A 500,171-nucleotide genomic window follows, 5' to 3' on the forward strand; every position below is an offset into this window, starting at 1 on the left:
GACTCAGGAGGTCATCTAGTTCAACCCTGTGCTTAAAGCAGGACAATCCCTGACTAGATCATCCCAGCCAAGTCTTTGTCTAGCTGGGTCCTAAAAACCTCCAAGGATGGAGATTCTACCACCTCCCAGGTAACCTTTCAGTGTTTTACTACCCTCCTCATGAGAGAGTTTTTTCCTAATACCTAACCTAAACTTCCCTTGTTGCAGCTTGAGACCATTGCTTCTTGTTTTGTCATCTGCCACTATTAAAAACAGTTTAGCTCCGTTCTCTTTGGAACCACCATAGATGAAGACTGCTATTACATTTCCTTTCAGTCTTCTCTTCTCTAGACTAAATAAGCCCAGTTCTCTCACCTCTCTTCATAAGTCATGTGCCCCAGCCTCCATTATCTACACACACCCATAATATAATTCTAAATCTGCCAGTTCTGCCTTTGGACACCTCCAAAATCATTTCTCTGATGGTCATGACATCAGAACCCAAACCAAACTTCTTGTCTACTTGGCTTTCGTCATCCCTGCCCTGTTGTATGGGTGTGAAATTTGGATGAAATATTGGCGATAGCTAAGAGTTTTGTAATATTACCATCATTGAAGTCTTTGGAAAATCCTTCCATTGGAAGAATCCATTGGAAGAACAGGGGAACAAATACCACTGTTCTGGCTCAAGCAACCACCAACACTGAAGCCATGTTTACATGGCGTCAACTCCATTGGTCAATATACATCATAAGGATGCCTGAGAACTGTCTCTCAAGACAGGTCTCATACTCCCAACTCAGTGATGGTCACTATCATAAAGATAAGCAAAAAAAGATTCAAGGACAACTTGAAGACCAATTTGAAGAAATGCAATATTTTCATTAGTACCTTGGAGACTCAAGTACTGACTTGTCCCAATGGTGCTGTGAAATATAAGAAGGCATTGTTTTTTTCAAGGAAATTCACCTCACTATGTAAGTGGATAGATGAGAGAGACAAAAGGAAAGAGCTGTGACCCAACAATATTTTCCTTCCTCCCAGAATCATTTGCTATTTCTGCAGTTGACCACATGGCTTTCAGATTGCCCTCCTCAGTCATCTATGGGGTCACTAATGACTCCCCTATTTACTGGAAAACTGTCATCCTTATACTGTTGACAATGACAATGTTGGCTAATGGCAGTTCAGTCAGAATCCTGTTGGTTTAAATGGGAAGAAACTCTTGGTGGAACAATAGGCTCTTAGAATTCATTTTGTCACTTTTGATTAATCATAAAATGAATTTGTATCCTTTCAGATATGTTGCAATACATCTTTCTCAATCCCCAAGTGTGGTGTAGCTCCCAAGAGGAGAGTTGGCCAGAATTTTTTACTTAAAACTTCATGTTAAAAAATACTTCTTTGTTGAAACTCACATTTCACAGAAGCATATTGATAGAAATTCTTCTTACCCATGATGGAATTTCCAGGAAACAAGTAAATTCCCAGAATCACTAATAATCTAGTGCATATAACACTCTTGCGGGACATAGAAGATGCGAAGTCAAGTCCTAGCTTTGCCTGATTCAGAGAGAGCTCCCCCTCTTCCCCCCCCCACCTGTCACTTTTGTTGAAGCTGTTCCCCTTTAATAAAAGTAATTATATATTAATTTGGCCAGAGAGTTAGAGGCTGACTCTATAGTTTAGTGGTTCAGAATGAGGCTCAGAGCAGAGACTTGAATGCTAATCTCTGCCATAACCTCCAGGCTTTTCTGGGATAGCACTCTCTCCCTGTTTTTTTTTTGTTGAGAAAACGAAAAATGAACTATCTTATCTGTGTCTCACAGAACAATGAAAAGAAATCTCAAAACCTTGACATTTTTTTGCCAATCAAAATTATTTGGTTTTGTTCATCCCTACCTAGGAGAGACACTGAAGGTCATAGCTTAGTATTCTCAGGTCCCATTAATGTCTGTTCACATCTAGAGTGCTTTTTTGCACTGTTAAATTAAACACATTTTAGAAGATGTTGATAGTGAATTACATGTGTTGTGATCCATGTTATCAAAGCCATTTCTATGTTTTTTTTCTTCTTCTCTCGACTAGCTGTGGTAGAATTTGTTGCTCACATGTTGCTGTGTTAAATGCTAGTCTTCTTTGCAACCAAATCAAATCATGGCAATACTCCAGCTTTATTGAATTTTGTACGTGAGCCATAATAGGTGAGACAGACAAGGCTAAACTCTGCCATTCATGGGGCATATGTCACCGTCCCCAAGAAAGTACTGTTAATGGAGTTTGCATCTCCAAGTGTGTAAATATGCTAGACATTGCTATGTCAGGGCATTGCTATGTTAAAGGCTATGAATGTACAGCTAAGGAGAGGAGTGAAGGAGGGGGTACTCACCAGTCCCCCTCCTGTAGGGCAGGGCCCCCCAAATCCCGGGCAGGGCCCCCCTGGCCTGAGAAGCCAGTGTTCCCTGATGGCAGGCCCACTGCGCATGCGCCTAGTTTAAAAGGGCCCGCCAAACAGGGGGATAAAAAAAACCCCCACACTCAGGTAAGCTCTGGAGTGGTGAGAGACACGCGGGTGAAGCCCGCTGCACCCCCACTCCCCCGAAGCCCCCCAGACACCCCCTCAGCAGCTGCCGAGCCCCCTGCCGACCCCCAGCACAGCCGGAGGTAAGCGGGCTCGTGGTGGGAAGGGGTTAACTCCTCGCTTGCTAGGAGGAGGCCGCTGCCTGGTGCCGGGCTGGGTCAAGCCCCCACCCAGGCCCCTACTTGGCCCAGCCCCCCAGGGAGCCATGCGACCAGGCTGCGTAAACAGGCGCTTGAGTTAGCACGGAGTTCGCGCAGGGGAGGGCGTGGGAGGGCACGAGACCCTGCCTGCAACCCCCCCCCAGAGTAGTCAGCCCCAGCCGTAGCCAGCCTACCAGAGGCATGACACGGATGAGCACGCGCCGCACCCCGAGGCTCCCCTCGGGCTCTGCGGCCCCTCCACTGGGCACCTCAGAGACGGCCACCCAGACGGAGCCCATGGTTCCAGGCTCCATGCAGACAGAGCCCCTGGCTCTTGGCTGCGGGGGCTGCCTGTCCCTTTTTCAGGATCTGGGGCCCGGGAGCATGGCCGCCTCCCCTTGCAGGGTCTGCTCCCTACTGGGGTCTCTGGCGCGCCAGCTGGAGGAGCTCCAAGCCACAGTCCAGAGACTGCGTGCCATCAGGGACTGTGAGCAGGAGATAGACTCCTACTGCCAGGCCCTTCTCCCCCGGGAGCCACAGGGGAGTGCTCCGTCTCCCTCCTCCACTAAGGAGGACTCTGGGACCTCCCGCTCTGCCCAGTCAGGGGCATGGACCAAGGTGGTCAAGGGCGCCAAGGCCCGCCGCACCAAGGCCCCTGCCCCGCCGGAGCTTAGCAACAGGTTCGCACCTCTTGCAGCCCCAGCAGAGCCCACGCAGTTGCCAGCTCCTGCAGGCAACCCAGGCTCGACTGCAGCTACTGGCCCCGCTCTCCCCAAGACAAAGCGTAAGGTGTTTGTTGTGGGAGACTCCATCCTGCGGAGCACTGAGGGGGCAATCTGCCGCCCCGACCCCTTAGCCCGGGAAGTCTGCTGCTTCCCGGGGGCCCGCATCCGAGACATTGCGGAGAGGATCCCGCAGCTCCTCCGGCCTACAGACCACTACCCCATGCTCCTGATTCATGTGGGCACCAATGACACGGCTCGGAGCACCCCCAGCCAGGTCATGAGGTGCTACAGGGAGTTGGGAGCGGGGCTTAGGGGTCTGGGAGCTCAGGTGGTGTTTTTGTCGATCCTTCCAGTCTCGGGCTATGGGCTGAGGAGAGAGAGGAGGATCCACGCGGTGAACCAAAGACTGCGGCGCTGGTGTTATCAGGAAGGCTTTGGCTTCCATGACCACAGCCCGCTCTTTGGCAAGGGAGGCAGCGAGCTGCTGGGAAGAGATGGCCTGCACCTCTCTCCCCTGGGGAGGAGGCTCTTCTCAGCCAGGCTGGCTGACCTGCTCCACCGGGCTTTAAACTAAGCCCACTGGGGGATGGGGCTGAACGGCCCTTGGAAAGCCAGCGGACCAAGGCACTTAAAGGGGCACTTAAGGGAGCCCACCCCTGCCCCAGCCCTGGCACAACCTGTGGGCAAGGCAAGAGCCCCCAAGGGCACACTTGCCTGCCTGTACACTAATGCCAGGAGCCTGGGCAACAAGCAGGATGAGCTCGTCCTCCTGCTCAGTGCAAAGAAATATGACGTCATTGGGATAACGGAGACCTGGTGGGACTCCACCCATGACTGGACCACGGGTATAGAGGGCTATACCCTGTACAGGAGGGATCGTGTTGACAAAAGGGGCGGGGGTGTAGCTCTCTATGTCAATGAAAGCTACATGTCCCTGCAAGCTGATGTTGGCGACCGGCATGGACAGCTAGAGACCCTCTGGGTAAAAATTCGTGGGGAATTCGGCACAGGGGACACAACGGTGGGAGTCTACTACAGACCTCCCACTCAAAGTCCTGAGCTTGACCAGGAGTTCACCCAGGAACTGACTGAGGCCGCTTGCTCCAGGACCTTGGTTGTCATGGGTGACTTCAATTACCCAGACATCTCGTGGGAAGATCACTCAGCTAAATCTGAGCGGGCGCAAAGCTTTCTCTCGTGCGTGGATGACCTCTACCTGACTCAAGAAGTCTATGGGCCAATGAGAGGCAAAGCGCTGCTTGACCTGATACTGGCGACGGGGGATGACCTAATCGGCGACCTAGTGATTGATGGGAAGTTGGGTGACAGCGACCACGAGCTGATCACCTTCACCATCCGCCGTAAAGCTGGCAAGTCAGTCAGCAACACAGAAGTCCTTGACTTCAGAAAAGCCGGCTTTGACAAGCTCAAGAGGCTAGTCGGTCAGGCCCTCAGGGACCATGACCCCAGGGAGATGGGAGTTCAAGAAGAGTGGTTGCTTCTCAAGGAAGCGATCCTCAGTGCACAAGCTAAATCTATTCCAACACGGGGGAAAGGCAGCAAGAAGGCACAGCAGCCCCCCTGGCTCTCCAGAGACCTAGCGGACCTACTGTGGCTAAAAAGGAAAGCCTACAAAGGATGGAGGATGGGATTCACCTCCAAGGAGGATTACTCTGCGCTGGTCCAGTCCTGCAGGGACCAAACCAGGAAAGCCAAGGCTGCAACTGAACTCCAACTAGCTTCAGGCATCAAGGACAACAAAAAGTCCTTTTTCAGATATGTGGGGAGCCGGAGGAAAAGCAAGGGCAATGTTGGACCCCTGCTAAACCAGATGGAGCAACTGACAACTGACGCCCAGGAAAAAGCCAACCTATTAAATAGGTACTTTGCGTCAGTCTTTCATCAGTCACACGGGATGCCCATGCCTGCTATGGGACAGGGAAATCTGGGTGAGGGGGATCCCCTACCCTCCATCAATGCTGACCTCGTGAAGGAACACCTTGAGAAGCTGGATACCTTCAAGTCAGCTGGCCCTGACAACCTGCACCCCAGGGTACTCAAGGAGCTGGCAAGCGTCATAGCCCAGCCCCTGGCACAGATCTTTGAAAACTCCTGGTGCTCTGGTGTAGTGCCCGAAGACTGGAAGAAGGCCAATGTGGTGCCAATCTTCAAGAAAGGGAGGAGAGCGGATCCGGCTAACTACAGGCCCATTAGCCTGACTTCTATCCTGGGGAAGATCTTAGAAAAGTTTATTAAGGAGGCCATCCTCGAGGGACTGGCCCAGGCTAACATTCTAAGGGACAGCCAGCATGGGTTTGTTGCGGGTAGGTCTTGTTTGACCAATCTCATTTCCTTCTATGACCAGGTGACCTATCACCTGGACAAGGGAGAAGAGATTGATGTCATATATCTTGACTTCAGAAAAGCTTTTGATCTGGTATCCCATGATCACCTCTTGGCCAAACTGCCCAGTTGTGGCTTTGGCTCCACCAGGATCCACTGGCTGGGAAATTGGCTTCGTGGTCAGACCCAGAGGGTTGTGATTGATGGCAGTCACTCATCGTGGTGCCCTGTGACCAGTGGGGTCCCTCAAGGCTCTGTCCTGGGACCCATACTGTTCAACATATTCATTAACGATGTGGACATTGGAGTCAGGAGTGGACTGGCCAAGTTCGCCGATGACACCAAACTTTGGGGCAAAGCATCCATGCCAGAAGATAGGCGGGTGATCCAGGCTGACCTGGACAAGCTCAGCAAATGGGCAGACGAGAACCTGATGGTGTTTAACACTGAAAAATGCAAGGTTCTCCACCTTGGGAGGAAAAACCTGCAGCACCCTTATAGGCTCGGCAGTGCTACGTTGGTTAGCGCTACAGAAGAAAAAGACTTGGGGGTCATCATTGACCACAAGATGAACACGAGCCTCCAATGCGATGCTGTGGCTAGTAAAGCGACCAAAATGCTGGTGTGCATCCATAGATGCTTCTTGAGCAAATCCCGGGACGTCATTCTCCCCTTGTACTCGGCCTTAGTGAGGCCGCAGCTGGAGTACTGCATCCAGTTTTGGGCTCCACAATTCAAAAAGGATGTGGAGAAGCTTGAGAGAGTCCAGAGGAGAGCCACGTGCATGATCAGAGGTCAGGAAGACAGGTCTTACGATGACAGGCTGAGAGCCATGGGACTCTTTAGCCTGGAAAAGCGCAGGCTCAGGGGTGATCTGATGGCCACCTATAAGTTTATCAGGGCTGACCACCAGGATCTGGGGGAACATCTGTTCACCAGAGCGCCCCAAGGGATGACGAGGTCGAACGGTCACAAACTCCTGCAAGACGGTTTGAGGCTGGACATAAGGAAGAATTTCTTTACTGTCCGAGCCCCCAAGGTCTGGAACAGTCTGCCAGCGGAGGTGGTTCAAGCGCCTACATTGAACACCTTCAAGAGTAAATTGGATGCTTATCTTGCTGGGATCCTATGACCCCAGCTGACTTCCTGCCCTTTGGGCAGAGGGCTGGACTCGATGATCTCCCGAGGTCCCTTCCAGCCCTAATGTCTATGAAATCTATGAAATCTATGAAAATTTCTGGCCCTAGTTCTTGCCCTGTAACATTATTTTATGACTTATACCTCATACGAGTTTTATAGTGGCTCCTTGAAACATTTTGGAAATGAGCCAGACTAGGGTAGCAAACTGGCAGTATTATTATGATCATACTGTTATCAAATTCCAATATAGTTTCTTTTCTGTCAAATGTGGGCTGATTTTAAAATAAAATGGAAAAGAATTTTGTTAAATCAATCATCAATAAAGAAGGAAGAAGCTTCATTTATTTTACTTCCTCTCATTTCTCCCAAGTGGTCCATGTCCTAAAGGCAGCATTGCCAATGGATTAAGTGAAATTTTCCCTGTGGAACCAACACAGTTGTTCCAGGGTTGGTGGTATTATTTCCCATGTTACGTACAGAAGACTGATAGTTTCTAAGTGTTTATACCCCGTTACGCATACGGAAGAGTGTAACTTGCTTTCCCAGACAACAGATGCCTTTTGCAATAGAAGATTTGCCTGACAAGCAAATTTACCTGATGTACAAAACTCTTTGAGAATATTGATTCTCATCAGATACAAAATGATTCTTTTAGATCTTCAAGCAAAGTAGTTTTGATGTGACAATCCAACATGGAACTTGTGAAGAGGTACTAACACAAAACGAGGATGCAGAAGCGGAGAAACCAATCAAGCTGGGAGAGTGGCAATTCAGGAGCAGCTGCTCCCTGCATATAAAAAAGCCCGGGGCGGGGCCGCATGGCATGGAGGATGAGATGGGAGCAAGAGATGTCTCCTGAGAGAGAGAGAACAGAGAAGATTGTGGAGTCGGGGTGATTCTAGAGGTCAGTCCAGTGTGTCAGAGAGAGCTGGATGAAGGAAGGGAGCTGGGAGATTCTGGAGAATGTAAGTGAACGTTAATAGGATCACAACGAAGAAAAAAATAGAGGAGTAGGAAGAAGAGAAGCTGCAAGAAACAGGCGGGGCGGATACTCTGAAAAAAAAAAGAAAGTAAGAAAGGAAAAAGAACAAACATGTCGGGACACCTTGTTTTGATTTTGTTGAAGTTATTGACTGCTAAGCGAGAGTGTTTGATTATAAGGAAGAATGCAGGAGTACCTACAAAAGTAAAGGGGAAGTAAAACTGAAAGTGAAAACTTTGGGACAATTCAAGACACAGTTTTGAAAGTCAGTTTGATTAAGCTATACATCAATAAAGAAGAAAATGTCCCAAAGGTGTTTATGAAAGAGAAAAAATATATATATATTTTATATATACAAAAAATATAATAGTCTTGTAATAGTTGTGAGTGTGAAGGAACAAAAAGAATAATAAAGAAAATCATTTGACTACAGCAGACTGTGTTTTGCGTATTAACCTAAATTCATGCATTGGGTAAGAAAGACAACAGGAATGTGGGGCCACTGATAAAATTGGTTAGAGATTGCCAATAGGCTACTTTGGCAAATAATACCTCCCGACTAATAAGATCAAAATCAATCAAGATGTGGCAGGCGAGGGTTGGAATCAATGCATGTGGTCAAGCCAAGGCAGTCAGAGAAACCATCACAGAAATGAATACAGAATACAAAAGGATAGTCCTTTACAACCTCTTCTTTGATCGAAACTGCTGGAGGGACATGAAATATTTTCAATAAAAGGGGACATTTTATTATTATTATTATTATTATTATTATCTTCTCTAAGAGAAATGGATGCCAAATGTTTTCAGCAATTCATTTTAACTTCTGAGTGAGTTCACTATGTAGTACTGTTCTTGCTATGATGGTCCAGGGATATGTGAATATTATTAATTTAGAAATATTTTTGATTGGACAAACTAAGTAGTTGGGAGAGATGGTTAAGATAGTGTCAAGACCTCTCTCAGATAATGCCTGTTTAAACCACTGAGTTTACTGCTGCAAATAACTATGGAATTTGTGTTCTGAAGGAGTGTGTACAAATAGTAATGAATAGGGATCTGGCTAAATCAGTCCAAGGTGAAAGAAAAATTGTGGGCCATTTCTGTTGCATGGCACCATTTTCTGTAGTATTTTTGTGGTGACCACCCCCGCCCCCCACTGGTTGGCCAAGGGGCACTAGCAACCCTGCCTGTCACTACTGATTGGCCAAGAGGGCTCCCTATTGTGTGACCCTGCCCCTTGCTGCTGATAGTTGGAGAGGGGCGGAGCTGCACAATGGGCATCCCTCTTGCCCAATCAGCTGTGAGGGGTAGGGGGGCAACTACCATCTTTGCTGCTCCCCTTCATGCTGGTGGCTCCCCATCCCGCCACCCCCCGGTGAGCTGTGAGGCTGGGCCTCAACGGTCCTGAGGACTGCTGGCTCCCACTGGAGAGCTAGCATTTTATTTTTAGTAAGTCCTCCCTCCCTCCCCAGCATTTCCAATGCCAAAATCATGGGGATTGACATTTTGGTACGGTTCACAGAAACTGCTTTTTTGTGGTTTCCATGAAGAATGTGAAATCACGAACACGGCACATCCATATTAATGAAAACTTAAGACCATCCCCCAGTTTTCAAGCACCTGTGTTTTTAACTAGCAATTCAAGTAACAAACACAGTTTCAAAGACAAATAAGCAAACAAAAAACAATCCCCACATAGAATGGCTTGTAATAAATCCAAAAAGTTATTTTTTAATGTGTCATAATTTCGGAAAACAAATCCATTAGCAGAAACCTTAAGTTTCTTGAAGAGACAGAAAAAGAGGTTACACTTGATAAATTGTTTATTGTTTACTCTGTGTCAATTTACTGCATGAACATTTTTTCCCTTCCCTGTTTTTATCCTTTGACATTAAAAAAGTTGTCAAGTAAGCAACCTTTTGAAACTTATTGCTATTGATTTTTCATTTTAATCCTCAGAGGGAGTTTTAGTGTTGACTTTGATTTAAAAAATTGCTTTATAATTTTAGCTTAAGTTTCTCCAGAGTATTTTTCCCCCTATATAGTGATTCTGTTTCCTCACTGGGTAAAAAATAACTTATTTTTTCTTATTATTTGTTTTATTTTTTAAAGGGTTTGCAGTGGTGATGTATGTTTTTCATGGATTGTTTATGTTTGTTTTGGGAGTAAGGCATTTTCATTCATCAAGCCTATTTAGTTGATTGGGCTCTAATTGTTTAGTTCAAGTTAAATTACCTGATAAATTTAACAATAGCCATGTTTTAACTATGTACAGTCAGAGCATATTGTTATTACAGAGGGCTTTGCAGTCTAATTATGCACAGAATAGTGTTGTTATTCATAGAGATCTCAAGAGGCTCTTTAACATGGAACATGAAAGGTCTTTTTTTTCCATGGACACTGAACACATGAATAGTTTTTTAAGAACCCAGAAGAGGCCAAAGTCCTTTCAAGAAACTGTAAACTGCAGATTATATTCCAGGGCTAACCCATCGCTATTAATTGAAAGGCACCCAGCACAGTAGCATTACTGTGGAGTGTGTGGAGCACCCACTCCAGGTACCAAATACAAGGGCAGAGAAACCACAGCTCCCTGGGACCCCTGTGCAGCTGCAGTAAGAGTGTGTGCATGCCACACAGGGCGGGAGCTGTCTCTCCGTTACTCCAGGATGTGGTACCACCTACAAGGCAGGGAGCTGTCCCCACTCTTTAGCTGTATACCACCAGACAGAAGCAGGGAGCCAGGCCTGCTGCATTATCAGTCCCTGTGTGAAAAGTCAGTCCTGGGGCAACAGGTCCCAGCACATAGCACCAAAATGTTTTGAAAAATGATGTTTTTCTCTCATCAAAGGTTCATGAGTATCCTAATTATGAAATCTGTGCTCTTCTTAAATTACAGCTGCTGCACAGCTAGCTGGGAATTCTCAGGCCCAGTCTCCATTGGTTTTCAAAGAGCTTTTGAAAATATTTGCTGTGTTTAATGTATTTCAAGGGGTAATCTCTGGCTCTTCTGTGCTAACCACTACATCCCTTGCATTTCTACAAGCAGCTTTCTGTAGTTGTGTGTTCTGACCAGTAATAAATGATAGTATAAATATGATAGGCAGTTTTCAGATGTTAGCATCCAAGAAAAAGTTTCCCATTTTCCATGCCTTAGGTGTAGCCAGATGAAGAATTAGGTAGCCTGACTTAAACCTCAATGTATATTGTAGCTTGCATGATCAGGGGGCAGCAGGGCAGGCCCTATGAGGACAGGCCAAGGGACCTGAAACTATTCAGCCTCCACAAGAGAAGGCTGAGGGGGGTCTAGTGGCCTGTTACAAACTAGTCAGAGGGGACCAGCAGGGATTGGGGGAATCCCTGTTCCCCCGAGCACTACGAGGATTGATTAGAAATAATGGTCACAAGCTGGTAGAGGCTAAATTCAGATTAGACATCAGGAGGTGCTACTTCACTGTCAGGGTGGCTAGGATCTGGAACCAGCTTCCAAGCGAAGTGGTGCTGGCTCCTACCCTGCGGGTCTTTAAGACAAGGCTAGATGAACACCTTGCTGGGGTTGTCTGACCCCAGTACTTTTTCCTGCCAAGGCAGGGGGTTGGACTTGATGATCTGCTCAGGTCCCTTCCGACCCTACAAACTATGAAACTATGAAACTGGCTGCCGTGCTCCATAAGGCTAAGCCCAAGTGACATATAGCTTTTCTCTTTATTCAAAGCATATTTCAAGCTTTAGGGAAAGAAGAATCTTATTAAGTACTTGTACTGGAGGGGAATGGAATATCTTTGCTTGTTAGGAAAATTATAGAGGGAATAAATGAAAAGTAAAAGAAACAATTGTCATTTTGTCCCAGTCAAATCTAGAACTAAGAATGCTATAAAAAAAACCAAAATCTGGACCTGCTTATGGTAAAAGGTACAGACAGAAATTACATTTGTTGTGAGATTGGCTCCTTGAAAGCACTCTACAGGCATGGCCAAACAGAAGAGCACTCCAATTGTGCAACAAATTCACCTGTCCCAGGAGGGGAGGGGGAGATAGCAGGGAGGGAGGTCTGTTCTGAGGTTTTCCCTACTGCACTGGAAGTGGGGGTGGGATTGGAGTCTCCCTGAGATGAGGGTCTCCAATCCACTCTCCTCCCACCCCCAGCACAGTTGGGCATACCCCAGAACAGACCTCCCTCTTCTGCCTTCTCCTCCTGCCTTCTCCTCCTCTCATTCTGAGACAGCACCAGGGACAGGGTGGTGGGGGCCGCAGGGACAGTGGAGCTAGGGGAAGAGGCTGCAGACAGGCAGCCTCTCTTGCTGGATTGGCTCCAAACTGGAGCTCAATCTCCCACCCTCCTGACCCAACAGTTAATGTCTAACTCATGAGTCTTTCTTTGAAGTGCCATGAGTTAGACCAAAGGTGTAGGTTGTAGCCGTGTTCGTCTAAGGACATAGGCAGACATGGCTGTTTGGGTAAATCTGATATCTTTTATAAGACCAACTAAATAGTTGGAAAAAAATTTTCTTAGCAGGCTTTTAGGTTTAAAAACCCTTTGTCAGGCTGAGGAAGCATCTGCAGTTGATGTGTGCACTTCCTGGATGGAATTTATAGTAAAGAAGCTAGAGGCTGGTATGCATGCAAGAAAGGCAGTCAGTGAAGATGTAAACTGAGGAGTCAGTGAGAGACTGGCTGGTGGGGTGGGAGGGAGCTAATGTAGCAGGTAAATAGTGAAGAGATACCTTGGGAGTCAGATGTGAGTCAGGTTATAATGTGCCATAAATCTAATCTATACGGAATTGACAATACTTTTTACAGATAAGCCTATGAACTTCACTTCAGCAACCTCCTGGATACAAAAAAAATCATGGATTAAATATAGACATTGGTTTTATGACACATTATCACCTGCCTGACATCTGACTCCCCAGATACCTCTTCACTATTTACCAGCTCCATTCAACTATTACCTGCAAATTTTCAACTATTTAGTTGCTGTAATAAAAGATATCAGATTTACCCACAGAACCTTGTCTGCCTATGAGTTAAACCAGGGAGCTGCACTTCTGTCTGTGCCTAAGGAGAAAAGGTTCATGAAGAATAAATGTGCAAACAGTCCTCTCAGTTATAAGCAATATAATGCAGATTTTTCTGTGATTACATTGGTTTGAAATTTCTACTAGAGCACATCTTTTTTTAATTTAAAGCACATTGTAGCAGGGCACTAAGGTGCCTGCTACGGAAAAACTGTAGTATGGGCTCAGCTGCTGGTTGCTAGGGGCAACCAGGAGGAGCTAAGGGCCGACACCTGGTGGGTCAGCTGACTGGAAGGGGCAGGGCTGACCGCCATAAAACACAAACAGGAGGCTGTGGGAGCTCTCTCTCTTTCCTTCCCTCTCCTGACTGGCAGCTGGGTCAAAGGGGCATGGTTAGGCTGAGGAAAAAAGCTTGACCCTGAAAGGAAAGAAAGGAGAAAGGCCTGGAGGTATAAGTCATTAGTTATGGGGGTGATATGGTGTGGGTTAGAGAACGTTTGTTTAGAGTTATGCTTTAGCCAGGAGGCTTATGTTTGAGTTACAGCCAATTGGCTTGGGTTATTATGTTGGTTGTTTGTGTTTACTGTTTACCGGAGGATCGGGTGAGGCTGTAGGGGTTGGAGGAGGCCTCATAGGAGCTCCACAGTAGTGGGGTTCCTGGTGCCAGAGAGGACGCTGCGTTTTGGGGTGTATTGACCCTGGCCCTAGTGTGGGCAGTATCGGGAGGGTAAAGCCCCAGTGTGGGCACAGGTGGGAAGCCCCAGCGGGGCGCAAGACCCAGGAAGGGGGTCTGGAGGCCAGGCACGGCTACAGCCACCTGAGCCTCAATTGTGAGGAGCCCAGCAGGGTGCAAGACCCAAGAAAGGGGTCTGGAGGCCAGCCAGGCACAGCTACGGCCATCTGAGCCTCGACTGTGGGAAGCTCCAGTGGAGCGTAGGACCTGAGAAGGGGGTCTGGGGGGCCAGGCACGGCTATGGCCACCTGAGCCTTGATTGTGGGAATCACAAGGCAAGGCCCCAGTGCGGGCAGGAATCGCGAGGCAAGGCCCTGGTGCGGGCGGGAATGACAACTAGGCAGGGTGCTGCAGGTCACTGGGGCAACAGTCTAAAGGAACAACTAGCAGGCACCTGCAGGAAGTAAACTCAGTGGAGATAGGCAAGGCCCTGAGAGCATATAAGCCCAAAACTGGGGCTGGCAAGGGGATATCTTCCTGGCAGCCACAGGACAAGGAGCCCCTGCCCAGTAGAGCAAGCTGAGATGCTAAGCCAACTGCTTTGCTGCCTACAAGAACAGTGAGGCTCAGGGAGCCTGCAAGAACAGTGAGGCTCAGGGAACTCACAAGGCACCCAGGATGGGAGGTATGCTGTATTAGTGAGTGAAGGTTTACACTCTTAAAGAGACAGAGGGCTTTTATCCCTTTATGTTGTAATCCAGGGTCTTACGTTAATGTTGTGTTTTCACTAGCGGTTTGGGTTGGGACTGTAAGGAGTGGTTTATAGAGGTACCATTAGTGCCTATGGGACATTTGATAGCCTTAATCACTGTCAGGGGCAGGCTCAAAGCTTGAGCAGCTATTGAGCCCAGAGTGGGCAGAGAGTGCAAGGCAGCAGCTGGACAGGGGCCAAGAGCCTGGCACCAGAGAGAGGCACAGCCACATAGGGGCTCATCAGACAGTGGCTAAGGGACCAATGACCAGACAGGACAAGTGAGAGCTAGTGCCTCAGAGCCAGGTCCAATACAGCGGGCCCAGGCTAGAAGGCCTAGCTAGATCAAAGGGGCGGAGGCTGAGAAGCTTCCAGAGGGAACAATGTTATAGTAATATATGGGAGGCATGGGATGTGGTATAGGGGAGGATTTGGAGCCAAATAATTAGCCCTTAAAGCTGTGGGTGCCCTGCAAGGCACAGTTGACCTGAGCAGCCCAGCAAAGGGCCTGAGGACCAGTGAGGACCACTAGGGTGCTGGAAAACCCTAGCAGGGGTTCAGCCAGACTGAAAAGGCCTGTGGGAAGCCTCCCTATTTGTTATATTTCTATTAAGGCATGGCAGGAAAGATGGGAAGGCACCCTAGGGGTGGAGTGCAGTACAGTTGCATAGCCATCAGCAGGGCATCACAGTCACCCCTGGGACTCCAACATGTTACACATTTTTAAGAACAAATTGTGGTCAAGCACATGTGCTGAAGCAGGAGTAAATTTTTTTACCAATGGAACGGGACGTTTCTTTGCCCAGGGTTCCAACATTGATATTTACACCTCTGAGACAGCATAAAACATTAAAAAAAAGCCCCCCAAAAACCCATGTTCCTTCTTGCCACCATCCAGTTATCACTATCCTTTCAAAAACCCAGGTAGTTGTCCTCATTATTTCCATGAGAATAGACACAGTAATGCTATCATACCATAACTTCTTCAGAAGTCAATTAAGCATATTATAATAAATAAGCATTTATAACACTCATGCAATCATATCATAAATGCATATTGAGAAGGTGTATGTCTGTTACGTTTTTTTGACCTGGTTGACTAAATTGGCCCTAACTCAAATACATTACCTTTATAGTTTCAGCTCTGAAAGAAATGGTCAGCTACTGTGATATATCACCTCTTGTTCCCCAGCAGATCGAAAAGTATGGTACAAGGTCCTTCTGGGTAAGTTTTGACATTTGTAACCCTTATTCTATTATTCAAAATGATAAGGATAATTCAGCCACAGCTTCACTTCTGCTACTTAATGCTAATAGAAGCTTCATTGCACGTTGCCAGAATTTTGTAGGCTTCTAGTGGCCTGTGCACCCCTCTATAAATTAAATGATCTCCTCCTCCATTGGTAGAATCTACTAATTGATGCCTCCTTGCTTAGCTTTTCTATATATGGCCAATTATTATGTATTTTTATTTAGATTCTTTTCTTCCTTCCAGAACAGTGCCCAATGCCTATGAAATCTATGAAATTATGAGAAAGGGAGCTGGAGATTTTTTCCAGTTCAGATAAAGTGGACTCTGCAGAACAGTAATCAGTGGGGATTTTTTTCTTTTGTCTTGCTTTCTTCTTTTTCTACTTGGATTCCAGCTTTGAACTTAAAGCATCAGAAGAAAGTAAAGAAGATACCTCTCCCCATTGTGGCTTAGAAGTAAATATCTGTGTACGATACACTCATTTGATAATGTCAGCTTTTCCAATTGCCGGAGGCTGTCTTTAGTCAGTGTTTTTTCCTATCTCAACTCAGTATGGGATAGTATATGTAGTAAGCATTTGTAAAGATTTTTCTGCTTTCTTGAATGGTTTGGCATGCCAACTTCTACAAACACACCATTGCTTTAGATCTGGGTGCAGGGGAAACCTCGCCCTTCCTGAATTGAACTGAACTAAACTGAAGAATTTAAAAACCATATCCAAGGCACAACCACCTTCTCTGCCAGGTCTCTCTAGGGTGATGGTTCTCAACCTGTGGTCCCTGGGAGTCTGCAGACTATGTCTAAGGAGTCCATAAAAGATGACTATGATCAATCAGAAGTATCTGAATACTCACACTTACAATTTTTCCACCTTCATTCAAAATTTCCAACAAGATCTCCACCTCCATTCAAAAATTTTTAGGGGTCCATAAATGAAAAAAGGTTGAAAACCACTGCACTAGGGCATTTCACAGTGCAAGAGTAGGGTGTTCTCATTGCAACTTCTTTCAGTTGCCAGAGCCAGTGTTTCTACTGAACAGAAAGCATCCTGCACTGCAGGAGCTGGTCCACAAATACCTGTTTTGCACAAATGTGTGCACATGTGCTTTTGAAGTGGTGATCTTTTATACCAACTTTGCAAACTTGTCCCTTATATATGAATATTATCTTTGGTTATTTTGCATTTATTGACAGAGTTTCCTCAACCTTCCTCTAACCCATAGATAGATAGATAACCCATATATATGTATGTATATGTATATATGTATATGTATGTATTATATACATTAATTAATACATGTGTGTGTGTGTCCCAGGGGAGAATGGGGGAAAGAACCCCAGACAATAAACAGGGACCCCCCGGGGAGGGGGAGCACATGAAGAAAAGGGAAAAGACATAAAAACAACTCAGAGATTACTCACCAGCAGCAGCAGGACCCATGACGCAGCTGGAGGGAGAGAGGAAATCTGCGCGGGTAATAAGCCGCGATTTATCCAGCTGAGACTGGCCGGTGACATCACTGGCAATCACCGGCTGGCAGGGATAAAAGGAACTGCCGGGGAAGATCTTGGGGAGGGCGGAGCAGAGACGGAGAAGTCTCTGACACTGGGCACTGCTCGTAGTACCTGAAGAGCGAGAGAGCTGGGAGGAACTCTCTACAGCAATGAGGGACAAAGTATGGAAGAGACTGAGGAGACAGAGGAGGCTCCCTGTGCCAACAGAAGCAGGGTCGATGGAGGGATGGCAGAGCCGGAGGAGGCTTTCCTCACTAACAGAGGTGGGAGCGTTGGAAGTGCACAGGAGGCAAAGGAGGCTTCCCCTCTGGGCGGAGACAGAACAGGGCAGCAAGGGAAACGGAGGTACACCCCAGCCAGAGGCTGGGTGTCAGCCCACAATGCGAGGTGTGACCGGATACGTAGGGAGGCACCCCAGGATAGCAGAAACAGGGCGCTCCCCACAAGGGAGAAGGACGACAGTGGCCCATGTCATACAGGGCAAAGGGAGTGCCGTAACGACCCGGGGCGAAGGGCCGCAGTCTACGCTGACCACAACGGTCCAGACCTCAGCAGCATCAGAAGGCGCTAAGGGTTGCCCATCACCCTGACATAAGGGTAGAGGAAAAGGACTGATCAGGTCCTCCCACGCTTGATTTTCATTAGTCTTCCTTCCTTTACTTTTGCCCCTTTTGGAGGGGATGGGAGATAGGGCGAGGCAATATAGCCAGGATGTCACTGTATCATATTTTGCATTGATCCTCCATCTTTTGTTGAAGCATAGAGTGAATTTTGGAGTCCTGAGTAGGGACTGTTCAAACCAGGAGGGTGCGATTTTCCATAGCCCTACTTCTGATTGAGTTAGTCACCTCAGGAGGCAGGACCTACAGTGTGGTAGGGACACGTGACCCAAGGAAGACAAACATCATTGGGGGTATGGTCATGAAGACCTGATGACCCGCTGGTATGAGGTTGGGGTGTAGGGGAGGTGGAGCCCCATGGACTACTGCCGGGCGTTCCCTGCACTGCAGCTGAACCCTGGGTGGTTGGCCCCCCACTAGTGTAACATTAAAAACCATGGCAGGTGAGATTGGGGAAGCCACTCAGGGGATAGATGGCAGCCCACGGGCCTACAGGAGATTGTAGGACGCCCTCTACCAGCCGCATGGACCAAGGCCACACAAGACCGGATGTTTGAGGCCCAACGAGTACAGTGTGTAATCATTGACTCTTTTATATTATAATATATCAAAGTCTCCCCAAGTGCCTGCTTCCCTATATTAATTAATGGAACCTGGGGATACTTCTGTGAAGTGGTTTAGCATTGTTACTTCTTTTTTTTATTTCCCTGAGAACAGAACTGAGACTCAGAGGTTTGTGATTTGTCTCAGGCCACTCAGTGTGAGAATGCCAGAGACAACATTAAAACACTGAAATTTACACTCCTAATCCTGTCCTTGATCCATTCTTTATTGCTGAAAATGTATTTGCTCCTTAAAGAGTAACAGGAGCAAAAAAGAAAGAAAATCCTTACCGTAGGAATAATTATTGAAATAATTTCTAATTATCACAGGCCATGGCTATTAACTGTAGCTAAGGATGAATGCTAGTTTCTCCATTTTCAGTTGCCACCCAAATTACTGCTAATAGATCATTCTTGTAGCATAAAAGAGATCCCAATTACATGCATTAAATATGACGGGGGAGGGGAGATTTTTTGAAGGCTTTTAATATTATTTCAAAGAAATTTTGAATAGTTTTCAGCAGTCTGAATGGTGAATCTCTCACACTGTTTCATAGCAGCTGTTATATAAATGGGCACTTTCTGCTCATCAGTAGATGGATATGCTTGAAAATAGATGCAATTGGCTAATTTAGTGCTGCCTTCCTGACAAGCGGGTTAATCTTCAAACATATGTGCTCTGATTCAAAATCTAAGTTGTTTGCTAGGGATTTTTCTACTAGGTTCTTTCTGTTCTTTAAAAAACATGCTATTCACTGCCAAGCACTGAATATGCCAATAGGGCCTGGTAGTCGCAGGAGCTGACTTAAGCCAAGAAAGACAGAGGTGAGTCCTAACGGAAAGTGATTTTGAAGGGAAGGTGGAAGTGGTAGGTTGTCTTTGCTAAAAGAAACTTTTCCTTGTTCTGTCTAAGAGGAAGCCTGCCTGCTCCTAGAATCTCCTGTGGCATCATTAGCCAAAAGCATTTCTTTTTCCTTTCTGTCTTGTTATATGTTTGGAACCGCCTGTCAGTGACTCACCACAATCAGCCACAGGTTTGTTACCTCTCATTTGAATTACTGAAACAAAAGCACCCTCGAGAAAATGGTTCAAGGACAGCTAGTGCAAAATATGAAATTTCACTTAGTGAATGGTGTTAGACCCAAGGAGCGTATTGCATTCTAGTTCTTCCTCTGTCTTTTTGTTTGCCATTCATGGGGTTGGGGTTGATCTGTAAAGCTGTTGCTATTTTTCTTTTTCTCTTGTGCTTTTCCAAGAACCTCCATATATGCCACCAAGGCCATTGCAATTAGTTGAGGCACTTTTGCCATTCTTAAACAGGCTAAAGAGAGGAAGGTACCTGGCTTCTACTCAAGTCCAGTAATAATCAGGTGTATAATCTTTCAGTTATTGGGAAATCCAAATCTTCATAAATGGGCTGGATACTCTGGATAGCTGGATACTCTCCTCACTGATTTAATAGACAGAGGTTCTGTTGCCTTTAAAGACATACTACAATAATGGTCATGTTTTTTCTAAAGCTTTTGCTGAGTTGGTGTCTGTCAGTGTTGAGTCTGCTTTAAGGACAATGTGCTCTTTTCAAGTATGTTGATTAAGTATACATCCACTTATTTAACATTTTTATGGGTCCATTGCATAAATGTAAAGAAAAAATAAATATCCGAAGAGGCTCGGATAACAAAAGAACTTCCCTGTTGAGACTTGTCTTTGTAATATTTAGTAAACCATTTAATAAACAACAAACCTTTTAGATGGAGGAACAATGCATTTGAACCAAGAACTCCAGCGATGGAAAACTATTGTAGTAATTCATTATCCCCCTGCCCTCAAGTGTAATTTCTATCAGTATTTTATGTCCTACAAAGCTTCGGCTTCATGTGTCTTTCCTCTCCAGCTGTGAATGTGTATGCGTATTACATATCAGACACTGTTTTTTGAAAGGCCTTTGTAAAAGACATTGAGGATCTAGTTCTTTTTTCACTTATAGCTATGTATGTAATGAGTAATCCAGCTGAAATCCCTGGAGATACATTAAGAGTAAAACCAGGTTCGGCCAATCTTTCTGAATAAGTGCAGTAGTGTATCCTGTAGCATCTGCTGAGCATCTGCTCATTAAAAAAGTAGTTTTAATGCTGGATAATACTGTATATTCCACACTCAAACATGAATGCAGTATGCAGAACTCATAGAATTCATTTTTTAATGAAAACTGAGAGATGCTTACTTTTCTGTTAAGATCCATTGTACTTCTGGAACTAGATGCAGTGAATATGTGGTCAGTCTGAATGTTGTTATTGTACAATGGCGTGACAGATCCTGACTTACTATCAAGTTAATGTCCCATACTTATCAAACATCAAACTGGTGAAGTAATTTTTTCGTAAACTGTAGACACAGAGGCAATACTTCTGACTAGATCAAAATTATTCTTATAATACAGAAATGATTAATTGCTAGCTAATATATGCTAGAACTTGGCATAGTAACATCAGGCATTCATTTGGAAGTTTCTTGTGAGTCATGCATCTCAAGCCGGTCCAGAGAGGTGATGCTCCCCCTCTACGCGATATTGGTCAGGTCGCAGTTGGAGTACTGCATCCAGTACTGGGCACCGCACTTTAGAAGGGATGTAGCCAGTCTGGAGAGAGTTCAAAAAAGGGCCACCCATTTGGTGAGAGGGCATCAGGACAGGCCCTATGAGGAGAGACTGAGGGACCTGAACCTGTTCAGCCTCAGCAAGATGAGGCTGAGGGGGGACCTGGTGGCTGCCTGCAAACTCATCAGGGGAGATCATCAGCAAATAGGAAGAGCCCTATTCTCCCCAGCACCACCTGGGGTGACGAGGAACAATGGTAATAAGCTGATGAAGAATAGGTTTAGGTTAAAGATCAGGAGGCAATATTTTACGGTTGGGGTGGCCAGAATCTGGAACCAACTTCCTAGGGAAGTGGTCCTCACCTCTACCTGGGTAAATTCAAAAACAGGTTACATGATCACCTGTCTGGGGTCTTGTGAACCCAGCATTCATTCCTGCCTGTGGCAGGGGGTCAGGCTAGATGATCTGTTCAGGTCCTTCCTGACCCTAGCTACTATGAAACTATGTGGAACTATCTTTGAATTGTAAAAGTACAACTGGATTTTCCGTGTGGTAAAATATAATTGAAAAATAATGGAAAATGTCTTCACTAACTTTCTTTTCATAATGTGTTTTAGGATCATTTATCTTCCTAGTTAAACCTTGGTATAGTATATAAATCCATTTTATTAGTTTGGAATCATTTGACCTAATGAATATAAATATAACCAATGTAAGGTAGTGTTGGTTAATACTTGGCCTTACTATGCTACTGTAGAACAGACCTTGTCTACCACTTTAATGAAATTTCTGTTACAAGTTTTCAGGTGGAATAAATAGAGAATGCAGTGAAAAATATTAGAAGTCTACTTTAATGGAATTTGGTCAAACCCTAAGTGCTTATTTTAGTTTCAATCCATCCTTTGTTCCAGTGTCCTCAGTAGGAATTTTGCCTAATTAAGGTTTAGTTTGTTTTATAAATTGCACATTGTAATACTTGTATCAGCACTCTTATGATAATCCCAGGGAGAATATTATCAGAACAATACTGAGTAAAATGGAAGGACTGTCTCCCAGGGTTAGTACACTAAAAGACATTTGTATAGCATGTTCTCCAGTGTTACACAATCAGAGCACAGTTAAATGAATGTAATGAAAGTCACTCCACTGTGCCTATATCATAATCATACTGAGTATTTAACATCTTTAGAGCATTAGACAATCACATTTACTAACTTGTCTTCCCAGCACTCCTGTGAAAGTATATTATGATTCATTATTACATACCTTACAAACATAGGCAAAGAAATATTATCCACATTTTGTAGATAAGAAAACTAAAGAATTGGAAAAGTTGCGTGCTTTTCCTGTGCCTGCATATTGTGCCAGTGGTAGAGGGGGGCAAGAACTCAGGAGCAAAACAAGCAGTTTTATACATTTCTAAATATTAAGTGTGGTAAGTGCTACAAAACTCATTCCTGTATTGTCCAAATACAGACATTTGGTTTCTTCTGGCAAAGTTGCTTCTTTCTCAGGAGAAGCAATGAGTGTACAGTTCAGGATTTTTCTACCACAGCAAAAATGGCTGCTCTGGGAGAAAAGTATCCTGTGAACAATCAGGGTTAAGTCACTCTCAGGAGAGTTTCTCCTGGAAGAGTGCAAGTTTGTATATGTTCTCTTCTGAAAGAAGCCATAGCATCTAGGGTGCTTTGATTCCCCTCCCCTCACCATCCACCAGGGGCAGTGCTAGGGAGGGTTTGGGGGTTTATAGCCACCCCAAAATTCACCTTAGCCCCCCACCATAGCCACCCCTCCCAGTGACGCTGCTGTTTGCTTTCCCACCTGCCCCATGCAAAGGTGTGGCGCTCCTAGCAGAGGCAGTGCCAGCCTCTTCCCAGTGTGGGGGCTGGGCCAGAACTGGTGCGAAGCAGGCGGAGCAGGGTGGGCTCAGCTGCATGAGGTGGGCAGGTGGTGGTGCTGGCATTGGGTGGGGTGGAGTCTCCCAGCCTGGCCAAGCTCCCTTCCCCCCACCAGGAAGATGGCACCAGGCACTGCCCCTGCCATCTACAGCAAAACAGTGTGTTGCTTTCTGGGCTCAGCCAAGGAGGAAGTAGAACACACCCCTTTCACAATCCCCACCTTGTGTTGCAGGGAGACTGAGAGTCTATATTGAAGGGGCAATATCTCAATAAGAGTAAAAGCTTCCACACAGTGCCCTTCTAATGTGTCCTAACCATAACATGGAAAAGCCACATACATGAGGGAGAGAAACCCATTCTCTATTCTTAATTATTTTTTGTCTTCTCGGAGGGTTCTAATATTCATGAGGAATTTCTTCCTGTTAGAATTAAGGCATTATACATTTACCTCAGGCTGCAATCTCTAAACCTTTAACTCCACCTTTTGTGGATTGAATTAAACCATTAGATTAATTTAAATAATTTAAATTAAATGTGTTTTTGTCTGTTTAGATTAATAAAACATTAGGCCACAGAAGTTAATTAAAAGCATAATTTGGTAAAGTGTTTAATTAATACATACATTCCAAGTGCAAGAAGCAATCAGGATTAAGTTACAAATTATGATGCTGGAAGAGCATTTCTTGATGGTACAGCATGGCAAAAGAGCTATAATACAACTGTAATTCCCTTTGGTTCCAGTACTGATTAATAAAATTGTTGACCAAACAGAAAGGATGGTTGTTTCTTAGAGCCTGATCAGGAAGCAGATGAAACTGAAAACATGGTCCAAATTTCTATTGAATCTATTAGGACTCTGACAAGAAGAGATCACAGTGGCTTGGTCCTATGAGGGTATTAGCACAGAGATAATTTTATTAACCGTTGACTTCTGTACTGAAATGAGACAAGCCCCCTCTTTGCAATCATATTGGCCATTCTGATCATTAGGTCTTATGCATTGTTTATTTCTGAGCCCAAGATAAGCTGAGAGAGTGGACTTGTCTCAAACCTGAGGCTTAATATAGTAGAAAGGAACATCCCTTTGATTCGCTGAAGTGTCCTTCACCAGATACCTCCACTGCTGGAGCAGCAGGAATAGAGTCTATCTGGTCAGTAGAAGAGCCTATTTAGTATCTGGGGTTTGTTTTTTATACAGATTTCTTTTCCTGTAAAAAGAAGCTTTACTGAAATTGTCTACTACTGTTCCAGTGTGTTCAATACCTCATGTACCTACCCCTTACACAGCAGTTGGGTAGGATGTTAAAGCACATCTCAGTGACTCAGAATACTAGGCCCTCTGTCATGTGATGCAGGAGCAGCTCACATTAGCTATAATAAGGGGAATGAGAGTAAGGCATTTGGATGTAGACTTACTGGCTGGCATTGGGAGATGTGTTGGAGGAGGTGATAGACATATTTTTCTCCTTAGAGAACTGTAAGTAGCAGAGGAAATGTTAATGCTGCTGGTGACCTTTTTGCTTCCCATGGAAAGAAACTTCTCTTTAATTATATACTTTAGGAATGAGCAGTGTTATTGGGTTAACGGGATACCGCTTGTTCCTCTGGTTCTCGTCTGCCATGACTTGGATCTTATTATGGGAGGAAAGAGATTGATGGAATGTTAGTTGGTACCTGCAGAATGACTGCTCCCAACATGTTACACTATTCCAGGTATTTTATTTTATTTACTTTTCTCATCTTTTCTTTTCCAGTGGCCTGGATTGTAGGCGGCAGCCCATCCAACTTGCCCCCTGGACCACCTCTAGGCTTAGGAGGGGGTCTTCAGTTTCTAAATCCTCAAGGTAAGTGCCAGCCGGTGTCCTGTGGTGCTAATTACCTCATTAGCTGCACACACGGCACCTTTCATTCTGTGCCGGCTACTTATGTGGGGAGAAACCCCAGTTATTCCCCCTCAGTTCGTAATAGTAATTTATAGTCCTGACTCAGTCACTCTGAGTTTGAGGTGGATACGGGATTCCCACACCCATGCCTCAGTTTATCACTGCTAATTAGCTCATTAGTGGTTTGTTAGTAGTGTCTCACAGTCTCTCCCCGTGGTTTTTGCCGGTGCGGCTCTGGGAGCTCCCTTGCCATCAGAGCCAGCACCTTGGGCCCTGGAACAGTCTCCCCCCAGGCTCCAGGGTCTTTGCCAGCTTCTCTTCCTGAGTCTTACCCTGAGACTCCTTGTCTAGTCAGGGACTCCTTGCCTCATCATAGCACAGAGCCTCGGCTTTTCCCCAGACTCACCGCAGCAGCTGGAGTTCCTCTGTAAGTAATTGATGGTGTTGTCGATCTGTCATCTTCATGGTCCCTCAGTCTTGGTGTCTCTCTGGGCCTCAGATCCCGCTACCGAGGTCCACTCCCTCTGGGGTCTCAAGCAACCCCCTCTTCTATCCGCTGGTGCCCGAAGGCATTTTCCCTGGGACCTCCCCCTTCTTTTATCCCCAGAAGCAGCATCCCTTTGGCCTACCTAGTGATGTGGGGATTTCTTCCCCAGATGCCCGGGTATTGTAATTAACAGCCGCCGGGATTTTCCCAAGTAACAGGGCTCCCAACAGAGACCCTGTTATAAGCAGGTTAAAGAACTCAGTCTACATTCTGCACCACTCCTGGATCTACACCAAAACAAGAGCGTGCTAAGCCCCTGGGGTGTCATCTGTTCTCATTTATGCCCTGCAGCTTAGGGGAGTGATTGACCCTTTGGAATCAACTGCGAGGGGGCTGGCTTAACCCATTGTCCAGTTGAGCCTCACATATATTCTGTGAGCTTTGCGGGTTTGTAGAATAGCAGTTATAAAACAAGTTGAAAGGACTCCTCAGCTTTTAATAAGCACTTAACTGCTGTATTGTTTCTCTGTGAAAACACATTCATACCTGCACAATATACCATATACAAATATCTAATGCCCTGCCTGATTTGTGATGCTGTGCAAAAACATCAGCAAAATTATATAGCTATAGATGGAGATACCTTTCTGCTTGCAGGTCCACCCCATCCCTATTTGTCTCTGGCTGCCCCAGTATCTCATTTAGCCCTCCCTTCTTTTGCCCACTTTGTTCAGTTTTTAGATCAAGGACTACCAGCAGTCATCACCATCACCATCATTTCCTTCACCTTCTTCATTATTATTTCAATTTATATCCCACACAATCCAGAACAGCTCTAAGCAACTTCCAATAACAGGCAAACAACCCACAAGGTCGGAAACAGCAGCTGACTCTCCAGTTGCATTCTAAACTTTTTAAACCCCACTCCACCCCAGCTACTCCTGCTTCCTTGCCTATTACTCAAGAGAGCAAACCCCCTGGCCCATCCTTGCCATGTTTCCAAATCTCCTATTTACGTTTAGGTCGATATATATATATGCACTTTATATTCCACTGCTTCTTGCATCATTGCTCTCTTCTAATGTAGAGTGAGAAATTATGGTGGTGTTTGGTGGTGTCACTTAGGTGGATCGTGTCCATGCACGGCATAGTAAAGCTTTAAAGTCAGTCCTGCCAAAATTTGAAGAAGGATTTGGTGGGCTGGTAGGTAGAACACAAAATTCATATTAACTTTGCTAAAAATGCTTATTGCTCTCCAGCAAGAATCTGTGTCCACATACTATTTATTGTTTTTAAAATGCCAAAAAAGGAAATCAGTATTTACATTTCAGTTTCTGCCCAGGCATGTTGTGGAAAATGTAAGGCAACAAAGTTGGTCTTTCCTCAGTATTTATGCAAGGCTTAGGGAGCCAGCATCCTTCAGCAGTATGCATCTCTCATCTAAAACCTAATGGCATTTTCACTTGTATTGAAAGTTACAGCTGTTTACATTTGTCCCAAAGCAGTTTTTTCCCCCCTCATAATTGATTTTGTTTTGAAGATTCTTCTAAAGTTAAATTGCAGCTTCACAACCAGTCATCTCCAAATCTTATAGTAATTACATGCATCAACTCCAGACGGATAATTCTCTGAAAGTTTTTTAAAGCTGATTATGTGTTGATAAAAGCTGTCCAACTAATGGCACTGAAAACCAATGTCCTTTATTTATTAACACAATGGCTACATTGCAGACATCGTCAGCTTAGGCTTCCTTATAATGGCCTGCTTCTGGAGAAATAAGCTAAATTCAGCCATGGGATAAGCAGCTGCAACTCCTTTTAAGCCAATAGTGGCTTAATTACATCAAGGATCTTTTTTTTTCAAAAAAAGGAAAACTAAGATTTTCCATTGGAGGGGAACCATCTCTATTGTCCTGGGCTCCTGCCAGATCATTGGTGACCAAGTCCCTTATACTGTGCATACGTGAGATCTGAAAAGTTAATATTAAAAAGCAGTTTCCATTCACTGGAAATTAGGGTTGTGTGAAGTAGGCAGTATTCAATTCAGATTCAGCCCAATTTGGGGGACAGTGATTAGATTCGCTGATTTGGATTACTGTCCTGACTGGATTTGGAATAATCTGAAGATTCGATTCTGATTCAGAGAATCAGTAATTTGACCATAGACATAGGTTTATATGTTTTTTCTACATACCTCATAAACACTGAGATGGTGGGACAGATAGAGCTTCCCATGGGAGCATGAGGGGGATGGTTCTCCAGGCCTCCCGGCTCAGCAGTCAGCTGCAGGGTGACCCTGGGTGCTCCTCCAGACCTAAAAGGCACCAGTTGCTGAGCTGGGGGGGGCTCCCCTGTGCACTCAGGAGCGGACATCTAAGTAGACCGGAAGTACTTCTGGTCCACTTCGAGGTCTGCCGCCAAGCATGCAGGGGACCCCCACCCACCCGCATTCCCATGGGATGCGCCATCCACGCCACCATCTCAGCATTCATGAGTCATGCCTGGTACCACAGAAAAAAGATATAAAGCTGAGTCTATGGTCAAATCATCGAATTTCTCCAAATCTCTCTGAATCAATTTGGGGGCTTCTGGTTTGATTTGGAGAGTGTAGCAGGGCACTGGGGTGCCTGCTACTGAATAGTGGTGATATAGGCTTAGCTGCCACTCAATAGGGCAGCACAGCTGTGAGTTGCCAAAGCAACTAATTGGATCAGCTGACCGCCAGGGGGCAGGGCCTGGCCTTCATAAACAGAGAAGGCTGAGGCCAGAGGCAGTTCCCCTCTGGCAGCCTAAGGAGCAAGAGCTCTGCTAGAGCGAGCAGGGCAGTGTTGTGCACCAGCGTGCAGATACAGGGTGGAGAGGACCCTGACAGGGATGAGAGAAGGTTAGCCAGGTTGGCTTAAGGTTTACATTGTAGCCGAGGGGCTTTGAGTTTCTGTTTCGGGTTGTTGTGATTATTACACCGGAGGACCAGGCGAGGCTGTAGGGGTGGAGGAGGCCTCAAGGGAGCTCCCCAGTAGAGGGGGAGTTCCTAGCACCACAGAGGGTGCCGCGTAGTGGGGTGTCCCGACCCCAGCCCAGCGGGGATGATATTGGGACGAGCCGCAATTGGGAACCCCAATTGGGAAGAGCCCCAGTGGGGCATAGGCCCGAGAAGGCCAGTCTGGGGGGCCAGGTGAGGCTAAGGCCACCTGAGCCCCAACCTTGGGAAGCCCGAGTCAGGCATAGAAGGCCCCAGTGGGGGCGGGCCCCAGTGGGGGCAGGCACGCTAAAGGTGCAAGCCCAGTGGGGCGCAGGCCCAGGAAGGTGGGTCTGAGCTAGTGGGGTGTCCCGACCCCAGCCCAGCGGGGGCAATATCAGGATGAGCCCCAGTTGGGAACCCCAATTGGGAAGAGCCCCAGTGGGGCATAGGCCCAAGAAGGTGGGTCTGGGGGCCAGGTGAGGCTAAGGCCACCTGAGCCCCAACCTTGGGAAGCCCGAGTGTAGGCGAGGAGTGTGTGGAGCGCAAGCACAGGAAACCCGAATCGGGCATAGAAGGCCCCAGTGTAGGCGGGTGCGCGAGAGGCACAAGTATAGAAGGCCCCAGTGCGGGTGAGCACGGGAAGCGCGAGGCCCGGGCCTGAGCATGAGTGACTGCGGGACATACGGGAGGCAGGCCCGAGTTGGGCGCTGCCTGTGATTGAGAAGCCCCAAGAGGGGAGTAAGCCCATTGAGAAGCCCGGGCTGGGCAAAAAGGGCGCAGTTTGAGAGAGGGCCCCGGGGCGGGTGCAGGTGGAGAGATGCCCCAGGAGTGGGTGCAGTCTGAGAGAGGCCCCAGAAGCGGGGCACGTACATTGAGCAGGCCTGGGAGAGGGGGCGAGCATACCGAGTAGGCCCTGGGAGAGGACCAGCACAGGGAACAGAACAGAATCCTGGTGTAGCAAGACCGGCCCCATGCCAAGAAGGACAGGAAGGCAGCCTCCCTTTAATAATAATAAGATCAAAGACGTGGTGGGTGAGATAGAGGATTGGCACGGTAGGCAAGAACACTAGGGGAGGTCATGGCACCCTTAGGGACCGTCCTGCCACAGAGAGATTAATGGGTTTCCTGATTCAATTTGGCGATTCAGCCATGGAATCAGGCTAAATCTCCTCCAAATCAAATCAGCGACTGAAGCTTCGCACCGCCCTGTTGGAAACCTATGTTCACTAACCTAGTTGTGTTTTTGTTTTTTAAAAGGAAACCCACTTTTTTTCTCCTAAATTTGGAAAAGTTCCTTTGACAGGAATTTTGCAAAACAATACATTTCTAGAGGTTTGAGAAGTTCTGAAGGTTAGTGTCAAAAGGTACTGAAAATTTCACTGACACGTTTAGTTTTGTGTAGTGAGTAAATCAGAAAATCTTGCATGTGCTGAAAAAGTCTTACCATGTTTGGTGAATTAATTTCTGATCATGAAGGGAATGAATGCAAAAAGAACTTTATTATCTTTCAAAGTATTGACGATCCCAGCCAGCACTACCCGATGTAGCATTCTGTGGTCCATTACATTTTGTGGGTCCAGTACACAGGTGTCTAAGCAACATCTTTCATCATGTATGATACCTTTACTGACACCCACAAGAATGCTGCTAGGGAGGACAGAACAAACCTGTAATCCTTACAGATAATCTTTCCAAGTGAAGACCTGTACATGCTGGGCATGTCTATACATGCATTTACTCTGGCCCAAATTTATTCTGGTATAAAATACTCCAGAGTTAAGGTGTTTGGGGCAGGTGTATACACATGCAGGGATTAGGGATCAGATTTGCACCCAGTTCCCTGCAGCCCTGAAATGGGCCCCTGAGGCCTCTGGGAAGAGCTCCAGGCTCCCCTCCCAAGGGCTGGCAGGGAGCACTGGGCTAGGGGACACCCTGGGGGGACTGCCTGCTGCTGGGATGGGGACAAGCTCTCAGCCCCCCATTCCATGATCACAACTGGGGAGCAGGTGCTGGAGCCAGGACAGGAGACATTGTCCCCACACAGGCACACAGGGCGACGGCTGGGGAGCTTGTTCCCCACCCAGCTCCATCAGAACAGAATGGGGAGCTTGTTCCTCCACCAGCTCCACACTCACGCCATCCTCTGCCAGCAGGGAGCTCCCAGCACTGGCTCCATGACTGCAGGGCTGCTGCTGGGAGACTCCTATCTCTCAGCCTGAGTCCCACTGTGATGGTGCTTGGGTTGGGAGAACCTGATCCCAGGAAGATCAGCCTGTGACCACAGGGCTCAGGCTGGGAAATAAGAGTCTCCCAGCCCACTCCCTGATTGAGATCTGGGAGCAGGAGGCTTGGAGCTTCCTGATGCTGGGGCAGGGGGACATAGTCTCTCCACTCAGGCTCCTGTGGTGAGCCCATGCCTGCAGCTCCTGGAAACAGACAGCTATCTCCCTCCCCCTGGTGGGTGGCTGACCAAAAGCAGATTTTGCTCCTGGTCAGGCATTTGAGTGCTGTGGTGCCCTTACCAATCCTGAGTAGATTAGCTACTTGCATTTTCAGGTAGTAAAATTTTGGGGGATTAGGGAGGTTTACTGTGAAGTAAGCTTGTGCATGTGTAGACACAAATGATTACTTAGCAGTAAACTATATTAATGCAAAATTAAGCATCTTGGGTAGATACACTCACAGAGGTAGCATTTCTTGTACTGCTGTCACCTATGTGTATGCCTGCGGCTGGCTGGGGCTCAGTGTGCTTCAGTGCGAGGGCTCCATATGTCAATCTATCACCTCTTGTGAACAATATGAATTGAATCAAGCTGTTAGATTTTGGGGTTCATTTTTATTATGCACTGAAAAGAGCAGGTGTGAGATTGAATTACCTGAACCTCAGCATTTGGTTGGGGATATAATTCAAACAGACCTTCAGTATTTTCAGTAAATCCCCATTAAAATCCAAGCTGGCAAAACCCACATAGTTTGGAATTCCAAGACGTGGCATTTTAATGAATTTTACAAACACCAGAAAAATTTAGGAAAATCTCATTTTGTATGAACTATAATTGACAGAGTTTGAGGAAGTTTTGTGCAGCCATTAATTGCCTGATCCTTTACTCCCCAACCATTTTGAGTTCCCCCAAGAGAGAATTTTTATTGTGGGAATGAGTGGTATACAATCAAATTATAAATGCAAGGGGAAACATCATATGAAGTAGAAGCATAGCTATTTTAGCTGACTTCTACAGATTCTCAATATGAATGGGGGATTTAGTCTTCGGTGAAAATATTTTTGGATGAAATTAACTTTGCTGAAAGGCATAAAGCTATACAAATTGGAAAAAAAAATACTTTTTTCTCTACTTGGGACTGCAGGTTGCTGGTAGTGCCAGTAAAAACAACTAGGAAGCTCCTCTGTTGACTATACAAAGCCAAATGATGAAAGTTGCCTCTGGGTCAAAAGTCAATTTTATGTGTAGCTGAGAAAAGGAGACATTATTTTTCTTCAGTGTAGTGCTCTTTTAAGTGGAATGACCACAGCTGGTCTCTGCTTATTTCGAGTGCCTGCCAGGCCTTATACTGCTACATTGTGTTCTTTAGACAGTGGCAGTGTACTCCAATCACAGTGGCTTTAATATAAATGGAAGGTGACATGAATGTCCTCTGAATGCTTATTAAGGAACTCTCCCCTTTATACACACTTTTAGTACTGTTCAGTGCTAAAGGTTAATTATGAGATAAGCTCCTATCTTCTTGATTCAACTTTGTAGTTCTAATAGAAATAGATGACGGGGAATAAATGTGATGCTCTTTAGACCTCAATTTTAAAGATTTAATTAAATCTTAGACAATGCCATTCCTTTTAGACTCTTCTTAACATGCATTTGTCAAACAAGCATTGAAGTGTCCCCAGCATGATGCATCTAAGTGAAGGTTGCCTGTGAGTGTTCCCTTGCTGACATTTTAATGACATAATTTCCTGGAATTACTGTTTTCTTGATTCCCTGAAATATTGTGGACAGAGTAGCCTCCTGAATAATTAATCTCCAGTTATACGTTATTAAACAAAGGTTAAAAATATGTTTATAAAAGAGCACCCTCAAGTATCCTAAAATGTTCCTACAGATTAGTTCGTCATCCAGTAAAATGTTTTGGTGGCCTTGAGCCATTTGCTGTTAAAAAACTCCAACTATATAATATTTTTTCCATTTATATTGAAGAGAAGGTCTTTATCGTATCTTAGTTTTTAGTCTTGTTTTGCAAGTGTCCCATTATTTTAACCTGATTAAACATTTTGGTCTGATCTTTGGCTTTGGGTACCACACTTCAAGAAACACATAAACTAACTGGAGAGAGTCCAAAGCAGAGCAACAAAAATATTTGTTTTATAATATGTGATCCAGGAGGAAATTTGAAAAATTGGTTTAATTTTAATATGGAAAAGACTGGAGTAGGACATAACTATCTGCCAGTGTATGGAAGGCTGAGATTAAAAAAAAAACACACACAAAAAGCCAGTGACCAATTGTTCACCATTTGGGACAGAAAGTAATTAGCAAAGTAATTAGCTTTATGTGCCTTAAGGGAGATTAAAAATTAGATATTGAGGGAAATTTTCTAAATACAAGGACAGTTAAGCACTAGCACATTAAGTGGAGAGTCCCCATTACTGGAGGTTTTTAAGAACAGATTAAACAATTTTCAGACATAGTCTTGGTAGACTTGATTCTACCTTACAGCAAGGAGATAAACTAGGTGATGACTTCCTTCTGGCCCCATATTTCTCTGATTAGTCCTGGAAGAAAAACTAACCATCCCCCCAAAAATCCAAATATCCTTTTTCAAAATTTTATTCCAGATCTAAGGTTGAAATACATATAGATATAGTAGTCTAAAAAAACGCTTGTGGGGGCATTGAGATAGTAAATATGTGCTGGTAATTTTGGGTATTTTTACACATGCTCTGAGGTGGGGGCAGGGCTCTTTAATTAGAGTGGCATTTGGGAGCTTCTCTAATTAAAGCACCCACAGCATCTTGTGTATTCAGCATCCAGTGCTTCAAAATGGCAGCAGGAGTGCTTTAACTAAAGCTCATTCAACAAGCTTTAGTAAAGTGTCCCAGCACCATTTTGAAGCATGGAGACACTAAATACATGTGATGCCAAGGCTGCTGGAGTATGCTAATTAGCATGTGTTGGAGCAAGCATCAGGCATGTGTATAGTTGCCCCTTAGTACCAGTTAAGTGATGTATTCCAGATCTTCTCCTTTTGTGTTGCCCAGTTTCCACTAGTAGGAGAGACTGGAATGTCCACTCTCAAATCAGCCTTTTTGCCTTTGGAATGCAGTTTTCTTTGTACTGGTCCAATCCAATTCCTATTTAAAATAATGGGAGTTGTCTTCAATGGTATTTGAATTAAACCCTGGGAATGTGATTTTTCTCCCTTAAAAATCACACAGATTTGGATGTTTTATTGCATTTTATGGGACATCTATGAAAAGGTTAATTTGAATAAGGCTATTGTTTCTATAGTTCCATCACTCATATTAAGGTCAGCTTAATTTATTTTAATAATATAGAGCTTTTAATCTGATATCCTGTTGGTATGTGAAATTTCAGCAGAATGAGATTTAATACAGATTTTATTGAATTTGATGTAACTTATCTTCTGCTTGTCATAACATTTTTATTGTTATTTTTCTGTCTTGACCCTGGACTCTTAGGCCAGGTACAGACATTACGCACAAACCAGTATAAATTAAAGGAAACTGATCAAAACCTGTGAAACCTGTAAGAGAACAGAAGTTTAGTGCGTGCAGACTGGTTTAAACAGGGTGGAACCCTGTCTAAGATCGATCTGGATGGACGTAGTATCAGTCTTAATTGATATAGGTTAGATTGACCTATCATACATCTGTACCAGATCCCCTCCTGACTCAAGTTAGATCACAGTCCACCAGCATCCTGCAATCCACACCCCCATCTGGTCCCGCTCCATTGCATGGAGGTGCACTGGAACTTGGCTCATGTTTGGCTGCTTCAGAGACCCTGTCCTCCTCAATAGAACCCTCTATCCCCCTCTTTTGCTGTGCATTTGCCCCTCTCCCTGCCAGCAGCAGTACAGGGTGGGGTGGGTGCTGGGCAGCCTCTCTCCCCCTCAGCAAGACTGGGATGAAACTGGGAAGGGCAGAGACAATGTTGTCAGGGCAAACAAAAAGGTGAGCATGGGGGAGGGGGGAGAGGAAGAGGGATCAGGTCAGAGCGAGAACTATATGCAAGGTGCATAGATCCCAAAGTGATGGACACCAGGCTTGGGAAACTCCAGAATGGTGCTCTGAGGAGGGGAAAGAAATCAGCCACTCCCACCCTACAGGCTACCTACACTCACCCCCAAGCACAATCTTTCTCACAGTCTCCCCACCAAGTTTGGAATTGCACAAAACATCCCTGCCACAGCATGAAGCAAAGTGGCTCTCCATGCTAGCGAGAGGAAGGCCAGGGTAGCGGGGGCAGGGCATGGAAGAGAGAAATGGCCCCAAATGATGCTGCCCTGGACCCCTCCCCACCCCCAATCTGCAACAGGTGTGACGGGTGGTCCCAGTTCTTATCAAGGCTCCCAGGAGATGCCTGTGGACAGCCTGCCCCCACCAGCACTCAGTAGGCTGGCTCCCCTTCCTGGATCCTGGCCCCTGGGCATCCCCAGCCTGGATCCCTTGGCTATCTTGTGAACTCCCCTGGACTTCCAGCTGTGCACTCCTTCCTTGTCTCCCTCACTCGGCTTTGAGGTGTGGACCTGCCCCCAATGATTCCCTAGAGCCCAAAAGCACCAGCAGATCCTGGGCAGCACAGCCCAGTTGAGGCAGAGGTGCCGTTCCCTGCCCAGTAGGTTCACTACTACCTTTGCCTGTGAAGCCGTAGATAAGAAATGAAGTTAAGTGGGCATTGGTTCTACTGAAAGAAGCAGCTACTGCCAGACCCAAGCTCCATACAGAGGGAACCCTTCCCCAAAATCAGGACATAAAGCCAGAGCTTTCTGCTGCTTGCCTGGCTAGGCTGCTCCTAGTGCCTTCCCTTTGGGAGCCACAGGGGTTTGAGTCAGGGCGAAGGGAAGTCTTATGTAGAGCTTAGAGTCTGATTTTGTACCAGATGTTTGGATAGGGCTGATCCTTACTCAAGCAGAGGTTGGACTCAGTGACCTCTGGAGGTCCCTTCCAGCCCTGCTTCTCTGTGATTCCTGTGGTTGACCAAGCACTTGCAGTGGAGGTGGGGGGCGGGGAGGGAGGATGACAACACACACATTCTTCCCCTGTACTCAACAGCCAATTAGCTGTGCTTGTGAATCTCCTGCAGCCTGGGGAGCCAGCGGGGCATGCAATAGTAGCCCCAACCTGTTTGTCTCAGCCAGTGCAGGCATTCTGCATATGGCTTCTTCCCCCGCCCTCCCCTCCCCCACCGCACCCAAGGCAAACATGGTCTGTTTGCTTCCAACCTAACATAAGGCACTTGGAGTAAAATTTACTTAGTACTAAAGTAAGTCTACTTTAGTACTAAAGTAAGTTTTACTTAGATTGTTTCTGCCTTGGGATTTTTGGATATCCATACCTAGTCTTCAATACTTTTAAATTTCAACCATAAAAAATATGAAGATTTTTCAGGTAGAATTCATTTGATACTGACCCTCCTTTGTACTCTTTTCAAAAAACAAATAAGTAAGAGATGGCAAATGCCTGCAAAGTAATGCAACCAAATTCTTCCCCAGTGCAGGATTATTCCTTACAGTACATTTCTTAGTACTTATTTTGTTTCTTAGCAAGCTTTCACTTCTCCTGGTTTTGATGAAGTTGTTATGATGGAAATATGTGGCTTTTAAAATAAATTCCAAATTGCCCCATAAATAATGTTACCATTAGTTTCAGAACTTACAGAAGTTAGTAGATTTGAAAATGTTGCTTTCTATCTCATAAGAAAATTTATTCATGACAAAGGTGAATGAAGTGTCAAACTATATCTGAAATTGATTGTTTGTCAATACCTTCTGTCATTGTTCAACACAACTTCCATTAAATCTTTTAATAAAAAAAACCCTGATCTCACCAAAGATCAAATAGCGGGATATAATAAATGTCTTTGATACTTTTTATTTACTTTGGCAAAGAAAATTAAATGTCCCTAAAACAAATGTACTCTACATACTGTTTGAGCAGTTAAAATTTAAAATGCTTGTCTCAAGAAAAAATATCCTGAGTATATCACCTTAACAAATTATACTGTTCTAACTATATTTCTTAGTGACAGATCTGTGTTGCTATTCTGATACCAGCTAGTAGTGCTGAAGTTTTCTCTTAATCTTTCCATTGCAATATTAGTAACCCTTTGTAGAATATGATATTAAATTGATTTTTAAATGTATAAAACATGTAGTTGTACAACCCAGCATTTAATTTTCCATTTGAAATACAAAGAATTAAGAATGAAAACAAGTTCAGCAATTTGTAAATATGCAATTGACATTGTTGGGATAATGAGAGAGAGAGAGAGAGAGGACTTAGAAGGTTGAACAATATAAATCCAGCATTACTGTATCAATAAGCTCAATATTGCATTATTTCAGTCATTTTAATCTCCCTACCCCCTTTGGCGGTGATGCTCATCATCATTGCTTTTAAAAATGGAGTGGAAACAAGCAGAAAAACTAAAGAAATTGTCTGATCACAAAAAAGATACAAGATGGGTGCATCTACATGTGCACTTTACTGTGGAGTAGATTAATTAGCTCCGCAATAAAGCATCACTGTCTACATGTAAAATGGTATTAGGGTACAGTCAATTAATGGATTCTGCCGTTAGATAGTACATTCAGGAACAATACCATCTTACGGCAGTGTAATTTACTGCTCTGAAACGTATGTGTGGATGCTGACAGTGGGCATAAATTGCACCTGGTCAGCCCAACTAGCTTGGGTCCTGCTTCACTCCAGCTCAAATCACTGCTGTCCTGGGCACATGTTTAGGTACTTCACCTAGGAGCAGTTTCTTTTGGCTCAAAAAGAGTTGGAGTTTATTGAGTCACATTAGTTGCATGTGTAGATGCACCCGGTATGTATTTCCTGTGTCTGCCATAGCAGTGTTATTTTTGTACAATATTTTTTTGTCACTCATGGAATAAAATTATATATCAGACTAACATACCTGACACATACCTGATTAAGCATTTTGGTCTGATCTATTGGCTGACAATAATTTTGATAAGGAGTGTTTAAGGACTTCTAAAAGAAAGAAAGGAAATTCAATACTATCTAGAGAAACACTAATAGTAAGATTGGATTCAGTTGAGAAGTACAGAATGTTTATAAATTTAATTGGGAGGAAAAAATAGCCTAAGTGAATGAATCATGATATTTATTTGAACCACGCGGGTTAACCTTTGCAAATGTTTATAATCCTATAAATATTACCCAAAAGAAGAACTATCATTGTATGTGATATCTTGCAAATTATTTTTTTTAATCTTTCCTATTCCTGCTTACAGATGTCCTTTATTATGAAGCTTGACAAATGATTCATGCTTCAGGGGGTTGAGGGGGAGGAAAGAGGAGAAAGTGATGCATAGATAGCGAAGAAAAAGACTGTATTATTTTTAGAAAAGATGTATTTCCAAATGAGTTAATGTCCTTATTTGTTCCTAACAATTCAGATGCACTCTAGGGGAAACAAAATATTTTTAGCTTTTTTCTTAAACTACCTTCAGACAAAACAAAGGAAGAATATTTCCTTCTTTTCTATTTTGCAGAAAGAGAAAATATTTTAGTCTCTGACCTAGAAAAAGTTTATTACATGCTTAATTTATGCATCTGCTGGGACCAGTAAGACTACTTGCATTCCACTTCAGTGGAAGTTGGACTGGGCCTTTAATGCTGTCTGGGAAGTGTGACTGGGTCACAGATGTGTTTCTTAGCGTGTGAGAGCTGGGCTTTTAGCAATGCAGTCTGGGTGCTTCAGAAGTGTGTATCCTATAATAATCCAGCATCATTATTAGTAAGTATTCACAAGTCAATCTTGAACTCTCATCTCCTGCTTGAATATTGGTTTGGTGAACTTAAGATTTGTTGATAACACTTAGTTTTCATGTAACAGAGAAGTCATAACCAGATAATGCAGATCTTCATTACCAGGGATTTTTTCCCCCTCTGCAGTTTCTAAATATACCAACTAATTTGATCTGTCAATATCTTCCTTCCTGTCAAGAAGACAAGACAAACTGTTTATTTCTTCTTTGGAGAACAGTACTGTGGCCAAAATGTCAAGACTAATAAGACAAAATGATGACACAATTCCCTAAAGAAACACCCACAGACCCATTTGTATGTAACAGAATGACTTGAGGTAATTAATCCATTTGTCAAAATGATTGCAAATAGAGACAAATGTCTTAGCTGTTTTTTTCTTAAAGAAAACTAATTCACTAAATTTCAATTTAGTTTAAACTGAATTACATATTTTAAATGAGGTAAACCATAATTTGGTCAAAACCTGTTTTAAATATTGGCTAAGAAAAAATGATTCAGCTCTTTAAAGCAAGTTTTACTACCTTATTCACTCAGGCATCATGAGCAATGTGCTCTCCTTGGCCAGACATCACTAATTTAATATTCATGCACAAAGTTCATAAACAGAATCTTCCCGGCATTGCCATGGGTGCAGGAACAGGCAAAGCCCTCCAGCTCGAGGCTGGATCTGAGCCATAAGTTGCTGGCCCCTGGTATAGATTTTTAGGACTTAAGTCTCTGATGAACAAAATAGGATGGTAATTATTTGTAAAAAAATGGGAATTCTTGTCCTCTTAAGTTTTCCCCTGATCTCAAATAAGCTAGCCAGTGAGCTTCCAATCCTGTGGCATCCACTACTTCACCATATGTGCATTATTGGTATTCCTGCTCAGCAAGTAGTCATGGTACATAGATGAAAGATAGGTGCATGGGTTTAATAAAGATATGCGCCCATCTGCTTTGATCTGCTGGCAGTTATATGCATTCTACAGCCTAAAACATTGTGGTGATTACCAGTTCTCTGCAGCTCTGCAGAAAAGGACCTGGGGGTTACACTGGACAATAAGATGGCCCTCAAAACAAGGGCCAGCAGTGTGCCCTTGTTTTGAGGAAGGCTAGTGGCATACTGGGCTGTATTAGTAGGAGTGTTGCCAGCAGATCAAGAGGAGTGATTCCTCCCCTTTATTTAGCACTGGTGAGGCCATATTTGGAGTACTGTGTCCAGTTTTGGGCCCCCACTAAAGAAAGGATTTGGACAAATTGGAGAGAGTCCAGTGGAGGGGAACGGGAATGGTTAGGGGGCTGGGGAACATGATTTATGAGGAAAGGCTGAGAGAACTGGGCTTATTTAATCTGGAGAAGCCAAGACTGAGGGGTGATTGAATAAGGGTGGCTCCAAAGAGGACGGAGTTAGACTGTTCTCACTGGAGGCAGATGACAGAACAAGAAGCAACAATCTGCAGCAAGGGAAGTTTATGTTGGATATTAGGAAACACTTTCTCCCTAAGGGGGTAGTAAAACACTGAAACAGGTTACCTGGAGAAGTTGTGGACTCTCCATCCTTGGAGGCTTTCAAGATCTTAGCAGACAAAGCCTTGGCTGGGATGACCTAATTGGCGATGGTCCTGCTTTGAGCAGGAGGTTGGACTAGATGTGATCTCCTGAGTCCCTTCCAACCCTTATTTTCTATGTTTCTATGATTCTATGAATTTGAGTGGATTAAACCCAAGACCTGAAGACTTCAGGCTGCAGTAGCATTTGTCACATAAAGCCAATATAGCTTAGCAACACTGCAGGATATAGAGTCCTACACATTATGTGATTATGGAACTATAAATCGAGAAGCCTGGCTTTTGTTCCAAAGTGCACTGCTAACTTGGTGTTGAGCTCTTCAGCAAGTAATGTATGTGTGTCTGTGTTCTCTCACCTGAAAAACTTGTGTGATAGAGAAGGAATTAGGTTTCTGCTGTGTGTCATAAATACTTTGAAATGCTAAATTGTAAAGTCACACAGTACATTAATGAAAAGCATTGGTATTATTAGTCAGCGGGGAAAAAACAACTCTAGTAATCTACGTTCAGACTGTGGTTGTTAAGAGTGTTCAGAGATATTTTGGTAGTAATTTTCCATTTTAACATTTTCTTCTAACCCTCAATGAACCATGCCATCAGATAGTATCAATTGGTCTACCCCTGTTAAAGCCAAGAACAGTCGATTGATTATTATCAGGTAAAGAACTGGCCAAGTAACTTTGCAATAACTCTGAAGTTGTTATTGCTTTGTTTTCAGTGAGTCTCAGAAAAATAACCCATTCCTGTTTCTTTATTAGATTTTGGATTTGAGAAACCTGCTAGAAACAGAATCTAAATATTTTGCCCTTTGTAGTTTAGAATAGTTAAGTTTTACACCTACTTTGTATGTGTTAATAATTCAATGAATCAATATAGACTCAGATCTGAAGAGCTGCTGTGCATGAGTGGCTCACCATTATCAGCTTTGATAAACTTTGCTTCAGTTATCTGACTAGCAGCACATGGACATGGCAGTCCTTTGCCCATTGATCCTGGATTTCATGGATCCCAAAAGCAAGCTTCAGTTACAGTCTGAAATATGTTAATTGACTGCTGCCAATATAAAATAAACCATATCGGAAAGAATTGCAAAGTGGCATCAACAGAGAAACACGCATTTCATCTTCTCAGTAAACATATAAAGATTTGCCATGCTTTTAGAAAAACCATTATCTTTTCATTGACTTTAAAATATTTTAGAAGCTTTGACTATTTTTTTTCTGGTGCTAGCATTCATGCACAACTCTCAGCAGTATTTTAAAACATTTCCCTGTATAACAAAGTGACATCTGAAGTGTTTAGATGTCAATTTCTGTTAAGACTTTGCACCATCATAAAAGTGATCTTCAACAAAGACTGCCAGAGGAGAATAATGGACTGATTTCTTCTAGACTTGCAATCCCAAAAGATTTCCCCTTAGTTTCGCACTTAGATGTCATTGTTTGGTAAATGGCAGGAAGCTGCTTTGCAAGTATATCCTAATTATTTTCCCTACAAAGAAAATTGATTTTATTTTTTTTCTCACTGGCACGCAACAAACTTTCCAAGTTAGATCTGACCATATATATAGGTTAATAAGAAAAAATATGACTCAATTGATGTGACTAGTAGTCCAGCAAAAATTAACATAGTGTCACTTTTCAGTTTGCTGAGCATTTAGATAGAAAGGAGCATTTTGTGTGTCATTCTATCTGTTGATTCTCAGCTAAAGAGAGGGGAGGAAGCAGCTTTTCAAGAGTCTGTTTGGTGACCTTATTTTGTATGTACAGTTACTACAGATGCATCTACACTAAAGGTTCCAATTGGAAAGCCTTATTTAAACAGGGGTACACATTCCTGTGTAGTACCATTTAAGCTAATCAAGGCACTTGATTAAAGGGATTATTGTAAAGAACAGTGGAATTATAGTGAAACCTGGTGTTTAGTAGTTGTGTGTAGAAATAAGTCAAATATCTTCATGAATGAGCCTCTAGATAACTACCTAGAGTGTGGTTCCATTTTTATATTTCGAGTTGCCACAGTTGCACTCACAAGAAGAGGATTTGTGGTTACACTTTAGATATGCAATTGCATGTGTTTTTTGCATATGACCTGCATAGTCCTTGAGGATAAAGCTAAAAAACCTAACCTTTTGATAGGAATTTCAATCAGAAAACATTGTTAATCTGGATACAACTTCAATTAAAACTAGAATGCTATTCGAGAAGCAAGGTTTGTTTGGTTTGCTTTCCCGTCTATGTCCATGGGAAAGACGTTAAACAAGCTTTTTAGACAAAAGTCCTTCCTCAGGTTGGTGTCTGGATAGAAGCAGATAGAGCTTAAGCTAAATACAAGGTAAAGCAATGCTGGGATTTTGGTTGTAGCCAGGTTGGAGGTAAGGCAATGACTTTGGTTTAACTCAATTATGTGAATGAGAACAGCCATTTAAAGAAGGGGGAGAGGTCTGTACACCTTTGAAAAAAAGAAAGTATTAAAAGTAGCTATGTACCAAGCAAAGGATAGTGGAAATAGATATATCTAATTATGTGAAAATGTAAGACTGTTCCAAGGAAAGAGAGTCATGACCGTGTGTAGACAAAATGAGAGGCATGTGTGCAGGACACTTTAAAGTGAGCTAAATGCTTTTGCACTGCTTTAATGGTGTCAGTGTTTCCATGCCTCAGTGGTGTATTGTGCATTAATTCCAGCCGCTGTAGGAAATTTGGTGGCATAATGACCTGGGGCACTCCTTTGGGGAGTTTTAGTTTGCTGCCCCTACAGCTGTAGAGTGAAGCACTGGGCTCTGTGCAGCTGCATGGCTCTGCAGGAAGCCCTGCAGGCAGCCTGGCAGCAGCCTGGGAAATCAGGCTCCACCCAAGAAAAGTGGACAGCCTGATCTTTTTTTCTACCCCCCCTGGAGCCTGCCTGCCTGTCCGAGCTGTGTGGGGGCCTGGTGCTTTCCTTGGCAGCTGCGGTATCAGGTGGGTGCCTGCAGGTGGGTGCTGCCTGTGGGGGGCTGCCTCTGCTGTGGAGGGAAGCATCAAGCCCTCCCTCCCTGCCTCGCCCCAGCCCGGGGACTGGTCTGCCCACCGGCAGCTCACCCTCCCCACCAGAGCCAGGTAAGGTATGTGCATGACACGGAGGTTTAAATGAGCCCTAAATTGAAGCGGTGTTTTTTAAAACTCACCACTTCAATTTAGGGCCCCCATTTCATCTACACACACCCTATTGCCTGTGGAATTCACTGAGGGGGGAGGTAAATTGTATGGAGTCATAAAAGTGTTGCTTGTGCTTAGTCATAGATTCATAGATTCATAGATGTAGGGTTGGAAGGGACCTCAGCAGATCACCGAGTCCAGCCCCCTGCCTAGGGAGGAAAGAGTGCTGGGGTCAGATGACCCCAGCCAGATACCTATTCACTCTTCTCTTAAAGACCCCCAAGGCGGGAGAAAGCATCCCCTCCCTCGGAAGCCCATTCCAAATTTTGGCCACCCTTACCATGAAGAAGCTTTTCCTCATGTCTAGCCTAAATCTGCTCCCTGTCAGTTTGTGATTATTGTTCCTTGTTACCCCAAGAGGTGCCCTGGTGAACAGAGCATCTCTGATCACTTGTGGCTGCCTACAAATTCATCAGGGGGATGCAGCAAGATCACCTCTCAGCCTTCTCTTGTGGGGGCTGAAGAAGTTCAGGTCCCTCAATCTCTCCTCATTGGGCTTGTCCTGTAAGCCCCAAACCATATGAGGGGCTCTCCTCTGGACCCTTTCGAGTCTATCAAAATCCTTCTTGAAGTACAGCACCCAAAACTGGACGCAGTCCTCCAACTGCGGTCTGACCAATGCCGCACAGAGGGGAGGTATCACCTCCTTGGTTCTATTTGTCATGCATCTGCTGATGTATGATAAAGTGCGGTTGTGGCTTTTACTGTCCAATAAACTTACAATTAAAAAAACAGAATATATTTAAATAAATTAAAAAATATATTTAAATAAACTTATCTCTCCTAAAAGTATGGGGTTAGTTTCCTTTGAGGACAAAGACGGTGATGTCACAGATGGAACCGGTGTTCTGTGAAAAGTGTTCCTCCACTGGCAATTGGGTGTTTCTGTCCTTTATCATTTTTCTGTGAGAGGGTTCATTCTGAAGCACAGTGGTTGTTTAGGTTCACTCGCATAGGCAGGGTTATACAGCATGCAGAAGTTAGCACATCACCTCCAAATGTCTGAGCAGACAAATAGCATCAAGTGAAGCGTGAGGCTTTGTAAGCTCAGCCAATACTTTTTCTATTAAATTCTCCACAGTGGTCTAAAAGAGCTATAAAAGTAATTTTATATCAAATTCTGGTGATTCTGGTAGAGCTGGCAATAGGGGAAAACATTTCCTGGGAATTACGTGCCCAGTTTAGGCAGCAATACTGACCAGCTCATTTGGTGTTTTACAGGCACTGAAACCTCGCTGACTGTGGCTCTCATTTAAGCCTCTCTGTTCTAGTCCTGCGATACAGGGTCTGTAAATGTGGTGGCCAGACAATGTCGATTTTGAGGCCAAAGAGCCTGTAAATCTAGTGATATGGAGGGCTGCCAGACTGACAGGAATATCACTTCTCTGTGTGTGGAAGACATGGGGTGCTGTTGATAATTGCTGTTGATAATTTGAATAATCTGGTTTCCTATCTGTGACATCAGTTTAGTCGAAGGCTTGATCCATAGCCCTTGGGCTCAAAGTGCTCAGATACCATGATGATGGGTACTTTATTTTTGAAAAAGAAAGAGCCTCATTATCAGCACCTATAGAATTGATATTACTTAAGGCGTAGGGATTAAATGAGACATGATGTCCTATACAACTCATTACCATGTTACTTTTAAAATAATATATGTCCTGTTGTATGTACTTATCTGTATTTTTACTGCCTGTGGCTTTTATTGCTAGGAGTGGTTGTGTTGACTGTGTTTCTTCCCTTGTGTTTATATATGGCATATCTCTGTTCAATTTTTCTGAATGCTTGTGTACAAACAAAGCTGGAAAAAGATATAAATCGAAATGCAAGCACAATATAAGCTATCTGCCTCTGTTCCATTAAGATACATAGACTATAACCATATTATGCCTTTCAGTGCTCTGAATGTGCACCCAAAATAAATACAATCCATCACTAAACACATTTTTGCTTTCATAATGGGCCATTAGTGAGCTGTCTTCAGTGTGCCAAATAACAATTGAAAGCAAAAAAAACAAGAGAAAGCTAAAAGTAAACATGCAGCATATAGAATTAGATACAAAGGCAGAGGGCTCTGCTCTCATGTCACTAACCCCAGCTCCACTCATTTAAATGGACCTGTAGGAAATTAGACCAGTTTGAGGGAGAGGAGAATGATACCCAGTAGCACTTTCATTCAGCACTATGAGACTGCATGCAAACAGTAATGAGAAAGGAATCAAACAGGACAGACTCCATATACTCCTTTATGAAAGTCATAGCAGCAAGGAGGCTATATAATATATAGGTCTATGCAGGCTTGAGAGCTGGTTGAAAATTTTCCAGTGGAATAGGTTTCTGTCAGAAAATACTATCTCCATCAGCTGAAACATTCTGGGGAAGAAGGTAGATTCTGTTAAAACTTTGAAGACAAATGCAGTAGGCTGGCTACTGCTGGGAGGCCTAGCTCTCTGGGACCCCATGCTGGCTGGCTTTCTGGGCTGCCTGATTGGGAAGGCAGCCAGGAAGGTAAGAGCCAGCTCGCTGGCCCTCCATGTTCACATCTATTTTAGTTCATTCACATCTTTTTCTTTTTTTTTTAAATGTCCATTTCACACCAAATTCTTCATTCACAAAGCTTTGTTCCAGTTCAGAACCAAAGAAAGATTTAGACATTAGAAATTGCCCGCAGAATGGAAATTCTGCTTTCTGTATAGGCATCTAGCCTTTTACCTGTGGGCACCGACACACAGACCATGGTGTTAGAATATATCTCAATATATGCAATTCACATAACCACCATGTATTTGGGCCAACTTGAGTATGAATAGCAGTTTAGTCAACAGTGCTGTAGGCTGAACATTGGATTGGCAGGAGGAACAGTTGTGTATGGGAGGAATAGCGTGGACTGAAAGTGGGCTTTGATTACAGTTCAGAATTACAGAGCTTTGTCTGTCAGCGTTCTGTGTGGAGTGCTTGGGCTGCCTGTTTGCACTGTTACAGAAAAAACCCTAATAGGTGAAACACTTTGGGAAAGTTGCAGGCCAGTAGGCATGCACTGCAGTCAGAGTCTAGAACAGGGATTATTGATTGCATTGGCAATCTCATTTGTGATATTTGATGGCAATTTGAATCTCATTCTAAGTGTCTATTAATGTCCTTACAGATTCCAATAAGAAGGACAATACAAAGTTACATGTGACGCATCAGCACACAATCAGATTTGTAAAGCTCCTGGCAGTTGGCTTTAAATAATCAATTTTGAAATATTTACATGTTTTGTTTGAAGTGACAGTAACACAATATGCTGCTGTAAGAGGTAACAGCATAACAAGTGTTCTGAGATGCAGAAAATAACTAAAAATATTTTGAGATACAAGCGATAACTAGAAGTTGACATTTTTTTCTTGCAACATAGTAGTTGGATATCTTTACTTGATACAAGTTCCTGCCTAAACTCCCATTTAAAAAAAATAGTATTTTGGAAGAAATGTATTTGGGTAGCATCAGCTATTATATAAAAATCAGTTTCCCTCTCAGAGACCTGGTATAGTCTTCAAAAATGAAGCTGTAGTTTTTTTGCCTGCGCTTTGTAATTTCAAATTCAATCCATAGTGGTAGGAACCCATCTGGCGGCCTGTAGCACCAGCAGCATGTTTCATTTAAGTGAGATAACTGTAGCGAACTCAGTTCTCCGTCTACAAACTGAAGGCAGTGCTTCAATTCTACTATATGTATCTGTTATATTTGGGGATAAGGGAGCATGTGCAGCACACAACAGAAAGGGGCTCATATCCCTGTAGAGTTCCTAGTCACTTCTATAATGCGGATAAAAATAAATGTTAACGTTCACTGAGAAGCAAAGTATGAGTCCTAATGTAATATGGCACCTGTGTAAAATAATGTAAAAATGCCAGTGATTATCAGTCCCTTGTCAGGTCTCTTCTAGTGCTCCTGCCTTTGCTTCCAGCAGTGGACCTGTGACGGCAACAGTAGGAAATTTCTGGGGTCAGAAAGAAGTTTAGTGGAGACAAGGCATTAGAAACAGAAATAATGAAGGAAGAAAAGATGGAAGGACCATGAGAGAGGCAGCTTGGTCATCAAAGAATGCAATGAGCAAACATGAACATCTGCTGAATCATGCACACACATCCCAAGCACATAACCTAGAGGGGAGCAGATGTGCCTAGCAAGTCATATTAAGCACATTATGCAAAACCATAAACATCACTTTGGAGCTGCAGTTAGAGGTTATGCATGCCAGGGAACATGCTGAATAGGAGCAGCAAGTTGAAGAAATGGACTACCCACACAAGCCTTGGAAAGGTCAAATTGGAAGTCATGCCAAAGCAAATAGCAGCACAGATATGATCCCTCAGTGCCACAGAGTACACAAAGACCACATAACCAAGAGCCATAACATTTACCAGCTAAATACACAAACCTGGTATAACGTGGTAAAGCACATACATCTCTCTGTTGCTCCATAAGTCGGGTGTTAGCAGAATGGCAGTGCAGATTTGTGCTCCTGCCATCTCAGCTGTTACTAGAATCAGCAGCAGTTATAGATTTTATATGGTCAATGAAGTGGGTGCTGTTCCTTCTGGATTAGGTATTACCTGCAGTTGCTGCTCTGATCCTAATGCCTGTTATCTTCAATTGTTTTATAATTCCAGTGTAATTTTGTCTACATGGGACTGCTTCTGTCACCAGAACTTCTGCTGGCAGATGACAACTGCCACAGGGTATTGCATTCACATTTGCGCAGCTCCTGACAACTCTGAGTGGCTGTGTTATAGATGGTGGGCTGGCAAGGATGAAATGCCCCAAGAATAGGCACCAGTTGCCAAATGTTCCATAGCATGAGACAAAGGCATGTGTACTAGGGCTGTGCGAAGTTTCTGTAGCCGATTTGATTCGGAGGAGAATTGGCCCAATTCGGCAGCATGAACAGCGTGTGCCCCCAGTGGCTTGGGGGGGCACGGTGGCAGTGGAAGTGTGCTGGCAGTAAGCGGGGGAGCTCCTACAGATATCGCTGGTGCTGTCAGTGGGGGTGAGGAGCGGTGGCGAGCTCTGACCAAGGGTCGGCGACCACCGCAGGCAGCAGTGGTGGCGGCCATTGGGATTTACACACTGCCTGCAGACACCACTGGCAGTGTTGGTGGTGGGCTGGTGAGTGGCGACAGTGTCCCCAGATCTGCACAGGGTGGGCTGGGCTGGGCCGTGCTGTGCTCCAGAAGGATAGCACCAGCTGCCTTCTGCTGGGCTGTGCTCTGTGGGGCAGGTGGTGCCAGGGCTACACTCCAGGCGGCTAACCCCAGCCGCAGCCCGGAGCCTAGCCCTGGCTCCACCTGCCCCACAAAGCTTGGTGGAGCAGGGGCTATGGGTAGGCTGCAGCCACCCTAAAATTCCCCATAGCCCCTGCTGCCAGCCTGACCCTAATCCAGGTGCACACACCTGCCCCCATGCCCTGCCACTTCTCACCCAGCTGGAGTGAAGCTGCAGCTTGTCTTGGAGTGGCTTCCACTGCTGTGTGCTGCTTTTCCAAGGAAGTTTAGTGGCACCGTCTCACGCCTCCCCACCCCAGGTAGGTGAGCAGTGGGAGGGCAGAGCTTCTGCTTCCAGTGCCTTCCATCTGGAGCAAGCATCACACCCCTTCCCCTGGCCCCAGCAGCAGCAAGGCATAGTCCCCCACTCCCAGCTCTGCTGTGCCACATCCTGGGCCCCGCCCCCTGGGCCCAGCTGGACAAGTGGTGGCAGGGGTCACTCCCAGTGCCTTCTGCCACCCATCTGGAGCACAGCCCGGCCTAGCCTCCCCCACACAGATCTAGAGGCATACACCCACTCCCATGCCCTCCTGGACTGGTGGCATGCAGTGGTGGGAGTCCCACTCCCCAAGTCCTGTGCCCCCCAGCCCTGGCTGGGCAGCTCATCCCACCCCAGCCCTATCCCTCCCTCACTGTAGGGTCATTGATCTTCCCCCTCCGACACCTTTTTCTTCCACCCTCTACCCACCACAACAGACTTACCAGCTGGAGGCAGACATGTTCGGCATAGTCAAAGACAGCTGCCTATTTCGTCTATGGCCAAATCTCTGAATTGGTGCTGAATCTTTGGAACTGAATTGCCTGAATCAAATTAGGACAGTGATTTGAATCACTGAATCAAATTGCTGTCCCTCCGAATCAGCTGAATCCAAATTGAATACTTGCCGCTTCTCACAGGCCTAATGTGTACATATGCCATTAACTAGCTTCCAGGTGGAGGCAGAAGTCTCCTTTTGGTCATCAAAAAAGCATCATTCTGCTTACGTAGGGAAGAGTTGCTACTCAGACATGGACCCTAAATGTAGACACACTCACAGTTTTACTGTGGGGGGCGCGGTTTCCTCCAATTCCCCATGACCTTCTCTAAGAAACCTAATGTTAATCCAGTATTTTTCATTCTCCTACGAGAACATTGCCCCTTACATCTTTTTCAGGCTGCTTCTTAAGTATTTGCTTTTTATCAGAATTTCAGATAAGGGTTTTGTTGTGCACTTTTGTTATTGGTTTCCAAGGCATGTTGGGCACCTACACATGTGCCCTATGCCTGCTAATTAGCACATGTCAGAGCAGACTTGATAAACTGAATCTGCTGGAGTATGCTAATTAGTATGCTCCAACAGCCTTGGCGTTTCATGTATTCAATGTCCTTGTACTTCAAAATTATGTTGGGGATGCTTTAACTAAAGCTTGTTGAATGAGTTTAGTTAAAGTGCCCCCACTGCCATTTTGAAGCACCGGACGCCGAATACATGGGATGCTGTGGGCACTTTAATTAGAGTGGCTCCTGAGAGCTGCTCTAATTAAAGCATCCCCACTCCTCACCCTGGACCATGTGTAAAGACAGTCCTGCTCACTCCCCATCACTACTTTTCATGTTGCTAGGAATGAATATGGCCCACTGTCCCTGTGTGTGGTGATAGCTGTTTATGTACTCAAGCTAATTTTAGGTGCCAGTAGTGCTGTAGATGAAGAAGCATAGGACTCAGTGGGCACATCTACATGAGACATTTGCTATGGAGTGGACTAATTAGTTCTGCAGTATACATCTTGTATCTATACATGTGGCCCTATTAAGCCTCAGGAAACTAATGAATTCTGCAGGAGGACAGTACTTTTAAATACAAGTACTATCCTGCTGTGGCATGTTTTACTCTGTAGCAGTGCACATGTAGGTGCTGACAGGGCTGGCTGGGGCATGAGGGTGTTTCAGTGTGGGAGCTCCCTGATGGTTAGCTCCACACTGCAGCACCCTCTTGCCTGAGCCAGCCCCTCCACGGCATGTTGAGCTAGGTTGGAGCAGCCCTGAGCTGGCAGGCTGACTCTTCGGACCCCCTGCAACCCTGAGCTGCTCCAACTTTGCTCAATGTGCTGCAGTCCCAGACGCCTGTGTGAATGTGGTGCCCAGGAGCAATAAACTATAGTGTGATATGCACCAGAGTTTATTGCTTTGCCTTAATAGCAAGTATAGACACACCTAGTGTGTGCTGACTGAATATTTACTTGATTTCTAACTTTGGTTCTGCAGCCCACTTTCACCTGCATACTACCATGGTTGCTCTCCTAGCAGTCCCCAAGCTACTGAGTTCAAAGCTCACTAGGATACGTCTTTGACTGCAGAGTCAGCATATCCTTATTTCACAATTGGCCACTGTCAGCTGGTTTTTGAACCAGCTTCTGATGTTTCAATAATTCATACTGGATTTTCATGTGCCTTAAATGTATGAAACTTGGACTAATGTCTGATGCTAGAAAAGATTAAACAGGCCCTCCCTTAGTCAGTTCTCAAACTTGCATAGAAGCTAAAACATATCTTGGAAACTCCTAACAGTAGAGAAATTGAAAACAAGGTTTTGTTAAACCCATTTTTTAAAACCTAAACCATCCAGAACATGCCTCTCCTTTGGCTTTGTAACTAAGCTAAGACTCATATAGCTGTGCTGACAGTTTCATAATTCATGCCCCTTTCGAGCTGAGCCCATTTTCAAGGACCGCCTAATATTTTAGCATGATGATCCATGGTTTTGAATAAGTTCCACATTCAGATTGTGGTTCTGTTCAAACTTAGAATTCCAAGTAAAACTTGGGGGAGACAAAGGGTGCATACAGACATTTGGGGAGGTTAGATTGATCTAAGACCATCTGATCTAAGGTAAGTCTGAAGAGGACTTGGGGTGGAAAGCAGGCTTTGGGGAGGATTGGGGATAGGTGGGGTCCACAGTGGGGATAAGGAGGCCAGGCAAAGTCCTTGAGGGGACAGGCGGGGTCTGCAGAGTGATTGGTGAGGTCCAGGAATCTCGTGGGGTCTGTAGGGAGGATAGTGGGGTAAGGGTCTCTCCCATACCCCTGTCCAGGACCAGGGGTTATTTTTAGCCTACCTTGTAGGTAGGCTTAACTTAGATTGGGTTGGCCAGTTTGAGACTGATCTAACCGTCCTGAACTGTACAGTTAGCACTTAGATTGACCTAACTAGTGTAAGGTCCACACCTGGGCTAACTAAGTTAGATCAGGTGGCCATTTTTAACATGACCTAACCTCCCCTAAGCTTCCAGGAAGTCTGTATGCACTGAAATCCTCACAAATCAAAACAAATACATTATTTGTAACAGTCCCGCAAATGGCAGCTGCTTCCTTATGCATTCCTTGATATTGAAGTAGACCTTCAGTTTAGGGTTGAGAACACTCCTGATTTATTCTCCCTCTTGTAAATAGATTATTCTTAGAAATAACAAAACACCATTTATGTAGCATACTTGTGCTACATGGAAATACCCTCTTTTTATGAAAATGTTGTTAACCCAGTTTAAAAAACCAGTCCTGAGTAAGTTAAGTTACTCTCAGCCACTTTGTTTTACCTATTGCTATTTTCTCTTCTTAAGAAACAAAAAAAAAAAAAAAATCCATTTTAATAGAAAGCACATCATCCGGAGATGAAGAATATAATATGAGAGCTGAGTACTTCAATATATTACAGTACTAATTCTTTTTCAGTGTGCACATTTTTCTGGCTTTTAACAACACTCTCAACTACCCCACATCAATCTGCCTGGAGGTCAGCTATGGATGCAATGCAGCAAAATAGATAGGGCAGAATCAGGAGATTGGTTCTACTTGCCCTGCTTATTTACACACTTCTTGTCTATTTAAATGGTACCTTTCTCTGACATGTGTATTTAGATGTTAAGTTCTTTGAAGCAGAAATTTCTCTTACTAAGTGCTAGTATGGTTCTTATCTCTCTTTGGCCCTAGTCTTGCTTGAGGCCTTTAAGCATTACTGTAAGGCACAGGTCATTGGCTGAGCCAGTAGAGAAGAAAATCTCCCCAAAAACTCTCTTGTGCATATGTGTGTGCACATACACACACGCATGCGAGTGCCCACACCCTGCCCCCCACAATACAGTCTGTCATGCACACACATGCGTTGTATACACCCTCCTACAATACATTCTCTTATGCACACTCTCACATACTTGTAATCCATCATTCTTTTGCTGTCATAATTTTTCATCTTTTGCCATTTCTTGCTGCATTTTCGACAGCCTGGGAATCATTTAATTAAGTTTGGAATTGCTTGGGTGTTGTTAGTAGGGAAGGGGAGCTTCAGGTTATATGAACCAAACTATAAAAAGATTAAGGCACTTGACAACTGCAGGGTGACATGTTCAGATGATCACTAAACACATCAGTTAAACTGCACATTAAAACAAAGCATTGCAGACACCAAACTTGTTGTTTCAAGTTATCAAGCAAGTTAATTCAGCAAATGAAAAAAGAAATTGGTTCTCTGAGAAAACTGTGGAGTAAATGCTAACTCAAAGAGCACTTCAGTTCTAGTTCTGATGAGAAGCCCTGATTTCCCCCTTCAGCTGAATGGCTTTGTTTCTACCTAATACCCTATTTTGGAGCATGTCTGCATGAGACACTAGAAGTGCGGTAGACGAATTTTCCTGTGCATTAGCACATCATGGAGAAAGCCGTGCTAACGCACAATAGTATTAGTCTACTGTGCATTAGCATCATCTAAAAGACATGCGCTGGTACTCCTGTGCACTGATAACGGCACATTAAGTTAGTACCTATTAGGGCTGTGCAAAATTTAACTGACTGTTTCATTTTGATACTATTTCAACTCATTTCAAGGTTCAAAACAGCAAATTTGAAATGAAATAAAGGTCTGTGAAATAGCCTCAAAACAAAACAAGGCTATTCAAAACGGTTCAGAAGTCAAAACATTTCGACTATAGTGTTACGGAAAAGAATTCAGCCCAGCTGGGCTGACTTCCCTTCCCCAACACTAGTCAGCCCAGCTGGGCTGACTTCCCACCCTGGTATGATCTAGCTGGGCTGAGTTCCTAACCCTGGCGTGATCTAGCACTGGGGATGCCTCCCCATCCCCAGTGAAATGTCAAAACGGCATCAGAACAGCCTTTCTGTTTTGATGGATGTCACGGGGGCAGTAGGGTGCCCCGTGCCTGGAGAGAAATTAAGGAGATTTGCCAATCATCAGGGCAGCTCAGGTGCCGGTTGCTGGGGCAACCAGGCAGGTCAGGTGGCCAGAAGAGGCCAGGGCCGGGCCTTTATAAACAGCCCAGGCCAGAGCCTGGTGAGCAGTTCCCTTCTGGCAGCTGCAGGAGCAGAAGCAGGAGCAGGAGCTCTGCGGGAGAGCTGAGCAGGCCGAATCGAGGGTTGCAGCCTGAACACGCTGACTGGCTGCAATGATGCGGGAGAGTGCAAACCCTAAGCAAGGTATGGTTGGGAGCCAGGGTGGCTTGAAGTTTATGCTATGAGCCTGGAGGCTCCTTGTTGTTGATGTTGCAGCCGTTTGGCTCGTGGTTGAGTTATTGTTGTACCGGAGGACCGGGTGAGGCTGTAGGGGTGTGAGGAGGCCTCACGGGAGCTCCCCAGTAATCCGGGGGTTCCTGGTGCCCAGTAAGGGCACAGCAAGTGGTGCCAGGGCGGCACAGTGATTGGTGCTGGAGCTGGCACTATGGGTAAGCGTCAGAGGCGCAACATTGTGGGGTGTTGTGACCCCTGCCCCGTAAGGGGGCAGCATGCTGCCCAGTGGGGTATGTGACCCAGAGGAAGGGTCAGGGGCCAGGCATGGCTATGGGCCACCTGAGCCCCAAGCGCAGGAAGCGTGCAAGCTGGGCCCGAGAAGGCGGGTCTGGGGGCCACGTAAGGCTAAGGCTGCCTGAGCCCCAACCACGGGAAGCCTGAGTGTGGGCAAGAAGCGTGGCACAGGCCCCAGAGAGGGCAGGAAGTGTGAGAAGTGCGGCACAGGCCCCCGAGAAGGTGGGAAGCGTGCAAAGTGCGCGAGTGAGACCCCATAGGGGGTGTGATCGCAAAAGGGCACACAGGCCCCAGAGGGGGTGAGAAGCGCGGGAAGCACGGCACAGGCCCCAGAGGGGGCGAGGAAGCATGGCACAAGCGCGAGAATCGCGGCATAGGCCCAAAGGAGGGTGAGAGGCCCCAGAGAGGGTAAAGAGCATGGAGAGCGCAAGACAGGCCCTGGTGGGGAGTTGCCTAGGTGAGGCAAGCCCAGGGACCCCGATAGAGGGGCACAGGCTGTGTGACTAGCCCAGAGGCACCAGTAAAGGGGCGCGGGTTACATGGCAAGCCCAAAGGGCGCTGGTAAAGGGGCGTGGGTCGTAGGACCAGCCCAGAGGCACCGGTAAAGGGGCACCAGATATGTGACTGGCCCAGAGGCGCCGGTAAGAGGGGTGCAAGTTGCACGAGCAGCCCAGGGGCGCCGGTGAAGTGGCGCCAGGTGCGTAATAAGTCTAGGAACACCTGAGAGGGGCATCAGGGCATGACAAGCCCAGGGGCGCCAGGTGTGTAGCAAGCCCAAGGGTGCCAGAGAGGGGCACCAGGGCGTGATGAACCCAGGGGTGCCAGAGAGGGTGCTAGAGGGCGAGGGACCTAATAATGTCCAGGGACAACTGTGAGGCTTGGGGCGTGCTGAAGGGGAGGTAGGAGGCACGCATTGCCCATAAGGCTGGGGGTGTTGGAGCACCCCACTGGGAACGGAGGTAACACCAGTGCGGTGTCTAGGGGTGATAAGAGGCAGCCTCCCATTTGAACCTATAACATCAAAGACATGGCAGGCGAGTTGAGGGTGCTGGATCACCTTAATTGTCACAGCAGGGGGCACTAGGGAGCTTCACGGACGCTCCTAGGCCCCACCCCATGACAATGGAATGGAACAGAACAGCTGTTTTGAATTAAAATGAAATTTGAAATGGAATGCTGCTCCTTCAAACCATTGAAACTCAAGGTGAAACGGAATGGTGCTGTTTCGCACAGCCCTAGTACCTATTATTACAGGTAATTATGGCACGTTAATGAATGTACAGACATGTCCTGTTTGTATTGGTCTCTGCTAGCAGGCATGTTACGAAGTTTAAATGCACTGCCCCAGCTGCTGACAGGGAGACAGCGTTCTGCTCCACTCCCTTCAGAATCTCTGATTGCTGCAAATAAGGCAGAACAACAGTATATTACATTTCTTAGCCTCCAGTCTGTTGCAAGTGAGGGAGGAGGGTCAGAGGTATCCAGTATTTCCTCCCTCCCGCAGGCTCTTCTTAATTATTTCTGCATGATACCTTTCTACAAAACTTGCTGATTCATTGAAACTGCAAATGTTGTCAGGAACATGCTGGGCTCCAGAGCCATTGCATTTGGAAGGCCTTCCCAGGTCCATGATGGATTTTTTGTCCAAACTAAGTGAAAGGAAGAGTGTTATTCACATCCCAGAGTAGCTTGTAAGCTTCTGGTGAAAGCATCCACTTGTAAGCAACCTGAGTTCAAATTCCTGGGCTGACTGATTTGGAAAGAATTAGGCTCTTTCTCCCTCTCTCCTATTGCAGTCATGCTCTGGTGTAGAAATAAATAAAATTAAATTTGGCCAGACAGAAATGTGGTGCCAAGGCATACAGAGCAGGGACCTGATCTCAAGTGCCCCGCATCCCACAAGAGGGACCATGCCATCAGCTCTTCTCGTGTTTAGGGCTCTCTAATTTTTCCTCAAAAAATAACCCTTTAAAAGGTCTTGGATTTGGTCTGAGCCAAAATAAAGAAAATTTCTAAAATATAATAAATATTTGCAGGATGGGAAAAGCATTTCCTTCCCAGCGGCAGTTGTCACAGCTAGGCAGCCTTCATGGTGGAGAAGCCTCTGTAGCTCTAAAAGTACTCAGCCACATTGGATTTAGGGCTTTCTGTATCTGGATGCTGACTATGGACTCAAATGAGTTCTAAAATGCTTTTTCTTAAAAAAAAATAAAAAAATCCCTAAATCCTGACAATTCCAGTACATAAAAGCTTGTTCAGACAAGATATGGCTGTTGACAAGGCAGAGTAGGTAAGTATCGATCTACATAATGAATCATGAAGAGATACAGTTGTAACTTTGCAACACATTTAGGAGACAGCAACTCTTTTAATAGCCCTCATGTTTTTAGATCTGGACTCCTGCCACATTCAGTTATGTGGAGTTCTGAGCTATCTGACTTCCTTGTATAATGAATGGCTTTATTGAATTTGTGATCTGATGATCAACCATTCACTCATGCCTGGGGGAGGGGGAGGGTGGTTGGGAGGGGATTTGTTATTCTGGGACCTCCTGTACTGTCTTTACACTATTTAGCATTGAAATAGGACCCTTCATCTCTCTAGTCTGCCGACCGTAAGGATGGAATATGGCAGATTCTCTTTTTTTAATTCTATGAATTACATAGAGACAGTGGGTCAAATCCCATTGCATCTGTACCTGCCTAAGTGGCACTTAGGAAGCTACCTAAGAGAAATTTTTGACCCTTACACAGAGTTTCAGGTTCTGTTTGCACTTACATAACTGTACAAGAGTGCTTAGAAAGCTGCACTGTGGCCATGTGGACTCTGTGGTAGAATAGAATTGCCTGAAGATGCACACAACTCCATTAAGTCCCTAAACTTTAGTCAGAGGGGAAAAAAACACCCCACAATTGAGCCCATTATTGTTAAGAGTAGGAATCATATTGCTGCTTTTGAAATTGAGTATTTTTATTGGTCATACATTGAGATGCAGATTAAAATCACCTGAAGAAGCAATACCTTGCCCTTCATGCTCCATGTGCTCACATTCACCCTTCCCTGCATGATTCTATTGAAAGTGGAGGTGACTAACTGAGGGTGGCTTTGGTATACCCAGGGGAAAAACATAGTCCACAGCTTAAGTTGTTAATCAGTGACTTGGAAAATGTGGGTTCAGCTTTCAAATTTATTGTACATTTTCTTTGAGACATTCTGTGGATAGGACACTGTCTCAATTTGCCTCTGTTTTGTATCTGTAAGTGTGATAGAGAGCCACAGGGCTCCAAAGCACAAGGGCTAAACAAAGACTTAGTGACCCCAGGTCCACAGCCCCAAAGAGCCCAGCAGAAATCTCCCTTATCCAGGTGTTTCTGGAGGGGAGGGGCAGGGAGCTCCAATGCTGGTATAAAGAAGAGCCTGGAACAGGCAAGGAGAGGGAGCGAGCCGACACATGCTGCAGGGAACTCTGAGAGCCACGTGGAGAGCCGGCAGGAGGCTCTTGCAGAGAATAAGCCCCACAGAGGGAACTTAGAGCAAGGACTGCTGACTCTGCGGGGCTTAGAACTGTTTGTTGCCACACCCGGAGCCCACAGAGCCCAGCAGAGTTTTGTACCATAAAGTCCCTAAAAGTGGCACAAGCCAAAATGGTGTCACTGATGGACCTAATGTGATAAGGGGAATCATGACAACTTCAACAAGAGGCTCAGGGAGAGCCACCAAAGAGTGGAAAGGGGCAAAAGAGAAGGACTGACCTCATGAAAGCCAATTTTGTTTGCTCTTGGCTAAAAGCAGCTGGAACAATAACCCAGGCCAGGAATGCCTGGTTTTGTTTTCTTGTTTTCCTGTTTGCTTGGAATGGAGATCACATTGAAAGACCAACTGGCTGATCAGAACCTGGTGGAACGGGCGAGGGTGTAGGGGTGGCGGAGCCCTCAGGAACGTAGGACCTTTGCGGGACGACGGCAGGATGACTAATGGACTACACACCCAGGTACTGAACCAACTCCTTTAACACCAAGTCATGGCAGGTGAAACGTGGGTGTGAAGAGCTCCAATTAGAAACCATCTTACTCGAGTCTGTCGGCAGGTGGTGTCCTACAGGTCTGCAAGTCGCGGAGATACTTGACAGTAAGGCTTATTATTATTATTAATATTGGATCTGTGTGCACACGCTGGGCCTCAAGCATACGGTCCCTTGCCACCTGGCCCAGGGACTTGATGATGACTTTTCGCTCCGTCCCTTAGGGGTATCGGGGGGGCCACAATCTCCTACCTCAGATGGTCTTCTCCCCTTATCCAACCTGCCACGACTTTGATGATATCTCAGTGGTGGAGGGGTCTGACAGTCTGATTCTGGCTGCCCCAAGGCCGAGGCGTGATGTTCTTCGCGAGGCTCCAATCTCCCCTGTACCTTGCCCTATACCCAACCTCGACAGTGTGCTAGAGTAGTTGTCAGTGGCCAACCCCACTCTACGAGGGGTTCCTCCTGGTTTCTGCTAGGCCCTGGAAGAGGGTGCAGTAAGCCCAGACCTCCCTGTGACTCTTGCGCCCTTAGTGGTCCTGACTCACTCTGACTTCAGTGTCCAAGCCACAAATAACAATAACAACAATAATAATAATAATAATAACTGATCCCTTGAAAAGATGCGGGCACCACAATTATACGCCCCTTCGCAGCACACCCTAGAGCACTACCTGGGAGTGCCTAGTACTATGCTCTCCCCTTTACCACATACCAACTCCCCTTAGTGCTGCCTTCCTAAGCCCATGGGGTACCCTCATGCCCGAGTGCCCTCTACGTTCCTTGGCCAAGGAACCATGCCTCGACGGGCTCCCGTCTGGGTCCTCTGTCCTGGACGTGAAGGTCTTAGCTGGCCCCTTATAGGGATACCTCTTTTTCCGTAAGTCCATCGGCCTCTGGCTCCATTGACGAGGTCCTTGCTGTAGCCTCTTCTCGTGGTCCGAGGGTTATATATACCTGGGACACCTGGGTCCTCCTTGGTCCACCAGCAGTGTCTCTACCTGGGCACAGTTCAAGATGCTTTTCTAGCTATGAGCCTCGTTTTCTAGCTTCTTCACCTCCTTAGTGGACCCAGGAGCTCTTCTCTCGGTGCTCTCTCACCACCTCTCCTTCCCTTCTGCCCTGTTCTTCCCCCTTCTTATCTTTCCGAGTTGTTTCTCCTCCCCCTCTCTCCCAGCTGTTTCCCCTTTAAAAAAACCCGCGCCTAACGAGCTGTGTGGGTTCCGCCGCCGCTTTCAGCCTCACCGCAGCTTCTGCCGCCATTTCCAGCTGTGTCGCGGTTCCTGCCACCGGTAAGCTGTTTCTGTTCATTTTTCCTTTCTTTTCACTCTCCCTGGGGTGTGTTGTCCCCCAGGATCCCCCTTTAACCCTTTGGGGTTCGTATCTTCCCTTTGCCCCGGGACACTGTGATTTGAGCTCCTCTCCCCCCCTGCTTTAAGATTTTGGCAGGGATTCCATCAGCTCCAGATGCCGTCTCATTTTTCATGATGGCTTTCCTCACCATGTCAAGCATTGGAGGGACTCTGAGATCATCTCTGGCTGGGTGGTGTGGGGTGCAGTTGACTCTCCTCAACTGAAATGGTCTTCAAAATGCTTTTTCTATTGGGCATTGATGGCTTCACTGTCCTTGATTAGGTCTCTTCCATCCTTAGGTCTCAAGGGGGTTGGTTCCTGAGTCCTCAGACTGTTGATGGCTTTAGTGGCATTGAAAAAACTGTGCATATTGTGGATGTCAGCAAGATGTTAAATCTCCTTCGTCTTGTCTTTCCACCATCTGTTCTTTATATCATGGGTCCTCCTTTGGACCTGCACTTCAACTTGTTGAAGATTCCATTTCTTTTTCTGGGAGTTGATGTCATTCTGCAAAGCACAAACAGCCTTGTTGTTGCAGTTGATCAGGTCTTGGATCTTTTGGCCATTCTCATCAAACCAGTCTTGATGTTTCCTGGTAGAGAATCTTAGCGTCTCTTTGTAGGTCCTGACAATGGTGGACTTGAAAGCACTCCAAGTGCTGCTGGCATACTGACTTTTTTGTTGATTGGAATTAGTCAGTTTTTCATTAAGGCACTGGTGGAAGATGTCTCACTTGCTTGGGTCCTTTTACCTTGATCTTCCGTCAGCATTGCTTCTGCTGCAGCTGTCATTTGGGAATAAGTTTGAGTGACATAACCAAGAGGATGAGTTGATGATAAGTCCAGCAGTTGTCAGCTCCTAACATAACCTGGTTGATGTGGGCATCTTTGTGATTCCAGGCATGAACAATGAGGAAGTTGATCAGGTGAAAATACTTAGATTGCAGGTATTGCCATGATGTTTTGTGCCTGTTTTGTCTAGTGGAACAGGGTGTTGGTAATGATGAGTCCATGTTTCATGTATTTGATCAAAAGAATCCCACCACTGGAGTTGAGTTTGCTGCTCCTTCATTGCTGATGGTTCCACTCCAGAGGTTGATGTCCCTTCTGACTCTGGTACAGAAATTACCAAGAAGGATAAGTCTGTCTCCCTCCAGAGCATCAGAAAGAACTTAGTCAAGGTTGGCCTAGAATGGATGGATGTGGTTATCCAGTCAACAATAGGGAAGACAGGCTATGTTTAAGGCACCTTTTCTAGCCCCTCCCCATGAGGGGTGAGCACAGAGGGTCCTGAAGAGGGCTCCTCAGTCACCGTTACAGTTGCCAGATTGCACTACTGCTTCATCCAAGTGCTAGATGACCTTCCTGTAACTTCTTCTTTCATTCCAGTTCATGGCTAGGAACTGACTAGGAGCTGGTCACAATCCCGCTCCCATCTTCACTAGCTGCTCACCAATGGGCTTAAAAAATGTGCTGGAAAAAAACATTTTCATGGAAGAGGTCCATGCATGATTTTTTTTATTATGGAGAAGCTGCTGTACATTGGCTTCCACACGGTTCTTGACAGAACAAGACCTTAATCCAATGGCAAGGAAGCCAAGACACTTGGAGATCTTGTTCCACCTTCATCTGCCTTCATAGTTGTTGAGACTGTAACATCTTCCACCTGCTCCACCATTGAGGACTTGTAGACCCATGACTGGGGACTGGGCAAGCTTATTATAGTGGCCACTCATGCCACAGCTCCATGCCCTCTTCCTAAGGATTTTTAATGATAAGGATATCTCAGATGACCTCAGGGACCCTGTGATCATGACAATCTTCAAGAAAGGAAACAAGTCCAACTCTGGAAACTACAGAGCAATTACCTTGCTGTCTACCATAGGAAAGAACATTGCAAGGGCCCTCCTGAACTGTCTCCTTCAACTTGCTCCTCCCAGAATCTCAGTGTGGGTTTAGGTCATCAAGAAGCACAACTAATCTGATCTTCACAGCTTGCCAGCTGCCAGAATAATTCCATAGATAATATAAACCTTCCATGGATAACACAACCTTCTTTGATCTCAGGAAGCCTCCAACTCTGTCAACTGAGAAGCATTATGGAGGATCCTTCTGATGTATGGATACCCACCAAAATTTGTCACCATTCTTTGCCTGCTCTGTGTCAGTATGCAAGTGGTGGTTCTCAGTAAAGGGTCTTTCACAGATCCCTTTGAGTTTAAGACAGAAAGTAAGCAAGGCTGCATCATCATTCCAATATTCTTCTCGATATTCCTTACCATGATGCTACATCTGACCACCAACAAGCTTCCAGTAGGAGTGGAGCTAAACTACCAAATGGCTGTTAAGATATTTAATCTCAGCTGACTTTGAGCCAAAACTGAGACTACCCTGCCCTACTTATCCAGCTCGAATATGCTTATGTGCTGTAGTGTGTGCTGTCTCAGAACCAGACCTTCAGACAATTGTCAATGTCTTTATTGAGGCATATGAGAAAATGGGATCAATGATTAATATTCAGAAGACTAAGATCTTCCATCCGTAAGCTATTAATGATCAATCCCCAGCTCTGGTAATTCAGATTTACAGTGAGATTCTGGAGAATTTTGAGTATCTCCTTTATCTTGGAAGCCATCTCTCACAGAAGGCTGACATTGAGAAAGAAATCCAACATCTTATGGCAACAACTGGAGATGGAAAAGTGGGAGCAGGAGAAACAGCATGTCATGGACCAAATCAAGAATTTGGAACCACTCACCCAGCATGAAAACATGTGCCCATGTTGCAACAGAGCTTGTTGATCCCAGATTGGCCTCAACCTTCTTTAGACCCACAGATAAGATGTTCATGGAAGACAATCATCCTTGATGCAAGGGATTGCTGAAGTATCTGTAAACAATGGAGAGAATAGCATTGCCCCACATGTACAACAAGATATTAAAGACCTGAAGTGCCCAGATACTAGAATTTTAGGGACCATATAAGTAACCTAAATAAATACAGGTTTCACTGAATGTTGAAAAGTTTTGGATGCTTTACATTATAGAAATCTTGTCACATTTCATTAACGTACTTGCTCTGCATTCTAAAGACACTCATCTGTGTTGACAGACAATCAAATTTTATTTCCTTCAATACAGTATTTCTGTTTTGAATACATATTTCTGCTCAATATACACATTTATATACACTGCATGAGATGTTTTTACTATTAGCCTCCAGGCACAGTATTAAAATCACCTGTGAAGAAGCCAGAAATGTTTGGCTTTGCAGGTGTGAGCACTATGCACGTTGCAAAAGTCCTGTGTTCTCATGCCTACTCCATTATTGAGTTGGTAGGGGACTGACATGGAAATACTAATTGTTTTCAGTGGAAAGTACGAATCAGTCCCTGGTCTGGTCTGTTTATAACAAAGGAGCTGGCAAGAAGATGGGTGAGGGGGTTTCACTCACTCATTCCTTAACTGTCAGAGATGCAGTTTCTTGCAAATAAGCTACAATACGTAGGGATACAATGAGTTGTTGGCTTGCGCCTGCTCATACCTCCCACCCCAACTCCAATAACAGACGGGTGAGGAATGAGTAGACTGGTCAGACGTTGACCCCTGTCATCCATCTATGCTCTAGCCAGAAGAGATGAACTGGTGGGTGTTGTAATCTATATTACTGGTGTAGTCCGATTACCGCCTCTCAGAAAAAGGGAGGAAGAGGGAAGGAATTGTGCCTCAGCCACAGTGCTTCCCATAGCTGCTCCCAGACTGGGGTGCTGTACAGACCCTGTTTGCTCAAGGCTGAGCTTTAAGGCAACCCACAGCGATTAACTAGTCCTGTGTATTGACACATGTGTCTTACATTTCAGTGCTGACAGTCACATCAAAACTAAAAGGAATAAATGTGCTTAATTTTTTCTTACCTTCCTGACACACAAACCCTCTCTTGCAACTCTCAAAAGATCTTAAAAATAGAAAGGATTTAAAAAGAAAAACCAGCAAAAGAAAAATTACAACAGGGTACTTCATATTTCAGGTACCCTGTGGCAGGTTATGCCAGGTCCTGAGCTAATGCAGCTCTGTTAAAGTCTGTTAAAGTGGAGTAATGCTGATTTATAATAGAAATAATTTAATCCTCTATCCATCCATAGTGGAAAGTGTTTCATATACAACTGTTTCAATTTTAAAGAGATACCATTTTGAACCTGTGGCCTTTAAAAAAAAAAGCAAAAAACCTCTGTTTTGCCCCAAGAAGTTGAAAGAGGGGGAGCTCCCATAAGTAGGTTCTGTTGTTTAGGTTGAATGCACAACGCTTTTCATTGAACTACTGCAAAGAAAGTATAAGTTTGTGACCACTGAGTTTCCAGCACCCTGTCACATGTGGCTTTAGTCTGAGTGCTGGGTGATGTATGTCTTACCAGCTCCCGTGATTGGCAGAGTAGCTGTTTCCTCCAAGAGTCATCTTCCCCTATCTCGTCTGCCATGACTTTGAATGTTCCCAGTGGGGGAATTGACTATCCTGGGTCCCTCTGCAACCTGTGGTTGGCTAGACGGTCACTCATGGGGCTCCACCACCCCTAAACCCTGTCCTCACATCACCTTGATGGATCCAGCTGTATTCCCGGCCATGTCCCATCGCTCCAACAGTTATGGTGCCTCTCGGGTTACTTCTTTCTGGACCACTGTTGTTGGAGCCTGCTCTGCTTACCCCCTTTGTGGGCCTTCTGTGATCGGAGGTCCTTATTGCGGAACCTGCCCTTTACCCTGAGGACTCTGGCCCTAGGGTTCAAATCGTCACCTGATATCCTGTGGGCTATACTCTCCAGCCCTCTCTCAACCCCTTCACTTGTGGAAAACAAAAGAAAAACACATAATGGAAAACACAAGACACTGCCTCTGTCGCTTCACTAGGAATTAGAAAAGTTCCCTTCCTTGTTTCCTCACGGTAGAGGCTACAGAAGTCTAGCTCCCCTATAACATAGCTAAGGGAAACCTCCCCCTTTCTAGCACAATCCTAATCTATTCCCATATGGGTTGTCTGCTCTGCCTTCCCGGCTCCTAACTTGCGCCTAGGCCACCTCACTTCTCTCCCTCCTGTGGCATCCTGTCTCCAGGTGTTCCACCATTCCCCTATGCAGGGATGGTCACTGTGTTATAGGTGCTGGAGGTGCCCTGTTTATCCAGTACCCTCTCTGGGCTCTTGCTGGGCTTTTTCCACTGGGGTCGCCTCCTCCTCCTCCCAACCATGCCCAATACCCCCACTTGCTGTACTGAAGGTTCTGGCACACCTTTCTCTCTGGGTTCTGCTGTTGCTGATGTCACAGATTGCAGGGGCAGCTTCCAGCCCACTTCCCACACTGGTGGCTGACCCACTGCTGCCACTGTTGGGCTTGGGACCAGGAGTCTTTTCTGACTCCTCACCCACCCCTCTTTCTCTCCGGAAGGCTTCCCGGTGTGGGTCCTGAGGCCACACGCTGCTCCCAGCTGTTCCCCAGCCATCTGCCATTTTTATTTTAGCTGGCTGGCAGTTGCTGGTGACATCACCAGCCAGTCCTAGCTGAATAAAGATGCAGCTGATGAGCCACACCGGCATCTCTTCTTGACCCCATTGTGCTGTGGCTCCTGTTGCAAGTAAGTGGTTTTTCTCTTTTTCCTTAGTTTTTCCATTTATCCCCTCTCTCTCCCGTTCTTTCCCAGGACAAAGTTAATTAAAAACAAAAACCACTTTCATTTAAAAGCTGTGATGATGCCTATGTAAAACCAACAAGAAAATAACTAGCAAAACCATGTTAATTTGAAGTTATGTTAGAAGCTGAGGATAAAAATCAATGACTATCTAATAGAAAAGGGCTATTGAAGAGAAGTGCAAGTTACTCTTCTTAACATATAGTCTTACAAGAGGCTAATGATTCTCTCAATAGAAAGGTGAATTTGCAAATGCAAATGTACTTTCCAATTGTTTGAATCAATTAATGAGCTTGAGAAACATGAGTTAAGATTCAACAGCATTGTACTGTAGTAGCATTAATTGCTTAGACGCTGCTTTGTCTGGGTTGTATGCTACAGCAAGGGCTCAGTTTAGGGTCTGATATACATGGGCCAAATCTCACACCTAAGTAGAGTACTTTTGAACTCAGTGATAGGTAAGGGTTTTTTTTTGTGTGTGTGACACATTTTAGTGGATCAACTGTAGAATTGGGAGAGCTTTTCAGTCTAATAAAAAGACTGTTGCCTCTTCTACCTGTCCTTGACCATCATAACTGCAACAACACTTACTCCACATTGAACTTGGTGGAACATTACATAGAGGAAATGAATCCTTCTGGGCAGCTGAAACTGATGGTTTGTGCCTCAGTTTTGGAGCAGGACTGCAGATTTTAGCCCATGAAACATGAGATTTTTAAGTCAGTTTATAAAAATCACCATTATGAATAAAATTAACAGGTACCCAGAGGTCTGTGAAAATCTGGGGCATTAGGGAAGTGCAAGAATCTACCAAAATGGAGAAAATATTTTAATCTTAAAAGCCACCATAGAAATGTGTGTTCAAGAAAAGGAATCATGACTTTCTAAAGGTGCTTACTGAAAAACCAAATTACGAAGCAGTAAAGGTCCACACCTGTAAACACTCACATGGATACCTTTAAAATACTGGTGTAAGGCCAATGAATCTCCTGACCTTTGGAAAATTATTTATGGCAGGAGCTGCTTGCAGGGTCAACGCCAACATGAAATTATAAGTATTTGATCATTAGCACTTTGTTTTTCAGCACTCATGGTGTTTTGACTCCAAAGTGATTCCATAATGCTACTGCTACAACCCAGCCATAGCCATGATGGCAAAAGCTTCACCTTTTCTCATCAGTGGAAAAGATAAAGAATAATGAAACAAATGCTGCTTTTCTTCAGTAAGTGCCAGTGAGACCAGGCTGTACAGGGGAAAATAAAATTTTGATCTTTTTATTTAAAAATTAAAATTTCCTTACAATTACTATGTATGTATGCATCTATCAGGACCTAATTTAATCTAGTTTCTTGTATGATCTAGCGTAATAAAAGACAAATATAGTTATGATACACAAAATAGCTCTGATTGCAACAATTGTATTGATTCTTTCAAAAGATTTTTTAAAAATGAAAAAATTCCAACATTATAGCACTGAATAACATCTTAGGCCCATTGCTGTATAATAAAGGATGAAGGCTTTTGAAAAGTCCATTCATGAGGCATCTTGAAGTTGCATAAAGGCAGCATCTCTAGTTAGGGCAGAATAGAAAAGGTTGTTTTGTGTATCATCTCAAGTTCACAGCTGTGTGCATTGAATAGAAATGTAACTCAATCGGAAAGCAGTTGTTTTTTGATAAATGTATGTTTTTCCAGTTGGGAATTGAAATAGCTTTTTATTTTATATGGTGTTTGTATTTTTTTTGCAGTAGATTTCTGCTGCAGAAGAATGAAGCATTGCTTATCACTCTGAGGCCAAAGTGATGTTTGGCTGGATTTTTTTTTAGACCTGTCAAGAACACAGTAGTTTATGGGTCCTTTATAATTTTAGGAGTTTTATACAGCACATGAGAATTCAAGGGCAACAGCATTTTCATTGTGTGCCCTACTCTAGGAAAATGTATCTCCCTGTCAGTTTTCATCATAAACAGTAACTACTGTCATCAACTTTAAAGCACATTGGACACGTAACTTCTCTAATTTGAACATTATTACTTAGTTGAGTTTAAGCATGTATTTGTAATTGTTTGTACAATGTTGGTACTGGATTTATGACCCAGATACCTTGTTCTGGGCAGATGCAAACCCTCAGATGGACAATGACCTCTCCATTTGATAATAGGCAAATTTATAGAAACACAGTGATAGCAGATAAGAATAATGCAAACAATTTTATAGCTACTAGTTCTAGAGCTGTCACAGGTTCACAGTACATCTGGCCAGTATGTGAGCTTCACCCTGAGGTTCTCTCTTGAATGCCAGATATCAGCAGCCTGGAGGTCAAAGGCCAAGAACCCCTCCCTCCCTGCCCCCCTCCCCCCCTTGAGGTGGGTGATATGGGCTGATGGTGTGCCCTCTGTCCATGGCGGCATTGGGTTCCCCTCTCAGGAACCCTCTGTGCTCAAAAATCATTCATTTTGTATTCTTTCTCCCCCTCTGATGACTCTTCATCTCCAGGCATCATTGAGTGGTTTCCCTGTGGTTGTCATACTGTTCATGTTCTGTCCTGTCAGCATATTCCTTTGTTTCACAAACCCATCACATGCACACATCCTAATTTGGACTTTTACTGCTTTCTCCTAATTTGGTCCATCTACCAAAAACAGAAATCCCAAGGGCTGTGTAGTTGGGCACTGTGGCCTGGAGCTAATACTGCAGAGTCCCTTATCTTTGTAATGGAACAGTGTGATCCATGTCTTCAGTTTCCCAGCCTGTGTGTCTGCTTGCTGCTTGTCTGTGTCAGGCACAGTGGACCTTGAAAGGAACTTTGTTACAAATAGACTTTTAGAAGTCAATTAGCTCTTGCCATTACCCTGGACCATTCTTCTAATGCAATGTCTACTTTACATACAAGCCAATTCCCAAAAGCAAACCTCTAAATACCATTTTCTAGCCATCATACAGCACTTCACTCAGCAAGGCTCTGAATTTTTTTGTGGCTGTTAGTTGCCACTACATAAATTAATAAAAATAATCAGCTATTTGTAGGGAAGTTGTGAGCACTTGGTGTTAGGTGCTATGCAGACATGTAGAAAGACATAGCCCTTGCTCCAAAGATATTTTTGTCTAAGAAGATATGGACAAAGGGTCGGAAAGAGAAAGAAAACAGCCTATTTTTTCTTACTGAATAAGTATTTCTAGTAAGTATTCAACCTCTTTTCTTGTAGGGATCATTGTATAAGATGGTTTTAAGGAGGAATTTGAAGGAAGCATGATTATATTCTCCTCTTTAATAGTGTAATTTCTGTTAACATTAATAGGAGTCTATGCACATGTATAAGGAGACCGGGATAGATTTGGACATAGGTACATGTTTGTAATATCTATGTACCATGTAGCCTTAATTACAAAAGTAATTGAATCTTCTAGCTATAGCCTCCATGCTTTAATTTCTTTTCTCTGTTTGAAGTAGTATCCAATGGAGTCACTTGATTGGATATTAACTTTAGTAACTATCAGAGATGACGCAAGCAGGGTGCAGGGCCTGGGGCAAATCAGCCTGTGCAGGACCCTGGCCTAGGATGTGTCGGGGAAAACTGAAGGATCGGGCCCCAAGGTCACGGTGGGCCAGGGTGGCAATTAGATACGGACAGGTGGGATTAGTGGTGTAGAGTCTGGAGTTAGGGACTCGGAGCGGATTGATAAAGAACAGGTGAGTTTATTTGACTTACGCTTCAGGCGTAGGCAGAAAGGTCTTCAGTTACAGCTTTGAGCACAAACTAACAATTAACAACAAAGGGGTCTGTTGGCCCATGAGGTTCAGTCCGAAGACCTAGTCCCAGGGCTGGTCAACAGCTCATAAATGGGGATCACAAACAACAAAATGAACTGTAACACGTTGATGATGAACCGCGTGACGCCGGTCCACAGCAATGGACAAATCGGGTGGTCGAATGAGAAAAGCCGAGGTCAGTAGCCAGAAGATGAAGCCGCGAAGATGTCAGGTTAAAGGGTTGAGCCGGGTCGTAGTCGAAAAGGAAGCCAAGGTCGATGGTCCGGAGCCGGGTTAAACGAAGTCCATAGGGTGATCCAAAATCGTAAGCTGTTAGTTCGTTCAAGGGTAAGTCAGAAGCCAGAAGAGTACAAAAACAAGTATCAACGGAGCCGAAGGAGGAGATCAATAGGCCCTGAAGCCTGACTCAGAGAACAGTCCCTGCAGCAGCAGCCTCTGTCTCTAGTCCACGCGGTCTCCCCCCGAGGGAGGGGCTCACAGAACTTTTATAGCAATTTGGTAGCCAATCAACGTGCTCTCCGCAGAGAAATTTCTAGTCCGATTACCTCATGTCAGGTTCTGACTGAGCATGCTCTCAGTCAGGAGCTGACACAATCTGAGCATGCGTCTGTGGGGAAAGTAGGTCAGCAATGATTGACAGCTCCGCAGGTCACCCAGGGGGCAAGGACTGGGTGAGCCTTGGAAATTTCCACTCACAGCTTCAAACCACGCATGTCAGTTTAACCTCTTCTGTACTGGCAGCACATACTCAAATAATTTCCATGACAGGATGCAAGGAAGCTGGCAGCGAAATTAGTGGTTGGGGGTGGGGGGGGGATCCTGAGCAGCTGGACATGCTGGGTTTGGCAGCAGAGTCCGCGGGGGGCGGGGGGGAGGTGCCAGGTGGCAAGATTTTAAGCCGGCAGCAGCGTGGAATCACCGTGGCCGCTCTGCCCAGCTCTGCAGGGCCCTGCAAAGTGAGGGCCTCAGGGCAGTTGCCTTGATTCACACCCCCTAGGGATGACTGTGGTAACCATATCCCATTCTGAGTGACTGAGGCTGGCAGAAAGAAAATGACTGTCTTAATACTGTTGTGTCACAACGTGAGTGAAAATCCCACATCTAATTCCACCCACGAGCAAAAAATGTGCAGGGGTGGGGGGAGGAGGGAGAGGCAGAGGAATCTATTTACCCTGCCTCACATTGATATGAACCAGCTAGAAAGGTAGAAAACATATGAACACCTGTCTACATCTTCATCTATGCAGCCATAAGAACCACTGCATCATAATGAGAAATCATGCACTCTTTAAGTGGTAATTTCATAGTTATGGCAAACGCTGCTCCTCATACAATGCGCAATCCTCAATGTTTTTTGTTTTTGTTTTTAACCTAAATCCTCCAATGAATTTTGGGAGATTTAGGTACAAAGGGAATGTTTGGGCCTTTCACCTATAATTAGGAAGAAATTTCCTTCTGTTGCCTGTTACTTTATTTAGGAAGGTGTTCTTTCTTCTCTGAAATATCCACTTTTGGCCATTATGAGAAACAGGAGACCATACCAGATGGATGATTATTAACATTATTGTTCATGATTTGTGCCCAGAGACTGATCAAAATCAAGGTTCAATTTTGCTTGGGATTTGTACAAACACATAGTAAAAATAAATCCATGATCCATAATGCTTGCAGTCTGAATATACATGGCAGATGATGGTGGGAAAAGGAACTAACATTATCCCAGTTTCACAGATGTAGGACTGAGGGACATAGAGTGACTTGCCCAAGGTCCTGAATGGCTTGTGTGCCAGAGCCAATCACTGACCCTGAGTTTCCTATACCCAGGTCATTACCTGAACTACAAGGCAATCTTTCTTCATTGGGATCTTTGTGTGGCAATCCCAGGAATCCCGAAGATACTTGGAAATTATTCTAATTATAGTTAGTTAAAATTCAAGGGGAAAGGCCATTATGCACGTTGGAAGAGAGACTTGTAAGATTTGCATACATGCAAACAGTGTACGTTATTTTTATAATGGCGATGACTATGTAGTATTGACATACAATTTGCAAACATTGGTACTGCATAAATAGTATAAGACTTGTAGTGATATACAGTATATGTGACAACATTTATTCAATTAAACAGACATTTGAATTCTGCTGGTAAGAGTGGAAATAAAAATTCTCAAACTGATTAGAGCCAGCTTAATATTCATTAATCTGTTCCTCCATCCATTCATCCATAGATCTCTCCCTGTAGCTATGTATTCTATCTTGATATTTCAGAGGCATTCATCCATGCCCTTGGAATGGTAGAATATTTTAAATTCTTTTTTAGCATAGTGTAAAAAAAGGAACAAACTCCTTAAAACATCAGAATATGTATTAATGGAAGTGGTTACATAAGTATGGAAATTAATTTCTAATTTCACTTAAGTATAGAATTATGGCTTCCTGAGCAATCATGATTTTTTTTTTTAGTAGATTTCCACTGTGAAGAAAAATAACACTATTGGACTGACTTAATAGAGAGAGAAGAAAGCTTAGATCTAAACATGCCTGATGGATAGAATTTCATTTGAATAAGATCAGTATTACTCTGTTTCTGACCAAGCTATAGCTGACCTCTCTACAAAGTTACGTTTAAATAACCGCCTAGATCTACTTTCCCACCCTTGTCTAGAATGGTTATTGAAAAACCTTTAAGGCACAGTCTTGGAAAAGAGAAATGAAAAACACTTCAGTTTCATGATCAGCTGCAATTAGCATATGATAATACAGGCTGCCTGCCTGCCCAGCACATCTGCTCCTGCGCCTCCCTCACCTCACATCTGTTTTAGAAACAACAGATATGCAGCCGAATTTGCTCCAAGTGAATACATTGCATCTGTTGAATTTTTGTTTGTTGTTTGCAACTGTTGTCAGGAAGGAAAAGAGGATGATACGACAAAGACTAGTTAAAAATGTTCTCAGATATAATTCTCCGTTGTATTTGAACAGACAGTTCTGCTGCATTGATGTGAAGTACCCTTTAAACTGACTGTTCACCCTTCCCATAGCCCTCAGAGTCCATTTATTTCGTACATCAATTACACACTTGACATTTTAACACTGTGTCTGATTTTAATGGGTTATAAGAGCTGCATTATGATTAGAGAGAGAAATGCTTCCTTCCGGAAAGGAGACACCAATCACTTAAAGAACAGAAACAGAAATTGCAGAACGTTAAAAATATAGCTGAACTCAAGAAAGACACATAAACTACCTATAGACTCTCCATCAATGAGGATTTATCTGTAGTGTAAATCCAGAAAGCACATAGCTGTGTCACTGTATTTGAATCTGAACATTAAAAATAGGATTTCCCTCGTGGTTACTGCATCTTGAAGCCTTTGTCATCGTGTCAAGGACAAGTCAATGAAAGCAGAAGTGTAGCTGAGACTGCTGCAGATGTTATTCAGTGTTGAAGAAGAGCCCAACTGGTTGTCTCTCTTCACTGAGTTCTTCTCTATATGACCTTTCTCTACTGAGCTTGAATTTCAAATACATACTGTTTAACATTTTATATCAAAGACTAGTCCAAAGGTTAAGGCATTTATGAGAGGCAAAGATTTTTGTGTGTGATATATTTTATTGGACCAACTGTATAGCTGGGAAAGATATAAACCACCTTTCAGGATGGAAGTACCCATCCTCAGGTCTCTGAGGGAAGAAAAAACCCAACATCACCCCACTTCTACCTTAAACATATATGCTATTTGTATATTTTTAACCACATATTTTTTAGTAGTGAACAGGTAGCTTAACACATAATAAGAATGATGGTTGTTTTTTTTTTAATTGTGTTATTTGAGTCAGGAGTTCCCCACATGTCATTCATGTAATAAAGATGATGGTTTCTCTAACAGCTGAGTTTCAGCTATTTTCTTACTAATACCTTAATAACTGGACATTTTTCCTCTGCTGGGTGTTGCAGTTTACCTTTTTAAGTGACAGTTCAATAAACTGTTCGGTGCTTAGTAAACACTGGGAAGTGAGATCTTGACAAAAGAAAAGTCGTTAGTTCATGCTAGCTCTCATTTGAGCAAAAGAGTGCAATATGGTCCCCTCTACACAGTTGTCTTTTCCTCCCTTTCAGTGCCCCTTCTTTCTTCTCCACTTTCTTGTTTCCAAGTTGTTCTCAAGCATCCACATACCGTGACCCCAATTAACTGACCCTGTTTTCCATTTACAGAAAAAGGTGTTTTCACTGGCTCTGTAGGAGGACATGTGGCTTACAGTTTTATTGTTTATATGCAGCAATGTGCCTTGTTCTACTTTGATTTCCCACCTCTGCTGCAAGATTAGGGCAATCCATACAGGATTCATTGCACTGCAGGAACCTGATAGTAATAAAGTATTATTTTCCAAGGAGACATGGCAGGAAGGTTTTAATGACTTCAGTGAATTTTTTGGCTACTCCAAATATCTAGCATATGGTCCTCTGTTTCTTGCACATGGAAACAACATTCTTTTTTCTATCTGTTTCTCTGCTTTCAAATATGCAACCTCCCCATTCCCAAGACTGGAGGTCACTCAGAGCACAGTCAGCATGGCTCCAGATACAGCCAAGCTGGCTCCAAGCAGCTTAAATGCACCTGAAATAGAAAACACTCGGATACGTTTCTTTTTGGATTTCTGCTTCTGCTAAGGGAGATTGAAAGTGACATATAATTCTTCTGAATACTTCAGACTCTGCCATTCCATTTCTGGGTAAAGACGGTAGGAGAGGGAAAAGCTTGTGGCATGCAAATATAACCAGCTAAGACTACAGCTGCATAGTCTTGCTTTTTTATATACTTCATGCTGGGGATATACCACAACGTGAAATTTTGTGCAACCTTTTTTTCTCCCCAGCTGTTGGAAAAGCAAAAATGAGCTTGTTTAGCAAAACTGGTCATTTGCAAAGCAATCTCTCAAAAACATCTTGGCCCCTCCAAAAAATATTTTTTCTCCCATTCCTTTTCTGTCGGACTTTGGAAGCTAAATTTCATTGGTTTTGCTTTGTGAACAAATGCTTTTACTTGCAACTTTAGCTGCCCTTGGAGCCCCTTCCTTATTAACAAGAAAAATGCTTAACTTTTATTAAAGTTCATAAAGAGTTTCTGGGAAACCCATTGTGTTTTCTTTCTCTGTCATAGGTAAATACACAGTATTAAAGAGAACTGTAAGTATCTTTTAACTGGATCTCATGATCATATGGACTTGAACCAAAACTCATCTATTTAGGAAGTTCATTGCCAAGTTTTCTGAGCTGAGAGCAGCTCTGAATCTGATGGGCATATCCAGATGTGCAGGCACATGCGGCTTGGGGTGCGACAAACCATATACACGTGCTGCATGTCAAATACTGCATGGCACTGCTCATTTGCAGTACGGGGGGCAAAATTTGCTACTGTGATTTCCTGGTAGTAAAAAAACCTCAAAAAAACCCAAAATCCCCCTGGAAAAAAGCAAGGCAAAGCAAGCAAAAACAGCATGAGCTGGGACAGATAAGGAGACAGGAGAGCAGGCAGCCCAGGGCTGCCTGCTCCCCTGTTTCTCCATGCTGTGGAGCCCCCAAGGCACATGACAATAGGGGAGCATGCGCAGGGGTATATGCTGCTGCACAAAGTAGTGGCACAAATTTGTGCTGCTACTATTTGTGACACTGCACGCACAGGCCCCATCTCCTCTGGATGTGGCTGATGAGTTCTACAGGTGCAATCTAAGTAATACTTTGCTTGACTGAAACCTTGTCAGACAGGTGGAAGAGATCAGAGAGAATCCCATTTGGCACAGATGCATATTAGGTCTGTACGAGGCTTTGAACCATGTTTTGGATCCAGAGAAGTTTCAGATGCTTTGGCATCCAAAGCAGCATGTCCAGATCGAAGCGTTGGCTTTGTTAGGCTTTCTGAACCACTTCAGAAATGTTTCTGAGCCGGTTCGCAGATCCAGCCATACGGTATAATGGGGAATCAATGAAATATCTATAACTTTGTGTTTTTTTTATCTGATTTGGATGAAACTTACAGAGGTGGTAGCCTCTGCTGAGAGCATGAAGCATGGTAAGTTTCAAGAAGATTGGTGCAGGTGTTTGTGGGAAACTGTACCCCAAATTCATGTCATGTGTATGTGTTAAGCCACAGTGGGGTCAACACTGCAGGGATGGTCACCCCAATGAGGCCACAAAGCCTGCCAGTTGTCAAGAAGATAGGTGCAGAGGGAGTCTGGCTTCAGGGGCCCTGCACCTCTGGCTGCTGACAAGCAAAACTCGTGACATGGATGACACCGTGTATGTAAAGATGCAGCAGGCTGAAAGCTGCAGGGATGGTAACCCCTGCTGCAGCCATGAAGCCTGCCAGCTGTTGAGGAGATAGATGCAGGCAAAACTTTTGACATGGGTGCTTGTGCAACTGACTGTCTCTGTCTTGGGGCAGTTGATTGTCTGTATTGATTATTTCCTCTCCTTAGTCTGTGGTTTTGTAGGTGTTAATCCATGCTTGTTAACTTGTTATGTAGTAGCTAGGTACTGTGTATTGACCTGGTCCCTGAGTGAATCATGATTAATTGGTAACTGGTAACACAGTAGCTTAGCAGCCAGGCCTGAAGTAGTCATCATTCCACCCCTGTCATGCCCCAAGACAGAAACAGTTGCAGAAGCACACCTCACAAGTTTTGCCTGTCAGCAGCTAGAGGTGCAGGGCCCCAGAACCCCCCTGCACCTATCTCCTCGACAGCTGGCAGGCTTTGCCGCCTCAGCAGGGGCTACCATCCCTGTAGCTTTCACCCTGCTGTGTCTTAACACATACAGCGTCACCTATGTTACGAGTTTTGCTTGTCCACAGCTTTAGGTGCAGTTGCCCCCAAACCCCTGCAAAAATCAGACAAAAAACAACCAAGTTATAGATATTTCATTGATTTCCCATTATACCTTATGGCCAGATATCTGAGGTGACTCCAAAGCTTCAGAGCCGCTTCGGCTGAATTGAAGCGAGAACCCGGTCCAGAGCTCCGGATTGGATCGCTGGCATCTGAAGCGGCTGGATCCGAAGCTGGATCAAATAGCTGCCTACTTGCACAGGCCTAATGCATATGTAACCTGCAGTTCAGAACTGTCCAACTGGTGGGAAGGCAGCTGAAGTTAGTTGTGGCCCCTGGACGTCTGTCCAACTACTGTTCCCCTCACTTATCACTCTAGCTACAGTAGAGTGGCTCTACTCTGGGCTTCCCCTCCCACCTCCAACTTTTGTTGCCTGTCCCCACCTCAGGGGATGGGACAATAGCATGATGATACCTGGGGAGCTGAAGGTAAGTCTGGGGTTGTGCAGGTGTGTGATGAAGCAGGTGAAGGTGGAGGGCTCACAATGCGGTGATGGGCAGGTGATACACAGCATACAGCCTGAGGGCTCTGGGGTGTAGCACGTGGTTGTGTGGTCTGTGGTATATATGGCCCCCAGCTGTTTAGAAGCTGGACAGCCTTGCTGTAGCTTATTGTATGGACTGATCTACAGGGAACAGAGTACTACAATGCCCACCTAGCATTCATAAAAGGACTTGGCAGTTGCAATGTTGGGTGTCAGAGTACCTCACTTTTGTTGGCCATGGGAACAGAATCCACAGCACTTAGGTACCTAATAGGGGTGTGCAAAGTGGTCCCTATTTGATTCAGATTCCACTCAAATTGGGGACAGTGATTCAATTAATTGATTTGGATTCAATTAATTGATTTGGATCACTCCCTGATTCGAGTCGGCCAAATCCAAATCTGAAGAGTCAATGCGCAGGGGGGCCCTCCATGTGCTCAGAAGTGGACCCAGAAGTGGACTGGAAGTACTTCCGGTCCACTTCTGGGTCCACCATGGAACATGGTAGGGGCTCCCCCATGCCTCCCCAGCTCAGTGACCGACTGCAGGGGCACCCTGGGTGCCCTGCCCCCAGACCCAGGAGGCACCAGTCACCAAGTTGGGAGGGTGCTGAGGGGCCCCCTAGCATGCTCCGACAGACCTGGAAGTGAACCTCAAGTGCTTCTAGCCCACTTCCAGGTCTGCTGCTGAGCACATTGGGGAGCGCCCCTGCACTCCTGTGGGATGCTCCACACACCCCAGCATCGCAGCATTCAGAGCCCCTGCTACCTAGAGGTATGTAGAAAAAACATATAAAGCTGTTTCTATGTCCAAATCTCTGAATCTTTCAGAATCTCTCTGATTAAATTCGAAAAGATTAAAGGGCTCTCCGATTTGATTCAGATTCAGTCACCAAATCAGGCCAGATCTCTGCTAAATTGAACCAGGAACCAAAGATTTGCACAGCCCTAGTACCTAACCTCTCTGTACAATGCATGGGAAGACTCAGGTACTTCAAAATGGGATTGACAACAGCCCATATGCTGAGCAGGGAGCTATCTAACCTAGACAATAGAAAATGGTAAATAATGGGATTTCTTGGAAGTCTTTCCCTCTTTGAGGCATGAGGACCTAGCTCTATACTGCAGGGAGGCACCTACTTCCACCTGAGGTTCAAAATTCTGAATTCTCTCCTGGATTTGTTCACTTAAGTAATTTCTATCCAAAATTAAGGATGGGGTCACTTTTCTTTTAAAACAAGACCAGAGAAGGAAGTACTGCTGGTGTCCCTATTTGGAGGTTACCATCATTCAGGATGTAAGAGACTGGAGATTCAAATACCTCCTTTGTGTGAGGGAGTACAGACCTCGTTCTCAGATCTCCTGGGTTCTGGACCTGCATCCAAAGATTGATTGCTTAAGCATAAGGTATTTTACTTGTGAAAAATTAGGTGCCTTAGGGCTTTCATGCATATGGGTTAAGCAGCAGCTGAGCAAAGTTTGGAGGATTGTAACCTTGGACTTTTGACACTTAATTCCCCTTGTTGTAGTCCATAGTCCTTTCGCTTAAACAGTTGACACTCATGAGATTTTGTTCCATCCTTAGGCACAACAATAGCTTATTACATACACATTTTAGATGTAAATATTCTTGAAGTTAAACTGTGCTTAAAAACTCAATGGCCAACCTATGTTGGCAAAAGTTGAGTTTGTTGGAAAACTTTCCAGTGCAGACCAGGTCTAAACTACAACACAGTGCAAAGCTCATTCAGCATCTCTAACCTATGCTTTTTTTTAATATTCCTGTTGCAAGGGCATAAAACCTGGTCTGCCAAGAGGTTGAGTCAGTCTAGTCTAAGAGCAGAAAGAGGGCGATTGTTGATACACAGATTGAGGAATAAAAAAAGAGGTCATTCAGATGGGTAGGCACAGATCCAATGGAGGTTATTGAAACCCATCACTTGTCTGTTCTGCTTCTGTGTCCCTCTGAATTGCCATCTGCAGTGACTCTCCAAATATATCAGCACAAAGGCTAATAAAGGGCAATTAAATCTACCAGAGGTAGAAACATCAAATTGGCATGGCAGAGTCTCAAGTTTTTATGTGTTAAATTGACTCTAGGGGCTGGAGTTTCAAGGAAAACAATATAATAAGACTCACAATCCAATTGTGCCAGCTGGCTATATCCAAAGCAAATTAGGATACTCCCTGCACTAGCCAAGCACCTGTCAGTCCCCACCATTCCCTATCCATCTGCTCTGTCATACAGAGAAAGTTGTAGGTGCAACTACTTACTCGTGTGCACTTGTACTCGGAGTATACAGCATCTATGCAGATATGGAGGAGGGTTCATGCTCACAGTCATGCCATGTTTGTACACACAAACTTAAATAGCAATTTAGGCCTATATGTGCAAATACCAGTTGTGTCTTTATGGCTGTAGATACTTAGGGCCATATTCTGATACCCTGGTTCACTTTGTGTGCTGTTTTACTGAGTAGTCCAGCTGACATCAGCATAGGTGTTTGTAGAGTACGTTGTAACCCTAGATTAGCGGAAGTATTGGAATCTGGCTTTCAGGTGACAAGCCTGCATTTGAATTATTTGGACTGTTTTCCAAATTTCTATGTTTGTAAAGCTAGCAAGTGAGGCAACTCTTTGTTGAGTTACCACATCTGCAGTAGCATTAGATTTCTTTTTAAGTAAAGATTCAAGTAACTATAATTGGAAGAAAGTGGCAGCTTTTAATGGACTAATTATTTCTTTAACAAAAAATGAAAATCTGCTTTAAATGTTTACAAGAAAACCTCAGGGCTATTACTAAGCTGACATATTTAGAGGAAGTAGATGTTTTCTGCTCTGTTTAGGTGATTATTCCACCTTGACATGTATCTAATTGAAACCATATTTACAGTGTTAACTGCTAACTATCCATTTGATTTATATTGCATTGGTATTTGGAAACTATAAGCTATATCAGGATGCTCATTAGCTGCACTTGGAGGTTTACAGATTGAAATAAAAGTACCCCACAAGTTGGAGAAAAAAAGTGTGAGAAACATCAATCTTGGTGGTATTAGTTTTCTTATAGCTCCCAGGATTGAATTCCTGTTCATTCCACCCTATGCTATTTTGACTCTGATCGGTGAAGCTGTTGTGTCCATGATTTGTAAAATAAGGCACACAGGTGTCTTGGCTATTATTAATTATTTTATAATATGAAATTCCTAATTTGGGAGGCAAAGTCTGTTGTTAATTGACTTGAGGCATTAAAATTCAGATCAAAATTACTGAAAAGATATATATGTGTGTGGACAGGAGGTGACTATACACAATCAGCAGAATATGAAAGCATCTTTGAGTACTGGTATATTGTGTGTTTTAATGAACATGCAGTATTTTTTGAGATAATCTATGGGTCACATGTTCAGGGGGCCAGATTATATCTCCAGACAAAATGACGCATCTCTCACTGAGCTTGAGTACAGTTCTGCCTGACAGCTGTATTTAAAGTCAATGAGGAGAATTGCACTTGTTTGAATTTGGAGAGAAATTGGTGTGTAGGTTATTTAACTGATTTTTCTCAAGGTTTTAGAATGAGAATGAAAGAGAAATAAGATATATGTTTTTATCACTTTATATAATTACACATTTTTGAAGCACATTTTTCCCTAACAGGCTACAAAGCTGACAAACAGATGCTTTGTTATTGCCTTCTATCCAGAATTATTTCCCAAAGTAATACACTGAAAGGAGCAAAATACTATGAAATTATAATTCTGCAGTGATGTGCACTATACACATATGCGAAGTGGATATTGGCAAGGCCTGCTCAGAGTTCTTCTAGAAACCAAAGCACAAAGAGAATGGCAGACCAGTAACAAATCTGCAGCATGGACCTGATTTGGTAAAATACCTAAACACATGAATATGTATAAGTATTGACTTCGGTGGATCCACTCTGCAGTTGAAGTTATAATGGGTATATTTATGCTGCTACCTAAGTGTAACATTGCCCTTGTTATGGGAACATCCGGGCAAAGCACCCATTTTTGTTGAGAAATTTCTGTTCGACCTGTGGAACTGGGCAACATATTGACAGTTAGCCCACCCAGGACACTAAATACCCACCATGGACTTTGGTGAAGTATCCACTACTTGGTGACAGCAGTGAGGTGTTTGTCCCAGGGGAGAGTGGGAGAAAGAACCCCAAATTACAAATGGGGACTCCCAGGGATGAGAACCCCCTGAGGAAAAGAAAAAGAAAATGGAAAATAAGCAAGGAAAGTACTTACCTGCAGCTGGACCTACAACACAGCTGAAACAAGAGAAGAAACCTGCGCAGATCATGAGCCATGCTTTTATACAGCTGAGACCGGCTGGTGACATCATCGGCAATCACCGGCTGGTGGGAATAAAACAAACCACCGGTGAAGGCGGAGAGGAGGGAGATCAGAGCTGGTGAAGGCACCAACACTGGGTGCCTCCCAGGAGTCCCTTCAGGGAAAAAAGCTTGTGGAGGCAGCTCCTTATGCCGGCAGCAGTGGCAGAGGGAGCAGGGAGCCAGAAGCGGCTCCTTACTCCAGCAACAGCAGCAGAGGGAGCAAGGAGCTAGAAGCTGCTTCTGATATTGGTGAGAGCGGCAGAGGGAAAGCAGAGCCTGAAGGGCACCCTGACGCCAGCACCAGCAACAGAAGGAGTGGAAAGCCAGACATGGCTCTCTACACCATAACAGGTGGGAGCATCAAGGGCACCGGGGAGGCGGAAGAAACACTTCCTCTGAAAGACACCAGATGGGGACAGCGCAAAGGGCGGTGTAGCGAGGTCATGAGAGACAGGGTGCTGACCCTGGGTGTGAGAAGTGACCAGGCATCCCTGGAGGTACTGCAAGGCACCCGAAGGGGGATGCTACTAATGAGAGAAACAAGGAGCAGGGCTATAAGCCATAGAAGGTTGGGTAAAGAGGGAGATGACCCGGGTGAGAGACCATGGGCTACCCCAGCCACACATAGGTTTAGCCCCTGACAGACTCTTAGAGAGTCAGGTACCAGTACCCTGGTGGAAGGGCCCAGGAGAGGACCATGCAAGTCCCTCAAAACAACAGTGGGGGTTTTTTTGGTTGGTATTTGTGTTTCCCCCTTTTGGAGGGGTTGAGGAGTAGGGCCAGGTGACACAGGTGGGATGATGGTAGCAGACCTCTTTTGAGCCCTGTCTTTGCTTGGGACCTGGGTCAAGCTTCATGCCCTGGGGGAAGAGGAGTTGGCCCTGCAACCCAAGTTAAACGTCACAGGCAATCCAGGACTCTTCAAGCGGGTCACCTTTCAGCAGCTAATACTCCAGATGAGGGAGGGCTATCCCGACCAATGTAACTGGGGGCACAACGGTGTCAGGAGTACAGCCAGAAAAACATAGTGATCTGCTGAGGCTTGGTGTGAGGTCGGGGTGTAGGGGACGTGGAGCCCCGCAGATGATCACCAGATGGACCACATGCCGCCGAGGGACCCCAAGTGGTCGGGCCCTCCCCCACTGATAGAACATTCAAAGTCATGGCAAGAAAGATTGGGGGAAACTGCTCCATGAGTAAACATTTACTCAACGGCCTGCAGGAGATGGTAGAGTGAACATCACTAGCCATCTGGGCCAAGGCCACACATGACTGGATGTTTGAGGCCAGGCGGTTACAGTGTTCAATCAGATTAAGATAACAAAAGGCTTAACTGCCAATTAAATCTTCCTGGCTGGCAGCGGAAAACTGGAGATTGATAACAACTGGGTGGAAACATTGGTGTGTATAAAGGACTGTTAGTGTGATTAGAGCTTCTCCGGAAGGGGAAGAGGAGCTGAAGCTTTAGATGTCAGAGACAGCAAGCAGCCCTGTGCAGAGGCACAGGCGATGAGAGAGAGATTCACCAAGAATTTCTTGTTGAAGCAGTGAGTGTCATGGTGTCCGGCCCATTGGAAGATGGATTGCTGATTCAGCCAGACAATTGAAGCTCCTTTTCGTTATAGTGTTTCATATTTCACAGAGGAGTAAATGGATGGGATGCTTCTCTGGGCAGGCATTTCTTATCTGGTACATTGTCTCTGAACTGTGTTGTGAGGCTCTATGATGATGCAAATTACCTTGAACAAAGGCAGGAGCTGTATCTCAGGTTTCAGATGGTCAAAGTTGCTTCATCCTTGTAAAATTATGAAGATTTCATTTTAAAAATTGGCTAAATTTTGATATTTTCCATGTGTCCAGTATCTAGGTTGTAGCCATATTGGTCTAGAGGAAAAAGCAATCAGGATTCGTGGTAGAGGGGATCTCTTTTATTAGACCAACTGGATTTGTGCAATTAAATCATTTTTTTTTTGCAAAAATGTAGTTGGTCTAATAAAAGAGCTTACCTCTACCATGAGTCCTGATGGGCTAGTTAAGCAAGACAGTTGAGCATATACAAGTATGTCTACATCTCACCTTAACTAGTAGATGTAGACATACTTGTAAATACTCAACTATCTTGCTTGGGGCCTTGGTGGGAAAATGGACAAAGAGGCCTGATATGTTAATGTTTACTTAGCACTGCAATTAACCAAAGCATTTTGAACAGATCAGACTTTTCAAAATACTTGAACCCTAAAATTAAAAAGCAAAACACCCAGTTGTTTAAATTAAAACAGGAAGAAAGAGATCAAGAAAAAGAGACTACCAACCCAAAGCATTAGATTGTTCATGGCTTCAATCAGTCATGAGTCAGTACACATTTACGCAAATGGTCAGCTCTTCATGCTGCTTGATATAAAATCAGGCACTTTTGAGAATGTTAGCTTTCAACTGTCAACGAAGGTTTAAAGTGATACAGTTGGCACAGAGTAAACAGAGACTGTTTGATCTACAGGACGTTGTCAAAAGATGTTAGAGTTTCCATCTGCAGCAATTGCAGATAATCAAAATTGTGTCTTAGATAAAGCTGGATAAATCAGTTTTGGCAGAATAATAATCCATCCACACTGAACTAAGTCAGTCCTTTAACTGGTTTTCTAATGGCTAGATTGTACACTGAGCAGTACATGCACACAGCAATGTACTGGCAAGTAGGAAACCTTCATGCGCCTCTGCAAGACTGGCACTAACACAAAACTTTCCTTTGGGTTTTTTCAGTTACTGGATCAGGTATTAGTCTTTCTCTGAATGCAAATTCTTACTGCAGTTTTTAACTTAAGTGTAAGGTACCAAACACTTTCTTCAACAATAAATTTATAGCCAGCTATTGAAATGGTATGCTAGTTCCTGAGGTGCCTGAACTGATTTTGAAGTATTCCTGTGTATCTGAACAGGAGAAGATCACATTGTTATTTTATAACAGAGGTTTCCACACATTTTGCTTTTGTATACACCTGCCTTCATTTCACAACTAATTTCAAACAAGGAGTCTTTTTGAGTCATGGAAGAATTATGACATGCTTCCTTCCATTTTGCTATATTTACAAGCCCAGCATACAGAGCATGAGCTACATTGCATTTGCATTGCCATTTTAAAGTCCCTTTCCACCTTCCTACATCTTCAGTTCAAACTGAAGTTTTCCAAGAATGGCTTCAAGATGAAATCTAGTGTGCGCCCCCTGTTCTGAGGCAGATACCTATGCTTTCCCTTGCAGATGGTGATCTAACTTGTTCCTGAATCTCTTAAATGAAAAGATTTCCACCACTACTGTATGTGTTTTTTCCAGGGTTTACTAGTCCTAATTCTTTGAAAGTTCTGATTTCTAATCTAAATAATCTTTGCTGCAACCCCCGCCCCCCAACAAGTTATTCTTCTGACCCTGCCCTTATTGGATATGAAGAACAGTTGATGTTGTTCTCTCTGTGATATTCTTAAATATCAGGGAATTATATTCATCACACCCCCTTAATCTCTCTCTCTTTTTTGGAGAAAACTAACCCCATTCCTTCAAACTTTCCTTACACATCATATTTACCAAACTTCTTATCACTTTTGTTGCTTTCTTCCAGGCTCTTTCCAGTTTGAGTAGATTTTTATTAAAGTCTGGAACCCAAAACTGGACTTGGTACTCCTTGCAAAGTGAAACCAGCATTGAGTACAGTGGCATATCTAGTCCGTGCATATGACTAGGGATCTACGTAAATAGCAGTTTTGCCATTTTTGCAGAAACTGCGAAAAATGGCAAATCTCCATGATTGCTGCAAAAAATGTAGCTGGCTACAATTTCATAGAAAATCAACCAAAAGAACCCCAACCCTTAATAAAAATAAAATGTTGGTTTCACAGCCCACCCAGGAGGGGAAGGCACCAGGGAGTGGGGCCACACAAAGGGCAGCCAGCAGTCAGATAGTGGCTGCCCCCTCATCCCTCCTCTTTCCAGGGCCTTTCCACCAGCATTGAGGGGCAGGGCCTCTCCTCCAATCAGCACTGAGGGGCGGGGCCACTGTGAAATGACTGCAAAATTGGGTCTTTGGGCTGCAACCCAAGCTGCAAAAATTGCTTTCTCTCACCATGAGTTAGATAGGTCCCCACATATGACACTTGTATTACTATATAGGACTTGCCTTTTTTTGCTACAGCATCACCTTGGGCACATCTACACATGTGCCCAACTGCGCAGTTGTTACTACGCAGCCATTTAGTATTTGTTTTAGGAAGTACTAAATGACTGTGCAGTAACCACTGGTACTGCACAGTCCCAGTGCCAAATGGGTCATTTCTAGTAGCAATGTACTACTGCACAGTAGCGGTGGCATCACGGTTCATGACCACTGATGCTAAGTTACCATGGCAACAAGCTACGTCACCGTAGCTCATCACTACATCACAGTAGCGTCTTGTGTAGACCTGCCCCTTGTAGATGCACTTAGGGCACTGATAGATGTGTGTGTGTGTGGGGGGGGGGGGGGGAGGGGGCCGTGCAGCACCAGGAGCAGAAGCACATTACTTTAACCCAGCTCTGCAGTATCCATATAGATTGGGTGCTTTAGTGGGACTTTTGGCACTTACTAAAGCTGATTCAATACTGACATTGGGAAAGCCAGGTGAAACTTCTGAACATGTGCTGGCTCAGCATGGGAGCACACTGAGCTGAAAATAAAGCTCCATTTTGTGGGGTGGGGTTCACATCTGCAAGCTGCTTCAGTTTGTGGTCCACTATAACCCTCAAGTCCTTTCCCATGGTGAACCTAACCAATTAGTTCCCATTTGACTTTTGTATACTTGATTTCTCTTTCCTAAATGTAGCATTGCACCACATCAAATGTTATCTTTATGAGCATTTCTGCAAATTATCAAGGTTATGTTAAATTCTAATCCAGTCTTCGTAAGTGCTTGAAGTCTCTCTCAGAGTAGTCATCCACAACTTTTAAAAGCATACTCTCTAATCCATCTAAAACCCCCCTCCTGATATATCCCCCTACTTTGACAGATTATTCTTTGAGTACATTTTTCAACCATTTGTGCACCCATCTCATGGTGATTTCAGATATGCTTTATTTCTCTAATTTGCTTATGACAGTGATTTTCAATCAGAGTGACGAAGGGGTGGGGAGGCTGAAATCTTTTCTAGGGTTCCACAGGATACCACATACAGTTAGAACTACTATGTGCAGAAACATCATTCACATGATAAATCCAGAGGTTTCAAAGAGGAATCCATAGTGTTAAAAACATACTGACCTGTTTTGATCTTTTTGAGTTATTCGCAGCATAAGAATTGCTCTAGTATTTTTCTGTATACAAAAAGAGCTGGCATTTTCTGAGGGGTGCCTTGTGTCTATCCAAGGCTGCCTCAAGTCTAAAAATAGTAAGAACCACTGGCTTACAGAAAATTCACTTACGACACTTAAATGACACACTAAAGATACTACACTCACTTCTTTACTATTATCCAGTAGATCTTTTGGCCTGAGATTCTGTGAAAGCAGGAAAAAAGATTGGTTTGATCCATGTTTTGTTGGTAAATTTGCAGTAACTATCCCTTTTAAATCACCGTACTACTGTTTAGGATAACTGATGAAAATGTAATAGTTTTATAATTTGTTCTAGTATCTTCCCCAGGATAGAAGTTAGGTTAACTGGTCTATAGTTCCTTAGGTCTACCACACTCTTTTTTCTTTCTTCTTTTTTTTTTTTTTTTGCAGGCACATGCTATGCTTGGCTTTTTTCTGTCTTCTGAGACTTTTCAATTTTGTGTGAGTTCTCCAAGATGATCTTTGATGGTTCAGCAAATGCTTCAAACTGTTCTTGAAGTACTGACAGGTGAATATTATTAGATCCTGATACTTTAAACACCTCAAACATATTGAAATATTTGGAATATTCTTCAAACTGTTCTTTTCTAATTCCGTCCTGCATCCTTATATCCTTGTTAAAAGCACTTGCATCAGGGATGTGGTCAAAATGAACCATTTTGTGAAAATGTTAACAATTTAGGTAATAAATGCTTCCACCTTTCTGTGCTCTCATTCCCCAGTAAGGAAGAGACTTACGCTGTCCTTTGTCTTCCTTTTATTCCTAATGTATCTTTATAGCCTTTTTTGTTGTCTCGTATGTCCTTTGCTAGTTGTAACTCATTTTGTACCTTAGAGTATTATTATTTTATCCCTACATTCTTGAATAATTCCTTTATACTTAGTCATGTGCTCTTTCCCTCCCAATTTTTATCACCATTTAAAAATGATTTTTAGTCATTAAAGAGTTCCTGATGTGGCCATATTGGTCTTGTAGTATATTTCCTCTCTTTCCTCTGCATCGGGGTAGTTTGCCATTGTGCCTTTAGTATACTTTCTTTTAGCAACTGCCAGGTCTCCTGCACTTCTTTTTCTCTTCAGATTTCTTCCCAATAGACAATTCTTTCCTTTAGAATAAAAAAACTATCATTTTGTGGTAGCCTTCACCCCAATTAACTTCCACCTTCATATTATCACCAGTTCTGCCTTACTTGTCAGAATCAAATCTGGAAGTGCTGCTACCCTAGTCATTTCTCCACCTACTCAGGCACAAGGACCCAACATACTCCAATGACTGGTTGGCAGTATGTACCCTGCCCTATTGTTTTTTCAGCACATACACAGGTAACTGAAGTTGCCCCATGCCAGCATCTCTTATCCTTTGGCTGCCTATGTAGGTTGCTCAGAAAAATCATCATCCGGCACTTTCTTCTTATTAGGTGTCTGTTAGAGACCTTTGCCATGACACTGCCCTTGTTTGTGTTCCCTTTTAGCTTCACTCAGGCATTCAACAAGTCTGCTCTTCTCTTCTTCCTGAACAAAAATAATCAGTTCCATATAAAATGAAGTTCTTCCTCCCTTTATTTCCTGCCAGGCCTTCCTCAACAACCTGTACCATTCTATACTAATATTTCAGTCCCGTAAACTGTGCAGCAATTGAGCAGGAAATGCCTCATTTTGTTTTGAGAATAAGACTGAATTTGCAAAACAGCTCAGCACATTGAGTTATTTCCTGCCTCAGTGTGCTTACAGTTAAATAGAAAAGACTATTAAATAGAATATTATCATTCCTGTTTGATGAGTTGGGAGCCAGGACATGAAACAATTGCCAAAGGTCTCTCACTGGGTCTGTAGCATAGCTGAGAACTGATCCCAGATCTGCCGAATCCCAACCCAATGTTTTACCCACAAATCTATCCTTTCCTCTTAGAAATGTAACTGTAGTTTGTTCTTTTAAAATGCATTGGCTCTGCTTATTTCCTCGTGTTTCAAAAATACTTTGATGTAAAAGCTTCCACTTTTTTGATGGCTTTGTACTTCTTGCTGGAACACAGTGCTGTCTTAGTATTTTAGGCAAGATTGGTTAGAGAGAAGACATTAAAAAGATATAGAATCCTATTTAAGTGAATCAAGAGTGAAATTTATAGCTCAAATGTTTATTTGGCCAGTCTTCCTTGCCACAAGCTTTTTATAATATGTATATCTATTTAATGTTATGCAGTTGGTCTTCTATCCACGGTCTTAGATAACATTGGTTTATGTCACTGAGCACTGTTAAATATGGACATTGCATTTTAGCTTTTTGCCTCTTACATTTGCCAAGTCTGAGAGGTTGGAATGTCGGACCACTGACTCAGACAGGGTTAAATCATCATTCTGGGAGTTGGGTTGTAAAGGGCAGAGGGAAAGGGAAAGGAGAAGGTCATCCATAACCCCAGTATCGTGAATTGACTTTCTAGCCCTGACTTAGAGTATGAGGTCCTTAATAGTTTTTACTCTGGTTATGTCTCCAGCTCTAATCTCCCATGACGTGAAGGGCTTATCTGGGCAACCCCTGATCCTCTTGATTTATACACGAGTTTCCTTGGCCAAAGGTTTGACTCTCAAAATCTCTTCTCTGCTTTTAGCTACACTGTGCAGATACAACTGGCTCCCTGATCTGAACTATCCCATCCCTAAGAACAGTGCAACTAGTGCCTTTTCCAGAGAGGACCCCAATTATCACATCTGCCAACCATTAGGGTGTAAAAAGACTTCCAACCATGAAGTCAGTCCCTGTAGCCACTCAGTGGTTTCATTGTTTGCAAGTAATAATAATATCCATAATAACACACACAAAAAACTGCCCAGCAGCTCAAAGGCAACGTTTTATTCCCAAGCAGCACTTCACTTTGCGCATCCTGCTACTGAAACATTAATAATTTAAACAGTAATTTTCTTTGCCATTATTCAGAACTAAACACTGGGAGCAAAAGAGAAACCTACTGCTCATAAAAGTGTGAGACTGATAGCACTGGGCAAGCAAAGCAATCAGCTAGATCTGTCAATGTCCATGGTTTTTAGCATGCAGTATCCCTCCTCTTCCAGGCTTTGAACTTTTCGTGCACAGTGCCAATCCCGGTGGCCAGCCCAGTAGCAAGTTTCCCTTCACACACACACACCTGTTCAGCTATGTGGTCTGGCACATTTGGGAATCCTTATGCAAGGCATTTTAATCTCCCATCCTCCCTGGGCTCCCATCCTGCATGGGCTTGAAGTCTGAGTAGCTATAATATTTGGTGACTTTGGCAGCTGAGAGTTTTCTGTAGAGGCTAGATTTCAACAGCTGTCCCCACACAGAGTGCTACCTTGCTCTCTCAATGCTTCCATCAAAGATATTGCTTGTTGAGGAGCGCCATTCTGATAACCTTAAAACAGCAATTTTTTTCAGTGTCAATGTCCTTGCAGAGGGGAGAGAGGAATGAAAAAAAATTGCACATAGAACCTCAAACGAGCTGAGCCACTGTGGAGGAGCAGGAAATCTGTCTCTGGTATGGACAGGACAAGGAGCCAATTACTTCTAGATCAAGGGAAGAATCAGAAATAATTTTATTCTGCGCTGCACCTCACTCTCCCTGTAATCCCTCTCCACCTATGCAACATCATACTGCAACACTTAATGTGACCTCTAATGGCTACAAGGGCTCAAGGACTTGACTTTACTCTTATCTGTAAAACAGCAGCCTGATGCTCTTAACCCCACAGTCAGGGTTGACTGACACCTATCGAAACAGCTTATTTTGCTTCTTTCCCTCCCTTTTTTTTAGGTGTTCCCCTAAGGTCTGATATGAAAATAAATCACCGTCCTGACTGATGTTTAAGCTGTGAGTTGTCAGCCCAAGAGGTCTGGCTGCCAGAACAATTGCGGGAGAACAATTGTGTTCTTCTCCTCATTTTGCAGATGGGTGAGGTACAGATGGGAGAATGGAGCTTTTAAACAATTCCAGTCTCTGCTCCATGAACAGTCAGGGGAGCTCCTTCTTTGCCAACACTACAAAAAAAGCTTGCAGATTAGTACCTGACAGCTCTTCAGCTGAACCCTATCTAATGCAACTAATCTAGGGTGAAACATGAGGTGTAGAACTGTGGTTTTTGGCTAAGTACAGGCGGTCGAAACACCCGAGGCTGAATTGATTCAATCTTTGCAGGTTAGTCTAAGCTGCATAGATTGAACTGATAAGCAAGTGAGCACACATTCACTTTTGATTCCAGAAGCGCAGCCACATGCCTGCAGTGCCCCAGGCCAGAAGTTAAGGGACACTAGAGCATACCTTCCTGCATGGCTGGAGCAGACAGGTTGGGCCAAGGCTAGCCTGCCCACCCTGCAAAGCATCCTGGGATTTTGGAGGACTGTGAGCTAACTTGAATCTGGAGGGCATCTGGGACAGAACCAATAAACCATTTTAACCTAAATTAGGTAAGTCTGATACTACATCCATCCAGATTTATCTTACATCAGTTTGGGCCATTTTGAAAGCAGCTTATGTGCACTGAACTCCTGTTGCGTTACAGATTTGAACCAGTTTCCGATCACTTTTACTGGTTTAAGTGTAATTTCTGTCCCTACTCTTTATTTTTGCCTCATGCTGCAGTAGATTATATGAGAAAACTATAACATTTCCAGCATGGAAATTATTCTCTCTCCTTTTGCATAATTCCCAGAGTTCAATACAGTGAAACATCTGAGTTAAGCTATTAAATTAATGAATAGTGTCACTGCAGATTGTTTTATTAATTTAACATAATATGGGAGGGAGTGGCAAGGATATGGAATGATTCACTTTGATGCACACCCATAAATTAGCATTGCTTGCTTTTCCTTGTGTGCGTGTAATTTTGCACTTCACTAGAGGATTATAAACAGTAATTGCTTTGAGACTAAGCACACAAATGTTCATTGGTCTCTTTATTGCAACTAGTAAGAGTTAAGCTGGGGAAGATATTTGCCTCCATTTATAGATGGCCTTAGTTTTTCAGATAACTAATTCCCAAAAGAAGGTATTTTTCTAAGGTTTTGATAATGATAGAAAGACAACAGCATATACTTCCCCTCACCACACTACATTTATTTTTGCTTGTTCAGAGCCAAAATCTTTGACCTTTGCCCATAGTGAGAAATACTTTACACTGCAAAAGTATTCCAGTATGAATTTCTTTCAGTTTTTCAACTATGAATACTTAAGTATTCATTGGGCCAGAAAGCAAGACAGATTTGCTCTATAGCTCAGTGACTGGGCATTCGGCAAAGATGAAAAAGTCAGGTTTAAGTCCCTGCATTCTCTGCTCTAGTGAATCTTTCACTATTTATACAAAGTCACTTCAACCAGAGTGACCCAATGTAATTGCTTGCTGGTAAAAGCATTATCCTGGTCTGGGATCAATTTTTGCTTTTACTTGGGTGGAGTAGAGATCCAAGCCTCGGTCTCTCACTTCCTGTGGAGGGTGCTCTAGTGAATGGGCTCATCCCTGGCTTGAATATGAGGCCTGATTCAGAAGGCATGTTTGGAAAATTCTTACCAGGTCAGGATCTGCAGATGAGAGAGGTTGACAGCACCTGTGATGATGTTGCCAAGGTTTAGTTGTGAGCTAGGGCTCCAAACAGCTTGGCATTTTTATCCATGTGGAAATTTAGGCATACAGGTTGGTAGACCCTTATAGAATTAGGCAGAAGATGAAGAGAGGTTTGAAGGATCTTACTTATGGATCTCGCTGGTGTCTTGGGTAGCTTATACATGTGCTCATTGGCCTTCTAATTAGAATGCATCAGAGCAGAATCTGCTCCACATGCTACTTAGAATGTTGCAAGGTTGCTGCAATGTCACATGTATTAAGCCCCCCCGCGCATTTATAAATGTCCACAGGGTACTTTAAATCTCATGGAATGATGATTAGATAAAGTGTTCCACAGCCATTTTTTAATGTACAGGAGCTCAATGTACATGATGTTGTAGTGTTTTAATTAGAGTGGCTGCCCAGGAACCTCTCTAATTAAAATGCTCCCCTGGCTCCCCACCTCTGAGCATGTGTATAAGCAGTCTCGGATATTGCCAGATAATGCCACTTTGTGGAATTAACACACAATAGGAACATCTACACAAATGTTTACTGCGCTGTTGCCTAATTAGCTCTGCAGTAAAGTCTCAGCTTCTACACAAGTGACCCTATTAGGTTGCAGTAAACTAACTCCACTGTAGGTTAGCACTTGTAAATCCAAGTACTGTCCTGTGGTGGTGTTATTTAGTATGCTGCAATGCATGTGTAGATGCTGAAGTGGTTGGCTGGGTCATAAGGGTGCTTCAGTGCAGGGGCTTCCTGCTGGCTTGCTCCACCCTGGAGCACCCTCATGCCCCAGCCAGCTCTTCTGCAGCACATTGAGCCAGGGTGGAGCAGTCCCTGGCTGACAAACTGATTCCCTCCCGGGCCTGCTGCTAGCCATGGCTGTTCTGACCTGGCTTAGTGTACTGCAGTCCTGAGCGCATATGAAGATGCGGAGCCCGGGATCAATAAACTCTGGCACAATGTGCGCTGAAGTTTATTGCTTCACATTAATAACACGTGCCCCCAGGTGTATCATCTACACATGCCCCTGGGATAGCAGCAATTTAAGCCAGGTGTCTTTCAGCACACTAAATTACTCTGTTGTAAGATACTACTGTTGCTGACTACTACAGAGGTAATTAGTCTTGTCTACAGTAAAGTCTACATGTAGATGTAGCCACTGATTAGCACAGTAAGGCCTTGGTTGCAATTGCAGTCTTCATGCAGGAATAATTCTCTACAACTTTTTAAATGTAATGAGGAAAGGCGACCAGTTGTTTCATGTTAGGCTGCATGCAGTGACCAGGAACAGGCTATGTTGTGCTTATCTACATTGCTACAACTGCAGTTGAGAGAAGGCCAAACTAATTTTGAAATAGCCAGCTCTGGCATTCATAGTAGTCTAGCTGTCTTAGACCACAGCTCAGCATAGGCTGAAAAGCCCACCCAGGAAGCTGGACAAACGCTTGAACAGTTTGATTTATTCAATTCTGATTAGCACAGACTATGCAGAGCTATGTGCCACCATGAGCAGACTGCTGCTGGTATCCACATGAGCTCACACAATTACAGTACACAGTAAATATACACTTTGCTTCCATTCTCCAGGAAGGGATAATAATACCTCCCTTCAGGTGTAGTGAGGATTGTGATTAAGAAAAACAAAAACAAGCACACAGGCACTTTGATAAGTCAGTAGTGGCAGCGTGGACTAGGCATTAGGATGATATTTCCACCAATCATAACAGTGACTGCTAACAACATTCTTAGGTCTCAATTACTGAGTAATTACTGTTGAGTATTGCTCTAAACCCAGATCCTAAACTCAGTTGCAGCTCTGGTTGTATGCAAGTGAATGGGAGACAGTAGGAAAATTGGCTGGTACAGCTCAGCTCTAGTCTAGTCACGTAGTTGCTTTGACAGGTAGGGATCTGCTGCTATAAGCATGCACCCTGTTTGCAGCAAGCTGCCAGATGTAACTACCAGATCACAAATGACAGAGCCCAAGGATAGCACCTGGCAATGTGTGGTTGTTATCTCGTGTTTCAAGACTAACCTCGTTCTGCATTCAGAGGACACTCTGTTTGTTATCATCTAATTCCCTTTGGATGATCCACAGGGCTGTGTTTCATTGGCAGGGCATTTACATTTTAAATTGCAAGCTCTGTGCTCCCTCTTTCTTCCTTTAATTTCTTAATGTACTTTTGATTAGCATCCTTTTCTGCTGGGCATTATGCTACTTTGCTCCTTTCTAGTGGCTCAAGCTTCTGTTTTCCCTTTAACCCTGTCTGCTTTCTGATTTATTTCACATCCCTTTTCTGTAGGCAGGTATTGCTATCTCAGGTCTTGCTATTAGTTGAGATTAGCTTCTTTCGCCTCCCCTTTTCTTTGTTTAATCCTTACATACTTAAGGGGGAAATGAGAGGGGGATTTGTTGTGCTGAATTTTTGGCATTTCTCTATTTGTTTGTGTTCATGCAGCCACTCATTAAATATCCCCTAGTTGGTTTTGTTAGGAATAAGGCAGAGGGAATTGAATCCTGCCATCATGGTCCTGCAGCCCAGCCCAGCCCTCTATATCTTGGAACTTCATCCTGCAAGACTTGCAAGGACCTTGGTGCCAGGCCAGCCCCCTCCTCAGCAAGGGTCACAGGAAAGCTGACATAGTGACAGCTCTCTCTTTCCCTCTGTACCCTGACCTAGATCCCCTGCATCCTTCTATCCATCCTTCAGAGATAGGGCCCTGAGAAAATTACGAATTTCTTGTAGAAAATTAGTGGCATGTGCGTGGGTAAAGTATCATTTTTCACAAACTATTCATGGAACTGCCATTGATCTTGGCAAATGGGTCCTGGTAGTTCTGTTAATAGTCCCTGAAAAATGATATTTTACCCACACACGTGTGGCAGGCACCATAAGCGGTGGGAGAAAATATTATCTGGGGGGTTGAGCCCCGCTTGATCCCTGACCCTCCCTCCCAAAGGGCTGTTGCAGTTGTGGGGCTGCAGTGGAGCAGCTGCATGCCAAGTGTCACTGGGCACTGCAGGACAGCGGCACCTTGGTGCTGCTGCTGTTGCTGGCCTCTGTGAAAAGTTTTTGGGGAAATAAGCCCCATTAGCCCCACCACCTATGGCAGGTGCACACACACTGTCCCCATCCACCCTGATAACCCCCAAGTCCTGGCCCTCCAAAACCCCTTCGCCCTACTCCCTATACACTTATGTTCATCTGGACGCCTGGCTGCATCCTGGCCATGCCCCCAGCAGCCACTTGCAGGCTGGAACGCTGCAAAAGCCCAGGTTTTCCCTTGCAGGTTGGAGTGCTGCCAGCCTGCAAAGGGAAAGCTGTGCTTTTGCGCATTTTTCTGGCACAGGCTCACGACCCTTAAAAATTGCAGTGTGGAGCTAATTTCACAATATTGGCACAGTCCATGAAATTGTGACTTTCTTGGGGCCCTGTTCATGGAGTGGTGGCACAGAGGGGCAAATGTCATCCTTCTGCCAGTGGATGAATTCCACTGAGTGCCTGTTAACAACATTCTTGGGTCTCAATTTGCCCTAATTTTGGACTTTTCTGTGATGCCGTCTGTCACTGTCATTATTTTCCATGGGCTCCTGAGTCCTTGACCTGCAAAAGGAGTTAACAAAAACCAACCAGGAGTCCCTCAGGATCAAAAAGTTATAATGTTACTGGATACCAAAAACGAGTTCTTAATAGAAACAATGAGCTATAACATTGTTGTGACTTAACCATTCCCTCTGCTACCCTGTGCCCTGCACATGAGCGCCCTCTTCCCTTTTAAATTGTCTTAGACTAACCTAATTATGTGAAAGAATATTTCATCTATTTCTTAAATGGTTTGTCTCTACTTCTGATAACTTCTCTTTGCACTGTAACAGTGATTTTCAACCAGGGTCAGGCACCCAGAGGTGCCTTGAGATGCTTTTAAGGGTGTCATGCAATGTTAGCACAGTTAGGTGATTTCACAAGAGAAAACCAGGGGTTTCAAATATGAATCTGGAGTATTAAAAAATATTCTGACCTGTTATGGTCTTTCTCAGTTCTCTGAAAGAGAATAATTGCTTTATTGGGGTTTTTTGTCAAAAATGGAAATTTTTGAAAATTAAGAGCTGCCATTTAACAAAAGTAATTGTTTCATCTATTTTTTAGCTCTGGTTTTATCTGCTTCTTTCATAGACCTTTTGTGCCCCAAAGCTTGTGTAACATTTTTTCCAACTATGAAGTTGGTCCAGGAAAAAGATATTACCAAGCACATCCTGCTTTTTGCCTATCTCCTGAGCCATCATGGCTACAACAACTCCTAGTTCACCATGATACTGAACAGATTTTACCAAAATGAGGAAGAAATGTGTTGCAGAGTTTAACATAGGTCTTGGTAGGACTCCGGTGGTGAAAATGAAATGCCAGTTGTTATTAACTTCTAAACACTGTCTTGGTGGTGTCACCCTTCTGCTGTTTTTTGCCTTTTTCCTTAGACTTGACTTTGGGAGTGCTCTTTGCTGCATAGTCTTATGATATATGTTTGTTTTTGGAGTTGTCCGAGGAAGTTTTCTGTTTTTCAGAATATGCTTCATATGAAATACACAGGCATGTGCAACATGCCAATTGCCTGCATTTATGGACCTGATTTCAGGCTGGAGATGGTGTCCAGGTTACAGTGCTCACAGTAATATGTTTGAGGTTAATTCCCCTATTTAAGTGAATTCCATTGGTAGTTATGACCAGTTGGTGCCAGCAAAAGTATGAGCAGCTGCATTACTAACTGCTTGGCTTGTACTGCCAGTCAGGTTGCTAGAACTGGAATTACACAGATTTATGCTGGCAAATTATTGTGGGAGAAAACTGGGTAGATGGCTTGAACAAGCTATTCCTGTACATCAAGGGGGAACATCACCCCCTTGTGCATGATATATATTATTACACCAGTCATCAAACAGGTAGAGGTAGGGTCTTTCGATAGAAAGTCATCTACAGATTTGTCAGGGGGTGAGAACAGGGGAAGGACAAGGAATAGGAGATGCTCTGTTTACCAATGTGCCCCTTGGAGTAACTAGAAACAACAGCCACAAACTGACAAAGAGCAGATTTAGACTAGGCATCAGGAAGAACTGCTTTACGGTAAGAGTTACCAGAGTCTGGAATAGGCTTCCTAGGGAGGTGGTGCTCTCCCCTACCTTGGGGTCTTTAAGAAGAGACTGGACAAACACGTTGCTGGGGTCGTCTGACCCCAGTGCTCTTTCCTGCCAAAGGCAGGGGGTCAAACTCGTTGACCTTTTGAGGTCCCTTCTGATGCTGATTATCTATGAAATCTATGAGAGAACAATAAGTGCTTGCTCAAAAGGATTTGTACATGGTTGTTGGTGTTGTTGTTGTTGCTATTAAATGATCAAAATGCAAACATTGGGGTCCAGACTGGAAGCTCAATTTCTGCAGAGCTTGTGGGAGCTTGGCCTGTTAAGACTAGTGTGATCTTTTGACCTTTCAAATTCATATGTAAGTATTCCCCAAGTCAGTGATGTTTCAGTGATGGGTTGTGGTTGAGGGCCTGTTTCTTGCTTTAACTATAAAGTTTGGAGGAAAGGGAATTTCTACCTTCCAGTTAACTGAACCTTTACAAAGTAAGATGTTGTTTTTATTTCGGTTCTAGCTTTGGATGAGTCTTCATATCCAAACTGTTATCTATCCCTAATGTGCAGTGTGGGGACAGTCTCATTTTTGAAAGGCACATTATATTTATGAAATCACTTAATAGAAACATCAGAATGTGTAGAACTTGTTTCTATCAAATTAGCCCCCTCTACAGGTTTTTTGTATTTCCCTTTCACGGGATACAAGGTGAACCTTCTACATGCCATAATTTACCTTTTTTTTTCAGTCAGTTGCAATGACTAATCATGAATTAGCCATTAATCAGATAGATGGTCTAGTCCCCACCCCCTGAGTCTCAGCAGTTCAACCTCATGAAAAGCTCCTTCTTTACTGGATTTGTGATACAAATCCTGAGTTAGTCCTCCTGAGGGTGTGTTGTATTTTCTTCTAACAACACTACTTATTATATTATTGGGGCACCTGATCTTGCCCACCCTGAATTCCAGTAGCCTTATCTGATGTGAAAAGAATTTGATTCCGCTTCTTCAGTTATATATGAAGTACTTTTACATGAGTTTACCTGTCCCCCGGGAGGGGGAAGGGGTTCTATGATAATACTGTTTTCTTCCCCTTCCACCCACATGCTGCACTTCAGGAACTTTGGCAGGAGAAATGAAGATATAGGGAAGAAATAGTATGTTCCTTGACTTTCTCCTGACACATTCAGCATTATGCCATTTATGAGGGTAACCTTTACAGTACGTATTTCTTTTCAACTGGATTTAATTATTCTCTCCAGTGTAATAAAAATGCCCAGTGTTTCATAGCCATAAACAGCAGCTGTTTTTATGCAGAGTTGTATTTACAGTTGGGCTATTCATAAAAAATATTTTGTTTGCCCTTTTGTTGTTGAATTTCAGCAAAAATCGGTTAGCAGGAACATTCTGCACTATTTCTTTTGCTTGGTTTACAGCTCCATTATACTAGCTCATAATCTCAAGTGTAATACACACCTTTGTTACAGTAAATAATAGGACAGGGGGAGGGAATGGCTTGTATTTAGGTTTATAAAATCTGGTTGTCTGTGGTAGACTGTGTTCTAGGGCTCATTTTAAATTAGATTTATGGGGAGATTTGTATCTTTTACAGTTAAAGAAAGTAAGGCCACTATCTGGTTTCCTGACCTATAGTGAATAGTGCCTCACAAGTGATTCTGTGAACTCTGGTAACTCTCATGCCACGTAAGATGCTACTGCAAGTATGAACTTCAGTCTGGTCTTAAGAGTCAAAAGAAAAAACAAATCTTACCTTCTGGTCACACAGACAAAGCAGATTTTGCTTTGTTGCTTTTGTTGATCAAAAGCAAGGGCTAAGTGCAAACATTTGTGGGGGGCAAGATTAGGGGGAAGTTAGATGATGTTAAAAATGGCCACCTGGTCTAAGGTAAGTTGGGATGGGAGGAGTTAGTGTTGGGGTAGGGGGGCAAACAGGCTCAGTGGGGATTAAGGGTCTGCAGGGGGACTGGAGGGAAAGCAGGATCTGTAGGGGGATTGAGGAGGCAGGTGAGATACACGGGAGTGATCAGGAGGCTGGGGGGGCAGGTGGCATCTGTGGGACCAATGGCAGGGTTAAAGGGGCAAGTAGGATCTATGGGTAGATTGCGGGGGCAGGTAGCATCTATGGGAGGGATTCTGGGGACAAGCAGCATCCATGGGAGAGGCTGGGGGGGCAGGAAGGGTACGTGGGGGGTTGATGGGGTCTGGGAGGGCTTGGTGGGATCAGCAAGTTTTTTGCAGGGTCTGCAGGAGTGTTTGAGGGGACCAGAGGCTACTTTTAACCACAACCCCCCTCCCTGCAAATGTACACCCCTATTTCTCCCACCCCTCTCCCCACTGATACTTACTTCCTCAGCTTCTGGCATCTGTGAACACTGATAAAACTGGCTTTTAGAGTGGCTTGAGGGATGGGGGATAGGGTAGGGCCTGGCTGGCCCAGGGGAATGGAGGCAGGAGCTGGGGTGGGGCTAAAGTTAGCCCAGTGCCAAAGGCATGGGTAGGAAAATGCCCTTTCCCAGCCCTGGAACTGCACAGGTGCAGGTTCCATTCACCGTTCCAACCTAGATCAATTAACTTCGAGTGTACATTGATCCAGTTGTATCTTGGACCAGGTGCTGCCGTTTTAGACTCGTCTGTGCATGTGGAACTTCTGTACTGTTGTGGGTTTAGCTTGATTTCCAATCACTGAGACTGGGTCTCAGTGTAAGATCTGCACCTGGGAGAGCTACATTAGATCAGCTGGCCATTTTTATCTCAATCTAACTTCCCCAAATATCTGCATTTAGCCTCGGAATGTTTAGTTACATTTATGCTTAGCCTGAGGTCATGCTTTAGTGTAGACTGATGATTTCATACTCTAAGCTTCAGTGATTTCTGGGATCACCTTATTGTGCACAGTCAGCACCTACTGCTGACCAATATAGATAGTAACTGTGTAATGGATTGCAGCCACACTGAGCATGGGTGCCTGGTGCCTCCGGGGTTAGGAAGGCACCAGCGGGGAGGGTCCCCCAGTGGCCAGTCACTGACTGGAGGGGGAGGAGGGTGGTCCCCCAGCGGCTGATCACCGAGCCCGAAATCACGAGCAGTGAAACCAGAAGTGCACTTCCACCAGCACTTCTGGTTTCATGGCTGGTGTTTCCAGGGGGTGCATGTGTACCCCCTACACATTGCCAATGACAATGAGTATAGCTGTAAGTGAGCAGAGAGAGCACAGTGAGCAGCATTACAGGCAGATCATTCCAACAGATGTGTCATAAGTAGACGCCTCACACAGTTAACAACCCAAGAGCTGGCAAGGGGTAGATTGCAATACAAAGGCAGTGGTGTGCTAATCATTGTTCATACAGCCTAGTGGGTGGTATTTTTCTCCAAAATACCTGGAGGAATGCCTTATCGCATATGTAACCAGGTCACATATGCTGTGATTATGCAGACTCTGTTTTAGTTACTTGTACTTATATACCAAATTGTAAGACTCCTTTTAAACAACAGTCTCTTCAAGGTCCTTCCTACTGTGAAAGCAAGCCTTGGTGTTATCAGACACTTTGCATTTGTCACATTTGTTCTTAACCCTCAAATTTTTGCCATACCTCTCTCTATCTTTAGGTATTAACACAGTATTTGCCACTGTAAAACCTAGAGAGTGATTTTGGAGTGACTGCAGAGTGTATGGTGTGTTCTTCTTACTTATTTAAGCTTCTGGGTGGTCTCCAAAGTTACTAGAGATACACTTCCTACCTAAGAACCCTGATTCTTCAAGTACTTAATATATCCCCCTGACATTATCATTTCTCACATGTACCTCAGACTTTTTATCTGTCCAGAAATAAGAACTACCATGCTAATAGATTCTGTAGCCACTCTTTCTCCTTCCATTCTTATGTCGCCATGCTATGGACCAGCAAGCTGATCATCCTTATCCTAGCAGCACACGGGAAAGCTGGCAAGCTGGTCAGGGATAAACATCACCTCCAGGTCAAACATCACCTCCAGGTCATGACTCTCATTATTCATACAACTTTACGCATATATTTTTGGCTTGCTTGCTTTTCTGTGCTAAAGGGGCCATGATGATTACAGAGTAAGAGATTTGGAAATGACAGCTGCGTGTTCTCCCTAAACCTAATGAGGAGAAATTCAGACAGAATGAGTTCACATAGCCGATTTTCTCACAAGCAGCCATTGAAAAAATCCCACTAGGAAACACAGAGAGAGAGACAGGGAGAGATAATAAACACAGAGGCACTCTATTAGATAGTCTATTAATATGCACAACGGAGTCTGCCTCCTCAAGCATGTCTTTTTTTTTTTAATGGAGTAATTTGGAGCATTTCTGCAAACACTTGCAATTAACATTGAATTTTTTGCCCTAAATTTTTAGCAATGGCACTGCTTATACATCTGGAGTTCTCTTTTAAGAAGTTTCAGTACAACATTATGAGTACAAAAATTCCATTAGAGCTGCTTTGCTTTAGTTTATATTGAAAGTGTTTGGCCTAACATTTTGACAAATGCTTCCCCTCTCTTCCTCATGTTGTAGAAGTACTGTCTTCTATATTTGACATAGACAGGCACAAATATAAATATAAAAAAAAGAGAGTTAGATAACATTGTGCATATTTTTCTTTTCTATGCTTTTGTGTGTAAGTACAGTATCAGTTTTATTAGCCAGTGGTAAGTGTCTCATTTTTAGTAACCCTGAAATACTCACCTGCCTATAAAATCTGGTTATTACTATTTATATGGTAGAAGTGCATCAAAGTCCCATTATGCCAGACAGTCCAGACACATGAGAACGGATTTTCAAAATGGCTCCGAGAGATCCAGTCTTTTGTTCAGTACCCACAGTTAGAACCAAGGTTCCAAAGATCCCATTTAGTTCAGAAATTTAAGAGGCAAATATTTCAAGGGCCTCAGCAGGTGCCAGTTTACAACTTCTAGGACTCATTTTAATTAGTGTGCGCCCAACATTAGCTCTGTACAAAGTGGCTAGTATTTGCTTCAGATTCAGCCAATTCGGGGGACAGTGATTCAATTCAGTAATTCAAATCACTGTCCCAAATTGATTCAGCCGAATCTGATTCAGAGATTTGACTACTGCCAAATCAGCCAAATCTCCAAATCACATGGGCCCCACCCCCAGTCTGTTTTCCCAACCCCATCAATGGCTACCCCACCCAGCCCCAGCTCCCAACTCTTTGGGAAAAAAAAGCCCCCACTCACCAGCTGCTGCCAGGTGGAGGGGACGATTCCTGCTTCCCCCCACTGTCCTGTACTGCATGGGGGGGCTCTGCACAAACTCCCTAACCTCCACCCGCTGTCCTAGCCCCCCATGGCTGCCCCTCCCACCCCAGCTTCCAGCCCTTTAAAAAAAAGGAAACAAAAAGCCTTGACTCACCAGCTCTTGCCCAGTGTGGGGACAATTCCCACTGTCCCCCACTGCCCCACACTGCAGGGAAGGATTTTCCATGAGCCCCCAGAAGCCCTGAGGCTCCTTAGGAGCCAGTGAGTCTGGATTTTTTTTTTTTCAAATGGGCAGAAGCTGGGGCAGGTGGGGCATCCATGGGGGAGCTGGGAGAGCAGGCAGAGGTCGTGGGGCTCATGCAGAGCCTCCCATGCAGTGTAGAACACTGGGGAGCAACAGCGATTGCCCCCCTACCTGGCAGCAACCAATGAGTGAAGGCTTTTTTTAAACAACTGGGAGCTGGGGTGGGTGGGGCAGCCATGGGGGGGTTAGAGGGTACTTAGGGGGGCTGGGGGAGCAGGCAGGAGATGGGGCCCGGCAGGAGTCCCCCCGTGGTCCCCCCTCCACTCCTCAAGCCTCCCCTCCCCTGCCTCTTACTTACCAGCATGGAGTCTGGGTCCAGCTCCCTGCTGCAGTAAGCAGGGACTGCCCAAATCACTGGAGCTCTCTAAATCTTTTCCAAATCGATTCAGAGAGCTTCAAATTGATTTGGACCTTGTAACTGGTCCCCTGATTTGATTTGGATTCGGAGATTCAGCCACCAAATTAGGCCAAATCTCCTCCAAATTGAATCAGCACCTGAAGCTTCACACAGCCCTACCAAACATGTCAACCTGTTTTGGAAACCTAGCCTTCACTAAGAGATGCTCCCTATCCTCAGAAGTTTGCAAGCTAATAGATAAAGCAGATAAAGATTTTTTTTTAAAAAAGGAAACATTATCCGAATTTTAGAGATGGGCAATGGAGATAGATAGAGATTAGATGATTGCCCCAAGGTCAACAAGGCTCTGTGCCAGGGCCAGGAATTTAACACACATTTCCCAATCAGTCCAGGGTCCTAACCCACTAACCCATCCTCTTCCTTCCTCTTTCTTGACTGTTCTTAATTCTCCATGAGCAAATCACTTTGTGTATGCATACATCAATTTGTATATGCAATACTTAAGTCCATGTTATGGTATTAAATAGTTTTCCACAGCATGAAGCATAGCAGGGAAAGATTTCCTTGGCATGTGAACAAAGCGATCTTAGATTAATTCTCAGAACACATCTCTATTTTAAGATCTTTTCCTCCCTTTGTTTCTCTCGCTGCATTTCCATGGCACTGTTTTTTCCATATTTCATCATTGTGACTACTCACTGAAGGCAGAGGCAGGTGAAACTGTCACTGTTGGTGCCATGAGGATTAGCCAGCAGCTGAGAGTGATGGTGCCATCATTCTCTTCCTCCCTGGACCAAATCCCAGTGGTGCAGGACAAAATATATTTCATGCATATCTAAGGTATGAAATATAGGAGGTCTGCTTTCCCTTTGGTATGTGGTCTCCCACCTTTTACTCTTTTGTGTGTTGTGGGAGGGAGGGGAGGAAGGGAGAAAACAAAGAAGGAATAATGCTTTGCAATAGATTGCACAGGTGGTAAGAAAGGAAGTGGAGATGCAACGTGAATTCTCTTCAAGAGCTAATAAAAATCTACACACACACAAAAATTTCAGGTGCGACATTCTTTGTCACCCTTGTACAGTCAGTTCTTAAAACCTTAAGAAGAGTTTTTATGTGCTCAGATTTTTATGTGCTCAGAATTATGTGCTATAGTCCTCCTTACATTGCGCTTCTTCTTTCTCTTATTTCTTGTGACATTAGAAACACACATTATTGCAAACCCAAGAGAAATGGGCCAGCACACTTCTCCATTTCAAATCTGAGTTAAAAGGAACACACGTAATTTGGATGCTATTTTAAGGTTTGCAAAGATAGTGTCACAAATTAAAACACTCTCCTAGGATAATGAGTCTATCATTGTTTCCAAAGAGAGAGATGTAGAAGCTTATTTTGCACCATAAAGTTTTAAAAGAAAAAATACCCCTCCAAAGATTAAGAAAGGAATTGTTGATGGCTGGCACAAAAAAAGGCCTTTCTTTACCATGGGATCAGAACTGATAAAAATCTACATAGTAAGAATTGAATATCATATTGAATCATTTGTTAATTAATTCTGCTTCATGAAATATAAATGCAGGGTAAGCCCAGAACTTGAGAATGTACTCATTCTGGTTTTGTTCTTGAACAATGTGAGAAATATTAGTCCCCAAAGCAGAACACTGACTCAAAGTCTGAAGATATGTATATGAGCTAATTCACTTGTTATTTACCCCTATGCAAACCAACAATAGCTCCACTGAAATGACAATGGTGCGAAAGTGATATGGTTGAGAAGAATATCAGACCTACACTCTCCTGTAGTGTGGCGAGTGTCCCATTATTTAGGTAACTTCTTCTGCAAAGTATTAGAAAATAAAGAACAATCTGCCACTGAAAGAGGGATGGGGTAGGTGGCATGTCATTTCTCTCATGCCTATCTGAATTGCTATGAAAACATACACTCCATAATTCAACAAAATCAATTCTAGTTAGGATCAGTGGGTGGATGATGTATATTACTCCATTGTGATTTATTCTTCTCATTTTGTTCATAAGAATTGTTGATAACAAGGTACATGAGTATTTCATTTTATTCCATCACTGTCCCATGTTTTCATTAATGGGAACATCTTTCACTGCTTACATTTTGTGTACTGTTACTGGAATCCCATCTTCTAACAACAGCCTGTTATTCCAATTTCTGTAAAAGCATGAGTATTTAATAGGACAATGGGAAGATCAACAATGGAGCTAATCTCCACAGATTTGTGCATGTGATTAGTCATGTAATCTGCTGAAATGGAAGTTTGTATCTGTGAGATTTTATAGTATAGTGGCAAACTCATGGTGCTGCATACCTCAGCTTTGCCTACAAAGCTGATAAACACCTCACTAAGAGCATCACAAATATTATACTCGAGTTCCTCTCTTAGCCATAGATTTCAACTTAAACAGTGCACCTATACTTGTACTTTACTGCGAAGTGGATTAACTGGCTCTGTAGAAAAGCATCACCATCTATATGTGCACCAATATTAGGGCTCAGTAAGCTAGTTAACTCCACTATAAGATAGTACTGTCAAGAACAGTGCTATCTTATGGCAGAGTAATTTACTGTGCTGAGACACGTGTAAAAGTTGACTGTGGGTGTAAATCATTGGCGATGCATAGGGGTTGCACATGGGTGCATGTGCACCCCCTGAGCATGATGGTGCACCCTCAGCGTGCAGGCCGTCACCACTTGCCACCCCCCCCATGCCACCCCCAACACCACTGGCGGGATCTGCAGGAGGTCCGCGATCACTGCTGGCCATCTCTACATCTGTGGCGTGGTCGCCGACTGCCAGTTGGCACTCGCCACCCCCATCCCCCCATCGCTGCCGACAGCACCGCGGCTGCCTGCGGGAGCTCCCTGCTTGCCACCGCCATGCTCCTGCTGCTGACAGTGCAGCCGCCACTTGTGGGTGCTTGCCGTGCCCTCCCGGGGCACATGGTGTTCATGGTATAAATTGCATCCAGTCAGCCCAGCCATCTGGGGGCCTGCTATGCCTTGGCTCAGATTGCTGCTGTCCCAGGCATATGCCTAGGCATTATTCCAGAGAGCAGTTAACTCCGGCTTGAACTGCTCCAAAGTTTGTGTCACATTAATTACATGTGTAGATGTACCCAAAGACAAGCTAGTGAAATAATGAAGTTTCCACTCCAATATTTTGCATCCCTGAGAACAAATTAATATAGTATTTGCAAATATTTATTTTTTCATAAGAGAGATCTTTTTTATCATCTGAAGTGGTATGGCAGATGTAAGTTATGTACAAGCTAAGCCACAGCACCAGTTAATGTATCTTAATGCTGAGTAACAGAAAACACTCCAAAATGTCAGAGTGCATGTAAAGTGAACTTGGACAGCAGTTCCTATTTTATTTTTAAGAAACTTAGGCATTTAAATTCCTTAAGTTTCTTTAAAAAATACAGGATTTGTCATTTGCTAAACTTTCTGGGGTGACTATTATTTGTGTACTTTTATTTTCTTGAGAGTGACGTGGGAAGTGTGTGTCTGAAGACACAACCACTGGAACAGAAGAAGTTCAGGAGTTCCAGGTTGGGCACAGAGCTCTACTGAAGGCCATGAACCTGTATAATGTCACCTTGAAGTGGTATTTTAGGACAGTGGCACATTCATCACTTCATCTCGAATTTTCTCTATTAGAAGCCTTTTTTTGGAGGGCAAAAAGGTAATTCCAGGTATGAGATGCAGTGCTGTGAATTTCACCATCCATAAAAAAAAAGCAGTTGTTGCTGTAAACTGATTTTTCATTAGTCCATGAACTTTTCTTAATGGTGGTTATGGCATTTCTAATATTTCTTGAAGGCAGGTGTAGCAGCCGTCACACTAATAGTTTCACTCAATTGCACCAAGTGACATGGAATCATTCTGTAGCGCTCACTTAAGAATTAACAGCACTTTCATGATTATTTCTGTCCGTGATTGCTTCCAGATTTGGGGCTGCCAACCCAGCCTGACTGTTCCACACTGCATATTAGTTACTCTTTGGGACCCAAATTCATGTAGGTACTTCAAGCATCTAGATAATTCCCCTAGATTTAATCAATCATTCACTTCACTGGGACCATACTGTTACTTGTATTATCGTGACTCTCCTGTAGCAAAAATTACACTTTTCAGTAACAACCAATATTCCTGATTGTTGTAGTATCAATTCACATGCAACTCTTCTCCTCCACAATCCAGGCTCTTCTTCTAGACTGGATTTCACTTGATACCCCACAATCTCTTCTTTTGTAGAATCATTTGATACATCTTGGTAGTCTCGTGTTCATTGTGCACCATGACAAATGTGACCTGACTGGGAAGCCTGTCCCTTAAGGAAGAATGAAGCACTTGATTCTCTGTGAGTTACTTCAGTTGTTTTTTTCTGAATCGGAGGTTTTTCTTTTCAGCAAAAAAAATGGTGAGTGCCTAATTTTGAGGCATATCTTTTCATGAAATTCTGCATTTCAGGGGGAGAAAAGGTAGTTGAAACTCCTCAGAAATGATGGAAAGTTAGTCCTTGTTTCTTTCTCTTTTAAAAAAAAATCAGATTGATACTTCCTTACTGACTCAATGCAGTTCAAGGCTTATCATATTTATCCTACTGGGATGTACTGGGTATGTCTACATGAGACGCCTTAGTGCACAGTGGGGCAAATTACTGCACAGTAAGCATCACCATCTACAAATGCGGATAGCAAATTACCAGTGTTTCCTCCTACCCCTAGGTTAACTATACTAGATATGAGTGGGTTAGATGAAGGTGGGGCTATATGTTGTGTGGTTTTATTGCTGTTGTTTCTTAACACACCGGTGAAAGCATCTTGCATTTAGGCTTGCCATTCCTTTTTTTCCTGAGATGATACGTATATATCCCAAACATACTGAGTCATATCTGCTTGCATTGTGTAATTTTATTTTTATTAAGTCACAATGTCTGATTCAGTTTGAAAATGTTGGGGTCCTTGAATCTGGACTTCTAATTTGGTCCATGTGACAAGGGGCATGCTCAGGGTTGGGTCTCAAACCAGCCCACCCACCTCTATATTGGTCAGTCCTCCCAGTCTCACCTGCCACACCCTTGCTATTACAATAAACTGGTGGTAAATGGGCGAGGGTGCCCATTACATGCCCCAATGCCAGGAGGCACTATCCATACTTCCCTACACCATGGCCCATGCTTCACAGATTACATCAAGATGTTATCATACTCCTGGCCTCAAGCTGGACCAAACCATTAGGCCTCACACACATACTCATACCACCCCCCTCTCACTGGGGCCTCTTGAACTCCACCCCCTCTCCTAGGGTCTCTTGCTCACTGCACCATACTGTGCCCCCTCCACCCTGCCCTGCCGTTTGCTGGAGCAACCAGCAGCTCAGCCCAATGTTGCCTCCTTGGTTGCTCAACACAGGCTGCTGCCTTTGTGGCCTATGTTTAAACATGGCCACCCTCATCAGGCACCTGATGGCTGCCTGCTTCTGCCCTTAAAGTGGCAGGCACCAAAGGTACACTGCCACAGTCCATTATTTTGATTTGTGTCATGTTGAAAATTATGATACAGATCCTCAATCTGGTGTTGTGTTATGGCCCATCTATGCCACAATATTTTTAATTCACCAGTATTTATGTTGGTTATTTAGGATCACTATCTGCTACAGAATCATTTATAAAGTACCACCACAAAAATGTTGTTTTCAGTTACAGTATATCTTTTACTGGTTCAGAAATGGCTCTTCACACTGCATCACTTCCTGGGGTAATAAGTGTGCTAACTTTTCTAAGATCAAACTCCTTATCTTCCTGCATGGATAATTGTGTGTGAAGGTACTCAGAGTTGGATAAATGTGAAATCTGTTTCCTTCACCAGGGAAATTACAAAGTATTACAACAGACTACAGAGATTAAGAGACTGAGGAATACTTTTTAGATAATGACTTTTTATTACCTTTCTTTTTTTGTTTAAAGCATCAAATATCATTTAGTAAAAAAAAAAATCTTTATACAACTGAGGTAAGCAAACACATCAAAATAAACTGAAAGATCAAAGTACTTAGGAAAAGAAAGAATGCCCTAATTACTTTGACTTTTCACACTAATGAAATGTATTTGAATCTGGTGAACTGGAAATTCTTTTGCAGCCAGAAACAGGTCTATTTTTTTAACAAGGGTAAATAAGGGCATCTATTCACCCTTAGGTGATATCCAATAATGAGAAGATATACCATTCATTTAAAAATGCAGGTATATCTTAGGTATTGAAGATGTTGAATATGAATTTCATACCTGCTGTTTAAAAATGGGAGGCAATTGCTATGTCTAGTTGCTGATAATTGTCTTAAGCTTGTCTTAGCTCAAGTGGGGTGGGAGATATTGCATTCTTGCTACATAGCAGATTGGGAGGAGTAAACAGGCTGCCAAGAAAATCTAAAAGACTTTGTCTCTTTATATGTATTTTGGATTTTACATGCCGTGGAAGGGGAAGATGTACTGGGGAAGCCAGGTTGCCTCTAACAGTAAAGCATTTAAAGCTAGGTGGATCTACTTGAAAGACCCACCAGGACAGAAATGGAAGCAGAAGCACTGTTAAATCGTGTCATACCAACAGAAGACCTAGAGAGACTATGGCCTCTCTTGTCCCTTTGAAATAATCTTGCTTTTGTAAGTTGGGGACTTGAAAATGCTGGGCTGCCCTTTTTCAGTAGGTGATAAAGTATCTTGGGACTCATGATAAAGGTGGGAAAGGAAAAATAAGGAAATGGTTAGGCCCATTGTACTGCTTTACATGCTTAAAATGCTGTACACTTTACTCTGGGCATTTTCTCTGATTTGTGGAGATCGTGCCCTTGCAGAGGGTTCAAATTTCCTGCTGAAGTCTCCACCACAAGTGGCACAACCAAGATTAGATACAACTCCCCACCCCTTGATCATTTCTCCTTACCATACTGCTAGTGGCGCTCAATCTATAAACAACCCAGGTCATTTGAAGAATTTTATACTCTTCAAAAAATCTTAAATGTATCAGTACACATATTAATAATAATAGATTTCTGAGTATTTTATAAAGCTGTGCATTTTCTGGTTATGGCTAGACAGGCTTGTGAATGTCGTGTGCATATTGTTGAGATGTAGGACTAAAGTTGTACGATAAAGGGCTTGTTTAGATAAACATCTTTAGCCATAGGGGAAAAAAGGATATTTCCTAGTGAGAGTTGATTATAAAAAAAAACAAACAAGTACTACAAGAAGAAGAAGATTATGAAATAATTTACTGTAAAGCACTTGGGATATCATCCAAAATGTGGAATAAAAATTTTGGGGAAAGATTTTCCTTTATGGTCAACTAATGCAACTTCATTGATTTCATTGGCGATACCTGCTGTACTTTGGTAAATCATTGTATGTCAGAACAATAAAGATAGCATTTGAATTGCTTCAGTGTCTGGCATAATGAAAAGGGGTAGTATAAACAACTATTAAGGGAAACTGGCTGTATAAGGTATGCTGATATTATAGAGAACGGTTACTGAAATATGGGGGTTGCTGATGGTAAAAAGCAGTGGCTGAACCATTTTGAATTTTCTGAGCCAAGTGCTAAAAAATTTCCCTGGGGAATTTGTGGCTGTATCACTCTGTATCTCCAAAGCTAGTATTTAATCATGCCATATTGGAAATGTTTCTTATTGATTAGCACTCGTGTATTTCCCAGGAACTCCATTTCCATGATTAAATATCCCTTTGTATGCAAATTATGGCCTTCTGTGTGCACAGGTGAGTCCAACACTACAAATAGCATGGCTATAAATGTCAGAATGGAATTTTTAAAGGCGTATTAAAAATGTGATCCTTTACTTATGTATGGTGGCATTTTCAAAATCACTTGGTATTGACCTAACTCTCCATCAAAGTCAATAGTAAAACTCCCATAGAATGTGTGGTATAAGGTCTTGATATGCCACAAAGTGTATATACTGCACATTAATAACAACTGTTTTTGCACAAACTGTGAGATGTACTCTAAACAACAGGCAATTAGTCTAAGTTAGATGTGACCATGCAAAGTAGGAGAGTTGTAATGTTTTGACAGTTTATTAATTAGTGATGTGATCTTTTCAGTTTTTTTCAGTTAACTTGATTACTTTTGGTATAATTGAATCAATCTCCAAAAATAGCAATTTTTAAATTGGCCATTTAACCTGCTGCTCAATGATGACTCTTAAAAAAGAGTTGAACATTAATTACAACATTCTCTTTTGCCTTTTAAAAGCCCAAATTACTTCCTTCATTTTGGACTGAAATCATATCTTAGAAAATGTCAGCGTACTGTTCAGTAATTCTTTATAGACCACTAGTTGAAAAATGGATGCTAATTTGGCTGCTAAGAAGTTAGAAATGTTGCCTCCAAGCTGTTCTCAGTTTTGCTAGCTTATAATGTGACCTTTAAGGTTTTGTCCTCTGTTGCAGTACTTTGAATGCTGGGAGCCTACAAGGGTGTTGTGTAGAGCTGGCGAACCCAGTCATACGTGCATTGTGCACAAAGGGAATCCCTGACACGCTCTGGTGTGCAGCATTGTGATCGTTCTGTGTTGCAGGAGTAGCACAAAGGGAGTGAAGAAGTAGCCAAAGATTTGCTCATCCATCCCGCGCTGAATTATGCTAACAAACAAAATGTCCTTGAAAAGGGTGTCAGTGCTACCTTTCATTCAATGCCCACCTAGAAACGTAAGTGAATCAGTTCTCAGAAAGCCTGTGTGAGGTAGTATTGTCCCACTTTATGGATGAAGAAACTGAGGCCCAAAGAAACCTGGGAATGAGTCTCAGAGCCAGGACTAGACTCAAGAATTTCTGACTGCTCTCACTAGTACCTCATACTGCTTCCAGTTTGCGGGGAAGAGGGCTTCTAGCCATGTTGTCAGGAATGCATAACAATGCTACCTTGAACTGTCTTTACCTAATCACATTAGCAACGTTAGCAAGTCCAGAAAGATTTTTGGTAGTGTGGTAGATTCAAAAATTAAAAAGGAAATGAATGATTACATAGGAATTAATTTCTGTACACAGTTATGGAAAACTTCATCATGATGTATATGTACAAGCTTTGGAGCTGCCAAGAAATAATACTGATGAACTGTTACGGGGGGGAAAACATAAGCAGACTGAATGACTATCTACTATAATTGATGAACTGAGTGATGGCAGAAATGAAAAAATAAACCCAGCAAAAGCTGCTGAGTACATAATCTCAATTCTAAATAATTAGTTAAAGGAGAAAATCCTGGTATAAGCAACTATTTTAACCAGACCTGAGTTTGACATTAATCAACCTCCTCCTCTCAAGAATTCTTCGGTAGACTAATGACTACAGCTGGTTAGAAAAATTAACAGAAGAACCTGGGAAGTACTTTTTCATGTAAATGTTTTATAGGAGGATGAGGTCAAATGAGAATCTCGAGGTAGCCAGTCGTAATGTCCATGGGGCAAACCCATGAAGCTGCATCTCTTGGATCTGTGAGGTTTATTGCTGGGTTACTTAAGACCACATGATGCAGAATGAGCAATTTGTAAGGGACTGTCCCATCTTTGACATTGTGGTAATAATTAAAAGTAAAGAATTGGTTTCAGCGTTTTACCTGAAAAGTGTACTCTCTCAATAATATTACAGAAGTTCCTTGAGTGAATTTCTAGATGTTTTATTCAGCATGTTTTCCAATGCTTAAACAACTTTTATTTACAGTAAAAGTTTTGTTATCTGGCAGGAGTGGGGTAAGGGGGTGCTTGCTGGTTATCTAAGAATTCTGGGTGTCTGGGCGTGCATGTGGTGGTGGCGGCAGCAGTGCAGGGTGGTGGATGGTGGCAGCGGGTGCTGCATGCAAGCTCTTCCCCCCTGCCCCCGGGTCCGGCTGGCCAGCTGGCGCCTATGCAGCCTACAGAGGGGAGCCGCTACCCTTGCCCCTACCCCCCTACCACCGGCCCTGCTCAAGAAATACTTGATGCACGTGCCGGATAGACTTGGCAACAACTCCCATTGCTAAAGTGAGGATTTGTACTGGGGGATATTGGAAATTCTGGTTAATAGAGTATTCCAGTTAGTAAAATGCCAGTTAACACAGCTTTTACTGTTTTTAGAAAATCTGTGTCACTGGCTTTAAATAATAGGGTCCCATGTACCCCATGGAAAGTTGCAGTTTCAATAAAATGACCAATTCACCATTTACTTGTGAATTAAACCTTTGTCATGTCAACATCCCAGGAACATCGTAGCTCTTGAAATAAAATTGTCAAATGAAGTCACCTTCATTTGAAACAATTACAAGTCCAGTTTAAGATTAGGTAACCAGTCTAATGCACTTGAGGAAAGAAAATGTATCTCTGCAATATCACCATCACATTTGTATAGAGGGCAGAGTGTGGTTATGTGGTCCATAGTTTGATCAGGGTTTCCACAGTCACATTCTGCAGAGCTCTTAATAAACTGTCTATTAAACTGTAAATGCAAGACACAAATTGCCTCTACAACTTTTCCCTTTATACTGCCTGCTTTCACATAATATAACCACAAAGCCTTGGGATTCATACTGTGCTCTCTGCCAGCTGGGAGATCTGTACATACACTAACATGACAGAACACTGGGAAAGCCATTTTTTTTATGTAAGACAGCAGCTGTCATTCTCCTGAAGGAGAGATTTAATGAACCTACATTTTTTAAATACAGCACTTCTGGGCTTTTGTGTGTCTGTATTTCTGACTTTCCTCCCTCCATTCTATTTTTACTTGCCCAGATGGATCAAGTTAAGGTCACTTGAAAGGAAAGTAAATGTCTATTTCCTATAAACTCACTGTTTAGGAGAGTCCTTCCTTCTTGTGTCCTTGTCCTTGTGGTAAGGTACATAGCAGAATTTGCAGGAAACCAAAAGGGCTGTGCTGATAGCACTTCTGCTATGGTCTTCAAACTTGCAACTTCTTGGATGTCAACCACACGCCTGTGCCACCCCAGCCCCCACTGTTAGGCAGGATGGCCGTATGTCATGGATTGGCTAGAGCAGTCCTGGATTTCATAGACCATCTCAGCTGGTTGGTGGACATTGACGCAAAAGTCCCAGATATGGCTGCTGCAGGCAAAGGCAGATGCCACTGTTGCCCTCGCTGCCTGGTCCAGCTCTTCCTGAACTTCACGTGGAGGAAAGGGGTGGGCAGGGCGAGCCACAACTCCTTCTGTCTGCGTGGGGATCAGTCAGGGTGAGGCAGGGGGTGGAGGGCAGGCTGGGGGAGGAGACCAGGGCTGTGGCTCCGGTACCTGCACAGGTGAGCTGAAACGGCTGCATGCTGCTGGAAGCCTCATGCCCTGCCACTGGCAGAGGTGGGTCCAGCTGGTGCCCCCATCCCGGATCCTCTTAACAATAACATGGTCACCCCCTACTGTTAGGAGAGTGATAGTAAGCAAATGATAGTACTTGTCTGTATGCTATTTGTTGATCAATTTATAACTCTGACCGAATTTATAGTACTGATCAAGCTAACCATGTTAGCTTCTTCCTAGTAGTAGTTTTGATGAGATAGTGATGCTTGGAAAGATGTGCAACAGGCTGCTACTGTTGCTTGAAACAGCCCCTTTGATAATAGGTGTGGGTGCTTCTGGGAAAGGGTGAAAAATTCCTGCTCATGCCCTGAAGCCACCTAGGTCTAAAAAAGAAGGTGTTTTAGAGTATATCTGAGCATGAGCAAGGCTTGCAAAGGTGAAAGCAAACAGGGCAGGTCAGTGCTGGAGAGAAAGTTTAAGCTAAATTTGCAGCTGATTAACAAGATGACAACAACAAAGTGAAGCCAAAGGAAGGAGATGAGTTAAGGCTTTTCATAGTGTTTGGCCTGTTTACAGACCAGGTTAGGAAGGATGGCAGCCTGCTAAGTGACAGCACAGATCTGACTTTTCGAAGTGCTACGGATTTCAGTGGAAGTTAAAAGCAATTAGCAGCCCTCATGGCCAAGTTAATTGTTTTCAAAGTCAACACAGGCATATGTAACTTTTTAGGTAGCAAGGCAAGTGGAACAAGGATGTACTAGAAATATATGCAAAATTGTAACAGTGTATTCTGAACTTGTTGAGAGTGATGGTAGGCCAAAAGAATTCCTGTGGCAGAGGACCAGTTAGAAAGTCTGAATCAATTCAAAGCTCTCCAAATCTTCAGGAAAGATTTTAGAGAGCTTTGATTTGGGCGGTCCCCAGTGGCTGCAGCAGGGTGCTACAGTTGGACTCCGAGCTGAAAGTACTAGGGGTTGGGGAGGGGACCGTGGAGGGGATGCCTGCCAGCCTCCCCCGCTCCCCAAGCACCCTACCCCCACCTTCCCCTGCCCTTCATGGCTACCCTGCCTGCCCCAGATCCCAACACGGGATGAGAAGATGAAAGCTGGGGTAGCAAAGTATGAGGCATTGTACCAACAGAGTCTGTCCCTGGAAGGTGAGCTAAAGGCCAGGGAGAGAGAGAATGATCGGTTACAAACACAGCTATGGGGTGTAGAGGGGGAGAAAGATCAACTTGGGGAACAGATTCAGTCCCTCATGTCCCTCTTGGAAGATAGCCGAGCTAAAGAAGCAGGAACAAGTGCAGAGATGGAACAAGTACAGCTAGACGTACACATGATGTACCCCTAGGGAGCTACTCCTGTTACACTGTGCTATTCCTTTCAGTGTTAAATTCTAAAAGTGACTGTTAAATTCATGGTCCCTGATGTAAATGCAATTAAATCAATGCATTTTCAAGCAAGTATGTATTAGCTTACTACACTTAACAGGAGGCACCACAGGGATTGTTCTTGTTCATAATTGGATGCCATTTACAGGACCATTCACAGAGTTTTAAGAAAGTGGATAAAATAATTTGTTGCAAGGTCAGTGCTATAGAGATTGAGTCCCATACAAGCTCCCTGCCATACAGAGCCAAAATATGCCTGCAAATACCAGGTATATTATGCAGAACAGCATCCACAAGAACAAAGCAGTAATTGAAATGGACATTGGTGTCATTGAACAATTTATCTTCTTTAAAGGGCTTCAGTTTACAAAAGAAGCTCATTTAGTTGGGGAAATTAAATTGATAGCCATGTGGGAAGGTTCGTCTAATTCACTTAAAGAGTTGTATCATTAGCCATGATTGTTTGATCAATATTTACAAAACAGTGGAATTTACTCAGCTGACAGGTGTCAGACTTTTCTCTTTACTCAAAATCAGTTTTTGGTGAGTAGCCGACAGTAACAATATAGCTTCTTGAGAACCTGAAATGCTAATATATGTTGCCTGGTTTTTAAACATGCAGTCGCACTACACTGAACTACAATTACCTGCTGTCTTTCAGTGATCAACTAAAACCAGGAAATGTTCTGGCTGATGCCATAATAATCTCTACCAGCTCAAAGAACATTTATTGAATTTTTATAACATTATCCCTCACTAATTGTAAAGAATACTAACAATAGCAGAGAGTATGTGCTATGCCATTTGTTTTGTGCGTGATGCCCTGTTGGGGTCTAAACAAGAGGCTGCTGAGTGACTACTGCTACCTCCTGAAGGAATATTGAACTTGCTTTCCTCTTGGGTAATTTCTGTGGAATAGAAACGAGAGTCCTAAATTTAGGGGGGTTCGAGCTTTAAGCCCTGGGGAAAAATTAAACATTTCTACAACTTAAAGTGTCAAGCTGTTCTTGCCAATAAGAATTTCATATTGTATCTATTCAGCAGATCAGCTGTAATTTTGTCATGTCCTTTATCTTTCTTATATTTGTTTCTCCCATGTGGCACTTCATGAAAACGTCTCTCCCCTTCTGGGAAAGATCAGTGGAAGCTAAACCTTTGCTATTTATTTGCATTTAAAAATATCTCTAATTATTTGGGTCAAAAATTGTGTTGCTATAACCCCTTGATGCCTGCATAGAATGGAGGGCATTCTCTCTGTTCCTTTGTTCCCATGGAAGCCATTTTCTTCATTAATTTTTCATTCTCTCATTCACATGATTTATATCCCCAAGTATTTAACTGTATGTTCCTTCTCTTGTGGACCATGATTATAAATTACTTCAATTTATTTAACTAACCCAAAATCCAGCTTTACTTTATTTTGAGAAAGTTATTTTATCAAGATTGGCTTAGGTATAAAGATATTATGTATATAAATAGCCTATAGAAAAAATAAAACTTTTCATAAGAGAGATTCTGACTATAGCTTTTGGAAATCCTATATAGTATTTGTCATTGTCAACATTTCAGAGTCTGGTTACTGCTAAGAGACCCAGAGTACTGTATATTCACAGTAAATCATAATCTCACATTCAGAATGTCAGATAATTTTGTTTGCAGACATTTAGAATACTTACTGCTAAAAACGTTTCTTTATATCGGTAATAAGCCTAAACTGCAAAAATGTGGATTTAGCTGTCACAGCTGGGAAACTGGATCAGATGTACTGCAAAATAAAAAGTTGCATCTAAGTTGATATAAATTAGTGTTTTTCCATTTACTGTAATGGAATGATGGGCATTTTTAATCAGAAAACCACTGATTTATACTTGTTAAGTAGGGCTGTGCAAAGCTTCAGTCTCTGATTTGATTTGGCAAAGATTTGGCCCGATTCAGTGGTTGAATTTCTGGATCCAAATCAAATCAGGAGACCTTTTAATCTCTCCAAATCAAATCAGAACCTTCCAATCCAATTTGGCTGAATCGAATCGGGGACAGTGAACCAAATCAATGAATTGCATCACTGTTCCCAATTTGGGCCAAATCTGAACCCAAATCGAATATGGCCAATTTCACACACCTCTGCTGCTAAGGTTCTGATCCAGGTTGTCTATGCAAGAAATGCAGGTAACTAGTTTATATTCAGATGCCTTCCTAATTCTACCAAATCATAGGCCAGGAAGGATACAGATTAGAGTGTTCACTTCAGAATACTTTTTCTCCTCCTATAGAACAGTTTTATGGACTAGAATAGAAATTGATAAACTTTCTAAAATCATTTAAAGTATTCAATAGAGTTTTATCTTGTCACAGGATTCTATGGAATGTCAATGAAGCCTTTGGAATAGAAATCGTTCTTTAAAGAGTTCTGGAGTTATTTAGTCATTTCAGTCGAACCTGACTACTTTTCTATAGACTCTGAATCATTTAATGACCCTTCAATTCCTATGGTTTCTTCTCTGTGGTTCAGATTCTGATTATGGCAACATAGCTTCAGAACTAGACTTATTCCACTGATGTCAGTGGAAATTATTCCAGATTAGCACTGGTGACACTATTGAGATCAGAATCTATATGTATAATCACCTCTTTTCCCTCTGGTATCTAATCTTCCCTCTAAATAATGGATTTTCTTCTCTCTTAAGTCTTTTAAAACCTTATTTACTGGTAAAGTGGAGTGCAGTTACTTTTCAATGACAAGAAATAGGAGACTTTCTGAATTGTCTGTCTTCTCTCACTTGACTTATTTTGCTGATTTAAAAAAAATTCCACTTATATCATTTTATATTCTTCATAAACTATCATGCACAAATGCATAAAATAAGCAAGTAACAATGTAAAATATCATTTGGCCAATTGGCATTCATAGTTAAAATCTAAAGCATTTGAAATATGTCATTTTTCATTGTATTTTCCATTTCATTGCTTCTCTCATGTAAACTCTTTAAAAATGCACTAATTATTAACCGAAGGTTACGAGACCCATTGTAGCAAAAATAGGCTGTAAATAGTCTTCACCTAGTGTAAACTGGCATAGTTAGACTGACTTTCATGGAATTATGTCATCTACAAGATCTGAGGATGTGGCCTTGATCCTCTGAGGATCTAGCTTAGATTGTGAATAGGGAGAAGGAATGGTGCATGAGTTTTGATCTCCACTTGAAAATGCTATCAGATGTCCTTCTTGTCCCAATTGTATTTTACTGCTGGCATAAATTAGTAATGAGGGACTACTCCTTCCTGCTCAGGCTCACCTGGTTGTGGAGGTGGAGGGAAGCCAGGGTTTTACTTCTTTCCTACACCTCCCGGCTAACCTGTTTCAGGGATGGAGTAAAAAGAAGATACCCCTATTCTGAATACCCAGCTTGGGTATCCCAGGGAGGGATACAAATGTGGTTTATGACCTCCTGGTGCAGAAATCCCCTTGTCAAGCCAGGCCTATATTGGTCTGCTTTCTGGCACCATGTAAACCAGTACAGCCTGTACCACAGTCAGATTGTCAATAACTAAACTGGTGCCCCCACCTGGGCTAGCCTGGGTGAGGAGGGTGTGTGGACACTCAGCAGGACTAAGACTGTTAAAGGGTGGATGAGCCCCTGTGAGCCAACGGGCATCCATACCTAGAGAGGAGATGAGTGCCACCAGGTCACTTTGCCTGAAGAATCACCAATGACTCACAGTAACTAAGGTGCCCCAAGCAGCCTCAGGACTGACTTAACTTGGCACAGACATCCACAATTTAGTCTTTTTCCTTTTTTTAATCCAACTCAGATTGTCACTCCATTTATTTTCATTCAGATTTCTTAAACTTCTGGTTATGTAAGATAGGGATGCTTTGTGCTCTCTCTCTAGCCTCACATTCAATTTCTTTAGGTCAGTGTACCATGAAGAATCAACCCCAGGATTTCCAGGTAAAGGATTACCATATGCTTGAACTTGTGACTTTAATTAAACTTGTCAATTTGGCACTTTTGAGAAGTATATTTCTTTGATTCCTTTCTACTTTCTTTGATCCTAGCTTGAAAGGAGGAAGAATAGAGACAGACACAGTGATAGATTTGACAGCTGACCTATTACTCTCCAAGAAAATGAAACCATGATGGAACGTCTCTAATAAGAATTCAGAAGGTATTAATGTCGCTTTCAGTCTGACAAATGTTTGACCTTTATTATGGTATTACAGAAATGATAGCTGCTCGTACTCACTCTTCAATTTAAATGCATGCTGGAAAATGTTTGAATGTAAAAGGCCCACAGAATTGAGGTAGAGCATTCAAGAAATTGCTGCTGACTTCAGGCATTTTAATTAATTAGTGGGGGGCTGAATGAACTGATGCATCTTGAAAGCAGGGGATCTAAGGACTGAAAATCCAGTGCACCAAACCATATAGAGGGCATTTCCTTCTTTGAAAAGCTGTGGTAGGTCAGCTTCCCTGTTGATGAGAATGACATGCTGCACTTGAGACCAAGCATGGTACCAAAGAGATGCTACAAAAGCTGCCTTCATGCTGTACATCTCAAGCATATGAGCGTGCACTCTGCCGTTCCCATCTTTTAGCTTCAACCTTTGAGAAGTCCTTTGATATGTCATCCAGTTTTCCTTATGGCAAAGCAGCTGGCCACACTATTATTGGACCCATTCATCCTGTTCTGGGACAGGAACAAGTTCCATTGTTATCAGTGAGTATTTTGCCTGAACAAGGACTGAGGGTGATGGCCCCTAGTGTGAATCAACAAGGCCAAAACGGTTGTACTCCAGGACAGGCCAGACTACGTTCCATACATTTTGCAGCTGTATAAGGATGAAGGGTTTTTTGAGGTAAAATGGGTGCCTAGTGGGGTTCAAGCATTATGCTATTCCAAATGCTCCTCCAGCTTCTAGCTGGAATTGCAAGCTTTGAAAGAAAAAAACCCCAAAGGTCTAAGCCTGCCTTGCAAGCATTTGGGGCCAATTGTTAATCCTGGTTGTGTCAGTGGAAATCCTATGATCAAGGGTGAAGACATAGCCTTGAGTTCTGTGTCTGTCAGAAACATTTTTAAAGCTAGCTCTCCTACAGCAGCATTGCATTTCTGTCATTACTGACTTGTGCAATTCTATTTGTTGCAAACATATGAGTGTATGTACTACAAATATGTATATTACTGTTTTCAGATTTTGGATGCAGGGAGCTCAGTCAGATATAGATCAACTTTCCATTTATGTCGGTTTTATACTAGTTAAAAATGCACATAGAAAATTGTTCTGTGCATGAGACCGCTGTACTCTATACTACGTTATAGTTTTCCATGGGAGTCAAGTGGTTCAATGATTTGCATCCCTTCTAGGATTTTATTTTCAAAGGGGTTCTAAATACAGACAACCCCCGCTTAGTGCTTTTAATTGGTTTTTGAAAAAACGAGCATTAAGCAAAACTAGCTTTAAGCGAAACTGAATTTTTGACAGACCAAAATGGCAACCATAAGTGTTTTTAATGACTCAAGTTGGCAACCGTGAGTGTTATAACAAAAGTCACTGAGCACTAAGTGGAATCAGATATCAATTTAAAATGAGCATTATAGTGAAACAGCGCTAAGCAAAACAGCATTAAGCGGGGGGTTGCCTGTAACAGAAACTACTTTAAACACCTGAGATCAATGGGGTTGCACATGTGCATGGAAGTGGGTTATTCATGTGCCTGGGTGTAAAGCAGACTCCACAGGAGGGATCCAGAGTTGAAATCCAACAAGTCCAAACTAGTCTGGATGGCAGAGTGGATATTCTATGCAGATCCCCTGTAGAACGGAGATAGTCATTTATGCAGTGTATTATTACAGATATCCCCAAGCAATGTTAGGCTATTTCTCATCTCCTCTCTCTTCCAACTCTGCTGTCTCCTCTACAGCATTACTTTTCTCATTCTCTCTCCTTGAACTGCTGCTTAAACTCATTAAAACCCATTGCTTCACTGAACTTCTGTGATAATGCATTTCATGTGTTGATTAGCTTTTTGTTTGGCACGCTCTTCAGGTGAAGTACGGTACCCTCACCCAAACTGCCTTAGATGGAATGTTAAATTAAAATCTTACTGATGCATTTGAAGTCATTTATACCTAATAAACAGGTTACCAAATATTAAGCAAATTCCAGTTGAGTTTAAGTGTATGGATTAAGCAAATGAATAGTCAATATTGTCTTAATATACGTCTTTGGTAAATGAATCCTTAAATCCACAGGCCACTCTTACCTTTTTCCTGTGAGAAGCACCTTATTGGAAACTGGGTGCCCACATTACTGGCAAAAGTTGAGAACAATCACAGTTATTTTGCACAGCCCCAAAACAACTGTGGTGTTATTAGAGCTTGAAGGAAACACTGCAATGCTTTCAGTGCAAGATAAATGTGAATAGACCCCCATCCCCTACAGGTGGTAACCTCTCTAGGGATATAGGCAGTGTACAGGCGCTTCCCTACGATATGTGATTCATAAGAGAACTTAGGTGGAAGGTAGGTGATATGGTATATCTGGGTAAATTACCTGAATTGCTATCCTGCTGTAGGTGCCTAAGGAGCTTTGTAGTCCAAACCAGAGATGCCTGTTGAATTTAGGAACCCAATGAATTTTGTTCTGCTGATGCAGGCCCAGTTTAAATCACTCTTTGGAACTTGTATGGCTAAACTCCACCTAAATCCCATTTCAGTGTCTAAGGAATCAATATGAATCCAGCCCTTCTGGTGGAAACCCTTGCGCAAGTTCAGTGGGATTCTTGTGTAAGAATTGTAGCAATTGGCACACAAAATAATACTGACAAGTTCTCTGTATGCTTAAATCATTCAGGACATTAAGCCACTTTTCTTCTTTATGAGGTCGCAAAGACTTAACGTATTGAAACTAATATTAGTAGAGTCATTCAGTGCCGCTGTGTTTCCTCAGAGCTCTAATGACCTTCCTCAGTTTTGGCAGCAAAAAAGTGGATGACAGGGTTGCCAACTTGGGGAGCTCTGAGAGAACGCTTCCTGGCATCTCATATATTTGTTTTTGTTTGTTTATTGCAGTTGGAAGAAAACACGAGTTAGCTTTTTGGCTTTCTAGCCACACTTTTGGTTAAAGTAGAAAGGCATGCTTTGCATTTCCAAGGATTTTTTTTTTATAGTTGGCAAGAGAATCTGGGACATACTGAGAATGGTTACATTTTGCTCTGTTGCAAATTTTTTGATTTATACTAAAATTGAACAAAATCATCCAGATTATCGGCACCACTACTGTTTGGCACACATCAGGCAAAAATCATTGAAGTTTCACCCCTTGAATAAATTCACACAATCTTCTGAAAATATCTGCCTTTAAACCATTTATGTTGGCATTGACAATCTCTACCCCTATATCTAAATACCCTATTCTCCACATTTATACTTGTACCTATGATTATAATTATAATATCCCTCCTTTAACACCTGTACAGTAAGGGTCAGATTTTCTTCATGTCATAGGTTCATAGATGTTAGGAGCTGGAAGGGACCTCTCGAGATCATCAGGTCCAACTCCCCCCCCCCCCCCCCCCGCTTGGGCAGAAAAGACTGCTGAGGTCAGATTACCCCAGCAAGATGAGTGTCCAGTCTTTTTTGAAGATATAAGGAGTAGATGATTGTACCACCTCTGGGGGCTGTCTATTCCTGACCCTGGACACTTGAGTTGTAAACATAGGTGGAGGAAGAAAAAATTATATGGGCAAGGGGCTGAGCGTGTGCACACATGCACACACACACTTTCCCTTCCCCCTCTACCCAGCAGGGCCATGGGGCTGCAGATCAAGGCCTCCACAGTGAGGGGGGAGTGGAGCAGAGGCCATAGCAGGGGTGAACAAGGCCCCAGTTGGGCTGGGTGGTGGGACAATCGGAGCCTGGGTGGATCGTCCAGGGCTGTGGGGGCTCTTGCCATTATGCATAACCCAGCAGAGTCCTAGGGGTCATGTGCCCCCTGTGCATAGGAAAGAGGCAACTGCTGGTGTGCACTGTGCTTTCCACACTGCTGCAGCTGCCCCAGGAGGGGCATGACACCATGCGTGTCCTGCTGCCACTGAGCTGCATCATGCCCCTGTCCACCCTGTGGTGGGATGCACTTGGCATTGCGCAACTCTCAAGGCAGGTGCACCAGCAGCATCATGCAAAGCACAGTGCAGTGTTAGCCACTTCCGCTCTGTGCACAGATCAGGGGGGCATGTGCCCCCTGGGGTGCACACAGTGGCAGGAGCCCCTTGTGCCCCTGGACAAGCTGCCTGGGCTCCGATTGTCCCACCACCCGGCCTGGCCAAGGCCCCATTCACCCAAGCCCCTTCCCCTTCACAGAATAGACAGTCTGGTACTTGCCTGCAGTGCTGGGCAGCCAGTCATCCATGCAATACTGGCTAAATGCGCACCCCTTCCCATTCCTGCTGCAGCTGCCCAGAGCCTGTGGCTGGGCTGCCTTGCAGCCCTGCCCACTGCCCCGCATTTGGCGGGGTGGGGGCTGAGCTTCATTATCCCTGGCCTTCCACCACCTACGGTTGTAAAGAATTTTTTCCATTTATCTAAATCAAAGTGGTCTTCTATAAATGTACCACTGTTAGTCTTAGTCTTCCCTTGGGAAGCCCTGGTGAACACATTGTCCCAGTCCCTGATGTGCACCCCTTATATACTTATAGGCTGCCACAAAGTCCCCTCTGAGTCTTCTTTTCTCCAGCCTGAACAGACCCATGTTTCTCAGCCTCTCATCATATAATCTGCTGTCTGTTCCTCTAACCATACATGTAGCTCTCCTTTGGACTCTCTCAAGTCACTCCACATCCTTCCTGAAGTGTGGTGCCTAGAACTGGACACAGTATTCCAGCTGCAGCCTCACCAAGGCCAAGTATGACATCCTTAGTTTTGTTTGAGTTGTATTGGTAGATCCATGCTAGTTTTTTGGTTGCGTTGCCAGCTGTGGCATTGCACTGGTGGCTCGTGTTCATTCTGTGGTCTATCAAGACCCCCAGGTCTCTTTTGGTTGTGGTGCTAGTAAGTGTAGCACTGCTGAGCCTGTAAGTATGTTGTGGGTTGTTTCTCCCTTGGTGGAGCACCTTATACTTTTTGGTGTTGAAAATCATCAGGTTTTGATATGCCCACTTTACGAGCCTGTCCAGGTCAGCCTGTATCCCCAGCCTATCCTACAAAGTGACTGGAGTCCCCCATAATTGGTTGTCACCTGTGAACTTTGCCAGTCCAATTTTAACACCCAGATCCAAATCATTGATGAATTTGCACCAACAGGGGCTGCCTTGCTGTAAGGACCATTCATCCCTCAATTATTTTATGCCCCTGATGATTCCAAAATATTTTTGCTGTGGGAGAATGGCTTTATATTGAACCCAAGTCTACAGAATACCATCATTGAGGGCTATGTCATTCTATCTGAGAACCCTTTTGCAGTTATCTAGTACATTTGTCAGTCCCTCCCTGCATGATCTTATGGGTCTTGTGTCTCGAGTTATAGAAACTGGATCTGTCCAGTCACATTCCCATGTTCCATGTCCTCTCTTTGTAATAACTGTGTAACCCTTCTCTAATTTAGTGGTATTGTTTTTATGTGCACTGCCCAAAACTGTCCATTGTATATGACAGGTTGAGGCATGAAGGCAGTATAAAGTCCCAGAGAGACATTCATATATAACTACTCTTGTACCACAAGAAATGGAAAAATAAACAGCTTAGGCCTATGCTGTGTTTCATTTCTGCCAGTTGTTTATCCCTACTGCAGCACCTACCTTGCAACAGAACATCACAAAGTCTGTCCATGTCCACCTATTGTAAAGTATTGGAACCAGCTGCATTTAACGTTTGAATCATTTCTGTGTTAAAAATATGTTTCTGGACTCCCATTAGGAAGGATAAAGGAAAAAAATGCTTTAACCAGAACCAAGCTGGTTCTCATCCTCTGGGGCATTAATCAAACTCTGAGGAGGCAAAGAAGAAACTTCCACCTGGGAAACTAACAGTGCATCTTTCCATCTGAGGGTTTCTTGGACTTTTCTATCAAGCATCTGGTGCTGGTCCCTCTCAAACGGAATATTGGACTATATCCATAACGGCAGTCCCCATGTCTTAGTACTCCCAAAAGGCCAGGTTGTAATTGGTATAATTATATTTCCATCTGATCTTAAAAATGTTGACAAAATGTCTTTTCCATTGGGAATGAAACTGGTCTGACCACGAAGCTATTGGTTATTCTAGGTTTGGGGTTGTTTTTTTGGAGGGACGTGGCTGGGTGTTGGAGAGAGTCTTCTCATTTGCATGGAACCTTGAAAAGGTTGGGTTTAGTTCCAGTGTAAAACAGGAACATTTTAAAAATCTCAACATTTCACAAGGCAGACATTTGTTCCCAGGCCCGTTGTGGGAAGATATTCCAAACGAGAACTTCTGAAATCCCCAAATCCTTCACAAAGAGAAATTCTTTTGCAGTTTTCACATGGACTGCTTTCTGAAGACAGACCTGGGAACAAAAAATCATAATTTGTCTGGCTGCTGAAAACCAAGGACTTAACACACGCATCTTTCCCTTCAGCTATCTCTCTGTGGTCTACAGGTTATAATGGGCCTCTTCACTTTTGTAGGTTTCGCGTTTTGTTACATGTATATTTTGGGTTGCTCCTGGAGCACTTAACTCCTGGATTGTCCACATGTTAACACCTCTGAGTGCTTTAAAGCACTTGTTATGCGACTCAAAGTTATGTCACTCCAGGGCAGGATTATCTCTTGATCTGCATAACCCAGCTTCTGTTCCATTAAGGTATGGCCACTCCCCACAGATGTGACGCTCAAGTTGAAGGTGTGACTGCAAGCTAGCGCTAAACTGATTAACATGTGTGTGGTTTACAGTGTAACGTGCAACAAGGTCCTTATTCTTAATTTGTTTCCTGTGTTCTTCAATTAGTCAGCAATCAATTATTTTACCTTCTCTTTGCTTCACAGGTCTACACTCTACTTTCCTTCATAAGGGACCACTTCATTTATGTAACAGGGTTAAAACAGAAATAATTGTGATAACTGGTATTTTGCTTGGGCTGCTTCTGCTTCTTTCCCATATTTGGAGAAGGGCATTTTATTTCCACAAACTTGTCTTGCATCGCGCCTAACTACAGCGATGGGCCCATAAAAGATATCACCATACAGATCCTGAACCTCGTTGAGATTAAGCCATGTATGTCATACTGCCATGGTGCATATTCTCTGGGAAATGTTTATGCATTCAAACTAAGAGCACTGTAGAACAGGGAGGTTAAAACACTACCTTCACTGTGCTGTCGTGCCAATCCTGAAAGTAGCATCACCTTCCCCTAGCGAAACTATTCCTGGTGGTACTCACTTTTGGTGGTATTATTTATTTTCTCTGAAATATAGTCTCCATTTATTTTGAACAGTTTACAGGATACTACATTTGAATTGCCATTAGATCTTAGTATGACTAATGGGATTAAAATTATCTTACATAAATAGTACAATACAAATTCCGGCAGAAATGCCGCTCATGTTCTCGGTGCGTTGTTGAGCTCCACAAGTGCTGCTGACAGTTTGTACATCTATTCTTAATACTCTCTATTTATAACTTTCAATTGCTAAATAACAACCACCACCACCACCACCAACAATTCATGTCAGGTCAGCAAATAAGCTCTTCAGAATTACATGGGAAATGAGAACTTGTCCTTCATTCACTGAACTAACCTGGTTAGGGGATAAAATGCACACTGCCTTCAAAATATTCTTACCATCGAAAAACATCTTTATTTCCTTAAGGATCCTGCACAGCTAATAAAATGTAATTAGCCACTATCCAGTAACACTATCCAGTTAGTATCATTCAGCGACAGTAATTACAAGTTATGTGCAATACTGGGGCTCTGTGCAAGGCATTGCCCTCAAGTGCTGCTGCTCGGAAGAGTCTATCTATATTCCAGTTTTTTTATCCCTTCTTTTATGGGTATATAATTTAACAGCAGTAGGAGAGGAAATCATGCCAGGTCTGCAAATTGACATACCTACACGAAGCATAATGTAAGATTCTAATCAGTCCGGCTAAAATGGGAACTATGAAAAATCTTCAGAATGGAAATGTGAGGCATTGTAAACTCACCTGGCTCCAGCTGTCATTGCAGCTGGAAGTGCTTCTGGTGTTCAAAAGGCTGCACACATTTTTTAATAAACTGGGCCTAATTTCACATCACCCTGAGCCCAATGTTGGATCTCTTCTCAAAGTCATATGAAAGGCTTGCTTTTATCATAACACAGTAATTCAGATCCAACTCAACAAGAAACTGGAGGGCTGAACAAAATCAAGCCAAAGGGTCCATCTACATGAGACACTAACTGCACAGCAGCCTAATAATACCGCGCACAGTAGCAGCACTAACACTGCTAATACATTACTGCAAGTATTATGAAGTTACTGCGCAGTAGTGTCACTAAAAAAGGCATTTGCAGGTGCTACTGTGTAGTAACTCCAGTTGCTGTGCATTTATTTAGTACTTGATTATACAAATGCTAACTTAAATGTGTAGTAACCACTGTGCATTAATCAACGTGTAGACGTGCCCAAAGAAAATGCTTCAGTGACTCCTAGTGAAGTGAAACCTCTGCAGAGCTCCTTGCTCCAGGAGCAAATAAAACTATGACAGATGATAAAACAATGTTACTCTGCAACACAACAAAACAGCTTTTGAGTTTATGGTCAGCTTGCAAAGTTGAGACAATAGCCTTTGTGGAACTTCTAAATGGTTGTAAAACAGAGCAGGCATTACAAGAAGAGATTGCTTCAATAACCACAAAGGAAACTTTGTTTTATTTAAAAGTCAAATGACCTTCATTTTAACTAATTTAAATGTCAGAAAAGTAAGAGCCGAAGCCCCATTTTTTTCCCTCGGAGCCTGCAAAAATGTTTGATTCCTCTATCTTTCATCTTGCACAAAATTCCACAAGACGGAGCTCTTTGGTAGGCTTTCAAAGGAAAACCCAAACAGTGTCATCTCTTAGGACATTTCAAAATTGCAGTTTCCCAGCTTTGAACAGACAGAAGTTTATATCTAATAGATTAGAGCAGGAGCAGGCAATTATTTTGAGCGGAAGGCCACTTACCCAGTTTTGGCAGGCTGTCGAGGGCCGCATGGGTAGCCCCACCCCTTGACAGGTGCCCCACCTCCTGGTCACCATCTTGGGACCAATGTCCTAGTGTCTCGGGACCAATGTCCTAGGGCCAGTACCGGCGAGGCCCAAAGCGGGGCACAGACTGGCAGGGGTCCATCGGCCTGAGCTGTGCTGCACCAGCAGGGAGTGGGGAGCTGGCCCGGCTCCACAAAGCCCCTGGCAGTTGGGACCCTGAGATCCTGCCACCCTGTTCTGGGCCCCACCAGCACTGGCACCGGGACACGAGTGCGGGCCCTGTGCTCCCACTGGCTCCCTGCCTGCTCACACCCAGTGCCCCCCAGCCCCATGGTACAGGCAGGTGGCAGCACAGTTCTGCTGGCAGGGAAGAAGCTGATGCTCAGCATGGGGAAAAGTGGCCCCTCGCCTGCCCCATGGCCAGCACCCCATGCTGCAGACGCTCACAGCCTGCCTGGGGCTGCCTGTGCCTGCTCCAGACAGCCCCGCACAGGCTGTTAGCACCTGCAACGTGGGGCACCAGGCATGAGGCAGGCGAACAGCCACTATTCTCCATGCAGGGAAGGAGCCCATGGAAAAGCTGAGCATGGGGGGAAGCGGCTCCTCCCCCACCCCACGCCTGGTGCCCCATGCTGCAAGCACTTGCAGCCCATGTGGGGCTGTCCAGAGCAGGCACAGGCAGCCCCACGCAGGCTGCAAGCAGCTGCAGCACAGGACAGCAGGCGTGGGTGGGGAGGGGCCACTTCCACTTCCCCTTGCGCTCCTTCCTTGCCCGGAGTCCCCTCCACCACTTTACCTGAGCTTCCCGCGCTGGGGTAGCCACATGCTCCCAGCCCAGAAACCCCAGAAGGGGCTTCCGGCTGAGGGGTGAAGCCAGGCGGGCCTGCTTTTGTTGGGGCCTGCTGGGCTTCCCCTGGGTCCTACTTCCCTTGGTTCCTGTCATTTTTGATAGGAACCAAGGGCAGAGAACTATTCATTTTCCAAATATTTTTAGGGGCCCTGTGGGCTGGATAGAATGGTCTCGCGGGTCAAATCCAGCCCGTGGGCCATGTTTTTGCCTACCCCTGGATTACAGTCACAAGAACTGGCCAATTCCATAGTGCGCTTCCCTGATTCAGACATATCCTGTAAAATATGGGCAAGTGCATTATGATAGAGGAAGCTGGATGGCTTACCTGGTCATTGTCGTGTTTTGTTGGGGGGGGGCGTTGTATTACACCTGCAGACCTCAGCTGAGGGCAAAAACAATATACCATAAGGTAAAGGACAGTGGGACGTTACTACACATCAGCAACTCATAGACCATACATAGATCATTAGACTGTGGTAAATAAAAGTTACACCACCCCCTTCCTGGTGTCCTGAGTCAAATGCTGTACACACATCTTGCAAGTGAAAGATTTTTTCCTTGAAGAGCTTACAATATAAATAGAAAAACGAGACAATGTTGAAGAGAAGGTGAAAGCACAAAGGTGAAACCACTTCCAGAGAGCATGTGCCAAGTCACTGGTAGAGCTGGGATAAAGCTGAGTTCTGCTGGGTCTCAGCTGAGTGTCCTCTCTACAGAAGTTTTCACCAGAGAGGTTCTGCCCCTAGCCTTACTCAAATTGAGGGTAGTTTATCATTTATCTTCATTAGAACAGCATCAGGTATATAACGAATGCTAGTTATGCTGTCTTTTCATCTGTGTTTGCACTGCATCCAACACAGCTTTACCCTACCAGTTGATTTCAGGCTTTAATAGAAACAACTCCTTTAATACAAATTATGAAATTAGAATTACAAATAGAATTGAGGTAGGCACATTGGTTTACATAAAGAAGAACCGTCTGAAACGAGAACTAAACTGAAACTGAGAAGAAGTGCACTAGTACCTTGAGAAAATGTGAACTTCCCTTATTTTTTCCTTTTCACGGACGCATCTAATCTTCAAAATGTGTTTCAGCCCTAGCTTAAAAGTGCTGACCAACAATGAACAAATGAACTGAGCACCTACCGATCCCTTTACAGCCAATAGACATGGGCAATGCTGTTCAAGAGGTGAGGCAGACAAGGTTCTTTGGGTGAATGTGATGTCTTTTATTAGATAAAATTTAGCCAAAGAACCTTGTCTGCCTGTGTCCTTACACTAACACAGCTGCAACTTACACCCCCATTCAAGAGGTTAAAACCTCTCAATGTTAACATCTGTCAGGGAGCAAGCACATTGGTCTCAGTTGTAGGCAGTGCTGAGCAGTTGATCTACTGTCACATCATACAGATAAACCACAGATCAGACACCTCTCTTTATTTTAAGTCCTTTGAAAATAATTAGAAATGAAGTCATTAGCTTCATAAGAGCAAGGAAAAGGCAACCCTGTCTGTAGAAATCAGCTCAGGGCTGTGGAGGGGACCTTCCTGTACACGTGGTTCCTCTGTCTGCACCTGATACGCTACCTTCCGGAAACATTTTGAACTCTCTTACACTTTGAACCATTTCAGATGTTATGCTGGTTCACGTCTGTTCATGCCCTGAAGTTCATTCAGATGGACATGTGCTTTGCTGACTCGGTCTCAATTCTCATCCTGGCTTGGTTCCTGTAGTGCTGTGTGGGTGACTTCGGGCAAAAGTCTTCACTTCCCTGTTCTCTTCTCCCCTTCTTTAAGGTGAGAAGGTGATTTTACTTAATATCCTCCCAGTGGGGGCAAAGCAATCCTTGTGTTTGTCCATGTTAAAAAAGGGGGACGATAACACCCCCTCACCTTCCAGTCCAGGGAGAAAAAGCTGTAAATGCGTGTTCAGGATCCCTGCCTACTATTTATTTAAAGGCTAGGAGGCAGTATTAATAGAACCACCACCTTCTGTAAAAGGAGAATCCCTTAGCAATGCAAAATTGACTTGTTTTTTGTCTTTGAGACACATCATTGATTATTCTACTTGCACAAGTCCCTGATTTTAGCAATGTACACCTCTGGTTCGGATTACCCAGGCTTCCTGAAACAGCAGGCCCAAATCCTATCAGCATTGACTCAGCCCTTCATTTTTCCAAAGGAGGATAAATTGAAAACCATGTGCATCTCTTAGATAAGACATGACATGAATTTCTGTCTGCTCTGTGCAGACGCTGAAGATGTTAATAGAGATATAGGAAGAACACGTATTTTTCGCCCAGCCCCTTTCTGCTGTCTGCCACATGCAAATCTCTGCCTTGTTCTCAGTGCCCTGTGGTGGCTGCCTGTCAGTGTTGACAGCTCGTGATGTGCTTTGGGGCTTCTTCCCAGCAAAATGTTCTACATAATTATGAAGGTAAAGTTTCCCCAAACCCACCGCCCATTTACTGTGGATCTTCCAGCAATGTACTGAGCTACTTCTGAGACAAAGGTTGTATCCTGAGAAGCTTCTCTAAAATTTTGGCTGTTACATATTCAACTTTCTTTTACAATATAGAAACTAAAACTACAAAATCTTGTCATACAAATAAGAGATCATAGCTGATACATCCTCACTCCATCTTCCTAACTGTTCTGGACTGAGATTGGTTTATTGGCATTTAACAAACACTTTGTATTAACTTCGAAAAATCATCTCCACGGAAGTCAGCCTAAGGTTCATACATCTCTTTTGGTCAAAGAGCTTCCTCGTGCTTTCAATCCTGTCACTACTCAATTGTTTGGTATTTTGTCATTCAGATTAGCAACCTGCTAATCTGAAAGACAAAAGGTGGTTCTCAAAGGTAGTATTACAGCACGCCTTGTATGGCACTGTGCTTCATCCACACCAGAGACCATGCATCTAGTTCTGTTCATAAGAATTACAGGGATGAATACATCTGCCTGCAGTCCAAGGACCAATTTTGGTTTCCTAACAATGATCTGGATTCATCCTTGCATTCTGCTGGGTTTGGCAGTAGTAAAGTAATGCACAACACCTTTGGCAATCCAACACCCTTCAGTGGTACTAGGTGCCCCCAAATTTCCCAGTGCTGTGTGATTTTTATCTATCAGTGCCTCCAGCTGTCACAATGAAATAACGGTCTAGCCAGTTTGTATCATGCAAGAAAAAACTTCACTCAGTTTCAACTTGCAGAGAGAAAACATACATTTTTTGTCTCTTAACTGTCAGGTTTTTCTCCCATACTGTTGAATCCATAGAACCACTGGGAATGGGAGCGCTTTTCCCTAACAAGGCTACTGTGCCTTGACAGACAAGTACAGTGTACTGATCATAATTAGCACCTCATATTGCCATCTAGCTATCAAATGCATTCATTACACCTCTGGACACATCCTGGTTTGTTCACTGTCACCTGCAGGGGGGACTCTAATTGATACTATTTCAGAGAAAGTCCTCTAGGGAAGCTCACTAGTATAGGTAGCTCACAAATAAGATTTTCAAGTAATTATAGCCAAAGTCATACCAATCAAGCTATTGGAAAACATGGATTTCCCTTCCAATTTTAATGGCACTTGGAGACCCAATGGCTATGGATGCTGCAGATTCAATGTCAGTGAAAAATGACATTGCCAAAATAGAAATGGAACTGAGAAATGGTTCTTTTCCAAACAAGTTGATGAGAAGGCAGCAGACCTTTGAATCCTTGAGCCCCACTATTGTACAAATTCACCTTACAAGGGATCTAATTTATCTATTACATTTGACACCCGTTGTTTTTTTTCTTGGGGCAGATTGAGCAGAGTAGAAATATCAAGGGTGGCATTTTCAAGCTGGAATAGGTAAGGTTAGAGTCTCCAGTTTATATTTAAGTTGTTAATAAGATGTGTGATGATTTTCAGAGGCATAGACTACCTCTAGCTGCCTCAATCACTGGGTTTTGAGGGTGCCCAGAACTTTTGGAAATCAGGTCACTTATTTAGGTGCCTAAATATAGACCTTCATGCCTAGCTTCAGGCACCAAATATTTCAGTTGTGCTATGATAAGCAGTTATAAGTTCTGTCCTACCTGTTTTAAGTACAGCATGAGTGATTTCAACAGGAGTCATGTCATGGGCCCAAAGGGAGGTCCAAGGCATAGTTTTTGCATCCTGTTTTGGGAATGGGGAAAGAATGGAGGGTCACAGCAATTTTGACTACGAAAGGAGAAGGGGAAATTTGAATTAATGCTTGAAGTAGGTCAGCTAGGAAGAGAGCACATAGGAACAGAAATTCTGCTAAATTTAAATGCAGCAGCATAAAATGCTTTGTGAATGTGTGTGCACAGTTTTCTTGTTAATCTCAAAATGACATTTTAATGTTTATTGCCTCACTTAATACCTTACCACTTCACAGAAAAGGTACAGAAGAGTGAATATATTTTGTCTGTATTGGAAAGGAGCAGAAGAGGAGACCCTGAAAAAACACAATAAAATAAAGTGACCGAAATTTCACCCTGCCTACTACGGTTGTAAATAAACAGTGTAATATGGGTTCACTTTGGATCTTTTTTTAATCTAAAGGACTATCTAAGACAGTAGTCTGTCTGATGTCCCACTGTTTGAGATTCTTACCATTGGAAGGCCTGAGTTCTAAACCGTGGAAATTGAAATCGCAAGGTGGGATATGCCTATGTGATTTAATGTTCATTGGTCAATTAAAAAAAAAGTCTTGCTATCTCTACTTTGCCATTGTGACAAAGCACAGGCTGTGCTTGCCAGTAAAAGGGTCATGGGCAAGCAGCAGAGCAGCCTAAAGGTGGCTGCACTCCCAATCAGGCACATGACCAACAGGAGACTGCCCGATTGAGAACAGGGCCCAGCTATTTGTGTTAAGAACAGGCCCTGAGCAGTAGAGCTGGCAATTTGCTGTGAGCAGCCAGAGAGAGCGCATCACCTGGCTGGAGCTGCTGCTCACATAACATCTTGGAGCTACAGGGCATGAACTATGGAGAAGGTAGAGACTCCAGGTCCTGAGGCATGACCTAAAACTACATGCTGCTAGGGCTAGGTGATATGGTGGGGCTGCCAGTGGTGGGGTAGTCTCTAGGAAATGTCTCACCTGTGCCTCCCTGGTGAAGGGTGAGTATGGGGTGCCAGAAAGCCTCAGGCCCTGCTGCTTTGTTGGTTACCCCAGGGAGGCAAAAAGCTAGGGAAGCACACCCTAAAGACAAAAGCGTAGGGCCCAGTTTTACTGTGTGGAGCCTGAGGCGGGGTCCAGGTCATGTGAAGGGACTTGAGACGGGGTCCAGATCCACAGAGATGCCTGAGGTTCATAAAGGGAGCTGGATGTGAGGCTCTAGGGGGGTGGGATTCTGAGCTCCAAGAAGGATCTGCATGTGAAGCTCCAGGAGCAAGGGGGTTGAGGCCCAGTGCTGGGCATGGAATGAGGCCCTAGTGTGGGGGCATGAGAGGACCAAAAAGCTCTAGAGCCAGGCTGGGAGCCCAAGGGAAAAGGAGGGGCTGGGAGCCCCAAATGAGCATGATTGAGAGTCCTGACATGAGAGCACGGGAGTGCAGGTCCCAGCGTGGGGGCACTAGGGGGAGACCCCAGTGTGGGATATGGGATTATAGGCCAGGTATTAGGCCAAGTAAATAAGCCAAGTGGTAGGCCATGGATGTTATCTGCAAGGCATGGGACACTGTATAAGGGAAGGTTCAGAGCCATGTATATGCACTTGACATCAGGGCAATTAAGTGGGCAGCCTCCCATCTGGTTAATAACTTCCAATTAGCTTCATCAAAGGTGTGGCAGGCTAGGCAGGCAGGTGGTTAGCCCTGAGACAAGTGGGTAGGCCAACCACTAGGACACCCCAGGACGCCCACTTGTTATAGCCATCAGTACAAAAGGAATTTGTGCAGTATATCTGGTTAAAGGAAGGGTTCCCAAGCTTTTCAGAACAATGGATCACCTTTAACATTCTCATTGATCACTATGTACCATTATCATTGATCTTTCCATGTAAAAGATCTAGTGTGATCTGCAAACCATTTATCATGTCCATATTGATGATCTGCAGACAGCAGCTTGAAAACCATGGATTGTCTCACGAGTGATTTTTTTTTTTTTATTAATTACTGAATGGGAAACTATATCCATTATTGAGTGTTCAGTGCTTTGTAATAGGCCCAGTATTGCAAACAGTTCACAGCTGAGTATTGGTGGTCAGAATTTATGTGCTTTGGAGAGAAACACAAACTGCAGATGGAATAGAGTAAGAAAAAGGTGTTTTCTGTTTTGGTTTGGTGTTTTTATATTATGCTAGCAGTTAGAGCTTCTTTGTGCTAGACACTGTACACACATAGTTAGTCCCTGCCTGAAAAGCTTATCATCTTAAAGACAAAGTTGAAGAAAGGAAACTAAGACCTAGAGGGTGTATCTACCTGAGACACTTTAAGGCGCATTTGCTTAAGTTTAAGGTGCATTAGGGCATACATCTACGAGTGTGCTCTCAATGCACTTTAAAAATGGCCATTTTGGGGTAATCACGCCTAAATTTGATATCTGCAAATGCAGGTATCAAATTTAGGTGCAAATAGTTAAATTTCATTAACAAACACATAGGTGTGTTAAAGTATATTAATCCGTTGTATCCTTGGTCAGTCTACACACAGCATTAATGCGCTTTGACTCCTGCACATGTAGGTGCCTGCCTAAACCCGCTTACTGCAAATTAAGATAATTCACATTAAATTTAGGCATACTTAAATGCACATGTAGACACAGCTAGAGAGGTGGAATAGCTATGATAGGTCTCCTGAGTCCCAACACGTTAGCTTACCTTCTTGAACACACTACCCCTGAAAAGTTGTGTCAGTCTAATAATAGAGATATATGGGGTCCTGGCTGGAGATAGAGCCTTCAGAGCAGAAAATAACCTGGGGAGAGAAATCCATTTTACTAAAATATTATCTGGAAGATCTAACAGAGGCATGGGATTGAATCCTTTTTCTTATACTTAAATTTCTGAATGTGGACTTATGTGGCTATATTTCAGACAAAGTAAATTAATCGTTGGGGGAAATGTACTTTTTTTTTCTAATTTCAGCCTTATTGCTACAAAAGATATTTTTTAAAAATCAAAACTCCATTGCATTTGAAAAATATCTCAAATCCTTTGCACATCTGTTACCTATACGCTGACAAGATCAGCATTCTAAGCAAACCCAGCATTTTGATGCTGTCCCTTTTTCATACATGCCTAAGAGAATTACTCTTCCATGTGGTAGAAAATAGTAATACACACTTCAAAAGAACATACTCTACTGAAAGTTTTCTCAGTGTTTTTCTTTGCCAGAGATAATACCTTAGATGTAAGCTTGAGCTCTGGGTTATACATTAGGGAGCAGAGACGTTTTTGAATCGCGGCCATGAGGACATCTGAGATAAAATCCAGGCAGATGTGCTTATGGTTCCAAACCCATTCAAGAATTAGTTTCCAGATAAAACAGTATTGTGGGGGAGGGAGGGTTTTCTAAGAGATTGGTTATTGTTTATTTTATTTAGTTTAGGATTTTGGGGGCATATGTGTTTAGCTATAGATTTCTGTTGGTATAGCTGCATCATTCAAGGGTGTGAAGAGGGGCAATCCCTAACTAACATGGTAATGCTGACATAAGTCCAAGCTGTGGTATTATTATTGATTATTCTTGCAGTACTCTAGCATTTCTAGTCATTTCCCAGAAGTCTATTGTGATAGGCATTATCAATGTAGTTACACTAGCAAAACTAAACTTTTGTGGGGATAGCTTTTTCACCATGGGAGAGGGAAACTACTAATATAAGTGCAAAACACAGCTTTACTGGATACTTGCATGCAGTCTTTTCCCAATTTAGTATACAGAGGCACTCTGGCACTAGGCACTATACATATATCCATATACATGCCCCAAGCTTGTAATATAAATAGACACAATACGTAAACTGGGGAAAAAGGGATGCTACTTGGCAAAAGGCTTTGATTACTGCAAGAGAAGTCCAGTTAACTCCTTAAAATGTCAAACACTAAACTGAATAATGAATCAGGTGTGAGACCAGCAATCCACATGCTAGAAGATGCTAGACAATACAGAGACAAAGTCAGTGAAGAGATCAGTAAGGGAGGTTTCAATAAATAAATGGAGGTTATTAAGGATGAATTTGAAAGAGTGGCCAATGAATGGTAGGCTGCTAGTGTAATGCTATTCCCGGCAAAGGAATTGGGATGAGAAAACAGTAGATAGCAAAAGGAACAGAAGATTTAGAGGAACATAAGGAGGGAGAAATGGTGAAGGATGAAAAAAGAGCAGCGATATAGGGCTTGACCCACAGCTTGTTTATATTAATAGATTATCTCTGTTGTTCTCAGTGGGCTTTGGATTAGTCTTATAGTTGGAGAAAGAGTCACAAAGGGCAAAATAACAATTAAAGATTTATTAATATTTATTCTTAATGCGTCACTAGCAATTTTTTAAAGCTCCGGATCTCTAATTTCTTCCTATTATTTTTTTTAAATGGGCTGGAGCTTTAGCTGGAGTGAAACTCCATTGCTAGAGCTACACCAGACAGATCATACAAGCGGAGGCGCTCAGCTGACAATGTCACATACATTTACTTATGTGTCATCTTTGAAGGAGTTTACAGGTTTTAGAAACACTTAATTCCCAAATCAATAAAATAATTAAACTGGCAATATGTTCCACCTGTAATATGCTCTATTTACTTTTTCTGTTCATAAAAAGTAATTGTTTATAATGGCAAAGCAATTAAATGTTCTCTTGTATGTGCAGTAATTTTTGCAGCAGATTCTAACAGACATTTTATGTTGGGCTCAAACCTTCATTTACCCCGCAGGCTTGTCTTTTATTGGATAAGTAATATATATTCCCAAACCGTTTCAAATAACGTTCAGACAATAAGGTTGATTAAAACCTCTAGAATCTAATATCCACACCAAACAAATGTATGTGTTTACATACTTTGCTTATAAGCTTGTTTTTCTATATCATATTCTTAATTATATTTTCTTTGTCAAAATGCAGTCTTATGACACTGGGTAAATCAAGAGTAACAGCATGGAAGTCAGAGGAATAATACTTTGTTAGAATGGGCACAAGTTTGCATAGAATTAAGTCCCATATGTTCATAAAGTACATGCCAAAATCTTATTACATTTATATGTGTTTTATATGTATATAGCATATAGAAGCTATAGCTCCAAGATATGAGATACATTGCTAGATGCTGCAATAACACCAAGTGAGAGAGAGTACTCACTACAAATCTAAATAGATAAAAACAGACAAAGGTGAGGGGGAGAGGGGAATATTCAGTTCACCATTTCCATTTGGGGAACTGAAGCACAGAAATATTAAGCAAGTTTGCTCAAGGTGACCTCAGAAGTCTGAGGCAGAGTCAAAAATTGAATTCTTGTCTCTTAAGTTCTGTCCTTAACCAGAAGAAAATACTTCCTCTCAAAGGACAGCTATTTTCTGTCTGTCTACAGTAGCTTAGCCTGATTTAATTTATCTGTGTCCAAAATGCTGAGCATTAGTTTAGTGCTGCTTTCACTAAAATTGATAGGAACATGGTCCAGGCCTATTCCAGTGCTATTTTCCAATATATGAAGTTTGGATGGATAATTTGAATTATCCCATTGTGTAGCCCACTACTTTGAAGGCAACTCAACTAAGAACTGGTCTACAGTAAAAAATTTATACCAATATAGCTGCATCAGACAGAGATGAGATTTTTGTAGCCATTGCAGTTATATGAATATAAATCTTAGTTTGGATTGCATTTATACTGGTAGAAAGGTGCCATATATCAGTATAGCTTATTTCATTTTTCTTCTTTTTCTTCTTCTTCTTCTTCTCCTTCTCTTTTCTTAACTGGTATAGATATAAAGGTAGGAGCATTTTTAAACAATATAACTGCATCCACACTAGGAGGGTTTCTTGCTTTAATTATATCAGAATGGTTAAAGCATTAAATCTTCCTGGGACACAGCAACCATAATTCAGCTCATGTGTTTGCTTTCTGCCTGCACTGCTGTTTCTATCATGTGAAACTGCTTGGAGTTAGAATGCAGCAGTCCTTATTGTACCAGTTTGCATCTAGCTTAGGTTAACTTTCCTTGCCCCTGGGTTAACAGTTGACTGCCTGTTTGCCATCTTCCCTTTTGTTCTCACTTTGTGACTGAACACTCATTACAAATCATTTCATGCTGCAGCCCTTTCCTTTGCTCTGCCTTTCAGATAGAAGCTTAGTTGCTTTAAGCCTTGTAGCTTCCAGGCATGGGGGGGGTTTATTAGCAAATGTGGTGAGGTACAGTCAGTAATGCACTTGAAATGGTCTTTTTTTGTTTTTTTGGTCCTGTGATTATGATACTTTTGATGCCCATATACTAAATTTGTGTTTAGATGTCTCTACTAATATGACTTCATTTGCATTCTGTCCACAAAGGCAATTTTACGGAGACAATGAACATGATGGATTGCTGTGGCATGTAGGGCCAGGAATGTCAGCATATTTTTAATGGCTTCTGCCTTTTTCAATCTTTTTTACTTTTGGTCCAAACACTGAAGTTTTGAAGGAAGTAATGAGTATCGGCTGGGTAGATAACGAAGAAATAGACTGTGCAACTAAAAAGGGAGGTAATGTATAGCTGTCTGAGGTGGTAATAAGTGATATATTTGCTCAGGCTCATTGAACTATTATTTCCCCATCTAGCCATCAGAATGCATGTTAAGGGCTCAGTCCTGTCAGGAATCTCCAGATCACCATACTGGATCAAGTAGAGCAACGACCCATATAGTCCTATAGCTTGTCTCCAATAGGGGATAGTAACATAGTCTGAAGGATGTGCAAGAAACCCTTCAGTCAGCTGTTATGTGATAATTTGTTTCTAGAGGAATTTTTCTTATAACCCATTATTTAGAAGTTAGCTTATAGCTTGAAGGTTTCTAGCTCTGTCTAAAGTAAAGTATGGTTCCAGGTACTCTGCACTAGAGGTAACTGGAAAACCTCTGCTGGAATAGTTTCTAATCAGAGTATGCAGATCTGCTAAAGTTGAAATGTGTGGGGGAAAATGGATCGATATACACCATGATTCTCCATCAGGGTGCCACAGCACCTTGGTGTGCCTTGAGATCCTTAATAAGTGTGCAAATAAGACGTATGAGGCCAACCCATAGTGCAAGCCATAGTGCTAAAAGTATCCTGACCTGTTCTGGTCTTTCTGAATTCTTTGCAACAGAAAAATGGTTCTGTTATTTTTTCCAGTTTTGTAGTAAAAACTAAGAGCAAGAGGGGTGCTTTGGGTCAAAAGGTTGAGAACCACAGATTTGAACAAAGATCTAACAGAACCCTCTTTGCCAGAAGGATTTCTGGTGGAAACTTGCTAGTTTCCTCCCTGCTTGCTTGTCTGGCCATATGGTAGCTAAGGAGTAAGCAGAAGCTTCAGAGCTATAGATTTCTGGGCTCCTGGTTCCTTATCAGCACCCAGGTGGGCTGTTGAAGAGATGGGAACAAGGTGCCAAGAAAAAAAAAAAGAAGAGTGAGCTCATGGAAACCAGAGAGAACTCCAAGTTCCTAGCCACTTTGTTAAAATCAGTTGTCTCCCTGAAACATTTTGACTCTGACAAATGGGGATTTCCTGATTGGGAAAATGCTGTGCTGCTGAAAATGTTTGATCAGCATTCCTATTAGGCCCTGACCCAGAAAAGTCATTGAAGTATATGCTTAAATCTAAACATGTGAGGAACCATGTGGCCCCAAAGCTGGAATATGTAAAAAATCCCCAAATTTAGGGTTTCTGTAAAGTCTATGCTTTTTATGTGGAATTTTCCATGGAAAAGATTCTCCAGTGTTTTCTGAGCTTTCCTGAGATGCTACTGTAAAAAAAGCCCATGTGCCTGCTTAAAGTATAGAAGATGTCCCAGATGCCCAAAAAAGAAATAAAAAGAAAGAGTGAAATTAACTTAAAACCAAAATTAAGAGGAACTTATTTTTGGTGCATAAGAATCTCCTAGTCCTCTGTCATCTCTCAGCTTTTGGCTATTTCCTGCTGTCACTTCTTTAAAGTGAATGTAATGCTTATGGAAAAAGCTGGAATTATTATCCTGTGCACTGACACAACCATCTTTTTAATGGTTTAAAAATTGTATTATTAAGCATACTGCAGCATGCTCTCATGAAAAAGGCCAGCAGTATACTGGGTTATAGTAATAAGAGTGTCACATGCAAATCAAGAGAAGTAATTCTGCTTCTCTGTGCAGCACTCACTTAGAGTGCTACTTCAGGAAGAATGTGTGTAGATTGGAAAGAACCCAAGGAAAGAGCAAAAAAAAGGATTAGAGGCCTGGGAAACATGGTTTATAAGGACAGGCTGAATGAACTGGGGTTATTTAGCTGGAAGAAGAGAAGCCTGATGGGAGATTTGATAAGTCTCCAAACACCTGAAGAGCAATTATAGTAAGGCTGGAGATAGGTTTTTTTTTTTTTTTGCTGTGGCCCATTAGGAACAGAACTAGGAGCAATAGTGTCAAGCTGCAGCAGAGGATGTTTAGTTGGAGATGAAAGGAACAGTGTTCAGACCATAGGGTGGGCAAGAGTTAGAACAAGTTACCTTGAGAAGTTGCAAAATCCCCATTCCTGGAAATGTTCAAGAGCAGGTTAGACAGATACTTGGCTGAGATAGTTAAGTTAGAGATGATCTTGCCTATGATCCTGCTTACTGAAACAGTTACTGTATTGTTATACTGGAGCATTTGGATAATTATTATATTCGGGCTGCCAGGCAATAAACAGGAAAATTAGATATTGGCTATCCTCTATATAATAAAATACTTTTCAGTAGGTAGTTCAAGGGTTAAGAGACCATGCCTGAGCCACTAAGGCTGAGGAACCTCTTGCTTACAAACAATAAGTATAAGACCTCTTAAAGTAATCATTTTTGAGGCACAGGATATATAGCAGGCAGGGCTTTACATAAGAGTGGGATAATAATAGGATTCTGCCCAAAGAAAAGTGCAGGCACAAGGCTTAGACCCCTGAGGGGATGCACTTAAAGAGGTTTGAGAGAAGTAAATGATGAAGCTAACTGGGAATGGAAAATGAAGCATCTATGTTACATCCAGGGCATCTTTTATAAAACATTCATTTTTGGTAGAGTTGTGTGTGGTTCGTTGTAGTGACAGAATAATTGGGGGCACCTGAACACGCAGGCTTTCACCAGTGCAAATCAGGAATCACGCTGCTCAAGCCAATGCGGCGGCACTAGTGTCACAGGGCAGAGCAGGGCCTACAGAAAAATGCAATAGCTGAGCTTTGTTTATGACAAAAATAACGAAATGGCAGATCCCCCCCAACATCAGAAATAAACATCTCAGTGAAAAAAATATGATGCACAGTCTTACCTTAGCATCAAGTACATTTTATAATTCATGCTTATTGGTTTGGGGATAAAAACCAAATAGCTTATGACAAAAATAACAAAGTCACTCTCTTAAGGAAAACAAGTGCTGGTGATGAATAAGCCTTATGAATATTTATGTGTGAAGTTCATGTACTGAAAACAAAAATTAAAATGCTATAGCATTGCTTAGAAAGTGTGCATATGCATGGTTTCCTACTGCTAATTTTATGTGGCTAGGTTTATACATTAACTTCATAATGTTATGAGAGAGTGTATTTTAAATGTGTAATTTTTTCCTACAAATTAATATAATTAGTTCAGCCCCTACATGTTACTTAATTGGCTTTCCCTCTTTAGAAAATTCCTTTTTCCTAGGTGTTATGGGCTGAAAGCCTGCAGGATGGAGCTAATCACTTGTAATGCTGTTTACAGGATGTGAATAAGGCAGCATGACTTCTGGCCACAGTAAAATCAGCACATGCATCCCTGTGCTCTGAAGTGACAGTAAATTACTGTTGTTCCACAAGTGGCCGTAATCTGCACACTTCAGCATCCTGCTGGAGGTAACGAAGGTGAATAAGGGAAAGGTCTAGCAGGCTAGCACCCCTGAGCACGCAGACCAAACCCATCTCTGGAAAGATGAGTCTGGAATGAGAGAGGAAGGAGGAAATCTTGCCGGGTATTAAAGAAAATGAAGCTTTGAGTGCAGGGATCTTGACTCCGGATGGGGGAAGGGAGGGTTGGAGCTGCTTTCTTGACCCATTAAGGAGGGACTAGGCTCACCTGTAGCCTAGTTAGCTCACCTGCCAGGTGGAGAAAATGAGCAGTGAATGGCAGGTAGGGCATGGGCTCACTCAGGTTTCTAGAGTATTCAGACAAAAGGCTGTGAAGGATGAAGAAGGGAGTTTCCAGGTAGGAAAGTAGGAGTTGCTGTTAAATGTGTAGTTTAGAGAAAAAAATAGGAGAGGCTCTTTTTTGTTTCTGGGCAGAGGGTGCTAGGAGCTATGGTGGGAGTGGTTGTGTTTCCTATTGGGCTTTCTTGAGAAACCCAGACCTCAGGAAGGAAAATACTGTTCTCAGTACGCTATGCCTCGGTCAGAGGAGAGTGCTGGGGGAAAACAAGTCTGCAGAGCCCTGCTGCACCTTAAGGAGCTTGCTCTGCGAGAGCCCCTGCTACCTTCATTTTTCTCCTCTGCAGGCTGAAGCCCTGTGAAGCGCACATTTCCTTTCTGCCTGCTTGTTTGCAGCCTTTGCTTTAATTCTCACACAAGCTTTTGTCACTTTGAACCAAAATACAATCACTAAAATAGGAGCCTGTGATGTACTGAGGTGACAGAGCAGAACTAAGGGTAGGATGACTTTCCTGCAGAGGCTTCTGTGCCTGCCTTTGCAGAAATGCCGGGGGTCATGCCCTTAGTTGTGGCTCTAAGCAATAATTCTGCTTTTCTGGTATTGGGCTCAACACTTGGTCAAAATGGGCCTTACTGTCCCTGTAAGTCAAGTGAGGTGTTTCACGTACTGCATAGACAGTATGTAACATGAAAAGTATGTGTTTCTAAAATGAAACTAGCTCTCTGTTAGGGTAACTACTGGCAAAGATGGTGCTATTGCAGCTAGCATTCCCACCACATACTTTCCTGATTTTATTGTATTTATTTCTTTATTTATTCCCACTCTGCAACATTGTTGGTTTTCTTTATGCTGCTGTTCCAGGGGGACTTACACTGTGGGCTTTTTGCCCTTTCCTCTCAGACTGGGCTTCTGCTTGGGGCAAATCGTCTGCCAGCAGTAGCTTTCTATCTGCCTTGTGAGCAGCAGTTGAGCCAAAGACCTAGTCCATATTAGCCTAGCAGCCAGGACCCACCCAGGAGTGGAGGCGGGGGGCGGTATGTGCCAGTTCTCCGGATTTGGTGCTGTTGAATACATGGCAGTTTTATCCAGTTGTTTTTAACATGCCAGATGACTGTGTGGCAACTGGATCAGATCCCAGTATACTTGAATGGGGAAGCTGGTCAGTCTTGGATTGTCCTTGCATGTGTTCACTCCTAAGAGATGTCACTAATCTGTCACCAGAGACCGGTATCTGATCTGCCTGAGAAACTCCAGCTCTCTTCTCATTCTTAACATGATTTTAATGAGGCTGACTCCACAGCCCATTAAAACACTGCATGCTGAGCTAAATTTTATTTGCACCAATACCATCCAATTGACTTAAACAGAACCTCAGGGCTGGAACTGAGAAAAATCAAGCCCAAGAGGCATAGGCTTCTTTCAAATGGCAAAGGCCTTGTGAAACATCAACAGAAAAGCACTTTTTGTGTTTCGTAAAGTCTCCCATTTAGGCTAACTACAGGCAGTCAAAAAGCCCAAGGCTGAATCAGTTGAATCTTTTCAGGTTAGTCTAAACTGTGTAGCTTGAACTGAAGTAAATGAACAGACATTGACTTTTGATTCTGGAAATGCAGCCACATGCCTGCAGTGGCACAGGCCAGAAGCTGGGGGGGGTGCTAGAGTATGCCTCCCTGCTCAGCTGGAGCAGACAACTGGGGCCGAGGCTAGCCTGCCCACACAGCAAAGGGGAGATTGTGGGGGAGGTGCAAAGCATCCTGGGAGGCTGGAGGACTGTGAGTTAACTTGAATTTGGAGGGGATCTTGGGACAGAATCAATACACAGACTTAATCTAAATCTGTTACATCTGATACTACATCTATCCAGGTCCATCTTAAACCAGTTTCAGCCATTTTGAAAGTGGTTTGTGTGCATTGATCTTCTGTTGTGTTACAGATTTGAACTGGTTTGCAGTTGCTTATATCAGTTTATGTGTAATTTCTGTCCTTAGCCTTAAAGTTCATTATTATTTTCTTAACATGTTTATCATAAAGAAGAACAATAACAACAAAATAAATCATAAACCACTGGAATAGAAACCATAAGTTCAGGCTTTAATTTTTATTATGTTAATGTAATTTAGAACTGAATTTGGCCTACAGTGTTCAGATTTAATTCTCTTTCACTGTGTGCAGATGTTTACACAAGGATATGATAAATGGGGAATGCTATTAAATCATAATAGTAATGATTTTCTCCTCTCCATGCTAGCTTAGGTAGTCTATAAGGTGCCACCCTGTCCTGCCTTCTTCAGAAAGTTATTTATGTGTTTTAAGGCTTCCTTTACCCAATCTTTTCTTTTATGAAGAGGTGATTTTAATAATGTCTACAAATGCTGACGTTCAAGTTACTTAGCATGTTAACTGAGAAGCTGGCCAGATGGCTTATGCCCTGACACAAAAATTACTGTACTAAAATGCTGCTGATACCAGGGTTTGGAACATAACCTTGGGATTTTGCTTTCTATGGCCACTAAGTGCTGGAAGCATTACATGATGACATTCAATCCAGTAATGGGTATTTCCTGCCAAGATCACAGAAACAGGAGGATTATGACTATTAAGAGATCAGAGAAAAACAAGAAAGGGTTAGTATAAAACATCTTGGGAGAAATGCCGAGGTACGTTATTTTCTCCTATTAAATACTGCAAAGTGAACCTAAAATTCTTTACACGTCTGTTCCCAGAGGAACAACGCAAGCTGTTAAGAATTTGTTTCTGGAGTAGAATAAACTCATCATTTTATAATCTCTATTACATGCCTCAAAATAAGAATATGTCTTTTCTGATCATTTTCAGCTTGAGTCCTGAAAATGCATTAATGCTTTCACTTTTGTGACACGCCATCATTTTACGCCTAAGGCTGCAAAAAAAGCAGCAAGGTGGAGGAGAATTTATCCAAACTTTGCATGAACTGTTTTTCAGGGGCTCAAGCAGGTGGAATAGGATCTCTTTTGGTTGCATAAGTCTACTTACAAACCTGTTACGGGGAACAGAATCTGGCCTCTGCTCTACATGCCCGGGGAATTTTGCAGTTCAAAATGCAGGCCCCTACCACATGGTTTAGCTCTTGACACAGTTGCATTGAGCCTTGGGATTTAGGCAGCCTAAATCACAGTTTAGGTGCTTGAAGAACGAGTTTAAATCTCGCTCTTAAAAGGAGCTACCAGCTCTTTCTGTCCCTTTTGGCTATCTGGCAATAGGAGGGAAGTCTGGACAGCCCGAAGTCCCAAATTCCTCTTATTTACCAGCTGCAGGTCTGGGGATCTCCATTGTCTTCCCCTATCATGAAATGATGTTGATAAATCAGAGTCATCCTGTTCACTGGCAATGCAGTGCCAAATAGAGATACCTGAGCCAAGTGGAGAGAGGTGGTTAGCTGTATAATTCTCTAATGTGCTACTTCTGCCCTATGTTCTGCCTGATATCAGGCCAAGAGGTTCAGAGAGGCATGAGCTTTTGAAGTCAACAACCTACTTCATCAGATGCTCAGAAACACTTAAAGATGGGTGGTACGTTAGATACCATCTTGTGCCTGAGCCAAGTGGGTACTGGAAACAGGATAGCTGGGCTAATAGGGTCATACTGCTTCTGCTGCTTGAGCTAACTCTGGGATCTTTACATGGCCTGCATCATTCAGGGTAGACATACCCCCCAAATCCTTGCTGCTGCTTTTTCCATTAGGTCTAGCTTTAGTGCTGTCATGGAGCCTAACCCCAAATTAACTGAAGTCAGCTTCCTGTTGCAGAGGTCTTTGGATCAGTTCCAAGATTACTAGCACATGATAAAAATTCTTACCTGTCTTTGTGTGCTGCACTTGCACACATGTTGAAATGTAATCCTTTGTGCATTCGATTTTAATCAGGAAGAAAATAATAACTATGAGCCCAACCCAGCAGTCCTGACTCTGGCAGAACTGTCAGTTTTCCTTGAGTTAGAGACATTATCTCATCTGACTTATCCCATTGCCATAGCAACTGAGCACCTTGTAAAAATTACAGAAATCCATGAGTGTGTTCTCATGTAGACTAGACTTTTTTTTTTTTTTTTTTCCTCTCATTCATAGATTTCATAGACCTTAGGGCTGGAAGGGACCTTGTAAGATCATCAGGTCCAGTCCCCCACCCCAGCGGCAGGTAGTCAACTGGGGTTAGAGGATCCCAGCAATATAAGTGTCCAAATGTTTTTTGAAGGTGTCCAGAGTAGGTCCTTGCATCACCTCTGGGGGGAGTCTGTTCCAGGCCTTGGGGGCTCAGACAGTAAAGAAGTTTTTCCTTATGTCCAGCCTAAAACGGTCTTGGAGGAGTTTGTCACCTTGTCATCCCCTGAGGTGCTCTGGTGAACAGGAATGGCAGCTTTGTGTCCCTCCCTCTTCCTTGAAAAGGCAGGACTTTGAGGAACTTCTTTGCCCCACATCTACCCTTCCATGGGTGAGGTGGCACGATGACCGTGATCCTTCTATCTGCAGCATTACTTAAAGCCATTCCTATTATAAATTCTCTTGTAGAGTGCTTTTGGGAAATCCTTCTTGTTTTGTTTGTGGTTCACTGTTTTGTGGCTCACGTTTTTCCTCCAACTTTATTTGTTAGTGTTTCATTTTGCTATTTGGTATCAACATATGAATAAATATTTTGGGGGTGAGAATCTGAGCACTCTCTGGCAACATTATTTTACATTTCAATGTCACTTGAGCTCTTTTGAAAATCTGATTTCCTGGAGAATAGTCTTAACAGTAGTTGACCAATCATCTTCAAGCCAATCTAGAGTAATGTCAGTCTTTTTTTATGGCACTCTCTTCAAATGCTTTTTGGCCTCTGATCTTCAAGCTACTATAATTTCAAGTAAATTTTGTGATGAAGTGATTTTGGGGGGTGATGGCCAGCTGTATTTGGTATTTTAGCAACTTTCCAAGCAGCAGCCTCATTACAACTGGAAACATTTTTTTTTTTAAACAATCTAAAAATTAATCTGAGTTGATTTTAAAATGGATGTCTTAGAGTACTGCATGTGATGCAAGGTGCAGTGGATGGATTTACTTATCACAAATGATGGGTGTTTTTGTCAAATCCCAGTTCACCTCACACATTATATAAGCAGTCTCTGACTTATATGTGCAGCCTATAATAATTGTGTGCCTTACAGTTCTTACAGTGTTCATTGGTTACTTACATTTGTATTGAAAAATGTTAATTACTAGTAAAGATGCTCACGGTGAAGTGAACCAAAACTCATTATCGACTATGCTCATTCACATGACGCTTGAAGTGGCACTTCTTAAATTCATCTCTTTATAAGTATTGCACAGTGTTGATGTAAACTTACAATTTTCAAAAGCCCACTTCATAGCTATACAGAAGGTCTCAAGTTTTCCATGTTCCTCTGGAGTGCAGCTTTAGTCAGAAAAATAATTATACAAAAATGACAAGTACTTACTCAACAAAACAGTTCCTTGGGTGACACTGCATTACATCTGCTTGCTTTACTTGATAGGCAAAGCATGTTTTGTGGGTTTTTTCCCCCCCCCCGCCTGCTGTTATAAAAGAAGAGCCAAGATGGGGTATGGAAGTGCTTTTATTCTGAAGCAGTATCTGCTTGCTCCAGGATTACTGTTGGAGAGGTTCTGCTATCTTTTGGTGGTATGTGTTGCACCTTTCAGGTGCTTCAAATGGTATGTTTGTCCACACCCTATGATGCAGGGGTCTTTGCTGAAGTGTAGCCCAGTTGTTCAAATAACACACTGTGGTAAGATGCTTGGCTAAGATGTTCTACAATATTCAGGGCCAGATGACCTTGTTCTTTATTTGCCTCAGTAAAACAATTTGGAAGTCGTCATGCTAACTTAGGTGTGGTAATGCAAATGGATCATTAACTTTAACAGTGTCAGTGCGTTCTCGCCATTTACGTTTACGTTAATTAACCTACATACTATTATTTAACAGCATACTTGCACGCATTTACTAATGCACTTTTTGGCTGCCAGTAAATAGAGTAACCTTACTTTGGAAATAAACTGTTGAATATTAGAATAGAAGAGAAAGCTGGGTAGAGAGCGAGCCTCAAAATTAATGGACCAGGGTCTCACAGGGATGTAAAGGGTGATGAAGTTTTCCTTCTTGCAGTGATCTCCAGACACTTGTTACACTAGAATCATTCTTTCCATTTTTATAGCTCAGAGTATGCAGGGGAAATTGTTATGTCTGCGGAAACCAAGATGCATAGGTAGTTTCACCTAGATCGCTACGGTGTTGGATAAGCAGTCACAGAAATGTGTAGGAAGATAAACTGAGTACAGATCCCTTGCACCTGTTCCTGATGGTACAATGTACTTCACAGTCAAAGTGTGAAAAACTGTCTTCATCTATCTCTTCCAGTACTACTTTCCCAAATCTGTGAGAGAGGTTGGTGATGAGAGCTTGGTTCTTTCTATAATGGAACAGTTTATAAATTCCACCCTATTTAGGTTGGAATTTTACCCTCTGTTTTGGGGAGTGAGGATATCTAGTCCTGAAACTGGAGGATGAGGCACGGATTCACTTGTAAGATACAGAATATTGTTTTTTGGTTCTTGCATTATCTTCACGTGGGGGGAGAGTGCGGCTAAGTTATGAAACTGGAGGCCAGAGCAGCTGAGGTCCAATTATACTTGCTCTCATATATGATCATTTCATTGCTTTACAGTGCAGTTCTCCCTTTCTTTGTCAACAAAGCTTATGTTCTACTTATGTAAGCAAACAGATAAAATGCACAAGGATAAGCATAAGGGAAGTATATGAACTGTTTTGTTCCATACATCAGCACTTTCACCCTTTATAAAGTTACATTCCTCTATTGATCTTGTAATTTGCCCAGTGTCTCCCTGTAATCAACAAGAAGAAAGAAGCCCGAGGGCGCAGTCAAAGATAATGGTGGATGTTTTGACCTTTCTGAAATAGCATGTTTGACTTAAACAAATGGTGGACTTCTATTTTTCAGATTTCTACTGAATACATTGAGAGAGTCTCATGTATCATGTGTTGTATGATGCAAGTCTGATTGCCAAAAAAAGAATAACGTACTAGATGATGAAGAACAGAAGGCAGAGAGAGGGGAGAGATTCCATTTCAGGCTACAAATGGGGTAAGAAAGAGGCAAACTTTTTAGTAAAGCAATTGTTTAGTTATTCTTCCTAATGCTTCCTCTATTAGTTAGGTTTTTAGTGAGAGTTAAACAAAATTACCGGCATCCCTGGTGGAGCCTTTATCACAAGTTCGTTCTGGTCAACTTGCTGTTAGCTTGATAGGTATTTGGGTCCCTACCCATGTATAGTGTCATATTGTCATGGAGCGGATGATTTACCATTGCTTTTAGCCCAGTCCTATGATAACGGTACAGCAGGGGCAGGCAAAATGCGGCTTGCGGGCCAGATGTGGCCCACCAAGCCATTCTATCTGGCCCGTGTGACCCCTAAAAAATTTAGAAAATTAATATTTATCTCCCCCTGGCTGCCTGGCATGCAGCCCTCAGTGGCTTGCCAAAACTTAGTAAGTGGCCCTCCGCCCCCGAAATAATTGCCTGCCCCTGCCCTACAGTCACAGCTACAGTTAATGTTCTGATTAGGTAAAAACATGCCTTTCACTAGTAACAACATTATTTTTTACATAATGCATTTTTTTTAAGAGTGGATGTATAGCTCTCTTCATAAATCTGGCAAAAACACAAAATTTCATCAGCATTTCCCACCACTACACAAAGCAGTTGGCTTGGTCAAACCAAATGACCTCTTCAAAAGACCCCTTTAGAGCTAGCTGGCCAACACCAGCTCACTTATTGCTATTAAAAAGCTCCAAGTAGGTCAATGTTACCAGTTACGATGCATGAGAGAATCAGGCTTAAATGTTAGGTCCCAGAGTCAGTGCACAAAGTTGGCAGAGAGAACAGTTCTTAAGCAAACTTGGTTAAAATGTCACTGAGATGAGCATGAAATCCTATGATGCTGTTTGCTCAGTATCCCTTTATACACTCAGGTCACGTGTTTTAACAGCATAGGAGTTGGAAGACTTTTATATATTCCTGAATGCATTAGAAATCAGAGTTGAAAATAAATAATATTATTGAACCATCGGATACACTTATAAATTGGCCTAACTCTTTGGTCCAAGGCCGAAAACTCATTTATGAATGATTGCCCATCAAATATCTGTCTTTCATATGAATTGGGTAATAAAAGAGAGCAAATGAAGCAAGAACTTCAGCCTTGCTGTGACCATGAAATGGAATATTTATTCCAAGGGAATCAAATTAAAATTCTTGTATTGATTTAGCTATTACTTCCTATGAACTTTAAGCCTGCTATGTGGGTATTTTAAACCTGTTACTGTATTTGCAGATATTTTCAGCAGGCAATGGGATTTGCATACACCTCTGGAATGAAGGGTTTTGAGCAATTATCTCACGGCAACACACATGAATTGTTTATGAAGATGATGTATGAAATTCAGTAAGAAAATTATATACATATATACATTATATACATGCCCCGTGATCTGATGATACAGGGAACTAAATGGAATTCTGCACTTTTCTAAGGGGTAGTGTCTTTTTTACACAGTTTGGGTTTGGATTGTGAGATTTGCCATTGGCCTGCTCTTTTTCCTGCACCCTTTTTTTCTGTCCCTTTTATTTAAATCAGAAGCTCAGGGAGTTAGCGAACGGTGCATGTGTAGATTCATCCACTGTGTCTTTAACCCTTGTGTAGTACGCTGGTGGTGCTCTCATTTGCGCATGGTTATCCAGATGTTAAACTCCTGCTAAGTTCCCCTATTATTATTCCTAAATTTCTGTGTATGCCATCTGAATACATGCCCAGTTTTTCTAATGCTTTTCCGAATCTTGTCTAAACTTCACATATAGCATGGACCAGATTTTCTTCTAGTAAAAAATCAGCATAGCTCCATATGAAGTCATTAGAAGTGTGCTGCTTTATACTATCTGAGAATTAGGCTGTAAATCTAAAGAAAACAGATTTTCTAATGGATTTTCTGACAGAGATAAAGGAAGAAGTTTTTCCCCTGGCATTTCCAGGTCTGAGCTCCATTAGTATTTAAAAAAAAAAAGAAGAAAAAGAAACTACTGAATGTTTCAGCACCTCTGATTTAAAGATGAAAGTGTTTCTTCCAAGCCATTTACCCATTCTCTTTTCTCTGATCTTTTTATGAATGGCCTTGCTCAGAGGACAAATAGCACAGAATGTTACCCACTAGTCATGATACCAGGTGCAAAATTAATCAACTCATTAACCTTAATCAGCTTGTTTTTAATTATGAAGGTCAGATGCACAAATGGTGACAGGTAGGTAGTCTTAGTTTATGATGACACTGTAGGAAAACATTCACAAACACTTTTTGCTGTGTGAAAAAACTTTCATAGCACTGAAGGTGAAAGAGGGAACACAAGATAAACTTTAACTCTTCTGGATTGTAAAGGATCTTTTTACTGGTGTCCTTAAAGAATAATGTATGTGAGATTATTAGGCAGGTCAGTGTCTGTTGCTATGCGTTTCCTCTCGTCCTAGTCCTGCAAATGAAAAGTTAAAATTTTCCTTGCTTGATCAAGAAAAGTTGATCTTTTCTGTTGATTCTCTTACTGTAGGACACCTTCTATTAGTAACCTCACTAAAGTATAAAAATATAACTTTAGTTCTCTTGATACCACCATGTTAGCACTATTTGAGATGCCTTAGATCCTACCTTCAGTCATTCTCAACATTTCCAACAATGAGGTGCGGCAAGTTGTTCAGCAGTTCAGCATACGGCAGTGGTCACCAATCAGTAGATCTCAGAGTCTCTTGGAGTTGGGCTGAGGCTGGGGTGGGGAGCTGAGTGCCTACATGCATGCACATGCACGCCCCAGCCCAGCAGGTCAGTCCATGGGGGAGGGAAGGGGGACAGGGGCTAGATTGAGGTCCCCAAGGTGAGGGACAGTGCCGCAGAGGCAGGAGCAGGGGTAAATTGAGTAGAGCTGGGTGGGTTTTACCTGCTGGGGGGTGCACTCTAAATAATTTTTTCTCCCTCTGCTTCGATCTGCACCCCCCTTCCCTCCCCACAGACTTACCTGCTGGGGGGAAAAGAGGGCGGCACAGCATTCAGTAGATCTTGGGTTGCTTTTAAATGCCAAAGGTGATCACCTTCTTAAAAAGGCTGGAGATCACTTGTATACTGTCATTGGTACCTGAGCTAGCTGGCTATCTTAAAGCTAGAAGTCACACCCTGACTACAGAGTCCGTGTACTCTAAGTTTTATTTGGGGTTGCCTCTGCAAATATGATTTGACTCCAGAGCAGTTGCAGGAGATCTGCCCCGGATACTGGTGAAAGTGGAGATTTGAGTCCCAGCTTTGTTTTCTATTCTCTTGCCTAGTAATGCTGGTTTAAGCATTATTTGAGTATCTAGCACTCTCAGAAATCAGAGCCCTTTGCTATTCTTGAGTGATTCTCAAGTGGCGTTCCATGACACGCTGAGGTGCCTTGAGATCCTTTCAAGGGTGCTGCCGGGGTGCTACACAATGCTAGCACTATTGGGGGTGCAACCATGAATCAAAGATCGCGCTGTGGATTCCTGTTTGAACTCTCTCTTGGTTTAAGAACATGCTGGCCTGTTGTGGTGTTCCTGAGTTCTTTGCAACGTAAGAATTGTGTTACTGTTTTTCTGCAGTAAAATGAGTGAAAGCTAAGAGCTAGCATTTTCTGAGGAGTGTAAAAAGGTTGTGAACCCCTGCACTAACCTAATGAAGTTACTGTGGACAAGGGGACGGGACTGGTTGGTTCCCAGAGCAACTCCCCACAGCAAAGGGCCAGGGTGGGCTCCTATGTGCCATCCAACGTGACTCCCTTACTAGGGGTGGGAGATGGCTAGAAGAATGAGTGACTCTAATTTGCCCATAAATCATAAATGTCAGAGGATTATAATTTGTCACTGAAAAATTGCTTTGGAATGGGGATGTTTATTATTTTGCAAGCTTGAAACTGGCTATTTATAGCACTAAAAATGTCTTTTGCCCTTTTTTGAGGACAGACATGCAAGTTGTTGGGTTTTTTTTAATGTTTTTTTTGAACTTTCATAGCCCTAATACCTTAAAGGTAAATAAATAAATAAATAAATAAATAAAAAATTCTGAAGAAAGTGTGCGGCGCATATTTAATTTTTAAAGCAGACTTTCGATACTTAAATCAAATCATATTTGGAATCGCTAAAACTAATAGCTTTTAAAATTCCTCAGTGGGCAGGGTTAGCTGAACATTTTGCATAAGCAGTTATTATGTTATTACTGCCCTAAAATTGCAAATTATATTACTGTTATGTGTTCTAATTACATAATTACAGTAACTAGACTAATTGCACACTCAGAATATGTAATTGTCAGTGAAAATATTATGACATTTTATTCCATTCTCTGAAACTTACTTTTAAAATGACAGTGGAATTGATACTTTAACCCCCCCCCCCCAAAAAAAGAAACCAACCCCCTCTCTGCCTGCCCACCCAGCCCCCTCCGAGGTTTCAAGCAGCATTGTGAATGAAATTCATACTGAGAGAAGCAGAAATAAAGTGAAAATGATGCATTCATATCAGTCCTGGGACTCCAGTGCAGGTCAGCTTTTACAGGCCTTGATTATTTGAGACACAAGTACTGATCACCTGCTCCCTGCATGGAGGAAGGCATAGGGTGCTTCACAGCATCACTGCAGAGCTTGCAGAGGAGAGAATGGAGCCAGACCAACACTAAGCATTTCAAAAAGTGTCACTCTGCAAGTCCCAAGTTGTTCCACAATGATGTGCCATTGTAACAACTTATTGTTCCCTGTTGTTGTTACTAGGTAATAGGAGAGCTTCATTGCCATAGATCTTCTACCCCCTAATTAGTTTTATTAATGCTCAACAACTCCCTTTTTAATTGTTCTAATTATCCAGTGAAGATTCCATGTCATCTAATTCAGTCTAATCACTTACAATTAGATTTCAATGGACCTTGGTCTACGTTGGTCTATGCAGAAGCATTTTGAGAACCGTGGGGGGGTTCCAGCTTTTTCCAGGTGGGCTAACAAATCAAGTTTTCAACCCCAGGTATATTGTTTAAACAACGTCTACTCAAACGGCCTTTCATTAAAAACAGGTATGACAAGACTTGTGGCAAAATTGTGAACTATAGTCTTGTAAATCGGGTCTGATGAATATTCACAGCTCGGTAGTGCATTCAAGACAGAATGTAAAAAACCTATTCATTTCTTTGTGGACGTCCAGTACGTAGGTTTGCAATAGGTTCTCTGCGTTAAGGGTGAATTTTACATTTAATTACTGAGTCAAATGACATTAATAAGAGTTATTTGAGATGGAACCTGTCACTTAATATAGATTTGTACATTTCCTAGCACAATATGACACTATCATGATTAAAGTCTCTAGGTTCTACTGCTATATATATGCGAAATAATCAGAACACTTTGAATAAGTGCTATTTCCTTCTCATTTATAAAACTTTTGAAAATTATACTGCCTCATTTAGCAGGAATTGACTGTTTTCCCACAACTTTAATGAAGCTAAAACTGACATGGATGATCCTAGTTAATTGCCTGAACTATTTTAGTACTATTATACAAGCCAAAGAATCTTCACTTTGTCTCAGAATTGGAATGCAAATTGCTATACAACTTAGCCCGCCTTCTCAACTTGAATGTCTGGTGTGCCAGATTGTGATCCCCTTAATCATAGTTTCATAGATGTAGGGTCGGAATGGACCTACATGGATCATCAAGTCCAACCCCCTGCCCTGGGCAGGAACAAATACTGGGCTCATGTGACCCCTGGTAGGTTTGAGCTCGTATAACCCCAGCTAAGTAATTATCAAGCCTCCTCTTAAAGACCCCCAAGGTAGGAGCCAGCACCACTTCCCTTGGAAGTTGGTTCCAGATCCTAGCTGCCCTGACTGTGAAGTAGCGCCTCCTGATGTCCAGCCTGAACCTACTCTCAAACAACTTAAGGCCGTTATTCCTTGTTTCTCTGGGAGGTGCTGGGGGTAGCAAGATCTCTCCCATTCCCTGGTGATCCTCCCTGGTAAGTTTTTATAGATGGCCACCAGATCTCCTCTAAGCCTTCTCTTGTGAAGGCTGAACAGGTTCAGATCCTGTAGTCTCTCCTTGTAGGGCCTGCCCTGCTGTCCCCGGATTATGCAAGTGGCCCTCTTCTGGACCATCTTGATGCTGGCCACATCCCTTCTGAAGTGCGGCACCCAGAACTGGACGCGCTACTCCAACTATGGCCTGACCAGTGTCCCTTAGAGGGGGAGGATCACCTCCTTGGCCCTGCTCGTGATGCATCTGTGGATGCATGACAAAATGCAGTTAGCCTTCCTGACCGCGTCCTCACATTGGCAGCCCATGTTCATTTTGGAATCAGCAATGACTCCAAGATCCCTTTCTGTCATTGTGCTTATGAGAAGGGAGTTCCCCAGCCTATAGGTATGTTGCTGGTTCTTACTGCCCAAGTGCAGTACCTCGCACTTGTCAGTATTGAATCCCATCCTATTTTCATTCACCCACCCCTGTACCCTGTCCAGGTCCAGTTGTATCCAGTCTCTCCCTTCTAGTGTGCACACCTTGCCCCAAATCTTGGTGTCATCAGTGAATTTGAACAGGGTGCTTTTCACCCCCTCGTCCAAATTGCTAATGAAGAAATTGGACAGTACAGGCCCAAGACCTGAGCCCTGGGGGACCCCACTGCCCGCATCCCTCCAGGTTGCGTATGACCCATCCACCACCACTCTCTGGGTGTGGCCCCTCAGCTAATTTGCAATCCATGTGACTATGTAGGCATCAATGTCACAGTTGTCTAGCTTTTTAATGAGAATGGGGTGGGTGACAGTGTCAAAGGCCTTCCTGAAGTCCAGAAAGTCTACGTCCACTGTGACATGTGCCTCAAATGATTTTTGTGACCTAATCCTAGAAGGCAACCGGGTTGGTCTGACAGGATCTGCCCCTAATAAACCCATGCTGGTTGCTCCTGAGCATCATCCCCTCTGCTGGTCCTTCACAGATGTGCTCCTGGATAATTTTCTCAAAGAGCTTTCCCAGGATCGAAGGAAGACTAATGGGCCTATAGTTGCTTGGTTCCTTCCTCCTCCCTTGTTTTGAAAGTTGGGACCACGTTGGCCTTCTTCCAGTCTTCTGGCACCTGTCCGGAGCACCACAAGTGCTCGTAAAGCCATGCCAGAGGGCCCATGATGACTCCTGCCAATTCCCTAAGCACCCTGGGGTGGAGAGTGTTTGGACATGCTGATCTGAACACGTCCAGCCCCTCCAGAAGTTCCCTAACTTGGTCCTCCCTGACTCTAGGCCTGGCGGAGTCTCTCCTGAGTCCATCCTGAATCCCTGTGGGGGAGATGTCCTGGTCCCTGCACAAAAAAATGGAGGCAAAGAATTTGTTAAAAAGGTCTGCCTTTTCCTCTGGTGCAACCACCAGATTGCCAAGCGTATCCTGGAGGGGGCCCACGTTACCTGGTGCCTTCTTCATACTCCCTATGTATTTAAAAAATAACTTTTTGTTATCCTTGATACTAGTGAGTATTTAATTACAGCAGTAACTAATAAGAAGTCTTGTAGACTACCAGTCTATAATATGACTAGTATTATGTGCAGCTACCCACGAGTGTCCATAAGGAGTTCAGAACCTGTCCTGTCTAACTAATATATGAATGCTGGGAAGATTTATTACTGCTTACTCTCTAAGATTTACAGAGTAAATGTTGTAGGCATTTTTCATAGTTTCTGACAGAGCTAAATGCCTAACTCCAGAGTAAAGATTTGATCTTCCCATCTTAACCCACCCAAAATTCTCTATAGTAATCATTACAGTGTTAACTCTGATTTATGTTTTTTTCAGGATTGGTCCAAAGATTGGAAATCTAACTGTATACAAATCCAGAATACACATTTGTGTGCTTATTCCATGTGGAAAATTTATGAAACACATTTTTAACACAGCACTGGATTTTTATTCCAGATGAGGCAACTGGAAACACAGTATATTGCAAACAAGCACTCACTAGAATAGATTGTATCGAGCAACTGAACAATATCCCCCTCTCCCTGAGTTTGGGTTAATTTACATATTTATGCTAATAGCTGAACTTGAAAGTGATGGTGATCTTAAAGTATCATCTGAAAGTGAATAAAGTCAAGCTATAGGTTTGGTCCTGGGACTTTAGAAGGATTCAGCCTTACAGTGAGCTTCATTTGTGAATCAGTTTCTGATCTATGAATGTAAATGGCTATATAAAACCTAAGTAATATGATAGCACCATGGGTAAGAAAATATAGTAGGACTTGCACCTGGTTTAAAGGCTTTGCCCTGCCATGGACTTGCTGTGTCAAAAACACAAGTGCTTTGTGTTGTGAGTAGAGGAAACTGTTGAGTCACAAGTGCTTAGGAAAGCGCGGCCATTCTTTGTGTTTTAGTTCTTCATCTTTTAAAAAAGAATAATATTTCCTTTTTTCTCTCTTGTCTGTATTTATTCAGGTTAGGCTCTTTCTAGGAAAGGACTATCTGATTATGTGTTTGTACAGCACCTAGCACAATTCTTTTTAGTTGTGGTCTAGGGATGCTATTGGGATGATGAAAATGATCACGATGATTAAATGTTGTCTTTATTACGGCTTTTTATTACGTTGATGTGCCAAATGCTTGGCATGGTAACTAGATGTGCTCAACTTACTCAGTTGCTGGGTTCAGTCCAGCAGTACCAGTTATATCATACCCTATGCCTTTCAGAGCATTGCATTAGTACTTTACAAAAAAAAAAATGAAAGAGAAGCAAGAGCTAAATGATGTGTCTGGGGCTTTGATTCTGAAAATCTTAGGAAGTTCCTTGAATGAAGGGCAAAGTATGATAAAATGTCATGAGAACCAATTCTGTCTAAAACTGCTTCTGGCATGAACTGCAATCTACTCCCAGGATAACAAAACAACCATCTGTCCTTATGGCAACTGGGAGCATAAATCAAACCATCAGCTAATAATCTTTAAAGGCATTGCGCTATTCGACAAGAAGCCAGATAATACTTGAGTCATACAGCAGGACATCTAGTCTAAAAGTTATGCAGGGCCACATCTACAGACATTTGAATGCTGAGGGCCTGAAGATTGGAGAGCTTGCAATGCTGACACTGTGCCATCAAAGTACAGGGAGGGACTACACACATCTCAGTATGCTCTGCACACTCCCTTAGTCTGCCTGGTGGTGGATGGCAGCAATGCATAGGGCAGCCCTGATTGACTACCCCAAACTGCCTGTGGTCAGCCTGTGTTTTCCTTGAACACAATTGTGAAGAGGGTGTGTGCTGCTCCTAGCTGGAGCAGCAAAACCTGGCAAGTGCCACAGTCTCCCTGGCGGCGGGGGTGGATAGAGCATGTATAGATACTTGCTCTTGCAGAAGAAACTCTGTGATTTAACCCTGGTTGTTTCCAGGTTTGTTTGTTTTTTGTTTTTCCCCTGGAGCAGCCATTTTTGCTCTGGGATGAAAAGCCTAATGAACATCAGTACACTGATGGTTTCTCCTCGGACAGCAAAAACTTTCCCAGAAGAATCTGAATGTCTGTTTAAGGCCCTAGTCTTAATGTTTGAATTTTCACAAAAATGCATGGTGGCAGGAGCTGTCTATCATGTCAGGTAATAGAGATTTATGATAATCTGCCCTTTAGTAAGGGAACTGTTAGAGACTCTGACTAACAGAAGGATGCATGCATTCTAGCTGAAGTTTTCTAGAGCAATGGTAAAGGCATGAGCAAGTATTTCCTTAAATTTTATTAAGTCTACATGGTTATAGTTGTTTCTCTTGTAAAAATAGCCATTTAAGTATCCACAGCAATACACAGTGAAAAGGTATTGTGTAGTTCTATGGCTGCATTTCATATTGTAAAAAATGTGTATGTTTTCCTTAGAAGTAGTGCGTGTGTGTGTTTTGAGTGATAGCTGGTAAGAATGTGTGATCCCCTAGGACTGCAACTCAGAAACGTTCCTCTGAGTCACAGTTCCCTTCATAGTTTATAAATACATTTTTACCTTATGCACATGCTGGAAGGTTTTTTTTCTGTTAGCTGAACAAACACAATTGGGTTGGGTTTGTTTTGTTTTACAGATGACAGCTGAAGTGCATTTGATATTATGGCACTGTACATGCTCAAGCGTCTAAAGCCAACTTATAATACTTACAAGCTAATGTAATTTTGTAACTTCCAATCCGTCTATTCGTACACTTAAGCTTTTACCATAGAACCTAGAAGGACATCTAACAAATGAATAAAACAAAGGACCCCATTTTCACTTAAGGAATATAAGGATGGGTAGGAGGGTCCTCAGTATCTTTTAGATATAATGTTCCAGGAAGAAGACTGTAAATGTCTGGAGAAATGTCCATGCAGGATGGCACTGTTTAGAGCCAGATGATAAGCAAAGGTTGAATAAGAGTTTTCTGAAGGAACATTAAGACCTGAGAAATGCTCATTGAAGGCAGTATATCCCTTTAAAAAAATGCACCCCAGCAATTTTTTAACTGAGTTACAAAGTTGGAGTTGGGTGTGTATTACATCTGTTGCTAGACAGTATATTAGCAGCAGCATTAGTGGTCAAAGCTGGGTAAGTGTAAGTATAGCAAGACTACTAAACGTGGTAGATACACTTGCACATGAGCTGTTTAATCACCTTAGTGCCCTGTATTTTGTGATCTATTGCTTTGATTGGGTCTCATCAAATAATGGCATTCCAGCCCTTGATATTTGTTCCCTTTGTGGGATATGTTTGCCCAGCTGATTAATTTCAACATAAATTCCTGCATATATATAACAGAGTTACAGAAGTTTTCAAGCACTTTGATACTGGGCAAATCTTGAAATTATGCTTCAGATTCTTCTGGCTGATGTTCTATCTAGTAGCTTTGTGTCTAATTCTAGATTTTGTTCTGTTTCTTTTTTCCCACTGATGGATTTAAATCCTTTGGCTGGGTTTGAATGAAGAGACAGTGACACCTGGTGACAAGTTACAAGTATGATTTTCTTTTTTAATTACTTTGTGAGGAAGGAGCTCTTGCCCAAAGTTCTGCCAGTGCTAGCGAACAGGCAGATTAAATACTCTGGACCTAACACCTGGCAGAACTGAGGGGGCCCATCCAGAAAAGTGCATACATGCATTTTGTGGCACCTGAAAGGCAAAGCACCACAAAACACACCCCATGCATGTGACTTGCTTCTCCATGCTGCATATTTGCAGCACAAAGTCAAATTTAGATACTGGGAAATTCCAGTGTCAAAAATAGACTGAAAAAAACCAGGGCACGTGGTGGCAGCATGCACTGCCTGAAGCCAGAGTTTGGCTGGCCAGAGCCATGCTCCAGCTGCCAGCCAGACTCTGTGTACCTGGATCACTGCTGGTGGAGGCCCACAGGACCCCAGGTGCTGGCCCCAGTGTCCTCACCCCACCTGGGGCAACTTGCCATGTGCCAGGGCTCATGTGCAGAGGTGGTCCCTAGGGACAACTAGCAGCAGCCACAGATGCGTGCCACTGCCTGTTGTCCCCAGGGAACGCACATTCCCACTTGTGGGCACGTGCCCTGGAGTAGCAAATATAGTAGGAAAATATTTCTTTAGGACACTGGTCAGGTTCAGGGCTAGATCTTCAGATGGTGTAAATCAGCACAGCATCTTGGAGGATTTTGAGTGGAATGTTATTATCCATTGATGTAAACAGAACTAGACTGTTTTTGCACTAGTCAAAAACCAGACGCAAATATTGTTGGCACGTGCATCCAGCTGAAGGCCTATCTTTTATGCATGCTGTTTACAGGCACTGTCTAAATCCTGGTGTGGACAAATTAATCATGGGAGTGGGTTGCTTCTTTTGATAAATAGTTCTTTAAAGATAGCCTCCCCAAACTCACCTTTCACAAGAGACTCTCCCAGTTCTTTTAAACAAGGATAGTTCTTTTAAAAGTGAGTTGCAAGGTACTGATGTCTCTGCATGTTCTGCTGTTTGTGCCCAATAATTTCATACAGAGATGCAAATCATAAAAGTGAACACTAGTGTCCTGATTTGGACTTTAAAGAGCTTGTCAGTAGTAGATTTCTTTCAGACAGCCTCGTTACATGGCTGCAGAAAATGGCAGTGAGGCTTCCAGATGTCTGTGGGGTTCACAATTGCCTGAGTGATATCAAGATGCAGTAGAAGAATGCCCAGAGATTCAAGAGCAATAAAAAGCACAACTACCTCTTTAATCAAATAAGTTTCCAGTGTAAAATTCTTCAAGAGCTAAGATATACTGCACTGTGCCTGCCGTTATTTTTGTTGCCACTGACATAGTTCCAATCCAATATGACAAACAAGGCCTTTGTTGTTCTCCTAAGGTGCTCCAATGTAAATGTATTGCATGCTGATCTATTATTTTCCATGCAGTTTTTCTTTATCCTTATTCTAGGCTGCATACTCCCTGCCTTGACCGTGCAGGTACTAAAGAAGAGTGGCAGTCCTCTTTACTCCACTCTGCAGTTCTGTCTTTGAGGGGGGAAAATGCAGCGTTTACTCTCCTGATGATGTCTTCATTCCAGGCAGGAGGGTGGTAAGTAGCCACGATTTCTCCCACCTTCTTACTTACCAGGAAGTGTAGCTAGCTGGCTTGTCATGTGGCTGCCCCATGAAATAGAATTAAATGTTTTCCTGTTTTCCCCAGAGTGAAGGGGGAGCAATTCACTCATTTGTTTTTTAGGGACAGGTAAATAATAAGGTACTTTAAACTACTTGAAAAGGAGTGATATGAGGCTTCAAGATGCCAATGCATGAATTGCGGGGGAAACTGCATCTGTTCAGGTGTGGGAGGTACAGTACATGAACTCTGAAGTCATGGTGGCACATGGAGCCAAAATTATTGTCTCCCTGTTACTGCCCCAGTGCACAAGCCATGTGGAAAACTGTAGTGCTTATCTGCTGAGATGAGAATTTTCCTTCTTTAATGCCTACATTGGAGCTTTAATCTTCTTTACTGAGGTTCTTTAACAGTGCAGTAATACTTTTTTCAAATGAGGTCATTTTCTCTTTGGGTCTAATGTCTTTCTTTCTAGTGTTGAAACAAAAAAAAAAAAAAAAAGCCTCTCGAGGAGAAAGATACCTTCTGAGCCGAATGATTATTTAGGAATATGAAGAGAAGAATAAGAAAGGGGAGATTGACTCTATAATCACATTACAAATAAAGACCATGCTATTTCTCTGGGTTATTAAAGTGCTTGTAAAAATGAAGCAGTTTATTTGGGAATGCTCTGGGCGACTGAGAAATGACCTGGCTGTCTCCAGGTTGTTTAAAAAAAAGGGTGTTATTGTTAGTCAATGTGTGAATGAACACATCAAAGCCTAAAGCAAATGCTGCATTTAAAAGGAAAAAAGGTGTGGGGGAGGGCAGGGGATGTCAAGGATTGTTTCTAAGTAATGCAGGACTGTTTGGGATGCCAACACAGCATTAATTCAGAGAAGGTAATTCAGCCATTTTCTTTGGTTTACCTTATAGACAAAGTTAGTGCTTTGCTATTTTCGCCTGCCCCCCTTTCCACCCTGCCCTGCTCCTGAAAGCCTACGGTTAAAATCCCATGAACAGCCATGGACTTTGTGCTCCACTAGAACAATGACCTGACTTCTACTTCACAGCCTTTTGTGGCCCCTTTTTGCACTTGATAGGATGTTGCCAGACTGCTATGTCCATGCTTGAACCTCTTTGTGGCCTGTACATTTTTTGGTTGATTGGGACCTAAGAAAAGAGAATGAAGATTTGTGTACTTAGACAAGGACTTCTGGTTTCATTGCATACAAGAATGTGATGGGGAAGGTACAAGAAAGCAATTCCTACAACCAGTGATAATTTATCTAGGTGTATGTCGGTACATGTGGACTTTGATTAGGTTGATCTAAATATAACATCTGCACATATACGCATATGTGGAGGTTTAATCAGGCCAACATGGGCAGGCCCAACCTGAGTTAGTTCATAAACTGACTAGCTGAACTAATTTAGATCAGGAACAGGTTGGCCCAATCTGTTGAACATTTGCACACCAGGGGTGTGCAAAGTGGGTCCTTTCCATTCGAATTAGGATTCGGCCCGAATCGCACGCAGTAATTCAATTAATTGATTTGGATCACTGTCCCAGATTTGATTCAGCCGAATCCGAATCTGAAGATTCAATGCTGATTTGGACATAGACACAGCTTTAAACGTTTTTTCTACACACCTCAAGGTACCAGTTTTGCCTGTGAACTCTGCGATGCTGGGGTGCATGGAGCATCCCACAGGAGCACAGGGGGCCCCCCCTTGTGCTCAGTGGCAAACTCAGAAGTTGATTGGAAGTACTTCCAGTCCAGTTCCAAGTCTGCTGGGCAATCGGCTGTGTAGGGACCCCAGGTGTCCCCCCAGACCCAGGAGGCACCAGTTGCTGAGCTGGGGGGAGGTGTGCATGTATGTGGGGGGGGCCCTGTGTGCCCCCTGGCCACTGAATTGGGCTTAATCTCCACCAAATTGAATCAGGGACCAAAGCTTTGCACAGCCCTACTGCACACAGCCAGAGCCCAGCTGCTCACCCCAGACCTGGGGCTGCAGTCTTCCTTCCCCATCCTGACCAAGCTGCTTTTAGCCCCCAGATCCCTGCAAGCCCAGATGGACAACTCCCCCTGCAGACCTGTCCTTTGTGCCCTCTGCCCCCACCCTGATTTCCTTGCATTGGGGTCCCAGCACAGCTCCTAGTACTGGTGAACATCTGTACATGCTGCTCCCAATCTCTGATCATACCGCTTAAAATTAGTCTTGTGGTCATAGACTGGGTGCAGTGAATTTCTGTACCCCTGCATTTGTGGGAGGGAGGGTTGTGCTGCAGAAAGGATTCAGAACAAAAAGGGTTAGCTTTAGGCTCTGATTATATCACTGTAGTGAGCTACAGTCCATCCCAGTGACCAATTAGATAGCGCCTAGCTTAAGGATTTCTCTTAGTAACAGATAGGACAAAAATACATAGCACAGGAAACCTCATGTGTCACTGGTTAAACCAACTACTCCTTGGTTGGGCTTAGGAAGAAATTGCCTTTTCCTTTTGTGAATTTTATCCCCTGCTTTTAAAACGTTGAGTTTAGTAACTGTCAAAGATAAAGTGCTAGAGTGGAGGGGTCACTAGCCTGATTTGGTATGACATGTTCCTCCATATGTATCAGCAATATGACTGATAATACTGGCCCTCAGATTTAAAAAAAAAAAAAAAATCTTTCAATGTTTCCAATTTTTCTGACTAGCTGCTTTGAACAGAAGTGTATGCTAAAGTTCAGGTTTTTTTCTTACTCCTTTGAACAGTGTGAATGTCAAAACTTTTCAGAAGTGTTTGATGTACATTGGAGTCAGAATCTGCTTCTTAAAACCCTTTACTTGCTTTGCTTGCCCACAGCTCCTTAAGTCCATTACATTTGAGAACTTTTTGCAATGATGTAAGAGTGGAGGAGAGAAAAGTAGCTAACTTTTCTCTCTTGTCTGTACAGTATCCATAGCTCCAGTTTTTCCTTTTCTTTAAGACCTGTTAATGTACACACACTCATGGATCAAATTATACACAACCTTTACATTAGTAATACTGTAATGAAGTTAAGATCAGTCCTATCAGATTAGGAGTCAGACTCCATTCTTTATCTACAGTCTAGATAGAGCCATAGTCCCTTCCTCATGCAAGGACAGTAGCAAGGAAGGACTTGCGTTCAGCGATGTTGGCTGGAAGGTGGGGAGGTGGAGCTCAGTCTTCACTCATACCCCATCTAGTTATGAAGCAACATAGGCACCAGACAGCTTTCCCTTCAATAGGTGGCCCAGGGTAGGTAGCCAGTAGGAGGGCTACAAGTCAAGTTGGACTTGAGTTTGGGATTTCTTCGGTTTCTGATAGCATTGCTGTTCTGCCAGTGATTTAAAAATGTTTCCTGAAAATGAAGTGTAAGATATCTTCAATGCCCGTATCAGAAATATACTGAGTGGTATGGAATTCATTAAGCTCTAATTTCTTTGCATGTGTTCTTTTTTTTTACTTTTTTACCAGCTTTTACTGAGTTCCAGCCAATATATAAAAACCATGTTTCAGTTCCTTTTTGTAATTGAATTTTAATTATTTAAGTGTTTAATAAAAAAAAAAATGATGGTAAGTATCTGACTTTTCTTAAAGGAGATATTTTAGTTTAATAATGTTTTCTTGACAGTACTGCTGGGTTATAAATATATATACTTATTGTAATTTCCTGACCTAATGTGAATAACTTGGCAGATATTATTGTTCCAAAGATTGGAACAATCTTTCCTTCTTACCATTTGAACAAAGATGGATTTTCCCATAATAACTGTATTAAACATTCATAAACAACAATATTTTGTTTGTTATGAGAGGTATGCTTTAAATTACATTTAAAGTGTCTGAAAATAATTTATCACTAGGTCTCACTAGGGAAAAAGCAGTGAAATTCACTCTTGAATTTTCTATGAGGCTGGCACCATTTTGCAATACCATCTAAAGGGTGGCTTAGAACAACCAAATCTCAAATGTCCTGCGGGGGGGGGGGGTGCGCGCGCACGCGTCTCCAGTGTCCTTGACCTTATGGGTATTAAAGCTTTGCTTTCTCTACCAAGTATCTTAATTCCCTTGACCTTCTGAGTGTTTTAGAGGTGTACTTTCCCAGCATGTCTATTATGGTTTCAGTAAAAAAGTTTTATCTTAACTGGTTAGGAGGGAGGAGGCAATAGTATGTTACTATTTGTCCTAAATGCTACTTTTTGCTAAGAACATAAAGCCACGTTAGGAAAATTATAAAGACAATTCATATAAATATCCCTTTTGATGTCCTGCCAGAATGTATGTAATCATGTAGATACTCAAGTGGCCACACCTCCTATAGTCCCTACGAACCTTCCACCGACTTAGAAATAGGAACAGCAGTATCCATCTTTGTACTTTCTTCATGAGCCCTTTCATTAAAAGCAGACTCTAGTACTGGGAAGTATCTGCAGGCAGAATTATAACAAGCTGTTTACCTGTAATTTCCAGCTCATACTTGGGCTTCTGATCCTCTGATCTAGAGATAATACAGAAACTGACTCAACTACCATTGAAGTCAATGGGAATCTTTCAGTTGACTCAATGCGAGATGGGTTTAGCCCTCTGTGCCCTATAGCCTATTCAGGTCCATAAATCCCAAAGAGTGCTGTGTTTTAGTGCAAGGAATGCTGGAAGTACTTGGGTTTTCATAGATTCATAGGTCGTTAGGGGCTGAAAGAGACCTTGCAGATCATTGGGCCCAGCCCCCCCGATCTAGGCAGGAAGACAACTGAGGTTAGGTGTCCCCAGTGAGGTGACTGTCCAGTCTCCTCTTGAAAACCTCCAGTGTAGGTGATGGAGTTTATTCCACAGTCTGGACACCCTGACTGTCAAGGAGTTTTCCCTGGTATTAAGCCTGAAGTGGCCTTCCAGGAGTTTGTATCCATTGGTCCTGGTCTTCCCTGGGGGTGCCCTAGTGAACAGTTGTTCACCCATTCCTCTGGTATAGCAATAAGCTGCTATCAGGTCCCCTCTCAACCTTCTCTTCTTTAGGCTAAAGAGGCCCAGGTCACCTTTTCTTGTATGGCTTGCCTTGCAAGTCCCTGATCATATGTGTGGCTCTTTCTTGGACCCTCTCAAGTGTTTCCATGTCTTCATTGAAGTACGGTGCCCAGAACGGGATGCAGTACTCCAACTGCGGTCTCACCGGTGCCAAGTACAGCAAGAGTATCACTTCCTTAGTTTTTTACATGAGATGCATCAGTTGATGCATGCCAGGGTGTTATTTGCCCTGCTGGCCACCACATTGCACTGACGGCTCTTATTTATGCAATGATCAATCATTACCCCTAGGTTCCTCTTGGCTGTGGTGCAAGTCAAGCTGTTACTACCAAGCCTATATGTATGTTGAGGGTTGTTTGCCCCCAGATGGAGCACCTTACACTTGAGAGTGTTAAATTTCATCTGGTTCCAGTCTGCCCAACTCTTGAGCCTGTCCAGGTCTGCCTGTATCTGCAACCTATCTTCTGATGTGACCACACTGCCCCTCAACTTGACCTCGTCCGCAAACTTGGCCAGCGAGCTTTTTCACTCCCCCATCCAAATCATCAATTAAAGATGTTGTAAAGCACCGGTCCAAGCATGGACTCCTAAGGGACACTACTGGCCACTTCATGCCAGGATGACATGGATCTGTTCATGAGAACTCTCTGGGTCCTATCATGCAGCCAGTTTCCCACCCGCTGAACTGTTGAGCAGTTAAGTCCACAATCTTAATAGGGTGTTAGTGATCACAACTCTTTCCCCCCTGGATACCACAACATGCTGTGCTAATGGGCCTGTTAAAATAAAAGACCATCTAGGCAACGTATGGTTTCCTCAGCTTCATATGACAGGTTAAGTTCAAAAGATGAAAACAGCTATATTTGTTGCACATGATTTTTTTTTGAGAGACAAAATTTGGATTGAAGAGTTCAATGAAGTAAGGCTGAGTTGAGATTCCTGCCGCCTGAGTCTTTTTACAGGCACCTTCAATGCAGTTGGCTGTCTCTCTCTCTCTATTAGTCAATGAACTTTGTTCCAGACCATATTAGCACCTATGCTATTTGCTGGCTGAACATGTTGTGCTGCAGCAGAAAAGCTGGATATCAGGCTCCTAAGATCTTGCTGTGTAAAAGCAGAGGATTGAGTGCCTGGGTGGCAGTGGCACATAGGGCAGCGTCAGTGGCTGTGTTGCCAGCCATGCAGCAATGACTGGGCCAGCAGTGCAGCTGCTGCTATTTTTACACACATGGATTAATACCCTAACCCTCCCCCCCATTAAACTGCTGTGTAAATAATAAACGAGTTTTGCTTTGAGCACTCAGACAATAGACTTCTCTGTTGGACGCATGAACATGATGCAAGGATACTGTCAAGCTCCTCTCTGGTTTCTCATTCCCTTTGGATGGAAATAGCCCCCACAAACCTTCCAGAAGACTACTATCTTAGTCCAAGAACCCTTGCACAAGGAGCTCTGGGAAGATCAGCCTCACAACATGCAGGAGATGCCAGTGTTTTCCTGTGCACTTATTCTGTGGCCACCCACTTCTGTGTCACAGAATCACTGTGGTTTGGCTGCATGCAGCCTTTCATATCACTAGAATGGCCCTGTATGAATTGCAGACCATAGGCATATGCCGGGCCTTTGCACTTATGCTCACAGGAAACTTTTAAACTGAATATTTGCATGTGGTTCAGCATCAGCTTCTACTCTTTCAACCACATCATCCGAACTGTGCTCTCAGTTACACCAGTGAACTCATTTATACTTCCACTGGTACAAGAGCTTTGGCCATCTTATGTACTCTACTCGGTGGGATGTCTTTGAATAATATGTAAGCCTGGGGTTTTCTCCCAAAAAAGGGGCTTCACATCTCATCTCTCTTGCGGCAAACTAATATGAAAGAATAATGTTTTCTATTTTGCCATGCATAAAAAAAAAACCCCAAAGCTGTTTTCTATTATAGCCTGTGGACTTCAGATTCCAATCATGCTCACAACATTTCATCAGTGCTCTTTTGTTTTAAAGAAATTGGCTTTTGTTTCTTCAAGTTCAGTCATGTATTGTTTACTCTGCTTTCACTCCAGCTTTGTTTAATTAAAAACACAGTGCAGTAATTTTAATGAGCAAGGCTCCGCCAGTTATCTTTGCCCTATGATAACCAGGGAATGAGAAGCAGTAAGCCTAAATAGGGGTGGTGCGGACCTATGCTATTAAGTACTCCCAAACAAGGTCAGCCTTGCTAGTAATATTAGGGGGTGACAAATTTGACTAACAGGGCCATGATTTACCAACCAGAAATGATGACATGTTGGTGAAGGTTAAGTATCAATCTTCATCTGAATAGGAAGAAGAATGCTAAACTGTGTGCTTGACTTCAGCTGACACACACATGTGAAGGCTCGATGTTTCTTTTCTTTTTTTTTTTTTTTTGTTTTGCTTTCAGCCTTTTGTTGCTTTTTTGTTTTATGTCCAGGGAAACTATTGTTCTTAGACAATCATAGAAGTTACAGACAAATATACTAATAAGTTCCTTGTAGACTGTTCCCCCGTCAGCACTGAATTGTTTTCTGTGTGTTCAGTTTCTTGAGTCAGGATTTTAGTGATTCGGTTATGCAACTTTCACCTCTTCTCTCATACGACTCTGTTGTATTCTAGCACAAGGTGCTCTGCTCTAAAGGGGGGGGCCCACATGAATTAGGTTTTGGTTGCCCAAGTTCCATTCCTGTTGTTGCGATAACATCACCTCCGTTTCCTAAATAGATTGGACCATGGTCAGGTAGGTGCCAGACATACAGCAGACACTCCCTGTCTCGGATCTTACAATCTAAACCAGACTTAATGAGTGGGGGGGAGACAAATGAACAAGCTGAAGTGGGATTAAGAGTAGTTAACCATTATATAAAAGGGTGAAGTTATACTTAAGCCGTGCTGTGGGCACTTAAAATGCAAGCATGCACATGGTAAAGCTTGGCAGCTTATGCTAAGTGCCCTCTGAGCATTTCAGAGTCACACCATTACAAGGAAGGGTTAACTCTAGGCTGTGCCCTTGGTTAGGGAAATTTCAATATGCTTTACAGAAATAAAACAAGCAATCTGCAGACCTTCAGCATCACAGGACGCACTGCTCCCAGCCCCTGCACTCTAAGAGTAGGGATCGAGCCCAGGTGTCCTGTCTCCCAGCCATGTCCCTGCTCACCAGCCCTCTAGTATTCAGTCAAGAAATGGTATTAACCCTTAGCATATGACTACTTACGGCATGTACTAACTTGAATGCTGCTTTAATATTCCATAGATTTCTGTGGTCTAGGTTGGGGGGGCCAACCTGGGCTCCGGAGCCACATGCGGCTCTTCCATTTGGACTCTGGTTATGGTGCGCTTGTGCAAAGTTTCAAAGAGATGCATGTTAACTTCTGAAGAGCTGCATGTGGCTCTGGAGCCGTGGGCTGGCTACCCCTAGTCTAGGTGCAATGTGTGACTTCACCCTAGAGAGTATGTCAAAGCTTAGCTGGCTAGCAGTAGTGATAGCACCTCTCCACTTGCTCAGATAGTGTTAAATTGTAAATGTAGTATGCATTACAAAAGAAAGGAACTTGAAAGAGGATACGGTAGTTGGTTTTCCTGGTACTGGCCTGCTTTTGTTTGTAGAGAGTCAATTTACCTCTCTTTTTCTGGGTTCAGTAATAACCCTCCTGTACGAAGTAGTTCAAGATCCATGTCTGAAAAATACCGTATGTCATCAAAACAAAGTTAGTAATAGATCTTGCTTTCAGGAAGCTGTTCAAGTACACGAGAGAGAGGGAGAGAAATGGCACAATGTGACTGACAGTTGGAGACCTGGGGGAGGAAGCTAAAAAGAAGATATACTGAATACAAGGGTGTAAGCTGATGAGAGGATGTTGAACAAGCCAGTTGCTCACTGTACATATCGACAACATAGGCATATCTGGGGTTTTGTAAAAAGGGGTGTGGGATCACTGACCAGCACTGCAAGGGTGACTTCATCCACACGTACCTCAGCCTCCCTCTCCATTGGGAGTGGCAGACCACATCACAGGGGCAGCAGCCAGAGACTTTTTTTTTACATCTACATATTAATGTGCAGCAATAAACTCAAGCACACATTGTGTTGGAGATTATTACTTCTGGGCACTGTGTTTATGCATGCACCCTGGACCACAGCATGTTGAGCCAGGTTGGAGCAGCCCTGGCTAGCAAAGGGGGTCAGCGTGCCAGTCTGGGACTGATTTGACCCAGCCCAACATGCTGCAGAGGGGCTAGCTGGGGCATGAGGGTGCTACAGTGCAGCACTAGTGGGCAAACAGCCCTCGCGCTGAAGCACCCTCATGCCCCATCCAGCCCTGTCAGCATCTACATGTGCACTGCTGAGGCAGAAGTAATTAGTAAATGATGAGTATTTACAAGTACTAACCTATGGCAGAGTTAATTAGTTTACTCTGTCCTGATAGCACTGCAAGGGTAGATGCTGAGAGGTTTACTGCAGGGCTAATTAGGCAATCTGCAGTAAATGTCTTGTGTAGACATAACCTGAATTACATAAAAATCCTGACTCGCGTCCACCCCCCACCCCCGTTATAACACCCAATCCCTCCCCCTCCACGCTCAGTAGCACACCCTACGAGGAAAGGCTATGGGACCTGAACCTGTTCAGCCTCCACAAGAGAAGGCTGAGGGGAGATCTAGTGGCCTGTTGCAAACTAGTCCGAGGGGACCAGCAGGCATTGGGGGAGTCCCCGTTTCCCCCAGCACTGCCAGGAGTGACTAGAAATAACAGTCACAAGCTGGCAGAGGGTAGATTCAGACTAGACATCAGGAGGCGCGACTTCACGGTCAGGGCGGCTAGGGTCTGGAACCAACTTCCAAGCAAAGTGGTGCTGGCTCCTACCCTGGGGGTCTTTAAGACAAGGCTAGGCAATCACCTTGCTGGAGTCGTTTGACCCCATGGCAGGGGGGCAGACTTGATGATCTGCTCAGGTCCCTTCCAACCCGACCAACTATGAAACCCCTCCCCCAGCTGTCCCTGGTGACCTGGAGGGGAAGGTCCAGAGCTGCTCCAGCCCCACTCCAGTCGGGCTGCATGGAGGCCAAGTTCAGCTGGGGAGCACCAGCAGCAGTGAATATGTTCCCCTTCTCTGGGCCTGCTGCTAGGCTAAGAGGGAGCAGTCAGGGGAACTGGACTGGGAAGGAGAACCCACCACCAGTGCTGTCCCCAGCTCCCCACGCAGCCTGGCTGGAGTGGGCCAGGAGTGGCTCTGCAGTCGGGTCAGTCTGGACAGTGTCAGCAGCAGGCACGAGGGAGGAAACAGGAGGAGAGAGGACATGCCACTGAGCACAGAGGGGAAGGAGAGATTCTTTCCTGCTTTGGGGACTTAAAAAAAATCTCTCTGGCTGGGAGGGGTGGGAGGGGTGCAGTTGGACTGTTAGATCCCTTCTGCATCCGCCCCTTCTACTAATAGCAGTTTGATCAGGAAAAACATTACAGAGTGCTTTCTTTGCAAAGAACTTTTAGCCCCAAGCAACTGTTAGAAGAACCAGCCTTCAAATAGAACAGCCGTTCTTCACAGGTTAGTAACTCAAACACTTTACAGCAAAGGTGCAGGCCAGATTACTCCACTACAGATACTCATCCAATGCCTTACTTCAGTTTCTTCCATCTACTTGGAAGAATAAATATGTTTTCTCTCAATTCACTGAGAGAATCGGTGACTGCAGCACAAAGAACCATAGGAGATGCACCTACAAGATCTAGCACGAATGAGTGCAGCACCAGTGTGGATGCAGGCAAGACGTTTCAGTGTGGCTGCTCACACCCAAGCTAGGTATCCCAGGTGTTCAGACTAGTCACCCAAACTAACTCTGCACTGAAGGCCTGCAGAGTACATGCTTAAGTATTTTGATCGAGTTTCAGGCTTTTAAAACTAATCCAGAATGAGCAGGTAATCGGAGATCTGGAATGACCACACCTCTTCTGCAACACAGCCATAGCCCTAATACTGAAAGATGTGAAATATGCACCGGGACCTGCAAGCCTATTCTGCACATCCCTCCCATGACAGGAGAAAGAGTGAGTCTATAGCAGATTACTCAAAAAGCAGGAGGGATTTTGGCTTGGGCACTCACCTATCACAAATGGATGTTCACGTGCAGAGATATTTTGCAGCCCTTTGCAGTTATCCACCTGACCTCCTGCACCACAAAGCTGGGAAACGTACTTGAAAAAGAACAAATTAACAGTGTCAGCCCAAGGCATACATTTTCTGAAAGATCTCTTGGAACCCCTCATGTAGCTAGGATGATGCCAGCATGAGCCATGAGCTGTTTCTTCTTAGAAGTTTACATAATTTCAGAGTAAAGTTTGTGACTTTAATTGCATGGAACAGATTGAACTTAAGTGTTTATAAATAGAGCAATGGAACTTTCCATTCCCATTTAGTTGCATCTACCCAGGATTACCATTCATTAATATTATTTATTTAGAAGCTAAAGAGTCAGTAATATTGTGTAATTGGAATTGGCTGTAAGGGGATGACCTAAGAGACAGAGCAGCTGTATTAATTAAATAGTTAAGAGCCTGCCTATTGGTACATATTACTTTCTTTGCAGTTCCTTCTCTCTCTCTTTGCTGTTTCTTAAGAAATGGTGGCTTTGCTTTGTTGTTTATTAAGAGCATGTCCTATTGCTTGCCTATTCCTAGTGATCTAGGAATCTCCAATAGGAATGAATTTGTGAGCCCAACAACAGTGACTGGGTTCAGAAAAAGTTTTTGGGTTACATTGGTTAAATTTGGAAGATATTAACATAGCAATGAGCAAAAAGAATGGATACATATTAGTACATAAAATATGGATATGAAGTAGGCATAAAATCTTGCATACATTATGGTGTTTAAAATTGGAAACAGAAAGACACTACCATGTGTAAAAAAAAAAAAAAAAAAAAAAAAAAAAAAAAAAAGGAAAGAATCATATGAGAAGTTAGTGGTTTGAATGCTTTAATAGTTTATGGTTTCTAATATCTCATGTCAATCTGTGTTCTTTCAAAAAAGCATTTTAACCAGCAGGGGCAGTAATTGATATAGGTCAGTCTGCTGGATGGTTAATTGATGGCTAAAGAAAAAAAAATGCACACAGCAGGACAAGTAGAATTTCTTTTTTTACTTTCTTACCAATAACACACAATTGTAGAAGTTGGTTAGTTTTTCCCCAAATTTAAGTCCTACCATGAAGACCCTCTTCTATAATTTTATTTGTAGTGTTTTTAAGTTTTCTGAACTACAATAAAATTTATGATTTATGGGATTATTACATAAATAATTTATAATACATAAGATGGCAGTGAGTGGGCAACCATCAATCCTCTGGATCATGGTGTGCATGTAAGAGGTCTTGTCAGATGCCTGATGACTGTTTGCTGATAAGCCCAATGCGAGAGCAACACAAGAGGGCAGTTAACAATAATTTAAAAGGGTAATAATGCATTGGAGTTTGGGAAGTCATAAATGGTTTTGAATTAATTTTTCAAAATTCACTGGGGGATAATCTGAGCAACAAAAAAAATCATTAATAGTGCAGATATAATTGAAACGATCACTCCAAGGGCACGAATTAGCAGTTCTCAGCCTTCATGCACATGGTCTTCAGAGATTTGCTTTTTCTTCTCCCGCTGAGAATCCCATCTGTTTATTCCCCACCACTGCCAGCTTCTCAGAGTTATCATAACAGACCTAGCGATTATGGATACATTTCCTCAAATTATGAGTCTTAAGTATAGCCTACTAGAGCTTTACCAGAAGGATGATATCAGTTTCAGGCCAGCTGGCAGCATGCTTGGGGGAGGATTTGTTAGACTGCATCTCTGTTCAAATGCCATGAAAATGGAAGAAAAATGGAATAAGTAGGTAGGAATAGACTGAGCCAGATGACTCCTGGTGAGGAGTTCAGAAAGAAGTCAGCCAAGAAGATGCAGCTTAGGTAGAATTGTGGGATAGTGTTGGAGGGCTAGTAGCACATAGACTTGATTAGCCTGTGCTCTAACAGCAAAGTATCTGCTGGCTTGGACATTCTTTATGGACAAAAGCAGGGGTGGGGCAACACTCATGCTAATTGCAAAAGCAAACATACTCTTCAATTAAGGAGAACATTTACTGCATAGATGTGCACCATACATGCAATCCACTGCAGCTAAATACAGGCAGTCCTCGACTTACAACTATTCAAGTTACAATGTTTAGCACTTACAACTGTTTATAAATTGACACCCTGTTTCAACTTTATGACATCAGTTTCAACTTTACAACGTTTGATCCAATGTGATGCCACACCAGCGAACAAGTTCGCTGCATCGCCCATCTCCCTGGAGAACATCTTTCCAAACTTCCCTGGATGCTTTCTTTAAGAAAGCAGATGAGACTTCAGAAAAACCTGCAGCCAAGACTACTAAGAACACTCCAGTGAAGAACCGTTCAAAAAGTCCAGCCAAGAGCCTTTCAAAAAAATGAGCAAATCACCTCAAAGAAGTCCTTCTAAATCAATATGATTGCTATTTACAATATAGATACATTAATGTCTCTATGTTACTCATCTGTAATTGATCAATTACAAAATTCTGGGGTATTTTTGGTGAAAATAGGGTATCGGGCCTTGGTTCAGGAACTAATCTCCGATTTTATAACATTGTTTCTTATGAGAAAATTGGTTCCAAGTTACAGCATTTTGACTTGAGACGTGGTTTTCAGGAACCAGTTGTGTCATAAGTCCATGGAATGCCTGTATGGGAAGTCCATCACCCTTGGACCCACTCCTTTTCACTCTCTCCTGCTTTGTGTCTTCCGCCTTTGTAGCCCTGCACCCAAAACTTTCTGGCTGGCACTTGAAACAGCAGAAGGATCTAAATCAGGGATAGGCAAAATATGGCCCACAGGCCAGATCTGGCCTGCCAGACACGTTCATCCAAACCTCAGTGCCCTCCAATATATTGCACCCTGCCCAGCCCTTCTGCCCACGAGGGTAGGAGTGAGGCACCCACGTGTATACCGCCCCCAACATACCCTACTGGGCCTCGCATCCACCCTTGTGGGTGGAAGAGCTGTGCCCAACCACCAGCTTCCAGGAGGGGCTCCTGCTGCAGCCGGAACCTGCTCACTCAAGGCAACAGGTGGGAAGCTGGGGGTGGAGGTGTGGAGTGGCAACTGGGCAGAAGCAGGAGCTCAGCATGGCACCTGCACCCAGAAGTGTAGTGGGAGTGTGAAGCTCAGCTGGGCTGGATGGGGGGGTGTAGGGACCTCCCACACACTCCCCACATGGTGTGCAGTCCCAGCAGCAGCAGCAGGCAGGGAGGTCAGGGTGCCCATGCCCAGAACAGGTGTCTGGTGAGGCATGGCTCTGGCCAGGTCTGTATGGGGGGGCGGGGGTGCAGCCTACCCTATCACCCGGGCTCCACACCACACACTTGCAGCGGGGAAAGCCATGCGCTGGAGCCTGTTGCCTCCACCGCTCCCTGCTGCACAGGTCCCCACACTCTGCCAACAGTTGGGGGACCCCTGTCTCCTGCTTCCTCACAGGTTCTAGCTTCCCCTGTGGGAATGCAGGAGCTGCAGGCGCATGGCGTGGCATGGAGTTTCTGTGATAGAAATGGCCAGTGCTGCAATGGGGCCAAGGAGTGCAACCTCCCACAGCCTACCTGGCTGCTTCTATTGCAGGGGCTGCAAGCTGCATGCCTACAGCTCTGTACTTGCAGTGGGGAGTCCCCACACTGGACTCCACGGAGAAGCAGCGGGCAGGGCTCCCCTCCACTCTTGGAGGAGTGCGGGGACCTGCGCAGCAGGGAGCAGGGCAGGCAGCAGGCTCCAGTGTGGGGCTTCCCATCACTGCGAGTGCTGGAGCTGCAGGCAAGCAGCACAGACCCCCAGTGGTAGGGCAGACTCTGCTCTCTCCCCCCATGCAGTGCTGGCCACAGCTGCACCTGCACCAGGCATGAGTGCCCTGACCTCCCCGCTTGCTGCTTCTGCCAGGCAGCAGGGGATACATGCCGTAGGGGGAATGTGTGGGGGGTCCCTACATCCCCCCCACCACCATCCCTCACCCCACACACCCACACCCTGCCCCCACAGCCCTCATCAACATGTACATGCACCCCAACATACCCTATGCCCCCCTCCACCCTCTCACAACCCCCCATACCCCACCATATGCACACACACACACACAATATAAAAGAGTAACACTTTACTTCTGAGTTATTATGCAATCCCTTCTATATACAGTACACAATAACAAGGAATGACAAATATTTTTTTTGTAATAAAATTGAAGTATATTATAGTTGGTGTTTGAGTTCTAGTGTATCATTTTTCTGGTTTTAAGATGGTAACCCTCCTCCCAAAAGGAGTACTGGGGGAGTGGGTAGAAAGGGGAGGGACTTCCAGTGGCAAAGGTCAGGGGTTAGGGGGCAGGATTTCTGGTCCCACTGTGGTAACCAGGGGTGGGGCAACTGTCAGGGGGCAGGGCTACCTATGCAGCCCCTTGACAGCTTGCCAAAACTTGTTAAGCGGCACTCTGCCCACAATAATTGCCCGCCCCAATTTAGGTGATATGACCTTCTAGCAGCTGCACACTGCCTGCACGTCCTTCTCCTTAGCACCAGTGCAAACGACGAGCGGTTCCATTTAGGTCAGCGAAGTTAAGCAAGTGCATTGGGAATCTGGCTCATGGTGTCATCGCAGCACCCATTCAAGCTTACTCAAGCCGTGATTATTTTGCGGATTATGAAGTAGCATACAAAACTAGCACACAGCTCTCTCCACTGGCCTTCCCAGTATCTCCCCGAACCTTATGCCACGCTTGCATAGAGTTGAATTCTTTCACCAACGGGTGTTCCTTACTTCCCTTTCTCATCAGCTGGCTAGCTTTCTTTCTCCAACAGGCTTTAAACACGCCCAGGAGAGAGGCTGTTTGCAGATCTTATTGAACCATTAAGGGAAATAAGGAGAACAAACTCCTCTCTAGAGATTCAAATTGTGGAGCCAGTATATAGCCAGAGGACATTGGCTGTATGACAAGAAAGTCTGCATAGGAAGTAGAAATCTTTTTTTTTCTAGCTGTCTATAGATCTTTAAATGGTTGCTACTCAATTGTTGCTATAGTAACGTTAGCCACTCTCCAGATGTCCCTCCTGCATTTTCTGTACCTAGGCGGATCTACTAACCCTGGCTCACCCTCACCCAAGAAGTGAATAATTATACCCATATGCACATCAAACACCTGCACAGCCACAGTCCCCGTGATTCACAAGAGTCTTTCCTCTCTGACATCCTGCCTGCTTTCCCTGTGCAGTGACACTGAAAGTCCACTCTGATGCTTAATGTGCTGAAATACTTTGCTGGATTGGAGTCAGCTTTCATCTTTCAGTCCCTGCAAAAGGGTTCTGGGAGGACTTCCCTAGGTCTCTTAAATTAAAGCCAGTTTTTCCTTTTTTCCCCCCAGTGTGTGTACACCATATTAGCCAGTATATATCTAATGTGATCTTCCATTTGGAAGTTGGCTGAAATTAAAAGGCTGCATGAAAATGGAAAGGAGGCAGGTTTATCAGCATTAATCATAGTTTGTAATGCAAAACTAGATTGCAACGTATGATTAGGACAAAGGCATGTCTCTCAGTTTGAATGAGTGTTTCTGCCAGAGTTTCACAATCCCAATGAAAGTGGGCACTAATAATGGGTGGACAGTTATAATAATAACATAACATCCTATAATAAAAAAGCATAATAACCTCTCAGGGAGATGGGACACTTTGTTTTCTTCCTTCAGAGAACAGGGATGCTTGGACTGTTAAAGAAAAAAGATGGTAATAAGCAGGATGTTAGATGAGCAGGTTTTATTACTACACTGAATTGTTAAGCCAGTAGCTATATTTGCCATGCTCTGAAAAGCTTTGCCAATGTGATCTAATGGAAGAATAGCAACCCAAATAGAGGAATAGAAAACCCATGGTTTTCTGGGACATTGAGTGAATTTCTTTGATTCAAAAAAAGTGCAAAATTGACAGCAACACCATTAAATCCACTCCCACCTCCTTATATGACTTTCAGTGTGACTGTGGTTCCAGTTGAGTGGGTTTTGTCCAGTCTCTCTTGCTGTATGCTAGTTGTATGCTAGTTTGGGCATATCTACACATCACCCTACAGTGATATAGCAATGCATTACATCACCATACGGCATGCTATGGTGATGTAGCTATCACATGTGTCTACACATGATTGCCAGCTGTGTTGCCATACCAGCACACTCCCGGGTACAGCATACCGGCACACTCCCACTATGGCAATATAGCGATGAAAACTAGCCATGTGCTGTGCTTAGTACTTTCAAAAGGAAGTACTAAAGCATGGCGCCATAGCAACATTTCCATATGTTGACATGTAGATGCACCCTTTGGGTTTCAGCTGGTTTCATTTATGTTCTTGCTCTTCACCACTCTGTGACTCATCTACATGTGAAATTAATGCAACTGAATAAACTCTGGTGCAGTTTGCACCAGAGTTTATTGCCCCCAGGCACAGTCTTTACACATGTATCCTGGATTGCAGAGCAGCCCAAGTTAATAGGGGACCCTGGGGGTCAGCCTGCCAACCCAGGGATGCTCCAACCCAGCTCAATGTGCTGTGGAGGGGCTAACTGGGGCATGAGGGTGCTCCAGTGTGGGACTAGCTGGCAGGCAGCCCCTGCACTGAAGCACCCTCATGCCCCAGTTAGCCCCATCAGTGTCTACACGTGTATTGCACTGGAGTAAATAACTCTCCCATAGGATAGTAGTTGTGTCATAGATTCATAGATGCTAGAGTTGGAGGGGACCTCAACAGATCATTGAGTCTGACCCCCTGCCTAGGCAGGAAAGAGTGCTGCAGTCAGATGACCCCAGCCAGATGCCTATCCAGCCTTCTTTTAAGGACCCCCAAGGTAGGGGAGAGCACCACCTCCCCTTGAAGCCCATCCCAAATTGTGGCCACCCTTATTGGGTGTCTGATAGTACTAGCTTATGGAAGAGTTAATTCGTTTACTCCATCCTAATAGCACTGCATGTATAGAAGGTGATATTTTATTGTGGGGCTAATTAGTCAACTCAGCAGTAAATGTTTCATGTAGATGTATCTAGTTTATATTAGGGAAGTCCATCTGTAGGATTCCCTATCTGAGTATATTCCCAAGATCCCTTTATAGTTTATAGAGAACCTTTATTATCCACTCCCCAAATGTATCAAATAAGACCAAGGATAACTCCAGTATCCTGCTTCAAAGTGTGGCCAGGATCAGAAGCCTCAGAGGCGTGTCCAGGATACTCTTCAGTAGATACGAGGGATGATATTAAAAGCAAACTAGCAAAGTTTGCTGACAACACCAAACTATGGGAAAGTGTGGTCACGCCTGAAGACAGACTGGCAATACAGGCCAACCTAGACAGGCTCACCATGTTGGCGGACCTCAACCTGATGTCATTTAATACAGAGCTATGTGAAGTGCTCCATCTAGGGAGATGTAATCCACACCATGCTTACAGGCTCGGCAGTGCTACACTTGCCAGCACCACATCTGAACAAGATCTGGGTGTCGTGATAGACAACAAAATGAACATGAGCCACCAATGCAATGCTTTAGCTGTCAGAGCTAATCAAACGTTGGCACGCATCTACTGAGGCATCTTGAGCAAGGCAAAGGATGTCATCCTCCCTCTCTACTCGGCCTTGGTGAGACCGCAGCTGCTGCGTCCAGTTCTGGGTGCTGCACTTCAGGAAGGATAAGGAGAAGCTCGAGAGAGTCCAAAGGAGGGCCACATGCATGGTTAGAGGCCTAGAGACCAGGTCATATGAGGAGATGCTGAAAGACTTGGGACTGTTCAGCCTGGAGAAGATGAGACTTAGAGGGGACTTGGTGGCAGCCTATAAGTATATCAGAGGAGTACATCAGGGCCTGGGGGAGCATCTCTTCACCAAGACCTGCAGGGGAGGGGAAGAAATAATGGGCACAAGCTGACTGAGGATCACTTCAGGCTAGATATAAGGAAATCTTCTTTACAAGTCAAGTACCGAGGGTTTGGAACAGGCTCCCCTCCCCGCCCGGAGCAATCTTCCAAAAGCATCTTGATGCCCATCTTGTTGCAGTAATCTGATCCCAGCAGTCTTGTCTGCCCAAGTGCAGGGGAGCTCAACCCGATGATCTATAAGGTCCCTTCCAGCCCCTAACAACTATGAATGAGTTCACTAATGGTAGTCACTGCATAAAAAATTACCCTCCAAGCAACAATTTCATCTAGTGATTGCAGGCAGGGATCATAATTCCTTCTTAAAATAAGGTTGTTAGTTTTCTGCTTCTGCCCCACAAGACACAGATAGTTACCCACATACATCTTTCTACATACTCTGTACAGAATCCTGCATCCCTGTGCAAGTTGTTATCTGTGTGGATTGAATCTGAAACCTCACGATTTAAACACACATGCTTCAGCTGCCTGAGCCTGAGACTGATGCAGCCTCATCAACTTTTGTATGTGGCCTAGTCCTCACATTAGAAGGAGGTAAGCAGTGGGACCCACAAGAGTCTATGCTGGGCCCTGTGCTATTTAACATACACATAAATTATTCTGAAAGAAGTGTTAATAGTTAAGTGGTAAAGTTTGCAAGTGACACCTTTATGGCGCTCAACCTTTATGCACTGCAAGCTAGATGAGCAACAGTGCTTGGTCTGTTGGTGGGACAGATGCAGATGGAGCAGTGGTGAGGTCTGAGCCAGCCACATGGAGGGAGGCAGGAAGTAACCCAGCCCCAATACAAATACATGGGGGAGGGGGTGGCCCAATCCCAACCTGGTCCCATGGTGGGAGGGGGTATGGCCCAGGCTCAATTCAGCCATGCAGGGCTTGGCTATTTGGCAGTGAGGGAGGGGTGGCAGTATATTGCTCCCGCACCATCATGTCATAGCATGTGGGGAGCCAGAAGCCATGGCTCCATGGTTTAGGGGTTGAGCACCCCTGCTCTAGAGTATTAACACCCCCCCCCCCAAAGCTGACTCTAAACAACTGGATAGATATCGTAATAACAGTGAATGGGAAATAAAATGGCTGATGAAGTTCATTGCTAAGTGCAAAGTAATCCATGGGGGGAAAGTACCCCAAAATGTACATGTATGAAGATGAGCTTTACATTAATTGCTACTGTTCAAGAAAGATCTTGAAAATATTGTAGATAGTTCTCCAAGAATAGTAGCCCAATGCTCAGCAGAAGTCAAAAAGCCAATAAAATGTTAGCAATGATCAAGAAATTAGTCGAAAGCAATGTAGGGTCATACCACTTTGTAAATCAGTCGTATATCCACACCTTGAGTATTGCATGTGTGCACTTCTGGTCCCTACACCTCTAAAAAGATGCAGGAGAGGCAGCAAAGGTACAGAGAAGGACACTGAGGATAATTAAGGATATTGAGAGGCTTTTCTGCAAGGAGAAACTGAATAAGCTAGGACTTTGGAGTTTAGAAAAGGCAACTAAGAGCTGTTTATGATAGAGGACTATAAAATAGTGTGATTGACTTGTGTGATTCTGCATCATGAGACATGGTAGAGACTTACAATTTACCCAGGTTAAAAAGAGAATTAGACAAATTCATGCAGGATAGGTCTATCTGTGGATATTAAACATGATAGTAGGGCTGCAGGTTAGGACTTTTGAAACCTCTAAATGCTTGAAGCTGTAAGAGAAGAGGGAAGGGGACAGTTCAGTATGGATATGTACCGCAAGTACTAGCACTCTTAGTGTGCTCTCCATGGCACTGTGAGCTGCAGGATACTACGCTAGATGGGCCTGTGATCTGACCCACTATGGCATTTCTTATTCTCTTATAGCCCAGCCAGCACTAGAGGGGGAAAGAGCATTGTGTTGATTGGGTGTTGGTTATTAGGATTTTTTTTTTCATTGGATGAAGTAAAATTATACCACATTAATAGATTTGGTGTGGGGGATACAACACTTGAGTATCATTGACCTGAAATTCTCTTAAGTCATAACGGGCTTAGAATTGGAGCTACAGTAGCATTGATATTTTAGTGGCGCACGCACAAGACCAGTTTCCTGGCATTATTGCAACATGCTTATTTTTTGGGTTTGTTATTTGTGTCACAAAGGCAGAGGCAATAGCATTTTATAAGGCTATCATTTGAGCTTGACTGCTGGAGTGAGTACAGAGGTTGGGTATAATACCAGGCATCTGTACTGAATTCAAAGTTTGGACTGCAGAAGAACCAAGTTTTTAGGACCTGGAGCATTCAGAATTTGGGGAGGGTGATAGTAATTTAAAAACAAGAAATTACAGGGAAAACTGGTAAATTTGTCACTCCAGGGGATTGGTAACAATGACTAATTATCTGTGAGAGCTCTTCCTCCTGCCAAGATTTACGCATAATACTTAAATTTAAGCATGAGTGTCACTCCGCTCACTTCTGAGGGACTGTTCATCAGATTAAAAATGAACACTTCTGGACCCCTTGCCAGGGTCAGTGTTTGTACACCAGTAGAAGAAAACCTCTGAATCCTCTAGAAACTAACAGAAAGTGGAAGTCGGCCTTTAAAGGCCAAGGAGAATACAGACGTTGGAGGAAAGGATTGTTTAATGACGTCACTTAAGACTTAGAGTCACCTCTTGGAAGGAGACCTTGGATGGTTTCACTGAATAACATTAACAACAACATGAATCTTAAATAAAAGAAGATAATGAATAGGTTTGACCCTTAATTATATGGGACAGTGTGCTCAAATGATCAGGATTCCATTTATTTTCTCCTAGACTTCACATAATGTGTTTTCATGGGATACTAACTCCAAATGTTATGGGCCACATAATTACTGGTACTTTCCTCCCTTCCCACCTACCAGACAGATTTTTTTTCTTTAAAGTAAATGAGTGTGATTTATTTGGCTATATATGAATGTTTTCAAAAGGGACACTTACTGTTGGATTTTGAGTTCAGAATTCACTATGGTTATGATATTTGAATCAACATGTAAAGCAAATCTGGTGTTTCAAATGCATGCTAAAATATTAAATTATTCCCCATAAAATAATATTTGTAGATATTTGTTCTGATTTCTCTCCCCCATTTATGTAAAAAAGAGGCAGGTTTGTTTTTTTTTTTTTGAGAGCTTTTCGCAATATTTCTCTTGAAGCTTTCAGCTGACCTAAAGGGAGAATATAAACACCATATTATATTGGAGCTGGATTGTGCTGTGTGCTGATTTATAATATCATTTTTTTTCACAATTGCTAGAATATAAGCATGACGTTCTGCATATTCTGAAGATTAGCTTTTAGTGATCAGATTTAAAGGCGCAGTGAATGTAATAGTAGTATCTGTAGGCCACCCTTGCACATTTGCTTTCATTTTCCTGTCTTTGGCGCACACATCTTATTTCTATGATTCTACTTTTCCCTCTTAATTGTTGAAGAATATTTTGTTGCTGTAGAACCTAATATGAAGATGTTCTTGGTCCTTCAAAATGCTTTTAAGTAGTGTGAATTTATATTTGGATCACATGTATTTAAATTGAGGTAACACTTAGAGGTCCTCCTGAAGATCAGAACCCCCCAGTACTGGGACTGTGAAGTAAGAGCAATTTCTTGCTCCAAGTGTTTACAATCTCATAGACAGGCAAATGCTGCATGAAAGGAAGAGTGAGTATCCCAATTTAGAACAGCTGCATCGCGACACAGAAAAGTTATATTCCTCGCATGTGGTCAATGGGTGGTGGAGCTGGGAATCAAAGTGAAACTACCTATGTACCTGTCTAGTCCCTTAATGATAGGAACACCCTTCTTGGGTCTTTCTAACCCAACGTTTAAATGGCACCCATTGTATTTGCTCCAAGATGGATTGTTCTAAGAATCCACCCCTCTTCACCCAAATCTCTAGCAAGCGTGTGGATATACATAAGCACCATGAGAAGGCAGATGAAGGAGGCTCCTGGGTTTTGATTGCTCCCTCAGGCATCATTTCAGCAGTTTTCCTAACTGAGATGGGGGGGGGAAAGGGATCTTTGGCTTGGGAAGGTGTAGAGGAAGTATTTATTTTCACTGAAGTTTCTTTTTCCCAAGACCAATAAATAAAGCCCCAACTTTTCTTTACATTGAACATCTGAGGAAATGAGTTCACATAGCAATTCACAGAACATCTGTAGCGTGTTGTCAAATAGCCTAGGGCAGCTATAGTGCCAGGCAGAATTGAATTAATCAATATTACCAGCTTGAATAGTTATAGTAATTAGCCAAATCCCTCTGGTGAAATGAAGACTGTCTTTAAAACACTAAACCTATATCTCATTTACATAACGGAAAACAAGTAGCTATTCATGTCGTTCCAGTAGGTGAATTTAATTTTTTTTTCTGGCAAATACGATAAATGACGCTATTGTCCTAGACAGACTTGTGTTTTCTTTCATCTTTTCAGCTCTCTCTTTTTTTTTAAATTAAGGGATAATGTTTGTCATCAGTGGTCTGACTGACCTACAACATTAAAGCTATAACAATGAGGCATAGACTTTCTGAATAAAGTGGAAGAGGTTTTTTCCCCCCACACAAGCTCTCCAGAGGGTCATAAAATAATACATTTGTTTCCAGCGCTATGACATTTTAGATATCCATGCCCTAGCAAGCTTTTAAAAACTCATGTTTGGGAAAATTGAACCTAATGGGAATTTCAGATCAAGAGGCACTTTTTAAAAGTTATATGAGTACATTTTAATTAATCTTTCAGCAAGTTATAGTCTACATCATTTCCTGGATCATAAAATTAATTCTCTAGATGAGGTGTGTCAGAGGTTCAGCCCCCTGGAGCTCTCTTATTTGGCTGCTGGTGCTGCCCCTGGGTCTCATAGTTGATCCACGTGGTGCATGCCAGACTGACCCCATGTGCAGGGCTCAGGATATATACTGTGGTACCCTCTTTGGCTGGTTCAAGACATGAGCTGCATGGGGCACCTGCTGCAGCCACTCCGGGATGCGAGTCCTGGATTGAGCACCTTGTGTGGTGCAGTCCCAGACCAGCTAGAGCAGGCACAGGATCCAACAGGGACTTGGGGTGGGGGGAGTGTCTGTGGATCCCCCAGATCCAGAGCCCAGTCTGGGCTGTGCAAAGCACTTGTTCCAGCTGGTCTAGGTCCCATGCTGCAGGAAGCTACAGCCCTGGACCGGCTGGAGTGGATGGCCTATGCACTGAGTCCAGTGTGGGGACATCTGGCCCATGGACCCATCTTGTGCCGCTCATCTGGTCCAGAAGGCTGGATGAATTTTGACAGTTCTGCTCTAGAATAAGAGGTATACTGTAAGGGATGTACTTGGTAGCTGTGTTGGTCTGAGACAAAAAGACATAGAAAAAACTAGAACTCAAAATGATACCTTTTATTAGACCAACTGGAAAATGGCAAGAAAATTGTCCTTTTCTGCAAGTTTTGGGATCAAAGTCCCTTTGTCAGGCTCTGGGAAAAGTGTAGATGGTACAAGAAGGTAAAAAATCCCCATAGGTAGGAAATAAACTTCATTTTTGCACAGAGGGAGCTGAAGTTCAACACATCAAAGAGCTACTCAACACAGCTCTCACACTCTCATGGACCCAGAGGGACAGACTTCCATCTTCAGCTCCTTCTGTGCAAAAATGAAGTTTCTTTCCCACCTATGGGGATTTTTTTACCATCTTGTACCATCTATACTTTTCCCAGAGCCTGACGAAGGGACTTTGATCTTGAAAGCTTGCAGAAAAGGACAGTTTTCTTGCCATTTTCCAGTTGGTCTAATAAAAGGTATCATTTTAGAACCAGGAGCTCTAATTTTTTGTGGGTAGACTGTAATGCATTATACTGAAAAAAACTGATATCCATAGATATGCATTGGAGACTTTTTTTCAGAATAATTTTAAGATTTATTCTCGACATCAGTAGAAGTGATGACCCATCACAGCTCTATGCATAGAGTGAAATGGTGGTCTTGATTAAATCAATGGACATTTGCTATTGACTTCATTGGGCCAAGAATTTAATTCTTGGTTTCTGGAGAAGAAATAGAATATTATGGGTACTTCTCATTTCAGCGTAGTATATCAGAGATCTGCACCTCTGTTGTAGATCACCCTTCTGACTCAGGTCAGAGCTTTTCTTTTTCTGTCCCTGTAGAAGGTGCAGAATGCTAAAGGAAAGGTACAGGAGAATATTTGCTGGGTTAAAATAGAGCTGTTTTTGTCATTAATAAAGAATTTATTGTAGAGGAATTTGATAGACAATATAACCACTTAATCCCACCTCTCCATGGTAGGATTGCTTTGGCATAGACTCTTTTCCTTTTAGCTTATTTACAGTAGCATCTACAATGTGAATGAATGGAATTGGTTACATTCTGAGTGATTGTCCCCTGTCATATAGTGTATGCAAGGAAAATGGACGGTAACACGGAAATTCAGAAACTAGCGGTAGTACCAGTTTAGTGAAAATAATTTCAGATCAATGTACCATCAATATGGCATGGAGACCTTTAAAGAGCTTTCCTGTTTGAAGGTAGTTTCCAAGTTTTGGATGGTTACTAAGCCATTAAATTAAACTCATGATCCATCAAAGCTCTTAACCATGTAACTGGTACAATCGACTATAGTTGGGACTACTTGTGTGTAAATCTGTGCACAAGTTTAAATTATTTTACAGGGTCTAAAGTACAGAAGGTGCAGGCAGTCAAAGAGCAGCTTATTTGAGTTCAGTAAATAATTCCCCTGAACATAAGAAGAATACTTTTCCCTTAAGTTATGGGAACAGGGGAGGCAAACTAGTGACAGGGAATGCAGAATAGGTTGAAGTCCTCAATGCCTTTTTCACCTCGGTTGTCACAGGCAAACTCAACTCCCAGACCATTGCACTGGGCAGCACAGTTTGGGGAGGAAGGGAGCAGCCAATAGTGGGGAAAGAACAGGTTAGGAACTGTTTAGAAAAGCTGGACATGCACAAGTCCATAGGGCTGGATGGGATGCACCCAAGGGTGCGGCGTCAGCTGGCCGATGTGATTGCAGAGCCACTGGCCATCTTTGAAAACTCCTGGTGATCAGGAGAGGTCCCAGATGATTGGAAAAGGGCAAACATAGTGCTCAAATTTAAGAGGGGGGAAAAAGGAGGATACAGCGAACTATAGACCCAGCCAGCCTCACCTCAGTCCCTGGAAAAGTCATGGAGCAGATCCTCAAGGAATCCATTTCTAAGCATTTGGAGGAGAAGGTGATTAGGTACAGTCAGCATGGATTCACCAAGGCCGAGTCATGCCTGACCAACCTGATTGTCTTCTATGATGAGATGACTGGCTCTGTGGATGTGGGGAGACCAGTGGATGTGGTATACCTTGATTTTTAGCAAGGCTTTTGACACAGTCTCCCACAGCATTCTTGCAGGCGAAGCTAAGGATGTATGGGCTGGATGAATGGACCATAAGGTGGATAGAAAACTGGCTGGAGCATCAGGCTCACAGGATAATAGCCAATGGCTTTACATCTAGTTGGCTGCCAGTATCAAGTGGAGTGGCCCAGAGGTCAGTTCTGAGGCCAGTTTTGTTCAATATCTTCATCACTGACCTGGAAGATGGCATAGAGTGCACCCGCAGCAAGTTTGCAGATGACACCAGGCTGGAGGATTAGTATATACTGGAAAGCAGGGTCAGGATTCAGAGACCCCTGGACAAATTGGAGCATTGGACCAAAGGATCAATAAGACCAAGTGCAAAGTCCTGCACTTAGGATGGAACAATCCCATGCACTGGTACAGGCTGGGGCTGACTGGCTGGGCAGCTGGTCTTTAGAAAAGGACCTGGGGGTTACAGTGGCCTTTTAGCTGAATACGAGCCAGCAGCGTGCCCTTGTTGCCAAGAAGGCTAATGGCATACTGGGCTGCATTAGTAGGTCTGTTGACAGTAGGTGAAGGGAAGTGATTCTTCCTTTCTAGTCCAGCACTGGTGAAGCCACATCTGGAGTACTGTGTTCAGTTTTTGACCCCCAACCCCCACCTCAGAAAGGATGTGGACAAATTAGAGAGAGTCCAGGGGAGGTCAGCAGAAATGTTGAGGGGTCTGGGGGACATGACTTACGAGGAGAGGCTCAGAGAACTGGACTTATTTAGTCCAGTCCAGAGAGGAGGTGGCTGAGAGGGGATTTAATAGCATCCTTCAACTCCCTGAATGGGGGTTGCAAAAGAGTATGGAGCTGGACTATTCTCGGTGGTGGCAGATGACAGAACAAGGAGCAATGGTCTCAAGTTGCAGCAAGAGAAATTTAAGTTAGATATTAGGAAAAACGTTTGCACTAGGAGGGTAGTAAAACACTGGAAAAGGTTGCCCAAAGAGCTTGTGAACTCTCCATCCTTGGCGTTTTTTATTGGCCCAGCTAGACAAAGCCTTGGCTAAGATGATCTAGTTGATGCTGGTCCTACTTTGAGCAGGGGGTTGGACTAGATGTGACCTCCTGAGGTACCTTCCAACTCTAAGCTTTTATGAGCAAAATCTTTGATTCCAAGGACAATCAAAGGGATATTAAATTGGATGGTTTCTGGTGCATATTATCTTAGGTTTTGCTTAAGAAAGGGAGCCATAATGTTTATAAATGCTGCTCATTGTTAGACTTGTATTTTATGTAATAACATCCAACCACATAAAGAATATGAGAAAGTGAGAGAGGGAGAAGTGAAGATGTAAGAGTATATAAAAGGGAGAGTCGGAACAAGGGATGTGCTAAGATGAATGATTTTGTTGTTTACCGCACAACTGGATTTTTGTCATTCTCAAAAAGAAATTGAAACCTTACGTTAAGGAAATGGAGCTGAAAAACAGATATGTTCAGAACATATGTACTCTTCATTACTCCAGCTGTGCAAGTTGATATAGAAGTTAGCAATTAAGGGAAAAGGGATTTTACTGGAATCAAGTAATTGGTATAAAAACAAAGTTGTTTGTTCACCAGCACTGTATTTGCGCTCTGATTCAGGAAGCAACTTCAGGGTACAAATACATTTAAGCAGGCACGTGGCTTCATGGGCTTTGAATACCAAATTCCTTCCTGAATTTAAGCATTTAAACTGGAATACTTATTATTGTCACGTGCTACTTGGTAAAGGCTTGTCTTTGCAGCTTTGCTACCAAAGATGATGTATTTGAGAGGGTTTCTAAATGAAAATAATTAGCAACACTAATCTCTCTCTATCAGACAAAATAATCTATTGCACATGCATTTAATAGACAGTTCCATGCCTCAGTTCTGACTCTGGTAGAATTGGTTTCTTTCACTCTAACTGAATGTAAGTGAAAAGGTGTGTGGGCTATTGCTGCTATGATAGTACTTAATATCTCACTTTATTTTCCACAGCACAATTACATTAGGTATTGCGTTGTGTCAGTATAGCTTGCCACTATTGGATAACAACATGAAAATACAAAATGACAGGAAGTCCTTCCGTGTTACCTTCCTCCTTCCACCCCTGTCAAGTAGAAGAATTGACATTTTTTTCATTCTTGATACTAAGAGTAAATATAGAAGTATCGAGTCCCCATCTGCGGAATCTCGGACACCTCACTTCCAAGACAAAATTAGTGTTGTGATTACATTTCTAGAGTATTTAAAGGAATCGTGGTATTATATTCAGATAAACCCTGTATATATAGGGCTCTCCCTTGCTATTACTCACATAAGGCAACAATAGTCAACCCTAGAGCTTTACTTTTAGGTAAAAATACAGTAATAGTACTTCTTCATATGGCATTGTTATACATGCCCATTTTACAGATAGGGAAACTGAGGCAGGGGTAGCAAAACTTTTTTTTCCTCATTCCTTCCCCCACCTCCCATCACCGCATTGCTTAGCTGCCATTAACTGTACCTAGGATTTTAACAGTCATTTTACAGCATTACAAGAAGCTGTACTTTCAAGTGTTCAGTAACTAATTCAGACCTGCATTTTGATATAATCTTCCAGAAGCGTCATATGGCGTTGGCTACATCTGCTATAGGAGAAATTCCTGTGATCTTTATGTTGTGTATCTTTATAGAATCTACTATAATAGACCATTAATTAGTGCCTAGTTAGTGTCAAAACAGTTAATTTTTTTTCTTCATTTTTTTCGAGACTCATTCTTAATAGCTTGCTATCATCTGGCAATTTAATCTTTGCCTTAATGAACAGTACGAACACATTAAAATGATGTGGAAATTACTACATTAACTTTACAGAAAAAAATATCATTAGTATACCAAGCACATTAACTTCTTCAAGGATACTTCAAGTGCATGACTTTTAAGCTTGATTACAAGTATTTCTGCTAGAATCTTTATAGCAGCTTGTTTGTTACTCTTTGGCCCAATTTGCTATAAATTACTACTGTGTAGTATAATTCAATACGGGCATCATTGGAAACGATGCGAGTAAGCATAGTTTTTGATGTTAGTGTTGAATCATTGGCAAAAATAAAAATTATCAAATTGTCTAATGGCTTTGGCTCGAGTCCTGCTCTGTGATAAATCACAGCAGACTTGGCTGTTTAACCAGTAAAAATATAGATTTTATTTTTTAATCTGTTTCATTTGGAACGTACTATTTAGGTTATGGAATATCAGTTTCTCCACCTTACTCCCCATGCCAGCATTATAGTAGTATGAGCGTGTATGTATAAATATACATATGATTTCATTCTTTATGAATGCTATTATCCATATATCCACCAATATTCGACTTGTATTTTCTAAGGGTGTGTTTGTATTGCTAGGCTTTTAGCTTATATTATTCTGCTTTGCTGAAAAATTCCAATAAAAGCAACACTAGGGACTCCGATAGCATGGTGATAAATCATTATAATATGGCTGTAAGTTAGTAAAAAAGAGTCTGATTCACCTATAAGCTCAGCCTACTTTGAATCAATCCAGCTAGGCCAAGTAGCCATAAATTTGGCTTAATTCAGGGTATTAGAAAACCTCATAAGCACATGGTAAAAATTGCCCAAATAGTGCAATATAGGGCTCTAGGGATGAAGGACACCTATACATGAGCAGTGAAGCTGCTCCAGCACGCTGTAATTACAGCGCGTTGGAGCAGGCTTGATTAATGGAGTCTGCTGGAGTGTGGTAATTACTGCTGTACAGCAGACTCCAATGTCTTGTGTATCAGCATCCCTGTGCTTAAAAATGGCACCCAAAGCACTTTAACTAAAGCTGGTCAAACAAGCTTTGGTTAAAGTGCCCCCGCTGCCATTTTTAAGCATGATGACACTGATGCACAGGATGTTCTGCGTGCTTTAATTAGAGCAGCTCTTGGAGCCACTGTAATTTAAGCATTCCCCTCCCTACTCCCAGAGCACATGTATAAAAGCCCAAAATGTTTTCTCTGTTTCTGCTGTGCTGCATGTCATTATAAATCATTGGCATTAGAAAAGGGTTAATTACTAAGGGTCTGGTTTACAAAGGCATGAAGGTTCCTAAAGGTAAAATAAATTTCTGCTAGGATTTACAAAAGTACTGAAGTGCGTTAGGTGTTGAACCATTGATCTGACCTGTATAACAGCTGTTGATAAATCTCACTAGGCACCTATTTGTATCTTCAGGCACTTCTGGAAATCAGTTGCCAAGGCCCTGGATTCCAACTGATCTGCTTAGGTGAGCTTCATTGATTTCAGTATGGCTTTGCATAGTGTGTGTGAGCAAGTCCTTCTACTTAACTTGCAGGACTACGTCCTAATAGCATCCACTGCTAATCTCATAATCATCCAATAAAGTAGAACGGATCTTGCTACTCAGGGCTGAACAAACTGGTTAAAATAAAGTAACTGCATAATCCTTGAACCAAACCCTTGTAAAAGATGAAGACATTTAGATATGTTTCTATCCCAGTGCCCATTTTTTATTTGGCAGGGGTGGGGAAGGTAAATTGGTAATTCCTGAGAGTGGAAAGGAAACTTCTGTTTGTGATATCTCTACTCTAACTTTCAGTTTGTGATTTTGAGATACCTGTTGAAGGTTGCTCTTTTTTCTGATATTCTCTAGCTCCTCATTTTAAAAATCCACTTATTCATCGTGTACAATCAGTACTGTGTTTTGAGCATCATTGGCAGCCATTGCGTCTATCCTTCTACCAATTTTATGCTGAACTCTGGTCATTTTATCATGAACCTCATAGAGTTTAAAGCCAGAAAAGACTCTTAGATCAGCTGCTCTAAATGCCTATGTAACAACACAGTGTGTGGAATTGTCACCCAGTTACTCTTGTATTGAGCCCAATAACTTAGGTATATCTAAAACATATCTTCCAAAAGGATACTCTGTCTGTAATTTGAAGACTTCAAATGATGGAGACCCACCATTTTTCTTTGTCACTTATGCCTCCTGAATTTTTTGTCCTGTTTGACACCAAACTTATTGTCTTTGCTCTTGACTGTACAATACCTGTGGTACTGTGCCCTGTTTGACATTCCCAGAGCCTTAAACTATATTCTCCAGGTATGGGGACTCAGTCACACTGGGTGCATCTACACATGCATTTCATCTGGGATCAGTTTACTTGCGAATAAACAACTCATGAGTGAACGCTCCCATGTAGGCATCTATGAATGCAGAGAAGCAGAAACAGATTTGCTGCTAATGGCAGAAAACTGCTCCTGCTTCCTGGGACTCTGCTGGGTGCTTGTCCGGGGACTGGCAGGGAGCACCAGGCCAGGAGCACCTTGCCCCTGGGGGGCTGCCTGCTGCCAGGGCAGGGACAATGTCCCCTTGCCCCAGCAGTAGGGTGCTCCTGTCCTACCAGATCAGGGGCAAGGGACTTGGAAAGAGCTGCAGGGGAGGGGCAGGTCCCAGCCCCCTGCCCCATCCACCAGTGCGGTAGCTAGCAGCTAGCACCCATGGATCAGGGCAGGGAGCTGATACCTACTCCACTCCTGCAGCTCTTTCCAAGCCCCATGACTCGATCAGCCAACTAGGACAGTTCCCAGTCCCCGCTCCATAATTGTGGGGCAGAGGCAGGGGAGCCTGGTCCCCCCTCAAATCTGGGAGTGCAGAGCTGGGCAGGGAGCAGTCTGGGGAGCTTGTTCCCTGCTCAGCTCCATGGTCACGGAGCTGGGTTTGGGACAGGCTGGCACTCAACTCCCCAGCCTGTCCCCCACCCAGCTCTGTACTCACAGAGGCTGAGCAGGAAACAGGCTCCCCAGCCCTTGCCAGCAAGGAGCTCCTAGTCCCAGTTCTGTAGTTTTGGGGCTGGCTCCGGGAGACCCTTCCTCCAAGCACCAGCTCCCATGGTTGCAGGGCTAAAGCTGGGACATCCTAATCTCCCAGCCCAAATTGGGAGATAAGGCTCTCTCAACCCCCTGCTCCCCAATCACAATGGTGAATCAAGGTCTGGGAAATAAGGATCTCCCAGCATCCGCTCCCCAATTGTGACTTGCTGCTGGGTCAGGGGGATGTAATCCCCACCTGGACTTTGGTGGCAGAGCCTGCCCTAGCAGTAGGCAGCTCCTGGGGTCAGGGAGCAATCTCCTGCTCCTGGTAGATGGCTGAATGGGAGCAGATTTTCTCCTGATAAGTCATCTACATGAGTGCCACTGTACCATTACTGATCACAAGTAAATTTGCTGCTTGCATTTGCAGGTAGCAAATTTGCTTGTGATTAGCAAAGTTTTCTACTTAGTAAGCATGTGCACATGTAGCTGTGCATGCTTACTGCACAGTAAACTACGCTACTTTGCAGTAAAGTGTCCCATGTAGATGTGCCTACCGTGTTCAAATTACATTCCTACTGATTTCAGTGGAAATAGAACTGTTTCAGTACTGAGACTTCTGGGCAGTGAGGATTAAGAGCCTAGTCAGTCTCTTTAATGTCAGTTGGATTCATTTAATTGATTTCAGTGGTTATTAGATTAGGTCACGAGAGTTCTTTTCTTTCATAATTCTGCAAGGAAGGCTTGTACCTCCCTGAGGACATCTGCATTGCTAAGTCTTTTTCCTAAAGAAATCATAGCCACAGTAAACCCTTCTTAGTCATTTCAGTGCACCTTCCCATTGTAACATGAGACAATACTGCCTGATGTTATTAGATTGTTCTTTAATGGTAGTAATTGTACCAGTGAACTATTGCAAAATGAAATCACAGAATCACAGAAAATTAGGGGACCTCAGGAAATCATCTAGTCCAGCCCCAGTTAAATAATTCCAGCCTAGGCTTTGTCAAGCCAGGCCTTAAAAACCTCCCAGAATGGATATTCCACCACCTTTCTGGGTAACCTGTTCCAGTACTTCACCACCCTTCTTGTGAGAGAGTTTTTTCCTAATATCCAACTGAAATTTCCCTTGCTGCAACTTGAGACCGTTGCTCCTTGTTCTGTTGTTTGCCACCACTGAAAACAGCCCAGCTCCATCCTCTTTGTAACCCCCTTTTAAAGGCTGCTATCAAAACCCCTTTCAGTCTTCCTTTCTGCAGACTAAATAAGCCCAGTTCCCTCTGCCTCTCCTCATAAGCCATGTGCTCCAGTCCCCTCACCATTTTCTCTGCCCTCTGCTGCACTCTCTCCAACTTGTCCACATCCTTTCTTTAGTGAGGGGCCAAAACTGGACACAGTACTCCAGATGTGTCCTCACCAGTGCTGAACAGAGGGAAATAATCACTTCCCTCCATCTTCTGGCAACTCTCCTACTAATGCAGCCTAGTATACTGTTAGCCTTCTTGACAACTAGGGCACACTGTTGACTCTTATCCATCTTATTGACCACTGTATGCCCCTGGTTATTTTCTGCAGATCTGCTGCTTAACCAGTTGGTCCCAAGCCTTTAGCGTTGCATGGGATTCTTCCATCCTAAGCGCAAGACTTTGCACTTGTCCTTGTTGATCCTTATGAGAATCCTTTTGGCCCAATCCTCCAATTTGTCTAGGTCACTCTGAATGCTAGCTCTACCCTCCAGTGTTTTTACTACTTCCTCCAGCTTGGTGTTGTATGCAAACTTGCTTAGGATACAATCCATCCCATCTTCCAGATTGTTAATGAAGATATTGAACATAACCAGCCCCAGGCCCAACCCCTGGGGCCCTCCATTTCATATCGGTTGCAAGCTAGACCGTGAGCCATTGATTACTACCCATTGAGCATGATGATCGAGCCACATTCCTATTCACCTTACCTGTATTCATTCAACCCATATTTCCTTATCTTGCTTGCACGAATGCTGTGAGAGACCATATCAAAAGTCACGCTAAAGTCAAGGTATATCACAACCACTGCTTTTGCCACATCCACCAAGCCAGTCATCTCATCATAGAAGGCAGTCAGGTTGGTCAGGCATGACTTGCCCTTGGTGTCATTGTCGAAATGTACATAGGGTGTTATAAAGTCTGTTATGTTGTGTACTGTGCTGCTGTTAATGTAATTAAAGCAGTGCCATCACAGAAGCCATTTTCCTTCCCTTTTTCTGTTATATAACACTCCACTGGCTACATGCCTGATGATTCTCCTTTCTGAGCTTAAATTTGAATCTCCTAAATTCTTACCAGTAGAAAAAGAGCCCAGAAGCTGGAGCATACGTGCATTCCAGCTTCCTTCCTGTACAGCTTTAAAGATGAGTCCTCCAGCCAGGTGGCTCTAGAGGCCTGCTCCTTGGGCCACCTGCCCTTACAAGAGGTCATTACTTGACAGCTGGCCCTCTCCCCTGTCTAGGAAAGTGGCAAGCTATAAATGGGAAGCTTAGTTGGCTGCATATGGAGTGAATTTAAAGCCAGAGGCCATGGGAAGCAGGACTGGGGACAGTCTCCATAGCCCTGGGTCTTAGCTCCTTGGCTTTTAAATCACAGTGTGTGCTACTTAGCTGAGCAGCACACGTGTTATTTAAAGAACATGCAGGTTTGAACCAGGCTAGAGAAAGCCTTGCCAACCCTGAGTGCCCTAGACTTTGCAATCCCAGCCTCTGCTGCCCAACTGCTTAACTAACTAGCCGTGAAGAGTGGGGATGGAAGTTGGAAGCCAGTGGAGACCAAGGAAGCCCCCTCTTTTTCCCAAGAACAGGATTGCCTGGTTTGGGAAAGAGGAAGGGAGCAGTGACTGCTTTTTCCCTGCCATTCCAGAACAGCAGCCCCGGCCTGTTTTCAAACTGGGTGGTCCCCAATTTGAGGAAGAAACAAGGAGCAGCTGTTATTTCTCCCTTCCCCTTCCAGACCAGGCCAGGAGAGGAGTGTACAAGCGTTCCCTCTTGCAGAAGAAGCTCTCTCACAAGAAGGATCTTCTAAGTTGAGAGCTGGAAGATCGTCTCCTGGAAGAGACATTTTTCCCCCCAGGAGAAATTCAGTGAATGCTTGTATGTTTCTCATTTCTACCCGGAGAATGGCAATTCTCTGGGTAGAAATGTAATTTTTGTACGTGGCCATAATCTACATGACATTATTTCATTATATTCCTTTGAGTACCAGGATCCAGCATCTGCCTTTGCCCTTTATTCCTAACTTTTTTAAAACCAAAAAAAGAAACTCGTAAAATATATATGTATATATATTGATAATAGATAATATTGAAGTATTAAAGAAAGTACATCTATATTATTTATTTAACAGTTGAATTGCTTCATATATGTTTTGTATTCTCTTCTTGTTGCCACGTCATGTTTTCACATGCTGAGACACTTGTTTAGTGCTTACTCTCAGACTACATCATTCTGAGAAAAGTGTTGTGTGTATAATTTTATTCTGTCTTTGCTGTCATTTTGACAATAGTCTCATGCATAATTATACCACCTGCAGAATACCAGATGTACTTTTAACTGCTCTGCTGTGGAGATGCAATTAGTATCAGTTATATCTTTTTAACTGTGTTACTAAAACCTCTGTCTCCTTTATATTTTTTTCCAGTGTCCTTTCTCTGTTCTTTACCTTTACATCATGTACAATGACTCATTATCTGCCTCTGACAAATAATATTTTTCCTTTACTATACACTGAGTGACAACTTCAGATTATTTGTCTCTTCCTTTTTCTTAAAGTTATTACTGTTGATTTTTTTTAAAACTTGTAATTTTGAAAACCTGATCCATTGTCACATCCTAGGAACATAGGATGTTACAATGTACAGCTATGTATTACAATGGATCATGTTTTCAATTATGTTTAAAGGCCTTTTTGGGGTCATGTTAAGGAGGATTAAACTGGAAGAAAGATTATTTCTTCCCACTTAAAGAGCCCTTTATACTACCAGAGAAAAGGAACTTCAGTATAAATAAAAATAATGTTCCAGTGTGTCTCAAGCTACAAACTAACATCACATTTGCTTTGGGATAAATCATTTTATCCTGGTACAAAGTGCAGTTGTTCAGATGTCCATTGTCCCAGGATAAATCCTAAAAGGATTGATAGGATCAAAAGTATTATCAGTTTATTCTGGGACATCACAAAGTGCACCTGAAATGGTTATCATGGGATTGCCTCATTAAATCAATGGTAGAAAAGTGGTGGTGCATTCAGCTGCTTGCTATACTGTGATTAGAAGGGTTATGTATGTACATAGCAGTCCCAGGAAATTTCAATTCTGGGACAAACACAGGCACAATGTATCCAGGGACAAATGTAATGTCTGCTACAAGCCTGAAGGAGCTGCTGAGAGCTTAATTCACATTTGGAAGGTCATCTTTGTGATACCTTATTCTGGGTGGACCCAAACCCTCAGACTGACTATGACTTCTTCCATTCAATAACAAGCAAATTTTATTGATACACAGTGATAGCAGATAAGAGAAATGCAGGCAAGGCAAACAAAATAACCCCTCTGATTCTATCTATGTATCTATCTATCTATGTATTCCAAGGTTCACAGGGGGAAGGTACACCTGGCCAGTATATGGACTCTACCATGTGTTCTTGTTTGTACGTCAGCAGTCTTGGAGGTTGAGGGCCAAGGCCCTCCTCTCCCCCAACAGAGTAGGTGAGAGAGACAAGTGGTGCACCCTTTGCCCACCATGGCCTCCATATCCCCCTGCACCACCACCTTGATATCCCTTCTTTTGTATTCTTTCTCTTCCTGATGACTCTTTATTTCTGGGTACCACTGATTGGTGTCTCTGTGGTCATGATAGTGTCCATGTTCTGTTTTGTCAGCACATTCATTTGGGTCCACAGACCCATCCCATGCATACTATATACAGTGTTGGCCTAATAGGTGTGTGCCATGACATACCTACTACATACATATCTACAGATATCCCAGGCTGCCATGCCCAGACTGGGGCACATCTGCAAGTAGTGGGGAACCCTTGCCTGCAGACACACCACACCACCCCACCCCACCCCTGGCACAGGGAAAAAGGGAATTCCCATGCAGGGTATTTCCCCATGCACATGTGCAATTGTGGAAGGGGAAACTCTGACAGGAGTCCCCCCTTCATGTTTGCAGGCATGCATGGGGAAATTCCTCTGCAAAGAATTTCCCAGTGCTTACCTGCAAGCATGGAGGGAAAATTCCCATAGGGGTCCCTCCTCTGTGTTTTCAGCCATGTGTGAGGAAATTCTGCTGCAGGGGGATACTTCCACACACATTTTGCTGCATGGGGCATACATCTGGAAGTGGGGAGCCCCCACATGCAGACACATGCCCCAAGGCCCAAACATTGGGACCCTGCAGGGACATATGTAAGCAGGGAAAGTGAGGCAAGCACTTCCAAGGCTTGAGGGGTCCAGTCCTGCCCAGGAATTCCCATGGTGTGCAGGACCATCCCCAGAAGCCCACAGAGTCCCTACCTTGTGGCCCTGGAGACAATAGACAGCTTGGCACTGCCCATGCCCTCCCACCATAAGCATATAGATATGGACCACAATGAAGCAGCCCAATTTTTTCTGTTGTGAACACAAATTTGAGCATTTGTGGCATGACAGAAGGAATAGACTGTGTTCACTTCCATTTGTACCAACATGAACAATGACATCTGTTTCCACCCTAATGCTTCAGAGAAAGATATACCCCTAATAATTCATCTGATTGGTTGTTCAAGGTGGTAAGAAATGGGATGCCTCCTGACCCATGCTCCAACCTACTTGCTCATTGAAGAATGGGATTTGTTTACCATATATCTGTGTATATTTGATTACTATATATTATGAGTTATACAACATACTGTCACAATGTAATACTTCCCTCTAGCATACATGTTTTACATATATCCACTATTTCATGTAGAGCTAGTTATCTTGGCCTCATCAGGTGTGATGATGAAAAAATTAGACTGCTTAAAAGAGGGGAAAAATCAAACCGTTAATGCAGTTCATAAGGTGCTTTCATGTAAAAGCAAGACTTTGAATGCCCCGCAAAATATATACTTACCTTCTTAGGTTCTGTGTGTAGGATATGACATTAACACAAAGCATATAAAAAGAGTTCTTAAGACTACAAGGTCAACCACTCAAAATTTAAGAAATGCTAGGACTAAGGTTGCCTGTACAACCTTAATTGGATTGCCTTGTGCATCTGTGTTCTGATGTAGCTCTACAATTACATGTTCTCACACACATTTTCCAATCTTTTTTCCCCCGTCATTGTCCAATGTGTGTGATTGTAAACCATATTACACTGTTAAAACCATTGAGGCCTGAATTGTTAATTTCTTCAGAGTTTTCTGTGAAACTTCATCACAGTAGTACTAATGCTTTGCATATATTATTTTACCTTTATAAGCCCAGGTTAGGTGAGGGGTTATTATCATCCCTATTTTTTGCAGGTGATATGCTGAGACAGAAAGAATCAGGTCAAAGGCATTCACTGAAACTTGAGAGAATAATTTTTTTGGGCGGAAATGTATATTCATCAAAATGAAAACATTTTGTGGGAACATGTAAATTCAAAGAAAAATCAGTGAAACAAGTTAGAGTCTATGACCTTTTTAAGGCTTACTTATAACAACGGTCTCATTTCAGGACTTTTGAAACATTTTATTTTGGTAAGATGAAAATGGTTTCTGTTGACTTTATCATTTCAACTCCTATTGCTTTGCTTTTATATTAGAATATCAAATTGAATAATGTGATAATATATGTTGGATATTTTATGTTACAGCACTTTTTCAAAGCAAAACATTTAGATGTTCTGAATTTAAATATTGCACAATTTAAGTTTACAGAAAAATTCAGAATTACAGATTATTTTCCTTTTTTTGTCAGGGCAGTGTATGTGCAGTCTGGCTGCACTCAAAGGTGTGAGGGATAGAGCATAATTAGAGATAGTAAAAGACTCTTTAGGAGTTTGGTTATTAAAAGTAAAGTCTTTAGTAAGTGTGTATGTAAACTACAATCTCTCAGAGGTGTATAGCTTGCATACATTTTCAAAAGGATGGTAAAATTACCACATCCTGCTACAAAGGCTGGCAAGTATCAGACTCCTGGTACAATGCTTGATGCTTCCAGAGCTGTCAGAAAAAAGGTCATAAGGAAATTTTAACAAGGAGGGAACCAACATTTCTTTCTTGTCTGATTTTTTTTTTTGTGAAATTGCTGAACTATTTTGGGTGATATTTCTAAAAATATTCTCTTTTGAGGCAGACATCTGGCACAAAAAAATCCCAGCCCAACAGTGCAAACTTTGCAAAGTTTATGAGCAATTGAAAATGAAGTCATATAATGGGAAGTATTAGACAGTCTTCAACATAAGCAGTCTTTAATAAGCCTCATTTCCACCACACTATCCACGTAGGAGTTGCCTGATTTAAAAATTACTCCAGTACTATTGTGTTACAAATACAAAGCTAATCTGTTAACTTCACAGTGGTGTCATGAACATGGCAGAGCTCAGCCTCTTTGGAGTTGATTCATGTTGTTACCAATATTGTTGAACTGGGAATGGGCAGTCTAGAGAAGACAATCTACCAGGAAGCAAGTTAATATTGGTATGATCCAGAATCAGTCCACTATTTTAAAGTGTTGATTAAAATAAAACAATGTGGCAGCAGGCAAAGTATTCAAATCTTTTATTGAATAATTTGACCAATTTTGAAGGCCACAGTTCCAGTTGCAATTTTTCAAATCATGTTGTTACCTGAGAGAACAATTTTACATATAGATTGGAACCAAAACTCAATGAAAATACCAGAGCATTCTGAAAATTTAAAGAGAAGAGAGGGCAGCAACCATCACTGGCTGCCTATTTCTAAGGACAAAAATGAACCTAAAATCATGAAAGTGACTCTTCAGAACATTATTGCAGGGCAAATCTGGCAGATCAGATTGGCTCTCATATGAAGAATCATGGATGTGGTATTTGCATGGCGAGAGGGGAAGGGACCGCTTGCAACAGTGCACTTTGGGATTCAGCATAGTTTAGAAATGCACTGACAGGAATTTTAGTTAGGATCATCTCTGTTGTTAATGCCTCCCCCCAAATCCCCCACTATATCAGTGGGAGTCTTTCCATTGACTGCAAGAGGTATTGGAGCAGGCTTTTAGGTTGAGAAACGTAAAATGTTCAGGAAGAGATAATAATTGGCTATATGCAATTGTGAGGGGGGTGGTACATATAAGCCCGCCCCCCCCCCCCCCCAAAAAAAAAACTTGTGTATGTGTGCACCACCCAGCTACAGTTGAGGTGTGTGTGCCTCTGACAGGTAGTACAGAGTCTAGCCTTGTCTGTAGATATGACCTTTATGGGGATGAGCAGAGGTTCTACTGAACCTTCTTAAAGAGCCAATGGATGCCTCTTCTCTAGACAGCATATATATATATTTAGATGTCCACATTTAAACATTTATTTTATGTTTCAGAACTATGATTTTTTTAAAGGATGGGGGAATAAGGAAGCAAAGTACCCAACTTCCACTGAAATTTCCTGGCGCTTAAGTCTAATTCCTTTATAGCCTTTGAATATCTGAGCCTTTATGCCTAAATAAGCCCCGGGAAAAAAAAAAAAAAGGTTAGACAAGAGTGGAATCCCATTAAAAGAACAACATCTAAATGGAATCCACATTTCAGAGTAAAGAAATAAAATAAAATATTTATAACCCAGGAGCAAATATTTATTTAAATAGCATATACCAACATTGCAATTTTCTCTGTAGATTTTCTGAAGCATAAAAATAAAGCTGTCCTAGACATGGCATGTTAAATGAAATTAAAGAGACGTCTGAGTACTATATTTGTAGCTGCTTTTTTCTTTATGAGCTGTCACTTAAATTAACCTTAATTCTACTCATCATTTTTGATAGTAATTGGCCTCTGTCATCACGAGTTCAAAATACAGAAAGATCAGGATGAGTGTAACTGGGAACAATTGGCAGGTAGATGGACTTTGGATCACAAATTACGATTGACAAAAGTTAATCCCCCCACCCCTGCAAAGGTAACCTGACAGTCTGTGACAGATTCAAAATATTGGAAACTTAAGAAACTGTGGGATGCATTCCATTAGTATATCATTTTCAGTACCATAATTATTTCTGATATAAAAATACTTTGGAACAGTAAGAATGATTGAACACTAGATATGTGCGAAATGTAACTAAATCTGAAAGTAGGATGAGTGACATTCTTCAAAACTGCGGGAATTTGAACGTAAGCTTTTATACCAGCTAAACAGCCTTGTAATTTTTGTTTTCGCCTTACAGCAAAAACAGAACAGTTGAAAACTAGAATTGAAGTAGAGTAGTTTTCATTTATGACTTCCTAGTTATTCTCCTACAATAAGCAAATCTGACTTTCTCCAATTACCTTGGGAATATATTGTATGCAAAACTCTAATTCTGTATCCAGAACTGAGGACATAAGTACTCCTTGATCTAATAAACCAAAGCACTTTTTGTGTAGTTGGAAGTGCCCATTTAGGCTTCTATCCTGCATTTTTTTTGGCTCAGCCAAAATTGCTGTTGAAATCAATGTTGGGGTTTTTCCTTTGTGTTTTGGGGGGTTTATGATGAACATCTGTCATTCTTTGGTTATCTGTATTTACCTTGTATAGCCAGAAAATAGGACTTCCAGAATTAGCTTTCTACAGGTGAAAAGAATATTAGCCACTTCATAAAGTAGCACCCATGTCAGTTCTGTTTCCCTTGTAAGAGATGAATGCTTCCTTAAAGGTAAGGTAGCTGCAGAAATTTCTGATGGAAACAGTGAAAAGAAATGAAAAAACCCTCCAAACATAGAGGCAGTGCCATAGCCGGGGGGGGTCCATGAACAGGGTGACTGCCCCAGGCACTGAAGTGAAGGGGTGCCAAGAGGCGCTGCCCAGCCGGGGCAGGCATTAGATGGAACTTCAAGCGGCTCATTTGGAGGAGGGCGGGGAGGGCAGCTCCTGCTGCTGCATACACTCCCAGGTAAGCATGGTGTGGTGTGTGCCCCCCAGATCTGTGTGTAGGGCGAGGGTGGGCTGCCACTCAGCGCTTTGCCCCAGGTGCCAAATTTTATTGCTGCGGCACTGCATAGAAGTCTTCCAGAGCATCTAACTACCATAACTGTTAAAAAGTAATGGTTATATTGACAAGACTCATATTTTAAAATGTAAAAAAAGTCTTACAGACTTTATCACTTATCCCAGATCTGTTATTCCAATCAGCTACAAGAGTAAAACATTTTGAAGCTTTGGTTGATGGACGGGAATGAACAGTGTTCATGAAGCTGCTAATGCATCTGGTAACACAACAGAATTTCACGTTTATTTCTCCCTCCTTTATGCCTTCTTTCTATCAGTACATGACAAGAACAGAAGTTGATATGGAAATTTGTGGCAGAGGTTTCTTTTTGTATTAAGTTTGGCAGATTGAAGCCAGAGGATTTGTTCTTGTATCCAGAACTTAATGCTAAAAGCATCTTACAATGTGAGATGCTGTTACACTATCATTATTCTGACCCCAAGCTTTTAATTACTTTAAGATGGATCCAATTCCCAATGAAAACAAATTCTTATTCACTTGTCTGGAAAATGGATTGCACCGTTTTTGTTCAGTAAAATAACCTAGTGTAATATTGCTCTGAAAGGTTGACTGCTGGGATTCACTGAAGCCAAGAGCTAAATAAAACCAGCAGACACATCTTGAATTCTAGAAAAGATACGTTTTGAAAGTCAAAAAAAGAATAAATATTGGACTTTTTCCCACCAAATTAATGTAAAATAGGTTATTCGTGTATTCGTTACTTCTTCCACTTGTTCTACCATCATATAAAACTGTGGGAACTTACTGGAACGTTGGCCCCAGGCATGCTAAAAGCCACGCACTTTAGTTAGATATTACTCCTCCCAGATTCTTGCAAAGAAAAGGCTCAGAGGAGCAGGAGATGAGTTTTGAACACGATGGTCTTGTTAGAAAATATATCAGCAGAGTCCATGAAACCTTAAGGTAGGAAAGATCTTGACAGGAGGTCACAGCGTCAGATGCTTTTATTAATCACTCCTCCTCCTCTCCCTTATACACTCAGTGCTATCCTATACAGTTTGACAGTAGTCACCTGACTTCAAACAATGAGAGATTGAGGAAGTGATTCAACAAAACACACAAACATATTCTTAAATTCTCTAGCCCTCGGTGAGAATTAACGTCATGCGTATGTGTTTTGTTCACTGGGGGGGGGTTTAATAAGCACATGCTTAAAGCTAAATATCAGTTTAAATGCTTTTCTGAGGAAGACACTTGGAAGTCATTATGTAAAAGGCAGTTTTTAGGGACAAATAATTTGTTATTGTAATTATTTAGTATTGATATATTGCTATTATTTTTATTACTTTTTAAATGGTGGGTATAACCTATTAGGTTTTGGCATTCCCCTGTGTCGTTCTTGTTCTTAGCAAAATTTTATTTCAAGCAAGATAAGCATTTGCTACTTTTCTTAGTTGAATCCAAGATAAGCATTTGCTTCTTTTTCTTAGTTTAATCTCTCTCTCCCTCTCTTTTTTTTACAACCAAGGACAGGCATAGAATTTCCTTTTTGGAGGCTTTCAAAATGGATATGTGTTTATCTGAGAGAGTTCAACTCACTGACCAAATTATGAACAGCTTTGATGTATCAAACAGTGGAGTTGATGGAAAGTCCTTGGACACCGATCCCAAAGAACCTGTTCATAAATAGGTTTTGCGAATGGGACATTGGTGGAAATATAGTGATTTACCTTGACATTTGTTAAACTTTGTAATGCCGAGGTGCATGACAGCATGTTGCTCATGTGCCGGTCCTTCTGTGAAAAGAAAACTTAGAGAACAATTTCGTTGCCCCTTCCCTTAAACCTCTGCTAGTATAATTATACATATGTTATTTTTACCACAATCTAGAGGCAAAAGCTGTTAGCTGCCATTTTTGTTCTCATACAACTTTCTAGTTCAGGAAAGCTAGCGACAAGTTACACATAAACCGGTATAAATGATTAGAAACCAGCTTAAATCTGTAACGCAGCAGAAGCTCAGTGCATGTAAACTGCTTTCAAAATGGCCGAAACTGATTTAAAATAAGCCTGAATGGATATAGTATCAGACTTAACTGATTTTGGTTAAACTGGTTTATTGAACTTCTGTCCCAGAACCCCTCCAGATTCAAATTAACACACAGTTTCCCCAGCATCCCAGGATGCTTTGCCCACACCACCCTCCACCCCCTCCTGCCCACCCTACACAGGGTGGATGGGCTAGCCGTGGTCCAAGCTGTCTGCTCCAACTGAGCAGGGAGGCCTGCTCTAGCACCCCAACTTCTGGCCTGGGGCACTGCAGGCATGTGGCTGCATTTCTGGAATCAAAAGTCCCAACAACGTCTCATTCAGGAATGTCTGGAAGCTAAAAAGGAGGCATAGACTCGATGGAAGGAAGGGGCCATCACCAAGCAGGGTTATACCTCCATTGCTTGGGACTGTAGAGGGGCTGTTAGGAAGGCTAAGGCAGAGACAGAGCTAGGACTAGTGACCAGGATCAAAGATAACAAGAAGTCCTTTTTTAAATACATAGGGAGTAAAAAGAAAGCACCGGGTAACAAGGGGCCCCTTCAGGACACGCTGGGCAATCTAGTGGTTGCACCAGACAACAAAGCTGAATTCTTTGCCTCCATTTTTCTGAGAAGGGACTGAGACACCCCCCACACTGGGATGCTGGATGGACTCAGGAGAGGCACTGCCAGGTCTAGGGTCAGTGAGGACCTAGTTAGGGAACTTTTGGTGGGGCTGGTCTTGTTCAAATCAGCAGGTCCAGATGATCTGCATCCCAGGGTGCTGAGGGAATTGGCAGAGGTCATTGTGGGACCCCTGGCACGGCTTTACAAGCACTCGTGGTGCTCTGGTATGGTGCCAGAGGACTGGAAGAGGGCCAATGTGGTCCCCATTTTCAAAAAGGGGAGGCAGGAGGATCAGGGTAACTATAGGCCCATTAGTCTTACCTTGGTTTTGGGGAAGCTGTTTGAGAAAATTATCCAAAAACACATCTGCAAGGGACCGGTAGGGGAGATTATGCTTAGGGGCAACCAACATGGATTCATTAGGGGCAGATCCTGTCAGACCAACCTGGTGGCCTTCTATGACCAGGTCACCAAATCCTTAGAGGCAGGTGTCGCAGCCTTTCTGGACTTTAGGAAGGCCTTTGACACTGTCTCTCGCCCCATTCTCTTAAAAAAAATTAGGCGACTCTGGTGTTGATGCCTACACAGTCAGATGGGTTGCAAATTGGCTGGAGGGCCACACCCAGAGAGTGGTGGTGGATGGGTCATTTTCAACCTGGAGGGATGTGGGTATTGGGGTCCCCCAGGGGTCGATCCTCGGGGCCCGCACTGTTTAACATCTTCATCAGTGACTTGGACAAGGGGATGAAAAGTACCTTGTTCAGATTCGCGGATGACACTAAGATGTGGGGAGAGGTGGGCATGCTAGAAGGGAGGGATCGGCTACAACTCGATCGGACAGGTTACAGGGGTGGGCGGATGAGAATAGCATGGGATTCAATACTGACAAGTGCAAGGTGCTGCACCTGGGGACGAAGAACCGGCACCATATCTACAGGCTGGGGAACTCCCTTCTCATCAGTGCAGAGGCAGAAAAGGATCTTGGAGTCATCGTTGACTCCAAGATGAACATGGGCCGGCAGTGTGGGGATGCAGTAAGGAAGGCCAATCGCACCCTGTCATGCATCCACACATGCATCACGAGCAGGTCCAAGGAGGGGATTCTCCCCCTCTATGTGACATTGGTCAGGCCTCAGTTGGAGTACTGTGTCCAGTTCTGGGCGCCGCGCTTCAGGAGGGATGTGAACAGCATCAAGAGGACAGGCTACGGGACCAGAACCTGTTCAGCCTCCACAAGAGAAGGCTGAGAGGAGATCTGGTGGCCATCTATAAACTTACCGGGGGGACCACCGGGGAACAGGAGAGCCCATTCCCCCAAGCACTACCAGCAGTGACTAGGAATAACGGTCACAAGCTGGCAGAGGGTAAAATGAGATTAGACATCAGGAGGCGCTACTTCACGGTCAGGGCGGCTAGGATCTGGAACCAACTTCCAAGCAAAGTGGTGCTTGCTTCTGCCCTGGGGGTCTTCAAAAGGAGGCTAGACAATCACCTAGCTGGGGCTGTTTGACCCCAGCATTCTTCCTACCCATGGCAGGGAGTCAGACTTGATGATCTACTCAGGTCCCTTCCAACCCTACCAGCTATTAATCTATGATAAGTGAATGCCTGTTCATTTGTTTATTGGTTCAATTTATGCAGCTTAAATTAACCTGGAAAGGTTGAATCAATTCAGCCTCAGACTTTTTGTCTGTCTGTATTTGGCTAAATACATCTGTGGGAACTCTTTTGGTTTAGCAATGAATGATAGTTTTTGCATTATAATGGACTTCCTGGTCCTAGCAATATAACACCATCTTCTGCTAGTAAAGAAGGACTGCATTTCCAACATTATACAAGGGACTTGAAGGTCAGGAACTGACAGGCAGGACAGACGATATCTGGTATTCCATGGAACACATTGTACCAGACTTGGATTGACAGCCAAAGGCCAGCTGAAAAGTAAGGCTCTCCGTGTCGCATAATTGCATTTTACAGTATTATTAGTGTTTAGTTTTATACTTTGGAAACTGATAAAGGAGGATGAAGTATACGGCATTAACAATTTTGATTATTAAAGAAACTAGGCAAAGAAGCCTGCATTCAAATTATTTCAACAAATGATGCCTTGCTGCAGTGCATGAAAAACGTGATCTGCAGTAACCTAAGAGATGGGCACACTTTATTTTGGCTGAAAACCATACTGTCAAATCAGACAATGTGCATCTCCATGCGTGTGTGTTTGAGAAGTGGAGGTGAGTTGATGCAGTTAGTTTGTGAAGCAAGATTCAGATAAGTTGGCTGAAATGCATCCATATGAACACATTTGTGTGTGAAATCCTTTGTACGTGTTTGATGAGGCGCTAACCATATCACAGCATTGAGCAGTGTTTCAGAAATAAGTATGCTTCCAGATATGTGCACACTTGTTCATGCAGACTTTAAGACTCGGAGCACTGCTGAAAATGTATTAGGAAATAGAGACCTGTGAATGTGAGAAGAATGTGATTTTTAAACCATTATAACTTTGTTGTTTCCAACTTAAATGCTTCGGAGGGAGTAAATGCAATGGCAAGAAGTAAAAGCCAGTGGGCAAGACTTGGATCTTATTTGCACTGGAGTAAATACACAAGTAACTTTATAGAAGTCAGTGGACTACATTAATTTAAACCCTCATAAATCAGAGGAGAATATGATTGTCAGGATGTTATTTCTTATATAAAGGCTCATCTGCATAGGGAGTTTGTGTCTGAAGCCATTTTGCTGGAGCATTTCATTGCTGTTTATTACTTATGGCCTTATCAGAATTGCTAACAAACCTGGAATCGTTGTTCTATCCAGAACTAGTCGGTGAGAGCTTTCCAAGCACAAAGCATTTTGCTAACCAGCTACACTCCAAAATGTTCTCTTCATACCTCTTTAAACCAAAAGGTATATGTTGATAAGTGAAAGCAACCAACCCCGGCATTCAGCTATTTGTACCTGTCTCTTGTCATCATTATAACAGTTACTTCACTTTATGAATTAATTTGCTCACTATCTTCTAATGCTTTCTCATTATGCACCTTTGTTTCATATATAATAACTATATCCATCAAAGCTCATTAAAATGAATGGGTGTCATCACTGTGTTCCAGGCATATGAATTGTTCTTTCATTTTTCAGCTCATCATTTATCAGGCAGGTCTATCAAGTTAATATTATTTTAAGGTCTGACCCCAAACAGGAAAAAGTCGCCATTAAAGGTTGCTCAGGAGCCTACGATAAATGAGGTGGCTGCCTTACTGTAGTGGCTAGCGGACAGGTCTGATTGATGTTACTAACTGGAGTCTGTGCTTTAGTCTTAGCAGAAATGGCAAGGACTAAATGGACATAAATGCTGATCGCACCTCTCACCCTGACAAATGATCCACCCAAGCTGGGCTTGTAGTGCGTTGCTTAATAAGTGGGAGAAGCTGGCTCTGCTACTGTGCTCTTCCTATTCCTCAGTAAATGAGGGTGATCAGTCTCCGTGACTTTCAATTTGACACCTGTACTAAGTGTGCTTTAAACATCAAACAACTGATTAGGAACAATAGGAAGTTTTGTCAGGATTCTTGGTTCTTTTAGTAATGCCTTCTTGAATGACAGCTGTATGTATAAATAAACCAGGTTTTTTTAAGATTAAAAACCTCCATTTTCTGTTTCTTTTATATTTTGTAAAATTATTTTCTTTTCTATTCTGTGAAAGGGGGAGGGGTGCCAGATGGTTATAATACAATTTTTATTTGTTGGGTTGTTTTTCCAACTAGAAGGCTCTGGAAATTCTATTTGTCTCTCCAAAACTTCTATTCTGGACAGTTGTCCCTTTATATATGTATTATATATTTATTAGGTGAAGTAGAGTTTGGCCCTAAAAACCAACACATGCTCATACCCTACTGGTTTCTCACATTGATATCAGCATCTCAGGCTCTTTGGATTCCCCAGAATCCAGATAATCCCTCTCCAATCCATCCAAAACACAGCTGCTAACATATTCTGCCCATTCATTGTACCATGTCACTGCTCTTGTTGTCAGCCTTTTCACTAATAACCTTTTTCCCGCTGCCTACAGTCTGAACTGCTTGTATTTGTGCACTTTTGTATGGCTTTGCAGGCTGACCCACCTCTTAAATGTTATTAATTCCCATTCACCGTTTTTACTTTGCCAATACAGCCACCTTCACTATCATCTGTGTTTTGTCTCTCTAGTCCTACTTCCTTTATGCCATACTGCTCTCTGGACACTGAATAATTTCCCAATTCCAGTATACTGGGCATCTCCTAATTTTGTGGCTCATTCCCATCCTAGCTTATACTAAGACAGTGGATTTGCTTTGCTAATATTAGCATAGTGTGACATTTGCAGTAGCTTCTGCTGTCAGTCCTGCCCTCTCCTTTATCAACCAGCATATCTGCATAGTACTAATCTTTCCTATGCTATTTCAAATGGTTTAAATACCATTAAGGTTAATTTTTTCTGCAAAGTAAGTCTTAGAAAGGCCCATCATAAAAGTCTTATGCAAATTAATGAAGGGGTTTTTTTTGGTATTTTCTCACAATATTCATACAAGATATATATACTGTTTACAGAGTTAGGCCCTGAAAGATACAAGTAGCAGCATGCCTCTGATTTGATAAGAAGTATTATTCCTTCTGTGCTCTATCCACTGCATAAATTTAAAATCAGACTTTCATCAAATCATTCAAGTTTGAAGTCAAATAGCTTAAGGTTGTATTTCAAAATACAGGGCATTTGGAACTCTAAGTAATCGATGGCTTCAGCCAAGTGCAACTTAGTGCTTCAAGAATACAAGTTGGGATTCATTTACTTGGTAAATATAGACAACTATGATTGAGTCTGACTTAATTTCACTAGGATTTGTTTAGTTTTCCTCTTTTCACTGGCCGGGTGTTTCACAGCAGACTTTTTTGGCTAATTGGGAGATAGCCAGAGGTGCTTATGTACTGTATTGGCCTTCAATTTTTTTGACATTTCCATAGCTATCATCAGTCTATATTTTTTTTCATATACTCTTCACTGGGCACAAAGTTATCTGTGCAGACAAATCGGATAGTTCTGTTCCTAACTGCATCCATATATGTGTTCAGCTAGTCCTTTGCATATATAGAAGTGGAGTCACAAAGTTGCCTTTTATGGCTGTAATGTGCCATAGTCTCATACATACGGATATGATCAACATCAGCAGAATCAAACCGGGGACCATCAGCCCTGAAAACATAAGCTGCCATCATTTGAAATAAAGGAGTGCTACTTTGCCTAACAGAACAGTTAATTTGTGCAGCCAATAGAAGAAGACATAAGAACAAGCCGTACGCCACTGTATTGCACATCTTACTGATAGCTCATCAAATAAAGAAAAATGTCAAATCAGTCGGGCTTATTAAGCCATCTATCTGAGTATGTATTTTGGAAGCCATATCAGATTTCTGAAGACTGCTGTTCTTGAAAAACAGTATTAGCAGGATTTTTTCACCATATTTTCCTTTCTCAAGCAGAATTTCAAGTTCTGGCTTCATTCTAAATCAAACAAACAAATCTTATGGCTAATATAGTCTTAATGCTAATGTCTCCAGATGCTAACGTGTGTAATTTGATCAGTTTTTAATTTTGTAATGGCTTGTAGATTTCTTCCTTCAAGTGACAAAGGCATCAGAATTTAAGATTATAAATCAATTTAGCAATTTCACAGCCTTCAGAAACATACAGTATTCTCAGTATTATGAGAACATAATGAACTTGCTAGTCCTGCTTTATATTGCTTTTTAAAGTAACTCATCTTAAAATTAATTTTAGAGTAATACAAAATGTAGATTCATAAAGACAATAAATAAATCTAAAACCTTGTATTAAGCACTGGGAGATATCCCCCCCGATCATAGCAAAGGACATAAAATCATAGGACCAGAAGGGGCCTGTAAGATCATGAAATCCAGTCCCCTACCATGGGCAGGAAGTTATTGGGCTCAGAGAAGCTCAATGAGGTGCTTGTCCAGTCTCATCTTGAACACCTTCAAGGACGGTGACTACAGTACTTGTACTGGGAGTGTGTTCCAGATTTTGGTGACCTTTCAGAGAAAAAGTTTTTTCTTATGTCCAGCTTGAATTTATCATCAATTAGCTTATGCCCTTTGGTCCTCATCCTCCCTTGAGGTGCCTTCCTGAAGAGTTGCTCCCCTAGATCTTGATGCTCACCTCTGACATACTTGTAGGAAGCTATCAGGTCACCTCTCAGCCTTCTCCTACTCAGATTGAACAGGCCCGGTTCCTGGAGTCTTTCCTCATAGGGCCTATCCTCTGTGCCTCTAATCATAAGGTGGCCCTTCTATGTACCTTCTCAAGCTTCTTGAAGCGCAGTGCCCAGAACTGGTACTCCAACTGTAGCCTTACCAGTGCTAAATAGAGAAGGAGGAGCACCTCCCTTGATCTATCGGCACCACATCGGCTTATCCATGCCGGAGTTCTGTTTGCCTTCTGGCAGTCTTGTCATACTGTTGGCTCATGTTCATCTTCCAGTCTACTGTGAGCCACAGGTCCTGTTCAGATGCTGTGCCAGCCAATGGACCACCACCCATCGTGTAGTTATGGTGAAGGTTCTTCAAGGTCATCCTGGATCTTTGACCTATCCTCTGAAGTGCCCACATTTCCCCACAGCTTGGTGTCATCCATGAAATTAATTATTGAGCTTTCCACCCCCTCATCCAAATCATTAATAAATATGTTAAAGAGCACAAGTCCAAGCACTGATCCCTGGGGGACACCACTGGTGATAGCCCTCCAGAATGAAGCCATCCCATAGATTACAACTCTAAGCCAGTTGTCCAACCACCTTACTGTAGACTGGTCCTGCCCCTACTCTTCATTTTGGTTGAGAGAATCCCATGGGAAACAGAATCAAAGGTTTACTGAAGTCTAGGTAATGACATCAACCTTGTGTCCCTCATCCAGATGTTTAGTTATGTTGTCATAGAAGGACAGCAGGTCTGTCAGGCATGATCTACCCTTGACAAAGCCATGCTGGTTATTTCTTAACAATAGATCAGTTACCAACTTGGAATTGATGGCCTCCTTAACAAATTTTTCAAAAATTTTACCCAAAGTCAGACTGACTGGTCTATAGTTTGCAGGGTTATCCCTCTTCCCTTTCTTGAAGATGGGCACTATGTTGGTCCTTTTCCAGTCATCAGGGACCATTCCTGAGTGCCACCACTCTTCAAACAACTTTGCCAGCGGTGCTGCTATAAGCTAGCCATTTCTTTCAGGACACTCAGATTTAGGTCATCTGGCCAGCAAACCTGAAAATGTCTGAGTGTTGTAGGAGATCCCTCACCTGTTTGGGACTGATTTCATGTAGTCTGTTGTCTTCCCCATATTTCCTGGGCCTCTGGTCAGGTGAACAGCCCACATTTGACTTAAAGAATACTGATGTGAAGTAGTTATTTAGGAGTTCTGCCTTTTCGTGGGGATTAACTGTAAGCGGCTTCTGAATATTCAGTAGGGATCCCACAGTGGAGCCTGATTTTTTTTCTTGCTCCCAATATATCTGTAGAAAGACTTTTTATTGCCCTCTACTCCATTTGCCAGCTTCATCTCCATCCCTGCCTTGGCTTTTCATGTCTTGTATGTGCAGGCCCTGGCAGAATGGGTGTTTTTCTCTCTGTTTGCTGAACCATTCTTCCATTGCTTGTATGCTTCCTCTTTCTTTTTCAATAGTTGCCTAATATCCCTGTTGAGCCAAGTGGCTCTCTTGGCTCCTTTTCTGCTTTTTGTCCACGTGGCGATGGCCTGTTTTTGGGCACTGAGAATTGTCTCCTTAAGAAATCACCACCATTCCTGAACTCCCAAGTCATCCAGTCACTGGCTGCAGGGGGCCTCTCCAACTAGCCTCCTCAGTTTGGCAGATATGCCTTTCTGAAGTCAAGGACTTCTGTTCTGCTAATTGATTTCCCAGTCAAAATAGCACTGAAAAGAGGCACAGGGACAGACCAAAGTGTTTGCCATGGATCATCCCTTTGCACTATTGCAAAGGGTTAAATTAACAATCTTCTTCTTGTCTGCTCACAAACGTTATGTTCTTATCTCTATTTCAGGATCTTTTAACACACTTATAAAGGCTGCTCTAACCATCTACTTCTGGAATTATAAAATTTCCTCTCCTGCACTCTCTTCATCATAACAAATATAATGAACAAGCGTGCGCACTTTGGCATTGGTCAGAAATAGGCTATGCTGTATTCATTGTTCCAAATGGTAAGAGGCAGAGGAGAGTCTTTATAAATGTACAGGATGATGAGGTTTGGAGAAGAAATTTGAGAGGAGTTTCTGGAAATAATATACTTGATACTAATAATACCCTATGTAGAAAACCCTGAGATTGCCCATAGAGCAAACTAGAACTTGTTGAATAACTCATTATGTTAATTTAGCCTGTGGTGAAGTATCTGAGATTGTTTTTGTATAGATTTATTTGCTTCTCATAATAGTTTGAGCAATTACATGAACATCTTACAATTTATGCCGTATTTTTCCTCTGAAGAGTTTTTCAAGTACTGTTTGTTGGGTACTGTAACTACATTATTGTTTTCAGGAGACCCATCATGCCATGAGAGTACCTCTGCCATTGGTTTCATTTGTTGCCTTCTGGTTGTGATTTATATGGCATGAATGGATATCCTCACATAGGCCCCTATACTTGCTTGTGAAACTGTGTATTCATATGTGAATAAGCGTACTAACTGGAATAGTAGCTTCCTACAAAAATTGATATGAACACACCTTTGCTTCTCTGCATATTCACAGCTGAAGTATAAAGGTTTGTCTCTGCGCAAAAGCTACACTAGAATAACTGGACATGTGGCTTTGAAGAGGTAGAGCTCAGCCAGTGTAAAAGGAGACAGGGAGACATATTTCAATATAAAAAGGCAAATATGAATTTGGGTTATTTGAATTTGAAGAATAGGCTTAACTAAAGCAGGGACACTCTTACAGCCACATACATATATTCACTTATGAATATATTGGTTTAAAAGTTTATACAAGTGTAAATTTCTTAGGTAGATGAGTCCGTTTAATGGCATTGTTAACATCACTGAGTTAAAATTTCTAGCAGTTTCAAGAAAGGTAACATGCATTGATTCAGGATGAACTAAGTCTATATGTCCCCAAGTAATTCACCCAGATGCAAATTACTACAGGCATATTTATTTCAAAGTTACTGTTTTCAAATTTGCCCCTCACTTCCATGTGCTCAGGGAGAGCAGTTTCTGACTGTAGGGGTGGGGGAGGCATTGCAGGGAAAAAGTTGGGGGACAAGGGGACCACCTGACCTCCCCAGTTGTATTTTCCGCACTGTAGCAGTAGGAGGGGGACAAATTCAAAGCAAACCTCCAGGAACTAGATTCTATACCTGGAAAATTATAACAAATTCATACATTTTTCATATATCAAATCTAATTTGCGGGGCATCACCTTATATTCAGAGTCATATTATATTTAAATAAAGACAGTACTTTTCTGCAGTATTTTCTACCTTAACAAGAGTGGGGGAAAGGGCAGGGGAATTGGAATTAAAGAAGTTACTGTTGAAATGTGTCTAAAACATAGATTTGAGAGTGCAACTGCTGTGGACATAAGGCCTGGGAGACCAGGTGGTATATCTCCAAGTATAAATGCTGTCCATCAAAAGCAGTGATATAATTGCTACATGAGGGATTTGGGAATGGGGTCTGTAGGGTATTCCTGAGAAGCTCCTGATTTTGGTGAGAATAGAACAAGCAAGATTCTCTGGGTAAATCTGATATCTTTTATTAGACCAACTCAAATCGTTGGGAAAATTCTTCATTGCAAGCTTTCAGGTATAAATACCCTTCATCAGGCTGAGGCGGCACTCCAATCGGTGTGTGAAATCACTCAGCCCATTGTGGGTTTCTGACTGGACCTCAGCTTGAAAGACCACACAATCGCAGAACCTGGGCTTACTCACACATTTCAGCAAATTAAATATTTAGGTGGTTGGAAGCAGTTCTCTCTTTGCCTTACATTATGGAGATTGCCAGAGACAGCTCTAACAGATCAACACCATACTAATGTCCCATAATGGCAAAAAACTGTACGCTCTGTGTATTTCCTCTGCATTTTGTCGTGAACTGTGCACATGGTCAGAAAACAGCTGAACAACCAAAAATAGCCTGCTTGTTTCAAAACCGTCTGTATTAGAGTTTATTCTGTGACAGCAGGTATCTTAGCTTCAGAAACTAGTCCAGCGGCAAAGTACATTTTAAAGCAAAGGTCACGCACAAGCCCAGGCATTGCATTTGCAAGGAAATTCACCACTGTAAATTTCCAGAGGGCCCAGAGTTACATCGGTGCCACACTAGACTTACCTCCCATTTGCATGCTCTAAGTACTAGTGACACGGGACTTAATAGAAGCTTACTGATTTTGCTGGCCACTGCAAAGAGCTGGGTCTTTACCAAAATCCACAGCCAGATTATGGTTGTAATCAAATAAAAGTGAGCTTAGTTAACAGATTTTTTTCTTGAAAGTGATACGGAGGATCAAGAGGAGCTGACCTTATAACTAGGAAGTGAAAAGAATTCAGACTGAAATGTTTAACTACATAGTCTAAGCAATGACAGCTGACGTGCGTGTAGCTTTGTTGCAGCTAAATATCATGCATTTTAAACCCAACGTAGATGCAGAGATAGTGGAAGGGAATTGGTCTGCAGTTACCCCCAAACCCCTAGACTGATCTTCTTGAAACTTGGCAGGCTTCATGATCCCTTCAGAGTCTACCACCCCTGAACATTTCATCCAAATCAGACAAAAAACAACAAAGGTCATAGATATTTTATTGTTTCCCCATTATACCCTATGGCCGGATCGCCGAGGTGGCTCCGAAGCTCTTCGGAAGCTCTGAACCACTTCGGGAAGCCGAACGAGGACAGCGCTTCAACCCAGTGTGCTGCTTCAGACCCTGAAGCATCCAAAGCTCTGTCCGAAGCCTCGCACAGCCCTAGTATAATATGTGTGCAGTGCTTGAGACCGCTAGATATATTTTTAATATCGTTTATAATTATCAACTGTAATACTGGAATGTCTTTTAGCATAATATTTTGTTTAGCATCATTAACATGGGACATTGAATATTATGATATTATTAGTTTTTGCACACCGTGATTGCATTCGGGAATAGCCTCAGGGCTATTCTTTTGGTCTATTAACACATTGTTTTTAAAAAAGATGCAAGAAAGGAATCAGATCAATACTTGCATTCCCTTTATCTATAAAACAAACCCAACCCCTTTCTCTGTGTTCTCTACCTGGGGACATACAGCTGGTTAAGCATTTTAACAATAGAGCTCTTTTGCCCTCCTTCAAGCTATGCAGCAATGAAAAGTTTTTCAGAGCTCGGATTTCATGATGAGATTCCTCATTCTGTACAAAATAGCCAGCAAACCCCGCACGTTTAAAGCAGATTCTGCTTCCCAAGTGGTTGCACTGATTGTGGCTTCTTGCTGTAACTTTCTTTCAGGGGCCTTGTTCAAGTATCATCTACTTTGAATTTCCCAAGCCAAAAAAAAATTGCATTTCTTAGTTTCAGCCTTTCCATTATTGATTCTCCTTATTTTTCCTTATGCCTGTCCAGGTACAGAAATCACTTTTAGGTCCTTGAAGCTTTTTTTAAAAATTATTTTACACACACACACACACACACACACACACACACACACACACACAGACATACACACACGCACACAATTTCTTATTGTTTTTGACACTCTGGCTTGTATAGAGGTTTATTTTCCAAGTACCTGTAAATACTTAAAACATGTCATTCTTCACGCCGTTTGAGAACCAGAATGCTTATCCTTCCTACAGTGGGCTTGATCTGTTGGTCATTTCCATCAGCTTTTGCTAGCAGAAGGTGGATTTAAGATGGCAGAAAGTCTGCTTCATTAAGAAGCCAGATGAGCGTAAAGCAGCCAAAACCTTCACTTATACTGGAAGGAATGGAGCAAGCAGTGCAGCTGTAGAAATGTTGAGTAGTGATTGCTGTAACAGAAGTTGTAAAACCACTTTTTCCCTGTGCATATCATAGGTCTGAAAAAATATCTCTTGGGGATGAAACACGTCCAGATGCACAGATCTTAACATCAGCAAGGAATCTTTCTCGTCTCATGCAGCTAAGCCATTGCTTTCAGATGGTGCCCTTCCCACTCGGATCCATGTCTTCAGCACCTCCACATTGGGCCACAGTCTTCTGCTCTAAGATTAAATGCATCTGTAACGTGAGCGCGACAACATTTGACTGCCTTGGAGCAACAAAGAGCACTGCAGACATGTCCATGTATAGGTTACTTACCCATGTCTGGATTGAATTCAAAATCTTAATAATAATATTTAAAGTCCTTATGAGACTAGAGTTCTTTCAAAGAAGATGATCTATCATCTAGGACCCAAGATGACAGCTGTGTTGCAAAAGGCATCTGAAACTAGAAGAATTCAGGATCAAGCTCTTAGCAGCAGAAAGAGCAGTTGTCATCAGCAGGCTCTGGCTGTGCAAGGGCTGAGTCCAAGCACATTCAAGTCTAAATGCAGCTCCCTACTCTGAGTACAAATAACCATATCAGTAAGTACCAGTCGTATCGACCTCTTACTATTCACAAAGGGACAGCTGGGAAGAAAAGAAGAAATGTGAGAAGCAGAGAAACAAATGACAGAGGAAAAAGAGAGGAAACAAAAGAACAAGGAGGGAGATAGATGGAATGATTATTGTCTGGCTCTTTGATACCACAGCAGTCAGCACTGTAAGGAATACCACGGGTTCAGTAGTATTCTAGCCGTGCCGTAAGATTACAGTGTGTAGTGCACGTAAGGGACGCTACTCAATGGCAAAACATAGCTTTTGTCTAAAAACGTGAAACAAACAGCCAGCTTCAGGCAAGGCTCCTTTGGTTTCACCCAAATATTACAGCAGTCAGTGGTATAATAATAGTACAAGTCTGCCAAGGATTTGTGACTGGCAGATGTGTGCACTTTGCCTTGCAAATCATGAACCTTGCTTCTAAGTAAAAACGAAAACACTTTCCTACTAGGTGGTTACATAGTAAATCCTGATGGCTTTGTGTCCCGCAATCTTGTCTAGTTTATAGCAGTAGGAGATGGTTTAATTAATACTAGCGAGCGCTGAAAGAAAAGCAATATTTCTGTTTCATGGGAATTTCCACCATTTCAAGTTGGTTTTTTTTTCCTCCAACTTAGGGTAAAAAGCTGAAATGTCAAGTGAAATGAAAACTCAAAAAAATCAATTCTGATATTAAAAAGTTTTGCTTTGATAATGTCAAGCGGTTTCATCTTGCTAACATTGAAACCTGAAATATTACGTTTATATAATTTAGATATATAATGCGAGACTGTATACATTTCTGCTAGATGTAATGTTTAATATTCTATAACTGTCAACAGAAAATGAATCGAAATAAGTTATTGAAAATGAAACATTTTCACCGTTCCACAACAAAGCATCAAAATGAGAAAATACAAAATATTTGGTGTTGACTGTCTCGTGTTGAGAAATTTGTCAACTTTGGCTCATAACCACAAAACATTGTATTTTCAGCAAAACTGTACTTCTCGTGCAAAAGTGTTTTGTCAAAACCTTTTCAGCTAGCTCTAATGCTAAACCCTGGCAATAGAAGCTCCGCACATGAGATTTAGCTTTATAAACTATCTTGGTTTCAGCACTAGAAAAAGAAAATGTTCAATGCATTCAGCAGAACAGCTGTGAGACCCTCAAGTCCTTTAGTTATTCAACACATGGAAGCTGTTTTTATATTTATGATTCACTAAAAACTGCTGATTTACTTTTTTTAAACCTATTTATAATTAAGATATATTCACACTCCTGGTAACTAATTGACTAGAGATGGGTGCAGAGTACAAAGTGATTTACAGTCTGTAAGAGGTTGCTTGGGACCCCCACCCCATATACCCACCCCCTGCCCCACATCTTAGGGGCCTGGGGGCAGGAGGCAGCAGGTTGGGAGTGAGGGGCACTGGGTTGGGACTGGCCAAAAATGGGCCTGATATAAAACAGATTGAGACCCACTGCTTGAGTCTAACATGTAGTGCAGCTCCACATATGTCTTCTCAGACAAGAAGCAGTGTAGCCCCCTGTGCAATGCCAGGGCAGCATAACTACTGCCACTAACTCTCTGCAGTGCTAATTAGGCTGCTCTCGGTGCTATACTGAAGAAGCTATATCGCTTCTGCTCTAAAACGCACAGAGCAGGCCCTGTGACTGAGAGCACCACTGCTGGGTACAGTACATTTGCAGTCTAGACATGGCCTTGGACTCTTAAATACTGAAGTCACCAATAGGACTGTGATTTAGCCAGCTAAATCATTTGAGCTTTGCAGCACAAAGCAGAACAAAACCAAAATGACTTTGAAAAACTGTGTCTATGTGCCTGCAGATGCAGCCAGGGCAGCACCTAAAAGGGTTCAGAGATGGTGATGGAGTGCTGCATGTCGTGCTGCAGATGGAGACGTGCTCTGTCTGTGCTTTATATTCTGCTGCTGTCTGGGATAAATGCTGGGAACTGCTTGCAGAAAGGAGCATAAAGCAGAATGGTCCTTTCTGTGCCTAGTGTCTTCTACATCTCCAGTGTTCATGGGCTGATTTAGTGTCACCAGCCCATGGTTCAGCCCATGCATGCTGTGCATTTTTCTAACGAGCACACAGGGACCCTCTCGGCTGCCCTTTTTAATTGGGACACAAGCTGCTTGTGTTTGAGGGCAGGAAAATATACTGAATGGTGCACAATTCATTCTAGCTTAAACAGCTTTGCATGTATTGGTATTGTACTGTTTGCTTGTATTGGTACCATAGCATCCAGTACTATACCGCAGGCTAGGGTCTTGCCAGCAATAGTCGTATTGCTTATGCTCATTGCAAAGAAGAGGCTTAGACCACCATGTCAGCCTGTGCAAGTGCTGTCTGCTCTTTCCATTGGGTGGTAATACATGGATTGTTTTATTATTGCTTTGCTGTCTGGAAAGTTCTGCTTTTGTTCAGAGATTTTTAGGGGTGGAAAGGAGCCATGAGTTTGACTGTGTTGCCCTTCAATCTTGATCCTTTGCTTTTCTGTGCCTGTGTTTAGGGTAGCAGTGGAGATGAGAGAGGTTGATATATTCCCTTTGTGCTTTCCATATTTTATATCCAGGGAATGGCATGCTAGGCTTCTAGTTTAAGGCAGGCTAGCCTTAATTAGGGTAGTTAGCCCATGGGCTACCCTCATTTGTTATTATTCTCATGGCTCTCTCTGGTTTCTGGAAAGAAGAGGATAGCCATCTTGCAGTATGTTCCAGCCATAGCCCTAATGCATCCTTTGACTTGGGGTCGTAGTGTCACAAACTGCTACCTGTCACCACGTCAGCTGTTTTTTGCCCCTGCCGTGTCACAATTCACAATCCTGTCTTTCTCCAGCTCCTGATCCAGTTGTGATGTACAGTGAAAAGCGGTCGTGTTTCTCAGATTTTGCCACCTTCAACTAACGAATGGGAAACAAGGGGTAGTGAATTCTGACAAGTGACCACATGCATCCCAATTTGCATCTTTTATCTTTCCCCTTACCTCACTTTTATGATGTTAGATTTTTTTATTCCATGTGATGTAATGTTATTTCCATAACAAATAGACATAAGTACTGAATTCTGGTATTTTCTTGCATGCTATTTGCAACCAACTGTTTGATATGTTCTTGTCGAATTGTGGAGGGATGTTTTGCAGAACAGGCTCCAGTTTTTTAATGTGGGTCCAGTATAGGTACCTTCTATACTTCTACACTAAATCTAAATCTCAGCTTTGCTGCAGCAAAAAGTGGTTCAACTTATTCTACATTGGGAACCGAGCCCTCTGCCACTGTGTTTGGTAGTGCATGCGCATTACTGATGTGATGGGGTAATGCTCAAGGAGAGTTAAGGTTGCATTATAAGATCTGCACGTCATTACCTTTGTTTTTCCTAGTTTCAGGCCACTTAGCCACACTATGTTCTGGAAGGGCACAAGGCAGCACTAGGCAACCTTAGCTCCGCACTAATAACATTTTGGGAAGTTATTTCCTCTTTTTTTTTTTTAATTTATTAACATCCCCAAAACTGGCCCAGCATTTAATCTCAAAAATGAATGCCATGATTCTGAATAGATTCATGGTGGTGGGTGTGATTTATTTCACTGAATCATGCTTCCTTTGGCGTTTCACTCCATGTAGGGAAAAGCTGCCTTTTCTAGGATTGGGCTGCGCTATTCCGTCCACACCGCAGCCCCTGGCTGGGGGTGATGCTCCATCGTGCAAGCAGCACCGAGCCTTTGGCACCCACATCCGAATCTGGGGAATGCCGCAGATTTCTCATACCACGTGTGGTTGTGTTGTTTCCTTTGACTCCCTCCTAGTCGAATACTGTCTTCTGCCCAGCAAAACACCACCACCCTTCTTAGCCATACCGCTCCGATACTACTCCTCATCTTGTCTACTTGTCCCTCCCACCCATTTTATCATCTTCTCCCATGTTTTATTCCCATGTGCAGCTTCTTCCTCAAGGTCCATGGAAAACCTTGTTTTGCTGCGAGGGCAACTTAAAAGGAACCTGGATAGCTGTGAATCAGCTCAGCGGGGTAGGGTCAGGCTTGATTCATAAGGTTCAGCTCAACATGCAGGGTCAGGTCCAGTCTTTCTCACAGTCCAGGGCCATTTGGATCTGGGGGGGTTTAGTTTAGGTCTCCTCTTTATCTCTGACTTTTAAATTGCTGAATGCAATACTGTGGCTCTATGTAAATTGAAATCCAGCCTGCCCACGTAAGTAGAATCCTTCCTTTACACTGTGTCTACCTTTACTGCTTATCTAAGAAAGTAATGTGAACTGTCAAGACTTCTGCTCCCTTTTAATAACAAAAATCTGTAATTTAGCTTCTACTGCACTGTAGGAAATTTCACTCAAACTATTCTAATTGCTTGGAGATTACTAACGTATTAAAGAACTGCTTTAATACAAACTATTAAACCAGCCATATTATCTTCTTTAGGTCTCCGATACGTTACACATGGGTGCCATAATTTCCCTTCAAAATACTTCAGTGCTGCCAGTGTTTAAAATGGGACAACTGTTAATGCAGCCAGGCAAGAAAAGCCAATATATTATCTGTCATTTCTGACCAAAGAACAGTTTTTGCAGGTATTAGGTGCCTTTGGCCACTCCTGACGTTTCTTTCCGTTGTAAAAAAGATTTTTTAAATATAGCCTTTGCCTCAATACTTTTTTTGGCCATGTTTCTGCTGTTAAGCTCCTTGTGCATATCTTGGCAGCAAACATATTACTGCATAGAAAGGCAGGCTATTCAGATAAACAGGATATTGGTGCGTATTTTAAGTAAGGTGCGTTAGGCAGAATAAGAGATTTGTTAAATAGGGGGAGCGTGTTGTGGTCAAGGTACTGGACTGGGACTCCTCGGCACTGTGTTCAATGCCCAGCTGGTCCGTGTTAAACATGAGATCCTGAGGAAATCCTTTAATCAGCTCTGTGCTTTTTCCCTCCTCCTGTGAAATGAAACAGTGCATCACAAGGGTGTTACAAAAATAAAATCTATTAATGACTGTGAGAGGCTCAGATGTTGTTAATGAGGGCTGCGGCCCAAATTAGACAGACAATTCACTCAGTCTTTCATGAGAGCTTAAGTAATATGTAGCATCTCTGGGCAGGACTCTGAAGTGAATGGCAGTGATTTACTCCCTGATGGACATATTTCATTTTCATTTCCTGCACAAGTGAGAAGATGAAATCATTCAAAATGAGTCTTTGTCATTCCCTGAGACTGATACCTTTGTATGTTCACTGTATCTTTAGCCAAGTGAAGCACCAATGTTTTGTAGGGGCAGTTAAAAGGATCTGCTAAATTATATGTCAATTGGTTTAGAAAATGGAAGTAACCGTTTCTAAAGACAAACCTGGCTGCACCTTTACCATTCTGAAATGCTTGTTACTATTATTTATATTAATTTATTGCAATAGTGCCTGTAGGTGTCAATCAAGAATCTGGACCCTCTGGGGCTATGCACAGTATGTATACAGGAGAAGGGTCTACACTGCAAAGAGCTGCACTTGAAGCCTATAGTTATGGTAGATAAAACAAAGAGGGGTGGTTAAGTTGGAGAGGTAAACAACAATCCCACCATTATAAGTAGCAATCATAGTTAAATGTGAATTTTTCTTTAATCAAATTTAGGGTTTGTTTTTTTTATTTAACACCTCTGTGTTTTATGTATGAAAAAATCTGACTGGTGATTAAAACTTCTCACACTGTCTGCTTTCAGTATCATGGGGTCTGATAGGTCTGGAGCTACTAAGAAGCTGGAAGAAAAATGATTATTTAAAAGCAATTGAGGCCGTGCAGTTCTGCACAGATACTAGCTCTTCACACTTCTCAGGCAGTTAAAACACTTGGCTTTCTGCCTAACAGTGCCTCTGTACTGGGCAGGTATCCAGTATAGCCAATTCATGTGTTATCAGCTGGATAATGCGACCAAGGTGTATTCCTTTCCATTCCATGCCAGAAATAAAAAAAGACTAACTCTGTTTGACACGATCGGATTAAGGAAATACATTTCTCTCAGGATCTGAGAGAAGATCCTGACCACACTGTGAGGCTAATAGAGATAATATTCCCTTGCTATTAGTAGATATGGGGCACATCTACGTGTGCATTAATGCACTTTTCCTACTGCACATTAAATTTAGTACCTTCAATGTAAAGTATTAAACAAATGTGCATTAGGCTGCCCTAGTGCCCAGCACTGAAAGCACACATTTTTAAAGTGATGCTTAGTGTGCAGTAGCCTATTTTGCTGTGCATTAGCATAATTGCACAGTTGCTTTATATGGCACTTTAATGCAGAGTAAAATAGGCTACTGCTCATTAAAGCGCATGTGTAGACACTCCCACTGATGCATTGTTTTATACTTGTTTGTTTTTGCAAGGCAGAGAAAAATCTGCCTATATTCTTATGTTGAATTTATCTAGTGAGTCAATGTCATTAAGGTTCAGATACTTCTTGCTTTTAAATCAGTGACCAGTTCATCATTTTATAGTGCTCTGAGATCCTCATCTGCAAGGAGATATAGAAGGGCAGAGGAAGATGATTAGATTTCAGCGCACTCTGTGCGAGTAAGGACTGATATCAGTTGTATTGTGGTAGAGCTGAGAGGCAGCAGCTAAGGTTGAGGCAGTCTTGTGTTAGGTGCTGTAGAAATGCAAAAAGATAGACAGTTCCTGTCCCAAAATGCTTACAGTCTCAATAGCCAAGACTAAGGGTAGAAGGCAAACCAGGGGGACAAAGAGATGAAGTGACTTTTCTAGGTCATACAGTACCCACATTTCCTGACTTCCTATCCAGCGCCTTATCCACTCAGCCTCTCTTAGTAAATATGCTGCTGGTGTATTAGCACAAAACTATCCATTTTCCTGCATGAATGTACATAATCAAGTTTCTTTGGCCCACTAGGAGTCTGAAATGAATAAAGACCTAGTAGTGACCTTTTTAATACTAGCTTTAATCATGCCTTTAACCCAAATCACTCAGGTTATTAGAAGCATTTTGGTTTGAATGGTTCTCAGGACAGATACATCAGTGCAGGGTAAATGATTTAAGGCTGATGGACTGCTGTGTAATGCCTTTTTTCAAAAGAAAACCTTGTCCCCAAAGAAGAGTTTTCTGCCTGATAAAATGCAGCATTAGAAAAGTTACACCGTGGAACTCGGTGCAACAAAAAAATTCTTATTTCACTTAAAAGAAACTTCTGCATTGCCCAGTAATGTTCCTCATGCATTCATTAGGGAGTGGAAAGGAATGGGATGGCACAGTACATTGTTCTGTAACTTAACAATGTGTGTTAATTTGTAACATTGACTATTTATGCTGTTAGTTGCAGATGTCACTCAAATAAGAGACTAGAAGCAAAACTAAACAACTTGTGTAGCAGATCAGAGTGTGAATATTTGCAACAAGCTTTGAGGAGGCAATCGTCAGAAAAAGGATTGTTATGAAAGTCATTAGTGAAGTTTTCTACCTGTCTAGGTATATCTATGACTCATCCATCATCTAGAGTAATAGAATTTCATGATCCATCTCTGAGCAATTTAGGCATAATCCTGAGCCAGTTGAAGGCAAAAGAAGGCTTCCTGTTGACTTTAATAAACTTTGAAATGGGGTGTTAATAGGAACAGAAAGGGGTGGCAGAATGTGCAGTTTACTCAGAATTTACTCAAGCTGCAGGCTGGGTGTTTGGAAAATGTAAAGAATACAGGAAATGGCCCCATGGTTTGCATAAGCACCCAAAAATAAATTATATGTGCTAACTGGTTTACCACTTCTGCTTGAAGACATCACCAGTGTGGCTTTGGTGCTGAGTATTAATGTGCTTTAGACTGCCAGATAGACTGTAGGAACTGGCTTTCTCATGTCACTTGGGTCTGGGTACATGACATGTTAACAGCAATGTAACTTAGTTTGGTTTTGTAAACCAATGCAAGTCATATGCATCTGCAGCAGACAAACAAGTTCTGGGGTAGCTGCCCCAGGCCTCAGCACTACTATAGTCGCTTGCTGCTAGGGAATGAAAAAGCTAGTATTATAGATGGATGCAAAGACCCAACACCTACGTGAGTGCAACTTACACCAGTGTAGTTTTAACCCTGGGGTTTTTTGGGGGGTGGGGCAGGGCAGAAAGGGGGAGTGGGGATTCTACACCAGATTCTAGTAAATGATGCTAATATATGCATCTATGGCATATTTGTAACATTGATCTGTGGCCATGCCTCTTAATTCTTCTCTTTCTAGTTTCCTCAGCAACCTAGAAGCAAAGAGGTCCATCGGAAACTCAAAATAATGTGAACACAAGTCTCGGTAACATATCTAATTACATCTGGGATATCCTTTGACTTGCACCAGTTTGTATCTGTTACTCTTCTGAGTGCTCTTCAAGTCATACTGAAAACTTTTAGTACTGTGTGCAGGCCAACAAGCATTTTAAAGGGCATCTCAAGGAAGAAAAGGTTTATATTTCAAGTTCCTTAGGTTTGGCCTTTGCACAATGCTCTAACAAGCTGTTAGGACCTGAGTCTCTTCTTGCATAAGTGTTAACCAGGAATAACTCTATTGGAATCCAAAGAGCTTTTGTAAGGCAAACAAAAACTGTACACCTGCTGATCTGCTGTAAGATTTCAATTTAGAGAGGCTCTTTCAGTTTTGGCACCATTTTCCCCCAAATCAATTGCAAGCCTTCACTTTCAATATCGGTCTTAAAAAATTAGACAAAGGCATCACAGTTTTAAACAGGAAGACAAGGCCTGCATCTTATGTTCAGTTTTCTGAAAACAAATGGGTAGGAGGGAAATTGTGTTAACAGGTATTTTACAACAACCAAATTATTCTTTGCTCAAATACCAAATGCTTCTTCCTGACTACTTAATTGACCACTACAACAAATCTTACATTTTCTAATTAGAAAACAATCACTGGATCCAAGGCTTTTAGCCCAGCAAGATTGGGTAGAACCATAAAAAAAGACAACAAATATCCAGGCAGTACATAAGTATTGTGATGCTTCAATACAAATATCCTTTGCACATTTGTTTTTGTGATGTGCAACAAGGTGGATTTTCAGATAAAACAGCCTCTTGGATAATGCCTTGTTTCTGTGCACCGTGTATACCCACAGTATGTGAAATTAGCTTCATGATTTCTCTGCTCGCCTCTCATGAATAGCAGTTGGCGCCTCAGAAACATTTCTGTCATTCAGCATTCAGTTGTTTTCTCCAAAGGAATGAGTTAGTACTAAAGCTGTTATACCTAGCACCTAGACACTTCTAGACAGAAAGGGTATAATTAGCAAGTCCTCTCTGGGTTGATCCAACTGATACCAGAACTGCCTGCTTTTCCTGAACCATGAATAAATTAAGTCTGCCGTACCCTATCCTCTACCCTATCCCAGATGAGACATTAAACTAGTCGTAAAATCTGCCTCAGGGAATCCTCAGAAGAGGTCACACCCAAGGCTTTTTTAGCTTTGATGCAGACATCTTGCCATCTGCGGTACCCCATTTAGTGGGGTACCAGAAAAAACTACTTGGAGGGTAAGTCCTATCACAGTGGCTCCATTTGAGCTGTGGCGGGTGGGAGGGGGACAGATTCAGGGAGCCGGGAAGCTGACTGGAGATACAAGGCCTCCGCAGTATCAAAGACCCACGGATTCTGGAGACTGGTCCCTCTCCCCATTGTACAAGGGAAACGAACCTTGTCATCAGACAATGAAATACAAGGCCTCGTAGTGCCTCCATGAAGTTTCAGTTGCTGAGATTCTGGTCACTTGGAGAGATCCCCATGAAGTCTTTATCATGTAGCTCACCTTTTCTTATGGATTATTATGGACTGGGTAAAGTATCCTTACCCTCTGAGCCATCAGCCAGGGCGTGGATGTATTGGACTGAAAGAAACAAATGATCTCATGTAATCTGACCCTACATTACTTCTTTAGAAACCACACTGTATCCAAGGTTTTGCCAAGACCTGGTTCCTATTAAAAAGCTGCAAATGTCTCAAGTCCTGGCAGCTTTCATAAGCATCGTGATATTTCATTGCCAGCATCATTGAACTTCTGGATTTGTGATTTGTAGTGCAGTGGATTTTCAGATAAGACATCCTGATATTACAGTACCTAATATAGCTGGTGTTTAAATCCACAAGCTTAAGTGTAATTGGAAGTGTGTATATGTGTGTGTGTGTAAAGATCTATAGAATAAGAGAGATCAGACCTAGGGCTTGAAATCAGGGTTGTAACAAAAAGGGACAGCTGAAGTTATATCAGCTTAATAAATATTGTAGACTCTATTTTAAAATATCCAGCTTCTGTTAACAGGCTACATAGTGCACAGAAATCAAGCGATTATCTTATTTGTCTGGCTAGCTTCTATCAAGCTCATTACTCTTTCTTGATTAAATCTTCTCTAATGATTTCTCTCTGGAGGAGAGGCAGAAAAAAAATACTTACAAATCACTCCTTTGAACAGCATCTGACAGCAAAGCTAAATGACTCAGTGGGCATGTCTACCCAAGACACTTTACTGCACAACAGACTAATATACCGTGCAGTAAAGCATCACTGTCTACATGTGCGCACCATTTACTGCAGAGTTAGCTACTACCTGTAAACACAGGTAGTAAACTAACTGCATGGTGGAAACTGCACAATAGTGTATGTATAGACACTGATCAGGAGCAAATTTGCTTCCTGTCAGCCCCAACACCAGGGGGCCACAAGGGACATGGACCTCTCCCTGGCCTGGCACTTCTCAGCTCCCAGCTTCCCCCAGGAGCCAGGAGCCAAACAGCACTGGGACTGGGGAGCTCTTTGCTTTCCTGCCCAGCTGGGTGGAAGCTGTCCTGCTTCTAGGGCAGCTTTTCATGAGCCCCTGGCTAGGCAGGAATCCCTATCCAGCTGTGGGCTCACTGGGAGCTTCCCCAGAAGTGGGACAGTTCCCACCCAGCCTCCAGCTGCATGCAGCCCCACTAAGCATGGAGCTAGTCCCCATACAGACATGACCCCTGCAGCAACAGTCGTCACTCAGCCCCGTGCACATCAGGACCCCTCCCAATGTGCCTAAGGCCAGAAGACCACTACAGCCAGTAAAGCTCTCTTGGCCCCATGCACATCGGGACTGGACCCTCATGCTCCCTGCCAGCCCCCAGGGTAGTACTCTGCTGGAGTCTAGAGCTCTCCCTGGCTGCTGCAGAGGGCCAGAGCAGGGTAGGAGCAGCTCTATATCAAGCTTTTCCCGTTGGGAGCAGATTTGCTCCCAACAGGGAGAATGTGTAGACGTGCTCCCAGGGAAGGCCTACTGCATAGTGTTTTACTGTGTAGTAAGCCTTTATAGCATTAATAGCATGTGTAGGCACACTCAGTTATGCCCACTTTTAATTCCTTCTCTTAAATGCAAGGGAAAGGGACATAATCAGTAACAAATATCTGAAGGCTGTAATTAATCACTAGTAAAAGTAATGTCTGTGGTCTTATGTCCAAGAGTAATAGAATAAAATCAAGAGAATTTTAGCATATGTGTCAGGGAATACTGTTCAGTGAGACTGAGTGAGTATATCAGGGAATAGTCTGTAAAGGAAATCATATGTTTAACCCTTGTTATAACTACTCATGTGGAATTTCATTTCCAGAGAGGAAGAAGGTATGCAGCGTTTTGGTTTTTTTTCCTTTTGATGCATATCTGCAAAAGGCAGCCATAACTATCTGGCTGCCTTGGAAGACTGATTGAAAGTCCAATAAAGACAATAGGAGTCATTCCATTTGTTTTAATGGTGACTCCAGCCCTAGTGATTTGTGTTCAGTAAGGAACAGTATTTTATTCAAAATCAGCAGTTACCCCAGACAAGGTTCTTTGGGTAAACGTGATATCTTTTATTATACCAACTGCATAGTTGGAAAAATTGTTCTTTGTTAGCTTTCAAGTACAAACACCCTTCTCCTGGCAGTGCGAAAGTCTACAGTACTGAGCAGGCAAGTGCTGTAGACCAGTGATTCGTAACCTTTTTGGTGCTGTGGACGGGCACGGGAGCAGCAGAGCCAGCTGTCTCCCTCCCCGGGGCTGCCCCATCCCCCAGCTTTAACCCCGCACCTCACTGCTGGTGGCAGAAGCCGCTCACCCGGGAGGGCAGATGCGGGGGCAGAGCAGGGGGCTCATACCATGACCTGGCAGCCAACCCTTCATGGCCCAATACCGGGCCATGGCCCGGTGGTGGGGAACTTCTCTGTCTGAAGAAGGGTGTCTGTACCCAAAAGCTTACAAAGAACAATTTTCCAACTATGTAGTTAGTCTAATAAAAGATATCACGTTTACCCAAATATCACCAACATGGCTACAACCAACACCCCCAAAATAGTCACCCCAGGTTTTTAGTGTAATTAAAGCTTCAGGGGTGGGTTCAGGTCAGTTCTTATTTCATCCAATCAAATTTACTTCTAACTGTATTATGGCTCATGCCTCACCTTAAGCACTGCCATGGTACTACTCAAATGCTGGCAGTTGGTCACATCTGTAAAGGCTCTGCTGAACTGCTTTCTAAAGTGTTTTTCATATTGGGGGACAGCTAGTCCTGGTTTGCATCACTGCAATCTGGTGACTTCCAAGGCTCTGAACACATGTTCACATCTCAGCATGTATTTAAAGGTAGAGCTCTCATCTACAACCCTTTACTTGACCCATGAAAGTAACCATCCTTGGTTGTGAGGGATCGCCGCCACCAACAAAAAGCAGAACTGGTACTTCCCAGACCTGGGCCTTTTACAGGGAGAGATGGAAGGAAGAAATGATTCCCTCTTCTGCTCCGCTCTTTTTCAAATTATTTTTCCTCTCTGCTCCTTCCCCGTTTTTCTTTTTTCAGCATTTCCTTGTAAAGCTGATTGTAAATGTCACCTTTCCCAAGAGGGAACCAGACGGCTTTAAGCAAAATAGCAAACAAGTTCCCCTCTGTTTGTAAGAAAGATGGGTTCTTTTATTATTCCATATGCTTTATTGCTAGCTCGTACCTATAATTTGGATCATAAACAAAGGGAGTTTTTTTCTAGAAATAGTGCTAAAATTTTTGCTGTGCTTTTTACCCCTCTTTTACTTCCCTCCTCCTTCCCCCCCCCCCCCCCAGTGTTTTGACATTTCCAAAGGTTTTGGAAAGAATCCCTATTGTAACAGAAGAAGCAGAAGCAGAAAACATTCATTCTCTCCTACCTTTCTGCCTGAGATTTTCCATTCTTTTTAACATGGGGAATCTTTGTGTCAGTTTTGTGTCCTGCTGCACTGGTGCTTAGGTCAATTGATCTTCACCGGCAGGGTGCAAGCAATTCTCAGAGTAGCCAGTGTAAGTTGGGGACTGATTCAATCCTTACTGAAGTCAATGCAAGAAAATTCCATTGATTTCAGTGGATTTCCTCAAAATGTTTTGGTTCCAGTAAGTATCATAGGTTAGTTATAGCTGAAGGCTGGTCTTGTGACTAAGACAATGGACTGGGGTCTTGGCTGGCTTATGGAAAGTCACTTAATCTTTTTGTGCCTCTGTAAAACAGTGCTAACACCTTATCTTGCATCTTATTTCTGTTCTATTTAGGTTAAGTGCAGACTACAGCGTAAGGGCAGGCTTACAACACATGTAGACATAGCTAAGGTAGCATTCAGTGAGTTAACTTGGTTAATCACTATGTAATCGAAGCAACCTGAGGTCTGGATTTGACTACAACGATGATGGTGGCAGTGCCCAGAGGGTTTTGTAGCCCACCATTAATTAGAAGATTTGTAAAGTAAAGAGAAATTGGAGGCAAATTCCCTCTCACAAATCATTCAGTCTTCATAATGAACATCAAGTAGATTCACTGGAAACTGTTGCAAAAAAGACTCTGATTGTTTTAGTGAGGATAGAACAATAAATTATTGTTCTATTTCAAGTCTCCTAATATTTGCTAGATTGCTAAAAAGCAGTGATTTTACTATGGTCTTATCTCCAATAGTCATCCAGAATGCCTGTCTGGGCAACTGTGTTTTATCATCCTGGTGTCTGAGTGCCGAGAGGCATGTTATCACTATTAGCATATTATATGGCAGCCCACTCAGGAAATCTAGATAAAGAGGAAAGAGGTAGGACAAGGTGGTACATTCAAGACTAAGGCTAACTTAGAGAAAGAAAGGCATGTGCAACCAGGGAAGAAAAGTTCACTGCTGGCATCTGAAAACTGTCTAGGCTATGTCATCAATAGGTAGTAATTGGTAATTAGCAGCTGTTCTTTCTTATCATTTACATCAGGGGATTTCCTGGCCTTTGGACCAGGGCTTCCTTTTATTTCAGTAGAAATGCAGTGCAATAAATGAAGCGCTACTTTAGGTTTGGTTACCAGGGAGACTGTTGACCTACAGTTAAACCAATCCAGATTCAGGACAGAGCAGCCCATGTCTTGTTGTTTTCTGAGCAGTCTCCTTAACTTGAGGAAAAGTGCAGTTCTTTGCAGGTTTGCATAAGGGAGGAAAGAGTGGTGGTTTGTCAACAGGACCCTGCAATTGGGAATAGCTGTGGGGCCAGGAACTAGGGGGTTAATGCAACTGCCTTATGTAGCAAGCCTCTTGCTCCCACTGCAGCCATAGCTTTTCTCACTGTTGCGTTTACTGTTGCTGATTGCCATTGGTGACAATCATCAATGGCGCTTTGTGATAGAGTGGGGGGGGGGGGGAGTGTCAGTAGGAGTGTGCAGAAAGGTCTCCATGCCTTCCATCTGATGCATTGATCCCCTGGGTGTTGGCTATGCTGACCTCCCTCACCAGTGGCTATCCCAGTAGCAGGGAAGAGCCCCTCTTCTCTGGGACTACTAATTCCCATGCAACCTTAGGAAAAAATGTCAAGAGACCAAGCCAGTCCAGTAGGAACATCTTTTTCCTAGTTTCTTAGGGTAAAAACAGATATCAGGCTTATCTTAGATTTGCTTGTCCCAAGTGGGCTTTGACTCGCATCAAAACAGGTGCAGGACAGTCATCTGACAGCTGTTTTTAGCCTTAGTCTTGCGTCTCCTCAAAAGGCAATTTTAGGCCTAAGGCTATGGAGTAGCAGTCACAATTTTGGTTGCTGGCATGGACTCGGGTATGTTATCGACCATGCCTCAGCTAAGTGAAATGTGGCAACTGCATTAGATTGTTGCTACAAAAAAAAGAGGGAAAGGAAGCAAATCATCACATTGTCAAATTAAAATTATCCAGGGGAATCAGTGGGTGTGTCTACACATGCATTAACGTGCTTTTCATAATGCACATTAGATTAGAATCTCCAATGTGTTGTCCTAAGTAAATAGACATTAGGCTGCCCTAATGCTGAGTAACAAAAGCTCAGATTTTTAAGTGATGTGTGCTTTAATGCACAGTAGCCTATTTTACTGTCCATTAGTGAAATTGCATGGTTTTTACATGATACTTCAATGCATAGTAATGTAGTTACTGTGCATAAAAGTGCATATGTAGAGGCACCCAGTAACTTCCAAATAGGTAATCTTAGAAAGTGACATGTTTAAAATGAAAAAATAATGATTAGTATGTAAGATGTACATTTGTTTACCATTGCTTTTAGGATTAAAAAGGTTATATTTAGGACAAAGTTTTGTCATTCAGGTCCCCGGATTCAAATCCTGACGTTCCCACAACTTTGCCTTATTTCTCATTTTACCAATGGGTGTGATGACACCTTTGTGTGGAGGCTCTGATAACTAACATCTAGAAAGGGCTTTGATCATCTTTAAAGTGCCTTGAAATCTATTGGAAAAAAGTATCATCATTGAAATGTAAATTACCTTCTTTGCAGGACTGTATCTTGGCAACAGTTTTAAAGGGGATCTAAGTTCAAATCAACTGAATGCACAGACAGATCCTGGACACTTTCCTTGCAGGAGACATATTTCTTAAATGCTGGGATTTTCAGAGCCTAAAACCAGTATAACATGCTGAGTTCAAAATCACAGAAATGAAATGGAGAATTGATTGATATTCAATAGTCAGGTAGCAAATAGAGGTTTTGACACTTGATAACCAGCTTAATGTGGAGCAGAGTGACCAAAATGGTTAAACTATTGCTGCCATCTACTGGGAAGCAAACCGTGCCTCTTCCCTGACCTCCCATTGAAAAATTCAGAGCCAGGTCCATGAGAGAAATAGGGACCCGATCTGAAGCCCATTGCAGCTAATGACAGCCTACCCTGGACTTCAGTGGGCTTTGGATCTGGTCTTAAATGCTTTAAGAGTCCAATATGGTGTGGTGTCTGAATAAAGATTGGTTTCTTTGTTTTTGATAAGCCTAACGGGAATTGGTAGATGCTGTCCTTCTTATGCCCCACACTTCATTATTATCTAAAATAAACAAAACCCCACAATTTATAGTTTTAGTTAACTAAAAAGTCACCTATGGACAAATTGTGGTCTGGCACAAACCATCAATTATCCTGATTCTACTATAGCCAACAAAGCTTCGACACTTCACACCAATTTCCAATCTGTGCTACAATATCATCACGTTTCATCAAGATAATTTTTCCAGGGAAGTCGAGACCAAATAAAACACAACGATGATTTTTGCAAACCATCTATTTACAAGTAAACTACTTCACCTGTGGCCTTTGTAGACAGCCTCTTATTTTATCTATGTAGACCCAAAGTCTGTTTCCCATGTCTCGCAGAACAACCGATAACTATGTGAAAGGTGGAGAAAATTCTGACTGCCACTAATGTTCATTTACATAATGCCTAATGAATATATTAGTAAGAAAGTACTGTCTGGAAGCACGTTATAGAGCATAAAGAGAAAAATCTAACTGGAAAAAATGTAAGGGGGAAACGAGCACTGTAGATAAATGTGATTACCATAAACAAAGACAGGCTGGCACACATTTACCTTGTAGACAAATACGATTCAACTTATAATTGATTTTACCATATAAAACCACCATCTGTAGGAACAAAAGAAGCAGAAGGTAGAAGCATTGTTAGCATCCCCTTTCCACGGTGTTCAACTACATCCACCAATCTATAAAATTAATATGGGATAAAAGGAACCATCTGTGGAGAATATACTCAAATGCAGCAGAGCATGCTGTGAAGTCTTCCCCAGTAAGAATGGAACAAATGAGAATAGGCTGCTCTAGTGAATGTTTTTTGGGGGCTACTCTACTGGCAGAAAGTAATTCTCTTCCTTTCAAGATGCCCCTCTTTCTGCTACCCAAGCCATTGCTTGTGGGCTTTCTCCTATGCAAGCCTATGAGCAAGACATTTTGTACCCTTTCTTGAGCCCAGTAACAACTGAACTCAAGGATGGGTACAAAAAGGGTACCCTCAAGGAAGGGTACATAGACTTTTACATGATAGATGGAAAGAAGTAACAACTAGACTCAAGGGAGGGTACAAAATGTCTTGTTCATCTGTTTCCTTTGTTTCATCACCACATGCCTAGCAGGGGCTTAGATGCTGGACTGAACTGGGATCAGAAGAGCCAAAGTGCACCGTGTTATTCTGGCAGTATCCCAACAGCCGATGAGAAACAACATCAATTTTATGAGGGAGCTTCTTTTTTTATTAAACTTCCAGCCCGGTTTGGCAGGCTCAAGGTTTGGTTACCCTTTGGATAAGCCGTGTATCTAAGCCAAGTGCACTGTTTAAACATGTTGGGGTTTCACAGCACAGGTTCTAGCATTTCATGCAAAGAGCAATTGTAGCTCTGGTGAAGCTGCCTGACTTCCTCCTAGGGATGGATTTTAAACAGCTTCTGGGGGCTGCAGTGCAGCAAGGGTGGGAGATCCAAACCATTCCTGCACCGCCACTCCAGCAAACTTGTCACCAGCAGCCTGTATCATACTTGGCACCAGGCCTTCAGTTCCCTGTCCAAGTGCAAAGTCTCCATTCACTTCCTTCCAGAAATGGCCAGTAAAACGTCACTGGCAGCAGCACTACAAAACTTTACACATCCACTGCAGCCTTTTGCTTATAACAGAGGGAAATGGGAGAATTGGAAAAGAGCTGGCCTCAGAGGAGGAAGGAAATTGTTGGAGGCAATTCAGGGCTTTAGTAGTTGGAAGGGGGGAGGTTGTGGGGATAGGCCACAGGTCCAGTGTGGATTAAAGTAGTCAGATAAATAATAAGGTTCTGGGCACCAAATATTTAGCTTAAAGTTTATGGAAAATATAAGTCTAGGGAAAGGCCAAATAGCAATAATAACACAACGTAGAAGGAAGGTCAGTGTGAAAAATACCTATAAAATAAAAAAGTCAGATCATCCTGTATGAAGATATATGAAAAATGAGAGAGGGAGACAAAAACATTATTTAAATATTAGAAAAGTCAAGAGTTCTCTAATAAGCCAAACTAAGAGGCATCGTCTCCCTGCAATCGCTGCTAGTGTCAAACACCAACCGGGACAGGGCCCCTTTGTGCGAAGCATCGCACCAGAATCCAGCTGGTCTGAGTTTCACAATGAACTTTCTTACAGCTCCATTCACCAGCAGTGTTATCTGAAAAGCTGTGTATTGAATGAAGAGCTTTGATAGATGGAAAGAAGATTCCTTGGTGTTCCTTCTCATGATTAGTTGCACATCCCAGAGGGACTGCTGGTGTTGCTGCAGACAGCACAGTTTGATGTAGAGTAACGACTGGGTTTATTTAAAGGGGTGGTGTCATCTTAAAAATACTATTTATCTGGAAAGCAGTTGACTTACAGTTTTACAAGTGACCTAATCTAACTATAACAGAATGGAAGAGAATTTTTTTTTCTTATTCATTGCGTATTCTGTGCATTTTGCAACCCTTTGAAACTGGAACCACAAAAGGACTTAAACATCTAAATCCTGCCCAAATGCCCAAGTACTCCATAGTCATGGAGACATTTAATATTTAATTTCTCCATGCACAGCTTCACTTGGTGGGACTGAGAGACCCCTCCCCCAACATCTCTTGGAGATCTGAGCGTTGTTCTTTTCGGAGGTTCAAACCCAGACCTCCCAACCCCACCTTCCCCAACAAAGGAAATGATTGGATCTGGGTCTCCTACCCATTCCCGGTGACTGACCCAAAGTTATAGAGCAGATAGAGATAGCATCGACTCCTAATTTCCAGTCCACTCGCTTATCTCTAGGCATACTGTGCCTTCCTAAGTGGTATTTGACCCAGCTAAGCTGTGTTTTCATCACTGTAGGTCACCAAGTGCATTCACTTATATATTTATTTTGCAAAGTAAATGTCACTCCTATCCAAGTGTCTGAAACTGCAAATGCAAATAACAGCTGTCTTTGGAAGAGATGACTTGCACTTCTGGGTTGCTTCAGACCAGCAGGGAATCAGTTTTGAATATTTTTCCTGTTAAATCATATATCTGTGTGCAAAAATCTAGATTGGCATGTAGATTTGTGACACTTGATGGGGGATTCCTGCTCCCACCATGAAGCAATGGATTCCACGGTTTCATTTCTTATTTAATTTCCTTAACTGTTCCCAAAAAAAAATCAAAGAGGAAGTTACTTAGAGAAAAGAGATTTGCAGTGTTGCATAATATGTTACAGCCCTCTCTGTGTTGCTCTGTATTTTTTGGATCAAACCTATGTTGATTGTGGATGCAGCACAGGTTAGTCCATTATGTGACTGTCATGTTAACTTTAGTGGATTTCCATCACACCATGCACATCCTTTGCATTGTGACACTTCTCTGTGTGCTGTTTGCCCTATATAGGGAAGCTAATTCAGGGATTCTGGATGACCCTTTTGAAGCTTGGGAAACCACAGTCTTGCTGAACTAATGAAAAATGGGAAAGGCTTAGTTAGGCTGTTCAGAGACCTACATTCATTAACCTCATTTCTGCTGGAAGTTTTATCAGATGCCAGATTTGTATGTCCGTTAGTCTGTGGATATAAGAAATTCTTACATAAGGTGATTTTTTTTCCAAAAAGGCTCTGCTTTTTGTTTGGCTTTTGCAGAAGCGTGGGGAGTGTTACTCATCATGTTCAATGTTGTGTTTATTGCAGTTGTGGTGGTAGGACAGTGGGGATGGTCCAGCAATAAGAAAGCAGCAGAATTTGTGAGCTTAGGTTATGTATTTTTTTTTGTAACGACTTGTGAAGTTATGAGAGATTCCTAGCATCCAAGCTTCAAATGGCCTTTCTTCAGGCCCAGGAAAGAAACAGAAATAGTACAAGCTAGAACAATTACTTTAGTTTAACCTAACTATATTACTACTTTGACCTGGTTTAAAGAAAAGTGGGCAGTCCTCACCTGTAGAGCAAAGAAAAGTTGAGAGAGGAAGAGGAAAGCTCTAAAACTCTTCGGTCTATAGTTTCTGATATCCAGTAAAGCTATGAAATTCTGGTCCTTAGCCCATCTTTTGGAGATATGGATAGGATTTTCTTGGAGGACAAGGACTGTGAGATCAGAAGAATTAAGTGAAAAGTCTTCTTCCACTCATGATTGGGTGATTTGGGCCCCTTAGCATTTTTCAGTGGAATTTTATTTTGGAGCAGAAAGCATCTGTTTTCTGAAAACCTGCACCCTTCATGACATCTCAAATTGATATTCAAGGACCTAGTTACTGAAAACCTCGGTCTTAGATTTCAGTGTCTAGACCAGCAGTTCTCAATCTTTTCACTCTCAAGGTACCTCTCCATCACTTCTGTGTATTGAGCCGCACTCCATCTCAAAAACTAAATGTATTTATTACCGTATTTACCTCTTGAGCAGTGCGGGGCAGGGGAGTGTCCAGGCCGGGACAAATAAAACTGTTGTACACACAGTTAGTGTGTTGAAACAAAGATAGGACAGTGGAATGCCTTATATATTTTGACACTCAAAACTTGTTTGGGAGCTGAGTCTACAACTCAAACTGAAGATATCATATTTACTTCGGTAGCTGTGAGCAATGCAGTTGTGTTGACAGAATCAAGCTAACTCAACAGGGTGGAGAGAGTGGTGGGTCCTGGCTCTGTCAACTGACTGCACGTGTGACCTTGGGCAAGTAACTTAAGGCCCTTTTTGGCTCTAACCATAGGCGCCTATATTTTGCTGACATCCAAAATTACAATCCTGAGAACCCCATCTTTGCTGTCATCAAATCCTTGAGCTTCTTCAACTTCATAGGTGCTCCAGTTTATGACCTGAAAGTATGTGCAACATGTGACCTTGCATTTCACTTAGGTACATGTGCAGAAGGCCCTTAGTTTTCTCAGGGCTGAGCTTCTCAGTGCTTAATTTATACCCTAAACAACTGGAGCTGAGGAATGGGGCTCCTGAGATGCTCTATGCTGTAGGCATTTTTAGTGATCCCTCCAAATAACTGTTTGCTTCATGTTAAGATGGCCCTTAACCAATTGAACAATTGGTAAATGCTCATCCGGGGGACTGCTCAAAAGATTATGTTGAACTCCCAGTCTGTCCAGTGTGGTCAAATTGGATAGCTAGCCCTACTCTACAGTTTACTTATTGGCTAATTAGTCTTATCAGCCATATGAGGAAGCAGCTTACTTAAGAGTACATGGTATATAAGATCCATCCTTGCAACGTAGAATTTCTGTGATGCATTAACACCTACTGAATATGCTGATGTCCATAGTATATTTAAAACTGTAACCATCCCTGATGATGAAAGATTGTCTCCCAGTTCAAAGAACATAAGGGATTATTGAGGAAGAAAATTGTCTGAACGAGAGCTATTACAGCAATAACTATCCATGACGTATATAGTATTAGGTCATCCAAGCGTAACCAAAGATATAATGAAAACACTTTTGAGGCCAGCGTGCTGTAAATTGGACACAAAATGATATAATTTATTACTTTGTCAGGGATGGAAAAAAATCTGTATATTTCAGAAGATAGATGTAAAAGATATCTCCTGTATATTTATTGTTGCTGTATTTGGACATAAAAAGCAGCTTTTTGTAGCGTGTAACGACATACGATAGTTCAGTCCCTGCAGAGACATCCTTGTCATTTAAATTCCATGTTTTCACTTTTACTTACCGAAACGTAATCACTCCAGCTACACTTTATCACACAATGCACATGTGTGCACATGTACACTGAGCATAACAGTTCGGCAGTGGGGCTTGAGTTAATGGTTTATTAATTATACTGGATTTTCTATTTAACCGTGAAAGCACTTGATACCTTCTGTATTTTTGCACTTGTGTAACATGTTGCTTTGGGCTGTCAGAGTGTTTTATTTCAGGTCTGGTTTAAATGACCTGTTAGGGAAAAGAAATTGTATTGCAAGCGTGGGAGCAGTATGGGATAGTGAAAAGTTGGATCCTTTGCAGTAGCCTAAATCCTCATTCCAGAGTGAAATGTACTCTTCTGCATAGGGTTAGGCAGGAGACCTGTACTTTAGTTGGGTTAAATCCTCTACCAAGGATTTAAGTGGCCCAGTGTATCTTGCATTTAATATTTATTGGATAAATACATGGAGATGAGTGGGGAAGTTTCTGCTCCATGGGTCCCTGCTAGAAGTCAGGCAACAGCCATCTCACTGACCCCCCACACACTCTAGCTCAGTGGTTCTCAACCCATGGCCCATCGGCCACACGCAGCCCAGTCAGCACACTGCTGTGGCCTAGAAATGAGAGATATTGCAGAATATTGATTTGTACTGCATTGCTCTCAGATAACAGATACAAAACATTTTCAATGGTGCAATCCACAACACATTGAGAGCTGCAAGTGTGACCTGCTATGGCAAATAGGTTGAGAACCACTGCACTAGCTTGCTTTCTTCATCCTGGCACTATCTGCCTTCCTTGTTTGTCAGTGGGTCAACTTCAAAACCAGGGCTGAAGCTCTATCCCACTGGCAGTATCTATTAAACTGAGCCATGGCCTCTAGTTGGCATTTTTCCTCCTGGGCCTACCTGCCTTCATCTCTTGGGTGCCTGGGGAACCAGCTGCAGAAGGAACTGGATAGTACCTAACTTTTGACCCAATGGTTAGAGCATTGTGCACGTTCAGCTTCCCCTCTAGACTCTCCCTCTCCCACTTCCTTGGCAGGTGTCTTCTTAACCACTAAGCTGTTGGACCCAAGACATGGGGAGCCTCTCCTCTGCACACCCACTGGCCATGTATTTGGTGGGGACAATTTTGTGACTTAATCAACACACATAGGAATGGAGCCATGTACCTGGCTAGTAGGGCTGTGCGAAGCTTCAGTCCCTGATTCAATCTGGCAGAGATTTGGTGGCCGAATCTCCAAATCTGAATTGAATCAGAGGACTCTTTAATCTCTCTGAATCAAATCGTAACCCTCCAAAATGATTCAGAGAGATTTGGAAGATTTGGCGATTCAGACATAGAGACAGCTTTAAATGTTTTTTGTCCATACCTCTAGGTGCCAGGCATAGCTGGCGAATGCTGCAATGCTGGGGCACATGGAGCATCCCACAGGAGTGCGGGGGGTCCCCAGCCTACTTGGCAGCAGACCTGGAAGCGAACCAGAAGCACTTACGGGTCTGCCGAGGAGTGCACAGGGGGCCCTCCCCCACACCCACCCAGCTTGGTGACTGGTGCCTTCTGAGTCTTGGGGGTAGGGGGGGCACCTGGAGTCCCTCCACAGCTGATCGCTGAGTCGGGGGAGGTGCCGGGGGGCCTGGTGCCCTTCCTGGCAGACCCAGAAGTGGACTGGAAGTACTTTAGGTCCACTTCTGGGTTCGCTGCCAAGCACGTGGAGGCCTCCCCCGCGGTCCGGTGGGACACTCCATCCTCCCCAAAATGGCAGCATTCAGAAGCTGCGCTGGTACCTTGAGGTATGCAGAAAAAACTTTTAAAGCTGTCTCTATGTCCAAATCGCTGATTCTCCAAATCAGCATCGAATCTTCAGATTCAGATTCAACCAAATCAAACCAGGGACAGTGACCCGAATAAACAAATTGAATCACTGTCCCTGATTTGGGCTGAATCCAAATCAAATAGGCCCGCTTCGCACACCCCTACTGGCTAGCTAGAGTGCAGGCTACCATACTTGCTCAGTAGCTGGAATAAAATGACAAACTGTGCATAAGTGCCAAAAATGGCTTTTTTGCAGCTGGAAATGTGCCATCTGGGTGCACAGAGTGAAATAAGATTCTGCCCTAAACGTTTAAGGAAATGATATGGGAGGTGCAACAGACAGGAGATTAATGGCCTGTTGGCATAAAAATACAGCAAGGGGTTGAAGTGTTATAATAAATCATGCAAGCACTGGTCAGCTGTAGATCTCAGTTTCATTGGCCTCCTTTGTAAACTGCTTTATCTCTATTTTACAGATAGAAAATGAATCACAACAGGGTGAAGTGACTTGTGTTCAGTTTGCAACTGGATAATCTTGCATAAGTTTTCTCAGTGCCTGTCCAATGCTCTACCCACTAACCCAGAGCAGGAGGCGAGCAGTCAGGAAACAGCTGGCTTCTGCACCAGGTAAGACTGCCAAATGCCACAGAATGGTAATTGCTCCTCCATGCCCCGGTCACTACATCCACGGTATTGTTTTCACCACCTCTCTCCAAAAAGGTACATCATGGAGATATTGTCCAGTACTATTGGTGAGCTGATTATGCGTAAATGGGGCCAGGGAACTGAAAGGTAATGAAAACAGTGAAAACTTTTTGCTTCTAGACAGGAGAAAAGGATTTCTCACAGGGGTCTGGATTTCTCACAGATCCGTGGCTGGATGCACTGAGTCAGTAGCCCTTAATGACCTGAATGGTCCCCGTCCCAGAACCACTGAGCAGCTTTATGCATCCGGCAGAGTGAAAACTGACCTTCTGCAGTTTCTACCACAGGGTGGTTGTTCTAGTTCAGCATCCGAAATAGAACCTTATTTTTTCTTAGTCCTAAAAACCCATTGACCATTCAGGAGTGAACACAGGGTGCCGGCTGTTGGAATGGCTTGGTTTATAACAAATAATTTACAGCAGCTACCACAGCAACCTGGTTTCTTTCTTAAGGGGAGGGAATTACATTCCCCAACATAGTCTGTGGCTACGAAATTTAAAACAAAGCTAGATACTATCTTGGTTATGCCAGGCCAGAAGTAGCAAATACTTCATGGGGGGACTTCACACAAGTAAGAATTTGTATCCTTAGGCACAATATTGGTATTTATAAGGAGCTATATATTTTCTAATGTTCTTTATAATCTAGGTGGAGAGCATAAATTGAATAAGTACAAAATTCTGTTAGGAAATTAAGATTTCTTATTTTATTTTGGGGGTGGAAAAAATCTAAATTACTTTATTACTTGCTCGCAAAGTCATTCCTGCTACATAGTCTATTTTCAAACTCACATCTCATTCAATTAAGATTTCATACCATTGACAAAATAATGCCATCTTAAGGAAATATTGCAAAAGCTGCTATATACAAGCCCATAAATAAGTTTCATGATCTTCATACTTTAAAAAGCTGAGGATAAGAGGGTTTTGTTTTTTTTTAAAAAAAGATTCATTTGAGCCTTTCTTATTCGGTACATTTGCTGCATTCAGTAAAACTGAAAAATACATTGAGTCAAACAAGATGAACAGACTTAGATCGAAATGAGCAACATTTATGGTTTGTTTGTGTTTTTCCTAACAGCATTACTAATACAGTGTTCTAACTCTTAACCTCATGTGGCATAACCAAGATATAATTCTTTATTACAGGTAATGTTCAAAATGCAAAGTTAAAGCAATGGGACACTGGTTATTCACTGGAAAAAATATTGCAGTATCTACAATAGGTCTCAGTACGTACAGGATAATAAATGTTCCCTCCTTATATAATACATCTATGTCACATTGCAGCGTTAAAATCATTTTTATGATTCATTGAGCCTATTCATGTATTTTTAGGGATCACTTTATAATATGATACGCCTGGATGAAAAATAGATTTAACCCTTTATAGTACGTGCTCTCATATTGTGAGTTTAAATGTTGTTTTCAAATGGATCTAAAATAATAATTGCTACCAGCAGTGACCTTTGTGACTGCTATAAATTCAGTATAAGAGTAGTGCAGCAGGTAAGAAAATGCATAGAAGCAAATGTATATATTTAAAAACCAAGATTTTTTTTTAAAACGTAGGTGATTCTGTGAACACAACAGACAAAATATACTATAGAAAAATGAGTAGAAGAGTAAATAGGGTTTAAAATCTATATCCATGGTCACAGTTTTTTAAAAAAATGTGCTCCAGTATAAAAAAAAACTCAAAACAGTTTAAATAGTTTGCCCACACACAACACAGATGCTTTGAACTCTTATCACAGTACTGTTCTGTTACAACCTGCTGCCATACATCCCGACGACATGCTCTGTCCACAAGGGTCTGATATGTTTGCGTAGTTGTAACGATTATTCCAATGCTCAAAGGGCTAAGAACAAGCTATTCACAAAAGCCAACTGACAGATACAGCTACTTCACTAATTAGCATTTCCTGCTATTATAGTTAACGGTCAACAAAATATTCATATGTTCAAAATAGTTATCTGGAAAAGATAAGGTTAGGTTTAATCAGCGGACTGTATTCACAAATCTCTCTCGGACAGACACAGCGGCCCACAGATCGCTGCGCCTGTTGAAGTCAACTCAGTTACTGCAGACTGGCTCAGTCGTGGTTAAGCAGTGGTGCTTATCCTCCGCAGGCCAGATCCAGCCTGCAGAGCCACGTCACCTGTCCTTTGGGGCTCCCCATAGGTCTGGAAATGTGGTGGCAGAAAAGCAGTGGTAATTAAAGCTGCCGCCACTTCCCCATCAGCCAAATTTCCAAGCCTGTGGGCCAGATGAGGTGGCCCTCTGTGTTGCAATGGGGCAGTGGGCTGGGGTCCAACTCCACACACAGGGCTGGGCCTCATGCACCAGTATGGGCCTTGGCAGGACAGTCGCCCATACCAGTTTGGGCCCGTGGATTGACCCTGCCTCCCACATCTGGCCCATGAGGCCAAAGGGTTGGGCAGCACTGGGTTAGGGACTAGAACCGGGTGAAGAATGAATTGGTTTATTCCATGGCAAAATCAAAAGATCTGGGAAAAAAAAGCTTGAAATTATTTTGGGTCAACCCAAAACAAAATGTTTTGTTTCATTTACAATGCTGTTTTATCCCCTTTGTATCTTCCTCTGGTTTTTTTTTTCTTTTTTAATTTACATCAAATTTTAACAGAAAAGCATTGCTTCATATCTGAAAAGTTTGGGTTTCTTGCAGTGTACAACACTACTAGCTCTCTCTGCCTCTCCAGGCCTTTGTGTTTTTAATGAGAGAGGCAAAAGTTGCATTTTGAAACAGTGAACATGAAGTATATATGGGTTTCGAAAATTAAACATTCCAGTCTGAAAACGTCAAAATAATTTTTTGACCTTCTCTAACTCTTCCCCATTACCTTTTTTTGTCCCAGACCACCATATTTTCTCCCATATAACATGTCTGTGATAAAATATGTGCCTTGTTTATGAAAGAATGAAGAAAATAAATCTTTCATTGCAGTAAGGGCCTGAGTAGCAGCAGCCAGGGGGCCAAGCCTGCTCATGCAGACTTTAGTTTCACTTTTTCCTGGTAAGCAAGCAGCAGAAACTACTCTTACCACATGTCCTTGGATATAGTGTGCACTTCAATTGTCATCGGCTGGTTTTGGGGGAAAGGTAGATGTTGTACGCGAAAAATATGATATTAGCCAAATTCACAACTAGTTTCAGTTCTCATGGAAACTTCATTCTTCTATAAATTTATGGTTCTTCAGCCAAAAATTCTCCCCATGCAGAGGCAAATCAATGGCAAAATGCTAACAGCATGTTGCTGTGGATCCTCAAGCCCCAGTCCCTAATAGCAGCAAATCCCAGTCCCCTGCATCGATAGCAGAACAAAGTTGAGGAAGATCACAATTGGCCTGAAATTGATATAAACCTTAGATTAAGGGGAAAGAGACACTTTGACAGTGATAGATCAATACTTCAGCCTCTCTGCTAGTTATCCTGTGCTATTCTTGTGGGACAAACCATTGAAAACCAGAATAAGCTTCCAGAGGATTTGCCTAGGGGATGTGAGAAAGAGATGGCTGGGGAAAAGGAGATATCCAGCGAGCCCCAATTATAGGAATTTTGGGGAGCCTTCTTGCTAAACAAGCCTTGGGAATCAGTTAGTCCCTGGCTACTTTGAGATCTCAGGATTGTGTTCATGGCAGAAAGCCAACTTGTCCCCCACAGCTAGCTGACTATAGACTGGTGCCCAAAACTTCCATGGATTAAATACTCACTGACATAGTTTGTGAGGACCAGGAAGACGTTGGGCTAAATGAAAAATGTCATTCCCCTTTCCCTGCCCCCTTCCACTCCCCCCCCCCCAAAAAAAAAGATATTAAAGCAAAAGCTACAAAATGCAGAGCAGACTTTAAAACACAAGAGACTGTCTTGAGGTCTATTTAAAATCTGTCTGTAGATAACCATACAAAGACCCATCTGCAGTCTTGCTGCCTTCACAGTATTTTGTTGCATTACATTTTTATGTTTGGACTTCAGTGCCTCAGTCTGACCAGAAAAAAGGAGAAAGATAAAGTCAGAGAGTCAGATTTCGATTTCAAAAAGCTACAGGTCAATTCTATTTGCAAAATGCACTCGATGGACAGCTGTTGATTGCATCTGAAAGATTCAGGCAACTGCCTGGTATTGCAGTTTGCCAGCAGATACAAAGCGCCAGCCAAACTAAATTAGCAGTGAGGATTGGTGCGGCACATTCTTAGGCATACGTATCTTTTATAGATGCCACGTCAAAGGGAATACTTAACAAGTTAACTGTGTGACTAGTGTATGCTACAAACACTGTTTGTGTGGACACAGATACAACATATATCAGATCTGACAGTCCCAAGTCTGTGTTTTGGGCTGATTGGTTGGAGCTTGCTTTTTCTCCCTCCAGGTCATGTACAGAATTCAGATGAAATGCCTGTTGGCTGTTTGTGTTCTGAATACATTTTACTGGGGTAATCGGGTTACTTAAAATATTAAACGTAAACAGAATGCACAGCTACACAAAACCAGCTGAACTACAAAAATCCCAGTAGGAAACATTTCATTTGTAGAGTATAAAACATCCTGAGGTACGTTAGCTTTCCTCAGTCCTGTAGTCCAGGATGAATTCGACAGGAATAATCACCTTTCCACACCTACTGCTTTCATCATCACTGACAAAACCATCCAGTGTATATTTGTGCTAGTTATTCTGCAGGTACTGCTGTTGTCCAAGTGGCAGATTGACTTGTAAGTGGGGAGGCAAGCAGATGAGGACTGATTGTACGTATTCAATAAAACACTATGGCAATTTCCAATTTATTAGGCAGTGATTAAAAGAGCAGTTCCAACTGGCATGGACAGTGAGAAATTACTGGTAGACTATGTCAGAGGTCCTGAATGTATGGCTTGATTTTCAGTGAGAAGCTGGGTCTAATGTCAGACGGCTGATAGGTCAATCCTATTGCCCGAATTGGTGCTTTTGTCCCAGGTGTTCAGCTTTGTAGGAGTGGTGCCTGGTTTGTTTCCGGTCATCTGGAAAAAAAACCAGATTATTGAAACGAGAGTTATTTATATTGCTAAACCACAGTTGACTGTTTGATATAAACACTTGAAAGCATCAGCCTAGATGCTTCCAACATTATCTTAGCCTCTTGAGAGCATAAGCCATAAAGGAATTGTTTGATGTATCGTCAGGTCTTGTGCGGTAGTCATTGCCAATCATTTCTGATCCAACCTGTTCTAAAGACTGCTTTCTTATCAAACAAATTTCTTTTGCTGCAAAACAACTTAAGCACCTTTGGCAGAGACTGAAAAGCAGTGATTTATTTTTTACGACTGGGACCTAAATATGAAGGCACTTTCGCAAAATAAAGAGTGCGTCAAATGAAGTTAATGCTAAAACGTTCATTGGTTGCCTGGTACAAAACGTTCATTGGTTGCCTGGTACAAAGTCCAACAAAATCCTGATTGATTTAAAGGGGCTTTGGACAAGCACCCGCAAAGCAAACTGTTAAAAAAGTACTCAGTGACATACCAGAAAGCAGAATTTGGTCCTTTCCTTTCAAAAGATCCACAGTATACTTCGTTTACATTGTAGCTTGCCATAGAGTACACTTCAGAAATGAGTAGTAATTAATTCCTGGAGTACTAATTAATCCTTGTGCCTCTTTTTGTCTTATTAATCTAGAACACCCCCAGCACTATCACAGGAAAAAAACCCAGAACTTACAATGTCGGAGTTGAAGGGTTTCACATTGACGTTTCGAACTGAACTGCTTGTGAGGGACCACACTTTAGTTTTGTGTTTAAAGGCAGCTCTAACCTTTAAGAAAAGCATGAGACCATACATTAGCAGGCTTTCAGGAGATACTCCTAATCAAATGCAAAGTATTGCCTTTATCTTGTGAATCACTGAGCACTATGTAAGTATATACTGCTTTGGAATATTTGCAGTTCTGCTCTAAATAGTAATGTTATCAAGAGATTTCATTCTGTTTAACAGTAGCTCCCTGACGAGTTTTTAACATTTTGCATGTAACTAATATAGATCCAGAGGGGCCCCTAGATCTGTGCATTCAGGTGGGCTCTGGAGCCTGCTGCTAGAGGTCAGAGCCGTTGCAAGGTATGCCTTCACCTCCTGGAGATTTACTGGGGTCAAGTTAGTGTGAGCATAGAGGCCTCTTTCACTGATTGCAAACTCTGAAGAAGAAAACATGGCTCCCTCCTTTTGATGGCAGATGGGAGATTTCTCCAGTTTTTATATGCTTTTTCCCCAAATGCCAGTCCTACAGGCTGTAATAAAGATTCTGCTAGCCAAGTGACACCAGGGCACTCCTATCAGTTTCCATGTGGCTGCACAGATGTCAGAGCAAGAAGAATTCAGCCCTGCACCGGGATTTGCCAAACACTGCGTTTGCTAGCATGCGTGTCAAATTAGATCCCACCCTGCTTCAAAAGCAGCGCTGGCTTGATGGGAGTAAATGGGTTTTTTTTTAAAAAACCTGTTTTGTAAGAAACAGACGCATCATTTGGATCATGCAACTTCTGGAGCCACTTTTCAGAGCTGAATTGTAGCAGGGCTAAATTTGGAAAGGCGCAGCACGCAGCCCAAGCAATAGCTGTTTTGCCTAGGCCTTAAGATAACAGAGGCAAATCTCACCTTTTACGAACAATGCTCACTTTGCATGCATCAGCAACAGCCTGGCCCTGCTAAAGTGAGCAGGAAAAATCTCCCATTGACTCCAAGGGAGAAGGTGTGGGGATAAGATTTTACCCAACTTGCTCATCAGGCAATGATCCGTCAAATACCTACAACTCTTCCTGGCTACAATACTAGAGATTTTTCCCAATAGCAAATCTACCCTCCCTTGTCACTCAGAGTCCCACCGAATCGCTCGGATCATTCATATCATATCGTAAGTCATAGCACTGAAAGAACTGCCTTTCATTTATCATGTGCGAGTTTTTGATTGCATTTGCAAGGGGCAGGAACAGACTATACACAGCTTTAGCTGCCACTTTACTAGAACTTGAGTCTTTGTGAACTGCGCGATGCTTTTCAACGTAATTCATCTCTCCTCTACTTGGATAAAAAACCAAGAACCTAGAAATGCAATCTTTGCTATTTGTCAGAATATTTTCCCATGATGTGGAATTGTTTCTCTTTTGGCGGTTGGTGATGAAATGATAATTGATGATCCTTAAATGCTAGCAGTAGACTTTGACCTACACCCTTCAAGAGCTACTCGTTAGCATTAAAATTCCAGTGGGATTTCCAACATGCTACTAGCTATGAAGCAGCAGACGGGAAAGCCAGGAAAAGTAACTCCTTATCTGTGTCACGTCAGCCTGGATGACTCAGTGAAGCTGGGGAGAATTAATTATTATTATATTGCTCTGACACCCACAGAAGTCAAGGGAGTTTTGCCACTACCTTTAATGGAAGCATAAGTTTTCCTGGCATACAATTACACTTACAGTAAGGTGCTCTGTATAGTTGGGTTCCTATTACAGTGTGTGTGTGTGGGTGTGTGTGTATATACATAGACAGATATGTCTTTTACATTGCTCTCTCTCTTACCACCCATTATAACAGCTACGTATATTTTCCATCACTTTATTACCATTGTATTATTTTCCAAAGAGAGGACAAAAACTAATTGGAGGGATGTAAGAATAGTCTAGGTACAGATCCTAAAGCAATCAAAAGCATGGCCACCTACTGCATTTCTTTGCACATATTCCTTACGTGGATTTTGTAAAAAAACATTGGGAATGAAACTTCTGTATTACCTCACTGATTCAAAATATCTCCAGTTTTGCTTTACTGGGTCTGGGTTTCCCTCTTACACTATACTTTAGGAAGCAAAGCATTTTTCAAAGTTTCTCTGAAGGGGCGTTTCCAGTAGCTTTTCACACTGTAAAATGGAGCTAACGAGAACCGTGCGCCAAAAGGTGATCGTTCTCTTCAGCTGCAATGCTGTTTGCCAGGGGTTCAAATTGTGAAGGATCCAATGCCGGCAAAGAGTACTCAGAACATTGCATGAATTTCCTTTCTCATTAGGGTCCTAGGGAAAAGGCTGCAATTCAGATATTTATATCTGGATATTGGGTTGTTTTATCTGGGAATGAGATGCTTCAGGGGGAGCGGTGCGGAGGAAAGGCCTTCCGAGCTCAGGGAAAAATAGACTATCAAAGTATTTTTCCTCTTTCATTTTTATCAGCCCTTTCAGCTTTACAGATCTTGGCTGCTGAAGGTGGAGAATTCAGCACTGGGCCCTAACTGTGAACTAAAGCACAGACCATAACTTTTTATTCTTTCCGGGAAATGGCATGCTGATGATGCTTAGTAAGTAGCTGATTTTTGCGAACAACATTTCCTGCCTGGTCTTCCACAGGCAGAGAGAGCCCCGCGCAGAGCAGGATCATAGAAAAACACTGGAGTGGCTCCAGGGTATGCTGGGGAGAGGCTGGCTGTGGAGCAGTTCTCTTGGTAGGGCAGGAAAGGAAGTCATTACCGACATATCCGCTGATGAGGTTGACAGGGCAGTAGTTTTCTAGGCTTCTACATAGTAACAATTGTGTTTCAATATTGTGCACGGCAGAGGGTGAAGAGTCTTACTCCAGCTCCACTGATCCCCTCTGCAAAACCTACTTATTAGAGCTAAGCTTTGACTCTAAAGCAGTCAGTCCAGAGAGACAGTCCTTGTGTGAAAAAATCCCTCCTGAGTCTTTTATCTTGCTAAGAAAAATACCTGGAAAATATTTGGTTTGTTTTCTCATTAAGAAATGTCTGAGTAAATGCTAAAGGCATGTTTTCCTGAGATGAATAATAATTTTGCCTTTCTCGATTGCTACATGTATTATGAAGTCACAGGCCTAATGGCAGGAACTGCGAGCATCCTGGTGCCCCAGTCCAACGATTCTCCCTTCAGAAATGTTGCCCGATCCTCCAGGCCCGAAGAGTGTTTTTGCTTCTGGACTTAAATTCTGACCCTTGTCCCATTTTAGGAAATCCCCTTTTTCTCTTAAACGACCCAAATCTCACCCGCTGCAGTGAAGTGAGATGATGTTTGGGCAGCCGTTTTGAGGAACCAAACCATCACGAGTGGTTCCCTGTTTGCTGACACAGAAATATATACATGTCAGCGACACGGAGGCTTTTCCCCTTTGTTTTACATTCACAGGCTTGTGTTTAACAGAGTCCTCTCCTGAATATTTCATAAGCTGCAATGACAGTGGCTAAATTAAACATATTCACACTGCTAAGAAATGGAGGCTGAGATATAAAGTTTTGAACACTCAAAGTAACATCTAAAACGTTATATAAAAATGTCCTACAAACAGCAAGGCAGATTCGTGTCAACATTTATAAACCTAACATTATCCTAAAAAATGTTAGCATCACTAATGCCTTGCTTTTACTAGTAGCTGGTGACTCGGGGTGGGGGGGGCGGAGACATACCTCTGAATTCAGAAGACAGTGAAACAGAAAGATGAAAAAACCCTTAAAAGAACAAAAAAAAGAGAGGTTTGAGTATTGCACATTATTACTGTAGAAAGCACACAGAGAATAGATGGACATTTAACGTGAATCTGGAGTAAGTTAAATTCTGCTCTGGAAATGGAATTGCAAAGTTAGGCTATGAAAATGTTACTTCTTTGGCTGTGCAGTATTCCTCCGCACTGATCTGGGCCCTCCATGTACTTACTTGCAGGGAGTTGAATACTGCAAACATATACTGAAAGACTAATGTGTGGACATTGACGGCTAGAACGCCAAAGATCCATGAACTTCCCAAGATGGGTAACAATACAGCAACTGCCTTAGCTGTCAGCCTGAAAGAGAAAAAAAGGACATGAAATTTAATAGAGCTACCAAGCAGAGAGTACAAGTTTAACATATTCCAAACCATACCGCAAGGGTTTTTTTTAAATCAAATATTTCCTGCCACAGAGGTTTTGCAAAAGAATATCCTCTGGTAAGCAGTGCAGTGGGATTGATTACTCCCATTTTTGATTAATCAAACAAAGGAGGACATATTTATGTTTGCTGCACGTAGAAAGAATTTCAACAATAGTATTCTCATAATGGAATCACTTTACTAAATGGGTTTACATTATACAGTAATAGGGCTTATTATATAATGTATGAAACACCCACGGTGTTTTATAAATGTAGCTCAGTTGGATAGTACAGAACACCATGGACTACTCATTTAAAATGCTTGCTTAATTATATATAAGTAGAAATATGACAGAAAAGAATGGTTGCCAAGTGGTCAAGGGACCAGGCTGGCACACTGTTCCCTGCTTTACCATGAACTTCCTTTGTGACCTTGAGTAAGCCCTTTCTTTTTTTTTTAGCTGAAGAAAGGAAATTAATTTATGTATATATAGGGGGAGAGAGGTGTACACAGGGATATTACCATACTTACTTGCATACCACACATACTTTTTAACCTAAAAAGAAGCCATCTAAAATTGGTGTGTGTGTACTAAACAAAGGTGCTTAATGGAAACTTGGGGACACTGGAATGGCCTGGCAGGCATACTGTCAGCCAGAAGCTGCTGCCAATTCAGCAGTTGCTGTGAAAGGGTTAAACCTCTAGCTTTTGGCTGAGTAGCAAGAGGAAGATGAGTGACACTGAAGAGCAGACTGTCCCAGCTGCACGCAGCTGGTATTCAGCCATGATTCTGGAAAAGTCTTTTTTTTCCTTTATTCTGCCTTCCGAAAATGAGGTGCATGTCTTCTTTGGGGATATATAATATAGAGGAAAATATGGTAGTACTTTCTCAATGCACAGGGCATTCACCATTACTATAGTACAGAAGGGTCTAAACATACTGCTGTTTTAGAGATTTTTTCACCTGGTACTGAATGGTAGCTTAGACTAATAAAGTAGGACCACACGAGTAGAAGCGAGGAAGGCAACTGTGTCCATTTGAAAATAAGAGAGAAAGTGTCCATATGCAAATAGAATTGCTCAAAGCTAGACTTCGTCCTCAAGAATACAGACCTCTATTCTTCTGAAAGATGCCCTGAGATCACTGATGGCTGCAAATGGGAAGGAGTCTGATTTTACTTCTTTTGCTGACAGTGAACTGTGCGGCGGCAGAGAACTGTTCCAAGACCACAATGCTTGGCTGGGTGTGGATGATGAGGAAAGCATGCCACCTCCTGAACTGTTTTTCTGCATCATCTTCTTTGTAGGTTTGCCCTCCAAGTGCTCACTCTGCTTAACTTGGAAGTGCCAGCAAGGTTTCCGCACTAGGTGACATTGCACTGTAAAAGTTAATGCCCAAAATAGGAGGGACTGGTGCATTTATTTTACTGCACTGTGATCAGGATATAGCTGCTGTAGTGAAAGGTGGGAAGAAATTACAATAGTTTACTAACAGTTGAAATGATTAGCTGCCATTATCTGCAACAGCTGTGCAATAGCTAACGGCTATGGAGCTGAGTCTGGTTTTATTGTAGGTAGAGTGAATACACAGGGCTATGATTCTCACTGATGGAAATTCTCATGATAGACCTTGTGTTATGGTATCTATCGCCTTGCACATCACGGGCAAAGAGCTATGCACCTTCCTCCAAAATGCCAATCTCACTGATCTCCAACAGGAGTTAAGGGCAGTCAGTATCTTGCAGGATCATGCATTTCCATAAATGCAATTCATCGTTCCTGGCTGTATTCAGGAATTTCTGCTGACTTTGCTCAACAGTTAGATTTTATATAAGGCACACACTTCTGGCAAAAGTGATGGCAGAATGATTGCTTGGTACCTTATGCAAGTATCCTCTCCAAAAAGTCCTCAGTGCATTGGTCATTGACCTGCGCTGGAAAAAAAATCATCTCTGCATATATACTACCTTACTAACTGCAGCAGCTCTCAAAACAGCATTTTGCACTGAGGCCCTGGCCTCTTTGGAAGTATGGAAAGAAAGGTAATACAGTCCCATCCCTCTGCATTCAGTTAAACAATATCAAATTCTACAGCCCATTTTCATGGTATTTTTACGTACTGAAAGTTGGTCTGAGTTAAGAGGAAGCCAGATCACTTGTAAATACAGAAAAACTTGATTATAACCCACTTTCTCCCCTTCACCCCCACTCCTTCTGAGGATGCAGAGTTTGAACACCTAGCTCAGTATTTTGGAGAACCAGCGAGTACTCAGTGTAGGCACTACTGCGCACAAACTCCTATTGAATCAAAGAGGCAGAAATTCCTCGGGCCCACAATGCCTTCTAGCAGCTGATGCCACTACAGTTTTTAGCAGAGCTAGAAGACTTGAATGGGTGCAGATTTGCCTACGCTGTGAATCAAATAATTGATGAAGGGTATCAAGAACCAAACCATCCCTTTCATTAGCAGAGGAGCACAACATGGGTGGATGTAGCATGTGGGAAAAGGCTGTATGTAGTGCCGCTGTTTCCAAGTCCCACCACAGGGCTATGGTCTCAAGTCAGCAGAGGATGCTTACATGTTGGTACATACTTAAATCCTACTGAGGTCAGTGCAATTGAAGCACAGGGTTTAAAGTTCAATAGATGTTTCAGTGTTTCACTCTTTTGGGGCTATGGTGTATTTGGCGATCAATAGATCAACAATGTAGTGCACAGTGGGAGGTGAGAAGCCAGGGATCAGCCCAGGCTCACTACAATTGCTCTTCTTGGGAAATGACAGATTCCAAGCAGGAAATCAACGCAGGTGATGATGTTTTCTAAGCAGGAAATTCACCTTTAGTACAGGCTATAGTGCCTCCAGCTATATTTTTCCTGTTATAATTACTGAAAACATGAGAAAAATGAGTCTGCTATACAACACAATTCAGTGGAAAAATCTCTCTTTAATTAAATACAGAGATCCATGACACTTGTTCATCTCAGTGGCCCAAGTACACAAAGTGTTATATCACTGATTAAAAAAACAGTGTGTAGAAATACTGCATGGGATTCACATCCACCGGAAAATCTGGGATAGGGAAGAAAGCCTAGATCACATCTGTGTATTGATGAGAATTTTGGTGTCCTTGGCCACAAATATTTCTGTACAACTCGATTTGTTTCTGAAATAGGTCTGCTCAGCCAGGAACTAAAGAATACAATAAGCACTGAGCTCTATTATTCACTTACAACATATGCTGCAAACAACAGGGTTTTAAGAACAGCTTGATCAATAGTACATGCATCTATTTGTGATGGAAGGATGAGATTTCCTTTCCCTCCCCCCCGCCAGGAATGAAGTCCTTCACCTTAGCAACAATGCATTGCACTGAAGAATTGTCATTGAAGCAAAACTGGAAATGCGCTGGTACAAACAACCCCAGCACCTCTACAAAGCACCATTAACTTTAGTGAATACAGAAGAGATGGATCATGTTAATTCAGATTCCATGACATGTTAGATGTCCCATGTAAACTGGTGGTTACAATGCCCTATGTAACTACATGTGCAACATTATTTCCATGATAAATTTCTTACATTTTCCCCTTTAGCTTTTAGCTCTTCATTTTATAAAGCCTGTCTTTTGGGAGATAGCCTTCTAGCTTGGTTTATTGCCAAAGGTGAGTTTTGTTTATTTTTGTTAACATTTGAACAAAATACTTTGATCTATCACTGAAATTATGGGACTGTCACAAACTTTTCCCATTACAGAAAAAAACTCTAACCATACTATTCAAATAAATCTCTTGAAATACTGAATAACGTGTAAGAACCAAAATCAAGGTCAGACATAGACATATTGAGGCATTTTGGGACAGATTTACAAAGCTATTTGGGCATTTAAGAATGCAGCTACACACTGAATGGGATGTACAAAAGTGCCTAAACAGATTAGATACTTGACTCCCATTAAAAGTTAATGGGAGTTACGCATTTAATTTAGTCAGCCTTTTCTGTAAATCCCATTTAAACATCTATCTGCCTGTTGAGGTGTCCAAATAGCTTTTAACAATCTGCTTTTTGTGTGCTTGATTTTTTTGTAGAGGGCTTTAACGAAGACCTTTTCCATTTAAAAACTTAATATGTATGGCACACATGCAATAGAAAGATTCTTGGCTGGTAGGGGAATACAAAACACAGCAACCTTGTCTGGAAATGCGCCTTTGCAAGTTAAGTTGTTAATATTTAAAGAGAGAAAACCATGCTTGAGTTAAGCACTAGCACCAAGCCCACTGCTTTAAGTGATGTGTGGATTTTGTGTGGGTAGGCTGCCCAGACGATTTCACCCTGTTGGTTCAAAGAGTAAAGAAGCTTTTATCAACAAGCTTCAAGGCTTGATGGTATTTTTTTCCTGATATTTTTTCCCTTCCCTCCTGCCCCTGATTAATTGCCTTGTTGACCTTTAAAGATACATACGAAATTAAACCTAACTCAAGCAAGCATGCACTATGATCACATGTGTAAAAATCACAACAGTTTGGGAAATGCAGTCAGTATTGTGCTATGTTGTGCATGTTGAATGAATATTACTCTTCTAGATGAGCTCTAATACAGCCAAGTAAAAATGCAGCCAAGTAAATGTTGCTTCTGAAAGGTTTCCAGGTGTGTCATGCAAGTCAGACCATGCAATCCTAACAATGCATAAGCATCATCTTTTGGTTTCTGTACTGTCTATGAAATTGGGGAACCAGAAATAAGTCATATTTGTAATTGTGTGCTACCTTGAGAAGCTGAACAGTAAGGATTAATCAATATTCTGGTCAATTAATATAGGTGTAGAAAAATTTCTAGATTAGAGGAGAGGTTGGCACAAAACAGGCCCAGCCCTAGAGATGACCAGGGAATGAGTATGTCACGGCCGATCAGGTGAAAGAGCCCCAATTGCATACTGGGAACCCCTAGGGCAAAGACCAGGCACGAATGGAAAAGAAATAATAAAAGAAAAACACTTACCTGCAGCAGGGCCTGCAATGCAGCCGGAGAGAAGGAGGGAACCCATGCAGGTTGTAAGCCACGCCTTTATTCAGCTGAGGCCAGCCGGTGACATCATCAGCAATCACCAACCGGGGGAATAAAGAGGATCACCAGCGGAAAGCAGGGGGAAGAGTTGGTGGAGACTGACAGCACCGACAATGGCAGACGTGCCCGGAACGAGAGAGAGCCTGAAGAGGCTCCCTGCACCAGTGGTGACCAGTGTGCTCAGGAGGAGGGAGAGCCAGCAGAGGCTCTGTGCACCAGCAGAGGCGGAGCGCCCAGGAGGCAGAACAGCCAGAGGAGGCTTTCTGCACCAGCAGAGACTGCTGGGAGCCACAAGAGAGAGAGCCTGGCAGGGAAGTAACATACGTGGCAGTACCTGACCGCATAAGCAGCAGCCAACCAAACCAGGAAGTACCACGGGGCACAGGAAGTTGGACGCCTCAGATGACGTTGGGGCAGGGCAACTCTGCGAGCCATACTCAGCAGCGTGAGGGGAGTAATGGCCCAGAAAGAGAAGCCTTAGCCATCCTTGGCCAGACAATGGATCATTCCATAAAGAGTGCCTAGGTACTAGGTGTGGGACACTGGCTGGCGGGAATGAAGCCAAAGGGATCATGGAGAGAGTGATGACAAGATTGCTCCGTATCCTACCTGAAGGGTCAGGAAGGTAGCCAGGCGAACTCTGCCCAATTCGTAATTTGTTTGTTCCTTTTTTCTTTCCTTTTCCCCCTTTTGGAGTGGTTGTATGGTAGGAGAGACGATGCCAGGGGACTAAGTATCCTAACAAGGAAAGTCCCGGTAAAAGGGAAGAAAGTGCAGGAGTGCCAGTAGGGCAGCTCATTTCCGTCCTCCCTTTTTTTCTTCCCCTTTATTTTCTTGTGTTATTTGCTGTTTGGTCCCTCAGTTCCCAGCTTGAGACAGCTTAGGACAGAAGGAGGCCCAGTTGAGGCTAGATAGTGGTTTCGCTAGGCCATCATAAGAGAAAGTGCCGGGGGACACAAGACTTAAGAGAACATCGGGGTCAAGAGCACAGAAACACTGGAGGAACGGCCAATAAGATCCAGTGACCCACCGAGGTTGGCGTGAGGCTGAGGTGTAGGGGAGGTGGAGCCCCATGGACAGCCATCTGGTGGACTATCCACCACTGAGGAGCCCTGGCAGGCTACCTCCCCACCAAAGTTACATTCAAAGTCATGGCAGGCGAGTTTGGAGGTGACCCCCTTGGTGATAAGCATCTACCTCAGAGTCTGCAGGAAATTCGGGACATCCGGCACTGACTGTCTGCACCAAGGCAGCACATGAACGGCTTTTCGAGGCCAGGCGGTCACAGAGTGCCTCGGATACTTCATCTGTGCTGCACTTGGGCGATGGGATTACAGCACATGTAGGTACACCTGAGCTAGCTTTAATTTAGCTAGTTGAGGTAACAGCAGCTGTGCAGAGAAGGTGGCATGGACTTCAGGGTAGGTCAGCTGTCTGACCTAGTACCCAAGATCCCCGGCAGGCCTGCGTATTCCAAAGAGAAGCCTGTACTGCCATGTCCTCCAAGCTGCACTCACGTTTGCTTAGGTATGGGTGTGTGTGCTGCAACCAGAGTAGACAGGCACAGAAACACAACCCTAGAGAGAGGTCATGGTAGTAACCCTAGTGGCTCATGGCCTGGGGAAGAGTGTCAAAGTCTGCACAAGAGAGTGAAGTATAGGATACAGAGTCTCTTCTTTTTTGCCATGCTTGCCAGAAGACAAATGCACTGCAAATATGTGCAGATGACCTGGAGAGAAGTCTTAATCAGACTGTAACCTCTGCAGGGATAGATGTTCTAGGCAAAGATTTTTCCCTGTGGGCTTCTCAGAGCTCCAGAAGGGTTTATTTCTCTCTCAAACTGACAGTGTTTCATCACTGTTGTTCTTTTCCAACAGCATTAAGCTTTCCTTGCTTCCTACATTCATGTGCATTTCTAATGATCAGCCTTGAAATGAACTGATTTGGAGCCAGACAAAAGCCTGATGAGGGATTTCTTTTGTCCTTCCACTTTAATCCCTTTTCCCAATTGTATTTTATTTTCTTTTAATATGTTGTAGTTACTGCTTCATAACATAGACAGCTTCTGGAAACTGCAAAGCTATGTTTGGTCTGATTACATTTTTATAGTCAGTGGGCATATCTACACGTGCATTAAGATGCTTTTCCTAATGCACATTAAATTTTGTACCTCCAATGGTAGTAAACTATTTGTGAGGTACTAAACTAATGCCAATTAGGCTGCCTTAATGCACACAGTTTTTAAGTGACATTTAATGTGCAGTAGCCTAGTTTACTGTGCATTAGCGTAATTGCACAGCTTTTTATGTGACACTTTAAGGCACAGTAAAATAGGCTACTGCACACAAAAGCACACATGTAGACATGCCCAGAGTATATACTCTGTAGACTCTGGAATATCACCTACTGTCTGTACATAGTACATCTCAGCTTATTCTGTAGATGGGGATCCTTTTTCACTCTGTTAAAGTCATAACCATCTATTCAGATGGACTTCACAGAATAAACATGCTGTGCAGAGATCATTCAGCAAGAACTGCTTTAGTGTGCATTGATTTAATTCAGATCCATCGCCAACAACAATGAATCTGTACCAGTCAAGGCCACAATCCTTATCCAGCAGACATTTTTTGTGCAATCAGACCCATATAGACTGTTTTGCAATCAGATGACCTCCTTAAGGATAGTTGCTCTGACTTGCACATGTGGAATCTATTCCAGACCCCAGGTGTTGACAAGTAGGGCTTTCAACTCTTTCACAGACCTGTTACAGTCTCACTGATCTGTCTTTTTTCTCTTCCTTTACATCTTTGTGACACTGTTGTAAAACCAGATCTCTTGCAGTTCCTGCTGCCTGCTTCTGCTTTTCTCAGTCTCTTGATCTAATGGACTCTTGGTCTTTCTCTTTACATCCCTATCTCATCCCTTTGTTTCCTAATCCTTTTACGGTCCAGTACTGAAACCCTTACTGTGAATACCCAGAACTTTCATTCAAGTGAACTGTCCAACTGATTTTTTTGTTTTACTTTATTTTCTTTTTTTTAACAATCTTCTAACTCTAGATAGGAGTTTGGTCCAATTCTGTATACCTTGCACAATCAATGCCATATCTTCAGCTACTGCTAATTAGTGTCACTCCACTAAAGTCAATAGGGATGTTTCCCAAATTCTAGCCAGTGGAAAAGAAGGAAAGAGTAAATTTTGAACCAATTTAATGTGCCATTGGTGCATTAAAGCCAAGGTGAATGAGGAATATCAGGGTTCAGATCCTTTGGGGTATCATTTTTATCAATGACATAATACGAGATAAGGGTTCAGTCTTGTTCCTATTAAAGTCAGTGAGAGTATTGCCAAGAAGCAGGGTTGGGCTTTATAGTTTTATTGTATTTGTAATTGGTTTGGAACAATTCTACTCAATATAGCTTTCTCCCTGTCCCTTATTTCATTTTTCCCCTCTCCTGTTGCTGTGAGCATGCTGCCAATAACGTATACTGACCTAGAATGACTGCGCTCACAGCCGCGAGGAAGAAACTTCACTGCTCTCAAGAAGCAAACTGTATTACTTCTAAGAGAGGGGATCTGTAATTCACAAATCAATTTTATTGGTCATATACAGAGAGCTAATCCTTTTAAGGCATCTGACATCCATGGCTTCAGCCATTCAGTGTGCAGAGTTAGGGACTAAATTCAAACCCATAAACCAAGATTATGTAACGAGTGGGAGGAGATATCATCTGTAAAAACAAAACTTTCCCACAACAATTCATCAAAATGGTTACTTTGACAAATAGACCTTTTAAATGAATTTTCCCTTTTACTTCTAAAATTCCCCACTAGCAGCTGTCAGATGTATCCTTTGTGCACAAAAGTGTAACAAACCAAGAATAAAATTGGAGGGGGATGGATGCAGTTCCAGCTTACTACTAGAGGCACTTGCTAGCTTCTAATTTAAATGCTGTGAAATGGCTTTCACAAATTCTCATTCACCATCAGAATGGCTACTTAATTCAAATATGTTCCTTCCCCCATTTTTATATTTGCTATCCACCAGGATTTCCCATGAGGATTTTGTTTCCTAGTGCAATGGGATTCATGAGTGAAAACTGTATTCTGTTATTGGCTACTACTTACTCAATCATTCACTCAGAAAGCACAGCCAATGTACCAGGTGATTGAGGTGACCAGCCATCAGCCAGCACATGTAACTACACGGAACAGTACTGGAACAGTTTTGGGTCTGGAAATTGCTTGAGAAAACTTGCCAGGGTATTGTCACAGGATTCGAGGAAATGAGGGGAAATTTGTGAACAATATGACCCCAATCCAAAGCCCGGGACATGAATAGGAGATTTGGGGAGATGGCTTTTTGTCTTCTCCCCTTCAAAAAATATAACCTAATAGCCAAAATGTCTTGGTTCTCTTCCCAACCTATCAACACAGTCTCTACCCTTGTTGCAAGTGATTTGGAGCTTTGGTTTTACAAGTGAAATGAACTATGGCAGGAACTTTGGTTTTGTGGGCAGCAAGAGACCAGGATTCAAATTCCAGCTATGTGACTGACCTGTCATATGACCCTCCACAAGTTATGGAACCTCTATTTCCCCTCCCACCTCTTGTCCATCTTGTCTATATAGAAAGTAGGCTGCATAAATTGAGACATGTCTAAAATGTGTGTTCACAGTTCCTAGCATCCTGGTCCTGGCTTCACAGCAATAGACACACACACACACACACACACACACACACACACACACACACACACACACACTTTATATATAAAAAATGTATGTATCTGTGTGTATATGTGTATGTATATATATATGTGTATGTGTAATATGAAGTCCCTGGTTGCAGCAAATTCCCTGTAGTTTGAAAATAAGATCCTTAACGCTCATATACATCAGTTTCCCCATCTGTAGGCAAAGACGACCCAAGCAGGGTGCAGGGCCCGGGGCAAATCAGCCCAAGCAGGGCCCTGCCCCCCTCCAATCCCGGACCTGAAGAAGCTGCCACCACCATTGGCGGCAGCAGGGAGGTTGAGAGTGGCTGGATATGGAGCCGATGCTCCATTCAGCTCCATGCCAGCACTGCTCCACCTGGCTCTGCAGGGCCCCCAAAGCATGGGGTCACCCTGATTTCTGCCCCGCCCCAGGAATGGCCCTGTCTGTAGGGCTAGTGACAGACATTACACACAAACTGATTTAAGTGATCAGAAACTGATTTAAACTTGTAACAGAACAGATGTTTAGTGTCTATAAACCAGTCTGAAAATGGCTATCACCAGTTTGAGATAAACTGGGTTGAATGTAGTATCAGACTTAATTGGTTTGGCTCAAACTGGTTTATGCAATGTCTGCCCCAGGTTTAAGTTAAATCAGAATCCCCTGGTTTAAGTTAAACCACAACCCTCCATCATCCCAGTTGCTTTGCAACTCTGGGCGGGGCTTTGCTCTCTGCTTCAGCCCAGCAGAACTGGCCCCACCCTCTGCTCCCTGGCTGTAGCTCTGGCAGAGACTGCAAGTACGGTGGGGTCTGCCTGGATTCCTCCTGCTCCCCCTGCCCCTCACCATTCCCTGTTGAATCAGGGATCCTCACTCCCATCTGCCTTAGACAGACACCTCTCAACATTAACTAGCGTACCACATGATGGCTACGGTCTGTGCTGTGGCAGACGGGACAAAGGCAGACAGCAGTGTCGGCTTAGGGCTCTTCTGAGCTAATGAACAGGTAGCTGGTAATGTCCCTCTGTTCCTTCCTTGGAAAAGCTGTTTAAGAAGAGCTTGAACTAATAGAGAGAGGCTTTGTTTTCTGATGCAGTAATAAACACTGTGTTATCAACTGGCTTCTGGGCTGCTTGGGGGCAGGAGTGAAATCTCTCTCTAATCAGAGCATCCTTCTGGGGCCTAACCATGTCCCTCCTCAATTCAGCACTGTGGAAGGGAAGGGAGAGCTGCTGTAGTGCCCCCTGGCTTCTAGCCTCAGCTGCTGCAGGCATGTGCCTGAATTTCTGGGATGTCTATATGGTTACAAACTGATTTAGTCTAGTCAGGTTAAGATTGAATCAATTCAGGCTCAGGCTTTTTGAATGTCTGTCCCTAGCCTAGAAGGGAGGAAGCAGGATTTTCCTACTCTTTCAGTCTTAAATCAGCCATATTTGTAACCACTTCAGATCCTACGCTTATTGTATGGTAAGGTTCTACAACTCAGAAAAGACAGAGTTTCTATGAATTCATGTAGCTCTTAGTTACAAAGACCTAAGGATGTTTCCCAGGCTCCTGAAATCAAAATTTTTCTTTTTTTAGAGTCTCTGTGAATAATAGCCAGCCTCTCACCATGAAGCCTCTGCCAAAGAATTGGTTATTCTTACAACACTTCCAAAAAACTAAAGCTTCCAGTCCAGCAAATGAAATAAAATCATGCAGCTAGAGCCTTGCTGGTGGGAGATGAGGTTCTTATCTCTGAAGTTTTCTGCTCTTTGAAATTAGCTTTTTTTTTCCCACAGGTGCCATCAGCTCTTCAAAGTTTCACCTTAGGGATAGAACTACAGTGTATTATAGTTTGCTGATGTGTAATATACTGTGAAGTCCATGGAACTCCTTAATGCTAAATACTTTGGCATTCTTGTCAACAGAAAATAAGTTATAACATGAATTTTGACAGTAACACGGAGGAGGAGGATCAGGCAGGGGAGTGAAAGGGCTGTGGGGGGAGGGTAGCATATATGTATTTTGGGATACCTGTTATTATAAATGGTTGAGATAATTAAAACATATGATTATTTATGGCAGAGACAAAAATAGACATTACAGGCTAGAGTCGCACAATGGTTTAGTCTCCATGACACTGGGCATTGCCGTATAGTTACCTTACCTTAGGTACCTTGCCACCTACTGTAATTCACAATATCCAAGTTAGATGCCTGGGGTCCTTAAACAGTGCCTGGGGAGAATTAGGCCCCACAATTGCATATTATTAGATCATACCAAGTATAACCGAGTATCTCAAAGTTATGTCACTTCAGGAGAGGGCCATGCTACTTCATCAGGGATGCAGAGGATGAAATTGATGCCTATTTCTGTTCTCTGCAGGCCTGCATACCCACTGTACAGCCCCCACAGGAGACGCATCCAACGCAGGAGTGGCAGAAGATGACCAAATCCAGAGCTGCTAGGCCTACAGTGGTGGAAGCTCCCCGGGTTCCCCTGGGGAACAGGTTCGACGCCCTGGCAGCTGTGATGTAGAAAGACAGTGAAATTGCCTCCAGTGGGGATGATGCCACCCCCCACATGGTAAAGAATTGGCAGAGAACGAACACCAGCAGGAAGAAACACCGGGTCCTCGTCATCGGAGACCCGATCCTACGAGGACTGGAAGGTCCACCAGAGGAAATGCCCCGTTGGACCTGGTCCTGGCCACAGGCGATGACCTGGTAAGGGGCCTCCAGGTCCTTGACCACCTAGTTGATAGCAATCATTGCTTGCTGGAATTCACCATCCAGCGCAGGGTGTCAAGGGCCTGCAGCAAGGCGGTAGCCCTAGACTTCAACAGGGCCAACTTCAAGGAGTTGAGATTAGTGGGAGAGGTGCTGGGGTTCTCAAGAGCAGGGGAGCTCAGTGCCCAAGATGAGTGGTTGTTCCTTAAGGAGACGATACTCTGGGCCCAAGGGATGACCATCCCAACAAGAAGCAAGGTGGGCAGGAGTGCCCATAAGCCCCCCTGGCTCACCAAGGGTGTCTGGGAATGCCTGTTTACCAAAAAGGTGGTGTTCAACCGGTGGAAGGGGGGTGCTATCTAGGAGTATACCTCCTCTGCTCGGGCCTGTAGGGGGGCTGTCAGGAAAGCTAAGGCAGACATAGAGCTAGGACTTGCGTCCAAAATCAAAGATAACAAAAAGTCCTTTTTCAAATATATAGGAAAGATGAAGAAAGCACTGGGAAATGTGGACCCCTGCAAGATCCTCTGGGCAATCTGGTGGTTGCGCCAGAGGAGAAAGACCTCTTTAACCAATTCTTCACCTCCGTTTTCTTGGGCAGGGACCGGGACTTCCCCACTGTGACGCAAGATGGACTCGAGGGGAATGCCTCCAGACCTCAGGTTAGGGAGGACTGGGTTAGAGAGCTTCTGGAGGGGCTGGACGTGTTCAAATCAGCGGGTCCAGATGCTTTCCATCCCAGAGTGTTGAGGGAGCTAGCAGGGGTTATTGCAGTGCCCTTGGCATGGCTTTATGAGCGCTCATGGTGCTCTGGCCAGGTGCCAGATGATTGGAAGATAGCCAACGTGGTCCCCCCCTTTAAAAAAGGGAGGAGGGAAGACCCGGACAACTACAGGCCCATCAGTCTTACCTCAGTCCTAGGGAAACTCTTTGAGAAGATCATCATGGAGCATATCTGTGACAGGCCAGTTTCAGGGATGATGCTCAAGGGCAACCAGCATGGTTTAATTAGGGGCAGGTCATGTCAGACCAACCTGATTGCCTTTTATAATCAGGTCACAAAAGCACTGGATGCAGGTGTTGCTGTGGATGTAGTCTTTCTGGACTTTAGCAAGGCCTTTGACACTGTCTCCCGCCCAATCCTCATTAAAAAATTGGGCGACTGTGGCATTGATGCCTACACAGTCAGATGGATTGCAGATTGGCTGAAGGGTCACACTCAGAGGGTGGTGGTGGATGGGTCATAGTTGACCTGGGGAGAAGTGGGCAGCGGAGTCCCCCAGGGCTCAGTCCTTGAGTTCGTGCTGTTAAGTTTCTTTAGCAGTGATTCTTTAGCAGTGATTTGGACGACAGGGTGAAAAGCAACCTGTTTAAATTCGCTGATGATACCAAAATTTGGGATGAGGTGAGCACGTTAGTAGGGAGGGAAGGACTGCAGCAAGACCTGGATAGGTTACAGGGGTGGGCTAGCAAAAACAGGATGCCCTTCAATACTGACAAGTGCAAGGTGCTGCACTTGGGCAGTAGTAACTAGCAGCACACTTATAAGATGGGAAACTCCCTTCTTGAGAGCATGGAGGTAGAAAGGGATCTTGGAGTCATTACCGACTCCAAGATGAACATGAGCTGACAATGCGAGGTCATGGTTGGCAGGGCTAACCGGACCTTGTCGTGCATCCACAGATGCAGCTCTAGCAGGGACAAGGAGGTGATCCTCCCCCTCTATGCAACACTGTTCAGGCCAAAGCTGGAGTACTGTGTCCAGTTCTGTGCGCCCCACTTCAGGAGAAATGTGGACAACATGGAGAGGGTCCAGAGGAGGCCACTTGCATGATCCAGGGACAACAGGGCAGACCCTGCAATGAGAGACTGCGGGACTTGAACCTGTTCAGCCTCCACAAGAGCAGGCTGAGGGGGGACCTGGCGATCATCTATAAACTCACTAGGGGGGACCAGAAGGGTTTGGGAGTGACCTTGTTTCCCCTAGCGCCCCCTGACATAACAAGGACTAACGGCCACAAGTTGTTGGAGAGTAGGTTTAGATTAGACATCCATAAGAACTACTTCATGGTCAGGGCAGCTAGGATCTGGAACCAACTTCCAAGGGAAGTGGTGCTGGCTCCTAGCCTGGGGGTCTTTAAGAGGAGGCTTGATGCCTACCTGGCTGGAGTCATTTCAGCCCAGTTTTTCTCCTGCCCAGGCAGGGGTTTGGACTTGAAGATCTACAAGGTCCCTTCCGACCCTACTTCTATAATTCTATGATACTTAACTCTTGTTAACTTCAGTCTGTTCCAAGGAGATAAAATGAGCAATGTAGAGTCCTCCAGCATCCCAGGATGCACCACTCCCATCCTCCCCACACCCTCCAAGTAGGGATAGAATGCGGGTGTCCTGGCTCCTAACAACACCCCTGCTTCCCAGCCATCTAGCACCAAGTCAGAGATGTGCAGACACAAAATTATATTAACCCTTAACGTGTTCACATCACTTTCTGAGAATGGGGGACTGTCTGTTCCCTTCTTGGATGCAAGTGCCTTATGCTGAACTTCCCAAAAGCGCTCCTCTCCATTCAGACTTCACAGCCTTGAGCCCTTTAGATACCGGAGCCCACTTTTTCAAATACTAAGGAAAAGGTAGTCCTTTTTTCAAGCTGTGGGGGAGGGGCAGGGTGGAAGATGGGGGATACCAGAGCCCTGCAGCTGAGTGGATGTAAGTGCCAAAAGCAATAGTTAGGTAGGGCTAGATCCACAAAGGATCCAGGAAGGTAAGTCCCATCCTTTTTGTGGCTTAAGCCACAAAACAAATAATACTCTTCTCCAATGAAAGTACTCAGGGCTGAATAAAACATTTTCACCCTCTCTCCATATTCAAGTTATGAACTGAACATAAAGCTCATTCAGGGGTTAGCTCCCCAGACAATCCTCTTTTTGTACTGGGATTTTTCCATTCTCTCTACAGCGCCTTCATTTTTCCTGTCTTTCAGCTTTCCTGACACTATTGCTCCTTCAGCCTCTGCTTCTCAGTCCCCCAAGTCTAAGGCCATCTCTCATTTTTTTCAACTGACCTTTACTTCCAAATCATCAAAAGAAGGGGAGAAAATGTTAAAGAGTTTACATTCATAGCAGTTGTTATGCTTTCAGCCATAGGGTTTTGTCAGGGTTTGACGGTTTTGTGCCATAGTGAATCCTGTATGCTAAACTTTCCAAAGGAACACAGTGCTCAACAGCTCAGTGAGATAGACAACTGTGTTATTCTCAAAGGGAGCTGCCGAGTCAAACCCTATAGAAAATCTGGTCATAAACTGGTACTTTGACTTACCAAGAGCTATACAGCAGGGGTGAGCAAAATGTGGCCCGCAGGCCAGATGTAGCCTGCCAGGCCATTCTATCTGGCCTTCAGGGTCCCTAAAAAATTTAGAAAATTAATATTTTTCTGCCCCTGGCTACCTCGATGGCTTGCCAAAACTCAGTAAGCGGCCCTCTGCCTGAAATAATTGCCTGCCCCTGGTATACAGTGTTGTCCTTCCTTCACCATCGCTATCTGAATGGCCCCAGCACAATTGAGTATGCACCTTCCCTGTTCTCATAGTGACCTCTGCAAGAATACACAACCTGGAACACTTCAAGTTAGATGATCTCTTAAGATAGGTCTTGCAATGCAGTCAGCTACCCATGGAATATTTCCCTGATGTATACCCGCTTGTAGCAAGTCAGTAATCAATGATACATTTCTTTAAAAACAAAATAGACTGTCAGGGTGGGTCTTTATTGCACAGCAACACATTCAATCTACTACGAGGCCACATAGGGTTGCTGCTGGAGAAGTTTATTAGTAGGCTTGAAACCAGGTGACAGGAGAACGAATTCCCCCAGCAGCTGGTATTGATGGCCATGGCCAGAAGCCAGGGTAATCAAGTGCTCAGAAACCCACACAGAATCTGAAAGCAATTTTTTAAAAGGACAGGCCCTGATCCTCACAACGGTGAAGATGTATGAATTTCCTGAACACACACTGTTTACTTCCCAAGCTCTGATTGTTTTGCCCCTCTTTGAAAGCTGTCGCTGGAATTATTTCCAGGGGAGGTAGCAAAGAAGAGAAAAAGGGCAAAAAATCATTAACCCCTTTCCCATTAGAGGCTCTTTATTATTCTCAGAGAACTAGACTGGATGGGGGGGGGACCCATTTATTATTAAAATACTGAAGTGCAACGTCTTAATGGGCCAGATCATTTTTATTTAGTGGAAGGCAAAACGTGTAATTATTACTCATCAGATTGTTTCCACGGGCTGATTAGCATTCCTGTTTTCTAAGATTACAGCTTGCAGAGCAAGCACTCGAGACTGGTACAGCATTTTGCTTCCCTGTCAGCCAGACAATGAAAAGTGTACCAGAGGATTTGTTTGTAACCAGGAGCAGTAAATAGGCAAGAAGGGTTGCAGAGTTGGGTCCAGAATTTTTTTATGAATTGGGTCAGGTGCTTAGTTAAGGTAAGGCAACTGCATTCGGATTGCATCTAACTAATTCATCACTGGTTTCATCACGGCACCGTGAAGTTAGCTGAGGAAGCAACGCACTGGATCATTTGGTCTTTCTCTCTAGCCCCACAGCTGCAGGCTCATTCTGTGCAGTATATTCTCCATAGTTACGTCTTGTCTTGTTTTCACAGGCATCAGCACGGGAGTTGCATCTCCTCGCAGCTCTCTGTCTATTCTGCCTCTGGGCATATTCTCAGTTTGAAGCAAGCATCTGTAGCAGCTTATTCTTTACTGGTTCTAATTAGGTAAATCTCCATCAGCCATTTTGAAATGACATGCTGAAATGGGGCCTCTTATGCTATTTGCAAAGGATCAGTTTACAACCATCTGAATCATTTTTAACCATGGTTATATCACATAGAGCACATCTTTGTTTTCTAGTTTTCTATGCGGGAAACCATAACGATGGACCCAGTGCTAATAAAGAAGGCGTGTCAAATTACTGAAGTTATGAAAAAGGCCCTGGTGATTCTTGAGTTTTTGGCTGTAGCTAATTTTTCCCAGCTATTTATTTCCTTTTTCACAGACAGTCTCTTTTCTACCTTGAATTACTACTACTGCAGAGTCTCCCTTACTCACCTTTGGCTTCCCCTCCCCCTCCCCCACCTCCTGCTTTTCCCCCTCCCTTCCCTGTTCTACCTTTTGTTTCCCTAATTTTCACCTATTTCCATTCTCACTGACATCCTGCCACACTTTTAGCTGCTCTTGTTCCTGGGAGTCTCAGACCAGCAGCCTGAACAAGGTGATTGTGCCTGAAAGCTTGCTAGGAACTTTTTTCCAACTTCTTAGTTGGTCTAATAAAAGATATCACATCTACCCTCAGAAAGTTGCCTTGCCTGTCTTTTTCAGTATTTCTGACAAATAGGGAGTGATTGCGAACCCATTATCTTTATTTAGGTACAAAAGATGGTATAAATTTGACTTCCTCGCATCACTATAGACCAGCAATTCTCAACCACTGCCTTGAGGTCCTTTCAAGGGTGCTGCAGGGTATCACATAACGTTAGCAATGTTAAGTTTGCAAACATGATTTACAAGATAAACCCAAAGATTTCAAATAGAAATCCATAGTTGTGGTTTTTCTGTGTCCTTCGCAACAGAAAAATTACTGTATTATTTTATCTGTAGTCAAAAAGAGTGAAAAACTGAGAGCTGGCATTTACTGAAGGGGGTTGTGTGCCTGTCCAGGGGTGCCACAAGTTTTAAAAGGTTGAGCACCATTGCTATAGACACTGTTACCCCTTTTCACTCATGAGAAAGGGGTTCTAGGTTGGCATTGCTCATGCATCAAGGACCTAAGTGCATAAGGTGAAGCAGAATCGGGCCTTCCTCGCTTCCGTAGTCTGACTTCCTGCTGTACGTTGATCTCCCATTGGCTGGCCCTCCCCATCATATGAGAAACTTAGGCTCTTCTGCACTGAAATATGGAGCCAGATGCACAAGAAGAAGCCTATAGGGGGACCTTGGTGAATTAAAGACAGGGAAGAGGAATTCAAAGAGGTGGAAGTTACACCAACTTAGCAACTTATATTGATCTCTGTATTTGGATGTTTGGGCCTCGTTCTTTTCTTATACCAGTTTTATATTGGTATGATGCTATCAGTTTGCCTTGGGTAACTCAGAGACAGGTGAGCTACACAATTTTCTCAGAACAGCCAAGAGTATTATGGCAACAGACAGCGAAGAAAGCCTGAGAGAGAACCATCAGGAAGGCATTTACTGAAAATCTATAGGTTCAGCAAATGTTTCTGTTTCCTCTTAATTTTAGGCAATAGAATAAAAAACAGTTTAGCCTGTACCTAGAATTTCTGCAAAATAACATCTTTAGCCTTAGGAGAGGAACTCTGGAAAAGCTCTCTTGACCTTAACAGTCCCAATAATCTTTAATTATGCAATGATATCCACAGGAAGATTGTTCTTGCATTTCCATGACAACAGCTCCAGTGAACAGTAAAGGTATCAAGGTCAGGAATATAAATTGACAAAGAAAGAAAGTAATTTTCTATGTAATGGTTCATACAAGTCTTAACTGCAGCACTAGAAAGTAAATAGTATGTATTTACTTGAACTTTTTTTTTTAGTGTACTTGGGGGAAAAAAAGACTTGGTGGAAAATACACAGTCCTTCTAGCCTCCTATCCCATTTCTGGAAACAACCAGTATTCACTGTGGCAAATACACACATAAATGCACATCCCTGTAATATAAAAGAATGAGGCAAAAGGATTACTTCTTAGCCCCAAGCTCATAAAAAAAAATACATTAAAAATGAATATTAATAGCTTTTATCATGTTTACCTTAGCTGGAATAATCGCACTTGCTATGTTTGCTAGAGAAATGTCTGACAGAGGTGGTTGGGAAATTCCAACATACATATTTTATCGTTTATGTAGTTGAATTGTTGACATTGAAACACTTTGATTCAATGACAGAGAAGGTTCTTCAGGTGAATCTGATATCTTTTATCAGACCAGCTTAAATAGCTGGGGGGAAAAATTTAAGCAAGCTTTTGGGTTCAAAACCCCTTTGTTAAGCTGAGGAAGTTTCAGCAGTTGGTTTGTGCTCTTCCCGGATGGAATGAAAAGATTTGATTCTCAATGAGCATTTGACCAGAACGTATGAAACGTGCCTGCTTTCCTGCAGCCTTCCATCCAGGGGCCAAGCATTGCAACTCTGGGGCAGCCCCCCTACAGACTACCTCGAAGTTGGGGACTCAATTACTTCTGCACTAGCAGTTTTCCCAGGCGGCCTGACTCCAGAGGTATCTGTTCCAGAGGCTGGCCAGTCAAGGGAGCCAGCTGGCCCAGATATTGGAAAGCCATAGGAACTCCAGCACCAAGGGCTCCCAGCTCTTTGGTAGGCCACCATGCTGGCTACAACCAAACCAACAGGCAGGCTTTCCAAGCTCCTCACTCCCTGTCAACCCACCAAGAGGAAGCCTGAAAGCCTTAGCTTCAGAGCTTGGGAGCTCATGCTCCCAGGATTTTCAGTGAGGCACTAATTGGCCTAACAGCATACTACATTGAAAACCAATTATGCACTAACCCAGTCCCAGCAAAAACACAAGTATGTGCCTTCCATCTGAAAAACCATGAGACCAACCACCAGCTCAACATGACATGGTCTGGGATCCCACTGTCCAAATCCAGTTTATCTTGGAGTCACCCTCGATTGAACCCTCTCATACAAAGAACATATCACAAAGACAAAAGCAAAGGTGATCACTTTTTACACCATTTTACATCAACTCAAAATGGGGAGCTAGCTCCACAATCATCCACACCACTGCTCTGGCTCTCCGTTTCTCCTTAGCTGAGTATGTATGTATGGGAGAGATCCATACATGCTAAGCACCTTGACCCCATTCAGAATTATAGCTGCCAATGCATCACAGGATGTCTGAAGCCTACCAGTCTAAACAGTGTGTACCTGCTGGCTGGCATTGCTCCACCTGACATCAGAAGACCAGTGCCCAGCAGGACAGAATGAGCGAGGCAAGCTGAAGATGTGAGGCACCTGTTGTACAACCATCCTGCAGCACACAAATGTCTGAAGTCATGCATGAGCTTCCTCACCAGCACCCAACCTCTCAATACGACATCCAAGGAGAGCTTCAGACTATGCAACACATGCTACAATGCCTGCTCCAAAGGCACATGTACAATGAAAGAGCTTGCAAAGTGCAGTAAACAACACAAGCATGTGTAACAAAATGATCAAGTGTGGTGTATGAACAAAAAGTTGACATGAAGTTTAAAAGGACGTTGATAATTCTAAAAACTTCATTTTGATTTTCCAGGGCCTCTGCAACTTCAGTTTTCAACTTACAGGAGAAAGGCAGAAATACTGAATGAACAGCTGTACCATATGAGATTTCAGGCTCAATCTTGAAGATCTGAGATCTGGATAAAGTTCAGTGTCTGAACTTCCCAGTGGGTTTCCAAACAAAATGTTCAAATACCCTGAAGTTCCCCTAGAAATCAATGAGCAAAGCCACAACAGTGAGACACCTTATCCTGAGAAAACACAGTTGTGTTAAAGAAAAATGTTCTTCAAAGGTTTGATACAGCCCATTGCTTTGGAAATCCCAACTTATCATATGCTATCAATTATGTTCTGAATTAATTGCCTTTTTATTTTATTTGTAATGTGGGTTTCAATGTGGAAAATGGTTTTATATAAATAATACCCATAACCGGTACGTTCCCGCTTCTCATCCTTTTGTTCGGAAGGAGTGTGGTGGCATTTCTTTGCAATATAAACACAGTTATTTTGCTCTCTGAGACTCATGAAAAAGCTACCAGAAGGAAAGTAGCTGGTAAAGGTTAGAGTTTTTCCCAGTTGTTTGGGCTCATAGCTAAAAGGCTGGCATCCTGGCATCTAATCTCTCCCCATCTTCCCTGTTGGTATGCTTTTTTGGTGGTTCAGTGGAAAATCCAGAAGGAGACTGGACTTAAGTATGGCCAGGGAGGGCATTGCAGACAAACATGTGGCTCTCCCAAAGAGCTGTTGGGCTAAGACAGATGGCTGTATGCCCCACCCCTCCTCTTCCTGATTGGTCACTGTACAGCTAGGGTTGTAGGACTCAAGGGTTCAGAAAAGAGGGCTCAGTTGACTTTCTCCAAAACTTTTCCTGAGCCACTGGACAGCCCAGCCAAGCAAGTGTAGTGGACTTGGCGCTGGGAACACAGGGCAATGGGTGCCCTGTGTGGTGATTAGAGGTATGGGTTTTTGTCTCTTCTCTGTCACCTTACTGACATGATTCTGCAGCTGGATCTGACACACAGGATGTATTTTTGTCACCCCTCATGTAGCCCATTGGTTATGGACCCCCACCCAAGAGTTTTGCAATTTACGTTCTGTATCCTGGCACTTCCAGTATTCATGGGTTTTTCTTTCTTGGCAATGGTTGCATGATAGAAAGAGCCCATTGGAGAGCCAGCCCCTGATGAACTTGGGCAAGACAGACAGCCATGTGCTTCCTCCTGCCTCCTAATGGTCTGATTAAATCATTTTATATGAGTTTATATGAAAGTTCTTTTCATATCATTCATTTCTATAAAACGTCTGTTCCTGCTAATAATCTCTTGAGCTTGGAAGAGGTAGAGGGCTACATTTGCAATGTACACATATGGTTATTTTTGTTTTCAGGGCTCATTGACCAGCTATAGTTAATGGAGTCACGTTACTTACTTAAAAAAAATCTAAGAGTTTGAAAAGACCGATTCTAAAATATGAACTTTTCTCTTCTGTTGGTACCCTATATTTTTCATTTATTTTATTTTGAGAGAGCATTGTGGGGGAAATATGCAAATCAGACTTGGCTAAGAGCTCTGTCAGACTTTTCTAGTGATTTACATAGTTGCCTACAGCTCTGCACAAGGTGCTTGTTTGAATAAGTGTTTATGTGCTGGCATAACTATAATATTTGTCTTATTATTCTGCATAAAGCTGACAGAGTTCTAGGATTATAAATCGGTTCTAGGATGGAAACGCAACACTCCAAGCAAACTCTTAAGTTATTGCTGTTCACAGCGAGTTGGACCATTTCATGATGAACAATCAACATTTAATTGTTGTTTTGGTGCCATGCAAAGTGATATGACTCATATACCAGTTTCTTCCTCCTGCAGAAATGTCCAACAGATTAGAAATCAGAGTTCTTGAGCAACAAACAGAAAGATAAACACATACTTCAGGACTGAAATTTTAAGACAATTTGGGTAAGAAAGAAATGTGAACTTCAGAGGCCTTGATTATTCACTGGGGGTTCCAAAACCTATAATATTATTTGTACTTAGATACAGTGGTGTGTTACGGCCCCGACTAAGGTTGTGGGATCCCACTGAGCTAGATGGGCCTTATCCAAAGCCTGCTGAAGCAAAACGAGACTGACAATGAAAAGAATCCTTGCCCCAAAGAGGTTACAGTCTAAACAGGCAAGACTGAGAGTAGAAACAGAAGCAGAGTAATAAAGTGAGTTGCGTGTGGATGCACAGCAATTTAGTGGCAGAGACTGCACATTGTGCTTTTTTGGTCCGGGAATACCAAAACTAGACCAGCAGCCTATCCACTGACTGAACCACGATGTTTGTAAAGTTAATATTTTTCTTCAGAGAGAATCTATATTGCCAAATAACCATTTTCTATGCAGGGTGTAGAATATCAATGCCTCCTGTCAGTTCAGCCATGTGAAACTATTATAGCAATTTGCTAAGGATTGATAAATCAGACCCATTCTTTTAAACTGAACAGTTGTACCTTTTGTCAAGTTTGGTGACTTCTCATGCTGTGAGATAATTTACACTAGTGCATTTGTTCTTAATCAAGCAGTGAGCTACTTATAAACAAGCCCATCCCTAGCCATTGATCCTTTCAGCGGGAACAAAAATGTGGGAAACAGAAGGGAGATGTGCCAGGAGCATAGCACGCGAATCTTCCACTAAGGAAAGAAAAATACCATTATGCTACAGCTGATCTAGCAGCATCAGTGGAATCAAAAGCAAAAGCTCTGAATAAATGTATCAAAGTGCTGTTCCCTGGACAAAGCCAACAAGGCACATTCTTTTTATGATCTGACTTTAAAAAGTGTTCATTTTCCCCCCCCAAAGTCCTTCTGATTATGCTCCAAGGTGTCAATTTTAGATTTCAAACACTTTATTCATACCCACTCCTGTCCTGCATGCCCCTCTCTTGCTTATGAAAATCCTGCTTCCACTGGTGTTTATCAGATATCCCAAGGTACAGCCCAGCCTTATGGACGTGGCTAGCATATAAGAGCCATATAATAATTAAATCCAGTGCAATCCCTCCTTTGACTTAAGTAGGTCTTGGGGCTGATCCACCTGACCCATTGACAACTCAATCATTTCCAAAGGTCTGTTTCTCCTTCAGTGATATAGCATGAGCATTAGCAACATATACCTGACTACAAATCAGTTCCTGTCTTGAGCATCCAGTAACCTGCAGGATCAAGTCCTATAGTTGTAGGGTTTTGGTTACTTCTGTTTCAAATCTGTTTGGGGCCTCATCAGTTTTTTTCTGTCAGCTAGGAGTCAGTTGGCTGGATTCATGAATGGGATCTAATTAGCCAAAGTTGAATAAACTCCATTCTTAGCCGCACACTAAACAGCCCTATTGAGTATCACATTTCTTATTCAGACAGTCCAGCCCTTCATGAACATCAAATTCTGCTGGTACATTCTGTCCATATAGGTGTGTATCATGGAAATAGTTACACAAAATAATTTGGTCACCACCAGTAGCACTAGTTTTGTTCATTTATAGTAAGCTCTCAAAGGCAATATTAAAACCACTAAAAGGAAATATCTGCCAATCATCCTGTTAGTTAATAGCACTCTGCATGTTATAATGGAGATTTCTGATGGTCTTGTACAAATTGTTGATTCAGGACAGTGCTTTGGAGCTAGATCTGCTGATTGCCTTTGCATTATTTGCATGAGATTTAGAAATAACGTGCCTGAACCCACGTCCATTGGAGTTAATATGGGCAGGCCCCCGACAACTTAAATTTTAAAATAGTTTTCTGGTATCGTCTCAGAAGGGGGATTGGAAGGTTCCATGGGTGCAGAGACCCAACTGAATCCTAACTAAAACAACAGTGATTCAAAATTGCAATCACTTAAACAGATGTCCAAGTACTGCACTGATTAGGAAAAAGTTGAGTACATGTGTAGAAGGGTCAAGATGCAGCTGGCCAGCCAACCTGTGTCTAATTAGTCTCTTTTTTAATATGCATAAATAGAGAGCATGTGCTTTCTATAAAGAACGAGTTGGCATCTGGGAATGGGGGAGAAGCCCCTTGGGATGGAGAGCCAAATCTGCACGAGAGAGGAGCAGTAGAGAAATGAAATGAAAAGATGGGAGGCAACCCTCTGGGCTCATGAGCCGGCACAAGGAATGGAGCTGTGGTGATGAACTCAATGTGGTGAGTATCACACGTGGTTGGTATTTAGTTTGGGATTTCTCCTGCCCACTGGAAAGTGCTGGCAAAAGTCAAGGATTTGGCTGCTTGAGAAGACAAATCAGGTTGAGGGGAGCCCAGGAGTGGCAGAAGAAAACAAGCACACAAAAACTTTGGCGTGATGGTGCTGAACACAGAGACACTCCAGAACCATCAGGAACTGACAGTGTTAATAAACAGCTGAAAGTAAGGGTATAAGCAAAGTCTTGAGATCTTCAAAAAGAAGAGGAAGAGGAAATGGAGGAACTTATAGGACAGCAACTACTTGCAACAGGGTGCCTTGTTGAGGGACATTATCTTTTACAATGTGCTTAAATATTTGGCTGAATGGGAATTTCAGTGTGACTATAAGACCCAATATTTGGCCTTATGGATTGGACAGTACCTTCATGTTTAATATCACTGATGGGTCCCTGCCACATTAGCACTACATCTTTATTGTTTCCATTTCCCATTTGCAAAACCAGGAACTTTTAATTATATCAGAATTCTCCTTATGTGACCCAAACAACATTGGTATTTGATCATATACAATGAGCTGAAGATTTAATTAGGTTTAAGACATTATCCTCAGCAGTAGCACTTCAGCTTGCTAATTATCATCACTTAATACTATTGTCTTAATGTCTTCACTCTCTCCCTTCAAAGAGTTTTCATGAAGTACATCCCTCACTCTGTTTGAAGCCATGTTCAATGAATGCGATTCCTTACGCACCGTTGGAAATTGTCAAGAAAAATAATTGCTGAAAGCAGACTTGACTTGCCAAACTACTGAAGGAAATCTACCCATTAAAAAGTGAAGACAAGAAACCAGGAAAAAAACAGAACAAATGAAAGCAGGGGCTCAGGACAACAGTACATTTAAAAAAAAAAAAGATGTATCCAAGTGTTGCAGCTGTGGCATTTGTTGTCCAGTGAGACGAAAAATATTTTAACTAGTAGCACAGAGTTTGCACCCTCATGTACTTTGAGGAAAGTTCCAGATCCAGGCTCCTCACTAATCCGTTTTTTCAATGGGCATTACATGAATGGCCACCAGAGAGAAGTAAAGTGGTTGAATTCAATCATAGCGTAGTGTTATGGCCAGCAGTTGGAGAGCCGCTATTAGTCCATGCACTGCTTCAAAGAGGCATGTGATTGACCACTTGCCGTTGTGTAAGATGAACTAAAAGAGTCCTTTGAAAGAAATATCTTTCAGCTCCTGTTTCATATCATAGGTAAAAAACATTCAAAAAGAGACGCACGACAAATATACAGAGGCGCTGATCATTGCTAATAGAAAGACCAATGTTTGCAAGCATAACCAAGAAGCTTGTATCACATTAGCTTGAAATAAATTGTGGCTTGGCTAAACGGAGGGAAGGAACGTTTATAAAGAGAATGAAACGCTGATTAAGGGCCATGAAACAGAATGGCTCGTTGTTTGTATCGTTTATGGAGATGGGAAGTTTGCTTTAGTGCAGTCAGCATGCTCCTCCTAATGTATGGCTTTGCAAACTGCTTTGGAATATTCTGCTACAGAGACGAACCCTGTGGATGTGCGCGGCATCATGAGCTGTTGGAGAAGAGCCCAGGTTAGTTATGCCTAACAAGAATGTACTCCAAAATGAAACATATTGACAAATATTCATGTCAGAAATCTGTTAGCAAGAATACCGGCAGGTGGAATGAAAAAATCCAAATTGAATTGAAAGGTTGCTGCGGTACCATCACTTAAGAAGTGTAAAACAACTAAAACTGACATAGGAGAGGAGCAGCTGTATGTGCCTAGATTAGTTTGCCAATCCTATGCATAGTTTGTGCTTCCAGTTCCCTAACAAATGGAAGTTTAAGAGCTGGCAGGCTGAAAATCCAGCTAGTTAAAGCTTCCAAGTCTCACACAGCTCCTTGAATATGTGTTTGGAGCTTGGCTGAAAAGCTTTTGCAACAAACTGTGGGTACACTACGGTTCAGTGTTTCCTGAGGTCTCAGGCACATCAGAGGATTTTGGCAGCTTTGCTCAGCAGGGGCGCCACATCAGAGATTACGGGCCTGATCCAGCTGCCACCTGAGTCAACAGGAAGACTTTCAGTGACATCAACAGTTTTTTGTAACAAGCCAGGCTCATTCTTGCAAAGAACCAAAATAAATAAAATCACCTTTAAAATCTAAGCTAATGAAGCCACTCTTTGCGACATCCATTCATAGACACTTGCGGTTCTCCGGTTCTCATGCAGTACATAATACCTGGGATCTCAGTGAATTGGTCTCCGCTGCGTCCAGTCCTGTGAGGAACTCCAGCCCTCGACAGAGACGCGTTGATTCCCTCTTCTCCGTCAAAGCTTCTCTGTTCTCTGCAAACTTTTATTCCTCCATTACAGGAAAGGTAACTCTGATGAGGACTAATGGAAATGGCTGCTTTTTGCATTTTGTGGTCATACTAAGCCCTTCTCATGGCCCTTGGAAGTGGAAGGTGCCCCTTTACTCCACCACTCCGTCCACAAGAAATGTTGCCGCATCAACATACAAATAAGCTTTCTGACACATGTTTGAAAGAGGCTAGATCAGGGATGGACAAAATGCGGCCTAGATGCGGTCTGCCAGGCCATTCTGTCCGGCCCGCGGGGCCCTTAAAAAATTTAGAAAATTTATATTTATCTGCCCCGGGCTGCCTGTCATGCGGCCCTCGATGGCTTGCCAAAACTCAGTAAGCAGCCCTCCACCCGAAATAACTGCCCGTCCGTGGGCTAGAACAAGAGCTGTTTCAGTGTTTCTGGCGAAGTACTGACAATAGCTACGCTACCAATAAGGGCATTTGTATAGTAATCGCTGTCATAAAATAAAAATACATGCCTCAAGGAAATGAAAAGAGCATGAGTTATGTAGCTGTAATCCTTAGATCATGGAAATAGGATGAACAGCTAGTCTAAATTAGGAAATACAAGAAGTCACTGGCTTAGCTGAATTAATGTTTTGTTTTCCACTTATCCAAATAATAAAGAAGAAAGGCTTGTATCTCAAGGCTTTAACAACATCAGATAACTTGGCATTTATTTTCTGTGACTTTATGCTGTTTAAATTTTTGGACTTTAATAAGAGCGCTTTCAAGAGGAAACAAACATTTTTCCTGCATGGTTGTTAATGGTGCGTATCCTTATTTAGCACTTGGCTTAGGAACCAACTTCTACTTTGTAACACGAACAGCATTTCTTTAAGGACCTTAAAAATTTGGAGTTACAGGTCTGTGACTATCTGTCCTCACCAAAAAAAAAAAAAAAAAAAAAATATTGCCCTGATTCTACACACATCAGGAAAGGATAGTGTGCGTCTGTCCAGGTGCTACCTGTTTTCCCAGTCACAGGCAGCTTATTTTCAGCACGGGAAGTCCAGAGAAGTTGATCTACTGCAGTATACTATTTTGTTCTACTTACCTTATGGATTGGCAGTGGGAACAGAACTAAGGACACCTTTAGCTCAAGGAGGAAGTATAGGCCTCTACCATTGGAGTTAAAATAGTAATTCCATTAACTGAGTATAGTAATAAGCTCTCTCTACACTGCCACACAAAAGCCAGACATGCCTTTGGCCTGGCCAAGTCAGGTTCCCCAGCAGTGTATCTAGAGCACCATACAGCTCAAGACATATTAACCGCCTGAATATTTACTCATCTTCTCGGATGGGTTTTGCAATCTATGCTGAGTTTCTCACTATTGTGTCTGTACTGCATCCAATCTAGCTAATTCAAAGCGCTCTCAGCTATGTCTAGATAAGCTGAAGTTACATTTTTTGTGGGACAAGTCACTAGGGAGGTGTAATGTCTTTAGCCAAGACATAACACATTTCCACATGAGCCTCTCCTTTAAACCACACAGTCTTTATGGGAAATGCTGAAATCTCTAATGGCCTGCACAGCTTTAACAGGCTCAAATTGTACCTGCAAAGGCTGATGTGTGACACCCAAAATGCATGCAAAAGGAGTGGGTATAATCACAAGTTAAGCATTGCTCAGCTAGCAATTTGGGAAGTTTCTTCAAAGATTTGTGTCTCATAAAGTCTTCATCGAGTTTTCAGGGAAACAGAACATAGGTGCTTAGCCTGTCCCAGCTGAAGCTGATGGGAAGCAGCCTATTGGCTTTAATGGGAGCCAGATAGGGGCCATCTTCATTGGAGTATGTGTGTGTGCATGTCTTCCAGATCTCCTCAGTTCATTTAACTGAACAGGAAAAAATGCCACTGAGCAGAGGATTAAGGGACTGTTTTCTTATCTTACTGAAAGGATATTAAAGACATGAAAAAGGGAAACAAAGAAATAGAGTAAAATGCTAAGGCATTGTTCTAATTATGTCATCATCACTTTCTCCATGGCTCATTGTGATAGCCATCTGGTTCACTAGCTTACGAAAAGTAGATTTTATATAAATCATACTGATTTTTTCCAACCCATTGGACCAGTGCAAAGAAAACAGTGAGAAGCAATTCTGTAAGTTAACAAAACTCTGTAGGAGGAATGTAATTCAAAAAAGAGCATGCTGGAAAATACAGTGAAATTTCTAAAGCTGGTATCTTGGTTTCAAAGCTAAAAAGATCCTTGTTGAAATAAAGATTGAGAGAGGAATTTTGATTATCTGAAGTCCCTTATGCCTCTAATAATTAGGCCTTCGAAAAACCTGCAAACTCTTATTCCTAATGAATCCGGGAGCTTTCAGCTTACTTCATCAAAATGATTCTATGTGAGATATTAGCATGGACTTTTTCACTTTTTTATACGGAGAAATACTCATATTTGTGAGAACAGAGCCAACCTGGCCATTTTTCCTCATCCTAGCAGAGGACAGCAACTCTCCCTCGCCCAAACCCAAGAGAATTGAAGAGGGGTTGCCCATTGTACTCAGAGACACTAGCCATGGTTAAAATTGGGCATTTGCCTACATATGTTTTTGTATCAGGGACTAGTAGAACCAGATGGAACATTTAAAAATATTATGTTAGTTCTTATATAAATGTTTGAATACACTTGCTTCAGCCCATGCTTGTCTTCAGTTACTGAGAACATCATTCGAGTTTTGTGTCAATATTGTTCACAGGCAGCAAATTAAAAAAAGCATATGCATGAGAATATATGGAATATATGGGACCTGTCACACTAACTTAAAGCTCAAATTACCTAGAATTGTTGAACTTAACCACCTTCTGCTCCAGAAAGTGTCTTCCTCAGTAGGTCTTAGAATTAATCATTTTGCTGTGAATCCTACCGGTGAGGGAGGCAGTGGTCATGGGGGACCCAAATTACCCGGATATCAGCTGGGAGGAACACGCAGCCAAAACAAGCCGCTCAAGAAGGTTCTTACACTGTGTGCAGGACTTCCCCCTAACCCAGATAATGTCCAGTCCCACCAGGGGTAGCGCCTTGCTGGACCTGGTCCGAGCAACAGGGGGTGATCTCGTGGGGGACCTGCAGGTACACAGTAACTTGGGTGATAGTGACCACCACTTGGTAGAGTTCACTATCCAGCGACGGGTGACAAAAATATCTAGTGATGCTAGAGTTTTAGACTTAAGAAGGGCCAACTTTACTAAACTTAGGAACCTAGTTAGTGAGGTGGCCAAACTCAAGAGCATTGGGATAATGGGGGTCCAAGAGGGCTGGAAGTTTCTCAAGGGAGTGATCCTTGTAGCACAAAAGCAGTCTATCCCCTTATGCAGGAAAGGGGCTAAGGGGATAAAAAGCCCCCTTGGCTGAACAGGGAGCTTCAGGAAAGACTGGGGGCAAAGAGATATATAGGCAGTGGAAGCAGGGGGCAGCTGCCAACGAGGCATACACCACCCTGGCGCGCTATTGCAGGGACTAAAGGAATTGGCTGGTGTCATTGCTGAGCCACTGGCATGGCTGGTTTAGTGGACAGGTGCTCTGGGCAGGTCCCTGAGGACTGGAAAAAAGGCCAGCATGGTGCCCATTTTTAAGAAGGGGAAAACGGGAGAGCTGGGTAACTTTAGGCTAGTCAGTCTTACCTCTATCCCTGGGAAAATACTATAAAAAATCATCAAAGAGCGTATTCGTGAAAGCCCAGCAGGGGAAACGATGCTGAAAGGAAACCAGCATGGGTTCATTGCCGGTAGATCCTGCCTGACAAACCTTATAGCCTTTTATGACCAGGTCACACACTGCCTTGACACAGGAGCGGAGGCCGATGTCATCTACCTGGATTTTAGGAAGGCCTTTGACACAGTTTCGCGTCCTATTCTCATAGGGAAGATAACGGGCTGTGGAGCGGATGCCTACACAGTCAGGGGGGTGGCCAACTGGCTTAGGGACCGCACCCAGAGAGTGGTGGTTGATGGGTCATTTTCACCCTGGACGGAGGTGGGCAGCGGGGTCTCACAGGGTTCGGTCCTTGGGCTGGTATTCTTTAATATCTTCATTGGTGATTTGGGGGAGGGTGTGTTGAGCTAAACTTTAGTCTTTGAAACTGGAATAAATGATAAGCTAAAGCTCTGCCCAATCCCTTCACAGTGACAGGCGGCAGCTCAACTGAGACAGGCTCTCAGCCTGTAATATTCAACCTGAATCTATACAGAGTAGGGACCTGATTCCCATTAAGAATGAAACTGGACTCTGAACATGAGACAGGAACTTCCTGTTTCTCCTACTTTTGTTTTAGAATATATGATATTCAGGACTTATCAGCTAAAAATAAAGCTTTGAGCAAATTCAGTGTGCAAAACAACAAAGCTCAGATTTCTGAACAAGGACAGTACAGGATAGTTCATAGTCAAGAGGAGTTAGCAAAATGCATGGTTTTAGTAGATGCCGCACTTCTAGCGAAACATTGGCATATGCTGTCCCCTAGTTGTACTGGAGTGAGCATGATGACTGGATCTGTTGCCATATGGAAAATCATGAACAATTATTGTAAATAATTACATCATTTTATTGCTGTCTGTTGCCAGGAGAAACAAGTTATTGTTGATAATATCCACTTACGTTGCCAAGAAACTTCATATTTAGGGAACCTAAATGTGTTAGGACAACCAGCACTTCTTTACCGATACATATTCTTTTCAGCTTGTGTCATCATGCTGTGTCCTTCTTCTGCCAAGTATGTCAAGTGCCTGGCACCCACTTGAGGTCTGATTTGCCCAAGTGCTAAGCGTCTCTTCCACTCCTAGTGTATTTAAGAGAAGCAGAGAGCACCTAGAGTACCTTGGAAGATCAACTTCTCCTATATTAGGGGGAAATCTCTCCTACTTTGTGTAATGGACTGTATAGCCCTGTATGCCTAAACTGTGCCTATAGTATAATTACTCTCATTTAATTGTTTTTGTCAACTGGGTTTTTTCGCTTATACCAGTATATATCAGAACTTTTATCAGCTTTCTTTTCATGAGCAGGTTGACATTTCTCAGTCTAGTGAAAGTTTGCCTCCAGTAGCCAACCCTGGCAGCTATGGAGTTGGATTTTCTCATAAGAGCTGTAAAGTAGATTTGTCAGGTTTGGGTGCCTAAATGTAAGACCTACATTTAGATTTGAAGTGAATGGGACTAACACCAGTTAGTTAGGTACTGCTCTGACAAGAGGGCCTCGACACTCTGGATCCCAAGTGCCTGGAGATGCTTAGTGTGCTGCCCGAGTTGAGCACCTACACTTCCGAGATGGGTAGAAATGCAGATACCACTGTGCTTGGTGTTTCCTATTGACTAACTCGAAGTGCCTCCTGCTTTTCTGAGTCACCCGTTGAAGATGATCGACTCTCCCTGTTCACTGTACAGACAGCCAAGGTGACTAACTCCAAATTCAGAGGCATCTAAAGCTGTGCATAATCCTAGGTCTTAATTGTGGCTATAAGAATAATGTTCATAGACCCAGGCATGCCAAAGTTAGAGGCAGCAATACCTAAGTAACAGTGCCTAGTGAACCTATTCAGATCTTATCCAACGTGTTTTCTTGTCTCACCAAAACCATGTTATGCCATTTTAATCATGCTGTGTTTTCAAAAAAATACAGCTGACAAATTCCTTCTGACTTATTACACTTTCCACCATAGCTCATGTCAAATATATTGTACTATCCAGATGGATTCCTGACAGGCCCTTTAAAGATTGTATTACATGAAACATTTTGCAGTCTCCAGTGATCTCTTCCCACATTAACTGAACTTTTTTGACTCAGAAACTACCTTGTGGTTCTTAGCGACAGTAGTGTCACAGAAACCACAGAACTAATTGCTTTGATTTCCCTTTGCTCTATGTCATTGTCTCACTTTTGCTATGCTCATTCCCTGAAAGATGCTTAACAGCCTTTAATCAACATTCCAGATTCTCTGATATTTAGAAATATCACTTACTTCACTTTTTACTGAAAAAAAATAAGTATTTTACGCAGCTGGCAAAACTCCGGGGACTCTGGTACAGTTTAGTTTTATTCTTTTTGGTAAAATTCCAAAATAAAGCGTGATCTCTACCCTTTAACACCAAAAATACAATCCTCCCCCAAGTCCACAAACAATACAACTGCATACTGAGTACTAACTGAATACTAACTGCAAATGAGCAAAACTAAATTCAGCTAAAGCCACTGCTTGATGATTCATTTTTCTTCTTTTCTGACAACCACATCAGACGTGACATCCTCTAAAGCATGAAACACCGATGCATGCCTAAACACTTTGCTAATCGGGATCTCAGTGCCTTCCAAAAACCAGCTCAGAAAGCCACCCAAATTCTCCTGATAAAGCATCCTTCTACAAATGATCCCACAGGAAATCAGCTAACTATGATACACCTGTTTTATGTATATTTAATGCTGTAAGTGAAGTTGTGCTACCATGCTATATGCACTCCTCCACTGAACAACAACATTATTATCCTACTGCTTTCTATCCTCCTGCTACATTTCCATATTGCTTTATTATCCTCCTTGTTATGGAAGGTCTGACATTTGATGATAAGCTCCTTGGGCTAGGAAACATCTTTCGGTCATGCCTTTGTACCGGGTCATGTTCGAGCTCCTGCACGAACTATACTGCAGTAGTAATAATAAAGTTTGAAGCTGTCCCTATCAAGGCTCATATCTTTTTTCTGGGCTACCATGCACCTAGGACACTGTGAGGCACTCCAGAATTAAAATTAGATAATGACTTTCACCAATGATACCATTTACAGTAGAAATTCTTTGAGAGGGAGATTTAGGTCAGATCCCCGCATTTGAGGATGCAGGAGAACAACTCAAGAGAGACCCTACAACATCAAACCACATTGTCTTTAGTGATTCAAAAAAAAACATTTTTAGGCTAGGTCTCAGGCATGCTGATTCTGTTCCTGGTGTTATGTAAATTAAGGACAGTATTATTCATTTGCACTTCCCTGTTCTACCACCTGCCCTGTACACAAGCTGAATCATGATTTTTCTTTATAATACCAGTCACCAAAAGATCTACACAGCGTATCTCTGTAGCTGGTATTAATTTATAGAGGCTGTTTATAACACTAACTGAAAATACAGCACTGGCATTGACTTATATGGTCATTTGTCTCCTAAACTATGGTAGTTTGTTCATGTTTCTGAAGGTCACAGGGACTCAGCCAAAACCAGCCCCACAAGCCATTGTAATTCACAGGGTTTTGAATCCATTACAGAATAATTATCTTATAGATTTTTTGTGCAGACATATTTACTGTTTTTCCTTTTGCTCCAGAAAAGATATACAATAACTAAACTTACTTTAATTAGGTAAGTGCTACTGATATTGGAAAGCTACTGTCATTTCAGAAATTACACAAGTGATCTAATCATAAAGATGACTCCGCATGTCAGAATTTCAGGACAGCAGCACCAAATCCTGAATATATCATGGATCAGGACTCAGAACATAAAAAACAAGCTGTCAACGCATTTTTCAAGTGCCCTAGTAATATACTCATTAAGCCTTTCAATCTGCCCTTTCTGTACTTGGTTAAAAGCATCTGCAGGAGATACAAGCATGTCTGCATAAACTGCAAAATACCTTGTCCCAGCTCAGTTCAACAAGTTATTTTAAGTTCTCAGATGTAACAGCACAACCCCAGAAGCTTTAGAAGTTAGCATTTAGTCTCATGTCTGTATATGTTTGGATCTGAGAGGCCACCAGCCTAGTATATTAGATACAGAAAAATGGGACTTAAGTCTTTGTTGAAATTCTGCATGGGCCTACATGCTTTGGTGAATAGAGATGGCTTGAAGAAAAGTATTTGCTTAAATACTTTGCTGAATATGGGTACCCTTTGAAAGAGGGTGTGCTGCAGTACTGTAGTATAAACTAATGACAGTATTTTGTAGCTATTCTCAAGAAGAAATAAAACAAGGCTTTAAGAGAAAACAAAATCATGAGTCAGCAGGTGAGGGGGGTATTCTTGGAGGATGGCTAGAGAATAATGTAATCCTTCTGAAAAAGGAGTTAATCTCAATTTGGCTCCCCTCTTCCATAATAACATAGATGTTCAGTGGCTACATTAAAGATGGGGAAGACAAACTTGCTGACCGTAACCGAGTTTTTCTTCTACAGGGTCATTTTACCCGTACAAAGAGGAGCCTGGAATATATTCCTGTGATAGAGCACAGTTAGTTCTAAGCAATTAACTTGCTGCAGAGCAATTTGAATGAGAAAGAGACTTACTTGAATGCATTGGCATCTCCATGCACCTTATAGTTGTCTGCACTGATTCTTGAGATGACTCGTGTGACCGCAATGAGAATGCCAATATTGACCTAAAGAAGGGGGGGAAAAAGTAGGACTTAGGAAAAGGAGGACTGTATGTACCTGGGATGCAAAGTCCATTAAGGGGAGTAGTCTTCAAAACCAGCAAAACCCAGTAATTTTACCATTTGTGCTGTATTTAGCAACAACGGGGTTCTAATTTTGGACCGCTCTCATTTAGGCCTGCTGCCCATAGTCCCCAGGATAATTGGGGCAGCTAGTGCTGTTTTCCCCAAGAACACCCCTGGGGTCTGGGGGAGGGGGCTTCCTGCCGCCATCCATTTCTCTGTGCAAGAAAAATTCCCAGAAATCTGCATCCACTGATTTTCTGGCTGTCCTGGTACAAAAAGAAAGGAGGCCAGAGCTCATGCACTTTTCTTTCACTGCACCTTATTATTTTATAATAAGAAATGTTCACAATCTGTAGAACAAAGTTTGGATTACCATGCTGAAAGAGGACTAATCAATTATGAATTAACTGGCGGCTTTCCATTCCACCCTCAGAAGTGTGGATTTGAGGCAAACTGTACGGCTCAAAAACCTTGCTGCACGCAGGATCATGTTCCACTTGCATCAGTGGCTGACAAACAGTGTGAGATGCATTAGGTATGTATGTGAGTGTGAATGCACACACGCATGTATTTTAGCACCTTTCATTAAATCTTTCCATGTTGAATTCTTTCTGCTTACCAAAATCGGCTTGCAACCTTTCCACGAGATTATTTCAAAGTAGAAGTAAAGGGGGAAAAAAATTAAGCTTGAACTCAGTTTTTCAAAAGGCACGCTACGTTTGATGTCAGGCCCAACAGAAACATCCCTATAATGAAACGAACTCCCACCAGAAATCTAGGAAATCTTGAAAAGACTAACACTGAAAAAATGGAACAAAGGAATGTTTGCCATCCCCTCTGGAGTCACAGGTGAAGCAAGAGAGGAAAAAACTTTTTCATTTAAAGGAGACTCAGCAAGACAGCCTTGTTGTCAAAAGACCTTAGGTTTAAAAGAGAGAAAGAGAAAGTAAAAGGCGTATTTCTCCCTTTTTGGCCAAAGCTGTACAGCAAACGGCAGAGCGTGTTGTTTAGCATGAAGCTAAGGATGAGGGATTAAGGACAGGATCAGCATGAGCAAAAATAAAAAGAAAGCAGGTGGAAAAAAGGAGAGTGCAGTGGTTCCTGCTTGTCACCTAGGCCGAACTTATTTTAAATGAGTATTTTAACTGTGAATTAGAGAATAGGGTCAGATTTTACAGGGTTTATTCACATGAGGGGCTCACTAAAGCCAGTAAGCTGACTGCCAAGTCTTCACTCAAATTCTACTCAGGCAAAATTCCCATCGAAACCAAAGAAAGGCAGCAGCAGGCAATAAGAGTTGGTTGCTCTGAGTATTTCCTTAGTAGGTTCAGTGGAAGTTGTGGGTGAAATGCCGAATCAAATCCAAATTAATTATGAACCTTTAGGAACAGGTCATCAGGTCCCAGACATGCCTATGAAAACGAATTACCATGAAGAACAGTAGAATATGAACTGAGAGCACATTAGCTACCCAGCAGTAAATGCACGGTAGTTGAAAACAGGGTAAGATACCTCATATATGCTGCAAAATAAGAGCATATTTACCAGCAGTCACGGAAGTAGAAAGCATGCTATAGGTTCATACCTTAGCCTGCTTTACAGTAACTTATTAATATAGCTAGATGCCCTTTCTTAAAACAAGCAGAAACAGTTTTGTTTTCCAGTGGACTGAACGTTAAGTATTTGCAAGCAAATTTCAGTTTCAGAATTTTATGCAACAGAAACCGAATGAGAAATGATTGAAAACTTAAACTTCAGTGATCTGAGGGGACTTCTGAAATGCTAGTGTTTTATAAACCCTTTGCTCTTTTGCTCCAGTGAAGTCTTTGTCACTACATCTCATTTAGGGTACATCACTAATATCACTGTTCTTCAGGAAAGAAATGCTGGGATCTTACTACTAAAAAGGGCCATCAAATAATTGGCAAATCCCTGTTTTAATAGCCCACATTAACTGAAAAGTCATGTATTTTTAATCTAACATACTCACTGTGCAGTTTGAATGTGCTGTCAATACTCACAATAAAAAAGTCTTTGCACAGACTGGGTTAAATCAGAAGTGACTTTTGTGCAAGAAGGTTAAAAAGCAGTTTTTAGGCAGATAAGCTGTTTTGAGAATTACCATATTTTCATCCAGCTTGAATAAACTGATCAGATGCGAATGTCTTATTAATGTTCTAGCAAACAAAGTAAGGAAGCAGTTGCATTCCCATCCTAAACTCCATAGAGCCAATGAATGGTTTCCCCAGTGATTTTTTGACATCTGGCATAAATACCTTCTCAACAACTTGAACAGAAGGAGATTTAGTTGGTGAAACACTCATTATATTTTAACTGACAAAATAACACAAGGCTAAAGTTATTTCAGATTTAGAGCCTAATAGGAAGACACGACCAAATACAGAGACCTCACATATTAAAATGTTCAGACTGGGAGAACAAACATTTAGATAAGAGAAGTGTAGGCTGTTCCTGCTGCTTGTTTTTTCTGAAGGGCCATATTTGTTTCACAGCTGCAGTTATTTTGCCTTCTAATGCTGTAGGGACTTGCATTGCTGCTTGCAGTGGATTGACCACATTCTGCCACTTTAAAAATACAGGCGATGGCAATAGTCTAGGCTTTATGACTCATAGGGGATTATTTTCAGACAAAAGGTCCTTTCGAGTCAGCAGGCCCAGGCAGTAATGAGCCCCTGCAGTCACACTGAAGCTACTGGGAGTTACAGGGGCTAATTACCTTCAGTCTGAGCCGAAGCTCACCAAAGTTCATGGAAAGACTCTCATGGACTTTTGATCCAGCCCAATGAGAATACATCTGAGAAAAGACTTAGATTGGAGCCATAGTTAAAGAGTCAATCACCTCCTTTCAGCATCACTTTTCTCTCTCTATGAGATTTCCCATCAGAACCAGTATTTTGTCCCTGAAAGACAACACTATATTGACCTAAACCCAGTTCTGCTTCCTCACCCAGGTAGTATTGTCTAAGAGGGTAGAGTCATGAAAGGGTAAACAAAACTCAGCTCTACAACTGGAATTTGAGACCCAAATCTGCTATCGTAGCATACAATCCTCAAGCCCTCAGCCAAACCTCCATCCAATATCTTAAGGAGATTCAGCTGCAGAGTCAGGCTCCTCCATTATTGCCTAGCCCTGTAGCACAGCGGGACCAGAAGAGGAACAAGAAACCCTAGGGAATATCTTTAGCTAGAAAAAACCAATAATGTGGACAAGCACCTTTCAGTTTCTGTGAAGGGTAGTTGGCTCAGAAAATGGCTGCTTATCCAAAAACTATATCGAGTTTGCAAACCTATACTGGAAAGAGGGTAGGAACAATTTCTTTCCTTCTTGTAGTTGGAAATTAGTCTGAATTTATACGGGTTTCTCCCAGATTCTATCCCACTCGCATTCATTTTTTATTCTTTATCTTCTGTGGTCCAGGAATATGAGAAAAAGCCTCCTGTCTGGCATTTTAGGACTTCAGGACAGAACCTGGCAGTGCAAAAGAATTCATAAAACTACATAAATTAATTTAATTAAGTGCATGCACCAAACTTCTTTAAACCATTAATTAAGTTCTATTCTAGTTACAAGCATAAGATCAAGGAGTTCACAGATTCACCCATCCTGAGGTGTTAATCTACTCCCTGGTGATGCAAGTTAATTTTATTCCCAACATTAACGGGGTACTGTCATCGCCAGTTATTGTGGCCGTGGTCTGTTGCTAGGTCACATCGGAAATCATTAGCGGAAATACTGCATTTTCCACATGGAGCTAATCAATTAAGCTGATGGATGTTCAATGCTGGAAGAACCATGGGTCAGATTTTGCTCTCAGCTCCTTGAGACCAATTTTGGAATCACTCTATTGGTTTACATAGAGTTGCTTTGGATTTTCACCAGCGTTACTTAAAGGAATTGGCAATTCAGAAGACATAGCTGAGCTGGATTTCACAGCATACAAATGGGGTTGGGGGGAAGAGACACTTTATCAGCAAGAAGATGACAGTGTAGGGGGCAGGTTCCACAGCTTTATTCAGTAGTACAATGAAGACGGGAGCGACTGGCGCACTACGCTTGGGTGCCAACAGAGTAGGAGAAGCAGCCTAAAATAGCAGCCACTGTGCTTCCAGCCAAGCCATCACTGTCCAAAGCAAAGTCACTGATGCTGCCCATTGCACAACTGCCACCCAGGTTACGTATGCACTTAGTTATGCCTCTGCCCTTATTCATAATGAGTAATGCCCAGAAGTCAAGAGACTTTATGGAATTAGGTACTATTAGAGAATCAGCATCTTGTCCTAGGGATTTAGTGCTAACAAGAGAATACCAGCGTAAGGCAGTGATGGCAATCGCTGAGGGCCTTGTTACACTTTACAGTGGGTGCAGCTACGTGTGCACTTACATGCACGGTAGACTAATTTGCAGTGGTGTAAAGCATCATAGGCTATACATGTGACACTATTAGACCACAGCAAACTAATTTTTGCTGCCATAAGATAGTTGGGGACAGTACTGTGGCAAAAATAACTGCGCTTGAACATGTGTAAATGCTGACCCAGGAATACATTAGCCCAGGCAGCAGGGAGCCAGACCCCCCATCTGGTGCCTAGTCCCAGCCAGCCCCTCCACTGCCTGACACTGCCTCCCAGAGCCCAGGGCTGACCCCCCAGGCCACCCGCCAGCCTGGGGCTGCTCCACCTTGGCTCAAACTGCCCCAGTCCCAGGTGCAGTGTCTGCATGTACACCCTGGACTGCAGCAGCTTGAGCATCTACATGTACCATTAATGTTCCATGATAAACTCTGGTGCAAACTGTGCCAGAGTTTATCACCGTGCTTTAATGGCATGTGTAAATGCACCCACTATGAGCTACACAGATGTTTATCCGTATTAGTGCTAGTTTGATTTTGAAGGAGTGACATATCCAGGGACCTGAAGGACTCAAAGTTAAGAATCCCCCCCATCCAATCCCAGACTTCTGCCCATATCCCCTTTGCCTTGGGGTTCCCCCCCTGCCCCAGGGCGTTACTTACTTGTGGCTGCCTATCCTGTCTGTCCCAGGGGAGCAGACAGGGAAGGTTTAACCTGCCTGCCCAGCCCTTACTGCCACATTAATACCCAAAACTCCAGGAACTGTTCAAAATCATTGTGTAACAAGGCCCTGAGTCTGAGACCAAGACTTGGACAGCCAAAGAAATATTATCTGATGACTACTAATGGCAAGCAATTAGCCTATGTCACAAGTGCATAGAAGTCTTTGTCCTGATGGTCGTACTAAAGAAATCTGTACACATATACAGAGAGACAAAAGTGCAGTTAAGGACAGTGTTGGGTAACAGTAGGCAGTATTAACCTAGGAAGATATCTGTATATGGGCAAGGCAGTAAAAAGCACCTGCTGATGACTACCCAATATTTTTCCAGCATGATAAATACCTTCTTGATTTAGTTCAGTGTCTCAAATACTACTTATTAGATAAAATATTACAGATGTTTGGGCTTTCAGTAAAATTTCCTTAATTCTACCATATATATGGAAATACACTAAGGTAGCAGATGGCTGATAAAGAATGAAGTTTTCTGCCAGAAGTCTTTATTACCTTGTTCCAAAAATTCAGGTGCTATATCACTTTTTTTTTCTCTTTGGATAAATGTTTTTCTTGGTTCACACTAACTAAAATTGATTGGGGTTTCAAATTAGTTGAATGAATCTCCTTTGCAAAGTTATTATATGGGGATGTCTTCATGTTTTTTAAAGAGTTAAAGTTAGGGCTTACACATGCTTTACCATGAGATAAGTGAGAGTGTGAATTCATACACTTGCTGTAAGGTGATGTACTAAGGCATTGTAACCCCATTTTCAATGAGTGATATACCTTCCAACTACCATGGATTAAAACCATGCCCACACACATTTACCATGAAGTAAGTGACACAATGTGGCTTTACAGTGTAAGGGTAGACACAGTTGTAATGTGTGTACTGTTATCAAATGATACTGATGTAAGATACTGTGATGTAGCTGTTATGCCTGCCTGTTTCAATAGCGATACAATTGTGGAAATAACCACAACTTTAATCTCGGATGAAACAGAGTTAAAGTTACAGCAGTTTAGCCAGACTCTTCTATCACACCAGGGGCAGGTCAGTGAAATAGTTACACCTCAACAGCTGAAGCACCTTCCCCAGCACCTTTCGAAATCAGTGCAAAAAAAAAAGTACATTTGTCCATAGCCTAATTTATCTCACTTTAATGTTTTCATCTGCCCATACTGTAAGAGGTAGGGGTAAGATAGGGGCCACAAAGATCTTCATGCAGAGGAGACCGCTCACAGCATTGTCCCTTGAATCAGCCCCTTGGGTCTCACAACCCACTGATGGTGGGGTGCCACTCAGCCATCACACTATTCCTTGCAACTGCATTTTAAGGAGGTAGCACCTAGAAGACATAGGCCTTGCTGGATGACTCCAGTGGCTGCTATGCTCAAGAGCGAAGGGCTGGGACAGGGAAGAAGCACAGGGCTCTTCACATATCTTGGGGAAAGAGCCCTGCCCATTTTATAGGGACTGGGAGTTGCAAATCCTACTCCCCAGTTTCATACAGACCATTTCCCCCTTCCCAAGACCCTTGCCAGGGACAAGCTGCGGGTGGTAGAAGCCAAGTTTTTAAATATTGCTTTCCAAGCCATGCTTTCCCAGGAAAACATCTGTGTATGCAATTCATTAACTGTATACTATTTAAAGACCTTTCACCAGTAAATATGACTAAATACATTATTACACACATGCATGTGCACACACACACACAAGCATGCATATGTATTTCCAAATACAATAGCAGTTAGCCTGGTTGTTTTCTTCTGTTGCTATTACCTCACTTTTCAACAGGACTTTTTGGCATCCATTGGGAATGCATTATCAAACTGCTGCTATTTTGAGCTGAGCTGGGTTTAGAATATTTAGCAAATCATTAGATGAACAGCACCCGCATGCATTCATTCTCCCTCTCTTTCTCCAAATATTTGTATCCCTGTAAAAATGTATCTTGTCTTGTCAAGAGTACTGTGAATAATAAATAAGAAGTAAGGGCCAGATAGCTACCCCCAATTTACATTGCTAAGCAGCTACTCACACAAATAATACACTTGAAGTAAGTGCTCATCTATCTGAGCAAGTGCTTTACTATAAGGTCCTTTCCATTTAATACTATTTTGGGGCATTAGCTTGGGAGGACTTGATGTTACCTATTTCCTACACAGAAAATAACATTGGCAAGGCAGCACACCTTGAGGTGATGAGGTGACATGTGACTACTGGATTACTTCATTTCTTCCCAATTCATTGTTGTTTAGACTTTTACATTTTTTAACACCTTTGACACCCTACATATGTCCAAAAATACATGAGACAAGCAGAAAAAAATGGACGGGTTATAAAAAAAAAAAAAGGTCAGGGTTGTTGCATCAAACCTGCCACATCCCCGGCATCTCTATACCTCTTACTTGATCAGCTATGCTTTCTTTTATGTACAGAGAGAATTGCTCTCATCACATGGGACTCTTCGGCACTGCCGATCACCTTACAAGTACCATGCTGGCATGCGGCAAGTTCTGCAATGTCAACATAACCAAGCTTTTAAAATCGAGAGACAACACATCAAGTTTTCAATCCTCTTAACTTTTACAGGGCTTTTCACAGCCACGTAGAGGTTAAGCTATACTGTCTGTGTGGTGTACTGATTCAGAGCTTCTGCCAGCCAGATTTTATTTAGGTCCTCTGCTGAAAGGGGTTAGCCCTGGATCCATCTCCTGCCCTCCAGAGGGAAGGAATCCACCTTGAAGGTAGCTGGAGATTCCACTGTCGCACAGACATGAATCCAGCTTTTTGTATGATCCGAAACAGTTGTAAAGCATGAGGTTGAGATAAAAGTCGGTTGCTTTAGGAGCACATGCTGTCCATGCCCACTGTGTAAATACTTATTTGCAAAGACCAGGACTTGGCTTTGTATGGGCACAGACATCTGGGGACACTTTGCGGGGCCATTCTTGGGAATCCAGCCCATACTGAAAGAGTCGAAATTCCCATTCTGCTGCTTCATCATGGGTAATAATAAGGTCCTGATTTTGTAGCGTGCCCCATGACAGTAGGCAGAAGGCCCAGTCAGGAACAGAAAGGGCAGCCCACAATTGGACCAACTACTCCCCATCCTGGTCCCTGCCCTGCTGCTCCTATGCCTTGGCTGGAGCCTGCGCAGGAAAGCAGCCTAGAGCTTCTGTACTAAGGGAACTCCATTTCACTGCAACCTTTTACAGCCCCTATATGTCACCAAAGAAAGTGGCCATAGTAGGGGCTGGGTTCTGGTTCAAACCTGACACCCTTAAAAGTCTAAGGTTTTTAACATGGACTTGTGACTTCTCTAATCAATACATTCATCTTCTGCTCACTTACACTGCTTCTTGGACACCTCGGCCCTGCTCCTGGACTTGCACAGGTGGTGGGGGGTCTAACTAATTATAGCATTGCACGACTGATGTCTTAGAGATGTTTCCAGAGGGATAATCCCCTCGTTAATCCCTACAAACAACCCTGACTCCTTGAATAATCAAAGTGATTAAGCAACAATTCACTGTAAGTTAATGTGTGGGCTTAATTAAACAGTTGTAATACATTCATGTAGTAGTAACTGAGTCATGAACCTGCCCTCTCCTCTGGAAAGATTAAATTCATTACAACCAACAGATGTGCCCAAAGCAGCCATCTGAACCTAACAGCTTTAACAGCCATTCTTTGATCAAGTGCTCAAACTGCAGTGTCTGACATGAAATTTCAATGGGAAGGAATAGCCTAGATGCCATCTCACTGCACTGCTCTAAAACACTTACTAGAAAGGGAATGTGTAGGCAGCAAGACGCCTTCCCGAGAATTTAGCTGGAGGGAATACTTTATGTAATATTTCCCACAAATCCCACTGACTGTCATGGGATTAGAGGCAAGGATTTCTTAGGGTGATGCCTATTGGACCAACTCTGTAGTTGGGATAAAGTGAGACAAACTTTTGAATGTAAGATGTTCTTCTTCAGGTCTCCTCAGGCTAGAGAAGCTTCTGTTTGAAAGCTTGTCTCACTTTATCCCAACTACAGAGTTGGTCCAATAAAAGATATCATCCTAAGAAATCCTTCCTTCCTGTGTAATTTCTGGACCATCACAGCTACAACATCACTCTTACACTGCCATAACATGCAATTTGAGGGCACTAGGCTTGGAAAGATATAGCCCAACATATTAAGAATGGCAGCAGGTCTAAGTACCAGTGGAATGGAATCAGCCATTCATCTCTCTGATGTGTATAACAATATATCATGCCATTTACTCAGCGTGGGGATCTTTTTGAAGCACATTTTAAACAGCAAAGTTCTCTCGTTTCTGTACCACCATAACAATGCCAAAGCACTTGGTCCTAAAGTCAAGGTTTGCCCCAGTATCTTGGCCTAATTACTTCTTCACATCTCTGCTCTTGGCAGAGTTGTGAGCAGTCTGGGGCTATTCGAATACATACCAGATGTCAACAGACACCGTGGAGCCTTCTCTATGCTATGGACTGCAGTGGTCTGGCTGGGACCAGAATATCACAGCGTTGCTTAGGATCTAGCTACAATAGCTCTATATCCACTGAGGATTTCCCCTACACATGGTGTATCCCCATTGAGGGAGATGTGGCCAGCCTGTTTTTCCTTCACTCTGATAGAGTTTCTTATAAGAGCATGGTGAAAAATTGGCCTATGAAATCTTATAAGATGGGCTGAGCAGATGGTGGCTATTTACTATTTACCTAGCCTTCCTGTGATGTAAAATCCATCAACTAGGGAGGACTTCAGTTTCACTTAATCTGAGCAGCAATCACATTCATAATAAATAACAGCTAACCCTGCAGTTTAGCATCTGCGTTGAATTTTTGGAAAATTAAATTATGCATTACTAATGTTACTGTTATCTGCAGCAGACCAAGCAGAAGTCTATATGCAGCAAGCAAACATTTTGCAAACAATCATTTTGTTTTGCATCTTCACCTTGTATTCTTACCATGATTATTTCTGTGCCTAATGTGAAACGCAGGATAGATCACTGATGCTGATTTTTTTTCGGGGCGGAGTTGGGGAGGAGTTCATGGGTCAGTTCACTTCTACAATACTAGTTCAAGTCTAGCCCAGATTATTTAGTGACTAAGAGCCTTGTATTTGCTGCTTGCTGGATGGTTTGAAGAAGTAGTTATGAATAATAAAGCTATATAGAATTTTTCACATTTAGATTGTTGGTCTAAATCTGTCTCTCAAATTAATAGTTTTCTTGGGAATTTCAGTAGTGTCTTTAAGTATAATATCTGTTTGCTGAGGAGTTATAATTTAGTAGCTACAATATTATTTTAGATGTTTTTTTGGCCTGTGAAAATTTTTGTAAAACTCCTTGCATGGAATAATATTACTCTGGTGCTTGAATTATTCCCTGAGCATCCATAATACATTACTAATTTGGAATACAGTTAATACATGAGTTATGTTGTATTATGTATATACAAAGGCAAAACTGTAAAGATGTAATGGCAGTTAACATAATTTGACTTGAGTGTAACTAACGTTACAAAACATTTCCCAATTGTCAACCAATATAGCATACTATATCCATATCTGCATACAATAGATGCTGTGACTTTCCTGTGACTTATTAAAAGTCCTGGAGCTATGCCCTAATTTACTTGCAGCTAGAGGGAAAAAAGGCACTTTACCAATTCAGGCTGTTCACTTTTACACAATTTTAGTAACACATATGTAAAGGATATTATCTTAATAGATCTTTAATCACTTTGATCAGCATTTATTTCAACGAGTAGTCAGTGAGATTACTTCTATGACTAATATTCAATAGTATAAAGTAGGCTAACACCCTACGGACACCAAGAATATAAAAGTTCATCCACAAAAAGCTCCTTAAAGCTCTGAGGAGCTTTGGATCCAGATCTAATCCAAATCTAGTCTTGAGATTTGTGTTGGAAAGTTGGACCTAGGCTGAGAAGTCTGGACCCCTCCAAGTTTAAATGGGGTCAGTTTAAGCATTCTGGTTCAGGACCATCATTAGATAGAAATTTCATAGAAAATCTATGAAATTAGACCAATTTCTATCTAATCTATGAAATTAGATTAGATATGAAGTATTTATTTGGTGGGATGTTGGTATAATACTACATTTAAACGCTGGAAGCATTCTTGCTAGTTGTCATTAGAGTTGGCAAGCGGGTCAACTGACTGGTCAAATATTGTCAGCTGACTCCATGTTTTTTGACCAGTCAAAGATTATCAAAATTTTACCCAAAAAATGCGGGTTTTTTTATACTTTTCTTGACAGAAATATGATTTTTTGTTTGTTTTTTGACACATTTCTTAATGGAAAATTGAGCTTTTTCTGCATATTGTTTGGATCTATTGGCATTTTTTTTTTCTTTTTACAATTTTGATCAATATTTGACCAGTCAAATTGACCAAGCTTTATTTGACCAGTCAAATACCCAACCCTAGTTCTCACCTACTTTCAAGCAATTTCTCCCCTTGGCATTTCAGCCACTAAGTTTAGGCCAACTGGAACACAAAAATAGTTCCACAACTTAGTAAAATGGAGAGTGTGGGACTCAACACACTTAAATTTATACACTGACATAAATGTGAAAGTAAAAGCAGAGCACAAACATACTGGTTCTAGCACAGACAGCCATACTGACTTTGGTGGCTTTGCACAGACACTAATGAGGACACGACTTAGGGTCATACCATAGTGGCAGGTAAAGTGTGACTGTGGGAGAGAAGCAACTATGCAAGAAGAATGGGTATACATACCACAATGACAAACAGGGCTGGAGCCACAAAAGCCCAAATTGCTCCATTCGACAGCGAAAGCCAGCAACTGCAGAGAGAAAGCAGGATGGTTACTTTCTGTTCCCTACTGCAAGACTACACACAGACACAGTCATTGAATTAGAAACTCTCCTAATCAGAAAAGAGGAAAAACTGTGTCAAAGAACATTTGAGAAATTCTAAAATAGGAAATCTGATGGAGCCGACTGTTTCCAGCTGTACCAAAGGAAACTCAGGCAGAATGGCTCACAGATTTGCATATCACAGATGGAAGGTGGCAATTGCCTGCCCCAGCATGCCTCAGGGTGGTACAAGGGAGACACCGGGAGAGAGAGAGAGAAAATGCATTATCTGTCATTTCCAGCAGCTGCACTATAAAATATGGTGTTCATCTGATGAAGAGATTGCTGGGGGCATTGTCTTTGCAGTAAGAAATAATGTAAGATTTCTTCTCTTGTTCTAGCTGCTCAGGGATAAGGCAGAGCAAGGAAAAGGGACAATAACTTTAGACTTGTATCTTATATCTTCAGTTTTGAATGGGGAAAAAAAGGAAGAAAAAACAAACAAACGGAAAAAAATCAATTCATTTAACAAAACCTGAATCATCCTGAAATGGCAGAAGCACAGGATCTTCTTTATACACAAAAGAAAAGTTACTCATTTGCTCATATTTGGTAAGGTCTCACTCCAGTCTATTCCACTATGGACATTTGCATTTTTTAACTCCAAATGTATATTATCTGTTACTAACATTCAGAATTTTAACTTCCAAACCATCTCTAGATCTTCAGTGATGCTTATATCAGGTTTGCCTATTAAGGATTATACTTGTATAGAGAAAGGGAGATACAGTCCTGACTCCCTTGGGGGCTGCTTGGAGTTTAACACTGTGTACCTAGATGTATCACTGGCATCCATGACTTCTGGAGATAAATACATGAGCTTCCATCAGTCTCCATCTATAGCCCAGCCATCACAAGAGGGGGACAGGGTGCCACGCTGGGTATGTGGTTTATGGTGTCCTCAGTACTTCCTCCCTGGCTTTTAGAGACAAGTATGAATCTAATCTACAGGTAGTAACCCTCTTTATTCCTGATCTCTTACTGAGCATCTGAGTAGACATAAGTGCCCCCAAACTATATGCTGTTTAGGGGAAGAAATGTCTTTTGACCTTGATATTAAGTGAACAAAGCATGTAAGTGAGGTGCTGCACCTATTCAATATCCCACTGACTTCAAACGGTTTTGCCAGTGCTAAATTTATCAAATTTGACTTGGCCCTAACAAGGATGCACAAATAGTTTTGACAAGATACAGAAACGAAACAAGGTCCTCATCACAACATGTGACCATTTTGCACATTTTCCTAGCATTGAGGCCTCTCCCCCAGGCTCTGGTCTAGCTAAATGCCAAGTAGAGCAGGGATTTATCGCCCCACTGCCCTATTACTGCGCAGAGCTAGCAAGGTGCATCTCAAGACAGAGTTTCCTGGCCCCATATGGACAGTCTCCATAGCATATGTGTCCCTTTAAGATCATTTACACAAGGAGAGCTCTTGCATGTGTAACATTTAAGCACCTGCTTAAATACTTTTCCGAACTGGAGTTTTAACCAGCGGATGACACTGCCTGTCAAAGGAGGAAACAAACTACAGCTGTAGATGGTCTTAGTACATGCAGTATGCCAGACGCACGCTCACAAAACTCAGAGGCATTCCTCACATGCCTCTGAGAGAAATGCTGGAAAGCAAAGGGTGCCTCAGAGAACCAATCACACATTTCAGCATGGCACGACTATAAGAACAATAGTTCATTTAATCATGCTTGTTGCTAAGAGCCATTTCACAATCCTTTCTTCAAATGCATAATCTTCTGTACATTATTGCACTCAAGTGGAGGAAGATATATTTCTCCCTGTTTAGCAATTTGGCTAAAAAATTACTTTTCATCCCGGAGCATAAATGGCTATAAAATGGTTTCTAAGCTTTTTTTTTTCCCCGCAAACAGTCCAAACGATGCTAGTTTCATCCCCAGTCATTTGTAAATGAGCTCCAAGAATCATGACAAGCTAAGAAAGGTTTGGCAGACATTATTCCTCAGGATGAGTTTTACATTTTAGCTTAATGTTTATTTAAAAGTGTAAAACTTTCTCCTGGAGTACTTGGCTATTTCCTTCTTTGACAGAATGACTCATTTGGTGGATGAAAGGAATTCAGTGGACATAATATTCTTGGACTTCAAAAAATCTTGTGACACATGCAGTTTGATAGTCTCATAAGTAACCTGAAGAGATGTGGGGTAGGCAGAAGGATACTTAGTTAGATGAAGAATTGGCCACGTAACCCCAAACAAAGAATGACTATAAACGGATCGGTGTCACAAAAGCCAGAGGTTTCAAGCTGGGGCTTCCACAGGTGTCTGTTCAGGGGCAGGTGTTGATTAACAATTTTACTAATGATTTGGATACAGGACTAGAAAATGTCCTGATCAAGCCTGGAAGTGACACAAAACTGGGAGGAACTGCAAATATTTTGGACTGTTAGAATTCAAAAGGACCTTGATAAACCAGAACTGAGCCACAGACAACCAAATGAAATGCAACATAGGAAAATGTAACCCTACTCCAAGAGAACTAAAACAAGATGCACAAATGCAGAATGAGAGAATTGCTTAGGCAGTAACTCTGCCAAGAAGGACCTGGGGGTTCTCACTGCTCACAAACTCATCCCGGGTCAGACATGTGACTGTTGCAGAAGAAGCACATGGAGGTCTGGGTTGCATTAACAGAAGCATTGCATGCAAGACGTGGGAAGTCATACACACTTCACTGATTTAGGGTAAATTGCTTTATTGAACTTCTGTCCCAGACCCTTCCTCCAGATTCAAGTTAACTCTCACTGAGGCCCACTGAGTTGGGGCTCAGTGAAAACACTGCATGCATTTCTGGGCTCTGAATTTTAGAAAGGACAGATTGAAACTGGAAAGACTTCAGAGGAGAGCGACAGATGATAAAAAGCTTGGGAAATAAGATGTATGAGGAAAGGTTGAGAGAACCTGGTATGTTTATTCTGGAAAAAAGGAGATAAAAGGGAGACATGACAGCAGATTTCACATGTTTGAAAGTCTGCCATAGTGAAGAGGGAGAACAACTCTTCTCCCTTCTCACAGAGGGCAGGAACCAAAGCCATAGGTTTAAATGGCAGCAAAGCAGGTTTAGATTAAAACTCAGGGGGAAAAAAAAACTTTCTTAACTGTAAGGACAGTCAGACAAAGGAACAAGCTGCCCAGGAAAATGATGGACTCTCCAAAAGGGGCTGGAAAGGTGTTTGTCTGAGATGGTTTAGGAACAGCACATCGTAATTTGTATGGGGACTGGACTATACATGACCCTTAACATCTATTCAAAACCTTTGATGCTATGATTGCACCACAACCCTTGTTTCTTCTAGTGAAAAAAGAAGTTGAGAGAGAAAGAGTGAGGGAATACTTGTTTCAAACAAAAACAACTCCCCAAATTTTTCATTTAAAACATTTTATGGAAAAAGCCTATTTCCTTCATTAAAAGTATTTACCCTATTTGGACCAGTTCCACTCATCGTAGAGTAAACCAGAGTGATGAACACATTCCACGAAATCTCAAGTTGTTCACGGGCATCACAGGGCTGTAAGCCTAGATGCCACCTACACCCATGGCTAATAGACTCAGTGCTTTCCCTCTCTTCATTTTTACAGTGATGGGTCCAAGCTTCCACCAGACCCGGTGGTCCAAACTTCAAAGAAATTCAGATTCAGATCTGAACATGACTCTAAACTTCCAGAGTTGGGCACAACCCTAGTAAATACACAAAGAGTTGCAGATAAAATCCCAGAATGCAACGGATCTACCATAAATAGTGATAAGGCCAGGATGAGTTGTGGGCATTCAGAACCAGGCAGTACTGGAAGGTATACAGCATTAGCCACAGACCTTTCTGACTTTTTATTGTAACTAAACTTTTAGTACTCACTTGTCAAATTGTCCATAGCTGTCAGTGGCGGACGTTGCAGAAACGATACAAACCACCAACGGGCACCCTGAAAAATTCAGAGATAAGTGTCAGAATTAGTAACAGAACTGCACTCTATTCCTTCCTTCCACCAAACTTGGCAGCTAATCTCCCTCTCTTCCAACGACGACCTGTACAGCATCATTGGGCTCACCTCCTGAGTATGTACTTCCAATCCAAAAAATAATCTTAAAAAATAGAGTTGAGTCTCCCAGGTGACTCTATCATTAATATGAAGATAGTATAGCAATATTAATGTTCAGTTACTCTCTTGACCATGACAGGAGTAGGAAGAGACAGTTATGAATGAACTGAAGCAAACTAAGATGCCGTTCAGATGCCCAATCAGAAAACATTTCCTCATATGAATGGGTTGGACTAGCGGCATGTATATTTTTCAGTAAATTATGTTTCCAGAAAGAGCTTGACAATCCCATTGCACGGCCTCCAAGAAGGTGGAACGAATGTTTTACATGATTATAGAATTATTATACAAATCCTGATAACTGCTTCTGCCATCAACAGTAGCTGTGCAAATCTGGCCCAGAGCATGCTGATATCCTGCTGTGCCTCTTCAGCATTGTTATTCCAAGCCACTAGCTGGAGAGGAAGTAAGGTTCCTATTGCCAGCAGTTGTGAACTCGCTCTTAAAGCTCTTTAAATATTAAATTACCTGTCAGGCCCTTCTAAAATGTCTCATGTAATTTAATATAAAATGACAGGTGTTTTTTATCATCTTACAGAATTTAATCATCATGTCCCTGCCAGAGAATTGTAAAAGATGGCTTTAAAAATCATACTGAAAAAGATGATTCTCCATTAAAATCTACAGCTTTTCGCATTAGTTTCTACAAAACGCTCAAATTAATTTCTGTAGAACTTTATTGGATTTATCCTATTAAATGTTATAGGATTGGTCTGTAAGGGTGAACATATAATTTTAGGAAGAGATGCTTAAATTCTTAAATGATTATAGTCGGCATCAACCCATCCTTCTACATGACAAGGATATGCAACCGCTAACAAATAAAACCTCTAGGTTTTGCTTCATACCCAGCTAACTTGTATGAAATGATTCCTGATTAACATAAGTGGGTCCTTTAGTCTGAAAAGTGCCAAGCCAGAGTGCATTGCAATGTCTAAAATATTTTTGAGAACCATCAGCTGGTTTTATTGGGAAAAAAAACACACATAGGAAAATCCTCTCCATTCATGTGAAAATCCTACCCATGCATATCTGATGCCTAGAACAAGTCCATTCACCTGTTTAAGTGCTTCACTGAAGTGGGGCCCATATGCCTATACATGAGCCCTGCTCTTGGGAATGCCTGAGTGCCAAAAGCCCAGATTTTTACTATTGCAAGGGTGGCTGAGTAAGGGTATGCATAATACTGTAATCAGGTGGGACAATTACAGCTCATGTAAACAAATCCGAAGAAGTTGGCAAATATACACCCTTACTTGGCATCATAAAAAAAAAGAAAGATGCAGTGGTTTGGATGTGTAACCTCGAACCCTTACCAATACCATCCTGCAAGGTGCTGTGGACGGAAAAAGAGGAAACCCTAGGATGAGCTAGACCACCAAAGTCAACAACTGGATGGGATAAAAACTGACTGACTGTACAAGAATTATAAAAAAAAAAAAAAGGGTGGAAGAATGAAGGAAATTTATTGCTCCATCAGATGTGCCCCAATGGGCGGTGTGGCCTCGGCACTGACTGACACAAATCTGAGGTAGCTTTAGTCTACCTCATTTAGATACCAAGAGTATCTATTTTAGTGGAATATTTAGCTATAGAGGAATATTTTAGATTTCACTACTTGCGGAAGCCAGGGCTGCACAAACCAGCCTGGTACTCCAGGTATTTATTCAGCCATTCTGGTTTCACTTCTGCTGAGACACAGAGTACCTAGATTAAATCGTACTTAAATATAACTATGTATGCCAGACCCTCAGCCCAGCTTTGTTGCTTGAGGTGAACAGCTCTGTGGTGCAAAGTCCCTTCCCAGGGCAAACAGGCACCACAGAGGCTAACCCGTCACGTGCTAATAAAGCTTGTGCTTACTCTATCTTACTAGCTTGCCTGTTTTCCAGGCAGACTTCAGATATTCGGAGGCTTTAACTTGATTGTTTATCAATTTTAAACTGCAGTGAAGAAGAAAATTAAATACAGAGTTCTTTGGCAAGATAATAAAACTTATGCAGATAAAATGTAGTGCAGTCATCTGGATAACAAGAACAGTTAATTCAATGAATGTAAAATGGTCTTCAGCCTACAGCACCGTGTTTCTCCTTACTTTACATTAACAGGATTTTAAAAAGATAGGTTGGGGTGGAAAGCGGCATGAGGCTCGTGTTACTATGAAGCAAATATAATGTTCTAAGAAAAACGCATTCAAGAAATGCTAAAAGGATTAGAAACAAACATGGTCAGCTGAAGGGAATCAGAAGACTTGATCTGGATTGAAAAGCTGCCATGGGCTATATATTCCGAAATAAATTAAATGAGTTTTCTTAATCCTTGGTCAATCTGTAACAATTTTCAACTAGCTATGAGATTCAGATAGCACTCAAGGACAGCTCATTCTAGCAACACAACAGGAAAGGTGCTAACGCTGTCCTAGTGCTGTGTATTACCCATGTAAGAAATAGAAGTCACGTTTTTATATGGTGCGTAACTTTTCTCAGTTGCACGTTACAAAGATGCTCACTGATTCCACCTCCCACATTCAGATTTATGTAGTAAGCTGTACTTTTGAGTATGCAGCAGCAAACACAGACCACCATAGTAAGCTCTGCTGTTGGCCAATCAATGGTATTTGCAACATGCACTTTCAGAGCATGCCACACAAGACAGCATATACAGAATGATGTATGGGCCCACATGGCAACAGAGATTTCAGATACCATACCCTCAAAGTTTAGAGAAGGTGTGATCTGGATTTGAACTTCACAGCTTGGAGCCATCCATATAAATGGACTTAAACTGTCACTCGAAATCCCTCTATACTAAGCAAGCTGAGATGTACATTTCAGGTAAAAATGTATATCTTAAGCCTTTTCTAATGTGACTCTGGACTCTCGCCAATTAAGCAGGGACAAGCACTCAGCTGGTATCTTAAACAAAGCTTACCTTCAGGTTAGGTACAGATATTTGGGGAGATTGTGGGGAGGCTAAACTGCATTAAAAATGGCCACGTGAGCTAACTTAGTTCACCCAGATGCAGACCTTACACTTAGATCCCTACTTAGGTCGATCCAAGTGCAAATTTTGCAGAAGTTCCAGGTAGGATGGATCACTCAAAAAATGGCTGACCGGATCCAAGTTACCTGTACCTTGGAGGTAGTCTAACTTAGATTGGGGGCAGCAAGATGGATCTGATTGAACTTTAGTAGTACAATTCCCAGCACAGCTCCAGGGCTGGGAAAGCCCAGCCACTGGCCCCAGCCCCAGGGCTGCACTTTTCCTTCCTCCCCTCCAGCACTGGTCTATTTTTAGCTCCCTAGCCCCTCCCCCATAAACCCCGCTCGCCGCCCTGATCCCCCCTAACTCCCCATGGACTCTGCTAGTCCCACCTGATCCTGCTACACCATCCTGGGCCCCACCAACTCCTCCACAGACCCTGCTAACTCCCTCAAGCTCTCCACCGGACTCCGCAATTTCCCCAATCACTCCAACCCCCTGGCGGACCCCACTAATTTCCCCAATCCCTCCCTGTGGACCCCACTAGCCTTCCCAATTCACCTAAACTCCCTTGTGGACCCGGCTACCCCCAGATCCCTCAAAGATCCCCCACTAGCTCCCCCACCCTGACTTCCTTTAGATTGGGTGGCCATTTTTAAGGTGATCAGACCTCCCTCTAACCTCCCCATATGTCTGTATGTACCCCTACAGTTAAAAATCTAGTAAACCTATTTCTCTTTGGGCATTTGTTTCCAGTCCCAGCCCTTGCAAAGGTGTCTGAAAATGAATACCCCACCTAGGGAGGGAAAAAGCCATGCAAATGTTTGGCACCTCGAGGTTCAGTTTGAGGCAGTGATTTTTCCAAATCGGTCCCTCAGTCTCGAGAACTAAGAGTGTATCTATACTGCAGGCTCCAGTGCCATGCAGAGACCTCCAAGCCAGCCGAGGTGCCAGAATCAGTCCAGTCACAACAGCATGGGTTAATTTACCGTACTTCTCAATAAAATTAGAAACCTACACTGAGCTCAGGGCTGCCATGGCTAGCCCATTTCAGGTATCCAACCTGGCTCATTCATAGCTAGTTCAGATGTCTCAATGTTGTAGTTTCTACTACAGACATATCCAAAGTTACAATCTATGTAAGGTAACCAAGCACAAGGGACCCAGTCCCTTTAGGCAAAACTCCTGTTGAAGCCAAATGGGGTTTGATCTTTCATAGGCCTAAAATTAAGAGGTAGCTATATACTGCTAACAAAGGAATGTGGTACTTTGAAACAACCTTCATGTCACTGTCTAGTTCCCATACATTTTATATTTCTGGGGTGCTGGCAAAATTTAAAATTGAAAAAAAGTTATAATATTTCAATCCACTTCCTTGGACTTTCTTCTATGTGGAGAGAAAAAAGAATAGAAGTAGTAAGGAAGCTTTTCTATGGAAAACCTATGGCCAGTTATTAACTCTCAGACATTTATTCTAACTGTTCAGTGTTACGTACAAAACTCAGAGAAGCATCAAGCACAAATAAAGAACATTTCTTTGAAACGCATGGGCAAATCTATGTATTGGTTTGATGCAGGAAAGACGAGTCTCCATTTTGTTTGGCACGGAGTTAAATCTGAGTTCCTATTCCCCTCCCCATCCATATCTCTTGGCTTGTCTAGGGATACTGGAACTAGCTCAGTTAAACAGCAACAAATAAGCAGGCTTTAAATGGATGGACTCTAACCGTCCAAAACCAAATATCCCGGTTCTAAGAAAAAAACATCTAAGGGACTAGAAAATGATCTGCAATGCAGGAAACATGTTAAGTTCAAAATCCCACAGTAGTAAGTTCCCACACAACAAATTAGATCATCAATGTCCTAACAAACAGGTGCGGGGAAAAGGTATTTTAAAAGTTTGATATTTTAATCTTGCACCATTATGGTGAATCACCAAGGCAACAAAGTGTTTTCCCAAACAATCTCAAAGTAGTGTTAAAGGCAGGTATCACCATCTTCCTAACACTGATCTTTTTTGAATTACTGACAACTGCAGGTTTCTAAGTAAGTGTAGCACCTTGAAACTGAAGATAATGAAAGCCTGGGACTAAAGGCTCCAGTTGACTCAGGGCATTGGGTAGTCTGATTATTTGATCACCCTTGAACTTCTTTCACCAAAGTAATTTTTTCTGAAACACCAGAGTATCTGCTAGGATATTAGTCATAAGTAATCAAGAGCTTCCTTGTCAGGTCTTGCCTTAAGTTCCAGCTTTGTATTCATACAGATCCTGTCAAATGTTACTCACACTTGTAGTCCAATATGCTTATAGAATAAGGACTGTTTGCCTGGGTTTGTAAAATCAGGCTCATATCATTATGCCAGAAACTGTAAGTATGCAAAGGCTGGATTTATTTACAGTTAAGATAAAACTGAAAGATAAAGAAAGAGGTATCTTACTTTGACTATATGAAATCAACCAGCGCTGCCTTCAATCACTGACATTCATTTGGGCCGCTGTTTATGAGCAACTGAGCCACACAAGTAAAACTGGCCACTTGGGTCAGACATCTAGAAAGTCACATCGAAGACATACAGGTTTCCCTTGCTTTGTGCTGTACATGCGTTCCTGGAAAATGATGCTTAACTCAAATTCGCATAAAGGGACCCCGCTTTCCAATATAAGAAATATGTTCCAAGACCTCGACTGTACTGACCCCCAGACCCATTTCTACCACTCTTACAAGACAATTTTGGTACTCGCCAACAGGAGACGGTACACACAAGCACAGGGTGGCGGTGACTGTTACCATAATGGGGATGGCAACTACAGAAACACGTGTTGCAGACAACGAGCGAGGAGCACAGATCCACACAGGAGACTATATTTTGATGCACATCACTCCCACAATGCACTGCACAAAGCAGCTGGCCACAGGCTTCCACCACACCAATTGTGTAAGAGTGAATTTACCTCTCACATAATGAATTTTGGTATAAGAAGGGTCATTGCATTAGAGTGAATTCGCACATACAGAAGCCACATAAAACGAGGGAAACCTGTATATTAATGTCTCAGGGCAACAAGATAACAAGCGAACCTCTTTTGGCAACTGCATTAGTGCAAACACTAACTTGCTGTCTCCCTACAGCTGAATGCTGATTAGCTGGAATATTGTTGCAATATTTTTCAACCTTTCTAATGCTCTACTGTTATGACAGCAATCTGTCCTCCTTGTTAACAGATGGATAACGCAGCTCCCGCATGGAAGTCTGTCAAATGGATGCCACCAACGAAAGCCTCAGTCAAGTGAGAAAAGTGCAGATGTTTGTGGAGGAAAAGACTGGGTGTGGTTCTTTTGCCTAACAGTGCCACCAGGGACAAAGTTTTCACGTCTCCTGTACAAGCTGAGCCACAATTCAGCTCTTGACTTAGCCATTCACTTCACCCTTATTTCACAGCCAAGTGTCTTTTCCGAGACCTGAGAGGGCTTTGTTAATATGTGTAAATTCATCCCAAAGCACATATTTCCCCACCACAATACTTTTATCGTGTTCCTAACCCAGCAACCCAAATCAAAGCTCTGTGTGCATTAGAACATGAGCCAAAAGATTCGTTAAGACGTTGCTGCGGAAGGCAGTTTTGACAGGGCTGATCTTTAAATACGCATTTCCAACCCTGTGCAAAGCCAGAATACTAGCAATAACAAGAGCTGCAAACTGATATACCCAGGTGTCCTCAGCATTCCTGACCCTTTCATGTCCCCATGGGCCTACTATGAAAGTGACATACAGGAACATAATAGGGGTGTGCGAAGCAGGCCCTATTCGATTTGGATTCGGATTCGGCCTGAATCAGGGACAGTGATTTGATTCATTGATACAGATCACTCTCCCTGATTCAATTCAGCTGAATTCAAATCTGAAGATTCAATGCTGTTTTGGAGAATCAGCAACTCGGCCGTAGACACAGCTTCACATTTTTTTTTTACATACCTCAAGGTACCAGCATGGCTTGTGAATGCTGTGATGCTGGGGGACATGGAACATCCCACAGGAGCATGGGGGGGGCCCTCCACGTGTTCGGGGGGGGGCCAACCCAGCAGTGCTTCTGGTCCACTTCTGAGTCCACTGGGGGGGCCCCCTAGGCCCAGCAGACACCAGTCACCAAGCTGCAGGGGGCATGGGACAGCCCCCACGTGCTTTCTTGCAAACTCAGAAGTAGACCAGAAGTGTTTCTAGTCCACTGCTGGGTCTTCTGCCGTGCATGCTGGGGACCACCCCCAAGCTCCGGTGGGACACCCCATGCACCCCAGCATCACAGCATTCATGAGCTGCACTGGTACCTAGAGGTATGTAGAAAAAACATTCAAACCTGAGTCTATGTCCAAATTGCCAAATCTTTCCAAATCTCTCTGAATCGATTCAGAGGGTTCCAATTCAATTTGGAGAGATTAAAGGGTCCTCTGATTCAATTCGGATTTGGAGATTCGGCCACTGAATCAGGCCAAATTTCCACTGAATTGAATCAGGGACCAAAGGTTCACACAGCCCGAGAACATAAATACTGAAAAAAGAAAAAAAAAGTCCATTATAAACAGCACCATACATGATCAATTTTTTTCTGCTGCCTGTCTCATCCAGTTTCTTAGCTATATCCATGGAAACACGTCTGTCTCATACTATGCCTGAAAGATCAGCATTAGTACGGAAAACCCTTCTATCTCTGTCCCTGGGTAGAACCTTCTCCGCTTGGCTGCCTAGTGCATTTAGTGTCCCACGTCTATTTTGACTGCAGGCTCCTAGGGCAGGACAGTGGGCCTGATCTCGCAAAACTGTGTTCATGATACCACTAAAACCACTTTTTAGTGGTTTTAGTGTGTCAGGTTGGGTTCAGGTCGGCATTTTAAGGTGTGGCATCAGGCTGCCACAGTTTAAGTCAAATCGTTGTCCTGATTATTACAATAATATTGCAATATATCAGGTCATATTGCAGTAGATGGAGGGACAGGGCAAAATTGAACACGAGTACTACTCATGTGAATTCTCTTTACTACCAAGTAAACTTGGCAGGACTGGAATACCTTGGTTTACATGGTAACCGAGTCTACATGGGAAACATGTATCCGCAACCAAAATGTGCTGATCAGAGGTGCCAGCTTCCTGAATCAGAAGTCATGTAGCGACCCTTAATTAGCACTGCTGAGTCCGGGTGCTGCACAAAATGGCTGTACCGCTTCTGGCTTAAGGAGCAACCTGTCTGGAGTGGCACCACACATTTAAGGATGACACTCGGGAGCATGGAAAATTGACCATACCTACACAATCTTAGTTTCTCACACAACACTATGCAGACCATGCTTACTTAAGAAAAACGTTTGCATTTTGAGTAGTGACAAGCTTGCATCATTGAGCATACAAATCATAGACTAACATATTTTCACCTGACAGTTAATGATAAATTGTATAGAAAGATAGTTCGCGATGTTAGTCTGAAGATAGGCAGAAGGTAGGGCAGGGTGTCACGGCATAGACTAACTCTTTCAGAGAGGCAAGAGTTTTCATAGGCAAGAGTCTGCTTCCTCATGGTATCTGAAGCAGACTCTCACCTACAAAAGCTCACACTACTCGAAATGAGTTACCCTATAAAGTCCCCACCCTGCCCTGCTTTCTGAATAATTTGTATATGAAATAACTTAATCAAAATTACTATAAGCAAAGTTACCTATGAATGAGATTCCAATTCTAAGTATTTATATTAATTCATATTTCTATTGCATTTCCAAACAAGAGCCAGGTGACACTTGACCATTTTCATTTCCATAGACTTGTGAAAAGACTATTTTATGTCAGTCCATTTGGATTTGCATTATCTGAGTCTTGGGCTGAGGTTTGTTTTGAGATTTTTGAACTTAAGTTTCCTCTTGAAATTTCAACTCCAAATCATGAATTGCCCCAAGGTTCTCAGCATTGCCTCCAGTTTCCCTGAACAGAGTTGTGATTTTACAAATACAATCCAAACCACTTGAGTTTTTCTTACGATACCTGGTTTCTCTGCAAATATTTCACACAAGTCTTCTGAAAGCTCTACAGAATGGCTTCGAAATGATTGTATCAACTACCAGCTGTAAGATACATGAGGAATGCCACTGGCGTGCAAACTGGCCATTCCCTAAAGAAGACAACCCATTTTAAACTGATTAGCCTACGGACACATTCCATAAGTCTTTAAGTAAAATTAATTAACAGAAAGTTGACGTGAAGCTAGGTGGTAGAATGCACAGCTGTCATTAGTCAATACTGTCCTTTTAATTTGCATTAACCTTGCAGTCTCCAGAAGGCAGGGAAAAAAATCTTACTAGCCCCAGGTTAGATTTAAAATCAACCAGGTTAACATCTGCTGGGATGCTAGGATTCAGCAGCATCAAAATTTGGCACCACATTTTGGCAGTTTGATGGAATAGCAAAGTAAGGTTAATTTCAAGGTGAAGATGGCTGATCATAATTAATAAAAACAAAAAGGATAATAGCAATGAATAATCATTAGATGTGAACATCAAGCATGCATGAAGACTGAAGCTTTGGTCAGTCACTTAATACACTGTTCCATTCAACCAGACTTGCTTCTCTGATCTCTTATCCTCAGCATCCTTATTTCATCTACAAATTCAGACTCGGACCAAATTCAATCTGAATTTATACAACTGGGTGAATTAAGTTAAGATCATGTGGCGGGCAGTTCTGTTTTTTACTAGTTTTACAGTGGCAGTAGCTGCCTGAATCCATACCGCCAGGCACGGATTATGGAGAAGGGGAGCAAAGGCTCCAAAATATGACTCCCCTTCAAAAGATTCCAGCCATTTGTGCATTCTTCGAGGGATTTCTATTGGTCTCTTTGGGTGAGTTTCCTACTTCTACTGTCACCCCAAACAACAGCAAAAACTAGCCAGTGAGGAACGTTTAGCAGCCGCTGGCAGCGAGACTAGATCAGAGGTGAAAGGGGATCGTAGCTCGTGCACTCAATTAGCAATCATGTAAACAGGAATAAACGTTAACTGCCCCTGCAACAAATAAAAGTGTTTGTATACCCCAAGGACTTTCATTAGTTGAAGTGTTACTGGGCGCTTCTACACGTGCCCCCAACTGCACAGTTGTTACTGCACAGTCATTTAGTATACTTTAGCCAGGGCTAAATGACTGTGCTGTAACTGCCATTTCTGCACAATCCCAGTGGCGCCCAGATCATTTCCAACCCTACATAGTAGCTTATTGCTATTGTGTCATTGCTATTGTGCAGTAGCGTGGGTGTCACGGTTCGTGCCTGCCAATGCTACTTTGCCATAGTGACAAGCTACATTGCCAAAACTCATCGCTACAGCGACATAGCGTCTAGTGTGCCAACTTATTAGTTGCCATGTCCAATTAACACCAGCTACTTGGTCTAGGATGTTCTCCAAGGTGACTGACAGTGCTGTAAGTGAACGTGATATTCCTAATCTTTTGCAAAGAAGCAATGGTGCCCCCTCCCCCCCAAAGGTAACTAATTAAGCTACAGTTTGCTTCTCTCTGTTTGAAAGAGATCATGTAACCTTTGGATGTGTATCCAAAGTCCCTTTGAAGAAAATTGGCTAGAACAAGATTATAAAAAATGGAAAGGAAAAAGATGAGCAGAATAAAAAGGTCATGCTAAAAAAAAAATGTAAAGCAGGTTGCAGTTGAAACACATGTAAATGAATGGCATTCTGCTATCGAGATCTGCAGCGCGCAATAGGTATTAAATATTCCAATTATGTCTCCAGTAGGTCTGTATTATTATTATAACTGGTTTTGATTCAGCTTCCAAATGATTCCATGGGGAAAAGATAATGCATGTTTTTAAATATTTTTAAAATTATCCATAATTACTCAGATAGTCTCTTCTTTGATACCTTTTCACAGTCATCCTTTTGTCTCTGTGAATCAGTTTCTTTTTTTTTCTTTACTTGTGGAGCTTTGTCAAGTGTCATTCACACATCTCTAGAACAATGACAGTGAGATATCTTTTGTGTTGTGCAAAGAGTTTTGAATAAAATATTCACCATGCAGGCAAGTCATAGTTTGGATCCTGTATTTGAAGTTGTGAATTGCTGTCTGTGGGATTCCAGTATCCTAGGATCAAAAACAATACTGTGCAATTCAAAAAAATTTATATAGCAAATACATGCTATACAAATTATATGGCCAGGACTCATACATGCAGTATCACTACAGGTTTTAAGAAGATTCATGTGAAATTGTTGCTGAACACGTACCCCATCCAATTCCATAGTAATATAAATGCTTGCTCTCTTCTGACCCAAACACTTTGATCACCATGCTGTAAAGATGAAATCCTTCCACCAGCATCCAAGCAAAAGCACTCAGGAAGAAGAAATGAAGTAGAATGGCCAAGATTTTACATGGCACCTAAAATATGAAGGAAACAAGAAAAAAGTCAAGCATCTTGATGACTTTTTCCCAGCCTTGTTTTTCTAGGTTTTATCACTAAACAAAAATTCACTGGAGTAAACAAAAAAAATGCAAGAAAAAATAGCAAAACCAAGAGTATAACTTTTTGAGCTAGCTTCAAAATGACAAGCCCTCTTAAAGGTTCCTAATAACCCCCCGCCTCCCCGAAATGCCAGGTTGTACTACCCAAGCCAATAAACTGTTGCTTTGTGCATTCCAGGTGCATCCAACATGGCAGTAAAGTTGATGAGGATTTTAGGATGTTCTAGAGGGGATGGTGCATGAGGTCAATAGCAGACATTAAGAGGCATGGAAATGAAGGATTTTTCTGGCTTGTGATGAGAGAAGGAATTATAGGGTTCAAGCAGTATTTCCACTGAAGGTTTGGTGAGAGCCACTGGAAGAGCTGACTTTCAGGGGAAATCTGGACTCCCTCGAGTGAAATGTAATATTTATCTTAGTCTCTAACTCCGGTTACTCCTTCGTCTGCTGTTCTTCACAGTAAACATAGGACAACATTTGGATTCAAACATATTGTATTTCAGATGGGTCTATCCCAATTTCACTTAACACCTACAATTAATGAAGTGTCTTGGGAGATTTTAAATGTTGTCACAGTTGGGTTATAATAAAGCAGAATTTGGCCATGAGCCATATCTGCCTTATGGCAGTAAGCTGGTTTAGTTTGGCTTATACAGTTATCTTCCCAGTTTGCCATAGCCTTCATTTCCCAATATACAAAACTGTATTTGCCAGGAACACAACTAGTAGTAAAGGCAGAAGATTAGGAGCCCCACCCCTACCAGAGTTTTTAAGACTACTTAAATCCTCTTTAACACTACTTAAGTCCTCATCCGTAGCTCGGTGAGTGGTAGAAATTCTGGAAATAGGGAAAACACAGACTTTTGTTATACCACTCAAGAAGTAAGACAGTCTACCCTGGATAAGCAGGAATAGTAAATTCAGTTTCAAGAAGTTGTTCTGATGGGAAATAAAAGCAACTGCAACAACAGGAGAAATGGCAATACTAAGAGAAAGTATTTGAAGTGGAGACACTCTTCTCAGATCATATTTATAGCTAAACTCATGGGCTTCAGACAGAATACAGGAAATGCAAGGATGTGCTTTTAATTACCAGATTTTCTTTACAGGCCGTCATAACTTCTCTCGCCAACTGTTCCCCAAAGAGATCATTATAATTTTCTACTAACCCGTTATAAAAAAAAACAAAGCCAAATCCAACATTATTCTCCACTTGCACACAGAACACTGTCCTTTTGCCACCAGTTTGCTTTTTCAAGGATGACTTATCACAAGGCAGATGCGATTGCCAACGATCTTACTGCAAGGCACCCTTGGTTAGTATGCTTTAAGGTATATTTTAAGACCCCTTTTTGGACAGAATCCCAGACATATCTGAATACTGCATCTTCCTGGCATGCTGATGAACACGGCAGTGCTTCGCAATCACAACATTAATCAAAGGGCTTCTTAGATACCTATTGACTTTCAGGAGGCTTCTTCTTGTTTACTTAACACTTAAATGAAAAGACAAAAAAGCAGTTTTTATTTTCCTTTTCGATGCCCTTCCATCACCTGGGCAAAGCACACAGTAAGACTCCAATTGCCCAGATACCTCTCTGCTGAAATATTGTTGCCAAGAGGAACCAATGTGCTGCCTCCGCTCCTTCAAATGTTAATTAGCAGTTCTCTTTGTTACATTTGCTTAGCTGCCATGTGATGGCATTTCATCCTTTCTGTGGGTGTTTCGGGACTTGTTACTGTAATCAGAGTTTGGATTTAGTTGATGTAGGCAAGATCAGGAACTGTCCTCCTATTCTTGCACTGCTTCCAAATCAGCGTACAAATTAATTTTAATAATGATACAGCGGGTGTTTTGAATTGTGTTGGTGATGTTTAATTGCAATTGCCTGTTTATTGACAAAACGCCCGGGTTACTGTAAAAATATCCTGGTTAAGTTCTTCATCATAAACAAAACTGTATTTGCCAGGAACACAACTAGTAGTAAAGGCAGAAGATTAGGGCCAAAGTATAAAACGCTTTGGTAAAGTATAAAATACTGGTAGGGCCAAAGTATAAAATGGAGCATATTCTAACACCCTGTTGTTTTCACAGGAAAGCCGCCCCAAAAGAAAAGCATGCAACAGAAAACTGACCTACAAGACAGGCTGATCTATCAAATAAGAACTGTCTGACTTGCCAGTCAGAACACAATTCATAAGCCAGGCAAGAAAAAAAAAACCCATTACAGCATCAGTAAGTTCATCCTAGGTATGTAGTACATCCTCAGGTATCTGAACCCTGGGTTTTCCAAACAGCAACATTTTTTTTCACCAACTTGTAACTGCTGGTATTGTGTTACAAACGGTTCTCTCTTTTTCTTTATTTAATATGGAACCACATCTCTGCTCTGAAGTTTGATACAGCACTGTGACTTGTAACTGCAGTATTGTATACTCTTCTCTCTTAAGCCTATGATGCGGTATAGCGTCCTCTCTAAAACTACGATCCCTTAACATTCACTCCTACACATATCTAAGTGTCTTTTTAATAAAAGAAGGCAAGTCATCTTTTTGAAGAAGTGGCAAAACGCACGGCAGCTGTTCACAGTACTAGTATTATGTTACAGTTATAGATATGACTATATTATTGTTGTCATTATATTGTGTTTTCTTAAAGCAAGAACACCGGCATTTTGTATCAGAGTTCGAAAACACACAGGTCTGTGTTACTGCAGCATATAGCATAGCCTGCTCTGGTTGAATGATCTGACATACTTTCCTCACCACTGCCAGACCTGTGATTGACTGCTGGGTTGGCTGGTATAAACAGAAACCCAGTCCAACCAGGGAGGAAGGTTCAAAGTGCTCTGGTTGTTAAGAAGAGTAAGGCAGTCTAGCTCTTGCATCAATAAAGGCATTGTGTGGCTGGGGGGAAAGAGATGCCAGAAACAGCGAATGGCTGAACAAAGCCAAACCAATATAGAAGCGAAAGAGCTTCTGATGGATGCGATGCAGAGATGCAATATGACCAGTCATCTGCTACATAAAATACTACACAGTGGGCACGTCTACATGAGACACTAACTGCACAGTAGCCAAATAATACTACACAGTAGTACATTACAGCACAAACAGTGCTAATGCACTACTACACAATATTATTAGGCTACTACTGAGCACTAGCATCACTAAAAAGGTGTTTACCAGCACTACCGCACAATAACTCCAGTAACTGTGCATTTATTTAGTACTTGATTATAGAAGTACTAAAGAAATGTGCAGTAACCATTGCACAGTAGTGTCCCGTGTAGATGTGCCCAGTATCTAGAAAAGGAAAGTATTTCTTCTATGTTTCATTTCCACAGGCCCAGCAGCTCAGTGCCCAGATATCAGCACTCCTCAGAGGTGGATGTTCACTTGGGCAAACTTTTTAAAATGCAGTTTATGATAATGCTTGCAACCCAAGAAGCAGTTTTGGCCAGGCATAAAGAAATCTATGAAACTGTCTGCTCATCATAACTCCACACACTGCTGCACTAATCCTTTGGCCCTGAGTTAGGTAAGACACCCACTGGATTATAGCAGAAACAAAAGTAATATGGTTTTGTTCCTCTTATGGTTTCTTTTTCTGTCTATGGGTTAATATTATTCTGAGGGAAGGAGTGAGAACAGTTCAAGCTGTAGAGCTACAAAGGATTAGCTGCATATTGAGTTATGGCAGTAAAGTATAATGCTATACACAACATGTAGGTCACTGTAGTTTTCACTGTACAGCTCGAGTCTAACTACGCTTGCTTTTCCCTTGCAAAATATACACAGCTTTGGATGTCGCTTTGTCAGCTGTATCCAGATGTGCCAGCATGTGTGGTTTGTGGTGCCACAAGCCTCTTTGTAACACCACAAACTGCATGCCCAGAACATTAAAATGGAGGGGGTCTGCAATTCTAATAGCAAAAAATTAGTGCACATAAGAGGAGCACGCACCAGCAAATGCAGAGGCTTGGTCCTTCCTGGAGATGCTCTGGCCAGCAGCCACTCCTTTAGTTGTCCCCTGGCTCCTCCAGCATGCCGAGAGCCAGGAGGAACAAAGAAAAGGCCGTCTCCCCGAAGCGCGGCAATTTGCCCCACGCGAAAGTACACATGCAGGGGTGTGCACAGCAGCAAAAACTAGCAGCACAACTTTACGCCACTACTATTTTTGCTGCTGCATGAGGATGCGCCCATTATGAAAACTTTAAGGCTTAACATTTTTAATCCCACGTTGATACATGAGATTCTCTTAAAGGACACCTGTGTTCTCTTATGCGTGACAAGATCCGAAACACAGCACAGTGAGTTTGATTGAGCAAACAAATTCATCTCGTAGTGACAGGACTCGGGAAGTTACTGGGCTGTCATTTGTTTGGCAAAGATGCTTGATAGGCCTGTCAGCACCAGCAGAAAACATTCTATATGCAGAAGCTGCTATCACTTGGGGAAAAAATATCTTGAGTTTAGGATTAATTTAGTAGCAAAGCAGTAGGAACATGTTATTCCAGTTTATCTGGTATTAAGGGTAAGATTTTTAAAAAAATCTTGCCTTAAGTTTACTACAAAGATCTCAATACTGTTAAGGGAAAGAATTGCTCTATTTTATAAGTGTACATCCACTGAATACATTTTTGCCTACCCTCCAAATGGAAAATTACTGTAGTAGACAGTGTGAAAGGGCAGGTAATGTAACAGATCTGCTCGGGTGGCCCAAATACTGGGCGTTCATGCTGCTATATTTGCTATCAAAGATTAAATACCCAGACCCCAGGTGATAGAGGAGGAAGAGGAGATACTCTAAGGGCAGCACCATCCACGAGCATGGTAGTTTCAGGAATGGCACTGCTGCATCAGGACTGTCTGTTCAGATAACATCACTCCCAGGGCACTGCTATACTTTACTTGGCTACACTGAACAAACTCCGAGCGTAAAATTAATAGACTATATTCTTCTGAACCAAGCAGGCTTATCTCTAACAGAAACAGAAGCAGTAGCGAATCACAGCATCTAAAATAAACACTTTCTTTTCCCACGGTATCATCCAGCCTATGCAATTAAAACAGCAATTACAGAAAATCAGTGTTAAAAGTAGAGCAGTAAGAGTAAGAGCAGAATATGTAGTAAGAAGGTAAGAATAATGAAAGGATGAACTACAAGATCAAGGCTCACAAGCCATCTAACTGAACACTAACTATAAATAATAATGTTGTTAATATGTCTTGAGTGCTTTTCATATGTAGGTCTTAAAGACATATACCATATTGTGTCCCTACAATTATTGCTAATCTATGTCATGAAGATGAGACACAAATTAAGTGACATGTTCATAAATGACATCTCAAACAATTGCCAGGATACAGGCTTGGCTCTTACGCTACATATAGCACACATTTCTTATGTCTTACTACAGATTGTACTTTCAAAAGGAGTAAACTGCATAACTCCTACAGAGGCCGTGGCCATTTTATGCTAAGATTCAGCCTTCTGCAGAAGAGACCAACACACTGTGTTTTCTTGGGGTAACTAAATAATTTTATATTTTGCTGCTTTCACTGTAAAATAAAGTTCAGCTAATGACCAGAAATGGTTGTGGTGGGGGGGAGGTGTCTGATCACAGAAAAACATAATTAAGTGCTAATTTCTTGGCTCACTTGCTTGCCCCTACCTCACTCATATATCTGGGAATTGAATAAAGATCAGTAAATAAATGAAAATGCCATTAGAGGGTAAGCAATGGCTACTTTCCAGCCCTGACTTGCTGCCAGAATGAAAAATTAGGCTCAAAGAGGGAGAAATGAAATAAATGTTGAAAAAAAAATTGTAAGAGTTGGAAAGGAAGGAAGGAATTATCCTGAGATTGACTTGGAGCAGTTTGCTACTTTAACTTGCATCTAGTGCTCTGACTAAATAGAGGAGCTGGAAATACCTGCAGCTAAAAATAAAGTGGAAAATGAAAATAGATTTGAGTACAAATGTTGAAGGCTAAAAGGCTGATTTTTCTATTGCCACTGGCACCCGAAGTTTTCAATTCTCTGTTGCTTACACATTGCCTACAGTGTAGAGTGGGCGTAAAATGCTTCCTTTCTGATTTGGTAGCTCTTCTTATCCCCTTTACACTGGTGTAGATGATGGGACAAAGTGGAAAGCAACAGACTATTGCCCTCTCTGGATGCAGACTTCTCCCCAGTGTAAGGAGCTCACAACTGCGGTATGCCCAAGCAGAGCTGCACCAGTTGAAGTTAACATCAGACGTTAAAAACAATTTAGATAAACCAGCTGAAGAGTTTGAGATAACAGACTACTTTTTCCAGGCAGACTTATTTCAGTTCAATTTAAGTCTATTTCATAAAATGTTCTAGTTCAATAGAAATATGCCACGATTAAATGGAAATTAGTGTCTACACAGATGCTTAGATCATTTTTACGATGCTGTTTTTTGTTTACGTAATTTTTATCCATGCACGTTGTATGGCCAAGACCACAATCCCACACAAGGTGGATGGCACTCGGTTAGGATTTTGGTGGAGCTGGATTTACCCAACACCCAATACACAGAAAGACCTTGAACTGGAAAGGCAACTGTTAATTCTCAACATTTTTTAAAGGCTGGCAGGGAGCTGGCAATTTGAAAGTGCTAAAGGATTTTTGTTCAAAAAGCCTATTTCAGTTGAAATTGCAAGAGAGACCATGACAATGGCATCCTTTTCTTCTTGATGCTGTGCTGTGCCGTATACACATTTTATTTCTCTCAAGCCTATATCCTGTCAGTGGAGTTTTAACATTATAACTGATCTATTGAAGATTATTTTAGTGTGTAGCTTTCCTTACTTTCTATTTCAGATGTTGTGTTTGGGGCTCTTTTCTGTTTTCTCCATTTTATTTTCCATCAACCCCTTCTCTATCATTTCCTTCCATGCACCTTATCTAGTTCCAGGCCTGCTTGTTTTTAGCTGAAAGAAAAGTCTGGGAGTGAAATGCTAACTTCTCTTTTGTGATTTTGGCCAACCTTGGCTCCTGTGCCGTGCACCTCAAGGGCTGATGTGTTGGTAGGGGAGACGAGTGCCATGGCCCCTATTTCGCTGAAAATCAGAATCGTTTAATGCTGTGGTTCTCAGACATGAGAGAGACAATGCTGTAGTGGCAAATGTGGTGAGAAAGGAATGACGCTGCCATGGGCTGCAGGCAAGGAAAGCGTAGCCCACAGACTCTAGCTGGTAGGACGGCAGAAGTTAAGAAACCTTCCATTTTATTCCTGGTTGTGCCAGTGATTCACTAGGGGACAATATTTGAGTGTTTTACCTTCTTTGGGCCTCAGTTTACCCTTCAGTAAGATAAGAGTAAAGTAGTCCAGCTTTACAAAGTGCCTTTAAATTCACGGTTGAAAGTGGTGATAGAGATGATAGATATTTCTTATTGTTGTCGCTGTTATTGTTATTAATGTTATTATTATTTATCAGACATTTTTGTTTATTAAGCTACCTACATTTTGTGTTGACAGAATTAAAAGGCACGAGACCCTCTCCCTTACTTGTACTAAAAACTGAAAGAGTGACGGATGAGTAGCAACTGCCGATGGCTTGTCAGAAGCAATATGGTAAAACAGCTGATCTCCAAATTGTATCCTATTGAAAGAGTGAAGTGCAGTGTAAAATTATTTCAAGATAAGGTTCTGTTTCTTCCTGAGGCAGATGGCAATTTATATCATAGGATCTGACTTTAATTTTCAATAGCATTTTTTTTTAAACAAACAAAAATACAAAACATAATTTCCCCATAATTTGTGGGAACATATTTCATGTTTTTCCATCACCAGGATGCTAAGGCTATTGACATATTATTAGGTACATCTCGGACTGCAGGCTCTGCAAATTGGTATATATCCACAGTTGTTCAATTCAGTTCATAAACTAAGAGTTTTCCCAGACTCCTCACTGGCACTTGAAGGTGTGTGTGTCTACATTGCAATCACTGTGATTGCAGCGTAGCAAAGAGTAGGGTGTCTAGACTGTGGAATAGGCTGCCTCCAGAGGTGGTACAGTCGCCCTCCCTGGAAATCTTCAAAGGAGACTGGACGGTCACCTTGCTGGGGTCACCTGACTCCCAGTCGTCTTTCCTGCCTCGTGCAGGGGGCAGGACCGGATGATCCCCCGAGGTCCCTTCCAGCCTCGCAATCTATGAGTGCTAGTAGCAGTCTAGCCACAGCACCACAATGCTCAACACATGCTAGATTGCCTTTTTTCAATGTTAGATCTAATAAGTATTGAATGATGGTTTCCTAAGTAACTTCTCCTAGAGTGAAATCCTGAACTGCAAAGAGGTGTTCTGACTCTCTAAATGATGCATGGGGTGAGTTAGGCACCAAAGAAAAGGATCCACAGAAACCAGCTGAGCATGTCCCTGTGTAATTGGTTAGAAAAGAGAGAGCCAGAGACAGGCCATGGGTCCTTTTGGGATCCTGAGTAATGAAACTTCTCTGGGCTTAGGCTCTTAGATGGTGGCATCCAAAAGTAATATTTTACACTGTTTCTGGTTATCCCAGGAAATCTGTCCTGTTTTGTAGTAATCAATGACTCAATGTCTAGTTGGCCGCGAGAATCAAGTGGAGTGCCCCAGGGGTCGGTCCTGGGGCTGATTTTGTTCAATCTCTTCATCACCAATCTGGTAGATGGCATTGAGTGCACCCTCAGCAAGTCTGCAGATGACACCAAGCTGGGGAGAGTAGTAGATATACTGGAAGGTAGGGCTAGGATTCAGAGTGACCTAGACAAATTGGAGGACTGGGCCAAAAGGAATCTCATCAGGTTCAACAAGGACAAGTGCAAAGTCCTGCCCTTAGGACAGGAGCATGCCTATGCACCGGTGCAGGCTGGGGGCTGGCTGGCTGGGCAGCAGCTCTGCAGAAAAAGACTTGGGAGTTACAGTGAACAATAAGCTGAATATGTGCCAGCAGTGTACCGGTGTTGCCAGGAAGGCTAATGGCATCCTGGCCTGCATTGGTAGCTGTGTTGTCAGTAGGTCAGTGGAAGTGATTATTCCCCTCTCTTCAGCACTGGTGAGGCCACATCTGGAGTCCTGTGTCCAGTTTTGGGCCTCCTACTATAGAAAGGATGTGGACAAATTGGAGAGAGTCCAGCGGAGGGCAACAAAAATGATGGGCTGGGGGACATGACTTACGAGGAATGACTGAGGGAACTGAGCTTATTTAGTCTAAGGAAGAGGAGACTGAGAGGGTACTTAAGAGCAACCGTCGACTACCTGAAGAGGGTTCAAAAGAAGATGGAGCTGGACTGTTCCCACTGGTGGCAGATGTCAGAACCAGGAGCAATGGTCTCAAGTTGCAGCAAGGGAAGTTTAGGTTGGATATTAGGAAATTCTCACTAGGAGGGTAGTAAAACACTGGAACAGGTTACCCAGAGAGGTGGTGGAAGCTCCATCCTTGGGGTTTTTCAAAACCCACAAAGCTTTGGCTGGGATGATCTAGTTGGGGATGGTCCTGCTTTGAGCAGGATGTTGGACTAGATGTGACCTCCTGAGATTCCTTCCAACCCTTCCTTTCTATGATTCTATAATACTTTGCTGTGCCCACAATTTCCTTGGGAAGAGAATGAAAGAAAAAAATGATAATAGATATTAGTCATATCAATAACGCACAACTGAAAAGTACCCAATTACTTTGGTGATAAGACTAGTATGAAAACATAGAATGGCACCGAACAGAAATTGTTTCTTCTTATATTTGTCCATTATAACAATAAAAATAGTTTGGGTACATACTATTGTGATATAGGAACTGGATTTTTTTGGTTTAGACAAGTGCTAAAAATGAGAGAGAGACTTCAAGGAAAGCATCTGTGGGCTTGGCATGAAGCATTCACTCCCATAGAGGTACCTTGCCAAAAACCCAATACTTTTTAACTAATACTTACTGTCCCGGGGTTGAATTGAAAGCTGATGAGAAGCAGGATCTGAGCCACTAAGATGGCAAAGGACAGGTTGGCATGGATGTGGTAGCGCTGGTTACGGATGGTGCTCACAGACCTGGGTAAAGAAGAAAAGGTTCATAGGTAAAATAGTATTCCACAGAGCAAAAGTACATTTGATTTATCTGCAAGTTTGTTTGCTTTTTTATTATTATGAGCTTTGGGTTCTTTCATCTTCCAGGAGTAGGCAATACATCATCAGGTTCAACAGTATGCTGACATGACAATGGATTCACCAAAAGCATTGATTTGCACATGAAATAGTTGTATTAATGACTGGTGGAAGAGTATTAATAAAGGTCTGAACTTTCAAGGCTCCCAGAACTACAGTGGGAGTAGAAGTAGATTAGCACCTTGTAGGATCCAGCCCCATGCCTCAGCACTTTTGCTGGTATTTAGCACAATAATTTTATGCAGGAATAGATGAAGAACAGTATATACCTACATGCCTGGGGAATGCTCACTTTAAGGAGGGCCTGACCTTGATTACAAAACCTGAACATTGATTACAAAACAAATTAAATGAACCCCTTCCCACTGGCTTTAAAACAGCAGGCTGGAAATCTTACAAGAACAGGCTTTCTTAGGAGTTTTCAATCACTTGATTCTGTTCCCAGTTAGAACCAAGAGGGAAAGAAGACACACATACACATACTCATCTGAACATGTCAGAAAATCAGCATAATTTGATTCTAAGAGAAGAATGTTTAGGAACAAAAAGCTTTCTTATTTAATATATCTGTTTCTAAGGGCATGCGTAGATGAAATAGCGGCCCTAAATTGAAGTGGTGGGTTTTTAAAAACACCGCTTCAATTTAGGGCAGATTAAACCCCGTGTTGTGCACACACCGGACTTACCTGCCTCTCCGTCAGCAGGTACAAAGGGCAAGCTGCCAGTGGGTGGAGTGGTCCCTGGGTGGGGGGGTAGGGGGGGGACATGCTGGTGCTTTCCTCCAAGGCAGTGGTACCCCTCCCCCCCCCGGAGCAGTTTTAGTTTTCTGCACCCCAAGTCATTTAAGGCACATTACACTGCTGAATTTCCTACAGTGGCTGGAATGACTGTGTGATACACTGCCAAGGCGTACAAACACTGACACCATTAAGGCGGTGCAAAAGCACTTTGAAGTGTCGTGCACACACACCCCTTGTTTCATCTGCACATGGCTTCAGCTCCTACCTGTTAGTTCTAACTGTTTAATGGTAAATGGATGGGTGTTTGGTATCAAGGACAGTAGCGTATTCTACACCCAAACCAGACTCTACCTATGCCTGAAGAAGGGTGTTTGTGCCCGAAAGCCTGTAAAGAACAATTTTTCCAACTATTTAGTTGGTCTAATAAAAGATACCACATTTACCCAAACAGCCTTGTCTGCCTGTACCCCAAAATGAACATTTCCACCCTTCTACGTATAACACCTCATTTTACAACTGTTTTGAATGACACATCGCTCTTAGGCATGGTAACGCAGTGTGGCAGGGAACTAGGTGTGCCTGCCACTTTAAGGCCCTGGAGCTGGCAGCCTCCAGGTGCCTAATGAGGGCAGCCATGTTAGGCTCAGGGCTGCCTGTATAAACAAAGCAGTTTGGCTGCTGGAGAGGTGGTAACAACATTGTCTGGCCTGAGGGCTGTTGAGTTTCATCTGGAGGTAAGGGAGGAGCTGTAGGGGATGGCAAGGAGGCTCCTGGTCCTGGGTACAACCAGAAGCTGCATCCTGCTGGGAGTGGGTGGCCTGGTGGGGCTCCTAGTGGTGTAGGACCCCCAGGAAATGCCAGCCCAGTTACCACCCTGGTGAAAGGCGGGTTGGGATGCCTTAACCCCTAGTCCTCACCTTTGGGTGGGTTGCGTACACTGGAGGTAGTTGTGGGGGTGCAAGCCCCAAGGAGGAGAGTTGGAGGCCAGGTGTGGCCAAGGCTGCCTGAGCCCTGCGGGGGTTCGAGACCCCAAGGAGGAGAGTTGGGGCCAGGCATGGCTACGGCCACCTGAGCCCACCTGTGGAGGGAAGCCCTGAGCTCCCAGTGTGAGGGGGGCCCAGCCAGAGAGAGAGCCGAGTCCTGACCCCAGTAAGTCCTCCAATGTGGGGAGGCAGAGTTTGGGTTGAATATAACACCAGTAGTAGCACCACAACCTGCTGCCCGGGGGGGAGTGAGAGTCCCCTGTGAGACCCTGGGGCACCAGTCATGGTGTGAGGTACCCCAGCTCCCCACATCTGTAGAGGAGGACCCAGAGAGGAGGACTCTGGGAAAAGAGTATGGGTCATACAGCGAGGCCTGCCAGAGCTTCCTCTGACTGGCCCAGGTGGGGGCCAGGGTCCGAAGGGCAAGGAGGCCCACTGACAGGGATGCCCAAGAGCCGGGGCCCTGGGGTCCTGACTGGCCTGGAGGTGGGCTGGGGCTAACGTGAGCCGAAGGTCCCATTGAGGGGACCACACCCGAAGGGGAACTGGTGGCAGGAAGATGTATGGCCCAGTATCACCTCGGCAGAGCCTGCCTGAAGGGAAGAACCCCGGTGGGGTCCTACAGTAGGATTCTGGGCCCCATCATGGGGAGCTGGCGTGTATGAGAATACTGATGTCATCTGCGAGGCTTGGGCTGCGGTGTAGGGGAGGAATGGAGCCGCAGACAGTGAGGCAGAAAATGGGCGGACTCCTGCTTATTACCAACTAATTAATCAGTTAAGATCAAGGTGTGGTGGGCGGTTTGCCCAAGAACAGGTGGGTGGGCCACGCGGAGATTGGCCCCAGTAGGCTTCCTATTACACACAGACTAAAAGAAAAATACTTTGGTTGAGTTTTTATCATTGTTTTAACACCCAATTAGAATGTCGGAAGTAGAAGAAAAGAGTCTGTATCCTAGAAGCAATTCGGAGACGAGCAGTATAGCACAGTGGCAATCTCTCTCTAGTAATGAACTGCATCTAGACAAACTGAAGCATCACCTACCCAGGAGGCAACCAGGGCAACACATGTAGATGCTGATTATTTGTTTCCAGTGTGTACAGTAGCTAAGAACTTCACTGACCTCATTGTCATTTAACACTGTATTGAAACATTTCTTCTCAGCTTCCTAATGGAGCCCTACCCTACAATGAAAACTTAATCAAATTCTTTTAACTTGGCATGGTATAGCTTTAAATTGCTATATGCAATCTATGCACTGAGCCAAAGAGTTGGGTCTGTGCTCTTTTTAACTCCTGTCATATCTCCTCTTCCCATAGGGGCACAATAACCCAAGTGTTCTCACCAGCATTGTACAAAGTTATCACCAAGCTCCATCCCTTTTCAAATACATGAACAGCCATTGTTTTGAGCTCACAATCAGAAGCAGAGCAGATCAATTCCACCCTGACCACTCCCCACATCACACACATAGAAAGTGTTGCAATGTGTTGTACGCTGAACTCGGGCATAACCTGTGAAGACTTTCTAGAGACCTAGAAGTAATTGCCACAAGATTCAAACAAATTGAATAAATGTTTTAAACTAAATTAGTCTTTTTAAGCATGGCCATAAGCATAAATGCTCTAGTTTCTAATGTGGGCTCCTCAACATGATGTACAGAAGTCATACTTGGGTTGTCAAATCATCACCTTAACAGCTGGAACCCAGTGACAGCTAGGGGTAAAGGTACTGGACTGGGCTTGGGAGACAAGGATTCATTCTCGCTCTGCCACTGATGTACTGGGTGACCTTGGGCAAAGCACTTTAAATCTTTGCACCTGTTTGCCCTCTCATCTTTTGTCATATCTATTAAAACCATACACTTTCTGCAAGCTTATTCAGAAATGTGTTGTGCAGCCTAGCACAATGGGGCCTTGATCTCGGTTCCACTACTGCAATACAAGTAATAATGAAAAATGCACTTAAATGCCAAGTGCATTCCCTGACAAATGTTCTCTTGATGGTACAACCCCCTAAAGCATCCCCATGTTTCTAACAGACTGAAGACATGCAAAGGGATGTAGCATAGACCCTGGCATTAATTTCACTTTCTCTGCACCATTTATTTGTCCTAATAGAGTAGCCCATTTGAAAACTAGGCTGGCAGAGAGAAACTAAAGCCTTGAAAACAAATGTGGGATTGTGGACTGTATCCAGTCCCTATAAAAAATCTAAGATAAATTTAATAGAAATTAGAGACAGGATAGGCCTACACAGGGTCATCTAATCCAGTCCTATCCACCACTTCAGGATTATAGATTATTGTGCATTTTTTTTTCCAATGTCCATTCTAAAATACTATTATCCTAAGGCAACAAAACTTGAGATAAGGAGTAAAGTAGACTCTTCATACTGCTAACAGGCAATATAGAGTGTTTGGGGGGGGATTTTTGAAATGGATAACTATCAGTTTAATCTATTTTCATTATTCACACACACCTCCTGTGCTAATATCAATTCCAACAGTTAAAACCAAATTAACTATCGACTCTTTTACCTACTGATATCTAACTACCTAGGCCTTATTTTTGCAAATCTGTAATAACTCCAGCATGGTCAATGATACAAGTCCAGAATGAGTGAGTGGAGATGCAAGCCCAGTACTTCCATGTTTATATAAACCCAGATCTTTATAATGCTGCACTGTGCTAGTATTTACAGATGGGTGGGTTTCTATAAATATGGAAATACAACATTTTATCTCTTAACTCCCCAAACTGTATTATGAATCCAGTCCTGGAAGCCTCCGAACCTATCTACATTCTCACCGTGGTAACCAAATTGGCTGAGATTATGTGGGCCCTTCCTGAGTGCATCTTATTTTCATTTGCATTACCTTGTTTTTGGTCTCTAAACTGCAGTATGTTGCCCACTGTGCATTGCTTCTTGTCTAAAAAGTCAAGGATTGCATCACACAACTCAGAAATTACTTCGACTGGTGCCTGCACCATGCTGTACTCCAGTTCAGTCATTTCTCAGGAAGATTTATTCCACTTTAATTTTACATGCTAGTTGCTGGCAGCCCCTTAAAATATTAAAGGAAAATGTAGTGCAGGGAAATCCAGGTAGGAAAAGAATAGCTAGGCACTATTACCCCGTGTTTTGTCATAACCCCATGCATTTTTCCTTGGGAAAATTAGTGAAGTAGTAAACCGGTAACAAGTAACAAAGTATTCTTAACAGATCAAAAGCAGAAACCACTTTAACAAAAAGTACTTTCCGGTCTAGTGTGAAATTCCACCCTGTGCAGAAGAGGCAAGAGCTGTGCAGCATATCAGTCCCACTTTAACCCTCAGGGTGAAACCCTGGCCCCAGTGAAGTCGGTGGCAAAACTCCCATTGACTCTGGTGGTCCAGGATTTCAGCTTGAGAGAGTAAACAGGATTCAAAGGGTGCTGCTGTGGATGCTTTCTCTGTCCTTTCCCCAGGTGCCATTCTTACAACCCCTTTCCAACCTTACAACCCTACAAAAGCAGGCGAAAGATTGCCTGTATGTCCTGTTGCTCCTTTGCCTATACTATTGTTTCTGATTAATATAAAGGTATATGGGAGAATCCAATCTTTTAGCTCCTTGCTCAGGCTAAATTCCCTGACCTCAGGATGGGGCTCACCCTCTCTGCAGATTTCAAAACTGCAGCACAACAGGGATCGAAAAAAATCCCCAAAGTATATTGCAAAGGAAATCACTTGCTATTTAAAGACCTTCTAATTTGGGGAAATTTAATTTAGGAACAGCCAACCAACTGTTACAAAGATATGTGCAGAATCTAATGAAAGGGGGTTAGTGGATTAATAACCTTTTACAATTCTCTGAATACCTGAAAGCCTCCTGTCCGGTGGCTGGGAATGAAGATTCTACATAAAACTGTCAAACTTTCAGAGCGACATTTGCTCAACAGGTATGAAGTTAAAATGACTCACGACAGTATAGCAAAGGTGACCAGCGTGATCGTCAAGCAGAAGATGGACAGGGAGCAGCCAATGTAACTGATGGATGACAGTGCCACCCGGTGTTGAATGGTCAGCTGTGCATAAAAGGAAAACAACAGGAAAATCCATTAATTGATTTATTATACTACAGAACTGTATACCCTGACAAAGGTTGAAACGCATGTGGCATTTCAGCAGACGTAGCTGCGTTCTTCCTCAGGGGTAGCTCCACCCCAGTCTCTGCACGCATCACTGCATTCAGTGCCATTTGCAACCATTTCTAGCACGGGAAATGAATTGCGCTATCTGAACTGAAAGTCAGGCACCCAGGGCATTCAAATATATGTGTCACTTAGCTCCCCCCTTATGAAATACAAGACCATATGCCGTCAGCAGAGGTTGGTTCTATCTACACGGCTGTGATAGTGTCATCCCTGAGATTAGATAAACTGCTTTTTGTTGGCCTTTCGGAGCTGCGCAAACCATGACGGGGTTAGATTGTTATAGCTTTTAAGACACTTGGCAAATGCTCTCATGCTACAATAGCTTGCATCACTGCACAGATGGCATCGATGCACCACAGTAGTAAGAACTGATAAACCAAGATAGCCAGTAAATATAATGCTTTTTAAAGGAGTTGGTTTGACTCCTCTCTCAAACGGCAGAAGAAACACAGCAATGGGAGCAACAACACCCACCTCTAACATCACCTTTGATCCTGACATGGAAAGAGTATCTTGCAGGAACAAAAAAGTTATTGGTTTCCGTAAACACCAAATCCTCAGCCCTTCCACCTTACCCAGGGTGGTGAGCATTAAGATGGTTCATTTTGAAACCACTCGGTAGGACAGTGAATGTTCCTGCAGTTTGCCATTAGCTATTCCTTTTATATTGCAACATAAATTTCCTTCTGAGTGAAAAATGTCAAAAAAAGCCATATCCAGTGGTGGAGGCAAGGCGGTATTTGAATGTAAGAAATAGAATGGGGCAGGAAGCCATTCAATCATGTCACAAGAAGTTTTGAGCCACATTTTTCTAAGTGTCAAATCTCAACACAAAGTTGAATTTTCCAGAAACAGAACACCTGAAAAAAAAAATCTGACTGGTTCAAGCAAGATGTTTAATTTTGATCATTTCAAAATTCTTTCTTTTGATTTCAACCTTTTTATTATAAGTGAACTTGCATTACCAGACGAAAACATCTTCTAAAATTGAAAAAACTTAACGACATTTTCAAAATGCAAAATAAGGGGAAATATAGCCCTCTCAAGACTATTTCCACATTTGTTTTTTTCAAGGAGGGAATTCACCAAAACTGTCCCTTCCACACTAACGGACTTAGTTCCCAAAACCACATTTCATTAAGAAATTCTCAAGCAGCTCTGATTAACAAGCCGTTCTTCAAAAGCTCTTTAAAAGCAGGGGGGTGGGGAAGGCAACCCAAAGGCTTATTAAAAAAATAAAAAAGACTCGGTTTAAATAGCAACGCTAATGATGTGTTTTACACATACGCATGGTTGTATTGTAGTTATTTACCAACGGTGTCAATTCACATGCAGTCATTTTGGTAGAGACACGATGGATTCCAGCCCTGACTACAGCGTGCGGATCATAAAATGACGAGCCAGACGACTGTTTTGACGGCATAAGGTCCCTATGAAATACGCTGTGGCGTTTTCTTTCAACCAGACATGAGGCTGCCACCAGCTTTAGTTCGCCCCAAATACAGAGCTCTAGCTTGTTTCTGTGCTATTGGCAGATAGAAAAAAGGTGCACATGAACTCTTCAAAAGCATCTCCAATGCACATCCCTATGAGCTGGCCAGCAGAAATGCTGCCTATGGCCACTTCTCTCTGATTATTTCTGCAACGTGAACCATTTGTGTGCTAGGCTGGACAGAGGATAGGAGCGGTCTCCTGCCTATTGCCGACATGCTGTTAGATGACTGGAACAGTACAATCAGGCACAGCTCTTATGACAGAATGCAACAGGATTTTTTAAAAGGTGCCTGGGACCTCAAACCACCATGCACTGAGCAAAGAAACAGCATCTTATAAATCAGGGCATTGTTCCCAATGAGCTAATTCCACCGTAGTTTGCTTTTCCTATATTTTTTCACATCGTTGGAATTCAGCAGATAATCTTTTAAGCAAGTCAGTTATCCAATGGGACAATTTTGTAGTCCAAGACAAAAAATGACCATCTGTTCCATTAATGATGCAGATGGGTAATAAGACTTACTCTTTTCATTACAAAGAAGATATTAAACAAAAGTAGATTAAAGAGTATCCAGAGCAACACTGAACCATATGTGAAAAAATGTGATGAGAGCAAATCTCCGGACTGTTTCCATCCACTAAAAAAACTTTTTCTGTGCTTCTGAAAAACTTTGCTTCTCTGGCTCCACAGAGAATGTTCTTACTGCGAAACGCCGAAGAAATGTGAAATGCTAGGAAACACACTGATATAGCCTTGGGTGTGAGCAGTCATAAATACTATAAAATACAGCTGTTTCTTAACTTCAGCCTTGACAGATGCTCAAAACAAAAGCTCACTTTCCAGATGATCCTCTGCCCCCCCCACAAATATTTCTTTAACTATGAAAATGTCATTTAGTCTGCAGACCAAAACTTGACCGTGTCATAGCTGTATCCATCTGAAATGTTATTTTCTATTGTTATTATTTACTCTGAAGAAAGCGATATCAATGCACGACTGTAAAATGATCACCTCTCTGACTTGCTAATGACAAATTTATCCATAAACAGGATACAACCTGCATACAAAAACGTGTATGCAGGAAACAAACCAAGGTTGTTTCCTTGACTGGTTGATGGAAATAAGGGATATTGTAGTTATATTCTTGTACTCCATGCTGATACAATAGCTGGTTATATTTTACTGTTGTACTGGTCAACTCTCCTCAAAAGCAGCAGTAGTATCATGAGGTCATTTACAATGGAAAAAATGTTGGACCCTGTTTATGCAATTGAACTGTGATCTACCAAGAGACAATCCAGTGCCTGAGCTCAGTCCTACACTGAAATCAACTTTCAAAAGGTGCCAATGCAAACGATTCCTGTGAAACATTTCTTCGTTTTGAATTAAGAACTAAGAACCAGCTAACCTATTACAGCTGAACCTTTAAAATGCAATCTGAATCAAATTAAAGAAGGAATGAATAATTAATTTTGGCAGCCCGAGTACTTTGGAGGCATTAAATGCTGGCCCTGGCCGATGAGGCTGACGTTTCCAATTGCCTCCAGAAAGGCTGCTAAAACCGAATTTCAATCCAAATGGGCCTTATTTATATATTAAAAATGAAGTGCCTTGTTGAGGAACCTTGCACTACAATTTCCAAGGAACATTCTAAGTTTCCCTCTTAAGTTTCACTTCAGAAATAGATGCACTAAGGCAAGAATTATGTTTCTGATATGCAACACATTAATTTATGGACAGAGTAGGCATGTCTAGATGTGCTTTTACACTAGCTTAAATTTACTGTGCAGTAAGTTACTGCACAGTAAGTGGGACTAGGTCAGCATCTATGCAGGCATTAAAGTGCATTAATGTTGTGTGGGAACTGACTTGAGACTAATTAAATCAGTCCAGCCACAGTGTTACCATACAGTAAGGTGTCTACACATGCGTTACCGCACAGTAACTAATCAGGCACAAATTTGAAGGTATCAAACAGATATCAAACTTATGCTCATGCTGGCATAAGTCATGGTATTTACTGCACAGTATGGGTGTGCATGTGTAGACGTACCTCCACCATGTTGGAAGCCATAGGTACTTTACTCATTGGCACCGTGCAATCTCTGTTCAGAGAAGAAAAACTCTGTTAAACTGTGTGAACAGAGATAGCTCATTTCCTTTACCTTTTAGATATCAGATACAATTAGACTTGATTAGGATGCTAACGCAACATCTGAGATTCTTGCCTGGCAGTAGGATCCTCCAAACAGCTATTTCCAACAGCCCTGTTTCTAAAGTCTCTCCTTCTACAAAAGGGGCTTTTCATGTTTTGAAGGACCATTCTCTTCTCACCAGCTCAGCCACATGGCTGCTTATTAATAACAGTTTCACTAAGACATGCAAAATCTCAAATTCTCCAAAGGTCTCTGCCAAGGTATTTATTAAAAATTATTTAAGACCATGTAGTCCTTTTCAAAATAGCTGTGGGAAAGACGTCATCAAACAGTAGGTAATCTGCTCCTTACAATTTTCACACAGCAAAGTTTAATTTCAGTGATGTCATAAAATGGAGCAGTAGGGAGGATGGAATCAAAAATTGTGAAAGAAAACTGGAACCAAATTATTATAAAGGTTTTGAAAGCAACCAAGTAGATAAATCCTTCCCTTCCCTGTGTCTCTGACTTTGTATACAGAGTTTTGCTTTTCTTTCTACATTTTAGGTTGAAGGCTTACATCATTCTTGCCTTGTTTGGTCTTGCTAACATAATATGTCTAACTCACTGTTAAACTGAAGGAATTACTTTTGTCCATAGACCCCCAGGGCCATGTCCAGAAAAGCACGGCTGTGTGGTACATGGCACATGGATGCGTCTGTGGTGCCACATACCACATATTCAGTTGTTCTCCATGTTGCAAGGGAGCAGGGCTCAAAAAAAACGTGCAAAAAAAGGGGCCTGGAGCGGCACATACAGGGGCAGCACATGCCACTCAAAACCAGAGCCTGGCTGGCTGGAGGCTGACTCCAGCTGCTGGCCAGGCTCCATGAAGCAGGATAACCTCTGCTGCAGCCCTGGGAGGCTCCCTGAACCCCCGGTAAGGCTGTTGGGGCCAGCACTGAGCTGGCTCCAGCCTCCCCCACCCCACCCGAGGTAACTTGCCACACACCAGAGCGCCCGTGGCATGGGCTTTCCCCAGGGACAACTAGTGGTGGCACAAGGTGCACTGCTGCTAGTTGTCCCCAGGAAACCAAATATCCGTGCACGTGTAGACGCAGTCCATCTGCTCTATTCTGCTTTGCTTTCTGCTCTTGGTGTGAACAGACTTAATAGACCCTTCCTCCCCAATCAACAGCCAAATCAGGAAATCCAAGGGGGGAGGCCAAAAGGGAAACTCAACACAAGGTCATTCTGTTGGGAGACAAGTGGCAGTCTCTTGTAAAATTCTTAGACTGAGATTTCCAAAGAAGCCTATGAGAATTAGGTACACAAACCCAAATGAAAGTAAAAAAAGAATTAGGGTGTATAACTCTCTTACATTTTTTTCAGATAAGTTTATCATTATTTTCTGCTTGAGAGGCAAGTCTATTGCTTTTCAGGACAGTATCTGCTTCAAGGTAGTCCATACTCCAGACTCCTCTGTTCTACCATCCCTTCTCTAAAAGATGATTTCATAGCACGGAGGTGAGACCAGAGCACATGGAAAAGTCATATGAAGCGGAATGGCACAAAGCAATCTCACTGGGGCTCAAGGTCTGATCTCAGTCACTTAGCTACCAATCCCTTCATCTAATCAGAAGCATATACTATCACTCTTTGAGGAAGGGAATAGAGGACAGAGATTTGAGTATGAATAAGACCAGGCTGGTTGGGATCAGGCAACAAGACTGTAAGTTTTTGGGGAAGGACTGTCCTTTTTGTTCTGCACACAAGGCACAAGAGGTTCTTCACACCTATGCAATATAAAGCAATAATAATTTAAAACATTGTGGAATCAAGAATTTATGCCCAGCAAGAGCTGTCATAGCCCCATAAGTCATGTAAGCAGGCAACAAAAATATAGTAAGTTACATTTGCTAAAACATTTGCTCTGCCAGTTCTACAAAAACATCTCATAGGCCTGGATGGCAGCCTTGATCTGCAAACTCATGCTCTTAAAAGCTTTCACAATAGTAGAAAGCACAAAACAATTTAGTGCAGTCAACATAGAGGGGAGCAGCATTATTTTCCCCAGCTTGTGTGACTATATAAAATTAAGCTCAGTTCCTTGGCCAACATAACAAGTATATCACAGGCAGATGTGGAAGCTGCAAGATGCTTGCTAAAGGAACAGCTGTTTGTGCCTGTTAATAGTGCCTTTCCTCAAAAGAAACACAAAAACCTGGTTCCTTGGGCTTTGAGGGCAAGTGACCCTTTAATTGAACCAACACAACAGCTGTACTACTTCAAATAGTGAAGACTATTTGTAACTCAACTGTAATGTTAAGACACTACACATGGGTTTCTCAATAGCGGTTCATTTCTACCTTGTAATTTGTGTCTATGCAAGCAGATACACACCCAGAACTCTCTCTCACACGTGCTTTCTCCCTGCTCTTTCACATCACTCCCTATGCAGAGACAGGCAATTATATGGGCCTGAGGGCCACATAGGCAGTTTTGGGGAGCTGTCATGGGCTGGTCACCACCTCCCTTCCCCCAGCATCCCAACAACCCAGAGCCTGCAGGCACTGCAGCTCCACCCTGCCACTACCAACTGTGCACAGCCCCAGTCCCGACCCCAGCCCACCCCGTGCCCCTTCCAGACTTGCCTCGGCTGGAGTAGACCAGATGGAACCCGTGTGCATAGCCCCAGCGCCAACCCCAGCCCACCCCACCCCATGCCTGCTTTGGACCACCTGCTGAGCAGCGGTGGCATCAGGGCAGAAGCTGATGCTTGGCATGAGGGAAAAGCATGCTCCCCAACCCCACTGCCAGGCTCTTCTTGCTGCAGCCACCCAGAGCCTGCACCCAGGCTACCCTGTTGTTCCTATGCACTGCTGTCATCACCTCCTCTGAGCTGCCCAGTGGGGCAGTGGTGGCACTGCAGAGGAGCCACAGGGCAGCCTAGACGCAAGCTCTGGGTGGCTGCAGCAAGAAGGGCCTGGCAGTGATGAAGGGGGGAGGCTGCTTTTCCCCGTGCCAGGCAGCAGCTTCTGCCCCACTACCGCTGCTGCTTAACATAGGCCAGCGAGTCTGAAGCAGAAGTGGGGAAGGGAGGGCCAGGGTTGGGGCTGTGTGCACATGTTCCAGCTGGTCTGCTCCACTGGGCGAAGTCCAGAGCAGGTGCAGAGTGGTCCAAGGTAAGGGCTGTGCACATCAGGGCAGGTCCCCACCAGTACCACAGGGCTGGGGCCAGTGGTGGTGGCAGCTGGAAGGAGACACCACCACCTGGGCTACCTAGAAAGGGTGTGCAGGGGGTGATGGGACTGGGCAGCACCTGGGCCAGGAGAGACCCAGGAACCCACCGTGCGCTGGACAAAGTCCCTCCATAGGCCTCCATAGGCCGGATTCAGCCCGCAGGCTGTTTTTTGCCCACCCCGCCGTACAGTGTAGTTTGAGAGGCAGAAGCTGAATGGTGCCCTCTACCAGGCACAGCCTGGGGGCTACAGTAAATGTAAATTGACCAGTATATTAAATGTCTCTGGATTCTCAGCTGCCAAGATAAGCATTACCTGGAGTTATTTATAGAAAACCCAGAGATGTCTCGGTTTAATGGCAGTCTTCCCAGGGCTTCCTATGGATAGGACAACAGCTCAAAACCCCGTAGCACTCAGCACTGTGGTCTTCCTTATATCAGGCCTCGGGTGCAGGGCTTGGCCTAGAGTCATTTCAACTGCCTGTTACTGCTCCTGCACCAGAAAATCTCCTCCGAACCCCCCACAGCAGCCTCATTGACCCTACTACACAGGCATGTGAAGGATGAAGGTGGGGATGGGTGCCTGAGGGTTTGGAGTGGTGGTTTAATCTGATGAGATTTGATACAGGCCAGCTGGAAATCAAAGTCAACTGCTACCAATATGAGTCATACTATGATAGGAAGATTATAGATTCGTAGATGTAGGTTCGGAAGGGACCTCAACAGATCATCGAGTCTGACCCTCACCCTGGGCAGGAAAGAGTGCCTATCCATCCTTTTCTTAAAGGCCCCCAAGGTAGGGGAGAGCAGCACCTCCCTTGGAAGCCCATTCCAAATTTTGGCCACCCTTACCGTGAAGAAGCGTTTCCTCATGTTTAGCCTAAATCAGCTCTCTGTCAGTTTGTGACCATTGTTCCTTGTTACCCCAAGAGGCATCCTGGTGAACAGAGCCTCTCCAGTTCTTTGCTGCATCCCCCTAATGAATTTGTAGGCAGCCACAAGATCACCTCTCAGCCTTCTCTTGTGGAGAAGGTCCCTCAGTCTCCCTTCATAGGGCTTGGCCTCCAAACCCTTAACCATACGAGTGGCCGTCCTCTGGACCCTCTCAGGGTTATCCCCATCCTTCTTAAAGTACGGTGCCCAAAACTGGATGCTGTACTCCAACTGTGGTCTGACCAATGCCACATAGAGGGCAAGTAGCATCCCCGCAGTACTCCATCTGTGGTTTGACCCATGCCGCATACAGGGGAAGTCCTTAGCAAAAAAAAATTATTGACCAAAGGATGCAACATAGTGACTGCCACCATCCACCTCTTCTGGGGAAGAAAGCCTGTGGTGTTTTGCTAATGATACTGATTACAGTGGGACTTGATTCAGAATTCCTCGTTCAAAAGAGTTTACAAAAACATGATAGTTCTCGAGGTTTTTTTATACACTTCCAAGAACAGTTAGTTTGCTTTCTCTGCCACTATATGAAATTCAATAATTGACAGATAGCTCTGTCATCTGCCTATCAACAATATGTCCTAGGGTTCAGTTCTCCAGTGCATTATACCATTCTTTTCCTCAGGGGAATCATGATGGGAAGCAGACAATCCAGAAAGGGGGCTCTACTGAAAGTAACCAAGTTTCATTTGACCTAGAAATGGAATTTCATAGGAATGCAGTATGTCCACAATATTAAAAGAAAGAAAGAATCAATACTTAACACAAAAGGCAACATAGGTTATGACCTAAAATTTCCACACTTAGAAATCCTAGCTAAACTGTGCAAGAAAATAGCGTATGTTTCTTTGAGTTAATGCCATTTTAAGACCAGGACTCATTTTGATCCATTAGTCATTTTAACAGTGAATCCTCAAAACAACATATATGAGGATAAAATGGAGAAAAGGGGAGTAAGGCCGATTTATCTTTGCAGACAGTTTGGACAACTCTTACCCATCCGTTGAACAAAGATCTCTTTGGCTAGATAAGCTGTCAGTGATAGCCAACAGGGAAAAAATATTGCAGTACCTGCCTAATTTTGAAAAACCAGACACAAAGGGAAAAAATACAGGGCAAAGGCATTGTTTCACATGCCCAGCAATGAAAAGCACAAAACAAGTAAATGTATTCAATTGCAGCACACCAGGGACCAGTGTGAATGCCAAGATAGATGCATTTTATTGTCCCATTAAGCACGTTATCTGGACCGCTACCAGCTGAAAAGTTTAAAAAGAAAGATTATGATTTTAGGCTATTATTTTATGTCCTTTGAGAGTGGCAGTTGTTTACAACAACAAAAAAATATCCGTGCAATATTTACTTTAAGGAAAAATACTCTAACCCAATACATTTTACGCATGCTCGCATACATTCCTCTGTCCTTTTACAACACTGGATAATTTTAGGATATTTTCAAAACTGGTTTTATGGGCATGAAGAGAGACACTTCCAGGCAATCTAAAATTGGTATCACTTATATTGAACCACGACAGTAAAAAACAGGTGAAATATCTCTTGCTGTCACAGAAAGGGAAAGCCACGGCCTTGATTTTGCAACTACAACCCTGCACCAGCCCTCTCCGCCCTGCAGACTGCAGGATCCTACAGCTCCAAGGGGCTGTCAACAGCATTCCAGCTGCAGGAGCAGGAGTCCTTCAGATGTTTTCCTTTCATAAATATTTCCGTGTTTTCAGGCATACTGACAGGCAGTTTGACTCATGCTGATTGATACCTCCTTCCGAACTATGAACTGAGCGTCACAAAGTCATTTGTTAGCGGTTGGAACGCAAAATGTATCTTTAAAAACCTAAACAATATTTCGGCTGTCTATTTTACTTCATCATCACTTTGATTCAGCAGCCAAGCAAGTTCTCAGAGCTACAAGTGACCAAATTGGATCTCTAAAAGCATTGCGAGCTTTAGCACCCACAACTTCAATTAAGTTAAAGTAGGGATGATCCATCCCATTGTGTACTTTGTTCAGCTGTTCCGGGTGTTTTAGTTATGAGGCAAGCTACGTATTCAAGGAGAACTAGGAAAAAACCACACAAGGGAGATTTCTAGTTTTTTTCTTAGATGTGATTTGTACTAGATAACAATTTACTCATTACAAATGAGATGGTATTTACATGTAATTCATTTTTGATAGATTGTATACAGATGGAATTGCAGTCACTGGCAAGAAATAACCTCCTGGTGTGAGTCGATAATCTATCTTGATTCATTCTGAATCTAAATCAAAAGGTAATAGTTTCCCTTTAAGGTTATTTAAACTTGACTTCAGAGAGACTGCTCGCATGTTTAAAGTTAAACACATACTTAAGTGCTTTGCTGGATGAGAGCCTAAAACATTAACATTAACCAATAAACTGTGCTAAGTAGCGATGTCAAAACTAGGGCATAGTTTTGGTGGTATTTATTATTATTTGTTTGTATTTGGTGGCACCTACCAGCCCTATGTATGGCCCACTGATCTGCTCTACATACATTGAGCAAGATGACAGCATAGGCCTTGAAAAGCTTTACAATCTAAACAGATGGCATAGGCACTCTCTTCTTCATAGTTTCATAGTTGGTCAGGTCGGAAGGGACCAGAGCAGATCAAGTCCGACCCCCTGCCACGGCAGGAAAAAGTACTGGGGTCAAACGACTGCAGCCAGGTAGACGTCAAGCCTCCTCTTAAAGACCCCCAGGGTAGGAGCCACCACCACTTCACTTGGAGGTTGGTTCCAGACCCTAGCCGCCCTGACCGTGAAGTCGCGCCTCCTGATGTCTAGTCTGAATCCACCCTCTGCCAGCTTGTGACCGTTATTCCTGGTCACTCCTGGTCGTGCTCGGGGGAACGGGGACTCCCCCAATGCCTGCTGGTCCCCTCGGACTAGTTTGTCAACTCATTCTTGCATTAAATGAGTCAGGGGTCCCTCCCTCTTCTACAACGGTGGAAAATAAAGAATTCCCATTATGAGTGGGCAAACCATGGGAAAGAATAAATAAATGCATGTGGGGAATGGGGCGGTTGACCATACACGATCTTTAACTCTGCACAGAAGGCACAAAATGGCTTCTGGCCACTACCCAAATCCACGGTACAGACACAGTTTCATTAAGACATGAAATCCTTCAGTATGTTAAGAAGGCAAGAGAGTTCAGCTGTAATCGTGTCTTTTTCTAAGCATTTTTCTGGCTATGTCAGCCCACACGTGAACTTCAGTCCCTCACAGATGGATGAATCTCTCTTACTTAGTTTTCCAGAAACCACTGTTTCTACTAGCCTCTTTTCCTTTCGAACGTCAGCTGGCATTTACGTAGCATGAGGTTTGGGTGTTGTTACATTCATGTCCAAACCCTCTGGACTCGAAGCAATGCTGGTGAGCATGCAGGAGGACATGTACCTCTCACTAGGGGAAAAAAGAGTAGATATGCTGGGACCAAAATATTACGGCTAAGAGCTCCATCTCTGCAAAGCTTACAACAGTCTCTATGCCGCAGGCTCACATTTCACCGCAAGAACTGGTGATTCCCCCCATCAAAATGGGGTTGGATTGCTGATATCCCCGGGTGTCCACCATCCTTTTACTAAAATGACTTTTACATGGCAGATGGTACAAACAGCCTGGCCTGCTGCATAGTTCTTGGATCTCTGTAAAAATAAAAATTGCCAGACAGCTGACATGCTTTTTTGGCACAGAGTACTGGGCCCCACTGACCGAGGTGGGGAAGTGGAGCTGCCTGGAATAAAATAACAGCTTGAATTTTCTTTGGATTGTCTTTGGCATGTCGTTTGCTCCCTATATTATTTTTGATTCCCGCTGTCTAAGAAGTACCTCGTGACATGCCACGACTCACTCCAGGAACTTCTTTCGGTATCAGATTTATAGGCCCCAATGAAACGCTTCCTTCCCACCATGCACAGATATCATCTCCATTTCTCCTCCCATACATGCCTCAGAAATACTAGCAGATACACAGAGCTGGATTCACATCACCTAGCAAGGACTCTTGTCTCTTGGGGGTAAAAGATTACACTGCAGCTTGAGGTTTCTGTGTAGGAGCTTTCCCATTGGAGATTTCTGAGCTTATGGGCCCTCGAGACCAACACAGGATCACGGGAAAGTAGGGCCGGAAAGGACCTCATGAGGTCATTTAATTTAGTCCAGCCTCCTGCTCAAGGCAGGGTCATCCCTGTCTGGTTATCTCCCCTCCCAGAAAGGTGGAGGGAAGATTGTAGCTATGCTGCACAGCACCACTGCAGCTACACCACAGGGAAGCACCTGCCACTACAAGTACATTGTGCCCTCATTGATGCCAAAAACAGCAGAGATAAATCAGTGCAAACCTTGCCTTACGCTTTCCTTTCCAGCTAAGCAGATTTATGCTAGCTGACATCATGATACTAAATGCATGGCTGTCTTCCTAATGGGCAGGGCAGCAGGCATCGCAGTGCTGATCCAAGCCCCAGTGAAGTACTCCTACGGATGCCAGTGTGCATTGGATCAGACAATAACACAGTCAAGTGGTGGACTGAGAAACGAGTGAGAAAGACAAGAGTTCCTGAGCTCTCTGCTTTGTCAAAGGGCCCTTCTGTGTGGGCCCTGGACAAAGTGCTTAGTTTCATTCTCTGCCAGTTGCTCCATCTGTAACATGGGGCTGCTAGTACGTACAAAACTCCCAAAGACTTTGTCAAGACTAATTAACATCTGTACAGCATACTCCGAATGTCCCATTGGGGCACTTCATTGTACAATGTGGCATATGTGGCAGCATGTATAAGGCTTAATCTTAACAATATGATTACAGAAGTGAAAACATAGTTTACTTTTTAGATCAAGTTCCAACTCCTAATTGTGCTCTGACCTTAATCGCATCTATGTAACCTCAGACTATTAAGGGAAGAATTTGTCCCTTAAAGATGCTGCTTATCTTTTGCGTGTGTTTTGCTTTTCTTCCGTTAGTTAGTGCTTGTTCATTACTTAACTCCCAGCAAATGTGATTACTTCTCAACCTTAAACCGACACAATAAATTTGTTTCAATGAGCAAACCTGAATTCCAGCCAAGTATGATATGGATGTAGCAGCAGAGTGATAAAGATACAAATAATTTCAGCATTGCCTGGTGCCAATTCATCATTAAGCTAACAGGTCAGCTCCAGACTAACAGCTGAGTGCCACATGGTTGTAAATTTTTCTAACATTGTTATTACATTCCTGATATAAACCTGTTAAAACTGTTAATCCCCTGCATTTACTGAAGGGCAGCTAAAATACATCAAGCTGATCATGAGCATTGCTTGTATTCCTCCCCCTCAGCACTCTGGGCTTTAGCAAGACTTGTCTTTGTGTGTCTTGGCTGTGGCTGAACCTAAGATGAGATGTAAAATAGTACTCTAGCACAGTGGTTTTCACTCTGTACTCCATGGACCTCTGGGAGTCCACAGACTATGTCTATGGGGTCTGCAAAAGATGACTATGATCCATCAAAAGTATGTGAATACTCACGTTTACACTTCAAAGGGGTCTGCACCTCCATTTGAAATTTTTTAGGGGTCCACAAATTTTAAAAGGTTGAAAACCACGGTTTTAGCACATTTATAATCCAACACTTATATTCCAACACTGATGGCATTCAAAGAAGCCTTTCTCCCTAAGCTGTTGATCAGTGCACTGATATCAAAGTGCCAATCGTTTTGCATGGGCTTCCAGATTTTAAATTAGACCTCTTGCTCCCTTGGTTTCAGTTTCTCTCTCAGAAAATTGGAATGAAAATACATTTCCATTCCCAGTAAGGTCTCCTGGGACCCAGTACCAATTGGCGTAAGTTGGGACAGCTTCCAAAGCCAGTCTGACCTACGCTGCAGTAGATCCTGAACCACTGAATAAAGGACCCATAATCAGTCTCTGACAGATCCCCTGTGGAAACTGATCCCAGCAGCAAATCAAGCCTGTAAGGCTCTAGAGAAATGTTCAGTATTTTAACTCTCATGGCATTTCAGTCCCTGAAGAGGAAACGTTGCCAGAACACCAAATTTCATACGTTTTTTGTCTCTATAAATGGATCCCAGGGGCAAAATTAATACATGGGAAAAAACAAACACAAAATACTGCAATATTCAGGTTCCTGTCCCTCCCCAATGCGTATCTCTAACCTGATTGTTGCTTTCAGTATCCAAAATCGCAATAGTAAGTGGGAGTCAAGAAAGTACATGCCAAAATTTGCACGCATGCTACAGAAATGCAAATTATTTCAAAATGTGAACAGCCCAGCTGGACGGGGAGATGAGGAAGGAGGGGAGAATGTGTATAGAAATGGAGCAGATGATAAAAAATGGGGAGATCAAGGCTGATTGAAAGTGTAGTAAAACCAACGTATTTTGCATTATGAGGAGAACAGAAGGTAGATGTGTTTGAGGTATGCTATGGAAAGCAGGCGAGAACCTTGTCCACCACGTGCAGTGGTATCATCGAATATGTCATCTAAAATACATTTATATTAACATTAGATTCTTATGACTAAGAACAAAGCTGGAGCTGTCCAGGCTGGTGTCTGATGAGGGACACTGGTCTTGTTTTTAATCCCCTGAAAGCTAAAACTTCAGTCCCAGACTGAGAGAAGTAAAGATTTTTCTTTTTTAAATGGAAAAACATCACACGCCTCCAGAAGACGTTGTTACCTCAAAGACAACTCTGTGTCATCAGCTCAGAGATGTGGCATTCCTGTCATCTGGCCAATGTTCAAAAATATGTACAAGCACACTAAAAAATAGATGAAGGTAAAGACTAGACAGTCTCCAGGTGAAATCTTCTCCTCTAAGCCCCTAGCGTGCGCTGACCTTTACCACTGGCACGTGCAGCCCCATGAAAACCTGCCTCCCTTTGTTATTGGCTGATCAAAATTACTAAGATTCAAAAGAAATGGTCATTGTCTTTGACATTCTGCTGTCAAATGCACTAAATATATGTTGTTGCATGCATAAAATGTACTAAACATATGTTGTTGCATTTATTAAATGCACTAAGTATATGTTGTTGCATAGCAGAATATTTGTAAGGGATGTTACTGGTTTTCCCTGTTCAAAGGGAACAGAGCTTTTAACTGTGTGGAGAGGGCGTCATCTCATTCTCAGGCTGTGAACAGCAAATCATTCTCTTTAAATACCTGGGCTGTGGCATTCATTAAACTCGTCTTCATTAAAAGGAAAACCTACCCAATCAAAGGTAGCTATGCCAACTAGATCCTTTTCATACTGCATGCTTATTCATTTCTACATCCATCCTTTTCTTCCTAATATTAGATTCCACGGGGCTGACGCTGCTTTGTACAGGCTGGCCCGTGTATGTACTTTGGTCCCATAATTTTTCCCGGTTTCCATTGCTTTTAAACCCACTCACCTACATGCCTCCTCCAAATAGCAACCCAAAATCACTGCAAGCTAGCCCCAGGCCAAACAGACATACATTTTCAAATGTGATCAATATTTCAGGTGTCCAGCTTCAGGCCAGCTACATTTGTTTTGACTGATACACAGCCTCTGACTGTGATGGAGACACAGTAGTGGAAGCATCAAAACTACAACAAACAGGATGACTGAAGAAACTGTCTAGGAACAAAAAGTTTTAGTTATTAAAATGTCTTTGAGAATATATCAACTTTTTCCATGGAAAACATGTAGCCCTCTTGGAAAGGTGCATTGTTCATATGCATACTCAAGCCCTTTTCTTTCCACATCTAAGCCAACATGTAAGACTTCACTTAAGAGGGGATAAAATAAAGGAATATACAAATGTAAGAGAGTTGGTATATTTGTACTGCAATTGTTCCCATTGAGCCTTGACAGCCTGTCATTCAGAGGGTTGATCATATGGCATTTCTTAACGCTCACCTCATCCACTTCACAGCACTGAATTGCTCCAGAGGTGAACAGGTATTCGTGTGTGTTATAAACCATGTTATTGTCCCTTTTTCTCAACAGACTTCCAGGGGAATCTGGGGGCGATGATGCAGCGTTTAATGGAAGCATTAGGTTTTATCATTTGGGCATGAGAGAAAACTCTATTATTAAGTATATAGCTCACTGTTACCAGGAATAGTTCAGTTTGTAATCCTCTATAGCTAGGTGGCTTTATTTCTGCCTGCCTCGTAACCTCATAGACAGACCTTAAAGTTATATTGTTACAAGCCACACACTGACTACTAGGGTTGTGCAAAACGGCACTGTTCCATTCCGACTTCAGTTTCGAGGTCTGGACGGAAGAGTGTTTTCTATCAAATATATCACTATATACACTATATATATCACTATAGGTGGGTTGCTTCCCTGCCCCCCACCCGATCCAGCACAGGGGGTGGAGAGGCAGCCCAGCTGGGCTGCCTTCTTGCCCCCTGCCAGATCTTGCGCCAGGGATGGGAAGTCAGCCCAGCTGAACTGACTTCCCTTCCCCAGTGCCATGGTCGAAATGTTTCGACTTTCAAAACATTTTGACTAACCTCATTTTGTTTCGAGGCTATTTCGATGACCTTTGTTTCATTTCGATTTTGCTGTTTCGACCTCAAAATGAGTCAAAACAGTATCGAAACGAAACGGCTGTCGAAATTTTGCACAGCCCTAGTGATTACATAGTTAAGATTGACATATACAATGGGTGTCATTCCCAACTGTCTGTTTCCCTATTTTTATACTTACATTTGAATTTATTGCAACTAAAAAATAAAATCCTGATCTGTCAATTCAAAATCAATCAATCTCTTCAGCCAGACTCCTAAATCACTGGGGTATGGTTCTGGGCTAAGTCTCTAGTAGCATAAGAGGTACAACACACAAGGGCCAGCCAGCGAAGTGGAGTTAAAGTAGATTTAAGTTATGGCAGCCTTCTTGGGTAGCCTTGTGAGCAGGAATGGCGTCACAACCTTGAGGGGTCCCAAGTTGGTCAGGGTGTCTGTTGTATTGCAGTTGCTTTAATATATTGGTCTTGTAGGGGCCAGTGCCCAGAAAGGTAAGTGCACTGCTGCTTAGGGGTTGCAACATTACCCAGAATCTCCACGGTGCTGCATACTGAGGCCATGCCCCTAATCTAAACCCCAGTTCTGCTTCCACTGAATCCTTATATCAAGACTTGTGGCAGAGGAAGGAGAGAAAGTGGGTGTTTCTTCAGGGCTGGACAATCCAGTAAGTCAGAATTAGCTTCTGAGTCTCTCCGGGGCTACTCTAACCCTATTACTAGCTCCAGTCCAGAAGTGTGCTTAAATGAGCTCCCTAGCTTGTTGTTCACTCTAAAGCCAGGAAGCAAAGTCTGTTTTAGGCTGATGTTAGAAAGACTGTAAAGGAAAATCTGACCACTCCTCACTGACCTGCCCATTGTGAATACTCTATTTTACAGTACTGAAAGTATCTCCAGTGCTCACAGATTAATCCTAGGGGCACATGGTTCCCCCCAAAAATGAAAGATGTTGCCTTGCAATTGTGCATCCTTCAGTGTTTCATGAGCTTTGCAAAAGAACTCTTGTCTTGCTCTATCCACTCTTTTATTAAAAATACATTATCACAACAGAGGAAAATAGCTAAGGGTCAAGAGAACTTGATTCTTTTATAACATTAACTACACCTAGTCAGGCAAGATGGACTTTTCAGGGTGCTGACACCATCCATCGCATTGTAGAGACATTTTCCTTGCTTTTAAGCTGATCTATACATTCCACTTAGACACTTCCCATCTCAGTAGCATTTCTGTTTTGTTTCTAATTTGCTATATGGGAAAAAAGAAAGAAAAGGAAACAAAACCAGATCTACTTCAGAGTAACCGAAATGTGGACAATTATGTAAACACTGGAAAAAGGGCATGAAAACAGATGGAACACTCTGGGAGGGTAAAAAGAAAAAAATCCAGTAAAAAAAATATAGATAATAACATCATTATTAAATAGCAGTGGAGAATATGACAATATATTTATGCTCCTAGCCTTTCCTATTTACTGTAACTGAGTTCTCCTTAAGAAGATACAAACTTATTCAACTCCCAAGGCCTTTGGCAACAAATGTGTGAGTTTGATTCCCCAAGTGCCCAGATTTCACAATATTAAAATTTACCCCAGATTTGCTCTTGGATTCTCTTTGCTCTATTTATTTGAATGTTCAGAATCACTTCCAAGTGTAGACTCAGCTAACTTACAATACTGCCCAGTATTTAACTATTTGGATAATATCAGCTATGACACATTTTCACATCAATAAGTTAGAAATGTTTGATGTATTTCAAGTGAAATAAAAATGCAGCTAGGATTGTCCAGTTATGATTACTATGCTCCATAAAGATGCTAACCTGTCTCACATTGGCAAGGATTTGTCTGTTCTGTGCAATTCATCTGTAAATATGAATGATTCTCCTTGTAACTATTCCAAACAATATAAATATCAATATGCTAGAAATGCAGTCTAGTACTTAAGCCATGGTAAGCTCTGATTCTCAACGCCCTGACCTAATTCCTTCTGGCCTTCTACTTCAGAAACTGACCCCAGACTCAGGAGATCTAGGTCCAATTCCTGATTTTGCTGTCACCTCTCTTTGTGAGCTTGATTACATCACTTAATCTATCAGTGCTTTAGTTACCACTCTGTAGAACAGAGATAGTCATAGTTCCCTTCTTTTGTCTAATTGGATGGCAAGTCCTTCAGACAGGGACTGTCTTACTACGGATATGTACAACACCTAGTACAATTATACAAGACTTTGTGCTTCATTTCTATCCTTTGTAAAATGGCTATAATAATAGAAGAGTACTAGAATGATGACAATGTTCTATATTCTAATTCTGATTTCAGTGGAGTTTCACTAAATTCTTACCACGTAACTAAGAGTAAGATTTGACTAGTAGTTTTAACAGTATTAGCATGTCAGTGCTCCTAACGGCAATTTAAGTTACGGGTTATTCCCTCTGTGCAAATCTTTAAGTTAAAATTTCTTTATGTTGCCAGTTGACTTTGTTTCTACCAGAAAGAAATTCTGTGCTCTTCTCACAAAGATGTTGAACAAAACCTGAAACTTGCAAGTTGTTTCAAGGCAAAACCACTATCTGAAGTGATAGCAAACCCATCATTTGGACCAATTAATAGAGAAATAAGAGACACTAGGCATGTCTACATGAGACATTTTACTCAAGATTAGCACTAATTATTAGGGCTCTGAGAAGCTTTGGTCCCTGATTCAATTCAGTGGAGATTCAGCCCAATTTATGGCTGAATCTCCAAATCCAAATCAAATCAGGAGACACTTTAATAGCTGAATCAAACTGGAACCCACTGAATCAATTTGGAGAGATTTGGAAAGATTTGGCAATACGGATATAGACACAGCTTTAAATGTTTTTTCTACATACCTCAAGGTACCAGGCGGCTCGTGAATGCTGCCATGGTGGGGCAGATGAAGCGTCTCATGGGAGTGCAGACGGGTCCCCAGCGTACTTGGCAGCAAACTCAGAAGCAGACCAGAAGCACTTCCCAGTGGCTGATCAGTGAGCTGGGGTGGTGCGGGGGAGCGGGGGCCCTGAGCGCTCAGCAGCAGACCCAGAAGTACTTCTGGTTCACTTCCAGGTTTGCTGCTGAGCATACAGGGGCCCCTGTGGCATAGGCAACTGGTAGGGGGTGCACATGGCCCCCCTGATGGAGCTGGTGCCTCCCCCCCAACAGCTCACACTAACACTGTCGGCAGGGCTGGTGCCCCCCCTGACAGGGCCATTGGCAGCTTCTGCAGGTGCCCCCCCAGATTCAGGAGGATGTACAGTAGTTTGCTCTAATCACAAGTAAATTTGCTGCCTGCAAATGCAAGTAAGAAATTTACTTGTGATTACTTACTGCAGAATAATGCATGTGTAAACACCTGACCAGGAGCAAATGTGCTCCCAGGCAGCCAGAGGTGGGAAATTGCTCCCTGCTCCCAGGAGCTGCCCGCTGCCTACTGCCAGGGCAGGCTCCATCACCAGAGCCCAGGCAAGGACTATGTCCCCTTTTCCCAACAGCAGGGAGCTCCCAGCCCCTGATCCACAATCATGGGGCTGGGACTGGGAGATCCTTATCTCCCAGCGCCAACTCCATGTTTGCAGGGCCTGTGCTGGGAGATTCTTCTCTCCCAGAGTCAGCTCCATGGTTGCGGGGCCTGGGCTGAGAAATTCTTATCAGCGGTATCAGCTCTGCAGTCACAGGGCTAGCTCTGAAAGATTCTTCTCTCCCAACACCAGGTCTGTGGTCACAGGGATGGTGCTGGGATAGGAGAATTTCCCAATACCAGCCCCGTGACTGCAGAGCTAGCACTGGGAGAGAAGAATCTTCCAATGCCAGCCCCACAACCACAGAGCTGGTGCTGGAAGATAAGGATCTCCAAGCCTGGGCTCCAGTGACCATGGGGCTTGGGCTGGGAAATAAGGACCATGGGGCTTGGGCTGGGAGATAAGAATCTCCCAACCCCAATCCCACGACTGCAGAGTGGAAGCTGGGAGCTCCCTGCTGCTGGGAGAGAGGGACATTGTCCCCACCCAGGCTGTGGTGGCAGAGCCTCCTAGGGCTCCCTCTGGCTGCTCCACTGGCCTGGTACAGGACCACAGGCAGTGGGAGCAGTCTACTGATAGGAGCAGCAAATCTCCTCCCACATTCCTGCACATATAGATGTGTGCCCAGGAAAGTTTACTCAGGAGTATTTTATTCTAGAGAAAGCTGTACTGGATTATTTGCACGAGTAGACGCACCCACTCATGAACACTGCATGCCCCTAGAGGCTGGCGGGACACGGCAACCGCCCACAGGTGGCAGCAGCAGTGTCGGTGGTGGAGGCGTGGTGTCGGCACCTGGGAAGCTCCCGCAGGCAGCCATGGCAGTGCCAGCAGCAGGAGGGGGAGGTGGCAAGCACCGACAAGTAGTTGGAGACTACCTGCAGATGTTGCCTGAAGTGTTGGCAGCAGAGGCGAGCACCAACTGCACACGGGCTCCACCGGCAGTGTCAGTGGCACTTTTGGCAGGGGGTGGACCGCCATGCTCAGTGGGTGCATGTGCACCTGAATGTGCCCCCTATGTGTTGCCAACATGCCCACTGTTTTGTAGGCAATGTATTGATGCCATCATATGTGAAGAATCTTTGTGCAAACTGCCAAGGATCTCACTTCCTGGTAAGGCTCAGTGACAGGGTTAGTGGGAAGACTCATTTGGCCAACACAGTCCTAGTTTTGCCAACTGGCATTTGACCAAGTTCTGCTGAAACCATTCAGTAATACAAGCAGTTAGTAAAAAAGCCTATCCACAGGCTGCATATTTCCACAGAAGAGAAAGCACAATCACTAACTCTTTGTACAAAGAAACTGTGGGATGAGAAACTCTAGATGAGGATATTCATTCTCAACTCTTCATCCTTGACTTTGCTCTATCCTTCTCAAACAAGACCTAATTTGCCATTCAAGTGAGAAAACAGCAGCAGGGAGGATGTAGAAAGCACATGTAGAAAGCATAGAGATACTGCTGTATCAATCAGTAACTCAGAAGGTTTTTGAATCAGGTGGGTGGTTGAAATAAGCTCATACTTCTTGTGTTGTAACACCCCCCCCCCCCAAAACACACACGCACCCCTATCCTTCTAGCCACCAAAACTCTTAAACAGCCATATATCAGCTGATCTCCATCTTGAAACTGAGTCACTATGGGTGAAAACGACCTGTTATTTCACCTTCTAGCCTACACCTTAGTTGGCCATTAAAAGGCGGTTCCACATACCATGTTCTCTAGTGCTTTATTTGCCTAAAGTAATGTCAAAAGGGTGAGAACTAAGTGCAGTGAACCACGATTCTCACTGACAATCACGTCTGTCTCATTTCATATTCTATTTCAGTTACAAAAATGAAGTAAAATGAAGACAAGCAATCGAGGTTTAAACAACATTTCAGAAGTCAAGTTTCAGATTTTGCAATAAAGGTGAGATGGGCAGAATGAGCCCAGTTCTACTTCCTTATAATGCATGAATGCAAGTGTGAAGTTAGGGATGGTTGAATGTCGGAAATCTATTTTTTCCATACAAGTGGACACTCTTCTTTGTGCACAGTCTGGAGCTCTTAGTCTTACCTTCAGGGGTACCACTTGCATCAAAATGGCAAAGTTGGTGAGGTGGTTACAAAGGCAGACTGAGTAGTTGAGGTCCCCACTCTCACGCACGCAGCCCTCATTAGACCAGACACCACTTCCATTGCTGCAAAGAACACAAACATTGAACAGGAACTCCTAATAAAATTAACTCTTTCTGACATCAATTGCATGTTAATTCTGTTAAGTAGGAGACTTTTTTTTAATAAACCTTTTGATTCTTAGTAGCTACAATAATATAAAAGACTAATTTAGTTCCATACCCAAGAGGTTTTCTTAACTAAGTCATCTTTACAAAATTAGATAAAACAAGCAGATGCAATAACAAAAGAAGCAGTTGCAATAAGAAATAAGGAAGGTTAGTTTGCATTTGAGTTACAAATTTAAAGTAAATCAGAAAGACAAAACCCTGTGCAGCTATCAGTACAGGGAATGCTTTGTGTCACAACAGCTTTTCAATATACCTTTCAAACATTATAATACAGCCAAAAGAAACACCACAAGAAAAAAACAGAACTGTCCAGAACTGATTTGCATCTTATGTCCACTGAAATTCATGTGCTGCTGAAACTTAGCATGATGAAAGAATATTTAGTCTTCCACACAAATTACCATCTCTAGGTAATTTGTGTACCCAACTGAACCTACTTACCCAAGTAAATCGTATAGAAATACCTGAGCTAAGCATTATACTAACAAGCTAAAGAACCAGTAACAGACTAATTATGGCTTAAGGCAGTTCATTATGGGTTAATTTACCCAGTTTCTTCTAGTGTAGCACAGAGTAAACACTCTGCTAATTGAAAGAATATAGTCCCAACACTAATTCCCTTGAATTCAATCAATGTAGCCATTGCCATTAGAAAGTTGAAGTTTATTACCTGGGATGCTGAAGTTTTTTCCGTAAATTTAAAACAGGAAAAAACCCCTCATAACTGAGATACTGCAAAATGGTAACTGATGGTTGCTGTGGACTTGTTAATGGTGAGGGTGGAAAATCACTGTTACACTCCTCTGGGATAGTTATTTCTAAGGCAAAATTATGAACTACTTGCAGAGCTCCTGGTGGCAAGTAGTTGTGTATAGTACAAGACACAAAGTGCCTCTTCCCACCGCCCTCACTCAGGTCGAATCGTTCCATTGATTTCAGTGGAATTGCCCACCTAGCAAAGTACAATTCAATGTTTGATACACGACAAATTAAGTCTGAAAAAAGGACTGAATGCCAACACCTACAGATCAAATTCAGCAGTCACTTATCTCACTTCAGTGGCACCATACCAACTTACCACCGCATGTTTGGCCTGGCCACCGGAACTGCACTAATCTGTACATGCTGAAGACCTGCCTCACTGATGTCAGTTGACTCGCATGTAATAATTACTGTATACCCAGTGAAGATCTGGACTGAGTTTGTTCCTATTCTACCAATGCCAAATGACACATTGCATTGGACTAATCAGATACATGGCAACAGAATAGACCTCAAAAGATCATCCTGTCCATCTCCCTGCCCTGAAGGCATCTCTGATTCATGATTTTTTTTAAAAATATATCCCAATGAGAAAGTTGTGTAACTTCCTTAGGTGGCTTGTTCCAGATTTTTTGTAATACTTAACCAAGGTTTTTTTGGCTGCACATTGAGCCAATTTATTCTTGTTATACTCCCCATGGACTTGAGGACCAGTTGATCACCATACCCTTGTAACAAACCTTTGTATTATAAAGCATGTGCAGCTTCTCAGTCTTCTCTTTTTTACCAGAAGTCAATCCAAACTCAGTGCTTCCACTTTCTAAACATCTTATTCTTTTTGCTCCTCTCTATCTACTTTTTTCTTAAGCCATGGTGCTCACAACTGTCCACAGTACTCCAGCTGAGACCCCCACCTCTCTTGAGTGCACTGGAGCAATTACCCTTGCGTGTCTTACGTGTGACACTGCTTGTGTATGACACTTAATATATCTCAGAATGTAACTCTGGTTTGTGAAAAAGGCAAATATCATTGATAACTCAAATCACTTTTCTGTGCACCAGAATCCCCAGAATGCTTTTCTACATCGTTCCTGCCTAAACAGTAATTCCATATGAACTTCTGAATATTTGATTTGTTAAGTACTATTTTTCACTTGCTGAAGTCAGATCATTTGTTCAGTTTATCTTGTCAATCTGAACTCTAATTCTGTCCTCTAAAGTGCTTGCAACCTTTCCCAGCTTGGTGCCATTGAGAGAGATTACAAGTAACTTTCATCTGTAATGTCACTGAAAATAATGACTATGACTTGGTCCAGGACAAACCCTTGAGAGACCTCACTTGTAGTGATTTCCCAGTTTGCCAGAGAAACGCTCTGCAACTGTGGTATTTCAACCAACTGTGCTCCCACTTTATTAAAATTTCATTTAAACCATCTTTCCTCAGTTTACTTGTGAGACAGCTACGTGGGATAATGTCAAAAGTTTTGCTAAAGTCAAGATATATTGCATCTATTGTTTCTCCATAATCTGCTAGGCCACCTATCCCACCAAAGAAGGAAATGAGATTGTTTTGACACAATTTGTTCTTGTCTTATCTCACTTTTATTACCCACTAGATGCTTGTAAATTGATCGTCAAATAATTTGTTCTAGTACCTTTCTGGATCAAAAAAAAAAAAAAGCCTGGTTGTTGTATAATACCCCAGGTCCTCCTTTCTCCCCTCATTTTGAAAAACAGGAACTATGCTTGCCCTTCGCTGTCCTCTGGGAACTCTCCTCTCCTCCATGACTTCCCAAAGACATGCTAATAATTCAGAGACTGGCTGCTAATTACTCATACGTTGGTGAGAAAGAGTATCTTGACATAAATAAAGCTCATTTTGGAAGGACAGATTTTCATTATAGTCATTGGTCCTCAGGCAATGCCTCAAGTGGCCTATCCCTAAAAGAACATGATATGGGAGTGCTGCCCCAAACCATATTAAATAAACTTCAATAAAGCATGTTTTTAATTTATTACAATTTATGAATAATCATAACACGAAATGAGTACAGACATCTGGGACAGCTCAACATATCTGCAATGAAATTTTAATAAAACAAGCATGCCGATTCTGTCCATACAAAATTTGGATAGGAGGTATCACAAAATAGTATCAAGTATTGCTACTGTTTCAGTTTTAAAAAACGTTCATCCCTGCTAAATTCTCATAAGTTCTCAGTTAGTATCATTGCACAATTCGCTCAGAAACTCATCACATTTGGAAAAACCAAACACATAAAGTATACTATAAATAGCTATCTAAAGTTACCAGAAAAATAACCACCGTTTGTGGGTAATTGCTGTTTACTCGCTGCAACATAAATTGAAGATGTAAATATGTGTGAAGATGTGAAAATGTACGTACACTTTAACCCTGTGGCAGCTTACTTCATCAATAAATATCTGTCAGGCACAACTCGTTGCTTAAAAATGGGTCTCATTTTGATCTCGTTTTACCGGAGTGAATCAAGCACAACTCCAGTGAAAACAATGACTCTGGTGGAGCTATGCCAAATGACAACATCCAAGTTTCTGGCCTAATGGGTAAAACTATCATAAAACCCGCAGAAATATGAACAGAATCAGCCCTCATAGGTTGGTTTCATCCCCAAACTGTTGATTCTCTCAATAATCCACCTTATCCAGACAGCATCAAATAAAATGAGAAATGCCATGCCTATAGTAAAAGACGACTTTGAAGCTATTTTTGGTATACATCCTGTGGTTTCATTACTTTAACAAATCCTATGAATATAGGGAACAAAGAGAATATCTGTCAAGTAGGCCACAGAGAAACTGTCAAATTTGTCAGAAATAATTAATTTAAGCAGATCACAGTAAAGATGTTCAGAATTACAACACATACCTATAGTCCAGAAATGCACAGTAAAGGTAAACTTTGTTGCTTTTATTCACTGCTTGACTATATTGCCAGGGAGCCTGAAAGAAGAAAAATAGAAATTATAAGGGAGAAAAAGCTAATAATAAATGCAAACATTAAAAGGGCCGAATTCTGCCCTCTGTTTAGCTAGTGTCAATTTTCATTATTTTACTGCCTTCGGTAGAATTAATCCAGATTAACAGAGTGTAACTGAAAGCAGATTTTGTCCAACAGTATTTTATTCCTAGTGCTATGTGCTCAAACCCCAGCTGTGAAAAGCCTTCAGTTTTAATTTAAATGTTAAATCTGAATGTTACACGTTGTGAGTTCCACACGCTGAATTTTACATAGAGTGAGCTGACCCATTTGCTGAAATCCTTTTCCTATTTAAGACAGTAACAAAGCTCTAATAGACCCACTGTGCACAAAGTTAAACATGCTTGTCAACTACCCAAAAAAGCCATAAAACGTTATGGTGAATATCAGTGAAAGTCATGTATTGCAAGGATTAGCAGGCATTTAATCTGCAGAATGGTGATTGTTATTAAACATATAATAAAACCAGTTTCCAAGGTTTGGTTTTAAGAGTTTGGCATTTAGGCAGCACTCTAGCACTTCTCCAAACTGACTACTTGCTGATTCAACCTTCTCTATTCAGAAGGGCTTTTCCGCTGTTACAACGATTTTATGCCAGCTTAACTCCACTCACATAGTCACAGACTGGAGAATCGGGCACAAAATCTGCTACAATCTGCTTTCAAAGGCCTTTTCCATCTTCAATTCACTGCCACATTCATGACGTACAGAATCTCAGGACTGAACTAGATCTCACCTCCAGGTTACTTTTAGGACTTGTCGCATAAGCAAGTTACTGATAAACTAACAGTGGTCCGAACATTACCACACCAGGCCGGCGCTGCTCTCAAACCACAAGATAAGCAAGCACTGCTCTCCTGGTTTTGTACTTAAAAGAAACTTCACAGAGGTCTGAAAATCAAGTGCATACAAGACATTTCTGATGCGGTTTCCCTCTTCACGGCTACAAGAGGTGTCAAGCACAGGCAACACAGAGACCCCCAAACCAGTTCATAACAAAGAACTTCCTATCTTGTCCAGGAGGATCGCTATTGAATTTCAACATACTTCTAGGGTTTACAGCCTCCAAATATCTATCCAACAGATAAGGGCATTTACTAACTGTTCTTGACTCTCCTCTCTAGATAATTTTAACGGAAATTTCTGTTCTACTTGACAGGTGCGCACTGTGCTGCACAGTTATTTGACGGGTGCTACGTACAATCATTTCTCTACATCTTCATCTTAAAAATGAGTAACAAAGTTGGCAAAGAACCTGAGGTGGGGGGAAGCATCATCTCATTCCCCCTTGCCTTCCTAAAGAAGCAATAATTCTACAGAATCTTCTCACGTGCTATCCAAATGCCCCTTTTTCTCCAACAGGGGATCTCTCAAGTGCTAAAGCCTCAACGGTGTCAGGATCAAGCTTGGTGCAAAGCTTTGGGAACACAGCTCTCTGCTTTCACCGCTCTGGCTCTCTTCCTCTGGGAGTGGTCAAGAGTCAAGCTGACCGCAAACAGGTCAAACCAGTGGGTAGGGAGAGCACGGCTGTAATGAGAACCAGCACGGTTTGCAAAACTGAACCCAGAGCTGGAAATTAAGTGGGTGTATTTTCTAATGCTGGCCTCATGCTATCCCTCGGACAAGTTGCATTGGCTCCAAATCTCATTTTCCCCACCTGTAAATGGGTAATGATATGTATCACCATCCTCACAGCGATTTACTAATTATCCAGACAGTGCTTAAACCACTCATAGAACTATATAAATGCTGGGGACTGTTAGTAATGGCCCTCAAGAGGCCACTATGACAGCATGACCTGTCAGAAAATGGTCCAATCTAACCCCTACACCCACTGTGCCACTTTCTTTCACAGGGCGAAGCAGGGAGTATGACTGCAGAAGAGCCAATGTGGTTGATTAATCACAGCTAAAGATCCCCTTCTTGTTTTCTGGTGTATATTAAGATCCTGACACTCCTGCCTGCCCACAGGGTCTGGTTCACAGCTTCCATATTTTGCAAATGTTTTTAATCCTAATTGTCACATTTCTTTTAGAAGGACCTATTGCCACACAAATACTCCAATGATACCGTTTCTAAACTTTTCACATTGTGAACTGCTTCCCTTCTAACAGCCTTGCTTCCAGTACTTGGATCCTGAACTATTTCTGCAGACCAAGAGAGTTAGGGAACTGCAGAAGACTAATGGGCCACAACCAACAGCTTGAAAGCTGCTTTCTGTGATTTCATATAGTCATGAGTTTCCTTGGGAGAGTTTATTTCATTCCACCAGCAGTCAGGGCATAGAGCAGAACCTAAGCTAATGTTCTGGCCATTATGTGTATTATATTGTGTCCATCATGCCTATTGCTCTCTTGAAGAAGGGAATTGAAAGAAATCTTAGAGTGGTTCCTATGACAAATCATTTCCCTTGTATGACAGTGAGAGACAGGATGGCTTAAAAATAAAAGATTTCCTATAGCAAGCTAAACTCAGATGGTAACAGTCATCCTGCATTTGCAAGATAGTTCTAGCTAAGTCTTAATTCTTAATTGACTAAAGGGAAAGGACTCTTGAGGGTCATTGCTTCAGTTATATATTGTAGTTAATAAGATACAGTGCTTCAATTGTGTATTTTAGTTAAGCATTTTGCACAAATAAAACCCAAATGTGCCTCCCTCTGGAAAATGAATAAACAGACGATTGTCTCTCCTGTCAAAGCAAATTTAGCTTTAAACCTAAATATAACAAACTTCAAAGCAGCAGACTGAGTGAGGCCACATGATGTCTAACCTACTATAGTCTATACTGCTACCTACATGTGCGCATATATGGAGAGAGAGAGAGAGAGAACAGATGCACAGATACATTTGTCAATGTGTCTATGCAAAGGTGTCAGCTTACTTGAGTTCTGAGTCTGTCCAATATTTTTGTGTGCATAACAGTGACAAATAGCAGGACGGTCTTTCTAGACCCTCGGCAGGGTCAATCGAGACTTAGTACATACATCTTGAATATTGTCTTTATGTTGTTGCTGTGCTTTTCATTCTTGTCCTAGTTTTTTTTAACTATTTTAGCTTACGTAAAATGGTACATTCCTAGCAAAGACCCAAAAAAAGACATAGGAAAAGAAAAATAAAACCTGTATGCAACTTGTGACTTTATTGGAACAACTTCAGCGAAGTATCTCACCCAGGCCACATCTACATGAGACGCTGACTGCGCAGTCCTTTAGGACTTGCAGACGCGAGTACTAAATGACAGCGCAGTAACCAGCGTCGCTGTGCAGTAGCATCCCCACAGAGCTTCCTGGTGACTCTGACTGCACAGTAGCTCGCTAGTACTGTGCAGAAGCGTCATATCATGTTTTGTGCCCTGCGATGTTACTGCACAGCACTAATAAGTTACTGCGGCGTAGTAATGAGCAGTAAGCGTCTCATGTAGACGCGCTTGCAAAGTCATTCTCCTTTAAGAATTTTACATAGATTTCGGCATAACTGAACAGCAGTGATCTGAGTTATGGGCCCAGTTGTGGTGCATTTACTCTTGGGGGTGATTATCTTAATCTGCCAGCAGTCCTTCTGATATGAGCGGCACTATTTGACAAAGCAGATACTGGGCACCCCGCACAAGGGTAACGTGATCTAGTTGTTTCTGAGTTGTTAACAATAACTCCACCCTCTGTAAACCACTCACAAATACGTGGACTTCATTAAGACTCTACCACAATACTTAATCATTAAAATAGGAATTTCTCCAGTGTAAGAAATTGCCTACAAAGGGGAAAAAGTTCTTATTGATCTCTGATAGCTCACCATCAGGAAAAGTTAATACCTGCTGATGTAGGAAAAACAAATTGATTTGTGTTTCAATACCATTTTTTTTAAGTATAACTGAGTTTGATGGCTCTTATGTAACCTAGATCCTGTAACTTTACTAATATTGATTTAATGACATTGATACCAGATGATTTCATATACAAGCAGGTTTTTACATTAACAGATTATGTCACCTGAGTGTTTATAACTTCTCAGGAAAAAAGTTTATGCAGATCTCCCTGGCTTGAAGAGAGCAAGCATGCTGCTATACAAGAAATTTAAATTATAGAAAGAGATGGCTTCTGAGACTCTGATTCCTGTTGTGCCTGGGTTTTTTGGATCTTGGGACATGGACAATTAAGTGACCACTCCATAAATGCTGCAGCATATTAATTCATGGGGAAATGTTAGCTTTGCTCTTAGAAAAAGTCCACTATGAGCAATTTTATTCAGGAAGAATAGGAAGCCAGATCACACACAATGAATAATGTTTTTAAGAGAAATTATGGATACAGTGGGAATGTATGTCCTTTGCATTGATGTTGTGTGGTGACATCTTTAGCGAGAGGATCTGGCATGCAAAACAAGGTTGATTGATTTGCACGTGTGTTTTCATGGATGCATCTAGCACTAAGCAGAATCGTTAGTAAAACTGATGGTTAGTATCAGGTATAAGGGCAGGGCACGGTGGGGGCCTTATGTGGATGCATGGGAAGGCACTCGATTAGCCTTTCTCCATTGTACTTGCATATTAAAACCATAGGTATTAAAGTCTTTTTGCTTGAGAAATGTTGTTCCTTCAATAGTCACAAAAGAAAGAGAGGAAGAACATCTTCATCACCCAAAAGGATAGTGTAGTATCAGTGCAGCATCCACTGTGTTTCAGATACCCTGGGGAAGGATAATGCCACTTAAGAAACAATACCTCTGCAAACTTTGTTTGGTGCCATGCGTTATTTTCCAGTGCTCTTCACACAAATCAGGGATCTTGGTAAATTCTTGCTACTTAAAAACTAAGCAGCAAGAATTCATTGCGTCTCTGGGGGATACTTGGTGCGTGCTGGGGAATGATGACAATTAGAAGCCCAGGCGCTACACAGGAAGCTGATGAAACGGGGTTACAAAAAAGGGGCTGGGAGACTTCTGGAAAATGTATTAAGACTTCAGGAATATACAACTGCAGAAGACAAATAGCCCCAGCCAGCTGGATGTTTTGGAGAATGGCCAAGCGAGGGGTGGGGTGAGCCTTTGTGAAGTTAGGTTCTTTTTTCCTCTTTATTTTAAAAAGCAAACAGATACCGAGCTGTGCAGTGGCAGCTGCAAAGTGAAGAGGGCACCTGCCTTCCACTTTGGCAGATACTTTTCTCATTTGCAAAAAACCAGAACTCAGGGAGGCAGATCCACAGCTGGTGTACACGGGGGTAGCTCTGTGCACCGCTAATGGACTGGGGCCTGTTTACATGGGCTGAGAATCCAGCCTACGAAGAAGATCAGCTTGGAGTGTAATCAACCTTTAAGCATTTTCCCAACTTTTTCCTGTGTTCCTCACAAGGATTTCAGCTATCCTGGATTGCTGTCCATGTCGAGGATGACATGCTTAATTGACTAGGTTCTCCCACCTAATATAATATTTCCTTTGCATTTTCCTGATTGCCTGAAAGAACTGAAGTACATTTACCCACAGAGTGCAACAAAGGGCTCAGAATGACTGTCCGCTTTACAGGCTGGTCACATTTGTTTTAGGCAGTTAGATATTTTAAAGAAACAGCTTAGTGCACCAGAACCTAGTCTTAGTCCTCCAAAACCATTGTATTCACAGTCCGTTGCTAGATTGTGCCCTAAAAAGAAGTCATCCACATAATGGAAAATTGCAATTCCGTTCTTCTATACTAGAATATAATTTATTAAGGCTTAAAGCCAGAGCTTTCACTGGGCTAAGTCAGCTGAGCCACTTTACTCCAGCTGTGGTTCTAGGACTAGCCAATGAAAAAGTTTGGCCCAAGGATCAACAGGAACACTGCCAAGAGTACCAGGATGGGTTACAAAATCCTAGGATGCTGCAAAGCATGGAAGCCTGTGATAGACAAGTCACATAAGGAATAAAAATGGTGAAATCTTAGAGGCTATGATTGGAACAGCTTGCCGTAATAGTGAACATAGATTGCTTTCAAATTTCCTTTTGCCTGAGGTAAGAAGCAATCAACGCACAAAATTTCTGCAGGAATTTTGTTCATAAACTGCTACATGTCAGTGACCTTCCCTGATTCTTTGAATTGTGCTTTTAACAGCTGCTGTGTCCAGGAGGCAGGTATGCAGGATTGAAAAGTGATGACAAAGAGTGTGGGCAGCAGAATGAAAACCATCTTATCTGCTTCTAAACCAGTGTTCTGGTTTAGGGGGAAAAAAGAGGGAGGGAGAGGATAAGGAAAAGGAAAAGGGGGACAGCCTTCTGAATTCTGGTGTTCGATTATTGTACCTTGCAATGTATGTTTGATTAGTTCTGGATGTATGCAGTACCAAATGTCCTGTCTGCCTGCGGGGAGGAGAAGTGGGACGGTAGCTTTTTTATAACAAGAGCCATCCATTTAAAAACATCTCAGTCAGTTTTCCTGAAGTGCTGGACTAAGGAAAACACCCAGCCCATTTTTACACATCACTGTCTCCAACATTCTCCAAGTGCACAGTCTGTTGAATGTACTTGGTCCCTGGAGCACTTGCTGGTGGTTTATGGGGGACTGACATGTATTCACAGAGTAAGACTAGTCTCATAGGCGATGCATAGCAGGGGCACGTGCCCCCCACCCCCGATTGGTTGCTGTTGATGTTGCCGCTGGCATCTGTGGGTGGTTGCCGCTCGCCACCTCTCCTCTTCACTCCCGACACCACTGTGGCTGCCTGTGGGTGGTTCCTGCTCGGCTCACCCTCGCCGCTGTTGTCGCCACAGCCACCTGCATGTAGTCGCCACTCAGCCTGCCCCCCACTCACCGCCACCATGCTCCCGCTGCCAACGCTGCTGCCACCTGTGGGCAGTAGCCAGATTGGAAGTGCTGGCCTGACTTAAAACAAGCAGCATTACTACATTTCAGCCAACCTCTCCAAAGAGGCTGGCAACCCCTGGCCTAGACTTTAACCTGCTTGGGGCTGAGACTTGTGTCTTAGCCTAGGGACAAACATTCAAAACGCCTGAGCCTGAATTGATTCAATCTTTGCAAGTTAGTCTAACCTGGCTAGGCTGAACCAGTTTGTAACTGTACAGACATCCCCTCTGGACTGAAGAAATGCAGGCACATGTCTGCAGTGGCCTAGGCTAGGAGCCAACGGGTGCTACAGCAGCCCTCCCTTCCCTTCCACAAGGAGCAGAGGGGCTGGGCCAGTCCCGCTCTGGAGCAGAGAGCACTGCCCATGCCTGCAAAGCATTTGGGATGCTGGGGGACTCTGGTTTAAAGTTATACCAGGAAGGGGTCTGGGACAGACACTGCATAAACCGGTTTGACCCAAATCAGTTAAGTCTGATGCCACATTCAACCAGGTTTATCTCAAATTGGTTTCAGCCATCTTCAAACTGGTTTATGTGCACTGAACTTCTGTTCTGTTACAGGTTTAAACCAATTTCTGATCTCTTAAACCAGTTTATGTGTAATGTCTGTCTCTAGCTTTACTGTATATTCACTATCTAGCTTAAAAGGATCCTGACTGCTGATCGAGACTCTAAAAACAATTGTATCATGTATAAGAAATAATAATAGTCATGTTATCCTCCTTGTCCTCATTACCAGGTGCTAAATAGATACAGTAGTACATTAATAGACAGATTTTATTCTTCAAAAGGAGGCTGGGAACAAAGTCCTTCTGAGAGTAGAAAATGACTGTAACCTAAGAGTTAAAAATCCCCAGCTCTGAAATCTCTCCAGACTTGGGTTTAAATTCCTGGCATGGTTTTTAGCTGAGTTTTCAGATTTTACAGCCCCACCCAAGATAACGCATGTGTTAGTTGGGCTCACTCTGAGCAGTTCACAAAATGCAGTGTCAAGTAATGAAGGAAAGGAAAACAACAGTTATGTCCAGACCACCTTATGCACAATTGGTTTTAATAGAAATTAATCAAATATTTTCTCAGAGTGCTTGCACTTGCAACATTGAGTAAGACTGGGTCTGCAGAGGAGGGTGTGGGATGGGAATTTGGAGTCTGAGTAATTTTTGCAGCTTTGCAAACAATAATTAGTACTTTATAGCTTATTAACTGACCCACTTGATGCACCAAAAGGTGTGATCCTCATCTGAAAGCTAGGGAAGTTGCGGTCGAGAGATTCATGCCCAGTTGTAAAAAGATGCATGTGTTTAACTTTCAGTAGCCAATCGATATCAGCCAGGGATTACTCATGAGTTGGGAAATAAGAATATGCTTAAGAGCATCTGAAAAAATCAGAGATCAAATGACTGCTCCAAAATGAGTCAGTGCTATGGGATGTGAATTCAGGAATTCCTGACTCAAAGCATCCTGATCAGACCCACAAATCAAACCTCTTGCTCATATGCATCCATAGAAGCGTAGGAAGTTGGCATTACTTCCTGCCATTCCTTAAAACATGAAGAACAGACATGTTATTTCCCCTTTCTCCCCATTCCCCTTCTGTTCTGGGTTTGGTAGGTAAATGAGTATTTTGCAAATATGAGGCCTGTTGACACCCAGATATATTCAGAGAACTGAGAAACGTTCAGAGCCAGTCTCACCACCATTAAATACTCACATCTATAAACATAGATAATTTTTAATAACAAATTTAATAATACAGAAATGATGTAGATAGCCAAACAGTACAGATAAGGCATATCAAGCAACTGATTAAATATTTATAAAGTGAACAATTATCTAAATATATAACCATTTCATTGATATTTGAAAGCAAATTAATATTCAAATTTCTAAGTCCTAAAGTTTTTCAAAGCCTCTAACAGGTGGCCAGCTTGTCAGGGAAAAGGACTTTTCACCTAGGTTTCACAATAAGTTTTAAAGGAGTTCTTAGCTTAGTTCATCTGCAAATGAGCAAGAACTGTAGTTCAAGACTGAAGATTAAAGATTCTGAGATGAACCAACATATTTATACTCAATGGCTTAGCTAAAATATCAGAAAGCTTACTAAATGAGGTTAAAAAAAGCATTCCCAATATGTGCTACTCTAATTAATATTCATATTCCAACTTTTATCTCCCATATAAGCTATATCCCATCTAAATTAAGTCTTGTCTAACCACTAAATGTACTTTAAGTGACCTTAGTGAGGCCTCAAACCTATTCTTTCCAATTCCATCTTTCTTGAATCTTCCTAAAATGGATCAAACCTTGTGACATCATCTGGTCTAGTCATTTTTTCCCCTTCCTCTCTTACCCAAACTTCGGTCAAGCAAATGCAAGAAAATGCTATGCCATGTTGCCATTGAGCAACGTAAGGCCTACTATAGTCTACAGGCAGTAACAGATGCTTCTGTTCTAAATTATTTTGAAGCCAGAACTAGTTAGGACCCAACACTACAGTGTAAAATTAATGCCAAACTCCTATTGATTTCAGTCTGGATTAATAACACTCACAACGTTGTTGTAAATCTTGGTAATAAATGAGACAAACAGAAGTATTGAAAAGTAGCCATAACAAGGTATAGATTCATTTTCATTAGAAAGTTAGAGTTGACTTCAGTGGCAGTTTTGCACAAATAGAAACTGCAGGATAAGCAACTTTAGAAATTAAAGTTGGTTAGCAACTAAGGGCTAGAGTAGTAAATACAAGATCTGAAAGTTTCTAATGAAAATCCAGGAGAAATGGGGCTCAGTTCTTCAATCTCAAACCATATGCGTGTAAGAAGTACCGGGGACTGAAGGATTGCGTCCCATGTTTTCTGTCACTCCCCACTACTTCTCCCTGCCCTGAAGCCCAATACATTGACTCCTCAAAGAACCTGCATTCCTTAAAGTGTAGAGAAGTGACAGAAGGAGCATTAACAACTCACCTTCTTTCTCAATAGAGCTGCTCCCTGTGTACATTTAGAAAAGTGCAGACGAAGCTTTTCAAGAATTTGCGCCTAAAACTTTTTTCATTCATATTTAGGCATAGACTTCAGCGGGTGCTTAGTGCAAAATTGGCATATTATTGAAGGTACTCAAAGACGGATTTGGGAGCCCGGCTTTTAGTCCCGCTTGTACACAATAACATATGCTAATTTATTTATTTATTTATTTATTTTACTTCTTTTAGCTTTTCTTCCATGTCCACTCTCAGTTGAGAGTGAGCAAGCTGTTCCTATTCCTTGGGCAGAAAAATCATAACCAGTTAGTAGGAGCCAAATCCCAACTTCACTGGGAACCTTTACGTGGCCTTCAAAGGAGCATTGGATCAGGTCATAATTTCCATTCAGTCGCACCTGTGCAAAACTAATTACAACAACCAGACTCTAAAGATGCCATTGACAGCATAATGTAAGGCTTGTCTAGACAGGGGATTCATGGGAAAGTTATTACATGGGAAACAGTCTATTTCAAGTGGAATATTTATTTCAAATTAGTTCCCTGTGAGGACACCTTTATTCCCCGCCCTGTAAGGACTTTTTTGTGCTTTCAGCTAAACCTTTCTAGGGCACTCCAGGCAGAATGAGTATCCACATGGAGAACCAGCGAAAAACCATTATTCAGCAATGGTGGCACTACCTTCTCTTTCCTCCCTTATAGACAAATCTTTAAGCCTAATGCAAAAATATGCATGAGATGAAAAGGTCCCAAAATATCTTTCAAAATCTGTGATGAGCTTGCAGAGCCAGGGCATAGGGTGGGGAAACAACCAGCTACCCTTCCTTTTACTTGTGAGCATACCAGAAGAGGAATTTATTATGAGGCATAGCATCATTTTTACAGCCACTTTCCCAGCATGAAACTGCCCTTTCAGTCTTGTACACTTTGGTTTTTTAATATCATCTCAGAGTTAAATGGGCGAAGAAGCAGCTAATCTTCACACAGAACTAAATCAAACCCCCAAATATACTGTCTTACCTGCGGGTATTCAAAGCCCAACCTATGTCTACTTTCTTCTGTAGGCTTCCTTCTTCCAAAAAGCACAATGTGGGATTCTACTTATTAAAGCTGGCTTCTAACCTGACTTAATGTTACGTTTCTCGCAATGGTTTGCTTACATTATTATGCACTCTTAATTGGATCTGGAAAGAGCCAGCTTTAACAAGGACAAAGTTGTTTGTGCATCACATCCAGCAGCTTTGCTAATGTCTATTCAGCTGACTCTCTGGAACATGTCATTTCTTTTTTTGGACGGATAAATGAAATGTCAATACTTTTCATTACCCTCACCATAATAAGGCTAAGATTTTGTGCCCGTGCTGGTACACATTTGTGGTGATTTTGCCAAGCTGTTAGACTGTTACTGAGGAGGTTTGACACTGGTATTTTTGTTGTTGTTCTGTCTTCTGCTACCTGATGTTATTAATTGAAATGTCTCATTTTATACAATGAAAAACACATGTTTCTCCTGCACTTGCTTATTTCTCCTCTCCTGTTGGTTTTCATGGTAGCCTACTAACTAGGATTAAATTAGATGGCTTGGCAAACTGACAAGCCGGTTTAAGAATGGACATATTACCTCTTTGATTCTGGTTTTGTAGGGTTAGATAAACAGCTGGGTCTTCTTACCCATCACCTGCTATAGTAGCACTCACAGAAAGTTTCTCCTTTGCCATGCAGCTGTCAGGTCCCACAGACAGTCTAAGAAGGAAGCAATATCTATGCGATGACAAGTGCTGAAATGGGGGCCAGAAGGCAAGCATAAAATATAGTCCCATAAAAAGATGCTCAGAGTAGGAGCAAGTTATGATATTGTTCCTATTAGCTAACATTTCCACAAGGCTTCCTCTCCCAGTTGAAACCTCCAGGTTTCCCTTGTTACAGCATTTTATTTAGATAATGAACACGTGCCTCAGACGAGAACCATGCAAGACACTCAAGAGTTAACATTCAGACTGCACTTGTATCATCAAAGCACTTCGTGCACACACCGACCCTCGCAGTTCCCCTCTGAAGTAAAGAAATTGTATTATCTTCACTTGGGAAAATGGTGCACAGGCATTTAAGTGGTTTGCTTATTCAGAGATGGAAAAGGAATGCAGAACTTTCTCTTTGTGGTCTATCGGGCATCCTGCCCGTTTTGGGAGACTTGCAGGTGATTCTGACCTGAAAGCACTCAAATTCTGAGAAAATTAGATTCAGTGCACCCACATCTCATAGTGTAATACTCCATTATGAAATTGAAAATGCCATCAGGACAAGCATCAGCAATGGCAGAAAGACTGAGTTCAAGGGCATCAGGAAACTACCACAAGCAGCAGCAAATACAGCATTCACTGCCACACTCTTGTTTTGGTTTTACTTGATTCTTTGACATTAAGCTTCAGCAGGTGGGATTAGCAAATGTATTCGTTTCCCACAAGACTGAAAATCATAAGCATAAGAATCAGCTAATGTTTATCCTCTATGGAGCAGCACACTGTTGCAGGTCATTCTGCAAACAAGGCGGCAAAGTTGTTGGTCCAAAGATATTGCAGTCAAGGAACCAAGATGTCCTGTGTTTTGAAATCAGCAAAGGAGAGAAGACAAAGGACAGTAAGTCCTCACCTGTTTGTTTTTCTACATATACAGGCAGAGAAACTCCTGGCCCTTTATATTCAGGGAGCACAAGGACTGAGAGACTGAAATCCTAAATCATCAAAATCCCAACTACTGGAGGAAACACCATGATCTCTCTGCTTTTTATAGGGACTTGGTGTGGCATTCAACAGCATTTGCCAGCATCCTGCTGGTGTTAGGCCCCTTATAGGAGACAGAAAAGGATGGAGTGAAGGCAGAGCAGGAATATGGGACACGTGAAGGGGAGAAATCACTGCACCATTTTCCAGTGTGGTGGGGCTCCTGCTGCACAGCAAATTCCCAGAACCCAAGTCAGTCAGCAAGAGGTTGTTCGGGGGCTTCTGCTGAAGCACACTGCAGACCTACCACATCAAAGCAAAGGGGAGGATGGTTACCAGGACTGTTCTACATACCTCAAGGTACCAGGCGGCTCGTCAACACTGCGATGCTGGGGTGGATGGAGAATCCCACGGGAGTGTGGGGAGCTCCCCAGCACGCTTGGCAGCAGACCCAGAAGTGGACCAGAAGCACTTCCAGTCCACTGCCAGGTCCACCAGGGAGCGCACAGCCCCTCCCCAGTTCAGTGACTGGTGCCTCCTGGGTCTGGGGGGCACCCAGGGTCCCCCCATGGCCAATCACTGAGCCAGGGGGCATGGGAGGGGGTGGGGGGAGTCCTTCATGCACTCAACAGCAGACCCAGAAGTACTTCTGGTCCACTTTTGGTCTGCTGCTGAGCATGCTGGGGAACCCCCCATACTCCCGTGGGACGGTCCATCTACCCCACCATCACAGCACTTGTGAGCCACTCCTGGTACCTTGAGGTATGTAGAAAAAACATTTAAAGCTGTGTCTATGGCCAAATCGCTGATTCTCCAAATCAGCATCAAATCTTCAGATTCAGATTTGGCTGAATCGAATCAGGACAGTGATCCGAATCAATGAATCGAATCACTGTCCCCAATTTGGGCCAAATCCAAATCCAAATGCGAATAGAATATGGCCCATTTCTCACTCCCCTAGTGGTTCCATGGCATATGAACACAGCAGCAATTAGGCAATTACTTAAATGACAAGTTCTGAGGCAGAGACTGTCCTTCCTCTTTGGTGTTCATATAGCACGTGGTCAATAGGGTCCGGGGCTCTGACTGGAATCCCTAGCGGCGACCCCGATACAAGTAGTAGCGGCGACCCCGATACGAGTCAGTAACATCGATACAGGTCTCAGTTCTAGGAACAGCACCAGCACTAGCTTCAGCTGAAGTCAGAGGAGCTTCTCCCACTGACTTTGCTGGGAGCTGGATAAGGCCTATACCGCATGGCTTGCTAGCTTCATGATTCCTTAGAGTTTTGACATAGATAATAACTGAATGTATTTTGTTGATCTCCTCTACAAACACTTATGTATGAATGAGGGGGTATATTATACACAGGCCTTTTAGAAGAAGTGTGTTTTAAGGACGTGCTTAAAGCAACTTAGAAGGAGGCATAATAGACCAGGGCCAGAAACAGAATACCAGGTTTAACAGTAAAAATATTTACCGTTCCTTAAGCTAGTTGCTAACATTTTTATAGGAGTAGATTTTTATGGTAGCATTTTCCATTCTCATTAAAATCTTGGCCATGAGAATGGGGTCTGTGCAATGCAATGCATCACATTCTTTGTGAATTATAGTAGTGGACTGCTTTTTCTTTGGACCTTTTAGCTATTACACTCCTGGCGTGGTTGGTCGTCCTTTATCCTTTTCTTGGCTTGATTAATCTATGGGGAATGGGTGGGACAGCCAGTCAATGGAGGCAGCGGAGTGTAAATAATGACAGAGTGCAATAAACATTCCAGTTGTAATGTCACATTTTATGACAAGGAGTTTCAGAACAGTACAACATTCAGTCATTGCCATGACAAAGCTGTTATAACAAGCCTGGAAAATCTTACCCACAAACTTCCTCTTGCTTGAAGCCTGAGATAGTGAGGGGTTGTAGGTGAAATTGGTTAAACTTGTGCATCACAGGGCAAGTATTTCTTTTATGTAATCAGGGAGGTAACAAAGCACTAGGATTCAAGAGACCTGGGTTCTGTTCCTGCTTTTGCGTGACCTCGGGCAAGACATTTCGTTTCCCACCCTTTGTCTGTCTTTGTTTCTTTAGCGTGTCTCTTCTGTGTAATACCCAGCACAAAAGGTCCCAGTTGGGGCTACTGCTGTGTATAAAGATGAATAATATAGGGTCTGATCCCTCTGTCTTGTTCACTCAAGTATTTCACTACAATACCAGCAGTTGCTGGATTCGTCATCCCTAAAGCACCCCTCCTGGGTCTCCACATACATGCAGCGATACAAGAGGGAGTGAGCACTCCTCCTGCAATGCCGATCCCCAGGTGCCTTGTGCCCACTATTGCCCCCTCATGCTACCCCCAGAGCAGTTCATGTGAGTCTCGATTCTGCTCCTTAATTAAGCGAGCCATGAGAACCCGGAGGGACTGGATAAAGTTAATCACTGGTTACTGATATAGGCCAGTCGAAGATCACTAACCCACAGGAGGAAGTCTAAATTCCTTCTGCTGTGCTTGGGCAGCACAACCACCTCTCCTCACGGTGGGCTGTGGCTTTATAGCACAGTCTAGCCCGGAAGATTAGAAGTGAGATGATGAGAGACCGTACCCCTGAGACCTTGGTCTCCCAGGATCCTGCTAGCCACAATGGAACTAAATTCTCCCAAGTAAAATATTGTAGGACGGGACTTGATGCTTTGAATTTCACTCTCCACCATTCAAAAAAAAATCCCTTCACAAGCTTTCACATTTTTATTCTCCGCATTTTGCTTTTTCTTTCCTCCTTCTGTCAAATGTGAATTTGCTTTTATCCCACTGCAGAAACGGAGATGAAATTAGCATCGCTATTTCGCTAACCGTAAGCAACATCTGGCCGGGTGCTCTGGAAACAGCCTTAGGTTTGTTAACTTCTGCTCCACTAGCAAGTAGCAGGGGCCTGCCAGATCAATAGTCCATGTAAATGGGTAAATAAAAAGCCAGTGGAGTTGCAGCAGTTTACAGCAGCGATGGAGGTGACCATTGTTTTGTGTGGGGGAAGAGGTGTTATTTATTCTTGTCAGTGTAAAGGGACATGAAAAACAGCAATCCAGATCTTTAGGACTAGATTCTTGCCTATGGTTTGGCCACAGTGTTGTGCCAGAAGAGCGTAAAAGGGCTTGTATAAAACCAGTGGAGCTGACTCTACATCATCTTTCCCAGCACTGCACCTGCTGCCCTGTGAGTACACTGGGCATGGAGCACCCCGGGTTTCACCGGTCCTCAGCCAGCAGAGGCTCTAGGATCTGGAAGGTAACTTGAAAACTAGTTTTTTTATGAAGGCACCAGGCAAAACTCTGCTATGCCTGAATATCTAGGTGTATAGCCTTTCCTCTCATCATACCCAGGCCATAGCAGTTTAAAAGCATGCCAAATGTCCTTTTGAACCCAATCCGGACACAACATCCCTTGCAGAGCAACTTGAATCTGGCATGGCTACCTGATCCAAAATTTATATATTAGAGGCCGTTTTCTTGCCACCCCCCACACCTATAGAGAAGCTCCTGCCCCCAAACCTACGATAGCATTTTACCCTTCTAATATTTTACAAATAACGGCCATTCTCTCTCTTTTTTCTTCAGTAAAGACCTAAGTGAACATCTGAATTTCAGCTGTACAAAACACAGAGCCAAACAAGGCCAGAGCTGGCAGCGAGATCCAGAAAACCCAGGAAGAGAAACAAGCCGCTGATAAGGTATTATTGTCTGCTGGTCTATTTGTTTGCATATGGCACAAAGCGTCACATGAAGGCATCTTGTGCCATACATACTAATAAGTCCAAAACCACCCGACTCCCCACCTCGCTCTGTTTGTCTCTAGCTCAGTTTTTCCATGCGATTCCTGAAATCAGCGATGGGTCCCTCTGGAAACTGATCTAATGGTTTTAGGAATGCAGCAGTGGTAATTAGGGCTTGGCAAGGCTTTCCATGAAATCTCCAAGCTCTCTCCTTGGATTTGTTAGCACAACAATTCAAAATGGGCATGGGCTGAGTGATTTGATGTTCCTCCTTAATTGGAAAAGGGTTTCACCCCTTCCCCCCATCCTTCTTTTCACTTCAGTGAAATGTCACTCTCTGGTAACCTGGATTTTAAAGCATCTCAACAAGAGACAATAGTCAGTAGTTAGGCAATATACCAGAGTGCCACATTCCAAAAAGTTCCTGTGACACAATCTGTAAATCACATTAACTTTTTTTTTCTTTTTTCCCCCTATAATAAAAGAAAATAGATTATATAAGTCAAATAAAGTAAAATGCTTTTAGATCTAATAAAACTGTAATTTTATGCCAAACAAAAGCAGCTGATGGTACAATTTAATTGACTAAAAGAATTCATTTTACTCCAAAAAAATGTTTTTTAACTTCTCTTAATGGACTGCTTCTGCCCAGCCAGGACTACTTTAGCTTTGCAGGACTCTGGGGGCTCTGTCTTGCTCTCATTGAAACCAGTAGCAAAACTCCCAGTGGCTTCAGTGGGAACAGGACGCGATCTTCATGTTCCACTGTAAGTATAATTACAAAACAGAAAGCCGTTTAGGAACACATTGGATCAGAGTGGCAGACCATCTGTTGCAATACCCAGCTCTGACAATTGCCTGTACCCATAGCTTTAGCAGAAGGCAGTTGTAACTCCGCAGCAGGCCGTCAAAGGAGAATAACAGGGTGAAAAGCAGGTTTAATTTAAATCAATGGTAAAACACACACTGACATCCAATAGGGCTATGATTTAATCTATAATGAGTTTTCTTCGTGCTTCCTAGGTTAGGGGTAGTTTTATGCCATGAAGCAGTTGGTACTCTTTTTTCCCCCAAAAAACTTTGAGTTATGTGAATATTCCCATTGCAATCAAATTTTAAAAGATCTATTATGAATAGAAGGTTGCATTGATTTGGGGTTTTTTTTTACAAAAGATTAAGAACTAATATATGTTTTAATAAATAGGTAATCAATTGTCTTTAATGGCTACAGAATCGAAAAGATCGCTTCCAACCATTCCCATACTACTGTAAACACTAAGAGATATCAATCCTGTATGTAACAAGCTTATATCACATATTGCTAATTTATTAACCCATTATAAATGGTAATGAATTAACATGGACTATTTTCTCATCTACATAAAGGGCACTTGTATGAGTAGGGGTTGTAGTAGGTGATACTAAAGGCATCCCAAATGATTGGGAAGAAAATTTCTTGGTGAAGACACATGTGCGTATCAGATTCTCTTCAAAGGAGTCACAGTTATTCAGGAGCTTCGTTGCAATAACTAGGATTCTTTACTGCACTGCACACACAAGGCTCATCAGGAGGTAATGGGGATGCATTGCAATACAAATATTTTAAGAAAATCATACCAGCACGGTGCAGGTGACTAAGCAGCGACTACAGTTGCAGTTTAGCTGGGTGCTCCTTGTGCCTGCTAATAAATCAGGAGTCTGAAGTATCTAAATAAGAGTGCTACCCAAAAGCAAAAAATGCATGAGTCTGGAAAAGGAAGAGGAACACACCTGAAATATCCACTAAGAGGACGGTTAATAATGCCATTTCAAAAACAGTTTTGTATGATAGTCGGGTAACCTTGACATTAAATGCACTGTTACTAGTACGTGTTAAATCAGATTTTCCCAGGATACGAATTGGAAAATCAAGAACAAAACACTTCAAAGAATTACCTCAGCACCTCCAGGACCTTTCTAATGCTTTAAAGTTATGATAAGTTTGTGTCTGTTACCCATCAGCAAAACCTTGATCCATCCACGGTTATTTCTGCAAACACCCTGGCTTTTTGAGTTTGTCCCGCCTCTCGTCTCTTTGCTTCAACTCTGCTATATCTGGCTATGTTTAGCCTCACTAGAGTCTGTGTGTGAAAAGCAACAAAATCAACAAGCTGTATACAGTCTGTCAGTTGGATTTCTTTTTTTCCCTAGAATATATAACCCTTAATGCCTAGACTAAGGGAAAAAAGGCCCTAAATATCTTGTCACTTAAGATTGTCTCGTGCGAGTTTTTAAAACAGAGACCATATGTTTGATTTTCAGTCTTACTAAGGTCCCTATGTGCAGTGCTGCCATATAGTGGGTGTTAACATATTTGGGGATCAGAATGAATGAGTATCAGCCCCTGCGCCCTTTTGGAAAAAAATGCTTGCTGATACAGGGGCTGGTGTGTTGTACCGAGTAGCTCCTTGCAAGGAACAGCTTCAGTGTCCTATCCCTAAAACCGCACATCAAGGAGACCTTCATAATACTAGGCAAAGTATGCAACTACCTTCATTCCACATGACAATTTATCTTCACATCATTTCCCCATAGATAAATAGAAAGCTGACTCCAGCAGACACTGAGATTTTTTTTATCCAACCTAATCTCCCTATAAACTGCTCATAATCATAGCACCCCTGGCACATGAAAGCAAAATTCCCCACTAGCATCCCCAAAGGATTGAGAAATTGCCTGATCTCTCATCTGAATGGGTTCCAAGCCCCAGGAGAGTCCAGATCTTCCTCCCTAATACCAAGGCTCTTGATGGCACGAAGCATTTCCCAGTTGATTGTGTACATGTTGCAGGGTTGCACTGTTTGTCCAATGCCTTTGGGTTTTTTGAAGGTCAAGTGCAAACTGCACCGCCCTACACCAGAGTGGGCTGCTCTATTCAAGAAAAGGATCTGGCCAGTGTTTGCATATCGCCCTCTTCTATAAGGGACTGGGTATGGAAGAAGAGCTTTTATTCTGTAAAACAACTCTCCCCGGTGTTCCTCCTTCTCTAGCTATAGCCTCACCTCCTTAACCAAGACATCCATCCCCCTTCTCAGTGAGGAGGAGTTTGCAGCTGCCTCAAGCAATGACAGTCCATTGTTACGGAGAATCCAGCTCCCAGGGACGCTGTGCCTTGTGGGTGTTAATGGAAAAACCCCACTTGTGCATTAGACATCATGAAGGACACAACTTAAAGCCAGCCCCTGCCCATGCTAACTTCTCACTGGAGTCTCTACATGGCTCTTAAAGCAAGTGTGCCTGCGAGTCAAGTCATGCACAGATTTCCATGTTTCCAGAATCAGGTGCTGACTTTTGTAATCTGTTCAGCAGCTTTAGTTTGCAGTGGGTAAGGATGATCTGGGGAAGTCTGATGACAGGAATCAAAAAAACTTTAAGATAAAATATAGCCAAAGACCTTAAATAAAACATGCAGTTTCAGGTTCTCTCAAATTTGCTTTTCCTATGCGCCTCAAAGTAAAAGAGCTAAGGCTCTAATGTGGACCTGTATTTCATCACAGTGACAGTAAAAATCAAACCTTCGAGTGTAGATCATTTCTTTAAAGTGCCACGTGCTATTTCCACACTTTTGGCCTCTCGCTCCTCTGTCCCTAAGGCCTGGAAACCCAAAAACAATCATGTTCATTTTAATTTTAATTGAGGGAGTGGGGAAACGAATTCCAGCCCTGGGAAGTTCAGACAGCAACAATCAACTCTCTTTCCTGATTTAGCTACGTAAATGAGATTGCAGCTTGTTTGTAATTTACTGTCAAATCTAGACCCAAGAGGAACTACGCATAATAGAAATGCGGGGCTCTGCTTTTTGTCCTTTCCATTACTGTGCCTGACAATCTCCTTGCCTCATGGGGAGATGATAAAATATCAAAAAGTCTAATTCAAGACAAATGAAAGCAGACATTGTAACCTACCCATGGAATATAATTACTGCAGACTGTGCTATATGTGCTTCGCAAATTGTAGCGTACAGCTATGTGGGATGTGGATATTATAGGCTGCCGTACTTGTGACACTTGGATTCTGATTTCATCTGACATCAAATGAGGCCTCACAAATACCGCCTTTTTTGCTTGCTCTTTCCTAGTAATTAAACACAAGCAGCCTTTAATGTAGGGCATGCCATTGGACTGTCATCCAGTGGTTAATAATGTACACCAGTCAATAAGTCCAGCAATCGGAGAGCTCTGACATGGCATTGCGGAGCTCCTCAGCATCAATGACTAATGCTGATCATCTGACACAAAGTTATATAAAGTGGTTTGCTGGTACGTTGAGGTTTGAGGCAAAGCTTAAAATATCCCTAAAAACCTATCTTAAGTTTGCTGATGTCCCAAAATTAAAAGCAGTGGTTTTTCTACTCATTTTGATTTTGTTTTTAACATTTACCATTTTCTGTAAAAAAGTTTAATCGTGTTTTCATTTTTTTCCATGCTATTCTTAGCAGACTTGAGTGAAAGCAGGAGAGAATTAATGTTACTCAAAATTGTTAATACTCCTTTCAGCAGGAGACGCTGCTCTGTGGGAATGTATCTATTTTTCCATTTTATACCCAATTCACGTCAAGAAGGGGTTTGCATAACTTCAGCTCAAATAAAACTTCTGGCATCTACTAATAGAGTAATATAGCTGTATGCTTATTTTGTTCTATGGTCTTGAGCTGAAAAAGTGAATGTTTAAGTAAAGGATGAAACTGTTTGCAGACTAAAAACTACTCTATCAACACTCCCCGGACAACGCCAGCAGTAGTTTTGCTTCTGCTTATGAATTATGCTAACACATGGATGAATGCAGCATACCATGAGAGACATCCCCACAAAACACATTCTGTCCACAGATCAGAAAGCTGTAAGCAAACCCATTCTAATTAAATTACACTGGACTCCGGTTTATCTGAAGAGCTGATAAAAAAGAAACATAAAAACCAAAAAAAAAAAAAAAGTCACATTTGCAAATGTAAATATGCAAGGCAGGCCATCTGCAGAGAGCTTGTGCCCAATTCAGTCTTGGTGTAGGATGGAATCTAATGAAAGTATCTGGTTTTATTTAGTGATCGTTTCCCCAGCAAAAAAAAAAAAAGCATTTTGTGACACCACACACGGGAAACCCTGCAAATGCGTTTGTGTCTGCAATGATGTCCACTGCAAACAAATGGTGAAAGTTCCCACCTCTGAGTGTGCTCCCCCCCCGACACATAAAAATTGCTTTACTGAATGAAATGAAAACAAAAATGAAGGAAAACCTGGTGTCTTGTAATTTTTTTCTATGGTTGAAGGGAAAAACAGAAAGGAAAGCAGAAAGGAAATATATTACCAATGAATGTATGTTTAACAAACGCTTTCTTCATCAGTGATTAACTCACAAGGGACATTCTGCGTCTAGAGTGACAGCTGAGTTGTCAGCGCATGTCCACAAAGCAAGTATGGAAAGCAGATCCCAGTTCTAAAAGCAGCTGCACCTTTTTCCCCTCTTTTTCTGTCTTCCAGAATTTCTACTGGACCAAATCCTGATGCTTGTCCTCATGTAAATTATTGCATTAGGAATTAATAGGAACTTTGCCTCAGATTTTGTTCGTAATAAGGCCAGACCCATGGGTTTTATATAAATAATAGTTCTAGGATTGTCCCCCCCTGTGGATGGATGACCTTCAAAAGTCTTTCCTTTTTTTAAAAAAAAAAAAGTGTTTGTTTTTGAATTGAGAGGCATGAGTTGATGCCAATCGTGTCATTTATTTATTCGTGTGTTTATAATTTAAAGGTTTCTAAAGAGTTTGTTTTCAATCTGTTAAGGGAACCCCCTCCCCTAAAATAAAAAACAATACTCTGCTGTAGGCTCGTTGCCAATGTTTTAAGTTTTAACCCACTGAACATTTTCATGGCCAAACTGCACAGACCTAAAATACAAGGCTTCAAATGGAAATGTTGGCATTGCCTGAACTATGCTAGTTATGGGTCATAGTCATGGCTCCTCGGCAAGCTGTCCTTCCCGGGTCGTGGTGAGGAAGGATACACTAGATCAGATGTCCTGAGACTAATGGTATGAAGAGCAAGATTTCCCCAAAATCTCTGCAAAGCTGAGTTTTCCCCTCGCAGAAGCCTTTCCTTCAGAGACAAGTCATCACTATCAATAAATGGGGTGAAATCTGACAGCCTTTTCACCAGTGGCATAGCTGGGGGAAAAGTGAAGAAGAATTGCTCACTCAGCTGAAACTAGTGGATGTTTAAGGGCCTGTCCAATGCTATTCAACTAGAGTCTTTCTGTGGAATTTAACAGGAGCTAGAAAGGGTATTTCACCAAATAAATTATAGTTACCTAAACTTTGGCCAAGAGAAAAACGTGCAAATTGTTGACACTCTGCAAATACCAAGTTAGAAAATTCTCGTTCCTTTTTTCATGTATACTGTGTCCCCTTCATATTATGTAGCTTATGGAACAGCTCTTGAAAAACATGAAATGATTTTAAAACAATCTTCTACAACAGAACATATCGGTGTCTTCTCCGTAACAGTCTCTTTTCTAAGGGGCCCAATATCAAGCTAAATAGCTAGTATCCAATTCAAATGTATGGTGAGAAATGGATACAAACCAAATCGTAAAATACTTGTGGCATATGGGAATCAGTGACTGTGTGAGCTGCCCAAATTGTTTTCAGTTCATTTGGCTCGCTTTTATTGAAAAAAGTAATGTCCACGCATAAACAGCCAATTTCTGGTCTCGCTGAAGTCAACGGGAGCTTTGCCATTAACTTTAGTACGACTAAGATTTGACCATTATACAGGGTTTTTTTAATGCGTGCATTGAACTAGGAAGATTTCTTTAAACAATATACATTATATGCCTGTTTTGCTGTTAATTTCTGCCTATGATGCAACTGAAGTTTACCTTAAACTATGTGAATTGAAAAATAACTCTCTAGCCTAGTGGTTAAGGCACTGCTGCAATAATTGGGGGCTACAAGGCCTATATTGTTTTTGAGCTGTGTAATAACAAGGAACAAACCAGCTTATACCAGCTGGGAATTCAATTATGGAAAAGTGAATTACAACTTACAAATGTTTAAATCACTTGTAACAGCAAATGCTGACTGAAAAGGTGCAATAAAATAAAATACAATATAATAAAATAAAGAGAGAGAGAGGAAGAGGCTGAATCCGACCAAATCAAAAGGCCTATTGATCTCTCCAGAGACGGTGCCGAGATTATGTCTGGTAAACAAGAGAAGTATGGAAGAGAAATCAATGGACCAAAGTCTGTGTTTTGGAATTCAGGCCATGCTGATGAATGAAATAAAGAGAATGGTGTCCTCTTCCTGTCGCCCATACCTGGAGTCTTTAAAATGGGTCTTAGGAGAGGAAGAAGTATTGGCTGAGGAATTCCTGGAGGTCATTAGGACTCTCCTTCTCTCCAGGAGCTCTGTTCTGTGTTTACACACCCACAAGATGATGGCATTTGACCCCAGAGGACCATTAGGAACTCCTGACCACTGCAGCACGATTACCCTGCCTTAGACGTGAGGCCCTTTTCTGTCTTCCCTTCCATTGCATGTTTGTTGCCCATCCTCATCGGCTTTTATCTTGTCCACCCAGAACAACTGTGCAGACAACACAAGGAAGGCAAGGTGAGATGACCCACCTCCGACTGACCCGCTGCATTGGATCCCGAGACAGGCAGATACTCCCCACCCCCAAATTTATCAAACCTCTCTTTTTTCCCCCGCTCATGTTCGTCTGCTTTGTCACAGGTAAGAAGTCACTATCATTCAGAACTCAGAACTGAACAGGCCTCTTTCCTCCCAACAAAGGAGGATTGCTTGACAGAGTAAAAGCTAATCAATATGCTCCTTATAAAAAAAAAAAAAAAAAGAACAAAAACAAACCAACACAAAAGGAACTTTAATACATTTTGAGTAAGTTTGTTTTATGTAACTGTAATTTCATTTCCAAAATGTTCTGTGTCTTGTTTTGTTCCTCTTTCCTCTTGTGTGCGTTACTCAATACATTTCGCAGCTTTGGCATGAATTTCCTACCATGTTTGCCAGGGTAACCAAGCAAGCCAGGGTCTCTGAATGCTAATCTTAACAGTGGCTGGGTCTCTACTAGCTGTTTCAGTACTCTAGCCCCTGACCGACTGCAAAAAAGATGACAGTGAACAGTTATCTTCTCCTACTTCATCATCCTCATGTTTCAAAAGTTTCAAAAATATTCTTTCCAATGGAAACTATCTGTCAACTTTGACTGAAATTAATGTATAGTCGAAAAACCTTATTTTTGGTAAATGTACTCAATTTCCCACCACCACTAATCAGGAGCTAATTGTTATGTAGGGTGTAAGAGAAGACAAAGCTATACCATACCCATCTGTTCCTTGGGAGGAATACCTGTACAATGCCTGCTACCTTTGAATGCCTAATGTCAAGATTTGGAGAGCCAGTGGCTGTAAGATGTGTTCTTATAACCCAACATAAATGTGCAGTCAAAAAATCACAATTTAGATTTTGTGTTGTGTTTTTTTTTCCTTCTCACCAAACGATTTCGATTTAGATATGAGGCCTATAATATTTATACTTTATTTTTTGTTGAATTTGAAAGAAGCTTAAGGGATAATAATCCATGATTCAACAGAGACTGAAAAACATTTAGATTTGGGGGCGCAGCAGGAACCTAATTCAATTCAAGACTGCAGCAAGTAAATCATAATTTTAGATTATATAAAAAGGAAAATTATGCAATAGAGACGGCAATACTATATTTCCTGATTATGGTACTGAAAAGGTTCTAGGAAGCTCATTAGCAAGAAGAGATTGACAAATTAGGTTTTAAAATAATAGAAATCAAAACACGGTCAAAAATCAGATTGGCATCTTATGGGAAATGCTCACATGTGAAAAGTTAATTTCATTCCCAAATGTAACAAAGCATTGTATACCAAACGTATCAGCATTTCAGAATTTTTCACAAAATCTTGGAATTAAGTACGTTGGCATAAGGGCAAAACATTTTGCCTTTATTGTTTCAACTTCATAATATTGGCAACATTATGCAATAAAACATGAACTTTTTCAAAAATATAATATGCAATGGGGGTTTCTTTGTTCTAAAATTTAGTTGAAATATATAATTGGGAAATATTATTTCACTGTTGTTATAATGTTTCCCAATTACATATTCCACTGTACTGCTCAGTAGAAAACTATTGTATTAAGAAGCTTTTGACCTGCTTTAGAATTTAAAGAAAGGAGATATTTTGCCTGAGTATTCCTGGGTACTTTTAAAACTGGAGTGGACAACTAATTATTAATAAGACAATAATAATGATGATGATGATGATGAATAGTAGTAATAAAAAGTGTCTCATTGGCAGGACAGTGTACATATTCAGCTCTACTTTCTTTTACTCTAATTTTAAGAAGCTCAGAAATTTGGAACGGTGCCCCCAAACTAGTTTCTGAAGTATTTGGCCCATACCCCGTCACTGTCAGATTCATGAGATGTGACACTTGCATGAGATCCCACATGCCATCTGGTTTGGAAAGAGCCAGAAAAGCCACATGAATAGCTTGTTTCATGGTATTTATGTTCAAAACTATTCCACATCAAGAAGTGCAGGGCTATTTGAGTTAACCAAACCTTTCTGAACCTCATTTAAATTTTAGGTTCTGCTTGGCAATTTCAGGTTCTGTTACAGATCTTAGGTAAAAGTTTGGGTCAGTTGATATTTACATACATTTTATTCAGTTTTCCCCAAAGCTCCATTTTTATAATCAGCCCTTCAGGGTAGTAAAAGTAACCCTACTCCACAAAACTTCAAAGACTTTCTTGAAAAGCTGTGTTTAAACTCTACCCTTATAATTTAACTTGGTGCCCAAAAGTTTTGTTTGCTTTGGGTTTTTCTCTATATATCTTTTTTATACCTTCCCTGGCTTTTTATAAGGCAGTTAGTGCTGAATCAACCTTTTTTTCTCCCCTTGGTGTATTTTAGCTTGCTACAATATGATTATTTTTTCAACCAAAATGCTCTGGTGTAAACAGATGTTTTCCTAGCAGAAGTCCTACATGCATTTAATCGCATCAACATTACATATAAAACTAAATTATCTGCCTAACAAAGGACATAAAGAAAGATTTCTAATTTTTAAGGGTGCAGACCTCCACCATCTTGCCACCTGGGAGAAGTGGGTCCCAGCTGCCACCAAGTCAGGACTGCAGCGCTTTAATACCCACTTTGCACAGATACGAATAAGCACACAAGGCCCAAGGCAAGGAAGAATCAGGGCCACATTCTCATATTAACATGTTCTGAAGTCAATGGAGCTGTGTTCCAATTTATGATTAGTCTGGCTCCCAGGCTATTAGATTTGAAGCCTTTTCCTTCCTGAGGATTTCTCCATTCACACCCGTAGATCACCAGCCAGCACTGCAGCTAGAAAAGCTATTTGCAACTGGGGAAATTTATCACCATTTGAAAAAGAGAACATCTGAACTGGTGCAAACAGAGGCTTGCAGCAGTTTCATCTAGTCTACTCTAGGGATTTGGGCTGAGTTAGCTATATCAATAGCTGAGATCAAGGCAAAATCTCATTGTAAACATAGCCTTGGATACAATGGAGGAAACCCTTGTTAGAATGTTAATTGATCTATTTAATTAATAGGCATAAACATCCACTCCCTACCTCTAATAAGTAATTGTTGGATATTGTGCGTGCCTTATTATTTTGCTTAGATCAGGACCAGTCCCCTGTATATCCACTGATTTTTTTTTTTTTGTTCTGCAACCTTGGAGAAGTTCCCCTGGGCTTTGTGTTTTTTGGTGTATATAACACTTCCCTGTCCTGCTGTTAGGTATGTTGTACGGGTAACATCCTTGATAGCTTTGAAATGAAGAGGACCCTAAAACTACTTGGATGAACAGAATCCTTCATAATACCATCCCATACGTACATGGCATTTTGCGTGCTAAGTACCCGGTGGGAATACTTTAATCTTTATACAAAAATAATAGGGAACTGAGTGATAGCAAAGAGGAGAAAACATCCTGGTCTTAATTTATTTTAAACAGCAAGATAAATGAAATCCAATTAGCCTCATAAATCGGAGCAGAAAGGAATTCCAGAGAAATGCCATATCCAATAAGCTTGACAAATAAAAGCACTGGAATAAACTCAAAGGTCTGGTGCAATTGGAACTATCAAGAAGGCTACTTCACTAGATCATGAGACATGACTCAAAATGCAAAGAATGAGAAGACAAAAATGGATTTTTTTTCTTTTATGCTGAAAGGGTTATGTGAGCACAACACAAATTTTAATTTAAAGCCATTGCTGGCCAATGCAATAATAAGCTGGAAAGACATCTCTATGGGGTTAGAGTACTAGCTACAGTGTTTTGTACAATCTGTACTGAACCCTATGGGGCATTTCATAAAATAGAACATTACACGGATCTGGTTACAATAACCTGAAGCATTGGCCAGAGTCCTCCAAATTAGGGCAAGAAGATGAGAACTGAATTGCCGCGGTAGTCGGTAGACACGGTAGGTTTGGGTAGATGATCTGTGTTGTTCAAAAAAATGAAATGGAGTAAAAATTTGCATCCAGACTTTGACAGCAGCCTCCACTATGACAGAGCTAGCATCTTCCCAGTAGTGTGCCACAAGACTGACTAAGGGAGCGTGCCGTTGTGGCTATAGCAAATGGTTTGGGAGCTAGGAAAGCACGTGGCCAAATCCTGTTTGAAAAACCCATTTATTACAGGTGACATTCACTCAGGGTAGAGGGCCAGGGCAAGATATCCCCCAACTCATAGAGCTTATCCTGGCTTTCTTCAAAAAGTAAGCTTCACACCATGAGCTTGGGCTGCTGGCACCTGCTGCAAGACCCTGACATGGCTGAAATGAAATCAGAAAGGTCTGACCCTCGTCATCCATGTCTAACTCTATTGGTGTAAGTAAAGTTACTCCTGAGTATAGAAGTATAGGCAGACAGCAAGTTATCATGATGCAAAAGAGAGCTGTCCATTTACTGACATGAGCAATTCTAGAAAAAGTGCCAGCAAGCACATTGGTATCCTCATTCCTTAGTGAAAGACAGCCAGCTATCACAATTTGCTTTTCAGTTCTCCACAGGAAAATGTGTGCATGCTGTGGAACAGCTGATGTATGGCAAATCCTCCTCTCCTTTTAGTTCATGGTAACTAGTTCATTTGCCTAACCCCTAAATTAGGACCCAAAACTGTAGAGCTTCAGTTCAGCAAAGTCCTGAAGCATGTGCTTGAAGCTACACATGTTTCAGTGCTCTCCTGAAATGGGGCCTATGAGATTTATGTTATTATGCTTAATTAAACTATAGCTGCAGTTGAATGACAAATGCTATAAATAAAAAGATAATATTTATAGTAATTCAAATGTTTTCCATTAGAATAGCTGAACTATAATCAATCCATAAATGGCACTGTTAAAGAGATTCAAGAAAGAGGGTTCATATTAGAAAGCACAGCTCTTTTTATTTGAGAGCTATTCATTTTTCATTCCACATGAATCATTAGACTAATCTAAAAATTTCGGAAGCAAATAATAAGGCACACAAAATATCCAACAATTACTTATTTAGAGGTAGGGAGTGGATGTTTATGCCTATTAATTAAATAGATTGATTAAGTAACATTCTAACAAGGGTTTCCTCCCTTGTATCCAAGGCTATGTTTACAATGAGATTTTGCCTTGATCTCAGCTATTGGTATAGCTAACCCAGCCCAAATCCCTGGAGTGGACTTGATAAACTGCTGCAAGCCTCTGTTTGCACCAGTTCAGATGTTCTCTTTTTCAAATGGTGATAAGCTTCCCCAGTTGCAAATAGCTTTTCTAGCTGCAGTGCTGGCTGGATATTGTGAATGGATCAAAAGATCTCAAGATGGTAGTAGGTAGGTTTTTCAAAGGACTCTGCAAGAGTTGGTGGTCCAATTTCCATTCAACTTTGTGGAACACCAGCCCCATAACCCAGCAAAAATGCAATGCATCATTGCCAGTCTTTTTAAAAAAGAGATGATGGTTTATTAATCCAGGATCCCTTCCTGGTATCCCAACGGAACTAGTCAACTCTCTTTGGAAATCCCAGCATAAAAACACAAGTATGGTAGGTTACATAAAATGTAACATTCTGCTCGTGGTTAAAAGCATCTCCTTTACATTGTGCTTAGGACAGAAAAACGTGTACTGTGAAGACAGTTTTTGGGGATTTTAAGCTACGCAGTTTATTAGATCCCTGGTGACCTTTAGGAATGCAAAAGCTACAAAACAAAGGTTAAATGACGGCTTGACAACCCTGCAGGATTTTACTAGACTTGTTATAATTATACAACTGTCCATGCATAATCTGTTCTAAGGTCTTAGAGGAGATGGGAAGGAGTAAAACAGGGTGATAATTAAATGCATTAATTCAGTCACCTCCTTTATGTAGAGAAATAAAGCTGGTGATCATTCAGATGCAGTGAACAAAAAAGCTATGGTTACATGAATAGCTATTAAAAAAAAAAAGAACCCGTCACAGGACAGCTAATCATGACAGCTGTTGTATTAACAAACTACCAATCTAGGCATTCAGCTCCTTTATTTTCTAATAAATGTGGATTAAATGGGCTCACTGGTGGCTTTAAAACACAGCATTAAAGGCTCATGACCTGCTGAACCTATGTCCCATTAAGTACATAAAATCTGTGGGATAGCCAGTTTGTGCTGAGGTAGCAGAAATCACAATGGCAAATCACAATTTGGAAAAAACCACCCAAAAAAAGTGTCATCAGGTTATACCACTAAATGAAATCAGAATGGCTGTTTACAAAGCTAATTAAAGGTGGAGAATGACCTACTATGTCCCAGGAGTAGCTCAGGAATCACACACGGGTATCAGAGAGGAGAATAAAGAAAACATGGGCAAGTCCCAAAACATTTTGGCTCTGGTTTTTACTTTGGCTGTTGTGACTAACATCATTGGCATCAGTCCGTCTCTAAAGTACAACAGAGGCCGGACCGAAATCAGTCCTGTGAAAACATCACTGGAGTAACCTCAAAAAGACAAAAGTGGCCCATCACTTCAGTTCCCCATTTCAACCCCTGGCCCTTGATCCTTTCCATGGATCTCCAACACATCCCTGTACAGTTCATTCTTTCTCCTCCCACATCCTAACCATGCGCCTGGTAGTGATCGTCCTATCCTCTCTTATCTGCTCTCGAAGTCTCCGATAACCTTGCTTCTCAATGCAGACACCACTGGATCTTCCGAATCTTTTTTTTCACATATATTCAGCATTCCCATGTTGGTGCCTCAGTCAGCCTCACGCCAATTTGGGGATGAAATACTAAAGGCTCTTTTGTTTCTAAACAAAGGTGCACACTGCTGAAAGGGCATATACAAATAATAGTACCCAGGAAGAGGTTTACACCTGCAGGGCAGGGCAAACTCCAGGGACACGGCTGAGCATGAGCAGGTTGACACACAAGGGTTGTCTCCCTTCATTTCTCCCTTCATAAACGTTTCATTTCTCCATTGTGTATTTTATCACAACATTTTGCCCTTTGTACATCTGTCCTCCAATCTGACGCGTTATCCTCCGTCATTCATCCATTCTGTTACTCACACAGGCCTATCCAAACTACGATTTTACACAGATGGCATTTAACATAGCCAAGTCATCTGGTAGTCATTGTAGTCCCTTTTGAGTTAGTAGGGATTGATTATGATATAAACCTATTTCTTTTAAATCACTTGGTTCTCCTAAAAATTCTTCAGGAATTCTCCCACCATGAGGATCACTGCTATATCCGTCTCGTTTCATCATATTCGCTTGCACCCTGGAGAAACTGATATTGTAATGAATGCTAGGCCTATTTAATTGTTCATTCCAGCTGTGGTAGCATGTTTTTGTTGATACGTAATCAGGTGTTAAATTTGTATGTGATATCAAATGAGCATTAATGCCATTCTGGGCAAATGCTCCAGTGTAGATAAGCTACAGAGTCTGTACCGCTCCAAATTCACTACATTTCCTGCCATAGGATTATACACAGGCTGTAGATAGAGTTTATCTTCTTAACCCTCACCATGTTTGCATATTACTTCTATAACCTGTCTTCAATATTTCAAACAATTATTATGTCCCTGTAACAGAAACTAGTTTTATACCTAGGGTATATTTAAAAAAATAAAACTTGATTTATAGAGGCCTACTGAGCTATTAGCAATGATTACTACCATATTCAGTGCTCTGAATAAATGATGCACTGTTGACTTCATTTACCCCCTCCCTTCCCCCACCCCACCACACACATGCGTTGAAGCAGCTGGATAATGAAAAACAGCAACAAAGACAAATGATAAGGAGACTGGCCTGCACACAAAACCAGTTGCCCTAAGTGCAAGATTAAATTCAGTCTGGCAAAAAGAAAAACAGATCACATAAAAGACAACATAACCTTGAGGGACATCCTAATCATACTGTGCACCATGGTACAAGACATATCAGGAAGTCTGCCCCCCAAAAATCAGCCATTTTTTTATTTCTAACAATAAGAACTAACACAATATCACTGATGGGAGAAGAGAGTTAAAACTAGCAGCTCTGGCAAAGAACATTTGGTAGCTGGAGCTATACAACTATGAGTTTTCAGTTTGTTGGCCAAACCAAGTTTTGAGAAACAATTTTCTTTAGGTCCCCCCAAAATGAAAAATATTGGTTTTACTGAAGAAATTAAAGACCCCACACATTTCAGGAAAAAGAAAATATTTGATTTTTGGTTCCTTTTTTCATTTTCCTTTTTATTGAATATAGATTTAGGCAAATTTGGTCTCTCGGTGTTATTTCAAAACAGAATATAATCAACTATTTCATTTTCAAAATTTTGAAGCAAAATGCTTCAACGTATTCCATTTTTTCACCCTCTTTCTTGGCCCAAAATGTTTATTCTCCATATCTGGCACAAATTTGCACTCAACTTGAAGCTAAGTTTTTGGGTGAATAAACTGGCAAAGAAAAATCACATGATAAAGTAAATCCTGGATCTGGCACTGACTGGCCTTGTCTGGAGTGCCGGGAAGTTACTCTGGGTATACTGTACAGTCATTAATATAGTTTTTAGCAGTTTACTATTATCAGTGCAGCTGTGACAGAATTGGCAACTGTGTGAATCCTAGCATAGCCACCACTTAGGAGATCTGTGTACCAAATGTCATGTATTAGCGTAGATGAAGCCATTGGATCAAGGCCAACAGATATTGTGTTTCTCCTGACAACTCCCATTTGCGTCAAGTGCAAGTTAGAGGTGTTGAGTCTTTGTGCTGGATCATGCTCATAGTTGATTTAGAGCTTGAACCAGTATTCACTAAATCAAGCGGAAAGATTACCGTAAGGCTTTAGCATGAGATGGATCAAGCTAATAATCAGGATCTGATGTGTGGAACTCCCCATAAAGCTACATGAAAAAAATCTCTTGCTTGATTTAATTAAATCAAACAACTGGCATTTGTTCATCCTGTTTCACTCTTATCCAAAATCACTGAGCACAAACAACCCCGTGGAAACTGAAAGTGACAGTAGGACAGCTGAAAATCTTCTAGTTCTCTTTTCAAAAAACAGCTTCTTTTAGTTTAAATTGCACTTCTGAGCAGAGCAATCTAAAAGGAGGATCTCAGTTAAGCTATACATATAATTTCCAGAAGGTCAAAATAGGAGACTTCTTATATTTGAGCATATTGCACCCTGGACCTAGGGACCTGAAGTACTGCAATAAGTCTGAATGCCCATTTTAGTTTGAGGCCTAGTCTAACTAGAAAGGCTCTATCAATATAGTTATACCATAAAAGTTGCCAAGAGGTGGGGAAATGTTCTTTGGCTGGTATGCCTGTGTCTGTGCAAACAGATTTGCCTGCATTGTTTGTATATTAGGCGTGTGATTTTTATCATACACCTAACTGACATAGCAATGCCAGCAAAACTCGGTGGTGAATAGCAAGCCTAAGCATCTCCCAACCACCAGATACGTCTTTTTTACGTAACCTGGCATTTATTGGAGCTGGTCTGCAAATCAGCTAATTTCACACTTCAGTCAGGGCTGGACACCAACCAGGCTCTCTGAATTTCCTGGATAATTTTTGAAGGAGGATTATATAACAATTCAGTTTCTTAAAAGGGAACCAGCCCTTGTGAATTAATGCCATACATTCACTGTTGACTCGCTGTGTTTTGGCACAAGTTATCAAGGTCTCATAATCAGTAAATAAAGGTAAATGCAAAGCATCCTGGTATCTCCTGGGCTAACGGAGCTGGTGGGGGACATTGCTAGCTCAAACAGAAATACAGTTCGTCCAATTTTTTAGGCTGGATCTGGATTCTGTTGCTTCACATACACACCATTCAAAGCCCCAGATGAAATACAGGATACCATTCTTTTGGGAAAAGTTTGCATCTGTACCAGCCGATTTGTACAGGATTTGCAGTGTAGACAGAAAAATAATTTTCACGCTGATTTCCCATCTTCAGTCATTGCCCCACTTTCTGTGCTCTCCTTCAGACCACTCTTGCCTGACCTTGTGTTTTCAGCCCCTATTCTAGTCTCCTGCCCTAAACTCCACCCAAATGAATTCTCCATACTGGTTCCTTCATCTCAGCTTCTGGTCCGGAGAAACTACTTACTAGATCGGATCAGTGGTTGTATATCTAAGGCAAAGCCTAAAGAAGTGCATAAAAAACTCCTTTCATTTCAATAGGGCTTGAATCGGACAAAGCATATAGAAATGGAGCTGCTCCCTCAGAGAAAAATTAGAGGGGGTTTCTATTTAATCCTTAACTAGAAGGTAAGGCACGTTGTTACTGTAGGACACTTGTACACGTGACACCATTACCACGTACATGTGACAAAAATGTCACTTTACGTGGCTTAATGGTGGCACACTGTAAACATACTGGAGTTTGAGGGGGGGGGGTTAAAATGAGTTTGCATTATTGCAAACTAAACAACATCCTGATCTAGTTTAGTCTGCAGTGTTGTATTGCAGCCATTAGTCAGCTTGCCCCCTGGCCGCGGGAGACGCAGGCAGGCTCCTCAGAAAAAAAGGATCGGGCCCCTCCCTGCTTCTGCCTTCAGCTGATGCCTGAATCCACCCCCCGCCCTGCTCCCGCAGCGGAGCCTGCCCGCCTCTCCCGTGAAAGAGAGAGGCTCCGCTGTAAAGAAAAATAAGGATCAGGCCCCTTACCATAGCAAAGATGGAAACCCCTAAACTGAAATAGTGGGTTTCAATTAAAAACCTATCATTTCAGTGTAGGGGGCACAGAATACAACCCTAAGGACTAAACCCCCATCACGTGTACAAGCACCCGTAGAAACTAACTGGTTTGTCTCTAAGGGAAATTACTTTCTGCTTAACCCTGAACCAAGACAGTAACATCAAGCTGTCAGGAAATGACAACTAGAGTTGCCATCTATTGTATCGAGCCTGTCCACTCGTATTAGACTGTGTTTGTCATATGGCCAATCACAAGCAAGTGCCCCGGCCTAAAATTTAAGAATGTTATGCACTGTGGCAAACTTTCTTATTACTTTTTTCCAAAGTCACTGCCCGCAAATAAAATCCCTGAATATTTCACTGGCCTTTCTTTAAAGAAATATTTAACCTTTCTCTATTATCATGGACATTTCATAACTCAAAAATAGGCAGAGTCGCAGCAAAGAACACTTGCTGTAAATATTTTCCCATGTTCTAACCAATGTCCATGAAGGTCATCAGTGACCAGAAAACTATGGTGCTCGTGTGGAAGAGCACAAAACAACTGTCGCCACTTCCTCTGCCTGACGAAGGGTGTTTATACCTGAAAGCTTGCAAAGAAAATTTTTTCCAACTATTTGAGCTGGTCTAATAAAAGATATCAGGCCCAAAGGACCTTGTCTGCCTGTGTCCTTAGACCAACACGGTCCAACCAACACCCATCAATCTTTAATGCATTCATCTTCGCAACACTCCCAGGAGGCAGGGAAGTCATATTATCCATACTTTACAGATGTGGAATGAGGGCACAGAGAAGCTAAAGCTATGGTACCCATCTCTGCCAGCAAGGCCTTCAAGCACACTGCACTGCTCTAGGCAGACTGCTTCCTAAAGGAGAAGCAGCATAGCCTCATCTGTGCGGCAGTTGGGGTGGCTAATTAGCACAGCTCTGTAAAGGGCTAGTCAACTCACCCATAGCGTGCCACAGATGTTACAATCAGGCTAACCAAGCTCTGAGCACAAACCATGTACCACCGTTTGTACAACTGTTAAAGTTTAACGACTTGGAATCCGACATCGGTTCTACACAGGTATAAAAATGGCTGCCCAAGGGGCAGGATCATGGAGAATCAGGTACCTTTAAACAGCATACCCACATGAGGCACACACACATGGCAATATGTAACAGAGAGTTGCTAAACTGTTAACAAGATGAAATGAAAGTCATGACACACCAAGCAAATCATCCATCTCTACAAAAAACTATGCACATGTTTTCATGGAAACACTTATTCTTAACAGCATATATCTGTATTCCTGACTTAGCAAATCATTTTAATGTAATCAAACAACCCTACTCGCATAAAAACATTTCCAAGAAAAAAGTTGTTTATAATTCAATTACATGAGCCATCAAGAAAAGGCTAATTTTAGAGCATGGAAAAATATAAAAGAGACTCATACTTTGTACGTGACAGGCTATTGTTCTTTTAAGTAACATCTTGTCTTGTCATTCAAAGCCCATTTGGTTTTTTGTTTTAACGGCAGGTGCAGTTATAATTGAAAGTGTCTGGCTGTGTTAAATATGAGAACTGTTTAATAAGATACTTTGAAGAACTACCACAACCTATCAGAACGCCCTGCTTGGGAGAGCTGAATGCATTGATTTGCAAGATAAAAGTCCCAGGCTTGATGCAAAATAAAAGCACCCATTTGGCCTTCCTCCACCACTCCTGATGAAATCATGCTATCCAGGGGCCAGTGCAGTTCCACAGATGTGTTTTGTGTTATAAACAAATGAATGAGGAGCCTTGGGAACAGGCAGTTTAATGCATGAAACAGATTGTGTTCTGTTCTGCCACAAGTGAATATATGACTGATTGAACAACTGACATCTTTATTTGCTAATATTTCCATTTTTTTTCCCTTATGCTGGGCCCCTAACAGCTTCACAGCAATACTGGTCAATCCAACTCCTAGAGCTTAGCTTTCTTGCTGCCATGACAATACGTTCAGGGAACAGAGATGGGTTCTCCTCACCTAAAAAGCTCATTGTACCCGACTGAAAAGAGCAATTCGCATTTTGTGAACTTTTGCCACAGCTATTGAGATTGAAGTTTTCTTACCCCAAATGACAGTGAGGGTAGTGGATGTCTCGCCATTCTCACGGGAGTCCATCTGGCATGGATGCACACCTTATATAACTGTGAGCCCTGACACCATGATAAAACCTCAAACAGAGACACCTTTGGATTGGAATCAACAGCAGTTCAACAAGCAGAGCGAAAGTACAACCTTGAATGCTGTATCAATTCAAATCACTGCCAGTCAAGACACTTGCAGTGATGTCCCAGGACCCTCTTATGGGACTCCTCTGTTCCAGCTGACATAATGCAGAGTGCCGACAGAAGGGCTCCCTGAGTGCTGTGGAGCTTCTTGTCCAGAGCAGAAAACTGCCATCATTGTTATCTGTCCGTCCGAACTGATGAAATCACCAATACATATAACCACCAAGCAAGTGAAAGATATTTTATGCAGATTTGAAGAGTAATTAGTTTCATATGCCCTCAGAGAGAAACTACTAAGCCCAGTATATTTATGACTCGTGCTTCTAGTCCATAATTCAAGCTGCATTCTCCCTGTTACTTCTCTAGCTTTGAATTTCCAGTACTCCTCTCTTCCCTGTCCTTCCTAAGCTAATAAAAAACCTTACATTGTCAGAATCACACATTCAATCAAAGGCCTCCTGGGCCCTATCTTCCTGGAAACATCCTGCAGTGTCTGAATCAGTGAAAACCTGAAAATCCTGTAGGCTTTTGAAATGATCTTTTGTTATCACCAGAATGGCCGGAAAAGCTGAAAACAATATGAAATTTAAAATAATTATCTGGAGGCTTTTTTTCCAGATGTTTTAGCCCATCTGATTCTTTTTTCCCATTGCCTAAAAATCCAGATGACTACCCAGCCACGGTGGGTGGCCCATGAAACCTATGATCAGAGAGAGACCAGATTACACTCCATTGTAATGAATTTTGTTTTTATAAAGCCAGATCAAAGCAATCGAGGCTCCTTTTTCACCAGGGCTCTCCAAACAGAAGACCTAATAAAGCCTTCTGTATTCTCCAGACCCATGCCATGCTCTGCCAGCAGAAGACAAACTTGTGGACACCTAAGGGTGGGTTCAGCAGGGAATAGCATCCAGATCGGGTTCATTTTCCATGAAAGGAGGTAACTGAGACATGGATGGGGATTCCCTATCAGACAGGAGAAGGAAGAAACTGCAGTTTGTCTCCAACCATAGCCAAGACAGAGCAGAAGCGAGACTGAATGGACAGAGGCTTGAGTTATCATGGTTAAAAGCAGTCAATCAGGTGTGAGCACCTTGTAATCCCTAGTGTCACCGCCAGGTATCAATGGTTCTCTCCACACTAAGCCCAGTGTGCCATGCCACACCTGCTTATATGTGCAAAACCCACTAACATACCAGGAGAGGTGTCCTGGGGGTCTCCTCCCACAGTCACTCTCAAAATATGCCTGTAAGCAGCTCTTGAAGACACCCCCAGATTGGCTTCACTTGCACATTTTCAGATTTGGAGCATGTGAGTGGGAACATACCTGCTGGGATGTGCTAGCAACACAATGTAGATGTACTCAGAGGCACATGAACCGTAAGTATTCACCCTGGCATTTTAATACGCCTGTGAAACTGTGAGGCACTACCATGAAGAAGAGGCCTCCTGTGGAGGCAGTAGAGTCTGACTGGATCCTGTTTGCTGAACCAGATCAACACCTAGTTTAAGTTTATACAAACTAGAGCCATTAAAAAAGGAGAGGCAGGGGGTGGTAAATAAAGCCCTGCCAGATTTCAGCAAAGCTCATATAGTAATTTCTCTTGGAAATGGGCCTAAAAAAATATTAGGCTGGATCCACAGCTGGCGTAAATCAATGTAGCCCATTGACAGTAGTGAAGCAATGCCAGTTTATACTGGCCGAGACCATGAACCCTGTATTTTACAAGGTTTTAATGAAGGTGAAAAATATATAATGATAACTGATACAGCCTAACTGGCAGCATTACAGGGCCCTCTGCATATACTTTTAACTGACACGAACACATCGATATATCAAAATTAAAATCAACTCCCTATCTTTGGCTCATACCTACTGTTCCAAGGGCAGGGCAGTACACACAGTATGCTGCAGCACAATCACTAAAGAGTCGCAGAACATCCTTGCCACAAAAGAAGTGTCTTTCTTTATTTCTGCAATTGGTATTACTAAGGGGTACATTCTGCCTTTTTACATATTCCCCCTTCAAAGTTCATGTGGGAAATGCTCTCAGCAATTCTTCTCTTTGCAAGGGCTCAGATGTCCTGTCTTTGGCTATCAGGCTGGACGGGAACAGACTCTGTGTTCTAGCTCTATATCGGTGACTATACACATGCTCCAGCATGGTGGCTCTGAGTGGCAGCATCACGTGTATTCGGCGCCCCGTGTTTCACCACGGCGGCAGGGGTACCTTAACTAAAGCTCGTTCGATAAAGTTTAGTTAAAGCACCCCGGCCACCATTTTTAAATGTGGGGACACTGAACGCACGTGACGCAGAGGCTGCTGGAGCATGCTAATTAGCACGCTGCAGCAGACTTGCAGCAGTCGCAATTAATTGTGTGTTAATTGGCACCCATCGGAACAGGGGTCCATCACATGTCTAAAAGTGCTGTATGTATTTGGAGGCATTTCACATTTGTCATTGACATGAAGTGTCAATGACCCCCAAGAATTTGGGGCAGTGGTGTCAGAACGGAGATCTAAAACCCTGGCTCTGGCCCCAGCCCTGGCTTCAGCCAATGCCCTGCTCCTGAGGAAGGCCAAAAATCCCCCACCGGACATGCACACCCAGTATATGCATATATGTATGCCCAGTCTACATCCCCAAAAGATATTCAGCTAGAAACCCATGGCTAGCTGGTGTTAGAGAGAGTCACAGGGAAGGCAATGGCATTGTCCCGGTCTGTTTCTGCTGCTCCTCTTGATGCTAACCCCCTGGGCTGCAATGAGAGGGTAATATATACTGGAAGGAGGATGAGGACAAGCTAAAGGGTGTGTGGCTCAGTGAGACAGCCCTTTACATTGCTACAAAACTACCATTTAGAAGTACAAGTGGAAACAGACTTCCACCCCACTTGTATGGCTTTATTAGGTGTTTATTTATTTAAAAAAGTAACACCTAATTTCTGCATATCCCTTAGTCTGATGCATACAGCACATTTTTTTGTTGTTGTTTTGGAAGACCTGCTTCTACTTTCCATTTATTTAAATGACTGCTCTTACACATTGGCCATTCTTGGCAAATAGTACCAATAAACTTAACAGCCCCACAAAGGGCCTGTTTCTCTGGGTTATTTCCATTCTACAGCATCTGCAAAAAAACTACATTTAGTTTTTCATTTGTTTCGAGTCAGGTTTAGTGCCTGAAAAAAAGCTCTAGGTTGACTTCGCTAGAATATTAAGGGTTTTTTTTTTTCTTTTTTTTTCCCTCAGGGCAAATCCAGAAGAGTCACAGCACATGTTTTCCTTCTCATCTCTGAGAATTTGAACCATAAGGCTTTTCTGGAAAGACCGTATCGATGAATGAGATGCTGACAGAGGTTTCCTCTTTAAACCCTGACCATTACCCAGTAAGGGTGCCAATTCTGAAAATGGTTTTGCTATAAACTGGGTAGAAAGTACTTAGATTCTGATCCTTCAGAGACATATGCACATGCTTAACTTTAAACAAATAAGGAGTCCCAAAAGATGGAAATTCTGTTTTAAATGAAAATATATATAAATACATCTTTCTTCCAGCAAGACAAAGGTTGTTAAATATTGAGGGAAGAGGGGGAACCAGTATTTCTAAGGAATTCTCATAAAGATCCTGCACTATTTCAACATCCATAACCAGAGACAAGTCACGGTAATTCTAAGGAAAAGATCTGTGCAAAACCTGTAATTATGTTAGGGAGGCTGTTATATTTAGAGAATAGTCAAATACAAGAAAGACTAACAGTATTTTATTCCTGACAAATATTCTACTACAAAGGCCTTGCAAAAGTATTTTTAACTTAATCGATTTTATACTTAAAGCTCGATTCACTTGTACGGCTTCAATTCCAAATGCCTTCCACAGGTAGCGTGCTCTTGAAAAGGTCCAGTCCAAGACTTCCTGAAGTCTCCTATTAACATTTTTATCAAGCCGTAAAGGGGAATGAAACTGGAGATTATGACGTGTAAGGATTTCAATCCAAAACAGACTACCGTTTCCACCCTTTTTCATTACACATCCAAAGGTTGCTGATGTCCTTTTATTTTTGGGTGGGGAGAAATAAAGCTCTTGAGGACAAAAGTTACAAGTAGTTTAGAAACAGATACAAACAATGAAAGAGGTTATATTTTCGGCCTTTGCGGTTTTGAGAACAATGTTTTAGGCCTTTACCCTGGCATCAGATCTGCCTGTGTCGCCAACCTAGCTGTGTGGACATCTGTAGGGTCTGCAGGACTAATGGCAAAGGCTGAGGTTTTACTTTATGACAAGTGGGGGGGAAAAAGAAAATAAAGACATTAAAAGAATAAAAAATTCTGGGGTGTTCAGTGATTAGTTCACTCCATCAGAGAAATTTGCCAGAGTTTTGTCCTGGAAGGTTCTTCATAGGTGCTAACGTGAAACAGTTAACCTGATGTGACATTTTGGTGGTGTTTGATTGATTGAACTCATTTCTACAGTGATAACAGCAACGTTTTGTGGAGGAAATTCACTTAGTTTTCCAACACTCCCAGCAACCTGCATTCCAGCTGCAGACTGGCCTGGCACCGCTAGTCACTGCAATGTTGGCAAGGGCTGCTGCACGTCGCTGAAGTTTTCTTAAACTTTTACATTTCTGTAGCTGACTTGCGGGGGGGGGGGCAGGGCAGAACGAACCCTGAAAAAAACTTGCAGGGTTGAAACCAAATGCAGGGCTCTTGAGAAATTACAGCGAAGTTTAAAGTATAAATCCAATTGATTTTTGAGACAACGCTTAACATCACACTTGCAGATAAGACAGGTGCGCAGGTGAGGAGCAAGCGGCAGTCGCATCTACTCTCCAAACTCAGGTATCATCCCACATGTGTCATAGGCTTCTCTCCCTGTCTCTCCAAACCACCTTCTCCTTGATTTGGTGCCTAGAAAATCTGGTCATCTTAATATGTATTTGGCAAAATGGTCAATATAAAAGTCCACACTGACATCTGAAAGTAATCATTTTACTGCCCATGACGAAGGAATGTTTCCCTACCTGAGTAGGAAGTTTTATGAGAGGAGTTATAAAAAGTTACTGGCATTGCAACATATTATCACAGTGGTATAAATTACTGATCTGCTCGGGCCTGGCTGGGATGGCAGCCAGATCAGTCCCTTTGTAGTGAGAGCCTCCCTGGGAACTGCCTCCCATTGCTGCAACTCTCCTAATGTCACACATTTTACTCCTCCTCAAAGGCTGTGGATTCAAATCCCAGGGCACAGAGCAGCGAAGCCGAAAGCTCCCATGTTGTATCTGACAATTGTGCACGTCTGACTTGTCCGAGCTGCCCTCACTGGCCAGTTCAGACCAAATGATCTCCTTTGACTGGGTGGGTTACACTGCCAGTAAATAACGTATCAAGATTACAGAGGTTTTGCAGTGGTTGCTGCCTCACTTACCAGGCTAGAAATAAATAAATGAATAATACTGAATTCTTAAAACTCAGGACACAAGAATACACTTCAGCTCTTCTGATTCAGTTCAAGAGCCCTCTTTTCAGGCATTTTGAAGTAAGTTTATCTTTAACTCACATTTTATGGGTTTTTTGCAGAACGTCTGGCATAGGCAAAGAAGATCTACCTCACAAAAATGCAAAGCGCTGGCGGTTGTACTTTCCCTTTCCTTCCTAACCTATTAGGCTAGGCAACATTTCACTTATAGCGACATACCCCCACCTCTGTATTGAAACAGGTCAGAGATGAAATAGGGCACAGTGGCAACACATAGCAGTTTAGGGCCCAGAGCTGGTAGCTACAAGTTCCACTTAATGCTTGAACTGCTGAATGCTTCTGGCAAGACTGTCATTGCCCTGCATTGGATTTGTGCATGATTAGGGGAGGAGAATGACTCTCACTCAGCTGCTCCTTCCCCTTTCACCTATGCAGGCCCGCTGACAGGCAAGGACAAAAAGCTCTGGGCTCCAGTCCCTCCCTTGCTGACAGCGATAGCTAAGCCCAGGTGTAGGTCTGTTATACCTCAGTTCCTCTCCAGAGCAAGAGGGTATTCAGAGACAAGACTATGAATCTTTCAGGTGCAGTCTAGCTCCTGGACTACCCCGTTGCTTGTTGCAGAATAAATAAACGAGTCCATCATTGTTCATTTGAGCCATCCAACATGAGCCACGCTAGAACAGTATTACATTTAATCTACTTTAATTTAGCACAAACTAGACCTAGGTGATGTATATTTATTTCCTGTTCAGAGCACCAGGACTATAAGACTGCCACAAATACAGAACACTGTTTGACAAATAGGAGAGAGGTCGCATTTTTGATTGAAAAAAAAAAATGGCATCTATATGCAGGGGATGCCATCATTTTCCATTAGCCTGAAAGATTCAGGGGCTGTCAGCAATCCATCAGTGTTCTGTGACACATTTTTATTTTCAGGAGTATATAGCCTGGACTGAAGACTCACATTTCAGATATCAAAGACATTTAAAAATTGGTTCAGTCATGCAAAAAAAAAAAATGAGAAAAATATAAAGACCTTTCAGAGCCCCAGGACATCTTTTGTTCTGTTGCCCAAATTCATTCTTAATATTGTACTCAACAGCCAAAAAAACATGACACATTCTCTTCAGCAGATAATTCAACCAAAAGCATTGACAAGACGAATCGATGCTTCTTGCATACATACAGGAAAGATCCAAAACTGATACAATATTGAGACAAACAGACAATGCATCTCCAAACCACTTCCCAAGATGACAGGTTTGGTTATCTAAAGGTCCTGTAACCATAGCACTGAACTCCTCTCAGTGCTAGCATTGAGGCATCCTCTGGAACACCTTTGCACCTAGCACAAGAAGTTGTGGTATAAAAGAGGGAAAAACCTTACTGATCTGAAAGCACGGTGTGGCAGGGCACTTTAAAGGCTGAGTCAAGCAGCCAGCAGGTGCTTGATTGCAGCAGCCATTTTAAAACACTGGCTGCCTACATAAACACAGCAGTTTGCTGCTGGCAGCTCAAGCAGGAACACTGCCTGGCTGAGCTGCATGGAATATCTAGCAGGTAGGAACAGGAGGCTGTTGGTCATAGGCATGACCTAAAACTGCACCCTGCTGGGACTCCTGGTGGTGCGGGAGTCCCCAGGAAATGCCAGGCCAGTTACCTTCCTAGTGGAGGTACCTTAACCCCAGACCCCATCTTTGGGTGGGCTTTGGAGGCAGTAGTGGGGCCAGGCACGGCTGCAGCCACCTGAGCCTATGAGATGGGTGTAAGACCCCCAGGTTTGAATGCAGTGGGGCCAGGCATAGCAAGAAGAGTGCCACATGAGCCCAGCAGGGATGTGAGACTTTAGAAACCTCAGAGGGGGTAATGTGGGGAGCATGGTTGTGTGGCCCCACACACAGTAGGGCCAAATGGGAGTAGGCCTGAAGTACAGTCCCGAGGGTGTGTTGAACAGAGCCAAACGGGGAGTAAGCCTGAAGGGCAACACAAGGGCCAGCCCCATGAGTAAGTTGATTGTGAAGATTATAAGGCCCCAGGGTGGGGCATGGTGTAGAGGCCCTAGAGGAGGTGTAATAGGAGTCCCAGGTAGGGAAGAGGCATGGTTGTGGATGCCTGAGGCTGTAGTTTAGGCCAGAGACCGAGTAGAGGGCTCAGCCAGAGAGCTGGGGTGGGTCCTGGCTCCCATAAGGCCTCTGCTGCAAAGAGGCTGAGTGTGGGATGAAAGTAAGACTAGAAGTTTGAGCACAATGACCTGCTGCTCCAGGGAAGGAGGGAGTCCCTGTGAGACCCGGGAGCACCAGTCATGGTGCAGAGTATGACTACAGCATGTGGATACCGTCTGCAAGGCATGGGCTGCAGTGTAGGGGAGGTTGGAACTGCAGATAGCGCCCCCTAGCACTGGGGCAAGTAATGGGCAGTCTCTCCCATTTACCATCCGTTTATGGGAACAGCAACATCGTGACAGGCGAGACGGGGTGGATTGTCCCATAGAGACAGGTGGTGGGCCAGCATGAGACCTGGCCCTAAGTTTGCCCCCTGTCTCCCAAGGGATGGGGGGAAAATGCACAGGAACCTTGACATCAAGGATGAGTAGTGATATTTTTCCAGAAGAAATGGAGTCTACCACTAGTTAATGAACTCCATACAGGCCAGCACAGAGCTCTTGTATAAGGGTCTCAAATTCAGAGTTGTCTAGCTAGCCACTGGCTAACTTGAATCCATAGCAGTGTAGATCCACAGGGTTGTGACAGTGGCTCTGGGTGCTATCAGAAAGCTGGGTGAACAATTTAGCTGTTAGGTTGTCTCTTCTTCTGTTCTTTAATTGCACCCACATTCTCTGCTTACTTGGATTCATTCACTTTTGCTCAGGACAACATTATAAGCACAATTCAAAACTTCATCTGCTTTGAATGGAAATATGACCACATACTAATCTTTCTGGTTCCTCACTCAAGGAGCATAATTAGCAATAGGAACCATGTTGGCCTACTTGATATTTGCTTTCCAGGAATATTCTGCAATAACTCTTTAAAAGTGGCTGCTTTTCTAAAACACTCCTGCCAATAAACTTGTTGCCTAACAAGGCTAACACAGAGGGGTGCAAACATGACATGACTTTGGTTTAAAAAAAATGAAGTGCATGTTTACACTCGGCACATATATTGTTTCTGTTTCCCTAATTGCTATCACATGAGAGACTATTTAAAGGTCCAGTCTGGGGCCAGGTTGTGTGTCCTCACCTGATTTTGGTTAAGATGAATTAAGAGTTTGCAAGAGCAGGCCTGAAAGAATGGAAGAACAAGTCTCCATTATAGTAAACTTATGTCAGTCTTGCTTCCCAGGACACGAGCTTTAATGCCACAATAAGATACCAAATATCTGCAACTCCTTGTACGGTTTTCTTAATGCATTTCCAGTGGGGTTTGGTATTTCCAGGATTTGCTTGGGTTGGCCTGTTTGGTTTTGTAAATGATAAACAAACAAGCAAACGAAAATGAGATCACAAAATCCAAGTGAATTAGATAAGGCTGAGATCATCATTTCCTTGAAAGAAATAATTAGGCTCCACTCTGCATTTGTCCAAAACTTTGTTTTTCTCTCTCACAGTCCCATCAGGGGGAACAATGAGGTAGGTGTGTGGCACTGGTTGACCAACAGGTTGGATTGTGAAATGCCTTGTGAACATGGTTTTGCTTCTGGTAACTGTGTCCCTGTGACCTTCTGGGAATTTCAATAGTTAATGAGAAAAAGAAAAAACAACAAAACTCCTGCGATACAGATTACATCTCTCCTTCCTGTGACTTTCAATAATAGCGACCAAAAAGTAGGACCAACATGCTTTTTAGCCAACTTACAAGAGTGAGGAACACATAGCCACTGTTATGCTGTTACTGTAACCTCTGTATGATCCTGTAGGAATATGAGAGTGGCTATATCACCCTAACTTTGATCAAAAATGAAGTAGGGTTAAAGTAGAAGTGGTTTTGCTATATCTGTCTCGCTACAGAAGCATGAAGATATAACAGCTGTATTGTAATAGCTTATATTGGTATCCATCATATTGCTACAAAAACACTTGCATCTAGCATACCTGTGGTTATAAATGCAGGTTTGTACAAGTGGGAATATGCATATGCAAGTGGTCATTAACATGAACAACAAGCTATTTGGTATGCATGAATGCTCAGTTGTGCATGCAAATATGGGCTCTGGTCAGTCATATCCATCTTGCTATGGGGACCTTTGATAGTGGGTTGCTGCAGTCCTAAGTACCTTTTTCAACCCCCCCTAATTAAGTGTTTTACATCAGGGAGAGCCAAGGTTTAGGATCAGACCATATAAAGCACTAAACACTGAAGTCAATCGGAGTTGGCAACACTTAGCACTTTCAAGAATTCAGTCCTCAGACCTCAACCTGCAAGCACTGTACTTATCTTTCTGTATCAAAACTAGGAGTAAAGTCTCTCTGAGAGAAATGGTGACCGGCCTGTAGTTTCTTTTGTTTTATTAAGTTATTCCCTAAATCATTTTCCTCCTCTCTTTTTCCCTTCTCCCCACCCCCCCCACTTCATTGAAAATCTGCCAAGACTTGGATGTAAACATTTATTCTCCTTGAAGAATTTTACTGAAAATATAATATAGCTTTACAAGGAGGAAATGCATGCAGTCCAATTACATCACAATTCCTTGGTGACAACTAACAAAGACTCAGAAAGTCGCTTTGTCGAGACTTAGGAAGAGAAGATTGCGTCTGTGCAATACTGGGCTCAAAGTGAGGAGTAACTTGTAGACGGGTACCATTTTAAGATTTTAGGTTTTTACTTTCAAAATGTCTTCATTGTGTTCTAGAGGCCTGAACTTCCACTCCTCTAAATTGGAGTAGTTCTACTAACTTCAGTGGAAGTGACTTGCACACACTGAGAACTTGGTCCTGCTTCGCATTTTAACCAAATTTCCAACACCATACATCAGTGGTGCTCAACCTACCCCATTGCCTAGGCCAAAGGAGTGACAGAGTTGGTCTGGGAGTGCAATGTGGAGGGCCAACCCAGCCCCAGGCACTCGGGAGAGCAGCAATTAACACTGCCACTGTCTCCCTGCTGCCAAATTCCCAGATTTAAATTACCCGGACATCTGCTGGGAGGAACAGTCAGCCAGGTTGGACCGTTCCAGGAGGTTCCTGGCTGAGATACAGGACCTTCACTTAATTCAGGAGGTGCACAGTCCCACCAGAGGAAATGCCCTGTTGGACCTGGTCCTGGCCACAGGCGATGACCTGGTAAGAGGCCTCCAGGCTCTTGACCACCTGGGTGATAGCAATCATCGCTTGCTGGAATTCACCATCCAGCGCAGGGTGTGAAGGGCCTGCAGCAAGATGAGTGGCCATTCCTTAAGGAGACAATACTGGGGGCCCAAGGGGTGACCATCCCAACAAGAAGCAAGGGGGGGCAAGAGTGCCCAAAAGCCCCCCTGGCTCACCAAAGGTGTCTGGGAGTGCCTGATTGCCAAAAAGGCAGCGTACAACCGGTGGAAGGGGGGTGCTATCTCCAAAGAGGAGTATACCTCCTCTGCTCGGGCCTGTAGGGGGGCTGTCAGGAAAGCTCAGGCGGACATAGAGCTAGGACTAGTGTCCAAGATCAAAGATAATAAAAAGTCCTTTTTCAAATATATAGGGAGGATGAAGAAAGCACTGGGAAATGTGGGGCCCCTGCAAGACTCTCTGGGCAATCTGGTGGTTGCAGACCTCTTTAACCAATTCTTCATCTGTTTTCTTGGGCAGGGATTGGGACTTCCCCACTGTGATGCAAGATGGACCCGAGGGGAACGCCTCTAGACCTCAGGTTGGGGAGGACCGGGTTAGAGAGTTTCAAGGGGCTGGACATGTTCAAATCAGCGGGTCCATATGCTCACCACCCCAAGGTGTTGAGGGAGCTAGCAGGGGTTATTTCAGGGCCTTTGGCAGGGCTTTATGAGCACTCATGGTGCCAGATGATTGGAAGATGGCCAACATGGTCCCCATCTTTAAAGAAGGGAGGAGGGAGGACCTGGGCAACTACAGGCCCATCAGTCTTAATTCAATCCTAGGGAAACTCTTTGAGAAGATCATCAAGGAGCATATCTATGGTAAGCCAACTTCAGGGATGTTGCTCAAGGGCAACCAGCACGGTTTCATTAGGGGCAGGTTATGTCAGACCAACCTGATTGCCTTTTATGATCAGGTCACAAAAGCACTGGATGCAGGTGTCGCCGTGGATGTAGTCTTTCTGGACTTCAGCAAGGCCTTTGACACTGTCTCTCGTTCCATCCTCATTAAGAAACTAGGCGACTGTGGCATTGATACCTACACAGTCAGATGGATTGCAGATTGGCTGAAAGGTCGCACTCAGAGGGTGGTGGTGGACAGGTCATAATTGACCTGGGGAGAAGTGGGCAGCGGAGTCCCCCAGGGCTTGGTCCTTGGGCCCGCGCTATTCATTCTCTTCATCAGTGATTTGGATGATGGGGTGAAAAGCAACCTGTTTAAGTTCGCTGATGATACCAAAGTTTGGGATGAGGCGAGCATGCTAGTAGGGAAGGAAAGACTGCAGCAAGACCTGGATAGGTTGCAGGGGTGGGCTAACAAAAACAGGATGGGTTTCAATACTGACAAGTGCAAGGTGTTGCACTTGGGCAGTAGTAACCAGCAGCACACTTATAAGATGGGAAACTCCCTTCTTGAGAGTACAAAGGCAGAAAAGGATCTTGGAGTCATTGACTCCAAGATGAACATGGGCTGACAATGCGAGGTCACGGTTGGCAGGGCTAACTGGACCTTGTTGTGCATCCACTGGTGTATCTCTAGCAGGGACGAGGAGGTGATCCTCCCCTTCTACATGACACTAGTCAGGACACAGCTGGAATACTGTGTCCAGTTCTGGGCGCCCCACTTCAGGAGGAATGTGGACAACATTGAGAGGATCTAGAGGAGGGCCACTCGCATGACCTGGGGACAACAGGGCAGACCCTACAATGAGAGACTGTGGGACCTGAACCTGTTCAGCCTTCACAAGCGAAGGCTGAGGGGGGACCTGGTGACCATCTATAAACTCACTAGCGGGGACCAGAAGGGTTTGGGAGAGACCTTGTTTCCCCTATCGCCCCCTGGCATAACAAGGAATAATGGCCATAAGTTGTTGGAGAGTAACTTTAGATTAGACATCCATAAGAACTACTTCACAGTTAGGGCAGCTAGGATCTGGAACCAACTTCCCCAGGGTAGGAGCCAGCACCACTTCCCTTGGGTCTTTAAGAAGAGGCTTGATGCTTACCTGGCTGGAGTCATTTGAGCCCAGTTTTTCTCCTGCCCAGGCAGGGGGTCAGACTTGAAGATCTACAAGGTCCCTTCCGACCTGACTTCTATGATTCTATGAACCATGGGGGACCTATGGGCCAGATGACATGGCTCCGTAGGCCAGACTTGATCTGCAGGGCAGAGGTTAAGCACCACTGCAATATACCACGTTCTTAATTTGAACTAGAAAGAGTCAGTCTTAGACCAGAAGTTTATTTAATATTTCCTGTTACTGCACGAAATGTCATTATTATTCAACTTGATAGACCAGTACAATCTTATGCTGGCATTGACTCCACTAATTGAATTAAAGTAACACTTTTAGTAAAAGTCAGATCATCTAATCTGACTTCCTGTAATTTAATTTCACCCATAAACAAATGCCTTTATTAGCACAAAATATAGAGATCACTCAGACTTATGGTTTCTGCCACTGAAGACTTGAGACTTCAGCCTTGATCTATCACATTGTAAACCAAGACATACCACAAGTTCACCTTTCTTCAAGAGAGGTACCAAAGGTAGATATGAGTATTATCGCGCTACTTTTTGATAAACATCAGGATTTAATAACGAGGAAGTTGTTTCATGTACTACTTTGTCTGCTAAAGTAAATAGGTGTCAAACATGTAAAAACAGTGTACTTGCTATCATTGTTATTTTTATTACAAATTTCTCCATAAACCATTTCATAAATACTTAACATGACAGCTGCAAGATTATGTTGAAGGCCTTGCAAATTAACTGCTTTTTGACCACTAAAACAATCACAAGCATGCCCCTGAATTACTGCTTTTTACCACATAGACTCCTGGAATCAGATTTATTCCTGTACACAGGGACAGTACAAGTAAGCCTTTATTTAGAAAAAAATGTATATTTTGTCAAAACCAAATTTTGAACTAGTAGAAATGGAAAAAAACAACAACTTGATCCCTATAAACCTGAATTAATCCAATCAAGAAACACCACATGCTTGGCTGAACTAAAAAACATTTTCTAAACTAAAACTTAAGCGCTACTTTCAAATATTGAATAATTGTAACAAAGTGCTCATGAATAAGCTACAGGAATTAGACTTTCAATTTTTTCCAGTTTTGATATGCGCTATTTTCCAACTCTGATATACTAACTACAGTATGAGCCAGAGCAACCACTTCTGTCTATAAAGGGAAAGCTTGACTGTTCTTCAATTTAATGTTGAAGGCTATACCTCACTCAAGCAATTAGTGCTGGAACGCATCACCAGAGAAATGAAACCATATGTAGTCCTTCTACAAGAAACACATACAGAGCATCTGCAGAAGATGAAGCTCTCGGGCTACAACCTTGCAGACTCTGTTGCCAACAGGATCCATGGCCTTGCCACCTTCATCAGAAATGACCTGCCATACATGATCCAGGGACATAACCCCTCCCAGACTACTATGCAGGTCAATGACTATCATCATCAATATATACAAGCCACCCGCTGCCACATTCCTGCTGATTTCTGACCAGAGGACCTTATATGCAGGTGACTTCTTCAACTGTCAACATCAAGACTGGGGATACTCCATTAACAGCAGCAGTGGAGACCGTCTTTGTCTCTGGGCAAGCCTGAATGACATAACAGTCATAAGGGACTGGAAGGAGCCACGTAACTTCCACTCTTGATGCTGGACCACTGAGACAAACCCAGACGTTGCTGGTGAATGGGCGACTCAAGTAACATACTGATAAGAAAAGTACTTGACAAGTTTCCATTATCTAAGCACAGCCCCTGACTTATTAGCATTGACAATATGATTATTTGTCAGCCAACACCATCAAAACCAGCTCCAAGGTGGAACTTTTTGAAGGCAGATTGGCAGACATACCAAAGACTGACTAGGAAGAGAGCAGACCAATTAGAGGATCCATCAGGAACCAACACTGATCAAGGCTACATGCATTTACAAACTGCCTAATTGAAATAGCCAAACACTGCATACCTAGAGCTTATAGAAGCCATCACGTGCCATGCTAGGAAGAGCAGTGAGAACAGCTGTTCAACATCATCAAGCAATGCAATGGCTTTGTAACTATAAAAAGAATTACAGAACAGCTGTCTACCACATTGAACAATATTAAAAAGGAGAGGTGGCTCACTACCATAGAAGGATTGGATATGACCCACTTGTGCAGACAAGCATGGTGCATCATTAACTGTTTTCCAGGCAAAGGCACCAAAAATGACATCACCCTCTGTCAGCAAACTCCATCACAAAAACACTGTACAACAAACAGCAAGCACAATAACCACAAGCAAGCCACACACAAATGATTAGATGCTTGTTTTGTGAAAACAACTTACATTACCCCATCTCAAGCTTAATGTATCTGCTCCCATCTCTAACCATGAGTTTGACACAGCTATTAAAGCACTCAAGACTGTTAAGGCTTCTGGACCAGGGAAGCTATTCCTTGAATTCATTACCAAGCTCAGAACCACAATGAAAAGATGTCTTCAGAAATTCATGTATAAATGTCTAGAAACTAACAGATTCCCCAAACCTGGAGGAAAGCTGACATCTTTCAAGCTGTTATCTTGAAACCCCATCAACCACTAGAGTATCCAAACAGCTACTGACCCATCTCGCTACTCTGCATTGCATGCAAACTCATGGAGCGCATAATTCAGAATAGGATAGAGAACATTGATTCCCCAGCTCCCAAAAGAACACACCACTTTTTGGAAAAAGCGGTGTACCACTGACCAAGTTACATTACTTGTATCTGACATAAAAATGGATTTGAAGCAGAAAACAGGTGTGGTCTCACAGCCACCTAGGCCTCAAATATAAACTGTACTCTGTGATATCTGACCGTAAGCTATGTGCTTCCATCATGAATATGATCTCTAGCAGATCATTTAAACGCACTACTAGCCACAGAAGAAAAAAATCAGAGTACGAACTGTGAAAAATGGAGTTCCCCAAATGTCAGTGTTAGCACCAATATTTGTGTGCATGTGTCTCAGACTGCAGTGGTGCAGGTGTTAAGGCACATAGTTGACAGTTCAGAGGTTGCAAGTTTGAAGCCATAACAGAAGCATGCACAGCACAGCCTGTCAAATTCTAATACATCTGTGAATTCAGCTAAATACCTTGTTACAAGGAAAAGACCATGCCAGGATGCCTAGTTCAATATTACATCATGGTGCATCAGTGTGATGTGGCTTGTAAAAAAATACTACACAAGTACACAGGATACAAAACACAATGCACTGCCATGATGCACAGGAGTGCAAAATCAGGTAAAGAAATGGGACAAAATGAATCTAGCTGATCACTACATACAGAGCCATGACAAAGCAAGTCTCAGGAAGCAGCTACTAGCATACATGCAAATTCCTATGCCGACTTTTTCAGAGGATGTAGTGAGTCCCTATTGGCATTTTAAATTTGCAAGGTGGATTTTTATCACCAAAGCAGATCAATCAAGTTCTAAGTAGCTCTAATTAGCACTCTTATAGGCAGTAAAATCATATACCTGCCACTGAATACCTCTCAAGCAAAATTCGTTCCAAGCTTAAAAATATATATATATTAAAAACCATTTTAAATATAAACGTCTACAAGTAGTTATTACAGATGGATCAAATCTCATTTCTTGTGTTGATAGGATCTGCTGCCATGTAGCTGAATTATTATAAGCATTGCTCAGGAAAACCAAATCCCCTGACGTAGCCGATGCTTTCCCCAAGTTCGTTACTTTGCTAACTATTCAAACAATCAGTGTTTGAGCTGCATTATTACAAGTCAGAAGCAAGGATAGTCTGCGCTATTCTCAAAATGATCACCATCCAAAACATATTTTTTTTATGTTAGCGAAACTATTAGCGTAGAAACTGCTGCCAAAGGGGGGAAAAAAAAAACCTACAAGCAGCATGGGCCTGCCTATTTTTTAAATGCCTGGGTTATCTGTCAGATTACATTTGTTAAAATATTCTTCAGTTATCAGTTTAGCTGTATTCATTGCCACAGAAAAATCTGTAAAAGGGAAAAGTGAATCTTTTCACCATTCTAAGCGGAGCCTTTTAAACCTGCATTATTAGCACATACCTTATCATCAATACATCCCATAACGGGGGCTCTAGTATAATCTCTCGTACAATGGAGGCATGACACATCAAAATGCCTGTTAACTCCTATGAGTTCTCTTCCACTATGCTTCCTGTTGAAGTCAAGAGAATTCATTGGTAAACCAAAATAAAATCTGATTATTCAAACCCTGATCTAAAATTCTTTTGCCATTATACTGAATAATGCGAATTAGACATGTTATTTCAATCCAATTTTCCTCTGGGTTAAAGAACTGGGGAGAGCCACAGCTGACATAAATCACAAAGCTACACCAGAAGACTCAACTAATCAGACATTTCCTATTAATCATACTGGCAGCTGTGAATCCAGGGATACATTTCACCCCTACACATCACACAGAGAAAATACTTTTTACTGGCCACAGCCAAATAAACTCTTCCCACAATGCATCAATTTAATGCCACTATAAGCAGCTGTTTAATTCTAGGACAGCACTATTGTAGCCCTAGTTCACCATGTATACAGGCACAGATTTCAGTCCATCCCCATTTAGCAAAGCAGTCAAGTGCATGTATAACTTTAAAGCCTAAAGTCAAGGACATGTTTAAACTGCTGTGTTGAATGTGGTTGGATTGCTACATTCGGGTAATCCGTGTTTGAGACAGAGACAAGTTGCACAAATAGATCATTAAAAAGTTAGATTCACTTTAAGGTGAGATTCACTCCTGTACAGAATCTTAGCCCAAGGGTTACGTACCACTGAAGCTCTATCTTGTTGGCTTAATTTCAATTATGCATGACCTGAATTTTAAACTTATTTCCAATGTTGGAAGCACTTAATTTCTTTCTCTATTAAAATCAATCCATGATTTTAGCAAAAAAATCGCTAATGTCGTCTTTTGTAAATGTCAGTAGAAATTCCTGTGCATTTGAAATACACCAATAATGAACAGCAACTGCCCCTGGCAGCTGGTGGCAGTGAGAGGGGAGCTCCCGCAGATGCTGCTGGCACATTGGGAGGTGGAGGCAAGGGTGGTGAGCACCGACCAGGAGTCGGCGACCACCCGCAGGCACCACTGGCAGTGGCGGTGGCAGCCGGGGCAATCGTGGGCTGCCTGCAGACGCTGCTGGCGGTGTCAGTGGCAGGGTGGTGAGCAGCAACTGCCCACAGGTGCCGTCGACACCGTCAGTGATGCCTTTTTGCAGGAGTGCACTGCGACGCTCAGGGGGTGCACATGCGCCCGCATGCACCCTCTATGCGCCACCCCGATACCAATCATTGTGGTACCCATTAGAAAGGAAAATGGAATCTCTCTCTTTCTATAACTTTTAGAAATTTTTCTTGGTTTTCTTTGTTAAGATTCATAAGAACAACTCCCTCTTTATTAATTTGAGGGGAACAGCAAAAGAGTACATATTCTTCCAGAACAAGGTGCGCAGCGGCAGACTATGGTATTTGTTGTTTAATATAGAAGCAACAATGAATACATACAAAATACCATACTCTTACTATATTTCTCACCCACTAACAAGAAGCTGCATTATTTGTCTTGTGACTTTTTTGACCTTTTAGTTTTAGCTGGATAAAACTAGCATCTCTGACATGACTTAGGTCATTTAAGTTTAAATTCTTCATTGCCACTACACAGACATTTTCTTGAGAAGAATTATCTTCAGTCAACTTGCAAGAAGCCTTTGCATATTCTCACAAAGTCTGTTTTCCCTTCGCCAGGACCTCTGAGACGTTACTTCTTGAATTCAACTTCATAAGCATTTCCAAGCCTGATGTTAAATAATCCGTAATTCTGGGATGCTTCACAGCTCTTCTGTCTTAGTTAGCATATATGGCTTCCTTCCAAGATCTACTAGCAAATCTAAAATTGTCTTTCCTTTTCTCTTTTAAAAACTCAAATACTAGCTGTGGGCATTTGAAACGTCCTTTGGGCCCAACCCTACAAGACCAGAAAAAACAGAAGGTCTAAGGGGGGGGGGGGGTGGAAATCTCGAAAAAACACCAAGAAAGTATTATTGTAGCTAGACATTTTCGTACCTAACCCATAGTTAGCTAAAACAGGACATGGGAAAGCTCAGTAAAACAGGAGGCTGCTCTCCCCACAGACTGTCATGTAGATTTCTGGTGGGTGAAGACTGACTGGTAAATAGGTCCACTCCACACCTGTGCATTCCCATCCTGGAATCTCTTCTGCAATGCACACATGCATGTTTGACACAGACTGTTTTTCATGCCTTTTCCACTGATCTGGCCCCTTGTGGAGCACGCATACATTGTTTCCGTTGTCTTACATCTTCAAATCCCTATATAACTACACATTGACTGGATGTTTTTGCTAAAATATTGATGGCTCATAGTTGCCACCGCAGTCAACAGCGGTAGTTGGAGATAAGAACCACTAAAAATCAGGTCACAATTAAGGGTCGATTCAAGTCACGATTCTGCAGACTTTGTGGAAAACAAAAAATACAGGATTATCTATGAAATCAACTTAAAAACGCAAATTTAATAAAAATAAGATGCTGGCTCTGCCGCTGTGGCTTGGCTTTGCAGCCTGCTGGGGAGGTGGAAGGGGGAGCAGGGTTGTTGGCTGGCAGGGTGGCATGAAGGGCAGCCTTATCAAGGACCCCACTCTCCCTGGATCCAGCTACACACAAGATGCCCCTTTGTCCCTTCCCCCACACCTGCCAGGGCACTGGTGCCTACCTTAATGGATTGTTTTTATTGAGGTAAGCATAAATGAGAGTTTCTAAACTTTTTGTACAGCTCTACATATAATTTACACTGTTGTATATCGTGTATGAGCACATCCAGGAAATATCCACAGAATTTGCTATTTATACTGCGATCAACCTATGAAAATTGTTTGGTTCCTCCGTGGTTTAAGTAGACCCCTAGTCATGATAAGAGCGGTCCCCTGTTGCTCTTATTCAACAATTTCCATTTGCATGTCTAGCTCTTACTGTTAATAAGACCTCTCATTTTAAATCTCATCTTGAAACCCTCCTCTTTCCCTTAAGTAACAGGGAGTAATGGCAGGAAAAGTAAAGTGCTAAGTCAGATTTTTGTGTTTATCCACCAGTTGCTTTTAATGGCTGTGAGCAAAGCAATTTTGTCTCTATTTACGGGATTTGCCCGTTTCCTTTTCTTCTCTCCTGTCTCTTCTGCCTTTGGACTCATTAAAGCGCTTGAATAATTGCTACATTCAAGTGTGCGACCATTTCCTTTGAAACGCATACTTAAATTCTTTGCTTTGCTGATTTGGGAGCTAATTTCTTCCATCTTGATCTACTTCAAGAGTATCTATAGTTTGTTCTCTTTTGAAATGATTCAGTGCATCTCTCTAGTGAGCATATTGTAGTATGACCTCAAGTAAGGTCTACACTCGATAAGGAGAGGCAAGATTGAAGCTGTATCGCCTCAACTGGGATTCTCTGGCAGTTATAAAAAAACACAGCATAATGCCTGGATCAGTCTCCAGCTCGCTTTCTTCTTGGAAGCTGTCTATTAGCCCTCAAATGATAGCTTGAAGAAGTAAAGACTGCTGAAATGGGTTGTGAGCAACTGCTGATGATGAAGGTTTATACAGCTAGTTTCAGAAATGAATCACTGAAATACCTTTGTCCTGCTAGAAATGTGATTGCTGATCCAAGTTTATGCTCAGGGCACACTTTTTTTAAAAAGGGAAAATCCCTCTTTAGCAACTGCATATTTTCTATTTCCAAGTTTCAGGAACCAACCACAAATATTACAGTAAACATCTTGTTCTTCAGCAAAGCAAAACCTCTGAAAGTAAAAAATGTTCACGGGGCAGGAGGGAGGGGGTGATCCACCCAGTGATCTCTGAATTATGCCTTCAGAATTAAAGGAATCAAGGAAAGCCTCACTTTCTAAGACAACTTTTTGTTTTATTTCTATTTGATGAAATAGCTGGAATCATTGTTTTATATCGGCTGGTCTCTTTTACGGTAAGAGAGCCCATACTCAGCCATGCTGTTCCCTTATAACAAGCACAGCAGAGACAGTGCTGGGTGATTGAAATGTTGCCTTGTTAAAACTGCCCCTGTGCAAAGGATTTAACTTTGCCAAAAAACGGGCAAGGCTGGCATTGCCCCTCCCCCAGCCGCATGGCTCTACCCCATTGGCACTGCTCGCCCATTGTAGACAGGTTACAAGACTTAAGCCAAGCAAGATTTTGGACCCAGTCTTTGCATACAGATAGTTTGTTCTCTCGCTAGTCCCAGCCCCATCAATCACTAAGCTTAAGCAGGGTGTTTGTTTTTTCTTGAGTTGTATGGATAGCAGGATCTTTCTCTCAACCTCGCACATTCTGCTTCAAGCCTCTTTCTGAACCCGAGTCCTGGCATCCAACAGCCTTTGAATCAAATGGATGGAGGACAGTGCAGTGGGGAAGTTTCTGCCTCGTCTCACTGAGCTGAGGTTGTTTAGCTCAAAGTTGCTAACCAGTTCCATTTTTAACGTGGATAAGCCGCGAGGCCACATGAAGCAAACAAGCGGCGCCAACAACTGAGTGAAGACACTTCACTATAGGGTATAAAGAGCCCCAAAGCATTAGCATTTCCAGCGGACATAACGGTTAGAATTTGGACCCTGAAATCACTGGCTATCAAGAGAGGACCGGCCATCCAAAGCAGGCCACTACAGGTGAAAGGTGATCAATCAATTGCTTATTGTTGGTAACTGCTTCTCGTACCAGTATTTTCAATCAAGTGCTTTGCTTTAAGAAACTGGCTGCAGTCTTATCTCCTGCTGGCACTGAAACGGCCCAGACTAGTATCCCAATAAAAGCGAGGATAAAATCTTCTGTGGTCTCACTCCTGCTACACATTCTCAAGAAAAGATGACCTTCCTAGTACCGTCCACCAGTTTAAAAAATAGGACTTTTTCCACATAAGAGTACCTTCCCACCCAACATTTTAATCAAATGGAATGAATAACTATCTGCAAATAACTTTAGAGAAAAGCTAACGGCGCGACTGGAAAAATAAATCAATAAATAAAAAGCAGACAGCCAAAATTGACAGGTTTTTGTTGTTGTCTTGTTTTGCTTTCTGGTCTATTCCAAGCATTAAGAAACATGACTCCAAAGGTGCAAACAGTGCCAGATCCCACAAGATGTTGCTTTACAGAAAAAAAAACTTGTTAGCACCAGAAAAGCATCTAGCAGATTTTGTATTGGGATACTTCAGGCACGTCTACATGTGCCCCTATGGCGCCGTTCTTACAATGGCGCTGTTATTACTAAAGGAAGTACTACATGACGGCACAGGAACAGCCGTTACTGCACCATGCAGCTGGCACATGGTTACTTTTAGCCCCTACATCACTGTAGCGATGTGCTATAGTGAGGGAGCGCGTTGCTACAGCGACGTAGCTGCAGCGTCGTGGTTTGCGCCCGCTGATGCTACATCGCCGTAGCTTGTTGGTACCGTGACGTAGCCCTTTTTCCTGCAGTGCGCTTGAATCGCAAAATGAAAGACTGACCTGAACCATTCAAACCGGTTTTGCCAACACCTTCTAGCAGAATCAGTGCATGTTTACAAAGTTAGAAACAGCTGTGTTGGAAGGGGCAGCTTTTCAGAACGACCTCCGTTTTTCTTTCTCATCTGGACGGTTGATGTTTAGAAAGCCACAGAGTAACACTGCAACCACGCACAGGGTATAATCTTTAAAATGAGGAATGTTGGCTGTTTTTCATCTAGCAGCAACAGGACTCCTGGATCTTGACAGAGTTCTATTTTTTACTGAATTATACTTTGCGTTTAAATAAAAAGGAAATCCAATTACATCTGGGAGTCTGGAATGTGCCTATACAGTGAGTTTACAGCAAGTTTCAAACTGAAGCTTCCATATCTATTTTTTTCTCTATGACTCTCTTACTGGAAACTTGATTGATTGATAATGAGCCATACCTTAACCTTTTCGTTCAGAAATGCATACACTTTCACAAGCATTTGACAAAGTTGCTGCTTACAAGAGCTTATGCACCTCTGAATTAGTCTCAAGTACAACCCTGCCCTGCCTTCTCTCTGATTACAAACTAACGAGGCTAACTACCTGTCTCTCTTTTTCATTGAAAACATCACTTGCCAACACAAACTGGAGCAAACTTTTGTTCAAAGTTTGTAACCAGTTCTGTTCCCACTTATATGACTGTAAATATGGAATAACATTATTTGTATGCCGTTAGAAATCTGTAAGTCAGATCAGAATCAGACTCTACTGGTAAAATCTTGGCCCATGGAAGTCGAATGAAATTTTGTAATGGACTTCAGTAAAGCCAAAATTTCACCCCACACGCTTAATATAGACCATGACAAAATACTGCAGAACATGTACTCTTCCAAAGTTTCTTACTCATGTCAATTTGTTTTTGGCAGGCACAGCCAGGAAGCTATATTTTTTCCTTTTTTTTTTTAACTAACTAAAGTTAATTTGGGCATTTTAAATGTAAATCAAATTGCGTAGTGGTTTCAAATGCAACAGGGCATGCCAGCCATTTAAAACAGTTTGATGTTATCAGGATAAATTGTGCAGGATACTTCTTCGTAACGAGGATTAGGGATTAGTATTGTGTTGTTCTGACTTTTTGTTTATAGTTAAAGCAAGCAAGATACTAACATCTGAAATTTGGTTGCTGCACCTCTACAGTAACTTCTTTTCATAACATTTTTAATATGCATAGCCTCATTAACATTGTACCCAGAAATAAAAGGTTTTATAGTAGGAACCTGACAGATCATTAACTGTAGCATAGCTAGCTGGCACTGCTACAGCAATCCATCACTACATGTAAAGCTGCTCTAAAAATGTAGTCGCTGATGAGGAACTGAAACAAGGGGAACTCAACTGAATTTAAGAAATGAGAGCTGGGGTAGGGAGGTGGGATCCTGCATCATCAGCCCAGATATGACTGTGTCATTCATTAACCCTCTAATCTGCTCTACTTCAGGTGAAGCACGTTGAATTAAATGACAAGTACAAAGTAATACAATATTCCTGGCTCTGTTAAAATAAGATAACCACAGAATTCAGTTACAGGTTCATAAGTCAGCAAGATTTCTCAAGTTTCTTGCTCGGTATTTACTGACCTGTGAATGCTGATGCAGTACCAATTTCAAGTAAGAGCTGAAAAGAAAACTAGCAGACCTTTTTTTGCTTAATAATAACTTGGCTCCATCAGTAAGGTTTATGTTCTTTCAGTAAGAAGGGATAAGCACAATACTTATGAATGCTAAGTGGAGACTTGTACAAAATAACTCATAGACCCATGGAAGAGTAAATCTCAGTATCTAAACTGTAAAAATCAAAAACGCAAACTGTAAAAATCAAACATGCTCGGATGCGCCAAAAAACATCCCAAAGTACAGACCACTCCATGGTCCCTGGCACATTATTGTCACAATATAATCTTTGAAGGGAAGGAGTAATTGATACCAAACACTGAGGATGACTTTAGTGACAAGTGTCTTGAGAACACGTGAGAGATTTGTGATGCCTCCAATAGTTGCTTGTCTCTTAAATTGGAAATAAAACCTCCCATGACTTGTGTCTTATCATCACTCTTGGACCTGGCAATTCTGAATGCACTTCATGAAAATCTATTTTTCTTTTCTTTTTCTTTTTTTAAATATGCCCTTCTGGGTTTTAATGGAGTCCTATGGGAAAGATAAGCCTGGGATGTATCTCTTAAGAATACAGAACTACAGTTGTATTGTATATTGCCATTATGATATACAACTCCTGGTAGTTTAAGGCTGCTCCAGAGCAGGAAAATTAACTGTAACTATGTCCATTTCTCACTTAAACTCAATAGATTTTATATATTCTTTATGGTAAAGACTTCACTTATGGAACAAAATGCTGAACTTTCAACTGACTCCTAAATTACAAGCTTTTATTGTTCCCCCCCTCCCTTTAGCTTAATTGTGATACACACTGCAGGGGTTATGCACTTAATTATATTTTATTCAAGCTGCTCTAGCAAAGGCCATGTGGCAAAAAAAATGATCGCTCAGCTCTGCAGCTGTGAGCAAAAAACATTGTTTGTATAAGATCTATACATCAGTTAGTCCACACTTAACTTGCTATAAAACTAAATTGGCTCCACATTGATTTGTGTCCCCTGTGGTACTCCTAATATATGTGCAAATATTGGAATAGGGTCTTTTGTTGTTGTTTTTTCTCTATACCAGCAACCATATTTAGCAACCCTTAAGACTTTCAGCCTTATTGACCAAGTAAAACAAAGGACCAGAGCCAGGTACCTTTTAGGCACGACTCTCAAGTGGAGCTGGTACTCAGTCATGCTGCTGCATTGGATACACGTACTTGTCCGTGGTACCCGATCTGCAATCACACAGCTTAACGTATAAGTAAGGTCCAGCTTGCACATCCATTTGCGAGTGCCAGGAGCTGCACTGGAAACCCGATCTAAGTAAAACAGGGGGGAAAGTGGGGGAGGGGAGGTGGGGTTGAAGGAAGAAAAGGGTGAGTTTGGCAGGATTGGTGGGAGGGAGCATGTCTGTCCGAAGTGGGAGGTGGGGAATGGGGGCCTAAAAACAGACCAGCCAGGATGGGAGGAAAAGCGCAACTCTGGGACTAAGGCAAGCAGCTGGCCTTTCCCAGCCCTGAGCTGTGCCCCAAACATATGAAGATGTTCACTGGAGAGTCCTAACCTGGTCCCAATCTGACTTAGCTCACCTCCACATGAGAGCCAACAGTGTGCCCTTGTTGCAAAGAAAGCTAACTGTACTGGGCTGCATGAACAGGAGTGTTGCCAGCAAATTGAAGAAAGTGATTCTTTCCCTCGATTCAGCACTGGTGAGGCCACATCTGGAGTCCTGTGTCCAGTTTTGGGCCCCCCACTACAGAAAGCATGTGGACAAACTGGAGCGAGTTCAGCAGAGAGCAATGAAAATGGCTGGGGAGCTGGGGAGCATGACTGATGAGGAGAGGCTGAGGGGACTGGGCTTATGTAGTCCTGCCACCAACAGCACTGCCCCTGCTTGAGGGAGCTTGGCCATGTCCCCCCAGTCTCCGGGGGCATGCGCCGTTCATGGGTGGCAGGGAATATAAGGTTGTTGCTTTCCAGCATAAGTGAGAAGACAGGTTCCAGGTGATGAAAAGTTAGAGCAGGTCAGTCCTAACTGGAAAGCGTCTCAAACCCTTCCCTTACTCTCAAGAGATTAGGTCAAAAAAGAGGGCAGGGCAGAGGCTGGGCTTCCTTGGAGAGCTATGATTGTAAGCATGACGATTTTCAGAAACTGACCCACTTGTTGAATTTTAAGCATTGTAGGCAGAAGTAATTCAATGGGAGCCCAGCAGCATTGCCATGGATGCAGTCCTATTCCTGTGCTCCCTGCTACACTCTCATTGTGGGGGTTTGGTTTTTTTGCTTTATGGTGCTTTTCTGCCATTGTAGCAGAGCAGCAGGCCCATAGAGGAGGCCAGATTAATCCTAGGGTGGGAAAACAGAAGTAACAGAAAGGCTGGGTTCACTGATGGAGCAAAGTGGATGAGAGAACATGCAATATTACCAATATAGTCACTCAAAAATCATGAGTTGGATCCCTAAAATGATGCGACTTAAAACAAAAACAACCAAAAACAAGTAGCTCTTCCTCTTCCCATTTGCTTTATGGCTTTGGAAGCTCAGGCATAATGTTTTCCAGCCTTCCACTACTGTCACAAAAGCTTAGAAATAAGCCTTTTAAATGAAAAGTGAAATCCTAAACAAAAAACCCCATCCCAGATAAATGTTTGTCTAATCTGTGTTTGAAACTTTCCCATGATGGCGATCCCACAGCCTCTCTATTTAATCTTTTCCAGTGCTTAATAAACCCTCATTTTTAGAGTATTCCTCTACATACCCACCTAGTTCTCTCGTTTTGCAATTTAAGTGCGTTACTTATTTTCCTCTCCCTGTAGGCATAGAAAAGAATTTCTTTGCATGGTCTTTCGAACAACTCTTTCGTATTTCAAGAGTATTGGTAGCGTGCATCCTCAAGAGCATTGGCAATGAGGTACAGACATACCCTGAAGTCACGCTGCATCACTCTAATGGCTTAGTAGGGTCAAAGATTTGTCTCTACGACTTACGGCCAAATAGTACAGGGAAGAGAGCCGTTTCAGAACTAGGTTGAAAATACATCACTTCTATCTCTTCTAACAGTTGGCAGAACACATCACATGTGCTTTCAACCCTAACACTGATCTCTCCTAATTTTTCATCATGCACAATAATTTCTTGGATCAGGTAAGGGAAATATTCATTTTCTTCAGTCACTCCTGCATGTGAACTATGTCTTCATGCCAAGAGCAGGAATTTCTTATTACTAATTGCATTACAAAATGTTCTAGTGCTTTACAACAACAAAAATCTGCACTTACTGATAGCTGGAGGTTAGGATTAAATCTTCAAGTCTACACTGCCAACAGCCTTTGTGTGGTCCCAAGTTGTCTACACGGTGTGTCAACTGATTATTTTACCATCTGGTTTGTCATGAGTTGCAGCTCAGCAAACCCACTGGGGAACAGAGCACCACCATCTCAAGCATCAAGATGCAGAATGTGAGATTATAAATATTTCACACCGTGTCGGAGGAACTCCACTGACATCAGTACAGCTGCATCAATATACTTAAAATCATGCTCGGACTAAGGATCTCAAGATTAAGCTGTTTTTATTTTATGACCTCCCAAGTAATCTCTCCTGAACTTTTCTAAGCATTCCTGCTATGCAAGCACCAATAGGATTTAGTACTTGCAAAATCACAAGCTTTCACAAGAATTAGCATGTGGTCTTGCATAATTTATCTTCAAATCCTTTTACACCTTATCCTGACCTGTCCAGAAATTCTGCAAACTTCGGCATAATTTCTGAGCCATCCCCATGGTGCCTGGAGGCAATCACACAGATGTAACAAATCTGAACTTTTTTTGAGCTTGTAAAATGTGCCAAGAGTCTCCAGCCTCTAACCACAAAAAAGGCAAGTGACAGTACCAGTTTCTCTATATAGACTTGCCAAAGTACCATCCCTCCAACTGGGACCAAGAAAACCCAGGATGAAAAAAGAAAGCTTCTGGTCAAGTGTAAAACTCACTTCAAAATCACCAGTTCCAAATTTAGAACATGATCATAAAACTTCAGAGCTTCAAATTCAGCTTGTCTTTAAGAAAATGCGAGTTCTTGCTGCTGTTTTATGAGGTGCAAAATATACCCTGCCTTCTGCTACTTTCTATGACATTTCAAGGCTTTTGAGATGATTTTCTTCTTTGATTTTGCAATTTTCTTATAATTTATATTTGACATATTGCAACTGCTTTAGCAGTTTACTTCCCCATTAAAATATTGCAGACAAAATATTTGAATTGTGACCCTGTCACAGCGAGACTCCTGGGGATTAACAGATGGAATTAATGTCTTAAGGCTACATCTCCCACTTTTGAGATGTGCAAATCGCTACGAAATGTCATGATTTAATAATAACTTTATCATCAGTAGCAGAAGGAAACAATCTAGGCTTCCCTGCTTCCATCACTCTTACAGTTCCTTCATTGCCTGTTCTTGGAACAAGTGGAAAACAGAAAAGCCTACGTGAACGTTTGGCTGGGGGGTTCACCAAGTTTGTAACATAAAGACCTTTCACCTCCCCGCCCCCTTTTCTATCCATAGCTTGCACGCAGCCGGGACACCTGTAACTCATCTTCCACATTTAATCTTTCAGAAATCTAAGATAATAACCACAGGCAAAATTAGTGGCCGTTTTAGCAGCAAATCTGATGTGGGACCTTCTAATATAGGAGCTAGGTTGATTCTCCCCCTTCCATTTCACATTGGTTCCCCCATAAGTCATAATCAGATGTTTATGTTTTCAATCATAATCATCCTTGGCTAGACGCAAACCAGTGGAACTAACAGTAGATCCTAACCCCATTTCTCTGTATTAGCCACTCTCTCATTTCTACACATTTTCACTTTTGAGCAGGAAATGTTCAGGCTTCCAAATTAACCCCTAAACCACAGCAGCAGTTAAAGCATCCTGACTTATCAGGCAGGTGTAATATTGAACTATTGATAAGTTGAGCAAAAAAGCCAAATTCACATTCAAGGTTCGACAGAGGCTGCCAGCCTCTCTCCCATTTGCGCATTCTGGTTGCCAGAACTGAGGTGTCAGTCAATCAACCCTATCCATGTTTTCTGGCATGACGGCCTCTGCTTGATAATTTGAAAAATGATGATGATTTGCTCTGCTGAAACAAATAAACAAATGCTGTATGTGAGAAATGAGCTCTGCTAATTTCCTGCGGGGGTGTATTTTGATTGGCGGGCCTCCGTGTAATGAAAAGCACTAATTCAATAGTATTAAATAAAATGGTGAGAGAGAGAGATGCTGGAAGGCTGACCCATGACGGAACAGCTAAACAGAGGGCAGCTACAAGTCTAGGGTGAGAATTTTTCTCCCCAAATCTTGTCTTAAGCAGCAAGAGTAGAAGGAAAGTCCCTTATGCTTAGTTCTTAGTTAAGGCAGCAGAAAGGCTTGAACAACGCACCCCCCCCCCATTTGAACACCCACAACCCCTATGGCATGAGCCCATCTCTCATAAGAAAGAGTCACAGGAAAACATTAGAGCTGTTTTTCACTCACACCTCCTAAATCATCCCACAGAAGTGGATTCATATCATCTCTATTTTGTACAAGGGGAAAATGAGACACCAAAAGGTGACTTGACTTGCCAAATCACAACTTGAGTGTATGTCATTACTTTCATATCCTGTTGTCTGTGTGCAGGAATCGGGGCACAATGGGTTAAGATAATCCTACTACATAAAGTACTGACATGGCCCTCCTTACTGCAGAGACTGGGCATCTTTTGAATCCTCACAGTACTCCTGTAAGTGCAGAGTGCCCCATGTGGCACGGGGCAATGGGGGGCAGCAGGGATTCCCCTCCACCCCCTGCAGGCAGGAGTGGTGAGTCCATGGGTTTTTTCATTCTTTTTTCTTAAAGGGCCAGAGCTGGCCTGTGCGGGGCACCCATGGGGGGCGCTGGAGGAGCAAGAGGGGTCAGGAGGCTTATGCAGGAGTACCCCATGCAGCATGGGCCAGTGGGGGGCAGCAAGGATCACTCCCTGCCCAGCAGCACCTGGTGAGTCAGGGCTTTTTTTTTTCCCCCACGTCCCAGGAGCTGAGGCAGCCATTGCCAGGGTGGGGGATGGGCCTGGCCTGGCTGATTCAGAGATTCAGCAGCAGCTGAATCTCTGAATCAAATTCAGCTGAATATAATCGGTGATTCGAATCACCGAATTGAATCACTGTCTCCCGAATTGGCTGAATCTGAAGTGAATACTAGCCGCTTCGCCGAGACCTACTAATTAGCAGTAGGGTGAGTTCCAAGCCACATTTCTCCCTAGCCTCACAGCACGCAACATGAGGCTGGCTCCGACCCCTTCTCTCTTCAAGTCTTATGGTCCTGTGCCTTGACCCATGCAACACTGCAATGCACAGGCAAAACTTTGAGGGAATTACTGTGTTATTAAACATGTACAGAGCTTCTGCCTAGCTCATTGTCATAGTTGCAGATCAGCTTGGCGTTGGAGCATGTGAACATACTAGCTTTCAAACAGAAAAGGAAGCTTAATCTTCTCAAAATGATAAGACACCAGCTTCCAAATACATTACCTCAGAAATGGGAATGCAAGTTGCGAAGAAACCGGGAAAAGAAATCTTTGGCTAGGGGAGGCTTTCATTATCGTCTGTTTTTGGCATAATAAACATTCCATCTTGCCGCGATTCCAAAGGCTGTTCTCAGTTCACGGAAGTTTTAATGATTGTAATTGTGCCCTAAAATAGGTGCACTTTTTTCCTCTTCCTGCTGTGTCTATTGCTCAGTGACTGGCATTTTTCTGCATGCGCATGGTGAGCAAGGGATAAAATCCCCTCCATAACCTGTCAACAATGTTAAAATAAATACAGTGGTCCTGGTTCTTGTTTCACTTCTAGTTCTTCACTCATGTAGACTCAGAGACCTCAAAAAGAACAAGTAGGATTTACCATATTTACTTGATTAGACGAAGGACCACCCCCCTATCCCATTTAACCTGGGAAGAAAAGCCCCTCACCTTACATTAAAATCCCAGTCTATTCCCCACCCCATGCCACTTCTCCTGCTCTCTCCCTTTCTGCCACGCTCCTCCTTACCTTTGCTCCATGTTGCTACAGGCCTGGCTGGAACAGCAGTTTTGGCTCCATGCCACTGCTGGGGGGTGGGGGGGAAGCGGGGAGCTAGAGCCGTGCTCTTTGTCCTGGGCTGCAGCAGGGATGAGCCAAGGTAAGGGAGTGGGGAAGATGGGAGGAAGGAGAGCAGGGACCTGAGGCTGCAGGTAGCAGAAGTGGTATGGAGAGGGGAGCAGGGAAAAATCAGGGCAACCTGAGTCAAGCCAGGGGAGGCAGGCACAAAGTTGGGGTAAATGGGAGAGAGGCTGGCAGCCTCTGTCACTACTTGCCCCACCCTCCACACTGCCTACCCCCTACCACCTGCCCCCACTTGCCCTACCACATGCTCCTCTACTGCCTTCCCCGCACTGTCCCCCTCATCACCTCTCCCCCCACCACTTACAATAGTGGGGAGGAGGATCATCTCAGATTCTCTTCGATAATTAGATTCCATATATAGAAAACTATAATAAATTTAAAAATATTCTGTGTGTAGGATCTAAGTATTGGGGGGGGGTCATCTTACATTAGGGGCCATCTTAGATTCAAGTAAATACAGTAAATCAGTGTAACTGAGAAAACAACCAAGCCTCACACTCAAATTTTCGAGAGAAGCAACTGATTTGGCACAGTCTCTTTTTCTCTAAACTTTAGTATTCCTTCATTCCCTCTCTTATGTGGGGAACATTATGCAGACTCTCCAAGTGCCTTATCCTCTCACCCAACTTTACAAGTAAACAAGCAGCATTTCAATGGGTGCGATATTTTCAAATCCAGATGTGATATTTTTGCTCCAACTACTATGATTGATTACTCAGTGTTACATAAGCATCTTTAAGAAGGCATTGTATTGTATTTTAAAAGCAGAAACTAAAACATGATCTTAACTTTAGCTACTACTTGCAGCCAGATTATTTTGTTCACTGCAACTACTTAGGGCATTAAGGTGCAATATAGGCAAAAGAAAGGGGCACATAGCACAAGTAATTAATGGAGTTGGGAGATAGCCTTTGTTTTATTCAGCTTGAAAGTTTTGAGAGGCATGTCATTGCCATTTCAATGCACTTATGTAAATTTAGAATAGCTCCACTGACTTCACTAAGTTATTTCATGTTTACACCAATATAAACCACAACAGGATTTGTCTGATTGTCCAGATGCCCTTTTGCATACATTAGCTGGGAGAGCAATCCATTCATCCATCCTTTAATAATTAACATATATGCTAACTGAAAGCCAGGGGAGACCTATATGTTCATGCCCATAGTTATTCTATCATACTCTTTTTATTAAATAGACATCAGCTAGCTCAATTCAGCAGAACTTCTCATATATTCTGTCCACAGTTCTTTACCATGCATCTTTCTCCAGAGGGAAGTATTCACTTTAAGTCAGCAGCTCTATGTCTTTGCTTCCAAAGATTATTCACAGGATTTAGATCCTCTATCTAACAAGATATTCAGAGGTATTTGGGTCTGTCAGTTGTTCACTGGATCGTACCTTTTTGGCAAGTTCACATCAAAAGGAAAAAGAAGACACATTTCAGTTATCTGCTCTATCTCCATTACTGAGCTTTCAGAAAAAAAAACTTTATTAGCTTTACCTACCAACATTTCACATCTAGTCTAAATTTGTTAATAGAATGTATAGCCCCAAATGCAACTCTCACTCTCCAAAATGTTTTGGTGACAGCTATTTGAATTATCTTTAACGGTGGCGGGAAGTGTTTCTAAGAAAATGTGGTGATCATGAAAATCCAAATAGTTTTTTGTTTTGAAATTAAAACTCTGAAATGAAAACCTTCATTCTGAAACACTTAATCACACTGAAACACTTTGCTATGCTATATTACATGTAGATATTTCTTGTTTCAATATTTGAATTCAAAGTTTTCCAGCATTTTTTTTCCTTTTGTGTAAATTTTCGGTATTTGGACGTTTCATTCTGATCTGGAGGAGAAAGCGATTTCATAATGGAGGAATCTGACCCAAAGCAGATTCCATTGTTTAAACAGCTTTCATTGTACTGCTCCTGTAGTATGATGGCAGTCCAGACACTCAACTGGTGCAAGCGAGTACAGTTCCACTGAAGACAGTGTAGCGGCACCTATTAACCAGGCCAGGTAGATGTCCCTTCACCTACCCAGAGAGTGTGAACGGAAGGCTGCTGTCAATGAATGAGGAGATAAAATTCAAGTCAAGATCTAAGCCAAGAGCTATGAGTTTAACCTTTTAAACCTATCATTTTTAGGTAAGTGTTTCTGCCTGCAATAGATGCCCAGATAGCAAACTGAGAAACTCAGCCGTCCCTACATGTTATATCTACTACATAATTACCTTGTTGATTATGTATAAAATTGTAACTAGCCATACATGCAAATTAACTATCACATCATTAAAAGGTCCAACCAGCTACAAAGTTATTGCCTGAAAACATTTAATAGCTTTATAGCTGGTTCCCATCCAGCTTTAATTTGCACATGCAGACAGTCTGCTGCTGGGAGACCACAGCTGCTGTGATCTCCCAGCCATGGGGTGCTCTACACCCCCCAACAACTGGGAGACTGCAGCAGCAGTGGTGGCTGAGGGGCCTCAGCCTGACAGGACTCTTTTAGATTCATAGTTGTAAGGGGTTGGAAAGGACCTTGGGAGATCATTGGTAGTGGTGACACATAGGAGGTGCACAGGGGTACACGTGCAACCCCTGAGAGTGCTGGTGCACCCCCTGACTGGCTGCACTTGCCAGTGATGGGCAGGGGGGCAGGCGGGAGTGCCGGTGCCCCCCCTGCAAGCGCCAGCCGATCACTGCAGCAGCTCCTAGAAGTGGCTGCAGTGATCGGCCACAGCGATCAGCCATTGCAGGATCAGATGCGGAGGGTCAGGGCAGCAAGACTGGCCTCTGGGCAGTGAGACTGGCCATGGGAGGACTCCCCCCAGTTGGCGAGACTGGTCTTGTGGGGGGCACATGCCCCCCCTGATTAAGATGGCACAAGTCGCTCATGATCACTGGGTCCAGCCCCCTGCACTAGGCAGGAAAAACAACTGGGGCCAGGTGACCTCAGCAAGGTGCATATCCAGTCTCCTCTTGAAGACTTCCAGGGTAGGTGATTGCACCATCTCTGGAAGGAGATTATTCCACAGTCTGGACACCCTGACTGTGAAAAGGTTTTTCTTAGTGTTAACCCTGAAACGGTCTTCCAGGAGTTTGTGGCCATTACTCCTGGTTTTCCCCAAAGGTGCCCTGATGAACAGTTGATAGAGTGGTAAGCTTCTACCAAGTCCCCTCTCAGACTTCTCTTTTTTAAGCTGAAGAAACCCAGTTCTCTCAGCCTTTCCTCACATGGCTTGCCTTGCAAGTCTCTGGGTGGCTCTTCTCTGGACTCTCTCTTGTCCTTGCTGCACCTTGAGCAACTGGGACCAAGAATCCCTGCACCTGATGGACCTCTTGGTCTTGGCTATTCCATGTACGTAGCTGGGACCAAGAGCCCTATCAGAAACAGGACTCTGTCCCAGTTGCACATGGCCCCCATGGCTGGGAGCCCTCTCAGCAAAGGGGGCTCTCAGCTGTGGGAGCCTGCTTCTTGCTGATGTCCCATACACCATCAATAAAGTATGATTGGATCTAATGCAAAATCGTACAGTACTGTCTTCTGCCATGAATGTGTGGCATGGTGGGAGTTGTGATTGGGTGGATCATGCACTGGATCCAATCACACCTTTACCTACACATATAGAGGGGGTATCTAATTCATTTTATCCTGCTGAAAATAAACATAGCATAGGAAGCAGAATATTTTTAAACCAGCCTATAAACACCACTTATAAGGGCCTTGTTGCACATTAATTTTAGGTGGCTCCTGGAGTTCTTAACCCCTGGGTTGTCTGTATAGGCAGTCCTCAGACTTATGACACAATTGGTTCCTGAAACAACGTTTTGACTTAAGGTTAACTCAGAACCAATTTTCTCATAAGAAACAATGTTATAAGTGGAGGATTGGTTCCTGAACCAAGGCCTGATACCCTATTTCACTAAAAATACCCCAGAATTTTTTACTTGATCAGTTATAGATGAGTAATATAGCTACATTAATGTATGTATATTGTAAATCGCAGTCATATTGATTTGGAAGCACTTCTTTGAGGTGACTTTGCTGGACTTTTTGAAGGCCTCTTGGTTGGACTTTTTAAATGGTTCTTGACTGGAGTCTTCTCAAGAGTCTTGGCTGCAGGGTTCCTGGAGTCTCATCTGCTTTCTTAAAGAAAGTGTCCAAGGAAGTTTGGACAGATGTTCTCCAGGGAGATGAGCAACACAGCAAACATGTTCACTGATATGGTGTCACATTGGATCAAATGTTGTAAAGTCGAAACTGATGTCAAAGTTGAAACAGGGTGTTAATTTATAAACGTTGTAAGTGCAAAATGTTGTAACTCAAATAGTTGTAAGTCGAGGACTGCCTGTACATTAACACCTGAAACCAGTTTTAAGCACTCTTTAGGTGACTGAAAGTTACACTACTCTAGCCTAGGTTGAATTTCCTATCTATGTTACGTAGCTCATATTGCACTCATGTATAACCACTGTAGGCTACATGTTAGTGTGAACACCCCAACTGTCCCCCCGCCACAATAGATTGGGTCCACAGCCTCCCACTGGCCTCTCCAACACCCCAGACCCCCACTCATTGATAAGTATTTCATCAATTGCTGATGGGTTTCGTGCATTGGCGATGTGTAGGGGATGCATGCGGGTGCATGTGCACCCCCTGAGATTGGCCATGCACCCCCTTGAAGCACCAGCTGTGAAACCGGAAGTACAGCTGTAGGAAGTGCACTTCCCATGTTGCCACTGGCTTGATGATTGGCTGCTGGAGGACCCCCCTTCCCCCCACCCTGTCAGCATCTGTCGCCCATGGTTTTGGGTGAGGGCAGGGGCTTGTGGGTATCAATATTCTAAAAACTGGGATTTGTGACCATTATTTTTAGATCTCACTGGATAGCCAACAAAAAGGAGCACCTGTAAGTGCCTCCCCTCTACTTTTATCTATGCTCTGGAAGTGAAAGGCTTCACTGCTTCTACCTAGATACCCATGTTAATCTCATCACAGTAGTATTAAACACCACACAGTCATTAACAGATCTCATTCTCACTACAGCCTTCTGCTATCTACATTTTACAGATAGGGAACAGAACTACATGGTAGATTAAGTCCACCCAAGGTCACGGAGGAAATGTACTTCAAAGCCAGGACTAAACACAGACCTCCAGATGCCCAAGGCAGTACTTTAACTACTAAATGAGTCCTGAATCTTTTCATATTGGTGGTCTCTTATTCTAATTCAAATATTTTTCACTCCATGATACTAACTGTGAAAAGAAGTAAAAATTACATATCAATGACGATAAAAATGAGCCAGTATAATTTATTTGTGTGGGCATAGCAAGAGGTTGACAGAGAATATTAAACCTTGAAGGACAATGGTGTGCAGGGAGTGGGAGATGGAGATTATCTTTCCTTTAGACTATAATAAAATTTTCAATGCCTCACGACCCTCCTGATTGCCTTTCAGGACCTCAGTGAGGGTGGCAACCTGTAGAATAAGAAACACTACGCTAGATCCATCCCTTAAATTTCTAACCCAATGCCCATTATCCGAGCTATTCAGGGTTTTCCAGCACAGTCCCCAAAATTGTCTAAATTGTTTTAAAACAATTCACTCTAAGATGCTGACCCTGAAGACAAATTATTTATTTTTCAGACTGCGTATCAGCATTTTGGCAATACTTTCTGCAACAGTCACAAGGCACCTTCCTTCCCCCTCCCTCCCAAAAAACAAGTTTCTTCATATATGTTCTAAACTCTTGCCAGATCAGTTGTAAGTGGGAAAAACATGCCAACAGGCAAGCAAAATTATTAGCCACTTCATATACTGAGATTAGATTATAGAATGACCATATAAAGAGCTTATTTTTATGACATTTTAAGTTTTGTTTTGAGAAACACTGAAGACATAGTTATTCGGCTCTAAATAAGGCCTAGATTGTGAATCAGGTTTTCTGTCTACGCAGAATACAAAGAAGGAATAACAACATTGGGGCCAGGCACATAGGAACAAACAGGGCACCCACCTGCTTGCTCTGTTCCAGACTAAGAAGCTAGGGAGCTTGGGATTCATCTCTTCACTTGCTGGCCAAAGTAGTTTGACCAGAGCAGAGTAGGAGCAGGTAGTAGTTCAGTGGTACAGTGCAGCAATAAATTACTGCCCTAGGAACAAGCAGCAGGTGCAAGTTGTTGCCTTCCACGATGGTTGCTGTCATGAAGCACCTTATACAACTTACCTCTGTCTGGGACCAAGCCTAAAGTACATTGTAGCCCTACACTAAACAATACTTTTTACAGCTGAATTTCAGGCAGCACTAAAAACAGTGTAATGCAGTGAACTATTTTTGGAAAACTTTAAATATTGAGTTTTCCAAATCCATGGAAGTTGACAAAGTATATAAGGTCTCATCCTAAAATTGGAACAAAGAGAAATTCTCAAAACATTTTTGTGATGTGAAAAATAATGTATTTTCTTAGTTTAGATTTTACTTTTGGCCAAAATATAGGGCACCTATACACATGCAGTGAGGCTGTTCTGACATGCTGTAATTATAATGTTTTGGAGAAGACTCAATTCACTGAGTCTGCTGGAGCATGGTAATTACTGTGCTCCAGCAGACTCTAGTGTCACATGCATCAACATCCCCATGCTGAAAAATTGTCTCATATGATGACCTTTAGTTAAAGTGCCCCCACCGCCATTTTTCAGCGTAAGGATGCTGATACACATGACGCTCTGGGCACTTTAATGAAAGTGGCTCTCAGGTTGTTTATACACATGCTCTATACACACACCTCTAGGAGGTGGGGAAGCTTTAATTAGAGCAGCTCTGAGAGCCACGCTAAAATTAATCGAGTCTGCTCCAATGCACTTTAATTACAGAGCATTGGAGCAGCCTCACTGCATGTGTATAAGTGCCCTCAGAGCTGCTCTAATTAAAACACACACCCTTTTGCTTCCCAGAGCATGTGTATAAATGGCCATTGGTTTTTCCCTTACTAGAGCCTTTTTATTTCAAGTCTCACTGAAAGGTTTCAACTTACAAACGCTGTTTTCAAGACAGATAATTTGGCAAGTTCCTTTTCTGGCGAAGAGTTTTAGTTTTGACAAATCAGCATTTTTCAATGAAAAATGCTTCAAAAAATTATTACCCATTAGGTTAATCTGACTTACCCTAGGGTAATGCTCCAATATTACTGTATTTTATTTGGCATGCAGTTAATGTAGGAGGGGTGATATGATTCCTTTATTCTGAAGGAGTGCAAGATGCACTGTTGACTAGAACAGGCTTAATTGCAGAGTCAGTTGGGAATCATAAGAAAGTCATATGAATTAAACATCCAAATGCCCTCAGAAAATTTAAAAATCCAGCTTGAAATCCTAGTCATTTCTAGAAAAAGGTCTTTTCTCTTGTCCTGAAAATTTTCTCTGAGCAGCTGTCTAGAACAATTTTTGTTCTTGCCTTTAAAATGTTAACCTTAAACTTGTGCTATTTCTACTGACGTTCTATAGATCCACAGAAGTAACAGTTTTTTTCTTGAATCTGCACATTCCTTCCAACTCCGGATGAGTTTTTAAAGGAAGCTGCAATAGAACAGTTCAGTAGAATTTTGTAAAACTTTCAGGAGTTTTTAAATCAGTATCATTCAACATTATATTTCACTTTAAATTTCAGGTTTGTTTATATCTGACATAGCAAAAGGGAAATCCACAACCAAAAACAGGAAAATAAATAAATAAAGAAATAAAACAGTGAGTATATTTAAGCCTGAACATTGCAGAGGGATTGTGAAGTTTCTTCAAGATAACTTTGACCCTTGCAGATTAACCATGTGTCAATCACAACTTTTCTAATGAAGGTGCAAGGATGTCATGAAATTCAGCCACGTGCAAATAAATAAATAAAGCCATCCCCGCGAAAGACGCAGCTTGCCCAGACGCAGCAAAACACTTGCTTTGAATTTTGTCAGAAGGTTTTTGAGTTTAAAATACTTCTGGACAATTTCCACATCTGAATTCAAGGCTTTGCTTTTAACAGAATAAAGCATCATTTTAGGGTGCATTACACTAAGAAGTTCTGGGGGATACATTGGGTTATAAATGGCCACCTGATCTAACTCAGTGATATAGATGCCAGGAGCCTGATTTAAGGTAAGTATTGGGTAGGGGAAGAGGCAGGTGCATCAGGGTAGCAGCTCCACTGTGGGGTAGGTAAGTCCTGGGAGGGAGGGAGCTCCCCTCCCACCCCCTACTTCCAGAGGCTATTTTGGCCCCCCAAATCCCCAGATGAACAACCCGCTACGGAGGAGACCTGTGTGATCTGAATGAGTGTTTAATTGCCAATGCAGAAGCCAAACTTCCAGGCAAGGCAGTCAGTCCTGTCAGTAACAGTATCAATTTACACTCAGAGGAAAAATCTAGTTAAAAAAAAATAGTGGGGGGGGGGCAGGGGGGCAGGTAATGTCTCTTTTTAAAAAAAAAGTCCAAAGAGCTTCTCTTCCTCCTCTTTATCTTCTTATTTCTCTTCCCCCCCCCTCGTTCAGAAATATGTTACTCAGCTTTAATGCTTAATAAGTTTCAACCTTAATTCTATTACACACAACAGGTCCAAGTTCCACCCCAGAGCCAGAGGGACTGCAGCAAGTACGACCGTCTAAGAATAATAAAAAAAAATCAAGACATGCAAACAGTCATAGGAGAAGCAACCTATAGTAAAGTATAAGCAACAGCAGGGTCATCCGGAGGGCAAGGATTTGAAACGGGTTTTGTTATTCTGCAGTTTCTGGAGCACAGTAATATCAAGTATGATGTTGGGATAATGAAAAGTGACATGCATAATCTCTCCTCTCAGCTTTGGCTGAGCCTGATGTTCAGATTTACTCAGAATTTCAAAGTCTGAACCACACCCAAACCAAACTATCATATTCTTTCCACCCCTGCCCCCCCTAGCCTCATTGAATCTACAATAAGGAATTCTCTGTGGAAGCCAAGACACAAACCAACAGAGGCAGTGGGGGGTGTTGTTTTGCTTTGGTGATTTTTTTTTGGGGGGGGGGGGGAGGGCAGCAAACGAACAGCAAGCTTTGCAAATGGATAGTGTAATTTTGCAGAACTTCCAGACTAAACAAGGTAAATGCATTATCACAAGGAAAGAAGCACGCTACCCTAAGCTGTCTGGGACTGGGAATGGATTAATTTACAGCAAATTTATCCATATTTTGTGCTTATCTCTGATCTAAAGTTACTTGAGGGGAATGGCTCTTCCGGGATCTCACTTCCCCATACATCTCCCCAGAGTAACTGTATCATAAGAAATCAGAGCTCTTGGTAGAGGCAATATCTTTTATTAGACCAAATAGATATTTGCAACAACAACAAAAAAAGTCTTTATTTGCAAGCTTTCCAGCACACAAGCCCTTCTTCAGGCATAGGAGAGTGCAAAGATTGTAACACTTCTCCTAGGTAGAAATGAAAATTCGTAGCTCACAGCAGAGCTGAAAGGTGTTGTAAGATCTCCTGGCTGGATCTCCTCTACCAAGAGTTCAGATTCCTTTTGCCTGTAGACCAACACGGCTACAACGTGGATACCTGCATCATAACAACACCCTCGACCATTAATGGGACCAACTATCGAAATGCTCTCACATGTAAAGTGTAGTTGCACTTGGAGAAAGGCCCCCCCAAAACATTAACTATTATTGCCACTCAGTGTTCCCATAGCAAGTTTGCTCATTTTCTGGGTGGAATAGGATAGAGGAGGGGACGAGGTGGATTCTGACTGGTGTCATGCAAGCTTATACTGGAACCAGGCACCCGAGCTGATAATAGAACAGGAAAAAATTCTGCAGTTGAAATTCAGTTAACCGTTCAGCTGGGGATGTGCTAAACAGAAAAGAAACGGGTTCACATATTGGCAGAATTCTTAATCAAGTTCCCCTTGCGACATTGTTATTACTTAAGGTGATCGTGGCGCTGATGCCTGCATCAGGAAGACATTCATATTTTTGGGTCTTGGCTGAATTTACAACTAAAACTACCAATAGTTCTTTGTTTGCAAGAAGAGTCAATTTAACGTGGTGTTACTGAGGGGGAACACACAGAGAAACCCACAATGACATGTTTGGGACCTCTTTAAAAACCCAGGGATAGGCATTCAGCTGCCTTAAGCTTTGCAAATAGCCTGATCCACTTGCTGTGCTGAGTTCTTCTGGTTTAGCTCTGAGGCTGTTTTAATTCATACCAGGGGGCAACAACTACAAGGGGCTGAAAAATCATCTAAGGATTAAAACATGGGTAGTTCTATACCACACTTCTCTTTTGAGTGAGACAAATTTGCCTAGTTGAACTGAAGCTGGCAGTGCATTATGAATGCAGTGCAACATAAGGGTGGCTGTGCGACAGTGGCCTTAAGACTAGATTTGTGCTCACTGGGGATAAAATCTTGTCTGCTGACTCCTGAGTTGTTGCACAGAATCCAGTGTTTTTAATCCACTCCTCCAGTATCGGTTCTGTTGCCCGCTGTTTGAATTGTATACGTAAATTGTCAACTAATACAACATTTTAAATGACCTTCGTATTCTTTATGCACTTTGCCTGCTACCAAGGTCCAAGGAATTTCAAATTTCAGTGATTTCTGGACATAATTCCTAGATATCAACATCACATGTTGAGAGCCTTTAATCCTTAGCTATAGCACTACTTGCAGATGAATTCACTGCCATAGTCTGTCAAGCATGGACTAAAATCCTTAGACTTTGTACCCATGTAACAAAGTTCCAAGCACATTGGTACACATGCAGTGCTTGTTACAGCATAGTCCAATATTACTCTTTTCACTCCATTTGTTCCCAATATACTAATTGCCAGCAAGGAATTTCTTGCTACAGGAACAGATTCCCAGTGCCATAATCTACTCTTGTAATAAAAGGTCATAAAGAAATAAGCAGACAAGCATTAAAATGGAGCCCATGCCAGCCTCAGAAAGAAAATCTCATTAAATTCATGCATATTTTTTACATAACTTTTCACTATAAAGTTGATAAGAAAGGAATATCCTTTACACGTTTGCTCCTCTGCCCAAATCATTATATTTAACATAACTGTTGCTATCATAGTAAAGAGTGGGATAGCTGTGATATACATTACACACTATTACATACACACTCCGCCCCCACCCACACCCTATAGTCTTGTACAACTGACTTGACCCAGCAGGAAAAGATGACAAATGATAAGAGACGTTTCTATCTGTATATAATAACCAAATGAAGCGAGACACATTTATTTAAAACCAACAGACTCTTAAAAAGAGACGGGCACTTTTGGGAGTGAAGGATCCATCTTTGAGAGGGCATTGGGGAAGATCATTTTCTGTTCAGAAACACACTACTTCCAGCTTCCACACTCTTGAATTTATTTTCTCTGGCCAAAAGTCATGCAAAAAATATGCATGAGTTTAATGAGCATTTTTCTGAGGATGGAATGGGCTCCCTCCCTCTTTTCCTTGCTATGAAGAGGAAAGGAGGGAGGGAAATAGCTGGCTGGAAGTTATTCATTGAAAGAAAAGTTCAAGGAAAAATAGTAATTGTTTTTCATATTTTTCCATTTTCCAACCATTCCTATTACCAACTTCATTCAATATTTTCTTGAGTAGAAAAATGCTCACTGGAATTTTTTTCCCCACTATAACTCCTCCGATTTCAAAACAATAGTGCAGTACAATGCTGTTGCAAAAAACAGCTTAACAGCATAAAGAACAAAGATATTCCCTTCTCAGTCTGTTGGGAATTATCCAATTAAACATTTTTATTTGGGCATTGCTGTTTTATCACAATTAAAACCTTTTAACAGACAAAGATCAACTGCAATGAAACTTTTCTTGGAAGAAGTTTCTCTGGATGGACTTTTATTGAGCCAGACAAGGGAGAAATAAACCTCAGGGCAGTGTCTGAATTTAAGTCTCCTTCACTGCATGAGAAAGCTCCAACCACCATGTTATTAGCCTACCCTAGGTTGAATAGCTCATTTTAAAAATAAATACATATATAAAAATCTAAAGGTCTTGGTTTATCTCAACGCAGAATGAAGCCAGATAACACAACCTCACCATCTGCTTACAGAAGGGAACTCTTTTTTTCCCCCCTGGTCAGCTCATATGAATATGCAGCAATTCCTATTAAACCTATTGCAAGCTATTCAAACGCATCACTAGGAAAATATATCCTAAAGGGCCTCAAGAAATGCTTGCTTCTTCACCTTTTCTTCCGTAAGTACACTGACCTATTTTTTTGCCACAATAAAAACCGATATATCTGAAAAATAAGGAACAGGATAAACAAAAGCCATATTTTTCAGTCACAAGTATCAGAAAGGTCACTGCTAGCAGTATTCACAATAACATCACCAGCAAAACAGAGAAGCGACCACAGATGCCGAAAGGTTGCTCCAGTCAGCCATGATGATAGTATAAAGCAAAGATTTCATTTTCACTTACCAGTTTATGGGAGAGCTGAATGGTAATTAGAGGAGATCCTGACAGATTATGAGACAGTGTCGGTGGAGGTTCCACTTTCAGGGAGATAAGATAGCTGGTTGCTGAAATCATGTACCCTTTATAAGCAGTAGCTTCAGCAATCCTTGGGAAGAAGCAACAGAAATATTAGGAAGTGAATAAAGTGGTATTTTAGCATTTGCAGTTCATACCAATTTTGGACAATTACATCTAATGAAGCGTTTACATGTGCATCTAATGAAGAATTTAGACTGAAGACTTAGGATAGAGCCCAGTTCCCTGCCTGCATGCCCAAGCACAGAGACACTCACTGACTAGTGGAGTGTAAGCCCATTAAAAAAAGCTGAAAACATTAAGCTGGTTGTATCAAATGCTTTCTTAATGCAAGACATCTAAAATGAAGTTGCAATTGGAATCGGTTTAGCTTCTTCACTGACACATTCATAAAATAAGTCTAACAACAAAGAAAGCATCTGTTTTTAGCCTGAAATGAAAGACCAGATCCCCAGCTGGTGTTAGCCAGCATAGCTCCAAGGAAATCAATAAAGCTCTGCAAATAAAGCTCACACCCTGACCCACTACAGGAAAGCTAAATAAGATTCATTTCCCTTTGAGTTACACAGCTCAACGTTCGTTCTCTTCCTCCTTCCACAGTTATTCTTTGTTCACCCGTGGTGCCCCCTATTTACGTTTATCAGAACTGACCCTAGACTTCTGCACAGTTGCTATTGACCTTCTTCATTATACATAATTAGCATGGCAGATAAAGATCCACGCACTCTAAAAAAACCCCCCATGCATGTGTCTGTATGAAACCATCCAAAGGTCAGCATGTGCCATTAATAACTTGAACAAAACTTTTGTATATCTAAGTCAACTACAAGACACCACAGCCACACTATTCAATGCTCAAATCCCAATCCTGCAGTCATATCTATATGAACAGAGCTAGGAATCTCCCCCCTCCAAGTCAATGAAGTTTGACATAGGACATGGGTAGGCCCTTGAAGATTTTCTTGCAAGATCAGGTTAGCAGGCACAAGTTACTGGGGACAGCTTTATAGATCAGAAGACTTGCTATCATCAGTATTTCTTTGCTCTGCATAGCTTAGCTCTTTTACTCTTGTTAATAAGTCTGTGTGAAAGTGCCTTAGATCATTAGAGAGTTATTCAAAGTGAAGGGCTCACGCAATGCAGGAAAGATAAATCTATCTAACTAAAAAGTACCTTTCTAGCAGAGAGAAAATTTGCCATATCTATCTATCTATATACACAGAGATAGAGAGCAAATTTTCTCTCTGTTATGTATTTATATTTTTGTCATATGTATTTGCCATTTGCTATTTATCTAGAAATATGTATTTGCTATTTGTCTAAAAAACATGTTTGCATTTGGAGGATATTACCATTTAGACAACAACACTGGTGAAGGCCAGGTTGATCAAAACTCTTATTAGGAAGCCAGCCCACTATTTTTTGTGGCCCTCATTAATTTGACAACATATAGTACAAACATTAAGAAGTGTTCATTTTAGATAAAAATCCTCATGTCAGCAAATTTCAAAGCTAAGGGACCACGTGCTTCAGAAGACCAGAGGCCCTAGTTGCAGAATAAAATTTGGACACTAATTTGGAAACATCTCAAATGAGCAAGAACAAACACCAGCTGTACTAGCAAAGCATTTGCCATCACCAAATCCTTAGATTTAAATCAAGCAAATGGTTAAATAATATTTATAAGCCATGGTCTGCTCACTATTTATCAGCTAGGGTAGCAGTGAGTAAACATTCAAGCCTGTTTGCCAGCTCATGAGCATCATGTCACTCATCATCCACAGTACAATCTTACTTTTGTTAAAAAAACGCTGCTTTAACAACTATACCACATCTTAGTAATTTATTGATGTCCCTCTCTCACTGACCTAGAAAAATCTCATTTCAAATACTAATGATTTCAATTAGCTTATTTTGAACTCAGATTTGCGTAGGATCTAGTCCCATGCTATAGCAGCTAAATGATATTGGCACCATCAGGGATTATTTCTGCTTGCACTGAAATCAGAGAGTTATGTGCATGTATGAGGACAGAATTTTCCCCTCTGAGTATATAGAATTAAAAATCAGAGAAGAAATAATGACAGCAGCAAAGACAGATCCAGGTGAGTTCCTGAAAGTTCATCTCCAATAGTTGGAAGCATTTGGATTCAGCACTTGTGTGCACTAAACGACCTGAAGTTCAAAAGACGTTTAGAGGCAGTTTTATTTAATCTCCGATTAACGTTTTGTAAAGCTGCATTAGAAGACCCGGATCAGTTTGGATACATGTGGAAATAATTGAAACGGTCAAAAAATACTATTTCTGGAGCACATGCAAACCGCTCATGAATGTCAACTTCTCCCTTACAACTCTGTCTTACAAGGTAAAGGGCCAGTACCCTGATTGCCTTCATGGTGCTACTCCAGGTTTACTTAGGAGTATCACTAAAAGCAGAATCTGACTCACAGCTTCCCTAGGCTTCAACTTCCTTCCTAAGGCATCAAAGCCAAGTCTTGCTCAGAAAGCTCGGTCAGATCACCCGAAAATAGAACAACCAAGTGGCAAAACCAAGTGGCCAAAATATTTCAGGAGCTTTACCATCTACCACAGGATAGCCAACTTCTGGCCTAAAGAACTAAGCGAACAGACTACAAAAGTTATAGGTACCTGGGTAGCCTAAGGCTAAAAGATTGGGGTGGGGGGTAAAGGACATTTTAAAATCACTGCTCTGAGGAAACATTAGTATTGTGATGAGACATGAAAGAAGGGTGTAATGGCAATTTAACCACCAGGGAAAGAACGGTGCTCTTATTTTTCAAACATTCCTCAGATATTTGGAGCTCGATTCAACAAAGGAAAACTGCCAAGCCAGGATTCCTCATATTATTAGATTTCAAAACAGGCTTCTGGACCAGGACATCTAGATCTCTACAGATATGATTCTGTAATATTAGAGAAGTTGCAAATAATTCAGGTAGGCCAGGTTAACATAAGGTATCTTCCAGCTGCTTCTAAAAAGAGTCTCTTAAAAATACATGTTATGGCCTGATTGTTCTCTCACAAACATCAGTGGTAATAATTCCATATACTTCAGTAGGAATATGGCTGGGGCCTTGGGATTGCCATGTTCCCTCTGCTGCAGTTGACGTGCAAGAATAAAGAGATACTGTAAAAATGGCAGAATAGAGCCCTGTTGTGCAGGTAGATCCCTGTGCACAACTGGGGACAAAGACTATAGAGACAGCCTTGAAGTTGCATGAGAATAGTGATAGGTTAGACATACTTAGACACTGTCTTTCCTTGCTAATAACTTTGAGCTAAAAGTCAAACCCACAGGAATTCTTTCTCTCTGGGAGGCTAAAATTCTGGCCTAATTCCCTTAATAAATAATAGCAAAACACGCAGCTTGAAAACTTAAATCTTCATAAATGACTGCCTGTGCTTCTCCTTATCAGTAATAAATACTGTATGCCACAGATATGGTTCCTTCACACACTACAGCTAGCTGCCTTCTTCAGGAGGTGCTTGGTATTTTTTTAAACAAATTAAACACATCATGCAGTTCTTTTGTGCCCATTGAGTCATCGTCTCAGCACAACCAGCATTTGCTCCCCAAGCTGCACATCTCTGGGAACCACGTACTGGTTTAGCAAGTCACCTGGTACAGCTTGATGGGAGGACGCCCCTGAAAGAAATCATTTAGGGTATCACAGCTTTCTTTTTTTCCTTCTGTCACGTGGGGTCATGGTATGGGAAAGACTGAAAACTACTGATCTAATCTGTTGTTGCAACTGAGATTCAATAAATAAATACATTTAGACTGGCATAACAGGAAAATGTAATGATTTACATGAGTGTCCTTGCAACATTCCCCAGGGAACTAGCTTTCTGAAAGCTATATTGCTGCTAGTTTACTTTAGCTTATCTACTAATGATTTCATTGGCATAGCATATAAAACAAAAAGGTCTTTGATGCATTGTCCAGTTTATTATTATAAAATAGTTTACAGGTTTATGGGAACAGGACTCAAAACACTGGTTAAAAGACAGATGTTACGTTTTTCCTGCCATTTTATTTAAATGAAGAAAGAAACATATTCATATATGTTATTCAAAGATTGAAAATATTCAATTAATATCAGATCTAATGGATAAGCAATGTATGTAGAGAAAAAGAACCAGAAGAAATGCATCTTAAAACAAAGCCTCTAATATGAAGTTTACTCTCACTTCCATTGAAGTCAATGGCCCAGTTCCCATAAGGCTATGCATCTCTGATCTAGATAGACTATAAGGTGAACCTCTACCCTGCTTTCTTCCTGACTTCAGTTTAAAATGGTTAACTGCCTCTCTGAGCTCCTCGCCACACCAGACAAAGGATAAAAGCTCAAAACATCTCTTAAGCCAGTTGTAAAGAAAGTTTGCCCCCACATGTGCTTAGTACATTGCTAAAGCAATCATGAAACCATGATGGCATGAGTCATGCTAAGATACTTACTTGGTTTCCATAGGGTTGATTTTATGGAAGTAATAATGAATGCTGTGGTAAAGCAGGCCCACAATGGTAATCCATGCTGTGAAAAATCAAGAGAAGTTATACTTCTGTGCAACAACCCTGAGCTCGACATTTTTCACTTAGATTCAAAATTCAGTGTTAATTCAGAACCTTGACTTGTGCAGACCTTCACACCTGTGCATAAATGGAAAATGTGCTTGGTTCCGTAAAGAAATGCAAAGGCAGACAGCAGTCTGCAACATAGGGTTGGGAACAGGTATCAGAGGAATTAGGGAAGAATGCTTGACCTCCAGACTCTATGCTTTCACTGTGAGCAAGCTGTTAAAATTAATCTATTGTAAAGCCACCCCAGAACCACATGTCGTGAGAAGTGGCTGTTTGACGTACCGAAGTATCAAGAATGGCTTACAATAATTTGAAGGACTACTTGACTACCAGCAACATTCACATAGATGAGTAATTTTTGTTTCTATTGTTGGTTTGCTGTCTGCATATGGAGTATTTATGGCTGCTTCAACATGAGTGAAGAGACAGATGCTGTTTTACAAGTGTCAACCATGCAGATGTCCTTTATTGTCTTGCCTGCTGGATTCCAAGTATTTACAATGTCAGCCATTCAAGATAGAATAATACATTGTAAACCTAGTTCATTTGAATAGCCTAGTGATGTGGCCTGCTAGTTGAGTGTGCCCTTAATTGAGTTTTAGAGGGTTTCTAAGTCCCTGGCTGATGCAAGTTAAATATCCTACAGGCTGGATTCACTTCAAAACAGCAGATGTGAAATGTCCTGTAAGAAAACGCCACATGGTGAATGATGCTGGAAGTGGAGTGGAGAAAATCCTTTCACCTGCTATTTCTGATGCTTCCCATTCAAGATTTGCAGCACCTGCAGTGAAATCTCAGGTCTGAACCCCCTGTCAATGCAAGGAAACAATGCTTCCATAACTATGGCACTGTCTGAGACACTGCACTGTACTGAATGGAGATCAACCTTTCCTTGCAGAGAGGTTTATGGAAGAGCCCCAGTTAGCGTGAAGCATGTTCAGACCTTTCATACTACCTTGGCTCTGAGGCCATTCACCTAAGAGCATGCAGGTATGCAGGCTTGCCGTGACTGTGGCAGAGATCCCCTTTTTATGGAATTTGGGACCTCTCCACACTTAGGTCCTGATCCAGATCCAGTTCAAGTTAGGGGAAAATGATTCTCAACAAATTAAAAAAAGCTTGGGATTAGGCCCTGTTGTGACATGCATTGAGCTTGCTTCAGTGGTCCTATTCTGCCCTGACAAAGGAAGAAGGGCAGGTAAACAGAGCATCTTGAAATTTTAGTCCATGAAGTAAAAGGAGAGAGTGGGAGATAATCTATTTTGCTCACTGCTGCCTCCAAATAAGCCTTGCTAGCTAAGATGCCAGTAGGTGAGGGAAGAACAGAACAAATGCTCTGTTTGCATTGCTGGACGCAGACATTCCTGAATGAGGATGGAAGGAGCACAGCAAAGGCCTATATATTTGCAGGTACATTGTGGGGTTCAATGTTCATTGCCTTTTTGTGACTCCCAGCGTAAATCTGCCAGATTTTTGAAGTAGCTACCAGCCTGGCAAACTGCCCCTGGGCTTTCCCCATCTTCTCTTTGTCACCAATAATAAAGGTTTTCCGGGCAAAATTATTCTTCTTTTCTACCCGTGCAGCCCCACTATCTACAGCATGCCCCACCTGTCACTATCTGCAAAGACCAGGTATCAGGGGTGAAGAAGAGGAGAATTATGAGGATGATGAATTGCAAAAGAAGCAGTCTTCCACTCCATAGCTTGCTCATTGCTAGTGTGAGGATTAGGGAAGAAATCATCTGATTCCTTATTGATCTGAATTACAATGAGAAGCACATGCCAAAGACCAAAACAGCCAGATTTCCAGAGGCACCTAGGTGCAGAAAGGCATCTAAATGACTTGCTACATCTGTCCCTTGAATCCTTATTTAGGAATTAGAAACTTAATTTTTGATTATGCAATGGTTTGTTTGCTTTTTTCCTTACCCAGGATTAAAAAAAAAAAAAAAGAAATCTCAGATTTTTCTAGTCCCTAACTTCAAGGTAGTTAAAATCCAAAACTAGTTCTGGATTTAAATTTTGTCTACTTAACCTTTCAGTATTTCATACTGTACATGTCATCCTTTTCCCTTTCCATATGCTGCCATTTATTATTTAACATTAGATTAATGTCTTCCCTTTTGAGAGAGTGTATGAAAGATCCTTTGTAGAGTAATTTTGTAGTGTGCTAAACTAAGTACACTATCTGGTAACTTAGAATTTCTTAAAAAATAACCAGTTTAATGGCTGGAAATATTAACATTATTACTAGGAATTAGGATTGCCCTGATATAAAAGGGGTGCCGAAATTAAATGGTTTTAATATATCTGGCCTAGCTGCATTATTCAACTTTTCACAAAGAGGGGAGAGGACCTTTAAACAGTGTTGAATAAACCGTGGCATGGAAAAATACCGTACTTACATTATCTGATAATTAAGACAGCTAAAGTCAACACAATAAATCAATTAAATCATGTATCAGAAAAGGCAGAAAAGTCAAAATCCCACAGTACAAGACAAGTGTTAGACACTACTTGGCACAATTGGTTCACATAATTCAGCCCCTTCTTTGAAGTTTTTTCCCTTACCTTTGTTGTGAAATGCTTCACTGGGGATGGAAATATAACTCTTTCCCCGAGATGGGAAGCGGTAATGAGACAAATTCAGAGTCTGAGGAGGCATTTTGACCAAAGAGTAATCTGTATAATAATCCAAACAAAAAATACGATAAAAATCAATAACCTTTACAACCTAGTTGACTGCAAAACTGGAGTTTGCTCTTTTAATAGCTATTGAAAGTCTTGACTGTAAAACCCCAGCTGTTTGGAGAAAATAGAATAAACCCCCTGAGAGTACAATTGCCTTTAAGCTGTGACTTCTTTATGAGGGGAAAAAGATGTATATGGGGTGTTAATATACCATGGATGACTTTACAATGTGCACAAACTGAGCTTAACGAGGCACCAAGGTAAGCAAAATCGATTGATTCCTCTCTTTTTTTTTTCCCTGACATTTGAAGACATTTCAGAATCGTACTGTTTAGTTTTAGAATGTCACTGCCTAGGACATCATGGGAGATGAAGCAGCTTGGGGTAATTCATGTGACTCTTTCTTGCTCCAACTTTACTTCTTTATGTAGACGGCAAAGCCATAGAAAGGAATTTCAGAACTCAATTATTATTAATTTACAAAACCTAGAAGCACATGTAAGATGAGGGCACCGTTGTGTTTGTTGCTATACATGTGCATAAGAAGAGATTTCTAGGCAGAATGGAGTGGTGGGGGGACCTTGCAATAGTTATAAAGGCCAGTAAGAATTTGGACCATTTATCCCATTTTCTTGTCCCGAGATTAAAATTCTGTACCTTCCAGACACTTATAACTTTAAAGGTTTGTTTAAAAGGCATAGGCATTCCTGTAACACTTCATGTATCACTGGATTAAATCCATAAATACCATTTCAAAGCACTTGGTTTTGACCTCTTCCTCCCACCCCCCACCAAAAATAACCTCAAAGGAAGCTGGATTGTTGAGCAAAGCAGCTTACCTTTCTCTAACTATATAATCATCTGGCTGTGATTGATACAATTTGTTAGATTAACAGAGAGAAAAATAACCTATTTCGACTTCCTTCTCCATGTTGACAAGGGAAGAGCTGCAGGCACAGAAGTATTTATTAGGATCAGCCAGACTCCAGTTTAGAGGGAGAGTGAAAGCTGTTGTTAACTCCTACCTGCCACAGTTGATGTGCCCTCAATGGTTACAGCTGGGTAGCTTCCTTCCAGATTGTGAGCCATATGCCCCATCACATTGTCAATCGTTTCAATTAAGCCTCCCACAACAGAAACCGACTGGGGGAAGAAAAAAAAAAGGAGACTTGATTATAAAAATGGATTCACAGCAGAGCCCTGGACTAAAAAATGGTTCAAGTGCTGTTATGATTGTGCACAAGCTCTTACTTGACTCTCTCAATACCCCCATGAAAACATATGTTGCATGACAAGGCTACTGAGAGCCCCGTCTTACAAAATACCAAGGATTTCCAGAGACATGCCAACAGAGGCATAGGCAGGCTATGGGGTAGCCAGAGTACACAGGGCAGTGCTGGCAGCTGCAGAGCCAATGGCAACTGCATGGCCAACCACAGTGGTAGCAGCTATTTCTGTGCACCCCTCTTCCCCATCCTGCCCCCATAAAGGTAATGGCTTGGTCACCACCCCCGAAGTAGTTACACTACTGGGTGCCAAACTACTGACTTCTCCAATCCCCGTCAGATGACAGTCCATTACTTTAAGCACCAAGTTGGATCAGGCCTCGCATTAAAGCAGCTATTTTGCTAATACATGATTTATAGGTTTATTTTTCCAAATAAAGAGTGAAAAACCATAGCCTTCCTGAATATAACCTTCCTGCATGAAAGAGGCCAGGCAGTTTGGCTCCTGCAGTTTCAGTCCTCTGCTAGCTGCATTTCTTCATTTAATACACTCCCCCGTCCCTGCCCCCAACACTGTCCAGTAGCTTGGCAGGGGTGGGGGGAGGCGTGTGATGTATGCAAGTAAATAGGGTACTTTGAAAGGAAAAAAAAAAAAGGGGGAATGCTTAAATGAATATCCAATAAACATCTAGATTCTGGCAAAAATAATTTGGGGGGTGGGAGTCTTGTTTATTTTTAATGTGACCACCTTTGAGAAGAAATTGATGAGCAGGCTAATTTCTGTGTAGAAATTATATTGCTGTAATGCTATATAACCTCCATGGCCCATCCTGCTGACTGGGGGGAGGATCCCCCCCCCAAGGCCAATCTGGCTGCCCCAGGGGGGCCCCCACAGCCAATCGCTGCAGCCGCTTCTGGAAGCAGCTATGGCCGCTTCTGGGGGGCACCAGCGCTCCCACCTGCCCCCTGCCTGCCCATTGCCTAAGCGGTGAGGACGGCCAGTCGGGGAGCACCGGCACTCTCAGAGGGTGCACGTGCACCCCCATGCACTCCCTACGTGTCGCCACTGCTATATAAAGAGAAGAAATGACAAGACTCATTCCCATATAAGCCTTATATTTATGCTGTTTCACCAGTTGTTATGGAACATCTTGGAGCAGTAACAGAGAAAATTACCTTATTTTAACATGTGGAAACCCATTACCAAACAAACATCATTTACTCCCTCTAGGTGTTTACTTTGGAAGCAAAAAGGACATGATGAAGGAATAAACAAGTTGCTCTTCTAAGGAACCCAAAACTGAAGGATAAGAGATGCAGCCTGTTTTATTATTATCTGTATGAAAATATTCACCAAAATTAGCTTGCAACCCTAAGCCGTTTGTCTTACCGCGGATATATCATTCCAGCTGGGCAATAAAAGAACATCTCCAACAGCCTTCAGGAAAGCCTAAAACATAAATAAGAAAACATTATTTGATTACTTATTCATCAGCTATACATCTCCCGGTAAACATTCAAGGCAGATCTCTATTAAGACTTCCTTAGATTCATTTTAAAATGATGGGCACATTTTCATGCAAGTCACAGCCATCCCTGCCTGCCAGTCCTCTCATTATCTTTTCTATGGTAACATTTTAAAGTAATAGTTTATTTGTTAATAGTAACATTAGAATGGCACTCCTATATTACATCCATTACACCCCGGCTGAGGCTATGGAAAACAGTGGAATTGAGCGAAGCTTGAAATCACCCAGTGAACTCACGTAAATCCATGTAACAACACCCCCGTGTTCACCCAACAGTTTAAGCTCAGTTTTCAAGCAGCAAGCATCCAAACTCTGGTTCCTACCATCCATTTTAGCTGATTATTAAAGTATGTTGGCACCTAGATTGAGACCAAGTAGCCACTTCTGTAGACAATTTTCAAACACCTAGTGACAGGAAGTCCTTCTTTGAAAGAGTCTAAACAGAGAGGATGGGGAGGGGGAACTGAGGCATAGACAGCAACTTGCCCTGTGGTACAGCTAGAAATAAACCAAGTCACCTAATCCCCATCTGACTATCCTAACAGCAACACTGAACTGAGCCTCTAAGAACCCCTTTGCAAGTCTTGAGATAGTGGGTATATGCTGGGGCTAAAAGCCATATCACCTTCCACTCCCATCCCTAGGCTGAGAGACCCATGCTGCCCATTCAAAAGACTCAACATGAAATCCCAGTTTAAATTGGGTTGCATCCTGGACTCACAAGCCCATCTTGCCAAACCAGTTGAGAGGAGGCAGGGAGGGAAGAATTTCTTTCCAAAGCCACAAAATGGCCAATAACATAACCTCTAACAAGGTTATGCTATGACCACAATGGAGAAAGGAGCACTAGAAGGATTCACAGAATGTCAGAGCCCCTGACCCAACAACAGGCAGCCCCTACCTGCACCCTGAACTCATATTGAACAGAGCTAAATTACATTCACATGACATACGAATAGAGTTTGTCAGAAGCAGTGTATTATGAAAATGTAACTGCAATCAGAAAGAGTGTTGCATAGCATTTAACTCCAAATCCTTTGTGCTGTGAGCCATATGACAACTAGGACAGAGGCAACCGTCTGCAAATTATGTCCTTTACAGAAAATAGTATGTATGCTCAGCAGCTGTGTTTCTGGGAATTAGCTACAAATAATAAAAAGCCTAACCCATCAATCAGGTGAATGACAGAGTCCGCATATAAGATCAGGACTCTGTTGTGTTTATTTCCCAAAACAGCTTTGCTAAAGATTATCACGCTCCTTTTTTCTGTCTGCGCATCACTTTCCTGCTTCACAATGCAGCACGGGACAGCATGAATGAGCAATAAAGTGGCAATGAGAACTGTGTAGGCAGAACTCGTGATAGCTAACAGGATGAGTGACAATTTTCAAATTAGATCCAATCTAGGCCTGTGCGAAGCTTCAGTCGCTGATTCGATTTGGAGGAGATTCGGCCCGATTCAGCAGACAAATCTCCAAATCCAAATCGAATCAGGAGACCCATTAATCACTCCGAATCAAATCGGAAGCCATTCCCATTCCTGCCGTAGGACGGAGAAAGCTAGTCCTAACTAGTGCTGCCATCAGTAACAGTCTAGCTATAGCAACAGAGAACTCAGTGCAGGCTGCAACACCCATCATAGAGGAGGCTCGCATTTAAGTTCCATGATCCTGAGGCTAGATTCCTCCTGCCATCCAAGATAGCTAGGTCTGTCCTATGCCTATGGCAGTGAGGGCTGCCAGACTGAACCCTGTTTTGAATAAGTGAGATCAAGCAAAGAAATATGGGCCTCTTCCAGGAATTGAATTATTCCATAAAATTTCACAGGAATTTAGGGCACCTATACACGTAATGGAGCTCTGCTCTGACATGTGCTAATTAGTATGCATTGGAGCAGACTTGATTAATTGAGTCTGCTGAAGTGTGCTAATTAGCAAGCTCCAGCAGCCTCTGCGTCACATGGATTCAGCATCCCCGCATTTCAGAATCATGGCGGGGGTGCTTTAACTAAAGCGCATTGAACGAGCTTCAGTTAAAGTGCCCCATCACCATTTTGAAGTACAGGGATGCTGAATACACATGACATTGTGGATGCTTTAGTAAGAGCGGCTCTCATATCCACTCCAATTAAAGCAACTCCCCTCCACCCTGGAGCATGTATATAGATGCCCTTAATTACTACTTTTAAACATAGCAAAAAAGCACTTTTATGCATGTCTCTTTCTCAATTGTCTAACCAGATGATAATATTTAATCCATTACTCCACTACCTGGATGCTCCATTTAGGGTAAATAATATTACAGGCCATGCCTTATACATTGACAAAGACTTTAATTAAACTGGATTCCTTATCAAAAGCATACTTATAATAGTTGTCTTGTTCTTTTTTTTTAAATAAGGTACCTTGTAATCTTTGAAAATATTTCAAAGCTGCATATTATATTCTAGCCTCTGAAGAAAGAAAAGTGTTACTTGGCTTCATACTAAGACCCGCAAACACATTTACCTCTGTCAGGTTGAAGGCAGTATTTTCCACCAGAGATTTGTTGGGCAAGCTGATTGATATGTTTTCCAGGTAGTGCAGCATTGTACTTGGGGACTGAAAGTTTCCTCTCTCCTCAGTTAGATTAGTTATGATAGGATGATAGGCATCTGTGGAGAGCTACAAGACAGCAATGTCATCTCATCAAGGCATATCCTAGTAATCAACCATTTCTTCTGTGTTTAACACCAAAAAAGGCAAAACTGGTGCCAATTCTTTCAAATAATCCATAGTATATTCTAACAATGCAACTCCAAGATTTGACCTATGTGCTTCTCTGACAGGAGCACCGGAGAAGCAGAGGAACAGTTCATTTCCTGATCCAAGAGCAAACAAATTGTAAATTGTAATGCTATGATTATGCAGAACAGCCCATAGGGGAAGAAAAAGAAAAACCTGAAAAGCCGATCAAGATTATATGTATCCTATACACATACACACTAGACAAAAGGATTATGAAGATCTGAAACCAATAATACCTGTGAAGTTAACAACTTGTCTACCTAATCTTTTGATTAGAAATTCAGGTCGTGTCTACCTTGGTTTCCAGAAAAAGGGGAAAAAAAACAAACAACAACAACAAAAAGAAAAAACAACTAGCCATATTTTAATCACATACAACCTACACTTTCCCTCAAAAAATCAGCCCCCCAGATCTGAAGTGCATTTATTAAAAAGGCAAGCTGATTTCCTACCTGGAAGAGAAGCAACCTGCTTTGATTCCCATTCCACAGTGAAGAAGTATTATTATTCAAGCACCCAAGGCAATCAGTTGACTTAATGGCCCACTTCTCTTCTTTCTAATGGCCTTGATGTTCTACTAATCAAACTAACCTCTCTTAGGTATTTCTGCTAACTGCTTCTGTTACCTTAAGCAGGTGAGTAGCTTGAAGATTAGGCTGTTTTATGCAGCCATAAGGTGGAAAAAAAATTCCCTCCATTCTGCCTTTCAAAAAGAAGGTGTATAATATATTCCAGGGTATACTGTATGTGAGAAAATATGGTAATAGGATTTCAAAATAGTAGCTATCAAGAAAATGAAAGTAGATTTTAAAATGGAATTTATTTATATTTAGACTGTTTAAAGCACTTTGCATTTATTTAAAACGCTATTTCTTCAACGATCTCTTAAACATATGAAGACATTTTAGTTATAAAACTAGCCCAGATTATTCAAATTCCAAAACGAAAAAAGTTTGAAAAAAATTAATGAATTGTTTATCCTTAACTACAAGATATTGAAGTATTTCAGAAATACCAATTTTTACAGAGTTTTGAATTTTTATGAAACTGGAAGGGAGGAATTGTTATATAATCTGGTATTTCCGTTCCCCTAGAGCCCCTTCCCCATGACCCCAAACAATTAGCTCTTTTCTTTTTTAACTGAAGACAGCCCTCCCTCACTAGAAGACCTCACTAGCATACCCATGAAGCATATTAAAGAAATCCAGTGAATTATAATAAATTTCCTTACAACCTAGAAGTATAGGGCCAGCAATGTCTCTTCAATACACAAACATTTTTAAGTTAAAGAAAATCAAGTCCTACCATGGTACTTGTAGTGGTCATGATGGACCATGATGTTGTTGAAGAAAGCAAAGCCTGTTCACCTAAGGGAAAACAATTTTTAAAATAAGTTTGAAACAGTATACATACTTTTAAAAATAAAATAAACCCACACAATTTACCACATCTGGGAGAAGCATTCACAATAAAAACCTGGGAAATTTGTTCTGAGATGATGTTATTTGTTTGATATTTGCATTCCTCTGTGTTCTGGTATTGAAATTACACTGGGCTGTTTCAATGGCCTCGTTAAATGTCTTAGCTGATATTATTCTGCAATCCTCATACAAACACAAAATGCTGCTTTGTCTTGATTTTAACACTGCAAGGGGATACTTTAATTTGATAAATAAGCAAAAACCCAAGCTCTGATTGCAATGGGACTTTAGATTTGTGGCAACATCTTTAGAAACAGAAGCCTGAATCTGTGGCTAAGGCATTGATCTTGGTGGCAGAACACCCACATTCCACTCTAGGCCTTGCCAGACTCCCAATATGACCTTGGGCAAATCATGTAGGGTAAAATTTCCTGATGGGTATCAGTCCTATAGAGAACCAACAGGATTTTGGAACTGTGAACCACAACCAGATTGTGTCTGCGTCCTTCTCCTGTTAAATGAGGATAATATTATCTTCTCTCTCCCATGCTTATCTTTTCAATTTGGAATTTCATCTCTTTAGGACAGGACCTATCTTTTTCTACATGATGCATTTCACCTAGCACAAAAAGGCCTCAATCTCAGAAGTCATCAATGTAATACAAATAATTTACATTTTTTAGTCTAAAATATTTGATGGGATAATCGTAGAAACAGACCATCGAGGGTATCAGCATACAAGAACATGATCAATCAGAACCAGAAATCTTTGAGAAAGACAAAAGGTGAAACCTGGCCTCATTGGCCACATCCAGATGAGCACAGTTGTGCAGTAGGTGGCACTGCAGACCCACCTGCAGTGCCACACACTGCACATCGGCATTTCCTGTGCTGCTACCTTGCAGCATTGGGCAGGGGGTGGACCATGAGAGATCCCAGAGTCAAAAAAAACCCATGAGGGAAAAAAAAAGTGGAGCAGCACATGTGGCTGCAGTGCATGCCACCCAAAACCAGAGCCTGGCCTGCTGGACCCATGCTCCAGCTGCTAGCCAGGCTTCAAGCTGCAGGAGAGCTGCAGCTGCAGCTTCCCCAGCCCCAGGACCCCAGGTAAGGCTGCTAGCGCCAGCACAGTTGCTGGCCCCAGCCTCCCCTAACCCACAGTGGGTACCCTGCTGCGTGCCAGTGGACACGTGGCATGGGCATTCCTCAGGGACAACCAGCAGTGACACAAGATGTGCCACTGCTAGTTGTCCCCAGGGAACCAAACGTCCATGCTCATCTGGACCCGGCCACTTTAGTCAATGAAAAGATTTCCATTTCAGAGGGGCCCAGATTTTATGTAAATGCTGACCAAAAGAATAAGTACATTGAGACAGGAGACAGACAGCAAAGGTGAGCTGGCATGTTAATCTCACACAAAGCAAGCACTCAAACATCTTTCCTTAAAGCAGGCTTGACAGCAGCTTGAGTGCCATTTCAGAAAACATCTCCAAGAGTTGCTGGCAAGTTAGATTCATAGATCCAAATTGACTTCAAGTAACATAGAAGCTAGTATCTCTCATTTTGGCTTGACCAATAAATATCAGTACTATCTCTACTGATGGTCACCATGAGCCTGTTGCGAATTATTTACTTAGGCAAAATGCTTAAATTAGAGGTTTGGACCATTTCCAGCAGTTATATTAAACATATTTTTTTTCTACCTGTGGTATGATTTATAGATTTATGAACTATATCTGCCCATTATTGTGGTATTTCAGTACAATTCTCAACTACAAGTGCTAGGTATTGTCTATTTTTTTCCTTTGGATGCAAATGAGCATGGCTATTTCATCTTATTAAAAAGAAAGACATTAAAAACCAAAGTAGGGAGTTTCCCCAATTCAGCTGTGATGCTATATTAGCTCAGATTTATCCATACCATTATGCCAGTGGGTTCAATAGATTTACACCAAGAATGACCTTGTTTTGTTAGATGGATTACCATTATCAAGAGTATCCATCATTTCTGGGGACCATGTCACAGCTTCCGGAATCAACTTTAATGGACATTGATACTCATGGGAATTCAAAAAAAAAAAAAAAAAGTTTTATTGCATACACACAAATCAGTCAGTCAATCAAAATATTCTGTAATAGAGGAAAAGTGCCGTGGGAAAAAAAGTATAATATAATTTTTTAATACTTATGATGGGCAGTGTTGCAAATCAACACTCAAAAAATTCATGAGATTGACTTGAAGTCATGAGATTTTTTTTAAAACGATAAAATTGGCAGACTTATTTTTGTCTTCAGACTTTTTCCCTATAGTTGAGGACTGGTAATGTAAAGCAACAATAATAAAATTAAATGACAGGAGTCAGTAACACAGAATTAACTTCTAAATTTATGAAACAGGACTTCCAGACGTAACCTTGTCACGGTTTGGGAGTACGAAGGGTGGGCGAGTGGGCACTGTCCAGGATTGTGGGATTATAAAGGTAAAATCAGGTATAAGTCCTCGATGGCACCTAAGTCTCTGAGACCTCTGAAAATGTTGGCATTCCTAGCCAGTGGACGTTACTGTTTATGACCGAGTCACCAATAATATGGCAATACATGCTTAGATGCAAGAGTGAGTATGTTGCAAGGTTTTCAAACATCACAAAAAGTGTAATTAGGAGCAACACTGTGAGATTAGCTCCTTGAGTGGCACACTCATGGAAACAGCCCTGGCAAATTCTTTACAGCATGCGCCCATTACTGAGCAGAATGCATGGAAGTGGGCAGAGTAGCGGTGGACTTCAGAGCATAACCCCGTAGTTATAAGCACCGAACGAGTTAAAAAGTTGTTATCCTTTCTGTATTTATACAAGAGTCATATTTGTCTGACAGCAAGACACGTCACATATATCGATGGACTGGGCCAATGTGAAAAAAAGTCTACAGCACTCGAGTACAGTAACATGACATTCTTCCATAACATTAGACCAAGGAACGAGATTTATGGCTTGGGTGGTGTTATAGTAACACTGGTTTTGTTGTGATAGATACAATAACCAGGTACAATAGTGATTTTTCCAACACAAGTAGACTATAAAGTTAAAGCATATTTTTAAAGATTTTTCAAACACAACACTGAAATATTCGTGCTATTTTGGGTATCAAATGAATGCTCTCCCAGCCAAGTTAGTTGAAGACATTAATAAAAAACCATTTTAATTAGTTAAAATGGTCCCATTATAATTAGTTAAAAAGATGGATTTTAACATTTTTGCACACTTAAAAATTAGATAGTATGAGAGAATGACAGGGTTTTTGTTTTTCAATTTGATGTCATCAGTCAATGACTAACCAGGTTTGCTGCCTGTACTAATTGAAAAATCTAAACTGTACCTAGGCTAACAATATTATAGTATATTTTTGTTAAAGCCTTGAGTCAGCTCCTATTAAAACCAATTGATCTCTCTTATTAACTTCAGTGGAAACTAAATCAGTGCCTAAATACAGGATTTTCTTATTCTGATCTTCTGACATGGCCCCATCCTTTAAGAATCGGTGCTGTTCCCAAACACTTGGGAGACAAAGAGGGGGAAAGATTGTTCTAGTTTATTTTCCTTTGTCCAACAGAAGATGTAGCTTGATTAGCTTACATGTCTACTAATTGGGCTTTGAGTATCATGGCAGAGACCTTAAACTATGTAATGAAGAGTCTATCTGGTAAGCAGAATTAACATGGACTAATATAATCATTAACACTCATGTTGCAGAGCAAAAGGGATGCAAGCTTTCCATACAAGCTTGAGCTTCTTTGGTGGACTCATTGCTTAATGAATTGGATTTTTATAAGCAAAAACTACTTAATGCATGCTTCATTGTGGTCAGACTTGTCTAAAAAAATGACTCTTACAATGAGGTACTTTCATTCTTAGGATAGATAGAATGGATTTATGCCCTTAAGCTATTAATAATTTTTAAGGACATAACAAAAGCAACAAAAAACAAAAAAAAACCCAAACTTCTGGTGCAGCCAAAACATAGCAAATGGAGTTTTAAGTCTTGGTCACTGAGAGAGATGTTTTATAACTTTAAATCAGATGCTTATGTCTTAGTAAAAGTCTTCCACGATGCAAACACGTGTTAATTAAGTCTTATCACTCCTTAAGGCCGGGGTTTTCAACCTTTTTTAATAAGTGTACCCCTGGCAGCCAGATGGGAGGTGCACAACCAGATGGGGGTGGGGGGCAGTGTAGCAGGGGGCTGCCTGTGCACTAGGTCCCAAGAGCCTGTTCTTGGTAAGGGGAAGTAAGACTGTCCAGGTTTGCAGATGGCACCAAACTATGCGGGGAGGTAAGCCAACTGGAGGGCAGGAAGCAAATCCAGGTGGATTTGGACAGGCTGGAGGAGTGGGCACAACAGATTAGGATGCAATTTAACAAAGAAAAGTGCCATGTGTTGCACCTGGGGAGGAAGAATCATCAACACACCTATAGCCTGGGAGGTACCATACTGAGTAGCACAACTGCAGAAAGGGATCTTGGAGTCACAGTCAACTCCAGAATGAACATGAGTCACCAATATGATGAGGTAGTAAGTAAAGCTAAGCACACTCTTTCTTGAATAAGTAGGTCCAGGGAGGTGATACTTCCCCTCTACGAGGCATTGGTCAGGCCACAGCTGGAGTACTGCGTCCAGTTTTGGGCACTGCACTTCAACAGGGACGTAAATAGCCTGGAAAGGGTTCAGAGGCGGGCCACCTATCTGGTTAAAGGCCTACAGGAAAAACCCTACAAGGACCAATTGAGGGACCTGAATCTCTTCAACCTCTGCAAGAAAAGGCTGAGAGGTGATCTTGTGGCCATCTACAAACTCATCTGGGGGACAGCAGAAAACAGGGGATATGATGTTTACCAGGGCACCCATTGGGGTAACTAGAAACAATGGCCACAAACTAAAGGAAAGTAAATTTAGATTGGACATCAGCAAAAAACTCTTTACAGTGAGGGTTGCCAAAATATAGAATATGCATCCAAGGGAAGTGGTGCTGTCCCCTTCCTTGGAGGTATTTAAGAAGAGATTGGACAAACACCTGGCTGGGATCACCTGACCCCAGCACTCTTTCCTGCCCAGAGCAGGGGGTCAGACTTGATGAGCCCTTCTGACCCTAAAATCTATTAAATCAACGAGGGAAAGGTGGAGGGATGCCTGCAGCAGAGCTCACCTGGGTGCTGCCATCTACCTGGCCCCCATAATGCTTTGCATGAAGCTGAGGCCCACCCACTGGCACTGGGGCAGCCCTCAGTGTGCTCCCGCCAGTGCCTGTGACCCACCCTTTACGTGTGTGGGAACAGGGTGCCCGAGAGATCCAGTTTAATAGCTGAGGTTTTTTCTTCATTGGTGTTTACACAGATGGAATACATGGTATGATAACAATGCTCCCACTTACCAATAGCAGCTGTGAAGTATTGCTCAATTTCATCGGGGGTAAGCGCCCTTTCCCATATGATGAATTCATCGAAAGCTCCATTCACGTAGCGTTTGGTTTGATCACCCTCTGTCCCGGTCAGCAGATTTGCTGTAGGGTCCCCATAATCATAGAAAACTTTCCCATTCGGGTCAGTGGTGTTTAAAGTTCCATTCACATAGACCTTCAGACCCTCTTTTGATTTCCATGTGAAGAGAATGTGAGTCCAGTAACGACCTGCAAAACACTAAGAGTCACTGACAAGCATCAACCCCATTTAGAGCCTTCCTGTCTAGTAAGTTTTAGCTCAGTTAAAGAGGCTTACATCTGTACAAAGCAATGGAGTAAATGTAAACACAAAATCCTCTATAACAAGCAATGAAATGGTCAAACTGTTCTGCAGAAGTACAGAATTCTTAGCCCCAAAAAAGCATTAACAGATTAAGATTAAAAGGTTGTGCAAAATTAGATATTTGTCCAGCTTTTAAAAGTCTTAAATGACAACGGCAAGGGTTTAATCCTTCACTCCTCATTCAGTCATTTCTACCAAAGAGGATACTGTTAGCAATAAATGTTTTAGTTAAGGCCTAGAAATCCATGATCAGACCCTTGAACTGTAATTGTGCATCATATAACATCACTGACATCCCAAAACTCTCCCTCTCCTTCTGCTCTATTTTCTTATAAAGCATCTTTTCTTTTTAGGTGTGGAAGCTGTGTTGTCATGACTATACAGCCATATCAAGCCCTTGGGAATGATAAATACATTTTACCTGGTGGACTGAAGCTCGCCTTCCACTTCATTGAATTCCCACGGGCATAGAATTCCACAGAGCCTTCACCTTCACTGGAGCAGATTTTAAAACCACTAGAAATGACCTGTCCCCCGGAGGCTGGGGGATATTTAGCCTGCTGGTCCTGAGTCTTCCAGAAAAAAGAAAATGTTACTCCTGGCAGAAGCAAGTGAGAGAGAAAGAATATTAATGAGAAACCGTTCAGGTTAAAAGTGTCAAACATCATTGTGCACATGGAGGGAGTGGACTTGCAGACAGGTCTTGAGAGATCACTGGAACCGGGACAATTCATAGCAATTAAAGGTCTGCCCCTTGCCTAAACAGCATGTGAAAATACCCATTACTATGTAAGTTTCTAATAATATTCCAATATTAGTCATAACTAAAGAAAAATTAGCCAGGCCAATGTTTTAACATTAAAAACTCCTTATTTAAATAAAGAGCTGATTATACTTTGGTTCCTATAGGTAGGTTACTGCTGCCTTTGTTCACTGTGCCTCATTTTCCAGTTGTCAGACAGAAGAGCACCAGTATGATGGGAAGAGATACCCCCTTCTTTATGCAAAACCACGGTCATCACTTTATTTCCTCTAGTCTGAGACTCTCATCGCTGCAGAAACAAAAAATATTAAGCATTCCCTTCCTGATCAGTGAATTCTGGCACAGGCTTGCATGTTAGTAACTTTAATTTCAGGTGTGAGTACTCCAGCTAAATCCAGCAGAAGCTTTATTATTACTGCACTGTAAAACAACACAAAGTTTGGTGATTATGTTTCTTTGATAAAGGCTGCCTGGGAATGCTGACGGAACCGAAAGCAGCAAAGCAAGTCTCTCTCCCATGTCACAGATTCGCTTCAGCTCTGCAGTAGAGAGGCTCTGCAGACATCAATTAAAAAGGAAGTGGCTAGACTAACTGCTTCCTAGTGATGCATGTCTCAGGAGTCCTGGCATGAAGTGCTCAGAATAAAACCCAAACTGAGTACACTCAAAGAAAATGCTTACAAGCAAGATAGTGGACCAAAGGGAGATTTGCCATGTGCAGGCAAGACATCTGCCTGGATGATTGTGTAATTAGCAGCAGGCTGCCCAAATAGTGCACATCATTGCCAGTTTTGCTACTGGATGACTCAAATCGAGGCCCAAACCCAGCAGGTAACCTGATGCTATGCAACAGAATTATAATGTGCACTTGATAGCTCTGTTATTAGGGAGGGTGAAACCACTGACAAATCCCTACCCATCCTAATGACAAAAGGCCTTCCCCCGTCTCCCACCCTGCTGCATACAACTCTAACAAATGTTCCCATATTTCCGTTATCATATTCATGTTTGTGAAAGAAAGGGATTTTGTTACTACAGAATAAACAGCATAGGCATTTGGTGGATTTTTGTCTAATCAATCTTTTTGTCCACTTCTTTCCAGTGAAGGTGCCCATCACTGAATAAAAGAGTGTGGAGAGCTTTGGAGATTCAGGCAGTCCCTGCTCACTACCTCCATGCTAGTAAATAGGGGGTGGGGGAGTGGGGGCTGGAGGAGGGGGAAGGGGACCATGGGGGACCCATGCCAGGCCCCATCCCATGCCTGCTCCCCCAGCCTCCTCAGCACCCCTTAACCCTTGCCTGCTATCCCAGCCCCCACCCCTCCCATGGCTGCCTCACCTGCCCCAGCTCTCAGCTCTTTAAAAAAAAAAAAAAAAAAGTCCAAACTCACTGGCTGCTGCAGTGGTCTTGGGGCTTCTGGCAGAGCCCCTCCCTTTCCCCCCCCATGCAGCACAGGGCAGTGGAGGGCAGCAGAGATAGCCTCCCCCCCGCCACCTGGCAGCAGCCGGTGAATCTGTTTTTTTGGTTTTTTGTTTGTTTGTTTTTTAAGAGCCAGGAGCTGGAGCTGGAGCAGGTGGGGCAGCCACGGGGGAGCTGAGGGAGCAGGCAGGGACTGGGGGCTCCTGACAGAGTCCCTCATGCAGTGTGGATCACCTGGCAGTAGTCAGTGAGTGGGGCTTTTTTTTGGGGGGGGGGGCATTTAAAGAGCCAGAAGCTGGGGCTGGGAGAGCATGTGGGAGGATGGGGGCTCATGACAGAGCCCCACATGCAGTGCAGGGCAGTGGTGGGCAGCAGGAATTGACCCCTGCCTGGCAGGAGCCAGTGAGTGCCAGGCTTTTTTTTTCAAAGAGCTGGGAGCCGGGGCTGGGTGGGCCAGCACTGGGTGGGGCTGGGAGAGCAGGTGAGGGATGGGGCCAGTTCGGAGACTCCGCCAATTTGGCAGTGACCAAATCTCTGAATCGATTTGGGACAGTGATTCAAATCACCAGATCGAATCATCATCCCCCAAAATCGGGCGAATCTGAATCTGAAGTGAATACTAGCTGCTTCACACAGGCCTGCTAATAAGGTCTCTGTTGCCATGGTATCTGAGCACATCATAATTTTTATTCCAAAATCCCTGTGGGGTGCTATAGATGGGGATCTGAGAGATTAAGTGACCTGCCTAAGGTCAGCCAGGTTTATTTTGATGGAAGCAGGTAATTTAACTCACGCCTCCCAAGTCTTGAGATAGTTCCCAACTTACTGGATCATCCTGTTACTACATATCAGCCTCCAGAAGAAGGATCATAGCTCATGAAAATAACACCCTACACAGATTCTTACAGAAATAGGGAAGGACTATCTAGAGGTCATATAATTCAACCCCCTGTCTCAGGCAGGGTCATCCCTGTCCAAATCATCCTGTCCAAATCCACCGTCTAATTTATTAGCAAAACTACACAGTCAAGGCTGACATAACCATAACTCATAACACCCTGATCTGTCACAGGTAGAGCAGGGAGACCACAGCAGTCAACATTCTTCTGTTGCAAAGGTTGTTAAAAAACACTCACAATACCCCAGGAAGAGAGCCACCGTGCCACACACAAACTACAGAGGAAGGCAAAAACCACCACAGATCAAACCAATCATGATCCAGTCAAAATCCCCGGGGTTGGCAACCCAGTGCTTCTCAGGGAGGCTAAAAAAAACAAAACCTTGACAAATGTAGCAGTAGGAGGGGGCATATTCCTCCCCAACCCCACGTGGCAAACAGCAAAGTCCAGAAGCATGGAAAAACCCAAATAATAGAAACCAGGCTATACCTAGATCTTTTCTGACCAACTCTTCTCGGACACCTCCAATGATGGAGGCTCCACAACCTCTCCAGACAGTCTATTCCATTGCCTCACTGTTCTAACAAGCAAAAATTTTTCCTGGTATCAAATCAAAACCTATTTTCTGCAAGTTCAAGCCATTGGTCCATGTCCTACTCTCTGTAGCAAGATGGGTATTTGAAGACTGCTATCATGTCTCCTTTTAAGTGCCTTTTCCACAAACTAAACATGCTTATTTCCTTCAACTTCTCCTTCTCTAACTTGCCCTCCAAGAAATTTATCATTTTTGCCACTTGCTTCTGTACCCTGTAACTTCTACACATCCTCTTTTAAATGCACAAAAGTGTACATACTCTAGACAAGGCCTAACCAGTGCCAAGTAGAGAGGTACTATCACCTTCCATGTCTTGCACCTAATGCTTCTATTAATACATCCCAAAATGCCTTTTGTACAGCTGCATTACACTGAAGACTTGTACTGAGTCTACGATGTACCAAAATTCCCAATTTCTTCTTCATAGTGCCACCACCCAGCCAGTCTTATTAGTCTTCCTATGGCAGGGCACTGTTGGTGCCTGCCATTTTAAGGGCCAAGTCAAGCAGCCAGCAGGTGCTTGATTGTGGTGGCCATATTAGAACCATGGTTGCCTGTATAAACAGAGCAGTTCCCTAGTGGCAGCCAGGCAGGAAATATGGCCTGGTTGAACTGCTGTATGAGAACCTCTACAGGTAGGGGCAGGAGGTTTTTGGTCCTAGGCGTGACCTACAACTGCACCCTGCTGGGGTGCGGATCCCAGTGGTGTGGGAGCCTCCAGGAAAATACCAGACCAGTTTCCACCCTGGTGGAAGGTGGGTTGGGGTGCCTCAATAACCCCCAGCCCACACATAACTGTAGGTAGCAGTTGGGGCCAGGCATGGCTATGGCCACCAGAGCCCCAGTGAAGGGGTGGAAGATACGGAGCCTCAGTGTGTATGAATGTGTAGAGTTGCCCTGGAAGAGGCCAGGGCAAGCTTGGCCCTGGTTGGGTAATTGGCTGGCCACTACCCTGGTGGGAGAGGCCCAAAAGATGGTATCTCTGCCACCCAAGGTATGCACTAGATAAAGCCTATGGCTGAGGGGCTCACTCTGAGAGGAAGCAGAGCAATATAAGTTGTTGATGTGTGAAAGAGACTCTGTGAGAATGGGTAGTGTGACTCTCCCTAGTGAGAGGAAGGTGGTATGAATCCATGTGTCTGAGGCCTGACAATAAGGGCTAAGCTAGCTCTGGCTGTAGGCTGGGAGCATTGTCACCTGGATACCATCTGTGATGCTTGGACAAGTGGTGTAGGGGAGCGATGGAGCTACAGATAGTGCCCCCTGGCACCGGGGCAAGAATGGGCAGCCTCCTGCCTAATTACAATCAATTAAGGCATGTCAGGAGAGTAAGGTGAGTGGTTGGCCCAGAAACAATGGTGGATTGGCCCCAGAAAGGCCCCCTGCGACACTTCCCAAAGTGTAACACCTTGCATTTGTCAGCATTGAACTTTATCCTGTTGGCTCCAGCCCAGTTTTCCAGTCTGTCATCTTCCTTAAATATACTTCATCACTTTCTGAAATGGTAAGCCAAAAAGTAAAACTGAGCTCTTTAAAGCCTCATCATAAAAATCCCAATTGACTTTAGGAAAGTAATTTTTGTCCAAAAAGCTTGTACTACATATAAATTCCTCAGTCAAATATAAATAGACCCTGTCTCGACACACCATTTGTAGCAATCCCAGGCAGGAAACTCTCTGTAGTTAAAAAATAATAATAATAATTTGAAGGTGATCTATAGATCTTAGCTGTTAATGACTAAGGTTAAATGGTAGGCTTATTTCCAAGCACTATAGACAGGCCTCTTCCAGATCAAACCACTTCATGATATCTCCAGTTCAGATAGGAGGAGAATTCTTCCATTAGGCAAGCACAGTAACTTTTATGTCACTTTACTGCCCCTTCAAGTAATCCACCTCAGCGGTGCAGACCAAAGGAAGTAACCAGCAGCCAGTCCAGTAGTTACAGCCAATCCTAAAACTCACAAAATCCAAGATCAATTCCCTACTTGGGGACTTCCAGGGGGGCTTTGGGCAAATCAATGAGGGTGCAAACAGAAGTACGGCTCCCCGCTGTAATCAAAAATACTTTGCAGGAAGTGTTCTGAGTTGCAGCAATTGTTCGTTTCCCCTGGGCCACCCAAAAGTTCACTGTTGGCTCCAGGGGGGAGGGAAATCCTGCTGGTAGCCTGCAGCCAGTGTCTCCTAGCAATGGCCCCTACTCTCTCCCACCCTGCCCCTCTTTCAGAATGGAAGTGGAGGAAAGGGAGCAGAGGGAGCTCCTTCTAGGGATTCGCCAGCCAGTGCTGGAGGGTGTATTGGAAACCACCTACCTCCAGGAGGGGGCTCCAATGTACCCACCCTCCAGCAGGGGCTGAAAAAACCCTAGACTCGACTACCCATCCCTTTCCTCCTTCCCATTCTGAAAACAGTGACAGGCAGGAAGGCAGTGCAGACACAAATTACAGAACGCGCTTTGTTTTGAAACATCTTAATCTGACCCATCATGTAATGATGATACACAAGTGCATGGCTGCAGACAGCTTAAAAAATGACTGATTGGGTGAAAATCTGACCCCTCATTGAATGAAGGGTCAGATTTTTCACGGGCTGGGTCTTATTTTTAAAAAAAAAAAATGTCTGCAGCCATGCGCTTCTGTTGGGTCATGGCCATAGATTGTTTTCTGTGGCCAGATTGGGTGAAAAATTGTTACTTTTGTCTGTACCCTGAGTCTCTCTGTGCATCTCTATAATAAGGATAGCAATTTTCTACCTCCGAAAGGTGTGCTAAGCATAATGACTGTGGAGTACTCCATGGGGAAGTGCATCACTAGCCTGAGATTATATTTAATCTGAGTATAAAAGTTCTTCCCACTACCTGATTTAAAAAAAAAAACAAAAAAAATCATGCATTGACTGTGATTGGGATTGGTTGGGTTTTTTATGTTGACGAACAGCAGACTTTCTGACTGCATTCCAGCCAAAAGCTGCAGAACTTCCTGTGAAACTACAATCAGATTCTGCTCAGGAATTTTCCTATTTTTGAGCTTTTTTTCAAATTTAAAATAACTGTTGACATTTCAGGAAATTCAGGCTAAAAATGGCCAAACCACTGTGTTGGTTCATGAAGACTTGAAATTAAGTTCCCAAATCCAGATACTGAAATCCTCGCCCCCCACCCCCATCCCCCTTTTTTTCCATCTCAAAAAATTTTAATCGGACAGGGAAATCATTTCCTGCATATATAACCAATGCACGCCAAGACTTTTATAGCACATTAATGAAGCTACTGCTTATAACCACCATTGATTTAGGTTGATTTAAGGGAGACAAAAGGACTTTTTACCTAAAGATTTTTTTTTTTACCTGCTGCAATGATTTAATATTAACTATTTATGTGTTTTCTTCTTTTCTCTTTTTTATCTGCTGAATATTTCAGTGTTTTATTGCTTTAATGTTCTTGTTTGTGAGGCACTGGGAATGCTCTGGTGCCATAAAAAGTAAAATTTATTCTGATTGTTATGTTATATTATAGTTGTAGAAATAATGTGACGTATTGATGACTTTTATTTCCCACTGGTATGAAAAATGTACATAAGATATCTTACGTAAGAAATATGCCTGCAGCAGAATGCTGAATTACCTGCTCTACTCTCCTCAGCCAAGTTCTGACTACTGTGTGAATTTTGACCCCTTTCTAAATGGTAACACAAAGTACTTGCTATAATAGCCCAGTGTAAATCCTATTTCACATCGTACTACCCATTTAAAGAATGATTTGAATCAACAAAAGCGAAGAAATTCAATATTAACAGTAGTACTTAACTGAGCCATTAGGCTTAGGTATTACAGAGAACACAGCAGAGTTGCACAGACTTTTCTGCATTGATTCCTGCAGTTGAAACGCATTTGAAATTGCTCCAGCAGCTCTTTTGTTCAGTCATGTAATGTTTTTAGTTCTCTAAGTCACTGCCTAGATTACATCTGATAATTTGCAGCTTGAATGATAACACCACTTGACACTTCCTTTTTTTACTTTGTCAACATATCTGTGAGGCCTCATATTTTCAGTGGGCAAAGTGAAGAGGAGCAAGCAGTTAAAGGGACAGAGAGGGGAAGATCCCAGAAAGGTGAAGACTCCTGTTTGGTGTTTGTTTCCAAAGTACACACTTTGCTTAATGTTGGCCAACTGTAGAAGGGTTTTGCATCGTTTTTGTAAGATTTGGCATGCTACAGATTACAAGTTCTGGTCATTGCCAGCTACTAGCATTCAAGAATCCTGAGTCAGCCGTCCAAAGCACCGAGGCTTGCAAAAAGGAAGCCTGACTTCTTCCTCCTTCCCCGCTACGTTTAGGCATGAAAGGGTCAAGCTGTGAGGCTATGAATATTTTTACAATGAAAGCCGAGTCTAAGGTATTCATGTAACTCCAACAGCTCAGGTACTGAGCTGCCCAGAAGGCCCTTCTAGTCCCATGTTCTTTCCCTTCTCACCTCTCCCACCATCACCACATTTATTACTGACTTTGTTATACTCCCTAAACCCTATGAACTGGAGGAGGGGGCCTAACAGGGAGATCTGTCCCACCCATTCAAACAGACCTGGTCAACACCCAGGGTTAGCCTAGAGGCACAGGAGGCTTTCCACAAACTTACACAAGGTTTGTGGACGGGCTCTGCAACCCCTTTTGTGGTGAATAATCCTTTGCTGCAGAGTGACTGAAGGAAAAGCTCTCCACAGGGAAATTCAGAGAGAGCTCTTTAGTCTTTCCCCCTAGATTTCCCTACCAGGGAGTAGTAAGAGTCTGATAAGAGGGCTCTTTGTTGGGTTTTTTTGGAAGATTAGACTAGAAATCAGAAAAAAGAAAGGGAGAGAGAAAGGGTGGAATACCTCCAAACTGTTGCTGGCAATTCTGCATGTGGCATTCTTCTTCCCTCTATCAGGAGGTAAGGGAAAAATAGCTTTCATGGGGGGAAATAGAGGGACACTGAGAAAGATGAGAATTAAATTGATAAAGGCAAAAAGGGTGGAAGACAGTGTAAGCACTAGGTAATGGGGCAGAGCAGCAATGAGACACTAATTTCAGTTAAATCAGGCCTATAATCAAGCCTGTAAGTTGTGTATCATTTATTCAAACCACACCCCACTATATTCAACCCTGTAACTACAGCTGGCAAGTGTTTTAACTGTCCCTTGACAGCTTTTTGAATCCAAAACCCAATGCAATGAAAAAAAAAAAATTAAATGTTATATCACAACTGAAAAAAGGGTGAGAATGCTGATAGCTTACAGCTGTGGCAAACTCGCTAGAGCCTCCCTGGTGTCTGTGAGTTATGGAAAGCGGCCTCTCTAATGATATGCATCCAGTCTGACTCGAAGCCTAGACTTCATGATTTTAGGCAAATCCATCTTGGGCAAAGTTCTTTCCAGGAAAAACTATTAACTATTCAAGGAAGAAGCTTAACCCATAAAAACCAGCACCAAGTTAGGAACACTATTGGGAACTGCGTTCTCCATCTGTTTATTTAAGATGGTGCGACTGTCCGGTCTTGAAACTGGAGGGGAAGGGGTGGCAACAGGAGGGCAGAGAAATGAGATGTAGTTATTTTGAAATGCAGAAAGGGGCCTGTAAAGGTTAGCAGGCCTGGAGTTTATCCTGGGCTTGGTTTAGTATGTTCGTTCATTTAATATGTGGCTTTGCACAAGCCTCCAATTATCTTCTGGGATTACAAGCTGTAGGCCACATGTTGCTGTCCTTTCTCCAGAGGGACTTCATGGATGCTGGTGAAATTACCTTACAGTACTAGCTGAAAAGCTAGCTTATTTTTCCACTGATAAAGAGGTCATGAAAAGTGTCAACATTCACAACAACCATCGGCAATTAATTATTTATACGTTTTAAGGCTGGAAGGGAACATCAAGACCTTTAGCCTGACCTATGGCAGAACAAATGCTGCAGAAGGTTACTAGTAAACCTTGCTCCGAGGGGCCTCTAGGCAAGATTTAGAGCAGTATAGCCAAATAGAAGTTTTGCACATGGAGACAACTTCACTGGCCAAAGAGTCTCAGGTCCCAGGTAAAAGATTTAAGTCCAACCCTGCACTTTTTATTAAAGTCAGTTAAATGCCCCAGGGATAAATAGTGCAGGGACAATTGAATAGTTCCTCTCTTGCACTACCTCCTTGTGACATTATGCTGGATGCCACAGCCAGTTCTCCCTCTGAAGTCCTCCCTGTTCTCGGACACTATTTGTATGCCAAGCCCATAGTGCTACCCTTATCGGTAGTCCTTTATATAGATTTTCCATCCCTTCAGGGCTCCTGTCAAGGCTCTTTTCTGTCCCAGCAGCATCTCCTAGGTCACCCCATGGAGTCCCACAGCAGCACTCAAAACCCAACCAAAAACCTATTTCAGCCTGCTCCAGACTCACCTCCAGATCACTCCAAAAGCCCCATATTATATGAACCAGAAAACACTGATCCACAAGACTCCCTCGGATGATTTGTACCTGCTTCAAGGCCAATCCTTCTCTTTGTTCCCTATCCAAGAAAAGAAAGCAGCTCACACGCTGAGCACCTTCCTTTACCCAGGTGACTCTGATAACAACAAACTGACTTACAGATGCAAGAGGTGGGCTAATCAAGCCCATGGCTTTCCATTAACCCTTTATTGGCCCATGTGGAGTTACGTATTCCCTCATAAATCAAGAAGCAACAAAAGAATCCATGGAAAGAAGCAGAAGGGGAATTACCAACCAGAGGATTTTTATTGCGCTCCTGTGTCTCTATTAACCTTATGCTTCTTAACTTGTGAAGTCTAACAAATGATAGTTACAGAGCCTACTGTGTATTTAAAAAGAAATGAAAAGTCATTCATAAACAAAGTGTAGAGAAGCAAAATCCAAGGGTGGGAGGGCTTTTAAGGGTTTTTGGGGTTTTTTTTTGTTGTTTACACCCCCAAAGGTCCTTCTGAGCCTAACAGCTCATTAGGCTGGTGTGATCAAGGCACTCCAACTTATATACCTGACAGCACCCAAAGGGGTTAGCATCACCTCTGTCCACCTCCAACTCCCCACTCTGAGTGGCCAGGGACCCATTTACAGCTGGGCTGAACAGGGCAGGCTTAAACTTGTACCTCTGGAGTTTCAGTGAGATGCCTTAACTGCTCAGCTACTACATCCCTTTTTATTTACTGGATAATTGCAAACACATATGAATTGCCTTTTTTTAGAGCTACTTCATAGATGTCCAAGAGCCTCTAGTAGCACTTATCTGATAGTAACTTGCAAAAGTTAGTAAGCTAAAATGAAGTAAATTAAGACAGGTTATTTTAGAAGTCAATATGCTGACTTTAGATGTAATTTCAGTGACAATTCTCTTAAAGATAACACTGCATCAGTTTAGTGCTAACCCAGAGAAAAGAAAACCCCTATTGCATGGTATAAAACAGTTCCTAAAATCTCTTGAGGCTTCTGCATGATCTCTTATCCAAGTAGGAATATGGCCTAAGTTTCATTAGGTAATGACATGCAAGAGTATCACAGTATAATCAAAATGATCAGTAATAATGTTATGGCACTAACCTTCAGGTCCACAAACTTCTGGGTTACTAATGCAAGAGTTCTGGTAGCTTCCAAAGAAGAGAAAGGTAACTCCTTTCTTTTCCGTGGCATAAATTCCTTTGTTGACCATCCCTTCTACAATATCTAAGGAAGGAAATTTAAAAAATAATCACTTAACATTCCTATCTGCTGAAACCATCTCAAATGTTCCAAGTATTTTTAATTAGTTTAGCTTTCTAACTTCCATTTTTTAAATGAAAAATACAAATGACCATCTTCTGATATTTTTGAATTCTATAAAACTGATAAACATCCCTTCTGTGACATCTTACTTGGCTAAATAAATTATTTAACTGAACCAGTAGGACCAGAAACTATGACTTTATAGGCTGTGTAAACTCTACAGAATCCAAAATTGTGAATGTAGATTGGGCTCTATCAATGTTTCAGAAATAGAGCTGTTCAGGAAATTATTCACCAGCTGTGAAAAATGTTGACAAAAACTACTTAAAATCCATTTTCAAAAAGGATTAAAAAGCCATTTTTCCAAAAAAATAAAATGTGGAGAATACTCATCCAACCCTATTCAGAAGGCAGGCAGTTGTGTCCTTTGAAAGAGCCAGTGGTATGCTAAGTGAGTGACTTCATTAACATCTGAAAAAGCTGTGCCTGTCTAATACCTTGGTAATACCCTGTGATTTCCTATTGTCTTCATTACTAAGAAACCGATTTAAAATAAATAAATAAATAGCACCACCTTGTGCCACTGACAGTTGTCCCCGGGCCCACAGCAGGTTACCCCAGATTGGGTAAGGGAGGCTGGGCAGCCTTACCTGAGGTCTTAGGGGCTTCCTGGGGCTGCAGCAGCAGCAATCCTGCTGCTCAGAGCCTGGCCGGCGGCTGGAGCATGGCTCTGGCCAGCCAGGCTCTGGTTTTGAGCCACCGCCTGCATGCTGCCTTAGCAGAGTGGTGCATGCAGTTTTTGTGTGTGTGTGGGTTTATTGATGCCCCAGATACCCGCCCCCGCTTCCTTGCAGCACAGAAAACAGCTGAATGTGTGGTGTGTGACACCGCAGATGTGTCTGCCATACCGCATAATGCATGGCTGCGCTCCTCTGGATGCGGCCTATAAAGACAAAACACTTTATTTTTACCACAAGCTAAACTGATTGAGGTCAGGCATATACACTTGCCCAGGGTTGCTATTCTATAACTTTTTGATATTAATAATACTAATTCTGATAAAGCTAAGGTGTATTTCACCCTTTAAAGTTTTGACAGCATTCATACTCAGTGTTACTCTGTAGTGCCAGACCCTCCCTTCTGCTACCAGTTTTGCCATTTTTGCTAAGTGCACTAAGGTGTCTGCCATCTCTCAACAGCTGGCAGAAGGCACATTAGATACTTCTGCCACCTTTAGTGGTCCCTTCAGTAGCTGGTGCATTCCCAGGGTACACTTTGTATTCCGGCAGCACCAGAGTATATAAAGCTGCCAGAAAGCCCAAGGCCACCTTCACAGTGACTTTCACTTTGGAAAAGCTCATGTGTGTATCAGTGATCCCTAGGTAAAAGTAAATCTTTTTTTTTTTTCCGGTGAAGAAGATTGCACCACAGCACTTTACTCTACAGAACACAAAATATCCCAAGACTTTTTTTATATAGTTTAGGTGGGTACAATGTAATATTACTGATCTTGAATTTGTCATTAGATATTAGGGTTAATATTGCCATGCCCTCTGCAAGGTAAGTGAGATTTCAGGGTCTTTAATTTTATGCCTCCCAAGTACTGCATTCTGGAAAAGGCACTTCCTAGATAAGGGTGGTACCAGGGCAAGCAATGGCAAGAATAAAATATTTTTTCCCTCCTGGAAGATACCAAATAGCATCCCAGCTAAGAAATAGGGCATTTGTATCAGCGTGACAGAGATAAGGAAAGACTGTTGAAGAGTGAGGACATAGTGAGCTTTCTTTCACATGTGTCGTCTGTTTATTGTCCTGGCTCAATAACAGTCCCCATGCACAGAAATGCAGACACTCTTATGCGCCCCCAGATCTCAGCTGTGGAACAGGACTGTGACCACATCTTCCTCTGCACTTGCCTAGACTGATGACCAGAAACACTTACAACATGACTCAGAGAAGCTCCAACATTTACCTTCCCCTTATATGGTGGGGACTGAGCGGAGAGCAGTTGTATTGTGAAGCCGATCTTCAAGTGAACACCCATCGCAAACTTTGAGGGAGAGCAGACAGCAGTCATGCTCCAGTGCATCTGGCCCAGACTATTTTTTGATTTATCTCACTGTCCATAAAGCACAGTTTCTAGGTATTTGTTCCTCCTCTAGGGAAAGAAAATCAATAGGGCTTATCCGTGAATCTGTAAATGTGCTTGCTAATATATTGGAGTCCAAATGACATAAGGCAGTGACATGCAGAAATCTTTGAATTAGTTCTGCACCTGCTAGCTCAGGGACTGAAAGCAGTAGTGCCACATTAGCGTGGTACTGTGTACAGATTAATAAATAAGCTGTGATTCTTAGCAGAGCTAATTAGCTGGGATGCAGCTGTGTGCCAGCATGTGCAGAGTTTACTCCGTTATCTCTGCATGGTGCAGCCTTGGATCATATGGACATAACCTAGAGTATAGGTCTATTCCAGATCGAGTTTAGTGTTTGAGCTCTTTTAAAATATTAGCAGTATGAAAAGAAACACATTTTTCTGGAATTCTTTATGAGCAACTTAGATTGTGAATTAACCTCGCCAGGATAAATCTCATAGGATAATGCATTTCTGCTTCCATAGTATTTCATTTGGTATTGTTGTCACTCCCATTAATGTTCACATTGAATATATCTTGTTCTGTGAGACCTATCCAAATAGCTACAAAGCAGATAAGTGAAGACTGAAAGGAATGAGGGTCATTGAAAGTTCATTATTAATGGACTTGGATTGCCAACACATCCTTACAGTAACCAGGCAGAAAAATACAGTATGTAAGTCTTTTGGCTTTTAATACCAACCTTCTTGAATTCAAACTACCCAAATGGCAGCTATGTAAACATTTTCCAGCTTCATAATCTCACTACTCACTTAACCTTTCCTAATAACCACCTGTGTATTGATACTTAATCCTGAGTGGGTCAGAGTCTAGTTACTGTTTCAGTAATATGAATCTAGAGCAAGTCTACTGACTTCAATTAAATTACTTCAGGCTTGTGGTGGTGTTGGTGTGAGATTTGAGCCAGATTTTGAAGCTTTTGTTGGAAGTGCCTGCCTGGGTAGTCATTATTTTCCATTCTACTTATTCGTCTTTTGATGTGTTGGCTGATGTCAACGTAAAATTGTTTTCATTAAGTACACATGCACCTGCAAGGCCTCTGCCTGCTTTTTCTATTATTTTAATCAGAAATGTCACGATGGAAGAGTTCCCATTTTCATTTTCCTCCAGCAGAAGTACTTGGATTTTACTTTTCTAATCTGTTGCTTGAAAATAGCCACGCCTTGAAAAAACTCTTTTATATGTGGCAATTCACTGATATGAAGAGAGAGTTCTGATTATACTGAGATTTCCTCCTGACTGGCTATTTACTTAATTACTAAGGGAGTTTGGCTCAAATATTTTGTGGTTTCTTAGGTATTTGAGGCCAAACCCTACTGTTTTCACTCCCAGGAGTGGTTCCAATGAAGCTGTTCGGCTGCTCATGCAAGTAAGAGCATGATCAGGTCATTGCAAAACTAAATTATCTTCTCACTTACCCAAATGTATATCCAGAGCAACTTGATTGAGCTTTTTGTAGATTTAAGCCAATACAAGCATCATTTAAATGACAAGATCATTTAAAAATGAAACAAAACTTAGTTCTAGCTTGGAACCCAGTGTTATTATACCCATCCACGTTTTGACAAATACACAAACAAAAATAATTAAATCCTCACCTACAGTTGCAGAGAAGTTAGAGTAGGCAGAGTCATTGGTATATACAAAGGTAGAGTTATGGGAAGGAAGCACAGTGAAGTTGTGGATTCTTAGAGCTGGGTGGAACAACAAAACAAAATAAGCAAAACAATGAATAAACACAAAATCCATATGAATTGGCCAGTCCATATCTCTCAACTAGCACAGATCAAATATTCATTAGTGGCCCTTTGAACTGTAATCAATCGAGTTTTCCCCATCCCTTTTCTCTAAAGATGTGTCTGCACAGAGAGGTTATGGCACTTTAACAGTACGAAGTTCTATGGCATAAAGTCAGTGCAGACATTGTTATAGGTACAAGTGCAACATTCCCATAGGAAAAAGGGAAAGGCTATCCCCAGTAAAACTGCATAAAATGTTAGGGGTTATATTATGTAATTTTATAAGTTAAAAAGATTCACGCTGAGCCAAAATAGCTTAACACACAAAATCCTGATTTAGACCAAATCTAAGGGAAACTGGCAAGCAGGTGACATTATAATCACTAAATTTAAAAGGACAGCATCGGCTTTAAAAAGTCACACTTGTCCCTGAAACAAAAGTAGATAATATATTTCCAATACTCCTTAACCATAACTGAGCGATATTGGAAAGAAAACATTCTCTATTATTTCAGTGTACCTATTTTGACCCATTTTCCATACAGTCATTTTCACTGTTTTATTCTGACTGAAATAATGCCTTGATCGAAAGCCCATGAAATCAGTGGAAAGACGGCCATTGATTTTGGATCGAGCCCAGCGTAAACAGAATCTTTCCTACACAAGAAAAAAATCAAACCCAATCTGGTGACCCTGACTCCCAGAACAGCGAGTGGTTGAGAGGTATGAAACTGGATTCATACATAATGACTTCAACAAATAAAATGGAAGATGAACAAGAGTATGATGCTCCAAGGGTTTATGAGATGAACATGAAATGAAAACGACTGCATGATATTATGATGAACAGAAAAACAACAAGAGATATTCTAGCAGTGAACGGAAAAGCTGCATAATCAAAGCGCTACCAAAACCAGGAAAATTGTCCCCTGTATTAGAATACAGCAATATAGAAAACCTTGCCTTTATGCTAGATTCAGCCTTCAGATGCAGAGACACAATTTCTATTGAGGCCAAAGGGAATTGCACGTACATATTGGATGCAGAACATAAGCAGTTACAAACTGAGAAAATAAATTATCTACAACAACGTTAAACAAAGAATTCAGCATAGCCATAGTTGCACCAAATTAAAAAAACAAAAAACAACCCAAAGCTTTTAGGCTACTGGCATCCTTTTGGAAACATGAACTGAGGCCCAGTCCTGCAAACCTCTTCTTAGCTAAGCCTTCCCAAGAACTCCAGAAGAATTCATATGAGCCAACACTATTCTTGTGAGCAACGACCTTGCAGGATTGAGCCTAATAAATTATGTATCAATTATATATTTGAAACAGCTTCTGAATTTCAGCAGCTATTGTTTCTTTTTTAAATCGAGCAGTTCCCAGCCTTAATCAGACAACTATCATTCTTTTTTTAAAGAGCTGCATTTGGTTTCGTATAGTTCATCTTTGTACTACAGAAGGAGTGATTTACTCTGACTTATGCTAAGTGATGTCTATTGCCAGATAAATTATATATTTACAAGAAAATAAATTGATACTGTGCTAAAGAATTCTACAAGTGAATTGTTCATAGGTCACATCATGGTCCCATTGAAGACAATGGAAATGTTGCCATCAACTTTAATGGGGCCAGCATTTTCCTAGTTTTATTTGCAGCAGTTTAATTATCACTCCTATAAAGTATGTCTTGGACAGTGGAGCACTTAAGTGTCTCTGAAAACAGAGAGTTTTTGATGCTTGTAGGCCTTATATCGCGTCTCTTTCCAAACTGTGATATAAGGGCTCATCCCTTTTTTTTTTTTTAAATAGTGATATTTTGCACTTCTGTAGAGATTTTCGTTTGAGGTTCCCAAATTCTTTCACTCGTTCTTTAATTCCCTTCACCATCCCTTTTGAATAGGGAGGAAAATATCATCACTGGGGACTCAGTTACTGATTAACAGGGCCATGCGATATTACAAAATAGCTGAGAACGGAGAGGGGAGCTGTCAGGTCCTGTGTGAGGAATGGAGGAAGCCGGGATGTAATTACCCAGGATGGAATGTGGCTAAGACACCAGAGTTAAAATGCCAACTCGTGTGAAAATTGCCGAGATCTTTAATAGTCACAAGCAGCTGGGTGTGGGACCTTAGCTTTGTTTTGTCTGAAAGGGAGCCGCACAGCATTCCCATAATATTGTGCAGTGACACGGTGGTTCAACAAGTGCTAAACCAACACCACTAACAGTATCCCCAGGACTCTTTGGAAGTCCTCCATCTCCCACTGCATTCCTGCATTATTATTTAGTCCACAAATGACACTTAAAATTCAGGAAATGACCTAAGCCAGGAGTTACGCTGCACTTTGATATCACGTCTGACTGAGAGTGGGATCCTGCCATCTTCTTTGAGAGTTTTACCTGAGTAAGGTCCTGGGGATTTGGTTCAAGTACTACTTTGAACAATGCTGCAGTATGGACTTTCAGGAAAGGTTTCCAGAAGTGAGTAAAGATTGCAGCATAGCCCACCTCTTCGAATTATACGGAGCTGACTATTTACAAGTTTCAAAATGTTTATGGCAGTATGGCATTCAACTTGAACTGAAAATCAGAGAGATGGGCCCTTGTTTCAATAGGCATAGCTGAAAATCCCACCCACTACGTATATTTGTGCTTGTTATGTATGTACCAAAGCAGCTCACGATTTTAACGACACTTTAGATCACAACCAATTTCTCTTGATGTCCCTAAGAATGTGTAGGTCGGTCCTAAAATGTTTAAGAATAGTTTTTAGAAATAGCTTTAAAATGCAAAAGGATTTGGAGGCTGCCAAAATATTGCTGTATAAATAGATCTCAACTGCCAGGGCTCTAAAGCTAGTTTCATTAGCATTTGTTTCTCGGGCTCCCCTTCTATTTACCAACTGTCACAAATGCTTATGTTACTCTCATTGTCATGAATCTCACGGCTACCTCCACTTGTATCCCGAAGCTCATGGATTCCATCGACATCTTCCAGTGGCCAGTAGTGGGAAGCCGAGGCTAAAACTTTGAACCCTTTCAAGAAAACAAAGATAGGGAGAAAAAATGGTCATTAGTATGTGGTTTAGGGATGAGTGTACCAGTGTAGAAACTAGTAAATGGAGGATCAGAGGGTTAACTACAATAAAACATTTCTTTATAAACCAAACCCAGCTCACAAGCTGGGAGCATTTGAAATAAATCAAAATAAATAAATAGCACTGGGCATAACACATGGCTTTTATTCAATACGATTTTTGATTGTGCACTAAAAGGAACCTGTCTTACAAAGCTGTGCACTTATCTACGTTAACGACGTTAGAAATGCATACACATATAAAACCAGATCTTCTGGAACTAAAGTTACCATCTGAGTTTCTGGTTCTAATTTCATATGCTCCTATTCATATTACTGTAAAGATCCCCATGCTTTTTTAAGTTGCTGTGTTTAGAACATCTTGAGAGCAACAGGCAGAGAGGCCTCATATGCCACATGGAGGAATGTATAGAACAGGGAGCTTTCTATCCTCAGTAGTGTAACTAGTGTGGGACAACTGGGACAGCTACCCCAGGCACTGAGTTAGAGCTGAGGTTAGGGCAGGGGGAAGTAGATAATACTGCTGTTACTGCAACCATGTAGTCAGTGGCACGGCAGCAGCTGGACATTACCACTATCCCTGTGCATCACAATTGTCCCAGGCACCCTGCTGCGTTGTGCCTCTGTTCCTCTCCCTTTCTTTACATATGCGGAAGTCCCTCCACAAGTGCTTCTGGTCTTCAAAATTCAAGGGGACGGTCAGTGCATCTACACATGCACATTTACTGCACAGTAACCAAAAGTACTGCATAGTACGGGCATGCGTCTACACATGCACATCCATACTGCGCAGTAAATATGGTGACTTACGCTGACTCAGATTTACACCCGATTAGTTACTGTGCAGTAATGCACGTGTAGACACCTTACGGTAGACATAGTAACACTGTGTGTGTGTGGACTGACTTGGGACTAACTTTAGTCCCAAGTCAGAGGGCCTAAACATGTAGATGTGGGCCTATTCCCGCTTACTGTGTAGTAATCTACTGTGCAGTAAATTTAAGCCGATGTAAATGCATGTGTAGACATGCCCATTGAGAAGAAACAACTTAGATGCTCAGGATTCTTGCTCTGCCCCCAAAGCCTACAGTGGAAGGCAGCACAAGTGAATCTGCTTTCAAGTTATATTGATCTATGTTGTTTTTACTCTTTATTCTGTGGAAGGATGTTGGGAAGTTATCATTAGGAGCCTGCTGGAGCCATAATGTCCTGGGTCAAGCTGGTGTATAGGACCCAGCAGCAAAAACACAGGGATAGGGAATGCTTACTGAGACTTGGGTGGATTTATGAGTGAAGCAGGCAGAACCCCACCCTTCTGTGGAAAGAGTTTCCCACTGCTCTGAAGATGGCATTTAACAATATAAAAAAAGGCATATAAAAAGAGTTAACAACTGCTCAGCCTGCAGCACTTGCTATGTCTTCAGAGCCTTGTTTTCCACACCAAAACCCACCCCCCCAACAAATAAAATAAATCCTGCGGTGAATAAGAACATTTTGTTTCCCTAAATGTCTTCTTTACTTGCAGATGGCTGCACTGAGCTCCAGGTGGACAAGTTGACAAAAGCAGAACATTGGATGGTTCCCATTTCCCAATGGCAGATTTATCTACAAGATTTAATTGATGTCAGCTAGAAGACGCTTTAGAAGATGTGAATTCTCAGGCTGGAGCAAAAGCAAGCTGCCCAGAACAATTAAATGCTGGGTTAAGGTAACAATTCTATTTTAAGGGCACGACATTAATAATGTAGGCAAACATGGATGTTTTTGTTATCTTCTTGCTTGAAAGAAACTCTTTATTCTTGGGGTAACTAATTTAACCAGCTGTGTTGGAAAAGAATGACTAATCAGCTGGAGCAAAGAAAGTTTTAGAAGGATGAAACAGTAAAAGCCTCTTGTTATTGCAAATGAGCATGTTTTGTTTATCATGGCAAATCATTCAATTGGCATGAATTAATTAGCTGCTTTTTTTCAGGAGGAAGAGAGGGCTGCTATCTACAAAAGCAACATTTCCAGAGGCTATTTTTTAAACTATTTTCAGCTATGTTTCTAACTGAATATTTCAGCCAGAAAATACCTGAAAACCAGGTCCACAAAATATATGCCATGGAGAGGTGCCTAGGGTCCTCTCAAAAGCCTTGCCCAACTGTTTTCTTTGTCCCGTTTCTGTTTTTGCATCATATTCCCCAATTTAGTTCATGAAATGATCTCCCTGTCCGCCTACAAATCCCCATGGACTACTCTTGTTGACCCTTTCCATATTAGCTCCTCCCCAACACCTCAAGCACTGGGCAGGAGAAGAGCAGAATAGGACAAATAAAATCATTAGCTGAAAGTTTACCTCTACCTCTCATGCCTGTATATTATTGTGATATATTTTTGCTGTTATGTTGGACTGCACTCTTCATGCCTAATTTCAGGCTTGGGTCTGCAGATGCTAGTTTGTATGAATAACCCCATATAAGAAAATTGGGGCAAGGAGTGGTTTCCATGGGGCTTCCCTCGGAGCAGGTATTACTGATCACAGTAAGGTCCTCAAAAAGATTTAGTGTGGACCTTGAATATACATTATGTAGTGCTGCTAACTCTTTCTTCCTAGAATTGGGTCTGGTTCTCTGGCACCCTACCAAGGACATGGGCAGTGTGGGGGCAGGAGGTGGGCATGTTAAAAAATGAAGACAAGTAACAGAGGTGTAAAATGGACCCAGGCTATTGTGCAGTAAGCATGCTGCCCAAACATTCCAGGAGCCTTGTAAAAATTTGGTGTGCAAGTTAAGGTGACCCCGAGTAACTTTCCCTGGAATTTTTCCCTATATTTCATTGACCCCAAAAGTATAATAGGGGTTCTTGTATCACACAGACAAATTTGTTTTGAACAATCCCTACAATATAGTGAACACAAATAGGTTTGCATCATCATATACCTGGACCTGATTTTATGCAGGGGTCTGGAAAAGTTTTTCTATTTTTTCATCTCCTTCAAGAAACTAGAGCCAGTTCAGTGAATATTTTGCTTTTGCTCTCTTCTCTGCCCCCTGGCACAATTGCAAGGCTATAATGCTTTGAGGCCCTTTTCGCATCAGGAATGGTGCCAATGCAACTGGTGAAGAACACAGGAAGGGTGGAAGACATGAGGGAGACAGGGAGGTGGGAGTTCCTCATCCCCTGTGGCCCCCTAGTATAGGGGCTGACCAGGAGCAAATTTGCTCCTGGCAAGTGTCTACACATGCGCTACGGCGCAATATCTACTGCAGTTAATTTACTACCTGTATTTATGGGTAGTAACTAACTGTTCAGTAGTCCAATTTAGTGTGCAGTAAATGTGCACGTGTAGACAGTGACACTTTACTGTGCGGTAGATTAGTCTACTGCACAGTAAAGCATTTCATGTAGATACACCCATTGTGTGTCAGAAAGAAGGGGCTGATGTGGACCTTTGGAACTAAGGCAGCTGAATTTGTAGGAGCCCTGCATTACTTGCAAACACTTGATCTGTAAAACAGAGAGCAGTATCACTGGTGAAACACCTGCAGTGCTTTTGACACCAGTGATCAATGCAGGAGACTCGCGTCCCCAGTTGCCCTTCATGACTACATATGTTTTCAGTGGTCAGAGAACCTCTCTCAAAAAAAACACAACTGTGGGTTGAGGAACAAATGTCACAGCTACCCAGAGATGAGGGAAACTTGTGGTTGTGGATGAGGATAGATAGTGTTGCATGTTATTTTGCATTCTTGCAAAGCATCGGGCCAGACCAAGCTGAGAAGGAAAGAGAGGAGTCTTGATTGATTTTGTTCCTTAAATTAAGGAGACAATTATACTGGATGCATACACATATTTATAATCCAATCTGAATACTATGGGGAACAAAATCGCTATTGAGTTCAGTGTGAGATCAGGTATGCAAAGAATACTGAGGGACTGGGATATCGGATGAGGACATGGTTTATCATCCTCATGGCATGTCATCCAAAAGTGTACACTGGCTGTAATAGAGGAAATGAAAGCAGCAGCTTTCCAGTGCACAAACAGCATCCCCATGGACTGCTTGTGCTAATTGTTTCCCAACTAGCTATCCATGAAGCCTGGCAGCCCCTCCTCTTTCTAAAGCATAGAATGTGCACCCTTGTTTGTGATGCTTGTTTAGGAAGATGTCTCCCACTGCCAAGAGTATCTAACTTTCAGAGAAGTGAGGAACGAGGAAAAGAAGGCTGAATGTATGAGGGAGAATGGTCAGGCAAAAATAAATATATAAATAATGGAGAGAAAACAAAGAGGCAGAGAGAAAATGAATGGATGCCAACAGCTGTGCCAGGATATAATGAGGCACTTGATTGTTACAGTTGTATTACACTAGCATCCAGAAGGCCTAATTGAGATCAGGGCCCCATTGTGCTTGGCATCATCCCAACATATAGGGAGAATCTCTACCCTAAACAGCCTACAATTAACAGAAAAGATAGACAAAAAGTGGGAGAGCAAACAGCAACACAGAGAAGTGACTTCCCCAGTGTTGCACAGAGCAGGACAGCAACCAAGTGAGGACTAGGACACAGGTTCCTTGGATTTCCATCCAGTACTTTATTTTCTAAACCAGGGGTGTCAAACATACAGCCCATGGGGCAGTTCCAGCCCACAGAGTCATATCGTCTCTGGAAGGGCCAGAAGTTGAGGGACGAGTGCAGGAGTGTGGCCCACCACCAGACTCCGAGATACAAGGCTCTTTTGGGGATGTGTGTCAGGAGCAGGGGGCAAAGGGGCAGGCAGATGAGGGGGTTGGTGGATAATAGCTACATTAACCCCCAGGGATCCCTGACACTGCTCACCCCACCGGCTTGTCTAGATCTAACCTGCAAGGAGCCCTGCGTTTTGGATCCAGCCCAGGACAACTTTAACACTCCTTCTCTAAACCACGCACAGAGCCAATCCATCCTGAAGGAGCCTCCAAAAAATGTCAGCAGGTTGAAAACCACTGGTATGCCTGTTCACCTGGCTTTCCTTTCGTTTCTGTTCACTTAATTTTCCTTTCAATTTATAAGTACAAAATTACTATGACTCTGTCTGCTGTAAATGCTGGACCATGTATGATAGGAAGATTACATCACAGTGCAAATCAAGATAGAATCATTTAGAGCAGTGATTCTCAGCCTTGAGATCCTTTCAAGGGGTGTTGCACAAAATTAGTACTGTTAGTTGTGCAAACATGATTCACAAGATAAATTCAGAGTTTTCAAATAGTGTTCTTTATCCACAGTGTTAAAAACATCCTGACTTGCTGTGGTCTTTCTGAGTTCTTTGCAACAGAAGAATTGCTCTATTCTTTTTTCGTAGTCAAAAAGCAATGAAAACTAAGAGCTGGCATTTTTTCGAGGGGTACCTCCAGTATATTGAGCTGCCTCAGATCTATCAAGGGGTGCTTTGAATGTTAAAATGTTGGAGACCACTGATTTAGAGCTTAATATGTTCTAGCTCCCCATCCAAACTGGGGACTCTTTTATAACTCTCCTCCCCCTGCAATACATAATATTTATATACAGCCTATGTTTCTTCTAATGCATCTCAGGCTACAGGTCATTCATCCTTTTCTATAGGAATTGGCACAATATGTTAATGTTTACCAGACAAAGGGGAAACAGAAGGAACTGATATGAGCAAGGGCACTAGCTTACTCACATACTCTGTAATTAGGACTCAGATAACAGGGTGGGGATTCATGTATTGCAACAGGTCAGAACAGGGCTTCTCCTGCAGCATGCAGCAGTTTTCTTTGAAAGCTAGTACAAGGGTACTAGCTGGGTAGAAATTAAAAGCACAAGGCATTCTGTGGATTGCTTAAACTGTAAAATTGTGCTTGTACACCACCATGAGGCTTGAGGCTAAACTATTTGTGCAAACAGAAGATCTCTCCAGTTACACACACAGCAAATAAGTTTGAGTGATTTTTCGCATTGAAAACAGATGACGAGAGCTCAGAAGAAAAACATGCTGCGGTTCTGTCCTGAGCAATCTACATTTAATCATCAAAGGCTTTTAAATGACTGGAGCCACACAAATGCAATGTAACATATGTGAACTGGCACTTCTAGCCGCAAGTCAATGAATCTGAAGTGCTGAACACTAGCACGTTGTGGTGAAAGAGAAAGTAATCTCTGTTTAAATACAATTCAAAGACCGACTCAAGTGAAAAAGCCCAGAAAAAAAATTCTCATGCACAAAGGTGGTAGCCTATTCTGTGCAATGTGCACAGAATTTATTTTTGTATTTCTTTTAATACAAGATGTCACTATAGGGAGACCTGAACTTTTAAGTAACTGCAATTGTCCGGTACTCTAGATTGAATGCCCGGCACTATATTTTTAGTATGGTCTTGTATGATCCCTTGCAACAACTAAAAAAATGAAATATAAACCAGAAAACAAAAGGTTTGCTAAATACACTGTAACAATTAAGCACATGGTAGTGTCAATAATAAATAACAATGTCCTTACCTGGGTGTTTGGGTAGCCAGGAATAGTTTCCATACACCTGTACATAAAATATGACAGAATAAGACAATGTGAAGCAAAAGTTTTGAAGAATAAACAGGAAAAATCTCAGTGTTACCCAAGTTCTGAATATTACCTGATACTTAGACTGAAATAAAATCTGCAGCAAATAATAACAAAGCAGAGACAACAAATTCTTCATGGTCCTTTTGCGTTTTCAAGTGCAATTGAAATCTAATTCCTGGGAGATTTCAATCATGAACACAAGTTCTCCTTTGCTACTTTTTTTTCTTTTAAAAAGTGCATTTTCCACACAGGTTCAGAAACTTCATTCTTCCAATGAGAAAGCAATATATTCTTCCAAAGTCTTCATGAATATTTGCTTGCTTTAAATGTGGATCACTTGGAAACACATAGCCATGACTGGAGCAAAATCATAAGATAAAAATAATAAGATCCAAAAATTGTGCAATTGCACAGAAAGAATGCAAGTAGTTCTGCTGTTATTTGTGCCAAAAGAAGAGATCTTATTTTACAATGTTTGCTGTCTGTGGTTTTCTTTTTTTTCTTTTTTCCGATTATTTTTACTTTGTCAGAGATCTGAAGCCAGTTTTGGTTCTCATCATAAAAAAGTAGCCCCTTCTGCTCCACTGGACATCTGACTCTCACTGTTTCCTTAGGAATTGGATTGAACTGTGTTGCTAGCTCCTCGCTTGTCTGGCTCACGTTTGCACCTCCATCCCAGATCTTTTTGGGTGGAGAGCAAGTCTGAGTGATGTCATGCTTTCTTCTCAAACTTTGTCCCATTCTGGTACTCTATTTATATCGTGTTGCTGCTGTCTCTTTTCTGGGTCCTAACACCAGCCTGCTAGGAACAAGTGGAAACAAGTTAATGCGGTTCAGAAAGCAGATTAAAGAGACCACCATAAAAATTATTTATTGCAAGTTTGCACATTCAGAGAAGGAATGAAGCCAGTACAAATACTAGTATCTCCAATGCCTAAAAAACATACAATACCTTTAAAGCAGAAGTTTTATGAAAGTATCAAGAGCCATTTATTAAAATAATACTTTGTATTTCTTCAGAGCTTTCTCTCCATACATCTTAAACCCTTTTGAAACATTAATTAAGCCACATAATACTCTGGTGCAATAGAGTACATTTACTATAGCTATGCATAGAAGGGGAAACTGAGCCATCAATCATTTGGCTTGTTCAAGATCAAACAAAAAAGCAATAGAAAAGCCACAAACAGAACTGGGATTTATAACCTTGAATCACAAACATTAGCCACCAGACCCTCAGCCTCTCTTATGTTTAGATAGAATAAATTAGATGGTACTGCTTGTTTCTTGAGTAATCTTTTATCAGGTGCACTTTACAGTTATGCTCTGAACTGTACTGCATTCATAGCGATTCTTTATTTAATATAAAGATGATCATGAGAACTGATCACCAATTTTCATTCACTCTTTCCTTTTCTTTTTGGATAAAAAAAACTTCTATTTCAAATTCATTGGGGTGTGGGTTTTTTTTTTTTGAATATTTGTGATTTTTTTTCAATTAAAAACTAAAAAAAAAAAAATCCAAACTTTTTTTTCTGCTTTCTTCCCCACCCACCCCCATTTTCTTTCCTCCCTCAGCCTCAGAAACTCTTCCAAATAGTAAAGTGCTTTAAACCAGGGGTAGCCACCCTGTGGCACAGGTGCCATACGTGGCATGGGCAGTTTCTGTGTGTGTGGCAAGCGGCTGACTGAGGAAACAGGCCACACCATGGCAGAGAGGGCAGGGAGCAGAAAGAGCAGGCAAGGGAAGGGAATCAGAGTGGCACTCAGGGCTAATTTGTGGTATGCCTATCAAAAAGATTGCCCCCCACTGCTCTAAACCAGCTCTCAAATTGATAGATTAAAAAATGATATATAGACAGACCTTTGTGTGAAGATGTTTCTAGGCATGTTACTGGCCCCTTATGCTTCACCACTTTTGCCCCTTGGATACTTGAGCTATGCCTTCTCGGGCCAAGCCCCAGATAGTGCTAATATTTGATAACTTCCCTGACCCACACACCCTCCAGAGCCTGACCTACACCTGCCTGGTGTGTGCCTTCACCCCTGCTCTTTCCTCCTCTAAGCCCTAGGTTAGAACTGGTCACAGTGAAATGTTTTTGTTTGTTTGGTTGGTTGGTTGGTTGTTGTTGTGTTTTTTTTTTTCTGGGGGGGTTCCCCATCAGAAAATACTGATTTAATAAAATCCAAACAGTGCATGGGGATATGTCAATTCTATTAAAACTTTCAATGGCCTCTAAGTTGATTGCCCAGCTACTCGGCTAGCCTGCCTTGCTTTCTCCTAACCCACCCACTAACCTCCCAAAGTAGACCTGAGCATGTAAACTTGCAGCCTGCTGTGGGTCTCAGGTTTTCTAAGACTCCAGGGAGCATATTTCATTAAAAACACTTGCTGAAGCATCGTATTAGTGCTTCTAAAATTAAATATCATTTAACTTCAGTCCCTTGGGGAAAAAAATGGTGTCTGGCTCTTCATCCCAAGCGTTGGGGGAAAAAAACCTGATGTTTTTCACAAAATTAATTCCCCAGCCAGCTCTGCCACAGACGTAGCCTTGCTTTCTCCTCTTCTGATTTTTGCCATACTCCTTCCAGACCTGTTTCTCATCCATTACAATTGGCCTCTATGCCTAGGAGGAAAATGAAGAACTTTGTATATGCCCCAGATCTCCTGTGCCACTGAATGATCAGTATTGCCACGGGTAGAAACAATAGCTTCAGCTAAAAATAATGAGCAAAGCTAAATTGTCAAAAGAGGAAGAGAGGAATTTGAAATATTTGCCAAGTGGGGCCTGTTAAAGGAAAGTAAATGCTTGTAAAAAAAAAATGGTAGAATCCAAGCACCATGTTCACTGCCAGGAATTTTTGTGGAAACAGCAAATTATAAGCAGATATTGAAGATTATTTGCAGAAAGCAAGCTTTGAACTTATTCATGTGATACTTCAGGAAACCTGATTTGAAGCATTTACTAATCCTACCAGAGAACAGAAGCAATGCCAGGTGCCCTGTGTCCAATCTAAGCTAACCAATCCCACCTGAATTGCAAAAGGCAGTTAATCAGAATGAACTGCTCTTGAACAACCTACAGACAAAGCACAATTCACAGAAAATACTCGGATAGTAATTCTGAGCAACAGCTAGATTTTTAAACAGTTTGTGGAAATTCTTTTGGTAGAAAAAGCAAAATTAATTGAATTGGTTATTCACTCTGTTAAGTTAATTGAGAATAATGCATGAAATTCACCTATTGGTGGAAGGCCAGGCGCACTTTCTAACTCCTCTTTGTGAGAAAGAAGGTGGTCGAAGCAGCACACCCATTATCCAATGTATGCCAGACTGACCCTAAGCATTTCAAGCCCACAGTACAGCTCCTACGGAGTCCTCCTTGCCTACTACTCTTATCAAGTAGCAGTATCTGCCCCTGCCACTAGGCACCTTGGTTCAGATCCAGCGTCCACCGCTCTTCCCAGTATTCTTCTTGCTTACTAGTATATTCAGAGTGGGTTAATGTCAATTCTTCATGCAGAGCATAAAGTCTGATTACTCCGACTATATCAGAAATCAGAGAGTGCTGCAAAATTTTACATGCCCTGGATAGAGACTTTTCTTAAATGTTCAAGCAAAAGATTGCTCTTTTTTCATTGCAGTCAGTCCTCCTGACATAAAGCCAGTGAGCAGATGTTGTGCCTGAGCCAGAGCATTTTGATAACAATCCTGTGACTTTACTGACATCTGTTTTTAAAACACAGAGACAGTGGGCTAAAATAAGGTAATTATTGTATATGTATTTATCACATTTATTCACATCAGGTTCATTTAAGGTGATGATACTATTAAAAAGCCAGAAAATTGGCATTTTAGAATCACTTTCTTAAATAAAAAAGGATTTGAAAGGCAAAAACAGTGAGTTCTGTGTCCTCCCTGTATGGTGTTTCATTAATCTGTCCATACACCTGTACATATAGTTCAGTGAACTACTTGCCAAATAGGCTGAGGGCTTATATCCAGAGTGGGTCCCTTTAGTGGCAGCCTCCACTGGGAAGTGTACCTATCAAGTGGCTTTCTAATATTTGAATGGAGTCCCAGTGGTCTAGCAAAACGATTTCTGAGCAAATCATGGATGCTATTAACTGCTTAGTTACAGCTGAAACCAAAGGAAAAGGACTTCTAAAATAGTATCACCACTACAGCCAGCAACTTGTAGCTTTTTAATGTAATATCTTCTGACTTTTCCTAGAACCTTAGAAGTAACACGGAGTGTTTTAATTTCAGTTATGCAACAAAACAGAAAACAAACACGTGGGGCAAATGCAGCTTTCATTTGTACGACTCTCAGTCCAAAGTAATTCTTTTGAGATCACTGGAAATACTGTGGTTTACACTGGTGTAACAAGATTAAATTGACTCCTACACAGTCAGTACAGGACTTGCGCATCATTTAAGGTCTTCTTGATGCACAGCATTTCCTCTAGTATAACTATTTGGTTAGGAGCAAGATTTTTCCTTGGTACAACCTCAAGAGTGCACGAAACTTTACTGGCATAAAGTATATTGGCACAGCTTATTTTTCTTCTCATACAGAAATATAGAACACCTTTATACCTATAGCTAAGGGGGTCTACTTAAATCACAGAGAAACTAAACAATTTCTGCAAATTCTGTGGATATTTCCTGGATGTTCTCCAGCACCCCTGCCCCTCAGCACTGGTTGGCAGAGAGGCCTTGGCAGCTGCCACTTTGTCTGCTGCTCTTTGTGCTGCTCTGCCAGGCAGCATCATCTCCCCTGCCCCAGGCAGGCTGTGAGGCTGCGCTGCAACTGGGGAGCTAGCATTTTATTAAGTTTTTTTTTTAAGTTGATTTCACAGACAATGCTGGCTTTCACTGTTTCCACAAAATCCGTAGAATCATGAATTGAATATGCCGTGGCCTATTACTGGGTCCACTCACAGCAGCATACCACCTTCTAGATATCAGTAGGATATTTTGCTGTGGTCACTTCCAAAAGGGAAGCCAAGGCTTTTGTGAATGAATTCTTCTTGCCCCTGGTAGTCAAACAAGCATAAAGGCACTGTACAAGGAGGGGCAGTGTAAGAAAACTAGAACTGCTCTGGACTGGGCTGTGAACATCCCCTGGTTAACCAGAGGCATTCAGTCCTCAGACTGGTCAACCTGCTTGTCCTTTTGATTTATGCTTTTAATCCCAGTCCCCATGTATTCAGATTTTGTCTTCTACACTCAGTTAAGCTCTAGGTTATCTGATCCCTTCCTCAGCTATTGTTCTGATGGGCTCCATCTGGCATCCCAGGATATAAAGATGGCACCAAATCTACTATAAGGTGTGAAAATTAGTAAGAACAGCCTGTATTAGGTATGTTAATTAAGTTCACCCTCTTTCATACAAGTAGGATGTCCACGCTTGTACTTTTATGTTGAACCTGGAGAGGGGAGGCATTTTTTATTTCATTGAATGTATCAAATGCTGGGAAGCTGTAGGATCTCAACACCTGCTATGCTGGCTGAAAGTTATTTTTGCAGTTGGAAGCCTTTAAAAGAAGCATGACTGTCTAAAGGTATTCTCTGCAACCCAGAGAAACTAGCAGTTTGGTTTTTAAAAAGAAACCTATTTCCAATGTCCTGACAGGTGAGGTTTGACTTGGTTGTACCTGGGGAAAAAAATGCATTTTTTTTTTAGGTTCTTCAGGCTTTTGTTGTTATCCTCCTGAATTTAGTGCCGAGATTGGAATTAGCACGAGCTGTAGATATTCAGCATTACATCATTTTGCACTTGGTACCTATCTTGAATAGAGGGATCTTAAAGCATTTTTACACATTAAGTCTCACAACACAGTGTAGGGCAGCTAAATTATCTTTGTCTTGCAGAAAGGGAAAGCGGAAGTGGGGAGGGGGAAATGAGGGACCAGACCCTTGCCTATGCCTGTACAAACAACGAAGCTGAATTGGAGGGGTGGGGAGCAGGGCCAAAGCCAGAGATGAGCCACTGCCTGTCCTGGACTGGTACTCAAATCCAAGATGAGGATCCCTTCCCTGTTGATTGGGGATTCATCTTGGATTTGAGTAAATATGGTACTACAATGCTTTTCTTGAGTGCTGGAAAGAATTACTAGCCTTGAGTCTCATGTTTCCAACAACTATACCCGCTTTGTTTGTTATCCCTTACTGAATGCACAGCAGAGCTCTATCTAACAACCAGGGAAAATCAGTCTATGATATGCCTTATTTGATTTCAGAACATACCGAACCCCCTGTGGCTTTTGTAGCAAGGGACAGTGCGTTCAAAGTAAAGCATTCAAATAGACATAACCAAGGCCTTATTTATTTTACTTTTGATTGAAGTATTGCTTCACATTTATCCTTGCAATTGTGATTTCATAGCATGATTATAGCCCCTTGTCTGCAAGTATTTGCTGCAACATCTGTGCTGTATTCTTTTAAAAGCTAACCATCCTTGCAGCATGAGCACTGACATGTGGGAAGACCAAAGACAGTGTCAGGTCTGGAATAGGATATATTTTTTCCTGCAAAATCCAATTAACTATCTATTTTCTTGCACAAAATCAGAATTTGGCTTCTGAGGCCACTGTTCTTTTGACACCGGAGGCCTGATTTACAAACTGCAAACTCCTTGGCTCCTGGTCTTATCTTTTTATTGGATTTGTACAGGACTTTGCACAATGAGGTGTAGCCTGGGACCAACAAGAATACAAATTACAAATACTAATTGAAAAAGAAACCCGCTCCCACCTGAACAACTGCCATAATATGGGCCAATTTCGAAGAAAGTGGAACTAGTTTCAAATCTGGTGCAAAACCCACAAACTTGTCCATTGTTTTAATCCCTGAGATCCCTGTGAGATTCCAGAATTGTTTGTTTCCAGCCATGCCCTTATGTAATAGCAGAGTACAAAGTGTTAATAGCTCTGGCTTTATCTTGGGATAATGGTTTTTTTAATGAGATTACTCAGGTGCTTTGTATGTTGTTTCTTGTCACTGAGGGGCACTTAGAAAAGGCCTTATGGGTTTGAATGGTCAGAACTTTTATTTCCCTTCAGCAGATGAGAGGTTAAGAGGCCAGGGTTAATACTGAAATATAATTAATTTGGACTGCCAAGAAAGAAATAGGGAAAAAGATTTAGACCAAACAAAATAAAACAACCTCAAGGCATTATAAGTAACAATCTCAGCAGAGGAGAATAAATACAGGGCAACGAAATCCAATGCTGACTTTTTTGCGCAACTTGGAAAAGCATTATGCATAATGAGTTTGTGCTAGTTTTACAAAGCATGAATGTCTGTAAACTCTATACTATGTGTCTGAGAGAGAATGTGGTCTGTCATGGGCAGGGCATTTACAAGTGTGGGAGAGTTGCCAGAAAATCTTTGCTCCTTGATCTCAGTTAGGCACCTAGACACTTCTGCAAATCCCCCACTGCAGATTTAGCATCTAAATATTTTATAAAGTCTGCCCATACATTCCATAGAGTTTAGTAATGCTTTAAAATTGGTTCTGCTGCTATTTATCCCTCTGCTGTACAGGCGGACGGTTTTACTCCCATGCATCCAGTTATAGAGGTCTCGGAGTCCCCAAAAAACCTTATGAAAAATCTCAGGAAAAGACCCTTCGACAATTTTTTTTTTCCATGCATACCGGCGTTACGATTTTAAGAGTGAGTAAGTGTTATTAGAGTAGGTCCAGACTGTTTGTGATGGAACAGGTGCAGCACAGCTGGACCTGATTATGGGTGGAGCGGGCACTTGAGACTGAAGCAGGAAGAAGTCGAGATGTATATTCATGAGAGGTTCCTAGTCTAGGGGTCGGCAACTTTAGGAGCAACAAGCCAAACTAATGCTGTTTGCTCCAGAATGGGCTAGTGCTTCCAAGCCAGGTGCTGCTGGCTGTGCAAGTCCCTCCAACCCCACTCCCTTGTTACTGCAAAATATCCTGGCTGCTGAATCACCAGAAAATCCTCTCACCTCACCACTGACATCTCGGCTTCATGGGCTAGTAAAATCAGTCCACAGGCCACTTCCAGCCCAGCTGCAGGTATGTTCTGGAGAAGGCTAGGAGAGTAGTAGTGGGGTTTCTTGTGGACCTTCCTGAGTTAGAAGGTCGGAGCCACAGGATTAGTGAAGGCTGATATTTGAGAGTAGTGTGAGAGCAAGTTGCAGGAAGGCTGGCTTAGCGATTTCCCCATGCTAGGAAAGGCTGCGGATAGGACAGCGGCAGAAGAATTTGTCTTCTCTGACCAAAGAGGTCTAGGAGTCGGAGAAGAAGGGCTCATTTCCTGGATTTTCTAAGCTGCACAGGGAGAGCCACTGAAGTATTGAGAGAAACAGCCCCCAGGTGGAGAGCCAGAGGAGTTCTTGCTGAGGAAAGAAGCAGGGAAGGACCCCAGAGAGAACAGCTGGGGTGGCCATTTCTGAAAGAAGACTAAGGGAAAGCCTTAGGAAATGGCAGAAGATGCCAAGACTGGAAAATGGAAGCAGCACCCCAGCTGCAGTAATGCTTGCCAGACACCAGGGTAGGTGGGGAGTGTACCTTCACCATCTCTCTTGTCTTTTTGTTTTATTACTATTATTATTTAAAGTAGGATGCTCAATGGTATTTCTCTCATAGGCTTCTTTGTTACTATATGGTAGCTGTCTCAAAATGAGTGAAATTACCCACGGGCAAATAGCTTGCAGGAAGCCCTAATGCAAATCTGGGTAGACGCTAATGTGTCGCATGTTGCCTTCTACCATGGGGTGTGCTCTGTATCTGCGTCATTCAGTGTGTGGAAAAGTAAGAAACGCTTGTTATAATGGCAAAGGCCCAACAAATGTTTATCTTCACTGGTTCAGTCACAGCAATCAGTGGAGAGTAGTTTGGTGCTCTTGGAGTGCTGAGCCCCATTGACTCCAATGGAGGATACCATCTGCATAAAGCCTGTAACAGGATCAGAGCTCAAGGGACTTAAAGGCTTGTGAAGCACCATAAAAGCTTTGAGCAAACTTCTTGTTCATCCATTATCTACAGCTATGCAGAAGTTACCACAAATAATGTCAAAGCACCTCACACACTTCCTACATGCATGATGTTACTGAACTGCAGGTATGTGCAGGAATGGTAGGGCAATGATCAGCCAGCATCCAATATAACCAGGGGGATTAGGGACATGGTGGCATAAGCATGCTAGCAACCAGACCTGTCTTGTATGAAAAGCACAGAATAAGATTTCCAGAATTGCTTATATTGAAAAAGACAACCACAAAGTTAAGTAGGATTGCAACAAAAACAAAAAAATCCGGGCACTGATTCAGAAGGCAAATGCTATCAGGCAAAATATTTTTCTAATTAAGAAAATCTGAAGTGGCTAAGCTGATGCCAGAAAATGAAATCCAACTTTTAGCAAACCCGACGTTGATTTAATCAGATGAATATGATGTAATTTTTTTTACACTTTTATTATTAATCGAGTTTCTTTACAGCCACCTTACTGATCATCATTTATTTCTAAAATGCAAACAGCCCAATTCTATATACACCTATGGAGGTGTGTGGCTTAACCTGTGCAACTCACACACATTAATTATGCTCACAAATTTTGGAGGTATCAGGTTCCAAATCTGTATTGCATGTTATTTCTGAATATATTCTGAAAAAAAATCTCCTATACACACGAGACAAGATACTGAAGGCCATGACTGTTTTTTTTTCATTAATCATTTGCATGGCTTGTGTTTCCTATCCTAAAAGACTCTGTAATGAAGGAAAAAACTGTCAGATGTATGCAACAAGTTTCGCACCACTTAAGATAAGTAATTGCAAGCTTTTAAAAATGATTCTCCATGTTAACAGTGGACGAAAAGGGCTTCCTAGACTGATCGATTTCAAGACAGTGATTCGTGATAAAGCATAGTTAAGTAGGTATTGTCATTTAATTTAATGTCCTTGCAGAACAGATGGATCGAGTTTTAAAGTCTCATCTCAACATGAGAAATAGGAAGTGGTCAAAAAATGACAAACCTTTTATCCAGAATTCTGAAGTGACAAGAAAATCTTTTTTTCCTCAGTATTGTAATGGAAATCCATGAGGCTGTTCAACAAAAAAAGAAATCTGGAAAAAATATTTTTGCCCTTCTTAAATAGAAACGTTGAAAAAAAAATGTTTTTAAAGGGCCTTTTTAATTAAAAAAGACAAAGCTGAATGGAAAATTTTGACCAGCTCTGCTAGTGATATTGCACCATTCAGCTCTAGTGAAGAGAACCAGGGTCAGTGCATCTATGCCTCATTGGTTCAATGCTTTGCCCCATGATCGTAGTAATGTCAAGTGCAATTTCTTCAGAGTGGATAGTCCAGTACATCCTGGTATACATGAATGCCGCATGCCCCTGGAGGCTGAGAGGGCACGATGACCACCCGCAGGTGGTGGCAGGGGCGTGACAGTGGAGAGCAGGGAGCTCCCACGGGCAGCCACAGCAGTGTTGGCCACGGGTGGGGGGTGGCAAGAGCCAACTGGTGGTTAGTAACCACCTGCAGATGCCATCGGCAGCAGCCAGTGGTGATTGGGGACATCCCAGAGATGCCGCTGGCAGTGTTCACAATGAGGGGCGGGAGCAAGTGGTGACCGCCCACAGGCACTGCTGGCAGCGTAGGTGGTGCTTTTTGCAGGGGGTGCACCATCAGCTATGCACCCTCTACGTGTTGCCGATGCTGGTATACATTCTGGACATTCCTACAAACAAAGTTTACAGCCATTGCCTGACCCTACACCGCCTCATGAATTTCAGACTTTCTTAATTAGAAAACTATTTTGTAATGATAAAACTTAGCATTAGGAATTTGTGCCAGTACTTTGTCTTGCTACAGTCTTACTTAACTTCTTCATTGCCCTCCTGGGAGAAAACAACCACATGAAAATCTCATTGAGCTGCTCTAAAAATTAATTTCATAGTTTCATAGTTCTAGATTTCATAGACATTAGGGCTGGAAGGGACCTTGGAGGATCATCGAGTCCAGCTCCCTGCCCCAGGGGCAGGAATTCAGCTGGGGTCAAAGGATCCTAGCAAGATAGACTTCCAAAGCTTTCTTTAAAAAGTCCAGAGTAGGTGCTTGAACCACCTCTGGAGGCAGTCTATTCCAGGCCTTGGGGGCTCAGACAGTAAAGAAATTTTTCCTTATGTCCAGCCTGAAATGGTCTTGGAGGAGTTTGTGACTGTTTGACCTTATCATCCCTTGGGTAGCTCTGGTGAACAGGTGTTCCCCAAGATCCTGATGTATACTCCTTATATACTTATAGGCAACCTTCCCGCACCCTAGCCTGCGCTTTTCCAGGCTGAAGAGTCCCATGGCTCTTAGCTTCTCATCATAGGGTCAGTTCTCCTGCGCTCTGGATCATATGCATGGCTCTCCTCTGGACTCTCTCAAGCTTCTCCAGATCCTTTTTAAAAGGTGGAGCCCAGAATTAGATGTAGTATTCCAGCTGCAGCCTCACCAAGGCAGAGTACAGCAGGAGGATGACATCCTGGGATCTGCTTATCATAGAAGTAGGGTCGGAAGGGACCTTGTAGACTTTCAAGTCTGACCCCCTGCCTGGGCAGGAGAAAAATCTAAAACTCCTCTCCAACAACTTGTGGCCGTTATTCCTTGTTATGCCAGGGGGCACTAGGGGAAACAAGGTCTCTCCCAAACCCTGCTGGGTTTATAGATGGTCACCAGGTCCCCCCTCAGCCTTCGCTTGTGAAAGCCGAACAGGCTCAGGTCCCGCAGTCTCTCATTGTAGGGTCTGCCCTGTTGTCCCCGGATCATGTAGGTGGCCCTCCTCTGGACCCTCTCCATGTTGTCCACATCCCTGCTGAAGTGGGGTGCACAGAACTGGACGCAGTACTCCAGCTGCGGCCTGACCAGTGTTGCGTAGAGGGGGGATCACCTCCTTGGCCCTAGTTGAGATGCATCTGTGGATGCACGATGAGGTCTGGTTAGCCCTGCCAACCGTGACCTCGCATTGTCGGCCCATGTTCATCCTGGAGTCAATAATGACTCCAAGATCCCTTTTTGACTCCATGCTCTCAAGAGGGAGTTTCCCATCTTATAAGCATGCTGCTGGTTACTACTGCCCAAGTGCAACACCCTGCACTTGCCAGTATTGAAACCCATCCTGTTTCCTATCCAGGTCTTGCTGCAGTCTTTCCTTCCCTACTAGAGTGCCCACCTCACCTCAAATTTTGGTATCATCAGCGAATTTAAACAGGTGGCTTTTCACCCCGTCATCCAAATCGCTGATGAAGAGATTGAACAGCACAGGCCCAAGGACTGAGCCCTTGGGGACTCTGCTGTCCACTTCTCCCCAGGTCGATTATGACCCATCCACCACTACCTTCTGAGTACGACCCTTCAGCCAATCTGCAATCCATCTGACTGTGTAAGCAACAATGCCACAGTCGCCTAGTTTTTTAATGAGGATGGGATGGGAGATGGGTCTAGAAAGTCTTGCTGAAGTCTAGAAAGACTATGTCCACGGTGACACCTGCATCCAATGCGACCTGATCATAAAAGGCAATCAGGTTGGTCTGACATAACCTGCCCCTCATGAAACCGTGCTGGTTGCCCTTGAGCAACATCCCTGAAGCCGGCCCATCACAGATATGCTCCTTGATGATCTTCTCAAAGAGTTTCCCTAGGATTGAATTAAGACTGATGGGCCTGTAGTTGCCCAGGTCCTGCCTCCTCCCTTTTTTAAAGATGGGGACCATGTTGGCCATCTTCCAATCATCTAGCACCATGAGCGCTCATAAAGCTGTGCCAAAGGCCCTGCAATAACCCCTGCTAGCTCCCTCAACACCTTGGGGTGGAGAGCATCTGGACCTGCTGATTTGAACATGTCCAGCCCCTCCAGAAGCTCTCTAACCCGGTCCTCCCCAACCTGAGGTCTGGAGGCGTTCCCCTCGAGTCCATCTTGCATCACGGTGGGGAAGTCCCAGTCCCTGCCCAAGAAAACGGAGGTGAAGAAATGGTTAAAGAGGTCTGCCTTCTCCTCTGGCGCAACCACCAGATTGCCCAGAGAATCTTGCAGGGGTCCCACATTTCCTGGTGTTTTCTTCATCCTCCCTATATATTTGAAAAAAGACTTGTTGTTATCTTTGATTTTGGATGCTAGTCCTAGCTCTATGTCCTCCTTAGCTTTCCTGACAGCCCCCCTACAGGCCCGAGCAGAGAAGGTATCTCTAAAGAGGAGTATAGCATCCCCCTTCTACTGGTTGCACGTCGCCTTTTTGGCAATCAGGCATTCCTGGACACCCTTGGTGAGCCAGGGGGGCTTTCGGGCACTCTTGCCCCCCTTGCTTCTTGTTGGGATGGTCACCCCTTGGGCCCAGAGTATCGTCTCCTTAAGGAACGACCGCTCATCTTGGGCACTGAGCTCCCCTGCTCTTGAGAACCCCAGTGCCTCTCCCACTAATCTCCTCAACTCGTTGAAGTTGGCCCTCTTGAAGTCTAGGGCTACCACCTTGCTTCAGAGCCTCGACACCCTGCGCTGGATGGTGAATTCCAGCAAGCGATGATTGCTATCACCCAGGTGGTCAAGGACCTGGAGGCCCCTTACCAGGTCGTCGCCTGT

The 500,171-nt window shown here is 42.6% G+C and overlaps 1 protein-coding gene and 2 long non-coding RNA genes across 5 annotated transcripts; 2 read left to right on the forward strand and 1 right to left on the reverse strand.

Moving 5' to 3' along the window:
* Positions 1-15,490: 15,490 nt before the first annotated feature.
* LOC149857777 (uncharacterized) lies at positions 15,491-150,778 on the forward strand. Its single transcript, XR_016444164.1, has 4 exons — positions 15,491-15,560; positions 24,573-24,662; positions 119,363-119,472; positions 150,654-150,778. It is a non-coding gene; the product is annotated as an uncharacterized LOC149857777 (long non-coding RNA).
* A 12,407-nt stretch (positions 150,779-163,185) lies between these two features.
* On the forward strand, positions 163,186-276,715 carry LOC149857778 (uncharacterized). Of its 2 annotated transcripts, XR_016444119.1 has the most exons (4): positions 163,186-163,314; positions 245,320-245,470; positions 267,592-267,932; positions 275,114-276,715. It is a non-coding gene; the product is annotated as an uncharacterized LOC149857778 (long non-coding RNA). The 2 variants fall into 2 exon arrangements; XR_016444118.1 differs by lacking the exon at positions 275,114-276,715 and having other exon boundaries at positions 267,592-270,523.
* On the reverse strand, positions 249,349-487,280 carry ADGRD1 (adhesion G protein-coupled receptor D1). Of its 2 annotated transcripts, XM_090062339.1 has the most exons (26): positions 486,630-487,280; positions 486,497-486,533; positions 479,867-479,950; positions 476,772-476,867; positions 472,857-472,979; positions 462,044-462,220; positions 461,253-461,507; positions 455,712-455,773; positions 454,128-454,283; positions 451,482-451,541; positions 449,891-450,008; positions 448,746-448,856; positions 446,052-446,127; positions 441,499-441,640; positions 360,801-360,874; positions 356,902-357,025; positions 334,724-334,827; positions 328,813-328,924; positions 318,636-318,789; positions 307,139-307,205; positions 303,116-303,182; positions 291,083-291,174; positions 255,247-255,373; positions 255,000-255,041; positions 251,265-251,357; positions 249,349-250,567 (listed from the first exon to the last, which is right to left on the reverse strand). In XM_090062339.1, exons 1-26 carry the CDS (start codon positions 486,693-486,695, stop codon positions 250,472-250,474), a joined length of 2,715 nt encoding a protein of 904 aa, XP_089918465.1. In that variant the 5' UTR covers positions 486,696-487,280; the 3' UTR covers positions 249,349-250,471. The 2 variants fall into 2 exon arrangements, with proteins under 2 accessions (XP_089918465.1, XP_089918466.1); XM_090062340.1 differs by lacking the exon at positions 476,772-476,867 and having other exon boundaries at positions 249,350-250,567; positions 486,630-487,279.
* Between the last annotated feature and the right edge of the window lie 12,891 nt (positions 487,281-500,171).

This window comes from Crocodylus siamensis, chromosome 9, assembly GCF_052110815.1.
Source record: "Crocodylus siamensis isolate JL-2025a chromosome 9, ASM5211081v1, whole genome shotgun sequence".
NCBI classification, from domain to species: domain Eukaryota; kingdom Metazoa; phylum Chordata; order Crocodylia; family Crocodylidae; genus Crocodylus; species Crocodylus siamensis.

Excerpts from the sequence above, each read along its gene's own strand:
- ADGRD1 (XM_090062339.1), bottom strand. The coding sequence starts at position 486,695 with ATGAAGAATTTGTTGTCTCTGCTTTGTTATTATTTGCTGCAGATTTTA. Across the intron at positions 455,774-461,252 it reads ATACTTCACAGCTGCTATTG|GTGAACAGGCTTTGCTTTCT; the intron begins GTAAGTGGGAGC and ends GTTTTCCCTTAG. Across the intron at positions 448,857-449,890 it reads GGGCACATCAACTGTGGCAG|ATTACTCTTTGGTCAAAATG; the intron begins GTAGGAGTTAAC and ends ATTATTATACAG.